This window comes from Homo sapiens, chromosome 3, assembly GCF_000001405.40.
Source record: "Homo sapiens chromosome 3, GRCh38.p14 Primary Assembly".
Classification (NCBI taxonomy): Eukaryota; Metazoa; Chordata; class Mammalia; order Primates; family Hominidae; genus Homo; species Homo sapiens.
In genome coordinates this window covers 110,733,505-111,270,316 of record NC_000003.12, presented here as the reverse complement: position 1 = coordinate 111,270,316, position 536,812 = coordinate 110,733,505, and the positions used below count along the sequence as shown (strand labels likewise).

Genomic DNA, 536,812 nt, shown 5'->3' with positions numbered 1-536,812 from the left:
AAGTGCACCTACTGCCATAGATAATCATCTGGAATTTGGCTCTGTTTCATGGTACAACGCTGGTCCAACGTGCTAACTTCTCCCAGTTTCATACTCCTGAAAACCAGGGGCTCACACTGACCTGAGAAGGCTCCACTTCAGAGAAGATCACAGATTTCTTTTTGAAATGTATCTGGGAACTCTTCTTCACACACCTTATATCTTTGAATGTGCTGTAATTCTAGGAAGATAGATTGCATCTGGTCGAGGGACAGTGAGGGCAAATGAGGGACAGAGGACGTCATGATAGCTCTAAGGGGAAGATATGGATAACATTTGAGAATGACTAGTTTGAAACATGATTCATAGTATTTTCCAGAAGGGTGTTAATACCTCATAGTGCACAATTTTACACCATGCTGCTGCATTCATTTTCAAGCTTCTTCTCCATTCTATTAGAGACTTTCATGAGTCATCTTGACACATGTTGTATTGTTCTGGATACCAGTTATTTTGAAGATTGTATGGAATAAAATGCTCTCTCATCACTTCATATTCCTGGAGCTATTGGTAATTTCATTTGGTGTGTAATATTTCTTTTTGGAGGGCTTGTAAACTAAAGCCTCAAGGTAATCATGCATGAAATAAAAACAGTAGAGAGCAAAAATTTACCCCACAAAATTTGCATTTTCTTTATGCTAAAGGGAGGTTTTCTATTGAGAATTAAAGTGGGAAGTAAAAAAGGAGAGAGGAAAGACAAGGACCTCACAGTTAAAGTAATTTTTAGTAGGCATGGAGGGGAAAAAGACATAAATTACATTCAGTAAAACCAAAGCAAAAAAGGCAGAGTGAAATGAATCACAGAAATAATGTCTGTTCAGAATCTGGAAATTAAAATAACTGTTCCGAATAGACAAGATATGATTCCCAATTGAACAATGAGCTGAAATTCAGGAAGCTTTCAAAAATAAATAAAAGGTAATTACAGTGAAGAATAAAGATGAGTGTACCTTCTCATTTACATAAGCGGACAGTAGTTCTGCAGCCTCTTGCTTATTAAAATGGATTGTTAACCAGACTGCAAGAAGCAAAATGAAATGGATCATAAAGTTGTTCATTTTAATATTACATTCTCTCAATGAAAATGTATTTTTAAATTAATATATAATATGCAAGATGAAATCTCAACAACATTTGAATGATCATAGAGCTGGGAGAGATTTTGAATTGGCCAACAATTTATTGTTGGGTTCAATGTAAGTTTGTCTCTCAGTGACCCATCATTATAATTCAAGGGCTTGTTAGGAGGCCCCTCTATATCCCTCCCTCATAGACAATGCCTGACTTTGTGTTAAGTGGTCCCATCTTTGCCAGGTAACTGTAGCTCTGCCTTCATTTCTGCAGAGTAACTGAAATAGCCAGGAGGTTATTAATCTAAACATATGGGACATAAGCCCTGTTCTCAATGAGTTTTCATACCTGTGAGTCAGTTATTTGTTGGTGCTTAACAAACTATTCTGAAATTTAGTGACTTAAAACAAAAATTTGTTGGCTCATAATTCTCCAGTTTTGGCTGGACTGATCAGTTCTTCAGCCCATCTTACCTAAGATCACTCATGGCAGCATGACTAGGTGGATGGTCCAAGATGGCTTACATAACTAGATCTGCCAACTGGGGCACATTGGTTCTCTTCCACATGACTTTTCCACATTTCTTACATTGAGGCAGCTGCCTTTGAAGAGGACACACTTCAATACATAAGTGCTTATTAAGTCTCTGCTTACATCATATTTGCTGATTTTATTGGGCCATTCTTGCATTGCTATAAAGAAATATCTGAGACTGGGTAATTTATAAGAAAAGAGGTTTAATCGGCTCAAGGTTCTACAAGCAGTACAGGAAGTATAATGGTGGCATCTGCTCCTGGTGTGGCCTCAGAAAGCTTACAATCATGGCATAAGGCGAAGGGGGATGCAGGAGTTTCACATGGTGGCAGCAGGAGCAAGCGAGACAGGGGAAGTGCCACACACTTTTAAACAACCAGATCTCATGAGAACTCACTCACTATCATGAGGGCAATACCAAGCGGATGGTACTAAAACACTCATGAGAAATCTGCCTCCATGATCAAATCATGTTCTACCAGACCACACTTCCAACATTGGGAATTACATCTCAGCGTGAGATTTGGGCAGGGACACCATCCAAACTATATCACTGATGTTCCATTGGCCAAAGTCACACAACATGTCACATGGCCAAACCCAGAGTCAATGTGGGAAAGAAACCACACAAGTATATGGTATACCAGAAGTCATGATTCATTCAGGTTATTAATGTAACAAACTACTGAAATTTTCACTTAAGGTTGACCATAAAATACAGATGTTTAAGCCTGTCATTCATAACTCTATATTCTGCTTCCAAGTCCCCTTTCCTTTTGATGTCCCACTGAGTCCCACAGAAATGTTACAATAGCAAAAACAGCCACATGATTCAACTTGAAGATATATTTGCATGCTATGACCAAAATTCTGTCCTTTTTTATTTTTTGGGGGGGGTGGGGTCTTGTTCCTGAATTGCACTCTTATGACTAGCTCCTTCCACTTACCCAGAACTCTGATCATCCTTCAGGGCCTGAGTCCTAAGTTAACTCTTCTATGAACTCTTCTATTATTGTCCAGTAAATGGGCATTTTTCCATTCTCTGAACTTAGTATGAAGCTGGCACAGTGTAGTAGAAAGAACCCAGGCTTTGGAATGAGATAGAGTTAGTTTCAAAACTGAACCCTTCCTATTATTAGCCTTATAATGATGGCCACACTACTTCAACTTCCTTAGCTATAAAATAGGTGAAATAATACCTATCTTTTAGGGTTGTTGGGGGGAAGATTGGGAGAGATAACATGGCAAAGCATCAAGTAGCATTTGACAGTGTGTGGGTCTACCTAGTACTATGAGACAGAGCCCTTACATTTATGACCTTGAGGTTTGCTTTTTATCCTTTTATTTTGTGAATTATTCTCCATCATAAAATGTGAATCTTTAAAGATGATCGAAATAAGTGTTTTACCCCATTTTATTGCCCAGGGGTTTCTCTCTACCACTCCAGTATCTAGTGCTTGATCAGTGTTAGTTGAAGTAGAAAAAAAGGAAAAAGAAAAGAGGCAAGAAGTATAGTTCCTCTATTTATGAAGGGGAAATTAATAATTACTGCTTGGTAATTAGGAGGTTGTTGCAACTACTAAGCTGCTAAGACATACTAAGTATCATTATAGGAAAACATATTTTAAGCTGTAGTATGTTTCTATCTGATTAATAATAATATCATGGATTTATATGCTCAGAAATTGTTTAGCCAGCCTTCTCTCTTCATACAGAATTGCATCCAGTTCATCATGACAAAATGGAAACTGCCTTAGCACTAGAGAAAGGGAGATTGTTTTTTCTGAGAGAAAGCATGGCAAGCCCAAAACCTGGATGGACTCTCATTGCTGAGGTGCTACTAGGAAGATATTGATGGTGGACATGTGACCTCTATCAGCCATTGTTAAAACCACTCATTTTCTCCCCCAATCACAGGGATTTGTCTACCAGCCTGATTTGCAGCAGTGCCAAGGGGCTATTGGGGAGATAATGGGAGGCAATTAAGCTAACAGACAGGGAAACTTGGGATGATATGATTTGAGTTGGGAAAAGGGGAGCTTGGGTAAATGGGTTTAAAAATTGCCAATAGAAGAAAGCTGTCAAAATAAAATTTTCATTTCTATATCGACTTCTAAGTGTCCTCATTTTGCACAGAACCATATAAAAATTTCTAAAGCTGTAATTTTACATAATAATGAAAAACTACATTCCTTCCCCAAATCAGAACAAGGCAAGGATACCTAATCTCACAAATAGTATTAAACATTACTGGAAATTGTAGCCACTGCAATAAGACAATAAAAATGCACACAGGTTGGAAAGTAAGAATTAAAACTATCCCCACTTATGTATTTCATTCTTATCTGTATATAAATAAATAAAAATTAATTAATTAATTAACAAACCATCAAACCCTAGAACTAATAAGTGAGTTCAGTAAGATCAGAGGATACAAGGCCAATACATAAACAATGAATTGTATTTCTATATGCACACGATGAATTTGTGGAAACTGAAATTAAAACTACACTATTATTCAAATTGTTCCAAGGAAAACAGAATAGATAAAACATGTACAGAACTTTTATGCAAAAATTACAACATAATAAGAGAAATAAAAAAACTAAGTAAATGGAGAGACATGCCATGCCTATGGATTCAAAGGCTCAACATAATAAAGATGTCATTCTTTCTTAATTGATCTATAAGTTTAATAAAATTACTATTAAAATCTCAGCAAGAATTTTTGTCAACATATATAAGCTTACTCTAAAATTTATATGAAAAGGCACTGGCCCCAAATAGCTAAACCAATAATAATAAAAAATAAGTGAAAAGAGTCTCTCTACCCTATAAGAGGAAGGCTTACTCTATAGCTAGAGAACTTAAGACAATGTGAGATTGGTAGAGACAGACACACATTAAGCTATGGAACAGAGTAGAGAAACCGTAAATAAGGTCACACAAATATGTCCAGCTGATTTTTTTTTAACATTGTAACCATTTTTAAGTGTATGATCCAGTAATGTTGACTATATTCACATTGTCACAAAACAGATCTCTAGAAAATTTTTATCATGCAAAACTAACATTATACGTATTGAATAATTCCCCATTTCCCCATCCCAACAGCCCATGGCAACAATAATCCTACTTTGTTTCTGTGAGTTTGATTACTTTAGATACCTAATATAAGCAGAATTATACAGTGTCCTTTTTGTGACTGACTTATTTTACTTAGCAAAATGCCTTCAAGATTCATCCATATGGTAGCAAGTGACAGGATTTCCTTCTTTCATAAGGCTGAACAATACTCCTTTGTATGTATATACCTCATTTTCTTTGTCCATATAGCCATCAGTGTACACTTGGTTTGCTTCTATTTCTTGGCTATTGTGAATAATTCTACAGCAAACATGGGTGTGTAAATAGCTCAAGATATCCTACTTTCAACTATTTTGGATATATACCCAGAAGAGGGATTACTGAATTATATGGTAATTGTATTTCTAATTTTTTTAAAGAAACTCTATACTGATTTTCACAGAAGCCGCACCATTTTACATTCCTACCAACAGTACACAGGGGTTCTTGTTTCCCCATAATCTCATCCCCACTTGTTATTTTCTGTTTTTTTGATAGTAGTCATACTAATAAGTGTGGCGTAATATCCCACTGTAGTTTTGATTTGCATTTCTCTAATGATTAAGTGATATTGAGCATCTTTTCATATGTTCCTTGCCCATTTGTATAACTTCTTTGGAGATGTGTGTGTTTAATCCTTCATCCATTTGTTAATTGTTTTTGTTGTTGTTATATTCTGGATCTCAACCTGTTATCAGATATATGATTTTCAAATATTTTCTTCTACCCTGTAGGTTGCCTTTTCACTCTGTTGTTGTTTCCTTTGATGTGCAAATGATTTTAAGTTCGATGTAGTACCACTTGCCTGTTGTTGCTTTTGTTGCTTGTTCATCTGGTGTCACATCCAAAAAACCATTGCTAAATCCAATGCCATGAAGCTTTTCCCCTGTGTTTTCTTCTAGGTGTTTTACAGTTTTAGAACTTATGTTTAGGTCTTTAATCCATTTTGAGTTAGTTTTCATATATGATGGAACGCAATGGTCCTACTTCATTCTTTTCCATGTGAATATCCAGTTTTCTCAACACCATTTGTTGAAGAGGCTGTTCATTCCCTAACGTGTAATCTTGAAATATTTGCCCAAGGTTATCTAACTATATGTATGAGGGTTTACTTCTAACCTTTCTGTTCTGCTCCATTGATCTATATGTATATCTTTATGCCACTATTACACTACTTTAATTACTGTAGCTTTATAATAGATTTTAAAATCGGGAAGTATGACGCTTACAACTTTCTTTTTCTTTTTCAAGATTATTTTGGCTATTTGGTATTCTTTGAAATTCCATTTGAATTGTAGCATAATTTTTTCTATTTCTGCAAAAAATGCCATTGGGATTTTTATAGGAAATACATTGAATCTGCAGTATTCACTTTGGGTACTATGGACATTTTAGTTGTAGTGAGTCTTCTAATCTTTAAGCACAGAATGCCTTTCCATTTATTTGTGTCTCCTTTAATTTTGTTCAGCAATGTTTTGTAGTTTTCAGTGTACAAGTTTTTCAACTTCTTAAGTTTGTTTCTAAGTATTTTTGGATATTATTGTAAATAGGATTGTTATTTTAATTTTCTTTTCAGATTGTTCATTGTTAGTGTATTAAAATGCAACTGATTTTTGTATGTTAATTTTGTGTCCTTTGCTGAATTTATTAATTCTAATATGATTTTTCCCAGAATCTTTAGGATTTTCTGCATATAAAGTCATGTCTTCTACAGGCAGAGATCATTTTAATAATTTTCAGTTTAGATATTCTTTATTTCTTTTTATCACCAAATTGCTTTGGCTAGAACTTTGAATACTACATTGATTAGAAGTGGTAAGAGTGGGCATCCTTACCTAGATCCTTATGCTAGAGAAAAAGCTTTCAGTTTTTTGTCATTGAATATGATGCTAGCTACAGGGTTTCATACATGGCTTTTGCAATGTTGAGGTGGTTTTCTTATATTCCTAGTTTGCTGCGTGTTTTTTATCATACAATGATGTTGAATTTTGTCAAATGCTTTTTCTGCATCAGTTGAGATGATCATATGGTTTTTGGTCCTGCATTCTGTTAATGTTGTCTCTTATGTTGATTGATTTTTTATATGTTGAACCACCCTTGCATTCTAAGAGTAATTCCTATTTGGTCGTTGTACATAATTCTTTTAATGTGCTATTGAATTTTGGTAGGGTTTTTGCATCATTATTCATCAGAGATATTGGTCTGTAGTTTTATTTTCTTGTAGTATTTTTGTCAGGCTTTGGTACCAGGATCAGGGTAGTACTGGTCTCATAAAATGAAATTGGAAGTGTTCCCTCCTTTTCAAATTTTTGGAAGAGTTTGAGGAGAATTAGTGTCAATCCTTCTTTAAATATTTGATAGAATTATCTAGTGAAGCTGTCTGATTCTGGGCTTTTTGTTGTTCAGAGGTTTTTGATAACGGTTCAATTACCTTGCTAGGTCTGTTTATATTTTTATTTCTTCATGAGTCAGTCTTGGTAAGTTATACATTTCTAGGAATTTATTCATTTCTTCAAAGCTATCAAATTTGTTCACATATCATTGTTCATAGCACTCTCTTAGGATCCTTTTAATATTTATGTCATCAGTTTTAATGTCTCGTTTTTCACTTCCTATTTCAGGTATTTAAGTGCTCTTTCTTTCTTATTGTAGCTAAAAATTTGTCAATTTTGTTTATATTTCAGAAAAAAAGAAAACACTCTTGTTGATTTTTGTCTGTTGTTTTTCTATATTTTATTTTGTTCACTTCCAATCTAATTTTTGATATTCTCTTCCTTCTGCTAACTTTTGGTTTAGTTAGTTCTTTTTCCAGTTCACTGAGACGTAAAGTTAGGCAGTTGATTTTAAATCTTTCTCTTTTCTTAATATAAGCATTTGCCACTATAAACTTAACTTTTGGTATGGCTTTCATTGCATCCCATAAGTTTTGTTTTGTATGTTGTGACTTCATTTTCATTTGTCTCAAGATATTTTCAAATATTCCTTGTATTTTCTTCTTTACTGATAGATTCCTTAGGAATATGCTTTGTTAATTTTTATATATTTGTAAATTTTCAATTTCCCTTCTGCTATTGATTTTTAGATTCATTGTTGTTAGAAAATATACTTGGTGTTATTTCAATCTTCTTAAATTTGTGAAGACTTTTTTGTGGCCTAATGTGTGTTCTATCTTATAGAATATTTCGTGTGCACATGAAAAGAATCTGTATTTTGCTTTGTTGAGTAGAGTGATCTGCGTATATCTATCAGTTCTAGAGAGTGAGGTATTGAAGCCTCCTACTATTGTGTTACCATCTATTCTGTTAATGTTCACTTCATGTATTTAGGAGCTCTAATGTTAGGTGCATATTTATTTATAATTGTTATATCTTCCTGATAAATTGACCTCTTATCATTATATAAGGTCCTTCTTTGTCTCTTGTGATAGTTTTTTACTTAAACTCTATTTTGTCTCATGTAAGTATAGCCACCCCTGTTCTCTTTTGATTAACATTTGCATGCAATACTTTTATCCATTTTTTCACTTTCAGCCTATGTTTGTCCTTAAATCTAAAGTGGGCTTCTTAAAGACACAATATAGATGGATCTTATTGTTGTTGGTTTTTAATCCATTCACCCTACCTATGTCTTTTGATTGAAGAATATAATTCATTTACACTTAAAGTAATTGCTAATCAGGAAGGATTTACTATTGACAGAGCATTTTTAGTTGCATTTTTTACAGGTATTTTTCTTTCTTTTCCTGTCTTCTGGCCTTTCTTTGTGTTGCATTTATTTTTATTTTTTTTTTTTGTTACATGATTCTATTCCTTTCTCAATTTCCTTTGTGTATCTTGCATAGGTATTTTTTCTGGGCTTATCATGGGGGTGATATAAAACATCTTAAAGTTATGACTATTTATTTTAAACTGAGAATAACTCAATTTTAATTGAATCAACAAACTCTGCTGTTTTGCTTTGTACCCCTTATACTTTACATTATTGTTGCAAGTTGCATTTATTTATATTGTATATTTATTAACATAGATCTACAGTTATTTTTCATGTCTGTCTTTTAAATTCTATGTCAGAATTTAAACTGATTTATGATCAGCATTACAATAATACAGGATTCTAGATTTGTCAAAAAATTTACCTTTACCAGAGAGCTTTGTATTTTTATGTTTATGTGCTTTCAAGTTTTTGTCTAGAATTCTTCCATTTCAACTTGAAGAACTTCTTTTTGTATTTTTTATAAGGCAAGTCAGGTGGTAATGAGTTCTCTTAGCTTTTGTTTATCTAGGAAAGTTTTCATTTCTCCATAATTTTTAAAGTACAGTTTTGTTAGATGCAGCATTCTTAATTGGCAGGTTGTTTTCTTTCAGAACTTTGGATCCATTATCCTATTCCTTGTGGCCCACAAGATTTCTACTGATAAATTTGTGATACTATTATGGAATCTCCCTTGTACATGATGAGTCACTTTTCTCTGACTGCTTTCAAGATTCTCTCTTCTAATCATCAAGGAAATGCAAATTAAAACCACAATGAGATATTATCTCACTCATGTTGGGAAGACTATTATTGAAAAGACAAAAGATAAAACATCTTGGTGAAGTGAAGATGTGGGGAAAAGGGAACCCTTGTACACTGTTGGAAGGAATGTAAATTAATACAGCAATTATAGAAAACAGTATAGAAAATTCCTCAAAAAATTAAAATTAGAACTATCATATAATCCAGAAATCCCACTATAGGGGATATGTATTTAAAAGATATGGAATCACTATGTTGAAGAGATATCTGTACTCCCATGTTCATTGCAGCATTATTTACAATAGCCAAGATATGGAATCCACCTGTCTCTTTCAATGGATGAGCAAATAAAGAAAATGTGGTATATATTCACTACGGAATGCTGTTAAGTTTTCAAAATAAAGAAATTCTGTCATTTGCAACTGAGTAAACCTAGGGAACATTATGTTAAGTGAAATAAGCTAGGTGCAGAAAAACAAATACTTTATGATCTGACTTATATGGGGAATCATAGAAACAGAGAGTAAAGTGATGGTTACCAGAAACTGGGAATTGGAGAGATGTTGGTCAAATCACATAAAGTTTCAGTTAGACAGAAAGAATATGTTCAAGAGATCTACTGTACATCACAGGACTTATAGCCCATAACAATATATCGTACACTGAAAAATTGCTAAGAGAGTAGATTTTAAGTGTTCTCACCACACACACACAAAATAAGTATGTGATGTAATGCATATGTCAACTAACTTGATTAGCCATTCCACAAGGCATACATATATGAAAACATCATGTTGTATCTCATAAATATATACAATTTTCACTTGTCAGTTACATAAACAAATAAGTAAGATTCTTTCTGTCTGACTTTTGACAATTTTGTTATGTCTTGCTGTTGGCATATTTGAGTTCATTTTATTTGAAATTTGTTGAGATACTTAAATTTTATGCCCATTTTCTTCCTCAAATTTGAAACTTTTAGGCTATTACTTTTTCAAATAGGCTGTCTGCTGATTTTTCTCTCACTTCTTCTGAGATTGCCATAATGTATATATTGGTTCACTTGATGGTGTCTCATAAGTTCCTCAGGCTCTTTTCAGCTTTCTTCATTCTTTTTTTCTTTTTTATTATCTGCCTCAGTAATTTTAAATAATCCATCTTCAAGTTCACTGATTTTTTCTTCTGATTTATCAAATCTTCTGTTGAACATCTTTAGTGAATTTATCCATTCATTTATCCTATTCTTCACTCCAGAATTTCAGCTTGGTTCTTTTTTACACTTTCTATCTCTTTGTTAATATTCCCATTTTGTTCATGCATCATTTTTTTCTGATTTGGGTAATTGTCTCTATGTGTTATCTTTTACTTCATTAAACATCCTTAAGACAGTTATTTTGAATTCTTTGCCAAGTAATAATAGATGTCCATTTCTACATGGCCAGTTTCTGAAGATCTAATTTGCTCCTTTAATTGGGGTCTCATTTCTTGCTTCTTTGTATGCTTTGTGACCTTTTTTTAAATTATGAATATTTTTTTTAAAAAAAGACCACCTTTCCCAGTCATTACTGACTCACTTCATTCAGGGAAGGCTTTCACCAGTCAGGGCAGATTGAGATTCTGGGGACTTCTCAAACCTTTTCTGGAGATATGTTCTATCTGGGCTTATGAATGTAACTTCCCAGTTAAAAAGGTTTTTCTCCATTTTTTTCCAGGAGTTCAACATCTGTTGCTCCCTGTGATGTCTTTGCATGGTAACATTGTCCCTCCAATGCTTCAAAAAGCTGATTCATTCACCTTTGTGAACTTAGCAGCTCCAAGTCATCCAAACTCTGCCAGCTCTCATCAGGACTTTTTATCAGCTGAGACAGAAAGCAGCCCCTCAGATAGCCCCCCAAAAGTCACAACATTGAATGCACAATTTTTTCTTCTTTTTCCTTTCTAAGGGAGAAGCCTCAAGTTGAGAGTTTTCTTCCAATCAGACCACGATGTGCCAGCCAGGGAGAGGGAATATAGCAAGTAAATGCCACATACTTTCTTACCTGCTTGGATGTAGTTTTTATTGGCTTTGTATTCACCTGGGGTCTGCAAAGTATTGAATGGTTTCTGGAGTTCTCAAAAAAGCAATTGGGTTCACATATTATTGTGAACCAAGTGTCTCAAGGTAGGAAAGAGAGACTAGAGCTTTCTACTATCACTCTGGTCAACTTTGCCAAAATTTTAGCTCACTTAGGCTTAGTCTTTATCTCACTGATTGTTGTCTCTAACCTTCCACCCAAATGACTTTTGACAAAGGTTAAAGAGCAACTTAATGGAGTTTTCAACAACTATTCCTACAACAATTAAACATCTTTAGGGGAAAAAGAAGCCTTGCCTTAAACTTTACACTTGATTTAAAAATTAACAAGAATGAATCATGGATCTAAATGTAAAAATCCACAAAACTTTTAGAAAAAGAAAAAATAATAAAATCTTCAGGATCTGGGCCTAGGCAAAGAGCTCTTAGACTTGATATCAAAAGCACAAATAATTGATAAATTAGACCTCCTCAAAATTGTGCTCTGCAAAAGATCCCATGAAAGGGAAAAAAAGAAGCCACAGGTTGGAAGTATTTGCAAACTACATATCCTACATAACTAATATATAGAATACGTAAATAACTCTCAATACTCAACAGTTAAAAACAAAAGACATAAAGATACATTTAACTGAAGAGAATATACAGATGGTCAAAAGGCACATGAAAAGATGTTCAACATCATTAACCATTAGAGAAATGCAAATTAAAACCTCAATGAGGTATCACTATATAACTATTAGAATGGCTAAAACAAAAAGTAGTGAAAACAACAAATAATGGTAAGGATGCAGAGAAACTAGACCACTCATATATTCCTGATGGGAGTAGAAAATGGTATAGCTACTCTGCAAAGTAATTTGGAAGTTTCTTATAAAATTAACATGCGATTACCATACAACCCAGCAATTGCATGCTTGGTCATTTATTCCAGAGATATGAAAATTTGTTCACACAAAAACCTATACACAAATGTTCATGGCAGCTTATTTTTAACAGATAAAAACTAGAAACACCTAAATGTCTTTCAGTGAATATATGGTTAAACAGTGTTACATTGTTACCTTGGAACACCATGCAGCAACAAAAAACAAACTATTGATATACACAATGGTCTGGGTGAATCTGGAGAGAATTATGCTGAGTTTAAAAATCCAGTCTCCAAAGGTTACATACTATATGATTACATTTATAAAACACTTTTGAAATGACAAAATAATAAATGTATTACAGATTAGTGGTTTCCAGGGGTTAGGAGGTTAGGAGCGAGTATCGTTATAAGAGGACAGAAAAGAAGATTCTTACAATGGAACTGTTTTGTACTAATATCTTAACTGTATCAACGTTAATATTCTGGTTGTGATTTTGTACTCTAATTTGCAAGATATTATTATTGGATAAATGTGTAAAATTTACAGAGGATCTTTCTGTATTATTTCTTACACTATATGTGACTCTACCATTATTTCAAAATAAAAAGTTTAATTTTAAAAAATCACAAGGGAAGCAAGTATAGTAATTGAGGGTTTCTATACACTGAATGCTTATGTCATCCCCAAATTCATTTATTGAAACCTAATTCCTAATGTAATTGTATTCAGAGATAGAGTCTTTGAAAGGTGATATGGTCATGAATGCAAAGCCCTCATAAATAGAATTAGGGCCGTTATAAAAAAGACCCCAAAGAATGCCCTGATTTTTTCACCACACAAAGACACAGTCAGAAGATTGCCATCTATGAATCAGGAAGTGGGTCCTTATGAGATATGGAATCTGCCAGTGTCTTGATCTTGGAATTCCCAGCCTCTAGAACTATTTGAAATAAACTTTTGTTTTTTATATACCACCAGTGTTTTGTTTATAGCAGCCTGAATGAACTAAGACAAGAGTAGAGAGTTTGTTGTCAGACTAGACAAATTTGCAGTCTCAATTGCATCATTAATAGCTGTTTCACTTTGTGCAATGCCTTAACTTCCCTGAAAGTTTAATCCCTTTTCTATCAAATGGGGTTAATAACAGCATCTATCCCATAAGTGTATGGCAAGCACTCAATGAATTAAGGCATAGGAAGCCTTATCCAAGAGCTGGTCACATGGTAAGTACTCCATAGAACACCAGCCCTAATTATTATTGCACAGCTCCTCTCTCTCAACATGGTTCATAGTCAGCCAACATCATTTTAGGTTCACAGGAAAAATAACAAGAGACAGAAATTGGAAGACTGAGCTTTACATTGAAGCCGTGTAAAGATTTAGTGTAGAATATCTCAGATGCATAAATTATAATGAGACACAAATGCATTTATAATTAAACTAAGCAACTTTATGAACCAGAAACAAAACCACTGCCCTGGTTTATGTATCTTTTTTTTTTATATGAAACAAAGTTCCAGTCAAACAGCCTGAGTGAAAGCTTGAATGAGCATTAAACAGAAACATAAAAGTGACATGCAGCAGTTCATGTTTGTCAGCTCTAGTCTTTCTCAGAAGAAGCATGTCCTTACTAGTTTTCTCAATTGTTAATGATACCAAGCAAAATTAATTGAAGTATTTTTAAGATGACATTTTCTCTTGCTTGGAAAAAAATTTTTGAGATATTCACACTTCTGTGAGAATTGAATTTTCCAGGTTTGCGTGTTGCTTTCATTTTGGGAGAAATCTTTTCAAAATCAAGAGAGGACGTAATGGCATGTAGACCATCATTTCCAGAATAGTAGTGGAAAGAGATAAGGCAGGCAACTGAAGATTCTTTAAAAAATGTAAATTTGTTCTAGCAATTATTTTTATCTTCTTTCTTACCAAACAGCTATCAACCAAATAGACTGATCAGCAGTTTGCATGTTTATTCTGCCGTGATTTATTTAATCAATATATCACCTATTGATAAACAGAATAGAAGAAACACTCCTAGTAAGGGTAAATTTTAAACTGTCTATAGTATCCAGATTATCTTGATAACATTTGTACTTTGAAGCATAATGAATTCAAGAATTTATGAAACCCAAATTAAACTATGAATTACAGAAAAGAACACTGCATAACATGGAGAATTTTTTTTAATGAGATTCTGCTATTACTGTAGATGAAGTTATTACCTTAGTGCAATGAAAAGAACATGGACATTAAAATTGACAAAATGTAGTCAAAACTCAAGCTCTACTATTTACTAGCTGTGTGACTTAAGGTATTACCAACCTCTCTAACTTGCCTTTTTTTGTGTGTGTGTGAAATTAGGGTTAAAGTAACTATCTTGCTGGTAGCTGTGAATCAAGTGAGATCATGTGGATTATGTGACTACCTCAGTGCCTAGCTTATAGCAGGAGCTAAGGATAGTGTTAGGTCCTTTCCTTCTTCACCCTTGTATCTTTTGATTCTCTTGTGCTGTGGCTCATTATTGTGCTCAAGTTATCCCCAGCTTTTGATAATGAAATTTCTTCTCAAAGACTGAACCCTGACATTTCATAGTAATACTTAAGGAACATGTGATGCCTATCAAGCATAAATACTCCATTTCCAGGTTATTGTTGACAAATAAATCCTTCTGAATTAAATGCAACTCACACATACCAAAACTCACATAATATTCATTCTTTGGAATATTAATAAATGGAGAGGGATAGGTAAAGAAAATGGAGGTTGGAAAAGTGCTTATAACCACTAACAACAGGTACTTCATAGATCTGTGGGTTCATTCTCATAATCTTGTAAAGTAAATTATCTCCCCTATAACCTTAAGCAAAATTCCCTGACTAATGAAGCAAAGCTCAAAAGTCTACTTTTAACCTAGTTTCAGCCACCAAAAAATTCAGAATAAAGGGAGCAGTAAAGTAGTTGTCTCCTTGAAAGAGAGAAGGGAAGTAGTAGCTACAGATCAAGAAGCAAGAATCTGGGTTTAAGCCAAGGTTGGAGGCTCTGCTGATTCCTTATCCATTTTGCCCTCACTTCTGTATTTTTTTTTATGATTGGATAGAAGCAAAATATCATTTTAGGATGTATTCTGATATATGACCAAACACTAATAATGTGCATGACACAGTACAGAGTCAGAAAACTCTAATCCATTTATAAGTTTCTGGTTGTTCATCACGGTGTATATGGTCGATTTGTTACAATGATGACTTTCAACGAATGACACCTCTCTATGTCCCCACCTCTTTGCAATGTGACTTGCCATTCCTCCCATCAAGAGTTAGTCTGTTTCCCCATTATTTGAAACTGAGCTGGCCTTGTGACTTGCTTTGATCAATAGAGAGTGGTGAAATTATTGTTTGTGACTTCCAGGGCCAAGCTTGAAGATACTTTCCAGCTTCTGCTTTGACTTTCTTGGAACACTTTTGCTATCATGTAAAGATGTTGTATCATATGGAAAATGAAATATGCAAATTGACTATGATTCTCAGCATTATGTTTGACAAAACTGAAAACATTTGGAAATCTCCTAAGGGGTCTTAATATCAAGAGATTTCCTACCTGACTGAAATTCTGCATATTAAATTCCACTCAAAGTATTTTGCATCTTCACTGAGTAAAGCAAAAAGTGGGAGAGTACTATTCTTATTGCAAACTCAAAGATACCAGATGAATATAAAATTCAAGTATTAAATACTCACATATAACTTGCTGCTTAAATACCTTTTTGTGATCCTCACTTAAGTATTCAAGGATGCTTCTGCCAGTTCCAAATATGAATTTACATGTAGCTCTGGGCTTCAAAGAATGAAATAAAACAATAATTTCAATTTTATAAGTCCTTGGAGTGAAAACAACTGAGATGTAGCTTTTCTTTGGCTGTTGTGTGTTCCAATCCCTGCAGGCCAATTAAGTTCTTTCAAAGCCCCAGCAAGGGCTTGAAGGTTAATTAAAATGTGTGATTTTTTAAAAAGAAGAAAAACCAAACTGAGAATAATATATAGTGCACATATTCCACAAGCTGCCTTGGAATCAACATTTAATTAACCAGCAGTGAGCCGCAGCACCTGTTTTTTTCTCCATTTCTGTACAAACACTGTGGGTGCAACCACCAAAGTCTCTGTGGCTGATGTTTGCAAAGACTCCCCTTAGTCTATTTCCTCCCCTTAAACAGGACCCTGCTTTTTGGTGAGTTTATCATTGCACCATCCTAATACTCTCTCCCATAAATAGATTCTTCCCCGCTGTCCCTCCTCCAAAACTCCAAAGAAAATTTTTTCTTATACCTCCTATCAACCCTCCACACACAACTTACCCATATAAACTCTGCTTTTCATGGTTGCAGCTACTTGGTTAATTACCGAATGGCCTGTGATATGCTAACCCTCTCTGGAAACACCTGCATTTTAACTGAAGGTCCCATAGGATTGTAAAGTCCACCAATGGCACATGTGGTAGCCAGCCTCAAAGATGACCCCATTGACTTCTGCTTTCTGATATTCACACCTTTGTAAAATCCCTTCCTGCATTTTTTGAGGGTTTATCTGGGTGACCGATAACATGACAGAAATAATGGTGTATCACTTCCAAGATTAGGTTATTATTTTAAATTCCATTTTATCCCCCTTCCCCTACCCCCGACACCCCCTTGTTACTTGATACTTGCTCTAGGGAAAACCATACTCCTGGTAGGTCTATGGAGAAGCCTCCATAGCAAGGAACTAAAATTCAAGTGCATGATCTTGGAAGTAGTTCCTTCAGCTCATTAAGCCTTCAGAGACTGCAGACTTGATCAATTCCTTGGCTGCAGCTTCATGAGAGATCCTAATCCAGAACTACCCAGCTAACTCCCTCCCAGATTCCTAACCTACAGAAACTGTGAAATAAACATTTTGTTGTTTTAAGCCACTAAATTTTGAGGTAACTTGTTATACAGCAATAGATAACTAATATAAAAGTTTGGGTCTTTCCCACATGATGGAGCCATTTAGCAGCACACTGAGGTGACCTGATGCAGTAGAGCAAGCTGTGCCCTCTTTTCTGGATGATTCTAGTAAGAAAAGAGAAGGAAAGCAGGCATTTAAGGAAATGTACCACGTGGTGTGTGGGGACCAACAGGAAAGTGTTGCTGGGCAGACTCAGCTAGGACTGGAGAAGGGAGAGGGAGGTTGAACGTTCCGGTGTCCAGGGATTTTCCCTTGTCAGATTTGACTTTGAAACCTCCTCTTTTCCACCCTTTCTCTCTTTCTTCCTCAAGCCTCAGCCACTCTCAGGCTATAGATAGACCAAGTGTTGCTGTCAATCTGTTTAAGATGGCCAGTCTCATATAATCTCTGTTAAGGTGTGCGTCTCTTTTCTTTCTCTGAAAGTATTCTTAAAGGGCCAACAAGATAACAAACCCTGTGGTGCTCTTGGACTTGGTCAAGCCCACAGTAGATGCCCTAGTGTTTGTGTCTGAGAAACAATTTGCTACAGTTTGAAAAGCATGTTTTGGCACCACATGCCTCTGAGTCCAAATGTAGCCTCTGCAACTTAATAGCAGTGTTAGGTGGGTTCCTCTGATATTTAGTTTACTCATCTGTAAAATGGGAATAATATCTAGCTCCTTAGCTTGTTAAGTTCATTAAGTGATATAATATACATATGTCTCCAAAGACCATTTCTGGCTTCCAGAAAAAGCTCACCAAATACCAGTATACTTTCCTTCTCTTCTCCCATCTGAATTATTCAAAGCAATGCTAATAATTCACAGAGATTTAGATCAAGGTTGGCTGGGTGTGGTGGCTCACACCTGTAATCCCAGCACTTTGGGAGGCCGAGGCGGGCAGATCACCAGGAGTTTGAGACCAGCCTGACCAACATGGAGAAACCCCGTCTCTACTTAAAATACAAAATTAGCCAGGTGTGGTGGCGCATGCCTGTAATCCCAGCTACTTGGGAGGTTGAGGCAGGAGAATCACTTGAACCCGGGAGGCAGAGGTTGCAGTGAGCCAAGATCATGCCATTGTACTCTAGCCTGGGCAACAAGAGCAAAACTCCATCTCAAAAAAAAAAAAAAAAGAACTTCAAGGTTTACTTTGTGATTCAAGAGGGAGTAAGGGTATGTTATGACCCATTTGGATGTGCAGTAACTTGCAAAGAAAGAGGAAATCAATTTTATGCCACAACTTGTATGTTACTTGTGCTCTACCACCAGATAGTACTTAAAATATGCATGATTCGAATAAGTCTTTACAAGGTATGTAAATCACAGATGAAGCATGGATGGATTTTTAACTGTTACTTTTGTAATAAGAATAATCTCTATTAAAAAGACTTAGAGGTGAAAGGCAACTCAAAATCTTGACCACCTTTTAGAGACAGATGGTAAAGAAATGCCTAGATTCAAATCCCAGCTCTGCCCCTAATTAGCTATATGACCTTGGGCAACAAACTCTCTGAGCCTCAGTCCCTTTACCTCTAAAATGGGAATAATGCTCATACCTGACTTTAAGAGTTGTTGTGAGAATTAGATAGATAGATAGATAGATAGATAGATAGATAGATAGATAGACAGATGATAGACAGATATGTGAAATGTTTATACCAATGCCTGACAATGACTAAATGTAAGGAGTCACTTTTAAGTGTTCCCTAGAGCTCTAGTTTGAAATTTTAGAGACAGGGAATTCAAAGCCCTAAAAGACAGACCTTTCGTTTTTGGACAGTGCCAGTTCTGCCCTGTGGGTCAAAATAAAGCAAGGCTACTCTTTATCCAGCAAGGCAGACCTCCTGATAATCAGGGGCAACTAGATCCTATCTGTCTTGTGCCTCTTATGGTGAAGGGTTTCTAGATCCTCCATTCTCTGGCTGCTGTCCTCTAATTGTTCCCAGTTTGTCAGTGATCTTTCTGGTGTGTTGCATGCAGAATTAATGCAGTGCCCCAGATGTGACAGGGTAAAATGGGACTAGGGTTTCCACTAACAAGGAATAACTTGTACTTTAGTAACAGCATCTCAATGTGTTCATTTTTTTGTTGTTGTCTTGTTTGTTTATATATAATGTTATAAGATTAAGCTTATTTTGTACTGAATATAGGTGTTTGTCTCTTGAGTTTTACCTTATTGGTTTGATTTCAGCCTTCTGTCCATTCTATCTTACTAACAGCATTGTGAATTCTATTTTTCCCAATTTTGTGTCAGCCACAAAGCTACAAACCAGACAAGAAGCTTTCACTCAAGTCATGGGGAAAATAACATTTTCTTAAATTGCTGATAGTGGCCGGGAGTGAGGGGGAGGCAGGAATTGCTCTGTCTCAGTGGATTGAAGAGAATGAGGGTGTTGGGCATTTTTGAACCCAACTATCCATGTTTGATGTGGCCCATACTGGCATAATCTCTATCAGCCAAGAAAAGCCATTGATCAATAGCAAAATGAATGAATGAATGAATAAATTGTTAGGAAGGCACTTGGAGGAAGAAATACTCAGGCTAAAATTTACACAGAGCTAGGAATGACCAACATCAGATACTCTTTAAGAAATGTTTTATGGGAAGAAGGTGACTTGATTCCTTAACAGGGCAGGGGGGAAAAATCATACAAAACAAGATAACTGGAAACATTCAATAGAAACTTTAGTTATTTCACAATTCACTGGGCTCTACTAATACAAGCAAGACTTTTCTAGAAACCTTGGAAGCTTATTATTATTATTATTATTATTGTTTTATTTTTTATTTTTATTTTTTGAGACGGAGTCTCGCTCTATTGCCCAGGCTGGAGTGCGGTGGCATGATCTCAGCTCACTGCAAGCTCTGCCTCCAGGGTTCACGCCGTTCTCCTGCCTCAGCCTCCTCAGTAGCTGGGACTACAGGCGCTTGCCACCACACCCGGCTAATTTTTTTGTATTTTTATTAGAGACAGGGTTTCACCATGTTAGCCAGGATGGTCTCAATCTCCTGACCTCATGATCTGCCCGCCTCAGCCTCCCAAAGTGCTGGGATTACAGGCCTGGACCACCATGCCTGGCCAGGCTTTTTAAAAAATTTCATAATACATATAGACTTCAGGTCACATAATTTAGGTCTTCTGTATATGAAGATAACTATGTTGATATAAAATGCATAGATTTTCTCCTTAAGGAATTTGCTTTAGAATTAAAGAGAGGGAATGAATACATGTAAGTAGAACATAGGAATATTAAGCACAAGAAGAAGCTATGGGAGACAAAAAGAAAGAAAAATGGAAAGAAAACCAAAATATTATTGAGAATGTATTGTGTACTGAGTACTTTCAATACATGATCTCTTTTATTCTTCTGCAAGATTTTTCAGTGTAAATAACCCATTTTGTATAGAGGCAAAAACTGATGCTCAGTGACTTTAAATAATTTTCTCAAGGCACACAGGTAATAAGAAGCTGAATATGACTCACACCAAGTTTGCTTGTGTCCAAATCCTACACTCCCTTAATGCAACACATTGTCTCTTTGGTTTATAGTCTGTTTGCAGAGAATAGATATATATGTAAATTGAACAAAACAAATTATACCAGAGAAAATTGAATTGACAAATTGATGATTGATAATATTGATAATCTCAGAGATTGAAAATAGTTGTGGAGTTTGAAAGCAAAGAAAACCAAAGAAGTCTAGAGATGTCAGAGAAGGTACCTTTGCAGAAAAATTGACCATGTTTTCTTAAGCCTTGAAGGATGGGGATGGAATTTGACTGGGGGTCAGGGGCTAAGAAAGTATGGGCCATTTTAGGAAGAAAAGAATAGTAATTTCTTAAGAAAATGTGTTAAGACCTAATATGAAGCATGATATGGAATGTAAAGGATAAAGAAGTGTAATGGTGTAACCACTGGAAAGGGTCAAAGGAAATAAGAGAGAAAGATGCTTTTAGGTGAAAGACAATAAGTTGTTTTTTTAAATTGTTGAATCTAGGGTAACAGTGAATTGTACAAACTAAAGTATTAGTAAAATAAACAAAATAAAATTGATGAGAAAATAGGGCTTGGGGTAGAGACCTGAGAGCTACTTCAACATTGAGATACTAATTGAATTTAAGCATCTTATTGATAAAGATAGGAGCATAGGACAAGAGACAGAGTATTGCTGAAAATCCAGTTTCATAATTAAAGGATCTAGTGAAAGGTCATCAGAAACCTAGGAAGAGACTCAGAATGATGTGGAGACACAAAAGCCAAAGTAGGGGAGTGTGTCAGACATGACAGACTGAAGGAATGGCTTCAACTCTCCACCACTATCTACATCTACACTTTTACCTTGGCAATGGTTGTAGTGCTCCAACCTTGAACTTTGGGTTTATCCATGTGACTTGTTTTGGCCAATGTTGTGTGTAAAGAAGTGATTGTGCTAGCTCCATGCCTAGCCTTGTGAGGCTTTACATGTTTCCACTCAGTTTTTGTATCTCTACCATTTCCATGAGAAGAACATGCCCCAGCTTTCTTGTTGGTCATAAAAAGAGGATGTGCAGAAGAGCCTCCCTGGATGGCATTAACATAAAGCAAAGCTACCCCAGCAGCCATGAGCTGAAGCAAGAGCCACCACAGAAATTTGTCCTATATCAACCAATTCCCAAGCAACCTACAAAAAGAGTGAGCAGTAATACGTGGTTGCTGTTTCATGTCACTGAGTTTAAGGTTGGTGTGCTATACAGTTACACTAAGCCTCAGGATAGTCAACTTTGGCAAATATGTCAGAAATGATATATGGAAAAGACTATTAAGTTTGTAAACAGGATAGTCACTATAGAGCTTAGAGAATGAATGATGATGTTTTAGGAAAGTAGCAAGTGCAAAAACTAGATTTCAAGGAATTAAGCACAGCAGAAGTGTCCAAGAAATAAAGTCATAAAAAGAGATCACATAGTTGAGGAATCTTGAGGTTAAAATAAACAAGAACATTTATATGTTAGTGTCACATACTATTGGAAGTGTCCTAATGTAGAGGGAAGGAGTCTTTGTGCGGGGGTGAACGGCTTAGGGAGGCTAATGACAGTTTAGCGGAGAAGGGTTCTCAGAAATCAAATAGGAATAGAGTACAACACAGAGAATAAAATCAATGACTTCTGCAATCACCAAGGTGATATAATAAAGGAACTGAAGTCAGACAGTGTCAATAGGCCTCATTTCATGAAGGAGGTATCTTTTTCAGGAAAAGTATCCAACTCTGTTGATTGCCAATTACAAAGTGTAAAAGAGTACCATATGCTTGTCTCTGAAATTTCTGTTGTCCTTACATTGAATAGGACCCTGAAGAATCAAATTTGTAATCAAGACATGCATTCAAAAAGTCATAATACAGTTTTTGTGATGAGAGAAGGAAATTGACATGCTCTATAAAATTCAAGTCCGTTGCTTTGATTTTAGGATATTTCTAAGTAAGTAATCGTAATTTCAAATGGCAAAGTGAAAGATCAAGTTGGTCACTATGTGAAGAAAGACACATATTGTGCTGGTATGTTGGGAGGAAGTATGGCGCACAGATGTTGTTTCCTGTTGCCGGGCCACTCCAGGCTAACTAGAGTGCTGCAAACTTAATGTTTCTATTACCTGGAAGTTCAAGATATTTTCTTTTGTTGAACTGACTCACAATCTCCAGTCAAATATATGGGCAGTATCTGTCTGGAAGCCCTTTAACATGACATCGTAGGACTATGGAAAATGCCTATAAGCAATTTATAGATGAGGCTGGTTCTATTTTTGAGCACTGGTTTCCAATGATGTGCCTCAAATGTATTACAGTCGTCTGTGCAAAATGGAATGGGAGCTGCCTTCCTAAGATGTATTCTCAGCAGGGCTGCTGCTGACTCACCAGGAGAGAGAGTGAGCCCCACATCAACCATGCCATCATTGGCAAGTTCTTCTGCCTCATTTCCTCTCTAATAGCAAGTCAGGATAATATTTACTTTGTCTGCTCTGTTCCCAGTGGGGTGTTATGAAACCTGCCCCATGGTGCAACACCCCTTCCTGCCTACATACCTCAGGCTGTATCTAGATCATCGGTGAAAATTGGAGACTCAGATGTATGGTGCCACTGGCCCACTGGCTTCAGTCACACCTGTAAGCAACTGAAACCTGGGTTTATGTAGCCCCAGAGCATGGTCAGGTGGGAAGAGCATACTTGTTAGGGAATGGGAGAAAGTGTGGGAGGGTGAAGGAATCATCTCTTAGGAGTTCCAGTAAAGAAAACACAAATACATTCTGCAATTGAAAGAGATGAGAATTCAGCAATCTCGCATACTCCTAGACAGTCATTTCTAGAGGCACATTTGGAAGTATTACTTGGGGCAGGAGAGAGGAGTGCAGGATAGATCTTATGATGTTAGGTAGAATAACCCTAGGTCCCCCAGGATGAGATTTAAAATTTTTCCTTTGCAAATGTCAGATAGCTGAAGACTGTCATGAATAAACTATATAAATCATAAAATGAGAGTAGTTTCCTAATCAATGAATAAATAATCTGTGCTGGATATTGTCTGTTAAAAATCAGAACCACTCCATCCTTCTAAGCTCTGCTCTATAGTGCAGAGTTGAGAAGCTCAAAAACTGCAGTTCCCATACTCCTTTGGGAATCTAACTGTAGAGCCCGGTGAGATTTGGCCAATGAGAAGCACTTGTTTGAGATTTTGGGGATAGAAAATAAGAACTTTTTTCCCTAAGCTGTAGATCAGTGTGTAGATATCAGCAGATAGCGGGTGTGGCAGGGATTTTACCTGAGGCCTTCAGGCATTCTCCTGAGAGCCACCCAATTCTCCACACAGGAGTCAACTGAGACCACTGATGACAGCTTCCTAAAGCCTGTTCTTTCAGGTTTCCTGGAAGCAACCTTTCTTACCTTTGCTTCCCCAGCCTCTCAACGTAAATCTCCAATTGTGCTGGACTTTGATTTCCTTGATTAAACTTCTTCTTACTTTAAATACCTAGAGTAACTTCTGTTTTACTGACCAAGCTCTGACTGATAATCTATATGCTTCTGATTTTAAAATGTTTATAAATGATAGAATATGCTGGTTCTTGACCCAAACTAAGTACAAGCAAGCCACATACTCATCTGGGTTGAAAAAGCACAGTTCATGCTTGTGAATTCATGAGTACTATGCCTTCATTCATGCAGATAATATTTATTGAATGCCTCCTAGTGCCAGTGCTGTTTTAGCAGTAGAAGGAGTTTACATTCTAGTGAGAGAAGAAAGATCATAAACAAGTAAAAATATGATGCATCAGATGGTGATGGGTGCTATGGTTTAAAAGGGGAAGTAAAGGGGGCATGGTGCTGTGGGGAGGGGGTTCTTTAATATGTGGCAGTTGAGAAAGGCCTCATTGATAAGGTGATATTTGAGCAGAGATCTGCAAGAAATGAGATAGTCATGGAACTGTCTGGAAGAGGAGTTTTCTCTCAGTGTAAAGTCTTTGAGGCATGAACATGCATAGCCTAAGTGAGGAAACAATATTCCTAGAGCAGAGTGAGCAATAGGGAGAAGAGAAAAAGATTGGGTCAGAAAGGTGACAAGGTCTTATAGACCATGAGAAGGATTCTGGCTTTTACTCTAAGTGAGATGGGAAACTGCTTCACTGCATAGTTTCAAGTATGTATTGCTTTTATATGAAGAAGACAGCAAACTAAAAGACACCTTTATTTTAGAAAAATAGAGGTTGAGGAAACATAGATACTCCATTCTATCCTCAAAACTACACTGCACCATGGTACCCACTGGTCAACAACTCCTCAAACATAATCCTATCAGCTTCTTGGTTTTTATTTGAAAATCCCAGTTTTTTCCATCCTAACAATCTGGCTTTTAAAGTGATTATAAAGGAATTCCCCATCTAACCTTTTCCATAATTTTCTGCAAACTGCAAAATAAAGGCTGAGTTCCTTGGAGGGATACAAGATAATGTTGGATTTAAGGAGAGACAGGAGGCTGAAAAATAATAATAACTTAAAGCTAAGAGAGAAACACATGTAATTTAGCTGAGATGACTTCCCTGGGAAGAGTGCCCACTTGATATTACAGTGTCTAACTGGAGGGAGCTGTGGCACAAGTAGCACCATGAAAGTTTTTCATAGCTGCACTCCACATTCCACTGTGCTGAAGAAGACATCAAGAGGCACTCCTCCCTTGGAAGAGTTCCTTTCAGTTCTTAAGGGCTAATCACAAATACTGCACTAAGACTTGTCCAAGCTCAGGGACTCCAAGCAAACCTCCTGAAACAAGCAGCTGAAAGCCAAATGCGTATTGAAAGAAAATGATGGAGGCATCTGGGAAGGAAGAAGAGGGGAGGGGAGGAGAAGAAGAGAAGAAAAAGAAACAGAATGTTTCCTGTCCGAGGCAATACTCAGCATCTATTGTGAGGTGGTGAAGGGAATCCCTCAGCAAAACACTGGGAGACAAAGAGAGAAAAATAGCTCAGTTTAATTAACTGAGCTTAGCTAGTAACACAAAGAGGAATTCTAGTTTGGCTTTAGAAACATTTTTAACTCAAAGAATGGAAGAGGTTATTAGAGCTCCTATTTGCTGTTTGGTTCCATCAAGCCCTTTCCCTCATAAACTCCTCATCTAAAGCCTCATTTGGGAAAATAGCATATATCCAATAAAAAATAAAAACCATCCAGCTCTATGTAGACATGAGAATATTTTAAAATATCAATTGTACAGCCAGAATTCAGAGGGTTGTTAACATACAAATAACCATATTTTTAATAAAGGCACTCCTGTCTCTAATAGCTCACCACATCAAGACCCTCCTCCCAATCCCCAGCCTTTCTCCTCCCACCCTACACACACACACACAATGCACACCACACTTTTTCACTCCACTATCCATTTTGGGTGTCACATATTTACACATCCATATACACAAGGTTGTCTCTCTCTCATCTACTTCAGTACTGGATACATGTCAAATGGGGATGTTCAACCTCAGGGCCATTATTCTGCTTCAGTTATTCTGTTCCTGGCATGTATATTGGTCAAGTTCTCCAGAGAGACAGAACCAACAGGATGGAAAGCTATACAGATGAATGGATAGATGATAGATAGATAGATAGATAGATAGATAGATAGATGATAGATAATAATAATAATAGTAGTGATGAAGATAGATGATAGATAAATAGATAGATAGATAGATAATAGGTAGATACATAGACGATAGATAATGATGGTGGTGATGAAGATAGGTGATAGATAGGTGATAGATAGATAGATAGATAGACAGATAGATAGATAATAGATAGAAAGAGGGGATTTATCATGAGAATTGACTCACGATATTATATAGAGGCTGAGAAGTCCCTTGGTAGGCTGTCTGCAAGCTGGAGACCTTGGGATGCCAGTAATGTGGCTGAGAAGTCCAAAAGCCTCAAAACTGGGAAAGTTAAAGGCCTGAGAACTCAGGGGTACAAGTCCCAGAGTCCAAACACATGAGAACCTGTATTTTCCATGTCCAAGTGATGGCAGTAGCTGCTTCACATGGCCTGTTGCTGCCATCAGGCCAACTGCAGCAGAGAGATGCAGTGAGGCTGCATGTTCCTTGGAGCTGGCAGGAGCCAGGGACAAGTGGTAGCCCTGCCCCTTCCAAGTTGGGGTGGGAGCTCCCCAGGTGCCACTGCAACCACCCAAATCATGGCTACAGACCTGGGTCTCCCACTCCTCAGAGCCCAGGAAAGAGAGGCTGCAACTGCCCAAGTTGTGGCTGCAGAAATGAGCCTCCCTGTGCTCTTGGGGGGCCAGGAGCAGGCAGGGGCTGCCCCCACCACCCACAGCTGCAGCCACTCAAACCATGGCATCTCTGCACTCTTGGGGGGCCTTGGAAGGCCCCCCTGCCCTCATAGGCTTTGAAGCACCTGCCCCCACTGCCTGGCTTCCCCCTGCTGTCAGTGCCTGCTCCCATCTCCAGGTGAGGGGCACCATGAACAGCAGCAGGAGGTAGACAGATTCCTGGGTGGAAGGGGATGGGTCTCTGGTGAGACCCCACCTTCAGGCCTAGGAGGGCCTGAAGGCCAAGGGCCAGGCTGCCTGTCCCAGGGACCAGAGTGGGAACTGGTGGTGCATTTTCCAGGCCCACCCATGGCCACCAATGGACCAATCAGCATGTTCCTTCTCCCCTCTGAGGCCCATAAAAGCCCCAGGCTCAGCCAGAGAAGAGCAGATGATGGGCAGACCTGCTGCAGAGAGGAGCTACCCTCTCTGCTGATAGCAGGAGACATTAGGATGACCAGCAGCAGAGAGGAGCTACCACTCCAGGGCCTCCTCTCTGCTAGGAGCTGGGGAGATGATGAGATGGATGGGATGGCTTGCCTGCAGAGAGGAAAAAACCATCCCAGGACCTCCTCTCTGCTGAGAGCTTCAGAGACCACAGGACAACCTGCCTGCAGAGAGGAACTTCCCACTCCAGGGTCTCCTCTCTGCTAGGAGCTGAACACTCATAGGGACACCCTGGCTGCAAAAAGGAGCTGCCTCCTGCAGGTCTCCTGTGAGCTGTTCTATTGCTCAATAAAGCTCTTCTTCATCTTGCTCACCCTCCACTTATCTGCATACCTAGTCACAGAACAAGAGCTCTGGACCCGCTGAATGGTGGAGCTAAAAGAGCTATAATACAAACAAGGCTGAAACATGCCCCTTGCTCCCCACATTGCAGGTGAACAGACAAGAGCTATGGCCCCTCAGGGAGCCCAGATTTGGGAGCTCCCAGAGCCAGGACTGTGACTCCCTCTTTGGGATCCTGCAGTGCCTGGCATCTCTGAGATTCCAGGCTCCACTGCATTCCCCAGTGCCAGCCAAGGAAGCTGCTTGAAGTTCACCTGGTCCAGCTGCAGCCTTGCAGAGAGCTGGCACCCATACTGGCACCTGGAGCTGCCCATTCAGCTGCAGCAGCCAGTGTGTCTGACTGTGCAGTGACCAGACTCCATGTTCACTCAGCCACCCCTTGTGGCTCCATGCCTGACTTGCCCTTGGCAGGCATGGGATCCAGGTCGGTAGCATGAGCCAAGTGTATTTGTCAGACCTAGTGGGTGAAACAAGCCCAAGGGACCTGAGCAAAACTCAGGCAAAGGTGCCACTGGCCAGAGATTTCAGGCCAGAAAACTGTCACACCAAAGATCCTGTAACACATGGGCAGGAGAATGATGTGCTAGTTCTAGGAGACAGAGAATGTGAATTCACCTTTCCTCTGCTGTTTTATTCTGTCTTGTACCTAGCCAATTGCATGATGCTCACACACAATGAAGAAGAATGTTCCCCACTCAGTCCACCAACTCATATGCCAACCTTCTTTGGAAACACCCGCACAAATACACCCAGTTATCTAGGTATACCTTAACCCAGTGAAATTGACACCTAAAATTCACCAACGCAGCATGACTTGAGAAGCATAGAAAGTCTCCCTCCCCGGGAGAAGGAAATAAAGGGTATTCAATTAGGAAAAGAGGAAGTCAAATTGTCCCTGTTGCAGATGACATGGTTGTATATCTAGAAAACCCCATCATCTCAGCCCAAAATCTCATTAAGCTGATAAGCAACTTCAACAAAGTCTCAGGATACAAAACCAATGTGCAAAAATCACAAGCATTCTTATACACCAATAACAGACAAACAGAGAGCCAAATCATGAATGAACTCCCATTCACAATTGCTTCAAAAAGAATAAAATACCTAGGAATCCAACTTACAAGGGATGTGAAGGACCTCTTCAAGGAGAACTACAAACCACTGTTCAAGGAAATAAAAGAGGATACAAACAAATGGAAGAACATTCCATGCTCATGGGTAGGAAGAATCAATATCATGAAAATGGCCATACTGCCCAAGGTAATTTATAGATTCAATGCCATCCCCTTCAAGCTACGAATGAGTTTCTTCACACAATTGGAAAAAACTACTTTAAAGTTCATATGGAACCAAAAAAGAGCCTGCATTGCCAAGTCAATCCTAAGCCAAAAGAACAAAGCTGGAGGCATCCCACTACCTGACTTCAAACTATACTACAAGGCTACAGTAATCAAAACAGCATGGTACTGGTACCAAAATAGAGATATAGACCAATGGAACAGAACAGAGCCCTCAGAAATAATGCCACATGTCTACGACCATCTGATCTTTGACAAACCTGACAAAAACAAGCAATGGGGAAAGGATTCCCTATTTAATAAATGGTGCTGGGAAAACTGGCTAGCCATATGTAGAAAGCTGAAACTGGATCCCTTCCTTACACTTTATACAAAAATTAATTCAAGATGGATTAAAGATTTCAATGTTAGACCTAAAACCATAAAAACCCTAGAAGAAAACCTAGGCAATACCATTCAGGACATAGGCATAGGCAAGGACTTCATGTCTAAAACACCAAAAGCAATGGCAACAAAAGCCAAAATTGACAAATGTGATCTAATTAAACTAAAGAGCTTCTGCACAGCAAAAGAAACTACCATCAGAGTGAACAGGCAACCTACAGAATGGGAGAAAGTTTTTGCAATCTACTCATCTGACAAAGGACTAATATCCAGAATCTACAATGAACTCAAACAAATTTACAAGAAAAAAACAAACAACCCCATCGACAAGTTGGCGAAGGACATGAACAGACACTTCTCAAAAGAAGACATTTATGGGGTGGGGGGGAGGGGGGAGGGATAGCATTAGGAAATATACCTAATGCTAAATGATGAGTTAATGGGTGCAGCACACCAGCATGGCACATGTATACATATGTAACTAACCTGCACATTGTGCACATGTACCCTAAAACTTAAAGTATAATAATAATAAAATTAAATTAAAAAAAGAAAAAAAGAAGAAGACATTTATGCAGCCAAAAGACACATGAAAAAATGCTCATCATCACTGGCCATCAGAGAAATGCAAATCAAAACCTCAATGAGATACCATCTCACACCAGTTAGAATGGAGATCATTAAAAAGTCAGGGAACAACAGGTGCTGGAGAGGATGTGGAGAAAGAGGAACACTTTTACACTGTTGGTGGGACTGTAAACTAGTTCAGCCATTGTGGAAGTCAGTGTGGCGATTCCTCAGGGATCTAGAACTAGAAATACGATTTGACTCAGCCATCCCATTACTGGGTATATACCGAAAGGATTATAAATCATGCTGCTATAAAGACACATGCACACGTATATTTATTGAGGCACTATTCACAACAGCAAAGACTTGGAACCAACCTAAATATCCAACAACGATAGACTGGATTAAGAAAATGTGGCACATATACACCATGAAATACTATGCAGCCATAAGAAATGATGAGTTCATGTCCTTTGTAGGGACATGGATGAAGCTGGAAACCATCATTCTCAGCAAACTATCACAAGGACAAAAAACCAAACACTGCATGTTCTCACTCATAGGTGGGAATTGAACAATGAGAACACATGGACACAGGAAGAGGAACATCATACACTGGGGCCTGTTGTGGGGTGGGGGGACGGGGGAGGGATAGCATTGCATTAGGAGATATACCTAATGTAAATGACGAGTTAATGGGTGCAGCACACCAACATGGCACATGTATACATATGTAACAAACCTGCACGTTGTGCACATGTACCCTAAAACTTAAAAGTATAATAATAAAAAAAAAGAAAGCCTCCCTGCCCAAAACAACATATCTCAATTTTAGCTAGCCACATTTCAAGTACTGAATAGCCACCTGTGACTAGTGGCTTCAGTCTTGCTCTGTCTCACAAGATTGTTGTGTATAATATGATAACTTACACGAACACATCCTATAAGCTCTGAAATGCTGCTGTATGTATGGTACTCACAAATTCAATGATCATTTCATTCTGACAGGTGCTATATCAATGATCATGGGCCCTATTTCCCCATTCTACTTTCTTTATGATGGTGAGCCAAGAACAGGACACACACAATGCCAATGCATTTGTAGTTGATACTACATTTGTGGTCTCATGGAAAGAGCACAGGATGCAGAATTAGTATGCACAGAGGTGAGTTCTTGACCACATCCTCACTATACAACTTTGGGCAAGTTTTGTTTCACTTTTCAGCCTGTTTCCTTATCTGTAAAAAGGAAAACAATACCTCTTCTATGTATACCACAAAACTGCTGTGGAGATAAATGAATATAATATCGAGCAAGCAAATGATTACATATTATAAAATGCTGGGTATTGTCATTCTTGTATTCATTAAACCTAGGATACCCTCACATAATTATTGCTTAAGTACCAAGAACATAGATAATTATAGAAACCTCAAAATTTTATTTTTTAAATTTTTAAAAATATTTTAACTTTTATTTTAGGTTCAGGGGTACATGTGCATGTTTTTTATATATGCAAATTCATGACTCAGGGGTTTAGTATACAGATTATTTTGTCACTAAGTATAGTACCTAATAGTTTTTTTTTCCCTGAACCTCTCCCTCCACCCTCAAGTTGGCTCTAGTGTCATTGTTCCCCTCTTTCTGTCTATGTGTTCTCATTGTTTAGCTCCCACTTATAAATAAGAACATGGGTATTTTGTTTTCTGTTCCTGTGTTAGTTTGCTAAGGATAATGGCCTCTAGTTCCATCCATGTTCCTGAAAAAGACATGATCTCATTCTTTTTTGTGGCTGCATAATATTCCATGGTGTATATATACCACATTTTCTTTATCCAGTCTACCATTGATGGGCATTTAGGTTGATTCATGTCTTTGTTACTGTGAATAGTGCTGCAATAAACATACATGTGTATGTGTCTTTGTGGCAGAATGATTTATATTCCTTTAGAAATATACCACAAAAAACAAACAGCCTCATTAAAAAGTGGGCAAAGGCCATGAACATACACTTTTCAAAAGAAGACATACATGTGGCCAACAAGCATATAAAAAAATGCTCCATATCGCTAATCATTAGAGAAATGCACATTAAAACCACAAATGAGATACCATCTCACACCAGTCACAGTGGCTATTATTCAAAAAGCCAAAAACTAACAGATGCTGGCAAGATTGTGGAGAAAAGGGAATGTTCATACACTGCTGGTGGGAGTGTAAATTAGTTCAACCATTTTGGAAAGCAGTGTGGTGATTCCTCAAAATTTTAAATATGTTTCCTATTCATTATCTTCTCTAACCCAGAACCACTTTCAAGGTTTGGTGTGTTGGGCTGTGCTCTCAGATGTGATACCCACAAATGTCCTCTTTGATGAAAAATGCATTGCTTTTGCAGGGAGTATGGGGACAGAGACCCAAGCAAATTCAGGTTAGAATGATGTTAAGAACATGGGATTGAGACAGAAATAACCAGTTGTGGATGTTTGTCCTGTTACTTGCTCTCCGAGTTATTTTCCTTTTTGAACCCCAGTTCCCCATCTGTGAATAAAGCTACTGCCTGGGATTGTTATGAGGCTTACAGGAGAAAATCTAGTAAACACCTAGCATTGTACTTGGCCCATAGTGCACCCTCTTTAATCTGTAACTGTTTCTATCATCATCTTGGCATACCAGATGCCTGACACATCATGTTGGGAGAGTGAGAAAGCTTTTGGTTCCAGAGTGGCCTGGCCATTTACCTAATTTGTTTTTTTTGTGTGTGCAGAGGTTGTTGGCAGATTTGTTTAGTGGGGACAGTCTCTCAGTTGGCACTCAGCTTTATAACTTCTAGCCATTTAGTCACATCCTGCTGGATGCTGGACACTCATTATTTCTGAAGAGCTAGAGAAGCAGCTCACAAGACTGATGGCTCCTTCCAGTCTGGCACATTCTATGGGGTCTCTCTCACAGCATTTGGCTTCTCAGGGAGAAACTTTCTCTTTGATAAGCTTGGGCAGATTGAGCCCTGCCTCACACATTGTCACATCTGCTATACACTGTGTGAGGTTATTTTAGCAATGATCATGATTCTGGGTGGATAGTTGTATGAAGTGCTTTAATCTCGTCAGATCTCAAATGACTTTCCATAGCTCACCTATTGTGAGGGGCCTCTTCTAGGAATGATATTGTTCCAGAGGCAGACAGTGCGAGCACTGGAAGGAATGGCACAGGGCCAGAGCAATGACGTCTAGCAGATGTTCTTCATTATGACCAACTGTGCCTTCAGTGATAGAAGGTTGATCGATCTACCATCCCAGTTTGCCTGGCACTCAGGGGGTTGCTTGGGATGCAGGACTCTCATCAGAATATTAAGAAGCCCATCCTCGGGGGCAGTAGGGTAGAGAAGCGCTTTCCAAACTTTAATGTGCATAAGAATCACCCGACGACCTTGATAAAATGCAGATTCTGATGCAGAAGGTCTGAGATGAGCCCTAAGATTATTCATGTCTAACAAGCTCCCAAAGTGAGCCACGCTTTGGACAGTGCTGGTTTAGTGGACCTACATGAGGCTTTGGAAAAACCTGGGTTGGCATCCTAGCTGCAGCTCTTCCCAGATATTATTCTCACTTTCCTTATTTGCTCCATCCTCCTGCCCATGAGGATCCCATCACTTCTCACCAGGGCTCACTTCCAACATTGGGGATTATAATTTGATGAGATTTGGGTAGGGACACAGATTCAGACTATATCAGAAAGCCAAGAGTTTGGCCAAGCAAACATTTGCTAAGATTAGTATAGATAGAAGAAAGGCAGATGCTGTAATTCATCAGGACAATGGAAAAAAAGACCCAGAAGGCATTTCTGAGAACTTTGTGGCTGCCACACCTATCACAGGCCCACTGATCCAGGGTCTTGAGGACAGAATGGTTTCAAGGAGGAGCCCACATTGCTCCTGGGGCCTTGAGGCTCACTGCCCAGGGTCACCTGAAGTTTCTTCTCCACACGTTCGGGAGGAGTTCCTTGGCCACCCCAACTATGGCTCATGTAGGCCAGGTTTAGCTCAGGCTGATCCTTTAGAAGGCTCAAGCACTAAACCTTAGTGACATCTACACAATGCCAGTTCTGCAGCTGTGTAGACTGAAAGAGCTGGGCAGGCATGGCCACCTCCACCTAGATTTCAAATTGATATCTCAGGGAGCCTAAGGGCATAGGCAGAGAACTGCCACAGGAGCAGGGCTGCCACATAGAGCCCCCAGTAGAGAAATTCTTAATGGAGCCATGGGGGCAGGGCTGCTCTCAAGATCCCAGACCTGTAGGCACAGCAGTGTGTAACTCCAGCCTGGGAGAGCCACAGGCACCAGACTCCAAAACCTGAGAACTGTGGCATAAGCTGTGTCCAGAAAAGCTGGCTGTCTAGGGTCTTGGGGGCCCAAATCTCACACCAGGGTGTCTAGAAGACAAGATATGGAGTCAAAGAAGATTATTCTCAAGCCTTGAGTTTGCCCTTTTGGGTTTTGAATTTGGTCAGGATCCATCAATCCTTTCTTCTTTCCTATTTCCCCTTCCTGAAATGGAAATGTCTCTCCTAAGCCTGTCCAACTATTGTATTTTAGAAGCATGTAACTTGTTTGATTTCACAGACTCACAGTTGAAGAGAAATTTGCCACAGGATGAATTATACCTTGAGTTTCACACATATCTGATTCGGATAAAATGGAATTGAGACTTTGGACTTGAGCTTTAAAGTTGATGCTGGAATAAGTTAACACTTTTGGGACTATTGAGATGGAGTGAACGTATTTTGTAAGAGGGAAGGACGTGAACTATGGGAGGCCAAGAATGGAATGCTATGGTTTAAATGTTGTGTCCCCTTCAAAATCTATTTGGAAACTTAATCACTTAATCCCCAATGCCACAGTATTAAGAAGTGGGACCTTTAGGAGATGATTAGGCCTTGAGGGCTTTGTCCTCATAAATGGAATTAGTGCTTTATAACTGGGTTGGAGGGAACTAGCTAGGACTTTTTTCCCTCCACCCTTCCACTATTTGAGGACACAGCATTCATCTCCTATGGAGGACATAGCAGCAAGGCACCCTGAAAACCAAAAATAAAATTCGAATCTCCCCAACTTATTGAATGCATCTCTCTCTTGGCCAAGGGGATCCCCCAAGAAACCTGAAAAGCTAGTTCAATCCATGACTGGAAGCGGGGATTGGATATGCCTCATTATTTCCTTCTCCTTTTGGAGTTTAGGCACAACTGACTAGCATTAACTTTAAAACAGAGATCTTGGCAGGGTGCGGTGGCTCATGCCTGTAATACCAGCACTTTGGGAGGCCAAGGTGGGCGGATCAAGAGGTCAGGAGATCCAGACCATCCTGGCGAAACCCCGTCTCTACTAAAAATACAAAAACAGCCAGGCATGGTGGTGGGCGCCTGTAGTCCCAGCTACTCAGGAGACTGAGGCAGGAGAATAGTGTGAACCTGGGAGGCGGAGCTTGTAGTGAGCCAAGATGGCACATGCACTCCAGCTTCGGCGACTGAGCGAGACTCCGTCTCAAAAAAAAAAAAACAGAGATCTTAAGACTAACAAAGCAGGCTCTTCGTACCATAAATATACGAAATTCCAACTTGACTTTGGTATAGCATCACATGACAGATAGTAGGCCCTGAAGTAAATCAAAGTATTTTACCCTAAAATATATTTCTTTGACATATTTTGAAATGGCCCTGCAAAGCTGTCTCTTGTGGGAGAAATTTGCATCCTGTAGAGAATCGCCTCCTCTTACTAGATCTTTTCCAGAGAGTCTGGCACCTTTTAAAGTCCAATAAGTGACATTTACTGTCTATTCTCTCTGAAGCCTGCTACCTCAAGGTTTCATATACATGACAACAACCTTGGTTTCTACAACTTCCTCTTATCTTAACTCAAGCATTTCTTTATGCTGACTTCAAACACTTTAGGCAAAGTTTGACACTTTCAACTGGCAGCAAATTGGGAAATCTTTGAATCCACCTATGACCTGGAAGGCCTCACTTTGAGATGTCCCATCTTTCCTGGCTGAACAAATGTATACCACACATATATTGATTTATATCTTGGCCTGTACCTTCTGTGCCCCTAAATGTATGAAACCAACCAATCGCCTTGGGCACATCTTCTCAAGACCTCCTGAGGTTGTGTCACAAGTCATGGTTCTTAACATTGCCAAAATAAACCTCTAAATTGACTGATAACTGTCTCAGATACTTTTGGGTTTACAACCCTCTTGGAAGCAGGCAGCAAGTCCTTAACAGACACCAAATCTGCCAGCACCTTAGGATCTTTGGGTTTTCAGTCAAAATAATTTCATAGCTATCTCTCATAACTGTGAGAAATAAATTTCTGTTACTTACAAATGACCTAGTCTAAGATATTTTATTATAAAAGCACAAACAATGAAGTCACCCACCAACACCTACTCACATCCATACAAACTTTCTGTTCCTCTTCCCTGCTTTATTGTCTCTCCCAAGCACTTATTAACATCTAAAATATTTTATTTATTTATTTTCTTTTTGTTTGCCTTTCTCTTCTGGAGAAAAAATTCTGGGATGTCAGGCATTTTGTCTATTTGTTCACTGTTCTAGCCCCAATACCTACTAGAGGTTCTGACACATAGTAGGCCCTCAATAAATATTAATAAATAGATAAATATTGTAAATTTTTTGATATATTAAAACCTTCTATATAACAAGATAATCAAAGTTAGCCAGATTGAGAAACATATTAACCACAAAAATAAAATGTATTCTGACTTCTATTCCCTTTATAATTTTTTTCTGTAGTATTTATGACTTGAGTTTGAATGCTTAAAAATGCCTAGGTAGATGTCTATAAATTTTCACATGTGTACCTGGGCACAAATGCACACAAATGCACAGAAAGCTTAATACAGACTACAAAAAATATGCACTATAAATGCTTCTTTTGTGGGAAAGTGAATTCTTCATGAGCCCTGAAATGCAGCATGGCGCCAATTGCCTTAGCAGAAAGCAGGAGAAACTTGTCTTGAAAAGAAAGGTAGTCCTGATTTCTGTATAAAGCAGAAAGATAGAGAAGAAAGAGTATTTGTGTCTAAAAGGCTTCTTGACTGTTTCATGATGGCCTTAATTTAGTGTTAATGGTTTAATTTCCAGGTTACACCTCCTCCCTCCTTAAATAGCACTTAGTGTAATTGATGCCAAGTTAATCCCTGTGCTGCCAAGAGAAGTGTCCATGGGGTAGGAACCGCATGCTGTTTTACCTGTGCTTAAAGAGGAAAGTGTCACGCGTCTCTGAAGAAACAATGTTGACTGAAAAATAGCGCCAAGTCTCAAACAAGATCTTTGTGAAAAATAAAGCATGAAGCACAAAATGAGAGAGTAAGTCTTATTATCTAAGAATTAAAATGATGATTAAGGTGATTATCTTTTTCTTCTTTATTTTTAAATAGTTTGCAAAATTATAACAATAGGTATGCATTATTTTATAATTATTGACAACATGGTGTTTTGTAAAACAAAGTGTATTATATGAAGAATATTCTCAATTTTATTTGGAGCTATAAAAAACTATAAGACTATGCAGAAGCACAATAAAATGCTAACAGTGAGTATCTCTGAATAGTGGGATTATTGCTAAATTTTATCCCACTCTCCTTTGCTTTTTATTATTGTCTAAATTTCGTGCAGTGAGTATATGCTACCTTTGTAATTTAAAAATAAAGTTGGTTAATTTTCTAAAAATTGTTACCACCCTCTATTTACAATAACAAAGCATTTTGTTTGTCTGCCTTGGGTTTATTTTAAATAAGTTTCATCTTCTTTTCTTGTGTCATACTAATAAGAGGAGAAAAGGTTTAATTAAGGGGAAATAAAGGAGTATTTCCCTTAAAGTGTATCACCTTTTAGAAGAAATCTTTCCATCCCACCTTTTCCTGTGATTCTCCATCACAGGTTGAGAAAGTGCAATCATGAAGCTTTGCACCCCAGGCTTACATTCTTTTGAATCTAGGGCTAGAGCATACTTCGAGATCAACCAGCACCATCTTCTTTCACAGTGGAAGAAACAGAGTTCCTGAGAGAGAACGGGATTTGTTCATGGTCACACAGTGTTATGGACATTATAACAAAGCCAGGTCTAGAACCCTGGCAAGAACATGTGTCTCTCTTTTCTATGTGTTTATTCTGCCTATTCTTTGCATTCAAAAATAGAATATGAAAAGAATTCCAAGCACAGTGCCTTGTATATAGAATACTCAGTAAGTGAATAATGAATGAATAGGTAAATTAACTAAAAAACAGTTGAACATCAATAATCACTACTTTATATAGTGAAAAAGAGGCTCTGGAAATAAACATCAATTCCTTTTTCTTATCTTAATAAGAAAAAAGAAAACACAGAAAAAGAGCTACCTTAAAAGTAGAAAGTCTGCCACTGTCTGTGGCACATGTTGGTAGTGGGTGCCCAGGATTACCCTCAGCGAGGCAGCCCAAATACCTCTAATGACAGAAATGCATGGAAAGACCCACATATATCCTTCCCCGAGTTTAAGTGGCCCAAAGAACTTGGAGGATATATGAAAGTGTCTATATTTTCCTGGAAGGTAAAGAGAAAACTTGATTTGGTAGTCACAAGGGAGTTCCTGTAAGAAATTGATTGAAGCACCTCTAAAACCCAATGGGATGTTGCTTCACTCAGTGGAAACCAAAGTGGCTAACACATGACAAACTTCAGGTAGGAAAGGGAGGTTTAAATGCACCCTGGAGGCCTTAAAAGGAACAGAAAACATTTAGTCTTAAAAGCAGGGATGGTTTTAGAACCAAAGACAACATTTTCAGAATTTAGTAAGACTTACTAATAACAATGCACAGGCTTCTCAAATAATGGCTCCACATAAAATGCAGGGCTTGCTTTTCTTCTATCATATTCAAACCAATTAAATTTTCCTCAGTTGCTTAGCTTACTCTGTAAGGCATACTCATTTCATACAATTTTTCATACAACTTGGTAAGCCACATCATTCACAAAACATGGCAGCTGTCAGAGTTGACAGAAAATTCCCTACCATCCTCATTTCAAGATGCTCCAATACCATGCTTCATATTTGTCCATCCAGAGATACCTTTTCTGAAGATTTTAAATTGTCTTTTTTTCTTTTATAGAGGAAAGGTCTTGCTCTATTGCCCAGGCTGGAATATAGTTACATGATTACAGCTTTCTGCAGCCTCAGACTCCTGGGCTTAAGTGATCCTCCTGCCTGCGCATCTGGAGTAGCTAGGCCTACAGGTGTGTATCATGATGCCTGGCTATATTTTTAAATTTTTTTGTAGAGAAGGGGGTCTTGCTCTGTTGCCCAGGCTGGTCTCAAACTCTTGGCCTAGAGTGATCCTCCTGCCTCAGTCTCTCAGGGCGCTGGGATCACAGGCCCTTTTTTCATTTCTACAAATTATGGTTGTGTCAGTCCATTTGTGTTACTTGAAAGAAATACCTGAGACTGTGTAATTTATAAAGAAAAGAGGTTTATTTTGGTTCAGTTTTGAAGGCTGTACAATATGGTGTCAACATCTGCTCAGATTCTGGTGAGGCTTCAGGAAGCTTACAATTATGGCAGAAGGTGAAGGGACAGCAGGTATATCACATGGCAAGAAAGTAAGAGAGAAGGGGGAAGTAATCAGATCTCACGTGAACTCACAGAGTGAGGACTCACTTATTACCACAGGGAGGGCACAAAGCCATTCATGAAGGATCTGCCCCCATGACCCAAATACTTCCCACCAGGCCTCACCTCCAATATTGGGAATCAGTTTCAACATGACATTTGGAGGAGGCAAATATTCAAACCATATTATTTGCCCCTGGCCCCCAAAATCTCATGTCCTTACTTTGCAAAATACAAATTGTGCCTTCTCAATAGTCCCTAAAGTCTTAACTCATTTCAACATCAAGTCCAAAGTCTCATCTGAGACTCAAGACATGTTCCTCCCACCTATGAGCCTGTAAGATCAAAAACAAGTTATTTACTTCTGAGATACAATGGTGGCACAGCCATTGGGTAAACATTCCCATTTCAAAAGGGAAACATCAGTCAAAAGAAAGGAGCAACACACCCCATGCAAGTGTGAAACTCAGCAGGGCAGACATTAAACCTTAAAGCTCCAAAGTAATCCTTGACTCGACGCCCTGCACCCAGGGCACGCTGAGGTATGGGGTGAACCCCTGAGGCCTTGGACAGCTCGACCCCTGTGGCTTTCCAGGGTATAGCCCCAAGGCTGCTCTCATGGGTTGGAGTTGAGTGCCTGCAGCTTTTCCAAGCTCAGGGTGCAAGCCGCTGGTAGTTCTACTGTCCTGGGGCCTGGAGGGCAGCAATGCCATTTCCACAGCTCCAGTAGGCAGTGCACCAGTGGCAGCTCTGTGTGGGGGCTCCAACTCCACATTTCTTCCAAGCATTGCCATAGGAGAGGCTCTCTGTGGGGGCCCTGCCACTGTGGCAGGCTTCCGCATGGGAATCCAGGCTTTTGAATACATCCTCTGAAATCTAAGTGAAAGCTGCCAAGTCTCCTTCACTCTTGCATTCCATGTGTCCACAGACATCATAATACTGTGTGGAAGCTGCCAAGGCTTATAGCTTGTGCCCTCCAAAGCAGCAGGTGGATCTGTACCTGGGGCCATTTTAGCTGAGGCTGGAGCTGGAGCGGCCTGGATGTGGAGAGCAGTATCCCGAGGCTACACAGAGCAGCAGGGCCCTGGACCTGGCCCATGAAGCCATTCTTTTCTCCTAAGTCTCTGGGCCTGTTATGGGAGCGGCTGCCACAAAGACTTGAAATGCCTTCAAGGTCTTTTTCCCATTGTCTTGGCTATTAGCATTTGGCTCCCTTGCAGTCATGCTGATCTCTCTAGCAAGTGGTTCTCCACAGCCCACTTGAATTCCTCCTCTGAAAATGCTCCTTCCTTCTCCACCAAAGGACTGGGCTGCAAATTTTCCAAACTTTTATGCTCTGCTTCCCTTTTAAATATAACTTTGAACTTAAAGTCATTTCTTTGCTCCTGTATCTGATCTAAGCTTTAAAAGTAGCTGTGGCACATTAAGTTCAACCTTCCACAAAGCTCCAGGACATGGAAACAATGCAGCCAAGCCCTTTCCTAGGGCATAACATGGGTGACCTGTGCTCCAGTTCCCAGTAACTTCCTCATTTCTATATAAGACCTCATCTTAAAGGTCTTCACTTCAGTAGACCTCACTGTTCATATTTCTATCAACCTTTTGGTCAAAATACTTAAAAACTCTCTAAGAAGTTCCAAACTCTCCCTCATCTTCCTGTCTTCCTCTGAACCCTCCAAACTCTTTCAACCTCTGCACCTTGCCCAGTTCCAAAGTTGCTTTCACATTTTCAGGTATCTTTATAGCAATGCCCAACTTCTTGGTACCAATTTTCTGTGTCAGTCTATTTGTGTTACTATAAAGGAAAACATAAGACTTGATTATTTATAAAGAAAAGACGTTTATTTTGGCTCATGGTTCTTCAGGCTGTACAATCATGGCACCAACATTTGTTCATCTTCTGGTGAGGCCTCAGAAGCTTACAATCATAACAGAAGGTGAAGGAGGAGCAGGCGTATCACATGGTGAGACAATAAGAGAGAGAGAGATGTGTCAGGCTCCTTTTCAAACAAGATCTCACATGACCTCACAGAGCAAGAACTCACTCATTACTGTGGGGAGAGCAGCAAGCCATTCGTGAAGGATCTGCCCCCATAACCCAAACACCTTCCGCTAGGCTCCATCTCCAACATTGAAAATCACATTTCAACATAAGATTTGGAGGTGACAAATATTCAAACCACATTAATGACCCACATGAGAAGTTTTGTTACATATACATAATGCATAGTGATCAAGTCAGGTTATTTAGGGTGTCCGTCTCCTGAGTACAATACATTTTTGTTAAGTATAGTCACTCTGCTCTTCTATAAATCATTGAATTTATTTATTCTATCTTACTGTATGTTTGTACCCTTTAAGCCACTTCTTTTCATTCACACTTTCCTCCCACTCACTCTTCCCAGTCTCTGTTATCTATCATTCTACTCTCTATCTACATGTAATCAAATATTTTAGCTCCCACATATAAATGAGAAAAAATAACATTTGTCTTTTTCTGTGCCTGGATTATTTCAGTTAAGATAATAACCCCCAGTTCCATACATGTTGCTGCAAATGAGATGATTTCTTTTTTATGGGTACATAGTATTCCATTGTGTGTATATGTGTGTGTGTGTGTGTGTGTGCATCACATTTTCTTTATACATTCACCCATTGATGAACACTAAAGTTGATTCCATATTTTTGCTATTGTGAATAGTACTGCCGTAAACCAGTGAGTGCAGGTATGCATTTGATATATTGAGTTCTTTTACTTTGGGTGGATACCCAGTAGTGGGATTGCTGGATAGTATAGTAGTTCTATTTTTGTTTTTTTTGAGAACTCTTCATACTGTTTTCTATAGTGCTTGTACTAGTTTACATTCTCATCAACAGTGTATAAGAGTTCCTTTTTCTCTACATTGTCACCAACAAGTATTATTTTTTGTCTTTTCAATAATAGCCATTCTGACTGGAGACTGGGGTAAGGTGATATCTCATTGTGGTTTTGATTTGCACTTTTCTGATGATTAGTGATGGTGAGCATTTTTTCTAATACTTGTTGGCCACTTGTATGTCCTCTTTTGAGAAATGTCTGCTCATGTCCTTTGCCCACATTTTACTGGGATTTTTTTTTCCTGTTGAGTCATTTGAGTTCTTTGTGGTTTTGGTCCATTTGCATCACTATAAAGGAAAACAGTGTGATGCTGAAGACATTTAGATCTCAGAAAGGGTGTGGGCCACAGCACAAGCTCCTTCCTTGGAGCAGTTCCATCTCATCCCAGAGTATCCCAGAATTGGGACTGCAAATCTGTTCTGTTTCCCAGAAGCTCCCTATGTTAGTAACAGGGGTAGGGAGAGTCAAGTGATTCTCTTGTGGCCCAGATCACATAACATCATAATGGGGATGTGAGCTGCTGGAAGTTTCTCATTCACCCTTTCTGCATGTTGGAAAGCCACCCCCAGCTCCCAGCCAATACTGGCCAAGCAGGCTACCTCTCTTCCTTCCCGTTTCCCACTTTTGATGTTTCTTGTCACTTTTGTGTTAAATTCCAGTATTCTCTTGGATCATGTATTCAAAGTGTGACTGTCCATATACTATTTTGGTTCTTCCAAATGGAGGAAGTGGGCATGAAATACTTCTAGTCAGCCATCTTGAAGCCCCTCCCACAAATTACCTTTTTAGGATAATATTTTAACCTCAACCTTTGAACCAGGTGAACCAGAATGTGAACAAGATAATCAGGCTTGCTTTCTTTCTCTCTCTTTCTTTCGCTTTTCTTTTCTTTTCTTTTCTTTTCTTTTCCTTTCTTTTGAACTTTTACTCTCCCAATTCTGAGATTTCGGTCTTGGATTTTCTTTATGGGATGAGAAAACAAGAGGTCACTAAAGAATATTGTAGCATCACTGTCTTGCGTATTATCAGGTGGGTACAATGGGCAACAATATGCATCTAGTTCTCATAAAGCTTCAATTTACTTAGATGCCTCTGTTATTGAAAAATAGGCTCCTTTCCTCAAAATGGCCTCCACTTCTTTACATTTGTTAAAACCATTAACTAGATTTGTTTGTTTAAAAGATGTTTTCCAGACTTAGTTGTCCAGGCTGGAAGAAAATCTATCACGAGCTTTCACCTTTTTTAAAAAAGCCTTACACACAGAAATTGCTTAATACGCATCCATTAGATACATAACCCATAGAAGGCAGAATAACTACCTGACAAAGGTGTCCAGATCCTAATCCCTAGAACCTGTGAAAATGTAACCTTACATGGCAAAAGGGACTTTGAAAATGAGATAGTTTAGGATATTGCAGGAGGGATATTATCCTGTATTTTGTGGAGGAATTCAATGTAATTTCAAGGGTTCTTAGAAGCGAAAAATGGATCAAGAAGGTCAGAGTAAGAGAAGGTTTGAAGATGGTACCCTCCTAGCTTTGAAGATGAAGGAAGGGCCATGAGCCAAGGTGTGCAGTTTTTAGAAGCTGGAAGAACAAGGAAATAAATTTTCTCTTCAAGCCCCCAGAACAAATGCAGCTCGGCTGATGCCTTAATTTTGGCCCAGTAAGACCCATTTCAGACTTCTGCAGAGCTGTAAGATTCTAAATTTGTGTTGTTTTAAGCCACTACATTTTTGGTAATTTGTAACAGCAGCCATTGGAAACTACTACATAATCCAATTGAAAAGAAATATTTGAGAATCACTTTTCAATATTCCTCACTCTTTTCTTTAAAGAGATGATTAAAAGATGGGAAAAGCAATCCCAGAGATTTCTGATATGGACTCTTCCACTAGACTCTTCCAACAAAACCATGCCCCTATGACCCACAAGAATGAGCACAAAGAACCATGCCCACCTTCACTTTGGCCAATGTGCATTTCACCAAACTATACGCAATCACAGCAATCAATTCTAAATTATAGAGTATTTTGCTCTGAAAATCAGCTCTCTGGCCTCCTGTTTAACTCCAGATTATAACAAATTCAAATACCTCTGTAGCACATGAAACAAAGACATTGCCTAATGTGTAATTTGGGAGGGAATTTAATGATACATCTGTCTGTTTTGACAAAGCACAGCCTTGAAGTATCTATTTAAAATAAAATCAGCAGATTGGCAACAATTAAAAATGAAAGCCTATAAAAAGTTTAGGGAAAAAAGCATTAAAGTCTGATAGCTCTTGGTTTATGTGCCAGCACTATAGTAAATATTTCCAGCACCAAATTTCTCTACTGAAATCTTGGCATTAGCTACTGCAAAAAATACCACCATTAAACACACACACAAAATCCATCTTTTATAAAAAATAGGCAGTGGGTCCATCTGGGGTCCAGTAAGACTGAGAATCCTTAATATTTCAAGATATTTTATTGGATGTTGCTAAGCATTATCTTTCAAATCAGTAAGGTAGTAGAAACACGCTATTACTTTGTATAAAGTTCCTTGAAGCCTTTCTGATACTACACTAATGTTATTTTACCTGAGCAATTTACTAAGAAACTTTGGAAGTTTGTGAGTTTAGGATATTTTAAATGATCTTGGAAATATGCTGTATAGCCATAAAATATATCTATATCTTTTCTCAAAAGCTTTAGAATAATTACACCTTGAAACAATATGCAATGACAAGAGACAGATACTGCAAAATGAACTTTTAAATAAAGTTGGTCATAAAATCGCAGAAATTGTCAGTGACTGAATGATACCTGTGAGAACTCTGGGGGCAAAAGTTACTGCCTATGCAGCAGCCCCAGCCCCAACACCTACTCTGCCGGCCTCTGAGACATGAATTATACCCCAATGGCAGACCTCTGTTCCCTCCTGACATTAATTCTTCTCTGCTCTCTGTCTCTGATCATACTTTGTGTCTCATTAGGTCTTCTGCTTCCTTTTCTCAAATTAACTTACTAAATTAATTTACTAAAATTAACTTACTAAAATATATCTTATCTGGTGTCCACCTAGTGACGTAAATTCTCTTGGCTGGGCACGGCGGCTCATGCCTGTAATCCCACAGCACTTTAGGAGGCCGAGGCGGGTGGATCACGAGCTCAGGAGATGGAGACCATCCTGGCCATTATGGTGAAACCCCGTCTCTACTAAAATTACAAAAACTGGCTGGGCGTGGTGGCGTTCACTTGTAATCCCAGCTACTTGGGAGGCTGAGGCAGGAGAATCACTTGAACCTGGGAGGCAGAGATTGCAGTGAACGGATATTGCACCACTGCACTCCAGCCTGGCAACAGAGTGAGACTCTGTCTCAAAAAAAGAAAAAAAAAAAATTATCTTGCACAAGTTCCTTATGCTATGGTGAAGGCTTACACTCAGTGACTCTCCCAAGAATTACAAATGGGGAATTCCTAAGAGTTCTGTAGTTTTATGGAGCTAATGAACTGTGTAAGTGGCTAGAGATGATTTGTGGCATGGCATGGGACTGCAAATGTGGACATTTATTATCTCTATTATCATACCTACTTCCTAAGAATATAATTGTCCAGGCCTCTCCAAGAAGAAAGTAGAAGTAGAAGAGAAACTGATAAAGGAAATCATGTGTATTCATTTTTTCAGACAATATTTATTGTATACCTACTATGTTCCATGGCTTGTGCTGAGTATTGGAAATACAATGGAGGATAAGATGAACACAGTTGTGGCCCTTGTTTTCATGGTTAAAATAAACGCTAGCGATCCAGCCATTATATATACATTCCAAGGTGTAGGGAGGGATAAAAAAAGTGCATGTCTCTTCCCTTTAAGGGACGAGTTGTCTACACTTTCACTTAAATTCCATTGACCAAAATGGAATTTTCTTAGCTTTGTTGCAGGACAGTGTGAATATTATCACATATTTTAGTTGTTGGTCTATGTCCAGCTCAAAATTGGTAATTTTGTTTCTATGAAAGAAGAAACAGATTCTGGAAGTTCACTAGCATACTCTGACACTCCATCTTTATTTCTTTTGTATTCAATAGCATGTAACCCAACTATAAGCACATAAAATATTTTGTTTGTATAATAATCAAATGTGACAATGAAATATATTTTGTAATCTATAAAGTGTCACATAAGTGTAGAGTATTATTACTGAAGATAAAAATCTATTAGCTGTTAATTCAGAAAATTGGTACTTTCAACACCCATTGTCTGAAAGGTGTATAGTAGGGAAGGACAAAGATCAATTACATTATATATTGACCTTTTCTCTGCTAAATTAGCAATTATTTCAATTTCAGATGTATTTGGTTGCTAATTTGTGTTATTTTTATTAACAGATTGTTTTAAAAATATTTAGTGCTTTCGTGTTTTCATGCAGAACATCTGTTCTCAGGAATTTCTGTCTAGAATGTACCACATACATTTCTTATTTGTTAAAATGATTCAGATATAAATTCATTCATTCACTCATTCAACATATGTCTACTGAACGCCTATTTTGTGGCAGGTACTGTTTTAGATCCCAGATGATAGAGCATTCAATATTTTAAAAATGCAGTGATGGTTAATTTTAGGTGCCAATTTGAATGGATTAAGAAATACCTAGAGAAGTGGTAAAGCATTAATTCTAGGTGTTTCCTGGACGGTATTTCCAGGGTAGACTGGCATGTGAGTCAGTAGACTGAGTGAAGAAGATCTGCCTTCAGTGTGGGCAGGCAACATCCAACTGGCTGGGGACCAGGATGAAACAAAGGCAGAGGAAAGGATTTCCTCTCGTTCCTTGAGCTGAGACACACTCTTCTGCTCCTGCCCTTGGACATCAAGACCCACAGCTCTTCAGCCTTGGGACTCCAGGACTTAACATCAGCAGTCCCAACTCCACCTAAGAAGGTTTTCAGGCCTTCAGCCTCAGACTGAGAGTTACACCATTGATTTCCCTGGTTCTGAAGCTTTTGGACCTGGACTGAGCCACTTTACCAGCATCCCAAGGTCTCCAGTTTGCAGTTTGCAGAAGGCCTGTGGTGGGACTTCTCAGTCTCTGTAATTGCATGAGCCAATTCCCCTAATAAATGCCTTCTTTTATATATATCTATCTATATCTATATCTATATCTATATCTATATCTATATCTATATCTATATCTATATCTATGTCTATATATCTTACTGGTTCTGTCTTTCTAAAGAACCCTGACTAATACACATGCTTTTATATTTTAGTGGGGGAAGAGGGGGAAAAATTAGAAAAGATAATCTTTCTTTTTCTTGCTTTTCAATTTGTGTGGGTGATACAACAACAAAGACACAAACAAGATCACTTAATGCCTCTTCTATAATGACAAAACAAGGATAACAATGGTAAAATTAAAGGCAATACCCAGAAACAGGCAAATTTGGAGGATTGAATGAACCAGTTGAACAAGTGACTACTTTATGGTAAGAACAGGAAAAACAATAGAACAAGAGAAAAAAGTTGATAAATGTTAATTAAAGAAATAAGCCCCCCCACCCCCCCAGCATCCCATTTCCAACAAATGGTAATAGTGCAGAATGTTTTGCTCATGTGGGCATGACTGGGGATGAGAACAGCTGGAAGAGCAATAGCTTGCTTTTATTGTCCTTTGATGTCCTACCCAATTAAAAAGCCCATGGGCTAAGTGAGCAGAGGCAGTGCCACCCAATACAAAAAAGAGATGGCATCACCAAGTTGGATATGAATGGGAATTTATTTTTCCATCTAGTCATTGTGCTACTAGGGCTAGAGATAAATAAAATAGACATAGTCTCTGTTCTCACGTAGTTTCTAGTCTAGAAAGATTATATACATTAAATAAGAACAAGTGTGTATATATATATACACACGTGTATGTATATACACACTGTGTATATATATATACACGTGTATGTATATATACTTGTTCTTATATATAATGTATATTCAGAGAATTATATAGTTATAGGTATATATAATATATATTCATAAATTATATGAATTATGTAAATTTATGAATTATATATGAATAATATATATTCATAAATTATATACAGTTCTCCGAAAGAAAAGACGGTGATAAGGAATTATAACATGTGGTTCTGACTTTAATTGGGGATGGAGAGTGGTCAGTGGAAACTTTTCTAAGAAAGAGATATCTGAGCACAGACACGGATGAATAGATATTAATGGGAGAAGACTGGGCCACTTCTGGGAAAGCAATAAACATTAGAAGTTACTGCTGAAAAAAATAGATTTTTGAGACCAATGTCACTCAAAAACTCACAGTGTGTCCATATTACAGATGATTCATTTGAATTATATATTGTAGAGCATTTTCCAATAGTTCAGTTTAATATGTCCCTAGCACTGGTGTGCTGGAGCCAGCTCGTACAGACTCACGAGAACCTATTCTAAGTGTTTTTTCCAAAACCTGCATTCAGTGGCATCAAAATGGTAACATGAAATTGGCCATAGCAGGAGTATTTACATTATGGAAATAATTGTAAAATTGGCAAATGCTATAAATCAGGGCTTTTTTCCCCCCTCCAGAAAGCTAGTTGTAAGACATTTATTCCAGGATGGCCAAGTGAGAATATCTGGAGAAAGGCAATAAAAAGCAGTAATTAAATTAAATAATTCTAATTAATAAGTTGTTACAATATTTTTATATTTCCATAGTGGTTTAACATCTTTATAGAGAAAGCATCAAGGTGATTTTGGGAAGAAAATAGAATAATCAGACATTCAATTTGCTTATCTATTGTAAACTGATTAATAAAAATGATTCTAGAGTATACCAAGTCTGATAATATCACTTCTAAAGAGAAAGTTGGTAATTTTTTGAAAATGACAGTGTGTTTTATTGATTCACGTTGCCTTTTATCTATTCAACTCTAATCATTCAAAAACCATTTTCTAATTACTAATTATTGTGCCAGGTTCTGTGAGGAAAATACCAAAGAAAAATAATCCTAGGATGCACAGAGTTTTCAATTTAGTTGGAATGAGACTTTAAAATAAAAAATAATGTTTAAATATTAAAAGGCCACAAATGTGAATGAATGGCTCAAATATTATGAAATATAAGATAGAACTGAAGACAGATAAAAGTAATGAGGGAAGGATAAACTCCCTGAGAACTTAAATTAAGCTGGTTTATCAAAGATGTGTGGAATTTCATTTTATTATTATAAAAACAATATAACATATTGCTGGTAGAAATGTAAAATGGTGTAGCTATTCTGGAAAAGAGTATGGAAGCTTCTTACAAAACTAAATATGTGCTTACCATAAAACCTAGCAATTGTATCTTTGGGCATTTGTTACTGAGAAATGAAAATTGATGTTTACCCAAATATCTGTACACAATTGTTTATAGCAGCTTTATCCATAATAGTCCAAAGCTAGAAATGAGCCATAGTTTGTTTAATCATTTACTCTTCAATGGAGTGAATGATTAAACAAACTGTAATAGATCTATACCAAGGAATACAAGTTGGTTAGATCTCAAGGGAATTATGCTGAGTTTAAAAGCCAATCTCAAAAGATTACATATTATATGATTCCATTTATATAGAATTCAAAAAATGGCAAAACTATAGAGATGGAGAACAGATTAGTGGTTGTCAGGGGTTAGAGACTGGGGAGAAGGAGGAAGTGGCTGCAGCTCTAGAAGGGTAGCCTGAGGAATCCTTCTGAGGAATTGTATTTGACTGTGGTAGTGATCACAGGAATCTATACATGTGATAAAACTGTATCAAACTAAATACATAAACACACAAGTGAATACAGGTAAAACTAGTGAAATCTGAATTAGGTCCATGAATTGTATCAATGTCAATTTTTTGTTTGTGATATTGTACTACAGTTTTTCAAGATGTTACCACTGGGGGAAAGGGGATAAAGGGTATATCTTCTGTATTGTTTCCTCCAACTGCTTGTGAATCTATAGTTATTTCAAAATAAAATGTTTATTAGAATGCCGTAACATAATCGTAAATAGAAAAGAGAAAATGGTTTCCATAATGCTATTCCATCACAGTATTATAAAGAATATGGCCATTCCTTTTATTCATATGGATAGTAGTCAGATAAACACAAAGAATGGGAGGGGGATTATTAGAATATCCAAATAATAATGTGTGATTCTAATAAGACAAAAAATTTCAGTCTTATTATTTACAAATATAGACTATGAGGAGAAAATAGTACAGAACTGCATTACTGACTCTGCTTTATTTCTTATTTGTCCTATCCTACCTTTGATCAGTATGCCATACTACCTGCATCATCCTTGGCTCTCCTGAGGGATACAATTTCAAGATTCATAGCTAGAACATCTGATTACCATTTAGAGCAGAATGCTATACAAACTGTTAGCTTTCTTCCCTGCCTCCTCTTAATTTTTAAAGATTTAGTGACAATCAATACCCCTATAGTGAGTGAATCCCAAAGTCTTGGCCTGCTGTTGTGTTGGAATGTAACATTTCAGGCTCAAAATGGCAGTGAACCATATTTTTTGTAAGATAACGTACAAACCTATGCATTAATCTGTCTGTTTAGTTGTAAATCAGAATCATGGGGATTGGATTTTTATATGCAATACTCCCCTCCATTCTCTCCCAGCCATGCATTCAAAACATGCATGTTTTATGTTTTTCTTATAAATGAATATAGAAAATTATATAAAACTTACTGATAAAAACCAAGCCATAAATTTGACATTTGAATGCTTTCTCCTGTGTAGCCCCAGGTAACATCCAAAAGTCACAATTTAATTTTAGACCCAGAGTGAAAGGTTTATGACTATGTTATTCAAACAAACACATGTTGCTGTGAAATACCACCCTGGCCAGGCCATCTGTTTATCTGGGCAATTTCATTTAGTACACAGATCTGACAGATAAATCAGCTGCTTTTTGGACTACCAGGAGACTATAGAGAAGCCCAAAGTCTATAATTCAGCTTTGGCTCATCATTGGCCAAGTAAGAAGTTGTAACCAGAATCAGTGGCAAGTGGCTGATTTGAAACAGCAGGCACTATTTCTCGTTCTATTTCTGAAATCTCTATAGAAGATCCTTCAAGTTCAAGTTGACATAATAGTCATATGTGTGTCATATGTGTGACCCAACCAGGTATTATGTTGAGAATATTAATTATATTGTTTGTCCCTTCAGTTATTCTTTATGTGACTGTTTTCAAAGCAAATATGTGTACGGTCTTAGGTTAAAAGAAAGTAGTTAGGGTTAACTGACTATTATTTTGTTGTTTAATGAAGATCTCACAGGTAAATTTAATAAATATATCTAAAAACTAAAAATATGGAAAGCAAAATAAATTCAGATATTATTCATTTGCATTTCTTAGGGTAGAATAGTGAAAGGAATGCACTTTTGAGCTCAGATAGACACATATTCAAATATCCACTCTCTTTCTTAAATAGCCGCGTAGCCTTGGGCAAGTTACTTTACCTCTCTGAACATCACCTCTCTGAATCTGTTTCCTCACTTGTAAAACAGCAGTAACGAAAACTACCCCTCAAAGTTTCATGAGAAGTGACTCAAATGAGTGTTCAATGAATGCTCACTGAAGTATTTTCATTGAGATTTACTTGAGTAACAAAAGTTTTTGGATTGTTGTAAGAATTGGCCCAATTAACTTGCACACCATAGGTGCTCAATAAATGCCTGAGATGATCGAGATTTTTTTGGGTAACAGAGTGGAACCATTGAACAGGAACTACCTTCAATGCATGGTGTGTATGTATACTGGTTAAGAGTGCAGATCCTGAAGCAAGACTGCTAAGCTGTAAATACCAGCTCTGCAACCTCTTATTTATAGGCTTGGACAAGTTATTTCATCTCTCTATTCATCAGTGCCCTCATCTGTAAAGTCTGGATAATAATATCCTACTTACCTCATAAGAATTAAGTGACTTAATATAAACACAAATGTAAAGCGCTCAGGACAAACTAGGTTTGTAGCAAACACTGGGTAAGTATTGATTCTCAGTATTATTATTACTGTATATTGTTTAAAATGTATATTTCATAGCTTATATCTATCACTAGTCAACTATTTTCAAAGACCTTATTTTGTTTCATTTCCTATCTATCATTTAATAAAACTACTTTTTTTTCTACTGATTTATATTTTTAAATGCTTGGGTAATTCTAGCTCTCTCCCTTCCTTTCCTGCTTCATCAAGTCTTCCTGGGTGATTACATTTCAAACGAGAGAATCAATGACCTTTATGAATCTCTCAGGAAGTAGAGCAGGCTCTAAGATTCTATTGAATGTCTGATTTTTTTTTTCCTGGTAAGCCTTAAGGCTTGACATTCTCTAGGGTTCCTTCCCACATTAAAATTCTGTGGGGGAATTCCTTTCCACTCTTGGAGATGATTAGGGAGAAGGAAACAAGTTTATCTAAATCTCCATGGGAAATCAATGATTAAAATGGAACTAAGACATTGTTTCTCCCTCCTCTTCTTTAATGGTGACTCTATTAATATACTTCAAGGCCATTCTGTCACAATGGATTTAAAAAAGAAAACCTTTTATTTGGCTTTCCATTTTATAAAACAGAATATTCAATGGTTTTAAATAAGAACTTCTAGAACCTAGCATCACAGCAACTTTCTCCTTTGCAGTGAAAAAGGTGCCACTGCTATTCTCCAGCAGCAGGACAAGCATTTTGAGTGAAGTTTACCTTGGGGGGTGGATTTGCACTTTTCCTGAACACTCTTACATTCTGTCTCTCTATGTTCTGTCTCTCTATGTTCTGTCTCTTTTTGGTTGCCTCAGGCTAGGAACATGGGCTTTCTCCATAGCCAGGGCACAAGGCACAGCTGCCAGCCTACACCATCATCAAGCCCTGAGTTGGTTGCGACAGTTCTGTGCTTTATCGACCGGCTCAAAAACAGTATAAGTCAAAGGGAGTGGGGCGACAGCTCATCTCATTACATTTGGCTGAGAGCATCTTCATCTTCTAAAGTAAGGGGACCAAGATAAGAAACTATCTTTAAAAGAACATCCTGAGACGTTTCTCCTTCTTCCCTAAGAAAAATTCCTGAGTTCTCATTGTCTTTGAGATCCTGCGTCACATCACATCCATGAGATATTTGAATCTTCCTGGAATTCAAGAAAGAACAGTTCATACTTCGAAGATCAAGATCTTAGAGATAAAGGAGACCTTATAAAGAAGAGGGGGTACTTACCCACCCAGTGTGGTTCAAAAGCCTCTGGGAAGCCCCCTGAAGTTTCTCCCTCTCTGCCTACTCCATAGTTAGAATTGATTATTTAGATACTTGCTTCAAGTAATTTGTAATTTGAGATAAACTGTCTTTAGTTGACCTTTGAAAAAAAATGAAACTACCACTGATAAATAGGAGAGGATAGATGTAATTTTTAAAAATGGTCTTCAAATATATAGAGTGTTTTAAAAGCTTAGAAGTGAAAACACGAAAGCTCCTTTAGGAGTAGGGTTAGAGATGGCTGAAAGCCGCCAGCCTGCTAGTCCATAGGTGGTAAAGTAATTATGCACAAAGTTATCCAGGAGCAAGGGCATCAGAGGGAAGACTGCTGCCAAATTTAGGTTGGAGTAATTCAGCCTGAGTTGAGAGGGAATCCCGGGCAAGACTTCATGGATTCTCCAGGGCTTTCTCAGGACAGTCAGCCATAAGTACAGTGCTATAAGAAACAGAAGTGCTGGGACAGCTTGATTTCATGCATTTTTTTTAACTCAAAAGAAGCATTTTACTAAATATAACTAAATATGATCTAATTTGTATATTTTAAAGACTTTTCCAAGACAAATTGAGGAAAAGTATCCTTATTCCACATGTCCTGGTTTGAGGTTAGGAAAATATAGCCTTTATAGTAAAGAATGCATAATTCAGAGCTGAGCAACTCAGTGCCAAGGGAAAAGGACTGATGTTGGGCTACAAGCTGAGGCGAGTGTGGGAGTCCTAGGGGTAGAGGATGCCTCACCCAACTAGAATGTGGGAGAGAGGCAAGGAGCTCAAAGCTTGCCTGCAAGGCCTTCCAACTGGAGCAAGTCAGCTCCAACAGGGAGGAAGGGAGGATCCTGGAGCAGTGTTTTACACTATAGTTGCAGTGTGGCTCAACACACCAGACCACATGTGGGCCCAACTCTGAAGGCATCTGAGGTTTGCCTCCTTTCTTACTTGAGGACCTGACTCCTCCATCCAACTATCCATTCTCTTACTCTTCACACAAAAGACTCCAGGGCAGTTTTTCTAGGATTTTACTTAAAAAAGTTTGTTTCAGGGAAAATGAAATAACTTTAAAACAGTCAGAAGACACCTTTTGTTCTTGAAGTTCAAAATTACTTTCCGTCTTCCTGGGTATGTCTTGAGTCCATTTGCACTTCCTTTAGTGAGAAGCTCCACAGTTTATGCCATTTTCATATCCAGAGAGGGAGGACCTGATATAGTGAGCCTACTCTGTACACTTTTCTCTGGAACTCTAGCAAGAATCATGAGGACATGATGGTCAAAGTTAGCTGTTCAGTTTAAATTCCAGCACTCTTATTGCATGGGTGTGTTAGTCTGTTCTCACACTACTATAAAGACATACCTGAGACTGGGTAATTTACAAAGGAAAGAGGTTTAATTGACTCACATTTCTGCATGGCTAAGGAGGCCTCAGGAAACTTACAATCATGGCAGAAGGGGAAGCGAACACATCCTTCTTCACATGATGGCACGAAGGAGAAGTGCTGAGCAAAAGGGGGAAAAGCCCCTTATAAAACCATCAGATCTCATGAGAACTCACTATCACAAGAACAGCAGCATGGGGGTTACCACCCCTATGATTCAATTACTCCCACTGGATCCCTCTTATGACATGTGGGGATTATGGGATCTATAATTCAAGATGAGATTTGTGTGGGGACACAGCCAAACCATATCAATGGGTTCATCTCAACAAAGGCAATTTTATACCACTATGATTGTCATACTGAATCCCTTGAGAGTTTCCCTTTAACATGAAAAAATAAGAGTTACATACATAAGCTAAGAAGTTGAAAGGCTGTAATAACCTCAAGCAGTGTAATAAGAAAACTCACTGGAAGATGGACATTACTATTTTACTTGACTATTTCTCCTATCAACCACTGGAGGATCCATGACTCAACAGCTCCAGCAGCTAAAAATGCTTACATTGAATTCAAAGTCTAACTATCTATGTGTTTTTTAATTCTATTTTTGAGGTTATAAATGTAATACATGTTTATTACAGAAAATCTGAGAAAACATAGAAACATTAAAATAAAAATCTATTCTAACCCCATAAAGGAGTGCTGTTAATGTTTTAATGTAGTGACCTCAGCCTTATTTATAGAATATACACATACACAAACACATGAACACACTGTACCACTGTGACATAACCAACATCACAGAATATAGCATTTTGAATTTTACTGTTTTCACTTAATATTATCAACATTTCCCATGCTTTAAAATATTATTGGAAAACATTTCAATGGCTGCATAATGTTCCACAGTATAAATGTATCATTATATATTAACTTTTCCCTATTAATGAGTTTTTGTATTGTTTCTCGATATTTGCTATTTTAAATAATAATTTAATAAACATCTTGATACTTGAATCTTTGACTGTTTTGCTATATCCTTAGGGTAGGTTGCTAAGTGGGAAATTATTGGGTCAGAGAGTATGGGCTTTTCAGAAAAATGTGTTAGTTTATATTCCTAGAAGCAGTGTATGAGAGTTTATATTATCCCATTTTCAATACTGAATATTATAATTTAAAAATTCTTTATTACTACAAGGAGTGAAAAATGGACAATTCATTATTGTTTAAAGCTTTTTAGTTTTAAAGAGGTTTCCTTTTCATAGAGGAAAGAGTATAATTGAGTGTATAGCATATTTTCTTCAAACCATGTATAGTAGGCCTACCCATAGGGCTTCCCTTAAATATCATAAATGGAACCATTTGGTAGTAACTATGATACTCTCAGTGCAAAGCACACCCTCAGAGTTTCAAGAGAAACTTACCAGACTCTGAGAGTGTGCTTTGCAGAATCAACACATCAGAACGTCAGCTGCAAAAAAAAAGAAGATGGGGCAGTTCTTAAGCCCAGGGCATCACCATGGAAAGGCCAGACTGTAGTCAGAACTCCCGCTCTAGCAGGAGGACTTTGGACACTGAGAAAGAAGATGCTGGAAGATAGAAAATAGTCTTAGAAGATGTGGAAGGAATTGAAACAAACACTGTTTAGTAGCTCCTTTTGCTGAAGATGTTCCTATTGAGAAGAAAGCTTACGAAGTTTGCTGAAGTAGGCAGAAATCATCAAACACTCATATAGCAGTGGGTATCAGAGTGAGATGCTTGCTGGTAATGAAACAGGTCAGACCTACTATCTGGCGAGCCAGCCTCCTGTCAAGCAGCAGATGGTAGAAAGATGTCCATCGAGGAAGGCACAGCATGCCATCTGGAGGATAAGGTGGCAGCTCTTACCCAAGCAGAGAGCACTTAGCAGGGAGGAGTATCTTGAGTGATCCCTGATGGGTGTATATGACCCTAATAGGGCATGGAGAGCTAAATACACTGTCTGCCCAAATGTGAGTCTAGGTCAGGGTGTTTCAACATGCAAAAGCAGACCCTGAGCCCTTGTCTGTGGCTCACGAGAAGGACCAGCAAGGGTAAGGGGGACACTGGATAACCTGAAGATCTAGACAAGTTATCAGGTCAGGCCCTTGGGTCCAGGACATCCAAACAGTAGGCCAGTTACTAGTGTTCATGTCAAGCTACAGGCTGGCAGAAAATATCCTCAATATGTATGACATTGATTCAACACGTTCTACTGCCAAGGCCTGAGATTGGGCCCAGAGCCTGCAAATGGGTGGGGGATGAGAGGTCTCAGCTACGGTATCTGAGAAGACTGAGATGGCAAGACTTAGGACTGAGAAGACTGAATTGGCAGGGAGCCAGGAATGTCTTCAGAGAAAACAAGGATGCTGCTATCAAGGACACCCCAGAAGAAACTCAAAATATTGCATTTCATTGTCACCATTCGAGCTCCTGAAGAACTGCAAACTTCAAACGATAAAATAAATTTATGGGTGAGGAAAAAACAGGTATATTAGAAGAGGTCCAGGAGGGATTGAACAAAAACTGCAAATGTTTACTAGACGAAGAGGAATGAAATGACCAGCCAAAATGAAGTGTGCATTAATACCAGCAAGGGGGGATCAAAAGCAGGAGATGGATGGGTAGGGACACATTTTTTTTTAAAGCCTGCTAGTAAATCAAGAGCATGAGATTCATGATGACTTTAAAATGGCTAAGGTATTGAACTGATTTCCTTAATCTGTCTTTAATAAGGAAATGGAACCAAACAGCCATTTCAATTAGGTGGTAATGTAGAGTTTGCAAAAATGTCCACAGCTGGTAAGGAAACCTGGAGCCTGTATAAATATGCAGCTCAGCAGATGTTGATGAGATTCATCCTTGAAAATGATGCCTGCAAATAACCCACACAAAGCAGAAAAGGGGCAGCCAGAGTGGGAGAGAGCAGGAAGAATGGGGAAGGAATGAGAAAGGCAGCCAGCTATTTGGCACCTAGAGGAGTGCCACACAGGGTGCTGGAGGAGATAGGTATTATGTATGTGAAATCTATAGGATATCTTCACTACAGTCCTAGAAGGCAGGCATTAAAGTGTGTTACAATCCCAGGAAATACTCATTTGGAGAAGTAGTTCAGAACACAGGTAAGGAATTGTAGGTGGCAGTTAGCATCACCATGTTTTTCCATGTGTCTTTAATATATTCAATAGGTTGCCAGGTCACTATGACAAAGCTTAGTTTTGAACACTCTATGTTAGATTTTGTGCTTTCTAGCAAACACTTGCCAAACACATATTACATGTCTCATCTTTGTGGAGTGGATAAAGAATGCAAAAGTACATATCCAGTCCCAGCCTTTGTGAGCTTATGAACTTATGGAAGCACTAAATAATAAATCAGCAAATAGTGCAAAATGATGTAAGCCAAGCCAAACTGTGAGCATGTGAGGTGCAGGTTCACAGAGCCAAGCCAAAGAACGAAGGTGCTCACACTGGCTTTCAACATTAGAGAAGACACAGAGCAGGTGGCACTTGAAATAGGCTTTCAGGATGGAAAGATCTAGGCAAAAAAGAGAGGGCGGGCTTTTCTTGCAGAGGTTAGATTAGCAGGTAGTATGTGTGGGGGAGGGAGGAATAAAACAAATGGACTGGAATAGAGAGCTCATGCTGGGAAGTGGAAGGGGACCAAGTAGAAAGGAAGACTGCCAAGCTGCAAAAGGAGTACTAGAAAAAACAACAGAACATGATTTGGTCAGCAAGGAGTTATTTGGTGTTCTGGAGTAGGAAAGCAACATGAGAAAAGTGGATTTTTAGGAAGACTGAATCAGCCCTTGGGAGGCAGAAAGGATTAGAGCATGGATTGTTAGGAGGGTATGCCTTCAAAGTAAACTCTTCCCTTTTCCTGCTGCCATTGTGATCTAAATTACCACAGTCTCAGCTAAATGCTTGAACTGGTCTCTTAACTGGACTCCCTGCCGCTGTCACTTCCACCTTTGGTCAATTTCAACAGGGCAGCCAGAGTGATCCTGTTAAAGTATAAGTAGATTACATCATTCCTCTGTTAAGAACCCTCCAATAGCTCCTCTCGCACTCAAGGAGAAGCCCAAGTCCATACAATGCCCCTCAAAGGAGTACCTAATCCAGCTCCCACCTCCCATTCCTTCCCAGACCTCATCTGCTATTTGTCCCCTCAGTCCTTGCCATTCTTCAAATATGGTGGGCATAGCCCTGCTGCAGGACTTTTGCACTTGCTGCTCTGCTTAGATAATTCATAATTCTTCCCTCGAATGCAGGACTCCTACCCCTCTATCAGGTCTTCATTTAAAGATCAACTCATCAGTGAGGCCTGTCCTGACCTCCCACCCCCATTCCCAATCTAAAACTGTTTCCCCTTCCCTTGTTTTTTGCACTTATTACTCTCTGGCACCCTCCCATGAGTTTAAAAACTCCATAATCCATGGAATGACATATGCATGTGGTTACTCATATATATATATATATATATATATATATTTCATTAAACTGTTTACTGTCTCTTCCCTCCACTGCCCCCCTGAGGCAGAGATTGTTGTTTGTTTTGTTCGTTGCCATATTCTCAGTACCTAGACAGGAACTTTGCAGGCATTCAATCACATTTATTGAATTGATGGAGGAATGAATGCAGGAAAATCACAGTAAGGTGAGAATGGTTGCAGATATAAAGTGGATGAGAGCTGAAGAATGGAGGCAAGGGAGGTAACTACAGAGAGACTGCATAAAGATGCCAGAGCCTTTGAATGACTGTAGGAAGAATTAAGAAAATGCATGTCTCTTCAGCAGAAGCACTACCATTGCTCAACATGTCTGATGGGCTGATAAGGCCAGAGTTTTATGAAGGGGAATCATCTCTGAAGCATGATAAACATCTGAATGAGACCCATTAAGTGACTTGCTATATGAATAAATCTCAACTTTTTCTTTTCAGGATATTCCTAATGAGGTTTTGAAACACATACTTTCCCCCATTCTATCTTTAATTCTGCTTGATATCACTGCACAAGCACTCATTTTAATACTAGTTAGAATTCTAAAATCAATACTAGTATGTTTTCACTTTGAGAGCTCATTTTTAAGGTAGCATTTTGAGGCTTTTTATTACAAGTATTATAATTCATTGTTTTACAATTAGAAATGTCAAGGAACCTCACATATGTGGAACTTGAAAATAAAACAAATACATATATGAGATGAGTAATATGAAGGAAAGGAAAATGAATGTGAGAGTGAAAAATATTGAGAATAAAACTAAGAATGGATGGGGCCAATTATTTTTCCTAAAGTGCTGTTATAAACAAACATTTGTGGGACTGGAATTGAGGTTAGATCGATGCAAGACAAAGCAAATGGGATGGGGGCAGGGGAAAGTGTGCTCTGAGATGGAAGGAGAGGACCTAGGGGGAGGCTCTGCATCAAATGCTTAACATCCTATTGGCATCTTCTGTCAATATATGGTCCATATGGCCTAAAGACAGACTGGGAAGCTTAGAGGGCCTGACAAATTAAGAGAAGGGGTAGGGATGGAGGTACCAGCATGACGGCATCCTTTACGTATGTGAAGCAGGGTTTTAATCAGTCCATACACTTAGGTGTGCAGGAAATATCATATCTCTTTATTTTCTCCCACTAAACTTCTTCTAAATCCATGCCCCCATACAAGAAAGTGAGCTGGAAATCCAAAGCTATTCTTGCAGCAATGTTCTTATGCTTACCTTTTCTATTTCAGGATTGTGCCAGAGTCCTGGGATCCCACACAGCATGGTGGTGGGGTGTCAATTGGAAATTACTGCTCAGACAGCTGGGTGTCAGCCCATGTGTCTCTTTAGGCCGACCACTGTGTAGTTTCCTGGCCGGGGACTAGAACACAGGACAGCCCAGCCTTCTATATTTACTCAGTAACCTCTCCCTCTGAGGCTCTGCTACATACACAGGGAAATAGGGAAATATGAGACAACATGCTTGTCTATATTTCTTGTGAGACCTTTTATTTAGTTCCAGAGAAATTGTTTTCTCTTCAAACTCTATTTTCAGGACAATGGCTTTAAGATCGGGGGAAATTAAGAAAGGAATGGGACAAATATCTCCTAAGAGGAAACATAAAAGGGGGAACAGGTAGGGAGAAAACATAAGTTAATAAATTAAATGTCATTTTGCCGTTTATAGAACCTCCCTATCCTGTAAATAAATTAATAGTAGCCCAACAGAATGAAAGTAGCTCCAACCTCCTTGAATTCCTCTCCTGGTGTGGTAGACATGGAAATGCGCTGGCCACATCCCCCTTCAAGGGAAGACTTGTTGCTCCTCCTCTCAGCCCTTCCTGTGGTAGCTCACATCCAGACTGAGGGAGGCAGAGGTATCAAAGTCTGGCTATTTCAGCCCAATATGGAACAACTCAGATGGGCCACACCTGCTCCAGAACTCATTGCTGGGGTGGATCAGGGCTTCATGGACCTGTACCAGTTCTTCTGTCTCTCTGCCTAATCTTGCCTCCTGACCCTCCCTTCCACAATTGTTTATCCGTAGAAAAATATCCTTTGTGCCACACTCCATTTCCACATCTGCTACTTGAGAACTCAACCTAAAAACATTTAAGAGTGGCCCTAGAAAATAACTAAAATGATGGGATTTTGGAGCCAAATCCCTACCCACCTAACAGGCAATGAGGACCTAATCGGTGATAGATAAAATACAGCCATCCCTTGGCACTAATTGACAGTCCAGTGGGTGGTCAAATGGAATAGTATGTCCACAGAAGAGAATGCACTAGCAGGTGAGATTTATCAGGTGTACGAGAAGTGAGGGGGAAATAGTAACTCTAAGGACAATGGGATTACATGAGTATTGCTGAGGGCCATTGATATCCTCGATAATAAAAAGATGCAGGCAATAGGCAACTGAGAGCTAAATATGTAAGCCATGAGATTTCCCTGGTAGTTTTCAGAGAGGTGTTCATTTCCTACAGCAGGAGGGTAGAGGAGCTGAGGGTCGAGCTCAGAGCTAAAGATAGTACTGATTTCTAGATACAGTTAAATGCCCAACTATGGCAGAACTGTTACTCCAGCCATGGTTGGGGAAAAACAGGACCCTGACACTCGGGATAGGAACATCTAGGACGATTCCCTGAAAATGCTGAATCTTAAGGTGATGAACTCTCTTGGTTTTCCAGTGACAGGGGAGTTTCCTGTGATGTGGGGTTTTCAGTGCTAAAACTGAGGCAGTACTGGGCAAACTGGGGCTGTTGTTCACTCTACAATGCCTCTGAATTCTTTGAGCCTGGAGAAGTGGCCTATCCTCCGTACTTAAAGCTAGCATTTCCTTCTTGCTTAAAAACAATGCTCTCTCTTTCCTCCAAGACAGCACATACCCCGCTCTCAATATCCGCCCCCCACCCCCCGACCTCTCCTCCTGCCTACTAGGTGTATAAGTAGGATTAATTCATAATCAGCCCAGGACACGCTGAGCCTGATAAGGGAAAAAAGGCACTCTATTCCAAAGAAGCTGCAAGTCCTAGCCAATATATACTGGCAGATGTCAGGGCAGTACCAGCGGGACTAGATTTTGAGGCTGCTTGACCAAGAGGAGTTGGAACATAAGATTGGAGAAGGGAAAGTTTATTGATTTGGGAACACTCTCCAGAGACACAGGATTTACACCTTGGCAAGGCCCCCAGGAAATGGTGTCACCTTGCTACTAGGATGGCTCCTAGCAGCATGGAAAAGGCAATGGCCCATACTAAGCAAAGATGGAGTGCCAGAATTTCCCTGGCAGATGGAAGAATGGCTTAAAAGGCTCAGGGAAGTGGATATATTAGACTGGAAGTATTATATATTTATGTGAGGCCCCAATACCCTCCAAAGGACTATGTTTCACAGAAAGGCACAGAGGACACACCATTTACTAAGGCCATGAGGAATACACAGGTGAGGGGATTCAGCCTCACTAAAATGTTAAGCAATGAGGAAAGGATCTCAAATGGATAACAGCAGTGATGATAGGACCCCAATATAAGAGGCCAGGTAATGATGTGTAACTGCCTGAAGCAAGGCAGGTGGATACAATTATCCTAATGAGTGGTAAGGTTGGAGTGGCAGCAAAAGGGGCCTAATGTGCAGTTATGGAGATGATTACAGTGGTTCCTGGACCAGGAGCATCACCACCTCCTGGGAACTACTTAGAAATGCAAATTCTCAGGATCCTCCCCAGGCCTATGGAATCAGAAACTCTGGGGCTAGGACCCAGCAATCTGTGGTTTAACAAGCTCTTCAGGTTATTCCAATGCAAGCTAGTTTGAGAACCACTGAATTAATAGAACACGGCCTCTCAAGGATTACAAAGGTAGACAGGTAACAGAATTTGTCATTTTGTACCATCAGAAGAAATTGAGGGATATTTAATAAGGAAGCTGGAAGCTGATAAATAGAAAGTCAAAAGGTTTTGCCATTTCTGAACTTGAGACAGTTTTCAGACCTATAATTTACTGAATGACCACAGGTCTCCACGACGAAGGACCTTGCAGAACCACAGCAAGTATTCATGACAAGAATTTCCCCTGTTCTTGTCCAAAGAAACATATAGTTATTTATTTAGGCAGCTGTACACTGGGGATGCCAAACATTTCAAGGACTCTTGGGCCCAAGTTGACATTGATAGTTGGAGTCCCTAAGTGTCATTACACCCTCCCTTCATTAGAATGAGCACATACAGGAAGCTGGTAATCAATGCAGCCCTGAAGACCCACTTGATGGTCACTTCCCCAGTCAAAGGTATAGACACACCTGATAGTTGGCACAATATCCACATAGGTCCTTGGCCTGTGATTAAGAGTTAACATAATGAGGAAGTCAAAATGGAAGTCCCTAAAACTGCCTCCCTGCTGAGTCAAATAGTAGATATATAATATTATCGCCTCCCAGGAGAGATGGCAGAAATTGTGCTACACCTAAGCCTTTAAAAGGTGATGGTCCCTATCATATTTCCATCAAATTCACCCGTCCAGTTCTTGAAGAAACTAGATGGACCCTGGAGGATGATAGTAGATTCCCATGAACTCAAAGTAATATCCCCAATTATATCCATTGTGCTAAATGTGGTATCTTTACTAGAGCAGATTAATATGGCATATGTGGGCATGGATATACCAAGTATTATTTTCTAGTCTGATCAAAAAAGAGGATCAAAAAGAGTTCATATCCATGTGGAATGGGTGACAATATACCTTCACAATTTTGACTCAGGACTATATTAACTCCACTGCCTGTTTCATAATGTAGTCAAGAGAAACCTGGAATCATTGAACATCCCAGGGAACACCTCACTGATCCACCATATCAGTAGTGGGATGGGCTTAGAATTGGCATGACACATGTACTCCAGGGGGTGGGAGACAAATATTCCAGAGCCTGAAATGTCAGCAAAATATTCAGAAATCCAGTGACCAGAGGTAGCTAGAATATTTCCTCTAAAGTGAAAAATAAATCATTGCCTCTTGCACCTTCCAGCATAAAAAAGCAAGTTCGAGGTGTGGGAGGCCTCTTCAGGTCCTGAAGGTGCATATTTCACACCTGGGAATACTGCTTCCAACAGCTATAGGGAGTGGAATCCTCTGTGGCCAGAACAAAGAATGGGAGAGCGGTGGATGTTTCTGTAAACCATCTGCAGGAGAAAATAAGATTGCCTGAAAACACACCAATGCCACAGGCCATGCCTTCATATTACACTAAATCAAAAGTAGTGATTCTTTGGATTAGGGTGTAGGGCACAGACCTTGGGTGTTGAACTCAGCACGGTGACAATCACTCTGACGTGCTCCAGTATTTACAGGGATAACAAGGCTGACTTTGGAAAGCAGGACTATGCCAGGAAATCCAGGACATCTGGCTGATTCACAGCAGGGCACATCTGTGCTAGAATGTCCTTTGCATTTTAGAAAAGACTGCTTTTTCTTTAGCCAAGAGAAGAACAGGATAGTTTGCAGATAAAGTCACAAATTGTTCAAGTCCCTTTGCCCTGCATATTCCTACTTGGGAATTTACAAATTTGGGAAATCAGTAATTGAGTTCTGATTAAATGATCAGGATGTCTCTTGACAATAAATAGTTCTACCTCTTCTACACTGAACAAGGTAAGATAAATACAGGTGAAAGCATCAATCCTTCACTGAACTTTTGGCTTTAACACCAGTAGGAAGGGAAGTATTTAGAAAAGGTTGTGGGAGCCCCAAGAGATTGTGGATAAAAAGGATTGGTTATTCTTAAATATAGAACATGAATCTCCATTTAGAAACATATTAGACCAGAATTTCAAAGGGCTATTTAATTTTTATTTTTTAGAGACAGTCTCATTCTGTCACCCAGGCTGGGAGGCAGTGGAGAAATCACAGCTCACTGCAGCCTTGACCTCCTGGGCTCAAGTGATCCTCCCGAGTAGCTGGGACTACAGGTACATGCTCCCTTACCTGGCTAATTTTTCTTTTTTTTTTTTTAAAGATGGGGTCTTACTATATTGCCCAGTGCCCAGGCACACCTTGACCTCCTGGGCTCAAGCAATCCTCCCGAGTAGCTGAGACTACAGGAACATACCTCTATACCTGGCCAATCCTTCCTTCCTCCCTCTTTTTTTTTTTTCCCAGAGATAGGGTCTCACTATATTGCCCAGGCACACCTTGAACTTCTGGGCTCAAGTGATCCTCCTGCCTTGGCCTCCTAAAGTGCTGGGATTACAGGTGTGAGCCACCTTGCCTGACTTCAAGGGGTTATTTAAAATATGAGATAAGAACTGTTTATTTTTTGGATAATTCACCCTCTAATCTCAAGAGCTTTCTTGAAGCAATTTCAGAAGGTGTAGAACAATTTTTTTCCATGCATATTGCTGTTTTGGTAGAAACAGAAGTCTAAAGTTGAGGCTTTTCCTGGAACCTCTGGAAAAAAGAAACTCACAGGCAAAATGTCTGACTGCATATTGCATATCTAACTGCTCAGACAAATCTTCTCCAACTTTTGACTCTCACTGTTGAACTCTTGCACAAACCATCCATATGTATGGAATGTCTGTTCTGTTGCTTGCATGGCTATTTCCCATCTATTCAACACCCAACTGCAGGGTAAATGCACATGAAAGCAATAATTTAGTGTACCCTGAGAATGACCCTGTATGGCATATGTACCTGAATGTGTTTTCCAAGCTAGAGAATCCAAGAGTGGCCAACCTGGAGATTTGTTCCTTGTCTATAAGGAACATCTGAGCCCCTAACCCATCCTATGGAACACCAGCCATACAGGGGATTGAGGCCCTAAGTTTGGGTTGAATGAAGTTGACAGATGAAGGTTGTTAGGTAAAGGGTACTAAGTGAGAATGTTATATAAACACCTTTTGCAAGCGGTTGCAGTTCTTCTGCCCAGCTGCCACTCTCTCCCCAGTATGTAAGCCCCAGTGAAACCCCCTGTCTTGTTTGCTGGCCCCAAGTCTCTTCTTCAGCCTCTCGAATGTGGTGCCATCTCCATTACAGTCAACAGGGGTTTGGCACAACACCAAGGTACATGTTCCAGGAAGTTTTCTGGATGGATCAGAACATGTTAACTTCTGTTGCTTTGCCTTTATTCCAGTGTGGTTTTTTGTTTATAAAACATTTTTGGGAGGATGCACGTTTATATACTTATTTTACCTTGTGGAAATGTAGTTATGATTTCAGAGTAATGAAGGCTGAGAAAAAGCAAAAGGCTATCTGGGAGTTTCATAATACAATGAGAAGAGGCAAATATTCTCCCTCCCACTGGATGCTTGTAGGAATGGAGACCAACGACAGCTTTGAAGATGTTAGCTATATTTAGTGATTACTATATGTCATGCAGTCAGAAGTGGTTACATCAATAATGTGCTAGAGTCAGCTGGGACCAGCTTGCAAGTGCTGATAGTGCACATCCCTTCTCAGCTTCAGGTTCAGTGGTGTCATGCTGGTAGCTTAAAACTGGCCCTGGTGATATCAGGTACACCATGGAAATCAGCAAATGACGCAACTCAAGGTTTTTGTTTGTTTGTTTTTGTTTTTAAACCCAGCAAGTCGATTTATCAGCACTCTACCTTGTACATTCTTTTTAATCTTCCATATCTATCTTTAATAGGTTCATGCTTTCTTCTACATTTTTTAACATATAGAGTGTATTTATGATACCTATTTTAGTGTGTTTGTCTACTAATTCTATCCTCTAGGTCAGAGGTTGGCTAGCCATGGGCCAAATCCAGCCTACAGCCTATTTTCATACAGTTTATATTTATAAGCTAAGAATGGCTTTATCTTCTTAACGGGTTGTAGAAAACAAACATCACTAGCCATCAGGAAAATTCAAATAAAAAACACAATGCAATCCCACTTTCCACTTACTAGAATGGCTATAATAATAATAAAAAAGAGATAATAACACACGGTGAGAATGTGAAGAAAGTAGAGCCCCCATTCACTGTTGGTGGAAATATAAAATGGTGCAGCAGCTTTGGAAAACAGTTTGGCAGTTCCTCAAAAAGTTAAACAACAGAGTTGCCATATGATCCAGCAATTAGATACCTAGGTATAGATGCAAAAGAAATAAAACATGTGTTCACCCCAAAACTGGTACACAAATGTTCATAGCAGCATTATTCATAATTCATAATTATTTCCAAAAAGTGAATGACCCAAAAGTCCACCAAGTGATGAGTAGATAAAATGTGATATATATCCATACAATGGAATATTCTTCAGCAATATAAGGAAATGATACATACTACAACATGGATGAACTTCAGAAATATTAAGTAAAAGATGCCAGTCACAAAGAATTATGTAGTATCTGATCCCATTTATATAACATGTCAAGAATAGGCAAATCCACAGAGATGGAAAGGAGATTGGTGGTTGCCAGGGACTTGAAGGAGAGGTGGATGACTGCTAATGTGCATGGGTTTCCTTCTGGAGTGATGAAAATATTTTAAAATTGATTGTGGTAATGGTTGTACAACTCTGTGAATATACCAAAACCACTGAATTTAACACTTTAAAAAGATGAATTCTATAGTATCTAAGAAGTTATTTTTAAAAAAGCAGTCCCTAGACTCTGGGATTTCTAAGACCAGTAAAGCATCCCCAAATCAAAGTTCAGGAATCTATTATAGATGCCAACTTTTCTTTTTTGGGGGTTGGAGTGGGGGAGGGGGACCAGTAAATGAGAACATTTAGTGATCATTAAGCAGCAATATAATTTTATAAAAGAAAAGACATTTTAACTCCTAAGGATTAATCAGGAATAAGCAATAATTATTTAAGTGGAATAAATGTAGCTTCACTAAAAAGGTATTAAGTAATTGTAAGTAATTACAATAATAAGTAACATCATATTAAAAAAATTTTCCAATGCTCCTTGAAGCATAAAAGCATTTCTACTATTATTTTTAAAATCTTTTTAAAAAGGACTAAAGTATAGAAACTTAGTTGCCATAAAAGATGTTCTTTAAATCTTAAATTTAAATTTTATAGTCATGTAATTAGGTTAATTTTTACATGTATTTTAATTTACTGATAATAATGTAAATGAAAAATCTTAGTTGATAAAAACTTTATTTAAAACATGTAAAGAATCATATAGTTCAAAACTGCAAAAATAAAAGACAATTTCTTGTAACTTAAAAATAAAGTATATATCTAGAAACCACCACATTAACATCTACTATTTATAGTACAATCTCCAATTCAAAGCTAATCTTTGTATTTCTGTATTTTGCAACTTTTGAGCTAGAATCTTCCTCCCTATCCAACTATACTGTTATGTAACCCCATTGTTTTAACATTTAACAATACAACTTGGGTATTCTCTGACAAGCAAGAATATATACTATTGATCACTTCTATACACAAAATAAAAACAGTTCAAATGACTAGAAACTAATTTTACAAAAGAAAAAAAAACAGGTTAGTAAAACATTTCTTTTGAAAACAATGGGTGAATTAGTATTCTGAATTGAGCTAGAGCACATTTTTGCTTGAAGACTCTCCATATTAGGCACTATGCATTTATATAGTACAGAACATTTGCAAAATGCTTTTCACCATTTATTAGGACTCACAACACCTGGGCGCTGGGGAATAGCCGGACTACCTCAGTTTACACAGGGAGAACCAAGGCACACTGTGAGATCTTGCCAGGGCCAGAGTGAGACCTCATTAGCTTCTGACTTCTTGTAGGAAGAGCCAGATGTTTCTTTGTGGAGGACATTAATTTGTTTAATGATAGGAGTAAAAGTATGTGAGATTTGTTGTGGGAAAATTAGTTTGGGCTCCATAAATAAAAAGTTCAGAGCATGGATAAAGTAGAGATTTCACTGTGAAAAGGGTCAATGAGGAGAAGTTAAAACCAGATATAAGGCTCTTTTCAGACAGATCACTTTTCAGAAATAAAAATAGCAAAACGAGAATAGGAAAAAAATAGCTATAGAGTTTTTCATTTCTAACCCAAGGGGCTTTGATAAAATCACTTTAAAAGAAGGATCTCTCTCTTAAAACAACCCTTAAACATCTTATTTTTTCCCCCTCATAAGACCCCTGTGAGGTAGAGAGCACTTACTTACAGGGATGAAGCTAAGAAGTAAAGTTAAGAGTTTAAAACCACATGGATAGTGAACAGGCTGGAGCAGATGTTATGTCTTAAAGCATTGGCTTAGAAATAGAAACAGAAGGTAGAGAATAAACAGGAACTTTTATGGATGGACAAGTGGAATAATCCAGGGATCTAGTAGCAACACCAGCTACTTAACATTTCTTTTAAAAAGGACTTGGAATTTCAAGTATGTGATGAGGCCTAAAATGACAAACACTTGTCTGGGTATTGAAATGCTCAGCTGAAGGGAATATATGCAATATGTTCTCATAAGACCATGTGGGAAAAAGCAGAGGCATAAAAGAGCTACAACCTGGACAAGTGCAAACTAATGCATTTAGGACAAACTGCTGTTACCTGTAGTTAAAATATAATGGGCACTGAGCCATCAATAAGGCTTGAGAGAGGAACTTAATTTAGCCTGATCAACATGCTAGGGTAGGTTTTTAAAAAATACCAGTCATTACTGGAAAGGGTATTTAAAACCAAAACAATGGCGCCTATTCACTTGGAAAATCACGTACAACTCTGGTATTCATAGATCCACTGTGGGTTATTAGCGGAAATCAACTTCTGGAAGAGACACCTAAAACATCTCTTCATGGCTGACAGACACATCTGTAGTAGGATAGGACACAGTTCTAAGCCAGCATAGCAAATCTGATGTTCTGGATCTCCAGGGAGGCTTTCCCTCAAGGTCTCTAATCAACTTTCACAGTCAAATTCCATACCATGATAATAAATACAACCAATTTAGGTCATGGTACCAAGGATCCTGCTGGGTCACAGGGCACCTGATTATAGGAACTTTATAAATTGTATTGCTGGGAAAAACCACAAGAGGACAACTGTTTGGTTTCCCATCTTTTGATGCAGCAAAAGAATGATATAGCTCACCTGGGTTTTGTTTATTAAAGATTGTGTGGGATGGCATTTATAATCTAATCATCTTAAGTCCATGAGTACATCTCCTTGGGTCCAGCTGATATGCCTCTTCTATAAATCATGTGCTAGTGGCAGCTGTAAACACAGCTACAGAATGGGAGCATTTAGAGGACAGTACCCTGCCCATTTTCAACTCATGGAAATGTTGTTTTCAGGAAATATATATGGCAATAATATTCAAAACATCTATTCCTCTGAAATTATGGAAGTTAATCCTAAACCTCACAGCTTTAAGATACAGAATGTAACTAGTACTTTTTGATGTAGGGAGGCATGTTGTTTGATATATATCATAACCTCAGCCCCCACACACTGACTAGAATATTCCGGGGGAAGGATTAATGGGATGGATTTATTCATAACTAACGGAATGGAGAATGTTTTTATTTGTCAATGGTAGATCCTCTCTCCTTGAGACCCAGAGGGAACTTATATGTCATTGCCCCAATTGAAAACATATGACAAAATTTTTTGTGTTCTTCTGAATTGTTTATGTTCCCTTTTATCTTTAGTCTACTCTGCTTCAAACTTCTACAGTCAAATTAAAACTTGAGAAAAGTAACAAACTCAATAATAGAAAAAAACATAGCAGTAACCTAATGTTTCAAGTATTGAGAGAAGTTTGCAGGGGTGGGATTCTCTTGCACATGTGAACTGCAAAATGTTTTTTTGAGCTGCAAATTTTAAGTAGACATTTCTTTCTCTCTTACACACACACACACACACACACACACACACACACACACACACACACACACCCCTAAGGATGAACAGGCTGTCACTAAGGATAAGTGCCAGTTCACCTCTACACAGCAGGTTGTTGAGTTTAGAGCAGTAAAGAGCTTCACCCCACCCTAGTGTGAGGGTATAATAACCTGTGAAATCTTTAATAAGTTCTGTTATACTTGATATAATTTTTAAAAATTATTTTGGCATATGTTAATCAGTCATAATAGTTACTCTGGGGGTGCCTGCTTAACGTCTGACATATCCTAATTGGGAATACAACTTCAGGGCTGCTAGCATTTGAAAAAAACTCTAGTCACTTCAGACACTACCACAAAAGCTTTATCTGTAGCTTAACACAAGAGACTTTGTTAATAAGTAAAATATTTCCAATGATTCATATTAATGGTGTTAGAGATATGTGGATCGGCCCAAATATTGTAGGGCACCCTAGACCTTCCACAAGCAGTGTATAAGAATCTGACAAGCCCAGCAGTTTGGGATTTCTAACTTATTCTTTTAGAAGTGAAACTAAGAATTGACTTGGCTGACTGAATCTGCTAGAATATTGCTGGATTCACTTCTAATAACTCTTCTAGGTAGGATAATGTTGGGTTGCACAGAAGGACAGAATTGGGACTTTTTCAAGCTTACAGGACAGGTTGCATGACTGTTCTGGTGCCTGCTTGCTCATAAACACACATGACGCAGCACTTGGTCTAAGACCTGATTTCAGTGTAAAGTACCACCTGGTGAGGTTGGGAGCCCTATAGCCCTCACACATTTCTATCTACTGAAGGCTACCAAAACAACCTAATAATTGTGAGCGCCCAAACTGGCAAAGGCCAGGTTATAATTTTCTCTAGTGGAGGAAACCCAATATTTTTATAGATATAACAATATTAATCCAGTCATAGTCTACAGTTGAAATAAGCCTGCAAATAGCAGCTTCTAGTTTAATGGGGATGAAAGTCCCTGGTCCTGCTATAAGGTCTGCAAATGACTTCAGAATGAAGGAAGGTCCTTGTCAGCCAAACACAGGAAGAAGAGAACCACAGAGCTGAGCCACGGGTGGGGACTGTGACATTTCTATTTGATGCTTTTCTATTCTTCTGTCTTTTTGGCTTCTTTCCAGTTGTCCAGTATAGGAGTGTCGCCACTCCTGGGAGTTCAGTAAAGGTGAAACAAACACAGCAATGAGCATATCGAACAACTAAGTTGAGGGAGAGATGTTAGAGAGAAGTTTGTGCCCACTAAAATTGAGCCAACTGAGATGGAGTGGTTATAATTATTTGGTTGGTTGTTTTTATAGCTATGGGTAATCTAATGAATATGAGAGTCTGAGCATTTGAATTACCCATAGTAAAGTAAAAAAAAAGAGCATATGTACTTGCTTTTGTCTTAATAAACATTTCTTATGGTTTTATTCCATATACTCTCTTATATCTTTGCTTTAAAAATAATTTAAAAACTATGTTCCCCACTCCCCAAAAGCAGATTTGAAAGAAGTAACAGCCAACTGATGCTCAGCATGCCCTATGATTGTACAGCAGGGGAGTATGGGCCTGTCTGTCCCACAGGAGCTCCTGGGAAGAGGGCAAAACAGGAGTCTGGTTCTATTCCTTGAGATGATTCATGTAAGGTATTTGCCCTAGAACCCAATCCATACTACGTACTCAATGATGTTATTTGTTATTAGTAGTAATTTTTAAAATAAGAGCAAATACTGGTAATAGTAACATGCATTTTCAATTCTAGCTAAAGCCTAAGCAGCTAAGATTCAGACAAAAAGCTTTTCACATGACAATTATTTGTTATAGTAAAAGGAAGTTCTCTAACTTGCACTTGGCTATACGTGAATTCGATCAAACTGAATTTTTCATTTTGCCACTTGGTAATCCCTAGGGAAACTACAGTATTCTAAATGCTGGCAAGGGCCCTGGACATTTAGGTTCAATATGCAACAATAACAGAGTCATAGGCATTTGTCAGTTTGAAGGAAAATTACAATTCTCCAATTTCCCATCCATTATCATCTTCTTTAACTCTCACCACAATTCTGAGAGGTTGCAAATGATACCCCAGACAGGTTAAGTGACTTGCCTGTTTGAATGGCTAGAAAGAGGTGAAGTTGGGAGTACCTGTTTTGATTCTTGGTAAATGGTCTATCTTCCAAACTCCAGGGAATGAGGCTTAAAGGAAGGCTCTACTGTATATAAAGAATAGCACCGGAAAACCAGCATAGTGCAGGAAAAGAGTGAAAAATGGAAAACCAAATAGTGAATTTTAGACTACTGTGAAAGAGGTCTTAGGAAATCATTTGCAATAGCAGGATGAAGAAACTATCTTGTCCCTTTAAGTAAACAAGCCCATAGGAAAGTAATGGGGAAACCAGTTCATTGTAGTTTTCAGCACATTTCTTAAGTATCTATTATGTACATGTTACACAGAAGCATAGCCCCGGTAAGAATTTTATATTACATACCCCAAAGAGCATGGACTTCTTATACCATTGCATGTGGTGTGCAAAGAACACGGTGATCTGCTACTGTAGCAACAATGCATACTCCAAGGCATACTCTTGGGCTGCCTACAAAATAGGCAATAAAGGCTGTGCGTTTAAGGTAAGCATGCACACCCCACCCAGAAGTGCAGAGCTGCAACCATAAGTAGATAAGCGCTCTGAGGATTTATTTCTGTTTCAGAGTGTTTTACTAAACAAGTTATGGAAAGAGCATCTAATATCAGCTATGGATTATTCCCTAAACCTCAATCGCTGACCTTTAAGAACCTAACTTCCAAATTTAAATGGCATTGTCAAGTAGTCTAGGCTCCAAATTTAGAGACCAACAGGCTACTTTTGGATGGCAATTTTTGGTAGAGAGGCCTGGTTGATCAAACCCTTTTAAAGCTGCTTTCTATTTAGCCCAGTTTTTAGAGAGAACAGATGGAAGGCACCAGGATAAGCTATTATAGAGCTTCTATGACCTGTGTAAAGGGCCAAGAGCTATAACATCTACCAGTTTGTTAAAGAAGTATCCTAGCTGACACAAGGCAAAGAAGATACTGAACTCACTGGCTGCAGGAGAGGTGAGACTACATCCTGAAATTTCTTTTCCATAACTACACTGAGAATTTTAAAAGGTAGACAGTGGGTTCCTCAAGGTATGGAGGGTGCTGAAGACAGGCCACAGGGCTCCTGAGAACCAGTGTTTCCAGATCCCTTTCTCTGGTGCAAATGAAGACAGCTACTCCCCTGGGTCTATAGTATGCTTTTGTGAACTAATTCAACAATTTACTTCCCAGCAGGACCCTGGAAACCATCCCCAACATGTAAGACATTGACATTTTTAAAGCTTTCTAAAGGAGCTGACATACCCCCTTATTGCCTCCATAACATCCAGTGTTTATGAAACACTTCCCTGTCAAGCAGAGCTCTGATCACAGCCATCCTCCTATCGGAAGACAAATGCCAGGATTCCTACACCTTCAGTTATACTAACTCAGCGTTGGCCTTCCAAATAATAAAGTTGAATATTTTCTTTGCTACAAAGGGCAGTACACTCCTACTCTGAGGTAGCACAGTAGCAATGGGCGTCCTTGAAATTCACCCTTTGATCCTTACAGCTACAGACTTTAAAACTGCTAATTACCTAGCTAAAGCATTGAGTTGAAATCTAAGCATCCTGTCTCCCAGAGTTGCTGGTCACTCGCGTAAATGGGGGAGAATATATTTCGGCTGTAGAACTACCTAGATAATTTGATAAAGCATGGCAACTAGAAAGAAGAAACAAACACACAAAGAAGAACTAGAGCCAGCACGACATAAATCATAACGTATCTTTGGCATCTCATTAGAAATCTATGCTAACATTCTCCTCTACCCTTGAAGTTAGGTTGGAAATATACTTAATGTATTTTATTGCTTATGTCACTCTTTCCTAAACACTCTGTAGTATTTTCTATACCTCTGACACACCTCTAACCTTCCAGAATACAAAGTAAGATGCTTTCCTTAAGATGTGAGGGAAGCGATGGACATTCATGTGAAACTACATTCCTTCCACCTCTGCTCTGTAATTATCTCACTGTAATTACTACTGTCAATCTCAGGGATGGAAAGCTGGCAAAGGGAGATGAGAAAACTCAAGACACATTTACAGACACTAAAGTGTTGCGGGATACCCTAGTAGATAAGTCATTATATTATTTACTTTTTAGCATCTCTTGACTCTTGGTGACCAGGTAAAGTAGGGGAGAAGGGATAAAAAACATGTCAGTTTAACATACGTGCCATATTGAAGTGCCTTTTCTTTTAAGTTTTCTAAATTTTCACCTGGCTTTTAAGAGCAGAAGTTATTTCATGGTGACTTTCCAGCAGGCTTTTCTGAGGTAGATAAAACATGGATGATAAGTAGTCTGAAGAATGCAGAAGGGGAGGTGAAGACTGTGTGGCTGGGATTAGTTTGAAAGAAATTTCAGAAGTGAAAGCTGAGCCTGTCATGTACAATACTAGAGAAAAGAGGAACAAGGTTAAAGGCTGTACACCATTTAAACAAGGTTTTTAGAATTTAATAGGTGCAAAATAGGCTAATCTAGCTAGTAAAGAACAGGACTGTAGGAACAGTGACAGAGCAAAAGTAGAGCCTTTGTTACATACAGCTAGTCAAAAGTAGGCAGAAAACAGCAAGAGATATGTATCCCTCAGGACCTCAGTGCTCAACAAAGAATATATATCATAATAACACAAAGGTTTAAAAGCAACCAACAGGCTTGAAGGTTTCAACTGCCTTTTGTTGCTGTTTGGATGAAAAGCAAATTTTGCCTCTTTCCTCAGGCCTCTGTTTGTACACAGGTATTGTAATTGTATTAAGCATGTCAGGGAAATCCAAATCCCAGCTAAATAATTAGTGAAATAGATTCTGAACTCATTTTTATGCCTGTGTGAATTACAGATGAACAGGCTAGCATGCCTGAGACCCAACGAGGTTAATAGTATCAGCTGGGGCCTTTCTTTCTGGAGAATCACTGCAGTTATCACAGGCAGATGCTGTACTGTTAAATGAAAATGCCATTGTAGGCCAAATGTTAGCAGTTAAATACCATCATCACAGAAACACACAAAGCTATAGTCAAGTTCACAAACACAGCTGGTGGTTAAGAAACGCTTAATGAAGAAAAGAAATTTGCTATTGGCTTTACGTCATTCATTAAGACTTCCAATACCCTTAGAGTGGGACTGTTCTTATATGAGAGACAGTAAAATAACTATTGGCCTTAGCTTCTCTCCCCAATCTAAGAATAAACATTTGTTAGAACGCCCATTGGAAAAAGAGAAAAATCACACATAATGTTCTCGTGGGTCGATGTAGACTCTCTTAGGGTCGTTATTTTGATGATGTTTGCCAGGGCTCCGGTCTTGGTAGCACATTTGATTGTAAAGGGGGTACATCTGCTGAATGCCATCTTCCCCAACTGGATTCTCATCTTCATAGTCAAAACTCCTGCTATTTAGTCCATTCTAAAAATTCAAACATTGCTTACATTAGCAGAGCAGCTGTTTGCATTTTTCTAGCACTGGTAAAAACAGGCAAGAATAGAATTCACTACAGTTTAGTGTCCCTGATTCATTATGCCAAAAACTATTGAATGGCAAGGTAAAGTTCAACAACTTATATTTTCCAGTCATTTGTCGCTTACAATACCCTGAATAAGAATAGTAGTAGCTCCTAAATACAAAATTGTGACTAATGGGGACTGGGATCAGTTTCACATTTTAAAATTTGGAGTTGCTATCAGTTAAGGTAAACTGGAGAAGAACAGGGTTATAAACCTCAGAAGTCTCTTAAGCAAGGCTCAAGCTTGAAATGAACATATGAGACATACAGAGAATTAAGCCAACCAAACAAAAGAAACCTCGACTCAGCTCTGGGGAACTGGGGAACGGACACAGCAAAATGAACTGGCATTTGAACATATGCCTGATAAAACTGAAAAGAAACTCTGCCAAAAATATCCTCTTGTCTTGACCTTTCCTTCTGGCTTGACCTTGCCACAGCTAGCACCTATAAAATGAACCCCCCATGATGTTCTGTGGTGTCTCTGGGACAGACTCTTCTGCCCGTTATTGGTTTCATAAAACTTGATTACTTCTAAGAGTAAAATTCAAGGACTACCAGATCTTAGCAGAGACACTCAAATAGGGGAAAGATGAATAAAATGAACTTGTATACAATTAAATGATATTTTAATAAGCACGTTAGCTACCAGCTCCACCTGGGCTGATACCGACAACACAGTTACTTACAGAGTGCTGAAGATTGCCAACTTCTCTTTCTTTGAACTGAGTCTGCAAAGGCAAGTGTTCAGGCTGGAAGAAAACACAAAAAGATGTGCACTGTAAAACACATGGCAAAACATATCAACCACTAAGATTCCTATTTTTAAAAGAGCCAATCATGTCTTGTTATAAATGTCTACCAACTAAGCAAAATGTTCCACATGAGAGTAAGAAAAAGTAACCATATTTTTTTAAAGAGTTTCACTCACTCTCTCCTGGCTCTTGACTTCTGGAAAGAAGAAAATATAGGGCTGGGCACAGTGGCTCTTGCCTGTAATCCTAGCACTTTGGGAGGCCAAGGCAGGTGGATAACTTGAGGCCAGAAGTTTGAGACCAGCCTGATCAACATGGTGAAACTCCATCTCTACTAAAAATACAAAAATTAGCCAGGTGTGGTGGGGCACACCTGTAATCCCAGCTATTTGGGAGGCTGAGACAGGAGAATTGTTTGAATTGGGGAAGCAGAGGTCACAGTGAGCCATGATTGTACCACTGTACTCTAGCCTGGGCTACAGAGCAACCAAGATTCGGTTTCAAAAAGGAAAGAAAATATAGACAACATCTGCTGCAGAAGTTCTCATGCAAACTTGTTTACATCTTACATGAGGGTGAGCTCACCACAGAAGGTCTTCTGTCTTCTCAGAAGAGTCTGATATTTTGAATCAGGTAAAAGTGGTTTGGGGTGGTAATGAGACATTATTTTTTGTCTTTATACATAGATTTAAAGGCCATATGATCATCCTTTTCTTGCTTGCTAATCTTCCATCCTTATCCCCACCCTCCCCCCACACAGATTACAAAGGGAGTTCATTTTCAAACTTCACCCTAAGAAGAATTTTTTTCAGTTTTCCTCGGCTTACAAACACATGACTTACCCTTCAGACTTCAGTTCAAATATCACCTCTTTCATGAAGCCTTGCACAACACCCTCGAGCAGAGATGGCCACCCTTTTCTGTGCCTTCATAGCATTTATTATCACATTTATAAGTCTACTTGCTTTTCTCCTTATCCAGACTGAGAGTGCTGGTTGAAGTGTTTCACAAACATTATCTCACCTAATCTTTATACGTATAATACTTCAACAAAACTAATATCTTTATTTTACAGATGACTAAAACTGAGGCTTAGTTATGCAAGTTGTCTCCAGTCACACAACTGGTAAGTGGTAAATAGTGATTCAAATGTGGCTTTGTCTAATTCCAAATTCTGTATTTTCACATCCCTGCTTTCATTTTAGTGTCTGGAAAATAGATGTTCAGTCAATATAATAAAATAATGCCTGAATGTCTCCACATGCAGGCATTATCTATCAACAAGCTCTGCATTTCACTATCTTTGCTCATACTGTCCCTTTTGGTTTGGAAGGACAAATCTCTGGGAGTAGAAATTCTACTTATCCAACATGGCCTGACTAAAGTCATTCTTTTTTTCACAAGGCTTGTCAACATTGCCTGTCAAAGTTAATCTCTTTACTCCTAGTTTTCCTATTGTTCTTGTTTTTATCTCTATTATAGCACACATCATGACTGTCTTGTTTTATAGTCCCTAATGTAACTTTCAACTCCAGTAAGTAGTGAGCCTTACTTAGCCATTGCTAATGGTCTGAATGTTTGTGTACTCCCAAAATTCATATGTTGAAACCTAATTGCAATGTGTTAGTACTAAAAGGTGGGGCCTTTGGGAAGCGAATAGGGTATAAGAGTGGAGCTGTCATAAATGGGATTAGTGCCCTTATAAGGGATTGAAGAGATCAGAGCTCTTCCCTTCCTTCTTATGAAGTTATAGTGAGAAGACAGCCATCTATTAGGAATAAGGCCCTCGCCAGACACTAAATCTGCTGATACCTTCATCTTGGACTTCCCAGCCTCTAGAAGTATAAGAAATACATTTCTGTTGTTTGTTAGCTACCTAGTTTACGGTGTTTTGTTACAGAAGCCTGAACAGACTAACATAGTCATCCTCCTCCATCCCTCTACCTTAATGTGGGTTTGTGCAATAAAAATAGTTCACTAATGAATTTATTAGAATCTAAACTATCATCAATTCTTGATGTCATATGTCAAGGTTATCTACATTATAAATTATGTGACATGTTCACTCCTCCTGTCAAAGTCAGCATAATTCTACAGTGCTTCCCACATGATCAGGTGATATTAACAGTACACACTGGTAAAAGTCCAAGGCAGGGGCAGTCACGGATGTATGGCCAATCACACAGGGCCCCTGGGGTTTAATGCTTTTAATACTTTGCAGTTGCCATCTAAGATTTCTTAATAATTTCACTGTTAATTTCTGTTGTAAGTGGTCTAATGAGACAAAAAAGCATGCTTCAGGGACTTGTAGGCTAGGCTCACAGGCATCCCTGCCTCCTGCTGTGTGGTTTTTGGCCACTGCTACCCCATCTTGCTGCCCCAGGTCCTACCTGGCCTCCCCCTCCCTGTCCCCTCTCCAGTGACTGCTGCTGTCCTCAGCCCAGGCAGATGCCTGGGCATTGGTTTAGGAGCACATGCCCACAGTCATGGTGCATATGGCAGGTGCCTGGAGGCCATGTCCCAGTGAAGATGAGACTCTCATTCACCCCCTATCTAGGTACCTAATAATGCCATCTTGACAGCCTTAATTTTTGAACATGGGGCCCAGCATTTTCATTTTGCACTGTGCCTCAGGAATTATGTAGCTGGTCCTGGTCAAAGGAAAATACACTTGGGAAAAAATACCTTATATTAAAATCAGCATTTTCATTTGTTTCTTTGCCATTTATTATTCTCCATCCATTAATACAGATAATTAAGAAATGATTTCACATCACTCACTGCTGCATCTAACTTGACAAGAGGTGGTGTAATCAGAAGCTTCTCTGTAAAGGGGGTGGGTGTGAATTTCCTAAGCCATGAGAAGAGTTAATCCATTTTTTTTAAAGTGGTATCTGGATATCTTTAAAAAATCAATTTACAATCTCATTTTCTCCCACTTCAAGTTTCCCTTTATTATAATAATAAAACCTAAATACATTTGTGTTGATTCTTAGGACAAGTCAGTAGAAGCCATCATAACCCACTACCTCTTTTACCAGCATCAAGGAACCTCTGACAGACATGCCACAGTCTGCTCATACCATTTTCTTCAGCAGTCCCTCATGTCTAATAGTGTGACTTAATTTCTAAGTCTGACACTTCTAGAAGGAAAAGGCAATTTAAGTGATGTTCTAAGCAACCTTGGCTTCCAAGAAGTAAACAGTAGCTACCAAATGGAGGGCAATCAAAGATTTCTGGTGGTTGTTTCCATTCCTTAACAGTAGTACAATCATGTTGAAAAGTTAAAAAAAAGGAAAAGAAATCTTGAACATAGCCTCTGGTAACAACATAGTCCTTGACTATTCCTTGTGGCAGTGTGGGGGAAAGCAGGGGTACAGTCAACACTGAAAGGGAGCATATTCTAGGAACACAGTGTTTATGGCCTCAAGAGTTCAAGGGAAGATTTGGTTGGAAGATGTGCTGTTCTGTGCTTATATTTAAAATTCCCAATGGTAAATTTAACATGACCGGAAAATAAATGATCATTCACACTTTGCTGAACACCCTGGGTTAAGAACTGTATTTGATCATCACCTATTAAATGTGGTAACAACTTTCAAGTCTCTGGAAGTCAGTAATGCAGTGTCATAAGTAACAATATAACAAGTATTAAGTTAATAGTATTTGGGAACTACAGAGATAAATAATCTGTCTACTCTGCTTCAATACAAACAGATTTTAAAGAGCCATAGCTTTATGAGTAATAACAACATTGCTGTCTTTTTCTCATGGTAGAAGACTTTTTTAAATAGCCAGAAGTGGTGAATTTGACAGTAAAGGACAAGAAGAGAAAGTTCTCAGACCTGAACAGGAAAAAATGGTGCCTGGACACTACAAACAATCTTCATGTGCACTGATCGGACAATAAGTGAATGGGTAAATTTCTTTTCTCTATCCCATATTCTGAATCTTCATCATTAAATCACTGTAACTTTTGTAATATAATATTTAGTAAAATTGTGTATGCAGACAAGGACCCAACACACCCTAGAAAAGGCCCTGCATTAGGGAACTGGGCTATGGAAAGCATTATGTATCTGTTTCTGCACTGTGTGGCTATATAAACTCTGACAAGATTTTGTGACATTGGCTCAATACATAAGGAACTTAAATCTAATGGCAGATGAGTACATGCTCTTTCTGTCAATCCACAGACCACCTGAAATGTTGCATAAACTAGCGTCTCTTTTTATTTAATCAATTTTATTTTTTAGTGGTTTTAAGTTCACAGAAAAGTTCAGTGGAAAGTACAAATAATTCCCACATATTCCCTGCCCCCATGCCACAACCTCCACAACTATGAACATACTTGCACCACAGTGGCACATTTGTTACCAGTGATGCACCTTCTCACACATCATCACCTAAAGTTTATAGTTTACATTAGAGTTCACTCTTGGTGTTGTAACAAACGGATTTTAACAAATGGATCATGACACGATCTACTCTTGTAGTATCACACAGAATAATTTAACTGGCCTGAAAATCTCCTGTGTTCCACCATCCTCCCTAGCCACCCAACCTATAGCAATAATTTATCTTTTTCCAGTCTCTATTGTTTTGCCTTTTCCACAGTATCATATAGTGGAAATCATTCAGTATGTAGCTTTTTCAGATCTTTCACTCTGTAATATGCATTTAACGTTACCCCATGTCTTTTCATGACTTGATGGTTTATTCCTTTTTAGCACTAAATAATATTCCATTGTCTGAATATATTAGTTCATTTATTCATTTGCATATTGGTTACTTCCAAGTTTTGGAAATTATGAATTGAGCTGCTATAAACATTCATGTGCAAGTTTTGTATGAACATAAGTTTTCACATCATATGGGTAAATATTAAGGAGTGTGATTTGCTAGGTTATACGGTAAGAGTATGCTTAATTGTTGTTTTTATGTAAAGATGGAGTCTTGCTCTGTCACCCAGGCTGGAGAGTAGTGGTACAATCATGGTTCACTGCAGTCTCAAACGCCTGAGTTCAAGCGATCCTCCTCCCTCAGCCTCCCAAGTAGCTGGGACTACAGGCACACACCACCATGCCTGGCTAATTTTTTCAATTTATTTTTTGTAGAGACAGGGTATTGCTATATTTCCCAGGCTCGTCTCAAATTCCTGGTGTCAAATGATCCTCCCACAGTGTTGGGATTACAGGTGTGAGGTATATGCTTAGTTTTTTAAGAAACTGCCAAACTGTCTCCCAAAGCATCTATACCATTTTGTATTCCCACCAGTAATGAATGAGAGTCTCAGCTGCTCCATGTCCTCAACAGGATTTGGTATTTCTTTAAAAAAGTAATTAACAAAATATCTGTATTTGAAAAGTGTCTTAAATAATACTGTACATATGTTTGGTGACTAATATATATGTACTGAATAAAACTATAATACTCTAACTGATGGATACACAGCATATATTATTCTTGTATCTTTTCCTAGAAAGCCTTGGGCTACTCTAAATCTGTAATACGTATTTCAACTTCTCTACTTACATGTACTATATTATAGCAATTTCTATTGAGTTATAATCCATATTCACTCTCCTGATTTGCTAAAGTCACAGAGGCTTTCATCCCTAGTTTCTAAAGTGCTAATACTAGTTTTTTCAGGCTTGTTTTTAACTTTTATTTTAAGTTCAGGGGTACATATGCAGGTTTGTTACATAGGTTAATTGTGTATCATGGGGATCTAATGTACAGATTATTTCATCACCCAGGTAATAGGCATAGTATCCAATAGGTAGGAGTTGATTTTTTGTATAACGTGTAAGGAAGAGGTCCAGTTTCGATTTTCTGTATATGGCTAGCCATTTACCCTAGCATCATTTATTGAATACAGAGTCCTTTCCTCATTGCTTGTTTTTTGTTGACTTTGTCAAAGATCAGATGATGTTAGCTGTACAGCTTTATTTTTGGGCTCTCCATTCTGTCGTATTGGTCTATTATCTGTTTTTGTACCAGTACTATGCTGTTTTGGTTACTGTAGCCTTGTAATAACAGTTTGAAGTTGGGTTAACATGATGCCTCTAGCTTTGTTCTTTTTGTTTATGATTGCCTTGGCTATTCAAACTCTTTTTTGGTTCCATATGAATTTTAAAATAGTTTTTCCTAATTCTAATTCCTTCCCAATTCAAGCAGTTTCCCAGCTTCCCTGTCACATCCTTGGGTAATTTCCCACTGCCACTCACCGCATACTAGACATAATTAAATATTTTAATGTGCACTCACTGTTTTTTTTATGGAGTACAGAGTATATGAAGAACGTATAAATAATGAATATGTTATTTAATTACTTTGATTCTGGTCTCGTGCCTTAGAAAAAAGGAACAAATTACTATATACTGCTCTCCTATGCCTGTCAAGAAACTCTGAATCCAAGTTATAATACAACATTTTATAATTACTCTTTCCTTTTTAGTTCACTTCTATTTGTGCTTCTGCTATTCTCCCAATTCCACTGTTGACCAGGGAATTGTCTCTTTTCTTTACCCACCCACCAGAACTTGAGATTAATACCTAGGATTCTTGTTGAAATTATTTTTCATTCAACCCTAAACAAAGAGATTTCTGGAATTACTGGATCATAGAAAACCCAGTCATTTTCTCTGCAGAGTCTTTGTTCCATGACCTTCTTACTTCTTCCTTTTGTTTATTCTCTACAAGGTGCTCTGCATCTATCTGTTGGCATTTTCCCTCTCTTCTGCTTATAACTCCACAAGGCACTGTAAAAGTTTCATTTGATTGATATATCTTGCCCTAATGCTTCTTCCTTATACTGACAAGTGATACATTTTTACTTCTGCTTTCCAGCCATGATGGAGAACTAATACCAGACTAACCTTCCTATCATAAACTAATAAAAAATTGGACAAAATATATAAAACAACAGTTTTCAGACACTGAACAACTGTGTTGTATAGGACTGGGATCCCAGATCATGGAAAAATACATATACACAAAATATCCATCCACACACACTCGCACACACACACGCACATGTGTTATCTTTTGATAACTCTGTTTTTTTCTGGTGACGTAAGAAGAGAAAAATTCAAGAAGAGCACAGGATCTTGCTGAACTGGGGAGACAGAGTTCGGCATTTAGGAAAGTTGAGGTGACTGAAATCTGTGGAACAGGGTCCTGAAGAAGACAAAGACACACATAAAAAAAGCTCCAGAAATCTGCATGAGAGTTCCCTGGGCAGCATACTAGGCTGGGCATGCACAGAGCAAAGAATAACTGTTGGAGAAAGAAAATTTGCTAGGGAGCTGTTATCTTAACAATTACCAGAACTTGATTAGAATTGAGTGATACTTATTGATCCAACCAGCTGAAGTAGAAAATCCTCACTGAACATGTGAGACATCCAGCAGAGACCCAGGTTCACACCTTAGAAGGCTAAAGTAGCTCTAGAAGATAGGCTACTCTATAACCATCCTAACAAAACTTAAAAACAAACTTCCAGAAGATCAGGTTCCAGAAGATCAGGTTGATCTTGAAGTAAATTAACTGACTTCCAGAAAATAACTGAATTCTTATTAAGAAATAAGAACAAAATTCAAACAATTGAAAACATAACATTCACAGTGTCCAGCATTCAATTAAAATGTACTGACCATGATAGAACAAAAAAGTGGGAAAAAATAAGTATATAGAAACTAAACCAGAAATAACATGTCTTAGTCTGTTTTGTGTTGCTATAACAGAATACCACGGACTGGGTAATCTGTAAACAATAGAAGTTTATTTGGCTCATGAAGGCTGGGAAGTTCAATATCAAGGTGCTAGCATCTGGCAAAGGCCTTCATGTTACATCATTCTACCGTGGAAAGCAGAAGGCCAGGCAAGCATACAACGCAGAGAGAAAAGTGGGGCTGGAGTCTCGAGATAACTAACCCACTCCAAAGATAATGGTATTAATCTATTAATGAAGGTAGAAGGTGATTAGATCAACAGTATTACAATGGCAATTAAATTTCAATATGACTTTTCAAAGCATAACATGACATACGATGAAATTAGCAGAGAAAAACTTTAAAATGGCTATTATAAATATGTTTAAGGCTATAAAGGAAAACATGAACACAACATGAGAGTTGACAACTATAAAAAAGACCAAAAATAACTTTAGAGCTAGAAAAAAATACAATATCTGAAATGGAAAAAGTCACTGGATGGCCTTAGTAGCAGAGTAGACACTGAAGAAGAAAAAATCACTGTACTTAAAGGCAGAATCTATCAATACAAAAGAACAGAGGGAAAAAAGGCTGAAAAAATTGAATATAGTCTTAGTAATCTGTGAGATAATATCAAAAAATCTACTATTTGTATAACTGGAATCACAGAAGGAAGGGAAAACTATAATATTTGAAGAACTGCCAAAATTTTCCAAATTTTATGAAATATATAAACCTACAGTACTATGAAGCTCAGTGAACCCCCAAAATGGTAAACATAAAGAAAGCCACTCTAACACCTTTCAAAATCTAATTGCTAAAAACTAACAATAAAGAGAAAATCAAAGATGTAGCTAAAGGGAAAAACAAGACATAGTTTAATCAGAGAAATAAAGCATTATCACTGGCTTCTCACTAGAAAAAAAAGGAGTACAGAAGACAATAAAACTATAATTTTAAAGTGCTAAATGAAAAAAAAAACTAGAATTCTATATCCCATAAAATATTCAAAAATAGGCTGGGCATTGTGGCTCACGCCTGTAATCCCAGCACTTTGGGAGGCTGAGGCGGGCAGATCACTTCAGGTCAGGAGTTTGAGACCAGCCTGGCCAACATGGTAAAACCCTGTCTCTAATAAAAATACAAAAAAATTAGCCAGGTGTGGTGGCGGGCGCCTCTAACCCCAGCTACTTGAGAGGCTAAGGCAGGAGAATCACTTGAACCTGGGAGGCAGAGGTTGCAGTGAACTGAGACCAAGCCATTGCACTCCAGCCTGGGCAACAAGAATGAAACTTTGTTTCAAAAAAAAAAAAAAATAGTGAAATAGAGAAAAAAATTGTTTTATCAGTAGATCTGTAACATAAGAAATGTTATGGAAAAGGTATTCAGGTTGAAGAAAACGGACTTCAAACATAACTTTATCAGTTTGTAGTTTTAAAAAAAGATACATTATGGTTTAAAACAAAAATAGTAATAATGTATTGTCAGGTTTATAACGCAGGGAGAAATAAAATGCATAAGATGATGAGAAAAGAAGGAAAAATTGAAATGCATATTAAAATTCATCTAATATATATGAAGTAGTATTATGTAATATTAAGGTAGATAGTGATAAGTTAAAAATGTGTATGCTAAATACTAAATAAATGTATTTAAATTAAAAAATACTTAATCACTCAGCTAATTTAAAAGAAGGCAGGAAAAGTGAAAAAAAGGACAAAGATCCAATGGGACAAACAGAAGACAAATAACAAGATGATGGACTTAAGCTGAACCACAGCAATAAATAAGTTAAGTAAAAGTGGCAATAAACATAAACATAGCAATTTAAGGTAAGGATTTTCAGATTGGTAACAAGGCAATACCCAACTACATGTGACCAATATGAAAATTATTGTAAATATGTTAAGACATAGATTGGTTAAAAGCAAAGGGATGGAAAAACACACACTATACACAAATCATAAAAAAAAAAGTTTGAAAACCAGAGTAGCTATAGTAATATCAGACAAAGTAACTTCAGGACAAATAAAATTATCAGAAATCAAAAAGGATCTTTCATAAATGATAAAAGGATCAGTTTATCAAGAAGACATAACAATCCTACATGTGTACATATCCAATAAGAGAACTACAAAAATATATGAATAACCGACAGAATTGAAAGGAGAAATGGATATATTCACAAATGTAGTAGAAAATAACATTCCCATCTTAGTTACTATAGAAATGAAAAAGGAAAATCAGTACATATTTATAAGACTTGAACAACACTATCAACCAACTTGACCTAAGTGACATTTATAAACCACCACATCCAACAACAGCGTAACATACGTTAGTTTCAGTACACATAAAAACATTCACTAAGACAGACTATACTCTGGGTTTTAAAAGAAGTCTCAATATACTTAAAAGATTGAAGTGAAACAGATATATTTTCTAACCATAAAAAAATTAACGAAAAATAAATAATTAAAACATTTGAAAATTTCAAAATGTTTGTAAAATATACTTCTAAATAACTAATTAAGCAAAGAAATAAAAGATAAACTAGAAAATATTTAACTGAATAATGATATCTTAAAAAGCCAAAGTTTGCATAATTTCAAACAAAGAAGTGCTCAAAGGAAACTTTGTATTTTTAAATGCTTGTATTAGAAAAGAAGAAAGGACTGAAATTAATGATCTAAGCTTAAGAAACTGAAAAAAGAACAAATTAAATCCAAAGGAAGTAGAAAAAAAGAGTGAAAAATCAATAAACAAGCAAAACAAACACACAAACAATGGAGAGAATTAATAAAATCAAAATCTGTTTCTTTGAAAATATTAATAAAATGGGAAAACCCCTAGCAAGAAAAAGAGAAAACACAAATCAATATCAAAATGAAAAAGGTGACATTACTGCTGATCCCATATAAATTAAAAGGTTAAAAAAGTGTATTATGAAAAATCTGATGCCAATTAACTTTGACAACCTAGATGAAACTAATAAATATACTGAAAGGCACAATTAAAATCCTTCCACAAAGAAACTCCAGGCCCAGATGATTTCACTAGTAAATTCTACCAAACATTTTAAAGAAGGAATAACACTGCTCTTAAAAATTATTTCAGCAAATGGAGAAAAAGAGAATACTTTGAAACTCCTTTTATGAGATTAACATCATCTGGATACTAAAACCAGAAAAATACATTACAAAAAAAGGAAAAAGGTTTTTTTCTTCACAACATCCCAAAACTTTAAACCAAAATGGTCCTCAACAGATGAATGAATATAAAAAATTATAGTATACTCATAAAATAGGACACTTCTCAGCAATAAAACAAAGTTTATTCATGCAATAACATGGGTGAATCTTAAAAACATTATACTGAGCAAAAGAAATTGGACGCAAAAGAGCACACTGGGATTCCATTCATGTGAGGTTCTTTTAAAATGGCATAACTAATATATTGTGACAGAAATCACAACAATGGTTGCCAGAGAAAGGAAGTGTGGGATGATGGTGGTGGTAGTGGTGATACTGATGGTGGAGGGTATACATGAGAAATTTTTCAGGTGATGGAAAAGTTCTTGCTTGGGGCAATGGTTACATCCATGTACATATTTGGCAAGGCTATGAAAATGTACACTTAAAATATGGCATGGTATTATGTAAACTCCAACTCAATAAAGTTTTTTTAAAAAAAACTCTAACTTGTCATTTTATTATAATTACTCCGTTTTGGAGAAACATGGGTAGGGAGATTAAGTAAACTGAGAAGTCATTGACATAGTCTGGAATCTGCTACGAAAAAAGTACATATTAAATTCTTAATAAATACTTTACAACAGACTGTCCCTGATGCAGAAGTTTCTCCGTTAAAAAGTATCCAATTGCTTATTTGGATGACTGAGTTCCTAATCTAGAGAGATGATTTCTCCACACTAAAGGAGCAACACATAAAGAACTGGCCACCACATATAATTCACAAAATATGGATTCTTCAAGGCATATAGGATATTACACTCATATCTATTAAGTACCTCTCTAAAAGAATTAATATAATATTATTAAAACTGTGAACCAAAGATTGATTTCTCTTTCACTTTTTTAAATAGTTATGAGAGAGGTCGACTTTGTTTCAGGATCAGCAACTATAAAGATTGTACACTAATCAGGCAAAATTTACAACAACGTTAATTAGGCAGTTGTTTAATGAGATACATAATTGTTACTGTTCTCCAAGATAATTACACATATGCGTACGCTAGTCATATGAATGTCTCTCATTATTTTAGCAGACCCTTAGTATTCACAGATTTAACATTGCTGGTTCCAAGCATTCATGAGTAAGCTTAAAAGGTTTATGACAGGTAGTAATTTATAATTTTGTTGAGACATAAATTGGAATCAAGACCTGGAAGGTTTTCAATATGAGGCTAATCATTTAGCTATATCCATTTCTCAAGGTGTCTTTTATTCTCAACTCTTATATATGAGTTTTATAAAAGATAGGGGTATTTAGTAATGCAGGGTTTCTCAAAATTCTATGAAGTATTCTCTGTGAATGTCAATGGGGTTGCTGTATTATTAATCAACTTTTTTCTTTTAAATTTGAAATTTTGTCTGTTAATTTTTAAGTTAATTATTAGTTCTCTAATATCTACAATCAGTTGTGATCAGTGCAGACTGCCATCACATATTATACAAGTTAAATGTGTAAAGTCTGCCTGGATCTTTTTTTTTTTTTTTGAGACAGAGTCTTGCTCTGTCACCCAGGCTGGAGTGCAGTGGTGTGACCTCGGCTCACTGCAAGCTGTCTCCCAGGTTCACACCATTCTTCTGCCTCAGCCTTCCGAGTAGCTTGGACTACAGGTCCCGCCGCCACACTCAGCTAATTTTTTGTATTTTTAGTAGAGACGGGGTTTCACCGTGTTAGCCAGGATGGTCTCGATCTCCTGACCTCGTGATCTGCCCATCTCGGCCTCCCAAAGTGCTGGGATTACAGGTGTGAGCCACCGCGCCCAGCCAGTTTGCCTAGATCTTATTCCCCAAGACTTGAGATTTATTTGCTTATAGTTCCTCTGTCCCAATGTCTTCTGTCTGTGTATTACATCCCATAAATCCTTTCCTGTTAACCCACTAAGAGAATGACAGATTTCTCCCAAACCACACATGCTGCTATCAGAGTAGGTGCTCAGTAAACACTTACTGAAAAGCTATCATTGCATAGAAACTGACTCCCACTTTTAGTCAGAGGTCCCCACAGATATCTTGGGTGCTAGCTTTGTTGAGAAACCTGTGCCAGCTGGACTGGAAATCTTGAGGTCTGAATTACTACTTGCAAAGAACAGGGCAGGGATAGGTCTGAGATGGTTCATGGGAAGGGAGTGAATGCTGTGAAAAGACGTTCTAGATCCTTGGGACTTAGATAGACTGGAGGAGAGGTTCTAGCATTTAAGAAAGAAGGCAAGAGAACATGAAAGTTGGCTCAATAATGGCAACATGATTAAAACAGACAGCATTAGGCTTAGCTTAGGTAAAACTACAATTACAACTTATAAGGACTGACAAAAGATTCTTCCCTTACTACCTGCCTTATCCATATAGCAGGTAGCTATATAGCCAAGTTTTATTACAGCCAAGATTTATAGTAAGACAAGCACTGTTTAAGATGCTTTGGTTATACTCATAGTCTTACACTATGCCCTTGAGGCAATATCACTGTCCCCATATCACAGATGAAGAAACTGAGGCCTAGAATGATTGAGCAATGGTTCCAAGTATGTAGAGCTAAGATTCAAATTCATCTTTATGTAACTCCAAAGTCTGTGCCTTAAACCATCACATAAAACTTCCCATCTTGAGTATATCCAGTCTCTTAAACTGCTTGCAGAAAGGGGCTAAAAAGTGGGAAGACAATGAACATTTGAGAGGGCAGATGGCATATAAGTGAGGAGAAAGACCAGTGATGCTCAAGACTGGCGAGCTTTGCCACATGCTCTGGTTTATCGTCATCCGTACGAGTCTAAGTTACTTCACCTCCTGCTTGAGCTCCAGCCTCAATTAGAGGAAAACAAAGGCAAGGCTTTTCTTAAGCAGTAATGAGACTCTGAGAGTTTCCCATTCTGCCCCAGCCCAGGGCTGAACATACAGTGGTCATTTGTTGTAGGATAATGCCTTAAAAATTTATGAGGAGGGTATTTCCCCTCTCTTTTTGAGTGTCTGTTTATACTCAGAGTGATATAGTGCAGTACCTCAAAATGCAATGTCTAGTCCCCTAATTTGTAATATTATAGATTGTAATGAGTCAGTTAAAGAAGAAATGACTACAGAAAGAAAGTCCTCATGGCTAACTTTTCAAATACAGGCTGCTATCATGAGGTTTATTTGCAAGATAGAATATTGGATATTTTATCCCACAAGGTAGCACTGAATTTTTCTGAAGTCAACCACAGAGTTGTAACAGCTTAGTTGTTGAAAATGCTGTCTTAACCAAAAGGAAGGCAGTGTTTCTTGTTATCACTGGTAAATAAATTTCATTACTTCTACTGAGTATACATTCTAGGTTTTAATTTTTCAAAGCGAAATGTGATACGACACATTTTAATGAAATTTCTTATTTTGGTTTATGGTCTTGCTTAATTCTCATATTAAAATACACAAGAAAGTGATACTTTACCTAAATTTTAATACATATGCAAAGCAAAGTACCTAATTAAAGCAGATAGATGGTAAAGGTGATGAATTATTTGCAGGCAAATGATATCCAAATATAATTCCAAGATGCTCTTAATCATAAATCCTAACCATTTCTGGGGTACAAATGCACATATGCACTGTTTTCCATAACTAATAAATGCCTACACATTTTAACACCAGAAAACCATGCTGTCATTTTCACAAGGGGCATCTCTGCTTTTCAATGCGATGCCCTAATGCTGTACCTATTTACCCACTCATACCATTTTATCTCCAAATTTTCCCATAAGGTAAACCTTAGTTTCATCAACACACCCGAACACCCTCAAAGATGGTAGCTGTCTTTTCTGTATCAAGCACAGTATTGTCACAAAGCCATCAAGTAGAGAAAATCACCTATCATCATACTACACAGTATCTTAAAAAATACACATCTTAAAAGATGTGTTCTCAGAGAAGCTATGCCAAAAATCATTCCAGTACTGCCTAGATGTTGTAATGATCAAAATTTTACATGCTAAAATAAGAACCAAAATTGAATTCCTCTCTAGAGATCATTAATATGGGCCTTCCCAAATCTCATATTTAATCTAGCATCTAAGTTCCTTCTTGCTGTCTTCCTTATCTACATGTATAATAAATATCGATTAGAGAAAAATTAGATAAATATTTTTAAATAATAAATGAATAAAAAGGTAAGGGTATAGATAAATGTGGGCCTCCTTAGAAATGCCACCTTATTTCATACATTAACTCAGTTCTTCTTTTTAAAAACTTAATTTTTATGTCTTTTTGAAATAACCATAAGTAATTTCAAAGCTAACTGTTGACCCTTAACTCAAAGAACTAGAAAAAGACACTCTGTTAAGATTTTCTAAGTGGTTAATAATTTATGCCATTCTTTGCAAAAATAAGAGTAAAAATTAAAACAGAAAAGGCCGCCTAAAATCTTCAATACGGAATGTATTTTAGTTCCTAAAACAACAGGCTATATACTAAGTGAAGAATGCCAGTTCCCTTATATTCCTTCCTATTGAAAGATGAGACAATACAGAAATAATTTCCCTTACCAACAATCTATTTTTCCTACTGAGGGTGTAATAGAAATGTAGAAAATGAAATACAAAAGGGTCTCTATCCATTTACCTAATGGTTACTTTCTAGAAGCCTTCTAAGTTATCTCTTGAACATATTTTTACATGTATTTTTGGGGGGATCTTAAATTTAATTGAATGATATTTTTCAACATTTTCCCAGAAGAAAAAAAAAAGAAAATAAAGGTAACATATATAGTTTCTCCTTCTGAAGGAAAATAACCTAATAATGGTTAAGAAGGTAAAATACAAAGAGAAACTGTCTGCTATGGAAAGTTAATATTAACTTTCAGGAACACCAATTTTTTAAATATAAAACCCAAAGAATGCAGTTTTATTTGAATTGAGAAGTAACTGTAGTCTCAATTTGGCATTTCCCCCCACAAAGACACTAAAGTTTTAAGTGACCTGCACAGAGGCAGCTTGAGCTAGAACTCAGTTTATGAGTTTAGGAGAGCCAGAGAGCATCAGTGATTAGAATGAAAGTTCACAGCACCAGTGACTTTAAAAGGAAAGTGAAGCAGATAATACAAAAGCTGGAGAATCCTTCCAGTGAAGGTAGGTTGCATGATTAATAAAATGAGTCAAGGATTTTTCTTGTTTTCAATGCACCCTACAGTGTCACTATTTAATTTTTACATAGTGATACTGACTTAGATGCTACTCCATGAGGCAAGAACAGTGAAAACTATTTTCTCTTCATGTACACGTAATTCATATGGCCAAATAGAGTTTGGGTATTTTCTTCTGGCCCCTAAAACAGGCTAATAACTACAAATAACAGGCCATCTACTTAGTGTGGAATTGGTAAATGTCATTGCAGGATGACATTTCTTGACCTGATAGTGAAAGGAATCACTCTGTTAAGATAGGAACATTTTCACTGTAACAAATAACTAAATGTAGACTTTTGGAAAAATAGTAGAGGAAATAAATTTTTTAAAATACCAATGCAAAAAAACATTTAACAGTTAAAAACATTATTTTACCTACTCCCTGAACAAATTGGATGGCCCCACCCTCTGGGTGACCCTGGCTGGAATTGGTAATACTTATGGAGACCTCCTTGGGAGCCATCAGAGGCTGTTACTGAAGCAGAAGCAGCTCTTCCCTCGGTCCCAGGAAGTTAGTTAAAACACAGTGAGAAATGTCATCATGTTTGCAATATCTAGTTTGAAATCTGATGAGAATTGTGGTTCTGTGTCTATGAGAACTGAGCTCTACAGAGGTGAATGGACTGAAAATTAATAATTTGATGTTCTGAAATAATCTCATCCTAAGTAATATCTACTTGTGAAAGAATGTATGGGCCCTGTCCTCCAGGAATTTATAATCTTGTTTCATGTGGCTTGTCATTCAAACAGTTAAACAACAAAGCGAGGCAATTTGAACACAAGTGGGAGGCCTTTCTATGCTTTTACTTGTCTTTATCTCCCATGGTACTGATACAAACAGAAGACACTGGGTAGAAGAGGGTGGTTGCCTGGCAAAGGTCCCACCCTCAAGCCTGGAGACCAGCGGCCCTAAATGGGGACAACATTCCTGTTTTCATGCCCAAGAAGTTGCCTTTTGGCCCACCGTGCCCACTATCCTGTACCCATATAAACCAAAACCCCAGGCTCCAAAAGCTGACCAGCAGGCAAGGAGAGGAGGGGACAAGCAGATGGATGGCGGAACAATGTGACAGAGAAATAGAGAAGAGGAGCAACATTTGAACACTGAGAGGAGTTTGGCTGGAGGTGGTGGAAGAGGAGTTTGGCAGCTGGATGGCCAGGCTCCAGGGGAAGATCATCTTCCCACTCCATCCCCGCTGCCAGCTCCCCATCCATCCCACTGAGAGCCACCTCCACCACTCACTGAAATCCTGCATTCATCCTTCAAGTCCACACTCATCCACTGAGTCCGTGTGTGACCCAATTCTACCGGGACACTGGACAAGAGCTCAGGATACAGAAAGTTGTCACACTGGCCTTCTGCCCTTGCAGAAAGGCAGAGGGTCCACTGAGCTGGTTAACACTCAAGCCGTCTACAGACAGCAGGGCTAAAAGGGCACACTGTAACACATGCACACCTGGGCTCTTGCACCTGTCTGTCTGCATGCTCGCCCCACCCCCCACCCCCCAAACCTCAGTGGTTTGAGCAGCAGTGGCGATGGAACAGGCAAGCCACAACCCTGCTGTATGTCCTGCAAGGGGGATCAAGGAACCCTCCCGTTTCAGTACCCAGCACACTGTAGACATGTAACTACCTGCTGACCTAATATTATTAAATGGCTAAATCACTACAAGTCCACAATCTCTCATCTGAAACTCTTAGGACCAGATGTGTTTTGGAATTCAGAATTTTTCTGATTTTAGAAAAGTGATAGGTACATATTCCATATATTTATAAAGCACCTCCTGCAGGATATGGTACAGAACCCCACGGTCAAGCACATCAATATATCCGCAGTGGAAAATTGAACGTTCATATTAAGTGAGAAAAATGATTATAAATAACACTGTGAGAATCAGTAGTTCAGCTCAGATTTGAGTGCAAAATGGGTTAGGAAAAACTTGATTTGCTTAGAGATTTTTGAAATTGTAGATAACATACTGAAGACTTAAAATACAGACTACAGAAATGACAGGGGTTCAGAGGCTAGAGCAATCAACATAAGCTGTGAAGAGGTAAAGGTTAACCAGTATTAGTGAGGACTCACACTTTATTGGTTGGATGGGAGAACTCACTTGAACATACTGGGAGTACTGGGTTAGGTATGGTGGAGTCAGATCACATAGGGCTAGACTGAGAGTCCCAAGCCTACAGAGCCACCCAGATCCTAGGTGAAAGCAATACAGTGAGAGCAGAACTTGAGAAACATTAATCTGGATGATGACGATAATGATAATGATGATGATGACAGCTAGGTTCTCAAAGCCCAGGGGAATCCAGGATTTTACTATCAACAATAGGGAGTGAAGAAGGGGAAACAAAACCATGCAAAAAACACCAATGGACTGTAATCAAGTATGCAGAAGCTGCAGGTGTACAAAAAAAAAGAGAAGGAATAAGAATAAATGTAGGCTGTACACTTTACTAAAGGCTTGTGAGACAAAAGGATATTGTTTGTCTATGAAAGGATAGCCGTGTGGATAATAAAAGAGATTATTACTATACACTGAGTCTAAGAGTGAGGAGGATCATATTCTACCCAGGAAATCAGAACACAGATTTTTCAAAACAACAATAGAAGGAGAAAGGAATACCAGCTCAACTGAAGAAAGGAATGTATTACAGGGGCTGACTACAGGGAGAAGTGATTGTTCTTCAAGAGAGGACAAAGACTGTAAATTCCCTGGGTGGTGAGTGAGCAGCTCATATTACAGACATTGAACCAATTGTGAGGTTCAGGGAGGTGGAGCAGAAGGTATAGGACTGCCATGAACTGAAACAGATGTGTAAGAGTTTATAAGCCCCTGCAGAGGATCTTGACTGAAAAAATCACGTATGATTACAGGTAAAAGATCCAGAAGAGGTGGAAGCTGTTCATGTCTTGATAATGAGATGTAAGAAAATGGGAGGGGCTAAATGTTATCACCTGGAGGAAAAGATCACTGGTCTTGTAAAGATGTGGAGCAGATGCAGGTTCAGAAATAGATCTTCCTTGTTCACAGAGATGAAGCATCTTGTATTAAAGGGGAGTGACATGATCTTGGAATAGGAGTCATGTTTTCCTAACAGACCCAGAAAGGGTAACACATCAAAGAGAATATGCACCATCTGTGTATTAAAGAAAAAGGCACAGTTGTTTACTTTTGATTGTAGCCCTGTTTCTAAATGAATGTGGCATTTGTATGAAAGTTGCTTGGAGGAAAAAATGGAAAGATCATACCGGATATAAGTGACTTCAAAAGCTGTAAAAAATCTTCTATCACTTTTTATCCAAAGCAGCTTGGAATGATTTGCTGCAATCTCATGTTTAGCTCAAACCTGAGGAAACTGGATAATATAGGGTAGAACACAAAGGTTCTTAGAACAACGTGTGCAGGATTTCACAAATAAGTCTAGGTGCTATAAAGTGTATAGAAAACTGAGGCCTCCAATATGCATGGTAAATGGCAGATCAAGGAAACAGGCCAATAGGAAAAATATTCACCTGATAACAATTTGTGGGTGGAGAATTCTATAATGAGTATTATGTCACCATTAAGAACGAAAGTTTAATTTGTTAGCATGTTCAATAATTCAACTTTAGGACCCACTTTCCTTTTCTTCCCTTCTATTAATAATATCATTTTTGAACACAATACCATCTTACATTTAAGTAAGGTTTGAAGAAATATAAGCTTTTAAAAAATGAGCACATAAAGAATCTGAGTTAATCCAAAGTTCTGTAAAACAAAATCCAAGACAACTCTAGACACTTTAAATGTGTAAAAGTAGATGGAAATGATATTATTTTTATTTCTATCCTTCCTCATCCAAGATCTAAACATGTTTATGTCACCTCATATATATCTTAACATAGTATCATTAAGCCTTATGCATCAAAGTGACAAGTGCCCAGAACAATATATGATGTGTGGGTATGCTTGTGTGCACATGCGTGAGTGTATGTGGAGCTGGAAGTAGGGGAGTGATGGTGATGAGAGGCACTAAAATGAGGAAGTTAGAAGGAAGAAAGAGGATCATGAAAGGAAGCAGCTGCTACAAATACAAGGGAAAACGACAAGCACTAAGATTACAGGGCTTAAAAAATCTACTTGTAGAACTCATGGAGAAAAGTCTTAAAATATGGCAAGTGTCCATAAGAAAAAGGAGTTGTGACAGTACAAAGTATCCAATTTCTTTATTTTAAGATATCATTTTAGTTGAATCTGCATATCGTTCAAAACAAGAAGATGCAGAATATTTAGGTAACTCTTGTCAGTAAAAATGCCTCAATGTTTCTTTATTTCATAAAATGTTGAAAATAATCTACTTCAAGTACTTGGCTACAAATCTGTGTAACAGACCTTTAGCAGGGCAAGTTGGATAATGAAGTGAATTGTTCGAAGAAAATATGTGAACTTTACATTGTAACTTAATTTTTTTTTTTAACTTACCAGGAGATGACATGTGTATCTTTGAACTGTTTTGAAGAGGTTTTTTTTTTTATGAGGTCCCACCCACATGTGCAGTAGGGTCATATAATATCTCTATAAATAGGTTTCAAATGTCAATATGCACTGGTGTATGGAGCTTTGTCCCACAAAGATGTAAAAGCACCTGATGTGTTGGGAAATGATGGTATATTAAATTGCAGAAGGTGAGCATCTTCTGGGTACAATCCCAGAGGCTGTGGAATAACATAACTACTAAAGTCTAAGGTTATCCTCAACAACTGATGAATGAGAAGTAGCACACTTGCTCAGCCCCTTTCATTGATGAACCTAAAATGTTAGTGCAAGTAGTCCCTCAGGACTATGGAGAAACAAATGCCCTCCTTTTACATGAGGAAACAGAGTTGAGGTGAAAGGATTTCCCCCAAGGGTTCACTCATGATGGAGCTGGGACACAAATCCAAATCCATGCTCCTTGACTGGTAGGCCAGTGATCTTTTCAGTACTTGAAACCCATTGTAGGCTCTTGAGCTAGACTGCACAGGTTCTAATTCTACCTCAAATAGATGGTGGCACTAATGAAGTGATTAACTTTCTGAGCTTCAGTATGCTCATCTTAAAGGTGAAGATAATAACGGCATGTGCTTCACAACGTTGTTATGAGAATTTCATGAGGTAATATGTATAAAGAACTTACAACAATGCCACACATTTAGAAAATGCTAAATAAATATAAGCTCTAATTAGTAATGACATATGTTCTCTTGGTTGGTAGGCAGCAAGGAATAGAAGTTAAGAACCCAAATTCAGAAGCTGTATATTAAAGATGACCCTGGTAAAATTACTTAATCCTTGACAAAGATTCCTTGCTTGGCCAAACTTGAGTCTTCTGAACCTTCTTCAAGGCCCATCTGTCCACTTCCTCATAAAATCTGTGTTTTAGCAATCCCTGCTAAGTTAGTTTAGCAAGAATCTCCCACCCTCAATATATGATCATCCCAGATAGCTCATCAGGTGCTTCATCCTCCACTACCTCCCAGGTAATGTCTGATCACACTGCCCTGTCTTCAACAGGAATCCTGTTATGTTGGTTTAGCCAGAAGTTCCCCTTACCTCTGATGCTTCCTCTTAGTAATTTTTCATCCACTGACCCCTACTCTGCTCCTTTGCTATAAATGCCCACTTGCATATGCTGTATTCAGAATTAAGCCCAGTCTTTCTCCCCTATTACAAGACTCCCTATACCTATTTCTATGGTCCTGAATAAAGTTTGCCTCACTGTGCTTTAATAAAAGTATCACTGAATGTTTTTTTTCCTTAATACCCCTCAAAGCCTCAGTTTCCTCACTGACAGAAGGGAGAAAACAGTAATTTCTACCTGAGGGGTTGACTGTAAGGATTAAATGACACAGTTCATGTAAAGTGCTTGTAACAATGCCTACCATATAAGTAGCACTCAATAAATAATAGCTATTATTCACAATATAGTAATTCAATAAAAGCTTTAACTTTTTATCGCCAACCTAATTCCATCCTACCCTCACTTACTGTCCCCCTCTACCTTTCACTTTTCTTCATCTTCATGCCTAATAAAGAAGAACACAGCCGGAGATTTATGCTTCAATATTAAATATGGGAAGGAAGAATAAAAGTTTAAAGAGGATTTCACTTAATATATAAACAGCCAAATTTATCCAATACATCAGTGGATAAGAGCTCACACTTTGGATAGAGACAAAGGGGGGCACACAAGAACATTTTCAACTGGCCAGTATATCACTTAGTAGCATAGCAATGGTTTTGTTAAATGTCAAGCTAGCTAATAACTAAAGAACATACTTTCCTCTCATATGCTATCAGTGGCAGTGTACATTGGTACAAAGTATAAATTTATTAGCAATAACCATCAAAATTAAAATCTATGTATCCATGAGTTTTCACTTCTAAGGGATTCATCTGATTGGTATGCTTCCATATGCATTAATATTTATATTTGCAATTTCATTACTACAGCTGAATATAACACTGTTGCCCTAATTCTTAGTTTGAGATTTTAGGCATCTTTCCAGGAGTTAGTTAGGAGATAAATAGAATGTACTTGCCGCTGAGTGTTTTAATGGAGAAAGGACATCTTCACATTAGACCATGGAAGTGAATGGAATAATCATCAACAACTTTAAAATGTGCTCTAGTAACTGTGCTTATAATCTATTAATTTTCTATGACAGTGCATTTTACTTATCCTTGAGCATAATTTAACAGGCAAAAATATTTATTGACAATATCCCAATATCATGTTGTATTATGCTTGATGTCAAATTTTGATTTAAAACATCAAGCATCTTGAATATCCAACTGTGCTCTTAAAAAAAAAAAAAAAAAAAAAAGTTTGCGTTTGTAATCCCAGCACTTTGGGAGGCTGAGACGGGCAGATCACGAGGTCAGGAGATCGAGACCATCCTGGCTAACATGGTGAAACCCCGTCTCTAATAAAAATTACAAAAAATTAGCCAGGCGTGGTGGCAGGCGCCTGTAGTCCCAGCTACTCGGGAGGCTGAGGCAGGAGAATGGCGTGAACCCACGAGGTGGAGCTTGCAGTAAGCCAAGATTGCGCCACTGCACTCCAGCCTGGGCGACAGAGCGAGACTCCGTCTCAAAAAAAAAAAAAAAAAAAAAAAAAAAAGTTTGAATAGTCCTGATATACTAGTATAAGATAAGCTACATTTGTCCTAGGATTTCCTTTCTTTGTGAATAAAGAAAAGTATATGTTTTCTTTTCCCTAATCATTATTCTAGTAATCCAAAACCCCAGTACAAGGTAATATAGGGAGGACTATAGAATTTAGAGCTAAATGATATAGATTTTTAATAAATGCAGATCTAACGATCTATCCATCAATGTACTGAATGCCTAATGTGTGCCAGACATATGCTAAAAGGCAGCAGTAGAGGATTCAAATAATTAAGGCATGCTCCTATCCTCGATTGTGATTAGCTTTGAAAACCTGTATTCTTTCGGTAGTCTCTGAACTTTCCTTTGCCCAGAATCTGCTTCTGCAAATTATCCTCATAGCAGCTTGTGAATTGTCCTCCCAAAGTATAAGATGATGTCACTGCCCTTCTCAAACACCTTTGATTGATTAATCCACTCAATAAATATTTGAGCACCAACCATTTGCCAGACACTTTTGTAGATGCTTAAGACAGGGCAGTGCTGACAAAAAAATCCCTGTCCTACTGTATTCTAATAGGATAGAAAAACATTTATATATATATGTGTGTATACAGATATATATATATGCACACACATATATGTTAGTAATAAGATATAAAAGGGAAACGGGGGTAGAAAGTCTGTGTATGTATGTGTGTATGAACATATCTAGCTTATTCTTGTCTTCCTGTCTCTGATCACCTATTTGCTCTTCATGGGAATATCTTCTGCTTCTTCTCTGCCTACTAAAATTCTTCCTATTTTAAAAACCTACTTCAAATTACTCTCTCTCTTTGCAAAGCCTTCGCAGATTCCTAACTAGAATTAATGACTCTATCTTCTCCTCTGTATTACCATAGCTCTTTGTATGTTATTTTTTCCCCTTATCTGGCTGTTCATCCAAGGTTACTACAAGTTGAGTATCACTAATCTGAATATCTGAAATGCTCCAAAATTCTAAACTTTTCAAGCACTGATGTGACACTCAAAGAAAATGCTTTTTGGAGCGTTTCAGATTTTCAGATTAGGGATGCTCAACTGGTTAAGCACAACACAAATATTCTGAAGTCTGAAATAAAAAAATCTGAAATCCAAAACACTTCTAGTCCCAAGTGTTACCTGTATGGAGTGCCTAACACAGAAGCTGGTACATAATGTCCAAAAAAGAAAAAAAAAGTGAGTTGCCTAAGATTATAATGCTGTCCTAATCTTTTTGTTGTGAAAAGGGGGATTTTTCCCAATGACAAGTTACGTACACTGATGTCTGTGGCCTCTCTGCTCACCCTGGAGCAGATGTGTATATAAAGTTTATACATAGGGAGACACAAAATACCACCAGCAAAGGAGACCACTCACCTCCAAAGGTTCTAATACCCATTTACCTACCAATCCCCAGCATAGTCTCTCATTATTTCCCATAACTCACAGAATTATTTTCACCATCTTCATCAACCTACTCTAAGTCGTATCTACAATGCACCAGCTTTTATACTCAATATAAAAAATTGAGCTTTTATTGTTTCTTTTTGTGATTATAACAACAAATATAAAGAATAGGTCAGTTTTTAAGAGGAACTCACTTCATCCTTCTATTTATGGCTAGCATAGGCCTTTTTACTCAGGAACAGCTAGTGTTTTATTACAACTCTCAATATTAGAATAAATTGCATGTTGTTTCAGATAGTAATTATGTACTTAAAAGAGGAAAAGGGGTTAGATAATGTGCTTTCTGAGGTCCCTTCCAGCTAAAAATGCTGATTCTAATGCCTTTCTTAAAATAGTACTAACCAACTAGTCTGCTAGTCTTTATTCTTGAACTATTTCCCAGCTGCAGAAATATCTCCAGATGTAGAGTTATCTCTTTAAATATCTTTTGACTCATTGCAAAAATTCACTTCTAATTGATGTTCAATTTTACAAAGTGAATGTGGCTACAAAATGCAAAAGTCACTTAGCTCAAATGGGTGAATCACCTACGTGTGCAAAAATTCACTTCTAACTGACATTCAATTTTACAAAGTGAATGTGGCTACAAAATGCAAAAATCACTTAGCTCAAATGGGTGAATCACCTACATTTACATCTGGTTCAGTCACTTATGGGTTCAAATCTATCTACCTACCTACCTACCTACCTATCTTTATTAAATATTATAAACACTATTTACTACTTATATATTATTCCTACATTACATGTATTCACATATACATAGTATATAGTTTTAGTGATAAAAATTCTAAACAGAAAGATTACTAAGGCTTGTGATATAGCCAAAGAGAATGGACCCAAAGCTTTCGATCATTACTGTCAAGCGAATATCATTTCACTCAAGACTATCAAAGCCAATATTTATACACATCTAAGAATCCATATTCATGCTGCACCCAGGAGTTCTGTCTCTTAATGGCAGACCTTAATCTAGATTGATCCCAGATCTCAAATTAGATAAACATCAAGTAGGCACAGAAAACAGGATAATATAAGAAAGTCATTTATCTTGGGCTGATTTCCTAGTCTTAACTATTTCCCTAAACTCAGGGTCCTATCTGAGACTTCTGCAGGTTCTACAAAGGAATTAGGTAGATAATTATGAGTTTAGTTTGGGCATTATTCAATTTCCTTGCTGCTCATTGTTTTCTTCGGTTGTGTATCATGTCACAAGAAAGTGGACAGGGATCAGAAAAGGAGCATGGTGGACATAACATTGTTCACTGGTATGTTGTTCCCCTCTTTCTAGGTACTTGGGAGGATTATATAACCCATCCCCCTTGAAGTTATGTGACGTGCTTGAGCTAATAGAATGGGAGAAAGCAAGATAGCACTTGAAGCTTCAAGTATTTAATTGCTGGGGGTCAATTCTCCAGCCTTCCTTTGCCCATTCTGGTGACTGTGGAAGCATGTGTTGACATGAAACTGCAACTCTAAATTGGCAAATGGAGAGAAGCTACCCAGGAGCATCACCAAAACTTGCAGCAGACCTCGGGCATGTAGCAATCAACTTGTTGTTTTAAATCCCTGAAATTTGAGGATTGTTGGTTTCTTGCAGCATAACCAAGCCTATCCTGACTGATACAAGAAGCACCTAATTTTGCCACATTTAGCAGCTCAGGAAAACTTTTTTGAAGAATGAGTTTAGGTTACTGGTTTCTGAATTACAGCTGGAATTCAGCTATCTCTCTTTTACTTATTTTATTCATATTTGGCTACAATTCAGACCAGGCAATTTCCCAAATATTATTCTTGAAGTAGAGTATCTTAATAATTACTAATTCATTATTCTATAACTATAGCCTCCCATTGTGCAACTAATATAAGCTTATGGAATAGTGATGCTCATGCAAAGTAGCCAAGTTACTTATCTGTGACGGCTTTTTAAGTTTTACAGGCAGGGTGAACATCCAAGTTTGCCCTCTGGGAAAATCAGAACTAAAAAGACTTCCTTTGTGCTTTGTCAATGGCTAGTCTGTCAATTCCATACCGTACTCCGGCAGTATGGGGCAGTTTCAATCTTCTCCTTACATTTCCTTAAAAGATTTTCTCTACTCATACATATTCTGGTTCTTTCAGGAAAGTCATTTTGAAGAAATCCATCTCATTCTCTAAGTAGTAAAGATCTAACATGTCATGTGAACAACTTTTGGCTGAAGAATTTCATCAGTTCAGGTACCATAATGTGGACAGCAAAAAGAATGCTTTAAAAAAAAATCTGGCCGGGCACGGTGGCTCATGCCTGTAATCCCAGCACTTTGGGAGGCCGAGGTGGGCGGATCACGAGGTCAGGAGATCGAGACCATCCTGGCTAACACAGTGAAACCCTGTATCTACTAAAAATACAAAAAATTAGCTGGGCATGGTGGCGGGCACCTGTAGTCCCAGCTACTCGGGAGGCTGAGGCAGGAGAATGGTGTGAACCTGGGAGGCGGAGCTTGCAGTGAGCTGAGACTGAGTGGCACTCCAGCCTGGGCGACAGAGCGAGACTCTGTCTCAAAAAATAAATAAATAAATAAAAAATAAAAAAATAAAAAACATCTGCATTCTGATTAAAGTTAAGCTTAGCTGTATTCAATAGTAAAATTTTGACAATAAAAGATGAAACAGGCATGAAATGTCTTGTCATTTCAACTTGCCTTTGGCGTTAAGTCTAGTGCCTGAGTTACATGGTGGTGTGTGTTGAACTGTGTCCTCAAAAAAGTTATGTCTAAATTCTAATCCTGGGTACCTGTGAATGTGGCCTTATTTAGAAACAGGGAATTTTTGCCAATGTCATCAAGTTAAAATGAGGTCATGCTGATTTGGGTGGACCCTAGTCCAACGATTGGTGTTCTTGTAAGAAAAAGAAAATGTAGTTATAGAGAGGAAGAACACCATGTAAAGATTATAAGCCAGGGAATGCCAAGGATTCCCAGCAACCAACGGAAGCTAGAAGAGAGGCATGGAAAAGATTTCCCCCCAGGACCTTGGACACCTTGCCAACACCTTGATTTGGGATTTCTGCCTCCAGAATTGTGAGACAATAAATTTCTGTTGTTTTAAGTCACCCAGTTTTTGGTACTTTGTTAAGGCAGTGTGGAAATATATAACATATGGTAATATATTTCAGTCACAGTATTTGCTAATGGTAGTAATATGAGGAAAGAAACCCCCTTTGAAGGCTGACTATGCAAAACCAGGGCAGGACATGATAGTCTACAGTTGAGAGAAATAAAGTTGAAAGATTCCACATGGGAGACAGCTTCAACGTGAAGCCTCTAAATATTTAACAAATATAATTATATTTGAGTAAATTAAACATTTAAATTTGATATAAATGATATATCTTGGTAACCAGACTTTTAAAAGATGACAAATGGATACAAGGTAAAGATTTACAAAAACTGGCTCTTAAAACTATGGCATTTTGCTAACTTTCAAATCTTAATTCTAGTTAAAAATTTCACAAACATTTGATTGTCAATATATCAATTATGAAATACAAATACTTCGCACATTTGGTACTTTTCTTTTGTACTTAAGTTTCCTTTTGGTATCACAAATAGTAATTCTTGTTTCTTATTTGACTTTTTTTTTTTTTTTCAGATTTACTTTGACAGTATTCCCAGCTGTTACTTGTTTCACCTTGTCACTGGGAAATCTTTTCTTGATTCTGAATTCTGCATTTACTTTATAGATCTGATCTATCCATATATAAAAATTAGGAAATCCTCTTTCTCCAAATATTATTTATCCAAGTAACTGCAGTCATGACAATGCATAAAGAAAAAAAATCATTGTGACATAAAAATATTAATGTATTAACCACCTATAAAATGAATCTTCCCTCTCATAGCCTTCCTTAATTAATTCTTTCCTATTAGCATTAAAATTTTACTTTCAGTCTTTCATTGGTCAGCAGATGTTATGACCATCCAATGACATATAACAATCCAATGCAAATATAAGGTAAATGAATTATAAAGTGACATTACAAACCTTGCAAAGATTTGCTGACCTCTATTGATATTTACCCAGCATTTTAGTTTTTTATTTTCATGTTTCAAAACATTCTGGATATATGACAACACACAGAGAGCAAAGATTGTATTTTCCAAAAACTGCTACAGCATTATTTCTAGTCACACAGACTTTCCAGAATACTGCCACTCCCCCATTAAGAACTGGAGTTTACATAACCTTGCCTTATGAGTGGGCCTTTGTAGTTGCTTCAACTATTGAAGTATGGTGGAAGTGATCTTATGGTAACACAGCTTTCACTTGCCTCTCTCTCTGGGAACATGCACCTCAGGAGTCCTGAGCTACCATGTAAGAAGTCTAGCTAGTAGGAAGCTACCATGCTGGAGAGACCATGTAGAAACACTATGAAGAAAGAGATCCTTGGGCAGTGGTAGTGTAAACTGTTCCAGCCCCCATCTGTTTGTGTTTTGTTATCCCAGGAACCAAACAAGTGAGTGAGCATTCAGATGACTACAGCCCCAGCCACCATCTGACTGTAACTTTGTGAGAAACCCTAAGCTGCCCAGGGCTTCTCATAAAGTACCCTGTCAACTTCAGAATCATAAGAGAGAGTAATAGAATGGCTGCTGTTCATTAAAGCCACTAAATTTAGGTTGCTATACAGCAATAGAAAGCCAAAAGATTTTTACACCTGGAAGTAGAGTGCTGTTATAACAAAACCTAAAACATGTGGCAATAGCTTTAAGGCCAGGCTACGGGCAGATGTTGGAAGGGCCTTGAAGAGACAGCTAACAGAAGAAGCTTGATGGCTTTCAAGGAGGCTGTTGGTAAAAGCTTAAAGGAAGATCAGGAAAATATTAATGGAAGCTGAGAGAAAGGGAATCCTTATTATATGGTAGGGGAAAGTTTAACAACACTGTTGGCTGTGGTTCTGTATACAAAATTATATATATAATGAATTGGTGAATTTATCTGAGACTTCTAGGCAGTTTGATTGCATTAGTCCATTCTCACACTGCTATAAAGGACTGCCTGAGACTGCGTAATTTATAAAGGAAAGAGGTTTAATTGACTCACAGTTCCACATGGCTGGTGAGGTCTCGAGAAACTTATAATCATGGCAGAAAGGGAAGCAAACACATCCTTCTTCACATTAGCAAAAGGGGGAAAAGCCCCTTATAACACCATCAGGTCTCATGAGAACTTACTACCACAAGAACAGCAGCATGGGGAAACCTGCCCCCATGATTCAGTTACCTCCCACCAGGTCCTTCCCATGATGTGGGGATTATGGGAACTACAACTCAAGATGAGATTTGGGTGGGGACACTGCCAAACCATATCAATGATATAAGTGCCAACTATTTCCTTTTAACTATGACTGAGATTTTTTTTTAAAGGCAGTGTTTAATTTTCAAGGTCTATGTAACCCAGAGGTTAAATCACAAAGCGTGACCCACCCCCCAAGAAAACCCTGCAAAGATATTGCCAAATTAGAGATATAAACCTTAAGAATCTACAAGGAAAGGGATCCTAAGGGGTTGGGATCAGAATGGAAGGATCATAATGTTGACTTAAAATGTGTGTATACAGATCTGCTAAGTTGCGATTCTCGATTCAATGTATTAGAGTGGCTGGTAGTGGCTGTAACAGGTTGGCTGGCTGACGGAAATCCAGGCCCAAAGGTGGACTACACTAAATGAAGGTGAAATTCTAGAACTTCCTTGATATACTGTAGAAGAAACAATCCAAATGCTTAAGGAGATAAAATGCTAAGGTGGATTTCTCTTATGTAAGATCTGTTTAATCACCTGTTAACTTTGTCCCCCAGAACAGTAGTCACCAATCTTTTTGGAACGAGGGATGGCTTTCATGGAAGACGATTTTTTCCATGGAGCAGGGTACAGGGGATGGTTTTGGGATGAAACTGTTCCACAAGGAGCATGCAACCTAGATCCCTTGCATGCGCAGTTCACAGCAGAGTTTGTGCTCCTATGAGAATCTAATGCCACTGCTGATCTGACAGGAGGTGGAGCTTAGGCGGTAATGCTGACTCCCCTGCTGCTCACCTGCTGCTGTGTGGCCTGGTTCCTAACAAGCCACAGACCAATACTGGTCTGTGACGTGGGGGTTGGGGACCCCTGCTCCAGAAGGTCTTGAGAACCTTCCCTTTACCAATTCTGTGTGAAATATATTCATGAGGGGAGATCTGGCATCCTTGAGAACTCACTGGTGGCTATTCTCTGTAGGCCCAACCATGGCAGTGGGCTAAATTAAATAAATGGTACTTTGTGGTGACAAAGGCCAAGTGGCAGCATTTAACCACCAGAAACAAGGTGGATGTGGTGCCAGACTAACCCTGAGAGAGCAATTTCTGTTTGAAACTCTAATTACCTCATTAGTATAATATGCCTTATGTCTCCAGGTTGTGTTTGAAAAGCTTCAGAAGCTCACATATATCTAACATTTCTCCCTACTCTACTTTTACTCCATATCCTCACACTTATTCTTACTTTCAAGATTACTAGAGATATATTCATTCTCTAATTCTGTTTCCAAAACTTATCTTCCCTAAACTCGATCCATTTTTTTTGAGACGGAGTCTCGTTCTGTCGTCCAGGCTGGAGTGCAGTGGCGCAACCTCGGCTCACTGCAAGCTCTGCCTCCTGGGTTCACGCCATTCTCCTGCCTCAGCCTCCCAAGTAGCTGGGACTACAGCTGCCCACCAACACACCCGGCTAAGTTTTTGTATTTTTAGTAGATACAGGGTTTCACCGTGTTAGCCACGATGGTCTCGATCTCCCGACCTCGTGATCCGCCTGCCTCAGCCTCCCAAAGTGCTGGGATTACAGGCGTTAGCCACTGCGCCCAGCCCCTAAACTCCATTCTATTTTATTCTCCCATTAGTTCCAATTTTTCCATCAGAAATAATTTTTAAAATTGGAAAATATATGATCATCACTTTGGTTGCAAAAAGAAAAAAAATCTATACAGTGTGAAAAATACATAAAGTTAAAAAAAATCATGTAAAAAAGAGTTGATATGAAATATCGGTAAAAATAGCAAGATACTGTCTTATAACTGATTTTGATAATCCAATCCAACTGGGTTTGGCTATTTCCTTTTACTATTGTTTTGAGTCTTATCACTTTGGTTTCCCATTTTTCACATCAGTTCAGGGCACTAGAAACATCAAAATTTATGAATCTTGACTGTAAAAAAAAACTGGCAATAAAGGAACATTAATCTAAAAGAAAGGTTAAATTTAAGGGAGAGAAACACAATTGGGTTAACAAAATGAATATATCTGTATGGAAGATGTCTGAATTGACAGGGATTTTAAGATATTAAGAAGGTAGCTAGCTGTGAAATATATATACGTACATGCAGAAATGGAAGCAGACAATTTTAACAGAAGTACAGGGATTAGAAAAGAGAAGGTTATAAATTCATTTGGCACTTACCACCATGGAGTATTCTGTTTTGTTCCAAACAACATATTTCATAAGGAATATTAGAGTTCAATGAAATAGAGGGACCAGTGAGCGGAGATAAACTACATTATATAAGGAATGGTTAAAAACAATGGGAGTACTCAAGCTGGTTTAAAGAAAACAGTGAGAGCAAGTCAGAGAACTTTAAATATTTGAAAGGCTATCAAACAATTCCTGAAGGATTGTTGCAAGCATTTAAGGTATGTATAAAAAATGGGTTAAAAAATTTATGTTCTTAATAAATGTAGCTTAAAATGCTTAAGAGATTTTTAAAAATTACAGAGATCATAATCAGGGCTAATTAAGTTGAAAGGAAGGTAGATTTCTAATTTGCTAGCAATTTGGCTTACCAAAAAAGAAATATAATGTCTTGTGAGGTAGTAAAATTGTTAATCGAAGTGTTTTAAGCTGAAAGCTAGATGATGACATTTTAGGAATGATGTTGGAGGAAATTTCGCCTTGAGTAGAAGACTGAGCTTTGAGACCTCAAATGGTGTTTTCAACTCCAGGTCAATGACTCACACTTGCCATGTGCTGCCCTGACAACTCTCTCCCTTGTCAAGTTAGGTAACTCATAATATCACATTCCTCACTTAAAAAAATAAAATAAAATAAAAAACAAACAAAAAAAACTATATAGTGGATTACTTAATTAATTCCAGTTAGTTCATTACGGAAAATTACCATTAAGGATAGGATTACTCAGTTGCAGAGGACTTTAAAATAAAACTACAAACTTGAGTCACTTTTTGTGAGCCAAAAACCATATTCATTATAAATCTCTGTATACAAGAACTATAATGGGAGTGGAAGTAAAGGAATATTCCCTCAGGACAATATTGGTGTTTGGACTTATAATTACATGCAGTATTTTGGGACATAAGAATAGAAAACAATAAAATATAAATCTACTAGAGCAAAAATAGAAAATAATAAAATTAAGTATAAATTGTTATGTAAACTAAGCAAATATAAAAATAGACTTACAAAAGATAAACTGGAAGCTATTAATTGTAATATCAATAATTAATTCAGTCAGTCTTAATGTCAGCAAATCTAATGGATGTGCAGTGGCAATTCATTGTGGTTTAACTTGTATTTACCTGTTGACTAGTAATGTTGAGTATCTTTTCATGTGCTTATTGGCCATTAGTACATTTTGACAAAAAGTCTAAATAAATATGCTCATTTTAAAAAACTGGGTTGTCTTCCTATTGAGTTGTAAGACTTCTTCATATATTCTGGAAGCAAGTCTTTTGTCTGATACAGCTGTTGCAAATTTTGTTTGCGTCTGTGGTTTGCCTTTGCTTTCTTAATGGTGTCTTTCAAAGACCTATTGTTTTTAATGAAGTCTGACTTATCACTTTATGTTTTATGCTTTTATGTTCTGGTACAATTAATTTGTGTGTGTGTGTTTGTGTGTGAACATGCACACATGGTTTAACAATCATACATGCAGTTCATATCTCAATGGGAAATAACCATAGTAAAATTATTCAACTTTGTAACTACCTTTTCTTAAATATCGTCTGCAATTTCTCAGGTTCTACTTAAAAGTAAAGCTACTATTTTACATCATTTTTCTAAAAAGGTATTTGTGGTTTCCATGGGAACATATATATCAATAATAAGGCATTTGAAAGGTTTCAAACAAATACATTTACATGCCATTTCTTTTCATAAACAGGATTGATAGTCTAAAGAATTACTGCCCACCAAACATCTGAAATTGAGATTATTACCTTCCGTAAAGTGCCAATGAATTTAAACTAGGAATCGTCATAAAGCTAAGCATTTCCTTTTAAAGGCCTTTAACGAATCTCATTCTTCTAAAGTTACTTATATATAAGAAATATTCCACCAATAGCAAGTTTTATATCTCATCTAATATTCATTGTGGTTAAAGCTACTGTAAAGATATCATTCAAAGTGCATTTTAAGCTTCTAGTATCTATGTGAGCTGTCAAACAGTCATAATTGTAAAGCAACCATAAGACAATGTTTAATTCACATTTTCAAGAAGAAAATCTTGTTCTTAAAGCAAAAAAAATTTGAAGTAATTTTTGTTTACTGTTTTTTAAATTCAATGTTATGTGGATTGGCAACAGTTCTTAAAATGAAATTCAAAAACATCTACAGAATAGTGTTGGTTACTCTACTGTGTGTGCTTTTATAATAACCCATTAGCTAATTAATCAACTGTATAGTTAAATGTTACACTAAGAATCACATGAAGATATCTATGTAGAACATTGGTCTCAAGTAATACCAATGTTACTTTTCAATTTACTATCTATATTATTTTCCCAGGGGAAAAAAAGGAGTCAAGATGTAGAACTGGAAGAGGCCTTAAAACTTAACTTTATTCCCAATGCAGAAATGCTTCCTATAACCTACAAGAACAGACAACAGCTAAGTCCAATACACAATGTCAGTATTACTTTGCAAGGTATCAGCCCCACTATGAGACAAACCTAATTATTGGAAACATCATCTTTACACTGAGTATTCTAGTCTATCTTCTTGTGACCTTCATCTTGCAGTTCAAATTCTGTTTTTTAAAATTACAAAGAAAAACTACATTCCCCAATCAATGGAACAATAAGAAATCATCATGGAGTTTGGCTCTGTGGAAAAAAACAGACCAACTATGTAGTCATAGAAATGTTAAATGAACTCAAGCTGGATCTCTTGAAAAACCAGAAGTAGACCTAAAAGAACTTAATGTATTTTAAGTTCTAAGTTTTTTGTTTGGTTGTCATGGAAACTCATCATAAAGAATGATCCTGAATATGAATGTGTAACATATGTATTTTGCTATTAATCAAAGGTAAGGAAAGTAAGTTGTGACACATTAGTAAATACGAAAATGATTTTAACAGGCCTAATGCGTTTTGAAAAATATTTGTAAAGCAGTATCAATGACTGAAACTAAAGTACCACTCCAGATAGGTCCCCTCACCTAAAACAGTGGGTCTTACTAATTTTTCAATAATAAAATGCTGTTTAGTCTGAATTTGAAGATTAACATTTTAATTTACATGCCCAAGAATAAACATATGTCATTGTGGGGCTTATTTCTCAGAATAAGATTCCCAAGTAGCAAGTGATATATGTATTTAAAAAGATGGAGTTACCAACTGGCTAACTGCTTGCCCCGAACACATTCCCAATTAACATATACCAATAAATCAAATAATGGGATGTTATTATACAAAAACCTAAGTGGATGAACATCTTGGTTTGAAAATATGTTCTAAGAAATCAGCAAAATAAATTTGGAATCATGCCACAACCAGAGTTAGCCAGTGGTGAAAACATGTCTGTGGGGAAAGAGAGAGGTAACTGTGTCTATTATCATGCCTAGGAACAGGAATTTGAACTATGGTAGCTTGGTAACTGTGGAAAGTTATCTGACAGGTTGCCAAGGCAAACTGGGTTAAAGATACCCATTCTCATAAGAGAAAATGGAATAATTTGGTGGCTTCAGATAAGGTCAACTCAATCAAGAATAAACCGTGGTCATGACTACTTTGCCCGAAACAAATCCTTTTGAATGTTTTTCCATTTATTCAATTATTTTAAAAAATTTCTTAATTTTTGGCATTTTAAATCTTTCTAAACCAAAATGTATGTTGAATTTAATCTAGTATTTCTAACTTATTTGAAAACTGTAGCATTTTAAAGAGTTATGGTCTTTTTTTAACCAATGGCCTCTTTAAAAACATTTAAATTAATTCATTCTAACATGTCTTCAAACTTAAGATGTTTCTAAATGAAAATTTTACTTTAACAAAAAATTTTAATTCTAATTTCATTTTATTTAAGGCATCTGAATAGATTCAAAAACAAAAGTGTGCTAAGTATTCAACAAATTTGTTCTAAGACACTTCCAGAGTACTAGAGAAGTATCTTAGAGAGCTTTAAGCACCAGTGAAGGCTGGTGATTTGAGATAAAAGTCTAAAAGAAAGTCATGTTTTCAGTGGAAACACTATCACAGGAGTTAATATAACACCATGATTATTCAGCAACTCAACGTCAGGCTACATGGGCTTAAATACATACTGGCACAAGGACATAAATATGTGAAATCAGGACAATCCTGGACATTCTAGGATATAAGATTACTGTGCTAATATATAAGGAGGGTATCAATAGCCTGAGATAAGTCTCCCCACTAGTATTTTCATGTAAATAGGTAGTAACAGATATTATTAATCTGTAATCCTGGGAAGTAAGGCAGGGACTGAGGTCTCACTGGCATTGCTCATGTCACAATATGAAGATACCTACCTTGGGTAACTCTCCATTTAGGGCAGCCTTAATTTAGCCTAATTTTTATTCTCTCAAAAGTCCATATATAGACCAATTTTCTATTTTTAACATATCAAAAGAACTTCAACAAAACCATCTATGCAGAATAAAATCAACACTAAATGGCCAAATTCAAAGTTAAATTAGATTGATACTGGCTATTTAAAATTTAATTCACAAATAATATGTCCATTCTCTGACAACAATTTAGTTGCTTTGTTCTAAACATTTATAATAGTTCAGCTCTCTGTCCAGACTTTTTTGTATTTACAAAGGAATTGCTCCCAACACATAAACATCGTGCTTTTATATAGAAAGCTACCAGGTGCTCTGAAATTGCGAGGCAATTTCATTGTGCTTGGCTTACCACATTAAACTTCAATGGTTCCTTATTTCTGTTTACTCATGAATCAATCAAGTCTTGATTAAATAAAATGACAACTAAGAAAAATAGATCCTCCACGCCCCCATTCCAGAGATAAAAGCATGGCACTACATTGTTATCATATAATCTGAACATCATCAAAATTAAGATTTTCTCAAAAGTCACTGTTGGCTGGGCGTGGCGGCTCACGCCTGTAATCCCAGCACTTTTGGGAGGCCGAGGCAGGCGGATCAAGAAGTCAAGAGATCAAGACTATCCTGGCCAACATGGTGAAACCCCGTCTCTCCTAAAAATACAAAAATTAGCTGGGCCTGGTGGTGCGCACCTGTAGTCCCAGCTACTTGGGAGGCTGAGGCAGGAGAATCGCTTGAACCTGGGAGTAGGAGGTTGCAGTGAGCCAAGATTGCACCCACTGCACTCCAGTCTGGCAACAGAGCAAGACTTGTTTCAAAAAAAAGTCACTGTTAAAGAGAATGACAAGCAAAAGAATGGGAGAAAATATCTAATTATATAGCTGACAAAGGACTTGTATCTAAAATATATAAAGAACTCTCAAAACTCTTCAATAAGAAAACGATCCAATAAAAAATGAAAAATCTGAACAGATATTTCACCAAAGAATATAAACTGATGACAAACCAGCAAATGAAAAAATGTTCTACATATTAGTAACTAGGAAAACTGCAGATTTAAACCTAAATAAAACACAACCACACAACTATTAGAATATCTAAAATTTTTAATGTCTGACCATAAGTGTTGGTAAGGGTATGAAGCAACTCACTTGGCTCATAGGAACATAAATGGTAAAACCATTTAGGATCACAGTTTGGCATTTTCTTAGAAAGTTAAACACATACTTACCATATGATCCATTCATTCTACTCCTAGGTGTTTACCCAAGAAAAATGAAAGCATATATTTACACAGAGACTTGTATATAAATGTTCATAGCAACTTTGTTTGTAATAGTCCCAAACTGGAAACAAAAATGTGCATCAACAGATAAATATATAAACAAAATGCAGTATATTATAGCTACGTAAAGGGAATGAACTACTGATCAACACAACATGAATGAATCTCAAAATCACTATGTAGAGTGAAAGAAGAAAGACCAAGAGAGAGAACATATTGTATAAAATTTGTGTAAAATTTGAGAATATGTAAACTAATACATGACAGAAAGCAGATCAGTGGTTAGTTTCCCAAGGATATGAAAGAGAAGCTGGTAAAGGACTAGAGGGGGGAGATTACAAAGGGACACTAGGACTTTTGGAAATGACGGATATGTACAATATTTTGATCGTGGTGATATTTGCCAAGTATATTTGTGTGTGTGCGCAGTACATGTAAAACATATCAAATTTACATTCTTAATATGTGCAGTTTACTGTGTGCTAATTAATACTTTAATAAAGCTCTTCTTAAAAAAGGAAGAAAGCTGTCATCACAGGTACTGCCCATTCATCACTAAAATGTAAGCTCCACAGACAATTTTTTTCATCTTTTATTAACTACATATTCTCAGTGCTAGCACATATTAAATATTCAAGAAATAGTTATTTGATAAATGAATGACAAAGAAAAAAAACTAAACACTACTATGAATCAAACAGTGTAGACTCCATATATTCTAGTTTCATTTCAAGCACTACTAAGCTTATAATAAAGGTATGGATACTTCTAAAAGAAATATATGCTAAGTTTAAATAAATCAAAGTAGCATCAGCTTTGTTTTTCTACTGAAATAATTTCACTGCTTAGCATCTTTAATATTTTTATCAGGAATTATACAGCTTTTTAAATAACAATAACAGCAAATGCACAGTAATTACTGTGTCAGGCACTATTCTAAGGATGTAGCATATATTAGTTGATTAATCCCTATAAAACATTATAAAACAAGCTTATCTTTTTCTCATTTATAAGACAGATAGCAAAAGCTTTGATATGATGAAGACATCAAACTTTTATACTTCACATGTTACATCTGTATCTCCTTTAATTTTATGATTCTTGACAAATATTTTTAGATATTTAGATTTTTAATATTTCTTTTTGCTTTGAAGGGCCCTCCCCAACTAAAATTAGTTTATAAATCATTATTTTATCCAAGCTTTGTTGATCACAAAATTTTTTTTCCACCTCAGAGCAGAATAAAGCCCCACAATTCTTTCACTACTTGTCTCAATAATTGCCACTACTTACTAACTGAAGGCAATATAAAAGACGAAAACATTTTTCTACTCAAGGGGAGAACCATGCTAGAAATACTCAATCCTTATTTGAATAATCCACTCAGTCATATACTTCTCTATAATTTGGAAAAAAATGTTAACTCTTCTATCATATTCCTCTCTCCCTTCCCTAATCCCAAAGATCATAACTACTCGTAGTGTCTGGAAACATGTTAAAATATTCAGATCCTGGGAGAAAATAAGACCATCAATGATTACTAACAAAAGCAGCCTACCTAAAAATTATTATTGGAAGATGGCAATGATGTATTACAAAAATGACTTTTAAAAAGATATAATGATGGGTTCAAGAAAGGTTTAAATGAAATATGGCCTGATTGTAACTGAATACCTGGAGAGACTTTTCTCTTGAACTTATATCCTTAAAACCACAAAGTTTAGCAACATTTGAGCTCCAATCATAATTGTTTTGCTTTTCTAAATCTTCTTATAACATAAACCAGTGGAGATACATGATTCATCTTACTAAACTGTTTTGGCCACAGATTTGGATACCATGGAGCAATGCACATAAAATTCATGCTGGAATCAAAACAAAATATTTTCACATCTACTTATAAAACGTTTAGAGGTTCATCACAATTTTGTCCAATAAATAAAAAGACAAAAGAATAACAATTTGCAGGAAAAAATGGCTTTTTAAACACTTGAAAAGATGGAGAAACCCACCAAAAGATTGCAAAATTACAATCATATGTACATGCCATTCCTATCAGATTAGCAATAATCAAGTGGTATACATATACATACTATTGGTGAGGTTGTGGAGAAACAGGTATTTTTATATATTATTGGTAGAAGTGCAAAATAGTACAATTCTTACAGAGGATTATTTGGCAATATCTATCAAAACTATAAATACATTTACTGTTTGATGTAGCAAGATAAAATTTAAAAATTTACCCTGCAGATTATACTTGCATACATACAAAAGAGCATATATACCAGGCAATTCATTACAGCATTATTGGTTTATTAAAATCTTTTGACATTACAAACTATGTAATATACACGCATTACAATACTACGTAGACATAAAAAAGATTGAGAATGCTCTCTGCATCTCAATAATAAAAGATCTCCAGTATATTTTAGGAGAAAATGGCAAGATATGTAACAAGGTATATGTATATATTACTTTTATACAGGGGGGAAATAAATTAAAATGCACCTGAGTGTGTGTGTGTGTGTGTTTTCTTGTCTATGCTTAAAGAAACAGTGCCAAGACATAAATTAATAAAAGTGGTTATCTGTAGATGGGGGTAGGGTAAATAGGTATAGGAATGAGACCTTAGAAAACACCTCTTTATATTGTTTTGTATGTATTATCCATACACTAAAAAAATGTAAAAACATTCTTTCTCTACTAACACTGTCATGAATATTTACAAACATTTACTAAAGAATGCAATATACTATAGTAAATTATTGGAAAGAAATTCAGTTTTCTCAGATAGTTAACAGTGCTGACACACTGCATAACCAGTATGACCAGCTTAACATTCCAGGCCAGTGACTCAGGTGTTCAATAGATCTCTATTTTCTTATGCTAAAAGGCTACTTACAGAGGTGGGGAAAGGCACTGCAGAAAAAACAGAAACTACAGAAAATATAACAAAAATAATATTCACTGAGAAGTCTATTACAAAGATAACTGCTAACATTTAAAAATATTTCTATAGTCTCTTTTTCTCTGTTCTTTTTCATACATTATATATTGATATCTCATACTTGATACAGTGATATTATAGACACTGACATTAAATATACTGAAATATAGTATCTGTGATATGGATATTATAAATGATGCAGAAATTTTAACAGATTATAAACTGAAGAGAATATAAAAAAGGGCTTGATTCCTTTACCTACTCATTCAAAACCTGTTTATCGGAATACATAAGGTAATGCATATGTTTATTTGCTTGATTTAGTTATTCCACATATATTAAAACATCACGCTGCATGCTGTATATCATAAAAATATACAATTTTGATCTGTCAAATTAAAAAAATTATCAGGTACTTATATGTGCCAAGCACTGTGTTATGCACTAAGAATATGGTACTAAACAATAGTGACATGACCCCTGCCTTCATACTGCTTACAGTTTACAACAGCAGTTCTCAAATTTTTGGCCCCACGACCCCTTTATGATCTTTTACATCTTGAGGACCCCAAGCACTTTCACTTACAGGAATAACAGCTATCTATATTTATCATGTTATTCATTTAAACTAAGAGTTTTAAAAAATTTAATTCATTTAAAAAGAATAGGAAACCTATTACAGGTTAATATAAACAGTATCTCCTAAATTTTATAAACCTTTTAATATCTGGGTCAAAAGAGGAAAGTTTGATTTTCATGTCTGCTACAGCATTCAGTCTACCGTAATATGTTGTTTAGTTGAAGTATATAAAGAAAAAAAAAAGCTTCACGCAAATACATTAGTTGGAAAAGGGAGACTATTTGAATAGTCTTCAGATAATTAGAAAAATACTTCTGCAATACTAAACTAAAATGTTACAAGTGGTAGTTTCTTAAGGTTAGCTGCTATGTGGAACCTAAAAACACACCAATAAGCTTTTTATATTCTGTGTCATTCATACAAGTACTTTATGCATATATTACATTTCATCACATAGAAAAATTACACACACATACACAAATATACATATTTGTGTATATATAAACCAAATGTCTTAAGTCATGAAAACTGACATGTGTTCTTATACATGAAATACTGTTCATAAAACGGTTTTAGGATTGTTAAAAATTAAAAATTTACCAAAAATCATCTGACAGATAACTACTGTGAAAATAGGTATCAGGAGAGAAAATCTCTTGATAGTTCAAGCGATTGAAAAGCTTTTATTAACATGATATGTCAGCACTGTAAAAATAACTTCAAAAGCCTCATTCCCCATAATATTGCTGCTAGACTGAAATTACTATTATCATTCTCAGTAGAGTCAAATAAATATCCATTTCACGGAATCTCCTGATCATGATTTCTAAGATTAAATACTATTTTAGCTGAAACACAGAATATTCTAAAAGACTTACATTTTCTTTCAGATTTTTCCATATCGGAAATCCAACTATATTCAAAATACTATATATGTTTTCCTAAAAAAGTTCCCTAGATCATTTTAATTGGTTTGGAAAATAGTTTTCACAATGTTTTTAATTCTTCCAAATCAAGGCTAAAAAATAGCATTATTCATAGAATGCAGTGTTTTCAAAAATTTTAATGCAAGGAAATTCTATACTAGTCTTCAATTATTTCATATCAGATTTAAAACTGAATGACATAAGGAAGCCCCTCACATGTATTCCCCTGAAAAATCACAATATGCAAGGGATAAAAAGGAGAACTGTCATTTGCAGCAAATAGATTATATTCCTAAGAAATGTAAAAAAAAAAATAAAATGAGAAAGCATTAGAATGAATAAAAAATTTGATAAAAGAGGCTGCATATAAGATTCATATTTTTAAACAGGCATTTCTATATGCTAATAGCCAATTTAAAAAGTCCATGGGAGGAGGGTGGAGAGAAATCCCAGTGACTATCAAAATGCCTAAAGTAAACCTAACAGGAATGTGGAAAATACGTACCAGAAAAGAGATTCTACACACACACACACACACACACACACACACACACACACACACACACACATCCTACCAGAATAGAGGCTTATCTGGTTTCTAGATGGGAAGAAATGACATTATTGTAAAGTTGTCAATTCTTACTAAATTAATTCAGGAGTTCAATAGAATTTTTATGGAATCTGGGAAGGTAATTCTGAAGTAGACAGAGAAAAGAAAAGTCAAGAAAAATTTTGAAAGAAGAACAGAGATAAGGGAATTTACTGAATATCAAATCATATTATAAAGCAATAGTAATTGAAACAGCAGTATCTTGGTTTAGGAAGAGAAAGACATAGCAATACAACAGAATTAAGAGTTCAGAAACAGACCTAATATGTATGAGAATTTATTTTAGGATAAAAGTGCTCTCAAACCATGCAAAAGTATAGGTAATTCAGAAGTATTTGGACAACTGGTTATCCCATTGGGAAAAATGGGTCTCTACCTCTTTATCAAGTTTAATAAAGTTTCAGATTAAAATGAAATATAAACCATAAAACTATTAGTTTTCTAAGACTTTTTTCTACATTCTAGTTCAAGGAGAGAGAAGGAAATGTAAGGAAGCCATTTCAGACAATACAGAACTTCCAACAAATACAAGCAAAGAGACAAACAGATTTTTACTACATAAAAACGTACAATTTTCTATATGATACTATAAGGTTAAAAAATAAGAGATGAATATAATACAAAAGATTACTATCCACATCAAAGAGTTCCTAAAAAACTAAGAAGCAAAGTTCAAAAAGAAACCAAAAATCTGAAAAATGATACAAAAAGATAATTTACAGAACTATTAATACCTATAACCAATCGATCATGAAAAGCAGATCAACTTCATCCAGGAATCTACAAAACATTTTAATGAGCTACTTTTTCAGTTATCTAACAGGCAAAAAAAACAAATCCAGACCAAAACCAAAACAAAACAAAATACAACAACAGCTCCAGCTAAGAATTTTATGACATTTCACACCACTTGTCAATTTCATTTATTTGCCAAGAGATGAGACTACACTCTTTATGTGAGAACAAAAGGTCTGAAAACATGGCACATCTTCACCATCAGGACACCTAACTGTGTAAGATGACAAAGCTAGTGCCCACTGACAGTGGGCCCATGTGCCAGGGAATGCTCCTTCCTGCCCCATTCTTGGACAGTAAACTGACTATATGGTCAGCTGAAGAACAAAAGCTGAGAACATCTTGGCAGAAACATTCCTTTAGAATTTTTCCACCAAATTAAATCAATGAATTGATGGGCTAATGATTTGCCTTATTCAGGCTGAAGATACAGGACATATTTTAGGAGGAAAGTATTATAGACTATGCCCCCAGAGGTTATACAACCCCAGTACAGCTTAGAGATCCAACATGTTGTATGGGTGATAGAGAAAAAGACAAAACAAACATACAAACACAACCACTAAACTTGAGAATCAAAGAATTCAAATATTCTGATAGTTTACAACTTTCCCAAATACCAAATACAGCACATTAATCCAGGTATAGAATACAAGATAGAAGCACTGAATCAATACTTTCACATGAATTAACGTGAACTGATTCCAAAATAGAATAAAATATAGTACACTCCAAGGAAAAGAAGCCCTTCATGCTACTCAACAGATATTCATTTTCTACTTTTTATTTTACAATAAATCTGTATGTCAATAAAACTGTATTAACAGTAAGTCTTCAACAAGTATTTAGTAAAAAGCCTAATATAATGTTGATTTGTCTTATCTATACTGGCCATAACTTCTTGTTTGTTGACAAAATTTGATCTCTTAAATGTTTCAGAGAAATGACTGAGCATGTTAAAACTTAGGTATTGCTATGTAATCTTTAATGCATAATGACTAAACAACATTTAATGCATAATGACTAAACAACACTTAATGCATAATGACTAAACAACATTTTGAAAGAAATAATACAAATGGCTTAGTATTTTTTAAATTGTATCTTACATTATCTTAAGTGTACTCATGAACACATACCTGAAATAGGTCTTTCTGAGGCAAAGGTGGGGATCGTTCTTCATACAGAGGAGGTGGTTTATGTGTGGGTGGAAGGTCAATCCTGCATTGCAAAGGTTAAAATATGTGATTGTCACATTTAGGAAAAAAAAAAAAAGCAAAAGAAAATCAAGGTTCTCATAAGTTTTGAGAATATTTTCCTCATATTATATAGATAATATTTACTCTAGCCTACCTGCTTAATTCAGTTCTTACATTGCCATTAATCTATCAAAGATCAAAAATAAAAGTAAACATTGGTGTTAAAGGTTGCCATATGGAGAACCAATCACATTTAAAGAAGGAATTAAAATAGAAGAATTGAAATTAAGTAATCCAGTATATGACTTTACTTTAGTGCATGTTTTAATATTTGACTATGTCTATCAACATTTTAGAGTCTCAATACACTTTCCTCCAAAGTGTCATGAGAAATGTTTACACTGTATTTTAGAAATACTTCCAAAATTGATTTTCAAAAGCTCTAGTCACTATTACAATATTCACCAATTATATTTTCAACGTACAGACCATTATAAATCTTGCCATCTGAAATAAACAAAATAACCATTACATTTTTAGGGAACACATTTATTTTTTCCAAAGTTACATGAGCTATCAGAAAATCAACATTTTCATATATTTTAAATATAGTTTACTTATAACAAAGATAGTTTTAATATACCTTATAGCTCTCTGCATTTTACAAAATTTTATAAATATAGTCTCATGCTTTTGAAGATCACAGATAACATTTTCAGTACTTGTGCTTAGAAAATCAAAAAGTTATCTGTATTAAAGGATAAAGGGAATGAAAGCTATAGATCCTGAAGTAATAAATTCTCTGTGGTCTAATAATGTCTCAATGAGCATAAACTAGTATTTTAAATGATTAAAACTTAAGTGATAAATAAAATGGTTACATTAATTTGTTAACCTACCAGTAAATTGTTTTTGAAATTATAGAAAAACCAAGATAATCTGGGAATTAAGTTAACCACATGCTAGTCACTCTTTTTTTTTTTTTTTTTTTGAGACGGAGTCTCGCTCTGTCGCCCAGGCTGGAGTGCAGTGGCGGGATCTCCGCTCACTGCAAGCTCCGCCTCCCGGGTTCACGCCATTCTCCTGCCTCAGCCTCCCAAGTAGCTGGGACTACAGGCGCCCGCCACTACGCCCGGCTAATTTTTTGTATTTTTAGTAGAGACGGGGTTTCACCGTTTTAGCCGGGATGGTCTCGATCTCCTGACCTCGTGATCCGCCCGCCTCGGCCTCCCAAAGTGCTGGGATTACAGGCGTGAGCCACCGCGCTCGGCCGCTAGTCACTCTTGAAAGACTGAAGCACTCCAGTCCCACAAGTATTATACTGAAAGAGCATTTTATCATCTTTTATTTAAAATAATTGTTTTTTCTAATCCAACGAAAATCACAGCAAATTTCTAGCTCCAAGGTGCCATAGGCCATTTAGGTGAAAAAAATGAGGCTCATTGAGATAAAGTACTTGTTCATGGTCATAGTACTAATTTGATCATGACAGAGCTGTAACTGACACACAAATGTCTTTGATGCAAAGACTAGTGCTATAATTGTGCCAAATTAGAGAAGCAAAGACATATACAAAGCATTTATGAAGACAGAACTATATTCTTTGAAAGTCAACCTTATGTCCCAACATAAAAACATTAATAAACCACATAAGAAATAATGCCGTTTGTAAAGAGCTTCACAGTTTATAAAATATTATCTTATTCTACTATCATCTCAACCATGTGAGGTAAGTAGGAAGAGCATTATTCATATTTCTCAGATGAAGCAACAAAGCTGTTGATAGAATTAAGAGAACTGAGACACTGGTCATCTGATTCTACAGCAAGGTGCAATTTCTGCCTTACAACTCTATCTCAATGACTAGGTCAAAAATATTGCTTATTCTTTAAATAAGAAGATGTATATTTTATAAGTCACCAAAAAGAGTATTTTTCTTAAGAAAAAATTTTTAAAACTCAATGTATTTAATAACTTGATAGTTCAGTTATATCTATACATAAGACATGCATATACAATATGAAGAAGCCATTAAAACTTCAAAGATATTTTTATATGTCCTTCGGTTACCACTTCATGAAAGGCTTACATTTCTATTCAGAAGGCAGGACAATATAAAGTATTACTATGTTACCCTTTATAAAGATGTCTAATATGCTCTAGGTGAAAAATGTAAAGCTGTTCTATACCTCTAGCAGCCCCTTGAAAATGTTCATTTAGCAAGATATAGTTTGAGATATTCTGATGAAACCACGGTCATCTAACAAAGGCCTAACATTATCCTTACTTCTATCCCTTAAGTTCTTTATGAGGAGCTGTAAAGGTAAACATAAAGATTGGACACATACTGATATTCATAGTTGAACAAAGGCAAAAAAGTTACCTACACTTTGTCAAGATAGGATGGTCTTTTTTTTCGAGGAGTCAGCAGCACAGTCACAAAGATAGCAATGATGAAAAGGGCAAGAACAGCTCCAATTACCGCTCCAGCTACAGCTATGGAAGAGGTCTGCTTAAATGGAACATCTGTAAAGTAACAAAAATTAGGCTTTTCAAATAATCTTAAAAATAATTCTTGAAATTGCATACCTTTTCTACAATGTGCAAACTATTTGACTGAAGTATGTTATCCAAGAGCCAGGTTAGAGGACCCCAAATTTCATTCATTAGGTTTAGTGGCATTATGCTAAAACCCTTCCTTCTTTCTTATATTACTTTAATACCTCAGCTTAACTTTTTAAAAATTATGTAAATATCCCCAAACATCACCAAGAGAATATATTCTCGATATGTAAAGAGTACCTGGAGAAGAAGAGAGAGAAAAAGATGAAAGTAATTTTAAGTTTGTACTCTAAAAGGTAATTTTAAAAATCAATATTCTCTAATATAAACGACCAGTAATACAGACATTTAGCACTTTTATTCTATTAAAATAAAAAAATTTATTAACAAAATTGAAAAACTTCAAGTGCAAAACAGAAAATATCCCAGATCAAAAAAAATTGACATTGGACACTGTAAAATTTGAAAAATATTTTTAAATATTAATATTAAAACAGGACTTGCACAAAATTTCCCTTAATTCATGCACATTTAATACAAAGTGCACTAAAAATAGCTTCTCTACTACAACATTTAAATAGAAATTCTTCCTATCTCCTGGCCATAGACATATGTCATTTCTGAATACCAACTTCTCTTTCCCACACTGCACCACAATTTTTTAAGAAAGGATTTAAAAAACATATTTGGCTGTTAGCATTTCACATTTTTCCAAAAAATTGAATTACAATTTTATGAACTCCCAAATAAGGGAATGTACTAAAACTATTACAAGTACTACATATTTTCAAATGTTAAGTATTAAGGAATGTAACAAAACAATCTTTACGTGTAAGTATTACTTTGACAATTTCGCTATATTAAATCCAGTAACTACATTTTGTGGAATTTGTGAATTACAAAGTTCCTTCACACATCTGATTTTGTTTTTGTCTTTCTTACCAATAAAAAAAGATACTGAGATAATATTCTATAAATAAAGATATTGCAGCTCTGAAGTTAAATAATCTGCCAAGACCATTCAATCAATGAATAGTAGAGAACACAGAGAGAAATAAAGTTAGGTTGGAGCAGGGTAGAAGCCTCCACTATTACCCCTTGTTGGAAGAGAAGAATGTTTTTGTTAACATATATAACGCCGACTAATGAAGAGGTCTCAGTTTTACTTAAATTGACATAATCTTCACATATACTCTTAAATAACTGCAATAATTGTTGGGACCCAGACACGGCAAAGTTACAGAACTAGCACTATTGGTTTTGAAATATGTTTCATCTACTTACCATGATAGTATTCCCATATAAATACATATTTATAAGTATTTTCCAATTGTTTTTGTTTAAATGTGGGTAACATAGTTTAGATTGCCAAAAAGAATGTTTTACTTTCTTTCAAATTATAAAAATGTCTTTAGAATACTAACAATCCTAAGTTTATTAATGGCTCATTTTGTTTAGCTCATTTTGAAATAAAAATCTTACAACCAGTAAGTCCAAGTCACTCATTTCAATAACGTTTCCAATGAATAGATTCTGAAACATTATAACTCTGTCATTCATGGTGACCTTCATTTTCTAATACCAGCCTGGTTTATCTATTGTTGCTCAATTTTCTAATCTATCTCCATTTGAATATGTACTAGATTAAAAAAAATATTGAAACCCAGTACAGCCAAATATCATTCTGCACTTGTAAATGTGAGAGAGATTTGGGATGACTTACGGATAATCTATATTATCCTTTTCCCCACCATATAGATTATAACTTTGACCACTGAACACAGCCATAAAGTAGATGGTCCTACTCAATCCTTAATAGTAGGCCAGTTGAAACTATTAAGGTTATGCAATTTGACCAAGGTCATACATCTCTAGTCAGTGGCACAAATAAAAAATACTAATTGTCAAGTACGTTATTTACTCCACACCAATTATTCTAAAGGTCTTCCTCTCTTGGAAATTTTTCTTTTGCTAAAGAAGACCTATCATGTTTGCCCAACTGTACAGAATTTAAATTTTTGTTCTTATTTTGATGACAATGTTAATACCGTAAAGGTTTTTTTTCAAAAATACTTTTGAAAAGTTCATGTTACTCTTTGAGTGGGGCTAAATTAAGATTCTCAATCTAGAGATCATTATAAATTTTTTATCAAACTATACATTTCCTCTAAGAAAGCCTTTAACTTCAACAATAATCTGAGGTTTGGTAGTGCTCTGTAATAAAACCACATAATGTAGACTTTTAATCTCTTAATTTCCAACTTTAAATAGACACTATTTTTAATATCTTGAAGTAATGCTTGTCTAAATATATATTCTTAAACATTTTAATTACAATCTATCCAATTTTGTCACACTAGTCTTATAATTTCTAGCTCTAGGATTCTATGAGAGTTGACTATATCACAACACTTCCTTCTATCTTAATTTGGACATCTTCATTTCACCTGGTTCCAGTCATTCTTTATCATATGTATCCTCTTTCTCCCATACCTCTTTGTAGTATTAGAATAGGCTGGTAGCTGCTGAAATGAGCAAATGGAGGAAAAACTAGCTATGAATCTATTTCCCCACTAGATAATCTACTTTATGTAGGTCAAATGATTATGCTAAATAAGCATATGGGATATATTTCATGTTTTCTTTTCTGATTCTAATTGAGAAAAAAGGTAAGTACTTAAGGTGTTAATAATTTAAGGGTATTAACAGTTGATGAAAACCAGTATGAAAGCAAAGGAGGAGCTCGAATCTTTTGCATTCAAGTATTTTGATGAAAATTGGTAATTTAGCCCCAACACTGTTTCGCACATATCTCAGCCCAAATAGACAAGTATTTTGATGAAAATTGAGAATTTAGCCTCAACACTGTTTCCCCCTTTTCCCAACCCAAATAAACATATACATACTTCATAGACTCTATATCCCAATAAAACCACTACAGAGGAAAAAAATTAAGTGACCAAATGTATAAACATGGCATTTTTAAACACTAAGGTAGTTTACTGAGTGAATGACATGAAACATTACCATCGACCTAAGGAGATGTTCTATTAAGAGCAATATATGCTTACAAGAGGCAGAAAACAAGACAAAACTTATAAAATAATTACCACTAAAAGAGTGGTGCATGCATTTCTAAAAAAAGACCAGCTTGCTGTTATCACAGTAGTAATGGTAACTCATATTCACTGGAAACTTACCTCCAAAAATAGAAAAAGAGCATTCTCCAACACAACAAGAGTATACTGACACACCTAATTAAAAGATAGCATGCACATGTCTTATGGGGAAGATGTTTAAAAATCAACTAGTTATCAACTAATAAAAAATGAATATAAGAAATGACTTTCATTACTTTTTGGAAAAAAGTACAAAAATATTATAAATAATAAATTGAAGTATTTTTATCATTCAAAAACAAATAATTTTTAAAGTAAAGCTATTGAAACATATGTGTACACCTAATTCACATCTAAAACTGAGACATGCCCTATTTTTTTCTCTTCAGGCCCTTTGACAAAACTTTAGTGATGACATCACAGGTTTATGTGTTGGCCTACAAAGTTATCTTCCCACCTTTGATTTGCTCCCATACTATATATTATTGTATTACCAATTTTCCCCCATAAATAATCCCATTCTTCATTTGTAATAGCCCCTTTAATGTTTATTTTCTCAATATGACTTATTAGCTTTTATATCCACATGAACATTTATGTCTCACTACTTTTTTATTAAGATGCTCTATTTGGATCAGGTCAGTCTCCTCAGCCCCTCATCCAAAAAATTACCCCAAGCACCTAGTATGTGTCAGGCCTTGTGCTAAGTGCCAGGAATGCAGGGATGAATTTTACGTGGTAATAGCAAAATCCCCCAAAGTAGAGTGAAAGAATCCATGAAATATATGTCATCCAGGAAGTATAGAAATATTACCACTTATCTTTAAAAAAGACATTTCATGAAAATAACTGTTTACTAGTATATAATACATGGATTGGCACTGGTTACTCCCCTTGTCCAAGTATCAGGTGTTTTCCTGCCACACAGAGCACCCACTGTATCTACGGGGAGAGTGAAATGGGACAGTTCCAGAAGAAAATTAAGTAGACAGCCCTTCACTTGGTTGTTCCTTCACATCTTGTGACACGATTTATGAGAGCTCAGCTGAGTGAACTAATAACTTATCTAGATTTAACCAGTAGTCAAAAATGTAAAGGAAGAATTGTATGAGTGTCCCATGTAACAGGTAAATAACTAAGACACATGGACTCTGTGGAGATATCAGTGCTAATCTACATGTTATATACTAATAAGAGTTTATTCATAGTATCATTCCTGCAAATAATTGGCAAAAAAACCCCACATAAGACTAATAATACTGGTACTAATAACTGGCAATACAAATATCTTACTCTTAATACACAAATTTTATCAGTTAGCTACAGTATGAAGTAAAATTTGCATGGCAATCTAACCAGATATAACAAGTCAACCAAAAAAAAAAAGATCAAATGCATCAGCAGACCAGTTAAAATATATTTACATTTACTCATTAACAATAAACCTCACACTAAACCTATAATGTGCTGAAACAGTAGCTAATGTGAAGGAGAAGTTATTGATTAGCAAGACATTGAACAACCAAATATCTAGAACATAAAGATAAACTCTAAAAATAGTGGTTGGGATGAAAACTGTTAACATCCAAACAATCTACTTCTTCCATTTGAATCTATTTGTTTTTGAGAGGTGGCATTTTAGTTATCACATCTAAAAACCAAATATCAACATGCACTGACCATGATATCAGACCTTTCAATCACTGAATCAGAAAGTATAAAATTGAAAATAAAAAATGCATGAAGAACATTTAATCATGTAGTTTTACCAAAAATGTTTTAGTAATAAAAAAGTTAACTTTTAAAATGAAATGCAATCATATTGTTTCCCCAAGTCTTAGTTTTAGTGAGAAAAAATTAACATGTTAAATATATTATCAGATAGCTAAAATTTCCATTTTTGAATATTTTATAATGCATGTTAGCAAACTGCTGTAGTAGCACATGTATAATAGGAGTACAGACTAATTTTGAACTGGGAGGTACACTTAAAGGAGTTTTTACTGATCTGGAGAAGAGAAATAAAAACCAGAAGAAGATGTGAGGTTATGATAGATAAAGTTGATAGGAAGCAGCATGACAATTATTCAGACATCTAGGTATATGATATGGTAAAAGAACAGGGTTAATAGATCTAGGCATCGAGCACCAAATGGCAGCTAATATCACACACAAAAAAGTAGGCATGTACTTTCTGATGGAAAGACATAGCACCACTTATGTGTGATGTAATCTTGCCCTCAAATTAAACCTCAATCTAACCAAGGCTCTAGATCTCACTATCAATTTACAGAAAATACAGAGGCATGTGTGTGGGATGCAAATGGCAGAATTTAAACTGGAAAAATTTAGAACAAATGAAGCAGTTTCTTTAAGAAATAAATTGCAAGGGAAAATGGGGTGGGGGTAAACAGAGTAAAAGCTATTTCTAGCAATCACATGAATGGATCATATTTGGAAAGCCTGATTAAAACTGCAAAATACATACAATTAGAAATTTGAATGCTCACTTGACAGAATGTTAGGGAATTATTATTAATTTTGGTGTAATAATGATACTGTGGTTACTTTCTAAAAAGGTCTTTTATTTTTCAAAGCTATATACTGATTTATTTACAGATGAAATAATATCAAGAAGGATTATGTAGGTAGGGGTCTAAATTGAATAAGACTGACCAGGAACTGATGATAACTGAAGCTAGTACATGGAGGTCCATTTCATTATTCTGTCCTATTTTTTGTATAATTTTCCATAATAAGAAGCTTTTTGTTGTTGTTGTTTTTTAAGAAAGGCCCAGTCACCTAGATCCTACCTTTGGCTTTTAGATAGAACTGTCACTTTACAATTAGGTTTTCCCTGGGATATTTCTCTTAATTGAGACTGTACAACTTGCATATCATGTCTATGTAGCAATATTATGCACATAAGGAAATGAGGCTCTAAAACTATTAATCGTGTTTTGAAGATTACATTTTAAAGTTATTGCTCTAAAAGGTCATTGCTCTAAAAGGTCACTTTCAATCAGCTTCATTAGCAACCAGCCAGAAAAAACAGCAGCTATTAAAAGGCAAATGAAACAAGATATATCCCAAAACTGAATCATGTTTTATCCTTCTAAATTGAAATAAACATAACTGTCACGAAGGTTCAAGAAAATAAATGATACCTAAGGGAATACAAGGCAAAACTTTTGTAAACAATTTTGGTTTCAAGCTCTTGATAAAAACCTAACACTACTCAAGTCAAAGTGTCAAGTCAAAGTATATATGTACTTTACAAAAAAGCAGATGACTGGACTATAACAGAAAAAAAACCCAGAAATATATAAACAGAAAAGCATTTTTAAAAACAGATGAAAGTTGGTTTACTGTGCAAACCCCTCAAAGACTGTTTCATGCATGAATTTTTTTTATTGGGATACCAAGAAGGGAACAAAACAACCCAGTCTAACTGTGTATTATCAAAGAAAAACCCTGGTCAAAAATAGTTTAAAAAATACAATTTAAAAAGCCAGAAATAGGAAACAAAGTGATGCATCACAAGGTGATTATAAACAATTCAAAGCAATGGCATTTCTAATCAAAGTAGCTCACAAAAAGTAGTAAGTAAAAAACACTAAATGTCAACTTAAGAAATACCTTATGAAATGTGTTAATTCCAAATTGAAAGCCAATATATAAAATTTGGCTTATGCCAAAGTAATAGCAAAAACATATAAAATGGGTTTTAACAGCTAGGGCTACAGAGATAAGATAATTTATAACTATGGAGAATGTTAATTCATGATTGGGAATTAAATGGTTAATCAAAAATAAAATATTATAGTTAATGCATGCTGGGCTTAATACCTAGGTGATGGGTTTGTGTAGTAAACCACCATGGCACATTACCTGTGTAACAAACCTGTACATGCACCCCTGAACTTAAAAGTGGAAGAAAAAAACCCAACCACCAAAAAAAAAAAAAAAAAAAAGGAAAAAATTTTACAGTGGCCAACATGCCAACTATCCTCAATCTGATATTACAGTCTTGTTTTAGGAAAACAGGTTTCTGATTCCCACAAATCATTAATTACATTTTGATAATTAAAATAAACTAGGTTACACACGCACATACACACACACTTTAGTAAATACGAGGACAAAGATGGTAACATAGAGCAATGAACTTATTACAGAAATATGCCTCTAAAGAACTTTTTTAACTTTTATTTAAAGATTTCATGCATGGCTATTGGGGCTAACACCTAATACACAGGTTGGTTAAAAAAGAAAAAACAAAACAAAACAAAACAAAACAAAAAACACCAAACACAACAAAACCAAAACTTAGCGCGGGTACAAACTAAAACCCAAACACAAACACAATATACAAAAAATTTGAGAAAGGAGCTGTTTATGAAGGATGCATTTTCTAATTAACAAGTAAACAGGAAAGACAATTCAATCTACAATCTACTCTCCTATTAGAATTAAAAATTCAAAATGGGTACCATTTATTCCTTTCTTATATTTTACATTGATTACTTTCATACATAAACTTCTTACTTGTTCATATACTGTGTTTTAGCAGTATTTATCAAAAACTCAAATCAGATGTTTTCACATATAAAATGACTACATTTCTCTCAATTTCTGTACTTATACACTGTACTCCTACAGCTCCTTAATGCAAAATATTTAGCCGTGGGTTATCTTATAAAACTTTCCTGTATATGGCTATTAGAAGCAACACTTACTACTGAAAACCTTAATAGTTTCCTCAATATTAGAGTTAGCAAATAGAACCCTACTAGGCACGTGGTAAAATACTAAATCTTTCAACTCTAAAGCACTTCTCAAATATCACTTTTAAAGTTAACCCCGAGCCTACTTTAGTTTCAATGTATTTTAATAAAAAATGGCAGAAAAATAAGAGTTGCATTCATCTTCATTATATCATTGAAATATTTTAACCAGTATGAAAGAAAACTCTCAAGTGAATTTACAAAATGCTAAAACAGTTCAAACCATATGAAAGAAATAAATATAAATATGGCCAAAAATAGTACAAATATTCATTTTTTTTCACGATAGTAGAATTTTCATATATACCTGTCAAGTAGTTATGAATATCACTGGTATTCAAAAACTAATTTAACAATGTCTTTATTTAATGACTATTCATGTTTTCAAACAAGTCTCTATGTACAGTAAATATACATAAAGTTCTAATAAACAACAGTGCAATGCTTCCCAAAGTCTTAAGCACTAGTATCAGATTCTTACAACACAGAAACCTTTTAGTTTGCCAAATGATTGGATTAAGGATACAGAATATGTCAAATACTCACTTGTGGCTTTCCAGGTCACCCTCTCCCGCCAAACAAACACAAAAGAAACAAACAAAAAAACCTAATCGCACAAATAACCACAATGTAAAAGGAAGTTCATAATCAGTATTTATATTTTTGAAATATATTTCTTAAAATACACTGCTAATTTCCTTCAGATTATACTCCAGTTGAGATTTATATAGAATCCTAAATGTGATTATTCTGTTCAGATCCATACAGTATTTCAAACCATTATTTTAAAAGATGAAATTTTGATTTTAAAAAAAGCCATAGTTTTACATCTTTCATGGGGAGAAATTTTAGACCCATCTTTCTTCTGGCCACCTCATCGTTTAAATTAAAAATAAAGTCACATCAATCACAGTGTTTTATCAAAAAGTTTTCTTCCAAAAACTTGCACTAAAAAGTTGTAATATTTGTATATAAGTGATTAACCATATTAAAACCCAGACATTTGTAAGAAGATATAAGTGAACTTTATTTATCTGTATCCTTAACCTGATACTACAGCCTTATAATAAGTATTACTTTTGGGAAGAGAAATAAAAGAGGTTTCTAATTTCCACAAAATAGTGCTAGTTAAAATGAAGAAAACTAGTTTATAATCCTTCAGAATAAAGCTTTCACTATTTGCAAGATACCATGAACATGTTAGAATTTTGCCCCCTAAATGTTTTAGATTTGATGAATATTGAGAAAGGGCTGGTTGGGAGGGTTTAAAAAGTACCTACTACTTTGCCTTTTTATTAACAAAATAATATATTTAATTTATGATTCTCCTACTAACTTCCACTTCATTTCACTGGCAAAATGGTCACTTTTTCAAATGACTTAGCAATAGAAAAACTATCCTTTCAGCTTCAAAATAGTTGTCACAATAATTTTGTAAGCCTCCACTGTAGAAGCAATTTAATTACCTCACAAACAAAAAGCACATTTGAAGTTTAGGTAACATTTCTTTCTCAAAAGATAAATGATTCAGAAGGAATATATGTAATTATGTAAAAAAACAAAAACAAAAAACCTCATGTTTCCAGTTTTAATCGTAAAAACAGAAATCTTAAAACACATACATACACTTAGGAGGAAAAAGGAGATGAATGCCAATGTCCATTAGCAAGTGTTACCGACTAATTCTATAATCTAGTTTTTTCTAGTTATATCCAAAGTTCCAAGTTTACTCTAAAATTTTCTTTCTGTACATTTACCCATTTGAACAACATCAACATTAAATAACTAAAACAAGATGGTCCATAAAATTCTTTCTATAGATTGTTGGCTGAAAGTCTCATTTCTAAAACTAGTACTTCAGTATTCCGAAATGCTCTCTCTGCGTCTTTTCATTTCTATTAGTATGTTTAGGACATAAAGCATTAAAATAAGGCTACTGCTAATGTACCAAAATCCATGTTCCAGAAAGGAAAAAAAAAAACTAATAATTATCATGTTTGAAAGGTATGTATTTTATTACTCTTGCAGGTATTTTGGACAAAAATATTGACCAGCTAATTATGCTCTTCCACACATCATGTTCACTGAGTTTACTACCACAGTTTTAGTGCAACAAAATATCTTTGAAAAGCCACTCTACAGTAATTATGGCAAGGCTCATTAATATGCAGAGGTAAAGATTTCATTTGTATAGAAACTTAGAAAATAATGTTTGAAAAGGAAAGCCATTCCATCAGGCTAAATATTTTTTGTATATTAAAAAATATATATAAATATTTCTTGAATTAGTTTTATAGTCAATTTTGATGCAGTGTCATTGAGTGGTGATAAATTTTGAGAGGTATATGTTAAACAAACATCATACTTGAGATTATAGTCTTAGGTAAACATTTAATACACAATGTCAAGGTAGTTCCCTTTTTAAAAAATTTTTGTACCAAGTAAGTCATACATTTAATGTTGACATTTCTTCTTACCTGTGTGCCTCACACCAATAAAGTACTCTGCATTAAAATTTAAATCTTGAGACAGTAGTACAGCATTGAAAAAAAATTGTAAAGCAGCTTAGATACACTGAACTCAGATTTTACATTTTCATTTGTCAGATTAGAATATAAAAAGTAAGCTTGAAAATCAACTTGAAAAAGCTTATTCTTCCTCAAGAAAAAGTATGAACAATCTGAAAATGATCAACTAGTGTGAATGAACATTGTACATAGTTAAGTCACATTCAGTGGTTGCTAAACATACCACTCCCTCCTGGAAATTACGGAACCATCTACATGTGAAACTAAGTCATCTTCGTTTTCATCATAATGTTCATCACTGACAAACTTCATTCCCATTTTTAGATCTTCATAATAATCCATTGGTCTTTCAAACCTATTGAGATTTTCTACATTGTTCCACTGAGTTTTTTCAGGCTCTTCTAAATAGTCTTTACGTATTAGATTGTTCACTGGATTTTTGTTTTCTTTTTTTACACTGTCTGGGTAAGAATCAAGCTCATCTTGTTGAAGAACATCTATTTGTGATTCTTTTTGCATATCTGATGGTGGAATGTAGTTCTTGGCAAAGTAGTCTCCACGAAACGTCCGTCTTCTCCTATAGCAGAATATTCCAGCCAAAACACTTACAAGTACTATGAAGAGAGCCCCACCCACTACACTAGCAATGATCGTGGCAATTGTGTCATCCTTAATTGTTGCCAAAGTTGACAATGGGAAGGGCAATTTTTTAGGTTCTGTTGCTAGATCCTCGATGTCAGCAGTTGAGGGATGCCACTGAATTGTAGGCTGAAGGGTGGTAGTAGTAGGAGGATCTAATGGAAACAGTAAAGATAGAGAAGACACAGAAAGGCAAAGAATGTCAATGCAGGCTGATTCAGCAGCAAGTTGACAAGACAGCACAGTTAATGAATATATATTCATAGTAACAATAGTTTTTCATTCTTAATTTGATTAAGATTAGAATGTAGTGGTACTCATCTATTTAAAAAGAAAACAACACTGACATTTAGTCAGTCACCAATAAAGAGAAAGGAATAAAACCTATGGTGTAAACCTATGTTGTAATTCTTCCATTCCAAGTTTATGAGTGATATTGTACTCCAGAAAAGAGGTCCTTATTTTTTTAATGAAGAGTATTACTTAAGTGTCCTATTACATAGCAAGCTTAATAATTACTATAACAAAAAAGTAAATCAAGTAATTCAAATGTACATTTTCTTAGCCAGTAGCTCAAGAAAATAAAAAGAATAAAAAAATTAAAGTTTTTCTTAATATCCATTTTACCTATTAATAATATGGTTTATTTTTATAAGAGCTGAGCGTATCTTTAAAAGAATGAAAAACTATAGACTCTTGTTAAGTGGGCATAGTATAAGCTGTTGGTTTAATAATTCTCTCAAAAATATTTTCTTTAAATAAAAAAGCTCAAAATTTTTGGAAGGAGATATATAGTAAACACTATTATTTAGTAATTTAAAAAAATAAAAAAGCATATGTTTAAACTTATGTTAGCCTGATAGGCTATTACCAAAGGAAACTAATAGACAAAGTAAAAATATGTTATAAAGTAATAAAAATGTCATCACCATGTCTAACACCCTATGGGCAAGTTATCTAAACATTCAGAAATTTAAAAACTTCAACTATATCTGCAAAATTTAATGTCACTACTTTAGGATGGAGTCTCAAAAAGAACAGCTAATATTTTAGAGAGAACATTCTAATAATACTTAAATATTAGATGCAAAGGAATCTGTGTATTGACATTAGATAACAGAGTAAATAGCCAGTAATATTAAAAAGCAACTAAACATAAATAGCAAAAATTAAAGACTGGTTAATTATCAATTAAGTAGTATTTATAGGTCATGTAACACAAAACTGTAGAGTTTGAAGAAAGGGTAAGTTTAAAAATATTGTTTCCTTCACAGTGAAAGAAATAAATGACCCAAATGGTAATCTCCTATAATTAATTTTTAAATGAGTGGTACTGATAGAGCTTTAAAAAATGATTGTTAGAAAAATACTAAATCTACATGGGGTAAGTTATTCTAATATTACAAGCTAAAGAAAAATACTTACTGAACAGGTTTCATCACGGAATGCCATATGTATAGAATGTGGTAAAAATTTAGCAAGTACAGTATAAAATTTAATAAGTACAATATAACTAATTTTGAGTTTAAATTTATAACAGGTAACCCTGTCAAGTACTTTGAGATGAATATTAGTTATCAGAGTATATTTAAGTGAATCAAAGAAGTTTTAATTTATGAAAACATTCACTAATGGAACTAATTCAACCCCAAGAAAACAAGTGTAGAATTGAAGGATCATGTCTAATATAGAAGTAGTAAAGTCTCACGTAATGCAACTTCACAGCATTAGAACATTAAAAATATAGACTAAAAATTAAATAAGACGATTCATGTATTTTCTGAGGAAGCAGAAGTACTGGGAAAGTCAACTTTAATGTATTGAATGTCATCCTTACAATGATTTGCAAAGAAAAAAATATAATAAACTGGCATCAGCATATTTAAATTAAAGTAAAAATCATCTAATTATTTATAATTTAAATACTTTTCTGCCAGTAGAGTTTTAAAGTTTTTCATGGTTCTTTATATGCTAGTTTTTTTCAGAACAGTGACTATATTTGAGCTCTCACCAAATAAGACACATTTTTACCAAGTATCCTAAATAATGAAACCCTGACATTTATTACTTCTATTTGCAAATTTCTTTATATGAACACAAATGGTCATCTATTGTCCATTTCACTCAGATTTAACAAAATATGGCTTTGAGAAAAATCTAACCAAAAGGGTTACTTTAAAATCTTATTTTTGTTGATGGTTCTAGAAATGTTTCAACCTACCATCCCACTCCTTAATCAGTGTTAAAAATAACTGAGCCTCACTAGTAATATCATTCCATGAAAGAGAGGCCATTTAATACTTCATTATTTTGCATTTTAAGCAATGGAAATATGACAATGCGTGCAAAATATTTTCTCTGTTTTCTAATTTACAATGACAGTCACAATTATTATAAGGTAGGACTATTTTTCATCACCATATCATGATTTTAAATCCTTCCCAAAAGTATTCCTCATTTTTCAGTTAGATATTATTTTTCATACTCTTTGCTGACTGTGTGATAAATGAGTATATAATGGATATAATGACTTTTATAGTTCTTCTCACCCAAATGAAGAACTTTAAGTTTCCTTTTCTAATGAGTTCTGCCAAACCATAAAATAGTCATGTAATGCCCCGTAAAAGGCATATTTTAGTCTTCTAAGGTATATTTTTAGTGTCATAAAAATTAATTGGCTTATTTTTCTTTTAGACTTCATATAGGTGTTTAAATATATGAAATAATGCATTTTAATGTTTAAGGATTGCTAAGTAAGCAGATTCTTAAGTTTGAAACTACACTTGGATCCTAAAATCAATATGACCTGAAATTCAAGCTGTGCACAGGAATAAGAGTTTTAGACATAGGGGCACTTATTTGACATATCAAAATTTGCTTTTCTAAATTTAAAGATAAGAAACAGGTATTAGTTAAGGGAAAAATATACATCAAAAGCAAACCAGAAAAACACAATTTCCAGTAGTCAGTAAGTACTAGTCAAAGAGCTACTATACCTCTTGAGAGTATTACTATTATATAATAGAGTACAATTTAATAACTGAGGTTGAATATTGCAATCCTAAATCAAAAACCTGTTATCCAAAATCTTACATTTATCAATGTGGGAAAATGTGTAACAAAATTAAGAACAATTTCCCTCAGAGTTGCTTATTCTGTTCTGAGCAGAACTTTTCATCTCTAGTCCTAAGATGCATTTATTTTACATATATTAAAAATAATTTCTCAAATTTTTAAATATCTATTTTAATACTGAGGTAACATTTTTTTCCTAGAGGAAAATGAGTACATGTAACAATGAAAAAGATTAACTGGTCATTTATTTTGTGAATTATGGCTTCTCACTCTTGTAAAAGCCTACTAGGTTTTACTAAATAGTCATTCTGGAAAGGCAGCATTATACCTAGGATACCTGACATACTCCAAGCAGTTGTTAGATGAGTTAACTAATCTCAGGATAGTATGCTGTGTTACAGACTCTGGATAGAAAAGTAAAGTCTAACTACTGATTACCAAAAAAAAAAAAACATTCTCGGCTAGGTGCGGTGGCTCATGCCTGTAATCCCAGCACTCTGGAAGGCCGAGGCTGGTGGATCATGAGGTCAGGAGATCGAGACCATCCTGGCTAATATGGTGAAACCACATCTCTACTAAAAATACAAAAAATTAGCTGGGCGTAGTGGCGGCCACCTGTAGTCCCAGCTGCTTGGGAGGCTGAGGCAGGAGAGTGGCCGTGAACCCGGGAGGCGGAGCCTGCAGTGAGCCAAGATCGCTCCACTGCACTCAAGCCTGGGCGACAGAGCAAGACTCTGTCTCAAAAAAAAAAAAAAAAAAATTCTCTGCTGGGCGCAGTGGCTCACACCTGTAATCCTAGCACACTAGGAGCCTGAGGTGGGTGGATTGCCTGAGCTCAGGAGTTCAAGACCAGCCTGGGCAACACGGTGAAACCCTGTCTCTTCTAAAATACAAAAAAATTAGCTGAGCATGGCAGCGTGTGCCTGTAGTCTCAGCTACTTGGGAGGCTGAGGCAGGAGAACTGCTTGAATCCGGGAGGCAGAGGTTGCAGTGAGCCAAGATAGTGCCACTGTACTCCAGCCTGGGCGACAGAGCGAGACTGTCTCCAAAAAAAAAAAAAATTATCTCATATAACGCCACTTCTTCGAAAGTGCTGAAACTGATTTTGTTCATATTTACTCAAAATTTGATTTCCCTTTTTAAAGAGTTAAGTTACACAAAAGCAGATTCTGGATTTGTAAATTGATTCCTGATTGTTTTATTCTCAAATTTATTCATTCATGCAACAAAACTGTATTGAACGTCTATCATATGCTAAACATCATTGTAGATAATGGAAATATAGCAGTAATTAAAGCAGGCTTTATGTTTAGACTTACGTTCTGAGGGTAAAAACAGACAAGCATATAAAAACAAGAAAATATGTAAATATTTTACATATTTACATGGCAATACATGGGGTTACATGGCAATACGTGCTAAAGAGAAAAAGAAGGGGACCAATAGTAGCAAAGGGGTGAGAAGGGAGGGTATTTTATTTCAAATATAACCATGAAGGAAGACCTCATTGAAAAAGGTGAAGGTGAAGGCCTTAAGAAGTGAGGTAAAGAACTCTGATGATACCTGGTAAAAGCATTCCAGGCAGTGAAAACAGCAAATGCAAAAGACTCTGAGGTAGGAATGTGCCTGCTATGTTTGAAGAACAGCAAGGAGTCCAGTAGTGACTCAGCCAATGAGCAAAACATATAAGAAATGAAATTAGAGAGATCATCTGGAAGAAGGGCTCTGTAAGTCATTGTAAGGATTTGGTTTTCATTGTGGGTAAAATGGGAAGCCCATGGAAGGTTTTGAGGAGAGGAGTGACATGAGCTGACATGTCCTTTAAAAGAACTACCCTAGCTGCTCATTTGCTGACAAACTGAAGGGGGACACAGGCAAAGTAGGGAGATTAAATGGTTATTGTAATAGTGAAATAAGAGTGGCTTATGGCTTAGACTAGTGTAGTAGTAGTAGAAGAGTTGAAGAACTGTTAAGATTCTATATTTAACATAATGGAAGAGCTGGTATTGATTTGTTAATGAATTAACTAGGGTGTGAGAGAAAAAGCAAAATCAAGAATAACTATCAAGGGTTGTATCCTGAACAAATGTAAGGAAAGAAGTACCAGTAACTGAAAGAAGGAAGATGAGTACAGAAATATGTTTGGTATCAAGGAGCAATAGAAAGATCAAGACCTTGGTTTTGAATATGTTAAGTTGTAAATACCTATTAGACTACTACATAGAGTTAATGATCATTAATAGGCAATTGGACACACAAGTCAAGAGTACTGAACACTGCACTCAGAATGATAAAAGAGTATAAATTTAGGATATTATCAATTAAATCAGTACATACAAGAGTGTCCAAAATGAGCCTTGATATTTATTTTTTAATTTTTTTTTTTTTTTTGAGACAGAGTTTCGCTCTGTCATCCATGGCACGATCTGGGCTCACTGCAATCTCTGCCTCCCGGATTCAAGCGATTCTCCTGCCTTAGACTCCTGAGTGGCTGGGATCACAGGCGCATACCACCATGCCGGCTAATTTTTGTATTTTTAGTAGAGACAGGTTTTCACCATAGTGGCCAGGCTGATCTCAAGCTCCTGACCTCAGGTGATCCACCTACCTCGGCCTCCCAAAGTGCTGGGATTACAGGTGTGAGCCACCACGCCCAGTCAAGCCTTGATATTTAAATGATTACATAGACATATTGAGTCTAAGGTCTACAAGTAATATCCCACACCAAATTGTACAACAGAAACAAAATAAACAGTCCTTAAGTATATTTTAACTATGCATTTCCCTGGCTTATTCTCTAACTAAAGAGAGAGTAATATACTAATATGTAACCTCATTCAGATTTCCAGCCAGGCACAGTAGCTCACGCTTGTAATCCCAGCACTTTAGGAGGTTGAGGTGGGCAGATCACTTGAGCTCAGAAGTTCACGACCAGCCTGGACAACATAGAGAGACCACCCCTGTCTCTACAAAAAATACAAAAATTAGCTGGGCATGGTGGTGCATACCTGTAGTCTCAGCTACTGAAGGCTGAGGTGGGAGGATTGCTTGAGCCCGGGAGGCAGAGGTTGCAGTGAGCTGAAATCACACCACTGCACTCACTCCAGCCTGGGTGACACAGCGAGACCACGTCTCAAAAGAAAAAAAAATACAGATTTCCACCAAAGTACTGATACTGGCAGAAAGGGCTAGGGATGTATACAGCTCTAAGCTTCTTTCTAGACTCATGCAAAAAAAAAAAAAAAAAAAGAAAGTTTGCACCTCTATCATGTGCCAGGCACAATGCTCACTGCTGAGTATACAGTCGTGAATAAAGCAAGCACAAATTGCTGAATTGTGAAGATAAATAATAAGCAAAGAAATGAGCATACAACTAAAAACTGTGGTGAGTGCTCTAAGACAATATAATACGTGGTACTTTTCTTGGACTGATCACACAAGGACTGAGAATATAACACTTAAGCAAGCACAAAATTTCACCAAAACCTCTAATTTATCTAGTTTTAGATCTGAACAAAGATAAAACCCTTAACTATTTATTCCATAATTACCATACAAACCTGAGTTTCTTAGGTTCTCTTCCTTTTACCTCTTAATTTTCCATTTGTTAGACAGGAAGATTGCTACATTCTTGTAATCAGTAAGGAGATGCTCAAAATATTTTATTGAATTTTTATAAATAAGCATTCTATTGATAATTTATTACTTGCAGCCACAACCAGGAAAAGATGTATTTTTAGCTCTCTATTTTACGAATGCCAAAATTTATACTCAGCCAAATTAACAAAAATATTCAAAGTGAAACAGAATGTGAAAAATCTAAGCTATTAGTAGTTTAAAGACAATAAAAAACATCACAAATTTTATTTCATTAACACATTTTCAGTAGCATTCCTATTTCACCTCTCAGTAACACAATATGGTATAGTCCCATATTAAGTGGGAAACAACGCTATTTAACAAGCCATCAAATTTAATATTCCATTTTATTTACCAGACAACTGTGTACAAAGTGGCCATCAAAGCAAAAGAAAAAAATCACTATTTGTTCTTAGTGTAAAGATAAAAGAATCTAGAAAGTCATACTATGTATTAAAGAAATAGTACTGTTGAACTGAAAAATTAACTATATGTACAGGCATCAAAAAGTAAATAAACTTGTTGCACAGACACTTTGACATTTCAATAAAGGATGCCACATTACATACCTATCTCAGGATAGGATTATTTTATCATATTCCTTTTAGATTATTTGGAAAAACTTCACACTGAGGAATCTGTATCTTTACAAGTACAAATTATTGCTTAGGATCATATTGTTACTATGATTATTCAGAAATATTTTAAATAACTCATTTTGCAAGCAGATAGTAACTTACCTGAAATGTAGATGACTTTTTGGTCACTTCTTTGACCAAGGGAATTGGTCACTTTACAGATATAAACACCAGAATAATTGAAAGTCAATGGATGGACAAAATGAAGAGTATTGTCTGAAGCCAATAAACCATCAGGCCATTGTCCATCCAACCTAGATTTTAAAATGCATAAAATTATTTTAAATATCTTCAGACTATATTTATTGACAGCTAGTTAAAATGAGGCATTATATGTTTGAGATGTTAGTCAAAATAAAAAAGCATCTCAGACAAAATTCACTGAAAGTATAAAAAAAAAGTAACAAATTTTCATTTTAATAAAGATGAATGAATAAAGGCCATTAAGAACACCCATTCTTCCAAAATAGCAGTCCATGTAAGAGTGGCTCTGCCAACATAATAAAACGGGAGAAAAGCAGAGAAAAAATATAATTAAAAAAATTTTATTCAGAAAACTGGAAGTTAGAAAAATATATTATTTGAAGACATACATACAATATCAAATAAAATTCTCATTGAATCAGAGATCCATTCATGACATATCTACAATTTTCTTCATGCAAAGTCATCTCACTTAAATATGTAATGTTTTAGCACCCTCTATAACATATTTATAGAGCATCATTTAATGCTAATGCAAATAGACACTGTGCTCTATCCAAAGATAGTTTCTAAAACAGCAAAATGGGTCTTCCTATAAAATAATTTCACTTGTAAGGTGGGCATCTGTGACAATAAAAACCAAGACACCACTTGGTATCAATAATAACTCTTTAAAACAGTATTTACACTAATTTGGCTAAGAGGTCCTATACCTAGTATCCATATTACTCTAAACCATGTAGAGTCCCACTATGAGAATTCTAAAGTCATTCACTGTAACGGAACTAGGCACACTGCTAAAAATCACTTTTCTAACCTGAGGGTAACAAAAAAAACAACAAATAAGTGTTTTTAAAGCTTAAAGGTTTTTGTTTGTTTGTTTTTGGTTTTTTTAAAGAGGATAAGGCCGGGCACAGTGGCTCACACCTGTAATCCCAGCACTTTGGGAGGCCGAGGCGGGCACATCACTTGAGGTCAGGAGTCAGAGACCAGCCTGGCCACCATGGAGAAACCCTGTCTCTACTAAAAATACAAAAATTAGTTGGGCATGGTGGCGGGTGCCTGTAATCCCAGCTACTTGGGATGCTGAGGCAGGAGAATCACTTGAACCCAGGAAGGGGAGGTTGCAGTGAGACGAGATGGCACTACTGCACTCTAGCCTGGGTGACAGGGTGAGACTCTGTCTCAAAAAAAAAAAAAAAAAAAAAAAAGAAAGAAAAGAAGATTAAAAAGTCAAGTAAACCTAGGTGCTCAACTACTACAGTTTAGGCTAAGTAGATTTTCAAAAAGTTTATTCACTTATTCCTTCATTCAATTACTAGGAGCCCACTATTTGCCATACTCTGCTTTGCTGGTGGTGCTGAGATACAGAAGTAAATAAAATGTAGTCTCTATTTTCAATTATGTAAGTACATAGAAGATTGACAAATGATTACACAGGGAATAAGAACAAACAATAATAAAAAGGTGGAAAGAAGCAAATCAACACTGAAGAACAGATAGAATAATTTTGTTTTGCGATCTCAAGTGTAGTGAGTGGTAAAATAATCTGTAAAATCTTTTAGAGTTGGTAGTACTTCAATTCAGCACTGAAGGATAAAGATAATATGCTTACATGGTTTAAAAAACGAAAACAAAAGCACCTAACCTTTTTCTTTAGAAGGCTTTGGAAAGAAAATTTTTGCAAGTATCGGCTTTCAAAAGATAAACTTTCTACAAGGATAACAATGAAAATAAACTATATATGTCTTAACAATTACCTTTGTACTTTGGGCTCAAAGTTTTAATCCCTTTAATTCTCTGAGAAATTGTAAAATGACTTAGAAATATCTAAATATCACATTAAACCTACAACAAAAGCATCTTCTATGCCCTTGTGTCTATGTTACATGACTTATATTCATTGTCTGTACCTCACAAAAACTCTATGAAGTACTGTTACTGGCAAGGAAATTTAGGATTAGAGGGGTTAAATGATTTACTCAAAAAAGACATATAGAAGTTTAGACATTGGGATGAGAATCCAGAGTTGTATGGCTTTTAGAAACACTCTATCAAATAAAAATCTTAACTAATGACTGCTTCCCATTTAAAAAAAATGTAAATGAAAAAGGTTTTCTCTACCTTTAAAATAGTATCCAGGCTTAAAGACAACTGATTGACCAGATATAGTGCTTCCTAACTCCCATAAAATCCCACCAGGAAGAGTACAGAAATTAAAAAGTTATTAAAAACCCTAGAGGAGAAAACAGGAGGCAGAATTCAACAGACAAGATGTTTCAACACACTTTTAGAAGACAGAAAATAGATTTAAAAAACAATATATGCCTTAGGTCAGTGTTTCTCAACCCAGGGATGCTTCAAAACATCTTACAATTCACAGGACTGCACACTACAAAAACTAATTATCGGCCTAAAATATCAATAGTGCCAAAGTTGAAAAGTTGTACTTCAGGGTGAAGGGTTGCTTATGAAAAACACATGGATGAGAAAGCAGCCAATTTGGTCCAAAGAATCCAAAAAAAAATTTGGAGTTCAACTCACTGTACCTCAGAAAACTAGAAGGAGGCCAAGAGCAAGTTAAAAGATACACAACAGAACAACAGATTCCTCCCAACTCTGTACAAATACCAGACATTCATCTCTGGGGCAAAAAAATGCAGGTTAATTCTAGAAATAAACTGGCCACGAAATAAAGACTTCCACTCTTCTATTAGTGGTATCTGGAGCCTCTCCAGGAAAATAATCACATCTCTACCTGATTACTCTAAGTGGAATCTAATGAGCAATCCCCACTGCAGAGAAAGCATCCACTAAGCATTTTATTTAATGCTTCACTGTGAAAGACTAAACAACCAACAAGATTAAGAAATATCTACATAATGAAAGACCAAACCAAAAAATAAAAGAACTTGGAGGGAAAAGAGATAGTATGTAGAAAGCAGAAAAAAACTATCTGGGGAAGAAATAATTCTAGTATCCCTGGGAAGAAACAAGAAAGATACTACACTCATAAAATAAGAAAAGCGTGCTATGAAAATAACATATTTTTATTGTTGGCCTATTTTCAGTTTATAAGAGCATCTTCTCATTCTCTAATGAATATTCAATGAGAAGATGCTCCGTCTTATGAGAAGACGCTCTTAAAAACTGAAAACAGGCCAAAAAAAATTTATATCATTAAGTCAATGGAAAATTTAAAAAAAAATCAAGAAAATCTTCTAGGAAGAATAAGACCATCTGAAAATATAAAAGAAAGGATATTTATTATACAATAAACAGGAGTTCCAAAAAGAGTGAACAGGAATAAAAAAGAGGGAAATGACCAAAAAATAAGAAAATTATTCAAGTTGATAGATACATCTGGAGATCAAAATAGGCCCTAAATACTGACAAAATATGAATAAAAACCTTGGTATAACAGTTTGAAATTTCAGAGAAAGAAAATTATGCACGTAGTAACTACACAAGTAAAAAGAGGCAAATATTAGCCATTAGGAAAACAAATGGCTATAGACAAGAGAAAACAGAAGTCTGGTATACTACTACTTAGCTCTTAGTAACATTTACCTGTCCTAGAGAAGCAAACAGTGATTACTGAGTTTAATTTAAAATAGCTAAAATTTCGTTTGGACTATGAAAGGTAGGAATGTGTGTATATGGGTGTGTTTGTAAATGAAGGAGTAGACATAAAATTATAATTATTTATCTAAGAAGTCAATTGACAATGTTAAAAACTATTAAGTAGTAGCAGCTTAAGACCTCTGACTGTAACTAACCGTAAGAAACTGCTAAAATTGCTAAAGTAGCCTCTAAAGATCAGAACTGAGGGGGTAGGAAGGTGGGGACAGGTGGGGAAGGATAAGACAGAAAATTTAATTAAAATTTTCTGCTATTACTATAATCATGTATTATACAGATAAAAACAATTTAGAATGGGGATTTAAGAAGGTTTCACTTTTAGATAATTTCTCTTTCGAAGTATATAACATTACCTGCTCCACACAGATTTGAAGGGTGGTGGATTTGCATCAGCATTACATTTGAGATTAACACCTTTTCTTCCTACAAACCAATTTCCATCATATCCTGTTACCGAAACTTCAGGAGCATCTATAAAATAAATGCATGACAGGACAGATTACCTTTTGTTAATGATAAATGCAATATACATGATAAAATATTAAGATAATAGACAAAGCCTTAGAATAACAGGAACCATTTTTCCTTAGTCTCAACATGTATAATCAATACAGAAGACACTACTCCACAAGTATTGGCTGACTGAAAGAATAAAATGGAGAATGAGTACCCCCCAAACAGGCAATTCTACTACATACAGTTTGAGTAATTAGAAATGCTGAATGTTAAGGAATATTCATAAACCTATAATCACCAAAAGCAAAATGTAAGAATCCTATTATGCGAGATGTAGAGATACAGGAACAAAGCAAATACATTATAGTATTTAATTAAATAAGACATGGTATTTAAGTACCATGTAGTACCAAGTCACCATATAAAACAGTCTTTAATGAGATATTTAATCTAAAAGGAAATATCTTCTAAGAGGTATCAGGTCAATTACAGTGACTAGATTCCCTATGTTACAATTAATTAATATATTGGGGGCATGTAGAGATGTGACACAGGCTTTCCATGACTACATACTTAAAACTGAAGTAAATTAGCTAGGGCTTCAAATGTACTAAAACATGAATTTTCATCCATTCCATGTACCCAAAAGTCTTTTAGCATATGTGCAACACAACTAGTTGAATGAGCAATTATCCATATCTACCAGCAATATAAATATATACTTCCAAACTACTAAGTCCAATAACTATCATTCATTCAACCATCACTCTGTTTAGCTCCTAATAAGTGCCAGGCATGGCACTTAGAAATAATACACTGTTTTGGCCCAGCGCGGGGGCTCACGCCTGTAATCCCAGCACTTTGGGAAGCTGAGGCGGGAGGATCATGAGGTCAGGAGATTGAGACCATCCTGGCTAACACAGTGAAACCCCATCTCTACTAAAAAATACAAAAAAAAAAAAAAAATTAGCCAGGCGTGATGGCGGGTGCCTGTAGTCCCAGCCACTCGGGAGGCTGAGGCAGGAGAATGGCACGAACCCGGGAGGCGGAGCTTGCAGTGAGCCTAGTTCGCGCCACTGCACTCCAGCCTGGGCGACAGAGTGAGACTCCATCTCAAAAAAAAAAAAAAAAAAAGAAAGAAATAATACACTGTTTTAGGTGTTTGGTATACACACAGACTTTATATACATAAAATTTATATTCTAATAGTAATAGGGAAGATGACATTTAAAAATACTTAACTAAAACTCCTTATGAGGGCCAAGAAGAAAAAGAGTAGGATGCTGAGAGAATATAAAAAGAAAGGCCTAATTTAAGTTGGGCATGGGGCTGGAGGTGATAAAAGGCTTCCCCAATGAAGTGCTAGTTATGTATGATGCAGAGACTCTCTAGCTTTCTGTGAGCTACATAGAAAACTAAGTTAGCAGCACATGATCTGATGAGAAACTAGAGAGAGAGACCAGATCAGTCTTTACCTCTGCCAGGGAAGACTGTCCTACTGGAAAGCAAAATTTACAAAATAGTGGTAAAAAATTGAACTTTTGATAAGGTACTATTATCTCAGAAATTAAAAAAAAACAAAGATTAACAAATATTTTTGTAACTTAAAAGTGGTACTAAAAAATGTTGCTGAAAGAACAGTCCAGATACCTGTGAGTTTAGGCATAAAAGTATCCCAAGAGGATATCTCTAAATATTGAGGTATAAATTTGTGCTATAAGACAATATTTAAGTTTGTTTACATGTCTTATAGGTCTCCAATTTACAAAAGGAAAAATGTCATGACTATTCTAAGAACATTTTAGGAGTAAGCCAACAAATCAATACCATATTATAAACACTTACATTAGAAGAAATATATCTAAGATTTCATTCAAGCAAACAAAAAAAAACAAATTGAAAATATCAGTCATTATTAGACACTGGAAAGGTAAACATATATGGATATGCAAAATACATTAACTTCCAATTGGGATCTGAATTTTATGAGAAAAAGAAAAAAGTTAACACTCTGTAAAAGCAAGGTAGGAAAAGGAAAAAGAAAAATTTTAACACGATTCTCCAGAGAATTGAGAAAAGATGGTATTAGCATTTAAGAATGCAATGGTAGTAACATTTTTTAAACTATAGCTTTTCAAGTTAACCCTATAAAGGTTGAAAAAGATCCTGGGAATTAGCTTTAAAAATGATTACACCAAGTGTAATGAATATGTGTAATTTAAAACTCCATGCATGTCATATCAAAAAGCAAGTAAGTAGCAACAACAAAGAATAGAACTCCCTCAAAAACACCTAGATTTATAATTTGCACATGGATAGAAGTAAAAGCAGAACCTACTTTTCTAATGTTCCTAATTTTCATTATCTTTGCTATAAGCTATCTGCAGCCATCACCTTTTTTACTACCTGAAATTTTTAAATGGTATACAAATCACAAAGAATGTATTAAACACTAAGAAACTTTTCAAACTAATTAATATGCATATAGGAAAGACAAAGAAAATAAGGCCACATGCAGTGGCTCATGCCTGTAATCCCAGCACTTTGGGAGACCAAGGCGGGAGGATCACAAGGTCAGGAGATGGAGACCATCCTGGCCAACATGGTGAAACCCCATCTGTACTAAAAATACAAAAATTAGCAGGGCGTGGTGGTGCACGCTTGTAATCCCAGCTACTTGGGAGGCTGAGGCAGGAGAATCACTTGAACCCGGGAGGCGGAAGTTGCAGTGAGCAGAGATGACGCCACTACACTCCAGCCTGGCGGCAGTCCAGCCTGGCGGCAGAGCAAGATTCCATCTCAAAAACACCAACAACAAGGAAACAAGATGGTGAGCATTGGTGAAACTGAATAACAGCTCAATTAATTAGAATGTAGAAGTTGTTTGCCCTTTAGCATTGTACATTTTGAGGGACAAGTTGCCATAACTCCCTAAGTCCAGCCTACTTTTAAGATCTTAAAAGGAAATGGTTATATAATTTTAAGTTGGAGAGCAACTTTAAAGTCATCTGTCCATCTTTACAAAAGTGATTAAAAATGTTCTGGTTAAATGAAATTTCCATGAAAACAAACAAAATTAAAAGAAAAACAAAAACAAGGAAAAGCTATTAAATATTCAAACTAAAAATAGTTTGATAAACATGCTGACAAATATTTAAAAAGTAAATGTTACCATTTACTTACACTGTATGTCTAATATGAAAGAGTATCGGATGTCCTTTTCCAAGGCTGGATGTTTTACAACACAAGTAATTCGCCTTCCTCTAGCAAATCTGGTTGGAAATAGCTTGTACTGGCTGATAATCGTTGCCGTTTCATTTGGAAAAGAAGTTGTAGTGGATTCCATTTCACCAAGATCACCTTCCCAGTCAATATGTGCAACGGGTTTTCCAGTGGCTGCGATGCAAATGGCTGCTACTGTTTCATTTCCTCCATCAATTAAAGAATCTGGCCCTTTTATCAGGCTCACAGTGGGTTCAACTGTTTAAATATTTTTTTAATAATTAGTTACATTCAAACAAGAATATGTTTATATCTTTCCAAGTCACATCTAAACATATTTCACAAGCTTAAGGACAACTGCATATAAAAATCTACACACACTTTTTAGGTAATGCCATCGTCAATTACATTCTTGGAAAAACAAAAGATCATAAACTAGGACAAATGAGACCAGGAATTCATACCACCACTACAAAGATGGCTCTACCTGATAAAGATATACATTCCTTTAGGGAACGATGAATTCCTTCCAACTTAATATATAAAAAAAATTTCTGTGAACGAGATCACAATTCCCTTTATGAGATTAAAGGTATTACTTCTCTGGAAGATAAGTTTTATATATGTATAATATATATATATATATATATATATATATATATATAGCTTCATTTTACAGTAAAAAAATTTTAAAGCAAATACTTTTAAAAATAAGTTATGATTATGACTTACTGTTAAAATGTTAAGAAATAAAAAAAGTTCTTCTGAGCATACCTATTGGAGATGAAATGTTTTTCTTGGCCCAGTAAGTGACTCAATAATTTCATTTAAAACACTGCCTTTTGAACTTTCAACCTTTAACTACTCATATACCCAAAAGAACCAATTAGGGCTGCTGAATGTGTTCAATTACTTTTATTTACAAAATATACTTTAAGCTCATCCTAACGTACCATCACTAATAGTTAAGTTTACTGGAATGTACATACCACCTATTTTCTTCCAATATAAGAAAGTTCCTCAGCAGGGTAAAGTAACAATGTTAGAACCTCTCAATCTACTCTGCCCCCAATATCTCTTAGCTATCTTTTCACATTTTCCAGCAATTGTTAGGTGCTTCTGTGTAATTCCTCAGTACTGACTTCATAAATTTTGTGTTCAGTCTTTAGTTTACTCTGTGCATTGAGTTTTTATTTCAATGATTTTTTTTTTCATTTCCAGGACTTCAAGTTGGTTCTTTTAATACCATCTGTTCTTGATGGTATTGAAAGAACCAATTTTTGTTTCATATTTTACTTTGAAACCTATTTTTATTTCACATTTTACTCTCATGGATATGATTATTTTCCTTATGTAGTTCCTTTCATAAGATGCATTACTGTAAAATAACAAATGAAAAAGTACATGCAACACACGCAATGAACAATTTTACAGCAAACATCCATATAACCACCACACATCTTAACAAACATTATTACTGGAACCTCACAAGTCCCTCATATTCCTCTACTACATCTTAAAAACCTGCCTACCTCAATGTGAAACTATTATATTGACTTTGGAGATCAATGGTTTGTTTTTCATTATAGTTCTACAACCAACACATGCAAATCTAAACAACACAGTTTAGCCTGTTTCTGAACTTTCTAAGAATGGAATTGGACCATACGTATTTTTGTACTTTTTCTTTGACTCAACTTTGTGTTCTGGAGATTCATTCATATTGGAACATTTAGCTTTAGCTTATTGTTTTTGGAATTCATTTTTTTACTTTTTTATTTTTAGATCATTTGGATTTACATACAATTGTATATATTATTAGTTTTAATTGCTTTATAGTTTACTAATGGACAATGGAGTTCCTGTTTCATCTGAACAATTTTACAAGAAACATTTCCATTCATGTATCTTAGCATATTTGTGCACAAGTATATCCCTAGAATTGCTACTACTTATTTTCAACTTTATCAGATAATTTCAAAAACCTTTCCACAGTACCAATTTACTCCCAATCTTAGAGCTCCTGCTGGTCCATATACTCACCAGCTGATATTGTCACCCAGCTGATATTATCACAGACTTCTCAATGTTTGCAATCTGATAGGTATGTAATGGTATACCACTGAGATTTTATTTTTAATATCTCAGATTATGAATAAGGTTGAAGATCTTTTCATATGTTTATGAATCATTTGGAACCTTTCTTCTGCAAAATGCCTATCATAGCCAGGTGTCTATTTTTTTCTTACTGGTGAGTAAAAGTTCTACATAAATTTGGGAAAACAGTCATTTGTGATTATACGTGGTGCAAATACTACATTCCTTAAATTTGGTTCTGCTACTACCACTCCATTGAAACTCTAATGTCATCAAAGACCCCTAATCTAAAACTCAACACTTTTATGTCTAGTCTCTTTAACTTTGTAGAATTTGATACTTCAGCACAGCTCTTTCCAATCAGTTGAAAAGAATTAAGTCCTAATGTGTTACAGTATTTGTTGTAAGTAATGAATTAATTCCTAGGCTATGGATTTAGAATGATACTAGCTAAGTGCTGTCCTTAGGAGAAACTAAAAAATAGTCAAAACATTTTCTGTAGGGCTTACTTCTTACTGTGGAAATGGCTGCTAGAATAACATTTTCTTAAAAACTTTCATATCTTTTCTTGATATGATATTACTCTGCCTGAGTTCTTCTTATAACTCTCTCTGAGAGCTCTTCCTATTTTTTCTAACCCCTTCCTTTAAATAAATAATCAGCCCTGGGCCTGCAATTACTTTTGTATCTCACTTAAAAACTTTTATCTGATAAACACTACTACCCAGATGATTCTGAACTTTCCCCAATTTTAATACAAGGCTTGATGCTTCAGCTTCTAACTACCTACACCTGGTTATTTCCACCTACAGATCCTCAAACTCAATAAACCTAACACCAAAATTATTTTATCCTCCCAATCACCAACACCTGTTTTTATTCAGATGTGCCCATTTAACTAGCAGTAACAGAATTTAATCACAAACTTTCAAAAGCTATTACTGTTCAAACTTTCCTTACTTCTTATATCCAATCAGTTACAAAATTCTGCTAATTATTCCTCTGTAATAGTTCTTGTCTTCATTCATGTGGCAGAAATTACAAAATTAATTGCAAGTCTTCATGGCCTCATGGCTGAGACATTATGATTTAAGGACCTCTTCATTTCAATTGATCAAAAACACCAGACCCATCTTCCTAATCACAAGTGTCATCACAGTACTCTCTAAATCAGGTCAGCCGTGAGTTAGGCATTCCTCTATGTGATGTGATCAAAGCAGTGTTTCTCAAACTTTACTGTGTACATAAGTCACTTGGGAATCTTGCTAAAATGCAGACTATCATTCAATAAGCCTAAGAGGGATCTGAAATTCTGTATTTCTAACAAGTTCCCAAGTGATGCCAATGCTGCTGGTCCAAGAACTATATTTTAAACAGCAAGGGGCTGAGAATAGAAGACAGGTGAGAGGCAGCACAACTACTGAATACAAATATGAATTTCCAGTAATATAGAGCTCAAATTCCCTATCCTAGCATTTAAGTTACTTTAACGTGGTCCTACTCTATAATTCTAAACTTTAATTCTTGTACTTCATATAAATCCTTTGAACAATCAATAAATTACTTATTCAGTGTTCCACTAATGCAGGGCTCTCAACAGGGGGTGATTCCCCACTAACTCCTGCTCCCCTCTTGAGGACACTTGGCAGTGTCTGGAGACATTATGAGTTTAACAACTGAGGAATGCTATTGGCATTTACTGGCATAGTGTTTAGAGGCCACGGATGCTGTCTACAATGAATAGTACAGCTCACTACAACAAAGAATTCTGCCCCCAAATTTCAACAATACTGGGGTTAAGAAAACTTTCCCTTAATGTATAGTGGTCCCGTAGTATTCTGCGGTGGGGTGAGGGTTGGTTCCAGTGTCCCTGAGTATACCCAAATCCGTGCATACTTAAGTCCTGCCGTTAGCCCTATGGAACCTGTGTACAGGAAAAGTTGGCCCTTCATATATGCAGGTTTCACATCCTACAAATACTCTATTCTCTATTTGCAGTTAGTTGAAAAAAAAATCCATGTATAAAGGGACCCACACAGCTCTAACCCATGATGTTCAAGGGTGAACTGCATATCATTTTCTGTTTTCCCTGCCTTCGTTCACATACTATCACAATCCTAGAATACCATTTTCATATTCTTTCATTTTTGCCTGCCCAAAACCTACTCACACCACTGAGGACTGACTCAACTATTTCTCCTACGAAATATTTCTTGACTACCAAGTTCACTAATCCATTCCTATATCCTACTCAAATAACACTGTATGACTGCTATATACTGGAAACTCTTACTGGCTTTAGGGACATAAAATTACATTTTTAAATGCACAGTTACTCTCCACTACATGTTTATAGTGGAGAAAACATAATAGTGTGGTAACTGCTACAATAAAGATATGTTCAACATAACAATGACAGCCAAAAAAGTATCAGATTTGGGGAAACGGGTCAAGAATGGCTACTAAAAGGATGTGATTTGATGAATAATAGTTACACGGAAGAAAGAAAGGCCAGAAAAAAAGGCAATCCAGGCAGAAAGAGAAACACCCATAAAAGCATAGGTTAAAAGAACTGCAAATAGTTTATGATGATGATAAGACTTGGGTTTTTGAAAAAAGAGAAGCAAGGAGAATAGATGAAGCGAGAAAAGTAGGTGTGGACAACATAATGACTAATCTTGTAACAAACAGCCTGGATTTTAAGCCAATAAGTATTGTATTAATTGAGAGGGAACTACTAAACTTTAAAGCAAAATAAAAAGTGATTTTATCCCCATGAGCTTGCTCTTTCATATGCAAAGTACTTGTTATTTATTTATTTATTTATTTATTTAGAGACACAGTCTCATTCTGTTGCCCAGGCTGGAGTGCAGTGGTATAATCTCGGCTCACTGCAACTTCCGCCTCCAGGTACAGGTGATTCTCAAGACCCAGCCACCCGAGTAGCTGGGATTACAGGCATGCACTACCATGCCTGGCTAATTTTTGTATTTTTAGTAGAGATGGGGTTTTGCCATGCTGGCCAGGCTGGTCTTGTACTCCTGGCCTCAAGTGATCCATCTGCCTCAGCCTCCCAAAGTGCTGGGATTACAGGAGTGAGCCATACAGTACTTTGTGTTACCTTTTTTACTGATGTCCTCCATGTGAGTTTTCAGATATTCATGCCTTGCCTTCTAATCAGAAAATTTCTCAAAAACATCAATCTCTTAAATGTAAGTTATATTTCCCCATAGCTCTTAGGGCAGTGTCTTAAATATACTAAGCCTCAAATATCTAATTAAAAGAATATCTCTCAACATGAAAAAATATATAATAAATTTGGACAAAATTGCTGTCCTATACTTCAGAGACATTACTATTATGTCCTTAAACATTAGGAGCTATTAACTTGTTTGGTTCTCCAGGAAGCAGACACTGTGATGTGAGAAGTATAAAAGGTTTACCAGGGAGTGATAACTGGGAGAAAAGGGAGAAGGAAGAATGAATTGAGTAAGGGGAGCTATCAGTACCCTGACAAAGTCTCCATTCAGGCCAATGGTCATATTCCATTAAAGGAGTCCACTTTGGGTAAAACTCTTCACACCACTATCTTGTTCAATCACTGGCCCCAAGAAGAGCTTACCCCTGGCTACCACTGCCTCACTTAGTCACTGGCCTGAGGTCACTCACAAAAAGAATAGCCCTGAAAACTGAAGTAATCTTAAAGGACCTAACAGCTGGACGCTGTCAGCTACCCACACTGCCAGTAGCTGTTTGAGTAAGAATCTAGGCAGTAGATCTTCATGTGAGCAGCCACCAGTTGCTATTGCTCCTCAATCTTCATTTCTATCATTTCAAAAGTACTTATCAGCATTTCCAAATTGGTTTACATTTCACTGAAAGTAGCTTAAAGTTAACGAGCTTTTTCAACATTTTACCATAAACTTTAACAGGTATCATAGGAAATAGTGGAATATCACTATTATGAGCAAAAGCACCATATTCAGATAGCTATGCAAATCTAAAATAGCAGGAATAAAATGTGATATGAAATAGTAAAACATGAGGTGTCAATGGCTCCTAGATGCAAAACTCAATTTTTTAAAAATGAAAAAATTTAAGATGGTAATTTGATTAAAGGCTGAAAATTTGAGGGGAGGTAATGAAAATAAAGATGTCACAGAAACTCAGAACTTAGTATATAATTAAAACTCATCACTATCTTTCATAAAGAAACTAGATAAAACTATGTAGCATTACATAGATAAGTAGGTATATATAGACAAGATTTTATTTACAGGGAACCTAGAATCATAAATTTTAAGAAGGATCTTGAAAAATCGTATTTGAATTATTTTACTTTAAACCTAAAGTTAAATCAAATTTCAACCATTTTAATTTCTTAAAAATATTTTTATTATAATCTTCACCACTATCACCAAAATACATAATTCAAGCATACCTACCTAACACAGTTACAGTTGTAGAGGACTGGGCATTTCCAAGCGGGAATGTAACAGCTTTGCAGATGTATTTTCCAGAATCAGAGAATCCTATGTTATGCAGAGTAATTGTTGCATCATTAAGTGAGTAATTTTTAAACAAGACTCTTCCCTGATATTCTCCTTGAACAGAGAATCCATATTGGGGATGGTGAACTGCAACAGTCTGTGAACTTTTGCCATGTATCTTCTCCCATGAAATCTGTGTTATGGTTTCATTTACTTCAATTAAACACTTTAATGAAACATTCTTTCCCCATACTGCTGTGACATGTGGCTCCACAATAATTGGTCCAGCTAAGGCACCTATGGAGGAAAAAAAAGTACTACAATTTTTAAAATAGAAAAAAGTGGTCAACACTCTCCTCCCTTCCTGACCCCCTGTGTAACTATCTCTAGCTACACACACACACACACACACACACACACACACACATGCACACACACACACATGCACTCACACGCACCACACACAAAACGTACAACTGAGTAACAAAAAGAAATGAACTAGGTGTTTTCTGGGCTTGATATGAGATCCAAATGTGACTGTCAAATAAATTAACAATACGCCAATATGTGTTGCAGTGAAAAAAGCACTAGATTAGGACCAAGTTGACTTGGAAGTACAATCCTTCCTCAATCAAGCCTTCACATGAGTTCCCAGCTCTGGCTGACACTTTGACTGCAGCCTTGTGAGAAAGACTGAGGTAGAAGATTCAGTTACATCATGCCTGGATTCCTGGCACACAGAAACTGAGAGATAATAAATGGATATTGTTTTAAAGCCATTATGTTTTGGGGTAAATTTTTTACATGGCAATAGATAACTTATGCATGTAGGATCTCCCAAACCAAATATAATACTGAAGTATCTTCTTTTGGAGGGTCCCTATGTCAAGTATCTCTACTGAAAAGTCATTAAAGACAGATCAATTGTCAGAAAATGTTAATGAAGAAATGCTTATATAAATGTAAAATAATTTTGTTTTTCCATTTCAGGGTTAAGAAAAAAAATTTCACAAGCAAAAGTTAAAATGACATCAAACTTCTTCAATATAATACGTTTTTCCTTCCTAAAAGCAATAGAGCAAAACTTACAATGTTTTGAGGGATATAAAGCTAACATTCATGACTACTATAGTCAAGCACGATGCTGCTCATTGACAAGTATATCAGAATATGTATAACAAGTCCTTGGAGGTCTACAACTCACATATGTTCTCTAACAAAATAAATGAACAAATACACAAACCAAGAAGTAAACCAAAATAAGCACTCAAAAATGGAAATCGTATAAACAATACCTTTAAAAGTTACATCTAATTAATATTTTTAAATGAATACAGAAATGCAGAAGGGCATCACCACATAATCAAGAAAAATGCATTTAAACATGTTCAAACACATCCAAATATGGTAAAAAAAAACTTTATGCAATATTATTTCCCTGAATCTTTTTTAGAGGAATAAACAAAAACAAAAAAGTAAATTAGAAGGCAAATTTTATCACCTAAGAGATGACTGAGGATCTCACAATAAGGGACTGACAATTCACACTGACTACACTTAACAGCTACGAATTTAAGTTTCAGTTTTTTAACCATTGCTTCAAAAAAGTATCAGGCCCTGAAAATTTACTCTCATGTTCTATAATCCTAGAGTACAGATAATTACTAAGCTTTTAAAATTACTCCAAGATATATGAAATGTGAAAGTATTCTAATGTATTTTAGCAACCTATCACAAGCTTGGTACTTTATAAACAAATAAAAAAGTAGTCTCATGAATATCAACAAAAAATTTCATTTATTATGAAATAATAGCTCTGTATTTAAGAAAACTACACAGCCAAGTAGGACTATTCTAAGAACAAAAGGATATTTTTAGACTGCTCATCACATTAAAAGCTCACATGACTTTCTTATTCGATGTTAAAAAGGTATTTAATAAAACTTACCATTTACTATCTGATTTAAAAAGAAAATCTAACTAAGAAAAGGATTCTTAATAAAGTAGATTCTTCTCAAATCAGTGGCCATTATCAACACTAAACAGAAAGAGGCATGGGTATTAAAAAAAGACCAAGACAAGATGGTGCACTATCATTGTTCAACTGAGACTGGAAATTCAATCCAGTGTAATATGAAAAAGGAAAGGATAAATATTAGGAAGGAAAAGAAATAATTATTATTTGAAAAATCTATTACCTGCAAAATCCAAGAAGATGAAATGAAGGGCTATTAGAACCAATAATGTAGTTGCTTATAAACATATGCAAAATGTATATGAACTATATAATCAGTATGTTACAAAGGGTGATATCTTTACAGATTTATTGCAGAAAAGGGTTTAATTTGTAAACATTAATATTTAAAACACTCATGAATAAAACTGTAAAAAACTTATAAACCTGACTTGAAAAAATAGAAGCTATGCCATATTCCTAGGTAGGAAAACTTATTTACATGTCAATTCTCCCCATATTAATACACAAATGCAATGCAATTATAGTGAAAACCCTGATAAAATTTTTTTAAAAACAGGGTAGAAATAACTGCCAAAAATATTTCAAAACACTAACAGACTACTGAAGAGGGAAAATATTAAAGTAAAAATAATAAAAGTTTGGTATTAGGAACATAAAATAATTGAAAGTACACAAACAGACCTATATATAATAGGATGTGCTATACAACAAAACTAAGATTTTGAGTGGGAAAATAATATATTAGTCAAGAAATGCTGAAAGAGCATGAGCAAAATACTTGGAAAAATACAGATCCCTCTTTTATACTAAACACTGAAAGAAAAAGAAAAAAAAACCCTAGATGGACTGAAGACCTAAAAGTAAAAAATTATTGCCTGTACATATGTATATAGACAAAACTTTCTGTATATTTTGTCAAATAACACTAATTACCCTAGAAAGGCAAATTTAACATTACTGAGGACCAAAGAAAGAATTTCTAGTTTTTATTTTATCCCCTTCAAATGGAGGTAAAACCACAACAACAACAAAGGGAGTAAGAGAAGTTTTATGGAGTGAATGTTTGTGTCCTCCCTAAAATTCATTCTGAAGCTCTGACCTCAAAGGTAGTATCTGGTAGGCCTCTGCATGATAATTAGGTTTAAATAAAGTCATACAGGTGGGCTCCCCATGATTGGACTGGTGTCCTTAAAACAAAGAAAGGAGAGCTCACTCCCTCACTTTTTCTAGGCCATGTGAGGAAACAGTGAGAAAGTGATTGTCTACAATCCAGGAAGAAGATCCTCATCAAGAACTGGATCTGCTGGCACATGGATCTTGGACTTCCCAACCTCCCCAAATGTGAGAAATAAATGTCTGCTGTTTAAGCTGCCCAGTTTACAGTATTTTGTTATAGCAGCCTGCAATGGTTTGGATGTTTTGTCCCCTACAAATTTCATGTTGAAATGTGACCTCCCATATTGGAGGTGGACCTAATGAGAGGTATTTGGGTCATGGGAGTGGAGCCCTCATTAATAGCTTGGTGCTGTCCCTGTGGTAATGAGTGAGTTTCCACTCTGAGTTCACAGGAGAGGAGATCTGGCTGTTTAAAAGAGGCTCGCACTTCCCCGCTTTCTTTTGCTTTATGTAACATGTTGGCTCCCCTTCACTTTCTCCCATGATTCTAAGCTTCCTGAGGCCCTCACCAGAAACAGATGCCAGCACCATGTTTCCTGTGCAGCCTGAAGAATGGTGAGCCAAAATAAGCCTGTTTCCTTTAAAATTACCAAGTATCAGGTATTCCTTTATAGCAACACAAATGGACTATAATACACACCCCAAGTTGACTAAGACAGGTAGTATTGGAATAACCTAATTATATCTCCTTACAATCCAGAAAAACCACAGCCTAGTGGGCCACCATTACCAAAAGGAGTATTGGGAGATACTGTTGTGGGGTGGAGGGAACTGACCCATTGGTTCAAAATTGTATTTTAAAAATTCTACAACATTTAGGTTAGGAAAGCCTCTCTCTCAGCATGACAGCAGAGACAGAAAAATCACCCAATAAAAAAGGCTGAGAGACTTAACCAGAAGGAGTTACCCCTAATGAACAAAGTTGATATTTACAAAAAAAAAAAAAAAATTTAGAAGTGGCTATATTTTAAGGTGTTTGGCTTTACTAGTAAACAAATACTAATGTAACTATCAAGATTTATTTTTCATCTTTTATTTTAATTTCTAGGAACTAATAAGTGATTTTTACTTTCTAATTTTTCTGTATTCTGAGTTTTACTGCTTGTTACAAAAGTAAGTTTTGCTGTGTTTTTTGTTTGATTCAACCCTTAAACCTTTCACCAAAGCGTTGTACTACTCTTCTAGTATTAATAAATTTGGCCCTCCCTTAGATTCCATAAGCCTCTAATTACATATCTGCTTTTTTATGTTTTAATTAGCCAGAGTTCTGTTGTTGCAAATAAAAGAATCTAATACATTTCCATTCCTGGACGAAATCCAAATGTTAAAAACCACTTCTGAATAAGATTTTCCCCCATGGAATCTTAAAACTGTGCAGAAACAGATTTTCTGTTGTAGTTCTTAAACCAAACTCCAAATTAGAATGCCTCACTACTCAGAGACTACCAATCTTTAAGCCTACTACTACTTCCTCCCTCTACTTTCCCACATGAAGCTGAGTTTAACTGGAGAGCAGAAAGGTCCTGAAGAAATGTAAACGTTTATTATTAAAGAGCTAAATTATTTAAAGTTTAAGTTCATCACTATTGGTAATGTAAGTCTAGAATATAAAGAGGCAAAGGAATAGCAAATAATTGAATCTTCCACATCTAGCAAGACTCTAACCTTGTCATAAGGTGGTCCTGGCTACTGCACACTCTAGACACGTAGGAAAACCATAATAAAACAGGATACTACTCTGTTTCTACTCTGTCTTCCTGATTTAAAAGTTTAGTTTTGTATCATTAGCTAATTAATTAAATTGAATTTATTATTCTTTCAGAGAAAGAGACAGCATTTATTCCCCTATCTGTAGCTCCACAAAAACACTACAACCATGAAAACACAACTCTTTGGAGTCTTCATGTGTCTTTGAATAGTCATTCAGTCAATATTTACAGAGTGCCTGGGAGATACAAAACATTTGGAAATACACACATTCAAGAAGATGCTTGTGACAGAAAAGAAAATGTAATGACGTATATAACTACTATGGGTTTTTTAAAAAAAAATGAAGGGAGATCCATATTACAGATCACACACACTAAAAGTGTTTGAAATTAAAATATGAATAAAATTGCAACCATTCCCTTTCTTTCCTCCCTGACTCTCAGAAATGAACCAAGAAGAAACAGAAACCATCACAAACTTTTGACACTACACTTTTTAAAACTCTGATACTATCTTTTACCACATTTCACTTCTCAGCCTACAGTAATGGCATGCATATTGGACATTTCAGTTCCCAGGATCTTTCAAATGTTAAGATCTACACAATGGGTATGCAAATATGCTATAAAAGAAACATTTATTTTAGTCTGTGTTCAACTAAACACCACCTTTGAAAATCTCTAAGATATGAATCCTTTCAGACTCCTCAAAATTTAGAATAATTTAGAGGCAACTAATAAAATATACATTAACAAACTAGCAAGGTAATAGCATATAGTTGTCCTCAAAAATTTCATCATACTTCAACAAAACACATTTTGGAAGAATCAAATTTATCACCAGCACATTCAGTAATTAACCTGATTTGTTTTAAACTGATAGGTAAGTCATGTCAACTCTGAAAATATAACAAAAAGGTTTTTCAATAAAATCTCCAAACAATACTCAAACAGAAATAACCATGTAAGAATAAAGCCAGGTGAATTAAATAACATATAAACTGCAAATAAATAACACTATAAACTGCAAACAAATATTATCAAAGAATCTCTAACTTCATCTCATGTCATAATTAGAAATGATAATTCTGGAATTAAAGGTTTCTATATTCTAAGGAGAAACCTGGGTCACATGCCAAAAACTGGTTGAGAAAACCAACCATTTCTTCATTCATTCATCAGAATGCGTTGGGTGAACAATTTGTGCCAGGCACTGCTCTAGGTGCTGAGCCATTAGACAGTTTGCATTTTAATGAGGAAACAGACAATTAGCAAGGAACTAAAAATATAGAGAACAGAGGTGTAAATGTCAAGGATCCATAGTGCATTCTAACATTTAAATTCAGTAGCATCAATAAAGCTGGCCAGGGAAGCAAGAAGGGAACCAAGAGGGTATCCTATACATTAAGTGAAGAAAGTACCTACAGAGGGGTCAATTATTCCAAATGCTGCCAAGAAGTGGGAAAAAAAAAAAAAAAAAAGCACTGGTAAGTAACCACTGAATTTAGCAACTGTTTTGGTGGAGTGGTGAGAATAAAAGCTTGATTTGAAACAGAATAGAGACGACACCTTACAGACATGAAGGAGTAATAAGATTTATCCTTTTGCCTGAAACAACCATTTCAAGTTAACAGTCAACAGGCAACAAAGTTCTGATCCCTCAGAGGCAGTAGACGAAGTGAAGCACAAGGACAGAGAAACTAAATAGAGCTAGGCAGTCTTTGAGTTATATCCAAAATTGTACTGAAGGTTCTAGCCAGTACAATCAAGCAAGAAAAAGAAATAAATTCCAAATCAGAAAGGAACAAATGAAATGTCTTTATTCACAGAAAACACAATTGTCTTTAGAGAAAATATGATGGAATCTACAATAAAGCTACTATGAAAAGGGTGTTTAGTAGCAGACCTTATGCAGGACCTAAGACCAATATATACATATCGATTGTATTTCTATGCATTAGCAGCAGAAAATTAGAAAATAAAAAATGTAAAACATTGCTACGTAGAATAGCATCAAAAGTAGAAAATAAGGGCTGGGTGCAGTGGCTCACATCTGTAATTTAAACACTTTGGGAGGCCGAGGCAGGTAAATTGCTTGAGGTCAGGAATTTAAGACCAGCCTGGGCAATATGGCCAAACCCCATCTCTACAAAAAATAGTAAGTTAGCCAGGCATGGTGGCTCACCCCAGCTATTCAGGAGGCTGAGGTGGGAGTATCGCTTGAGTCTGAGAGGCAGAGGTTGCAATGAGCCAAGATCGTGCCACTGCACTCCAGCCTGGGTGACAGAGCAAGACCCTGTCTCAAAAAAAAAAGAAAAAAGAAAAAAGAAAAAAAAGAAAAGAAAACAAAAAAGAAAAAAAGATGAAATACAGATAAATCTGACCAAAGGTGTGAAAAAACTGTACAGTTAGAACTGTAAAATTTGCTGAGAGAAATTAAAGAATTATCTAAAGAAATGGAGAGACATACTTTATTCATGGATCAGAAGACACAACATTATTAACACATTAATTCTCTCTAAATTGATCTACAGATTTAACACAATCAAATTCCCATCTTTATTCGAAACTGACAAGTTGTTCTAAAATTTATCTAGAAATGCAAATATTTGTGACCTTAAGTTAGGCAGGTATTTCTTACATATGTCATTAAAAGCACAATGAGTTGTCTTCATCAAAATAAAAAAAATTCTGCTCTTCGACACTTAAAACCACTAATGAGGAGAAAATCCTTGTAAAACATGCATCTGGTAAAGGATTTATATCTGATAAGAACCAAAACACATAAAGAACTCCCAAAACTCCACAATAAAAAGACAAACCAATAAAACATGAGCAAAAGAGGTCGGGTGCAGTGGCTCATGACTGTAATCCTAGCAACTTTGGGAAGCTATAGCAGGAGGACCGTTTGAGCTCAGGAGTTTGAGACCACCCTGGCCAACATAGTGAGAACCCATCTCTACGAAAAATAAAAAATTAGCCAGACGTGTTGGTGTACGCCTGTAGTCCCAGCTATTCAGGAGTCTGAGATGGAAGAATCGCTTGAGCCTAGAAGGTCAAGGCTGCAGTAAACTCCAGTCATGCCACTGCACTCCAGCCTTGTAGACAGATCAAGATCCTCTCCCTCAAAAAAAAAAAAAAAAAAAAAAAGATCTGAACAGACATCACCAAAGATACATTAACAAGCACATGAAAAGATGATCAACATTTTAAGGAAATGTAAACTAAAACTAAAATAAGGTACTGCTACATAGCCATAAGAGTGGACAAAATCAAATGGGCTGACAATAACAAGTTTTGAAGAAAATATGGATGAATTAGAACTCTCCTACATTGCTGGTTAAACTGTAAAATGGTAAAACCACACTGGAATACACTTAGCAGTCTCTTAAAGTTAAACATACCATATGATCCAGCCATATCATTCCTGTGTCTTTGCTCATCAGAAAAGAAGGCATGTGTCCACACAAAGACTTGTACACTTGCATACCCATGTTCATAGTGGCTTTATTTGTACACCCAAGAAGTAGAAACAATCCAAATGTCCATCAAGAGACGAATGAATATACAAATTGTGGTAAACCCATACAATGAAATATTAGTCAGCAATACAAAGGGGCATCCAACTAGCAATAGCTGCAACTTCCCCAGCTTGATAAAGAACATCTACAAAACAAAACACCCACAGCCAACATCATACTTAATGTCAAGAAACTAGAATCTTTCCAGTTAAGATCAGAAATAGGCAAGGATTTCCCCTCTCACTACTCCTTTTTCAACAGCATACCAGAAGTCCTTACTAAAGTAATAAGACCAGAAAAGGCAATAAATGTATACTGATTAGAAAGGAAGTTTTATTTCTTCCTTTCTTTATTTCTTTATTTATTAAGAAATAAAACTTCCTTTCTAATCAAAAATTTAGTCATTGTGGGTGATGAAAAAACTCCTGGAGCTAATAATCAATTACAGCAAGGTTACAGAATACAAAGTTAATTTAAAAAAAAAAAAAAGTCAATCACTTTCTTACGTATCAGTAATGATCAAGTGGAATTTGAAGTTAAAAACACAAATTTACATAGCACCCACAACAATAAAATGCTTAGGTATAAATCTAACAAAATATGTACAAGATCTATATGCAGAAAACTATACAATTCTGAGAAAATCAAATAACTAAGTAAATGGGGAGATATTTCATGTTCTTGAATAGGAAGACTCAATATTGTCAAGATGCTAGATCTATAGATTCAACAACATTCCAATCAAAATCTCAGCAAGTTATTTTGTGGCTAGCAACAAACTGATTCTCAAATGTATACGGAGAAACAAAAGACCCAGAAGAGTCAACACAATGTTGAAGAAGAACAAAGTCAGAGGACTTACATTATCTGACTTCAAGACTTAACATAAAGTTACTGTGATCAAGACCACGTGGTATTGGCTAAAGAATAGACAGGTCAGTGGAACAGAATAGAGCCCAAAAACAGACTCATATAGTCTTTAACTATACGTTAACTTTGATCTTTAACAAAAGAGCAAAGGCAATGTAATAAAGAAAAGATCTTTTCAACAAATGATGCTGGAACAACCAGACATCCACATACAAATAAATAATTCTAGACACAGATTTTATATCTTTCACAAAAATTAACTTGAAATAGATAATCAACCTAAGTATAAAATGCAAAACTACAAAAACCCTAGAAGACAACACAGCAAAAAAAATCTAGATGACCTTAGATACGACAATAATGTTTTAGATGAAACACCAAAGGCATGATCCATAAAAGAAACTCTTGATAAGCTAGGCTTCATTTAAATTAAAAATTTCTGCTCTGAAAAACACACTATAAAGAGAATAAAAAGACAAGCCATGCTTAAAGTTACTGATCTTGAATTACAGCAGCATCAACCAGCTTTCAGCTGCCTGAGTGGAGGCGTGAAGAAGGCACAGAACAAGATTTAACCTGGGTTGGACATTTTACCAGGCATGCACAATTTAAAAGAGAAACAGGCAAGGGAGTTGATGTGGTTTTGATGGATTATGAATTTTAAGTTGGTCAAGAAGTGGGGGAGGAGGAAGTAGGATGAAAGGATTATAGAAACCAATATAGCTAAAGAACTATTGCAACTGAGGTACTAAGTGGGGTGAGGTGGAAAATGGGAGATGATGGGTGGATAGTGGGAAAGTTAATTTCTCTGGGATTCAGTCTTAACGTTTATAAAATGTTTCATCACCTTAAAATTGTACATTCTTGAAAACTGCCAAAAAGCTTTTATATACACCATTTCTATTGATCTCCACATCCCAACCCTTGCTCCTAAAAAATCACCCTGTTAGGTGCAGGTAATTTATTTTCCATATGATGGACCAAGAATGAAAAAGGTCAAGACTTACCCTGGGCCATATAAATTATAAGGGACAGTATCATTTGCCATAGTCCAGAGGATCAAGGAAGACTCTGCTAGATGTGACATTTAAGCTATACCTTGAAGGCTCATCTTTTCATAAGCTGAGAAGACCATTCCATGCTAAGCAAAGATTCAGTATGAAGCCAAAATACATAAGTACAAATAAGGCTGGAAACGAAGGCTGAATACAAAATGGGAAAGGACAGTAATCTGAAATGGCACAAAGAACTAGAACTAAAGTCTTGTAATTATTCTCTGGCACATTGCTTAGCATTTTCTAAAACAGTACTGTCTCAGTCACTAGCCACATGTGGCTATTTAAATTTAAATTAAATTAGGTTTTCAGTTACAAGCCATATTTCAAGTACTCAATTTCCACAATTAGCTAGTGACAATCATACTGAACAGTATAGCTACATTATATTTGCATCACTGCAGAAAGTTCTAGATAACACAATTCTAGAATAGAAGTTCAATAAAAGTCAACTTCCTTTCTAAATAAAGGTTTACAGGTTTCTATGAAGCTAAAAAATTCAGCTTCAAATAATTTTTAAAAGTTTACGTTTCTATAATAACTTACACGTAACCAATATAGTGAATAACAGGCATAGAAAATAGCAAATTTCTACAAAAATATTTTCTACACATTAACACTAACTATAAAGTTAATCCTACTGTATCATGATATTTTTAATAATCTTTAAGTAGCAATTTCAGGCTTTTATAAAATGTTCTTTCTAAAATGGGGTTTTCATCATCTATTCTCAAACAATTGCTATGTTTTAATTTCAAATAAGGACAGTATCTTGATTTAACCAACCAATATTAAGTAAGGGTTCTCTTTAGTTGAATTTACTGTGTGGGTGAAAGCACAATTTCTTCATATTTTCAGAAGAGAAGCACAAAACTTTAGAACAGGAAGAGACCTTAGGGGGTATCTGATATAACCTCATTTTATAGAGGTAGTGATCTGCTGTTATTACATGACTAGTTAATGGCAAAACACAGATAAGAAGCAGCCTCCTGGCTTTCAACAGTTATCTTCCCAACTCCCTCATGTTGAGCACAAAATGAGTAAAATTGAATGTTTTATAGAAAGAAAATCTATAAGAGCTACTAGTCAGGACGTTCAAAATCTCAATGATTTTCAAATTACAAAGTTAGAGAGGTATTGCAGTTCTTAAACTAAGCACTATGCAAGCAAAATGCAGAGACAGAGTTTTCATAACAATTATTCAGATTCTACTCTTTCCATTCCCACTTCAACCTGTGAAACTGTTGCAATTTTAAAATACTAATGAATTATTTTTAAAATAATTTCAAAATTAGTTTTTAAAAAAGTCTTAAAGTTAGTTTAAATTACTATTTAAATATTTAAATGAGTTTTAATCCTAATAAAATGTATTCCCAAAAATATCACAAAAATTATATTACAGGTTGAGTAGCCCTTATTTGAAATGCTTAGGACAAGATGTGTTTCAAATTTTGGCTGTTTTTTTCTTATTTTGAAATATTTGCATATACATGATGAGATATCTTGGGAATAGGACTAAAGCCTAAACACAAAATTCATTTATGTTTCATACACACCTTATACATATAGCTTGAAAGTAATTTTACACAGTATTTTTTAAAATTTTGTGCATGAAAGCAAGTTTGTGTGCACTGAACCATCAGAGAACAAAGTTGTCAGCTATGGAAAGTTTCAAATTTTGGAGCATTTCAAATTTTGTGAACTTGTAAATATCTTCTTAGAAGTTGACAATGTAAGGAACTGGCGCTTTAAAGACAAAAATCTACCAATTCTCATATAGCCTTCTATAACGGTCCAGGTAAAAATTTGTATACCCACATGTCAACATTCATTAATAATCCAAAAATCTCAAACTTGCTGTTTCAAAGGAAGCACCTCTAAACAATTACATAGGGCTTATGATTCAGTAACACACGTACTTCTAAGGTCTAAGAATGAGACTTAAAACTGTAGACGAGTAACAAAATGGAATAAAAAAAAGCAAGAACTTTGGAGTTGGACTAACCTAGATTCAAGAACAGTGTGACTCTGGGTCCTTGAGCTGTTTTATCACCTATAAAACAAGACTATTATCACCTAATTAACAAGGTCTCAATAAAATTTAAAAGGAAGCACTCAAACATGGAAATAGGTACTAACTAAGCACCAAAGGAAGAAGCACTAAAATTGTTTGAGGTCCAGTTAAAACTAAAGCCTGATTCTGTAGTGGCACTAATGTACAAGGCTATATGATTTCTTCCCCACTCCCCTAACCCCAGCATCACTAGCAGCTAAGAGGTAAGCACAGAGAATGTATAGAGCCAGACTGATCCATAGTTAGACTTTGCGAGGCTGGTGTGACTGCAAATTTTTGTTTGAGACACGTAGATACTCTAAGACAACTGAAGGTTAAGAAAAAAAGGGTGCTAATACAGGCAAAATATAGGATGCATAGCACATATTAAGTGTTCAAATATTTATTGATTTTCACTCATGGAATATAAAGTATTAATACTATGTTCTACAACACAGAAGATTGTATAGCTACAAATTCCAAGAACTGATAATCTAGAAAAGAAAATAAGACATACAAGGCAATGAACGTTATGGCTACAGTGACCACGTAATTTGTTAACCAAGCGAAAATTTTGTTTAGAGAAACATTATTAATAATTTTACCACAATACTTGTAAACCTAGATATTCCAAGGCAAACAGGGACATATTATCCTTATGAGAGCCTCCTAGGTAAGAGTACAAACTTAAAAAGATACTTAGGAAAACCAATGAGAGAAGTGTGTAGAGTAAGAAAAGCTACATCTAGAAAGTAACATTTTCTTTCAGCTACAACTAAACTAGTGACTAATTTTGTCTGTAAGCTGTAGGAGATCAGTAGCATTTATGATGGATGTTAGGTGAGGTGGGATTTTCCAGGCAGGGTAAAGGCACTAAAGGAAAAACAAAAGCAAACAGGCTCACAGCAACAGAAAACACAAGGAAAGTTTATAAAACTCAGAAAAACCCAAGTATTGGTAACAAAATGACAGGAGATAAGGCCAGAAAGGCAAGTTCTTAATTAAGTTTGTTTGCTCATCTTTTTTTTTTTTTTTTAAACTAACGTTTATTTAACAACCTACCTGTATGGGCCAGGCATTTATGCTGAGGAAGGACAAAGGAGATGAAGCATGCTCCTTACCTTGGGAAACTTAAAGTGTAGTCAGGAGGAGAAACAGAATATTGCAGGTTGAAAATACAGGAAGTCAAAAAATTAACAAGAGTAAATAGGAAAACTGGTCTAACAGTTCACATATTGTACTGGAAAAAAGAGAGCACAGATGCAGAAAGAGTAATTAGGTGAAATGAACCTGTTATCTTATTTGGAAAAATGAGTCTCTGAAGATGTAATTAAGTTAAAGGTCTCAGGATGAGATGACACTGGATTATCCAGGTAGATCCCAAATCCAATGACAAGTGTCCTTACAGAAAATACACAGAGTGAGGTCAGAGAGATGAGAAGGCCATGTAAAGACACAGGAAAAAACTGGAGTTATGCAGCCACAAGACAAGGAATGCCTGTAGCCACCAAAGCTGAAAGAAGCATGGAACAAAATCTCCCTTAGAGCCACTGGAGGGAACACGGCTTGATTTTGAAATAGGATGCACAGCACAAATTACAGACTTCTGCGCTCCAGAACTGTGTGAGAATATATTTAAGTCACTAGTTTATGATAATGTGTTATAGAAGCCCTAGGAAACTAATATAAGAGAGTATTGCACTAAATTTGGCATGATACCCAGAACAACAGTAGTGATAACATGAACAAAAACAGGGAAGACGTTCAGACTTGCACACTGCTCAAAGGTCCTAGAATCAGTGTTAGTTTAGATGTATTTTTTTCTTCTCTGTTCTAAATCCAGATAACTTTACAGATTAAAACCAAAGAAAAGGATAATTATAAACTCAATAGGTTTCAGCTTCCTCATCTAGAAAAGGAAGAATCTAGACTAGAAAGTGGTTTTCAAATTGATCTCCATGTTCAATTCTAGTAATGTAACTCAAGGAAGAGGTGGGGAAAAGTACTACACAAGAGAATTTCAAAGCACAAGGCTAACAGCTTCTGTCAGAGCAGCTTCATTTTTATACATGTAAAATTTTTATATATGTGTATTCGTCCATTTTCATGCTGCTGATAAAGATACACCCGAGAGTGGACAATTTACAAAGGGAAGAGGTTTAATGGAGGGAAGAGGTTTAATGGAGAACTCACAGTTCCACAGGGCTGGAGAAGCCTCACAATCAGGGAGGAAGGCAAGGAGAAAAGTCACATCTTACATGGATGGTAGCAGGCATAGAGAGCTTGTGCAAGGAATCTCCTCTTTTTAAAACCATCAGATCTTGTGAGACTTATTCACTAACACAAGAACAGCACAGGAAAGATCTGCCCCCATGATTCAATTACCTCCCACCAGGTCCCTCCCACAACATGTGGGAATTGAAGATGAGATTTGGGTGGGGACACAGCCAAACCATATCATTCCATCTCTGGCCCCTCCCAAATCTCATGTCCTCACATTTCAAAAACAATCATGCCTTCCCAAGAGTCCCCCAAAGCCTTAACTCATTTCAGCATTAACTCAAAAGTCCACAGTTCAAAGTCTCATTCGAGACAAGGCAAGTCCCTTCTGCCTATGAGCCTGTAAAGTCAAAAGCAAGTTAGTTACTTCCTAGATACAATGGGGGTACAGGTATTGGATAAATACAGCCATTCCAAATGAAAGACACTGGCCAAAACAAAGGGGCTGAAGTCCAGTGGGGCAGGCAAAACTTAAAGCTCCAAAATGATCTCCTTTGATCTCCTTTGACTACATGTCTCACATCCAGGTCACGCTGATACAACAGATGGGTTCCCATGGTCTTGGGAAGCTCTGCCCCTGTGGCTTTGCAGGGTACAGCCTCCCTCCCGGCTTTCACGGGCTGGCATTGAGTGTCTGCAGCTTTTCCAGGTGAACAGTGCAAGCTGTCAGTGGATCTACAATTCTGGGGTCTGGAGGACAGTGGCCCTCTTCTCACAGCTCCACTAGGTGGTATCCCAGTGGGGACTCTGTGGGGTAGATCCCACCCCACATTTCCCTTCTGCACTGCCTTAACAGAGATTCTCCATGAGGGCCCCAACCCTGCAACAAACATTTGCCTGGGCATCCAGGCCTTTCCATACATCTTCTGAAATCTAGGTGGAGGTTCCTAAACCCAAATTCTTGACCTCTGTGCACCCGCAGGCTCAACAACACGTGGAAGCTGCCAAGGCTTGGGGCTTCCACCTTCTGAAGCAACAGCCCGAGCTGTACCTTGGCCACTTTCAGTCACGGCTGGAGCGGCTGGGACGCAGTATACTAAGTCCTAGACTGCATACAGCAGAGGGACCCTGGGCCCAGCCCAAGAAACCATTTTTCCTCCTAAACCTCCAGGCCTGTGATGGGAGGGAGGGGCTGCTGCAGAGGTCTCTGACATGGCATGGAGACGTTTTCCCCATTGTCTTGATGATTAACATTTGGCTCCTCATTACTTATGCAAATGTCTGCAGCCAGCTTGAATTTCTCCTCAGAAAATGGGATTTTCTTTTCTATCACATTGTCAAGCTGCAAATTTTCCAAACTTGCATGGTCTATTTTCCTTTTAAAACTGAATGCCTTTAATAGCACCCAAGTCACCTCTTGAATGCTTTGCTGCTTAGAAATTTCTCCCACCAGATACTCTAAATCAACTCTCTCAGCTTCAAAGTTCTACATATCTCTAGGGTAGGGGCAAAATGCCACCAGACTCTTTGCAGAAACATGACAAGAGTCACCTTTGCTCCAGTTTCCAACAGGTTCCTCATCGCCATCTGAGACCACCTCAGCCTGGATTTTACTGTCCATATTATCAGCATTTTGGGCAAAGCCATTCAACAAGTCTCTAGGAAGTTTCAAACTTTCCCACATTTTTCTGTCTTCTTCTGAGCCCTCCAAACTGTTCCAACCTCTGCCTGTTACCCAGTTCCAAAGTCACTTCCACATGTTCAGGCATCTTTTCAGTAATGCCCCACTCCACTGACACCAATTTACTATTTTAGCCCATTTTCATGGTGCTGATAAAGACATACCCGAGACTGAGCAATTTACAAAGGGAAGAGGATTAATGAAGAACTCACAGTTCCAGCTGACTGGGGAAGCCTCACAATCACAGTGGAAGGCAACAAGGAGCAAGTCACATCTTACATGGATGGCTACAGGCATAGAGGGCTTGTGCAAGGAAACTCCCCTTTGTAAAACCATCAGATCTCATGAGACTTACTATCACAAGGAGATCACAGGAAAGACCTGCCCCCATGATTCAATTACCTCCCATAGGGTCCCTCCCACAACACATGGGAATTCAAGATGAGATTTGGGTGAGGACACCACCAAACCATATTAATATGTAAAGCTGTTGAAAAAAGTAAGGGGCAGGGGAACAGGAAGGAGGCTGAATATAACCAGATTAGATGTCTGGAGTCTTTTTCTGCACTATTTAGCAATTTGTTCTTTCTTCTGCCTTCTGAACAGAAGCTGATCAAAGGTAGACCCCAGAAATGCACACTATAATACTATAATCCAACCACACTCTTTTCTTCCACCATAATTTCCATTAAGTATCTCAACAGCAAATATTCATTAGCCTTTGAATCTCTTTAAGTTCTTGAATATAAAACTCAATATAACATGGAACCTTTTCTGAAAAGCAAATTTAGGTTCCTTTTTTTCAGTGACTCCAAGATGAAGATTTTTCCCTCAAGTCTCTAAAATAGATATAGGTGGTCTGTGTATACGCAAACTTGGTTATTATTCCTAGTGGCATGACTGACAGTATGCAACACTATGACCTATGACTTTTAAGTTAATGAGAACCCTATGTTCCACTAATTTCTTCTGGTATGATGAGAATAGCACCAGAATGAAAACTTACAGAATGGCTCTTAGAGCCTTGTAAGAAAAATCTCAGTGACTATTATCTTTTGTGTACTAATGAGTTAACATAGCAATCATAACTGCTATCCTTGAAAAAAAAGACTTCCTGCAAAATTAGCCCTTAACTGGCATTGGTGAACTTAGATTTGGGGAGGGGTTCTACCATTAACTGATGATAGTTCACTCTTTGTGCAAATATGGTTTATGCTGAATAACTACTTTCCTTCTAGGAGTCTGGAATTTGGGTATACACTAGGCAGGGAGTACTCTCATGATCAGCCCCAAATGAAAACCCTGTGCACTGGGTCACTAGTCTCTAATGAGCTTCTGTGGCTGGTAACATTTCATAAATGTCACAACTTGTTCCTGAGGGAACTGAATCCATCTTGTGAGACTCTGAAAAAGGACTGTGGAATCCTGTTCCTGGTTTTTCCAAGACTTCGCCTCAGGCCCCACTGCTGATTGTGCTTGGTATCCTTTATATGTCATAAATCATAGCCTTGAGTATGACTCTTCTGAGTCCTGTAAGGCCCCAGAGAATTACTGAATCTGAGGGTAGTCTTGGTAATCTTTTAACGTATCTTTTATGAAAGACAGCATCAAATAACTCCTCACAGCACTGATGAAAAAGCACAGAAAGGCAAAAAGCAATATGAAAAAGTAAGACTGAATATTAAAAATAGGAGTACCTTAAACATTATCCACTTATATTTCCATTTTCATGTATGCACACAAATTATGATGATTTTTAAAACTATGCCTATGGGTGAAATATTGAGAAGTATAAGAGTATAGTAAATATAAAATAAGTCAATAGACATAAAATAAAAATTACAAGTGATATAAAAGTATTGTCACAGTTTTTTTTTGTTTTGTCTTTTCCTTCCTTGTATGAAATAAAAGTATAGTAAATATAAAATAAGTCAATATATATAAAATAAAAATTATAAGTGATACAAAAGTATTGCCACAGTTTGTTTTTGTCTTTTCCTTTCCTTAATAAAATCATAATATCTTTTAATCAATGACAATTTATATCCAATGAAATAAAGTAACTGTCACAATTTGATATTCTAAAGCAGTAGATCAGCATCTACAGAGTAAGTGTTTCACATAAGTGACAAGGCAATGCAAGTTATGACACACTAAAAGCAGACTAATAGAGGTTTTAAAACAATTGTTTACGTTGTTTTTACATTCCATCCACTATCTAAATATTTAAATGTTTTAGTTACACAAATTAATATGTATAAACTTAAGTTTCTAGAAAGGCAATAATATAAACATTTTTTCATTTCATTTGGTTTAAGAGATACATAAAGCCAGGCACGGTGGCTCATGCCTGTAATCCCAGCACTTTGGGAGGCTCAGGCAGGCGGATCACCTGAGGTTAGGAGTTCGAGGCCAGCCTGGCTAACATGGTAAAACCCCGTTTCTACTAAAAATACAAAAAATTATCCAGGCGTGGTGGCACGTGCCTGTAATCCTAGTTACTCAGGAGGCTGGGGTAGGAGAATCACTTGAACCCAGGAGGTGGAGGTTGCAGGGAGCCAAGATCACGCCATTGCACTCCAGCTTGGGCAACATTGGGCAACAAGAGCGAAACTCTGTCTCAAAAAAAAAAAAAAACCCAACAAAATAAAAAAACCACACACATTAATACTTAGCTTCTAATCTTGTGCATGAACACCTTTAAAATATGGTCACACTATGGAAATGTGCACATTATCAATATATTGCCTCTCAGCTCCAAATGCATCCTTCTATATATGCTCTGTGATAAAATGGAATTCCTTTAAGTATTTCTCCTTTAATGTGAACAGTGCTGCATTGTCTTGGGAGAGGGGACTGAAAAGATATTGCAGGAGGAAGAGGCTGTTAGAACTAATAAAACAGTTCATCAGGTTTGAAGGATACAAGCTCAATACACAAAATTCAACTGCATTTCTATAGACTAGGAATAAATAATCCAAAAATGAAATTAAGAAAGCAGTGCCACTGACAATACCAACAAAATATGAAAAAATTTAACAATGAAGTGTAAAGCTTACACTGAAAATTACAAAACAATGTTAAAAGAAATTAAAGAAAGCCTAAATAAATGTAAACTTATCCCATGTTCATGTATCAACAGTTAATACTGTTAAAATGGCAATAATCTCCAAACTAATCTAGAGATTCAACCTACTCTCTTATCCAAATCCTACCTGGCACAATTGCTGAAATTGACAAATTAAATCTGAAATTTATATGGAAACTAAAGGGTCTAGTAATAACCAAACTTGAAAAATAAAATAAAATTGGAGGACTAACACTGCCCAATTTCAAGACTTTCTTCAAAACTACAGTGACTAAAACTGTGTGACTGAAACTAATCAAAACTGTGTGACACTAGAATAAGAAGACATATGAATCAACAGAACAGTACTGAGTCCAGATAAACCATCACATTTATCAATTTATTTTCAACAAGAGTACCAAGTCAATTCAATGGGAAAAGAATAATCTTTTCAACAAATGGTCCTGCAACAACTAGATATCCATATTAAAAAAATGATGTTAGACTCTTTCCTTGTACCATACACAAAAATTATATCAAAATGGATCATAGAGCTGAATATAAGAGGTACAACTAAAAAACTCCTAGAAGAAAATACTGTAGTACATCTTCATGAACTTGTGTTAGTCAAAGCCTTCTAGATATGGCACAAGCATAAGCAATTAAAGGATAAAAAACAGATAGTGTATTTTATCAAAATGAAAAGCTTTTCTGTTAAAATGGACATCAATAGGGTGAAAGAAAACACAACCTACAGACCAAAAGAAATCATTTGCAGAACACATACCTAAAATACTTGTCTCTAGAATATATCTTGGGGTGGGGGGAACCTCTTACAGGTCAATTATAAAAATATAAATAACCCAATTGAAACATGAGCAAAGGGTCTGAACTGACATGCCTTCAGAGAACATATATAAATGGCCAATAAGCAAATGAAAATTTGCTCAACATCATCAGCCATCACGGTAATGCAAATTAAAACAACCATACACCACCTCATACCCACTTGTGATGGTTACAATTAAAAAGGCAGATAACAAGTTTTTGTAAGAATGTGGGGAAGACTTTTCCAATGCTGGTGGGAACATAAAATGGTATAGCCCCTTTGGAAAACAGTTTGGTAGTTCTTCAAAAGGTAAAATATAATTAGCAACACCTCCAGCAATTTCACTTGCAGGTAAATACCCAAGTGAAATAAAAATATATGTCCACACAAAAACCTATATATGAACATTTACAGCAGCATTATTTATAATAACCCCAAAGCAGAAATAACCCAAATGTCTATCAACTAATGACTAGACAGACAAATGTGATATCTACATAACAGAATATTAGTTACAATAAAAAAGAATGAAATACTGACATATACAACAACATTGATGAACTTTGATAACATTACACTAAATGAAATAATACAGATACAAAAGACTACACATTGGCCGGGTGCAGTGGCTCACGCCTGTTATAATCCCAACACTCTGGAGGCCGAGGCGGGTGAATCATGAGGTCAGGAGATTGAGACCATCCAGGCTAACACAGTGAAACCCCGTCTCTACTAAAAAATACAAAAAATTAGCCGGGCATAGTGGGCGCCTGTAGTCCCAGCTACTCGGGAGGCTGAGGCAGGAGATGGCGTGAACCTGGGAGGCGGAGCTTGCAGTGAGCTGAGATCGCACCACTGCACTCCAGCCTGGGCGACAAAGCAAGACTCCGTCTCAAAAAAAATAAATAAACAAATAAAAGAAAAGAAAAAGACTACACATTTTATGGTAGCATTTAATGAAATATATAGAATAGTACATGTTTAAAGACAAAGAAGTAAATTAGTGTTGTATAGTGTTAGGAGCAGTGAGGTAAAATGGGAACTGACTTATTTTTGTGGAGGAAATAGTAACATTGACTACAGTGATAGCTGCATAACTCTATAAATATACTAACAACCAATTATCTATACACACTTTAAATCAGTAAACTGTAAAGTATGTGAATTATATCAATAAAGCTTCTGTATTTACTGCATAAAACAATAAAAATGCTTATGAGATACACACACACACACACTAGCACTAATGGCGGAATGAGGATAAAGTTAAACAAATGGTTTTAAATAGGCTGGTGCAAAAGTGATTGTGGTTTTAATGACAAAAACCACAATCACTTTTCACCAACCTATTTAAAAAGGTAAAATAAAGAAGTTTAAGGCAAAAAGAGAATTTTAATCAGCAGACTTGCACTAAAGAAAATACAAAGGATGATCTTCAGAGTAAGAAAAAGAATTCCAGATGGAAAACTTTAAGATGCCATGAAAAAACGAACTACAGAAAGGGTAAACACATATGAAAAAGAAATATTTACTGTATAAAAAAATAAAGATGCAAAATGCCTTATGAGACACACACACACACACACACACACACACACAAACAAGCAAACACACACTAGCACTAACGGCAGAATGAGGATAAGATAGTTAAATATTTGATGGTTCCTGTATTGCCTGGGAAGTAATAATATATGTACTAATTAATATGACTTTAATAAGTCAAGGATGCATCTTGTAATCTCTAGGGTAGTTAACAGTAGGGTAGTTCATGAAGTTAATATTAAAGAATATAACACCAGCAATCTAACAATAGGAAAATGGAATTATGAAGAATTATACAAAGGAAAGCAATAAATGAATAAATGAATAAAACAAAGGACGTATGGACAAGTAGAAAGCAAAATGTAAGATGGTAGAGCTAAACTCAAATATGTAAAGAAACTCTAATAACTAAATAGGCCAAACAAAAGACAAACCCTAGTAGACTGACTTTCTAAAATATATCTGCTGCTTACAAAAGATACGTCTTAAATTTAAGGACACAGAAAGATTGAGAGTAAAGGTTGCAAAAAAGATAAAATGCAAACGCTAATTGAAATAAACTTATGTAGCTATATGAAAACTAGACAAAGTAAATGTTAAGGCAAGAAGTAATGCTAGAGATACAGGGCCATTTAATAATGATAAAAGAGCCACGTCCCAGGAAAATACCATTCGAAATTTGATTGCACCTCATAACCTAATATGCACGGGGCAAAAATTCACAGAATCAAAAGAAAAAATAGACAAATCTACATCATGGCATACAATTTTAATAAACTGCTCATTAATTAACAGAAGCAAAAAAAAATCAGAAAGGGTTAAGAAAATTTGAACAATGCAACCAACTCGATCTAACTCATATACACATACATACATGGAGAGAGAACACTTCACCCAACAAAGGCAATTTTTTCAAGTGCACACAAAATTGCCAAAACTGACTGCATATTGGGCCCAAAGACTGAAATCCTACAGAGAAAATTCCTTGACACAATGTTAAAACAAAAATCAGTAAGAAAGATAACTTTAAAATCCCATTTACTTAAGCAAAAATCTCAAAATAATCCATGAGTCAAAAAGACGACACGGAAATTTCAAAATGTTCTGAACTGAATACACATGGGATGCAGTCAAAGTCATATCTAAAGGAAAAAAAATTACATATATGTGTGTGTATGTATATGTTTATATACATACACACACACACACACACACACACGAGAAAGGCTGAAAATCAGTAATCTAACTATCCATCTGAAGAATGAGAAAAAGAATAAGAAATAAGCCCCTCTCCAAATAAAAATAAGTAGAAGAAAATAAGATAGAAAAGAAAATAATGAAATAGAAACAAACATAAAATAGAATCAACAATGAACCAAAAGTGGGTTCTTTGAAAAGTATAATAAAATTGAAAATCTCTTGGAAAGACTGATCCAGAAAATGAGAAAAGGCACAAAATACTAACATAAGAAATGAAAACATAGGGCATCACTACTTATCCTCCAAGCATTAAAAAGACGATAAGAAAATATTATGAACAATTTTTTTGTCAAAAGATTTGAAAGCATGAAGTTGACAAATTCCCACAAAAATGCTAAGTGCCAAAATGACACAATCAATCTGACTAGTACTATAATTATTAAGATATTAAATCTGTAATTAAAAATCCTTCCCTTAAAAAGAAAACTACATGCCCAGATGAATTCTGCAAAACAAAGAAAAAATTATCAATCTTAAACTCTTACACAAGACCAAAAAAAAGATGAACACTTCCCAAGTTTTTAATGAGTCCAGCACAGCCTTGACACCAAAAGGTGGCAAAAGCATTTTAAGAAAGAAAAATTTTGGGCCAATGCAATTCATAAACATATGTGGAAAGAAAATAAAATAGCAAATAGAATCCAGTGATATAATAAAGGATATATTCATCAAAACCAAACTGAGATTACTCCAGAAACACAATAATGGTTTAATGTTTTTATAAATGTAATTCACCATCAGTAGAGTTGTATAGCAGAAGCATGTTGGGCCCATAGAAATGTAATTTACCACATTATTAAAAAAATGGGGGAAAAAATCATATCCTCAACTTTAAGATAAAACATTTGATAAAATTAAGTACCTAGTCACGATAAAAATTCTTAGAAAAAATGAGAACAGAAAGAAACTTCCTGCTTTAGCCCATTTTGTGTTGCAATGAAGGAATACCTGAGACTGGGTAATTTATAAAGAAAAAAGGTTTATTTAGCTCACAATTCTGATACCTGAAAAAGTTTAGGTCTGGGTATCTGAAGAGAGCCTTAGGACACTTTTGGCATGGCAGAAGGCAAAGGACAGCTGGGTTGTACAGAGATCACATGGCAATGGGAAGCAACAAAGCTAGAGAGGAGGTGCCAGACTCTTTTTAACAAACAACTCTTGCAGGAATTAATAAGAGTGAGAACTCACTCTTCTCCCTCTACCACCCCAGGGAGGGCATTACTCTATTCATGAGGGGATCTGCCCTGCAACACAAACACCTTCCAACAGACCCCACCTCCAACCCTGAGGATCAAATTTCAACATGAGGCTTGGCAGAATCAAACATCCAACTATATTACCTCCCTAAGCTGAGAAAAAGGCTTCTTCTGCCAGGCACAGTGGCTCACACCTATAATCCCAACACTTTGGGAGGCTGAGGAGGGTAGATTGCTTGAGGTCAGGAGTTCAAGACAAGCCTGCCCAACATGGTGAAATGCCATCTCTACTAAAAATACAAAAATTTGCCAGGCGTGGTAGCGGGCGCCTGTAATCCCAGCTACTCAGGAGACTGAGGCAAGAGAATAACTTGAACCTGGAGGCAGAAGATGCAGTGAGCTGGGATCATGCCATTGCACTCCAGCCTGGGCAACAGAACAAGACTCGGTCTCAAAATAAAATTAAAAAAAAAAAAATTAAATTTTTAAAAGGCTGTTTTCTTTCTTTATTTTTTTTGAGACAGAGTCTCGCTCTGTTGCTCAGGCTGGAGTGCAGTGGCACAATCTCCACTCACTGCAACCTCCACCTCCTGGGTTCAAGTGATTATCCTGCCTCAGCCTCCCAAGCAGCTGGGATTACAGGTGTGCACCACCACACCAGGCTAATTTTTGTATTTTTAATAGAGACAGGATTTTGCCATGTTGGCCAGGCTGGTCTTGAACTCCTGACCTCCAGTGATACGCCAGCCTTGGTCTCCCAAAGTGCTGGGATTACAGGCGTGAGGCACAGCACCCGGCCTGGCATCTTCTATTTTTTTTAAATGCTACAAAAAAATTATACTTAATTTTGAAATGCTGAACACTTTTACCTCTGAGATTACACATGTAACAATGCTTGTAGTCACCACTTTAATATCACACTGGATGTCCTAGCCAGTGCAATAAGGTAAAGGAAAAGAAAAACAATACAATCATTGAAGAGAAACAGGCCTTCATCATAGATGGCATGCTTATATAGATGGAAAATTCAAAAGATTCCACAAAGTATTAGAAATAAGTGAAATTAAGCAAGGTCTCTTTACATAAGGTCACAGTACCAAAATGGATTGCATTTTACATGCCACAAACAATGAGAAAACATTTTATAAATATTATTTATAATAACATCAAAAAGCCAAATAACTTGAAATAAATCTATAATTAAAATTAGATTAAGTTTAATCTAAAATTTACAGTTATATAAGATGTCTACACACAGAACAAACCAGAAGATTTTATTTAAGGAAAACCTCAATAAATAGATAAAACAGGCTCATGGATTGGAAGACTCAGCATTAGAAAGATGCCAAATCTAGCCCCACATTAATCCATATAAATTTAATGAACTGCCACTAAAAATCCTGCAGGCTTTTTATGAAAATTAATAAACTGCCACTAAAATTTATGTGGAAAGGAAAAAGGAACAAGACTAAGTACAATAAACCTGAATAGGCGAGCTTACTCCACCCAATATGAGGATCTATTATAAAGCTCTAATGAGACATTATGATACTTGTACAGAGATAGAAAAATGGACCACTGGAACAGAGTCCAAAAAACTCCAGGCATATATGGCTACTTGATTTATTATAAAGCCAGCATTGCACAGCAGAGAGTCTTTTCCATAAATGGTGATGGCTGACTAAATAGTAAATGGAGGAAAAAATATGAACCCTATCTTATATAATCACAAAAATAAATTTTAGATGTACTACAGTAAAGGCAAATAATAAAGATTCTAGCGGGAAAAAATTTCATGATGGTGTACTAGAGAAAGATTTCCTAAACAAAAACACAACAAATTAATTGTAAAGAAAAAGACTGGTTTTGACTACACAGACAGATATTCAGGAACTGCTTTTTATCAACAGAAACCATTCACAGAGTGAAATGGCCAGAGTAGAAGATATTTGCAATACATATAATTAACAAAGGGTTCATATTTAGCAAATATAAACAATTCCTAGGAACCCATAAAAAGATGAAAGACAACCTAACTGAATAAAAAGGAAAAAGAATGAACAGGCACTTCACAAAAGAGGATATTCAAATGGCCCATAATCTTAAATCTCAATCATTAAGGAATTACAAATTAAAATCACAATCACCACTACATGCTGACCAGAATGGTTAAAAGAAAAATACTGATATTACAAAGGACTAGTGAGAATGTAGAGCAATTGAAACTCTCAAACATTATTGGTGGGAGTATGAATTGTTATAAGCACTTTGGAAAATTATTCCAACAAAAATATGCATAATATGAACCAGCAATACCACCACCAAAAACAGGCACGATGATGTTCACAGCAGTACCATTCATAAAAGCCTCAAAGTGAAAATAACCCAAATGTCTGTCCAACATTAAAACTGATAAATTATGGAACAGTCATGGAACAAAATACCGTACAGTGGTAAAAAAAAAAAAAATACTGCTACATGCAACAACATGGATGAATCTCACAGTGTAAGCAAAGAAGTATTACAAAGTTCAAAAACAGGAAAAACTAATGTGTGGTGCTAGAAGTCAGAATGGTGGTTAAGAGAAAAGGATTTGTGACTGAGGAGTATGAGAGAAGGACTTCTGGAGCCTGGTAATGTTTTATTTTTTGACCAGGAAAATGGTTTCAGGAATATCCTCACATTTTAACAGTTCATCCAACCGCACATTTATGTATGTATTTTTCTGATGTATACGTCAATTTTAAAAGTTTTAATATTTCATGAGTCTCTCTCAAGTTTCATTCAAACCACCTCATACCTCACATCCTCAAATGCTGCATTTAACTGGCACTTTGACTTTAATCAAGCCTAAAATCTCACAGCTTACACAGCCAAAACAAAAATCATCATCCCTGTATTACAGGCTGAATTGTGTGTTGAAGCCCTCACCTCTAGTGTCTGTGAATGTGAACTTATTTGGAAATAGAGTGTCCACAGATGTATTTAAGATGTAAATTCAGATGTGGTCATACCTGAGTGGGGTAGCCCTTAATCCGATATGACTTTTGTCCTATTGAGACATACAGGGAAAACGTCATGTGACAACAGATCAGAGATTGTAATAATGCAGCAGTAGGCCAAGAAACACTAAAGAGACACAGCCACAACCAGAAACTAGGCAGAAAAAGGCAAGGAAGGATTCTATCCAGAGTTTCAAAGGGAACATGGCCTTGCTTACACCTTGATTTCAGACTTCCAGGCTCCAGAACTGTGAGAGAATAAATTTATGCTGTTTTAAGCCATCCAGTTTGTGGCATTTTGTTATGGCAGCCCACCCTTCCAGGTATGCAACATCTAATTCCTACATCAATCTTCCATTCAATAACTTTTACAATATTTTCCCATCTGTCTGAAAACTCCACTAATTTTCCTCCATTTCTTATATCCTAGAATTATTAAGAGGTATTATTTTACCATTTAATTATCTCGTTTCTAAACCTTTCCCTTCCATTTCTACCATTACAACCCTACTTTAGGCCTCAATAATATCTTTATTTCTTAAATCCTACCTTCCTTACATCACCCTTGTTCTCAAACTTTCAGACACCCTATCACATCACATTTAAAAAGCACTCAGTCTGACTCTATTCTACTTCTTTCCATACATAAACACAAGTGGTTCCCAGAACACATTTTGTTCTTTATCGGCTAGTCTTTCACAGTACCTAGAATAGTCTCTAGTAGACCTAGTGCTCAATTAAATACTAACATCCACACAACATAAACTTACTACTGCCTCCACACCATCTTTCACGTTTCACAAGTCCATGTTATGCCAATTCATGCCTTCAATACTGAATCATTTCATTCATTCTTAGTTGATGTCTTATTCCATTTTTCACCACAGGTTCTATCCTAAGTCCCAACATCACTCCACACTCATTCTAAAAGTTTATCACTTATATCGCTAAAGAACAAGACCTTTTTGTAACTTCCCTCTCTCACACCTGGAAGTGTCTCAACATCTTCACCTATCATTTTCTTTTCCCTATTTAGTAGAAAGAAGTGTCTTCCATTTCTAATACTAGCATCTCTCATCTGTGTTTTTAATGTTTCCACTTATCTCTTTTCCTGGACCTTGCCGTATCAATGAGCTTCTCCTGCTTCTCTCCCAAAGACACAGAAGTCTCATCATATAAATTAAATTTTTTAAAAAAAGTTTTTCAACTTTCTATAGTGGACACTTGTGGACAATATATTTTCTTGGGCTATGGCAACAACAACATCCAGTTTCTATGAGCAGCAAAGCCAGTATCAGAGACAAGGCTATATCATCCAGCGTCCAGGAGACAGCAGGTAATGACCTTAACAAACTGCCCCTCAATATAGTATCTTAGCTATGGTTCTGGATATAGTTCTAGTTGCCTACCTTCTTTCAGTTCTTGTTTTCCATGCCTGAAGCATCCAATATCTTTCAAAAAACTGTCTTTTAACCACGGGGTCAAGTTTCTGATGTTTGTGAATAAAACCTTGACTGATGTCTCGGCTTGGGCTGCTTTAACAAAATACCATAGACTAGCTGGCTTACACTCTTTGTTACAGCTCTGGAGCATGAAAGTCTGAGACAAGGGTGCCAGCATTATCAGGTTCCTGGTGACAGCCCTCTTCCTGGCATGCAGATGCCTGCTTTTCTGCTACATCCTTGCATGATGGAGAGAAACAGCTCTAGTGTCTTCCTCTTCTTATAAGGACACTAATCACATCATGAGGCTCTACCCTCCTGACCTCATCTAAACCTAATTACTTCCCAAAGGCCCTATGCCCCCTAACACCATCACATTGAGGGTTGCGAGCTCAACATATGGATTTGGGGGAGAAGGGGAACACAAACTTTCAGTCCATAACAACTGACATAGTCTTGTTCCCTCACAAATTACTCTTTTTTCTCTTTCCTTTCTTTCCCAAGAGTTGTCCCTACTCTCCTTCACTATCCCATGATTTCTTAATCCTTGAAGACAGGGGTCTCCAACCCCCGTACGAGTCTGTGGCCTGTCAGGAACTGGACCGCACAGCAGAAAGTGAGTGGTGGGCAAGCAAGTGAAGCTTCATCTGTATTCACCAGCCACTCCCCATCTCTCATCCGTATTTACAACTGCTCCCCATCGCTTGTATTACCACCTGAGCTCTGCCTGCTATCAGATCAGCAGCAGTATTAGATTCTCACAGGAGCACGAACCCTACTGAGAACTGCACATGTGGGGGATCTATGTTGTGCACTCCTTACAAGAATCTAATGCCTGATGATCTGTCACTATCTCCCATCACCCCCAGACGGGACTGTCTAGTTGCAGGAAAACAAGCTCTGGGCTCCCACTGATTCTACGTTATGGTGAATTGTATAATTATTTCATTATATATTACAATCTAATAACAATAGAAATAAACTACACAATAAATGCAATGCACTTCAATCATCCCAAAACCATTCACTGCCCCTAACCCCAGGCCATGGGAAAACTGTCTTCCACAAAACCAGTCCCTGGTGCCAAAAAAGTTGGAGACCTCTGCTTTAAGATGTGACATTTTTCTCCTAACCACTTTTACTAAAATTACTAAGAGTCACGAATGCCCTTACCTCTACTAAATGTATTCATTTATTTATCAACTAAGATTTTTCCTTGAACATTTTTCTTCTCTCTCCCTCCGATAGCTTATCCAATCAAAATACCTCAATCTAAAAAAAAATTCTGGCCCCATCCACTATTCCCTTCCCTCTCTCCACTTTTTTCTTCTCACTCTCTCTCTTCTGCCTGTGTTCCCTTTTCTCTCTGAAACAGCTCATTCAATGCAAATACCTCAATCCTGATAATTCCCAGTTTCACAACCTACCTCCTACCCCTCGTACCTCACCCTTCTAACCCCAACTCTCACAAATTTCCAGCTACAGCTCAAAAGTACACCACAAATGCATGTGAAACCTTACTGGATTGATTAATCAATCCTCTCATCATCCTTTCCTAGTTATTCCAAGTTGGTTCATATCTAACTCCTCCTTCCTTACCCACAATGATATCCAAACACCATATCATCTACTTCTCAGATCCAAGCCTCCCTTCAAATCCCTTTGCAAAACTGTCATTTATCTCTGTAATCCTCTTTCCATGGAATATCACAATGGTTGTCACCTTCACTTGTCTGTCATAGCTCCAATATATTTTTTACATTTCTGCCAGAGCTATACAATCTATCAAGTCATGGATGGACTCCACAGTTGCCTGCCTTCAAAAGCTCCTCAGTGGCTACCACAGTCTAATCGCCTCAGCAAAGTATTTAAAAATCCACGACTTCCCTCCATAAAGTTCATGCTTGAGTCACATGAGAACACTAATTCCTTCTAGAGTCCTCATCTCAGTGGTCTTTAAGTTGGAACACCCTCTTTTTCACTGACTTTCCCTCACAAACAGAAATCTAAGCTATTCCTTCAAGATTCAGCTAGAAAATTAGCTCCTCTAAGTCTTCTTCCACCCCTAGTTAAATTGGTCCTCTTTCTATAATCCGACAATACTTTGTTAAATTTCTCACATAAGACAAGTCATTTTTGTTCACTGTATTGTTTGTTGTATTTACATAGCACTTTATTGCAATTTAATTTCATAGCAATTCTGTGAAGAAAGTATTATTTAGCCAATTTAACAGGGGAGGAAACAGGGAGAGAAGTAACTGGGTTAATACACACACACACATACACAGAGAAAGACATCTTTCATTCCAATCTCCTGACAATTAAGTTTTACATTTCTTAAGGGCAAAGACTCCAAGGAGCCTAGAAGAGTCCTTTCTACATAACAGATGCTTTGTAGGGTTGTGGTTTTTCTTGTTGTTTTGTTTTGTCTTTTGTTTTTATGGTGAAACAGAGTCTTGCCCTGTTGTCCAGGATGGAATGCAGAGGCAAAATCTTAGCTCACTACAGCCTCAGCCTTCCGGGCTCAAGCAATCCTCCCACCTTACCCTCCTGAGTAGTTGCTACTACAGGTGGACTCCACCATGCCTGGCTTATTTATTTATTTATTTATTGGCAGAGACGAGGTCTCACTATGTTGCCCAGGCTGGTCTCAAAGAATTGGGCTCAAACAATCCTCCTGCCTTAGCCTCTCAGGGATTACAGACGTGAGCCACTGCACCCAGCCTGCTTTGTGTTTTAAATATGTTTAAAACCACCCTGTTTTATCTGTCTAAACTCTTGAAGACATAGCTCAAAAGTCTCATTTTTAACTCTTCCAGCCCTTACTAATATTTCTGTAAACTATATCATATCACTTGGCATGTTGTTACAAATGTCATTTGATATATAAGCATGCCATTAATCGTATTAATGAGTTCATAAGCTTTAGAGGGCCAACATGCCTCATTCCACCGTGGTATCCTTTATACTCCCTAGCACATGGTTGTTGCTCAATAGTCCCCAATTTATCCCTTGTTCAAATCTCTAAGTCCTTTTTTTTTTTTTTTGCATGACATATATAGATTAACTGTGACTAAACTTTACTTCTGTAACAGTAAATATTACTTAACCCATTCCTGAAATATAAAGCTCATACACAGGTCAGGGAAAAAGTATTCTAAGTATCTGAATGGAGAAAAATCTAGAGTGACTATTTTAGATGACTGTAGAGGGCAGCAAAGCAACAGTAGTATCCTCAAAGAAAAACATGTATTTTTCTTAGGGAACTTCAAATTTGTTTTATATTTCAAGAGATGCTGTCAGGATTAAAGCTTTTGAAGGAAAAGGGGCTTTGGGGCATGCCAAATACAAATTTCACCAGCTACTTATATATTTAAACATTTTTACTATTAACTATAAATATAAAGAAAATATATCAATGCCCAGATCCTTTTACATGAAAAACAAGCTTGATAAACAATGCAGTTTCAAAATAGCCAACATAATTGCTGAGTACTTTAAGAATCCCGAAGTTGAAAATCTTTCCTCATTGAAAACGGCAAACATAATTTCTTAATTTTATTTTCTTAAATACAGAAAAGAATGTCAATAATCTAGATAGTCTTATTTCCTGCTAATTAGTATTACTAATTATAAACTTGATATGCCTTTTTGTTATTCAAAATCAGTCAACTGTAGGGTCTATACCAGTTTAAAAGAAAAAAATTATAAATCCTTTGGCACTGTACTAGTATACAACAATAAACAATGCAACACCTTGAAAAAGAACAGAAATTCCCTTACTGTTATTTCAATATTGAAGTTCACTCTGCTTTTAATATGAACTAGGCAGAAAAACTGCATCAAGATAATCATATAACCTCAGAAGTGTTTATAGGAATGGGGAAGCTACTATATAAGTTGACATTAAATACAACTGTATTATTTGCATGTTTCTCAAAGATTGTGTTGGCAGTAATTTTTTACTTCCTTTAAATTTAACAAGCAGAAATGCAGAGTTTTAGAGTGACTGCAGTAGCCATTAACATAAGCAGGCTTATGATTAAGTGAGAAATGCTGCTATCATGTTTTAGTCCTGTGCCCTTAAAGAGAAGTATAGAACTGTTAGCTATATGCCTTCTTCCACTTGATTCTCTTCCAAAAAATTAAAGGAATGGAGAAGGACTTTTTTATTTTGCATTTAAAATAAAGTAGGTATGGTATCTCTAAGCAGGTTTTAAAAACTAGGCAGTTTATTGTCAGGCTTAGTATTAAATTAAATGTATAGCCATGAATGATTATCTCTAAATCAAATTAGTAGGGAATCTGAGTCTATAATGAAAGGACATTTAAACATTTTTACTATTAACTACAAATATAATGAAAATATATCAATGCCCAGATCCTTTTACATGAAAAACAAGCTTGATAAACAATGCACAGTTTCAAAATAGCCACCATAATTGCTGAGTACTTTAAGAATCTAGCTACAACTAAATTAGAAATTTTATTAATAATCTTCAAAACTAGGGCCTAAGATTTTCAGTAATAGCAATCATGTCTATCATGAATAATTCACAGTTACTATATTAAACTGATTTTACTACAGTTTACCAATACTAGCATTTCATTAATATTTTTTTCTTCTGAATTGAAGCAACAGAAGAGTCAAGCACACTCCTGACATTATATATAATGTTCTCAGACACTTAGTTGGAGTCCTAGCCCTGCACAGTTTCACATTAGCATACTTCCATTACAAAATAGACTATCTTAAATTTACCCACTTCATTCATAAAACTCAGTTCCAGAGTCAGATGTGTCATACATGAAGTACGATACATCTCACAGAAGCAGCTTAAGCTAGACAGGTAAATAATATACAGCTGATTTTGAAATAACAAAGCAGAAGACTACTATTCTCATAGAAAGTCAATTCTGCAAACATCTCAAATTCAAAATGGGTGAGGCAATGGGAAATAGAACTGAAGAGAGGAAAAATAATTTTTTAAAAAGGAAAAATCAGTGGAGAACTATCTCAAGTAATATCTTTAAGTCTACCAACCTTTTCTAATCATCAAGAGTACAAATCTCTTTAAGAATATATTCCTATAGTGTATTCTGCATAACATAGCTTCTGCAACATAATATATATTACACCAAAGAATTTGTTTAGTTTGTTAAATGGGATATTTTACTGAAGAATTTCTTAGACCATTAATAAACTAATTCACATTGTTAACTTTCCATGAGGGGGTATATCATTAGCTTTTCCTATTCCCAAATGTATTAAAACATGGTACTTTTTCTTCCAAAAACCTACCTTCTGAGACTAGTGTTTCACAGAAACACTTTAACAAAGACTGTTTTAAGCCTGAAAGCATGAAAAAAATGAAAACAGAATTGCATGCTCACTGTATGCAAGAAGTGGTGAGGGAAGCCTTCCTGGAGAAAGTCAATCTTAAACCAAGCCCTTCAGAATTTGATTAGGTAGGAAGAGCAATGTCATTCTAGGCCTTATGGGTAAAGACCACAAAAGGGCATAACCCACTTTAGAGACAATTAAAGGTTCAGACTTGAACTATCCAAACTGGTAGCCACCAGGAACATCACACTTGAATACAAAGTGCATTAAATGTGGCTAGTCCAAATTGAAATGATCTATAAGTATAATATATCTACTGGATTTCAAAACATTACTATGAAAGAAAATGTAAAATATCTCAATTTTTAATAACAATTGCATGCTGAAATGATATTTTGGTTACATTGTGTTAAATAAAATAAGATTAATTTCACCTATTTCTTCTTCACTTTTTAAATGTGGCTTCAAGAAAACTTGAAATTACATGGCTTGCATTATAGTTCTATTAAAACGTGCTGGTTTGGACTAACCTTGATTTCGCCATCAAACTCTTGAAATAAATATGAGTGCCTACTACATGCCAAGCACATGGGAATACAAATAATGAACAAAACAGTGAAGCACATTTCTTTCAGAAGATTGATAATATTTGGTCAAATCATAAATGAAAATGCTATAATAAATAGCACTTGTCAAGAGAAAAAAGAATTATCTGATGTTGTCTTTCAAAATACAAATGTCCCAACCCTTGGACTCCACACCTCACCCGTCTTACAAAAATTGTTGATCTAGTAAGTCCATAGTGGGGCCCGGCCACATTGCTTCAAAAAAGATTCCCTAGTAACTATGATTTTAACTCACACATCCTATCTTTGCAGGCTCTAACTATTTGAGAATAGCTATTTACAGCCCCACTCCCTTTTTCTGTTCTTTTATTTCTTGTGATAAAACCTAGGCTGAAAGCCTAAAGGGCCTCTATTGGGTGCAACAGCCAACCTATTTAAGAACAAGTTTGATCTTTTTTTTTTTTTTTTTTTACCATTAAAGTTGAAACCAAAGTTTTTTACACATGGCTCACATTCCAGTTTATGAATATCTACTCACAATGCAACAGGTCTTCCCTACTCAACTTATTTAGCAGAATGAATGGTGGGCAGTCAATAGTCTTGCAAGAAAAACAATCTCCTGGATGCCATACTAAAGAAAACAAGTAAAATTCAAAATATAAATATATAATATCCTTTCTAAAATAACTATAATACCTGCGATATGGCTATATCTAGACTCATAGGAGGCAGACCTCATTAAAATTTGTAATTGATAAGTTACATTATAATTAGTAACTCTTTTAGAAAAAAACCTTGAAGCTACCCTTAATAAAGTTTCAGATTTTTTTTTTTTTTTTTGAGACGGAGTCTTGCTCCGTCACCCAGGCTGGAGTACAATGGTGCAGTCACAGTTCACTGCAGCCTCCTCCCCCTGGGGTTCAAGCAATTAGCCTGCCTCAGCCTTCCAAGCAGCTGGGATTACAGGCTCCTGCCACCATGCCCAGCTAATTTTTGTATTTTTGGTAAAGACGGGGTTTCGCCATATTGGCCAGGCTGGACTCAAACTCCTGACCCAAAGTGATCTGCCCTGAAGCTATCAGCCTCCCAAAGTGCTGGGATTACAGGCGTGAGCCACTGTGCCTGGCCTCACAACAGATTTTAAATAAATGATTAAACTATATCAGAGTTTATTCTAATACATAAAAAGCATAAATTTTATAAAATTCAGTAAAGAATACAGATTCAACAATTTAAAGACCATTTTAGACAAAAATATATGAAGTAATCAAACATATGACAGATTAATGGTGCTCAGATTTTTGGATCTGTGTGCATGGTACACAAAACTGTCTTTAAAGTTTCATTATTGACTTAACTGTTATTTGATTTTTAACCTACATTTACATATTAATAGTAATTATTAACTGTCTCATCTGCAAACCATGTAGTGCTTGTCAACTTTTATGAAGATTTTAATAGATTACAGAATATGTTATAGCAATGTATTATTTACTCACTAATTTTTAAGGGTTAAGTTACAGAATGTCAAAATGCTCTCTTTTAACAAGGATTTTCATAACCAGCTTCCCTTCAATAATTTTCAAGTAATTAACAATAACCCATAAGTTTTATCCCTTAACTATACACATATAAAACATACATCAGAATTGCCAAATTACTAAATTGTAAATAGATGAAAGTATAAGTGACATAAACAAGGTAAATATATATAATAAACACAATTGCCCAGCTTTTCCAATTATTATTTCTGATGTTGTAGATAACTGCAAGAAAGGAAGATTTGATCTTTCTGCTTGCTTCTAAATTTGGGTTACTTTCCAAAAATATCTGTTTAGGATGCAGAAAGACTCATGCAGGCAATATGTACTATAGACCCCAACTGATACCATCAGTAACTTAAAGCAGAAGCAAATTATGAGTCCCTTCTCCAACCCCTATCTTCAGTATGATCACTAACATTCTAAGTGACCTTATGGAACTGCCAAATCTTAAAATGCACTGGACATCATTAAGGGAATAGTCAACTAGTTTCCATACAATTATACAATTGAAGTATTTTGACTACATTCTAATATTCTGAATACTCATCTGTATATTTATATAAAGTAAATTTAACAAATATTTGAAGATCACTGGGCTAAGACTCAATATATAGATGTAAAGTACAAATACAGAAAGTCAATTTGAAAACTCAATTATTCAGCACATTGGTGTAGAATTTAAGAATCACTAATACCAGCCTGGTTAGTTTATGCTGCGCAATATAATAAATGCTAACATTTGAGTGTTACTATATTTCATGCACTCTTCTAATTGTTTTATTCTATTCTGTCATTTAATTCTCACAAGATCTCCATCAGCAAGGTAGTAATGTTATCTCTTTATAAAACAAGAGAAACTTCAAGTTTCCAAGGTTAAATAACCTGCCAATGATTTACAGCTAGAGAGAGAAAGAGAAAGAGAGGAAGGGAGGGAAGGACAGGGAAGGAAGAAGACATCTCAATAAGATCTGACCCAAATGATGTTTTAAAAATGACTGTTTTTTTCATTGCACATTCATAAGTCTTTACCTAATGGGTTAGGTGTCCCATTTCCGGGCAAATCAAAATACCTCACAAACACCAAACTGTTCTACAATCATGTTTCCTTTAGGTCGAACCCAAAGTTACAAGCATCTTGAAGCCAGGACTCTGTCTTATGCGTGTGTTATGTCCCCAAGTGCCTATCAAGTAGTCAAAGTGCTTTTAAAAGTTCCATATCATATCAGATCTTCTTTTCTGTGCTCTTTTAAACATTCATCTTAAGATGAAGCCTTGCTGAAAATGGAAAGAGGCATAGAATCTCAGAGCCAAATGGGACCTTACAAAGGTCAGTCTATCTTGTTATTCATCATTACCATACCCATGATAATATTCTCTATGTCCCCTGAAAAAAAAACGGTGGGAAGTAAAAGTGAGATAAATCTAATCATCTATGAATTGATTATTGCCATCATAAAGAAACTTCGAATTTCATAATTAAATGACGTTTATCAAGTCAGATGATGACGTAAGCCCAGTCCCCTTGACACTTATACCTAGGAATCTCTTAGGCTTAAAAACAAAAAAAAAATCTGGCAATTTGACAACCTGTAAAACTCTCATTTTAAAAGTTCAGTTCTCCAAATAAGATAATGCACACCCCCAAAACAAACGGCCAGCAAGTCTGATATAAACATTTTTATAGCCTTCAGAATATCAGGTCCACCAGTTTTGATGGATATTTTTAACAGTTAAATTAACACGATAAAGTTAAGGCCACGCTATATATCAAACATATCAAAATATCAAAAATAGCAGCAAAAGGAAAAATCTATATGTCATAAAACAAGTAAAGCATTCTCATCAACAAATCATCAGCTACAGTCATATTTTTAAAGCTTAAAAATCTTTTCAACTCTAAAACTGGCTCCACGCAAATATTAATTACATGCCAAACCTTGTAAGCAGTACTATGAACATCATTATAACTCTATTAACTAAAACAGTAGTTAAATCAACAACTTGTTAGACTAACAGCTTACTTGAAGAAAATTTTGCTTCCATACCACTAAGCTTCCATAAGTCACAACATCTGTGCCCTATTCAAAGACTTAATTCCAAAATAAAGGTTGATGGAAAAAACTCGTCATAAAGGTTCACAAATTAGGGTGTTATAACACTATAAGCCAAAAAAGGAAGCTGTTTAAATGAGTAGCACACAGGAATACAAAACCAGTGTCTACCTCTACAACAAGAAGAGTTGACTCTAAACACTACACCTGCTCTAAAACACAGTCCATTTGCCTACACTGCTTAAGTTTTTAAGCTCTGAATTAAAAATCAAGTCCTTCCAATGCTACATTGAGATTTTTTAAAACTGTTTTCTTCTTCCATGTGAAAACCAATGTGTTCCTTCAAAAAGTAATCAACAATTCATTTTCACAACCACTAAGAAATTATCATGTAAATAATTCCTGCATCAGCTATGCATATTACCTGGCTTCAGTCTTCCACAGAGCTTTGCCTAACTAGATCTGCCTCTGTGGAGGTATAAATATTCTCTCAGTCCTTAACATAAACGAAGTCAGGATAGTAAACTGGTAAGGTCCCCTCCAACTGTCCTCTCACTCAACTGTAAGCAACATCCCCAATTCTCCTTCATGGAATAGAACAGCACACAAATTCAATCTAGACTCTGGCATCAATTTAAAAAGGTATAGCATTAAGAACTTTGTCTTGGAACCAAGTATCTGCGGAGTCGGCATACAGAAACAGCGTACAATTAATAACATTCCATTTACCATACTATACTCTGTGTAAATCAGATTTCATTACAGTGCTGGAAACGTGGTGGTAAACTGTCAGTGGAAATTCTCAGCCCAGAAGAGACACTCAATCCCATCATGCAAACTTTGCTTCCCTCATAACCAACTACCCTGACTCACCTACCATGTAACAGGATTCTCCTCCTTCTAAATCACACTATTCAAGAAATGTGCACACATCTCTCCTTTTAATAAATACTAGTAAAACTTCAGTTTACGGTTTTATGAAATACTGAAAACCAATCTTTGACCAAGCTTAAGTTCTGCCCCTCTACTTTTCTTACCAAGAGCCCTCAAATAAATAACTACTCGCAGTGTTCTGATACTCCTCCTCCCACCAAAGACTGGTGTCCTTATTTTCCCAAATCGCTGCCTCCCATTAATTACCACTTAAGTCCATTTCTCTTGCATGAGGCAGACTTTTTTTTTTTTTTTTTTTTTAGCACAGTCCTTAATAAGCAGGCTTCTAGTCTGGCATACCTGGGAAGAAAACTCAGAGACTAACTCCCAAATATGACAGGAAAACAGTAACATAACACGAGGGTCAAGAGATGGGAAACAGGCGCGTGACTGTTTTGGTTAGAACAGCCGGGGCACACAGTCCATGAAATCAGGTATTTAACACGTAAATCTTGTTCCTGCGGTTTGGTAAAATAAGCACGGGCAGTGTGAGAGACGTCCCACAAGCTGGAGGGCAGGGACGAGGGTCAATCTAGAGAGCTCCAGAAGCTGTCAGGGCAGAGCCGGGGGAGTGGGCACAAGACAGAAGAAAACTAGCTGTAGGGGATTCTGCGGCTGGGTGGGCTAAAATGGTGCCTTCTCCAGGGTGGAAGGCCATGAGAAGTGGACCCGGAGGCTTCATTCCATCGGGCTCCGGTCCCTAGGGTTTCTGGGCTCACAGCTCAAGTTTCACCGGGAAAAAAAGCGGCAAACGTGCATCCCGGCACCTTAACCTACGAGGGTTCCCAGAGAATGAGCGAGGAAGTAACGGTCCCCGGAGCAAACCCGGAGTTCGGCGCACGAAGCACCATCGCCAACCCTCGGCCATCCGCACGGCGACCCGCGCGGCCGCGGGGGAGGGCAGCGGGCCGCCGGCTCAGCATTCGCTGGCCTGGCCCTTCCAGGGCCTCGCCCCGGGCGCGGCGAAAAGTTTCCAGCCAAAGTCCTCGGCACTCGCTCGCACAACCAACCGCCTCGCTGCTCCAGAGAACGGCTGGCAGAGCCGGCCGCGGCGCCCGCACCCTCAGTGGCGGCTCCCTCAGCCCACGCCGGCCGCCGAGGTTCACCTACCACAGAGCCTGGAGAAGAGCAGCAGCGGGAAGAGCAGCAGCAGCAGCGGAGGTGGCGTCGGGGGCTGCAGCAGGAGCCCGGCTCCGAGGAGAGAAGCGGAGGAAAGTTGTGCTTTGCCGCCTCCAGGACACAGCGGGGACGGCCGCAGGGTCCGCGCCATCCCCCACCCTCCCCCCGGCCCGCTCGCCCGCCCGCCCCCCGGCTCCCCCGGCCCCGGCGCCTCAGGCTCTGGGCGGAGGCTGTGGAAGGTCCGGCGCGCGCGTCCCCAGCTCCCAGCTCTAGCGCCGTCGCTGCCGGCTGACACTTGGCCGAACGCTGGCGGCTGCCTCGACACCGCCGTCGCCGACGCCACTGCCGAGGCTGAAGCGGGAGCCGCCCGCCGCCGCCGCCACTCCCCTCCCCTCGGCACCCGCCCGCGTCGAACTCCTGGGAACTCGGAACGCACCACCCCGCCCCACGCAAGAGGGGGAAAAGAAACCGACTCTCAGAGCGGGCGCCCGACTCGCCCGCCCTCCCCGCGCAACTCCACCTCCCGTCTGATCCCCGGGCGCAAGCCCTGTCTCCTCCCACCCCGCCCTCCTACACATGCTCCTCCCCTTTCAAAAAAAAATATTCTTTTCATCCACTTTGATAACGGGGTTTCTCCCACAGCAGAGATTTAAAAGGGACAGGAAAATCTGGAATAGGTTAGTCGGCCCCGCCCCTCGTTCCTGCCTGGTTTCCCCCCTTCCCTGCCTTTCCAATGGTCTCGCCCACTCCACCCCTCGCGGGTCCACGGGGGCCCCGGCGCCGACTGAGGCGAGGGCTGCGGGACAATCACGCTCGGCCTTCTCCTCTCCCGGGCGGCGCTCTCCCTGTGGCGGGGACCTGGGACGAGGGGGTGGGGTGGGGAGGGGAAGGCAGGAGGGGGCTGCCCTTCCGTTGCCCATGCTAAAGGTTCCTGTGTAGGAAGCTGGACGCAGCCTGCTGGACTAGTAATCTTCCTCCTCGCTGGGGCGCGGGGCACTGAAGGGAGGGAGAGACTTTCTCCTCCTTCCTGTTCCCCGGGACAGCTGTGCTCTCCGAATCCTTCCCTTCTTCCCAGCCCACTTATTCCCCGCTCGCCAAGGCACGTTTGCACAGGCATTTTTCCTGCTCTTTTTTCTGGGAGGGCAGCTTGGTAGAATGGTCGGCGGAGCTGGGCGAGGAGAGGGGTCTTCAGAAGGTTTGCTTTCTTGCTCTTGCTTCTCACTGGCCGCTGGGCTGTCCACTTTCCGCGCCGGGCGACTGGCAACAGGAGGCCATGGATTTCCCCCAACGAGTGCGTTGGTGTTTTTCTTTGGTTTTGTTTCCTTTGCATGTTCGTATGTGTAGTTTTATTTTCTTGCCTGTTTTCGTTTGATGGCAGAGAGGCGACCTCGGGAAGTATTAAACATTTGCCCGTATAAGAAGAGCGTCTGTGGTCCACCATGACCCTCGCTCATCCCAGGTGGCTCTCCGCCCTGCCCTCTCCATCCTCCCGCCTCGCACAGTACCGGCAGCTTGACCTTGGAGCCACTGCCACATTGGTTCCGCGGGGGGAGTAGGAGGGTGGACAATTTGGACTGTCCAGCGTAGGGGGTGAATTGAAGGCAGAGGACACCAGTCCTCAGGCCTGACACTATTAATTTTATGTAGGTCCTGTCATCTCCACGAGATAGCCATAAATGTGTTCCAGTAACAGGAAAGCTGAACAAGGATCAGCCGCCCAGAAGTTAGCCTGTCGCAGCTAAACTAATGCATGCTTGCGGCCAAGACCACGCTGTCCTCGGCTTTCAGTCAATAGGGTCTTCCCACCTTCCGCCCGCTGGATTACAAGGCTTTACTAACCTCCAAGGCTACAAGCCATTCTACACCCTGCCCACCTCTTTTTTCTTTCTTAACTTCTGCCTCCCTTCCAGTCTCCCAGCGCTCGGTCTAGTGCCTTTTTCCCTCCAGCCCTTTCCTCTTCCCTCCCTCCCTGTGCCTGTCTGCCTCTGTCGTCCCCTGTAAGCTTGTCTCCTGCAGCCAAGGCTTTCTATCACCTATTCTCAAGATGCACTTATGAATAAACCTTGTCCTGCATCGCTCCGGGAGATCCCCTGATGATGATCATAATTGACAAAATGTAGCTATTGTGACATTCCTCAGCTGTGCTGACACCACCGTTTCCCTTGAGAAAATTTCTTTTTCTATATTCGCATTCCCTAAACCTAATTTCACTGCTAAATTTAGACAGCTCACTGCGCAGCCACTAGCTAATTATCTGTTTAGATAGCACTTTAACACGTTGTTGAGACTCAGTTAAATGTTAAACAACCAAAATTTTAATATCACTAGCCAATTTCATTCTTCCAGGTTTTCCCTGATGGCTCCACATCTCCAAGAAAAGTAATTTAGCCAACATTTCAAAAAATACCAAAGGCTTAACTTGGGTAGGGGCCATCGGGCAATTGCTACAGAGACCATAAGGAATTAGCAGGTTAAGTTCGTCTCAAAAAGATGACATGGAGCTTTAACAAATATATTTCCTCCATACTTACAGAAATTGAATAGTGGTCTGCTATGATATTCTCTGACCTAAAGTGAAGAGAGAGCATGGAAGAGCATTATTTATAGATGTTATATAAGCATTAAAAGAGCACCATGCTGGTGTTTTATGTGCATATATGTATTATATTCTAATAATAATAATTTGTGTTTATACAGCATCTTCAACTAAAGATGTCAAAGCACAAGCTCACTTCCCACGGAAGGTAGCAATTACTATTATCTACTTGACAGCTACAAGAACCTAGGCACAGAGGTTAAGTGCTCTGCAAATACTACCAGCCAGTGGTGGTTTTCCTGCCAGAACCAAGTTCTTGCCTTCCAGTGGACACCATTGATCTCTCAAGATGATTCTTTAAGTTAAAAAGTAAGATAACTCAAATTTCTACTTTCTATAATAAAAGTGCCCAATCTTAAATTACATTCTCCTCAGATGAGTGAATTTTAGACATACTCACCCCAAGCTTTCCTGTTGGAAATTTTTACTGGCCACAGAAAAAGATTTTACATTACATATACAACTCATGTTTTTCAAGGGCAGAAATACTATTAATTTTTTTAAAACCTTTAGCATGAGAGTATTAGTGCGTTCTATGCCATTTTTAGTCTTCTAACTTTATACATAAGTTCACATTTATTGTTTGAATAACAAACTGTTTAAGGAATACTTAATTATAGCTAACTTATTAATATTTCTGACACCATTGAATAACAAAGTATACATGCATTTTTTCAGAAAAAAATTATCTGAACAGAAAGCAATGTAATCCTAATGCCAACAATAGTTTCATTGTTTTGGGTTAAGAGTACTGATGGTGTCCATCCTACTTTCGGCTCAAAGATTGTTTGCCAATTATCAAGGTTCATTAACTCTTAACTAAAAAACAAAGGTTGACATCTTAACAAAGAAGTAATTATGTACAGTGCTGGGCATTTTACATTTACTCAAATAATCCAAGTGAAAAGTTTGAGACTATTATTAGAATTTCATAGCTGACTCTGAAACAAAGGAGGTATTTTACAGGAGAGGTAAGACATTATATACTTCAGCTAATTCTTCTTAACATCAGCAAATTCTATAACCTGCTGTGTGAGGACGCATAGCTTTTCCTTTAGTAAAAGAGATGAATGATATTTTGTAGAATATTTGAACTTTGTACTATATTTGATAATAAGCTTATGTTATCCAGTTAGGATCACAGTTTTTGTAAAGAGAATTATGCAAATAATAAAAAACAAACTGCAAAATCGCAGAAAAGTCCATCCACTTGCAAAACGTTCACCAACCTTACTCTTATTAAATGCAAGTCTTTCTTACTGAACAGATCTTCCCTGTATGCTCATATGACTTTCTCCCTCCTATTTCCTTTGAATCTTTGATAAAATTTAACTTTATCATTGAGGCTCTCCAGGACCACATCATATGAAAGAGCTTCCCCCACCCTAATCCCTATGCCCTTAACTTGCTTTATTTTCTCCATTGCCCTTACCATCTGACATGTCTCTAATTTACTGTCTGTTCCCTTTCACTAGAATGAACAGTCCACAAGGGCAAGCAAGTATCTATATTTTCACTGTTAAAACTCAAGTAGGCCAGGCACAGTGCCTCCTGCCTGAAATCCCACCACTTTGGGAGGCCAAGGCTGGCAGATTGCTTGGGTCCAGGAGTTCAAGACGAGCCTGGCAACATGGCTGTGTTAGTCTGTTCTCATGCTGCTAATAACGACATACTTGAGATTGTGTAATTTATAAAGGAAAGAGGTTTAATTGACTCACAGTTCCACATGGCTTGGGAGGCCTTAATCATGGAAGAAGGCAAGGAGGAGCAAAGTGGTGGCAGGCAAGAGAACATGTCCAGGAAAACTCCCCTTTATAAAACCATCAGATCTCATGAGACTTATTCACTATCAGGAGAACAGCACAGGAAAGACCTGCCCCCATGATTCGATCACCTTCCACTAGGTCCCTTCCACAACACGTGGGAATTGTGGGAGCTACAATTAAAGATGAGATTTGGGTGGGTACACAGCCAAACCATATCAATAGCAAAACCTCCTTTCTCCTATAAATACAAAAAAAAAAAAATTAGCCGGGTGTAGTGATGTGCTCTTGTAGTCCCAGCTACTTTGAAGGCTGAGGTACGAGAATCAGCTGAGCCCAGGAGGTCGAGGCTGCAGTGAGCCAAGATTGCATCCCTGTACTCTAGCCTAGGCAGCTGGAGAAAGACCCTGTCCCCCAAAAAAAACCAAAACCAGAACAAAACAAAACAAAAACCCCAAGTACCTAGAATAATGTCTGCCATATAGATTCCAAACTGGATGATTAAATGATTATTATGACATAGCATACTCAAGTGCATGTCTCATTCAGTAGAGGTTTATACTTCTTTAAGGTCTTGAACAATAGGATTGATCATGTATAGTTTTTTTAAGCTGGAAGGTGGTTACTCTGACCATTGCTTAACACTCTTGATATAATTGTTATTAGTGCTGTTTATTAAACTATTATCTCTCCACTCTGTATTCATAGTTCTGCCCTGGTTTTGTAAGGCTGGTGCTAGGACTCTGCAAACTGTGTATCTCCTTTACCGACTGGCTTCCTGACGGGTTCTATCAATAGAGGTCACTGGAGGAAATGTGGACCCCTGGAGTAAGAGAAAAGGGACTTGTTCCTTTCCATTTGCTTCTTGCTATCAGCATCACCTCAGTGGTAATAACCTGTCATCCTGTCTTTAGCAGCTGATTCCAGCCTCCCACTTCTTTTACACTCTAAGTCCCAGAGTCCTCATGACTCCTCAAAAGTACCAGCACCAACTAGGCTGTTTCTACTTCTCAGAGGTCCAAGCCCCAGCTAAGGAGGATGGCTCCTCTAAACTTCTGAGTTCTAATAACACAAACCTTCCCCTTTGTCCTTCTAGTTCTAAGGGTAGTAACAGCTTCCCACAGCTTATATCTCTAGGTCACCACAGTGCTTCCCTTTTTGATCTAGAGAACCATCCCCCCATCCCTGTGTAACATTTTCATAATATTCCCTTGGTTACATAGTATAGTTTCTGTATTCCTGATTGGACCTCAACTTATTTTTCAGTGACTATTTCCCAAAATCTTCTCTTGTAACAGTTACTTTTTTCTAAGATGAGCTTCTTAAAATCACAGAGCCAACATAACTCCATCAATTAATGTAAATAAAAACAAGGCAAATGAACAAAATTTATTCTTTCATTGGCAGTAATCCAGGTTAGCAGAGATGGGTTGGAAATAAGTAAATTTGGAGGTAATTATGTTGTCATTTCAGCAATATATACATATGCTATGTATTTTTGTTGTTGCTCCTCATCCAGGTCATGGTAAAACAAACATAAATTTCTCATTTTTAGATGGTTTAGGTGATTTTTTTATGAACTTAGCACTTGAGAATTATGAAATTAAAAACGAAAGGAATATACAATTTGATAGAAAAAAGAAGACCTTGTGTTTGATAGGTCACTAGGGTGACTATAGTTTACTATAATCTATTAGGTATTTCAAAATAGCTAGAAGAGAATAATTCAACTGTTTCTAGCAGAAAGAAAAAACAAATATTTAAAGTGATGGATATCCCAATTATACTGATTTTATCTTTACAAATTACATGAATGTGTTGTCACATGTACCCCCCCAAAATATGTACATCTATTATGTATCAGTACAAACAGATGAAATTTTAAAAATTATTTGAGAAAAGATTATTTGGACTTTTAAACTTACAATGAAAACAAACTTACGTTTTACATAACTATCTAAAGGTTAACTCTATTCATAGTATACAACTCCTGTAGAGGTGCTGGTGTTCCAAAAAATATAGTTCGAGAAACTGATATGCAGGCAGAAAGAAGAGCTATACTATATCATTATGGTAGGTAGGTTAAATAATAGGGTAGGTAGCTTTAATAAAGATGATTAAACTACTATATACTGGAGTCTGTGTTAGGTACTGGACATAGAAAACCCCAAGTCCTGACTCCAAATAGTAATAACAATATTCTTGCAAACATTGGAGGGATGTACAGTATGTGAGAGAGCAGAGGAGGACTCTCAGGTCTGCCTAAAAGAGACTGGGAATCCTTCACAGCACAGATAATATTTGAACAGTCTTAAAGAATGACTAGAAATTTTACATATGGATGGAGGAAAAGCAGCAGAGGGAATAGGAGAATGATAGATGGAAAGTTACAGAGGCATGACCAAGTACGATGTGTTCTGTAACCCACAAGCATGCCTGTGCTGCTAGAGAGTACCACACAAAGGGGAATTGGGAGATAAGGTAAAAATGAAGTTAGATGGGTAGGTAGGGATTGCTTGTACCTTGTAAGGGGCTTTGGATTTTTATCTGGTCGATCATAAGGACAAATGAATTTTGAGTAGGGGAATGACAAGATTAGATTTGCTGGAAAAGTCAGAGAAAAATGTGAAGACGGATATATTGTCGGGGGATTTGGGAGAATTATAAGTACGAGTTTAGTAAAAAAAAACTTGTTGTAAGGAGCAGAGTGAATGAAGGTCGGAACTTTCATTCATGGATGAAATAAAGTGGTAAAGCAGATGGAAAGGAGAAAATGAATTCAGGGGAATTTTAGTATTTTAAAATAAAATAGTTTATTTCCAGAGTGGGTTGAATATATGGTGTGGCTAGCTAGGAGGTAATAATCTAGACAACTGAGAGAAACAAAAAACAAAAGGCATGAGAGCAAAGTGATGAAAAAAAAGCACTCAAAGAAGGTAATGAAAATATGGGTAGAGGCAGAGAGATACTAGAAGACAGAACATAGAGAAGAAAATAGGGGTGGAAAAACCAAATGACAAAGGTTTACAATAATGCAATTGATGATTTTACAAATTATTGAGCAAAATTTTAGGGCAGATTTTATCATTTACTTCCGCTAAATATTGTTCCTTGGAGTCTCATGTCTGAGTTAACCAGCTTTATGTAATGTCCAGTGCAGTTTATTTTAACATTGTCAATAACCAAAAAATATTTGTTGAAGAGAGGAAGAGAGGGAAAAGAAAAGAGTAGATGGTTTTGCTGTTGTATTTAGATTGAACTGAACTAAAGAAGTCTGGTGTCTGTGTAGGTTCAGTACAGTAAAAAGCCACTTCTTCCCCCATGGGTATTTCAAAAGATCCTGCCCTAATTAATCACCTAAAGCATTGTTTCTAACTTGTACCCTTTCATATCTAACCCAAAGCGGATATTCATCAGACGCGCCATGCCCCCCAACCCAGAGAGACACACAGAAGGAGTATAATGTAATGGTAAAACCCCTGGATCCGCATTGCCTGGGTTTCAGTTCAAATCCTCATCTTGTAACCCTGGGCAAGTTACTATCTTACTTTCCTCATGTGAAAATAGGGAAAATGGTTATTTCTTCCTCACCATATTTCAGGAGAAAGTTAGTTCATATAATTAGTTTAAAAGGGGCCTAATATATAAAGCCCAAGAAATGTTAGGTGTGGTAGTAGTTTTATTATCAGTAATATTAATATTAGTATTTTATTATACTTCTGAAACAGGGTCTTGCTCTGTCACCCAGGCTGGAGTGCAGTGACACCATCATAGCTCACTGCAGCCTCGACTTCCCCAACTCAAATGATCCTCCCACTTCAGCTTCCCAAGTAGCTGGGACTAGCAGCATGTACCACCATACCTGCTGATTTTTAATTTTTGTAGAGATGGGGGGGGGGTCTCACTATGTTACCCAAGCTGTATTAGTATTTTAAACATACGTTTAGAAATTGCATATCAATCATAGCAGCCCGGGAGTGGAATTTTGATTAGGCTCATGTTGCCAACAATCCAATTGAAATCTCAAAACCAATTCTGATAAACTCTGACTTACATTAACCAGATTGTGTTAATTCAGCATCATTCTTTTTTGTTTACAAACCTCTGCAGTTTACCTCCTGAATAACACTCCCCAAGAGGTCTACATTTTAATCCCCCAAACCTGTGAACAATATATGGCAAAAGGGGATTAAGTTTGCAGATAGAATTAAGATTACCAATCAGCTGACCTTAAAAATAGGGAGATTATCCTGGATTATCCAGTTGGGCACAATGTAATCACAAGGGTCCTTAAAAGTCAGAGGAAGGTAGAAGACAAGAGTAAAAGAGATGTGACCACAGAAGAATGGTCAGTAAGACACAGGTTACTGGCTTTGAAGATAGAGGAAGGGAACAGTGAAGCAAGTAATATGGCAATATCTAGAAGATTGAAAAGGCAGGCTGGGCGCAGTGCCTCCTATCTGTAATCTTAGCATGTCGGAAGGTCAGAGTGGGAGTCCAGGAGTTTGAGACCAGCCTGGGCAACATAACAAGACCCCGTCTCTACAAAAAATTTTAAAAAGTAGGTGAACATGGTGGTGCACACCTGTGGTCCCAGCTACTCTGGAGGCTGAGGTAGAAAGATCACTTGAGCCTGGGAGTTTGAGGTTGCAGTGAGCTGAGATCTCGCCATTGCACCTCAGCCTGGACAACAGACGAAGACTCCATCTCAAAAAAAAAAAAAACTAGTAAAGACACATCTTCCCCTTAGAGCCTCCAGAAAGGAATACAACCCTGCCCATACCTTGATTTCGGCCAGTGATATCTGTGTTAGACTCCTAACCAACAGAACTATAAGATAATAAATTTGTGTTGTAAGCCATTGGATCTGTGGTAATGTTATAGCAGCAGTAGAAAACCAATCCATCCCCCAATCCCCTTACCTTAACTTCTTTGACCAACACTCAAGAACCTTAACATAAAACTCAGTTTATTTATTTTTATTATTACACTTTAAGTTTAATACACGTACAGAACGTGCACGTTGGTTACATAGGTTACATAGGTAACATGGTTACACGTGCCATGGTGGTTTGCTGCACCCATCAACCTGTCATCTACATTAGGTATTTCTCCTAATGCTATCCTTCCCCTGGCCCCCCATAACATGTCAGGCCCCAGTGTTTGATGTTCCCCTGCCTGTGCCCATATGTTCTCATTGTTCAGCTCCCACTTATGAGTGAGAACATGCAGTGTTCGGTTTTCTGTTCCTATGTTAGTTTGCTGAGAATGATGGTTTCCAGCTTCATCCATGTCCCTGCAGAGGACATGAACTCATTCTTTTTTATGGCTGCATAGTATTTTATGGTGTGTATGTGCTACAGTTTGTTTATCCAGTCTATCATTGATGGGCATTTGGCTTGGTTCCAAGTCTTTGCTATTGTGAATAGTGCTGCAATAAACATACATGTGCATGTGTCTTTGTAGTAGAATGATTTATAATTTTTGGGGCGTATACCCAGTAATGGGATTGCTGGGTCAAATGGTATTTCTAGTTCTAGATCCTTGAGGAATCACCACACTGTTTTCCACAACAGTTAAACAAATTTACACTCCCACCAAGAGTGTAAAAGTGGTCCTAGTTCTCCACATCCTCTCCAGCATCTGTTGTTTCCTGACATTTTAATGATCGCTATTCTAACAGGCATGAGATGGTATCTCATTGTGGTTTTGATGTTCATTTCTCTAATGACCAGTGATGATGAGCTTGTTTTCACATGTTTATTGGCTGCATAAATGTCTTCTTTTGAAAAGTGTCTGCTCATATCCTTCACCCACTTTTTGATGGGCTTCTTTGTTTTTCTTTTCAATTTGTTTACGTTCCTAGTAGATTCATGATATTAGCCCTTTGTCAGATGAATATATTGCAAAATTTTTCTCCCATTCTGTAGGTTGCCTGTTCAATCTGATGATGGTTTCTATTACTGTGCAGAAGCTGTTTAGTTTAATTAGATCCCATTTGTCAATTTTGGCTTTTGTTGCAATTGCTTTTGGTGTTTTATTCATGAAGTCTTTGCCCATGCCTGTGTCCTGAATGGTATTGCCTAAGTTTTCTTCGAGGATTTTTATGGTTTTAGGTCTTACATTTAAATCTTTAACCCATCGTGAGTTAATTTTTGTGTATGGTGTAAGGAAGGAGTCCAGTTTCAGTTTTCTGCATACGGCTAGCCAGTTTTCCCAACACCATTTATTAAATAGGGAATCCTTTCCCCATTGCTTGTTTTTGTCACGTTTGTCAAAGATCAGATGGTTGTAGATGTGTGGTGTTATTTCTGAGGCCTCTATTCTGTTCCATTGGCCTGTATATCTGTTTTGGTACCAGTACCATGCTCTTTTGGTTACTGTAGCCTTGTAGTGTAGTTTGAAGCCAGGTAGCATGATGACTCCAGCTTTGTTCTTTTTGCTTAAGATTGTCTTGGGTATATGGGCTCTTTTTGGATTTCGTATGAAATTTAAAGTAGTTTTTTCTAATTCTGTGAAGAAAGTCAATGGTAGCTTGATGGGAATAGCATTGAATGTATAAATTACTTTGGGCAGTATGGCCATTTTCATTATATTGATTCTTCCTACCCATGAGCATGGAATGTTTTCCCATTTGTTTGTGTCCTCTCTTACTTCCTTGAGCAGTGGTTTGTAGTTCTCCTAGAAGAGGTCCCTCATATCCCTTGTAAGTTGTATTCCTAGGTATTTTATTCTCTTTGTAGCAGTTGTTAATGGGAGTTCACTCATGATTTGGCTCTCTGTCTATTATTGCTGTATATGAATGCTTGTGATTTTTGCACGTTGATTTTGTATCCTGAGATTTTGCTGAAGTTGCTTATTAGCTTAAGGAGTTTTTGGGCTGAGATGATGAGGTTTTCTAAATATACAATCATGTCATCTGCAAACAGAGACAAATTGACTTCCTCTCTTCCTGTTTGAATACTCTTGATTTCTTTCTCTTGCCTGATTATCCTGGCCAGATCTTTCAATCTTTGTTGAATACAAGTGGTGAGAGAGGGCATCCTTGTCTTCTGCCGGTTTTCAAAGGGAATGCTTCCAGCTTTTGCCTATTCGGTATGATATTGGCTGTGAGTTTGTCATAAATAGTTCTTATTATTTTGAGGTACAGTCCATCATTACCTAGTTTATTGAGTGTTTTTAGCATGAAGAGTGTTGAATTTTATCCAAGGCCTTTTCTGCATCTATTGAGATAATCATGTGGTTTTTGTCATTGGTTCTATTTATGATGGATTCTGTATATTGATTTGCCTATGTTGAACCAGCCTTGCATCCCAGGGATGAAGCCAACTTGATTGTGGTGGATAAGCTTTATAATGTGCTGCTGGTTTCGGTTTGCCAGAATTTTATTGAGTATTATCACATAGATGTTCATCAGGGATAGTGGCCTGAAATTTTCTTTTTTGGTTGTGTCTCTGCCAGGTTTTGGTATCAGGATGATGCTGGCCTCATAAAATGAGTCAGGGAGGAGTCCCTCTTTTTCTTTTGTCTGGAATAGTTTCAGAAGGAAGTGTATCAGCTCTTCTTTGTACCTCTGGTATAATTCGGCTATGAATCCTTCTGGTCCTGGGCTTTTTTAGGTTGGGAGGCTATTAAGTACTGCCTCAATTTCAGAACTTGTTACTGGTCTATTCATGGATTTGACTTCTTCCTGATTTAGTCTTGGGAGGGTGTGTTTGTCCACACATTTATCAATTTCTTCTAGATTTTCTAGTTTATTAGCATAGAGGTGCTTATTAGTATTCTCTGATGGTAGTTTCTATTTCTGTGGGATCCACAGTGATATCCCCTTGATCATTTTTTATTGTGTCTATTTGATTCTTCTCTCTTTCCTTCTTTATTCTTTTGGCTAGTGTTCTATCTATTTTGTTAATCTTTTCGAAAAACCAACTTCTAGATTCATTGATTTTTTTTTTGAAGAGTTTTTGTGTCTCTATCTCCTTCAGTTTGGCTCTAATCTTAGTTATTTCTTGTCTTCTGCTAGCTTTTGAATTTGTTGGCTCTTGCTTCTCTAGTTCTTATAATTGTGATGTTAGGGTGTCAGTTTTAGATCTTTCCTGCTTTGTGATGTGGGCATTTAGTGCTATAAATTTCCCTCTAAACACTGCTTTAGCTGTGTCCCAGAGATTCTGGCACATTGTGTCGTTGTTCTCGTTGGTTTCAAAGAGCTTATTTATTTCTGCCTTCATTTGCTTATTTACCCAGTAGTCATTCAGGAGCAGGTTGTTAAGTTTCCATGTAGTTGTGTGGTTTTGAGTGGGTTTCTTAATCCTGAGTTATAATTTGATTGCACTGTGGTCTGAGAGACTGTTATGGTTTTCATTATTTTGCATTTGCTAAGGAGTGTTTTACTTCCAATTATGTGGTCGATTTTAGAACAATTGCTGTGTGGTGCTGAGAAGAATTCATATTCTGTTGATTTGGGGTGGAGAGTTCTGTAGATGTCTATTAGGTCTGCTTGGTCCAGAGCTAAGTTCAAGTCCTGAAAATCCTGGTTAATTTTCTGTCTCGTTAATCTGTCTAATATTGACAGTGGGGTGTTAAATTTCCCACTATTATTGTATGTGAGTCTAAGTCTCTTTGTAGGTCTCTAAGAACTTGCTTTATGAATCTGGGTTCTCCTGTATTGTGTGCATATATATTTAGGATAGTTAGCTCTTTTTGTTGCTTTGATCCCTTTACCATTATGTAATGCCTTTCTTTGTCTTTTTTGATCTTTGTTGGTTTAAAGTCTGTTTTATCAGAGACTAGGATTGCAACCCCTGCTTTTTTTTCTTCTTTCCATTTTCTTGGTAAATATTCTTTCATCCCTTTATTTTAACCCTATATGTGTCTCCGCATGTGAGATGAGTCTCCTGAATACAGCACACCAATGGGTCTTGACTCTTTATCCAATTTGCTAGTCTGTGCCTTTTAATTGGGGCATTTATCCCATCTACATTTAAGGTTAATATTGTTATGTGTGAATTCGATCCTGTCATTATGATGCTAGCTGGTTATTTTACTCATTAGTTGATGCAGTTTCCTCATAGTGTCAATGGTCTTTACATTTTGGTTTGTTTTTGCATTGGCTGATACCGGTTTTTCCTTTCCATATTTAGTGCTTCCTTTAGGAGCTCTTGTAAGGCAGGCCTGGTGATGACAAAATCCCTTAGCATTTGCTTGTCTGTAAAGGATTTTATTTCTTCTTCACTTGTGAAGCTTAGTTTGGCTGGATATGAAATTCTGGGTTGAAAATTCTTTTCTTTAAGAATGTTGAATATCGGCCCTCACTCTCTTCTGGCTTGTAGTGTTTCTGCAGAGAGATCTGCTGTTAGTCTGATAGGCTTCCCTTTGTGGGTAACCCGACCTTTCTCTCTGGCTGCCCTTAACATTTTTTTCCTTCATTTCAACCTTGGTGAATGTGATGATTACGTGTCTTGGGGTTGCTCTTCTTGAGGAGTATCTTTGTGGTATTCTCTTTATTTCCTGAATTTGAATGTTGGCCTGTCTTGCTAGGTTGGGGAAGTTGTCCTGGATATTATCCTGAAGTATGTTTTCCAACTTGGTTCCATCCTCCCCATCACTTTCAGGTACACCAATCAAACGTACGTTTGGTCTTTTTCACATAATCACATATTTCTTGGAGGCTTTATTCATTCCTTTTCATTCTTTTTTCTTTAATCTTGTATTCATGCTTTATTTCATTAAATTGATCAACAGTCTCTGATAGCCTTTCTTCCATTTGGTCGATTCAGCTATTGATACTTGTTTATGCTTCATGAAGTTCTCATGCTGTGTTTTTCAGCTCTGTCAGGTCATTTATGTTCTTCTGTAAACTGGTTATTCTAATTATCAATTTCTCTAACCTTTTATCCAGGTTATTAGCTTCCTTGCATTGGGTTAGAACATGCTCCTTTAGCTCAGGAGAGTTTGGTATTACCCACCTTCTGAAGCCTACTTCTGTCAGTTCATCAAACTCATTCTCCATCAAGATTTGTTCCCTTGCTGGTGATGATTTGTGATCCTTTAGAAGAGAAGAAGCATTCTGGTTTTTGGAATTTCCAGCCTTTTTGCGCTGGTTTTTCCTCATCTTTGTGGATTTATTTACCTTTGACCTTTGCTGTTGGTGATCTTCGGATGGAGTTTTTGTGTGGTTGTCCTTTTTGTTGATGCTGATGCTGTTGCTTTCTGTTTGTTAGTTTTCCTTCTAACAGTCAGGCCCCTCTGCTGCAGTTCTGCTGGAGTTTGCTGGGGGTTCACTCCAGACTCTGTTTGCCTGGGTATCACCAGCGGAGGCTGCAGAACAGCAAAGATTGATGCCTGTTGCTTCCTCTGGAATCTTCATCTCAGACAGGTACCCACCGGATGCCAGCCAGAGCTCTCCTGTATGAGGTAACTGTTGGCCTCTGTTGGGAGGTGTCCCCCCCGTCAGGAGGCACAGGTGTCAAGGACCCACTTAAGGCGGCAGACTGTCCCTTAGCAGAGCTCGAGCACTGTGCTGGGAGATCCACTGCTTTCTTCCATGTCGGCAGGCAGGGACGTTTAAGTCTACTGAAACTGCACCCACAGCCATCCCTTCCCCCAGGTGCTCTTTCCCAGGGAGATGGGAGTTTTATCTATAAGTCCCTGACTGGGGCTGCTGCCTTTTTTTCAGAGCTGCCCTGCCCAGAGAGGAGGAATCTAGACAGGCAGTCTGGGCACCTTGGCTTTGCGGCACGGTGGTGAGCCCTGCCCAGTCTCAACTTCCTGGGGGCTTTGTTTACACTGTAAGGGGAAAACTGCCTACTCAAGCCTCAGTAATGGCAGATGCTGCTCCCCCCACCAAACCTGAGCATCCCAGGTCAACTTCAGACTGCTGTGCTCACAGCAAGAATTTCAAGCCAGTGGATCTTAGCTTGCTGGGCTCCGTGGGAATGGGAGCTGCTGAGCTAGACCACTTGGCTCCCTGACTTCAGCCCCTTTTTTAGGGGAGTGAACGGTTCTGTCTCACAGGCATTCCAGGCACCACTAGGGTACAAAAAAACAACTACTGCAGCTAACTTGATGACTGCCCAAACAGCCGCCCAGTTTTGGGCTTGAAACCCAGGGCCATGTGCTGTAGGCACCTGAGGGAATCTCCTGGCCTATGGGTTGTGAAGACCATGGGAAAAACATAGTTATCTGGGCTGGATAGCACCCTCCCTCTTGGCACGGTCTCTCATGGCTACCCTTGTCTAGGGAAGGGAGTTCCCCAACCCTTGCACTTCCCGGGTGAGCCAACACCCCACCCTGCTTCAGCTTGCCCTCCGTGGGCTGCACCCACTGTCTAACCTGTCCCAGTGACATGAACCAGATACCTCAGTTGGATATGCAGAAATCATCTGCCTTCTGTGTTGATCTCACTGGGAGCTGCCGACCGGAGCTGGTCCTATTCGGCCATCATGCCTGGGAAATCAAAACTCAGTTTATTTCTAACTACCTTATCTAGCTTGCCTCCCTAGGCCCTAGGCCCACTCCATTCCTGAGTAGTCTCTTTCTTTTCCTCATAAGGCCCTTAAGGACCCTGTTCTACCATAAACAAACATCTCACTCTACCTTCTCAAACTAAATGAAACATGAATTTTTATCTTAAAATTTAAGATCTTCAGCAGCCTTTTCTAAAAGAAAGCTTCTATTTATTCCACTTTCTTCAACCCATGTTGCTTGAAATAGGGCTGGGTAATCTACTTCTAGACCATTGTTTGTAGCCCTTCTTCAACAACCCCCCTCCCCTGCTTTGGACTTCTTTGTCTATTTTTTTAATTTTGCTTCTACTTGAAGTCCTTGAAAAAATCAGTTGTTTTCAATCTCCTGAGAACCTCTGGTCTCAGTAGGAATTTCTCATTTAAGAGTTTTTTCTATCCTAGCCTCCTATTTTCCTACCAATTTATCATCACTGTTAAATTTATTCTTTGTCTTCCAATTTTGTCTTTGTCTTCCAATACTTATCTCCAAATCCATTACTCCCATTTAGCTTTTCTGCCTTTATATTCAGACTGGACTTCATGTTAAACTTTTCAATAATGTGCTCATGAGCCCTTGTGTGCTTTGCTAACCCCCACTAATGGCATTCAGCACTCCTGCCATACCTATCAGGAGTAGCTTCATAAAATCTCAACAAGGTGCCAATTGTAATTCCTGATATTTCATGGTATCAAACTTCTCTTCAGGTTCTCAAAGCTATACAAGAATCTATAGTCATCTTTTTGAAGCCTTTACAGTGACTGCTTCAAATTTTTCCCTTTCTCCTCAAGCCTCCATCCATTTCCTTAGCGCATACAGTCTCATTGGATAACACTGCTTATTTCTCTGAGAAAAAAGCATTCCTAGATGAACTACATCAATTACCTTCTAATGTGTTGGGGTGATCAGACCCAACACCAGGCCGTGGGGGCTACAAAGTCTGGTGGAGTCAAAGGAATGAGAAAAGACAAGTTAAGAGTGCATAAGATGGATCCAGGGGCCAATGCTGGTATAGAGGCTGTGAAGGTCCTGAGCTCTGGGAGCCCACACTATTTATTGGTGATCAAAGAAGCAGGTGGTGAGGATGTGTGGATGTGGGGATAAACAGCTGAGGACATGAGGACATGAGGACATGGTGGTAGAAAGGTAGCGGTGCATCAAGCATAGCTGTGACGGTTTAGCATTTTCTTTGACGCATATGTAATATGCTCTGCTACCTGAGATAATGGAAAACATGTTTATGAGCCTGGGAGAGCAACCAACAAGTCTGTGCACATTTCAGAGGCCACGAGGGGTTTTATGCCCTGAGCCCTGGATTCTTTCCAAGCCATGAGGGGTGCTATGACCTTGGCTTAGATTTGTGATGTGGCAGGACAGCCTTCCATCCTTTGGCACAGAGCTTGGTGTTTAAAAGGCCACGAGGGGTTTTAGACCCTGGACTCCAGACATCTTCCAAGATTCTTTTATATTATGGCAGACAAGCCAGTCCGGCCTCAGCTCTTCTACTAACACTAATGTAACTTCTCTTGTCACCCTTTCCTCTCTCTCAGCAATAATTTCAAAGTTTGTTGACTGTAACATTATCTCCACCCTCCCCAACAAATCAGAACCTATAAATGGCTATATTATAAGCAGCTGAAGATGGAAGAGCATAGATACAATTCACCTCTTAAAAATAGATCCAACACTGAATTTCAGAATCAGGAACCCAGCTTCAAAGATAACAGTCTGCTGATAGTTCAGCTGCCCTCTTGTACCCTAGAGTCTTTTTGTTATGGGAATAAAGAGCCAAAAGAGTTGACCTAGTAGATAGAATTAAATAGGAGCACTATCAGCCAGCTTGTCAAGGGAATCAGTTCCATTTGTTTCATAATCAAATACTTTAATGCTCAGCTGTTGCCATTCACTATTTGAAAATATCATTATGGCATAAAATGTATGTGAATATTTGGGTAAACAGATTTTGTTGATTTCATATTCCCAGTAGCTGGGACCAAGGTGTGCCCCACCATGTCCAACTAATTTTTAAAATTTTTTTGTAGAGACAGGGTCTTGCTATGTTGCCCAGGCTGGTCTCAAACTCCTGGACTTGCACCTTGACATCCCAATGTGCTAACATTACAGATTTCATTGTTTTTATATTTTGTTGTCTTCAAATCTGTGAAAATCTGTTTTCACAGATTTTGTTGTGTTTCTGTAACTAGATGTGCTAGAACCTCAAGATTAGAGGGAATCTTTGCTCTCTAATTATTCTCTTTTTTGGGACTCCTTTCCTATCTATCTATTTTCATAACTATCTTCATGGTTACTTAAATTAATGTGAAATATATTCGATTATTGAAAAATATCTAGGCATTCATGCTTCCAATACAATTATATTAGTCAGGGTTTTCCAGAGAGATAGAACCAGTAGGATACATACATATGTAAGTAGGTAGGTAAATAGATAGGTAGATATATGATTGATTTATAGATAGATAAATAGGTACATGATAGATAGATAGATAGATAGATAGATAGATAGAATTTATTAGAGGAATTGGCTCATGTGATTATGGAAGCTGAGAAGTCCCACCACAGGTTATCTGCAAGCTGAAGATTTTGGAATGCCAGCATCATGGCTTAGTATAAGTTTAAAAGCCTTGGAACCAGGGAAGTGGGTGGTGCAATTCTCAGTTTGAGATCAAAGGTCTGGGAATCCAAGGTGGGGTTGCCACTGGTGTAAGTCCTGGAGTCCTAAGGCTAGAGAGCCTGGAGTTCTGATGTCCAAGGACAGAGAGAGGAGAGCATCCAACCTCCAGGAGAGAGAGAGGGGAAATCTTTTTCTGTCCTTTTTTGTTCTGTTGGGCCTCCAGCCAATTGGATGGTGCCTGCCGACATGGAGGCAGATTTTCTCCACTCTGTCCACTGACTTACAGTCCAATCTCCTTTGGAAGCACCCTCACAGACGCACCTAAAAGTATTGCTTTACAAGTTCTGTGGGTATGCCTTAGTCCAGTCAAGTTGACACCTAAAATTAATCATCACAATGAATATGTCACTTTTTGGTAAATTTCTGTATAACATAAGAGAAATCCCTGAGAAAGGGACTCTTTGCCTATGGTAAAATAACCATTCTGAACAGTTTTTGTCCCTGAAGGGATTATTAACAATAAATGAAGGAACTGCGCTTTTGAATACTCTAATAGAAGATACACTGCATTTATTCAGCAAATATTTATTCCACATCTTCCATGCTCCATCCAGTGGAGTTGTAGCAATGAATAAGTCATATATGTCTTCCATTTCTATGACTTTTCAGTTTGGCATGAATGGTAGATATTAAATGAATATCATGCATTTAATTATTTAGTCTCAATTTTATGAATGTTCTGAGGAAAGGCACAGGGTGCCAGAAGATACACCTGAGGGAACAAAATTAATATTTTGTGGACAAAAATAGCTTTGTTGATGAACTGTTGTTTAGGCTAAGACCCAAAGGATAAATTAATATTAACCCTATGGAAAGTGCTTGTGTGTGTGTGTGTGTGTGTGTGTGTGTGTGTGTGTGTGTGTCTTGATAGAGGGGTTTAGAAGCCAAGTTTGGTTAATTTGAAAAATTAGAGCAGGAACATATGCCTTTTATTTGTGTTCCCCTCTCAATCACAGGAGCTGAAAGCCTGCAAACTACATTTTGTTAAGTCTTTGGTAAACACATTTCATATTAATTTCTGTTACAAGGCAGCAGAAATAGGCACAGTGCCTCCAACATATCAAAGGAAAGTAAAGGCTAGTGGAAGGGGATAACAGCTTCCTGACCTCCAGGTAATATTTCATTCATTGAAACGGTTCTTGGATTCTGTTTTTCCAGCTGTACACTGACTAATACAGGATAGAGTAATGGCATAAGAGCCTAATGATGTCAAAAGGGACCAGGTAAAGGATATTCTTATGGGTTGTATGAAGTATATTGGATTTCATTGTAACAGCAATGGGAACCCATTGAAGGATTCACAATAGAGAAGAGATATCAATTTTCCATTTTTAAATAGAGCAATTTGCCACGAAGAGAATGGATTTGGTGAAAATAAGAGTGAATTCAATAGTGGATATAAGAATTCAAATAAGAAATTATGGTAGTTAGATCCAAAGTGATAAAAGTGGAGAAGTTGTCAGAGCTGAAAAGAAATTGATAGGACTTGGGGCTTGGTTGGATTTAGGGGGTAAGATGGAAAAAGTAAAGGATGATTCTAAGATTTCTGACATGAGCACTGGGTAGATGATGATGTAATTCACTGAGATAAGACAATTTTAGGGACAAATATCATAACTTTGAGTTCAAATTGCATATGAGATATACAAGCAGATATGCTGAGTATAGTTATATATGTAGATGTAGAACTCAACATCAATCTATGCTGCGAAGTAAGTTTAGAAGTCATCAGCAAATTGATTATATTTGCAGCCATGTAAATATGTGAGATCTGTTAGGACATGAGCATATTGTGAGAAGAATAAGGTCTAATCCTAAGAAATGGGAATATTTAAATGACATGCTGAAGAAAAGGTAGTGCCAGAAAAAGAAAATGAGAAGTGGCCAGAAAGGAAAAAGGGAAATTAAAATGTGGCATCATAGAAACTGAAGGACAAGAATGTTTCTAGAAAGAGGAAGTAATTAATTATGTTGAATACTATGATTGAATGAATACATTGGTAATCTCAGCAAGAGCAAGTAACAGAAACCAAACAGTTGCTAATATAAACAGACACTGAATTTGTTTAAAGGGTGTTAGGTATTTTTTTAAATCTCTGAGAGGTGTGGTAAACCACATTAGAGTCCAGCAGCAGAAACAATGCCCAACCAAATGTTGCAGAAGTAATCAAGAGAAGATACTATTGATGCAGCCAATGGACACTAGCTGCCACATTTGGCAGCAGGGAGAAGACTTGAACTATGCATTAGACACCACTTTTTACACTGCTGCCATGATCACTTCTGAAACTCAGTTTCCCTGCAACTGTCACCACCACAAAAGACTTTCTTGAGGGCCACATTATTCACAGGTCAGTGCACCTGACCTACCTAGTAATGGAAACAGAAGCTAGGTTGAAACTAATGGTGGAATAAATGGAAGATGAGAATTTGAGAAGAATTAAAAAAAAAGAATACAGTTGACGTTTGAACGATGCAGGAGTTAGGGGTGCTGACTCCCTGCACAGTCAAAATTCCACGTGTAATTTTTGACTTCCTGAAACTTAACTACTAATAGCTTACTGTTGGCATTACTGATAACATAAACAATTGATTTACAGGTATTTTGTATGTTATATGTATGACATACTTTATTCTTACAAGAAAGTAAGCCAGATAAAAGGTTATTAAGAAAATCATAAGGAAGATAAAGTATACTTACTATTTATTAACTGGAAGTGGATCATCGTAAAGGTCTCCATCCTCATCATTTTCACATTAAGTAGGCTGAGGAGGAGGAAGAAGAGGAGGGGTTGGTCTTGCTGTCTCTAAGTTAGCAGAGGCAGAAAAGAATCCACGTGTAAGTGAACCCATGGAGTCCAAACCCATGTTGTTCAAGGGTCAACTGTAGATAACTTTTCCAAGACATTTAAAAGAAAGGTGAGAGAGCAGTGGCTGCAAGTCAGCATGACATCCACAGAGAGTTTTTCAAGATTAAAAAGATATAGCAAGTAGGGAGAAGCTAATAATATTAGGAAGTTAGAAGGTGTTTTAAGATATAAGATTACCTGAGTAACAAGACAAGAATGCTTACCATTACAATATTGTCTAACATTATTCTGAGGATACCAAACATAGAAAATGAAAAAAGAATTTTGAGGTTTAAATATGAGAAAGGAAGAGGTTAAATTATTACAATTTTCAAGTAATATATTTGTGAAAATCTTAAGACAATTTTTTTAAGATCAGAATTCAATAAGGTGACTGACTAAAAAATTTGTATACAGAAATTAGCAGCCCTCATATATTGAAACAACAGTGAGTTAGGAGATCTAATAAAAGACAAAATCCACTTACAATACCAATAAAAATGATAAAATACCTAGAAATGATCTTAACAAGAAATACGTAAAATTTATATGAAGAAAACTTCAAAATATAAATTACAAAAGTAATAGAAGAAACCATCAGGTTTTTTTGTAATCATGGATTAGAAAAGGATTTTCCAAGTATATAACAAAAGCCAGAAGTCATCAAAGTAAAACTTTAATAAATCTGATTATAAAAAATTTCCTGCATGGCAAAAAAAAAAAAAAATACAACACACATTACAAAAGCCATCTTTACATATAAATAATGTCTACAATTCAATTTTCTAAAAGTATAACATGAGAAAATAGGAAAGGGATATGAACAGAGAAAAGCAATCAGAAATGGATTTTAAATATTTGAAGAGGCTCAATTTGTAATAGGCAAAATATTAATTAAAATTATGAAATCAGCAAAACCCTTGTGATGGCCTTGTGTTAGGTGAGTTTTACTGCTTGTTGGGGCTTAGAAAACAATACCCCAAAATGAAGGCTTCAGGAGTAGCCTCAGAAGCAAAGGTGTTTCTTTGACCTTCTCCTCCCCTCCTGTCTCTGGCCTTTCATTCTTCCTTGAGGCTAGCCACAACTAGAATCCACTTTTCCCAAGGCAGATCACAGAAACCAGAGACCCTTTCCCCTAAAACCAGCCATAAAACTTAAAAATATTACTCCAGTTTGCCCCCATGCCCCCATTTTCTGTGTAAAAATTGGCCATAAAGAAATTATCTGACTTGTCTTGTTTGATTGTAGGGCATAAGACTTCCATTCCAGAGGGGGTCCTGCCCCATGTCCAGAAGGAAGAAATGCATGCTCGAGAGGTCAAGAATCTAGGCAGACAGGCCTTACTGGGTTTCCCCACTCAGTCTATTAGCATTAGATAATATCCTTTGTGTTCAGTCATATTTCTACATGGCTGTACATACTTCATTTAACCTGAGAATAAAAATAGACAGTTTTCCCTGTTTCTTTGGGTATTCATTCTGAAAGCTCCCATATGCATAAAAGTATAATCAAATAATTTTATATGCCTTTTCTCCTTTTAGCCTGCCTCTTAGTGATTTTCAGCAAACCTTCAGAGGGCAAAGGGGATGTTTTCACATGGCCCCTACACTCTCATACATTTTTGGTGGGACTGTCATTTGATTTGATCTCTACGGAGGATAATTTGGCAATATTTATCATAATTACAATGGCGTTTACCCTTTAGCCAAGTAATCCCATTAATAGGAATTTAACTCATAAACATATTTTCAGATATGTGAAATAATGTACACAAATATTCATTGCAATGTTGCTTATAATAGTAAAAGTTTGGAGACAATGTAAATGTCCATCAATAGGGTCAGGTTAAATAAATTATGCAACATCCCTAATTTATACTATGCAATTTAAAAAGAATGAATCAATACTTTGTGAATTAATATTGTGTCTAAGATGTATTTTAAGTGAAAAAAACGAGATATGCCACAGTGTATAAAGTGTGTTGCTTTTTTTTTAAGCTTGAGAAAATATTTGTATGGATTTACTTAGGTGTGCGTAGAATATCTCCGGCAGTATACCTGCCCCTAAGAGAAGATAGATGACTGGGGCTAGAAATAAAAAAGAAATTTTCTGTCATAATCCCTTTGTAATTTTTCAATTTTAGACATTTAAATATGTTGCTTACTGAAAACAGTTAAAACTTGAGCAAAAAGCATGAGATTCCTGGAAATATATAAAGGAATATATGCCAGAATAGTGGAGAGATCGGCCTTGCATGTAAGAGGAAACACTTCCTCCATTTTTACAGATCAGAAAGAATACAGGGGAGTTGTAGCATTGATTTGGTGCAGGAAGTTGAAGGGTTGAAGAAATTTTTTGAATGACGCTTTTTTTTTAAGGGAGGATGCAAAGTAATGAGAGTATAAGAGATGAGTAGAAGTTTGAAATAATTATTGTGAATATAGGAGAGTGAGTTGACTACAGGAGTGTAAAATTGCAAGGCAGTATTAAGGGCCAAGTAAAGGTTAGGCATTAGAGATCAAAACTGATTTCTATTTGCTCAGTTGTCTGATATTTCACCATCAACTCTTAGCTGGCTGGGGTGAGACAAAAAGGTTAATGAAAATGAGATGTTCACTTTTCTTGCTAAGAGGAAGACTGAAGGCAAAATGATCTCTATGAGTGGAAGAACACCCTAAAAATGGGTGATTAAGCTGCCAGGAAGTGCCACCCTGGTAGGGAAAAGTACCATTTGACTGTTTGCCATCATCTGTCACAAAGAGACATGAACAAATTTACAAAGATTTGCTTACACAGAAGCAACACAAATCCTGTTTGGTTTTCCTAAGTTCTCAGAAGTTTTGTAAGATCCTGACTAGTTTAAGCTCTATCTGTAAAATCTATAAACAAGTTGTCAGCTTGCAAACTCCTTTTAACTCATTTGTTACTCATGTTAAATTCAGTATAATAAGAATCTATTTTGAGATGTTTCTTAAAGGAACTTTAAAAAGAATAATATACTAAACTGGATTTAAAAAATATTCTACCATTTAAGCCAAACTTAGAAATAGAACTGTTATATCCTGAATCATGCTGATTTATAATTATTACAATGTTGAGTAGAAAGAATGTGTATATTTGCTGTTCTTGACATATTAACTGTTAAAAATTGAAGGACATAAAACAAATAATTACTATTTTTAAGCTTTTCACCTTGAATATAGCACTCTGTTTCTGTTCACTAGAAATGCCTTTTAAAATACTAATTTTTAAGGTTAAAAATAAATGTCATTTCTCAGTAATTTAATCTTCAGATGTATTAAGTCCCTTTTGTTATTTAAAACTCTTAAAATTATAATATATGTGAGAAGATCCAATAGCTTATTTTTATTATGATAACATGGCCTCCTATTGAAAATGAAGGTAATATTCATTCCCAGAAAGTCTGTTTTTGCAAATCCTCTTAGAAAGTGCTTTAAAAACCTCTTACTTTATTCATATGCTTATGGAGGTAGTTCCCAGTCAGTGCCCAAGCATTGCCTCCCACAGTTATATTGAAATAGCAACAATGAAAAGGCTGCTTCTTCAGAGTTCTCATTGAAAAAGAATTTTCTTTATGCTGGGTGCAGACTGAGGACTTGATTGATAGTCCTTTAGATATTCTTCAGTGATAGGCCAGTAGTTCTGTATGTATTACTATGGGAGTATAACTTGTACATTCTTACAATGCAAAAAATTATTTGGCTTTCCATGTAGGTCCAATGGAAAAGTCCCATTACGTTGACTAGGACCCACACTTGTGAAGAATTATGAAAACACAGAGCATTTTGCAACAAATTATGTAATCATGTAAATAGTAAACTAATAATAAACAGTAAACTGATAACAGCAAAATATATTTAAAATTTGTACTGTTACATATCTTCATTGGCACACAAAGATAATGCTATTTTAAAAAATAAAATCAGAAGCTTGAAATGTGTACAGTACTTCTTTTATTGCTTATGAATACGATTAGGCCAATGTACTTTTTGAATCAGATAATTTTTTGACCTAAATGGGTTTAATCCTCTTCTTTATACTTTATACATAAGGAAACAGGCTTGTAGAGAAGAAAAGATTTCTTTTCTCACCCATTGCTAGTTTTATGGCTGAGGCCTCTATTAAAAAAAAGAGGTTAACAAGAGAAAAATCACAAATATGTATTTACTATAAAGTTTATGTGATATGGGAGACTTCATAAAGAAATGAAGATCCAAAGAACAGGTAAACCTATGTGTATTGTATGCTAGGTTTAATGGAGAAGTGGATAGTCATGGAGAGGTATGATTAGACTAAGTGGGTTAGCAAGGCAGGTTTGTACAGATTCTTCTCTGTATCATTGGGTCTTCACAGACAAGGTTGTTTGTTATTTCCAGGAATGGGAATGGTACTTCTAAGATGTGGGTCTTATGACCTTGCTTCAGGGAAGGAGGGTGGGAGAAGGTCAGAGAGTAACTTTCCTGCTTCTGCTATTTTCTCAAATGCCAAGGTGACATATTTTGGGGTAATATGTCCCTGGGTCTTCACAGACAAGGATGTTTGTTATCTCCAGGAACAGGAATGGTACTTCTAAGATGTGGGTCTTTTGACCTTGCTTCAGGGAAGGAGGGTGGGAGAAGGTCAGAGAGTAACTTTCCTGCTTCTGCTATTTTTCTCAAATGCCAAGGTGACGTATTTTGGGGTAATATGTCCTGAACCCCATCACTTGCAAGGTTTTGCCTTATTCAGGGACTTCTGTCCTCTTTCTTTTGCATTCTTTTTTTTATGAAATATACTCATGGCAGAAATGCATCTGTGAAACTGTGGGTTTCACCTTAGTCAAGTTTGTCTCCACAGGCACGAATCACAAAGGGCCTCAAAACCACATTAAAATTTAAGATTGATCTGCTCTTCTGCTTCTGAATGTGAGAGCCTATACTGGATCTCTGAAGAAAATAAAGATGAGATGAGGTTCTGATCCCTTGGACTTCATGAAGTTACGTGACAGAAAGTATGATTGTCTAGCCGATACTTGACTGTGTGAAACCTTCATCTACTCCGGAATCCTGAGGCACAGACTCAGAGGCCCTCTGACTCACGATTAGGGTTGTCAGGGTGATGCAACAGCAAGACCATAGCCTTTGGTGTCGGAATACCAAGTTTTGAAGCTCAGTTTCCCCACTCACTAATTTTCAGTGAGCACATACATAATTTGAAATCTGAAAATGGACAATAATGCCTACCTACTTCAAAATTTGGTTTGAGAATCAAGTGAAATATTAATATATATGTAAGCATTTTATGAACAAGGAAGCAAGTTATAAATGCATTATCTTGTTAATTTAGTCATTTCACTAGGGGTGGGTCCAATGTGGGCCTCCTTTGAGGTAGACTGTATTTCATGAATTTATAATAAAATTCTAAAGTTTAACAAAGACAGTACCTGGAAAAATTACTTTTTCATGTTTTTATGTTTTGTGTCCACTCTGTTGCAGTAACAACACAGATATAAAAGGATTTGAGTCTGTTTATAGTATTAATCAGATTCCCACTCTCATTCATAGTGAGATTTTAAAACCTTTTCTTACACATCTAAAGGAAAGTGTATCTGACCCAGTGGTTTTTTCTTTACCCTGTCACTTTATTTAGTATGCCTCATTAACATCAAATAATAAGGTATTTTATTTGGGGTCTTCTCTCATAGTACTAGAAAATGCAATTTTGCTAGATGAAATTGGTTTCAATCCTAAAAAACTTAATATTTCTTTTCTTACAAATAAATGTTTATACTTTTTTATAACATTCATTTTCCAGATAATGTAGACTTGCTCAGAGATAATATTGTATCAGAAGATTTAGAAGAGTAATTTGTTGAGAATATATAGAATCATCCTCAAATATTTTTTAATTTTTAAATTTTTTTTTGCTTTTCGCCTCCTTTTATTTATACATAATAATTTACATATTTATGGGGTACATTTGAGTGTTAAACTCACAGCATGTATAATGATCAAGTCAGGCTATTTGGAGTATTCACCACCTTGAGTGTTTATCATTTTTACATGTTAGTATCATTTAAAGTCCTCTCCTCTAGTTACTTTGAAATATACATAATATTATTGCTTAGTCACCCTAGTCTGTTATCAAACATTAGGACTTATTTATCTCATCTAACTGTATATTTGTACCCATAATCAACATCTCTTCATTTCCCCCAGCCTCCCTCCCAGTTTCTGTTATTCTTCTGTTCTATATGTCCACAAGATCAAATATTTTAGCTCCCACCTATGAGTAAGAGCATGAGGTATTTGTCTTTCTGTGCCTGGCTTATTTCACTTAACATAATGACCTTCAGTTCAATACATGTTGCTGCAAATGACATGATCTTATTTTTTTTCTATGGATGAATAACATTTCATTGTATACATATGCCACATTTTCTTTATCCATTTGTCCATCGATGAGCATTTAGGCTAATTCCATATCTTTGCTATTGTGAATACTGCTATGATAACACGCGAGTGCAGATACCCTTTTGAAATATTGATTTCTTTCCCTTTGTGTAGATACCTAGTAGTGGGATTACTGGATAGTATATTAGTTCTATTTTTAGTTTTTTTGAAAAAATCTCTGTATTCTTTTCCATAGTGGTTGTACTAATTTACATTTTCACCAACAGTGTGTAAGAATTCTCTTTCCTCCACATCTGTGCCAGCATCTGATATATTTCATCTTTTTAATAATCACCATTCTAAATGGGGTGAGATGATATCTCATTGTGTTTTTGATTTGCATTTCCCTGTTGATTAGTAATATTGAACATTTTTTCATATACCTGTTGGCCATCCAGATGTTCTCTTTTGAGAAATGTCTATTCATGTTCTTTGCCCATTTTTTAATGGGATTATTATTATTATTTTAACTGTTAATATATTTGAGTTCCTTGTATATCCTGGATATCAGTCTCTTGTCAGATGAGTAATTTTCAAATATTTTCTCCCATTCAAGAGGTTAGGGCCAGGCACAATGGCTCATGCCTGTAATCCCAGTGCATTGGGAGGCCAAGATGAGAGGTTCACTTGAAGCCAGAGTTTGAGACCAGCCTGGGCAATATAGCAAGATCCTGTCTCTACAAAAGTAAATAAATAAACTAGTTGGATGTGGTGACACACACTGTACTCTCAGCTATTTGGGAGGCTGAGACATGAGAATCACTTGAGCCCAGGAATTTGAGGCTGCAGTGAGCTATGATTGTGCCCATGCACTCCAGCCTGGGTGACAGAGCAAAACCCTGTCTCTAAAACCAAACAAAAAAAGGGTGTTGTCTCTTTACTCTGTTTGTTATTTCTTTTGCAGTGCAGAGACATTTTAGTTTAATGTAGTCCTGTTATTTTTGTTTTTGTTGCCTGTGCTTTTGAGGTCTGAGCCATAAAATCTTTGCCTAGACCAATGTTCTGAAGAGCTTTTCCTATGTTTTCTCCTAGTAGTTTTATACTTTTGGGTCTTACATTTAAGTCTTCAATCCATCTTGATTGATTTTATATAAGGAGAGAGACAAAGGCCCAGTTTCGTTTTTCCACATATGCTTATCCAGTTATCCCAGCACCATTTATTGAAGAGGGTACCCTTTCCCCAATGTATATTCTTGGCAACTTTGTCAAAGATCAGTTGGCTGTAGATATGTGGCTTTATACCTGGGTTCTGTATTCTGTTCCATTGGTCTATGTGTCTATTTTTATACAATACCATGCTGTTTTGGTTACTTGTAATATGTTTTGAAGTCAGGTAATGTGATGCTTCCAGCTTTGTTCTTTTGGCTTAGGAATCGTTTTGGCTATTCAGGCTGTTTTTGGGTTCCATACTAATTTTAAAGTTGTTTTTTCCATATCTTTGAAGAATTATGTTGGCATTTTGATAGAGATTGCATTGAATCTATAGCTTGCTTTGAGTAATATGGACATTTTAACCAACAGTCATCGAACTTTTTGGCACCAGGGACCAGTTTTGTGGAAGACAATTTTTCCACAGACTAGGGTCAGGGGAGGGGGGATGGTTTCAGGATGAAACTGTTCCACCTCAGATCATCAGACATTAGATTCTCATAAGGAGCACACAACATAGATCCCTTGCATGTGCAGTTCACAATGAAGTTCATGCTCTTGTGAGAATCTAATGCTGCTGCTGATCTGACAGAAGATGGAGCTCAGGCGGTAATGCTCGCTCGCCTGTGGCTTATCTCCTGCTGTGTGGCCTGGTTCCTAATAGCCCACAGACCAGTACTAGGGGTTGAGGACCCCTGATTTTAACAACAGTAATTCTTCAAACCATGAGAATGAGATGTCTTTCCATTTGTTCATGTCTTTCCAGTTTCTTTCCTCATTGTTTTGTAGTTTTCCTTGTAGAGATCTTTTAGCTCTGGTTAAATTTATTTCCAGATATTTCTTTTTCTTTCTTTTTTTTTTTTTTTTTTTGTAGCTATTGTGAATGCGATTGTCTTGATTTCTTTTTCGGCTATATTACCATTGGTATGTAGAAATGCTACTGACTTTTGTATGTTGATTTAGCATCCTGCAGCCTTAGTAAACCTGTTTATAAGTTCTGAGAGTTTTTTGAGTCATCTTTTGTTTTTTCTAGCTATAAGATTATGTCATCTGCAAAGAACAATTTGACTTTTTCTCTTCCAATTTTTTGTGCTTTCTATTTCTTTTTCTTGTCTGGTTACTTTAGCTAGGACTTCCAGCACTGTGTTGGATAGGAGTGGTGAAAATGGGCATCCTAGTTTTCAAATTCTAGAGAAAAGGCTTTCAACTTTTTTGATTCAGTATGATGTTAGCTGTGGGGTTGTTGCATATGGTCTTTTTAATTTTGAGGTATGGTCCTTTCATGTGCAATTTATTGAGAGTTTTTTCGTTTTTATCATAAAGGGTGCTGACTGTTGTCAAATGATTTTTCTGCATCTATTGAGATGATCATATGGTTTTTGTTCTTCATTCTGTTGTTATGTCACATTTGATTTGCATATGTTGAACCATCCTTGCATCTCTGAAATCACACTTGATAATGGTATATTATCTTTTTTTCATTTCTGATTTTGTTTATTTGGGTCTTTCCTTGGTTAGTCTAGTTAGTGGTTCATATGGTGTATTAACCTGTTTTCACACTGCTGATAAGGACATACATGAGACTGGGTAATTTATGAAAAAAAAGTTTCATGGACTCACAGGGGGTCCATGTGGCTGGGGAGCCTTCACAATCGTGGTCAAAGGTGAAAGGAACATCTTACATGGCAGCAGGAAAGAGAAAAATGAGAGCCAAGTGAAAGAGGAAACCCCTTGTAAAATGACCAGATCTTGTGAGACTTATTCACTATTACAAGAACAGTATGGGGGAAACTGCCCCCATGATTCAATTATCTCCCACCAGGTGCCTCCCACAACACATGGGAATTAAGGGAGCTAAAATTCAAGATGAGATTTGTAGTGGGGACAGAGCCAAACCATGTTATTCTTCCCCTGAGCCCACCTAAATCTCATGTCCTCACATTTCAAAAACAATCACGCCTTCCCAACTGTCCCACAAAGTCTTATCTCATTTCAGCATTAACTCAAAAGTCCACAGTCCAAAGTCACATCTGAGACAAGGCAAATCCCTTCCACCTATGAGCCTGTAAAATAAAACACAAGTTAGTTACTTCCTAGATACAATAGGGGTACAGGCATTGGATAAATGGGAGAAACTGGCCAAAACAAAGTGGCTACAGGCCCCATGCGGGTCCAAAATCCAGTGGGCAATCAAATCTTAAAGCTCCAAAATGATTTTCTTTGACTCCATATCTCACATTCACGTCATGCTGATGCAAGAGGTGGGCTCCCACAGGCTTGGGCATCTCCACCCCTATGGCTTTGCAGGGTATAACCCCCCTCCTGGCTGCTTTCACAAACTGGTGTTGAGTGCCTGTGGCTTTTCCAGGTGCCTGGTGGCTTTTCCAGGATCTACCACTCTGGGGTCTGAAGGATGGTGACCCTCTTCTCACAGCTCCACTAGGCAGTGCCCCAGTGGGGACTCTGTGTGGAGGCTTGCATCCCACATTTCCATTTTGCACTGCTCAGAGGTTCTCCATGAGGGGTCCACCCCTGCAGCACACCTCTGCCTGGACATCCAGGTGTTTCCATACATACTCTGAAATCTAGGTGGAGGTTCCCATGCCTCAATTCTTGACTTCTATGCACCCGCATGCTCAACACCATGTGGAAGCTGCCAAGGCTTGGGGCTTGCACCCTCTGGACCCATGGCCTGAAGTTTACCTTGGCCCTTTTTAGCCACAACTGGAGCAGTTGGGATGCAGGGCACCAAGTCCCTAGGCTGCACACAGCAGGGGGGCCCTGGGCCTGGCCAACAAAACCATTTTTCCTCCTAGGCTCCCAGGCCTGTGATGGGAGGGGCTGCTGGAAAGGTCTCTGACATGCCCTGGAGACATTTTCCCCATTGTCGTGGTGATTAACATTGGGCTCTTTGTTACTTACACAAATTTCTGTAGCAGGCTTGTATTTCTCCCATGAGAATGTTGCATTGTCAGGCTGCAAATTTTCCAAACTTTTATGCTCTTCTTCCTCTTGAACACTTGGCCACTTAGAAATTTCTTCCGCCAGATACCCTACGTCATCTCCCTCAAGTTCAAAGTTCCACAGATCTCAATTTGTGCAGAGGCAAAATGCTGCCATTCCTTTTGCTAAAACATAGAAAGAGTCACCTTTACTCCTGTTCCTTCAAGTTTCTCATCTCCATCTGAGACCACTTCAGCCTGGGTTTCATTGTCCATAGCATTATCAGCATTTTGGTCAAAGCCATTCAACAAATCTCTAGGAAGTTCCAAACTTTCCCACATTTTCCTGTCTTTTTCTGAGCCTTCCAAACTATTCCAACCTTTGCCTATTACCCATTTCCAAAGTCGCTTCCACATCTTTGGGTACTTTTATAGCAGTACCCCACTATTTGGTACCAATTTACTGTATTAGTCCATTTTCATACTGCTGATAAAGACATGCCCAAGACTGGGTAATTTATAAAGAAGAGAGGTTTATAAAGAAAAGAGGTAATTTATAAGGAAAAGAGGCTGGGGCGACCTCATACTCATGGTGGAAGACAAAAGACACCTCTTACATGGTGGCAGGCAAGAGAAAAATGCGAGCCAAGGGAAAGGAGAAACCCCTTATAAAACCAGCAGAACTTGTGAGACTTATTCACTAACATGAGAAGAGTATGGGGAAAACCGCCCCCATGATTAAGTTATCTCCCACTGGGTCCTTCCTACAACACATGGGGATTATGGGAACTATAATTCAAGATGATAGTTGGTTGGGGACACACTTATCTTGAATTGTAGCTCCCATAATCCCCAAATGTCATGGGAGGGACCCAGTGGGAGGTAATTGAACCATGGGGGTGGTTACCCCTATGCTGGTGTTCTCATGATAGTGAGTGGGTTTCACGAGATCTGATGGTTTCATAAGAGGATTTTCCCCCTTTTGCTTGACACTTCTTTCTGCCACCAGGTGAAGAAGGTTGTGTTTGCTTTCTCTTCTGCCATGATTGTAAGTTTCCTTAGACCTCAGCCATGCTGAACTGTAAGTCAATTAAACCTGTTTACTTTATAAATTACCCAGTCTCAGGTATGTCTTTATTAGCAGTGTAAGAACAGACTAATACAGTGGTTTATCAATTTTGTTTATCTTTTTGAAGAAGCAACTTTTAATTTATTGATCCTTTATATTATTTTTTAGTCTTCATTTCATTTGGTTCTGCTTTGACTTTTTTCTTTCTTTTCTTTTGCTAATTTGGGGTTTGGTTTGTTCTTAATTTTCTAGTTCCTTGAAGTGTATCATTAGATTATTTCAAAACTGTTTTTTTAAACTTAGGGGCTTATTTTTATAAACTTCTTTCTTAGTACTGCTTTTGCTGTGTCCCACATGTTTTGATGTGTTATGTTTCCATTTTCATTTGTTTCAAGATTCTTTTTTTGATTTCCATGTTATTTGTTGACTCAACAGGTGTCAGGAGCAAGTTGTTTAATTTCCATATATTTATATACTTTCCAAAGTTCCTCTTGGTGTTGATTTCTAGTTTTATTTGATTTTAGTCTGAGAAGATACTTGATATGATTTTTACATTTGTTGAGACTTGTTTTGTAGCCTAACATCTGATCAGTCTTAGAGAATGTTCCATGGGCTGATGTGAAGAATGTGTATTCTGCCATTGTTGGGTAGAATATTCTGTAAATGTCTATTAAGCCCATTTGATCTAAAGTCCAGCTTATGTCCAATGTTTCTTTGTTCATTTTCTGTCTAGATGATTTGTCTAAAGCTGAGAGTGGGGCGTTGAAGTTTCCCATTATTTCTGTATTGCAGTTTATCTCTCTTTTTATATTTAATAATGTTTGCTTTATGAATCTGTGTGTTCTGGTGTTGGGTGCATATATATTTAGAATGGTTATATCCTTTTGCCGGACTAGTCTCCTTATCATATAATGACCTTCATTTTCATGGTTTTGTTGTTTGTTTTTGTTTTTTACTGTTTTTGACAGAAAGCCTGTTTCATCTAAGTATAGCTACTCCTGCTCACTTTTGGTTTCTGTTTGCATGAAATATCTCTTCATCCCTTTACTTTCCATGTCTACGTGTTTTTACAGGTAATGTGCATTTCTTGTAGGCAGCATATAACTGGATGTTTGTTTTTTGAAAATTCATTCATCCAGTCTATGTCTTTTAAGTAGAGAATTTAATTCATTTACATTCAGAGTTATTATTGATATGCAAGGGTTGTTTTCTGTTATATTTCTGTCATTGTTGTTTTCTGGTTGTTTTTATAGTCTTCATTTCTTTTTTTTTTTCTCTTATCAATATTCCTTGTGTTTTGCTGATTTTCTGCAATGGTACCATTTGAGTCTACTGTCTTCCTTAGTTGTTTGTTTCCTTTACCAGTGAGTTTTACATTTTTGTGTGCTTTTTGATGGAAACTGTCATCCTTTTGCTTCAAGGTTTATAACTCCTATGAGCATTTCTTGTAAGGTCATTCTAGTGGTGATGAATTCCCTCAGCATTTGCTTATCTGGAATAGACCACATCTCTCCTTCATTTATGAAGAAGATTTTTGCTGGATATAGTATACCTGGGTGGCCATTTTTATCTTTCAGCACTTTGAATATATCCTTCCATTCTCTCCTGGCCTATAAAGTGTCTGCTACAAACTCTGTGCTTAATCTGATAGGGGCTTCTTTATATAATGAGACACTTTTCTCTTGGTGCTTTTAGAATGTTCCTTTGTCATTGATTTTAGACAATTTTATTATAATGTACCATGGAGAAGAACCTTTTTCATTTTATCTGTTTGTGGATCACTGGGCCTCCTGTATATAGGTGTCTAAATCTCTTGCTAGACTTGGGAATTTTTCATCTGTTATTTTGTTAAATAGGTTTTCCAACCCTTTCATTCTCTCTTTGCCTGGAGATACTGATTATTTGTATATTTGGTTGCTTTATGATGTTCTGTGTATCATGATGATTGTTATCATTCTTTTTTATTCTTTTTTCTTTTTTTTGTCTGACTGGGTTATTTCAAAAGACCCATCTTCAAGTTCTGATATACTTTCTTCTGCTTGATCTAGTCTATTGTTGAAGCTTTTGAGTATATTTTTTATTTTATTGAAGAAGTTCTTCAGTCCCAGAATTTCTGTTTTGTTCTTTTTTATAGTATCTACCTCTTTGGTAAATTTCTCATTTATATTCTTAATTGCTTTTTCTGATTTATTTGCATTGTTTTTCAGAATTCTCTTGTATCTCACTGAACCTTAGTACCATAATTTTGAATTCTTTTTCTAGGATTTCAAGAATTTCTTTTTGATTGGGATCTATTACTGGGGAATTATTATATTCTTTTGAAGTTGTCATATATTCTTACTTTTTCATGTTTCCTCTTTCCTTACTTTGATATCTGCACATCTGGTATAATAGATACTTCTTTCAATTTTTTGGATTGACTCCACAGGGGAGGACTTTTTCCTGAAGGTATATCAATATTATTGATTGGGTAGGGTGCTCTGGCTTTGATTTTGGGTATATGTAGTAGAGTAGTCTCTGTATGGTTTCTTTGTCTATTATCACTATCAGCGGTATCTGTCATTCTTCAGTGATTTCAGTTGGGGTTATTAACGGAGGCTGTAGTGAAGTTTTGCCAGGGACAGGGGTGCCAGGTGGGCCAGTCTTTGGGCCCCAGTTGTGACAGTGATTGGCTGAGTATGCCTGGCATTAGGCGCCATGGTATTTATACTGGCACTGGGGATATTTGGATCAGGCAGGCAAATTCTTGGACCTACAGGTGGCTTGCTCAGATGCTGGTAGTGGCAGCAGTGGACCAAATGGGTGAGCAGGTTTTTGGATCCGTAAGTAGCTGGCATGGATTGGGTGATGGCAGTAGAGCGGCATAATGACCCTCTGGGTCCTGAGCTTTACATGCTGATGTTGGCGGTTGCCATGGTGCAGGATCACCATCCACAGCCTCAGACACACAGCTCTCAGGTTCACTGCTCTTGACAACAGAAGTGCTGCAGCACCATGCAGAGGGGAAGTACCCAGTCCTTCATGTGCAAGCCCAGGCATGAAGGCCACACCACCAGTGGGGATACAGTCACCACCCATAGGCTCAAACAGACAGTATGCTAATCCACCCACCTCAGCCTTCAGTGGCAGCAGTAGTGGCTGTGCCTACCAATCAATAATATTGTGGTGTACAAAGGAGGAGAAAGGGTTCTGCTCTCTGTGGGTGAGCCTTAGCACAGAGGCCACTCCTCTGGTGAGAGGAGATCTCACTCTCCATGGCTGAGCGCAGAGTTTGTGCCACAGCTAGGGGTGAGGTCGTTTCTCACAGCCACAGAGAGGGAGCTCTCACGCTCTGAAAAGTATGTATTTTGTTTTCCTTTGTCCCAGGGGCTGCCTTTTTTGTTCAGCATTGTCATTTCCCTGTGGGATAAGGTACTAGGGACCCTGCAGCACCTTTGGGTCCAGCCAGCACTGTGGCACTGTAGCCCTCCAGGTAGATACTGGGATATGTCATTTGGAGCTCCCAATATGTAGATATATGAGATCTGTGGTTCCCAGGGCAAGATGTAGCCCCATCACTGCTGTGCTCTCACAATGACAGCCTGCTGCAGCTGCTTAGGTCTCAGGGAGGTGAGTGACCCAGCATGAGTTCCCTGTCTGGTGCAATGACCTCATGTGGAGTCTCCAAATCGCCACCCATGCTAGTGGCAGCGTTAGTGTGAATAGAGAAGCTCTCCCATAGTTCAGATCATAGCAGTACATGGTGGGGATGGGGACAAGTAATCTTCTCTCATTTAATTTTTCTTTGCAATACCAGACCCACCTGGGCTCCCAGCCAGTTTGGCCAAGCTAGCCTTTTGCTTCCTTTTCCTTCTGTGCTTTAGGTATTTCTCATGACTTATCTGTTGGACTCCAATGTTCTCTCCTAGATGTTCTGTTTGTGGTATGATTATCTATTTGTAATTTTGTTTTTGCTTTCTGGAGAGGGAAGATGTTTGAAGTCTCTAGTCAGCCTTCTTTAAATAGGATCCCTTTTCAGATATTCATATGTGTCATTACCTCAGAAAATTTTTCCTTGACCTTACAGTGTAAATTAATTACACCTGATTATTTATTCACATAGCAAATGTTTATTTAATTTAATGTGTAACTCACAGGAGTATAAGCTTCATTATGACCTTGTCTATTTTGTTGACTACCATATACATACTCAGCATTTAGCTAATATTATGCATTGATGAATTCAATAAATATTTGTTAAATGAACAAATAATAAAAGCAAATAACTGATGGTGCTCTTAATGAAACATTCCATATTTATTTACATATTTCCCTCTTCCATAAAGCATGGTAGAAAAAAAAACATATAGAGAGAAGACAAAAGAGTAATTTAAAAGGCATTCTTGTACTGAGATTTTCCTCTCTTTAGAAGTCCTAAACCTGAAAATTTGGTCCAGAGGAAGTGGTATCAAGCAGTTCTACAAAATCCAGTTTAATTGTTCAGTGTTTGCGGCAAGATTAGAAGTACTTTTTTTTTTTTGCCTATCTATACAAACAGTAAAGTTTAGAGGGAAAACACAAGGCAAAACAGTAAGAGGCATCTGGGGATGGGAAGCAGGTGAAGGAGTGAGTGCTAGACAATTTTCCCCTAGTCTTCCCTTCCGTGGAGAAAAGGCAGGCATTGCTGCCATCCTGTCTATTCAGTTCTCTTTGTCAGCTTTGCTCAGGACAAGGGCATATTCTACCTCAAAAAAAAAAAAGTTTTCCAAAGAAAGGTGATGCTGCTAACTATGAAACTGATTGATGCTTTTGAAGCTTCTTCATATCCTGTCCTGCTAGTTGTGGTTATTATCTTGAAGTAAAAAAAGTAAATGTATTTGAAGCAATCTTTTCATGATTTTTTTTTCTCTTGGAGTGCATGTGTATGTAACATTGTGGAGTAAGTGAAATTAGTAATATTTTAGTAAATTCGATTTCTAATTATATAAACTGTAACTTTGAGTTACTCTCTTAGTTTTATTACATAAACAATCTCAGATATGTGAATCATTAAGGGGATCCTGTTTAAAAAATGGTTTCTAGGTATTCAAGGAAATTGTACCTCCAATTTCATTTTTTTCCCCAAGATACTGGATTTCCTGTTACATTATACAAACATTTAATACAGTCATGCATCACTTAACCATAGGAATATGTTCTGAGAAATGCATTATCAGGTGGTTTTGTCACTGTGCAAACAAAGAATGTACTTACACAAACCTAGCCGGTATAGCCTACTACACACTTAGACTATATGGCATAGCCTATTGCTCTTAGACTACAAACCTGTAAAGCAAGTTACTGTACTGTAGGTAATTGTAACACAATGGTTAGTATTTGTGTGTCTAAACATACATAAACATAGAAAAGGTACAGTGAAAATACAGTAAAAAGGTAAAAAATGGTACACCTGTATAGGGCTCTTACCATGAATGGAGCTTGTAAGAGTGGACATTGCTCTGGGTGAGTGAGTGACTGATAAGTGAGTAGTAAGTGAATGGTAAAGGCCTAGGACATTGCTGTACACTACTGTAGACTTCAGAAACACTGTACATTTAGCCTACACTACATTTATAAAAAAATTTTCTTTATTCAATAATAAATTAACCTGAGCTTACTGTAACCTTTTAATTTTATACACTTTAAAGATTTTTTCACTTTTGTCTCTTGTAATAATGCTTAGCTTAAAACACAAACATATTACACAACTGTACAAAAGTATTTTCTTCCTTTAATCCTTATGAGCTATTTGCTATTATTAATTTTTTAAATTTTTTTTACTTTTAAAATTGTTTTGTTAAAAATAACACAAACGTACACATTAGCCTAGGCCTACACAGCATCGGGGCCATCAATATCACGATCTTCCATCTCTACCTCTTGTCTTGCTGGAAGGTCTTCAGGGGCAATAACATAAATGAAGCTGTTATCTCTTATGATAACAATGCCTTCTGCTGGAATATCGCCTGAAGAACCTTCCTGAGGCTATTTTATAGTTAACATTAAAAAAAATAAGTATAAGGAGTACACTCCAAATGAACAATAAAAAGTATAGATAGTAAAGTCATAAACCAGTAGTAGTAATTTATTATCATTATCAAGTATTTTGTACTGTACATAATTGTACGTGTTATACTTTTATACTACTGGCAGCATAGTAGCTTTGTTTATACCAGCATCCCCATAAATATGTGAGCAATGTATTTACCTATGACATCATGATGGCTATGATGACTCCAGTGATAGAAATTTTTCAACAGTACTATAATTTTGTGGGGCCATCATATATGTGTTCCTTTATTGACAGAAACTTTGTTATGCTGCGCATGACTGTACTTGATGTTTGAGATGTACCTTTGTTTCTAAGAATTCCTGCCGTATTCTTTGGCTCAGGGAATGACCAGAAATGTACACATATCCAAAGGCCTTTTCTCAAGGCAAGACAGCCCACAGTGACCTACTATGAAATAAAGGCTGGGCGCAATGGCTCATGCCTGTAATCCCAGCACTTTGGGAGGCTGAGTGGGTCACCTGAGGTCAGGAGTTTGAGACCAGCCTGGCCAACATGGCGAAACCCTGCCTCTACTATGCCACTAATCTTCACAATTTAGAGGTACACAGAGAAACTAGAGTCAGAAGCCAGGAACTGCCTGTTGGCTACAGGGCAGCAATTTGGTTCCTGGAAGTTTGTTGTTTTTCTCAAAATTGGAAGTACATTGAAAAGGATTCTCCCTTGTAGTATGCAGGACATAAGCTATAGAGTTGAGGCAGGCACAAGATAGAGTAATTTATCAGGCTTCCCACAATTTCTCCCAGACTTGAAAACCCTGAAAGGAACATGAGATCTTATCACCCTAATTGAGAGGGTAAGACAGCCATAAAGAAGCTATTTAATTTGTACAAAGAGAATTACCTAAAATTATATTCATGTGAAATAGAAATGGTGGCTCTAACAGCTATTTACTGTCTGAGTCCTCTGGAAATAAGCAGAACTTTAAGACTGAGCTTTCTTGTCAGTATGTGTATTTTGCTAATTGAAAACTTTGGGGGAATAGCTGGGTGGGCACCTTCCACCCAGTTGTAGTCTAGTCTACCTGTAAAACATGAGATCTCATGAGAGCCTCACAGTGCCTGCAGTGATATATAGGATGACTCTAGGAGTCACTTTTTGGACTAGCTACAGTCTAATTTCCATAGGTATGCTGGATCAAATATGTTCAATTTCATTGTTTGCTGTATAGTGAAGGGAAAGAGGAAAAAAACAATTGAAGCCAAATATTACCACCTCTTCCCCCTACATTTATTTCCTTATACCCACACACAGTTTACTGAAGGAATCTTAGAATTTATAAGGGGCTATAGCAATCAGCCCATTTTAATGTGTTTGCTTTTTGCTGATAAAGCACAAGTGTATGCAGAACTGAATCAATTGACCTAAGGTAACATGATATGAAAAGGAGGATGCTGTATAGAACAAGATAAATGGATTCAAGTCCAAGATCTGTCACTACAGAGCTTGACCAAATTAGCCAATCTCTTTGGGCCGCAGCATCCTCGTCTTAAAATAAAGAGTTTGGATTATAGCAATGGCTTTCAAAGAGTTGGGGATGGGTGGAGCTTCCCAGTTGAGACCCACTGAAATTAAATAATTAAGTCAATCCTAGAAGTTCTGACACTCCAATATTCTAAAGCTGTGGGATAACAAAGTCAGGGTCTAAATATGTTTTCATTCACTTCCCTGTGGTTATGCAGCAACTAATTTAAAAAACATAATAAAGAAGAAGGAGGAGGAGGAGAAGGAGAAAAAGAACTACTTTTGAAGTGTCAGTGGAAGCAAACATGAATGACAAGTCAATTTTCCTGTTTTAATATCATGAAAATGTGATTACATTATTATGTGAAGGTCATTGAACCCTGGTTGATTTAATTACTCTGACTGTAATGACCCAAGTGGACTACCATATAATCAGTTTAGCTTTAGAAATAAATATTTAATTCCTAGGCATTTAAACATTAGGATTGGTGACAATATGATGAATGTCAGCAGGCTTGTACATATATTTTCCAGCCATTCATCACAGAATCAGTGAATATATGTTGTGTATGTTGCAATCAATGTTGTAGTACAAAACCTCTGTCAGGTACAAAGACCAATCTCCCTAATAATGCTGATAACCAAGAGGTCACATTTCAGCAGGAGAAAATGCTAAATAACCTGTATCAGTTTCAAGGTAATTCGCTTTTTAAAATTTAAGGTTTTAAAAAATTTCTCATGGATTTCTAAAAATTGATTTTTAAAGCATTCTCACTTTTTTTTCCAGAAGCAAAATTTAATATTCACTCTAAATCTGGGTTGGCACTTAGTCATTTGTGCCTTTTAAAGATGTTTCCAGTGGAGCTTCATTGAGGGAGCAAACTGGTAATATGATGTTGTAGCCTCACAATAGGTTACTGGTGGATTTTTCCACCAATATAATTTAAAACTAATTAATAGACTTCATTTTTTTGAACAGTTTTATGATTCAGAAAAACTAAGCAGAAAGTTCAGAGAGTTCCTATTTTCCCTACCTCCCCAGTTTTTCCCTAGTATAAACATCTTGCATGTGTGATACATTTGTTAGAATTGATGAGCCAATATTGATACAGTATTATTATTAACTAAAATCCATACTTTATGGTTTGCTCTTTGTGTTATTCCATCTATGGTTGTAACAAATATATAATGACTATTCTCTTTTGTTATAACAGATGTAGTAGACTGAATAGATTAAATAGACATTAATTTATAGCAGTAATAAACTGAGGGATATCTTATGTAATTGCCTACTTGCAAAGATTTTCAGCTGCCTGCTACACATTGCAAAATACATGTTTCACTTTACCCACCATGTTTAAAACTCAAATTTATTGTATCCTCCTCTAGGAGAAATTATCTTTCAAACTCTCTAGTTCTGTCAGTGGCACTACTTTGCTTCCAGGCAGAGAAGCACCCGCTTTACATGTTGGGGGCACCATGACACAATTAGTCCTTATGTGGTTATGAGTGTTAAATTCTTTAACTAGTTTTGTCTTCACCTACCTATTGCAATCTCAAAACAATAAAATTTAGTGGTAATTAGATTAGATTAAGACCCAGAAAGTTTAGATGATAATCTTAACCTTGATATTAACCAGATGTGAAACTGCAAATACACTCCTTTACCAGTTTGAGCTTCAGTTTCTTGTAAAATGGGGACATGAGATTAAATGAGCTCTCAGGTTTTTTCCAGCTCTAATGTAGCAATTTCCCTCTCCTGGTGACTTTTGTTTCACTTTCTCTCCATCTTGCAGCCATCAGCCACCTGGTCAGTTTATCCCATGCCTATGTTAACCTAAACAAATATGTATTAGACTCTTTGGAATCAGGCTCTTCCACACTCCAAATTGTCATACATAAACTGGCAGGTTAATTTCCTTGAAACACTACTTTTATCATTGCACACTCATGCTCAAAATATTGAATAGTTTCCTATTACCTGTCATATTAAGCATCAAATATTAATTAGTTTGTTTCTCCTGGGCAGACGTTGCAAGCTTAAATGCTTACACATGCCAAGCAAAGTAAAGTGAAGCCAACTGAGCAGGTCTTGTAGCCAATCAGAGAATATGTCTTCCTGAAAAGGAGGTTGCTAAAACTTGGCTTCGTCAGGTGACTCCCACATGGGAAAGTGGACTCAGAAATACCAGCCAGATCTTTCAATAGTTCAAGAGAAAGAAAATTCAGATTTCTTTGACATATCCCGATTTTTAAATGTTGACAACTAAATCAATTTTTTCTTGGTGATTTCATTTTTTGTTAATTATGTCAAAACTGTATCCCAAAGTCAAAATGATATTACCAGTTACATTCACAAAAATCTTCCTTCCATTTCCTTTTACTGTGGTCTGTTTCATCCCTCTTATAAGTAATTTCTTTAATTAGTTTTTGTTTTATCCTCCATCCTATATTTTTGAAAATAAAAACATTGTATATATTGACAATCATATTTCCTTCAATTTTTTAAACAATAGCACACTATAAACACTGTATGCCCCTTGTTTTTTTCACTTACTACATTCTGGATCCATATTAGTGTATGAATATCTTCCTCATTTTTTTGGGCAACTATACAGGGTCCCATTATGGGGATGTACCATTGTTTATACCTATTTTTTATGAACTTCAAGCTAAGAATCAGTTTTATGTTTCTAAATGACTGAAAACAAAATTAAAATAATAATAGTATTTTTTAAAAATGAAAATTATTTAAAAGGCAAATTTCAGTGTTCACAAATAAAGTTATATTAAAACACAACCATGCTCATTTGTATATTGTCTATTGCTGCTTTTGTGCTGCAGTGAGAAAGATGAGTAGTTGCAACAGAGACCATAGAGACCAGAGTCTAAAATATTTAGTATCTGGCCTTTTACAGAAAAATTTTGCCAAATCTGGTTTATTGAGCCAATCTACTATTAATAGATGTTTTGGTTGTTCCAGTTTACTAGAAATAATAAATAAATAAAGCTTTAAAGTATAGCCTTCGACATAAGTAATTTTGTATTTTTGCCAGTATGTCTTCACAACAGATGCCTAGAATTGGAATTGCTGTGCCAAAGGGCAATGCATAGGTAATTACAGTAGAATTTGGAAAATTCCTCTCTGTAGGAATTGTATGATTTTTGCTTCCCCACCAACAACGTGTGAGAGTACCTGTTTACCCAATCCTAGCCAACATAACATATTGCCAACTAATTTGTTAATTCAAGTGGTTTTAATGCAGTAGAAGATGTCAACAAAATATGTCCAAACACAAGCTGCAGTTAGGGATCCACTCATTTGTAGATCTGCAATGTATTATTGGTTAGGTTGTGCTGTGCAAGAGTGTTCAGTTTTGGGGATGCAAAGGGAGACTGAAAGCCATCCTTCTTTACCTTATTGTGTGCCCTAATATGGGTCTGCTTACATTGCTGGAGGAAAGTGTGCCTTCCTTCACGGGTCCAGCCAGAGAGAGTTGCCAATTTTTAGCCTACTCAGTGGCTGTGGCTTTTTGCAGTTTATTGCTACAGGAAGTGGGAGATTGGGGAAGTGAGGCAGCTTCACAATTTGGGACACATATTATAGGTAGGTCATTCAAATATAGAACTCATTTCACCTACCTATTTATTTTTTCTGCTTTCCCCTAATATCTGTTCTGCAAATCCACACTATCTTCAGCTAGCTTAGTTCTAATCTTCCCAGTGGAGTCTTTTTTAAAATTATTTCCATTCCACCTATCCATCTTTTATTTTTGAATTTCTATTATCTTGTCTGTAACTCACAGCCTATCACTAAACTGATTCATTTTCTTGATTGTTTTATCTCACTACCTTTTTTTGTCCCTTTCTTCTTCCCCAAACCACCCTTCTCTCTACCCCCTATACCCCCTCCCTCTTACATACTAGAGTCTTAGGTATATAGCAGATGTTTAATATACATAGTGGGTGAGTGAAATGCACCAAATTTTCCAGAAGTGCATCCAGAATACACTTGGAAATTCCCACTGGATTAACTTGCTGGAGTGGGGTTTCATATCTGAATGGGATCCAATGGTCTCTTCCATCTGATTAGCGGGAGCTGATGTATTATTAGAAGTAAATGTGAGTTGTGGTCAAGAAGTGAGGTCAGAGCCATCAGGGCAAATGCAGATATCAGGAGATGGATGAGGAATCAGGAGTTGGGGAGTCAGGATGGTTTGATGGTGGAATGTGAAGTGCTACAGGAGATCTGTTTCGAGACAGAGAGGCAACAATGTGAGCTTACTAGAATGGTCTCATTGGATTGTGGCAATGTAGCAAGGAGTCAGGACTGGTCTAGTGGGGGTGGGGGTTCAGTAAACTTTTTCTGTTAACATCTGGATACTAAACGTTTTAGCTTTGCAGGCCGTAAGGTCTGTGTTGTAACAATTTAAGTGTTGTTGTATCTCAACAGCAGCCATAGACAATATATAAATAAGTGAGTATGGCTGAGTTATGATGAAACAATTTATGGACACTAAAATTTAAATTTCCTGAAATTTTCTCACAAAAATTTTTTTCAATCATTTAAAAGTGTAAAAACTCTTTTTATCTCAAAAGCTGTATAAAAGCAGGCAGTGGGCTATAGTTTCAATCCCTGGTCTAAAAGCACAGTTCTGATCTATTAAGAAGCTGAGTACTAATTTCTGTCCATGAAACTATATATTAGAATGTTTGAATTGGGTTCTTTTGAAATAATTTTCTTGTATAAAAATTGATATGCTTGATTATTTTAAAAATAAAATTACTATTCCTATGGTTCTAATAAAATAATAACAATAGTGGCAACTGTTTGCTGAGCACCTATTATGTGTCTGAAATTACACATACATTAGTTAGTCCTCACAAGAACCCTATGAAATTTGAAAGATTTTGTAATTTATTTGATGTCACACAGCTAGTTAGTAACTAATCCAGGATTCAAACACTGAAACAGGGCATCTGCACAAACTTACGAATGAATATAACTTGAAATTGGGTAAAGGCCTATCATTTTAGCAGCATCGCCAGGTGAAACACAGGGCATGAGGTAGATTGAGAATCCAAAATCCAAAAATCCGAAATCTGAAGTGCTTTAAAATCTGAAGCTTTTGAAGCACTCAACATGACACTCAAAAGAAATGCTCATTGGAGCATTTTGGATTTTGGATTTTCAGATTTGGGATGCTCAGTTGAATAATGCAAATATTTCAGAATCTGAAAAAAATCTGAAATCCAAATGCTTCTTGTCTGAAGCATTTTGGATAAGGGATACTTGACCCATTTAGTAAATCACACTGTGTTATCATTCATATTTCACAACTTAAGGCAAATTTAAGTGCTGACTAAAATGCCATTGGTAAGGTGAAATTATGCTAATTTCACCTGTTTTTCCATAAAAAGTTTATTTGTTTTAGGTTTCAGATTATGATGTGATTTCAATAATGTGTTACAGCTTCAGTTCTACAAAACTGGTGTTGGGATAGCTCTAAAATATATATTTGAAGTATTTGAAGCTGTGAAATGTCTGTACAGTAGTATCCATCCATCAGTTCTACAAAACTGGTGTTGGGATAGCTCTAAAATATATATTTGAAGTATTTGAAGCTGTGAAATGTCTGTACAGTAGTATCCATCCATCAGTTCTACAAAAATGGTGTTGGGATAGCTCTAAAATATATATCTGAAGTATTTGAAGCTGTGAAATGTTTGTACAGTAGTTTTCCATCTGTAAAAGAGGGTACAATGAAGCACACATCAACCTAATTCTATCAATGACACAGGAAAGTATTCCACATATAATAACTTTTTTTACACTCTTATGATTTACATACTGCTCACACATATATTATTTTATCACATATGTAAGCCAACACAATCCATGGTTGGAAGGGAAGATACCATTATCTTCCCTTGCTTTAGAATTGGAACTACAGAATTAGAACTATAGAATTGGAACTTCTGCTTTAGAATTAGAACTCTAAGGCTCAGTGAAATGAAGTGAGGGATTGAAGATTAAAGAGATGGTCTATAGATCCACATCTTAAATCAAGGCCAGCTTCACAGGCATGTGACCTGTGCAGTTGAATAGGGCCCTGAACTTAAAAGGCCCTTGTGGGCTGGGCATGGTGGCTCACGCCTGTAATCCCAGCACTTTGAGAGGCGGAGGCAGGCGAATCACGAGGTCAGGAGTTTGAAACTAGCCTGATCAACATAGTGAAACCCCATCTCTACTAAAAATACAAAAAATTAGCTGAGCGTGGTGGCGGGTGCCTGTAATTCCAGCTACTCGGGAGGCTGAGGCAGGAGAATCACTTGAACCTGGAAGGCTCAGGTTGCAGTGAGCCAGGATCACGCCACTGCACTCCAGCCCGGGTGACAGTGTGAGACTCCATCTATCTCCAAAAAAAAAAAAAAAAAAAAAAAAAAAAGAAGCCCTGTGTTTGGTCTAATACTCTACTGCTCTGCTGTCAATATTTTGAAATTCCTCATGACTTATTAACAAGGGGCTCCACATCATCATTTTGCATTGGGCTCTGAAGATTATATAGCCAATCCTACTTTAAACCAAAATCTTGTTACCATGGGATCTATACCATTTTTTAATTCTCCAAGAGTTATTTTTTTCTTTCCCTTAAGCTTGTAGCGTATCAAAACATTCTCTAAGAATTCTTTACAATGTTTGCATATGGGGGTGCCAAATTAGACCACGGCATGTTTAATCCATTACCTTCTAGTGTATTCATTGTTAGTAATCTATTTTTATATATATATGTTTTATTATTTTTTTTTATTTAAAGAGGTCTTTTATTTAAATCATCTTGTATCATGTCTGACACTTTTTTTTTTTTTATACTTTAAGTTTTAGAGTACATGTGCACATTGTGCAGGTTAGTTACATATGTATACATGTGCCATGCTGGTGCGCTGCACCCACTAACTCGTCATCTAGCCTTAGGTATATCTCCCAATGCTATCCCTCCCCCCTCCCCCCACCCCACCACAGTCCCCAGAGTGTGATATTCCCCTTCATGTGTCCAGGTGATCTCATTGTTCAATTCCCACCTATGAGTGAGAATATACGGTGTTTGGTTTTTTGTTCTTGCGATAGTTTACTGAGAATGATGATTTCCAATTTCATCCATGTCCCTACAAAGGATATGAACTCATCATTTTTTATGGCTGCATAGTATTCCATGGTGTATATGTGCCACATTTTCTTAATCCAGTCTATCATTGTTGGACATTTGGGTTGGTTCCAAGTCTTTGCTATTGTGAATAATGCCGCAATAAACATACGTGTGCATGTGTCATTATAGCAGCATGATTTATAGTCCTTTGGGTATATACCCGGTAATGGGATGGCTGGGTCAAATGGTATTTCTAGTTCTAGATCCCTGAGGAATCGCCACACTGACTTCCACAATGGTTGAACTAGTTTACAGTCCCACCAACAGTGTAAAAGTGTTCCTATTTCTCCACATCCTCTCCAGCACCTGTTGTTTCCTGACTTTTTAATGATTGCCATTCTAACTGGTGTGAGATGATATCTCATAGTGGTTTTGATTTGCATTTCTCTGATGACCAGTGATGATGAGCATTTTTTCATGTGTTTTTTGGCTGCATAAATGTCTTCTTTTGAGAAGTGTCTGTTCATGTCCTTCGCCCACTTTTTGATGGGGTTGTTTGTTTTTTTCTTGTAAATTTGTTTGAGTTCATTGTAGATTCTGGATATTAGCCCTTTGTCAGATGAGTAGGTTGTGAAAATTTTCTCCCATTTTGTAGGTTGCCTGTTCACTCTGATGGTAGTTTCTTTTGCTGTGCAGAAGCTCTTTAGTTTAATTAGATCCCATTTGTCAATTTTGGCTTTTGTTGCCATTGCTTTTGGTGTTTTGGACATGAAGTCCTTGCCCATGCCTATGTCCTGAATGGTAATACCTAGGTTTTCTTCTAGGGTTTTTATGGTTTTAGGTCTAACGTTTAAATCTTTAATCCATCTTGAATTGATTTTTGTATAAGGTGTAAGGAAGGGATCCAGTTTCAGCTTTCTACATATGGCTAGCCAGTTTTCCCAGCACCATTTATTAAATAGGGAATCCTTTCCCCATTGCTTGTTTTTCTCAGGTTTGTCAAAGATCAGATAGTTGTAGGTATGCGGCATTATTTCTGAGGGCTCTGTTCTGTTCCATTGATGTATATCTCTGTTTTGGTACCAGTACCATGCTGTTTTGGTTACTGTAGCCTTGTAGTATAGTTTAAAGTCAGGTAGTGTGATGCCTCCAGCTTTGTTCTTTTGGCTTACGATTGACTTGGCGATGCGGGCTCTTTTTTGGTTCCATATGAACTTTAAAGTAGTTTTTTCCAATTCTGTGAAGAAAGTCATTGGTAGCTTGATGGGGATGGCATTGAATCTGTAAATTACCTTGGGCAGTATGGCCATTTTCACGATATTGATTCTTCCTACCCATGAGCATGGAATGTTCTTCCATTTGTTTGTATCCTCTTTCATTTCATTGAGCAGTGGTTTGTAGTTCTCCTTGAAGAGGTCCTTCACGTCCCTTGTAAGTTGGATTCCTAGGTATTTTATTCTCTTTGAAGCAATTGTGAATGGGAGTTCACTCATGATTTGGCTCTCTGTTTGTGTGTTGTTGGTGTATAAGAATGCTTGTGATTTTTGTACATTGATTTTGTATCCTGAGACTTTGCTGAAGTTGCTTATCAGCTGAAGGAGATTTTGGGCTGAGACAATGGGGTTTTCTAGATAAACAATCATGTCATCTGCAAACAGGGACAATTTGACTTCCTCTTTTCCTAATTGAATACCCTTTATTTCCTTCTCCTGCCTGATTGCCCTGGCCAGAACTTCCAACACTATGTTGAATATGAGCGGTGAGAGAGGGCATCCCTGTCGTGTGCCAGTTTTCAGAGGGAATGCTTCCAGTTTTTGCCCATTCAGTATGATATTGGCTGTGGGTTTGTCATAGATAGCTCTTATTATTTTGAAATACGTCCCATCAATACCTAATTTATTGAGAGTTTTTAGCATGAAGGGTTGTTGAATTTTGTCAAAGGCTTTTTCTGCATCTATTGAGATAATCATGTAGTTTTTGTCTTTGGCTCTGTTTATATGCTGGATTACATTTATTGATTTGCGTATATTGAACCAGCATTGCATCCCAGGGATGAAGCCCACTTGATCATGGTGGATAAGCTTTTTGATGTGCTGCTGGATTCGGTTTGCCAGTATTTTATTGAGGATTTTTGCATCAATGTTCATCAAGGATATTGGTCTAAAATTCTCTTTTTTGGTTGTGTCTCTGCCCAGCTTTGGTATCAGAATGATGCTGGCCTCATAAAATGAGTTAGGGAGGATTCCCTCTTTTTCTATTGATTGGAATAGTTTCAGAAGGAATGGTACCAGTTCCTCCTTGTACCTCTGGTAGAATTCGGCTGTGAATCCATCTGGTCCTGGACTCTTTTTGGTTGGTAAGCTATTGATTATTGCCACAATTTCAGAGCCTGTTATTGGTCTATTCAGAGATTCAATTTCTTCCTGGTTTAGTCTTGGGAGAGTGTATGTGTCCAGGAATGTATCCATTTCTTCTAGATTTTCTAGTTTATTTGCATAGAGGTGTTTGTAGTATTCTCTGATGGTAGTTTGTATTTCTGTGGGATCAGTGGTGATATCCCCTTTATCATTTTTTATTGTGTCTATTTGATTCTTCTCTCTTTTTTTCTTTATTAGTCTTGCTAGCGGTCTATCAATTTTGTTGATCCTTTCAAAAAAACAGCTCCTGGATTCCTTGATTTTTTTGAAGGGTTTTTTATGTCTCTATTTCCTTCAGTTCTGCTCTGATTTTAGTTATTTCTTGCCTTCTGCTAGCTTTTGAATGTTTTTGCTCTTGCTTTTCTAGTTCTTTTAATTGTGATGTTAGGGTGTCAATTTTGGATCTTTCCTGCTTTCTCTTGTGGGCATTTAGTGCTATAAATTTCCCTCTACACACTGCTTTGAATGCATCCCAGAGATTCTGGTATGTCGTGTCTTTGTTCTCGTTGGTTTCAAAGAACATCTTTATTTCTGCCTTCATTTCGTTATGTACCCAGTAGTCATTCAGGAGCAGGTTGTTCAGTTTCCATGTAGTTGAGCGGTTTTGAGTGAGATTCTTAATCCTGAGTTCTAGTTTGATTGCACTGTGGTCTGAGAGATAGTTTGTTATAATTTCTGTTCTTTTACATTTGCTGAGGAGAGCTTTACTTCCAAGTATGTGGTCAATTTTGGAATAGGTGTGGTATGGTGCTGAAAAAAATGTATATTCTGTTGATTTGGGGTGGAGAGTTCTGTAGATGTCTATTATGTCCGCTTGGTGCAGAGCTGAGTTCAATTCCTGTGTATCCTTGTTGACTTTCTGTCTCATTGATCTGTCTAATGTTGACAGTGGGGTGTTAAAGTCTCCCATTATTAATGTTTGGGAGTCTAAGTCTCTTTGTAGGTCACTCAGGACTTGCTTTATGAATCTGGGTGCTCCTGTATTGGGTGCATATATATTTAGGATAGTTAGCTCCTCTTGTTGAATTGATCCCTTTACCATTATGTAATGGCCTTCTTTGTCTCTTTTGATCTTTGTTGGTTTAAAGTCTGTTTTATCAGAGACTAGGATTGCAACCCCTGCCTTTTTTAGTTTTCCATTTGCTTGGTAGATCTTCCTCCATCCTTTTATTTTGAGCCTATGTGTGTCTCTGCACGTGAGATGGGTTTCCTGAATACAGCACACTGATGGGTCTTGACTCTTTATCCAACTTGCCAGTCTGTGTCTTTTAATTGGAGCATTTAGTCCATTTACATTTAAAGTTAATATTGTTATGTGTGAATTTGATCCTGTCATTCTGATGTTAGCTGGTGATTTTGCTCGTTAGTTGATGCAGTTTCTTCCTAGTCTCGATGGTCTTTACATTTTGGCATGATTTTGCAGCGGCTGGTACCGGTTGTTCGTTTCCATGTTTAGCGCTTCCTTCAGGAGCTCTTTTAGGGCAGGCCTGGTGGTGACAAAATCTCTCAGCATTTGCTTGTCTGTAAAGTATTTTATTTCTCCTTCACTTATGAAGCTTAGTTTGGCTGGATATGAAATTCTGGGTTGAAAATTCTTTTCTTTAAGAATGTTGAATATTGGCCCCCACTCTCTTCTGGCTTGTAGGGTTTCTGCCGAGAGATCCGCTGTTAGTCTGATGGGCTTCCCTTTGAGGGTAACCCGACCTTTCTTTCTGGCTGCCCTTAACATTTTTTCCTTCATTTCAACTTTGGTGAATCTGACAATTATGTGTCTTGGAGTTGCTCTTCTCGAGGAATATCTTTGTGGCGTTCTCTGTATTTCCTGAATCTGAATGTTGGCCTGCCTTGCTAGATTGGGGAAGTTCTCCTGGATAATATCCTGCAGAGTGTTTTCCAACTTGGTTCCATTCTCCGCATCACTTTCAGGTACACCAATCAGACGTAGCTTTGGTCTTTTCACATAGTCCCATATTTCTTGGAGGCTTTGCTCATTTCTTTTTATTCTTTTTTCTCTAAACTTCCCTTCTCGCTTCATTTCATTCATTTCATCTTCCATTGCTGATACCCTTTCTTCCAGTTGATCGCATCGGCTCCTGAGGCTTCTGCATTCTTCACGTAGTTCTCGAGCCTTGGTTTTCAGCTCCATGAGCTCCTTTAAGCACTTCTCTGTATTGGTTATTCTAGTTATACATTCTTCTAAATTTTTTTCAAAGTTTTCAACTTCTTTGCCTTTGGTTTGAATGTCCTCCCGTAGCTCAGAGTAATTTGATCGTCTGAAGCCTTCTTCTCTCAGCTCGTCAAAGTCATTCTCCATCCAGCTTTGTTCCGTTGCTGGTGAGGAACTGCATTCCTTTGGAGGAGGAGAGGTGCTCTGCATTTTAGAGTTTCCAGTTTTTCTGTTCTGTTTTTTCCCCATCTTTGTGGTTTTATCTACTTTTGGTCTTTGATGATGGTGATGTACAGATGGGTTTTTGGTGTGGATGTCCTTTCTGTTTGTTAGTTTTCCTTCTAACAGACAGGACCCTCAGCTGCATGTCTGTTGGAATACCCTGCCATGTGAGGTGTCAGTGTGCCCCTGCTGGGGGGTGCCTCTGAGTTAGGCTGCTCGGGGGTCAGGGGTCAGGGACCCACTTGAGGAGGCGGTCTGCCCATTCTCAGATCTCCAGCTGCGTACTGGGAGAACCACTGCTCTCTTCAAAGCTGTCAGACAGGGACATTTAAGTCTGCAGAGGTTCCTGCTGTCTTTTTGTTTGTCTGTGCCCTGCCCCCAGAGGTGGAGCCTACAGAGGCAGGCAGGCCTCCTTGAGCTGTGGTGGGCTCCACCCAGTTGGAGCTTCCTGGCTGCTTCGTTTACCTAAGCAAGCCTGGGCAATGGCGGGCGCCCGTCCCCCAGCCTCGCTGCCGCCTTGCAGTTTGATCTCAGACTGCTGTGCTAGCAATCAGCGAGACTCCGTGGGCGTAGGACCCTCCGAGCCAGGTGTGGGATATAGTCCCGTGGTGCGCCGTTTTTTAAGCCAGTCTGAAAAGCGCAATATTCGGGTGGGAGTGACTCGATTTTCCAGGTGCGTCCGTCACCCCTTTCTTTGACTCGGAAAGGGAACTCCCTGACCCCTTGCGCTTCCCAGGTGAGGCAATGCCTCGCCCTGCTTCGGCTCGCGCACGGTGCGCGCACCCACTGGCCTGCGCCCACTGTCTGGCACTCCCTAGTGAGATGAACCCGGTACCTCAGATGGAAATGCAGAAATCACCCGTCTTCTGCGTCGCTCACGCTGGGAGCTGTAGACCGGAGCTGTTCCTATTCGGCCATCTTGGCTCCTCCCCTATATGTTTTATTATACTTTAAGTTCTAGGGTACATGTGTACAACGTGCAGGTTTGTTACATGTGTATACATGTGCCATGTTGGTGTGCTGTACCCATTAACTCGTCATTTACATTAGGTGTATCTCCTAATGCTATCCCTCCCCCGTCCCCCCACCCCACAACAGGCCCCGGTGTGTGATGTTCCCTTTCCTGTGTCCAAGTGTTCTCCTTGTTCAATTCCCACCTATGAGTGAGAACATGCGGTGTTTGGTATTTTGTCCTTGCGATAGTTTGTTGAGAATGATGGTTTCCAGCTTCATCCACGTTCTTTGTGTTGAGAATGATGGTTTCCAGCTTCATCCACGTTCCTACAAAGAACGTGAACTCATCATTTTTTATGGCTGCGTAGTATTCCATGGTGTATATGTGCCACATTTTCTTTATCCAGTCTATCACTGTTGGACATTTGGGTTGGTTCCAAGTCTGCTATTGTGATTAGCGCTGCAATAAACATACGTGTGCATGTGTCTTTATAGCAGCATGATTTATATTCCTTCGGGTATATACCCAGTAATGGGATGGCTGGGTCAAATGGTATTTCTAGTTCTAAATCCCTGAGGAATCGCCACACTGACTTCCACAATGGTTGAACTAGTTTACAGTCCCACCAACAGTGTAAAAGTGTTCCTATTTCTCCATATCCTCTCCAGCACCTGTTGTTTCCTGACTTTTTAATGATCACCATTCTAACTGGTGTGAGATGGTACCTCATTATGGTTCTGATTTGCATTTCTCTGATGGCCAGTGATGATGAGCATTTTTTTATGTGTCTGTTGGCTGCATAAATGTCTTCTTTTGAGAAGCGTCTGTTCATATCCTTCACCCACTTTTTGATGGGGTTGTTTTTTTCTTGTAAATTTGTTTGAGTTCATTGTAGATTCTGGATATTAGCCCTTTGCCAGATGAGTAGATTGCAAAAATTTTCTCTCGTTCTGTAGGTTGCCTGTTCACTCTGATGGTGGTTTCTTCTGCTGTGCAGAAGCTCTATAGTTTAATTAGATCCCATTTGTCAATTTTGGCTTTTGTTGCCATTGCCTTTGGTGTTTTAGACATGAAGTCCTTGCCCATGCCTATGTTCTGAATGGTATTGCCTAGGTTTTCTTCTAGGGTTTTTAGGGTTGTAGGTCTAACATTTAAGTCTTTAATCCATCTTGAATTAATTTTTGTATAAGGTGTAAGGAAGGGATCCAGTTTCAGCTTTCTACATATGGCAAGCCAGTTTTCCCAGCACCATTTGTTAAATGGTAATCTATTGTTTTTAAAATTCAGACGGGAAAATGATTTTCTACCTGGAATTCTATACTTATACAAAGTATCAAGTGTGAGGGTGGAGAAAAGAAAAACATCTTCAGTCAGCAAAGAATCAGAATATTTGCCTCCAGCAATACAGGTAGAAAATCAGGAGATAGGAAGACATGAAATCTAGGAAATTGTTGCTGCAAGCCAGAAGAGTAGTCAAGGATAGTCACAGGATACCTATGCAGCAGGTTTGGAGAGCAGCAGCCCCAAATGAAGCAGCAAGTTGAGATAGAAACTTTCTGTGATTAGGGGTGGGGAGAGACAGGACTCATTTTATAAATACATGATATGATGAGACTTCAGAAAAAAAAAAGTAAGAATGACTTTAAGAAATAATATATAAGAGTAAAGTGAAATAATTAGGAATTCCAGAAACAAACCGAAAAACTGTGTAAGAAATAACTATAGTAAAACTGCTTGGGTGAGGGTCCAACTACTTGACTGCAGTGATATTTATGTATCTTCGAAATATAAACACTGTTAGGTTACTTAACTAAAAATTATATAAATATATTGGAAGGAATTGGAGAGAGGTTGTGGCTGTGTTGTAACAGCTAAATCCTCACATATTAGAGAAAGACATAAATAGTGTCTAACATTGGTAAATCAAGAATAGCAATATAGGCTGCACGTGATGGCTCACGCCTGTAACCCCAGCACTTGAGAGGATGTGTTGGGAGGAAGGTTTGAGCCTAGGCTTTGGAGATCAGCCTAGACAACACAGTGGGACTTGATCTCTGCAAAAAATAAAAAAATTAGCCAGGCTTGGTGGCTTGGCTGTGTTCTCAGTTGCTTGGGAGGCTGAGGTGTGAGAATCGCTTGAGCCTGGGAGGTTGAGGCTGTAGGGAGCTGTGGTGGTGTCACTGCATTCCAGCCTGAATAACAGAGCAAGACACTGTCACTAAAAAAAGAATAGCAATATAAACATATTATTTATAAATGCAGCAGCTTGTATTAAAAAGAGATTATCTTTAGGGAATGGAATCTGGTGTTGGAGAGATATGGAGAAAAATGGTTGATATATTCATTATAACTTTTTCAGTACTATTTGATTTTTATAAGCATACATATTGCATCGCTTTTATATAAACATGATTTTAAAAATTCTTTTCAAATGATTCTCAGAGTTCAAAAGTTTTCAAACCTCTTTTCAGTTATCAAAATGATGAGAATATACAGACTGGCTGTGCTGTAATCTGTTCAGTTTACTTTGATTGATATAGTATAAGCCCCTATTTCTTAAACTAGCCTATGTGGTTTTAGTCTAGGTGTTCTAATTCTTACTTTACTGATGAAGGTGTCTTAAAACTTAATTAGCTAATGCCTATAAAGGGATTTCAGGTACTTGGATAAATGGCTTAGTCAATGTTGAAGCTATTTTTTCTAATGAGAAATTTTAAGGTATATTTAGCTATGACTTTTATTTGGCATCAAATGACAAGAAAATATAGAAAACTGAACATTAGAACAACCACTGTGACATTCTATTACAGTCTGTTGTAGTTTTTAAAACTTCAGATATTTTTTAAATCAAAAGAAATGTATTTTATACTTCTTAGAGGTCACCAAAATGAAGGAGGAATAAAATATAGAGGGTAAAGTTAAATCAAATTTTAAAAGTAACAAAAATCATCCTCATATCATTACCTGGTATCAGATGATATTAAAGAAAGAGAAAAAGGTTGTGATATAAAAATTTAAATCATATTTATTGAGCAACTACTGTAAGTCAGACCTTGTTGATAGCTTATTTCAAATAGAGCTGACTTTTGAACAATATGGGTTTGAGCTGTGTGGACATGCTTGTATGTGTTCTTTTTGTCTAACCAAATGCAGACTGAAAATACAGTATTCTCAGATGCAACCCAAGTATATGGAGGACTGACTTTTCATATACACGGGTTGTAGGGAGTCAACTGTAGGATTTAAGTATGCATGGATTTGGTTATATGGGGATTACTCTGGAACTAACAATCCTCCACATGGATGACTGTACATAATCTCTTCCAACCCATGTCATTTTCATTGTGCAGATAAGGAAATGAACTTCAGAAATCTTAAGTGACTTGTTCAAAATTACCTAGTTAATGTAAATTTATAGCTTAGGCCTGTACAATCTAACTCAAAGTTGTACGCAATTCAACATGCTGTGAGGTTTTCTGATAAAGCATGTGAAGCAAAAATGAAGATAATGAGGGAGATAATACTAACAGGGTACAGTGGCAGTTGTTGTGTATTGCTACCAAATTTGAAAGGCTTTGAGTTCACAAGTTGGGCCTCAAACTTTCCGACAAACTTGTGTTTAGTTTGGAAAAGTAGAGAATGAGGATAAAAAATAATTTGGGGAGATTTAGATATAGGCTGTTGTTGAGTAACAGGGAAAAGAACTTAAATTTCTAGATTGGTGGTTCTCAAAGTGGGGTCCCTGGACTAGCAGCATCGACATTTCCTGAAAGCTTATTAGAAATGCAAATTCTTGGGCCCCAATCTAGATCCAGACATGTTTCTCAGACCTTAGTTACATAGGAATTCCATGGGCAGCTAGTTACAAAAATTCCTGGGTCCCACCTTCAGAGATTCTGATTCAGTTGGTGTGAGGTGGGGACTAGAAATTTGTACCTCTAACAAACTTTCAGGTGACGTTGGTGCTGCCATTCTGCAGACCATGTTTTTACTTGAATTGTAGATCACCATATTCCATAATAGGTTATCAACTAATTATTGTTCAAAGAGTGAATATATGAATGTGTGAACTTTGCATCAGGACAAGGAATTGGTACAGTGTAGTGGGATAGGTAGAAAGGAGGGTAAGAATGGAAGAACCAGGTAGATAGGCAGAACAGACAGATCAGTCAAAAGGCCTAGTAGTTAGGTTTGTACCTAGAGTGGTTGATGTTTACATCAAGTACTTATGTTAGGAGATGATCTAGAATATTTCTTAGCAGCCCTAGTTTGGTTTTATTAATCCTCCATTTATTAGGTCTGAAACATGGCAAGAAATGGGCTCTTTTTATTAGTGATTGCAGTTACTTTTAACCAAAAGACCATGAATCATTGGAGGGAAGAAGCAGCAAGTAGCAATTAATATTTTAAGTTTTAGCATCATATTATTATTTTTTCTTCCAAGGCAACTCCCCAAATGGGATGTCTAACCAAGACCCTGTCAACATCCTCTAATCTTTCCCTTTCACATCAGGAGTAAGAAGTAGTGCTTGAGCATATATAATTTTTTTAAAAATCAACTTCCTTAGTGTTAAATATTCTAAAATAAAGATTTAAAACTTAAAAAAATTAAGTATAAAACATATTTTCATCTCAAAAAAAAACCCACACCCCCTATACCTTTATATCATTTCCGACTTCTTACCCAAATCTGGAAAGAAATGTTGAAGTTGCATTTACAGATTCAATGGAACATACTGTATTTGTTTTCAAGAACAAAGGTTCAGAAATATATTGTGTAGGTTGTTTGTAATTTGAGGGTCATATTTAACAAAAACAAACACCTCCATACAGAATTCAGAAATCCATAGAAAATTTTATTATGTTTAGTGGTACTAGGTATAGGGCAACTTTTTCATTTCTTGTAGAGAGAGACCAGAATATTCACTGAATTATAGAGTGGGGAGGAACCTTGGGAGACTCAAACCCTGTTCATTCAGACCAGGGGGTAAAATAAAGGGAAAAAATGAAGTTTGATTTTGTGTTCCACATACTAAAAGATAAACAAAAATACAAACTCTAAGCCTTTGAATTAGAAGACTGAGGAGGAAAGGACCCACTATACTGGAGAAATTTATTTTTCAAGTTGTCAAGGGTATTAGAAATGTCTCTCAAATTTTGGCTTATGAATCTATATTATATTGAGTTTCTCCAGAAACAGACCCTGAGAAAAGGATTCAAGTCCAAGTGGTTTACTTGAGACCTGATTTCAGGAAAAACCAGTAGAGAAGTGAGGAAGAGAGATAGAGAAGGGAAGGCAGCCAATAGAGTGCATCATCATGCAAGTTACCACTGAGGATAGAAGGAGCTTCATCCTGCCGGAGAACACTGGAGCCAATGTAGAACATGTGCCTCAAAAATTCTCCCACTAACTCCAACAACCAGTCACTAGTTAAGGGTAGGGTGAGGAGGGTGGGAATTGATTCTCTGGCACTACTGGTCTGCCATGTGTATGGGCAGAGAGAGTTCCACTCAGGGTCAACTACAGGATTTTTGTGGCTCAGAGCAAAATCAAAATGAGAATGTGAGATCCCTTGTGGAAAAAGGCTTTTGCTATTTCTCTGCCTCTCTCTCTCGCTGTCTCTCTCTCTCCTCTCTCTCTCTCTCACACACACACACAAATACACACACACTCACACAGTGTGTGTTTACTCTTTAATGTCGTGCTCCCTCTGGCATGTAGATACATGCAGGGAAAGTGCAGATCCTTATAGTTGGCTGGTCCCTACCCCATTTTGTCCCAAAATTGGGCACATAGGGTATGCTGCACACATGTGTCTAACCCTGACTCTCATCATAACTTGTGTCCAGGCGCCCTCTATGGTAGGAGGGTAGCAGAAGTCACTGGGTCTGGGTAGGGAATAGGCAGGGAAGCAGCAGGAGCAGGGAGTGTGCAGAAGTGGTGGCTCCAAGCCCCCTGTGCAGTTCTATTGTCCTATTGAACTTCTCTTACAGAACGAAGGTTCAAAGATAAACTGTAAGAATTTCAATACAGCAAATGCAGAGAATCAAACCTCAAGCATGTCGTACCCACTTTTGAGTACAGGGCCCTGGGTGGCTGCACTGGTCATACACCCATGAAGTTAGCTCTGGTTCTGCCAGCTAGACGAGCCCTTTAGCAAAGAGATGAAGATGTTGGTAGTTGGAGACTAGCGTGGACTACAATGGTTATAGTCCAAGGGAGTATGGATGGGACACAAACAGTACATGCTAGAGAGTCAAAGATTTAAACTGTAAACACCCATTCCTGTAATTAATTTTACTTTTCAAATGAGATCACAGGAAGTTCTTTAATTGACCCTGAATAAAGTTACTCCAACACTTCTGGATGATCTTTCCTTTTGGCTCATTCCCATACATTAGGGATTCAAGTCATATATCTTGCATTAGCAGCTGTGGAAACAAGTATGGTTTTCCCAAATAGGCTCAATCATGTATTAAATATATTTGTTGAGCTCCTAATATGTACCAGACACTGTGCTATGTACTATAGATACAGTGATGAACAAGACCAAAAAGCTCCCTACTATAGTAGTAATTATATTCCAAGTTTCACTCAAGGAGTCTGCTACTTGTATCTCGCTGAAATTCTCCCCTCAGCTAGAAAGTAGTGCTAGTACTTGGAAAGAAAGAGAAGAAATATTGTTATTTCATGTCAATTGCAGCCTTTAAGGGTTATTCATGAAAATGCAATAGCTATATTCTTGCCTACCTTTTAAATCCATTTAGAATCCTTGCTAAGCTACAAATTTGGTGGAAAGTCCCTTGGGTTAATCATAGATTTTGTAAAAATAGTTCTTTCTATTTCTTTTCACAATGACAAGCTCACCGGCATATCATCCAGGATAAACATATAAGCAGTCGTGTTTAGTATACTGTGGTTCCTAATTGTCCTAAGGTTGCTCTAAAGAATAATGCTTTGTAATAAGTCATCTGTCCTCCTGTCCTAACTCATGGGGTTCAGTTTCTCTTATCAGAGTGAATGAAAATGGAAACAGTCTTTCCTTTGGTACTTCACCAGTTATGATCTTAAAACTGCTCCTGAATATTTGGATCTTAACTTCTCTTCAGTGCTCCTTTACAACATGAAAGTAGCACTATATTGATGGCTTCCCCCCTTTTCTCTCTTTTTTACTTCATCTTTGGTGTGAAGAAGATTTTAACAAATAACCACATCAACAAGCCTTTCAGAACTGTGAAAGAAAAATCACATCATGAAACAAGATAATTCTCACTTTGTTCTTGGAAGAAAATGACCATTGTTTCTTATCTCTGAGATAGTTCTTGGGATGATGGCTGAAATGGCAAGAATAATTGAGAAAAATACCTATGTGCATCACAAAAGCCAAAATGCATCTTTTCTATTATACAAATAATCATCAGCTCTTACTGACAGTTGATATATTCTATTCAGAGAAGAGGCATTTATCATATCTAGGAATCTAGATATGATATGAAAATCCTCTTATCTCTCCTTCACCATATTTGTAGTGATTTAAAATACCATTTGCAGCATGCTCTATGCATACTGTACACACAGGGATGGAAAGTATCTTAGAACATACTTATTTCAAATGATGCTGTTGGTAGACTACTTTATACATCTGATTCTAAAAGATCACAAATAGCTTGCATAAGAAATACTAAAATAAGGGAAATCACATAGAAGTCAATTTGGTTTTCAGCAGTGTTGAAATATATATTGATGGTGTATGTATATTTTACTGATAAAACCATTTGGAAAGAAAGGTTTTAGACATTTTAAATGCCATTTTGTGTCACTTTAGAACTTGCATTTTCTATATCATAATATAGAAGAATAATTCCAAAACATTCCACTAGCAAAAAAATGACAATATGGGAGGCAATTTTCAATTTTTCATTTATAAAATCTCTAACACCACAGAAACGTATAAGAAATTCTAGATGAACCACACCCTATTTCAGTGAAATAAATATTAAATTGACTTCAACATCTGTTTGTATGGCTCTTTTCCATACTTAGTGCAAAACCTCCAGCTCCAGCCTCCTGCAAACTTGGCCACAGTTATTTCTAAAGGTTCCCCTGGGGAGGTTTTATTACTATTCAAAGTTTTATCAGCTATTATTATATGATTTTCCATTTTCTTTATCTGCATTTTCCTTATCTCTAACTCTGACCTGTAGCTGACGGTGTCTGATCCTGAGGGATTTGTTGTCTACGAGGCTACAGGAAGGTGCCCCAAAACAGCTGTCTCTGTTTCCCACAAATGTTCTGTTGGTATCTTGCTCTGATAAGCTGCTATGATAGGAAGGACTCTTATTCTTTTGGGCATTGTTCTCTCCTGCCAGTTATTTCCTTCTCCTACTAAGTTCTTAATCAAGTGACTTGATAGAGTCCTCCAAGAAGTCAAAATTCCCGCTACTAATTAAAAACTTGTCTTGCTCTTGTTATAAGCATATTCTCTGTTAAGCTTTCATACTTCCAGTGCTTAAGTTTCAAATCCTGAATCAACTTTGATTCTTTCATTTCCTTCACTCCCTACATCTAATCCATAAGTAAGCCCACTTGAATCTACCTTTAAATCTATGCACAATCTGACCAGTTTTCACCCCATCTACCTTTATCACCTTAATCCAAGTCTCCATCACCACTTCTTGCTTGGGCTATTATAATAGTTTCCTAACTGATGTCCTTGTTTCCAACTTTGCAACTAATACAGCAGCCAGAATGATCATTTAAAAACCTAGTTATAATTCTGCTCTAACCACTTCGATGGTTTCTGTCTTAGAATGAAATACAAAAGATTTATCTTGTTTTGCACAGCCCTTAGTAATCTAGCTCCTGGCTTCCTAGCACCTCTTCTTTACCTCCCCCTCACTCTTATCTCTCCTTCACCATATTTGTAGTGATTTAAAATACCACTTGCAGCATGCACTATGCATACTGTACACATAGGGATGAAATGTATCTTGGAACACACTTATTTCAAATGATGCTGTTGGTAGACTACTTTATACATCTGATAAAGTAGATGTAACTCACCTTAAACCCCCAACCCCTGTGTTCATAAGCCCTCTTACTTTATTTTCTGCTCTATGCAAGTATCACCTTCTCAGAGACGGCTTTCCTAAACTAACCACCTTACATTAAGAAAACTACCTTTCCCTGGCCGGGTGCGATGGCTCATGCCTGTAATCCTAGCACTTTGGGAGGCCAAGGCAGGTGGATTGCCTGAGCACAGGAGTTCGAGACCTGCCTGGGCAACATGGTGAAACCCCGTCTCTACTAAAATCCAAAAAAAAAAAAAAAATAAAGAAAGAAAGAAAGAAAAAAAAATTAGCTGGGCATGGCAGCATGTGCCTGTAGTCACAGCTACTCAGGAGGCTGAGGCAGGAGAATTGCTTGAACCCAGGAGGCAGAGGTTGCAGTGAGCGGAGATCGTGCCACTGCACTCCGGCCTGGGTGACAGAGTGAGATTCCATCTCTAAAAAAAAAGAAAACTACCTTTCCCTGTCCACTATATCCCACTTACTTTCTAGCCCCTTAATTGACTTTTTTTTGTCACAGTACTTTTTGCCGTCTGATACATTAAATGTTTCTTTGATATATTTGTTTATGATCTGTCAGTCCAATTAGAATGTCTATTCTGTGAAAGTAGCAATGTGATTTGTTTTGCTCATTACTGTAACCCTAGAACTTGGCAAATAGTAGGTGCTTAATATATTTGTTGACTGAAGGAATGGGTGTTTCACCCCTCCTATGTGAAGGGCGGCTACTGGGACAAAATTTGGTATTTCTGGATCTTTGGTTAAATATTATAATAACAGCACTGTATCCTAATTTCTTAGTTCATTTTGTGTTGCTGTAAAGAATTACCAGAGACTGGGTAATTTATTTTTTTAAAAAAAGGTTTATTTAATTCATGATTCTGATAGCTGAAAAGTTAACGATTGGGCATCTGTATCTGGTGAGGGCCTCAGGCTGCTTCTAGTCATGGCAGAAGGTGAAGGAAGGCTGGCTTGTGCAGAAATCACATGGCAAGAGTGGAGGAAAAAGAAAGCGGGGAGGTGCCAAGCTCTTTTGAACAACCAGCACTCATGGGAACTAATGGAGTGAGAATTCACTCTCCCTCAGTGGAGCAAGGGCTGGCCCTCGTGACCCAAACACCTCCCATTAGACCCCACCTCCAACACTGGGAATCAAATTTCTACATGAGGTTCAGAGGGGACAAACATCCAAACCATAGCACCCACTATTACTGCAAGCTATTATAGCCAACAATGATGTTGATTGAGAAATATGAATGAGAAATGTGATTGAAACATATATTTATATATATTTGTTTATACATTTAGATATATAATATTTTATATAACATATATAAATATATTATAATATATTTCTATATAAATATATTATTATATTATATTTTTATATATAATAATATATTTATATATACATATATTATTATATATTTATATATACATATATTATATGTATACATACATATATTATTTATATATGCATATATTATAATATATGTATATATACATATATTATATATACATATATTATTACATATGTATATATACATATATTATATATACATATATTATTACATATGTATATATACATATATTATTACATCTGTATATATATATTATTACATATGTATATATACATATATTATTACATATATATTATTACATATGTATATATACATATATTATTACATATGTATATATATTATTACATATGTATATATACATATATTATTACATATGTATATATGTTATTACATATGTATATATACATATATTATTACATATGTATATATACATATATTATTACATATGTATATATATATTATTACATATGTATATATACATATATTATTATATATTTATATATATAATGTAATGCTTAAAGTCTGCTGAATTGCAATTATTTTGGTTAATCTTTATCCTAGGCTGAATGATAAATCCATCAAGAATATGTTTTCTGGTGTTTTGATAAAAAATTCATTTTTATCAGTGGCCTAGATTTTCCCCTTTTTCCAATAAAAGTCATTAGATTAGAATGGTTTAAAGCTGTGGTTCTTAAACTGTAATGCATCTGAGTCACGTGGAAGTCTTGTTAAAATTGCTGGGCCCCGCTCTCAGAATTTTTGATTCAGTAGGTTTGGCATGGAGACTAAACATTTGTATTGCCAATAAGTTTCTAAGTGGTCCTTGTGCTGCTGGTCTGGGAATTGTGTTTTGAGCACCATAAACCACTAGTTTAAATTAGGCAAGTAGTTACCCCACAGATAAATTTTTTTTGAATTTATGTTCTGTTCCTTTATTGAAATATATTATTGATCTCCTAAGGAAAAATGTTTAAAATACCTTGTTCAGACATGGTTTTTAAAATGCACTGAGCTCTCTGCTGTGTCTTTCCAAATATTACCTGGGGCTAGCCTACAATGCATGTTCTCAAGATTGGAGGCCTATGCAAAGTGTAAAGTTCTAGCCATAGAAGAACATCTATATATTTAAAGTTATTGGCCCATGACTTCTTTCTCTTAATAACAAACTAATTAAGAGAAGTATAGATAATGTTAAACTATAATAAAAATCTTCTAGTTTTGATTATATTCACTGATTGTCAGGATCACAGTTTATTGACACTGCACCAATTTCTGGAACTCTTTAATAGTGCTCTGAACCTTCCTTACTTTGAAAGAGTCCTGGCCGGGCGCTGTGGCTCACGCCTGTAATCCCAGCACTTTGGGAGGCCGAGGCGGGTGGATCACCTGAGGTCAGGAGTTCTAGACCAGCCTGGCCAACATGGTAAAACCCTGTCTCTACTAAAAATACAAAAATTAGCCGGGCCTGGTGGCAGGCACCTGTAATCCCAGCTACTCGGGGGGCTGAGGCAGGAGAATCGCTTGAATCTGGGAGGCAGAGGTTTCAGTGACCTGAGATGGCGCCATTGCACTCCAGCCTGGGGCACAAGAGGGAGACTTCATCTCAAAAAAAAAAAAAAAAAAAAAAAGAATGAAAGAGTCCTTCATCTAGTCTGTACTTTTTCATATCTCCCTTTCCTGAAAAAAAGTTTGTATGATTAGATGTGTGATGCCAAGCTATTAAGATATGATTCACAATAGATTCCTATTTGTAAATAAATTCCTCATACCTCAACTATCTTTTGGTTTAATTAAATATTCAGGTTGAAGGTTATGGAAGCTACAATTGAAATAAAGATGAGAAACAAAGAGTAAAAAATTCACTTCCAGGTCATGACAATAAAAAGAAATTATTCTCTCAACAGGTTTTTCTTTTATTTGGCCAAATTGCATTTGTCTCTTTGTACATTGTTATTTTAAGTTTTATGTTAGAAACTGGTTTCTATTGCTCATTTTTTCATATATTATCTTCATGAATATACCTAATACATTGACTTCTTTTCTCAGCCTGTCTCTTTCCAGCAAAACACCAGAATTTCTCTTGTCTAGAGGAGACTGGCAGCATCTCCTTGGACATATTGCCCACAAGGTTATATGGAATCCATAACGTGTCATCTTCCTTTACAGCCCCAGAGTGACTTTTGTTATTTTCACCTTTCCTCATGGCATAGGTATTTTATGTTAAGCAGCCTTCTCAGGCTTCTGAGTTTGCAGAGATGTTTCTGATTTATAAAGCAACGCATACCCTTTTAAGTGTATCTTTTCTAAATAATATAAATACAAATTTCCATGGATAAAATAGTCTGATGAAAATTCAAATATAATATTACTAAAATTATCATATATAAATATTATAAATAAATTTGACACTGAACTTTGGAGCATATGGAGTGGACAGCATATTCCCAAAAGTCAAACTTTTGCACACTATTAGAGCAACATAGCACCCTTTTAGAAGAGATGCTATTATTTCCTTCCTGCCCCCACCTTCCATATCTTAGAGAACTTGTCCATTTCACATTCTCAGAGATCACTCTCCATCAATGTCTGTGAACTGGAAAAAAATGGACATATGAATCTAACACTCCGGTAAAGCTGACTGACATTAGGGGACAATCTGGGATTTAAAATGGGATTTAGACATTTTATTTTAGTAAAATAAGGATTCATGTTTTATGGCTTCTCCCACTCTGTAATGTTTACAAAGTAAAACTGCTAGTTAAGATATGAAGTTGTAAATTTCTTATTTGGAATTAAAATAAAGTAAGAAAAAAATTGTGGGCACTAAACTAACAGTCACTCCTTCAATAAATACAAATTAAAAGCAGGATGAATGGCCCTTATATAAAGTACTGCACTGAAAATTACAAACAAAAGATATTTTAGGAAATGTCTTACCTCATTATTTGAATGAGATATTGTTGGTAAAATTCTAAATAGCTTTTTGGATAAATTATCATTCCTTTCCATAAGTGCATTTGAGTAGAAACATAAACTATTTTTGATAATATTTATTTTTACAACATGTTTGTATATTTTGCATTAAAAAAGCTTCATAAAGCTCATATATATCTCATTCAATACAAGCCTGAAGTCTTTGAAGTGAAGGTTGACACATTCACAGAAAAAGCTACAAATCAGTCTTACCACTGTAAAGTAATGAAATGGTTATAGATTTCTGCTCACACAACTTCAGGAATTGTCTAGTGAAACACTCTGTAATTTGTGAAAAAAAGAAAGTTTAGGGAGTTGGCTATAAAAGCTAGTTTTAGAAAATAATGTAGATTCAGAAATGAAGGACACCATCTCTTATGCACAGAAAAATGAGGAAAATGGTTTACACATAGAAAAAGAGAAGAGGAAAGCAAATAATCATAGAGGAGCAGAAAGAAGAGAGCATTTGGGATGGGGGGCTCCCGCCAGCTTTCTTTCCAGTTCCTGGCCATTCTTTTCCTTTTCTTTTTTTTTTTAAGTCTTTTTTTTTTTAAATTATACTTTAAGTTCTAAGATACATGTGCAGTATGTGCAGGTTGGTTAATAGGTATACATGTGGCATGCTGGTTTGCTCCACCCATCGACCCGTCATCTACATTAGGTATTTCTCCTAATGCTATCCCTGCCCTTGCCCCTCACCCGCTGACAACCCCAGTGTGTGATGTTCCCCTCCCAGGGTCCATGTGTTCTCATTGTTCAACTCCCACTTATGAGTGAGAACATGTGGTGTTTGGTTTTCTGTTCCTGTGTTAGTTTGCTGAGAATGATGGTTTCCAGCATCATCCATGTCCCTGCCAAGGACATGAACTCATTCTTTTTTATGGCTGCATAGTATTCCATGGTATATATGTGCTACATTTTCTTTATCCAGTCTATCATTGATGGGCATTTGGGTTGGTTCCAAGTCTTTGCTATTGTGAATAGTGCTGCAGTAAGCATATGTGTGCATGTGTCTTTATAGAAAAATAATGTATAACCCTTTGGGAATATACCCAGTAATGGTATTGCTGGGTAAAATTGTATTTTTGGTTCTAGATCCTTGAGGAATCGCCACACTGTCTTCTACAATGGTTGAACTAATTTACACTCCCACCAAGAGTGTAAAAACGTTCCTATTTCTCCACATCCTCTCCAGCATCTGTTGTTTTCTGACTTTTTAATGATCGCCATTCTAACAGACGTGAGATGGTATCTCATTGTGGTTTTGACTTGCATTTCTCTAATGACTAGTGATAATGAGCTTCTTTCCATATGTTTATTAGCTGCATAAATGTCTTCTTTTAAGAAGTTTCTGTTCATATCCTTTGCCCACTTTTTGATGGGGTTGTTTTTTTCTTCTAAATTTGCTTAAGCTCCTTATAGATTCTGGATATTAGCCCTTTGTCAGATGGATAGATTGCAAAAATTTTCTCACATTCTGTAGGTTGCTGGTTCACTCTGGTGATAGTTTCTTTTGCTGTCAGAAGCTCTTTAGTTTAATTAGATCCCATTTGTCAATTTTGTCTTTTGTTGTCGTTGCTTTTGGGGTTTCAGTAATGAAGTCATTGCCCATGCCTATTTCCTGAATGGTATTGCCTAGCTTTTCTTTGAGGGTTTTTATGATTTTAGATCTTATGGTCTTATGTTTAAATCTTTAATCAATCTTGAGTTAATTTTTTTATAAGGAAGGGGTCCAGTTTCAGTTTTCTACATATGGCTAGCCAGTTTTCTCAACAACATTTATTAAATAGGGAATCCTTTCCCCATTGCTTGTTTTTGTCACGTTTGTCAAAGATCAGATGGTTGTCGATGTGTAGTGTTATTTCTGAGGCCTCTGTTCTGTTCCATTGGTCTATGTATCTGTTTTGGTACCAGTACCATGCTGTTTTGGTTACTGTAGCCTTGTAGTATAGTTTGAAGACAGGTAAGGTGATGCCTTCAGCTTTGTTCTTTTTGCTTAGGATTGTCTTGGGTATATGGGCTCTTTTTTGATTCCATATGAAATTCAAAGTAATTTTTTAAATTATGTGAAGAAAGTCAATGGTAGCCTGATGGGGATAGCATTGAATCTATAAATTACTTTGGGTAGTATGGCCATTTAAACAATATTGATTCTTCCTATCCATGAGCATGGAATGTTTTTCCATTTGTTTGTGTCTTCTCTTATTTCCTTGAGCAGTGGTTTGTATTTTTTCTTGAAGAGGTGCTTCACATCCCTTGTAAGTTGTATTCCTAGGTATTTTATTCTCTTTGTAGCAATTGTTAATGGGAGTTCACTAATGATTTGGCTCTCTGTTTGTCTATTGTTGGTGTATAGGAATGCTTGTGATTTTTGCACCCTGATTTTGTATCCTGAGACTTTGCTGAATTTGCTTATCAGCTTAAGGAGTTTTTGTGCTGAGACAATGTGGTTTTCTAAATATGCAATTATGTCATCTGCAAACAGAGACAATATGACTTCCTCTCTTCCTATTTGAATACCCTCTATTTCTTTCCCTTGCCTGATTGCCCTGGCCAGAAATTCCAATACTATGTTGAATAGGAGTGGTGAGAGAGGGCATCCTTGTCTTGTGCCGGTTTTCAAAGGGAATGCTTCTAGCTTTTGCCAATTCAGTATATTGGTTGTGGGTTTGTCATAACCAGCTCTTATTATTTTGAGGTATGTTCCATTATTACCTAGTTTATTGAGTGTTTGTAGAATGAAGGGTGTTGAATTTTATCCAAGGCCTTTTCTGCATGTATTGAGATAATCATGTGGTTTTTGTCATTGGTTCTGTTTATGATGGATTATGTATATTGATTTGCCTATGTTGAACCAGACTTGCATCCCAGGGATGAAGCTGACTTGATCGTGGTGGATAAGCTTTATAATGTGCTGCTGGATTCAGTTTGCCAGTATTTTATTGAGGATTTTCACATTGATGTTCATCAGGGATATTGGCGTGACATTTTCTCTTTTTGCTGTGTCTCTGCCATGTTTTGGTATCAGGATGATGGTGGCCTCATAAAATGAGTTAGGGAGGAGTCCCTCTTTTTCTATTGTTTGGAATAGTTTCAGAAGAAATGGTACCAGCTCCTCTTTGTACCTCTGGTAGAATTCAGGTGTGAATCCATTTGGTCCTGGGCTTTTTTTGGTTGGTAGACTATTAATTACTGCCTCAATTTCAGAACTTGTTATTGGTCTGTTTAGGGATTCAAATTCTTCCTAGTTTAGTCTTGGGAGGGTGTATGTGTCCAGGAATTTACCTGTTTCTTCTAGATTTTCTAGTTTATTTGTGTAAAGGTGTTTATAGTATTCTCTGATGGTAGTTTGTATTTCTTTGGGATCTGATCCCCTTTATCATTTTTTATTGTGTCTGTTTGATTCTTCTCTCTTTTCTTCTTTATTAGTCTGGCTAGTGGTCTATCTATTTTGTTAATCTTTTCAAAAAAACCAGCTTCTGCATTCATTGATTTTTTGAAGGGTTTTTCATGTTTCTATCTCTTTCAGTTCTTCTCTGATCTTAGTTATTTCTTGTCTTCTGCTAGCTTTTGAATTTGTTTGCTCTTGCTTCCCTAGTTCTTATAATTGTGATGTTAGTGTGTCGATTTTAGATCTTTCCCGCTTTCTCCTGTGGGTATTAAGTGCTGTAAATTTACCTCTAAACACTGCTTTAGCTGTGTCCCAGAGATTCTGGTATATTGTGTCTTTGTTCTCATTGGTTTCAAAGAACTTATTTCTGTCTTAATTTTGTTATTTACCAGGTAGTCATTCAGGAGCAGGTTGTTCAGTTTCCCTGTAGTTTTGTGGTTTAGAGTGAGTTTCTTAATCCTGAGTTCTAATTTGATTGCACTGTGGTTGGAGAGACTGTTTGTTATGATTTCCATTCTTTTGCATTTGCTGAGGAGTGTTTTACTTCCAATTATGTGGTCAATTTTAGAATAAGTGCTATGTGGTGCTGGGAAAATGTATTTTATGTTGATTTGGGGTGGAGAGTTCTGTAGATGTCTAACATGTCCACTTGGTCCAGAGCTGAGTTGAAGTTCTGAATATCCTTGTTAATTTTCTGTCTTGTTAATCTGTCTAATATTGACAGTGGGGTGTTAAAGTCTCCTACTATTATAGAGTGTGAGTCTAAGTTTTTTTAGGTCTCTAAGAACTTGGTTTATGAATCTGGTTGCTCCTGTATTGGGCGCATATATATTTAGGATAGTTAGCTCTTTTTGTTGCATTGGTCCCTTTACCATTATGTAATGCCCTTTTTTGTCTCTTTTGATCTTTGTTGGTTTAATGCCTGTTATATCAGAGACTAGGATTGCAATCCCTGCTTTTTTTTGCTTTCCATTTGCTTGGTAAATCTTCCTCCATCCCTTTATTTTGAGCCTATGTGTGTCTTGGCATGTGAGATGGGTCTCCTGAATATAGCACACAGATAGGTCTTGACTCTATCCAATTTGCCAGTCTGTGTCTTTTAACTGGGGGCATTTATCCCATTTACATTTAAAGTTAGTATTGTTATGTGTGAATTTGATCCTGTCATATGATGCTAGCTGGTTATTTTGCCCATTATTTGATGCAGTTTCTTCATAGTGTCGATGGTCATTATATTTTGGTATGTTTTTCCAGTGGCTGGTACCAGTTTTTCCTTTACATATTTGGTGCTTCCTTAAGGATCTCTTGTAAAGCAGGCCTGGTGGTGACAAAATTCCTCAGCATTTGCTTGTCTGTAAAGAGTTTTATTTCTCCTTCACTTATGAAACTTAGTTTGGCTGGTTATGAAAATCTGGGTTGAAAATTCTTTTCTTTAAGAATGTTGAATATTGGCCCCCACTCTCTTCTGGCTTGTAGGGTTTCTTCAGAGAGATCCGCTGTTAGTCTGATGGGCTTCCCTTTGTGGGTAACTTGACCTTTCTCTCTGTTTGCCCTTAACATTTTTTCCTTCATTTCAACCTCGGTAAATCTGACGATTATGTGTCTTGGGGTTGCACTTCTCGAGGAGTATCTTTGTGATGTTCTCTGTTATTTCCTGAATTTGAATGTTGACCTGTCTTGCTAGGTTGCAGAAGTTCTCCTGGATAATATCCTGAAGTGTGTTTTCCTACTTGGTTCCATTCTCCCCATCACTTTCAGGTACACCAATCAAAGGTAGGTTTGGTCTTTTCACGTAGTCCCATATTTTTTGGATGCTTTGTTTGTTGCTTTTCATTCTTTTTTCTGTAATCTTGTCTTCATGCTTTATTTCATTAACTTGATCATCAATCTCTGATATCCTTTCTTCCACTTGATTGATTCAGCTATTGATACTTGTGTATGCCTCACAAAGTTCTCGTACTGTGTTTTTCAGCTACATCAGGTCATTTATGTTCTTCTTTATACTGGTTATTCTAGTTAGCAGTTCCTCTAACCTTCTATCAAGTGTCTTAGCTTCCTTGCTTTGGGTTAGAACATGCTCCTTTAGCTTGGAGGAGTTTGTTATTACCCATGTTCTGAAGCCTACTTCTGTTAATTCATCAAACTCATTATCTTTCCAGTTTTGTTCTCTTGCTGGTGAGGAGTTGTGATCTTTTGGAGGAGAGGAGTTGTTTTGGTTTTTGGAATTTTCACCCTTTTTGGGGCTGGTTTTTCCTCATCTTCGTGGATTTATCTACCTTTGATCCTTAATTTTGGTGACGTTCGGATGGGGTTTGGGGGTAGGCGTTGTTTTTGTTGATGTTGATATTATTGCTTTCAATATGTTAGTTTTTCTTTTAACAGTAAGGCCCCTCTTCTGCAGCTGTGCTGGAATTTGCTGGAGGTCCACTCCAGACCCTGTTTACCTGGGTATCACCAGCGGAGGCTGCAGAACAGCAAAGATTACTGCCTTCTCCTTCCTCTGGAAGCTTCATCCCAGAGGGGCACCCACCAGATGCCAGCTGGGGCTCTCCTGTATGAGGTGTCTGTCGGCCCCTGCTGGGAGGTGTCCCCCAGTCAGGAGGCACGGGGTTCAGGAACCCATTTGAGAAGGCAGTCTGTCCCCTAGCAGAGCTCAAGTGCTGTGCTGGGAGATCCCCTACTCTCTTCAGAGCCTGCAGTCAGGAACGTTTAAATCTGCTGAAGCTGCACCCACAGCTGCCCTTTCCCCCACGTGCTCTGTCCTTGGGAAATGGGAGTTCTATATATAAGCTCCTGACTGGGGATGCTGCCTCTTTTTCAGAGATGCCCTGCCCAGAGAGGAGCAATCTAGAGAGGCAGTCTGGCTTCAGTGGGTTCTGACCCGTTTGAACTTTCTGGGGGTTTGTTTACACTGTGAAGGGAAAACTGCCTACTCAAACCTCAGTAATGGCAGACTCCCCTCCCCCCACCAAGCTTGAGTGTCCCAGGTCAACTTCAGACTGCTGTGCTGGCAGAAAGAATTTCAAGCCAGTGGACCTTAGCTTGTTGGGCTCCATGGGGGTGGGATCTGCTGAGCAAGACCACTTGGCTCCCTGGCTTCAGCTTCCTTTCCAGGGGAGTGAATGGTTCTGTCTCACTGGTGTTCCTGGGGCCACTGTGGTAAAAAAAAACAAAAACAAAAACAAAAAAACTCCTGCTAGCTCCATGTCTGCTTAAATGGCTGCCCAGTTTTGTGCTTAAAACCCCAGGGCCCTGGTGGTTTAGGTACCCGAGGGAATCTCCTGGTCTCCATGTTGCAAAGACAGTGGGAGTGGGACAAGTATACTATCTGGGCCAGATAGCACTGTCTCTCGTGGCACATTCCCTCATGGCTTTCCTTGGCTAGGGGAGGTAGTTCCTCGACCCCTTGCACTTCCTGGGTGAGGTGATGCCTCACCCTGCTTCTGCTCACCCTCCGTGGGCTGAACCCACTGTCTAACCAGTCCCAATGAGATGAGCCGGGTACCTCAATTGGAAATGCAGAAATCACCTGCCTTCTGCATTGGTCTTGCTGGGAGCTGCAGACCGAACCTGTTCCTATTTGGCCATCTTGCCTCACACATCGTTCCTGGCCATTCCCTACTTCCTGTCCTCTGCAAGAGCTTTAAGTTAACTCAAGTGAATTTCTATTTCTTACAACTAAACAATGCTTGACTCAGACAATGCTTATGGTTAAAAGTTATTTGTTTCCAATTGAAATAACAGAGATAACAGACTCAGAGCCATGATGCTGTCTAGTTCAAATGTTTTCTATTATAATTTTTTCTTTATTAATAATTTATTAATATTTGAGGTGATGTATATGTGTATCATTCCACACTGTGCTAAAAATCATAACATCACTTTGTAATCCACAAATATTTAGAGCTATGTTTTTAATTTATAATCAAAATAATTTAAATTAGAAAAGTAAAAAGTAATATATGCTTCATGTACAAAAACATCAAATAATATGGAATAATAGAAAGTGAAGATGCATATTCCAAGTCTTACTCTCTCCTGATGACATTCCTCAGAAGAAAATTCCTGTTAAGTGTTGTTGCATATCCTTTCAGACATTTTTATGTATATTTATAAAGAGAAAAACCTATATTAGTATACATGTATGTGTATGTATGCATGCATGTATCTATCTATCTATCTATCTCTCATCTATCTATCCTATTTCAATTTAAATGCGATGTCTCCTGTTTGTTCTTCTCCAGCCACAGGAAACATCTGCTCAGTCTCTGTATAAGCCTTCATGAGTCTGAGGTCAACCATTAATGGCTTTTTAATTTTCCTGTCTCCTGGTCAAATAATCTCAACTCCATTAACTTTTCCTTGGTAAATCTATTTAAACACTATTTTTTCTCTTTCTCACTGTAAAAGAGAAATTGGTTTGTGAATTAAGAGCTCTAATAAAATTTTTAAATATCTCTAATATTATGTTTTTAATACTGGCTAGCTCTGGATCAAATTCTCACCATCTGTGTAAAGGGGTCATTGACCATCCAGTCAGTTTTGCGGCCTAATTTTGTTTGACATTCAGCCAATTACTTTCTGCTAATAGATATTGCAGTTATGTAGAGTGGGATGTCATCTCAGTTAATTCATTGTCATTTTTTAAATTTATACCAAATAATAACATGAGTTTCCTGTTTAACAAGATATGACTACCTTAGAGCTGAAGACAGATGATAGATTTTCTTCACAGATATTCCTCATTTTTCCACATTTGCTCCACAATGGTGATCATCTAAATTATCTATTGTCTATCAATGTCTGAATACTTACCTAGAGAATACCTAGAGAAAGTTATTTTTAGTAGAGTAGCTAATTAATTTTTAAAATAGTTTTGATATTCCTGAGATATCAAAATAGAAAAAAATCTCCCAGTGGCTTCCATTTCATTTATTCTTTACACCTCTGTGTAAAATTTTTCGAGATATAGGTACATACAGAAAAGTATATAAAACCTATCTGTAGGGCTTAAATAATAAAATAAATATCTCTGTACCCACCACCCAGGGTTAAGAAACAGGATATAACCAGCACCTTGGAGGCACCTTGCCAATTGCATCCCTCAAACTCTCTCCCAGCGATTAATCTTGGTCTTACATTTTTATTCTCCTTGCTTTCTTTGAAGTTTTGCCATCTAGATATCTATCCTTAAACACTTTTATATTGTTTATTCTACATTTTGTTTTATTATTATATTTAAAAATTTTTAAACTTTATATAAATTGAATCCTACTGTATGAATTTTTGTGATTTCAGCAAGATGATTTTGAAATTCATTCATATTGATGAATATAAGTTGAATTAATTAATTTCAGTCACAAATAGTGTTTCATTGTATAAATATTTTACAATATTCATTATATTACTAACGAACTTTTGGGTTGCTTTCAGTTTTGCTATTATTGATAATGCTCATGAACATTCTTAGATATTTGCCCAGCAGAGAGATTGCTTAGTTCCATCAAAAAAATTTATTTTAACATCATGGAAATCTTTGCACATAATAGGCCCTGAGAAATGTTTGAATGAATTAATTTCAATAATTTGATGGTAAAGTCTCTTTAATATTCCCTAGCAAATATGTACTGGGGAACAAATACATAGGACATATTTGGAGATGGAATCCAAGGTAAAAACTTAGTAATTGCTTAATTTGATTTATGTGTTCCAGAAGGAACTAAACCCTTGTTGAAGAAAACACAGCACAACTAGAAAGGAATAACTCATTGTCATTAAGTGTGTTCATGCTAGACCACCAAGCAAGAATGTGTTTGCCCAGCTAAGCTCTTTTAAAACCTTTAGGGGCAAGGACAGATAGAGACAAGCACAGTAAGTCAAATATTTGCCCAGCTGACTCCTCCTGTCATGTTGGTCTTATATAGGTAGCAGTAAATTTTCCCTTCAGGTCTTTTCATGGTCCTTCTATTATGATTTATTACATTCCAGTTCCCATCAAAAAGCATTTATTAAGTCCTTAGTTATTCATTGTATTGCAAATGAAATCATGGCTACAAAGTGGATTAGTATTCTTTGTTGCTGAAAAAGCTGAATAACTTTGTTTAACCTCTACCTTATGTTAGAACTCCAGTTGTACTACCAATTCTTCCCACACAGTTTGAATGATTTATATGATATGCAAAAGCCTACACATTTGGAACACAAGGATAACTATGATGACGTCCCTGTAGTCACTTGCAGCCCCAGGGAGACTAGTTTAGTCACCATCTCCCTCTGGCAGGAAATATTAAGAAATCAAGTACTTCCTGCCTTGGAATTAAGCTTTTCTGAGTTCTTGTGGCAGGGGTGTTGATTAAGACACAGTTTTCTGGGTTCCACATTTGCTTGCCGTGACATCAGTTACTCATCTGATTTTTTTAGCTTCTTCCCTGAATTCCTGGCTTCCAAAGCTTAGCTTATTTATTTAATTTCTTAATAATTCTAATTCTTTATTTTCCAAGTGATCATTGTAGATGTAATTGGAGGTGTCCTGACTTATAGCTTGGGTATGAATAACTGCCCCCAGCAGTGAACCACATTTCCAAGCATTATATTTGACTTTACTAATTTATATTAGTAGGAGAACAAGAAATCCAATCTCTCTCCCTGACAACTCACCTAACCTCCCTTTTGTATTCCAAGGGCTGGGCCTATTTTTGTCTTGTTGCTAGCTCTACTGCTTTTATTTTTCATGCAATTAAAATGCCCAAAACAATTCCTATGGTTAAAGTTCTCCTTTAAATCTAATATGCAATGACTCCTAGCTCAAGAGTAATAGGACCCCTCTTAAAAAGTGAGCTCAGCTGCCATCTGCTATCTTTTCTCTTTTTTGTAGTATCTACTTGACAAGGTATTAAAGACACCATGAAGTCTAATGCTAATGTTTTCTATTATAATATTTTCTTTAGTAATATTTTAAGTTAGAAAAATGAGAAGTAATATATAATTACCCTGCTAGAGTGTGAATTTGGGTTCATCACCTGATAGAGTTGCTGGAAAATGGATGCCCAGTTAATCATGAATTTCAGATAAACAACAAATAATTTTTTAGTATAAGCATGTCCTATGCAAAGTTTGAGACATAGTTACACTAACAAAATTATTCATTGTTTACCTAAATTCAAATTTAACTGAGCATTTTGTATTTTAGTTTGCTAAATCTAGCAATCCTACCTCTTGAGCTGGAGGATTTCGCAAATGCCAGTAGATGTTGGTTACTCTTAAAAACCACTGCCTTCTCCAACGCATCCATCTGTGTACTTCCTTGTAAAATCCAGTTTTAGTAAAGAACCCAACTAAGTCAGTTTAGCAAGAACCACCCCCTCAAACATCTGATCATCCTCAATATCTGATTGGGTTCCTCATCCTCCACTATTCCCCAAGTGATAAATGATCACTTCAGCCTGTCTTCAGCTAGAATCCTGTTAGGTCAGCTTAGCCAGAATCCCTCTAAGCCCTGATGTTTCTGCTTAATAATTTTCTGTCAACTGACTCCCACCTTGCTCCTTGGCTATAAACTCCCACTTGCCCATGCTATTTTCAGAGTTGAGCTCAATTTCTCTCTTTCACTGCAAGACCCAGTTGCAGTGGCCTCTATACCTATTATGATTGTCCTGAATAAAGTCTTCCTTACTGTGCTTTAACAAATATTACTGAATAAGTTTTAGCAATGTACTGTAAGATGAGACTTATGATGATGAACTGTAAAATCCAGTAACTTTTGTATCAACCATTGCAGATCACTGCCGAGTGATTCTTCAATATTTCTGAGAAGGATAACCTTTCTCCCTAACAACCTCCTCAGTACTCTCTGAGGACAGTGGTGTTCCATAATGAAATTGTCCTGAGGTCCCAATATTCTAGTTCTTTAGATTTATGCACATAGTTACTTCAGGAAGACATAAGGCTGCCCATGGAAAGACTAATTTGGGATATGCCTGGGCCCCCTCACCTATGCAGAACCACTCTTCTCCCAACAGTCATGTGGCTTGGGCTTAGCTTTTTCTGCCCTCATGGTGACCAAATTTCTGTGGCTTCTTTGCCTTTCATTGTCGCTGAATCACTGTTGGGGTTATCCTAATCTGACAAGTTTTAATAATCTTGAGTCTTGGGGGGACCATGGTTTAAGCTCTTATACTTTTACATATCTCAGGAAGCCACTAATCTTATGCAAATATGTTTCCTTCAAGTAATCTCAAAGATATGGCTAGTAGCATTAGTTTCTCTTGACAAATGAAGGAAGGAAAGAAGGAAGGAAAAGGATGGGAAAGGCAAGAGGGAAAGAAGAAAGGGGGAGTGGGGAAGGAGGGAAGGAGAGAGAGCAAGAAAGAAAGAGGAAGAGAGAAATAGGGAGAAAGACAGAGGGATGGAACGTTCCACCTGTGGGCATACCAAAAAAGAAGAAAGGAAGAAAAAAGTATTTGAAGTTCTATTTCAATGGACACAGTTAAATTAGTATTAAAACACAGTTTAATGCTTAATCAATAATTATTAAAATTAGGGGAAAATGAAGCAACAATGATTCCCAAATGTAGCAGTGATCACTATTACTATAATGTCTTTGGTCTTTCAAAGATTTTTCTATGCATGTTTGTGTGAGTATATATGTGTATTTTTCTGTGGGAGTGTCTACATACACAAACAAATGGATTTATACTCTACAGACTTTTTAAATATATATATAGATATTCACTTAATAATATATTATATTTTTTCTATATCATTATACCTCTAAAATATCATTGTAGTAACTATGGAATATTTCACTGATTGTAATGCTTAATGAATTTATGGATTGGATTCTTAACAAAAAAAAAACCTATTTTGTACTTTTACTTCCAATTAACATCTTGTGGCTAAATTTTTGCACATATCTTTATTCCCTTATGTAAATTATCAGTTGTAGAGTGTCTGGAACTGGGTAAAGGGCATTTTTCATATATATATATGTTTAATTTTATTTTGAAATAGTTTTAGAATTAGAGTTGCAAAGATAGTGCAGACAGTTTCTCTATACTCTACATCCAGCTTCCCCTAATGGTTAACATCTTACCCATAGTACATTTATCAGTACTAGGAAATTAACACTGATAAATACTCTTAATTGAGCTACAATTAGTAGTATTATAAGACTAATGTCTTTTTTTCTGTTAAGAATCCAATCCATAAATGCATGTCACATTTAGTCGTCATGTTTTTTTAATCTTTTTCAAATTGTTTTTCATGACCTTGGTACTTTTGAAAAGTACCAGTTAGCTAATTTGTAGAATGTCCTTCAATTGGAATTTGTGTGATTTTTTTTCATTATTAGGTTGGAAACATGTCCATATTGTTTAAACGTTTTTGACATATACATTAGAAGCCATCTCACCCAATATGAGTGATAGGTTAAAGAAGTTGTTTAAAGCAGTAGATCTTTTAAAATGATACATATATATATATAAAATTTGCTTTTTATGACTTCACTTGGCAATATTTTTATGTTGGGCCAAGGTTTTGTTTGTTTTTTGTTATTAGTAAATTCTACCGCTTGGAGTTCTAAGTCATCTTCCTCTCATAAATCACAAGTAGAATGAATAAATAATTCACGATTCTAGTTTCAATTTGTTTAAAATGGAGAGAGAACTTAAAGCACTTGAAATTCAAGATTTTTACAATTTTATTTTGAGTTTGACTCACCCACATCTGACAATTTTCTTTTTGTTTTCTTATGAAATGCATATTCATTGAGCGTTTTCAAAGCACTTAGTTTTCATTAAAAAAATCACTTTTTAATCTCATCATACTGTATAATATTTATTAAATAAGCATTATAATAAAGAACACAACTGAAATGAGTAAGTTTAGGAAAAACAAAACTGACTCTCAGTAGATAAATCCCTTTGGTCACTAACCATTGAGAAAGAAGCAATTCTTAGGTGAACTTGAGAGAAGCCTGCTAGCTTCAAGTGTTCTGCATGCAGAGAGTACCTGGTGCTTTGTAGAGGGAATGGTGAGTTCCAGTTAATCTAGAAAGATGTTTAAGAAGAGACCAGTTAAGAGAGCTGCTGATGTATTTCCAATTGTCCTCCAGTGGAATTGTAACCTATTTATGTTCCCAATACATGGTAGGAGAATTTCTGTTCCTCTATCTTTGGTAACAGTGAATAAGAGTATATCAAACTTGTAATATTTCAAAATAGATTATATAGAAATAATTTATGTTAATAGTAGAAAATTATTTCTTGGTGATGACCAAAAAGACTGATTCTTTTGGTTATTTTGCTTATTAATCATCTGTATTTCTCTATTTGTTTCTGATCTTAATGTGTTTTTACACAGATAGCAACCAAATTCTCTGACCTGCTTTTATTTCAAAGTTTCTAGATGGTGACCTGCTTCAATTACCTGGTAACAATTGTTCTATTAACTTCTGTATTATGAATCTGGGACAGAATTATGTTTCTTTGAATCACTCTCTGTCTGGTGACTTCCCATATGAACATTATAAATATCTCCTGTATTTAAAAAGCCAGATAGAAAAAGAAAAGAATCATTCACCAACAAAGGGGGGATTTACCATGGGGATTAGAAACAACATGTCCAGATAAGCCATGCTACTTGCATTTATTTCATCTATCACCCCTCTACATACACTCCTACTACTTTTCTTTCGCTGGCCTTCCTACTGTTCTTGGAACGCGCTGGGCACATTCCCGCTCTGGGTCTTCTGCTGGCTGTTCCCTTTGCCAGGAACATTCTTTTCCCAGTTATCTGCATGGCTAGCTCCCTTACCTCTTCCAAGTCTTTGCTCAAAGGACGTATTTGCACAGAAGTCTACGCTGATTACGCTACTTAAAACTTACTACTCCAACCACTTTTGACTACCCTGACTTGTTGTTTATTTTTATAGCACTTACAACTTTCCTCATATTATGCCATTTAATTTTTAGTCATATACATTAGTTTTTTTAAAAAATTATGAGTGTATAGTTGGTGTATATATTTATGGAGTACATGAGATATTTTGATAAAGGCATACGATGTGTACTGATCACATCAGGGTAAATAGAGTATCCATTATCTCAAGCATTTATAATTTCTTTGTGTTATAAACATTCCAATTATACTCTTAGTTTTTAAAAAATTTATTTATTTATTTATTTACTTATTTATTGTTTGAGATGGAGTCTCACTCTGTCGCCCAGGCTGGAGTGCAGTAGCATGATCTCATCTCACTGCAACCTCCGCCTCCTGGGTTCAAGCAACTCTCCTTCCTCAGCCTCCCAAGTAGCTGGGACTACAGGTGTGCACCACTATGCCTGGATAATTTTTGTATTTTTTAAATAGAGACAGGGTTTTGCCATGTTGGCCAGGCTGGTCTCAAACTCCTGACCTCAGGTGATCCACCCACCTCGGCCTCCCAAAGTGCTGGGGTTACAGGCATGAGCCACCAAGCCTGGTCACTCCTAGTTATTTTTAAACGTACAATAAATTATTCTTGACTGTGGTTACTCTGTTGTGCTATAAAATACTAGATCTCATTCATGCTGTTATTGTACTCATTAACCATTCCAACTCCCCCTCCCCTTACTACCCTTCCCAGCCTCCAGTAACAATCATTCTACCCTCAGTCTTCATCAGTTCAATTGTTTTAATTTTTAGATCCCACAAATGGGTGAGAATATGTGAAGTTTGTCTTTCTGTACCTGCCTTATTTAACTTAGTGCAATAAGCAACCATGTGGTTGCAAATGACAGGATATTATTCTTTTTTATGGCTGAATAGTACTTCATTGTGTTTATGTACCACATTTTCTTTATCCATTCATCTGCTGATGAACACTTAGGTCGCTTACAGATCTTTGCTGTTGCGAATAGTACTGCAATAAACATGAGAGTGCAGATATCTCTTTGACATACTGACTTCATTTCCTTTGGATAAAGAACCAGTAGTGGAATTGCTGGGTCATATGATAGCTCTATTTTTATTTTCCTCTGGAAGCTCTATACTGTTCTCCATCTTGGCTGTACTAATTTACATTCCCACCAACAGTGTATGAGGATTCTCTTTTCTCCGCATCCTCACCGGCATTTGTTATTGCATGACTTTTGGATAAATGCAAATTTTACTGGGGCGAGATGATACCTCGTTGTAGTTTTAATTTGCATTTCTCTGATGATTAGTGAAGTTGAACACCTTTCCATATGTCTGCCATTTGTGTGTCTTCTTTTGAGAAATGTCTATTCAGCTCTTTTAACCGTTTTAAATTGGATTATTAGATCTTTTCCTATTGAGTTGTTTGAGCTTCTTGCATACTTTGCTTATTGATTCCTTGTCAGATGGATAGTTTCCAAATATTTTCTCCTATTCTGTGGGTTGTTTCTTCACTTTGTTGATTGTTTCCTTGCTGTAGAGAAGCCTTTTAACTTGATGTGATCCCATTTATCCATTTTTTCTTTGTTTACCTGTGCTTTGGGTGTATTAACTAATAAATCTTTGCCTATTCAGATTTCCTAAAGACTTTCCCCAATGTTTTCTTTTAGTAGTTTCATAGTTTTAGGTCTTGGATTTAAGTATATAATCCATTTTGTTTTGATTTTTGTATATTGTGAGAGATAGGGGTCTAGTTTCATTCTGCATATGGCTATCCAATTTTCCCTGCACCATTTATTGAAGAGACTGTCCTTTTCCCAATGTATGTTCTTGACACCTTTGTTGAAAATGAATTCACTGTAGATGTATAAATTTATTTCTGTGTTCTCTATTGTGTTCCATTGGTTTTTATGTCTGTTTTTTTCTGCCTGTACCATGCTGTTTTGGTTATTATAGCTATGTAGTATAATTTGATGTCTGGTAATGTGATTCCTACACTGTTGTTCCTTTTGCTCAGGATGCCTTTGGCTTTCCTGGGTCTTTTGTGGCTCCACATACAGTTTAGGATTATTATTATTTTTATTTCTGTAGAGAATGTCATTGGTACTTTTATAGGGATTGCATTGAATCTGTAGATTGCTTTGGGTAGTATGAACACTTTAACAATATTGATTCTTCCAATCCATAAACATGAAATATCTTTCCACTTTTTTGTGTCCTCTTCAATTTCTTGAATCAGTGTTTTATAGTTTTCATTGTAGATATCTTACACTTCTTTGGTTAAATTTATTCTTAAGACTTGTCTAATTTTATATGTAGCTGTTGTAAATGGGATTACTCCCTTGATTTCTTTTTTAGATAGTTCACTGCATATAGAAATGCTACTGATTTTTGTATGTTGCCTTTGGTTTCCTGAAAATTTACCAAATATGTTTATCAGTTTTAATAGTGTTTTTGGTGGAGTCTTTAGGTTTTTCCAAATATAAAATCACATCATCTGCAAAGAAGGATAATTTGACTTCTTCCTTTCCAATTGGATGTCCTTTATTTCTTTTCTTGTGTGATTTGTATAGTAGTTGTGGGTCTGCGATTTATAGCTTATATTGTTTATATTGTTTTGAAGTAAGGTCTTTCTATCCCCAGTTTTTTTTAGGGTTTTTATCATGATGGTATGTTGAATTTTATCGAATGCTTTTTCAGTATCAATGGAAATGATCATACCCTTTTTTTGTCCTGCATTCTGCTGATGTAACATATCACATTCATTGATTGATGTATGTTGAACTGTCCTTACATCCCTGGGATAAATCCCACTTGGTCATGCTGGATGTTATTTTTAATGTGTTATTGAATTTGGTTTGCTAGCATTTTGTGGAGAATTTTTGCATCAATGTTCACCAAAGATATTGTCTTTTCTTTAATGTGTTTTTTTCCAGTTTTGGTATCATGGTAATATTAGCCTTGTAGAATGAGTTTGGAACAATTACCTCCTTCTCTATTTTTGGAAAGTTTGAGTAGGATTGAATTTAGTTCTTTAAATGTTTGATCAAATTCAGCAGTGACGCCATTGGGTCCTGGGCTTTTCTTTGCTGGGAGATGTTTTATATGATTTCAGTCTCATTACTTGTTATTGGTCTATTTAGATTTTGGATTTTTTCCTGGCTCAATGATTGTAGGCTGTATGTGTCTAGGAATTTATCCATTTCTTATAGGTTTTCCAATTTATTGTCATAAATTAGTAGTTGCTCGTGGCAGCCTCTAATGATCCTTTGCATTTGTGCAGTATCAGTTGTAATGTCTCATTTTTCATCTCTGATTGTATTTATTTGAGTCTTCTCTCTTTTTGTCTTATTTAATATGGCTAAAGGTTTGCTAATTTTGCTTACCATTTCATAAAACTAACTTCTTGTTTTGTTGATCTTTGGTATTATTTTTGGTTTCAATTTCATTTATTCTTGCTCTGATATTTACTATTTCTTTTCTTCTGCTAATTTTGGGTTTGGTTTGCTCTTGCTTTTCTAGTTCTTTAAGATGCATTGTTAAGTTGTTTATTTGGATTTTTAAAAGCTTTTCCAATGTAAGCACTTATTGTCATAAACTTTCCTCTTATTGCTGCTCTTGCTCTATCCCAAATGTTTTGGTATGATGTATTTCCATCTTCATTTGTTTCAAGAAATTTAATATTTTCTTTTTAATGTCTTCCTTGAATTGCTGTTCAGAAGTCAGGAAGATACTGTTTAATTTCCATGTGTTTGTATAGTTTCCAAAGTTTCTGTTGTTATTGACTTCTCCTTTTATTCTATTTTGGTCGAAGAAGATACTCGATATAACTTCAATTTTTTGAAATTTTAAAGACTTGTTTTGTGGCCTTACCTATGGTCTATGCTTGAGAATGATCCATGTGTTGAGGAGAAAATGTATTCTGCAGACATTGAATCACTATCACTCTTGAATATCTATCAGGTTAATATGGTCTACAGTGCAGCTTAAGCCTGATGTTTCTTTGTTGACTTTCTGTTTGGATGATCTGTCCAATGCTAAAAGTGGGGTGCTGAAGTCTCCAACTGTTACTTTATTGAGGTCTGTCTCTCTCATTAGCTCTAATAATATTTGCTTTATATATCTATGTGTTCCAATATTGGGTGCATGTATATTTACATTTGTTATATTCTCTTTTTTGACAAAATTGACACTTTATCATTGTATAATTACCTTCTTTGACTCCTTTTATAGTTTTTGTCTGGAAATCTATTTTGTCTGATATAAGTATAGCCACTTCTGCTCTTTTCTGGTTTCCATTTACATGAAATATATTTTTCCATTCCTTTATGATACTTTCTGTTTGTATTTATAGGTGATATGGGTTTCTTGTAGACTACAGATCATTGGCTCTTGTTTTTTTTATCCATTAAGCCATTCTATCTCTTCTGATAGGACAGTTTAGTCCATTTACATTCAGTGTTTTTATTGATAAGTAAGGGCTTACTCCTGCCACTTTATTATTTGTTTTCTAGTTGTTTTGTGCTCTTCTCTTCCTTCTTTCCCATCTTCCTCTTACTAAAGGTGATTTTCTCTGGTGGTATATTTTCACTTATTGCTTTTGATTTTTTATGCATCTATTGTAGGTGTTTTGATTTGAGTTACCATGAAGCTTGCAAATAATATCTTATAAGCCATTATTTTAAACAGATGACAACCTAACACTGATTGGATAAAGAAACTAACAATGAGACAACTTATAAAAATTCTACACCATCCCCCACACAACTTTTTAACTTTTTGTTGTTTCTATTTACATCTTATTATATATACTATGTCTTGAAAAGTTGTTTTCAAAGTTATTTTTGATAGGTTCATCTTTTAGTCTTTCTACTGTAGATATGAATAGTTGCACATCACAATTACAGTGATACAATGTTTTCTATGTACTTACTATTACCAGGGAGTTTTGCACCTTCAGATGACTTCTTATTTCTCCTTAACATCCTTTTCTTTCAGATGGAGGAACTTTCTTTAGCATTTCTTATAGGACAGGTCTGGTATTGTTAAAGTGCCTCAGCTTTTGTATGGGAAAGTCTGTATTTCTCCTTCATGTTTGAAGGATATTTTCACCAGATATATCATTCTAGGATAAAAGATTTTTTTCTTCAACACTTTAAATATGTTATGCCACTCTCTTCTGGCCTGAAGGTTTCCACTGAGAAGTCTGCTGGCAGACAAAATGGAGCTCCTTTGTATGTTATTTTTTTTCTCTTGATGCTTTTAGGATCCTTTCTTTATCCTTGACCTTTGGGAGTCTATTTAATGTATTGAGGTAAGTATTATTTGAGTTAAATCTACTTGATGTTCTATAACCTTCTTGTACTTGACTATTAATATGTTTCTCTAGGTTTGGGAAGTTCTCTGTTATTATCCCTTGAATAAACTTTCTACCCCTTTCTCTCTTTCTCTACCTCCTTTTTAAAGCCAATAACTCTTGAATTTGCTTCTTTGAGGCTATTTTCTAGATCTTGTAGGCATACGTTATTTATTTATTTTATTTTATTTTATTTTATTTTGTCTCTTCTGACTATATGTTTCCAAATAGCCTGCTATTTGCTTGTGATGGTTACTACGGTTCTGAATGAAAGGGGATGAATGCAGAAATGAAAACTAAGATAAAATAATCTGTTTTAAAGAAGGGGCCAGGGGGCTCCTTGCTTCTAGTGAGCAAGGGCCCTGAGCTTCCACAGCCCTTCATATTTATTAGGTAGAAAGAGCAGGGAGGAGGAGCTAATGTTGGCCAGCTGCTTGATTTATCACAGGTTCACATGATTGCTAACAGGCTTCAGATGTGCCTGTAGATAATCACCAGAAACACTGTGCCTGGGGCGTGACTGCACTCAGTATTCCTTCTGGGTGGCAGACAAAGTTTGCCAGCTTGCCAACATCCTGCTTTCATGAGAACAGTTTGCTGTTTGCTCATATAGCCTCCAGCGGTATACTGAGTTGATCATGACCCTCATTCCTTCGGCCTCCAACATTTGCTCACGAATACTTTCTTCTGTTTGATGAATTCTGCTGTTAAGAGACTCTGATGCATTTTTCCATATGTCAATTGCATTTTTTAGCTCCAGAAATTCTGCTTGACTCTTTTTAATTATTTCAATCTCTTTGTTAAATTTATCTGGTAGGATTCTGAATTCCTTGTCTGTGTTATCTTAAATTGTGTTGAGCTTTCTCAAAACAGCTATTTTGAATTCTCTGTGTGAAAGGTCACATATCTCTCTCTCCAGGATTGGTCCTTGGTGCCTTATTTAGTTTATTGGGTGAGGTCATGTTTCCTGGATGGTCTTGATACTTGTGGATGCTTGTCAGTTTCTGGGCATTGAAGAGTTAGGTATTTATTGTAGTCTTCACAGCCTGAGTTTGTTTGTACTTGTCCTTCTTGGGAAAGCTTTCCAAGAATTTAAAGGGACTTGGGTGTTGTGTTCTAAGTCTTTGGTCACTGTATTAGGGGCACCCTAAGCCCAGTAATACTGTGGTTATTGGGGACTTCTAGAAGTACTCCCTTGTTGGTCTTGAGTAAGAGCTGGCAGAATTCTCTGGATTAGCAGGCTGAGACTTTTGTTCTCTTCCCTTACTTTTCTCCAAAAGGAGTCTCATTCTCTGTGCTGAACTCCCTGGAGCTGGAGGAGGGGTGCCATAAGCACCTCTGTGGCCAACACCACTAGGCCTCTGCTGGGTCAGATATGAAGCCAACACAGCACTGGGTCTTGCCCGAGGCTGGTGGTGACCACTGTCTGGCTACTGCCTATGTTTACTCAAGGCCCATGGGCTCTACAACCAGCAAGTGCGGAATCTAGGGAAGGCTTGTGTCCTTCTCTTCAGCGTGGAGAGTTCCTCTGGACCATGGGAAGTTCCAGAGATGCTGTCTGGGACCCAGGGACTGGAGTTGAGACTCTGAGGACTACCTGGTACCCTATTCTACTGTGGCTAAATTGGTATCCAAGTTATAAAACAAAATCCTCTTTACTCTCCACTCTCCTCTCCTGAAGCAGAAAGAAGGATTCTCCCTTGGAGCTGCAAGCTGAACTGCCTAAGGTTGAGGAAGGGTATCAGAAGCACTCCCTTGGCTTCCCTTGCTCGTGTCTCACTAGGTAATGTGCATCCCAATTCCACTGGCTCTGAACCCAGCACAATACCAAGACTTGCCCAGGAATTGCAGTTCTTGTAGCCCAGACTGCTTTCAAGTTTATTTGGGACCCTAGAGCACTTTAGCACGTGGCACGGGGGCTTCCCAGAACTCCAGTTCTGACTGGTGGCATGGACAACTTGCCTTTGGCCTGGGCTGGTTTAAATGCCCCCTCCATGGGGCATTTAGTGTGAATAGTTGTTCAATATTGTGTCACTGTGTGGGGAATGATTGCTGGAGGCTTCTGTTCAGCTATCTTGCTCTGCCCCCTCTACATATATTGTTTAATTCTGACTTCCATTACTAGAATGGAAACTCCATATCATAGGTAAGAATCTTGGTTTTGTGATCTGATATAGTCCAACAGCCCAGGGCAGTGCCTAGAACATGGTAAACACTCAACATTATTTGTTAAATGAATAAATCAATTTAAAAAGAAGGTTTCTACACATGCAAAGGAGAGACACAGTAAAGGGACATCCCTAGTAGGATACTCTATCTGGGAAAACGTAAGCATTTTAATCAGAATCTTTTGAAGATGTTGTCCCCTCTTTGTTGGCCGTCTTCATAGGAGTGACTTTTGAATCTTTAAGGCACATAGGTCCATCCTACATATCTCTTCTAATGGTTTGGTTTACCCAAGCAAGCCTATCTTGATGTTACACAAAAGCCACTTCGTAACTAAAATCTCTTTAGAGATTTTCATAGTCCAGTGCCAAACCATCACGGTTTTTGTTGGTCTAAGGAATTTTTCTGGACAAAATTCTTGACTGTCAATACTGAGTGATCAGGACCCTGAGTTATGCAGGCCTGACTATGCGAAGCTAGAGGAAACACTTCTTACACTCATCTTTTAGAGCTTACCAGCAGGGTATTTGGCCTAAAGCAATAATGTTTTTTTTCTAAGTCCTTTGAGGAAAAATCCAGAGAAAGTTCTGTAGGCAAAGACACTGTTGTTCCTCATTTTCTTTCAATTCACTGTGAATATTAAAGTCTGATTTAAAAATTTTATAAGAAAGTTTTAAGAATGTTTTATTTTAGATAATAATGAAAAACTGGAGGTTCCACTTCTGCTTAAGGATGTAGAAAAATGCAAAAAAATGTTGCCCCCATACTAACAAGAAGAAAAGTCCAGATATAATCTAAAAAAAATCTTTTCTTAAACTCATCATATAACTGAAGTTGCAAAACAGTTAAGGGAATTGAATCCCAATAAGTATCAAGCCCCTCTGTGCAGGGATAGGGCACATGATCTGTTTCATCTTTAGCACAGTATGGGAGGAAGAGGTGGCTTCCATGAAAGCAGGGAAGAGAGCAGCTAAAATTTCAACACATTTCTAAATGCCAAGTGTGGGCTAGCATATCAATTTAGAATAACTGGGAGCTCCATTCACAGTCATTTACAAAATCTTCTCCATGGGCTTACACTGGATGCTCACAAGAAAGATTGGAGGTCAAGGAAAAAGAACAATAATAACTGTTCTTGGAGCTGCCAGAAACAAGAGGAGGTTTGTTTGCAAGGAGATAGAGGCAGGCATGCTAAGAGGGCCCTGTTTCCAAGGCCCAGGTGCACAGATTCTGCCTAACACTAAGGCTAGACCAGAAGAACGGGGCATTACTACAGTTCCCAGCATTAGCTTAGCACCAAATAATAAGCAATAAAAGTCTACTGCTGAGGGAGGGGGCAAGCATATGGAGAGACATGCCCTCTGAGGCATGTGTGTTCAGGGTCTGATGAAATCTAGTTGTAGAGCAGGGACACTGAGAAGAGCCCTTCAGCACTTCCATGCCCCACACTACACGCAAACCCATCACTGGAGAAATATGAAGATTGGTGTGCTGAGAAAATGGCAGCAACAACAATATTCAAACAGGGCTTTTATATTGGTTGCAGAAGAGTTAAGAAAACATAAATCTGATGGTATAATTTTTCAATATTTTCCACATTACATCTGGATCAAGGCTTTTGATCTTAAAAAAAAATCAGTGTTTCTGTTTGAGATTTTTGGTAACTCCACTGTTGGCAGTGGAGGCCCTCCTATAGGAGGTAACTAGGAAAACAGTAGGTTCAGGGGAGGAGGAATTAAGAAATTATCCTTCTGCACTCATCTCTTTGGTCCTCAGTTATATCAATCTTCAGCATTCTATGGTTCTAAATCAAATGTTAAGGGAAGAATCTAATTTTTGGAGTCCCATGCCTGCTTTCACCTGTTGCTGCAGTTGTCGTGGTTTGATTTGGTATCTACTGCCTGGTCCTTGCACCAATATTCATGATATTGAAGCCAGACTAATGGCTATGGCCAGGGTGAATTATAAGATAATTCACTTGTCATCATTTCCAGTGGAATGATTTTTTTCAAATATTACGTGCTGGAAAACATGTACAGGCAAATTTGGCTTTATAAAACTTCTGCTAAGGAAATCAATGAAATATAGACAATGTTAAATGTTAAGGTTATTTTTTAAAGCAATATTTCCCTAGATTTTCCAGCACATTCTCTAGCAATTCTTCTATAAATTCTGTAAATATTCATAAAAGGCTGTAAATAGTTGAAGAGATAATTCATTTTTCAAGGTTAAATTTACTTAGAATGCCTCCTTCTTAGAAAGCCCTCCACTTAATATTCTGCATGTAAACATAATAGCACAGTTAGGAAACACAAACTCCAATATGTTGATTACAATATAATTCCCATCACTTCATATATGAATTGCCCAAGATTTCAACTTCAACTTTAAATATAACATATTTAATATATAAAAGAGAGAGAGGAAGAAAACAGTAACAACATTTACTCATACTGTTCTTCAGAATTTCAAATGAAAATTTGCTGATTACTAAATCAAAGTTGGAATTCAAGATTACACTGAATGTGTACAGACACAATTTTTCTAAAAAAAGCAACAACCACCAAAAATAACTGTTTTGTATTTAAATAATGAGTTAAAAGCAACTGACAAATTTGGTTTGTTTATAAATTATAACATAGGCCTGTTATGGGAAAAGCAGAAAAAATACCTCTATCTTAAATCAATTTCCTTCCTATTCTGAAGAAGCTGGAAAAAAGACAACACAAGCAAATTAACATTTCTTTTGCTTGTGGTAATGATAGTCCTAAAAATAAAGTCAACTCTACCTATATTAGAACTTTAGTACAAGAATATGATGATTTGTCAGTGTTACAGAAGGTAGTCAGAAGAATAAAAGAAAAGAAAACCCATGGCATCCATCCTCCTAACCTATCTTCAGACATCAGTTTTCACCAAGTAAAAATTGGTTGAGAGTATACACTCTGTTTTTATCATGTCCTTAGGGCAAGGCTGATCTTTTTCAATGTCTATATACCGACATAAGCAAAAATGTACAAATATATAGATATACAATATTTACATATTTATTTTTTTTTTGCTTCCTAAGATAGTCTTTGATCTTCTTGTTAAGGTATTTTAACCTGTAGAAAAATGTAGTAGACACTTGATTTGCTGAGGCCCACACAGTGCTTTAGAGCTAGCTCTTGTTATAAAAGCCATTTTCTTCAATAGCTAATTGTCACACAACTTCCGAATTACTAGAACTTCAACTTTATTCCAGTGTAATTTGAACATCTAGCAGATTGTATAAATCTTATCTTGTTTTTTTTTCCATGCTCTCTTTTTTTTAAGTACAGGAGCAATACATGTTCATTATATATAATTCAAATATTACAGAATTTGTCTCCTATATGCTTTCCCAAAGACATTAATAGTTTACACCAGTGGACTTTTAATTTTGTAGCTTAAAGCAATGTGATGATAGTCTGGGATATAGAGAGAGATGATATTCATAGACAATTAGAATACTTGTTAGGTTTTTAAGATGCAACCACAATGTATGTGGCTCTAAAGTTAAATATCTATCTTCTGACCCTTCTTAGACCATATTTTGAGTATATTCTTTCCTTACAAATTATGATATGGCTATTTTCAATCCAGTGCAAAGAATAGCTTCAGGCTGAGCTCAAAATTTCAATGATGCTATTAGTAGTTTTCCCAAAGGAATCCATTTTGTTTGAATTTAGATCTTCGCTCAACTAAAAATATCTTTAGTTTACTTTCCAAATGATGAAAAAATATATAGGCCAAAAAGAAAACACTGGAACTGAAGGAGTTTTGGCTTAGTATCATTCGTTTAAAATTTACTAAAGTTTATTTAAATTAATTATATTTAGTAATTTTATTATACTACTTATGTACAGTAATACCTTACCTACTTATAACTTTGCCAGTAACCTCACCTCCCCAGAATGTAGACTGAAACAAAAAATAAAACCAAAATGTATGACATGAACTAAAGCTCTTGTGGGAAGAACTAAAGTTTTCTTGTGGGAAGGTTTTAAATTAAATTTCCTTAATTTATATACCATTATTCAGATTTTCTTTCTTTCTTTCTTTCTTTCTTTTTTTTTTTTTTTTTTTTTTTGAGACAGAGTCTCACTCTGTCGCCCAGGCTGGAGTGCAGTGGTGCAATCTTGGCTCACTGCAACCTCTGCCTCCTGGGTTCAAGCAATTCTCTGCCTCAGCCTCTTGAGTAGCTAGGATTACAGGTACCCGCCACCACGCCCAGCTAATTTTTGTATTTTTAGTAGAGACAGGGTTTCACCATCTTGGCCAGGCTGGTCTTGAACTCCTGACCTTGTTATCCACCCACCTCAGCCTCCCAAAGTGCTGGGATTACAGACGTGAGCCACCACGCCCGGCCCTCTTTTTTCTTTCTTTTTTGAGACAGGTTCTCACTCTGCAACCTAGGCTGGAGTGCAGTGGCATGATTACTGCTCAATGTAGCCTCAACCTGCTGGGCTCAAGGGATCTTCCCACCTCAGTCTCTTGAGTAGCTGGGATTCCCGTTGCCTACCACCACACCTGGCAAATTTTTGTATTTTTTTTAGAGATGGGTTCTCACTATGTTGCCCAGCCTGGTGTCAAACTCCTGGGCTCAAGCGATCCTCTTGCTTCAGTCTCCCAAAGTGTTGGGATTACAGGTGTGAGCTATAGCACCTAGCCAGATTTTCTTTTTTTTTTTTTTTTTGTATTAGTTTGGACTATTTGTCTTTCAAGAAATTAGTTCATTTCAATGATGTTATCCAAATTATTGACATAAAGTTATTCATATTTCTGTTTTTTTTTTTTTTTTTGAGACATGGTCTCATTCTCACACCCAGGCTGGAGAGCAGTGGTGCAATCATATCTAACTGTAACCGTGAACTTCTGGGTTCAAGCAATCCTCCCACATCAGCCTCCTGAGTAGCTAGTACTACAGGCACCTGCCACCATACCCAGCTAATGTTTTTATTTTTTTGTAGCTATAGGGTCTTTCTATGTTGCTCAGGCTGGTCTCAGACTCCTAGCTTCAAGGGATTCTGCTGCACCCGCTTCCCAAAGAACTGGGATTACAGGCATGATCTACTACACCTAGCCTATAATATTTCTTTATTATATTTTTTATATCTGAGTTACGCCATGAGATATCCCCTAATATACACTTAATATACTCTTATACTTTGATATGGGTAATTAATGTTTTCTATTTTTTTCTTAATCAGTCTAACTAGAGATTTATTGGTTTTATTAATCCTGACAAAGAACCAAATTTGTTTTTGTTGAATTCATTTTTAAAAAATTGGTTTCTCCTCGGTTTTTATTATGTTCTTTCTTCTACTCACATTAAATTCAATTTGTTCTTTAGCTCCTTAAGGTAGAAGCATAAATAATGAATTTAAAAAATCTTTCTTTTCTAATATAAATATTCAAGGCTATTATTTTTTCTCCAAGCCCTTGTTTAATTATATTTCATACATTTGTGTATATTTTGTTTTCATTATCATTTAATTCAAAATGTAAAAAATTGCTGTTATAATTTCTTCTTTGCCCTAAAGCTTATTTAGAATTATGTTGTGTAATTTCTAAGCATATGCATCTACTTAAAGCATCTTAATTTTTTTCTTCTAATTTAATTCTACTGTAGCCAGAGAATATGATGTGTATTGTTCTGATTCTTTGAAATGTATTTCTGTAAGGTCAAGTATATTCCTTGTCTTAGTAAATATTCCATCTGTATTTGTAAAGAATTTGTATCCTCCCGTTTTTGAATATAGTATTCTATAAAATCAATTAGTTTAAGTTGGTAGCTACTGTTGTTCAAATCTTCCATACACTTTACACTTTCTTTTTGCCAGTCTTGTTTTTCTGTCAATGCCTTAGGAGAAGTTTTAGAACCTCCCACTCTAATTTAGCTATTTCTATTTCACTGTTTTGATTTTTGCTTTATTTTGAACCTTTGTTACTAGGTACATACACATTAACAATCGTTATGTCTTTTTGGTAAATTAATTCCTTCTTAATTATCAAATGTCCCTCTATATCTCTACTACTTTTTGTCTCAATGTCTATTTTGTCTGCTATTAATATAGTCACTTAAACAGCAGCTTGTCACATTTTCATGTTTTTTTTCCTCCTTATTCTTTTACTTTTAACCCTCTATGTCAACTTATTTCAGTGACATTTCCTTTAAACAGAATGTATTTTTATCTCACTTTTTAAATCCAGTTGACAGTCTCTGCTTTTAAATTTGTATGTTCAGTGCTACTACATTTAACATGTTTATTGATATTGATAGATATGGATATTATAACATTTAACTATGCCACTTCTCTTTTTATTTTCTATTTGTCCCATTTGTTCTTTGTTCATTTTTTCCTTCCCTCTCTTTTTTAGACTAATTCATATTTATAAGTATTTCATTTTATCTCATTTCTTGGCTATGTAGTTTTGATATAACTCTTTGGTTTCTTGTTTGTGTATGGTCTCTGCAAGATTTACTATATGCAACCATAACTTATAACAGTCTACCTGGAATTAATATGCTATCATAGGATGCATAATTTAAGACTCTTAGAATATACTTACATTTATCCTCTTCTAGATTATTGTGTCATTGCTGTTATTCATTTTACTTGTACTTTTATATTTCCTACAATTAATTTTAATTATATTTTATTTTAAAAAGTAAATTTTCTTTTAAAGATATTGAGAAACAGGAAGAAAATGTTTTCTGTTTACCTGCATATTTACCATTTCTAGTGCTCTCTTTCCTTGGTATAAGTCTGAGTTTTTATCTAGTCTCATTTCACTTCAGACTAAAGAACTTCTTTTAAGATTTCTTGTAGTACAGATTAACTGATTTAAAAAATGTATCCCTTTCTTTTCATGCCCATAGCCATGGCCACACCTCCAGGGTCATTAGATCCTGCATTACCAGGAATCCTTCAGTTGGCCCCTAACTTGTCCTTTTATCACTAATGTCATTTTCTTGGTATCTACTCTTCACATTTCTGCCAGAATCATCCTTCCAAAATGTGAGTCTGATCCTATAAGTTTCTCCTTAAAATCTCCAATGGCTTCCAATAGTCTTCATGGTAAATGTCAAACTCCTAATTTTGGCATTCAAAATTCTTTATTTTCTAGTCTATGCCTACTTCTCCACTACTATCTCTTGTAATTCTATGACCTGTACTCCATTAAAGTGCCAAACCAACCCCTTGAGTTTCTAGAATTCCAGCTGTAACTCGTTTTTAGTTATGTAATTTTAGCAACAATGAAGACAACCATTTTGTTGTATACAATAGAAGAAAACAAGAAAACCTTAGGTTATTAGGCAAAATTACACAGTACTGTCTAAAATACAGAGCAGAAGGGAACAGAGATTTCTTGCAAAGAAATCTGTCAAAATTTCTCTTCACTTAAATTATCTCTTTTAAGACAGGTAGGTTCTGCCATTTTGAGTAAGGATCAACAAGTCTTCACCCATTGTTAACTCTTACCTCTGTTACAAAAGTTAATAATAGTCTCCATTTGTTATTTGCCATGATTTGGTACCTTTATTTATATCAGTAAACTGAGAAGTGAAGCAATTTGCCTCAGGTAAAACAGAGCTGGTAGATAGTATTTAACCTCGGCCCTGTATGACTATAAACCCTATAAGTATCCTACTAAACACTCTGGAGTACCAGAATCCCTTCTGTTTTCATGCAGTAGACTATTGTTAACCTAGATAGTTGTCAAAACTATCCTACTTTTGTTGATAACCATGGATCATAAACACAGAACCTAATGTAAGAATTGTTGCTACCTGTTCAGTTTTTTTACTAGTGAATAACTCCATCAATATTCCAGTTTTCTTGTTTGTAACATTTTATTCATAATCATTCCTTACAGGAGAGAATAAAAATTATTTGCAAGATATTATAAGATATTTCTAATACAAACAAATGCCTTATAAGCCCCTTTGAGTTGCCTGACGAAATGTGTAATATGAAGACAAGTTTTTAGTGGTTGAAATGTATTTTCCACAAGTCTCACCAGTTGTTTTAAACACAATCTCATGGTAACAGTTTGTTCATCCAAGATTAACATAAGCCAATATACACATTTGTAGAAAAATGTAACCCAATTACTTTGAGGAACACTGACATATTTTAGATCAAAATGCCAAAAAAAAATGAATTTTCTTAATAATTAGTTTCAAAAATGACGTTTTTAAGATAAAAACTGTTCTGAAAAACACCTCTATGCCCTTATGTTACATCTATTTTACCAGATATTGAGTAACATAAGTGGGCAAAAATAACAAGAGCAATTCATCTCAATAGTTATAGCTCACATTTTTTTTCTTGTTGACATATGAGGCAAATTGCCTTAAAGGTCATTAACCACGTGTTCTGCAGATAAATCTCACAACTGTTGCTGTTTATCTTGGCAGCACTGAAAAATATTAGAAAGCTTTGATTAAAATTCTAAGTTTCTGTAAAGCCCTAAAACTTTAAAATTTTAAGCTATGAAAGGATTTATTCAAGTTTTTATGTTGTAAAATCAAACAATAGCAACTTCTGGCTCTTTTACCCACTCAAATACAAGTATCCCTTTCTTGTTCTCGAGAAACATCTAAAGATATATAATGGCTAAGAATTCAATATGCATATGTGATATTTATTAGAACTTTGGGAAAAAGCCTTGAGAAATATACCCATTATATTACTTTATTTGTTATTCAGAAGATTAAAGCAAAATTAACAGACTATAAGGCTAGATGAGTAAATTTTAACAAAACATTTTGGAGGTGAACACTAGGCGAGAACTAGCTAAAAATTATCATAATTTCAGATGTTGACTGCATGAAAAAAATTATAGCAAATGAATTAAAGCATTTTAGAAGTTATGAGAGCTGATAGGTAGAAGGAAATTTAGAATAGATCAATTCTAGACTTAAATCATATGTGTAAAATGTGTTAGAATTTGAAGTTCTTATTTCATCACAACTTGGTGTAATCTTTCATACACATAGTTCTTTAGCTCCCTGGGCCTGGAACACAGTCTCAATTCTTCCTAAATTTTTAGAGCCTACTGATTCTTCAACATCGAGGTCACATATCACTCAATCCTTCATCTGAACAGTCATATTATTTCTTGCCTAGACCATTCATTTGGACTACCTGGGGTTACTCCTGAACTATTATTTAAGAGTCTAATTTAATTCTTCAGGTTTTCATGCAGAAAGCAAATCCTTTACTTATTGCTATGCCTCCTATCACCTAACCTAGTAGAGAAACTTTAAAATTCACTGAAGCCTGTCAAGTAAACATGGCTGATGAAACAAATGTGTTAATCTCTGCTCCCTCTCAAATTTCCAGCAAAATTACAAGAAGGTATAGAAAATATACTGATTCATCCATGACAATACAATGAAAATTGAAGAGAAGACTGCAACAGGCAAGAAAGAGAAAAGTTAGAGAGGAATATGACAAGAGGATGAAAGAAACAATAAGGCACAGGAAAATGAATCTTAAAAGCAGGCAGAAGGAGATAAGGTGCAAACCTATTGATGTGTCAAACCATGGAAATATTGAGATATTAGGGGTACCAGTTATCAAGAAGGAGGAGTATGATGGGGATTAAAAACAAAGGAATTGGTTTGAAATATACATAGATTTAAGATATGAATTAAAATTAGGCAGACATCCAGGCCTTCACCCCTATCTGAGAAGCATGTGCCCATCCTTCTGCCATCTCCAAAGGAGATGAAAGGTTTGATTTCACAGAAATGTCACCATAAGGACTAGACTTGTGGTTAGCAGTCACAAAGGGTAAGTTGTCTAAATCAAATCAGAATAGATTAAGTGAAAGTGTACAATATATGATGAAAACACATCTTTCCCCCTTTTCCTGCACAGCTCTCAGAAAAATCAGCAGTCACCTCCTTCCTGAGGCAGGAACCGGGAGGGTACTTTTCTGAGGATATTGAAGAGCCAAAGTGAAACTAACCACAGATATTGACATGTTGTATACCCTAAAAAAGGAGCTAGCTGGCCAATCTGCACAGTGAAGTAAATATTCTTAAAAGACTCACCCACGTATGGAGTTTCCTATAAGCTTTATTGTATATCACTTTCAAATATGAATAAATCATCAAGGATAACCTGACATTTGAGGAACTCCTCCCAACAAGAAAGAAGATAAAACAAAGAAAAAGAAATTCACAAAAATAGAAGCAATACAAGAATCAGAGAAAAATTAAAAACAAATTATGATTCTCATTCTCAGAAAAAAATGAAATGATGTCATTTTCATTAAAGAACTACATGCTAAAAAGGTAAATTACTGAAAATTAAGAATGAAGTTGTAGAAAATAAAACATGATACCTAAAATAATAAAAAAAATCAATATGCTACTTGGAAGTTAAATCAAGGAAATTTCTTAGAAAATAGAATGAAAAGGTAAAAAGGAGAGAAAAGCTTAGAAAAATCAAAGATCAATCCAGTAGTTTTTATAGTGGATGAGAACACATCCCCCATCTATTATAGATGACTAATAGATGATCTATAAAGAGACAATAAATAAAATGGGAAAAAAATCTCAAGAAAATAATACAAGAAAATTTCCATTAATAAAAGGCATAAATCTCGAGATTGAAAGGGACTTCTGAGGGATTAGAATAATTAATTTACAAAAACAAAAAGCAGAAGAAAAAAAAGTAAAATAGACCCAAACCAAGGTATGCCCTCATGAAATTCATACCAGCAGGATAATGAGACAATCCTAAAATTATTCACAGAATGAAACAGATTGCATATAAAAGATTGGGATTAAGAATGCCATCATATTTTTCCACAGCCATCATCAGAAGGAATTCCTTAAAAACTCTGATAAAAACAATTTTCATTCCCCAGACTCAATCTACAAACAAATTATAAAGAAATTGTGAGAACACCGTAATGTCTAAAAACGTTTACTCTCCTACCCTATTTTTTAGGTGGTTACTCTAAAATGAGGGGTTAATTCCAAAACCAAAACCACCAAACAAAAACAAGACAAATCTGGAAATAGGAGATTCAACACTAGAGAGGTGAAAGCACTTTCCATGATGATGGCAAAGAAAAGTGCCAGGATGAGAGCTTTTGTGCTTCAAACTTAGCAACAAGCTAAGAGAAGGTAGAGTGACTTTGGAAAAGCATAGAACTCATGGATATTTAAAAAAATAAATGTGACTATATGGAAAAGTGAAACAAGGAATTGTTGGAAGCTGCAAGTAAAGTTATAAATGGACCAAAAAACGTTAAAGATGCACAAAAAAAAGGAAGAAACTGTTAACTTTAGGGAAAACTGAAATTAAGAAAGAAAATGTAACAGTACATGGTCTTGCAGAAAACAATGTAGATACTAAATACCAACTTTATAAAAAATATATTTTTAATGGTATTAGGTGGAGAAACAGAAAGCAGAGTAAGACTGCTATAGTCTTCAAATACGATAAAATCAGAAGCCTAACTTGATAAATCAGGACATACCATATTAGGCATATTATTTTTTAACATGAAGTTAAATGTCAGAAAAAAGATCCACAACCTTGTAAGTGACTGTATGGTAGGATAAGTTAGAGGCAGGGGACTGCTGTTTCCATTACAAGCCTTTAAATTCTGTGCATATATTACTCTGATAAATATAAGAATTAGAAATTAATTATTAAATATTGGGATTTAACTTATTTACAATAAGAAGGTTCATTCTATTTTACCGTGTTGCCTATGGTGTCCAAAGGTCTCTGATTCCCTAAAGGAGGGGCAAGGAAAAGAGAGGCACCTATTTCTCCTTTCACCCTGATATATTGCTTGGAGTGTAAACTGCAGGCCTCCACTCTACCTCCATACCATGATCTCAAACATCAGCCCAGAGAGAGGGCCCTTTCTCCTTCCAAATATTCTTTAAAAAGGCCACACTGATGTTCTCAGAGGCAAGGCTCAGGATCCCTGTAAGGAACAATCTTCATTTTCAGCTCCTCTAGTTTCCTGGAGGAAGACTTTTCTTGTAACACTTACGGTATCCTTTACTTCTCACTGGCTCCTCCCTGAGCAAGGAAGAAGGACTCGATCATATTAAGGGATAGGAGAGGAGGAACTGGGCATGCCTGTTTCTGCTCCTTCCAGTCATCTTGGAAGTGCGCACTTCTAAGGATGTGCAAACCGAAGCCTGCTCCCCTGTGTTGTACCAGGTATCGTCTCTTACCCAAAGGCTCTGAATGGGGAAGTCTAGCCGTTTATCCAGTGCTGCCAGTGACTGCGTGGGGTTAGTCTGCTCATTTCTGCAGTTCACAATGAGGAAGTCCATTACTGCCCCATACCTCTACTGGAGCTTTCAATAGTAGTAAAGGTAATGTTTTGGTTCCATTAGCCAACTATCCAATTGTCCGTAGTTATTATTTACGGGGCCAGATCTAATTCAACATTAACTCTGTCAAATATCTGACTGTGGTGTCTTTGTGTTTCTTGGTTCTCCCGTGGGATTTTCTGTGGTCAACTTGGTGGCAGTGTATAAATACCATTCTAGTAAATTTTAAATGTTATGGTCTTATGTAAAATTTCTTTGCATTATTGGGATTGTAAAGTCAACTACTTAATGGAAAAAATGAAGAAATTAAGTTAAATTTTCTTTATTTGCAAGCAACCAACGTTGAAAATGTAAATAAAAGCTGTCAGTTGAAAGATAGAATAACATTTACATTCTTCTCCTGGGAAAACATGAAAATTAGGAATTTGAGGATTCAGTTAAGGGAAAAGATAATGAAAATGTCATATATTTTCATATTGTATCCCAAGAGAAGTTGGGATTGTAATATTTCATATTGTATCCAAGAGAAGTTGGTCATCTTAAATTAGGTAACTGATTTATATAACAAACATACTTTGTAACATAGAATTATTGAGCATCTCCTGTGTGCCAGGCATCTTCTGTGTACCAGGCACTGTTTTAATGTTAATGATAGAAAATTTGATGCTGATGATACAATAGTGAACAAACAGACAAAAATCCCGGCCCTTGTGGAGATTACTTTCTGATGGAGATTACTTTCTAAGAGAATAAACCATAAGTAGGTTAAACATATGGTATGTTAGAAAATAATGAATGTTATGGAGCAAAAATAATTTATCTAATTTTGGTCATTGTAGAAAATAAAATAAGTAGAGGTTCCTCTTCAAAGGGACTTTCCTCCCAGTCTAATTGAGAATAGATAGTAACCTCTCTTAGAAGCAAAATTTACTCAAAGAATTGTGCTAATATTCTTAAACATCTGCTAGCTGTAATAAAGAAACCAATATACTCTGTGTTCTTAGCTCCCACATTTTAGCCTAGATATTTGCCCTGGCATCCCTGAACCAATCCAAGCAAGCATTAGGTCATAGCCTATTCCTCTTCCTTATTTGGAAGTGTTTTTGCCTCTCTCAGCATTCCACAAGTTACTTCCTCTCTTCCTTTGTTTTCCTCTGCCTTTGCCTCTTTTGGGAAGTTCTAAGTTGCTAGCCAGTTGGGTCAAGTACAGAATGTAAGGTCCCGTTCCAGCCAATGGAAATCGGACACAGCAGTAGGGTGGACATGTCAGGTTATAAATGACCCTGTCTCCTTTGTTCGTGTGTGCTTTCCTGGCAAGACTGCTAGCAAGCAGCACCCTTTCTGCAGAAAGTAAACTAGCCTTGCTGAGAGATTCTTTGTCTCAGTGTTGATTTTTGCAACACCGAGCACTAGTTCCCAACAATTTGGTGGCCCGTATGGGGAATAACATTCCCCTCTTGGATGGTGTTTGCCCCTCTCTCATGGGGAGGTGCCCTGCCACCCGTTGTTGCCGCGGCCCCAGCAGGAGAGCCGGGACCTACCTGGTGTGAGGAATATACTTGGAGTCTCAGCATCGGCGGGGAAAGAGAGAGGCTTGTGGGACCGTGGTGACCAGGTGACTCCGTGCGTGGGCCAAGGTAGGAAAAGCCGCAAGAGGGGGGCAAAGTACTTCCTTGGTGGTCAGCTTTTGGAGGATGAGTAATTGTGTGTATGTGTGAATGATTATCTGTGCTACGAGTCCTGCTGTTCGGCAGAATGTGTGAACACAGACGGAAACAATGTAAGGGACCTCCAAAAGGGAGAGGGAGGAAGGTTAACCTCTTGGGAAAGAGAATCAGCGAGACATCTCTGGTTTGAGAGATTGAGTCTTTTAGCAAGCTTTTAAAGACTGGACAGGTGAGAAATCTCCAGTCTGAAGGATCTGGGGGATTGGGCCTCCCCGGGAGAAAGATAGGTAAGACATCCCTAGTATGTGGGATTGGACTTATCTAGGATCAAACATGGGAAAAGGCCCTTGGCAAGCCTCCAGAGGAAGGGAGGATGAGAAGCCTCTAGTAGAAGAGGTTGAGCCCCCTTCTGTGCACCCAGGAGTGCTAGAAACCTCCAGCAAGGGGGGTTGAAAGCTCCAGGAAAAAGGCCTATTCTAGTTAGGCACCACCCCAAACCTTCAAGATAGGAAATATTCCGAGTAAAACAGGGAAAATAAAGAGCTGTGGCTACAGCAGTATTAGTTGAAGAAGGTAGAAAATTAACCTTTTGGGGGGAAATTAATTGTAAGCATGCCCCACCAAGTTAGAGCTATTGTAAATCAAAAAGCAGGAAGGTAGCTTACTGACTCCAGAATCTTAAAATATAAGGCTATTTTGCTAGGAAAAGATGATTTCATCTTGACTACTGATAATTCACTCAACCCAGCAGGTTTCTTGTCAGGAGACCCAAATCTTAAAAAAAAAAAAAAAAAAAAAGAACACTTGTGTCTAGGTTTGATTGACTACCAAACAAAAGTCAGGCCAGATCTAGGAGAGGCCCCTTTTAAAACAGGGCAACACTCATTTATAGATGGTTCCTCCAAAATAGTCAAAGGAGAAAAACATAACAGGTTTTCAATCCTTGGTGGAGAAACTCTTGAAGAAGTAGAGTCAGGAAGACTGCCCAATAATTAGTCTGCCCCAACCTGTGAACTGTTTGCATTCAGCCAAGCTTTGAAACACTTGCAGAACAAAGAAGGAACTGCTTATACTGATTCTAAGTATGCCTTTGGTGCAGCACATACAGTTAGAAAAATTTTGGGCTGAGCAAGGTCTTATTAACGGTAAAGACCAAGATCTAGTCCACAAAGAACTAATTGTTTGTGTTCTAGACAATCTCCAGTTGCCAGAAGAGTTAGCTATTGTACATGTCCCAGGGCATAAAAAGGACTTTTTTTTTTTTCACAAGTTGGGGAAATAACCAAATGACTTTGCAGATCAGATAGCCAAACAAACTGCTGTTTCTTCTGAAATGTCTTTCACTTAACTCCTTGCCTTCCTTCCCCTACTGTAGTCCCCATCTTCTCTTCCACTGAAAAAGAAAACCTAATAAAAATAGGAGCTAAAGAGAACACAAAAGGAAAATGGATATTACCAGATCAAAGGGAGATATTATCCAAACCTCTCATAAGGGAGGTCTTAACTACGGTTCTCAGAGTTTATAAGTGTATTGGAATTTATACCCTAGTCAAACAGGTCACAGACAATTGTCTAACATGCAGGAAAACTAATAAACAAGCCCTAAGAAAATCACCCCTTGGAGGATGAGATCTGGAGCTAAGACCATTCCAAAGTGTTCAAGTTGATTACACCGAAGTGCCTCCAATCGGTCGCCTGAAGTATTTATTAGTAATAGTAGATCATCTCACTCACTGGATCGAAGCTATCTCCTTTCCAAATGGAACAGCTAATAATGTAATTAAAGCATTAATTGAGAATATACTGCCCCTTGTGTTAATAGAGAATATTAACTCAGACAATGGAAACCATTTTATGACACATATTATTAAGAAGCTGGCCCAAGTGCTAGACATAAAATGGGAATACCATATTCCCTGGCATCCCTCATCCTCCAGGTGAGTAGAAAGAATGAATCAAACCCTTAAGAATAATCTGACTAAATTAATTCTAGAGACTCATTTACCATGGACCAAATGTCTTCCCATTGTCTTATTGAGGATCAGGATAGCTCCTCGAAAGGATATAGGCCTGTCTCCATATGAAATGTTATATGGATTGCCCTATTTACATTCCTAGCTAATGTTCCTATGTTTGAAACTAAGGATCAGTTCCTCAGAAATTACATACTTGGTCTCTCCTCTACCTTTTTTTCTCTTAAGATCAAAGGTCTCTTAGCACAGGTGCCATCACTAGAATTTCCAGCACACCAGCACCAACCCAGGGACCATGTTCTCATCAAAGGGTGGAAGGAAGGGAAACTTGAGCCCACCTGAGTAGGCCCCTATCTTGTGCTCTTAACCACTGAGATTGCCGTCTGCACAGCTGAGAAATGATGGACCCACCATACTTCAGTCAAGAAATCATCTTCCTCATCAGAATCATGGGTTACTATACCAGGATCGAGTCCTACCAAGTTAAAATTAAAGAAAGCTTAATTTTCATAACCTTGTATATTGCTTCCTTTCCTTTCCTTATTCTGTTACTAGCTCCTTTGTTATTAATGTAACTAAGTCTGACTCACCTCAGACCATTGCTTTTGATGCTTGCTACGTCATACCTTGTGGAGATGTGAAGGATCAATAATAGCTAGCCTTTTCACACAAATATTTATGCCCCAGCCCTCTAACTGACACAGTTACTCCTAGCACTCATCGTTGTGATCACCTGTAGCTGAGATGCCAATTTTCTGCTCCTACAGCCTGGCAACCTTGTAGTAGATGGGACTACATCCTTTGGACTACTCAGGAGCAAGGTTGGACTTCTAAGGAAGAGGTTTGTGCAGATCTAAAACCCCTCATCTATTTCACTAAAGGGACTACCCCTTCTCAGTCTTTCTCTCTATCAGCACCTCCACCTTAACTGACTCTAGACCTGCCCTTAGTTGCTTATATGGTATGGGGATTGATGTAAATGGGAAAGACCCCCTAGGCATTTTTAAGATATGCAATATTCCCCCATCTTCCCCTTCTTCAGTAGCTTCAGTTTTAGATCCCACACTGGTTGCTTCTACACCTAATAATAAAACCAGGGTGTCTATTAGGAAGGTAAAAGATCTAAGACAAACCTTAGCCATTGAGACAGAATATCAAAATGCAAATGCCCGGCTGGAATGGAATAAATATCCCATTCACACTTTAAATAAGAGTGATTGTTACGCTTGTGCTCACGATAGGCCAGAGGCTCAGATTGTCACCTTTCCACTCGGATGGTCTCCTCATTGACCAGGTACAGACTGTATGGTGACTGTCTTTCAGAATCCCACTGCTTGGGATAATCCATCATGCTGAGCTCTCTCTGCTGTTTCCTGAAGTTCAACACCCTGTAGGTCAGCCCCCGAGGGCAATCCAACTTCCACCTCTAAATGCCAAGTTTACTTTGTGCCTCTCACAGCAAGGGGAAAATTTGATGTTCCTTGGAGGCATAAAAGGATGCAAGGAGCTCAAGCCTTTCCAGGAGCTTGCCCATCAGTCCACGCTTAGCCATTGCCAAGCAGATGTATGGTGGTATTGTGGTAGACTTTTACTGGACACTCTGCCAAGTAACTGGAGCAGAACTTGTGCTCCAGTTCTGCTATCCCTTTCACCCTGGCATCTCAACAGTCTGGTAAAGTAAAAACAAAATGTCATAAGCCAAAAGAAATTCCTTATAAGTCCTTTGATTCTCAAGTTTATAAAGATGCTATTGGGGTTCCATGAGGAGTGCCAGATAAATTCAAAGCGCAAAATCAAACAGCTGCAGGATTTGAGTGTATGTTATTCTGGTGGGTAACTATTAATAAAAATGTAGACTGGATAAACTATATCTATTACAATCAGCAACGATTCGTAAATTACACTATGGATGCCATTAAAGGGATAGCTAAACAATTAGGACCTACCAGTCAGATGGCCTGGGAAAATGGAATATCCTTAGATATGATATTGGGGGAAAAAGGAGGTATTTGTGTTATGATTGTGACCCAATGTTGTAGCTTTATACCTAATAATACTACCCCTGACGGAACTATAACCAGAACACTGCAGAGATTAACAGCCCTCTCCGATGAACTTGCCAAAAATTCTGAAATAAATGATCTTTTTTCTAAAATAATAGAACATTGGTTCAGTGGATGGAAAGGAATTTTGACTTTAGTTCTCACCTCGTTTGCTCTTGTTATTGGTGTACTTATTCTTGTAGGCTGCTGTATTATTCCCTGTCTTCAAAGTTTTATACAAAAATTTGTCTCTGCTACTCTCACAAAATGATTTCCTAACTCTTCTCCACCCTATTCGGAAAGATTACTTCTCTTAGAAGGACAAACAGCAGTTGAGTCAAGACATAGTATACAGGTTTGAAGAGGAATTATAAAATAAAAGAGGGGGGAATTGTAGAAAATGAAATAAGTAGAGGTTCCTCTTCAAAGAAACTTTCCTCCCAGTCTAATTGAGAATAGATAGTAACCTCTCTTGGAAGCAAAATTTACTCAAAGAATTGTGCTAATATTCTTAAATATCTGCTAGCCATAATAAAGAAATCAATACACTGTGTGTTCTTAGCTCCCACATTTTAGCCTAGATATTTGCCTTGGCATGCCTGAACCAGTCCAAGCAAGCATTAGGTCATAGCCTATTCTTCTTCCTTATTTGGAAGTGCTTTTGCCTCTGTCAGCATTCCACAAATTACTTCCTCTCTTCCTTTGTTCTCCTCTGTCTTTGCCTCTTTTGGGAAGTTCTAAGTTGCTAGCCAATTGGGTTGAGTACAGAATATGAGGTCCCATTCTAGCCAGTGGAAACCAGACACAGCAGTAGGGTGGACGTCTCAGGTTATAAATGACCCTGTCTCCTTTGTTCATGTGTGTTCTCGTGGCAAGACTGCTAGCAAGCAGCACCCTTTCTGCAGAAAGTAAACTAGCCTTGCTGAGAGATCCTTTGTCTCAGTGTTGATTTTTGCAACACCAAGCACCAGTTCCCAACAGCCATTCAATGCTTTTTTGCTTTGTCAAGTGTGTTTACTGGTTCCTGATCTTTTAACTGTGAGCAAAAAAAATTGCTTACCTGTTAAATAAGAACATTGAGGCATGGCATGGTGGCTCACGCCTGTAATCCCAGCACTTTGGGAGGCCGAGGCGGGCAGATCACAAGGTCAAGAGATCAAGACCATCCTGGCCAACATGGTGAAACCCTGTCTCTACTAAAAATACAAAAATTAGCTGGGCGTGGTGGTGAGCACCTGTAGTCCCAGCCATTCGGGAAGCTGAGGCAGGAGAATCCCTTGAACTAGGGAAGTGGAGGTTGCAGTGAGCTGAGCTGAGATTGTGCCACTGCACTCCAGCCCTGGTGACAGAGTGAGAATCTGTCTCAAAAAAAAAAAAAAAAAAAAAAAAAAAGAACATTGAATATATCTGTTATGAAGATTCCCAAATGTGTTTCTTTCTAAACTGTCTTTGTATTTTTATGCATCTTCTAAACTGTCTTTGCAGTTTTATTCATCTTCTAATTGTTTTTGTTTCAAAGAAAGATGTGTTCCTTTTCCTTTTCAAAGTTGGTTTACTTTCTGTGCCTGGGACCCCATAACCTCAATCTTTTTTTTGGACTTTGTCTAAACAACCACTCTCTCTTGCATCTTTTACCATCTCCTTATATACTTACTCTTTTTCCTGAACCTATTCATTTTATGAAATTTCCCCTGTCCTAAAACAAGAAAAAAAAAAAAAGGACCACTGGCACAAAAATGTCTGCCTCTATTATTATTTTTCTGCTTCCTTTTATTGCCTAACCTCATTTTTAAAAAACTTCATGTTTTTTTTAAAATTACAAGAGTAATATACACCTCAGAAAACTTGGAAAACAAAGAGCTCAAAGGAAGAACATCCACAGTTGAAAGATTATTAACTTTGTAGGGTATATTCTTACATTATTTTTCTAATACTGTACTTTTTTCTGTGACCAATATGGTATTATTCAGTTTACATATATCTTATAGTGCACATTACAAATTGTGATATATTGGCAACATCTTCTCATGTCATTATTTTTGTTTGCTTATTTTGTTTGCTTCAATATTATTTTAATGGCTACATAGCATGCCATTGTATAAATATACCAAAATTTACTTACCAACTTCATAAATTTTCTTATTGCTACCAGAAATTATATATTTATTGTTTAGTTTTTAATGGTTTGTCTCTCCACTAGCATAGAAAATATGTGGAAGTAGGGAACTTGATTTGTCTTACTTCCTACTGTCCAGTGCCTAGAATGGCTTTTGGTACATAGTGGTCACTGAATATGTATTTGTTAAATGAGTTTATATATGGTTGCATATTTAAATTACTTCTGATTTTAACTATTATAGATAATACTGCAGGAAAATTCTTATACATATATGTGCACATTATGATTTGTTTAGTGTACACTTTTACAAGGTAAATTTCTAAGTCAAATTATGCAAAATTTAAGGTTTATAATAAATTGCCTAATATTCTCTTGAATAATCGTGCCAATATACACTCCCATTAGCTGTGCATGAGTGTGTCTATTCCAGCAGTTTTTTCCAAAATTGTATTTTAGTATTAAAAAATTATTTCCAAGTTAGTAGGTAGATTCATTTTTTTATGTGCATTTATTTGATTATATGATGTTTGAGAATATATTTATTTAATTTTTTTGTATATGCTAAGTTTTTTTTATAACCCAAAATATGGCCTATCTTGGTGAATGTTTCCTGTACTCTTGAAAATCATGTGTATTCTGTTGTAATTGGGTGGAGTGTTGTACAAAATATCAGTGAGGCTAAGTTGGTATTAGGTTTCTATATCCTTTGTCTACTTATTTCTTCAATTACCAAGAAAGGAGAATTAAAATTTTCAACTGTAATTGTGAATTCATCTATTTTTCCTTTCATTTCTATTGGTTTTTACCTTATGTATTTTGAAACCGTGTTGTTAAATGCATAAATATTTGGATTATTATGTTTTGGATTAGTACCTTTTCTTGAAGAGTTGACCTCTTTATCATTTTCTAATGTTTCTGTTCATCCCTGGCAAGATTCCTTGTTATAAAGTTAGCTTTGGCAGATATTAATGTAGGTACTCAATCTTTCTTTTTATAGTGCTTACACAATAAATCTTTTACTTTAACCCCTCTATGCCTTTATATTTAAGATATCTTACAGACAAAAATAAGTTGTGTTGTACTCTTTTATCAAGTATAATAAATTTGCCTTTTAACTTGATATATTTAGACCCTTTACATATAATGTAATTATTGAGATGATTAGTTAAAATCTACCATTTTGCTGGTTGTTTTCTATTTGTTTTTTCTTATTTTTTCTGCCTTATTTTAGATTGAGCATTTTTTTATGATTCAGTTTTTAACCACTATTGCCTCATTATTTGTTCTTTTTCATAAACTATTTTAGTGGTTTCTCTAACATTTTTAGTATTCATCTTTAAATAGTCAAGGAGTATATTATGGCACTTAACATGTACTGTAAGAACTTTATAACAATATACTCTCAATCCTTTATTCTCATTGTACTGTTGTCATACATTTTATTTTTACACATACTATAAGTTTTTATACATACATACAATACATACAATACATTGCTACTATTTTTGCTTTAGGCAGTCAGTTATCTCTTAGAACCAATTAAAAATAAAAAATAATTTTATATCCATATTCCATTTCTAGTGCTATTTATTTCTTTCTGTATATCCAGGTTTCTGACTGGTATCATATACCTTTGCCTGAAGAACTCTCTTAAAATTTAGTATAATGCATTTCTGCTGGCCATGAATTCTCTCTGAGTTTATTTCTTTCAGGAAGGTTTTATTTCTCCTTTATTTTTGACTGATATTTCACTAGATATAGAATTAAGAATTAACAGTTTTTCTTTTGGCACCTAAGATGCCACTCAGTGTTTTTCTTTCTTGCATTATTTCTGATGAGAAATCTGGCGCAATCATAACTTATATTTGTTGTTCTGTACATAATGTATCTTTTTTTTCCCTGCCCCTGGTTGTGTTCAAGATTTTCTCTTTGTTTCTGGTTTTCAACATGCCTAGTTACTTTCTGTTTCTTTTTTGTGTTTATCATGCTTGATGTTCTCTGAGCATCTTGGATCTATAGTTTGGAGTTTGTCATTAACTCAGAAAAATTTTTTCCCATTGTTTCTTAATTTTTTTTTGTCCTATCTTCTTCTCTTTTTGGTATTTTAATTGCACACATTTTAAACTGTTTGATATTGTTTCATTACTCTCAGATGCTCTGCTCACTTATTGTTTCACCCATCATTCCCTTTGTGTCTTTTTTTTTCTTTTGGTTAATTCCTATTGACTTATCTTACTTATCTTAAATTTCATTTATTCTCTTCTCTGCATCAAGTCTATTGCTGAGCCTATTGAAGGCATTCTTCATCTCTATTATATTTTAATTTCTTGGATTTCCACTTGATTTTTTGTTGCAGTTTCAGTTCTGTTACTGAAATTACCTATCTGGCTTTGCATGTTGTCTAATTTTTCCACTAAAGCCTTTTATATATTAACCATAGTTATTTTTAATTCCTAGTCTGATATTTTCAACATCTATCCTATCTGAGAGTGGGTATATTTTTGCTTTGTTTCTTGACAATTTGTTGTTTTTTATTTGCTTTGTCTAATGCCTCTTAGTTTTTTGTTGGCATTTGGACACCACATCTAGGATAGCAAAGACTGAGATAAACAATTTTTATGCCTGGAAATAGTGTAGTAACTTTCCTTTTGCTAGCCCTTTTGTATAAGGGGAAGTTGAGTCAGTTAAGTCAGAAATTGGGCTATAGTCACATTTTGTTGTTGCTATGGTAACTTTTTTGTGCAACACCAGCTTTCAATCTTAGAGTAAGGGCTGGTTTACCAGAGGTTGTTTTTTGAATGTTTGCCCCACCTCTGCTTTATATCTTCTCAGAGAGCTTCTCTCTTCAAGGTCTTGCTCCTTTTCTTTAAGCGCGCTGTTGTTCCTTGACGGATAGTTCAGCTTTAGTTGCATGGCGGTAGATGTGTGTGTGGAGGGGGGTGGTGGTTGGGGGACTGAGGTGGGTGGTGGGGGCAGTATTTTCTGTTGTTTTGATAAAGCTGCAGACTTAGACAGGCACTGAGTTCTGGGTCACAGGAGTAGGACTTCTCAGGATGTCTCTGAGGAAACCTTTAATGATCTGGGCCCAGTACTTGTTCCAGCCTCTCCTCTAGTGGTAGAGAGTTTTTTTTTCTATTCCCACTCCTTAAATACAGTTGATTTTCAACAGCCCCGCCCAGCCCCCTTCCCCTCCCCAAGGCAGGGAGGATTTGTTTTACTTCCTTCAACAATTTAAGGCCTTTGATTCCAGGAGAGATAGGAGAGAAAGATCCAGATAGGGTTGTGTGCTTTTCCAGCAGGAGCTGCCCCCTTCCAAGAACTCCATCTCAAGAGAGGTTTTCTTAGTATCTTCACAGTTGTTTTTCTGAACATGTGACAAGGTCTTTGGAGACAAGCCTACAAGTGGATGCAAGTTCTCCTTGTGTCTGCAGGTCACAGGAGTTATGTATTTTCTGGTTAGCCTGATTCTTTAAATATTTTAGCTAAATTCTATTTATTTGCCCAGCAGCGTCTACTTCAGGTCAGCAAGTTCTTACTTTCCATCTGTCTTTGGAGGTGCCTGCCTTTCCTTAGATTTTAGGTTAGTGTGTTGCTCTACAACCTTAGCTAAATGATGAAAGTATTACTTTCTAATATTTTATTGTTGTGAACTCATTGTGAGGTGATCTGAAACTTAAATAATGAACCACTACACTTTGAATATAGAATTGAATCAGGTATTGAACCCATAAGGACTCAAGCAGATTAGCCAGTCTGTCCACCTGTTCTATTCATAGCACTTGGCCACTGGGGGACACTCGCAAACTGAGAAGTTGTATACCTTTTCTAGAGAAGACACATCTTGTTGAGACTACTTGTAAGAAGTGGGAAGAATGATTTCTGATCTCTTTAGAGTAGTGACATCACAAATAGTTGGATTTTACAATTCTTGTTTTCAAGTGCCCTTGATACATCTTTAAACAAAAAGAAGAAAAAAAATAAAATCACAACTGAGCTCAGAATAATCCTGAACATTGCTGGAAAACCTCTTGTCCATCCCAGTTATCTCATATCACAGCATCCATTTACCTATAATCTTAAAGGATATTTGATAAAGTCTACATGGTTAATATATAGCAATGATACAGACAGGATGCAGGACAATACTGGGTAGAAGAGGGTGGTTCCCCGACAAAGGCCCCACCCTCAAGCCTGGAGACCCATGGCCCTAAATGGGGACAGGCATTCCTGTTTTCGTGCTCAAAAAGTTGCCTTTTGGCCTGCCACGCCCACTGTCCTGTACCCATATAAACCTGAACCCCAGGCTCCAGAAGCAGACAAACAGACGAGGAGATAAGCAAATGAACCATGGAATGACATAGCAGAGAAAGAGAGGAGGAGGAATGTCTGAACACTGAGAGGAATTTGACTGGGGGCGGTCAGAGAGGAGTTTGGCCGCTGGATGGCCAAACTCCAGGGGAAGATCATCTTCCCACTCCATCCCCACTTCTGGCTCCCCATCCATCCTGATGAGAGCTACTTCCACCACTCAATAAAACTCCCACATTCATCCTTCAAGTCCATGTGTGACCCTTTTCTTCTAGGACACGAGACAAGAGTTCAGGATACAGAAAACTGTCACACTGGTCCTCTGCCTTGCAGAAAGACAGAGGGTCCACTGAGCTGGTTAACACTCAAGCCATGCACAGACAACAAGACTAAAAGGACACACTGTAGCACATGCCCATTTGGGCTCCTACACCCGTCTGTCTGCGTATTCCCCCTCCCATCAGGGGTTTCAGCAGTGGCGATGAGAGAACAGATGAGCCACACCCCTGTCACATGTCCTGTGAGGAGGATCTGGGAACTCTCCTGTTTCAGCAAGACTGGTGACTTTTTGGCATGTACATATATACCAGCTGGATAAACAAGCATGGAGCCCTGTTGATTAAAAGACAGTACAGCTATTATTTATTGTGAAATTTAGCCATCTTATTATAGGTGAACGAAACTCAAATTGTCACAGTATCAAGTATATGAAAAGCTTTATCTGCTTTCCTGTCCTTCCTGCCAAATATACACTACAAACACACATTTCACTTTAGGAAAAGACTTAAAAGTACTCTGAAGTGAAAACTGTACAAAGGTCTCCAGTTTCTGCAATAAGAATACATAACAGCAAGGCAATTGCAGATCAGACTGATTTTTAAGGTACAAGGATACTCTTTAAATCCCTTAAACTATGTCTCTTTTGTATATTGACACTACAGAAGTATCAGAGAAAAGGACGGAGAATCCCATAGTACCTTTGGATCTGAAGTTTTAAAAATTGAATTCATTTTATATTCAGTCATAAAAAATGTAGGTCCTTAAAACCTGATGTTCTGTACAGTTTACTTGATGGGATTGTATTGTTACTGAACACTGCCAGTGATACTCTTTAAATAGGAGTCTTCTTTGTTCTATTTCTCTGCCTTCTGTCACACCAAGGCCCATCTTTTGTGCCTTAAAATTTCTGCACAAACTCTTCATTTTTATGCAGCTTTCAGATACATGGCCCCAGGGCCTGGTCTCTCAGCAACAGTGCAGCCCTCATGTTTGATCCTTTGCATAGGTGAAACTAGCTGTGTGTTTTCTCTGTGTTTTTATATACTTACATATTTATGTTTATTCTATCTAGCAGTAGATGATCTGCTTTTCAAGTACAGAAAACATATTTAGTCCCTTCACAGCTTTCTACAACATCTGTTGCGCTGCTCTATATCATATTTTTCCTTTGAATTAGAAATAGATATAAAAATCAAGCTATAAAGTTCTGACATTTTGGAAAATCTTACTAGCCAATAATAATTGCAAACTGGGTGGGGTATGCAAAAGAAAGATGCTAATGTTTATTGAGCACAGAGTAATGGACAGGCAGTAATTTCATCTAATATTTATTTTTCTTTAAATTCCCCATATGTATATGTGGTGTGTGTGTGTGTGTACATGTGTATATGGCAGTCTTTGTTATTCTAATCCTTATAGATGGGACAAATGAGCTCAAAGTTAATAAACTTTTTCAAGATCACTCATGTAATATTTGGAAAGAGAGAATTTAAACAAAGAAAGAAGTGTTCACTTATCAATATATAGCTTGTGCTGTAGCCATCTACTGCCTGTCATATAAACTCACCAGTGATTATCTTGAAGTCAAGATGGGATGCCTATTCAACGAATTACTTATTGACCACTTCCAAGGGTAAGATCTTGGCATATTAGTTTAAGTAGTAATTGGTAATTTTGTAAAGAGCACATGTCAGGGTACCAATTGTAGAGCAGCCTCTTTCCTATTGCTCTTATTGGTAATACCTGATGCATGAAAAAATCCACCTGGGTTTAGAAATTTCTGCTAAAGTTTATACTTAAAGACATTATTATATTGGGCCTTTGGAAATAAAAGTGTAAATCAACACTGTTTTACTAAATAGTTGTCTTATACACATGTATAACATTCTATAATTGGGATGGAAAATTGCTGTTTAGAATAAGAGCTAACTACAGAAGTTTTAGTATACGAGGGAAGCTGCAAGATTCTTATCAGTGAGCTGTTATTGGTTTGGAAATGGAAACGATGACAGATATAACAGACTCACCCTTCCTGGATTCATGGTTTAAAATAAGGATTTGGAAGCACCTATGAAATTTTAAAAATCCTAATATCTGGGACTAGAAGCCAGACAGCAGTAGTTTCTAAAGATGTCCAGGTGATACTAATGTGGAACAAGTTTGGAAACCACTGGTCTAGAATCTTACTACTCAAAGTGTGGTCCTGAGTAATTGTTAGAATTGCAGAATCTTGGGCTCCACTCTAGGTCTACTAAATCATAATCTGCCTTTTAAAAAGATCCCCAGGTAGTTCTTACGAACATTAAAGCTCAGGAAGCACTGGGCTAGAAAAGTTTTCTAGCTTGTACATTAGAATCTCCCGGGGAACTTTTAAAGTATAATGATATTCTGGCCTTCCTTACTGAGACTGTAATTCATTTGATGTACGGTGGGGCCTGGTCTTTGATATGCCATATGCTCCTCAGATGGTTCCAGTGTGTGGTCATTCATGATTGTGAAACAGAGGGCAAAGCTGAATGCTGATTAACTTTGCATAAAAAATCTACAGTTTGCTCAGGTAGCCTGGGAGATAGAGGTTAAGAACACATAAAAGGAGAAATTTAAGGATGCATATGGTGGGGGATACAGCAATGTATTAGGGAGCTTCACTTGGAGAGAAAATGTTTTCCAGTGAAAAATTTCCTTGGGGAGGGGGCTTGGTGGAGGGAGGAAGAGGTGTGGGTTGAAAGACTTTAAAAACACAGAAGTGTAATAACTGATTTTAGGTTGTTGGTAGTGCTGTTATGAGGCAGGATAAGAAGTGACCATGAGAGCATTCTACTCCAGAAATTCTCAGATTTCTTGTGAAAAGTGTCCAAATTTTCAGAAGATTAAGAAGGATGGAGGCTTGAGTTATTTAAAATATAGCTAAAGGAAGACTGACCCCAGAAGCCTGGAGGACCAGAGTTGGAGGCATTTTGTCATTAGTCATTTGGGAAACAAACAGATTGTGTAAGGAGAGTTCTTCCTTTTACCACCGGCTGCTTCTTCAGAATGAGTTGTATCTCTCTAGCCTGAGTCTAGGTTAGCGTCTCATTCTTGTCTTTTGTTATCTAGCCTTCTCTTCTTCAGTTACTCATGCTGACGACTTCTTGAGTACCATGTTGCCCTTTTACTTGGAGGAATTTTCAGAGTTTCACGTGTAGTTATTAAGCCATTATGACTTTTCATTATAAATTAAAAACACTTAATGCTGCTCTTTCTCTCTGGCTCTTTGCCATTACATTCAGATACTTCCTAAGCAATGATGAAACTTGTCTGGCTGTTAAGTTCAGGATACCTCACTTCTAAAAAAGAAGACAAAATAACACAAAGAAATGACAAACTCAGAATTCTTTCCCTCTAGAATAAGAGGGGTTATTTATCTCTACCTTCTGATTTCAGAAGGAACTGTAAAAATAAAACCTCATCTTGAGGCATTCAAGTCATTTTCCTTAAGTATGGGTATACATTTACATTGTGTGGCTATTTCCTGTAACAAATACTCTTAAACAAAACAAAAAAAAGAAAGAAAGAAAAAAAAAGCTGTAGTAGCAAGAGCTCAAATTATTGAGCAAACAGATTTTCAAGTGGGGAAATGCTTTACCTCATTGCATCGAATTTCTCCTGTCCCCTTCTGAAAGAAGGAAAGATGAATATGAAATAGGTCTTGGGGAAAATTTTGCATTTAAGGTTGTGATATGTTTCCCAATTGTATTATTTTTGTGTACCACCTATCCTGAACTACATAACAGATCAGGGCTTCTTTGGAGCTTTTGTGTGAACACAGAAGTAGCCATGTGAGAAATAGGAAAATGATCAAGGCTGAGTATGGACAGTTGGAATAAAGTTGAATGTAAGGGGAAAATCAGAGATGAGGGAAAGCAAGGTAACACCAAGGCACACCACCCCAGTAGCTATCAAGTAGTATATAACTTTCATTATCCAAAATTCAGTAGGAAATACCTTTAAATAACAGCCTGCGCTGGAAGATATGTTTTGCTACCTAAAGTAAAACCACAGTTTTCCTCTTTTTGAGTCAATACTACATAAGATAAAAACTAATTTTACCACTGTCAATCTTTACTTAATGTGAGGTTACAACCAGAAAGCAAGCAAGGTGGAGGGGGGTTGTCTAGAAAGCCAACCTGGGGATTAAGGGAAAAAAACTGATTAAATAACTGGAGCAGCAGACAGTCTAATGTCATTGGTGTTGCAAACTGCCCTCTATACCATTGGAACTACCACATAGGGAAGAGACACCAAAATTGTCAACTTAAATAGACTTAGTAGGTGGGAGGAATTCAGTGAATCGGGTCTGAAATCTGTAGTCCTCACTGGCATTGACACATTCAGAACAACATGATGCTCATGATAAGGATTCTGTGTTGCAGGAAAAGGTTAAATCTTATTCTTTATGTTGGTTTGAACAGGAAAGAATATTATACTTGGTGAGTTTTGTTTTGAAACATATTTTAAAATTGTAAATTTATAAATTATAGTTATATATGTTTATGGGATACAAAGTGATATCATAAATTATGAATTATGAAACAGAATAATTAAATCAAGCTAATTAACATATCCATCACCTCAAATACTTACTTTCTGTGGTGAGAAGATTTGAAATTTACTCTCTTAGGAATTTTGAAATGTACAATACATTATTATTTACTATATTCATCATACTGTGGAGTATATCTCAAAGAAAAAAAAAGCTGTCTTCTAATTGAGTCTTTGTTGTATTTGACAATCATCTTTCCACCCCACCCCAGTGGTCTCGGGTAACCACCATTATTCTCATTGCTTCTTTGGGTTTGATTGTTTTAGATTCCACGTGGAAGTGAGAACATGCAGGAATATCTGTCTTTCTGTGCTTGGCTTATTTCACTTAGCATAATGTTCTTTAGTTCCATTCAGGCTGTCACAAATGACAGAATTTCTTTCTTTTTTAAGGCTGAATAAGTGTTCCATTGGGTATATATCACATACTTTCTTTATCTATTCATGTGCTGATGGACACTTAGGTTGATTTTGTAACTTGGCTATTATGAATAGTGTTGCAGTGACCGTAGGAGAGGAGTGCCGACAACTCTTTGACATACTGATTTTAAATCTTATGGATAAATTCCCAGAAGTGGAATTTCTGGATCATATAGTAGTTCTATTTTTAGTATTTTGAGAAATGACAATACTGTTTTCTGTAATGGCTGTGCTAACCTACCATCTCATCAACAGTATACAAGGATTTCCTTTTCTCTGTATCCTTGCCAACACTTGTTTTTGTTTGTTTGTTTGTTTGTTTTGATAATGGCCACTCTGACAAGTGTGAGGTGCTATCTCATTGCATTTCCCTAATATTTAGTGATGTTGAGCATTTTTTTTTCATTTAACGGTGGCCCTTTGTATATATTCTTTTAAGAAATGCTTATTCAGGTCCCTTGACCATTTTTAATCAGCTTGTTTTCTTTCTACAGAGTTGTTTATATTTTTATTTTTCTTTCTCTTTTCTAATTGCTCTGCTGAGGACTTCCAGTACTACGTTGAAAGAAGTGACAAGAGTGAACATTCTAGTCTTGTTCATGATCTTAAAGGCAAAGCTTTCAACTTTACAGCATTAAGTATGTTGCTTTGTATGAGCTTCTTGTATATGGCCATTATTGTGTTGATGTACCTTCCTTTTACACCTAATTTGTTGAGAATTTTTATCATGAATGTATGTTGAATTTTGTTGAATTCCTTTTCTGCATCTATTGAGATGATAATCTATTTTTTTCCTTTGTTCTGTTAAGGTGGTGTATCACATTTATTAATTTGTTTATGTTGAGCCATACTTGAATCCCAGGGATATATCCCACTTGAGCATGGTGAATGATCCCTTTAAGGTGCCATTGAATTCCATATACTAGTACTTGTTGCAGAATTGTGCATATATGTTCATGAGGAATACTGGGACTATAACTTTCTTTTCCTGTAATGTTGTTACCTGGCTGATATGGTTTGGCTGTGTCCCCACCCAAATCTCATCTTGAATTCCCACATGTTGTGGGAGGAACCCAGTGGGAGCTGTTCTCATGATAGTGAATAAGTCTCATGAGATCTTATGGTCTTAAAAGGGGAGTTTCCCTGCCTAAGCTTTCTTCTCTTGTCTGCCACCATGTGAGACATGGCTTTCACCTTCTGCCATGATTGTGAGGCCTCCCTAGCCACGTAGAACTGTAAGTCCATTAAACCTTTTTTTCTGTATAAATTACCCAGTCTCAGGTGTGTCTTTATCAGCAGTGTGAAAACAGACTAATACACTGACTTTGGTATCAAGGCAATGCTCACCTTCTCAAAGGAATTTGGAAGTGTTTCCTTGTATTAGTCCATTCTAACATTGCTATAAAGAAGTACCTGAGACTAGGCAGTTTATAAAGAAAAGATGTTTAATTGGCTTATGGTTCCACAGGCTATACATGAAGCATAATGCTAGCATCTGTGTGTTTTCTGGGGAGGCCTCAGAAAACTTATGATTATGGTAGAAGGTGAAAAAGGAGCAGGCACATCACATGACTGGAGTAGGAGCAAGGGGGCAGGGGGAGGTGCCACACACTTTTAAACAACCAGACCTCGTGAGAACTCACTCACTGTCATGAGGGCAGGATGAAGGGGATGGTGTTAAACCATTCATGAGAAATTCACCCCCATGATTGAATTACCTCAAACCAGGCCCCCACCTCCAACACTGGGGATTACATTTCAATGTGAGGTTTGTGTGGAGACACATTCAGACTATATCATTTCGTCCTGACCCCTCCCAAATTTTATGTCCTTTTCACATTTTAATATACAATCATGCTTTCCTAATAATCCTCAAAGTCTTAACTTTTCCAGCATTAACTGAAAGGTCCAAAGTCTCTTCTGAGACAAAACTAGTTCCTTTTGCCTATGAGCCTGCAACATCAAAAACAAGTTAGTTACTTCTAAGATACCATAGGGTTATAGGTCTTGGATAAATATTTCCATTCCAAAAGGGAGAAATAGGCCAAGAGAAAGATGCTATGGGCCCCATGCAAATCCAAAACCCAGCAGGGCAGTCGTTACATCTTAAAGCTCCAAAATAGTCTTTGACTCCATGTCTCACATCCATGGCAGCCTGATGCAAGGCGTGGGCTCCCAAGGCCTTGAGCAGCTCTGCCCCTGTGGTTTTGCAGTATTCAACCCCTGCAGCTGCTCTCACAGGTTGTAGCTGAATGCTTCCAGCTTTCCCAGGCACAGGGTACAAGCTGCTGGTGGATCTACCATTCTGGAGTCTGGAGGGTGGTGGCTCTCTTCTCACAGCTCCACTAGGCAGGGCCCCAGTAGGGACTCTGTGTGAGAACTCCAACCCCACATTCCCTCTCCACACTGCCCTAGTAGAGCTTCTGCATGAGGACTCTGCCCCGCAGCAGGCTTCTGCCTGGGCACTCATGCTTTTCCATACATCCTCTGAAATCTAGGTGGAGGCTTCCAAGCCTCAACTCTTGCACTCAACACACCTGAAGGCTTAACAACACATGGAAACTACCGAGGCTTATGGCTTCCCCTCTCTTAAGCAGCAGCTCGAGCTGTACCTGGGCCCATTTGAGCCATGGCTGGAAGTGGAGTTACTGGGAAACAGGGAGCTGTGTCCCAAGGCTGCACAAGATAGTGGGGCCCTGGGCCTGGCCCTTGAAACCATTCAGTCCTTCTAAACCTTAGGGCCTATGATGGGATGAGCTGCCCTGAAGGTCTCTGAAATGCTTTCTAGGCCTTTTCTTCATTGTCTTGGCTATTAGCATTTGGCTCCCATTTGCTTATACAAATTTCTGCAGGCTGCTTGAATTTCTCCCCTGGAAATGGAATTTTCTTTTCTACCACATGGCTAGGCTGCAAATTTTTCAAACTTTTATGCTCTGCTTCCCCTTTAAATATAAGTTCCAACTTTAGATCACTTCTTTGCCCAAGCATATGAGCATACATTGTTAGAAGCAGCCAGGTCACAGCTTCAACTGCTTTGCTGCTTAGTAATTTCTTCTGCCAGATACCCTAAACCAAACCTCTCAAGTTCAAACTTCTAGGGCAGGGGCACATTGTAGGCAAGTTATTTTGCTATGGCATAAAAAAAGTGACCTTTGCTCTAGTTCCCAGTAAGTTCCTCATTTCTATCTGAGACCTGCTCAGCCTGGACTTCATTGTCCATATCACTATTAGTATTATGGTCACAACCATTTAACCAGTCTCTAAGATGTTCCAAACTGTAACTAATCAACCTGTCTTTTGAGCCCTCCAAACTTTTCCAAACTCTACCTGTTACCCAAATCCAAAGCTGCTTCTACATTGATATGGTTTTACTGTGTCCCCACCCAAATCTCATCTTGAATTATAGCTCCCATAATTCCCACATGTTGTGGGAGGAACCTGGTGGGAGATAATTGAATCATGGGGGCAGTTTCCTCCATAATGTTCTTGTGGTAATGAATAAGTCTCACGAGATCTGAAGGTTTTATAAGGGGAAACCTCTTTTGCTTGACTGTCATTTCTCTCTTGCCTGCTGCCATGTAAGATGTGCCTTTCACCTTCTGTCATAATTGTGAGGCCTCCCCAGCCACATCAAACTCTGAGTCCATTAAACCTCATTTTCTTTATAAGTTACCCAGTCTCAGATATAGCTTTATCAGCAGCATGAAAATTAACTAATACAGTAAATTAATACTGGGAGTGGGGCGCTGCTCTAAAGATAGCCAAAAATGTGGAAGTGACTGTGGAACTGGGTAACAAGCAGAGAATGGAACAGTTTGGAGGGCTGAGAAGAAGACAGGAAAATGTTGGAAAGTTTGGAACTTCCTAGACACTTGTTGATTGGGTTTGACCAAAATGCTGATAATGATATGGACAATGAAATCCAGGCTGAGGTGGTCTCAGATGGAGAAGAGGAACTTGTTGGGAACTTGAGCAAAGGTGACTCTTGCTGTGCTTTAGCAAAGAGACTGGCAGCATTTTTCCCCAGCCCTAGAGATCTGTGGAACTTTGAACTTGAGAGAGGTGATTTAAGGTATCTGGCAGAAGAAATTTCTAAGGGTCAAAGCATTAAAGAGGAAGCAGAGCATAAAAGTTTGGAAAATTTGCAGCCTGACAATATGATAGAAAAGAAAAACCTGTTTCCTGAGGAGAAATTCAAGCTGGCTGCAGAAATTTGCATAAGTAACAAGGAGCCAAATGTGAATCACCAAGACAATGGGGGAAATGTCTCCAGGGCATGTCAGAGACTTTTTGCAGCAGCCCCTTCCATCACAGGCCTGGAGGCCTAGGAGGAAAAAATGGTTTTGTGGACTAGGCCCAGGGCCCCCCTGCTGTTACAGCCTAGGAACTTGGAACCCTGTATCCCAGCCACTTCAGCCATGGCTAAAAGGGGCCAAGGTACGGCTCAGGACATTTCTTCAGAGGGTGCAAGTTCCAAGCCATGGCAACTTCCATGTGGTGTTGAGCCTGTGGGTGCACAGAAGTCAAGAATTGAGATTTGGGAACTTCTGCCTAGATTTCAGAGGATGTATGGAAATGCCTGAATGTCTTGCTACAGGGGCCTGCATGGAGAACTTCTGCTAGGGCAGTGTGGAAGGAAAATGTGGGGTTTAAGCTTCCACAGAGTCCCCACTGGGGCACTGCCTAGGGGAGCTGTGAGGAGAAAGCCACCATCCTCCAGAACCCAGAATGGTAGATCCACTGACAGCTTGCACCATGCACCTGGAAAAGCTGCAGATACTTAATGCCAGCCCATGAAAGCAACAGGGAGGGAGGCCATACCCTGCAAAGCCTCAGGGGCAGAGCTGTCCAAGACCATGGGAACCCACCTCTTGCATAAATGTGACCTAGATGTGAGACATGGAGTCAAAGGAGATCATTTTGAAACTTTAAGAGTTGACTGCCCTGTTGGATTTTGGACTTGCATGGGACCTTTAGCTGCTCTATTTTGGCCAACTTCTCCCATTTGGAATAGGTGCATTAATCCAATGCTTGTACCTTTATTGTATCTAGAAAGTAACTAACTTGCCTTTGATTTTAAGGTCTGATAGGTGGAAGGGACTTGCCTTATGTCAGATGAGAATTTGGACTTTGAACTTCTGAGTTAATTCTGAAATGAGTTAAGACTTTGGGGGACTGTTGGGAAGCCATGATTGGTTTTGAAATGTGAAGACATGAGATTTATGAGGGGCCAAGGGTGGAATGATATGGTTTGGTTGTGTCCCCATCCAAATCTCATCTTTAATTGTAGCTCCCATAATTCCCACATGTTATGGGAGGGAACTGGTGAGAGATAAGTGAACCATGTGGGTGGTTTTCCCCATACTATTCTCATGGTAGTGAATAAGTCTCAGGAGATCTGAAGGTTTTATGAGGGGAAGCCTCTTTCGACTGACTCTCATTTCTCTCTTGCCTGCTGCCATGTAAGATGTCCCTGGCTCTTTCACCATGATTGTGAGGCCTCCCCAGCCATGTGGAACTGGGAGTCAATTAAACTTCTTTCCTTTATAAATTGCCCAGTTTCAGATGTGTCTTTATTAGCAATGTGAGAACAGACTAATACACACATTTTCAGATATCTTTGTATGAATTTCCCACTCCTGGTACCAATTTTCTGTATTAGTTCCTTTTCTCATTGTTGTAAAGCAATATCTGAGACTAGTTACTTTTTAAAGAAAAGTGGTTTAATTGGCTCATATTTCTGCAGGCTGTACAGGCAGCATGATGCTGGCATCCTTCAGCTTCTGGGAGGCCTCAGGAAACTTATGACAGAAGGGAAAGGGGAAGCAGGCACATCACATGGCTGGAACAGGAGCTAGAGAGTGGAGAGGGAGATGCTACACACTTTTAAACAACCAGATCTTGTGAGGACTCATTGTCATGAGAGCTACACCAAGGAAATGGTGCCAAACCATTCATGAGAAATCCATCTCCATGATCCAGTTGCCTCAAACTAGGTCCCACCTCCAACACTCAGGATTTTCCTCCCCTCCCCTTCCCTCCCCTCCCCTCTCCTCTCCTTTCTTTTCCTTTCTGACAGAGTTTCACTCCTTTTGCCCAGGCTGGAGTGCAATGGCACAATCTCTGCTCACTGCATCCTCTGCCTCCCGGGTTCAAGTGATTCTCCTGTCTCAGCCTCCTGAGTAGCTGGGATTACAGGCAAATGCTACCACACCCAACTAATGTTTTGTATTTAGTAGAGATGGGGTTTCACCATGTTGGTCGGCCTGGTCTCAAACTTCTGACCTCAGGTGATCCATCCACCTTGGCCTCCCAAAGTGTTGGGATTATAGGCGTGAGCCACAGTGCCCGGCCTGGGACTTTTCAGTATCAGATTTGGGCAGGTACACACATCCAAAATATATCATCCCTCTTCAATTTTTTGGAAGAGTTTGAGAAAGATTGGTATTCGTTCTTTAGATATTTGGTAGAATATATCAGTGAAGCTGTCAAGTCCTGAGCTTTTATTTAGGAATATGTTGTTTAATTTTCACGTATTTGTGAATTTTTAGAAATATCTTCTATTGATTTCTAATTTCATATCATTATGGAAGGAAAAACTTTATATGATTTTAATCTTCTTAAATTTGTTAAGGCTTGTTTTATGGCCTGAAACATGATCTATTGAGAATGTTCTGTTTGTGTTTGAGAAGAATGTGTTTTCTGCTGCTGTAAATGTCTGTTAGGTTAATTTTGTCTGGAGTCCAACATTTCTTTGTTGATTTTTCTGTCTCATTTATTTGTCTAGTGCTGTTAGGAGAGTACTGATGAACCCCACTGTTATTGTACTGCTATGTATCTATTTTTTTAGCTCTAGTAAAATTTGTTTTATGAATCTGGATGCTCAGGTGTTGGGTGCATATATATTTAGGATTGTTATATTCTTTTGGTGAATTGATCTTCTTGTCATTAAATAATGACTTTCTTTAATTTATTTAACTGTTTTCTGTAAATTTTTTTGCTTAAAGTCTGTTTTATCTGACTTAAGTATAGATACTCCTGCTTGCTTTGGGTTTGTTTGCATGGAATATCTTTTTCCATCCCTTTACTTTCAGGCTATATGTGTTTTTACCAGTAAGGTGAGTCTCTTGTAAATAGCATATAGTTGCATCATATTTTATTTCAATCCATTTCACCAATCTATGCATTTTAAGTGAGGATTTACGCCATTTACGTTCAGGGTTAATTTTTATATGTGATGTTTTGTTTCTCTCATATTGCTGGTTGTTATCTATTTGTTTTATTGTTTTTTAAATTTTTCTGTCTTTGTGGTTTGGTGGAGTTCAGCTGTATTGCCATTTGACTCCTTTCTCTTCCTACTCTGTGTAATTTTTAAATAACATCTGTGAATTTTATACTTTTATTTGTTTTTATGATGGCAAATATGAAACTTTTGTCTTCATGTTTATGGCTTCTTTGAGCATTTGTCAGTCTGAGTGAGTGTTGATGAATTTTCTGTGTTTGCTTGCCCGGGAAATATTTCTCCTTCATTTATCAAGTTTATTTTAGCTGGATATAACATATTTGGCTGGCAGTTATTTTTTTCTTCTTTTAGCACTTTGAAAATAGCATCCAATTCTCTTCAGGCTTATAAGGTTTCTGCTGAGAATTCTGCTGTTAGCCTGATTGGGTTTTATTTATAGGTGAGTATATATCTTTCTCTTCCTGATTTTAGAATTTTTTTCTTTCATGTTTACCTTAGACAGTCTGATGATTATATGGCATGGTGGTCTGTTTTGCAATTTATTTTCTCAGTAATTGTTGAGACTGCTGTATCTGGATGTCTAAATCTCCTGCTAGACTAGGGAAGTTTTCATCAATTATTTCCTTAAATAGGTTTTCTACATTTTTTGCTTTTTTTGTTTCCCTCAGGAATACCCATGATTCATAAGTTTGGTTGCTTTATGTAGTCCCATACTTTTCAAAGACTTTGTTCATTCTTTTTAATTCTTTTTTTAAAATTTTTTTCTGCCTGCCTTTATTAAAAAGACTTGTCTTCAAGTTCTGAGATTTTTTATTCTTTTTCTAGTTTGTTATTAAAACTTTCAAATGTATTTTGTAATTCCTTTAATGAATTTTTTTATTTTCAGAAGTTCTTTTTGGTTTATTACATTTCTTCTTCATATTCTGAATTGATTTTCTGATTTCTTTGTATTGGCTTTCAGATTTCTCTGGCATCTCAGTGATCTTTTTAAAATTAATATTTTAGGTTATTTATCTGGCATTTTTAGGATTTTTTTTTTGGTTAGCATCTATTGCTAGAAAATTACTGTGTTTCTTTGGAGGTGTCATAATATCTTTCTTTCTTATACTTCCAGTGTTATTATGCTGATTTATTCACAGCTGGAGAAACAGTCACTTTTTTTTGTTTGTGTTTTGAATTTACTTTTTTTAGGGTGGGACATTTTTTTTTCCTGAAGATGTGACTATGATGTATATTGAATTGGGCTATTTGGCTCTGCTTCTAGATATGTTCGGTGGCAAAGACTCTGTATGATTTTTCTTTGTTATGAATAGCCTTAGTAGGATGACTTTTTCAAATTTCAGTTTTAACAGTAGTGTACCAGGCAGATGAGCAGGCTCATAACCTCTTGAGTAGCTGAGGTGACAAGATGCAATGGTTGTAGTAGAAGTTACAAAAAGCTTATCTATCTTGTTCCCATGTGGTATGCACTTGTGTCAGCAAATGTTGTAATGAATGGGCTGTGTGGGTCAACCTCCAGGCCAATAGGTGGCATTTGCAGATAGGAAATGGCTGTGGTGGTAGCAGTGGAATTTATACTTGACCTTTGTGATCCCGGAGAAGTGCTTTGGTGTCCCAGGTGATGATTTGGGCCATGGAACATTCTCTGGTCTGGGTCCCATGTTCTGTCTCAGTGGAGGGTCAGGGAGGGAGCCTGGACTCCAGTAGAGCTGGACTGGGCAAGCCTGCACTTGGGCTTCCCAATGGCAGGCACAAGCACTGGCCCTGATGGGGATCTAGGAGAAGTTCAAGGCTCCTTTATAGATGCCTGGGCAAAGAGTGAAACAACTGTTGCTGCACCAAGGTCTCAGCATGGGAAACTAGGGGTGGCCCAGGGTACTTAACATAGGTGAGCAAGAGTGGGACATGCTTCCTTCTCATGCTCCAGACCCAGCAGGGTACATTCCCCTGTCTCAACTGTCTCTGACAGTTGAGGCAGTTAAGTCACACATAGTTTGCTTTCAGTTTGTATAGCTGCCTTGGGCTATAAAGCTTGTCACCCGGGTCCAAATCATACTTCTCAGGAAAACAGCCTTCTTCTCTGGTTCCTTGAAGGATGGGACCAAAGTCCAGCACCCATGAGTAGACACCATACTACATTTGTTTTTTCCATTCTGGCTGTGGGATCCCCTCCCAATCTGCCTGCTAATTTAAGACCCAGATCTCCATTCCCTGGCCTGAGATTCTCTAATGCCAATGGCTACTGCTGCTGCTAGTTTTCAGGATCCTGTGCAGCTTTCTCTTAGCTAGGATTGAGAATGGCATCCTCACATCAATGCTTTGGTCTGGGAAAATGTGTGAGATACTGGCTAGTGCCATTCCTCCTGACAGTCTCCCAGCCACTCCTCAAGTTAGATCCAGAGATGGGGAGGGTCAAGGTGCTCTCTTGTTGCCTGAATTACATGGTTCCCCTGTAAGAAGTGGATTGCAGAGAGACACTCATTCCCCTTCTCCTGTGTTGGGGATTCACTCACAGTTTTCAGCCAGATTGCAACATGTAGTCTGCCTGCCTACCTTCTCTTTTCTGGTATCTGAAATTTTCTTTTGCTATGCTGTTGAACTTCTCTGTTCCTTTTTAGATAAAAGGTCACAGTTTCAATCTCTACACACTATTTGGCTCCTTTGAAATGAGTGAGGCACAGTGTAAAAGCCTCGAGCCTGCCAGCTTGGGGGCTAGGATTTCTATTTTTTAATTATTCTTAGATCATTGCCAAACTTTTCATTTTGTGTATTGTTTTCCAAATTCGATTTCATTTTTATCCATGTATTCTTAGATTAATAGTTCATTAACTTCAAGAGGATTATTCTGAATTCTTTGTCATTTCATGGATCTCCATTTCTTTAGGGTTCTTTATTGAAGCTTTGCTAGTTTAGTTTCTTTTGGAGGTGTCATATTTCCTGAGTCTTTTTAATCCTCGTGTCCTTGTGTTGGTTTCTGTGCATTTGAGGACACAGCCAACTTTTCTGGATTTTACAGATGTTCTTTGACAGGAATAGGTCTTCACTATTTAGTCTAGTTTGTGATTCAGGATGGGCCAACTGGTAATGACCCAGGGCGGGTAGAGTTGCTTTTGGGTTCTCTAGATGGCTTCAGTAGTTGTCTCCCTCCCTGGTTGGGGTCCTGCAATAGTGTAGAAGCCTAGCTGTCTGGGGATTCAAGCCAGGCAGAACTTCTCACCACCCACCACCTATGGGAGCAACTGGCTTGGGTTTTTGGGTGGTCAGTGCTGTTAGCTGGTACCTTTGATTGGACACTACTGCTGGCAGGTACACAGAGCTACCACCAAGATCTGCATGCTGGTTGCTATGGGCTTTGCTTCCTTGCTTTATTTCTACCTGATTCCAGGTAGTCTTGCTGTGCTGTTTTCCCCTGCATTCTCCATTAGGTGAGAGCAGTTTCCTGGGAAGCGTCTGGGAATGCTAGGGAATCTGCATGTGGGCCTTTGGTTCTTTTTTTCACCCTGTCAAGACCATGGTCCCTGGGGAATCCTCTCTGTGTGATGTTGCACTGACTTGGAGATGGGAGAAGGAAGACATGGTCAGATTGAGACCATTTCTTTTACCTTTCCTATGTGGTTTTTATTCTGTTCCGTGGATCATCCATGCAGCTGACTCCGGCTTATTTCCCATTTTTGGAGTTTTCACCAAGGTGTTATTGTCTGTGGATAGTTGCTAATGGAACTTTCTTTGGGGGATAATAAAGCCTGATACTTCCTAATTTACCATCTTGCTCTTCAGTTAGATTTTCAACAAAATAATTACAGTGTTTTGTAATGAGATTTAAGGGGATAATATTTCATTACATTAATTACTCACTTGTAAGACCCACCCATCATCTTCCAAGGGATGCCACCTTGGATAACTAAGATGTCATGATATAAACATTTGTACTGGTTACCAAATAGCATGCTTCTTCCTCATCTACTTTGCTACTTGCATCAGTCCATTTTTTTTTTTGAGATGGAGTCTCACTCTGTTGCCTAGTGCAGTGGCGCAATCTCGACTCAGTGCAAACTCCGCCTCCCAGATTCAAGCGATTCTCTGACTTCAGCCTCCTGAGTAGCTGGGATTACAGGCACATACCACTACACCCAGCTAATGTTTTTTGTACTTTTTAGCAGAGATGGGGTTTCACCATGTTGGCCAGACTGGTCTTGAACTCCTGACTTCAGGTGTTCCACCTGCCTCGGCATCCCACAGTGCTGGAATTATAGGCATGAGCCACCATGCCTGGCCACATTGGTCCTTTTAACCATATATTAACATCATGATTACAAGTTAACTTGAAATTGTATTTAATTGATTGCTTAAGAAAGTATGTTGGTATGGGCTTCTCGCTCTTCCCTTCTTTTTATCATGCACTTAACCTACCTTCCTCTCCCTACACATTTCTCAAATACTTGCCAAATATAATTGGTTCAGAGCATTTCCCATATCCTCTCTCTAGCCTCTTGTTCTGTTTCTCATCTCCTATATTGAAACTAACACCTAGACAATTTGTTTCTTGGTCATTGTCGTTGTTCATCTCCAATTTTAGTTCTTCAAATAGTATCACACTTCTCTTTCAACACATATGCTAGTAATTCAGCTGCTCAACATGTTTACTCCTCACATTTATACAAAACACATTTAAACTCTCATTTCTTAATTTCATCTGCATTTCATCCCTTTTAGAAGAAACATCACATAAGAGAAGCATCTGCCAGAAGTCCAGTTCTTGTTTCAATTTTATTGTGCTTATCTTTTTTTATTTTTTGACTCATTTAGTAATGAGAGAAACTATGCCATGGTTTTGTAGTACTTGGCCCTTACTGGATCAAAGTACTAGTATTTCCTTAATAAATTTATACTTACATAAATATATTTGGGAATGATATTTCTATATGTGTGTATGTGTAACATATATGGATGCACATGATCACATATGTAACATGTTATTTACAACAAGGTTAGAAGATTGGCAGCTTAACTGTCCATTTTTATCAGTTAGGAAACAAACCTGCCTCTTCTTTAGCACAAAACCATCACAGAAACAGTTCTATTTTCCAGTTGCTTTCAGGTGACTGATCTGTTGTTCCTTTGCTTCCAGTTCTACTAGTGAAATTTCTAACCTGGGCCAGAAGTACTCCAAAGCAAGAATGTACTCTTTCAGTACTTCCAGACCATAGCCCAGGTCATAGATTGTATCTTAAGAACTCAGTTTTTCTTTAATTGTATCCATGTAATAGTTTCTTGGTCTCTACTTCAGCCTCAGAACTCACTCAAATATATGTATGTAACTGCTAATGAGGCAGCTGAGAATATATGAATAAGAAGACAGGCTATTTCGGTAGCTAAGTAACAGACCTAGAAGTGATAAATTATAATCTGCATTACTTCGTGACCCTCAGCCACGTTTTGCCTTATTTCTGGTAAGTAGGGGCTAGTGGGCTGATAGTGGGTATTGATGTGGCTTGTAATAGGCAAAAAGTATGTATTCCTTAAATCACAGAATCCCACTTTCCTCTCATCTTCAGTGAAACTTTCTCACTCTGAATTTTATATTCAAGGCTCCCTCTGTGCTTGAAGGATATCTAAAAATTACTTTGTATGTCATTTTCCCCTTCAGATGTAGGGTTATCCATTGATTCTATCTGCTGTTGTTAACCTCATTGTATGTGACCCCAGGAAATTCATTAACCTATCTACTTCGTTGGGCTACTATATCTCCTGCACAATAAAATACACAAATCAATTTGTTTTCTATGTACTTGCCTCTATTATTTTGTCTTTCAAAGTACCTCAGTTTTTCTTTTCCCAGCTCTGCAATTATTTAGAGTCCTGGGAAACTTATTGGCTTGAAGCTTTAAAAACATTGCTCTCATATGATGTGAAGCAGCTCTCTTGCTTGCTAAGCATACCCTATTAGTAATAATGTTTGTTCAAAGTATCTATTATACTTATACCCTCATCTTGATTTACAAGAAAAGTTCCTTTTGGAAATACAGACATCTGATAAATAAGAATTTTAACTGAGGGAATTTTAACTTTTCAAACCAGTGGTGTGAATAGACCTAGGGAGCACCACCTTAGCTAGATGACTATAAAAGCCCTCCAATAGTGCATGCTAAACTTTGCTCCTCAAGAAATTCTTGTACGTTAGCTCACAGTGCCTGTCAAACATGGTAATGTGTCTGTAAATTTCACTTGACAGAAAACATGTCAGTTAATCAGCAACCTCAGAAAGTAAACAAAGCTGAGCTACAGACAACAATTGCAAAGCAACCAGAGTGTTTCATGAAGGTGGTGTTAGGGAAAACATACCAAGACTAGAAGGGAAACCAAACATCATTCTCCTTAGTCTGGGTGAGAAACTGCCCTCCAGTCACTTCCAGATGCTGTGACATTAGATACTTGTCTGTCTCCCTTGGCTGGTAATTAGTGGCTAAGACCATGCACCTTGCTATATCACATTTTGTCCTCAAAATCCTTTCCATCTCTCTCTCACTTTTTATTTTAAAAAGTTTAAGAAAACAAGACAAGAACACACGTTCTAAAAATATAGAGAGTAATATAACAAACACACAAGTACTCACCTGGAATTTACAAATGTGGTTGTTGTCATGTTTTGCATTGGACTTAAAGTACAGATAAAATTGACATTCTTTGGTTCATTTTCCCAGTCCCGTTCTTCTCCCTACTTCCCTCACAGAGGGGGCCATTTTATGAATGGAATGTAATTTTTCCAGTCAGTTTTAAAAACTTAGTTACAAATGTATCCCTAAAACATCATATAATTTCATTTGCTACACATGAAAGTTTATATAAATGATAGTCACAAATACTTCACCTAACCAATTATTTCCTCACTTTGTATCCTTATACCTTTGTAGCCCTGTCTTTCATGTTTTTGTTGTATATTCTTTCTCCTCATTTATACTTGTATGTAGCTTACTCCATACCCTTCATTTTTCTCTTCCTCATCTTTGTCCTATTTTCTTATTTCTAAGACAAACACATTTGACCATCTAAACTGTACAGAGGAAAGATCAGCATAGCAGGCTTCACATATCCTCTTGCTGATAGACCTACCCAGAGATACCTTGGGTGATGTAACCTCTACTACCACAAAAAAGAGCACTAAGTCTGCACCAAGAAAGGAGGATAAGTAGATGAGCCTGGAGTCTCTAACCTCTTGACTAACTCAAGTGTCTAATAATCCTCTTAAGGAAAATGAGCCATTTGTGGGTGATAGGTAAGCCTTATGAAAATTGACCAGTGAATGGTGATGTGGCTGCTTAATCTTTCCTGGGGATGGAAGCAGCTGGAGTTTCTTACAACTTGTACAGGGTTATAAGGGATTTGACACTTAAAAAGATCTCAGGACCCACTTTTCCCCAGTAGTTTTGTGCTAGGTCTCAGAATTTCCCTAGAGAATAATAAAATTATCCTCTTTACTATATATCTACATATGTATTTATCTATATATCTATCTGTATTCTGTTGTAATTTTCCAGTCCACTTACTGAACTCCCACTCAGATCAAAGAGCCATATGTATTGACTCACTGCATTCTTGACCAACTCTTGCCCTCTCCTAGGTTACCTGATGCTTTTGCCATGTGGCTTCTTCATCACATGCTCCTACCTTCAGTCAAATACTGACATTCACTAGTATTTCCTTGCATACTTTTGATTTACCTCTTGTAAGATTACCAGAGAGCATACTCATACTCAGACAAATTTTCAACCTCTTCTAAGAAGTCTGAGTTACATGGGTTCCTGTTCTTCATTTTCAAAGAACTTCTTTTATAGTTCACAGAGATACTGAAGAGAAGAGAAAGGGAGGTGAGGTTTCCTTTTCTCTGACTGATTTAATAATCTTTGAACACTTCTTTTCTATGTAGTTAATCCTTGATTGAGTCACAATTTAGTTTTATCTGCCCAAATGGATTTAACCTCTTTGAGAGGAAGGCTCACAGCTATGTCCATTCAATGTATTTATATGAAGCAGGCCTTATAAGAGGAATTCTCTATGCTCCAGGCATACTGAACATTTTTTAGTTTCTTGATTATAGTATGGATGTGCCATAGGCCCTTGAACATATGGTTATCTTTGCCTGGAACATCCCCAATAAACCAATTTCCCACTTTGTTGTAATCTACCCCAAATGTTCATCTAAATAACTCACCTTCATATATTACGTCTCTAAAAAATATTCCTTGATATCCCAAGTCATAGAAAAATGCTTATGACACTACTTTTATTGCTGGCTTCATTGTATGCCTGCCCAGCTAGATTGCAGGCTCTGTGTCTGTCATGTTCAAGTCGTATCTTGAATGACTAGCATAGAATCTATAACCTAGTAAAATGTCTTCCAATGAGCTAGCATTCTTAGATTTGAGAGAGCTTTTCTTTTACTCTGTCCAGTAACTCTGTAGAAGCATTTAGCTTTTTCCACCTCCCCCTTTTACTTTGCCTAGACAGTTTTCTCCAGCATATTTCAGAGGAAGGAAAGTTGGTTTGCTCTTAACCTGTTTATGAGTTAATGCAGTGCACATTTGCCCAATCCAAGAGGTTGGAGAGAAACATCTTTACACATTATTAGCTACTCAGGTTTTCCTGTAAAACCTTGAGTTAAATGAGTTGAAACTTACCCTGCTAAAAAATCTTCACCTTAAGGAATATGAAGCACATTAAGAAGAATCCATATTTCAATGCAAGAAAATGCAAACAATGCTGCTAATACATTCACCAACACCTATGTATATTGTATAGCATTTTTATTGTAGCATATCACGTGGGTTACCAACACTAATTAACTGGTAGAAACAAGGTCCCACATGTGGAGATAAAAAGATGGCATCCGTAGCTCCTTTTGTCACTGTGAATTAAGAAACCTGTAGATTCTTATCCATCAACGAGAAAGTATACATTAAAGTTTTGTTAGTTTAAAGCATTTCTTTATACAGGAACCTTTCTTGTTCTTTGGTAGTTAGTCATTCCTATATAGACTATCCATTCCTATATAGGCTACTTGAAAGCTTTGAAAACCTTCACCACTGAACGTATAGCCAAGCCAAAAAACCCCTAAGAAGAGCCAAGTGATTATTTTTTTCCATCCTTTCCTGTATGGTCCTTTGTATGTGAAAAGAAGAAAACATCTGATAACCGATGTCAAACAAGTAAAGAAAAATGACCCTGAACTATACCAAATGGCAGTACTGACTTATCACATTTACACTTACATTCTAGCTTATATTAATATAAATTCAAGCTGCTAAAAATTACTCCCACAGGCAGCTGTGTAAAGTCACTTTTTTCACACATTTTCTTGTAATAACTAAAATTTTACAGTAATTTCTTTAAATAGTTGTAGAAGAGAAAATGGAAATTATGTGCCAGTTTCCAAACTAGGAAAGTTTACCTCAGTGCATTGCCTATTCCCAGAGAGCTGAGGTTCCCCTTGCTTGGGAGAGCCCACTCCTTTCCAACAGTAAGTCTTGGCTCCTACTAGGCTAGTCTCCTTATTATCTGGAATAGGTACCATGGTGTACAGCACAAAAGTAGGTTCTGGATTCAGACAATCCTTGCTCAGATATTCTCTCTGCTGCCTTCCAGCTGTGTTACTTTTACAATTTATTTATCACTTATACTTTACCTCCTAGACTTGCTGTGAGGATCAAGTTAAATAATGTAAGTCAGGTGTCCAGTGCTCTGCCTAAAATGTAATGTTACTTAATAAACGTTAGTTCTTTCTTCTCTCCTCTGTGCCTTTGCACATTCTTTTTCCCTCTTAGTAAATTCTCTTCTACCATCTTACCTCAAGGAATAGCACTTACAACACTTACTCTAAGAATTTCCTTATAATTCCAGTCCATACTGAGTGGCCTCCTGCTTTAAAATACTCTTTTTTTTTTTTTTTTTTTTAGACAGAGTCTCTCTGTTGTCAAGCCGGAGTGCAGTGGCGCAATCTCGGCTCACTGCAATCTCCGCCTTCCGGGTTCAAGCGATTCTCCTGCCTCAGCCTCCCAAGTAGCTGGGACTAAAATACTCTTATTTTTAACCGGGTCATCAGTTTATTATTACATCTTTCTAGTTATATGTGTAAGTATATCCAGAGTATTCAATAAAAATGTCTGTAGACTTGTGGCATTTCATTTTTATGTAACTATCATAGTAACTAACATATGTTTAGGTAATGGGGGTTCCATAAACTATGTAATTGATTATTATTAGGTAGGACCCACCTAGGTTTATAAAATATCTAAAATGCTAACCTCTAATGAGAGACACACAGTGGCTTACCCTCTTTGGGATTTCTAGCTTCTAGTTAATTAAATAGTCATCCTTTGATTCTGGGAGATGACCTACTTTTTAAGATAAACTATCATCTGATTGGGTTTTTTAAAACATTTTTTTCCTGCAAAAATTAAAACAAAAGCATAACTTCTCATTCTGTTATTGTGTTTGAATTTCAGTGACTTTGGATAGCTAAGCACTTACTGTGCAGTCACTGATTCTATCCTTAAGTATTTAGATGGTAGATTTAATTTTGGTGGCTTGAGAAACAAGATTCAGGAAAATTAATCAGTAACATTCCTGCCAAATGTGGTAAAATATACTGGGGAAGAACAACATAGAAACAGTTCTTTGAAAGCTTCTAACATAAATTGAAAATATGAGATTTGGACTTAAGTGTAGCCAAGTCTATTTATAAATACATGGAGAAGTTCACAGCAAAAACAGTTGCAGATTATGAGGTAAACTGAAACACTCTAGTACTTACAAACAATTTATTTATTTCAGTTAGCTAGTATTGCTCCAAGGAAATTATTATCTATCGTTAAATATATAAATTCTTCGTATGCCTCAGTCTAGAACACCATATATGGCATTGCCCATTCCAGAAGCACTCAAGTGCAGAATAATACTCCCTAGTCTAGTTTTGTGATTTTTCCCTTTAGGGCTAAAGTGACCATACATTACAGTTTGTTAAGGATAGTTTGGCTTATATCTGTTGTCCTGACATTAATTGTACTCCCTGCCACTATCACAAGTAATTTAGTTTGGACAGTAATTTTTTCTTTATTATTTTTGAGTTCTAATTGCAGTCCTATTTGTTTTCTGTGTTCATAGCATCTTATATCCTGGGGCCCATCTTCCTAGATTGTTGTTTGGAGCCTGGCATAAGGTGGCTTCTCCACTCATGTTGGGCACATGGTTCACGTTTGTTGAATTGTGTCCACCAAAAAGATACATTGAGATCTCAATCCCTGGAAACTGTGAATGTGATGCAGATGTAACCAGATTACGATAAGGTCATACTGGCTGAGGGTGGGCCCGAAATTCAGTGACTAGTGTCCTTATAAGGTGAGAAAGATTTGAAGACACAGAAGAGACATAGGGAGGAAGACCATGTGAAGACAGGGGCAGAGATTAGAGTCATGTTATCACAAGGCAAGAAATGCAAGGGATTGCCAGCAACCACCAAAAGATAGAAGAAGCAAGTAAAGATAGAAGAAGCAAGGAAGCAAGCTTCCTCTAAAGCCATTAGAGGAAGCATGGAAACATCCTGATTTCAGACTTCTAGTTTCCAAAACAGTATGAGATCAATTTGTTTTAAGCCACTCAGTTTGTGGTAATTTTTTGTATAGCAGCTGTAAGAAACTACTAACAATTTCCTCAATTCATCTGTTCTGAAAGATGACTGAGGGGTTCTTTGGGGCTCAAAAAGTGAAATTTGTGTAATCCATGTAACCCACATCTTAATTCAGAGCATCCTAAATGTATTCAGTTGACCCTTGAACAACAACAGGTTTGAACTGTGTGAATCCACTTACACATGGAATTTTTTCAGTACATATATTAAAAAATTTTTTGGAGACTTTTGACAGTTTGAAAAAACTCACAGGCATAGCCTCATAGCCTAGAAACATTGAAAAATGAAGAAAAAATTAGACATGTTGTGAGTGTTTAAAATATATGTAGATACTAGCTTATTTTATCATTTACTTCCCTAACATATACATGAATCTACAATAAAAAGTTAAAATTTATCAAAACATATACAAATAAACGCAGGCCATATATGGCACTATTCATAGTTGAGAGAAATGTAAACAAATGTAAAGATGCAATATTAAATCACAGATGTATAAAATTAACTGCAGTACATACCATGCTACTGTAATAATATCATAGGCACTTCCTATTGCTAGCACATTGAGCCCAGGTGTTGGGAGTATACTCTTAAAAACATCATGTGATGATAATCATTTCCACATGCGCAGATTGTCTCTCCAGTAAATTGCATACTGCAGTAAAAAGTGATCTATCATGGTTCTTCAATATTCTTCATCGTGCTTAGTGCAATACCATAAAACTTGAGTAACACTATGGGACCCATATGAAGTGCCATAAGTGATGCTAGAAGTGCTCCCAAGAAGCAAAGTCATGATATTAGCAGAAAAAGTTGAATTGCTTGATGTGTGCCTTAGATTAAGGTCCGCAGCTATGGTTGCCTGCCATTTCAGACAGATGATTCATCTTGTAAACAGATGATATAATGTTATGGTCTTGATAAATACAGTACAGTACTACAAATTTATTTTCACTCCTTTATGATTTTAAATAACATTTTCTTTGCTCTAGCTTACTTTATTGTAAGAATACAATATACAATACATGTAACATACAAAATGCATTAATCAACTTTATGTTATCGATAAGGCTTCTGGTCAGTAGTAGGTTATTGGTAGTTAAGTATTTGGGGAGTCAAAAGTTATATCCAGGTTTTTGACTGCGTGAGGGTCAGCATCCCTAACCCCTGTGTTGTTCAGAGGTTACCTGTACTTCAAATGAGGTAAAAAGCCATCCTCAGTTTTGGCTACCTTAGAAAGCCTCCTGGATTGAATTTGGCATTTGACAGAGTGTATATTTTAAGTCAGATCATCCCACTCTTTAAATCATCCCACTCATCTCACTCTTTAAATTTGGTGAAAATCTTTATAGCTAGCTTGCCTTACATGTTATGGCAACCACAGGTAAACTGACAAATTGTCAGAAACTCTTTAAAAATCTTCATATGGGTAGATGAACATGGATGTATCTATCTATAATATTTTAAACAGTGTCTATTGTCAGTTTTGAAAATTTTATATCTATCTGTATAGATGTAGCTGTAGATATAGATATCTATATATACATATGTCTATATCTCTACACATGGTATTTTTCAAACAGTTTCTGTTCATCTATCAGTTTGACATAGTTGTCTGTCATTTGTTAGATCAATTCAAGATATAGATATATAGGTATAAGGGTCATTTGTATATCTAGGAAATGCTATGAATAAAAATCAACTTTTAGAATACTCCATAATTGGACCTCATTATATTGTATAAAGTTATTTCATCTTTTCTAAAGTTGACTCTATTCTTGGGAATAAATGCTCTACTAAGCTGTTGTTAGAATTTAGGGAAAACATTAAGCCTGATGGCACTAATGGCAGAGAGATCAGGAAGGGGTGGATGCTGCTGAAACCCTGCTGGGGAATGAGGAATGAGCCATCTGGACCTCCAGCTGAGACCAGTTGGATCCAGACAAGAGCTGCCAGTAGGAATGGTCTGGATTTGGATGAAGATCATCCCTGTCTAAGGAAGTGGGCTGGCCCTGGAGCAGAGAGAAAACGATGGTCTTCTCAGGAGAAGGGACATGGAAGACAAGTTCTCTCAGAGGTCACAGTAGGGACAGACATGTTATAATTATTAACACTGACTGAAGGCCAGCAAGATGATGAGTGCTGTTGAGAACATAGAAGCATTCTTGATTTCTGTCCAGAGAATCACTCTGGTAGAGAGGTCAACTCTTTGGTGTTTTTTCCCCTTAAATTTTTGCTCAGCAGAGGAGTCATTTTACTGGAATCAAAGAGATCAACCATTTTCTTTTATTAACCCCATCCCAGATGTTATGTTTCCATTGAAAACAGCTTTCCTCTGAGATTGCTGTCATTGTCTCTTTACTCTCATTACTTTGTCATCAACTCTAGAATAAAAGAAACATATCCTGGATAGCCTAAATCTTTTCTAGTAGTATCTTCTGGATACTGTAGTTTAGTATAATTATTATAGCTTCACTTTCATAAATTAATAATTTACTAGGTTTGTATAGGTACCTCATTAATTCTAGAGCAGGCAAAAAGGAACTCTGAAAAAACTCTCATTCTTTATTATAGTCCATTCATTGGATTTGCTATGATTTGAACGTGCCCCCAAAATGTATGCATTAGAAATGTAATCCCCAATGAAACAGTGTTGGTAGGTGGTTGGGTCACGAGGGCTCTACCTTCAAGAATAGGTTAATGCCATTCATGAGGGCATTAGGGCTTCGAGGCTGCCAGTCTGATTTCTTGCTCTCTTGATGTGTGATGACTTCTGCCATATTATGACACAGTAAGAAGGCCCGCACTACATGTGGTACCTTGATCTTTGACGTCCCAGCCTCCAGAATGGGAAGAAATAAACCTCTGTTCTTTATAAATTACCCAGTCTGTGACATTCTGTTCGAGTAGCCCCAAATGGACTAAGACAGAGTTTAACATGTGCTCTTGGTGAAATTTTGTCTAAATATGTGATACTTTTAGGGTCACAAGTTTTTTTTTCCAGCTTTATTAAAGTCTAATTGACAGATAAAAATTATGTATATTCAAGGGGTACAATGTGATAATTTGATATATGTGTACATTGTGAAATGTTTACCACAATCAAATTAACACATCCACTATCATACTTAGTGTGTATCATTTATATGTGTATATCATTTATATGTGTATATATCTGTGTATATGTGTGTGCATGTGTGTATGTGTGTGTTGGGGGGGTGAGGACACTTAAGATCTCCTCTCTTAACAAATTTCAAGTAAACAATGCAGTATTAACTATAGTCACCATGCTGTATGTTAGATTTCCAGAACTTATCTTTTAACTGAAAGTTTGTACCCTTTGACAATTGTCTCCCCATTTTCCTCATGCCCCAGCCCCTGCTAACCACTGTTTTATGCTTCTATAAATTATAATTTTTTTAGATTACTCATATAAGTGAGATCATACAGTATTTGTCTTTCTGTGTCTGGCTTATTTCACTTAGCATAATGTCCTCCAGACTCATCTATGTTATTGCAAATGGTGTGATTTTCTTGTTTTTTATAGATGAATAATATTCCTTTGCATACACAATATGTAATATATACAGTATATATAAACACATTTTTCTCTATCCATTCATTCATCAATGGACACTTAGGTTGTTTCCACATCTTTGCTGTTGTGAATAATGCTGCTGTGATCATGTGGGTGAGATATCTCTTCCAGATATTGATTTCCTTTGCATATATACCCAGAATTGGGACTTTCATATTGTATAGTTCCATTTTTAATTTTTTGAGGAACCTTCATAATGGCTCTACCAATTTATGTTCCCACCAAACAATAAACAAGGATTTTCTTTCCTCCACAACTTTGCCTACCCTTGTCATCTTCTGTCTTTTTTATAATAGCCATCCTAACAAGTGTGAGGTGATACCTCATTCTAGTTTTAATTAAATGTGTGATTTTTTTAGTCTAGTTTAGATAATGGTAATTGAAGGTGATTGCTATGTTTATTGACTTGATCTGTTCTCTTACAGAATGAGTCTGTGGTATTAGACACTTCACTGTGCATCAGTATCATGAAAAGCATATTAGCCATTGTCGCCATGAGCACAGGCAGAGGACCCAAAGAAAACATCTTGCCAAGGAATTTTTGTCATTTAACTATTCTAAACTATTTTATTAATTTTTATTGAATTAATTCGTTTTGGCACTATGTGGACAATAATTAAGCAGTGGTTTGTTATTATTTAAAATTTGCATCAGACTCATCTGGATAATTTGATATATTGTTTTTAAAATACTTGTGTTTAGGCAACCTCTGGAGCTTTGGGTGCATTCTTTTAGGGTAGACACTAGCTGTGTGTATTTTTGCAAAACCAGCTCAAGTGACTAGACGCATACTCCTAAATAAGAACCATTATTTGCAAGTACGTTCTGTTGTATGTTATATACTTAGCAACCCAAGGGTTTCAATAGTAACCTTGCTTTTGTCTCACTTCTTCCTCCCTCAAAATGCTAAGATTGTACTCTGTACCTGGTAACAAGTTGCTCAGTTTTCTCTGTGTATATATATGTAGGTCTGCGCACCCAAACCCCTCAAATTTTGTATTCCTGGTAGTCAAACATTTCCACAGCTATGAACACCAAAAACTTTTATTAATGTGAGTCTTTACCTTTCTACTACTGACAATAAGCAGGACAAATTAAGTTAGCCTTTATCTTTTTGTTTCCTCCTTTATCCTCTGCTGGATATGATGCTTGAATAGTGAAAGTGTCAAGAGGGAGATTGGCTGTAGCAAGATGAAGCAGGGTCCTCATCACTCAGGAAAAATTAGTCACTAGATAGGCATCTCTTGGGTAATGGAGAATAGACTGAGAAAGGCTGAGATAGATGCAGCAAAGTAAAAACTGAGGTGGCTAACACAGTCTGCCATAGCTGAAAACATAAAACCAAATAAAATACCAAAAAAGGATTAACAAAATAATAGAGGGTTAAATAGTACTGTAATAGACTATATTTCATTTGAGACTGCTTCCACTGGAACATATCAGAAACCTACATTGGAAATAAAGGCTATTAAGTTTCAGTCAACCCATGAAATTATTACTGCAAACATTCATTATTTTTTGAAGCTGTCTATTGACAGACCCTTGCCTGAAGAATTATATACCCAAGTCACAGTGGAACACAATCACTGAGTTTCAGATTATCAATTCATCATTGTGTTCAGAAGTCCTTGCTGTTGTTTCAAGTAATATTTAGGTAAAATGTATGTTTATTTTTGCTTTTTAAAACCCTTTTGGTGAGATGTATTATCTGATACACATTATAATGTTGAAAACCAAAATGTGTCAGATTATGCGCAGAAGCCAAAATTCGAATATCTTTGTATAACATTGAAATGTAGGATAGGGAATAAATAGAAAGGTCTGAGGATACAATTTTGAGCACGTATGCAGAGTGAACTACCTATTAAGTGAATAGATATTGTTTATTTGTCATTTATTCATTTAAACAAACATTTATTGAGCAGCTGCTTTGTTCCACATTCTGAGCTAGGCAATGGGAAAACAATGTTGAGTCAGTCATACTCCTTGTTCTTAAGGACAAGTAGATAGTAAGTCAAAAACTATAGGGTACAGTAAGTAAATTCAGCCTCAGAGTTGTACATAAGAAGCTATGGCAGCACAGAGGGGAGACATTTAAGTGGAACTTGGTACTTAAAGGAGCACTTGCCTGCCATTGAGGTGACACTTGAGCTGAGTTTTTAAGGGACATGTTATTTCATATTTTGGTTTGGTGTAGACAGATCAAAGGGGGAGAAAAAGTGAAAAAAGTTATTCTGATAGGATGCTAAATGAAAATTTAGATCCCCAATACCCTTTAAGTCTCTTACAAGGCCACAGGCCTGATAGAGCTGCTAATCTTGGAGATTGAGTACCCACCATGCCTTTGGATACTTGATCTTCTGGGCTGCAGGACTGAACAAAATCCATTTTGAAAGTTGTTGGTTATTTTTGTTTCTTAGGAGCCTATTTTTGAGGATGACAACTTCAAAAAATTATATTTTTATTATGATTTATCTTCAGAGAGACATTTATTTTATAGAATTACAAAATTCTGCAGTCATGCTCCACATCCTGACATTTTGTTCAACTGCAGACCGATTATAAGACAGTGGTTTCATAAGATAAAGTACTGTATTTTTACTGTACCTTTGCTAGTTTTAGCTATGTTTAGATACACAAATATCATTGTGTTACAGTTCCCTACAGTACTCAGTACAATAACATGCTGTGCAGTTTTGTAGCTTAGGAGCAATAGGTTATACCATATAGGCTAGGTGTGTAATGGGCTATAGCATCTAAGTTTGTGTTAAGTGCACCCTATGATGTTTGAACAAAGCTGAAATCACCTAACAATGCATTTCTCAGAATATAACCCTGTCATTACGTGACACATTACTGTGTTTTCTTTATTCATTTTGAGTTTATTGAGGTACCATATACTGCAATAGAAATCTGGGGAATGGATGATTCTTCTTTGAAACAAAGACACTATTGAAGTGATCTGATACATCAGTTCTGATTAGAACAAAGCAATCTTCAGTTCAAGTTGAGATATCCATTTACATAGGGCTTGTATTTACCAAAGCAAGACAAATACTTTTTACAGGTCAGTGTCCTTTGAGAATAGAATTTGGTACATTTTCAGCATAAACAATGTTAAGAACCTTTAGATTTCTATCTTACATTTACTGTGTCAATAGAAACCTAGTAAATTTCTGGATTTCTCTTGACTTGGCAGGGAAATATGGAAAACAATTTTGTTTGATATTTAATAGAGACGGTAAGGCATACAAACAACATACGTATTCTAGAAATAATAAAGTAATACTAAGGAACATACATTTAGAAAATTAGTCTCTGAAAAGGAAAAATTGGGTATTTGTTGAGTTATTATTTGTTAATATTTGATTATCATATATATAATGATTTTTAACATATAGTATATATTTGACTACAATAATCATATTATAACTAAATGTACATCTCGTGTATACTTAGTACATACTTGGTATAATCATAGCCTGAGAATAAATTGAGTCATGAGATAAAGTATTTTGAGAAGCCTGGAAATTAGGGCAAATTTGATGAAGTTTCCATGTAAGTTGAATTTATGGCAGCAGCTGAAGAGAAATTCATTTTTCTGGTATTTTTTAGTATAAATTTTGTATATGAAATGACTTCTTTCTCCCACCCCATTTTCTAAAATTTTATCAGTAGGTTAACGTGTGCCAATGATAGAATTTCAAGTGCTTTGAAGACTGTAAGAGCATGATGAATTTCAAGTACTTTGAAGACTATAAGAGCATGAGAGTAATCTATGGATTTGATTTCTTTAGGCTCTATTTTCCTATTCTTTTCTTTTCCCTCCTTCCTTTTCTTTCTTCAAGAAATATTTACATATTAAATATTAAAATATTCAATTTATTGTTCATCTGATTGTTAAAAACAACGCCAACCCCAACAATTTTAGCCATCTAGTGAGTATTGAGTATCTAACACATATGCCTTCAATATAGTGGAGTTTTCTTAAATCAAGATTGATCAGAGTGAGGAGGAGACATAGATGAACAATTGGGAGAGTGACTATGATTTATATTTTTCTAAGATATGAACTTTTTGTGTCTACATTTGCCACTTGAAATGTTTCCAGTCTCATCTTCTGTATCCACCCATGTGTTTGATGCTTCAACCTCATTAGATTTCAAATTTTGCAATGCACTTTTACTCCCCTGTTTCTTTATTCATGTTGATCTCTCTATCTCCGTCTATTGTATGTTTCTACATCTTGATGGATCAGTTCAAAGTTGTCTCCTTGGTATGATGGCATGGCATTCAACACAGAGAGGTCTGTACACAACTGTCTGTTGTAGTTCAGTTCAGCTATCTTGGGCAAGTTTTTAAATTCTTGTGAGCTTTAATTTTTAATCTGTAAATTGGGGATAAGACTATTAAGCAAGAAAAAATTATTTTCTTCTTCTTCCTCTTTAACCTCCTCCATTTGTGAAACTTTCTCTGATTACCCTAACCATTACCTCACAATCAAAATCCTTCCTATGTGTTACCATGCTTGCTTTGCCTCAATAATAAAAGTACTTTGTTTCATTTTAATTGGCTATTTACGTGTCCAGTTTTTTTTAATGAGCTCAAAGCCCCTTGAGGGCGAGGGTAATATTTTGCTCAGTGCATACCAGATATTCAATAAAAAACATGATGACATGTACTAAATCAGAGCTACATGATTTCTTTCCACTCTCCTCCCCATACCACCCAATTTTCTATATCCAGCATCATTTTTAGGCATTTTCTAGGATTGGAGCCTATAGAATCTATATGACACTAAAATGGTAACAGAGAGTAGCATAATCTCAGTTCAGTTTGTTTAGCTGGTAGTTTGTTTTGTTTTTGTTTGTATTTAGGATCAGAGAATTGAGTTATTCCTAGTGAATTTATTCTTACATGGTTGATACATTGTAGGATGCCTTGTTTTTTTTGTTTTTTTGTTGAGGTTTCTATCCTAAAATGGGTACATTGTTAGGGCAATGATGAGATAAGAAGTATGACTGGCCCTCTCCCTGTGTCTTACTTCATGGGGAACTCTAAACACTGCACAGCAGCAAAGCCTTCTTCCTCACTTTGACTTTGTAGTCCCCTGCCAGAAGTGCAGGGCAGGAGAAAAGTGTGTAGGTGATGAGTGTGTGTGTGTGTGTGTGTTTATTAGAGAGCAAGAGTGAGCTCGCATGCATGTGATTTAGGTGACGTTGGTGACAGAATATTTGGCATGCGTCTCCTACATCTGTTGGAAAGAGCCAGCCAAGCCACCTGTTGAATTTCAATTCCCCATTCCTCAGGGACGTGATACTTGCAGCAAAAGGTTTAAGATAGCAGAAATCCACAAGAATAAAGAAGTTATAGGTCACCCAGTTCTTTACCCCAGGGATCCCCATCAGACCATTCTCTACCATAAGCTCTTTAATACAATATAGAACATTTCTAAAACAGTGCACTCTTTGTCTAGCCTAGTTTAAAACATTCTAAGGGACAAAGGCTTCTAAAGGAGATGAATCCAGAAGTTCCATTGTTTACAAGGTCAAGAAGCGTGTCCCTGATTGTTAGCAGATAGAGTCACTTTTAAACCTTCCTGGTATTCTCCACCTCATTTCTTTTGTACATTGGGTCTTGAATGGAGAAGGCTGTGATTTGTCTTGGCCCATAAAATATCCTACAGGCTGTTTTAACACACTAAGGAAAGGTTTAATCTATTTCTATTAAAACCTGGAGAAGACCTTTCACCCCTTTCTAGGAGCTGCTAACTTTGGGATGTCTTCTCTCTTTCTCCCCCTCTCCGCCTTTCTGTCATCTGTTTTACCTTTCTTAGAGTCACTAGAGTCACTATAATCCTAAACCCCTGCCTCTATTAGCTTATTTTTGAAGTGTTAATCTTTCTTTTCCTTCCTTCCCTCCCTCCCCTCCCCTCCCCTACCCTACCCCTCCCTCCATCCCTCCCTCCCTTCCTTCCTTCCTTCCTTCTTGCTAAAAGTTTATAGTAAAAATATAAAAACTGCTTTCCCAGTTTTCTAATTCAGAGTCTTTATTTCTTTGTCACACAGAAATTCAGAGGTGAGCTGTTCCAACTCTTTCATTTTATAACAAAGGAAACTAATACCTAGAGTGAGAAAATAAGTTTGTAGGAAAAATCAGGAAGAATTAAAGTCTCCTTAAGCCTAGCCCAGGTAAGTACCAACAGTGGCCTTCCCAATATGCAGAGAGTATCTACCTCCAGCTCTGTCCACATCAAGGGAATAAGAATTCCCCCCAGGTGAGCACTGTGACTCACGACTGTAATCCCATCAATTTTGGGAGGCCAAGGCGGGCTGATCACTTGAGGCCAGGAGTTCAAGACCAGACTGGCCAACATGGTGAAATCCCATCTCTACAAAAAATACAAAAATTAGCCAGGCCATGGTGGCACACACCTGTAATCCCAGCTACTTGGGAGGCTGAGGCAGAAGAATTGCTTGAACCCGGGAGGCAGAGTGAGCTGAGATAGTGCCATTGCGCTCTAGCATGGGCAACAAAGCAGACTCCGTATCCAAAAAAAAAAAAACAAAAAAAAAGAATTCCCAGCCTCTGTGAGCAGTTCCCATGGAGTCTCAAAGACAATGTGGCAGCAGCTGCAGGAGTGCTGAACAGTCCTGTACTGGCCTCAGCCTATCTGGCTGTATATCAGGCTGCCTGCTCTGGGATGTTTCCTTACCAGGCTATGGAGATTTTTCTGGCTCATTTTAAGAGTGAGGTCCTATCCCCTACTTAGCTGTAGTACATACTTAGCTAATGTTAAACAGCTGTACCAATTTTAGCCTTTATTAAAACAAAGAATTTGTATTTAGCTTTTATAACAAGCCCTCCTAGCTCCTTCCATAGTGCAAGCAAGTAGCTTATATTACTTGTGGCTATCCATCAGGCTCTGGAACTTCATTAAAATATCTAGGCTATTACTGATCAGCTCCTAGCTTTAGGGCCAATTACTTCATCTTTTTAGGACTCAGGTTTCTCATCTCTAAAATGAAGAGGATAGTAGTACCTTTCTCATAGAATTGACTTGAGGATCAAATAAGCTACTAAGTAAAAAATGTCTGTTCAGAGTACTCAATAAACATTAGCTATATTGTTATTATTTTCACTCATTGCACCCTGAGTAAAAATGGGGTCATTTTGGTAGTTTTACCATATTTCACTGCTGTCACTGGTCATTGCCAGACTCTAGCCCTCTAAACACCTTTAATCACCCTTCTCAGGTATTTCTGAGAAGGCAACAAGGGTGACTGCCATGTGCTCATGAACAAGACTGATCATAAGCTGTGTGATGTATTCTGGGCGCCGCCGGTGCATTTACACGGCATTGCGACCTCCTCTGGGTGCAGGTGTTGCTGACTGCTCACATTAGTCTCTCCCGCACTGCTGCCTCTTCTGCTGGGGACTAATTTTTCCATTTTGGGAGCTATCCTTTATTAGAGGTTCTTTCAAAGTAGTAGTAACTTGCACCCCAATGTTGTTTAATTTTTACTCACAGCCTTCTGTCTTCTTCGGACCCAGATATAAGTCCCTGGGGAGATGGCATGACAGAAACCATGTTGATTTTGTCAGCTGAGGCTTTGGGCCTGATTCCTTCTTTGCTTAGAAAGAATTATCTTCCAAGAGGTTCCAGACTGCCTCGGGCAGATAGACTAGCACCCAGATCTCTTGTCCACAGCATCTCCAAAGTATGTTTGAATCTCAGCTGTGAAACCCCTACTATGCCCTTTTAATGTGACATAGCAGAATTCATATCAATAATACTCATCTAAGCTAAAGAAGATGTTAACCCATTTAAGAGGAGGACTATAAGCCACAGTGTATGTGACCAGCAACCATCTGAGCCACTGTTAAAACTTCTTTTAGGCATTAAAACCTGCCACATGGGAAAGCTATGGGACTTAGCTTTTTGATTTTAACAGCAAAATCCTATATCTGTCTCAAAATGGCTGGCTGAAAACTCCAGTCTGCCTAAGTCCTGTCAGTATTTAAATTAATGATATTGGTTTTCATTTTTTGCTTCAACTTTCACCATCCCTTAGAGCTGTCACTTAGCAATGGGCTAGGTGTGGAAGATGCCAGGGATAACAAGGAAGTGATTTGTCAGCTTAAGGGATGTCACTGGTCATCAAATAGTCTTTTTTTCCGTGGTATGAGCTGCAAAATCCATTTGAGTCACAAAGTCAGATTGTGACACTTGGCACATCTGTAGACACTGAACATTTATGCCAATTACAGACTCTGTACATGGAGACGAACAGAACTCCACCATGAGGCCCTGAAAAGAGAGCTTTATGTTAAGTAACAACTAAAATAGGAGCTAAATTTGACCTGACTAGTTCCAATCTGCTGCCATCACTCTATTTCATTTAAGGTCATGGAAACAAATCTCATGAAGGGTTGGGTTTCCCAAAATAAGTTAAATGGAACTTTATGAGGCAGAAATAGTAATATTTATATACAGTATATTTATATACAATATAGAAGTTATACTCAATATTAAGAGTATAAATATATATGTATTAAGAAGAGTCAAAAATTAGCCAGGCATGGTGGTGGGCACCTGTAGTCCCAGCTACTTGGGAGGCTGAGGCAGAATGGTGTGAACCCGAGAGGCAGAGCTTGCAGTGAGCCGAGATCGAGCCACTGCACTCCAGCCTGGGCAACAGAGCCAGACTCCATCTCAAAAAATAAAAAAGAATTAACAACATGCATGATGTAGTTCCTATTCTCAAGTTTCTGCAGTCTAGTTCAAATAAAGATATATACGTGGAAAATAAACTGGTAATTCCATGAAATAATTTTGTGCTAAATAAGTGGAATAGACACCTTGCATTTACAATGGACTGTCTATTTTATTTGGCGTGGTCAGAGCATTTTCCTATAGGAAATATGATCTAAGTTGAACTTTGAAAGATGGGAGAGGAATGAGTTTAGGAGAACAGAGGTGGAAGGGGAGATAGAAATGCAGGTTGGGGCTCCATTGTGGGTTTTCTTGAATACTAGGCTAATGATTTAATACATTCTTGAATAGTCAAAAAGAGCTCCATTGAAACTGATATACATGGTGTTTGGTGAGTCAGTTTTGGGATTGTATGGTATGGATCAAGGAGGTAAGACTGAAGATAGGCAAGCTTAAGAAGAGCCTTGGTATATTGTGTGAGGTGATCATTAGTAGAATTTATGGTGGCTAATATTTAATCTAGAAAGAAAAGTCACCTCAAGAATGTGGGGTAATTAAATAAGTAAAAAGTCACAGGCCTTGGTGTGTATATAAATATGAAAGAAGAAGGAGAAAGATAAGTGACCTCAGTGTTTTAAGCTTGGATTGAATGAGAGCATAGTGGGACCAATAAGAGAAGTGGCAAAATAGGAGGGGAAAATGGTATTTGCTTGGATTATTGCTAATACTTCCAAAGTGTCCTTTTTTTTCTTTTTTGAAATAAGAAACAAACCTTTTTAAGTTGGCAAGTTAAACTTTAATTCCAATCAAATTGCCGCCTATGGAAAGCAATTAAAATTACATATGGGAGGGTGGGTTATACAATGTAAAATATATAGAAAGATAAAGTATTAAGTGTACTAACAACATCATTGACTGATCTTCACTTAGAATTTCTTAGAAATTATTCTCTGAAAATGTAATGTTTATATTGTACTGCATTCATTTTTCTCTAATAAATCAGTACTCTCCCTAGGGGATTGATTTTAAGAGATTAAGTAGCTAACGCCTTAAATGAACAGGGCTGCAGCTATTTATTATTTTCTTTACTAAGAGATTTTCATAATAGCATTTGAAATTTGAGATTGATAATACTAGCTGATTTCTTCTATATTGCCAAACTGATCTTGAATCAGATGGGACTGAGTTTGAATGCTTGCCTTTCACTTAATGATTGTGTGATCTTTTGTCAAAGCATGACATGGTGAAGATAAGAATAAGACATGATGAAGGTTAATATGTGTGAAGTGCTTGCTGCTGTGTCTGGCATACAGTAAGCTTGGAATAAATGTTAAATGATGTATTTTTGCATAGATTCACTAGCATTTATGAACCTCAGAACCAAATGGGGACATATCTCTTTAAATATTCAATTCAGCTTGACCTGGAGCAGCCATCTTAGCATTATAAGGATACCACTGTTCTAGCAGAGCTCAATAATCCAGAGGCTATCTCAGATTCCGTGGGTAATTGAGATTATAACCAAATTCCATCAAGAGGAAATCAGTTGATTGGTTGTCTGCAGTCTCTGGCTTCACTGGGTAGGTGTTGGCTGTTGAAAATGGTGCTGCTTTCTCACTGTGCCCTGCTGAGATTCCAAAGGTGTAGGTCTGAGTAGGGAGACGAAGCCTTCTGAGCAGTGGTCACCTCAGCCATGGTTACCCCTTGCCAGCAGACAGTGGACCCAATATCATGCAGCCACATACATACACACACTCTCAACACATATGTGCTCACACAGCTTACTTATTTATTTTCTTTTTGTGGCAAACCCACTGTGTCAAGGTGGTTGGTTCAGGAAAGTTTTCCATGGAAGAAAACCATGCCTAAGAAAACCCAGGCGTAATCTGCAGCCTGACTCTGTAGTCCAGAATCTATTCTTTGTGGTAAGTTTTTCAGGGGATTCTAAACTTCCAGCTAACCTCAGCCATATCATCCTCAGTCAGCTAAAGGTGTTTCAATAATCTGCAACATCAAAGGAAACAGGGGTGAGGTTTTCTATTACTTTCTTTCCAGAAATCATCTTAGAAATTTGTCCATCCCCCTCATAGCATTCTTAGAATTTCATATTCTAAGGGATTTAGAGTGGAGCAGCTTCAGTCGCAGGGGAAAAATTAAAAAGAAGCCTAATACACTTTTGCCCCAGAACAATGGATGCCTATTTGTCTTACATCCACTTAATTAAAAATGGTTCTTCCCACAGTGAAGTGATGTCTACACTGGTAAAACTCAAAGTATTTGGCAGTTTTTAAAATGCATAATTTCTCATTAGAAGACTTCAAGTTCTGCCTCAATAGCCATCCATCTACACTATTATTTTTATTCTTGTTTTCATTTCAAAATTGAGGAGTTTAAAAAGTCCCTTGAGAAGACAACCTGAGATAAAGTGGCAAATCTGATTCTTTTAAAATCCTGTACTCTAGTCAATTACCATTCTGACTTTGGTCTATCATACACAGGAAGATACTTTAGCCTCCTAATGAGGTTTCTCAAATGATATATTGAATTTTAGGTTCATGTCACATGACCACAGTTATCTTTTTTTTTTTTCAATTAAAAATTTCTTGGTAGTTTGTTCCTTTAAAAAAGTCTTTGGAAATTCTCACTTCTCATGGTTCACATGAAATCCAGATAACTTCTTGCGACCTGTGGCTTTAATAAAGGAAAAAAAAAACCGAGTTGTTACAGTATGATCACTGTGTTAGTTTGACATCCACTTCAAAGAAAATAGCTCTCTAAGCAAGGCTGTCCTTAAAGCTGCAGACAGACTTGTCAGTAACTTGGAGCTGGAAAAACTTGATTTCTAGAACAGTGATCAGACTGTCAGGACAATGCTGCTTCCATGAGAATCAAGACAAGCCCACCCGTCTGATTTTTTTCCAGACATAACTAAGAACACCAAAGGTGAGCCAACAAACCAAGTGAAAGACATCAAACAATTGCCTCACTATTTCCCTTGAGGGATTTTGTCCTAAAGACTAAGAAAACCTTCTTAAATTAGCTCTAATTAAATGCTTTGAATGTATGGTTCCACCATTCAGAAAATGGATTGCCTCCTTGTGTTTTTTCCATGTTACTAAGAGAGAGATTGGGATTCTTTAAAGGAAGATTAAAAGCACGGAAGGGACAAAAGGAAATGGGGTGAAAACAGAAAAAAAAACAAGTCCAAGTCTATTCTAGATACTCCATGGATAGATGGTGGCCATAGGTAATCATTCGGTATGTTTTGACAGAATTGGTTTATGCGATCACTCTAGTGGTGTGCTAGCCATATTGATTATGGGGTGATACATACTCATTAGTAGGATGACTAACAGTGTTTTCAAACCACGCTGGCTGACTGCATATACAGACAAGATCAAGTTATTCTGTGTAGACTATTCCTCAGGGAGTGTTGGGGGAAGTAAGGGTAGGGGGACTCAGCAGGCACTCTGCTGTTAAGTTATCCTGACAATAGGGTTATTTTAAAATGTATTGTGAAGTGTTTCTACACAGAGGAAATGTTTTGTGGAAGGAATTCATGATATTATACAAGTATGTTTCTTTAATTGGAAACCAGACACACTCTACTAAACATTTTATTGGAATATTTATTTCACACTTCACAAAGGATCCCGAGAGAAATGCTTTGTGATTAACTGTGATTGTCCATATATGAAAAATGAGGGCAGGATAAGAATAAATATGCAATTAATAGGGCAGGCCTCCGATTCTCTATTTGTTTTCTGACATTTCCAGCAGTATCTTCTCGCAAAGATGAAAATATTAAGCAGGGCATCTAACACCAAATCTTGTCAGATTGATCTTATTATCCTTTATTGTTGTTTTAATCTTTAATACAATTTGGCTGTAAATTGAAAGCTCTGTATACCATTATAATCTTGCAAGCTGATTCACTTGATTGAAGGGAAAAATGAGACACAAAACCCATGCTGCTTTTATGTTCTTAGACAACACTCCTTACCCACTTGCAGACTAGTAGCTTTTCTTTAGTTTTAATTTGAGGTTTTTTTTTTTTGTTTGTTTGTTTGGCTGGTTTGTTTCTTTTTAATGGATAGATCCTTTAAACTATGCCAGTATAGTCTCTGGATGAGCAGCATGGGCATCACCTGGACACTTGTTAGCAATGCAAATTTTCAGGTGAATTCTTGACCTATTGAGTCAGAAACTCTGTGCTGGGGGTCCAGTGATCTCTGTTTAACAAGCCCTCCAAAATGATTCTGAAGCCCACTAAAGTTTGAGAACCACTGTCAGACTCCTTCCTCTCATTGTTTTGCATCTGGAAGCACACCATGCGTAGAATACAGTTATAACTTAACGCAAAATGTAGTTCACTGCCTTTAACTAAACCTGATGGCTTTGTAGTTTTGTTAGCACAATGCTGCAAACAGCTGGGCTACATATACATCAACAAAGGACATAAGTGAGTTTCCTCCCACTTTCCCTTTTTTTTGGGAGGAAGCATGGTATTTAAAGGCAGACAAATCTAATTTCAAGTTCTGATGCATCTCAATAGGTGGGTGATTTAACCCCTCTAGCTCTTGTGTTCTTTACCTATAAACATATATTCTTTGAGGTGTTGTTCTGAGTATGGAATGAGATCAGGCCTAATACTAGCTCACAAAGTGAATTAGAAAAAAGTGCCCTCTCTGGGGGAGCCAATTAGGAAAAAGCATTCATTTGTTAGGGCTAACATTGCCCATGTCTCTTATCAGACTTGGCAAAGAGAACCCTAACTGGATTTCAGCCCTGACTTCTGCCTGCTCATCTGGACAGTTTTGTCCAAGGCAAGATTGTATGCAGAGTTCTTGATTGAAATAATGTATGTAAAGCAGTTGGCATATAGCAGTTGCTTTTCATACAGTATATTACATACATAACACATATTCCACATAAATATTTTTTCTTAGATGTATCAATTATAGTCCAGGGAGAGTAACATATGTAATCACTTGGTTATCAGTAAAGATGCTTAGATTACCTCCTATAGTAAGATTAAAAATAGTTATTTTAGGGGAGGAGCCATGATGGCCGCATAGGAACAGCTCCCGTCTACAGCTCCCAGCATGAGCGACGCAGAAGGTGATTTCTGGATTTCCATCTGAGGTACCGGGTTCATCTCACTAGGGAGTGCCAGACAGTGGGCGCAGGTCAGTGGGTGCGTGCACCATGCACGAGCTGAAGCAGGGCGAGGCATTGCCTCCCTCCAGAAGTGCAAGGGGTCAGGGAGTTCCCTTTCCTAGTCAAAGGAAGGGATGACAGACGGCACCTGGAAAATAGGGTCACTCCCACCCAAATACTGAGCTTTTCCCATGGGCTTAAAAAACGGGGCACCAGGAGATTATATCCCGCACGTGGCTCGGAGGGTCCTACGCCCACGGAGTCTCACTGATTGCTAGCGCAGCAGTCTGAGCTCAAACTACAACGTGGCAGCGAGGCTGGGGGAGGGGTGCCCGCCATTGCCCAGGCTTGCTTAGGTAAACAAAGCAGCCGGGAAGCTCGAACTGGGTGGAGCCCACCACAGCTCAAGGAGGCCTGCCTGCCTCTGTAGGCTCCACCTCTGGGGGCAGGGCACAGGCAAACAAAAAGACAGCAGGAACCTCCGCAGACTTAAATGTCCCTGTCTGACAGCTTTGAAGAGAGCAGTGGTTCTCCCAGTACGCAACTGGAGATCTGAGAACGGGCAGACTGCCTCCTCAAGTGGGTCCCTGACCCCTGACCCCCGAGCAGCCTAACCCCCGAGGCACCCCCAGCAGGGGCAGACTGACACCTCACAGGGCCGGGTACTCCAACAGACCTGCCGCTGAGGGTCCTGTCTGTTAGAAGGAAAACTAACAAACAGAAAGGACATCCACACCAAAAACCCATCTGTACATCACCGTCATCAAAGAACAAAAGTAGATAAAACCACAAAGATGGAGAAAAAACAGAGCAGAAAAACTGGAAACTCTAAAAAGCAGAGCGCCTCTCCTCCTCCAAAGGAACGCAGTTCCTCACCAGCACTGGAACAAAGCTGGACGGAGAATGACTTTGACGAGCTGAGAGACGAAGGCTTCAGACGATCAAATTACTCTGAGCTACGGGAGGACATTCAAACCAAAGGCAAAGAAGTTGAAAACTTTGAAAAAAATTTAGAAGAATGTATAACTAGAATAACCAATACAGAGAAGTGCTTAAAGGAGCTGATGGAGCTGAAAACCAAGGCTCGAGAACTACATAAAGAATGAAGAAGCCTCAGGAGCCGATGCGATCAACTGGAAGAAAGGGTATCAGCGATGGAAGAGGAAATGAATGAAATGAAGCGAGAAGGGAAGTTTAGAGAAAAAAGAATAAAAAGAAATGAACAAAGCCTCCAAGAAATATGGGACTATGTGAAAAGACCAAATCTACATCTGATTGGTGTACCTGAAAGTGACGGGGAGAATGGAACCAAGTTGGAAAACACTCTGCAGGATATCATCCAGGAGAACTTCCCCAGTCTAGCAAGGCAGGCCAACATTCAGATTCAGGAAATACAGAGAATGCCACAAAGATACTCCTCGAGAAGAGCAACTCCAAGACACACAATTGTCAGATTCACCAAAGTTGAAATGAAGGAAAAATGTTAAGGGCAGCCAGAGAGAAGGGTCGGGTTACCCTCAAAGGGAAGCCAATCAGACTAACAGCAGATCTCTCGGCAGAAACTCTACAAGCCAGAAGAGAGTGTGGGCCAATATTCAACATTCTTAAAGAAAAGAATTTTCAACCCAGAATTTCATATCCAGCCAAACTAAGCTTCATAAGTGAAGGAGAAATAAAATACTTTACAGACAAGCAAATGCTGAGAGATTTTGTCACCACCAAGCCTGCCCTAAAAGAGCCCCTGAAGGAAGTGCTAAACATGGAAAGGCACAACTGGTACAAGCCACTGCAAAATCATGCCAAAATGTAAAGACCATCGAGACTAGGAAGAAACTGCATCAACTAACGAGCAAAATCACCAGCTAACATCATAATGACAGGATCAAATTCACACATAACAATACTAACTTTAAATGTAAATGGACTAAATGCTCCAATTAAAAGACACAGACTGGCATATTGGATAAAGAGTCAAGACCCATCAGTGTGCTGTATTCAGGAAATCCATCTCATGTGCAGAGACACACATAGGCTCAAAATAAAAGGATGGAGGAAGATCTACCAAGCAAATGGAAAACAAAAAAAGGCAGGGGTTGCAATCCTAGTCTCTGATAAAACAGACTGTAAACCAACAAAGATCAAAAGAGACAAAGAAGGCCATTACATAATGGTAAAGGGATCAATTCAACAAGAAGAGCTAACTGTCCTAAATATATATGCACCCAATACAGGAGCACCCAGATTCATAAAGCAAGTCCTGAGTGACCTACAAAGAGACTTAGACTCCCACACATTAATAATGGGAGACTTTAACACCCCACTGTCAACATTAGACAGATCAACGAGACAGAAAGTCAACAAGGATACCCAGGAATTGAACTCAGCTCTGCACCAAGTGGACCTAATAGACATCTACAGAACTCTCCACCCCAAATCAACAGAATATACATTTTTTTCAGCACCACACCACACCTCTTCCAAAATTGACCACGTACTTGGAAGTAAAGCTCTCCTCAGCAAATGTAAAAGAACAGAAATTATAACAAACTATCTCTCAGACCACAGTGCAATCAAACTAGAACTCAGGATTAAGAATCTCACTCAAAACCGCCCAACTACATGGAAACTGAACAACCTGCTCCTGAATGACTACTGGGTACATATCGAAATGAAGGCAGAAATAAAGATGTTCTTTGAAACCAACGAGAACAAAGACACAACATACCAGAATCTCTGGGACGCATTCAAAGCAGTGTGTAGAGGGAAATTTATAGCACTAAATGCCCACAAGAGAAAGCAGGAAAGATCCAAAATTGACAACCTAACATCACAATTAAAAGAACTAGAAAAGCAAGAGCAAACACATTCAAAAGCTAGCAGAAGGCAAGAAATAACTAAAATCAGAGCAGAACTGAAGGAAATAGAGACACAAAAAACCCTTCAAAAAATTAATGAATCCAGGAGCTAGTTTTTTGAAAGGATCAACAAAACTGATAAACCACTAGCAAGACTAATAAAGAAAAAAAGAGAGAAGAATGAAATAGATGCAGTAAAAAATGATAAAGAGGATATCACCACCGATCCCACAGAAATACAAACTACCATCAGAGAATACTACAAACACCTCTACACAAACAAACTAGAAAATCTAGAAGAAATGGATAAATTCCTCAACACATACACTCTCCCAAGACTAAACCAGGAAGAAGTTGAATCTCTAAACAGACCAATAACAGGCTCTGAAATTGTGGCAATAATCAATAGCTTACCAACCAAAAAGAGTCCAGGACCAGATGGATTCACAGTCGAATTCTACCAGAGGTACAAGGAGGAACCGGTACCATTCCTTCTGAAACTATTCCAATCAATAGAAAAAGAGGGAATCCTCTGTAACTCATTTTATGAGGCCAGCATCATCCTGATACCAAAGATGGGCAGAAACACAACCAAAAAAGAGAATTTTAGACCAATATCCTTGATGAACATTGATACAAAAATTCTCAATAAAATACTGGCAAACCGAATCCAGCAGCACATCAAAAAGCTTATCCACCATGATCAAGTGGGCTTCATCCCTGGGATGCAAGGATGGTTCAATATACGCAAATCAATAAATGTAATCCAGCATATAAACAGAACCAAAGACAAAAACCACATGATTATCTCAATAGATGCAGAAGAGGCCTTTGGCAAAATTCAACAACACTTCATGCTAAAAACTCTCAATAAATTAGGTGTTGATGGGACGTATTTCAAAATAATAAGAGCTATCTATGACAAACCCACAGCCAATATCATACTGAATGGGCAAAAACTGGAAGCATACCCTTTGAAAACTGGCACAAGACAGGGATGCCCTCTCTCACCACTCCTATTCAACATAGTGTTGGAAGTTCTGGCCAGGGCAATTAGGCAGGAGAAGGAAATAAAGGGTATTCAATTAGGAAAAGAGGAAGTCAAATTTTCCCTGTTTGCAGACGACATGATTGTATATCTAGAAAACCCCATTGTCTCAGCCCAAAATCTCCTTAAGCTCATAAGCAACTTCAGCAAAGTCTCAGGATACAAAATCAATGTACAAAAATCACAAGCATTCTTATACACCAACAACACACAAACAGAGAGCCAAATCATGAGTGAACTCCCATTCACAATTGCTTCAAAGAGAATAAAATACCTAGGAATCCAACTTACAAGGGATGTGAAGGACCTCTTCAAGGAGAACTACAGACCACTTCTCAAGGAAATAAAAGAGGATACAAACAAATGGAAGAACATTCCATGCTCATGGGTAGGAAGAATCAATATTGTGAAAATGGCCATACTGCCCAAGGTAATTTACAGATTCAATGCCATCCCCATCAAGCTACCAATGACTTTCTTCACAGAATTGGAAAAAACTACTTTAAAGTTCATATGGAACTGAAAAAGAGCCCGCATTGCCAAGTCAATCCTAAGCCAAAAGAACAAAGCTGGAGGCATCACACTACCTGACTTCAAACTATACTACAAGGCTACAGTAACCAAAACAGCATGGTACTGGTACCAAAACAGAGATATAGATCAATGGAATAGAACAGAGCCCTCAGAAATAACGCCGCATATCTACAACTATCTGATCTTTCACAAACCTGAGAAAAACAAGCATTGGGGAAAGGATTCCCTATTTAATAAATGGTGCTGGGAAAACTGGCTAGCCATATGTAGAAAGCTGAAACTGGATCCCTTCCTTACACCTTATACAAAAATCAATTCAAGATGGATTAAAGACTTAAACGTTAGACCTAAAACCATAAAAACCTTAGAAGAAAACCTAGGCATTACCATTCAGGACATAGGCATGGGCAAGGACTTCATGTCTAAAACACCAAAAGCAATGGCAATAAAAGCCAAAATTGACAAATGGGATCTAATTAAACTAAAGAGCTTCTGCACAGCAAAAGAAACTACCATCAGAGTGAACAGGCAACCTACAAAATGGGAGAAAATTTTCACAACCTACTCATCTGACAAAGGGCTAATATCCAGAATCTACAATGAACTCAAACAAATTTACAAGAAAAAAACAACCCCATCAAAAAGTCGGCAAAGGACACGAACAGACACTTCTCAAAAGAAGACATTTATGCAGCCAAAAAACACATGAAAAAATGCTCACCATCACTGGCCATCAGAGAAATGCAAATCAAAACCACAATGAGATACCATCTCACACCAGTTAGAATGGCAATCATTAAAAAGTCAGGAAACAACAGGTGCTGGAGAGGATGTGGAGAAATAGGAACACTTTTACACTGTTGGTGGGACTGTAAACTAGTTCAACCATTGTGGAAGTCAGTGTGGCGATTCCTCAGGGATCTAGAACTAGAAATACCATTTGACCCAGCCATCCCATTACTGGGTATATAACCATAGGACTATAAATCATGCTGCTATAAAGACACATGTACACATATGTTTATTGTGGCATTATTCACAATAGCAAAGACTTGGAACCAACCCAAATGTCCAACAATGATAGACTGGATTAAGAAAATGTGGCACATATACAGCATGGAATACTATGCAGCCATAAAAAAGGATGAGTTCATGTCCTTTGTAGGGACATGGATGAGATTGGACATCATCATTCTCAGTAAACTATCACAAGAACAAAAAACCAAACAACGCATATTCTCACTTATAGGTGGGAATTGAACAATGAGAACACATGGACACAGGAAGGGGAACATCACACTCTGGGGACTGTTGTGGGGTGGGGGGAGGGGGGAGGGATAGCACTGGGAGATATACCTAATGCTAGATGACGAGTTACTGGGTGCAGCACACCAGCATGGCACATGTATACATATGTAACTAACTTGCACATTGTGCACATGTACCCTAAAACTTAAAGTATAACAATAATAGATAAAAATTTTAAAAAATAGTTATTTTATTCCTCAATTCTCTGACTCATGGATCAAATGAAGAATTTAATTGAAAACATTTAATTTTATCCTTCATGCAGTGTAGATATGGTCTCTACCTGGATCTTTAAAAAATAGAGAGATCTGAAAGAAAACTGCTTGCACTTTTGCTACCCAGGTACTACCCATGATGACTAGCTAATTAAATAATTTAAATGGGAAACTGGTATTTCAAAATAATAAGACTTAGATACATATGAAATAAGGAGAGTAAGTTCTCTGACATGATATTTTCTAGGTGCTAAAGCCTAATTTCAAATCCTTTCTTGAGGGCAGGGGTCAATAGGGAGAAAAGCCTGTATTTCTGCAAAAGAGGATAACAGAGATCCAAGAATGGGACAAGTGAAGCTTTCTGCTTCATCACAAGATTACTGAGGATTAATTCCTCTTAGAGTTTTGTATTTAAGAACTTGAGTGTTGTTATCCTAGGAAAGACACATAACCCACTGTAACATTTAGTTGTCTTAGATTTTGGTATTCACTTTAGCACGACTCATTATCAGTTCCCTGGTATGAGGAGCTGGGATCCTGCCTAACACTTATCATTACATATTAAATCAGCACAATAAAAATGACAGAACAAAGCATTGGCTTTAAAGGCAACAAATTCTTTTAAGGCTACACTAAATCCTTGTCTATCTATATAGTATTAAGTTATAGTACTGCTACTGTAATTAAATGCTATATGAGGAAATGTAACAAGATACTATGTGGCCAAAGTAAAATGCTAACCTAAATAGCATCGTTAAAACATAACACATGAAATAAAATTGGAAATCACTTTTAGAACACTGCTCATGTTACAAGATGTCAGAATCATGCATAATGCAAGAGTGGAACTGCTTACAGAGTTTACACAAGAGAATTTAAACTTGCTTCCATGGACATGAGGAACTGCTCTTTGAAGCATGGGGTCTGATGAGATTCTGCCTGGCTCTAACGATATTCCAAGGGAATGTTCTCGTTCTATCTGATGCATATTTATTTATAGGGTGCTGAATGAAGGAGCATTCATACTACATGGCAGATTGCACCTTCACCATATTTTTCATTAATCATCTGTTCTTCAGCATCTTCACCATTGCTTTATTATTGATCTGTTTTTTGAACCCCCTTTGTGAATAAACCTACAATCACAAAATTACCCATAGATCAATGTCAGCAAACGCATTCCTGCAAACACAACCTTTAACTCCTTTTCTCCCTGAACCTTCATTCCATTTCATCTCTTGGGCAAAGGCCTGAAAAAACAGATGATCCTCGTATTATTCCCTGAAGGGCAACAAATCCAGACCTTGCTAGGTTTACAAGGCTGAACATAAAGCCCATCTCAATGACAATACTTTTTCTCTACTGCTCAGATTTTAAGTCAAAAGGTCCTTCTTGCTCACTGTAACATTCCTGTATGCTCTGTGTTAAAGACTATTGATCACATGTTGGTCTTTGTTGCCACATGCAGAGAAATCACCATCTCTGAATACATGAACCAAACACAAACATATTTATCCACACACTAACCTCTCTAATTTGGACATAATTAGAAAAAGGGCTATTTAATTAGTGAAAACTCTTAAATTATAGATGACTGATTACTTTTGAGTACATAAAGTAATAGCAGGAAATGACTAACAAAGTGTTGCCAAGTACAGGACCTGCCAGGCCTGTTTTAATGAATAGCTAAAGATCACTGAAATTAGCACATTAATTGTATGCATGTAAATTGCTTCTGCTAAGTGCATTAAAATGTTATTCTCTTTGTAATCATGTTGAAATTATTTATTTGGTTAGTACACCCTTTTCATAATTATTCATGAAAGACAGAAAAGTGAACTTCAACATAGTTCCTGCCTGAATCCGAATACTATCATTTACAAACCTCCACATTTTACTGTGCATGCAAAGGACTCATGACTTATATTTTAAAAATTCAACATGCACATTTAATAAAGACTTTTTTCAAGTTTCCCATTTCCTTTCTTAGTGTCTTCCTTTCAGTGTCTTGTAGAGGGTAATATCTCAGACTCCATTCCAGGTCAAACTCCCTCACTGTGAATCCCTCTCTATCATTTAATAGCTATGTGACTTTGGGCACATTGCTAAATAACTCTGAACCTCAATTTTCTCATCTGCCCTGCAGGATTGTTGTAAGGATTAAATGAAATGATGTTTTGAAAAATATTCTTAAACTTCCATGATGATAAAATTCACCTGAGGCACTTGTTAAACCCAACTTTCCCAGGCTCCTCGTTCGACTACCCCAGGTGATTTTTTTCCTCTGGGAAACAGTTTGGAAGCACCTGACTCATAGCAGCTTCTCTTCTGTCATATACTGTGTACTGTATATTGCGTTCATGAGCCAAGAAAAACAAAGGAAAAATAAATGGAAGATACAAGGAACCAAAAAAGTCATCACACAGCGTCCCTGCCAGCTTTTCCTTAAATGTGTCCAGGGCAGAGGCATTCACTCTCTTACAGAGAGTAGTTTTCTCCACATTTGAACAGTTCCATTGGTTCAAAAGACAAATCTCTTATTGTGCAGGAATCTGTTTCTTTTGAAGTTCTATTCATTGTTCTTGCCTGATATTTGGAGCAATGTGGAACGAACGAGTCAGCTTGTCTGTCCATTTGACAGCCGTTCAGACATTAAAAGAACTCTCTTATCTCCTCTTGATCTTCTCTTTCCAGGCTAAATATACCAAATTCCTTCATCCATTATTGGTGATAGAACATGGTTTCCATAGTTCTCACAGTCTTAATCACCCTCCTCTGGAGCCAACTCAAGACTGTCAATTTTCCACTTAAAATATGTTTTGTGACAGAATTGGACAGAATGCCATACATTTCTGAACAAGACAGAATATAGGCAAACCATAGTTCTCTTAAAGATGCTTAAAATAAATTATTTGAAAAGAATGATGTGCTTACATTAAAAGTTTCTGACCCCAGTTCTTTGGCTTACTGTGTGAGCTCGGACCAGTCATTTAACATTTCCAGAATCTTAAAGACCTTGTCTCTGAAACTGGGATAGCAATATTTCTCTGCCTACATGCAGACCTCATAGGGTTGTTCAGAGAATAAGACATAAAACAAAGTGGCTTGAATGATTATGTGCTACTTTTATCATCAAGTCAACATTAAAACTGTATTCAAAATAATCAATAGTTATTAAATCTAAGATATAATTTAAATACTAGTTTGTTCCCTATAAACTTTATGTTAAAAAGTTTCTGAATTTGTATTGACCAAAGTATGAAGCCTCTACATTTCAGTAACGATGTGGAGGAGATTCCAGCCAGATTTTAAAAATCTCAATTTGTTTTTAAAAGGTAGATTGTTGTCCAATCAGGTTTCTTTGTGCTGTATTTGTGCAACCAAGTCTTTGAACTGAAATTCCAAACTTAAAAAAAAAAAAGTCGTATATGCTTCTAGGAAGAGGGTCTATAGTCAGGACCCTGGACTTTACTATAAAATCGTAAAGACCTACCTGTTAGATCTGAAGAGAGAATTGGACACCACCCTCACCTCTTGTGACTTTTCTGGAATTTTCTTCAGGAAGGAAAGTGAAGTGTGCAGAAATGTCCTATTTCTTAATTGATTTCAGATATTTTTATTAACAGTATTTTCCTCTTTTTACTTTTCCGTTGATGTGTTCTCAAGGTAAAGTTTAACATAAATGAGAAGTAGCTCTGTCTTTCTTATAGAAGATTTGGACTTAGATTAATGGGAGAAATAAAGTCATAAGTATGAAGATAGCCTTGCTAATGTTTTAAAATAATATTTAATTGTACAAACGTGTTTTATATTTAATGATGAGAGAAAAAAGCAGGATACAAATCTATACATATGTGGCATGATAACAGGTATGCAAAATATTTGTATGTTTGTGAATACTTATTTACATAGAAAAACGAAGAACACTGGAAGGAAGTAAACCAAAATATTAGAAGTGATTATCACTGGCTAATGAGCTTACAGGTTTTCTTCTCTTTATACTTCCCTATATTTTATAAATTTTCTACAATGTGCATGTATTATTTTTATAATCATAAAAAAGGTAGCAAGAAAGTGAAAGAGCTTTGCTGCTAGGTGAAAAGTTGGTGTTTGTATTAGAAACACAATTTCATGAATACATTTTTCACTAGTGCCAACTCCGGAAGGTGGGAAAAAGACCTTCTCTTATTCTTCCCCCCATTTCATTTCATCTGACATGTAGGAGTTTCTTTTAATGATAGATTTCACTGAGGGAAAGGCACCTGGGGCAACAATCAAGGGAGATTGCATTACACTGTGACAAAATCTTTAGAACCGCCTTTCTGTCTGGGCCGTCAAACAGACTGAAAAAGGTGTAAATCCTTTCCGTTTTTTTAAAGTAATTTTTAAGGAGACTTCTTACACAATGAGATACACATTTAATATTTTAAAATCTCTGGCCTATTTCCAAATAGGATTATCACTTCCACATTAATATTTCTGGTCTTTTACATAAATTTAAGAAGTCAGGGCATTGGTACATGCCCACTAGACTGAAAGCTCCATGACACTAGGAACCATGTTTATTTGCTTGTTTGTTTGTTTGTAATTCATCTTTGTATCCTCAGCAACTAGTCTACGGCCTGATACTTACTAAATGCCAACAGAACAAGATGGAAGCAAGCCCTTCAGCCAGCTGACTAGGATACATAACAAAGCTCTTTTCCCTTCTCCCTGGGGTGTCAGTACTTGGATGGACAGAGAAAACCTGAAGGACAAACCTGGTCAAAATGGAACCGAGTAGACCCTGCCAAAATATGAGCAAATAGGGGAGGGGCAGGTAAAGGAGGGCTGAGGAATCTGGCTGGAATCTCCTACACATCATTACTGAAGTGTGGAGGCTTCATACTTTGGACAATACATAGCAAAGAACATTGATAAAGCTCTCTAGCTTGTTCTCCCCTCCCCATTTTTTAATTGAAAGGGATGGATTACAGATGGCTGTAAATTTACTCTAGAATGTTTGAGAAAGGGTTGGGACAGGGCCCAGGCTGACAAAGTGACAAATGTCTGTGTCAGCAGGCCCCACATCTGCAAGAAATGGAGACAGGGACTTTGGCATACACCATGAATGACCAGAACAGGTGAACAAAGCAAAGAGGGGCCAGGTCTTGGGAACAAGAAGCTTAATGTGACTTCAGATAGACTCCCCTATTATTGAGTGAAACTCTGTAAACTTATGACAGAGGTCAGGAATGGCCTTTGGGTTTGGGGTGAGGGGAAGGGCAGATGTATGTCAAGTAGCTGAGAAAAGCTGTTGGGATATTTGGCTTGAGGGGGCTGAGATAAGAGGTGGACGGTGTGACATGGTGCTAAGAGGCCTTAGCTGGCTGACCTGAAATAATAAAGCAAGCCACCTTTATTATTATTATTATTTATTGTTATTATTATTTAATATGTATTATTCTTTTGAGGGGAAGTGAGAAAAGACAACTTGGTAACCACCACATACCTTCAATTTGCTGACATGCGTATAACATGTGTTCAAAGACTCCCCTTCTTGCAGTAAAGCTGTGGAGATTCTTATGTCTTCAATTACTGGCTGGAGTATGTGAGGATCCAAATGACTTATTATATAAAAGAACATTATGGAGAGCTGAGTTCCTAAAGCTGGAGTTTCAAGAGAAATACCACTTTTGTTCCCTGGTGGTGACAGAAGGAGCAAGACTTTGAGGTGCAGGCTAATATATACCAACTTTAACAGGCCTTAGGGAGTCAGCACCTTTACCTAAAGTAGTGCCTCAAATGGTAGGAGTTTATAATGCAGGGAGAAACTTGATAAAAATATGAATAGAGGGTTCTGAACCTCTTCTATCTGGATAATATGGACAGCTCCATGTTAAGGCTGTACGTGGTTTTCAAGAGATTCTCTATCATCTCTGGAGAGATTTGGAAACAGGAGGGCCAAATTATCCTTATTCAAGGTCTGTTCCTGGCATTAGGAATCCTTTTGAACTAAAGTCTCCAAATAGCAACTTTGTGCTAGTCAAGCCAGTTCTTTGAAATCTCAGCCTTCTGTCCTGGATCATTTCCCTCCCTGGAGCTGGCTGTAAATCTGTCACCCTCCTTCTAACAGATCCTATCCACTGTCTCTAGATTAACTTTCTCAAAACACTGTTTCATCATATTGCTTTATTTTCCCCTTCTGCAGTAAGTAAACTTTGATGGCTTCTTATGGAGCACTGGGTCTCAAGATGTTCTTGAACCAGCCCCATGAGCATTACCTGGAAAGTTGTGAGAAATGTAAATTTTGGGGTCCTGCCCCAGACCTACTGCACACCTGTAATCCCAGCACTTTGGGAGGCTGAGGCGGGCGGATCATGAGGTCATGAAATTGAGACCATCCTAGCTAATACAGTGAAACACGGTCTCCACTAAAAATACAAAAAAATTAGCCAGGCGTGGTGGCACATGCCTGTAGTCCCAGCTACTTGGGAGGCTGAGGCAGGAGAATCACTTCAACCAGGGAGGTGGAGGTTGCAGTGAGCCGAGATCGGGCCACTGCACTCCAGCCTGGGGGACAGAGTGAGACTCCATTTCAAAAAAAAAAAGAAAAGAAATTCTGCTGGTATGGCCCAGTGATTTGTTTAACAAACCCAGCTGTGTACTAGAGTTTGAGAACCACGGCCATAGAGCTCTTCAACTTGATATTCAAAGCACTCTCCTCTCTGCTGTCTTACAACACTTGCCTCTTGTATTGCCAATTGTATGGCACTTATTCATCCTGTCATATGTTATTGTTATTTTCTTTGTATAATCTGATGTCACCTTCAGAATTGTAAACTTCTTGAGGTATTGGTCTGTGTATTTTCTTAACTATAAAATCATAAAACTAGAAAGGACCTGGAAAAGCAACCCCTGAATTTTGCAAACTTTTGAACAGTACCATGCATATAGTGGACATTCAATTAACATTTGTTGAATGAAATAACATGACCACAGGGGCCCCTGAGGTGAATTGAGACTGCCGAGACTTCAGTGTCATCATCTTAATTTAGATCATTGCTTTGGACACCCTCCAAGGGTTTCTGAATACCTGGGGAAAGCCTTGGATGCCATTGCCAGCTTTTCCCTCATGGTCTTTGCATGGGCTTTGGAATTTTCTTACTGAATGCAAGGCAGTGTGGTGGTTTGAGTTACAAATAGCAGAGCATTTGAATTGAGAAGAAAATAAAAACAAAAACAACATTGGTGTTTCTATCTTATTGCTGCTTTGAGACTCGACATGAAGTATGAATCCATCATACACAAGAAATAATATCTTGCGTGGATATCTAAAGCATAAATAAAAATTAATTGCAGCACACAGCTGTTAATTATCAGGCTTTGGAGCATTCCAGAAGCAGTTGCTCATGAATACTTATTCAGCTAAATATCACTTGCTCATTAGGACATGCCGACATTGGCTATGAAGACACTTGCCAGTTGCTGATTCTTGTTGCTTCTGTATAGTCTAGGGGTCTAGCCTGCCAGTGGTCTGGCTGTTACATTTTAGGGGTAGGCTGTCACAACAGAAATGGGCATGTTTGGCTTATGAAACTACTCTGTCTTCATCTTATGAGTGTTCATACCAAAAGAGGAGATCCTTGACTTCCAAGGATGGCTATTTGGTGATTCTTCTCCAAAGTGAATTGGGCCATGGGTATGACAGACATTTTGTGTGTGAGTGTCACTTTGTGGCAGGTAGTAACACATAGTGGTGTGCTAAATACATTAATAACTTTTATATTGCATTTTTATTATTAGGGTTCAATGCTTTAGGGCCCTGTTAGAAGATGTTGCTCTCAGAAGAATGACAAAAACTTAAAAAATGTATTTACTGTTTTTTTAGAGAGAGACATCTTTGTATTTCAGAGATGAGAAGAAATTCAGAAAGGCAATTCATTTTCATAGGTTAAATTTACACACTAATGAAAAGGAGAGAAAAATAGGAAAAGGGTTACTTTTATTTTTCATCTTCTGTGGACAGTGGACTGAGCAGCAAAAATAACCCATCTTGTTACTATAGGTCAAATTCATTAAAACAAACATACATGGATTTTCTTAATTATACGTGCGAGATTTGATTTAAATAAGAGTGCTGCTACTTGTTGCTTAGAAAGTTTCAGGGTAATTATATTGATTACAAAATTGGAACTATGGGCCTGGTTTTCCTGATCTTGTTATTGTCAAGTCCTTCCTAGTTTCCAGTCTCTGCAGACCTCTCTGCTCACCATGACTTCAGCCTGTTCACTCAGCCTTCTAAGCTCCCTGTGGCCAGGCTTTACCTGGGAGAGGAGGCATTTAAGGAGTTCCAATCCAATACTTTTCTTCCTTAGCATCAAGCTAGTTTGGCTTCCGGTCTGCCTTTGGCTTTTGCTGTAATTTCTAGAGTCATGTATGTCTCTCGTTCCTTGGATTCAGTATCTACCTTATGCTGCAGTTCTCATACCCGCATTCTTCTCCCATTACCCAGAATTGAGTTCCTGTTTTAAAAGTTTGCCAGGTCTGCCCAGGTCCTCTAAGAACACCTAAGACCCAACCTTACGTTTGCCATTCTTTCTCTCTCTTAGCCACCGGGGTCCAGCTCCTGTTCCACAGTCTGACTGTGGCTCTACTATGGTAGATAAGGCTTTCTGATGCTGCCTGCCTGAATTTGGGACACGTTTAGCTGCTTCTTGGCACCAAGCCGTGGTTTCGTATTGAGTGAACTTCTGCTCTTTCATGTTTGCCTCCTGATACCAATTTCCTGGCTGCATTATCAATCCTTGTGTTCTGCCATATTCTTCAGATACTTTGTTCTGCTTGCCAGACTGGACATTCTCCCAGCACCTGCAACTGAGCCATCCTCTCTGATGGGTAGGTCTAGTTTCAGGTCCCAGTTTCTTCCCTCGTGACCTGACCAGGCAGGTGTCTGGTTTACCAAATTCAACAAATGTAAAGCATGTCCTTCTAAATGTTTGTTTTAAATACAATCATTTAATCATTTTTGTTTCAATTAGGTTTACATTTAAAGAATTACTCCCATACTTTTTATTACTCTATGTGGATTGTGGAAATTGTTGCCTTTCCCTATTTGCAGTTCTTTTAAGTAATAAGATGCAAATGAACCTCACTTTCAATTGAAATTCTGAGAAAAGTTCTTAGGGTAACTTCACATTTAAGGGTGCTTTAATTAGACTGAATTGTGCCTATTTATTGCCTGATGTCCAAGGCAGAAACCTCGGGTCTAATTATTGTGCTTATTTACTGCTCTCAATTATATTATAGATATGAGGAGTTGAAGAGCAAGAAAAGAAAAAGCAAAGCAAATATATTTGTGCATGAGAGAGAGAGAGAGTGTGTGTGTGTGTGTGTGTGTGTGTGTGTGTGTATTGTGTTGAGACTGAGGGGAAGGTAAGGGCAGGGGAAAGCAACTCTGTTCACTTGACAAATGTAAAAGGGATCCCTGTTAATATAACCCTATCACTGATGTGAGCACTTATTATGGTGTATCAGGCAGTGTGCTAATAAGAACTGGGGTTACTTCATTTAAGTCCAATTAAATAGTTACTAATTTTATTCCTACTTCACATGAGGGAAAGCTGAGGTTTGGAGAGGTTAATTTACCTGAGTTCACACAGAAAATAATTGCTGAATCAGGGATTTGGATCCCTTTGGTGTGACTCTAAATTTGAGTCCTCCAGATTATACTGCTTTCCTCTTCTTTAGTGTGATGTTTCCAGATTATTCTTGTACAACCTGAGAAGTGATCGGGAATATGGAGGAAAATAAGTGACATTAACTAGTTATAGTAACATTTACTAGTTATAATTTTCTAAGGGTTTTTGCCTACAGTATCTGCTTTATTTTCAGAAAATAATAAGGTAAATGATATTGTCTTCATTTAGGAGGTCAAAACAGAGACTCAGAAACATTAAATAACTCCATATTGTTGTGAATAGCTGTAGTTTATTCATTTGACTCTTGTTTACTATTCCCCTGTGAAAGTCTACTACAGTATCCTGACAATGGACATCTGATTTTTTCCAGGTTTTTGCTATTGTAATAGTACAACTATGAACATTTATATGAATACTTCAGTGCATATTTTGCAAAATTTTTTCTCAGCTATATACCTTAGAGTATGTGTGTTAAAAATGCCAATTTAAAGTAATAAATTAAAAAAGAGGGCCATGCATGGACCAATGGCCAGAGCGTGTCATAAACCAGTGATTTCGATTAAACAAATTCTGTGAACTAAGGTAAAAAATAAAAATCTGTAAACCTGAGACTTCACTTTTCTCCCCCAAAAGGAATCACCTGACTTGGTGACTTATCTGGGGCAACAGAATGGTAGAACTGGTTCTAACCCCCAGTTCTGTAATTACAGAAAATTCTTAGGCCTGCCCCACGTTAACACATGAACATTATTCTCATTATTCTACTTGGGTGGCCTGAGAACTACAAACTTCACAGGTTCAGAGGAGAGATTACACACCACTGAGTTGCTAGTCTGTTTTTGAGAAGAGATTTGGTTTTGAGAAATTACTCCAGAGTGTTTATATTGCTTCACCCATGGGCCTGTGTGCTGTTAAGCTTGAAATGAAAAGAATGACTCTGTGGTTTAGTTTTATGAGGGAACCAAAGCCATAGAGTTATGATCTAGTGCATATAATATTGAAGGATCACAATTTAAAGTCCAATAATCCTTGCCATTTGTCTTCACAAGAGGATCTCAAAGAGTTTTATGAGAAATTATAGACTAAGAATTTGGGAGAGTTATGTGCAATTTTTGGTTAAAAAAGGAAGTGCTAAAGTTTTCTGGAATGCTTCAAGGCTGTCATTGGAAAAGGCATGAAGAGAGCCTAGGATCATTGACTCCTTGGCTAGGAACCCTGGCAGGATTAAATGCAACCAAACAATTCAGTGATTCTGAATGGCTTCAGCTTTCTTTGAGTGGCAATTTTGCTTTTCTGGGGGCCCTACTAATTGAAGGAAAGCATAGAGGAGCCAGAGTAAATTGGTTCTTCAGAAGCTTTAAGAAATATTGTGGGGGTCATATTAATACAGCTTTTGTAATATATTCTCTTTCTAATTAGTTTTTTTCTCTCTTTAATGGGAATTTTAAGGACTGCAGTGGCATGAGCCAACAGAGATTTTTAAACAGCACAAATATAAATGGTTATTCTAAATTATATTTGGAAGAAACTCTACTTGAGGTATTTAAGTTAGTAAGTAAAGGCACCAAATTAATATAGGCTATTTTAAGAATAAATATGGAATGCTATAAAACTTTGGTGATCTGTATACTTTCTGGTGGCTGGCCAATAGGATTTTTAATTGAATTACTACAGAAAATTCAGCACAAAATATTATCAGATTTAACCACCCACTCAATATGTTATTTGTTACTGTTTTATTAGGCTAAATCAAAGGTTATAGCATCTCATCTTCTGCACTGATTTTTAGCCCAGAGGGGTAAAGTTTTAAAATGAGATCATGAAATTTTAGTAAAGAGCAGGTACTTAACAAAAGGATGATACTCAATTATTTTATTTAGAAAAGTAAAACTATTTTGTGACTGCTTTATATGTGCATTCCTAGCCTTTAAATAGTTAGACAACTTCATTGACATTCGCATTTTGGAGCTTTGTAACTAGTCTGAGGTTGAACCTGGGAGGGGAGATGTTGGGTGCTGAGGTCCTCATGGAGAAAAGACCTGTTGGCAAATCCAATGTCAAAAGTACCCACATTTCAGGCATATTGCCTTTGGCTATATTCTCTGAAAAGCCCCAAGATGGTGGACAGCATGGCTGGAGTTTACAATTCCCCAGATAATCATTTCAGAATCTATGCATCTCACATTTGGTCATTGTAAGTGGTTAGAAATTCCTGTTTTTTTAATTATTTTGTGTCAGTGTGCCTCATCTTGCAGCTGTTCTCAGAGTGCAGTCTGCAGACCAGTAGCATTACCCAGGAACTTGTTAGAAATTCAAATTCTCAGATTTTTGTTGGCTGCCTACATGTCTTCGAGAAGTGTCTGTTCATATCCTTCACCCACTTTTTGATGGGGTTGTTTGTTTTTTCTTGTAAATTTGTTTAAGTTCCTTGTAGATTCTAGATATTAGACCTTTATCAGATGGGTAGATTGCAAAAATTTTCTCCCATTCTGTAGGTTGCCATTTCACTCTGATGATAGTTTCTTTTGCTGTGCAGAAGCTCTTTAGTTTAATTAGATCTCATTTGTCAATGTTGGTTATTGTTGCAATTGCTTTCGGTGTTTTAGTCATGAAGTCTTTGGCCATGCCTATGTCCTGAATGGTATTGCCTAGGTTTTCTTCCAGGGTTTCTATGGTTTTGGGTTTTACATTTAAGTCTTCAATCCATCTTGAGTTAATTTTTGTATAAGGAGTAAGGAAGGGGTCCAGTTTCTGTTTTCTGCATATGGCTCATCATCACTGGTCATTAGAGAAATGCAAATCAAAACCACAATGAGATACCATCTCACGCCAGTCAGAATGATGATTATTAAAAGTCAGGAAACAATAGATGATGGCAAGGCTGTGGAGAAATAGAAACACTTTACACTGTTGGTGGGAGTGTAAATTAGTTCAACCATTGTGGAAGACAGTGTGGCAATTCCTCAAGGATCTAGAAGCAGAAATACCATTTGACCCAGCAATCCCATTACTAGGTATATACCCAAAGGATTATAAATCATTCTACTATAAAGACATACGTACACGTATGTTTATTGCAGCACTATTTACAATAACAAAGACTTTGAACCATCCCAAATGCCCATCAGTGATAGACTGGATAAAGAAAATGTGGCATATATAAACCATGGAATACTATGCAGCCATAGAAAAGAATGCGATCATGTCCTTTGCAGGGACATGGATGAAGCTGGAAGTCATCATTCTCAGCAAACTAACACAAGAACAGAAAACCAAACACCACATGTTCTCACTCATAAGTGGGAGTTGAACAATGAAAACACATGGACACAGGGAGGGGAACATCACACACTGGGGCCTGTTGGAGGTTGGAGGACAAAGTGTGGGAGAGCATTAGGGCAAATACCTAATGCATGCGGGGCTTAAAACCTAGATGATGGGTCTATAGGTGCAGCAAATCACCATGGCACATGTATACTTATATAACAAACTTGCACGTTCTACACATGTATCCCAGAACTTAAAGTAAAAGAAAAAAACAAAACAAACAAACAAAAAGAAATGCAAATTCTCCTGGATCAAGACCTACAGAATCAGAAACACTAGGGATGGAGCCCAGTGATGTATTTTGAAAGCCCTCCATGTGACCCTGATGTCTGCTACGTTAGAAAACAACTATTTAAATTATGTTGATGAGTGTTTAAGTTTTTTGATAACCATCTTGAAGAGCTCCTATTCTAGTGTCTGATTCGTGGTAGACTCTCAGTGTTACCCTGAAAATGGAAGATGCACTTAATTTGTAATGCAACAGTCTGTGATGTTTACTATTATATTTTAGTCTCCCTCTCTCTCTCTCTTTTTTAACTGTCTACTCAGGAAGGAATAGTTGCCCTCACAGATTATTCATTTACTTTTCCTTTGAGACTAGCTCTTCAGCTTTTCATTTAATATGAAAAAGGTCATCTTCAAAGAAAATTGTTGTTTGATGCTTCAGTTATTTAATTCTCTAGCGAGTCACTGAGAAACAAAGTTGCTTCATGCCAATCATTTCTTTCCCATTAAAGAAGGAAAGTCACTTCACTGTCAATAATGATTAGTGAATTTTTTCTCTAGTCTCTACTTCAGGACCATTTAAAACTTTAGTGGCCAAAAATTTGTTGTTTAAGACTTCTAAGTTGGCTTTGAGTCTGCTTAGGCAGCAAATTCATCTAAGGGCTGTGAACCTCTCAGCTTTGCCTAGGGTAATAGGTGAAAATGGGGAAAAAATTATTCACAAAGAAAGTTGAAGTGAAACAGGTTTGGGGAGACAAATGGACTCAGATTGTGATGTGAATTCATATGTTTTATACACCCAATTATTTCTAATGTGTGAAATCCAGGGAAATTATGTGTTCCAGACTCAGTGAGATTCATGTGGTACAAACCTCTTTTGCATCTTGTTATGTAAAAGATCCATGTGGTTTGAATAGCATTCTTGCATGTCAGCACATCTAGTCCTAGGGGAAGAGGTTCCTCAGGATAGGGACACCAAACAGAAGATGCTGGGTGTTGTTCTCTGGGGATGAGACAGCTGATTCTGGGTTAAAAACTGAAAACGCAGGGATCATTGAGATTTCAGGGAGGCTCCACATGGACCAGCATAGGGAGGTAGGGATGGCCACGGCATGCTGAGGGTCTACCAGGAATATAGAGAAATCTGATAAGGCAGGAAGGAAGTGGACCTGCAGGGGAGCCGGGGGTCTGAATGACCAAAGGACCTCCTTAGGTAGCATTCCTTATTCGTATGATTCTAATAAGAATGTGGGTGGAAGAATGCTTCTAGAATAGAATTGGACTGAGTGGTGTTAACCACTACCTGAGCAGCTCTTTTCTGAGTACCTAGCCAGACCTGTTCAGCTTTGTCCTCCTCAGAAAGAGGCCCAGATAAAGGGGAGAATTGGCCCCTAGAGCCCAGGTTCTGGGAGGCAGTCTATAAAAACTTGCATTTTGAAATCCACAAACATTGACTGAATGCCCTCCTGGTGCCAAGCACCATGGAGATGCTAGGGATAAAGTAATTAGAGAGTTCCTCAGGGAACTCCAGGCCTTTTGAAGATGATAGATAGTTAAACAGCTTATTATAATTCAGTCGAATGGTATTTTTAGGGACAGAATGTTATGCAAGAATATAAATCAATTTTTTTCTGCCTGAGGAAGTCAGCTAATTTTCTTAGAAATTGTAATATAGGTAGGCCAGGTAGTGAAGAGGGGCAGGGGCATGGCAGGTAAAAGGATGAATGTTTAAAGAAGTATGGTGCTCTCAGGAAATGGCAAGCAGTCTGTTTCTGCAGCAGCATAAGATACCTGAGGGTGAGTGTTGGAGTTGAAGTTGGACAGATGGCATGGAATCAGATCATCAAGGACCTGTAGGGAGCAGAGCTTTAGTCAGAGGAGTCACATGATCAGATTTCTTTTAGAAAGATACATTCTAGCTCTTTTATGGAGGGTGGATTCCAAATAACAGAGGCCAGACTCAGAGTAGAACCTTGTAAAAGTACACTTGAAGCATGATGTGAGCCTAACTCAGGGCCATTTCTAAGGTGATGGAGAAGCAAGGTTGACTTTTTGAGGCTTGAATTTGTCACGTTTACTCCTTTTTTAGTCCTATCTCCACCTGTTTGGGGGCTTCTGTGGTTGATGCTCTTATAGTTGCTGCCTCTATAGTTGCTCTTGATAGAGGGAACAGATAGAAGGTGGGCCAGCATTCTGTCATATTACATGGGGCTTTTTCCCTCTCAGAGATTTTACCAAACTTTCCCAGCAGTATTAAATGAAACCCAATTACTAATATAAAGAATTTCATGTTAATATATTAGTAAATAAATTCTTTTGATACCATCTTTTGTGACAGGTAATTATAACTTAAGTGGCCTACATCAAATGTATTAATTCATTCATGAAACTTTCATTGACATTTGCAATGTGAAGGCACTGTTAGCTTCGCCGAAGGGTAACAAAAAAGCATTGAATATCCTCTGGCAGAAATTGCCAGTCCTGCTTTATTCTCTATAGCCACGAGCCAAGGAACTTTCTCAAAGCATTTGTTTTATTCATTCTTTCACTAATCCTTCAATTTATAAGTCAACAAATATTTGTTCAGCATCTACTATGTGAAGGCAAAATAATGACAGGTGAGGAGCACGTTAGAGGTGGAGTAAAAATAGAACAGAAAGTTCAAGATGGACTTCAAAGTTCTCAGAAATTCCCAAATTTAAAAATACTCTCAAGACTTTGGGGAACTTAATCTTTAATACTCTTACTACCTTTGTTATTAAAGAGCATCTTGGTTTAGGAAGTAAAGTTTTAGCTTCTTCAATAACCTAGGAATCATATCTCAGTTTCCATGTTTCTCTGATAGTTGCTTGAAACTTTGATCCCTGGACTCTGCAATGTGGAACCATATTCACAGGTCACAGTAATTTCGAAAGATGAGCAAATAAAGTATTTTCCATTATCTATCTGTAGGCTTTTCTATTGCTTAAAAAGAGACTAAATAGCATGGTTTTCTAGGCAAGTGTGATAGAAAATGTGGAGCCTAACTCCCCTCCCTCACCCTTTTGAAGGCCAATCTATGAATTTGTTTGAAAATTGTCCAGTTTCAGAATTTAGCTAACTAGTTGTGTAAATGACTAAGGGTCATCAGAGAGCATAGAAGTATTATTTGCCCAGGCATATTTTGACCTCTTCTTTGACAGCCCTTCTTTTCACTGAAAAAAATTCTTTCTCATTCTAGTCTTCTGCTCTTCTGTAGAAAGAGAACTTGCTGGGAGTTAGGTGACTTGACTTCTAATCTCAGTTTTGTGGCTAACTAGTTGTAGGACTTTAAGCCAGAGGTTGTCAAACTATAGCCTGCAGGCCAAATCTTGACCACCATCTGTTTGGGAAAATAAAGTTTTATTGGAGCATAGCTATGACTGTTTGTTTACTCATTGTTTACGAATGCTTTCTTGCTACAATACTGAGATGAATACTTCTGATAGTACCATATGGCCCACAGAGCCTCCAGTATTTACTGCCTGGCCCTTTACAGAAAAAGTTTGCCAACCTCATCTTTAGGCAAGTCGCTGTCTTACTTGAGCCTCATCTTCCCCATTTGTAAAATTTGGGAGTTGGACTAGGTTGTTCCCAGGGCTCATGTCCTCTTTACATGGTTACTCTAGAACTCTTCTTACAGAGCAGTCTCATCTCACATCAGTCATTTTATACTGGGACGTAAACCTATTCATATTTATATTCATTCAGTTTACTAAGCTCCTAATACTGGCAAGCCAGAGTGGAACACTAAGTCTAAGAGCATCCCTGCCTTTGAGAAACTTATAATCTGGTTAGAAGATATACATACAAGGTTTCAAACTTAAATTAAAATAGAATGTAATAAAGGATAACATACCAAATTAAGTGATAATGATTAAAAGATTTCAGAGGAGAAATATCATTATGGACTGACATCATTAGGGAAATATCTGTAGGGGAAAGTGAGATTTTATTTTTTTAACAGTCATCTTCATAGCCCTGTAAAATACTGGATTCAGTGTCCCTCTAAAGACGTAGTTTTCAAATTTTAGGATGCATAAAAATCAACTGAATTAGTAGGAAAAAAATGCAAATTCCTTATATCCAGCTTTCGAGATTCTAAGTAGGTCTGGGGTACAGCTTATAAATGAGTATTTTCACAAACACCCTGGATAATTCTGATACACATTCTGGTAAGTTGTTAAATATAATTACTACCTAGGAATTTATGATGTTTGGTAGAGTTTTTGTGAACTGTGGTTATGTGTGACTAGAAGGAACTCCATTGTCCATGGAGCAAGTACTTCAATGACTTTCTCTCTCTTTTTAGGAAATGTGAAATCTCTTAGGCCAAGAAGAACAACCTGAGGACTCTCTTTCTGGAGGTAATTGAACTCCTTTAGTAAATCCAGAGGAGAAATCTGAGATCAGTACATCTTTTGTATCTATGATAGCTAAGGATACATCACTTGAAAGATTCACTGTACTAACTACTTTCTTCAGCATTTGACTCTTGGTCCTTGTGTTGTGAGCTCCTTGTTCCTGCAAAGCTGGCTGGGGTCACCATAGTGGGTCAAAAAAAAATTCATCAATGAAAAAGATAGGGAATCTCCAATCTCTATCCCAAGACATGTTCTCGATGACTTGAGCACATCACACATCAGCAGATGCTCAGGATACAGAAGAGAGATTTCATCTACGGGAAAAAGACCCTCTGAAAAGAAGTGTGAAATCATCAAAAGAGCCATTGGAGGGGACACCAGAGAGTCGTGTGGCTGAGGTTTCACATGATCCCGCCATGCTTCCAGTCCAGAGGAGAAAGCTAGACCCACTCCTCAAAAAGTATAGGCATCATAAGAAGGCCACAAGGACAAAAAGAAGGAGGAAGGAGAAAATGGAGGCCCAGTGCTCCCCTGTTCCTCCAACACCTTCAACACCACCACAAAGTGAAGAAGATGAGGCTGTAGACAAAAAGCCAACTCTACTCAGTGCCCAGGAAGATACTCCTGACCTTCTCCATGAGGTAGGGGTGGCAAAATCCTGGGATTGTCACTCTTCCGTAAGAAAAATAGTGACAGCTCTTCACCTGGAGTAGGAAGAATTGGGGGTATGGAGCTTGAGAAACAAACTGGGGTCACTGGTCCCAGATAGAACATAAAAGATTTGGCGGCTGCACACAGTGGCTCACGCCTGTAATCCCAGCACTTTGGGAGGCCAAGGTGGGCGGGTCACGAGGTCAGGAGATTGAGACCATCTTGGCTAACATGGTGAAACCCCGTCTCTACTAAAAATTAAAAAAAATTAGCCGGACGTGGTGGCAGGCGCCTGTAGTCCCACCTATTCGGGAGGCTGAGGCAGGAGAATGGCGTGAACCTGGGAGGCGGAGCTTGCAGTGAGCCGAGACCACACCACCGCACTCCAGCCAGGGCGACAGAGCTAGACTCTGTCTCAAAAAAAAAAAAAAAAAAAAGGCTTGGCTCAGAGAGTCATGTCCTTTTTTCTTTATGCACATGGTTATTGTCTTTGAGGGCTTTTAATTTATTTCTTTTACTTACAGGACAGATTACAGTATCTGCAGGAAGAGGGTTCCGGTGTGATGCATCAGGAATGTCAGATCCAGTCCTGTGAGCTCTCGGTGGCTCAGAAGCCCAGGCCCTCTTCTCCTGCAGTGACATCCTTGGCATCACCACCACTCTGCTTTGGCAGTTTCCTAAGCTGTGTCTGCCAGACCTTCTCAAGGTCTAGGAAGCAGAAGCCTCCCAGAAGAAAGGGTAACAACCAGGCTGAGGCAGGAGGTGATGCTGAGGTCCTGAGACCTGGCCCGGCAAAACCAGAGTTGAGCCTCAGCAAAACGTGTAGCCACTTGAAATCGATAGAGCTTTCCTTTGTGTTTAGTTTTATAGTTCTCTCTGTATGTCATTGTTCCTCTTAGTTGAGTTTTTGCCTGTCAAAGAGATAGAGAGCTGCTTTTATGCTGAGATCCTCAAGCCAAAACCCACAGTAAACGCAAAGTAAAACTTTGAGGCTTTGAACTTTTACTCAGTGGTGGAATTACTTCCTACTTCCTTCCCATTAGGTTGAAGGTGGGATTCTCTCTGGAATAAGTTGTTCCCAAAATTCATGTGTATTTCACTCAGGATTGAAGTGATACAATTTCATCATTTTCGGTAGTGTTTCCTGATATCGACGACCAAATGGAGACCTTTCATGTCCAACTCCTTTCATTTTCTTTTACCTTTGACTACAGATTCATTTTGTATTCTTCATCTTCAATATTTTGTTGAAATTCTGCCACTCTGCCACTTTCTTTTTTCTTTCTTTCTTTCTTTTTTTTTTTTTTAAGACTGAGTCTCGCTCTGTCGCCAGGCTGGAGTGCAGTGGCACGATCTCGGCTCGCTGCAACCTCTGCCTCCCGGGTTCAAGCAATTCTCCTGCCTCAGCCTCCGGAGTAGCTGGGATTACAGGCAAGCGCCACCACGCCCAGCTAATTTTTGTACTTTTAGTAGAGACAGGGTTTCACCATGTTGGCCAGAATGGTCTCAATCTCTTGGCCTCATGATGCCCCACCTCGGCCTCCCAAAGTGCTGGGATTACAGGCGTGAGCCACCACACCCGGCCAATTCCGCCACTTTCTAACTTGAATAAGCCTCAGGATGTCCTGGCTGCTACACAGCTATCACTTCCTCCATCCCTAACCAATATTTGGTTTCTTTTTTGTCACTTGTTAGTAGGGTTCCTAGCTCTCCCTTCTGAAAGGTACCTTTGGTGTTCTCTAGCCATCTGTATTGAAAACATAGTCACACAAAGTAATGTTTCTTCCTTGTCATTCTGTAGTCAGATTTTCACAGAATCCTGAGTTCTTCTGAGAATCCTAAAGAAGATAAGTGCTTTACTTTAAGAAAAGTTCAAGATCATTCCATTTCCCTCTTGTTCTGGTATGCTAGGTTAATCCTTTTCCCAGGATGTAAGAGTTTAAATTAATCTTACACCTTCTTTTGAGGGAGTATGTTCAAGAAGAGTTTAGGAGTTTCCCTGTAGCTTTATTACTTGTTATTTCCTAATTGTCCCAGTTTCCCAATTCATGTAAGAATAATAAATAAAAATACAAATATAAATAAATGTGCAGAGTATCTGCATAAGAAAGAAATAATATAACTTATTTTCTTTTGTCCTTAGCACTGACTCTGATGATTACTGGAATCACTGGAAATGTGACCAGTATGTTAGTTCTTTTCATGCCTGGAACAAGGCTTTGTACTGTTGGAAGAATACAGGTTTCAGATAAGGAAAGATCTACACAAGCACTTAGTTTTGAAACTTTTCTGCTCCCATGTGTCTTGACCCCTTACTCATAACCAAGAGAAAGGGAGTTTATATCTCCTCTGATGCATTTGTAAATGAGAAAGAATATATTTCCAGGTTTCAAAGTTTATATTGCTGTAGTTAGGAAGAGAATAGAATGAGTTGCAAGAGTGGTGGCAAATATCCTCAAGGATGCTTTGGAGGTAACAGGTTACAACCACATTTGAAGAAATTTCATGGTTTGGTGAGGATTTCAAATTAGAATTAGCAATTTTGCAAAATGTCATAGTACTTAGAGTAAAATAGGACACCTTTCTTTAAGAATGTTGAATATTGGCCCCCACTCTCTTCTGGCTTGTAGGGTTTCTGCCGAGAGATCTGCTGTTAGTCTGATGGGCTTCCCTTTGAGGGTAACCCAACCTTTCTTTCTGGCTGCCCTTAACATTTTTTTCCTTCATTTCAACTTTGGTGAATCTGACAATTATGTGTCTTGGAGTTGCTCTTCTTGAGAAGTATCTTTGTGGCGTTCTCTGTATTTCCTGAATCTGAACGTTGGCCTGCCTTGCTAGATTGGGGAAGTTCTCCTGGATAATATCCTGCAGAGTGTTTTCCAACTTGGTTCCATTCTCCCCATCACTTTCAGGTACACCAATCAGACGTAGATTTGGTCTTTTCACATAGTCCCATATTTCTTGGAGGCTTTGCTCATTTCTTTTTATTCTTTTTTCTCTAAACTTCCCTTCTCGCTTCATTTCATTCATTTCATCTTCCATTGCTGATACCCTTTCTTCCAGTTGATCGCATCGGCTCCTGAGGCTTCTGCATTCTTCAAGTAGTTCTCGAGCCTTAGTTTTCAGCTCCATCAGCTCCTTTAAGCACTTCTCTATATTGGTTATTCTAGTTATACATTCTTCTAAATTTTTTTCAAAGTTTTCAACTTCTTTGCCTTTGGTTTGAATGTCCTCCCGTAGCTCAGAGTAATTTGATCGTCTGAAGCCTTCTTCTCTCAGCTCGTCAAAGTCATTCTCCATCCAGCTTTGTTCCGTTGCTGGTGAGGAACTGTATTCCTTTGGAGGAGGAGAGGCACTCTGCTTTTTAGAGTTTCCAGTTTTTCTGTTCTGTTTTTACTCCATCTTTGTGGTTTTATCTACTTTTGGTCTTTGATGATGGTGATGTACAGATGGGTTTTTGGTGTGGATGTCCTTTCTGTTTGTTAGTTTTCCTTCTAACAGACAGGACCCTCAGCTGCAGGTCTGTTGGAATACCCTGCCGTGTGAGGTGTCAGTGTTCCCCTGCTGGGGGGTGCCTCCCAGTTAGGCTGCTCAGGGGTCAGAGGTCAGGGGTCAGGGACCCACTTGAGGAGGCAGTCTGCCCGTTCTCAGATCTCCAGCTGCGTGCTGGGAGAACCACTGCTCTCTTCAAAGCTGTCAGACAGGGACATTTAAGTCTGCAGAGGTTCCTGCTGTCTTTTTGTTTGTCTGTGCCCTGCCCCCAGAGGTGGAGCCTACAGAGGCAGGCAGGCCTCCTTGAGCTGTGGTGGGCTCCGCCCAGTTCGAGCTTCCCTGCTGCTTTGTTTACCTAAGCAAGCCTGGGCAATGGCGGGCGCCCCTCCCCCAGCCTCGCTGCCGCCTTGCAGTTTGATCTCAGACTGCTGTGCTAGCAATCAGCGAGACTCCGTGGGCGTAGGACCCTCCAACCCAGGTGCGGGATATTATCTCGTGGTGCGCCGTTTTTTAAGCCCGTTGGAAAAGCGCAGTATTCAGGTGGGAGTGACCCTATTTTCCAGGTGCCGTCTGTCACCCCTTTCTTTGACTCGGAAAGGGAACTCCCTGACCCCTTGCGCTTCCCAAGTGAGGCAATGCCTCGCCCTGCTTCGGCCCGCGCACGGTGCGCGCACCCACTGACCTGTGCCCACTGTCTGGCACTCCCTAGAGAGATGAACCCGGTACCTCAGATGGAAATGCAGAAATCACCGTCTTCTGCGTCGCTCACGCTGGGAGCTGCAGACGGGAGCTGTTCCTATTCGGCCATCTTGGCTCCTCCCATAGGACACCTTTCTAAAGTCAGTCATGCTTTGATACTTTTAGTTGTCTAAAAAGTGGTTGATTTCTCATTTTAAACAGTATTGAGTTTTCTTGAGCTAATTGACCGTGATAAATGGGTTTTATTACATAAAATTTCAAATTATCCAAACTATATCTATATTTACATACATATTTTCTCCATTTAATACAAGAAGCACACTCCCAGGTAAGGCATCATGTATGAAAGTCCTGAGTCATCGAGCCTGTTATTAAAAGCTCACCAGAATGCAGGTATTCGTGTTGGTATTATACTTTATTATTGTTATTACTTATCATAATAAGTGTTTCAGGTTAGTTTTTCTATCATAGAAAAACTATTAGTGGGAGCCTAGTTAGCCATATCTTCAGCCCCATCTACAATACTGATTTTCACATAAAAGTTATTTGCTACAAATTTGGTACATAGGTTTCAAATAAGGAAAGATCTATATAAGCACTTAGTTTTGAAATTTTTCTGCTCTGTGTCTTGACCGTTTACTCACAAACAAGAGAAAAGGTGTTTGTATCTCCTCTGATGCAATTTGTAAATGGGAAAGTGCATATTTCTATGTTTCAAATTTTGTGTTGCTATCTTTATGGTTTGAATTGTTAAACATGATTTATGACTTAATAAAGCTGCTTTTGAAAAATATACTTAGAAAAATAGTATAGCTGTTTCAAAGTAAAAACAAATTTAAAAATAAAACTTGCTACTATTGATGAGAGATAGAGCTTTATGAGTCATTTAAAAAAATTGTTTCCCCTGCAAAGCAGATAGACAGTTTTGCACATGTATTATAGACAGACATAATTGACAGTATAGAGGTGATCATATTTAATGTATTTAGTTCTCTTTTTTATCCCCATGGGAACCTAGAGAACTAGGTAGGTATCAGATGTTGCTGTACTTATTGCTACAGGTTGATTAAGCTAAGATTAAACAGGTCAATAAATATTTTCCAGCAATTTTTCTAAGATCACTCGTTTAGTCTGATAAAGAATTATAATACAAGTTTTTAAACCAAATTATTGGACTATTAGTTTTGTGGTTTTGTCTTGTAAATGTGATTTTTTTGCTCTGGGTTCTTGTCCCAACATTCAATATCGAAACATTTCCTAGGACCATTTTGTTTTTGTCAACTTATTCTCATATTAGTGTCCAAATTCCAACTAATGCCTTTACTACTCCCTGGGAAAATTTTAACATGAAAAAACCCTGGCTAATGTAAAATTATACCCCCCAAATAAACCAATAAAAAGGGTTTACTTATTACCTGAATTTTGACAGAAATAGTAGAAAGTATCTAGTCCTTTCCTCTTATTTATCAGAGGAATCTGAACAGAGAAATTGAATAGCTCTCTCAAAGTGACATAGCTGGTTAGTGACAAAGCTGAAACAAATAATAGCTACCATTAGATTAAATATTATACTTATTCACACATCAGTAATCTTCAGGCAATCTGCATAGGGTTGGTACGATAGTTTAAGTTCAGAAAGGTCCCAGGACTGGCAAGTCCTGATGCAGAATCCAAACCTAGGTCTGTTAGTCTCTGAAGCCAATACTTATTACATTGTACCTCTCAGTATTATAATATAAAATGCCTGTTACAAGTCTAACTGTAATATTAAGAATAAATAATTTCTCTTATTTGCCAAAATTTAGATTTTAGCTTTAGCACATATACAATAAAAATAGTCTAATAAAAAAAGTCCAATTAAAAAGACTATTTCTTTGGGTAAAATTTCTTTATTGAGCTGTAAATAATAACATAGTTAGAACCTAAGTGATTGATTAAAGAAAACTTCAGTGTAATGTAAATAAACTTTTAATCATTACAACCAATTAAACTGAGACAATTACTTAACTGAAAAGTGATTAAGAAAAAAAGGATAGCACATAATCAAAGCAGGGTCCTTGACTTGACACGGTCACAAGACAAGGCACAACAAAGACGAATTAGGCTCCATAGAAAGCTAATAGGCTTAAAGGCATTTCTAAACTGTTTTCAGGTGAAGAGTTTGAGACTTGGCTAGCAGAAAGACAGGCTCTTCACCATAACCCAGTGACCCTTGAAATAAGTACGTATACTCCGGCTAATGAACTCCAGGCTTTACATAGGAAATTTGAATTTTCTCACGCTTCAAAACATTCTTTTCATTCTGATTTGACAAGGCCTTTTTCAAGACAGAAGAAAAGAACAACAGAACTGGAAGACTCAAACCACTTGGCTGTGTGATCAAGGGATTTGATTCTTCATTTTTGCAGATTCAAGACACGAGGACAAGAGCTGTTGTATGTGGGAGAGCAGATTGGTGTAGATTTCTTGAGCTATTTTCTGACAGCTATAAAGAATTACAGCACTGCCCCCAGCCTGGAACCTTCGTGATAGACTGTCTCAGGCACAGATATAGTTATCACCCTCCCGGTTCACAGTGCTCATCTAGAGAAGGGCTTTGACTCTGATCCTTGGTTCTCCCATCCCACAACACTTTGCGCCTTAGAGTTAGTCCTGCAGTTAGTGAGAGGGCCACGATGGCTATTTTAATAGGAGTTTTAATACTCTACATAAAAAGATAAACTTCAAAACAGATGACAAAGTTCTTTACACAAATTGCATAATTTTAAATGAATTCAACATTCTGTGATTCTATTACAAATTATTTCTAACATGAACTTGACTTACTTTCTAGTTGTAATCACCATTCTGATTCTAGAATGCTTGTGAAAGTACTCAGTATTGGGTCCTTATGATGGTAACTCTTCTGGTGGATGACACAATAGATCCATTCACAGAAGAGTGATGAAACAGCAACTGAGATTTTTAATAACTGCTGTGAGAAATATTTCTTTATACTTCTCCTTTTATTTGGAAGAAAGAATTAAAATCCTTGAAAAGTTTTTAAAAACACACACACATTTCAACCAGCATGTAGTACCAAAACTTCTTCTTGAACAGTGATGCTCAAAAATAATATCTGGCTAAAATTTATATACAAACAATAATAGATTAAAAAATAAAATAGTAATCACCTAACCTCTTCTCTAAAAGCTACCATTCACTTTAATTTAAAATGTAGTCTCATTTTAAAGTTAAATTTATGAAGTAAAGGTCTATATCTAATTTTATAACATATCTAATTCTAAATATTTTGTAATTACATAATAAGTACTTGTGAAATATCTACCTAAGTCTGGACTTAAAAGACATATATTAGCTCCTAGTTTTGCCATTTACTACTCTGTAACTTTGGCTATTTATTTAAACTCATTTATCTCTGGTTTCCTCATCTAAAAAAAGGAGAGTATTAACCTATCAGGTGGTTTTTCTGAGGATTGTATGAGATAATATCTCTGAAAGAGACTAGTGGCTATTTTATAGCAGAAAGCTTTTGCCATTATAATGTCTATTGAATTCCTGTAAAACAAAACATTAACTCCACTAAATGCTACAGGAGTGTAAGCTACTCATGTAAATTCTTATTTGAAAGGAAAGGAAATTTATATCTGGGGGGAATAATGTGCAAGCACATAGATTTAATATGTGTTTATTCCCAATTTGTGTGTATCTAGAAAAATTTTTGACCCCAGAATTACACAAGCCAAAAACCCTTTATTGTTGCAACCTGTGAAATCGATATTAGTTGGGCCTTTGTCTTTGATTTGTAGAGCTGCACAGACACTCATCTGGTCCTAAACTGCTGTGATTTATGCAACATCTTTTTTAAAACTTTTTTTTTTCTTTTATTTTTTTGAGACTGAGTCTCGCTCTGTCGCCCAGGCTGGAGTGCAGTGGTGCAATCTCTGCTCACTGCAAGCTCCGCCTCCCGGGTTCACGCCATTCTCCTGCCTCAGCCTCCCGAGTGACTGGGACTACAGGCGCCCGCCGCCACGTCCGGCTAATTTTTTGTGTTTTTCAGTAGAGACGGGGTTTCACCATGTTAGCCAGGATGGTCTCGATCTCCTGACCTCGTGATCCACCTGCCTCGGACTCCCAAAGTGTTGGGATTACAGGCGTGAGCCACCGTGCCCGGCCTTTTTTTTTGAGACGGAGTCTCCCTCTGTCGCCCAGGCTGGAGTGCAGTGGCTCAATCTCTGCTCACTGCAAGCTAAGCCTCCCGGGTTCACGCCATTCTCCTGCCTCAGCCTCCGGAGTAGTTGGGACTACAGGCGCTGGCCACCACGACCTGCTAATGTTTTTGTATTTTTAGTAGAGACGGTCTTTCACCGTGTTAGCCAGGATGGTCTCGATTTCCTGACCTTGTGATCCACCCACCTCGGCCTCCCAAAGTGCTGGGATTACAGGCGTGAGCCACCGCAGCTGGCCGTCACTATTATTTTCTAAAAAGCATTAATTGTAAAGACAGTTTATTCAATGGCTGTCATAATGTAGTGGTTTTTTTTTCTGCTTCAATCATCTTGAATGATAGGAGCTATTCTATCAATAGCAACACTTAAGTATGGCAATGATTATTAATGAAATGAGGATAGAAAGACCTCTCAGATATATTAGAATTTTGAAGAAATTTTCATTGGAAAAGCTCTCCTATATTCTAATATTCCCCTTTTCCATTTCTTCTGTCCACCTGTTGAATTTTACACCAAGACTGACTATGTAAGGGACCATTAAAGTTTTATGATCTGAAATTTTATTTTGTTCCACTCGATAGGCATGTATGGAACATCTGTGCCTAAACTGAAGCTATTTTATCTCAAAGTCAAGGAAAGTAAGCATAAATAAAAAGTAGAAGAACCTGTGTGTGCTGTTAAATAATATTCTGTGTGTTCAGAGAAAATAATACAAGCACTTATATAATGACCACTGAACAACAGCAAAAGTATCCAAAGGAGCTCAAGAGAATGTTATACAATGTGAGTAAGTAAGAACCGATGGGATGCCTTGTAAAGGAAGGATTATTGCAAGGTAGAATACATGGGATGGCTTCTCTGAATAGGTGACTTACGAGCTGGACCTTGAAGGAAAAGAATATGGTCTAGATTTATCCAATCCCACATGCAAAGAGGTTAAAACCACTTTACTGGGTAGAGTCATTTTGGAGGCTGGTCAAACCAAAGCACAATTGTGAACCAGATCCAGGACATAAAGCTGATAGAAATTGTGAAACCCTTATGGACAGGTCATTATGCCTAAGTGTAGGCAGTCCAAAAGATGGGTCAGGAACAGAAGAAGAGAGAGCTAGAAAGTTAGGGTCTGAACAAAGCCAGAAATGGTTTAAAGGCATTCACAAAGGCTGGAATAACGAGAGGGCCCAGGACTTTTATCTGAACAAGAGAAAGGTCTGTGGGGTGCTGGCCATGAAGTGTTTTTGGTGGAGAGGTCCCTTCCAAAGGAAAATAGGGTGGGCAATATTGAAGGACATGAAAGCAAATGATGTAGATGAAGAACGTTATGTACAGATGCAGCAATTTCTGTCATATATTGGAGACATGGAATAGCGTAAAAATGTGTAATGGGAATAATGAGAAATAAGTTAGGGGCCAGTTGAATTTGATACTTGAATTCTGTACTTGGCTTTGATTTTATAGGTGAAAAGGAGCTACTGTAGATTCTCAATCTTCTCTAAGAAGATAACATTGCCCAAGTTAGTAAGCTCAAGAAGGAACGAGTGTAGGAGAGATGTGCAAGGGCATAGACTTAGATTCAATACTGACCTCTAGGAATATGTTGTTTGGTTAGCTGCCTGTCACTGTATGTGACCTAGATGATTGCCTCTTTTTTACCACTTGCTTGTAACTAATTTATTTTTGTAAGAATGATGGATAAAACTAAAGGAACAATTACAAAAAAAAAAAACCCTTATGTATAAGCACATAGTATTTTGCATTTTTAAGAATGTGGAAAATTATGATCTCTTGACTTATGGTTTTACATTTTACATTGGTCAAATTAAACATAAAAATTAAATGTGATACATTTGTTGGAAAGTTTCAAATATTTATTTTTCCTTAAGACAACAGAGCAGTATAGCTTAGTATTTGAGACTGCATCTGCGGATAGTTTCTGGGTCTAATTCCTGGCTTTATCACTTAATAACTACCTTAAACAGAATTACTTTTTCCATACTTTAGTTTGCTCGTCTGAGAAGTAGGAATAATTATACCTATCTTACAGGGCTTTGGTGAGAATTAAATGAGATAATAATACATTTTAAAAACTTAGAATGGAGAGTAGCATAAAGAGTGTAAGCTCAACAAATATTCATCTGTTAACATCATATGGGCAAGATTTTTTTTTTAAATACTTATTTGTGTGAGGAGAGGTTGTAAGGTCTCCAAGGGGAAGATTGCATGAAGTACATGAGAAGTCTGACCCTAAATGTAGGGGCTCCCAGAGTCACTAAATATTCTGAACATGGCTCAGAGATGGTAGAATCACCAAACCTAAAGGGATCCTATGTGGTAAAACATAAGTTATCTTAGTAAGCAGAACCCCAGTTATTTCATGACCATAGGGCATTTTTGTTGTTGTTGTTGTGGTTGTTTTTTTGAGATTGGGTGTCACTCTATCTCCCAGGCTGGCATGTAGTAGTGCAATTTTGGGTCACTGCAGCCTCGACCTCCCCAGGCTCAGGTGATCTTCCCACCTCGGCCTCACATGTAGCTGGGACTAATTTTTCTATTTTTTGTAGAGATCATGTCTCACCGTGTTGCCCAGGCTGGTCTCAAACTCCTGGGCTCAAGTGATCTGCCTGCCTTAGCCTCCCAAAGTGCTAAGATTATAGGCATGAGCCACCACACCGGGCCTTATGGGGCATGTTCTTAATACCTAGTTGTGAAGGAGTCCAACTCACCTATTCATACTCAGTGCTTAGCATAGTGTCAACCACAATAAGTACATAATAACATTTCAGCAAATGTCTGTTAAGTGAATGAGTAAATGATTCAGTGACGAAAATAATTCCAGTATATATATAATTAGATGTACCACTCATAGAAACAACAATTTATTTCATCCAAAGATACCTTTTACAGTCTTTGGCATTGAAGACAACTCTGTGGCACACTGGGGGGGACCCCACAAAGAGACTGACTATGAATTACTCATCAGTTAAATGGGATTGGATGAGATCAGCATTGGGCTGATTTTAGAAAATAGATTCAGAACCGCTATATTCAGTGATTAAGAAGAAGTAATGCATTCCCCTTTTTAGTCCTCTCAGTACTTTGCTTTAAAATGCACACAGGTGCACACACAGACAGACAGACATGCACAGGCACAAATATGAAAATACATCACAGTTAAAATATCAATTTATTAATTTTTGGTTAAGTGCTACATAGCAATCCACCTGAAAATTTAGTAGCTTAAAACCATGACAATCATTTATTTAACATATGACTCTTCAATTTGGTTGAAAAGACTATCTGTGCTCCATGTAGCATCAGCTAAGGTGGCTAGAATTTTGACTGCAGGTTTCACTTTCGAGATGGCACAGTCACATAATTGGCAAGTTAGTGCTTGCTGTTGGCTGGGAGCAAAGCTGGGCTGTAGGCCAGGGGCCTCAGTTCGTGTCTACATGGGCCTCCACAGACTGCTTGGCTTCCTCTCACAGCATGGTGGCAGTGTTCCAAGGACGAGCTTCCCAAGAGAAACAGGTGTAAGCTAGACTTTATGATCTAGTCTTCGAAAGCACCTAGACTCAATTCTGCTATAGTCACAGGCCACCCACCTTCAAGGGGAACCTCTCCCCTCTCACTCCAGCCTTTATCTCTATGGGATGACTGTCTGTGTCACTGTATTAGTCCATTTTCACACTGCTGATAAAGACATACCCGAGACTGGGAAGAAAAAGAAGTTTAATTGGACTTAACAGTTCCACATAGCTGGGGAGGCCTCAGAATTATGGCAGCAGGTGAAAGGCACTTCTAACATGGTGGCAGCAAGAGAAAAAATGAGAGGGATGCAAAAGCGGAAACCCCTGATAAAACCATCAGATCTCATGAAACTTATTTACTACCAGGAGAACAGTATGGGGGAAACTGCCCCCATGATTCAAATTATCCCCCAACAGGCCCCTCCCACAACATGTGGGAATTATGGAAGTACAGTTCAAGATGAGATTTGGGTAGGGACACAGAGCCAAACCATATCCGTCACATTGTTAGAAGAGCACGTGGGATGGGAGATCTTGTGGCTGTCTTGGATAATACAATCTGCCACAGTAAGCTCTACATTTTTGGACACTATTTAAAGGAATTTTTAATTCAGTCACCTCTGAGTTCCCAAAAGTGACCAGACTATTGTGGTATGTAGGAAATCTTTTCAGAAAGAAGCACATTCTAAGGGAGGAAATATGTCTGTGGAGATTCCAACTAGATATAAAAGGTGCCACGAATAGAACAAAGGGATGGGACATTCGCCGACAGATAATTTAACCCGAAGAGCTGAGGGTAAACAATTTAAAAACTGAAGTTAGGAAGCTCCCTCGCCCTCCTGATGTCAGTGTAAGGGAATATTATAAACAGCCAAGGACCTTCAGCCATGGCTCTTTTGAGACATCATAGAGTGCACATTGCTAAATCTAGCTTTTCCCTTTCTGTGACTAAACAACATTTTCCATGATGACTGGAGGCTCATTAAAATCTTATGACAGGAATCTGACCCACCAAATTGAAAGTAGACAGGAAAATCGTAGGTAAATGTATTTCTAAAGTATGTATCAACATTCTTGGTTAGTAAATATTTATTTAGCTCTTGCAGGTGAAATATAAATAATGACTGTAGTATTCCTTCAAGGCCTATTAGAGCTCAGCCAAAAACAGTGATCAGCAAATCAAATGCCAGAAGTTTTGACCCTTCTGCCAGAGGAGAGCCATTTAAATGGGCTTTTAAAGGATCTATTTTAGGACTTTGTGTGGAAACCCAGCAAAATCAGTTTGCTAAAATCTATACCAGCTGGCCCAGGTGGCTTTTCCTAGTCTCTGCCTGCATCTGTTTTATTCACAAGTGCACTGCTATTGACTTGTATAATGAGGCAATAGCACACAAGTGATAGCTTCCCCAAAAGCCATATTCTTTTTCTGTCTAGGATTTGGAGCAGGAAAGAGACCATAAACAATACATTTTCTTCCTCGAAATATATTTGTCACTTTCAGCTTGCTTTCTTCCATGCCAAGAAGACTATCAAAGGCAAGTTATAATTGAACATGACAATGTTTTTCTCTTTCTTATGGAATGTTAACCTGGCAGACAGAATCTGCCCTGGCAGAAGAAAAAATTAATCATGTTTGATCTCTCACTTTACTGACCTCCGAGAAGTATTCTTGTCATTTGTTTTCCACCGTTGTATTAACTGATCTAATATGCTTCAGTAATTTTCTTTTGTTTAATCATTTAGATTCCTGATGAAGAACCAGGGTAGTTAAATGATGATGCATTTGCGAAAGTCATGTGTACTCTGTATCTGACCACTGTTGTCAGGATGGGAAATCTCTGGTAGTTCAAGGGAAAATGCTAGACCTGAAGAATTAGGAACACACATGAAAGAAGGATTTTTATCTCTTTATCTGGGCACTTCTTAGAATGGAGCTGTGGGTGCATTTACCTAGGAGAGCTGAGGCAGAAACAGGATCACATGACTGTCAAGTCATTTAAGCTTTCTTACCATTTACTGATTTGTATCTGATAATTTATTGAGTCTAGACAACTTCATGTACAGGATTAAAGGCATTGCCTTGATCACAGAACCTAAATTTCAACACCTTCTGAGGCTACTGGGGCATAGAAATTGTGCGACTGCGTTTGCTGCCAAGGTTACTCTCCCTGACACTAGGCAGAAATTGAAAACAAACTTGGAGTTTTTATTTCATCTCCTTCAGTGATGACAGTCCATAAGGTTGAAAACTGTACACTTTTGTGAGTTACACAAGTTCTTTAACCTATGACCTGTAACTGATTGCATGCACTTAACATTGTGTTTGGAAGCATGTTCCAAAAGGAGTTATTTTGAAGCTCGGTGTTCTCTCTTCTTCAAGTTTAATTCTTTTTCTATTCCAAGTTCCATTTGTGTGTTCAAATGACTACCTTTGCTTTCAGAAAAGTCATTCTAAGATGTCTTGAAACACTAATATGACATAGACCACATAAACAGTTTAGTTTTGCAGTGTATATGTTTCTCTTCTTTCAGAAGAAATGTTAAATGAACCTGTTACATTTTGCTTTAAGGACTTAGACTTAGAAAACTCTTCAAACAGCATGACTTCTTTAGACAGGTAGTAATTTATTGTTAGGCATTCTGAAATGGTTTGCCTGGCAGAAATAAACATACAATAAAATTATCCAAAAAGCATTCAGGAGAGTGTTTTGATTCAACGATTGACAGGAAAATTTAGAATTTGAATATTTTGTGAATTGTAGTGGCATCTTAAGCATTTGAAGGGATATGATGACAAATCAAATGGAAAGGAATTTTGATATTAGTATGGAAAATGTGCAGTTATGTAGAAGATACTGAAGGTATTGAAAAAAGACTTCAACAAGGAACTGAAAATAATATTTAAAATCCATGAATGTCAAGGACACTTGGTGATTGACAAGTATTAATAGAACTATTAAAGATGTTTTGTAGCAATTGCACATGACATATTTCAGCATTTCTCCAATGATTTTAATACAATTTTTTTTGTCCATTTGCTGATTGAGGTTTAGCAGATGATATGTAAAAAGCCAAAAGGCTACATGATAGGAAAAGCTTTTTAATTGTCTAGCTGCCAATATTTTAAAATATATATACATATGTATATACATACATACATGTTTTATATATATATAATATAAAACATTTTAAAACTTTGTACACACAGAGAGAGAGAGAGAGAGAGAGAGAGAGAGACCCACATTCCAGAAAATAAATCAGCAAGATAGGTTGTGATTTTATAACTGGTAGGAAAGACAAAGGCATATCTGATTGGAATATCACACACTAAAAAAAAAAAAAGAGTTGTACATTTATCTATATCAGACAGAACTAGACTCTTTGAATCATAATTTTAAATGCTTTTTTTTTCTAGGAAGGAATGTGAGAAAACACTTTTATTTTAGGGGACCAACACTATACTTTTCTACAAAGGAATATTTAAGTAGTAGAAAATCAACACGATGTTAATATGAATAAGAGTCCAGTGTTGGAGTAGAGATGTTATAAAGATTAATTAATTGAAATTTCTTTAACATTTATCTATTCCAGGATTTCTCAGCCCTGAAAGTCAAGTATACAGTCAATGTTTCTCAAACTTTGTGAGCATTGGAATCACTGGGGAAGCTTCTTAAAAATATTTTTGCTTGAGTTCCACCCACAAAGAATTTTATTCAGTATATCTCGGCTAGGCTTCAAGAACCAGTATTTTTAACAATATTCTTTGCCCTACTCCCTAAATGTGTTATGATGTACAACAAAGTCTGAGAACTATTGGAACAGACAACATACACACACTATGATAGGATACTGTGGGACTTGCATGATAGGACATTAATTTCTTTAAAATGTCAGCACTTATCTGAAGTCTATGGTCCACATGAAGTACTTTTTTCTAGATTTTGCTTCCAGATTATTTTGCTTTTTACTTTGTCCATAATTCCTCTAAGAGATATTCAAAATGTATTTAGCTCTCACATGTTTAATTTATGAAAGGACCAAATTATTAGGATTGGGTTACTTCTATTAATGGCTTCATTTTAACCTCTTACACCTTTCTTTTGGCTTTGGTGGCAGGTGAAAAAAATCACAGCTGTCTGTAATACACAAAATTTGTACATGGACAGATATTTAAGCCAAGAGAAACAGTATTGAAAGATGCAAGGTGTTCGCATGTTCTCACTCATAAGTGGGAGCTAAACAATGAGAACATATGGGCACAGGGAGGGGAACATCACACACAGGGGCCTGTCAGGGGGTGAGGGGCAAGGGGAGGGATAGCATTAGGAGAAATACCTAATGTAGATGGTGGGTGGATGGGCGCAGCTAACCACCATGGCACATGTATACCTGTGTCACAAACCTGCATGTTCTGCACATGTATCCCAGAACTTAAAGAATAATTTTTTTAAAAGAGAAAGATGCAAGATGTTATATTTAAAGTGCCATAACTTCTCCACCACTGCATTAAACATACACATTAATATTCCCTTCCAACTGGCTATTTGCCCTCAAATCACTATCCTATTAATTGGCAAGAACTGAAGACAAAGGATTTTTAATAGGCTTGTAGCAAACCTGATAACGGTGCAAAATAGCTAGGCCAATCCTTTGGGTGGAGACTAACAGTTTGTGAAGAGAGTGCTAGCTTCGGTTGGATAGCCCTGATTGTTTGAAGCATGAAAAAAAGATGGTATAATTGATGTGATCAGGCCACATTTTAAGGTATACATGATGGGAAGACAAAGAGATGGGGTTGCTGACCGTAAGCCTAGGGCCAAGTGACATATGAACAAGTTATTGGGAAGGCTATGTAAGATCTGTTTTGAGAGGTGACCTAGTGTGTTCAATATAGCCACAGACTCCAGAGCTAAGTACAGGAGTTTCAATCACAGATCTGTCACTAGCTATCTGACCATTGACAAGTCACTTATTCTCTCTGGTCATCATTTTCCTTTTTTGTCAATTATAGATAATAATAATACTTACCTGTATTAGTCAGTTTTCATGCTGCTGATAAAGACATACCTGAGACTGGGCAATTTACAAAAGAAGAGGTTTAATGGACTCACAGTTCCACGTGGCTGGGGAGGCCTCACAATCATGGCAGAAGGTGATAAGTAGGTCTCACATGGTGGCAGACAAGAGAAGAGAGCTTGCTCAGGAAAACTCCCCTTTATAAAACCATCAGATCTCATGAGACTTATTCAGTGTTATGAGAACAGCACAGGGAAGACCTGCTCCCATGATTCAATTACTTCCCACTGGGTCCCTCCCACAACACATGGGAATTGTGGGAGCTACAATTCAAGATGAGATTTGGATGGGGGCACAGCCAAACCATATCACTTTTTAAGTCACTCCTAATTCCTTAGGGAACGGTAGGTTAGAGTGAAGAGAGAAGTGTTACGAGGAAGGATATCTAAAGACTGGCAAAAAGTTCCCCTCCCTGTTCTCTAACACTTTATTTTTAGTGTTTTAGTTTGCCAAACATATTCTATCATTTATTCTTCTTGGTACACATACTCCTATTTTATAGTTTTCCTTTCTTTTCTCTTTGTTATCCACAGTTTAGGAATTTTATAAAAAGGGACTTTTGATTCTAGACACAATGGAGTAAAGCCTCAGGAAAAAAAATACATTAAGCAACTAACATAAGAATTAAAGGTAGATAAAAGCAAGTGGACTAGGTACAGAACTTAGAACTGGAGGAATGATCTTGCAGTGAGTTTCCTGTTTATTTTTTATTCATTTTATTTTTTAACACCCTTCCTTCCCCACCAGCATGCTGCGGCAAATCCTGAGGAGAGGAGCCCCGTGAACTCTCCTTGCCTTACACCAAGAAAGTGGCAACAAAGAGGTAGGACCTCCTCACTTCCCACTATCATCGCAGCAGCAAACACTGTAGGGTTGGGTCCTGTAAAATTGCCCAGCCTTATAGCCCTTCAGAATGCCAGTAAAAAGATGGACCCGCTCCACCTCCTCATTGGTGTGGAAGAGGCCTTATAAAGGGCAGAACACTGGCATCAGTGTGGGGAGGCTAACTTTCCGTATTTCTAGTAAGAACACCTGGAAAGGGAAACCCTGGTAACCAAAGTCAGGGAAATGATAATAGAAAACAAGTAGCCAAAGAAAGTGACCATTTAAATCTGCATTTAAAGTCTTCGACAACCCCCAAGTTGTTCAGGCATGAAACTAAATGGAATCAGCTCAACAAAAACTTTGAAAACTGAACTTCAGTGAAGACCAATGTCCAGGTTTCAGTTTGAACTCTGAGTGGCTCACACACTGGGCAAACCAGTTATAATTGCAGATTCTTTGAAAATTAAATTGATATGGGAAAGATAAACCACAGAATATGGGCCAGGATATGTATTTACTGCCTGTTAAACAAAACGAAAAATTAATGTTCCACAGAAGATTTAAATAGGATCTAGTGCCTCAGGATATAATATTTGAAATGTCCCAGATACAGCCCCAACTATTCCATATACAAAGAATTAGAAAAATATGAACAACTAACAGGCAAAAGAAAGTTAACAGACACCAACTACAAGAGGACTCAAAGGTTGGAATTATCAGGAAATAAACCTCTGAAGTAGTTATTTAACTGTGCTCCAACAAGTAAGGGCAAACATTCTTAAAAACAATGGAAAGATAGAATTTTCAGCAAAGAAATAGAAGCTATACCAAAAAAAAAAAAAAAAGACTCAAACAAAATTTTAGAACAGAAAACTAGAATAATAAAAATTTAAAACATCACTAGAAGGGCTCAATAGCAGAAAATAGATGTGAGAGGAAGCAATTAGTGAACTTGAAGGTATAGCAATAGAAAGTATTCAGTCTACACAATGAGAGGAACTGAAGAAGGAAGGGAGGGAGCCAGAGGGTTGGGGAGAGAGAGAGAAACAGAGCCTTAGGTATCTGTGGGACAATATCAACAGGTCTAAAATTCAGGACATAAAAGGAGAAGAGAAAGTTGAATAAAACACAAACAAAAAACTCAAAGTGTATATGGAAGACTTAAATGACACTACCAGCCAGCTTTACCTAATTAACATTTATGGGACACTCCACCTCACAATAGCAGAATATATTGTTTTCAAACACAGATGGAACATTCACCACTAAGATGGTCCATATTATGAGTTACAAAGCAAACCTCATTAAATTTAAAATAATTAAAATTATTGAAAGTATGCTTTCTGCTTATAACAAATTAAACTAGAAAACAGTAACAGAATTATATCTGGAAAACCCCCACATATTAAAAAATTAAATAAAACATTACTACTTATCAATGGGTCAAAGTGGAAATCTCAAGGGAAAGTAGAAATAATTTTGAACAGAATAAAACTGAAAATATAACCAATCAAAATTTATGTGAGTCAGGTAAAGCAGTGCATAGAGTGAAACTTATAGCATTAAAAATTTATATGAGAAAAGAAGAAATGTCTCAAATCAACAATTTAAGCTTCTGCCTAGCACAATGCAGAAAAAGATAAAATAAAAAAGCAGAAATCAATAAAATTGAAAACATAAAATCAATATAACCAAAAGCTGGTTCTTTTTTAGAAAATTAATAAAATTGACAAACCTTTGGTGAGATTGACCAAGAAAATATGAGAAAACACGAATGATCAACATCAAGAATGAAAGAGGGAATATTATCATGAATCCAAATAGGTTAGAAAATGATAGAGGAAATTATGATCAACTTTATGCACATAAATCTACAGCTTAGATAAAATAGACCAATTTCTTTGGAGATGCAGATATCAAAGCTGAATTAAAAAGATAGATAATATGTCTTCCTATAGCTATTGTAAAACATATTTCATAGGTAAAAGCCTTCAAAAAATTATTTCCAAGCTAAATGGTTTCACTGGTGAACTCTACTAAATATTTAAGGAAGAAATAACATCAATTCTTCACAATCTCTCTTAGAGTTAGAAAAGGAGAAAACATTTTTTACCTCACTTTGTGGCACCAATATTATTCTAATATCAAAGATAGCACAGGAAACAAAAGCTACAGATCAATATTCCTCTTGAACACTAATAGAAAAATATTCAACAAAGTATTAGTGAGTCAAATCCAGCAATATATAAAAAGAATAATAATTATGACCATGTGAACTTTATCCTGGGAAAATCTTAAGATATTAGAAACACCAGATTATTTAATACTCTAAAATTAATCAATGCTTGTAATCACATTAACAACAAAATGAATACATGATCATATCAATAGTTGCAGATAAAGCATTTGACAAAATTAAACATCCAATTGGTGACAAAACTCTCAGCCCACTTGGAATAGAAGGCAACATCTGCAATCTGTTAATGGACATCTGTGAGAATCCTACAGCTAACATTGTACTTAATGGTCAAAGACTGTTTTCTCCCTAAAATCAGAAACTAGGTAATGATGTCTGCTCTTACCAGTCCTGTTCAATATTTTCTTAGAAATCTAGCAAATGCAGTTATGTCTAGAAAGTGAAATAAAAGACATTTTCCTTTTGATTATTTTCTTTCTAAATGATTAGAAAGAAAAATATATAACTATTCTATCTTGCAATGACATGATTGTCTGTATAGAAAAATCTCAAGAAATCTATTAAAAAACTACAAGAATTAATAATAGGGTTTAGCAAGGTTGCTGTATACAAAAGCAATAGACAAAATTCTATTTTATTTTTATACACTAGCAATGAACAGTTGGAAATTGAGATTTTTTTTTAAAAAGCAGTAATATTTATGACAGTTTGCAAATGTAATAATGTAATGTAATGAGATAAATATAACAAAAGATGTACAGAATCTGTACGCTGAACATTAGAATACTTATGATATTAATAGCCAAACAATTTGTATCAGAATAGGTAAAGAACTCTCAGAAATCAAAAATTAGAAAATAAACAACTCAATTTGAAAAAAATGGGGAATAGATTTAAACAGTCACTTCACTAAAAATGATACACAAATGAGAAATAAGCAGGTGAAAAGATATTTTTCATAATTAGTCATTAGGGAACTGAAAATTAAAACCACCAGGAGATAGCATTTCACAGCTATTTACTTGGCTAAGTTTAAAAATACCCATAATACCCAGTGTTGATGAGGATGCAGAGCAAAGGGAACTCTCATACATTGCTGATAGGAATGCAAAATGGTACTGCCATTCTGGAAAATATTTTGGCATTTTTTTAAATAGCTGAATATATACTTATGCTTAGCTTTTTGAAAAAGTGCCAAAATATGACAAAAATTACTCATATAACTCAGTAACCTCACTTTTAGGTACGCATATCAGAGAAATGAAAGTTCATGTTCACACAAAAACCTACACATAAATGTTTATAGCAGCATTATTAATGATCTAAAACCAGAAGTATCACAGATGTCCTTCAGTGGGTGAATGGATAAACAAAGTGTGGTGCATCTACATAATAAAATAGTAGTACCAGTGACAAGGATGAACTAGTACCAGTGACAAGGATGAACTATTGATACACTCCAGAACTTGGGTGAATCTTCAAAGAATTATGCTAAGGTCAAGAACTGAAACTTACAAGATTATATACTGTATGATTTTATTCATATAAAACTCTGGAAATGTTCCCCCTCTACCTTCCAGAAAAAAAGGAATAGAGAACAGAACTATGTTTACCAGGGTTTAGGATTGAGGAGGTTGTGAAAAAAAAAGTGGCAGTAGAAGAGATCTTTCTTGAATGCTGAAACTGTTTTGCATCCTCTCTATGGTGATGGTTAAAGAATCAATATATGTAAAAAACTCACAGAACTGTACATCAAAAATGTGAATTTTACTGTTTGTAAATAGAGTTTCATCTGAGTCATCATCACTGTCCCATGCAGAATTTAAAATAACTCTATGTACTTTCAACTCTATAATATAATCTGTAGTTATATGCTAAATGAAGTGTTTCAATATTTTACTCTTTTATTAATATGTTTTACTATTTAGCTGAGAATTTAATAGATGGCCCAAAGGATAATATGACAACTAATAGCTTCAAATTCTGGTGTTTTCAAGGATTTTAAGCCCCCAGTATCCCTTCTTCATGTACTAAATTATCCAGTATGCATTTTAATTAAAATGATAATTTATATAACGTTATCAATAATTTATCTTCAGTAATGCTTTCTTTAAATTAGAATAATATGAAAATTCTTTCATATTCTTCTTAGTATCTATTTCTCCACCTTTCTAAATTTGTTCTGACATATAAACTTTTATTACTACCAGAGAAGACTTAGATGAGAACTTTACTTAAATTGAGTGGATGTGCTAATATTTCTTTGAAATAAAAAAGGTGTACTGGAATGTTCCACCCATAAAAGCAATACTTTTTCAAAACTAGAAATCAGTAGAGTTATATTTTCACAAACTTCTAATGAGAGGTTCAAGACCAGTTAGATGTCATAAACTGAAGAACCTGAAATTTTGCAAGCTAACAAGATAGGCTGCCATAGTTTAGATGCCTTTTGCCAGTCTCCAATCAGCAAAGTCATCAGTCACAGAGAATTGTAGCTCAAGGAACGCATAGTTTTGGGGCTCTGAAAGTAGATAGTGTGTTTCAACTTGATGTACAGGCTTCAATTCAACCTATTGGTTGGTCCCCATTCAAAGGGTAATTATTTGCAGATTAGCAGATAAAAATGATAACACGAGGCACATGTTGTCTTCAATATCCAGGAGTATAGTAAAGTGCTGTCTTGTTTTTGGTGGGAGAAGGGGAGAGGTAAAGAGACAATAGTTTTTCCTTTACTGCTGGAGACATCAAGTGCTGTAAACCTGCCCACATGGTTCCAAGAGTTTCCTTGGTGAAGTTGCCTCCTCTGAATTTCGTTGGAGTTTATCTACAACCCCTACTGATAGAGCTTTGCTAACATGACAGTCAGGGCTATACAGACTGAGGGTTCTGATTTGCCAACCCACAGGACATCAACTACAGGGTGAAGGCTTTAGACAACATGGGGTAGAGGCTCTTGGGCTAAACCCTAACCCCTCATTGGTGGCAAATAACAGTGGCGTTTAAGTGCCTTAGCAAAACACTGGAAGCCTGGCCGCAAACATGCAAATTGGTCTTGGTAATCAGGTGCCAGTGGCTAAGAAATAAGGCATTGTCAATGCCCAAGGCAGCATACCAAGTGCTGTCAGTCTGTGCGATGGATTAGGTTCAGTCACAATGTCTGAAACAGTTGGAGCTATGGGAGTAAATACTGATTTAATTGGTGATAATGCCACTCTAACATTCAGCTGGCACTTTCACTTGCCATATAGGCAGTTGCATTTTTTTACCACCCTTGCTGCTTTTAAGTCTTTAATCACAGAGTGGCAATTTCTCTTTTTTTCTCCTGGGATTCTATACTGTTTCTGTTGGAATAGCTTGGAGGGAACCGGGAGCTGGATTGGAAAGCCACTTAGATATTTCCCTAGCATGTCCCTAGGAAGACACAGTCCAGATAAGTATTCAGAGTCCAAGCATGTGAAACATCAATGCCAATTATACATTCAGCAGTGAAAACTACAACATTGAATTGACAACACAGTATGCCCCTTGAGGACAGGGAGATCTTGGCCCTACCCCTAGTTGGCTTTCTCTTTAATGTGGTTAAGTTTGGATTAGAGGAGAGAGGACAGGGGTCACACAGGGAGACAATGACTTGGCTCCAGTAAGCAAGTCATGTTTACTTTCCATTTCGTGTGGTGCAGCAGCTTTGTGTGGCTAAACCAAATGAACCCCCAATGTCTTTGATCCAATCAAAACCCAGTATGAAGCAGCAAGGTCATCATAACCAACACCCTCAATTTCTACTTTGGAGACCCTTGAGCTGCATTGGTTTCTATTTGGGGTTTCCAGGTTTATATCCTTTGTCTGACTTGGTCTTGATTCTCATCAAGACAATTTTTATAAAGGAGTCCACCTTACTCTGGGGTATCTGCTGCCACCTCACCAAGGTAGCTTCTCTTAAATTCTTACTTTGTTTCAACACAAGAAATAGGGGAGATTTTCAAAGCAGCAGGGCTGACAGCAAGAATTTCTCCAGATTTTCTTAAAACAGTTTCTCATTCTCTAGTGAGTTACTTTCATCAACATTGCAAACCCAATCCAGGACACTAAGAGTCTGAATAGTAGTCAATGCCTCCTCCATGACTTCTCACACGTTTGCCTGTCTCAGAGAAATCTTCCCAAACAGGGCAACAGTCTCCTAAAGAAGCCAGGATCAAGTGAAGACATCTCTGGGACATTTTACTGTTGCCTTTGAATGGATCTAAGATTGTCATGATAGACTGTGGGAGGGGCTGGGTCATACACAGCGGAGCTGTTGCCATCTTTTCTTAACAAGCATTGTGCATACCCACCCTCCTCAATCCTCATCTCCCAATTGAATCAATCAGAGTTTCAATGATTTGCCTGCTTTTCTCTCCATAATGCTCACAAATTTCTCTCCTTGCACGCTTAGTGTGTGTGCCTCTCAGTAACTTGCCTAACAGGAAACAAAATATTATGCTCATTCAGGATGAATCTTATATTATAATAAGGTGGACTTAAAGCTCACTGTTAGATTGACTAGGAAGTCTCCTTGCTCTCCCATAGGCATCTGTCTTTGAACTAACTTCATGCTGTCCAATCTGCAGTCATTTCCCTAATTTCTCCTCATTAACAGGCAATAAAGTGGAGGACCATTTTGTGCACAGTTAACTGTACAATTTGATTAAATATTCGATATTGATCAGTTTGGTGGGGGCAAGGGAAACACAAAGAGACAGCAGTTTTTCCTTTCCTTTTCCATCTCTGCTATCTTTCCCTCTGGCTTAATATGGAGATAATTGATTCTGTTTTCCTGTTAAATCACACAGACTTCTGTTTAAAAGGAATCTGGGGAAAGAAAGAAATCATAAATTTCAATTTCCAGAGGGAAGAATTCACTTTTACCTAAAATAATTTAATCAAAAGAAGATTGAGACATTAAACTCATGTATTTTTGAAAAAAAAATATGAGGGGGTTGTTGGATATTGAAGTCTGAGAAGAGCTTAATAGTTTCTAATTGTTCCTGAAATGTCTGGATGAATTCTGATTAAATTTGCCACAGGCATAGGCATCAATGGAAGAAAGCAAGATATAAGACACTGGACAACTTACAAAGAAAGGTCAGTTTTTCATTTCTCTGCATTTTCTCAGTACGTGCATTTGAAATACTTGTCGAGTTAGTTTTGGCATACTAATGTGGAATAGAACCTCCGGGTTGAAAGCCCAGGCTTGGAAATTTGATAGACCTAGCCATAAGTTCCAGCCACATCACTTGCTCTTATGGTTTTATACAAATTTCTCAATCTTTTTACACCAAAATTTCTTTATCTCTAGCTCTGCGGCTATATGCAATTTATATGATTGTTGTGAGGATTACAGGATGAGATAATATATGTGTGTAATTAGTACAGTGTTTAGCACATGGAATTTAAATTAGTGATACCCACTATTATTATTAAAAGATGAAGATCATAACAAAATTTTTCTTTGGTCTTACAAGGGTAGATAGATGTAGGACAGGATTAACTAGTTTGAAGAATGGTAGCTTCCTACATAGCATAAATTCAGAAGTCAAGAATTCTCTTCCAAATAACTGTTTATAAGACTGATTTCTGGAATTCCATTATTAGAATTTTATTACGCTAAGATTAAGGTATCAAAAATGCTTTTTAAATATAAAATCATTGGTAGGTGGTAGCATATTACCTTTTTTGGTCCGTTTAATCGCAGGAAACCGGATTTGATTCTACCCTTTCCTGAGAGTAAACAGTCAGGAAAGAGGAGAGGCAATAAGCACTAGGAAGTTATACATAAGGAAGAGTTGCTTCAAGGAGGAGAAAGCAGGGAGTGAGGAAGTGAAGTTTATTTAAAGCTAAATTTCACCACCTTCATAATTTAGCCAAAGTTCAACTCTATTTCAGAAGAATTAATATTATAAAGAAATATGCTAGTTAGTCAAAGGATTGAAGAGTTAATACAATTTCATCATTTTTCAATTAGTGTTTAAGTCTTTTAATTCCACATAAGTAACTATAAATTTTGAATGAAATTTTGGATTTTCACATTGCTGAAGTAATACAAGTTAATTACATCCTTGTTAATGATCTATTGCTATGATTTTCCTTCATGCATGCAAATCAGGCATGGAGTTTTATTATCTTTCATGGCCTGTTGTGTTGACCCATCACACTCAGGAAACTTTCTAATTTTTCTTTCCTGCGTTAGATTTTCTCTGTCTGCCTTGGTTTAAATGTAGTCTATTTACTAATGCATGAGATTCTTGGTATTACAAAACCAACAAGTTATCATATATTTTCATGATAATAGCTATTTGTTTTGATCTTCAAAGAGTCTTAGGAACTATGTATACAATTCCTCAGTTACTGCGGAAAACATCTCACTGTACCCATGAAAGGTGTCTACTCTTCCTCAGCTTGAATGCATTCAAAAATATAAGGAAAGTACTCTGGCAAGGCAACTTCTTCTGTTGTTGGGCAGTTCTGAAGAAAAGCTCTTTCTTACATTGAGCCTGAATCTGCTTCTTGATTACAATTCTGATTTTTGGCACAGGAGGGAAGAAAGTTTTTCACTTTGCCACATGATTGCCATTTGAGTAAGTTGCCCTCTTTTGGTCTCCAATGCACACAAATACACACACACACACACACACAAACACACACAGAGGTCCTCAATCAGACTTATCTTCATGCTGAATATCTTCATGTACTCATATTATATGATTTCCAGGATTCCAGGCATTTCACTGCTTGATTTTTCTTCTCTGAAAGGCAAGGTATCTAGGGTGACCATATGTCCTGGTTTTCCAGGGACGATCTCCTTGTTCAGATGTAAATAGTAATAATGTTCTCTTTCACCTTTAATAATGTTCTTGTTTTAACAATAAATTGTAATGTGCCTGTTGTGCAAATAAGGATGAATTGCAAAATAGCACTCACACAAGGCCTACCGGTGTAGTGTTCTGGAACATGCAGTGGTACTGGATCAGTAACAGATTTGCGGGCATGTCTTCCACACCTTCCACAATCGTTCTTTTTAGCACAGTGCACAATGATCTATTAGATTTGTTCATCAGACTCCAAAAGAGAGATTCTTGTCTCTTAGGTTATGGACTTTTAAACTGAAAAATTTAAAAGGGGACAAGCACTTCTTTAGTGTGATTGAATCTGGGGTACAAAACTATATGACCTGGCAGGACATTGGCTACAGCCTTACTGTCACCTGCATGTGTTTCAGGTTGGGCCTCTTGCCTGGCTTTTTCAACGACCTGGGGGCCACGCATTGCAGCTGACTGTGATTGATTGCCTTAATCACTGGGCTGTAGGCAATTCCCATGGAGTTTTGCAAAAGATCACCTCTTTTTATGTGAGACTAGCTTTCAGAGGATCAGTCAAGACAATCTTTCCTCTAAATTCTCCCTCTTCTCCCCAAACTAAGAAGCAGCGTCTAGGCATTATGAGCTATCATTTTAATCGATAAGAGTTGTGTGACTAGCCACAGTGTCACTGTGGTTGACACTGGAGGACAGTTAGAAATGGCTGAGTAAGTACTTCCAGAGGAATTCACGTTTACTTAAGGCAGAATAGGAAGGGCCATTAATTTGAATAGCCCTGGAGATATCTAGTTGCAAAAGTATAACAGGATCATTATTTGTACCTCAACATGGAGAATGAGAAAAGACCATCACAGGCATCATTGCTTCCTGGTTTCTTCCAATGACCTGGGACTCTCTGTTATTACAGTGCTATTGTATCCTGGCCCTGATTATATCAGGGATGGGCTTACATGTCCATAATCGTGCATTTAAATTCCGCAGTCAAGGGTTCCATAAACAATCCCAGAAAAAAAAAATGGGCAAGAGGAGACCTGAATACCTACTGTTCATGATGTCTTCATGGAATTTTCTCCAAGGGATGCCGTCCCAGCAATCTTGTGCCAATATTGCCTTGGCCACTTTCCCTTGTGTTGCAGACAGTTACTCTAAATTATACCTCATTTCAAAGATATAAAGAAGAAAAGCAAGTTAGATGGAGGAGACCATTTCTTGTTAGTTATTACCCTTTAAAGTACTTCTTTTATACCATATCTTCTTACGTATGCAACTATTGCTTAACTACTATGTGGAATAGTGGGGATTTCCCTCGACTTTAGCTTGCTCTGGGCTCTCACTGCCTTGCTGTGATATTTTGGATAAATCACTTAAGCTTTCTAGTTCTAATATTCTTTAAGTATAAAATAAGGAAGTATGGTGCAGGTCCACGACTGTCATTCTTTGAGGTTGAAAGCATGTCTTATTTGTATTTCCCTACTCATCCTCTACATAACACAATATATAGGTATGCTCTGTAAATATTTGCTAGATGAATAAAAAAATAAATGGACACCCCTCACATTTCTTCCTGTTGGTGTTTATATGCTGTTTTAACCTGTTGAAATCATTCTAAATCTGATTCTCCATTTCATCATAAAAACTAGCTTTTCCTCCTTGGTATCATCTGCAGCTTAAATTATGCCTACCTTCTACATATTCATCTTAGTCACTGATACAAGGGTTTAGTAGACTAGATTGCTGTATGCATTTTTATTTGTATCATAGGATAGATGGGAAGTAACAAATATACAAATTGGCCCCTCCATATTCTCCAAAATCTTTGTATGTATTAGGAAAACCTATGAAGAAATAGAACATTCAATGGTTTGAACTGATTAAACTGAAAAATTACCAAGAACTAAGGAAATAACTGTTAAGATCGATTATTCATATGGAACATTATTAAAAATTAATTTGGTTCTTGCCTTTAATGTTGTGTTTGTTAACTTTATGTGCCAACTTGATTCGACTAGGCTATGGGATGCCCAGATAGATGGTAAAACATTATTATATTATTTCTGGGTGTGTTTATGATGGTGTTTCAGGAAAATATTAGCATTTGAATCAGTACACTGAGTAAAGATCTGTTCTCTCCAATGTGGACAGGCATTAGCCAATCCATGGAGGGCTCAGATAGCACAAAAAGGCAAAGTAAGGGCAAATTATTTTTCTGTCTTCTTGACCTTGGATATCCTTCTTCTGCCCTTGGACATTGGAGCTCCTGGTTCTTAGGCCTTTGGACTTGAAATAAATTCTACCACTGGCTTTTCTGATTCTGCAGCTTGCAGACAGTATGCTGTGGTACTTTTTGGTCTCCATAACTATGTAAAACAATTCTCATAATAAATTTTCTCTTATATATCTATATATATCCTGTTGTCTCTGTTTCTCTGGAGAACCTGATTTATACAAATGTCTTGTCTAATTCTAAGTCTTAAGGGTGGGAGATGGTGAGGAGGGCATTGTTCTCTGTGTTCTAGTATCCTGATTCTAAAGGCATACCAGACCATTCTTAAATAAAGAAGAAAATAAGAAAAGGGGAAACATTAGCTTTTTATTGGGCTAAATTTTTTTCCAAATGTATAAAATGATATTAGACTATTAGTTAAAATAAACTAGAAAGAGCTAGACTAGTAGCACTGATCGATACTGCAAGGGTGAAACTCAGATAATTTTCAAAGTTTAACTTGTTATATAGAGGATAAAGAGTGAAACCAATAAGCCTGGAAAGTTGCAAGAGAGTTGTCAGCATCTGAGTCCTGGATGGTATGTCCCACTAAAAAGTGAGAAATATCTTTTATTATGTGAGCTTAAGTAAAAGCTTACATTACTATTAAGTGTGAGAGTTACACACACAGTTCAATAAGTAAAGAGAACAGTTTCTGGTACACTTGGTTAATGCAGAATCACCAAATTTGAGGATTGAGAGGGACTTTTACAGTTATCAATTTAGGCAAGGATGTCATAAGAATTGTGCCACTTCCAAATTACGTTTATTTTTCTTCTTTTAAAAAGTTATTTCAATTTTTGTGCCATAAGTTATATGATTATAAAATAATTAGGTGCTGCTAAAATCTTGGAACAGCAAAAGGGTTCAGATTATCTCCTAGTTAACTCACTAACTTATGCAACTAAAAGATTGTTCAGAAATTAATGATAAACTTGGGGTCCAAACATAGAACTGTTTTACTTATTCCTCTTAAAAAATACAGAGATTACTGAATTTGGTGTTAGGATAATTTAGATTGGCAACTCTGCACTTATAATTCTTGTACTTTAAGCTCTGTGTTGTTGGGCCAATGGCTTAAACTTTTAAATGTAACTTCCTTTAGTGAGGCTAAATATGGCTTGCAGAGAGTCAAATGAGACCAAGCAACAATACAACAATGACACTGCTGGTGACAAAGATATCAACATTTATTTAGCTCTTCCACAGGTATTGTGCAAAGTGTTTTAAACTTGTTTTAAGACTTAATTCTTGGCTGGGCACAGTGGCTTATGCCTGTAATCCCAGAACTTTGGGAGGCTGAGGCGGGTAGACCACCTGAGGTCAGGAGTTTGAGACCAGCCTCACCAACATGGAGAAACCCCATCTCTACTAAAAATACAAAATTAGCAGGGCACTGTGGGGCATGGTGGCTCATGCCTGTAATCCCAGCTATTCGGGAGGCTGAGGCTGGAGAATTGCTTGAACCTGGGAGGCAGAGGTTGCGGTGAGCTGAAATCGCACCATTGCACTCCAGCCTGGGCAACAAAAGCAAAACTCCATCACAACAACAACAACAACAACAACAACAAAACTTAATTCTTACAACAGTCATATAAGGTGAGGGCTATGGTCTGCATGTTTGTGGCTGCCCACCTCCCTGCTTCCCACAAATTTGTATGTTGAAATCCTATTACCTAAGGTGATGATATTAGAAGCTGGGTCCATTTGGGAGGTTATTAATTCATGGGGGCTCTGCCTTCATCAGTGAGAATAATGCCTTTATGAAAGAGTTATCAGAGAGTTGCCTTGTTCTTTCTGATATGTGAGGACACGGCTAGAAGGCATCATTTATGAACCAGGAAATGGGCTCTCACCACACCCAAATTTTCCTTGATCTTGGACTTCCCAGACTCCAGAATTGTGATAAATAAATTTCTGTTGTTTCTAAATTACCCAATTTGTGGTGTTTGGTATTGTTGTAGCCACTCAAATTGACTAAAACAGTGGGTATTATTAGAGTTGAACTTTGGACAAGGTGGGGGTTAGGAGGGCTTACCCCATGCATAGTCCAAAATCTGCACATAACTTTTGACACCCCAAAATCTTAATGATTAATAGCTAAATGTTGACTAGAAGCCTTACTGATAACATAGTCAATTAACACATATTTTATATATTACATGTATTATATACTGTATACTTAACGATCAAGTAAGCTAGAGAAAGGAAAATGTTATTAGGAAAATCATAAGAAGGAGAACATATATTTACTGTTTAGTAAGTGGAAGTGGATCATCATATAGATCTTCATCCTTATCATCTTCACATTGAGTAGGCTGAGGAGGAGAAGGAATAGGAAAGGCTGGTCTTGGTCTTGCCTGTCTCAGGGTGGCAGAGGTAGAGAAAGTCTGTGTATAAGTGGGCCAGCATGACTGAAACCAATGTTGTTCAATGGTCAACTATATTTTCATATATGTGAAAAAAACTTAAAAATTCAAGGGGATATATTGATGCAAATTATTATTAAGAGTATTATATTTCATCTGAATGAAAAAGATCATGTTTTATGTTAGGAATCCCCACCCAACTGTCATATATTTTGAGGGAACTAAATGAGGTCCTTTGGGTAAATAAATGTTATGCTTTTTAATAGCTATATAAGAAAAAACAGAAGCATGACATCTTATTTTAAAATAACTTTTCTAGAAAAGTTTATTTATGTACATCTATACCACACATATGTATACATATTTTTTTCCTGAGTGAATAAAGTGGAGGCTATCAGTGGTCACCAAATATTTATGTGATCTCCTACATTTTCTAGAACTCTGACAGGTAGGTTAGAAAGATGTAATCAATCCTGGCTAATGAAATGTGAGCAGAATTAATGTATATCATTTCTGGGTCAAGTAGTTAAGAAGTAGATATGTCTCCCCCATTTTTCTTTTCTCCTGCGGTCATGATCTTGGAGGACATATGTTCCAGATGGTATAACAATAAAATGGAGGAGGGAATCTTGACTTGCATTGAACTTGACTGAGTTGCAGTAAGCCACTGAGATATTAGTATTTATTTGTTATTATGGCATAGACTTGCCGATTCTAGCTAACACAGTGCACTGTGTCTTACTCATAATTATATCTTCTCCTGAAGGATAATATTTATTCACCTAATGAATCTGGTTTAGTACCCTCAAAATATATGACAGTTGGGTGGGAATTCCTAACATAAAACATAATATTTTTATTTAGATGAAATATAATACTTCTAATAATAGTTCATATCAATACATCCCCTTGAATTTTAAAATTTTTTTCACATACATAAAAATATAGTTGACCCTCGAACAACATAGGTTTCAGCTGCGCTGGCCCATTTGTACACAGATTTTCTCTGACTCTGCCACCCTGAGACAGCAATACCAACCCCTCCTGTGCCTTCTCCTCCTCAGCCTACTCAATGTGAAGATGATGAGGATGAAGACCTTTATGATGATCTACTTCCACTTACTAAACAGTAAATACATATTCTCTTCCTTATGATTTTCTTAATAACATTTTCTTTTCTTTAGCTTACTTTATTGTTAAGTATACAGTACATAATACATATAATATGTAAAATATGTGTTAATTGACTGTTCATGTTATCAGTAAGGCTTCTAGTCAATATTATGCCAGCATAATGTGATAAATGAAAGACCTGTTTGGTAAGTAAGAAATTTCTTACGAAGTAATATGAGTAATACAGTACAAGTAATACAGTAAGAACCCATAACTTTATAAAGTAAATATCTTAGATACAGATAGGCTAGATTTAATTGCTTGAAGCACTAAAGATCACATTCTTTCGAATCCCTGCATATCACTTCACTAACAAAAGATGATAGTATTTATTTGGCACACCTGGATAAATAGTCGTGTTTACTCAAGAGTTGGGGTGACTGGCCCAGGAGTTCGGTCTGCCTTAAGTCCTCTCAGGCATGCTAGGGTCTAAAGGATCAATATCTTCACTCATTTATGCCGTCCTGTTTAGGAAACTTACCTAAAATCAGTCTAGCCAAGGGGTCTGATATGCTGTTTTATGATGCTGGTCCTAGAAAACAAATTGAAATGATTCAGATTTCAGCAAGTGTTTTCTTCCTGATTTAACTGTGCCAATTGAATTGAACAAATTTTGATTCTTCAGTTTCTTCACCTGTAAAATAAGGAATTAATCTCTAAGGCCCCTTCTGTCTCAAAAATTCTGTAATTCTTTATGAGCAAGGGAATATACTGCATAGTATGTGGAGCTAGCACAAACTGAAATGACTATTTTGTAATAATACAGTAAAACTGATCAATGCAGGCAGCTAAACCATGTAATTCAATCCCTGAAGTGGGTTTTGTTCAGTTTGGCTGTCTGTAGTCATCACATAAATTGAGCGATTAGGTAACCATGGTCTCTGTATGAGAAGCCAGCAATCTGCAGTCGAGCTGTGGATTCTGAAGGGACTGCCCACATTTCACACAGATCATACACGCGCAAGGCTTATGCATATGAAAGTGCGGTGTATATCAAGCTCATGTACAGAAAAGTCACCAAGGGCTGGAAAAACTTGATTCACATGCTTACAAAGGAAAATGGTTTAAAACATATTTAATATTAAATTTTAAAAGCTGATAAAACACTCTGTGACTTGGAAAATTTCTGTTAACATGTTTAGTTTTACGTTGAAACAATAAATATTATCTTATTGACTTAACTACTTCTAAACTAGCAAAATATTTTAATAACAATTCATTATCATTTCAGAAATTCTGAAATGAAATTCTGAAATGAAATTCTGAATTCATTATAATTCAGAATTTTGCTGCACATGAAAAGGTTCCATATGCCAAGGTGCAGCCTGGCTAGTTATTTTACCCAGGTTTATAAGTGACATATATCGTTTTGTACTCTTTTCCCAAATTATATTAATAACTCTCTTATAGTTGTCACATATGGCAAACAGACCAGGAGCATAACCCCTGTCTGTAGCATTTAATTAAAATGCATATTTTGCTGAAGGATATTCAACATGGATAATGTTTCTCTTAAAGAAATAAAAGGCATATCACCAGTTGATTTTATGATCCTTAATTTAAAAATATGAAGTTAGCATGCTTATTTTCCGTATTGACAAGCATATACCACATGTCCCTCTGAACTGTGATTCCCTTCCTCTTGCAGCTTGCTTTTTCTCCATTAAGCTTCGTAAATCTCTCTCTCAGATAAGACCATGCTGGTGCACTGAGAGTTAATCCAATTAAAACAGTATAACTAAATAATAGAAAAATATTTGCTGCATATAGAAGGAAAATGACATTTGAGAACTCATTTATTAGATTGACGAACTGAGACGTCTGATGCAGTGCTCTCCTGATATGCCTGGCTGGTAGTGTGGGCTTCAGTTCCTGGGTTAGTTGACAGATTATGCCATGCCTCATTAAGGCGGACTTAACGCTGACTACATCTGTAGACTCTCTTGTATTTTTTGTTTTATGTTCAGTGTGAAGAATGTAAAGTGTTTGTGAGATTTCTTCTGAATATTCTTTCTGGATATTCAAATAAATGTGGTCACAGAATGACAGTTTCTCATTTAGGCCTCATGTAGTAGAGACAAACTTTATTAACATCCATTCTGGTGGTGTGCCTGCACCCATCTTATTCTTCTTTACACAATGTTTATCTTTGCTCCTTCCCTACACCCACCCTATGCTGTAGTCACATTGATTCCCCCCACCCTGCACCCCTCTCTCCCACTTCCTGATGATGCCTATTCATTTAAGACTGAGTCCAAACATCTCCTTTGCTGTGAAGGTGGCTCCTGGAGTGATGGCAGTGGCAGTGACTGAAGGAGGCCTGAGGAACACTAGCACTGCCTTGGCACCGTGCATCATGATTTATTGCCTATACTGTCATTTAGCTTTTCACCTTTTATACTGTGTCTTCATATGGCTTCTTTGAACTTTATCTTTTGCTTTTATCATCCCGCTCTTTAGCTAAAACCATCATTTTTTTTTTTTTCATGAAGATTTAGCTCTACCTTGACCATGAGATCATTCATTTACAACCTGACCCAGCTCTGGTGCCCGACTAATGACTTGTGCTTTGTCATTTCACTTCCTAAAACTCTGCTTCTACTTTGGTTCATGATAGGTGATACCTGTTCCCTTTGGTTTTCTTGACTGAGGAGGTTACCCATGAACAGATATTGACTCTTGCTGCTGGAACTCAGAGTTCTTCCATTGCAGGCTGGTAGAGTCTGTGGTACCTCAAAGGCTTATTTGTATGCAACTAACTTTGAAAGGGAAAGTGGCAAGAAAACTGTTATTTTTGGAGGCTACTGTAGGGCTCACAGTGTGGATTTTTAGTGAAAGTAACTCTGGTGCAGTAGCCAGATACAATTAAGTTAGAGACAGGAGCATGAGATAAGTACAAAGGGTGCATCTGAGGAAGCTCAGGGGTCTCTCAAGTGGCTTGGGGTAAATTCTACACAATGGGTGCACTATAGAGAATGACGGCATATTATCCTTTTTCATTTAGAAATGTATAACTTCTGTGGGAGTCCCAGGTAGAAGATGCTGAACACATTTTCTGGGTGTCTATGAGATTTCTGAACGGCCTATAAATCTGAATCCTAGCATGATTATCAGGCTGATGGGGTAACTTTCATGTGACCTTGTCTTCTTGTGTTCTTGGAATAAACGTTCACAACTGAAGGTAAACCACAGGTGTTTCTGCCTTGGATTTCTTAGGAAGAAAAGTGTCTACCTGTTGGAAGCTCATGACCTCTTGGTGGTAAATTGCTCACTATTGCCTGCAGCATGCTAGGTCTTGTCAAACCCTCTGCACCTTGGGCTGCGCAGTTATCTGGACATGTGCCAGGTTCAAGCTCCATCCTTTGTCTTCCTGCTCTTGCTGCTCTAAGGTAAGACAAATGAAAGCTGTCTGAGGGTCTCAGATAGTTTTTCCAGCTTCCATCCCATGTAGCACAAATAATATATAGATTTTTCAATAAATATTGCTTGATTGATCTAGAGTCAATGGGATGGCTACTATCTAAGATGAGTTCTCAAATAAAAGTGAGTTTGCCTGCCACAAATATGTGTGTATATGTATTTATGAATGTGCTTGCATATACACAGAACACATATCATAAATGCTATGTACACATACCTATTTCCAATACTTGGAATGTATCTGACCTAAATGCTTGCTGCCATAGCCAGAAAGTCAAACTTAGCTTCTTTATCAGAAGTTTTAGCAAAGATGAATCAAATTCTTTATTATCCAGTGCTTATCCCAGGAGGTTTTTCCACCTATAACATATGCAGGTACAGTGTTGCTAAGTATAGAGGCCACTCATTGTCCCTCCAAAGCATTTGTTGTGTTTTCTGATGTCATGATACCTCAGCTAAGTACTGCTAAATCATTACAAATGTGGCTACAGTTGTTGAGTGCTTTCATTATCATCATAGTTCTAATACTGCCTCCCAAAGGAGAAAATTATTTGGGGCAAAAACATTAAAAAATGAATATGCTTCTATATATAATCTCAGTTGAAAGGCAGTATTAGCTGTATTTTTTATTTTGAAGTGTGAAATACTATTTTTTTGAGGTGGAGAAATACTATTTTTTTGGCCTTAAGGAAGTTATATCAAATGATTCCTTCACAACTGCCATCAGCTTTTACTCTGTAATTATTCCATGTCTCATCGCTGACACAGTTTCTGCTCCAGTAAAACAAATGTGCTTCTTTTGTATATCTCAGATAAATGGCCTCCAACTTGCACTCTTTTATTCCCATTGGCTGGAATGCCCTAACTTCTTCCTGCCTTCCAATGTTCTTTAAAATTTCACTTACAACTCACCTTTTCCTTGTTATCTTTCTGGATTAAAGTCAGACAGATATGATTACCCTAGTCATCCCAGAACACTCCTATCACATTCCAGAATGAACACCAATCAGAATGAATGATTGCTTCAGTTTCTGCCATTTGACCATGACTTTGACACATACACAGTGGCATCTTAGTCATTTGAGATTTGTGAGTAGAATGGGGATGGTGAAGTGCTGATGTGTAGCTCAATGAAAAGGCTTTGAAATATTGAGGGTTGGGTACTTTGGGAGCATCAGGAGAAAGCACCCTTGGAATTCCCTTTGCTGGTTTCTGGCCAAAGTGGCCCTTTCCCTCAAGTGTCTCAGAAAGCCATGACCATTGGTATGGGGGCCAGAGAGAAAGGACAGGAGTGGATGATTTGTGAACACATGAGAACTTCACAGAGAATTTTGTCTCTGAATTGATGCAGGTAACAGAAATTGCCAGCAAAACACAGATGATTAGCTTAAATGTGAGAATAGAGTTGTCCTTACAGAAGATCTACCTTCTCTCGATTTATCAAAATGCCACAGAGAAACTGAGGCTACTTTAGGAGTACCAACTGCATCTCACTTTGCCCATCAAGTTGCCCTATCCTCTTTACCATGCTGTAGCCTGTTATGTGGGTACAGAACTGTTCTCCATCATGGCGTTTTCCAGACTCATATATGAGTAGCATCTGCTTTCAGTGCATCCCTTATCTTATCTAAAACACATTCTATTGTCAAGTATGGAGAAGGTTCTTTCCTTCTACCTTAGGGCACCAAATCCCTTGGCCTAGCTTTTTTTTTGTCTTGTCCCTGATGGAAACTCTATGGTCTGAGCACACTTGGCTAAATATACTATGAAAGTTAGAAAAATTCTCTCTTTTTCCATGCTTGATTTCCAAGCTTATTTATTATTTTACCAATAAATAAACCAAATGTCTGCTCTCACTTTTCATGGAGCAATAATACTCAAGGTTCAGTCTTGGAGGCGGGAGGTTAGTAGGAGTCATGAGATAAGGGGCAATTATCTCATGATAATATATCACTATATGTGATCTGGCAATATTGAGATACTTTACAAATATTATAGTGATGTATTTATACTGCAGCATGCTAGGTATACTTTACAATAATATATATATAACATGTAGGTATTCTTACATGTGTATATGTCCTCTTGATTCACGTAAAATGTGGACCGGCCCATTCAGAACATGCAGCTTTTCTAAAGATTACTAGTTTCTTACATAGTGGCTAAGGTTATCAAATTATCTAATTTGTTTGAATGTAGTCAGCTAAACGGAATAAAATTCACTTTGGGAATTAGATTGCCTAGTGCTCTGTCTTTGGTGATTAGATCAACTCTATATATAATTACAAAATAGTAGCTTCATTTGGACTCCTTCAACACAGTGTCACCATAATACATAGTAGAGTGAATTCTCTTGTTAGTGAAAAATTATAAGTGTTAGAGCTGAAAGAATCCGTATAGATTATTTAAACCTCTTCATTTTACAAGGGAAGAAACTGAAGTTCACAGAAATGACAATTCAATTGATACAATTAAATTTAACTCAAAACACTTGATAAAAGTCTGAAGTTGTTCAATCAGTGTGGTTGAGGAGAATGTGACAGAGGAGAAAAGGTCTGTGTGTTAAACCACCAGCATAGGCCATTGTGAATGCTTTGACATTTCCACTGAAGGAAAAGGTGAACCATTGTAAGCTTTGAGCAGAGGATCAACACATGGCAACTGATATTTTAAAAGGATCATTTTAGTTGCTGTGTTGAATGGATTAAGGGGGTTAAGAGTAAAAGCAGGGAGGTTAGGTGGCTGTTGCAGGAATCTGGGGGAGAGAGATGCTAGCTCAGATGTGGGTAATAGAGTAGAGGTCATGGGCAAAATAATATATTTTAGATGTATTTGGAAGGAGAAGTCAACAGGATTTCCTGGAAGACTGAATATAGAATATGAGAAAAAGAAAGGAACCAGGAATTACACCCACCAAGGATTTTGACCTGAAAACCAAGAGAATAGAACTGCCATTTAATAAGACAGGGAAGGCTATAGGTGAACACGTTTTATGGTAAGAGATCAGGAGTTCAATTTTGGACATATTGAGTTTGAGATGTTTTTAAGACATCTAAGTGGAAATGTCAGTAGGTGGTTGCATACATGAATCTGGAAGATGAAAGGAAATTCTTATAAAAGATGTAAATGTGGGAGATTCTGGCATAGATATGTAATTTAAAACTGAGGCAAAATGTGATTACCTGGGGACGTATTAGTTTGACAGGGAGTTCGTAACAAAGTACCACAACCTGGGTGGCTCAAACAACAGAAATTTGTTGTCTCACAGCTCTGGAGGCTAGAAGCTGGAGATTAAGGCATCAGAAGGATCAGTTATTTGAAGGCTATGAGGGAGAATCAAGTATCTGTTTTATGCCTCTCTTCTAGCTTCTGGTGTTTGCTGACAATCTTTGGAGTTCTTTGGCTTATAGATGCCTCATCCTAATCTCTGCCTTTAGGTTCACATGGTGTTCTCCTTGCGTGTGTGTCTGCATCCGAATTTCCCCTTTTAAAAGGATACCATTTATATTGGATTAGGGGTCCACTCTACTCCAGTATAGCCTAATTTTAACGGATTACATCTGCACCAACCTTGTTTTCAAATAAGGTCACATTCTTAGGTAGAAGGGGTTAGGACTTCAACATGTGAATTTTGAGGGAACTCAACTCAACCCAGGAACCAGCCATAGATTTTTAAAAAAGAAAAGAAAAGAGGCTCAAGGATAGAGTCTTTGGAACTTCACCTTTAGAAGCCCAGGGATGAGAGGAGAAACTAGGAAAGGAGATTGAAAATGAGTGATCAGAGAGGTGGGAGAAAAAACAAGAGATTTTTGTCCTGGAATCAAGGGAGAAAGTGGAGCTTACATTCTTTTATTACGGTTAATTAGCCAATATCAGTTCACACCCACCAGACCATAATCAGCTCCATGAGTATCAAGAACAATTCTCTTGCACTGCTTTTTGACCATAGTAGATGTGTAATAAATACTCAATGCAATATTTACTGAGAGAACTAATAAATGAATGAATTTCTTTCCTTAAATCCCTATGCCTTACAGTTTACCCCACAGCATGTTTTATTGCTCTGGGGTTCTACTTTTATTTAACTTTATTAATATTATAATGCAAATACTCCAAAACAAATCATTCTAAAATTTGATCTATTTTTTCCAGCTTTTGATTTTTTTTTTCTATTCTTGATTTTTTACATAGCTTTCTTTGTTTCTCTTCCTTGGTTGGGTTTGCATATGTCTTGTCTACTTTAGTAGATCCTGAGAATATTAAGACCAAGAACTATGACCTTTATGTCTTCTTTTCTTCTCTTAGTGGCATATAGTTCAGTAGGTCTCCTCCAATATCTACCCTGTCAATTTACTACTTTGGATTTGCAATAATTATTCAATGATGAATTAACAGCCTGATTCTCATATTCACTTCAGAGAAGATTTTCACTGTTTTTTTTTCTGACCCCCTGTATATCCTTAGTCTCTGTAATTCTGTCTTGTGGATTTAGCAACAGATGAACACTTGCTTAAAGCAGATAAAATCCAAGATGACATCTTCAGGGCCTTTTTGAAAAATAATGTTCAGAGAAGCACTCGTTCATTTAGAGCACGTATCCACTCTGTGATGTACCCAAAACACTAGGGCTTTGATTTTGTTTTTAAGCACCTATTTAGGCACTGTGATTGAGAGTCAAGTGAGAAATAGAAAAGAGAATTAGGCAGCAAGCCTGGATCACTGCAACAAGCAGCAACAAAAACTCCCTTCATAAGCAATTTGGGAGAGTGAAAGGAGGTGGCTGAGGGTAGGAAGTATATATTTTTCTTTTTAATGAATGTTAGTTGTTTTATTTATCAAAATGTGTCCACTGGAAATATTTTGAGTTTTTCTGTAACTATCATAATAAACTACAAATTAATGACTGTTTGCTTTAAACCTTGGCAAAATAAGTAAAATATCATTGAATGCTGTGATGTAACTAAATGAGCCACACTTTGAACAGACTACCCAACACAGAAATGTCTTTCAATTTGCTATATGAAGCATCCTTCAAGTCCATGGCAACAAGGTTTCACATATTTGCCAAATGTTCATGCTAGACTTTTATTTGGTTCACTGTTGGCAGAGAAAGATAATTATCTTCTTCCAAAAGCAGCTATACAAATTTTTAGTTTCTTTTCTTAGAAGTCTTTCTTCTACCACCATGAAAACTAGGGTATATCTGATCATTGGGATAGATTGTTAAGAGTGATATATATATATATATATATATATATAGACACATTTTCAGTAAGAACTTTTAGGAGATCACAATATGACATAGAAGAGAGAGGAAAAATGATTGAACCAAAAGAAAGGAAATAAAAAAGGAATAGAGCCTTAGTGACCTATTGAACAATATCAGTAGGTAAAATATACATGTAACTGGACTTCCAGAAGGACGGGAGAGAAAAAAACAAGACTGAAAAATATTAAAAAGAAATATGGGCCAAAATTTTCTAAATTAACCTACAGATGCAAGAAACTCAGCAAACCCCAAGCAGGGAACATACAAAGACAGCCATACTGATGCACATCACAGTCATACAAACCGCTGAAAACTAAAGTTAAAGAGAAAAAATCACAGAAATAGCCAGAGGAATAAAAGACTTTACATACAGAAGAACCATGATAGAAAGACCCTTAAAAAGCTAAAAGAAAAACATATTGTCATCTCAAAGCCTATATTCCATGAAAACATCTTTTAAAATGGTCATGAGATAAAGACAATTTTAGATAAAGGAAAGCTGACAAAATTTGTTGCCAGCAGACTAGCGTTACGAGAAATACTAAAGGAAGTTCTTCAGGTAGAATGAAAATAATATAAGATGGAAATTCAGATCTACAGACAGGAATGAAGAGTTTCAGAAATGATAAATATATGGGCAAACATAAGCAACTACTCATGTTTTTATTCTTGAAATTTAAAAAATAGACAATTTAACAAAAAAATAAAAATATTTTCTTGTGCTATTTACAATGTAGATACAAGTAAAATATGTGACATCAGTAGCACATAGGATGGGAGTTGGAATTATACTGTGGAAAAATTGTTCCATTTCATGTGAAGTGGCAGAACAGTAATTTTTATTTATTTTTTGAGATGGAGTCTCGCTCTGTCACCTAGGCTAGAGTGCAGTGGCGCTATCTCAGCTCACTGCAACCTCCACCTCCAGGACTCAAGCTATTCTCCTGCGTCAGCCTCCCAAGTAGCTGGGACTACAGGCACCCACCACCATGCCCAGCTAATTTATGTATTTTTAGTAGAGGCAGGTTTCACCATATTGGCCAGGCTGGTCTCGATCTCCTGACCTGTGATTCACCTGCCTTGGCCTCCCAAAGTGCCGTGTATTGTAATTCCTGAAGAAAAAAGTAAAACAATAATTAATGCAAAGTGGTATAATGAAAAAGCTAAAACAGAAAGTAAAATGGGACACCAAAAATTAAAAGACAAAAGCAAAAGCAGCTTTGGTTTTATCAGTGGATTTTCTCTTTCTCTAACATCTCAGATACAATTGTTTAGAAAATTTTGCTGGCTTTACCTTCAAACTATATCTACACTCTGACTATTTTCCACCACCTCTGCTGCTACTAGCCTGGTCTAAGCCACTATACTTTCAGCAAAAGTCACCTAACTGGTGTCTGGGATTCTATCCTTATTCCCAGTGAGGCATTCTTCTTAATACAGGAGCCAGAGTGATTCCATTAAATATCAAAGTCCTGACAATGGCCTGCAAGACACTACATGCTCTGGCCCCAGGGTTTGTGTCTACCCTTATCTCCTATATTTCTCCCCTTGGTTCTTTCTACTTCTGTCACACAGTCCTCCTTACCGTTCCCTTACAGGCACACCAACCATGATCTTGCCTAAGGGCCTTTGCACTGGCCATTCTTTCTGTCTAAATAGTTTCCTCAGATGCTTACAAAGCTAACTGCTCATGTACTTCCACTTTTTTGCTCAACCACCCAAGGAGACTTACCTTGATTAACCTATTACAAATCATAATACTATATCAACTCTCCTTATTCCCTACCCGTCTCTACTGTTTCTTTTTTCCTTTTTTTGTAGTATGTAATACCTTCTAACATATTATGTAATTATTTATTATATTTATTGTGTATCTTCCCCTAATAAAATAAATTTCCATAAGGGCATGTATCTCATTTTCTGTTTGTTTACTTTAAGCGATGCATATCAAGCACATAAAGCAGATGCTCAATATATAATTGTTGACCAAACAAATAAATGAAAAAGGAAGCAAAGCTAGCTGTTTTGTTCATTGAGAATACCTACTATGCATTCTCAGTATATAGTACAGTGTCTGGGCATAGTAAATGTTCAATAAAAACTTCTGAAGTGAGTGAAGTGGTTGCTCTGAAAATGGGACTCAATTATTTCAGAGTTGTTGTATATGGGCCCATTACAGAGTGCCACTTTCTCTATTCAATTTCAAATTTAATGAGACATAAATCAAGAGAGAAGATGGAGAGGTAAACTGCTTTTATTACTGCTAAGACTGATACTGATGAACGTGGCTTTTGACTGCAGGCACTCTGTTTATTAACAGTGAACCCCACAAATAGACAGACTTACCTAATCTGTCACAGGCAGGGCTGTATCACACATGAGTGGACCCCATGCCTGGAAACTTGCAAATGGAGGAAGAGAACAGAATATATGCTCTTTGTGTCTGATTTCTAAGGAGAAAGAAGAAAGTGATGATCCAAGCATTTTTCATTTATTCTTCTCAAAATTAGCATTTGACAAATAATTTCTTCTCTCTTGGGAACGAACAAGAAAGGGTTATAGAGGGTTTCTCTATAATGGGAATCTCTCTATAAGAAAAGAAACAAAAGGAATGAGAGAATTATCTTCTTCATACTAGAACATAAACCAAAATCAATCATCAGTGTGAGGATAGTAATTGATTCTGTGGGTTTGTACAAACTTACCTTGGAAGAGAACGCAGATAGTGAAGATCCTAGGTCAGATGATTGAAGAAACATCTGATCTAGCTCCTGGTTGGAAGATAACAAGCTGTTAGTAGAGAGGGGAAGGGGAAGGATGTTGTCACAAACACTGGGCAAGGGTGTTGTCACAGAAACTAAGAGTCACAGAAACTAAAAACCGAGAGTATTTTAACATGAAAGAGAAATCGATAGCTTCAAATGTGGCTGAGGGGTCAAGTAATCTGAGGACCAATGTTCACTAAATTGATGACGTCCATGATTTTGCTCTCCCCTGGACTGATGGAATTGATGTCAGGGTGGAATTGAGACAACAAGCGTAGACAGCTGCTTTGAGAAGTTGGCTCTGAACAACTTTGATATGCTGGATGAAAAGGAAACAAGAAAGGGAGAATAACATTGGGAAGGCACAGAGGTAGGTGTTAACATGGACTTAGGGGACAGTATGTAGCCAGATCATTCTGAGCAGAGACAGGGAAACTGACTTAAGAGCTGATGGGTATGTAGTTAAATAGAATAGGACCAGATTATGATTATTCTAGAAACTCAAATGAAAATAATTTTATTTGATGTAGAAGGAAATGGATGGACTGGGAAGGTTTTTGACAATTTAGTAATGTACACTTATTAACCACTTATTGCCATTTGGTAACTCTGCTGTGACTGATACATAAATGAAGATGTAATGTATACATCTATGTGTCTTTTTATAAAATTGAGACAGGATACATATTTTCGGTAGCTCAATTTCAAGTTCTTCTCTAATGATTTGCAAGGAATGCACTCATATTAGTCTAAATAAAAAAGTATGTATTGCAAGGATTCATGTGAAATCATAAAGAAGATGGACTATCCCAGAAATCTGAGGACAGTAAAACAGTAACTGTCAGCTAAATACTCTGAGTTGGTTAATTCAATTCCCCTTTCATTGTGCTTTTAGATAAAAAGTTGGAGAGCTAGGAACTTTATGCTTCTTTTTTGCAGCCCAAAAGCTAAAATTCTGGATGAGAACTAGATTCTACCAATTAGGTTCTCTTGCACAAGATTTTGGAGACAGAAGTGAGGCAGAGGCTGCCTTTTTGCATCTTTTTCATACAATGTTCTGGAAATGTGCAGTTTTTATGCAGCAGCTCTCCAGTGTCTGTTCTCCAGCCTTCTCTCTGTTGAGGGATAGATATGCATTGGAGGCAAAATTGCCTTCTTTCTTCTGGCAAACCTCCAGTTCTAGCCTTAGAGGTAGTAGCTTCTTAAGTTTGTTGGTTCTGAATGCTGTTAAAAGCCATTCTAGGAAGCTTACCCTAAATCAGCAACAGGAAAACTTTTTCTTTAAAGGGCAGATAGTAAATATTTTAGGCTTTGTGGGCCATTCAATCTCTGTTGCAATTACTTAACTCTGTGATAGTTTAAAAATAGCCATAGAAAATACATAAACAAATAGACATGGCTATTCCCTATAAAACTTTATTTTTACAAAAACAGATAGCAGGTGTGTGTTTGATCTTCAGGCTACAGTTTGCCACCGTCTGACCTAAATCTTTCTCCTTCAAGCTTTCCATTCATTCTGTAGCACCTAGTCCACTTCGTTAATAACGTTGCTGCGAAAAGAATAGGTATGGTCGTTTTTGGTTTTTCCATTGACCTCTGACAAATACAGAGATGAGCTTGTATATCATTAAGGATGGGAACAGTCCCTTGATTGAAATTTGGAACAGTCTCCAAGTCTCAGTGACTTAACACAGCAAAAGATGAATTTCTCACACACACGACATCAAAAGCAAGTCAGCAGAGGATACTATTCTGTCTCCTTACTTGGAGTCTTGGGCTTATATAATACCTTCCTGTGAAGCATTGCTGTTACCCACATCAGAGAGAAAAGAGACAGCTGGAGAATAACTCTGGCGCTTAAAACTTCTGTTTAGAAATGACACATGTCGCTTATGCTCATATTTCATTGGCTAAAATAAGTCAAATGGCCATACCTAACTTCAAGGGATAGGGAAGGACAATATTATTAGGTGATAAGAAAGAGAAAACCAGAGTATTTTGGAAGCATCCTAATGACCCCCACAAGTGAAATCCTCCAGCTCCTGTAATGGGAGAATAATTCTGGATTGAAGTTGGTTGAAAAGATGTTCATGGAACATTACACTGTACTTTAGTATCAACAAGGTTGAACTATGTTATATTTGTGTACTCCATTCTTCACACTTGTGTGAATTCAGTTTACTCAACTGAATAAGAAGAATAATAACCATAATGCCCACATTTTTTCTTGTCTTGGAAGTATCTTCCCCCAGTGTTCTGAGTAATGTGAAGCACTTTAGGAAGGTGCATGGTCCTTCCATGCCACTTGCTATATGGATTCACTGACATCAATTCACCTAGTTCTCAACATTGCCTTGCTTACAAGAGGAAAGCAGTTTCGAGTCTCTGGAAATATAATTCAATCTCTGTATAATTATTTTGTAGTGCTCTTTTGTCATCATCATATTTTTATTATTGTCCTGTGAAAGTAGCAAAAATTATAAATCTGGTTTTAAAATTCAAGACTAGGCTGACCCAGTTTGAATTCTGTCTTCAAAACTTACTGACAGTGTCATCATGCATACTATATAACCTCATTGACTTCAATGTCTCTTCTATAAAATGGGCTTCATACTGTTAGATACCTCATAGGGTTGTTGAAAAAAAGAAGTAAATATACTTTAGCACTTAGAACTTGACATAGAGTATTAGCTGAATGTTTCTTCTCTTCCTGCTTCTCCTCGTCCTCATTCCATCACATGATAGATATGAATAGAACAGAAAATAGAAATGAAAACATTCTCTGTTAGGCCTGAGACACCTCATAAATGTTATTAAGAAATACATTATGAAATTCAAAGAAGCTAATTGATTTTTCCAAGATCAACCTGATCTCAAAGTCACATGAGAACTCCATGTGACTTTCTTTGCTCATTCTACTTGTTACTTCACAATGTTGCACACATTCCAATGATTGCTTTGCCAGGCAAGGTTTGAGTCTTTTGCTTCCACTTGGCATTGAAGTATTTTTATTTAGCTCAGTTTCATTTTTTTCTTCTCTCTGTCTCTATTTCTATTCCAGTATTTCCATTATGCTCCATCTCTCAGCAGAAGGGATTAGTTTTTTGTTTTGTTTTGTTTTGATTTTTATACTTTCAGTTCTGGGATACATTGAAGAACGTGCAGGTTTGTTACATAGCTATACACGTGCCATGGTGGTTTGATGCACCCATCAACCCATCATCTACATTAGGTATTTCTTCTAATGCTATCCCTCCCCTAACTCCTCAACTCCAGACAGGCCCCAGTATGTGATGTTCCCCTCCCTGTGTCCATCTGTTCTCGTTGTTCAACTACCACTTATGAGCGAGAACATGTGGTGTTTGGTTTTCTGTTCCTGTGTTAATTTGCTGAGAATGGTTTCCAGCTTCATCCATGTCCCTACAAAGGACATAAACTCATTCTTTTTTATGGCTGCGTAGTATTCCATGGTGTATATGTGCCAAATTTCCTTTATCTAGCCTATCATTGATGGGCATTGCGGTTGGTTCCAAGTCTTTGCTATTGTGAACAGTGCTTCAATAAACATACATATGCATGTGTCTTTATAGTAGAATGATTTATAATCCTCTGGGTATATATCCAGTAATGGGATTGCTGGCTCAAATGGTATTTCTGGTTCTAGATCCTTGACGAATTGCCGCACTGTCTTCCACAATGGTTGAACTAATTTACACTCCCAGAAACAGTGTAAAAGCATTATTATTTCTCCACATCCTCTCCAGCATCTGTTTCCTGACTTTTTAATGATCACCATTCTAACTGGCATGAATTGGCATCTCATTGTGTTTTGATTTGCATTTCTCTAATGACCAGTGATGATGAGCTTTTTTTCATATGTTTGTTGGCTGTATAAATGTCTTCTTTTGAGAAGTGTCTGTTCACATCCTTCACCCACTTTTCGATGGGGTTGTTTTTTTTCTTTTCAATTTGTTTGAGTTCATTGTAGATTCTGGATATTAGCCCTTTGTCAGATGGATAGATTGCAAAAATATTCTCCCATTCTGCGAGTTGCCTGTTCACTCTGATGATAGTTTCTATTGCTGTGCAGAAGTTCTTTAGTTTAATTAGATCCCATTTTTCAATTTTGGCTTTTGTTCCCATTGCTTTTGGTGTTTTAGTCATGAAGTCTTTGCCCATGCCTATGTCCTGAAGGGTATTGCCTAGGTTTTCTTCTAGGGTTTCTTCTAGGGTTTTTATGGTTTTAGGTTTTACATTTCAGTCTTTAATCCATGTTGAGTTAATTTTTGTATAAGGTGTAAGGAAGGGGTCCAGTTTCAGTTTTCTGCATATGGCTAGCCAGTTTTTCCAACACCATTTATTTAATAGGGAATCCTTTCCCCATTGCTTTTTTTGTTAGGTTTCTGGAAGATCAGATGGTTATAGATGTGTGGTGTTATTTCTGAGGCCTCTGTTCTGTTCCATTGGTCTATATATCTGTTTTGGTACCAGTACCATGCTGTTTTGGTTACTGTAGACTTGTAGTATAGTCTGAAGTCAGGTAGCATGATTCCTCCAGCTATGTTCTTTTTGTTTAGAATTGTCTTGGCTATACAGGCTCTTTTTTGGATCCATATGAAATTTAAAGTAGTTTTTTCTAATTCTGTGAAGAAAGTCAATGGTAGCTTGATGGGAATAGCATTGAATCTATAAATTACTTTGGGCAGTATGGCCATTTTTACGATATTGATTCTTCCTATCCCTGATCATGGAATGTTTTTCCATTTGTTTGTGTCCCCTCCTAATTCCTTGAGCAGTGATTTGTAGTACTCCTTGAAAAGGTCCTTCACATTCCTTGTTAGTTGTGTTTCTGAGTATTTTATTCTCTTTGTAGCAATTGTGAATGGGAGTTCACTCATGATTTGGCTCTCTATTATTGATGTGTAGGAATGCTTGTGATTTTTACACATTGATTTTGTATCCTGAGACTTTGCTGAAGCTGCTTATCAGCTTAAGGAGATTTTGGGCTGAGACAATGGGGTTTTCTAAATATACAGTCATGTCATCTGCAAACAGAGACAATTTGACTTCCTCCCTTCCTATTTAAATACACTTTATTTCTTTTTCTTGCCAGATTGCCTTGGCCAGAACTTCCAATACTATGTTGAATAGGAGTTTGTGAGAGAGGGCATCCTTGTCTTGTGCCAGTTTTCAAAGGGAATGCTTCCAGCTTTTGCCCATTCAGTTTGATATTAGCTGTGGGTTTGTCATAAATAGCTCTTATTGTTTGAGATGTGTTCCATCAATACCTAGTTTATTGAGAGTTTTTAGCATGAAGAGGTGTTAAATTTTATCGACATCCTTTTTTGCACCTATCCGGGAGCTGGTTTTTTGAAAAGATTAACCAAATAGATAGACCGCTAGTCATGCTAATAAAGAAGCAAAGAGAGAAGAATCAAATAGACACAATAAACAATGATAAAGGGGGATATCACCACCGATCCCACAGAAATACAAACTACCATCAGAGAATACTATAAACACCTCTACGCAAATAAACTAGAAAGTCTAGAAGAAACGGATAAATTCCTGGACACATACACCCTCCCAAGACTAAATCAGGAAGAAGCTGAATCCCTGAATAGACTGATAACAAGTTCTGAAATTGAGGCAGTAATTAGTAGCCTACTAACAAAAAAAAAGGCCCAGGGCCAAACGAATTCACAGCTTAATTCTACCAGCAGTACAAAGGGGAGCTGGTACCATTCCTTCTGAAACTATTGCAAACAATAGAAAAAGAGGGACTTCTCCCTAACTCATTTTTTGAGGCCAGCATCATCCTCATACCAAAACCTGGCAGAGACACAACAGAAAAATAAAATTTCAGGCCAATATCCCTGATGAACATCGATGCGAAAATCCTCTATAAAATACTGGCAAAATGAATCCAGCAGCACATTAAAAAGCTTATCCACTACAATCAAGTTGGCTTCATCCCTGGGATGTAAGGTGGGTTCAACATACAGAAATCAATAAATGTAATTCATCACATAAACAGAACCAATTACAAAAACCACAAGACGGGGTTAGTTTTGACAATTCCAAGCTAACTCCTTAGAAATGCATATCCTCCCTTCCCATAGCCTTTACAGATTACACACAGTGGAGAGGAGTGGTAGTATAGGTTTCCCATGGAGGCCCCAGGGAAATTTGCTCAAATTCTGTGCTAACCAGCTCTTATGCCCAGTGACTCTCCCCAAGGGGAATTTTACACAGAACCTTTGCAATGGAGCCCAAGCTTATTTGATTCAGCTCATCCTAGATAAGATAGTTTGAGCATTGATCACTTGGGATGGACCGGCTCTTTAGCATGGAAATAACACTCTCAGACGAAATGCCACATCACCAGGTTTTAGCCTTGGTTTTCAAGCAAGAGCTTAAAACCAAAGAAGCTGCTCTCTTCATCTGGACACCGCCTTCCAAAATTCATGACTGACTCTTTGGCTAGTGCCATATCACCTGAGGGAATCTCATCATTAAGTACTTACAGCCCTAAAAAGAAATGTGACATTCATTTCCATCCCATCCAAAATATTTGGTCTCAGAAAGACTGGTAAAATCAATATTTGTTTAAAAGAAGAGGATAACATTTCTGGGTGGTTCTGTAATCTCAAGATGTGGTACAGAGCTACTCAGGAAATAATCTGCAAATGAAATAACAGAAAAGAATTTCCTGAGTGTCATTTTAAAAGGCTTCAGGCTAATAAGAGCCAAATTCATCCTTTGATATTTTCGAGCTTACTGGGTAAATAACTTATACATTTCCCATAATAATTATATGCACGTTATTGGTGTGCCTCTAAGTCTGAGCTATTTTGCAGATTTGCACCAGAGTCTGAGAAAGCCGTATCAGAGCAACAGCATCCTAGCTAGCTCCTGGGCTCTGTATTGACCCTACACATGGAGTAGCTGCGGTGGTGTCTGTTTCAGAAGGCTAAACTGATATTCCATCTGACTTCTGCTTAAATGGTATTATTTTTCTTGTTGTTCTTTCCTTTGAGTTTGTTTTATATCTTTTCCTCTAGCCAAGTGAAGGGAAAGACAATAATTTCTTTCCTCTTATAATTTCTTTCCTCTTGCAAAAGGTCTTAAAGGTAGAATATAGAAAACATCTTCATTTAATATTTTTAAGCTCAAGGGCTTGAAGGGTAAAAAGTCGAAGGCAGATCATAAATAAGCAGGCCTTTAAAGGTGCAAATATCATCGTAGAATGAGTTTTCATTTTTGTACATTCTTTTCCATCTACTGAAGTAGATATGGACTTATTTGACCATGCAGTGACAGTGATAAGCAATGACTGGACAGGAAGAGGTGGGGGAGGTAGGGCCACCGAGCAACCATCATAATAATGCCAGCCTCAACAACAATACTCTAAGTGTGTCTGTTTTTGTTTTTTGGTAAAAATTTTATGTATTCAAAGCAGCTGTACAATTTTAATAGTGACATTTCCTCAAGGTAGCATTTTATGGGAAGCTCATTGAATACTTTCTCATAGTAGAAATATGATTAATGTGGTTATAGTCCTTAGTCCTACCTTCTACGTAGATAATAAAACATTGATATTAAAATGTAATAAAGAAAATGATGAAACTAAAACCACCACTTAATAATCATATGACCAAGCCCATGGAAAACAATAATTTCACAGATGGAAGGTCAAATTAATTTCAACCAAATGTTTCAGTGCCAACTAGATGTCTGAAGATGAATAGACCATAATATGTTTTTACAGAATGCCTGTTTTTATTTTCAATTTTACACACACAGTGTCCTGTTTTTACAGTAGCCAAGCTAGCAGTGTGATCTTTGGGAATATATGAACTGCTTTAGTCCTCTGCTTTATGGGCACTAAGCCAACGTTACTTTATTTTTGGTGTCTCTCATTTCAATTTCAATTATTGACCATCCTTTTTAGAAAAAAATTCCTTCATTTGAAGCTACAGTGAAAAGGATGGTTCCTTTGTTTTTTTACATCAGCCAACATAGGGTCTTCATTGGTAAATATGGATCTTTGTGTACAAGTGGAGAAGTGCATGGGAAGGGTGGTCCCTCAAGGCACTCATGGATAGAAAAAAGCCCAGCTTTCCAGTGAACTCAGTTATTTTAGTCTCTGAAGTGCAGCTTTCATTTATCTAATCTTTGGACTACCTCAGAGAAAATCATATTATCATTTTCAGCCTGAAACCCTCAATGGACCTAAACTCTACTTTTCTTTCCTATCTAGCTCCTCAACCCTGAATCATGGAGACCTCAGATACCTGCCTTCATATTCCTTTTTTTCTTCTCTTTTATCATCACTGTACTTCTTGTCTAACTCTACTCTTATTTTGGAACTGGGTTTGTGGACAGAGCCCCCAAATTGACAATGATTTCAGCTTGGGGAGGCCTTTCAGGATTTAATAATAAGTGACATTAACATAGACATTCTGTAATTCCTCCATTCCCAGTGACTCCTTGGTTTTAAAATTATTATTCCCACTTTGCAGATGACAAAAATCAGGTTGAGAAAGGTTGAGTAATCTATTAAAGTCAGGCAGTTTGTAAGGGTATAAGGCTGAACTTAAGTTCATGGTGCCTGACTGCAGATTCTTTGCCTTTTCCACAAAATCTAGTAGCTTGTAAGGGATAGAGTAAATTCCAGTACTTGAAATATAATTTAATGAAGTATGCCCAATGACTGATCTTCTCCTTTACTCATCCTCCACTTTCCAAATGTTTTCACCTCATAATCCTAGCTTCTTCCTCCAGTGCTTTCAGGTCCAGCCACAGACTTTATAACTTGCAATACATTTCTAAAAATTCTCCAGTGCACCTAACGTAAAGCCTCCTTGGTCTTTGGTTTAAGTCAGTCTCAATCCTTGGCTGCACATTAGAATAATCTGGGAAAGTTGAAGAACTATAGATGCCTGAATCTTGCTCTAATTCAATTAGAATCTCAGGGCTTTGCATTTTTTGGAAAGCTCCCCTGTGATTCTGATACAAAGTAAATGTGACAACCATGGCTTTGGAGTATCCAGGGAGCAACATCAAAGTCCCACCATCCACAAGCCTATAGGAGTCATTTTTATTTCCCTCATCTACAAACCCTGAAGTCTCCTAACATTGTTATACTCACAGTACTTTTACGCTCACATCTGTTAGAACCCAGAACTGTTCACAAAAGACCAATATTATAAGCCCTTCCCAAATATATGCTTATTTCTGAGGCTCCCCCAAAAGCTCAGAGGTCCTGTTGGGCCTCTGAAGTTTCACCACCCAGAATCCATGGAAGTCCAGTCCCAGGCTCCATCATAGAATCAGTTTCAATTCTTGCCTGATTGAAACTCCTTCAGACTCTAAAACATCCACATTAGAGGCCTTTAGATCTCACTTCCGTCCTTTCTTCATCAATGTTTCCAAAGGACCAGAATCCAAATCCAGAATTTATCAATTATTATTTTTTAATCAAACTACAAGTTTTATTTAGATTTCGTGTTTCCACTAATGTCCTTTTTCTTTTCTTGGATCCAATCCAGGATATTAAATTTCCTTTAACCAGTAAAATAATGGTGATGATGATAATTATTATTAAATGTCTACTTTTTACTTTGTAATTTTTTAAAAAATTATTTTTTAATTGACAAATAATAATTGTACATATTCATGGGGTACATGGTGACGTTTCAAGATGTATAATGTGTAGTGATCTTTCACTTGTAATCCTTTCAGTCGGCTGTTTATCCCATCCTTTCTACTTATTTCTTGGTCACTCAATATTCAATATTTTTAGAACAACTTCTGTGTGCTAAGCTCTAGGTATGTAATGATGATCCAAAAAGATGAGATCTTTTTCTAACAAGACTATAATTACTGCCTTTGAGAGACTTGTATTCATTCTGCATTCTAGTATTATTTATTAAGGCTGATTTGCTGTTCAGGTTTTTTTTTTTTGCCAGATTGATCTTATATAAAAATATGCATAAGTGGGGATCTTATACTTTTCTTCTTCCTGTAATCCAAATATCATTTTCCTCAGACACATTTGCAATTGAATTAACAGACTCTTCACTGTAGCTACCATTCTTTCACCTTTTCCCCATTAAATATGGTGCTAGCTGTGGGCTTGTCATGTATGGCCTTTATTGTGTTGAGGTACACGCCTTCTATACCTAATTTGGTAAGAGTTTGTAATAATGAAAAGATGCTGAATTTTGTGAAATACTTTTTCTGCAGCTATTGAGATGATCATATGATTCCTGTCCTTCATTCTGTTAACGTGATATAGCACCTTTATTGATTTGGCTATGTTAAAACACTCTTGCATCCCAGGAATAAATCCCACTTGATCATGCTGTATGGTCCTTTTAATGTGCTGTTGAATTTGGTTTGCTAGCATTTTGTTGAAGATTTTCTGCATCTATTTTCAGGAGGGTTATTGGCTTATAGTTTTCTTTTTTCATATATCTTTGTCTGGCATTAATGTTAGCATAATGCTGGCTTTGTAAAAATAAGTACAGAAGTGTTCTTTCCCATTCCATTTTTGGGAAAGGTTTGAGAAACAGTATTATTAATTCTTCTTTAGCTGTTGATAAAATTAAACAGCAAAGCCATCAAATCTTGAGCTTTTTTTTTGATGGGAGTGTTTTGATTGCTTATTTAGTCTCCTTACTCATCATTGATCTGTTCAAATTTTCTATTTTTTATGATTAATTCTTGATAGGTTGTATGTGTCTAGGAATTTATTCATTTCTTCTAAATTATTCAATTTATTGACACACATAGTATCAAAAAAGAATGGACATACTTAGGATTAAATTTAATCCGGGAGTTGAATAATCTGTACACTGAAAACTAAAACATTAATGCAAGGAATTAAAAAAGACACAAATAAATGGCAATACATTCCTAGTTCATGGAACAGATAAATTAGTATTGCCAAATGACCATATTACCCATGATAATCTACAGATGTAATGCAGTCCTGGTGGGAATGTAAATTGGAAGAGTCATTGTGGAAAATAGCATGGAGGCTCCTCAGAAAACTAAAAATAGAACTACCATGTGACCCAGCAATCCCACTTAGGCATATATTCAAAGGAAACGAAATCACTATCTCGAAGAAGTATCTTTACTCCCATACTTATTGCAGCATTATTCACAATAGCCAAGATATGGAAACAACCTAAGTGCCCTTCAATGAATAAATAGATAAATAAATTGTGATATATAAATATATATGTACACACACAGACACACACACACACACATTTTTCAGCCTTCCAAAGAAGGGAATCCTGCCATTTGTGACCACATGGATGAAAATGGAGGACACTAAGCTAAGTGAAATAAGCCAGACATAGAAAGAAAATTGCTACATGATCTCACTTTTATGAGGAATCTAAAAAAGACTAACTCACAAAAACAGAGAGTAGAAGAGTTGTTACTAAGGGACTGGAGGTTAGGGGGAAGTGATATGTTGGTCAAAGGGTGTAAACTTGAAGTTATAAAATGAATAAGTTCTAAAGACCTATTACATCATGAGGATATAGTTAATATTTTATTGTATACTTGAAAGTCACTAAGAGAGTAGATCTCAAGTATTCTCGCCACACAAACACACACACAAAAGTAACTGTGTGAAGGAATGGATATGCTAATTAGCTTGATTTTGAAAATCATTTCAATATATACATATATCAAAACATCACATTATATATCTTGAATATAAACAATTTTTGTCAATTTTACCTCAATAAAGCTGATAAAAGACATTTGCTATTTAAAATACAGTATTAAAAATGGAAAAGGTAAGACACGAATTGGGAGAAAACAATTGACAAACATACAAATCCAACAAAGGACTTATATCCAGAATATATAATAAGCTCTTACAACTGAATAATTAGCTGAAAATCCAATAAAAATGGGCAAAAAATTTAAACACATACTTCACCAAAAATGATGTATAGATACCAAATGAGTATATTAAAATGTGTTTAGTGTCATTAGTTATTATGGAGATACAAATTAAAACCACAGTTAAATACCCACCATATCGGCTAAGATTAAAATCTTGATCACACCAAGTGATGAAGAAAATGTAGAACAACTGGAACTCTCATAACTTCTGGTAGAAATGTAGAATATTACAACTGATTTGAAAATAGTTTAGAAGTTTCTCAGAGTTAACTGTACATCTACCATATGACCCAGCCATTATATTCTTTGTATTTGCCCAAAATAATTAAAGCAAATTTACAAATGAAGACTTGTACATTGATGTTCATAGCAGCATTCTTCATAATAGCAAAAAAAGTGAAAACTTCCCAAATGTCCATAAACAGACGAATAGACAAAATTCAATACATCCATACAATGGATTATTATTCAGCAATAAAATAGCAATAAAGTACTGATACCTGCTACAACATGGAAGAACCTTGAAGATATTTTGCTAAGAGAAGAAAGCCAGTCACAGAAAACATACATTGTAGAATTCCATTTATTCAAAAAGTCTAGAAAAAAACAAATCAAATGTTCCTGCCTGCCAGGGCTGAAGAAAGCAACAGATCTCCCAGCACAGCACTTGAGCTCTGCTAAGGGACAGACTGCCTCCTCAAGTGGGTTCCCGTGCCTCCTGACTGGGAGACACTTCCCAGCAGGGGTCAACAGACACCTCATACAGGAGAGCTCCAGTTGGCATCTGGCAAGTGCCCATCTGGGATGAAGCTTCCAGAGGAAGGATCAGGCAGCAATCTTTGCTGTTCTGCAGCCTCTGCTGGTGATACTCAGGCAAACAGGGTCTGGAGCGGACCTCAATCAAACTCCAGCAGACTTGCAGAAGAGGGGACTGACTGTTAGAAGGGAAACTAACAAACAGAAAGCAGTAACATCAACATCAACAAAAAAGGATGCCCACACAAATACACCATCGAAAGGTCATGTGCATCAAAGATCAAATGTAGACAAATCCATGAAAATGAGGAAAAACCAGAGTGAAATGTGAAAATTCCAAAAACCAGAATGCCTCCTCTCCTCCAAAGGAACACAGCTCCTCACCAGCAAGGGAACAAAACTGGACAGAGAATTAGTTTGACAAATTGACAGAAGTAGGCTTCAGAAGGTGAGTAATAACAAACTCCTCCGAGCTAATGGAGCATGTTCTAACCCAATGCAAGGAAGCTAAGAAACCTGATAAAATGTTACACAAACTGCTAAATAGAATAACCAGTGTAGAGAAGAACATAAATGACCTGATGGAGCTGAAAAACACAGCACGAGAACTTCGTGAAGCATACACAAGTATCAATAGTTGAATCGGTCAAGCAGAAGAAAGGATATCAGAGATTGAAGATAAACTTAATGAAATAAAGCATGAAGACAAGATTAGAGAAGAAAGATGAAAAGGAATGAACAAACCCTCCAGGAAATATGGGACTATGTGAAAGGACCAAACCTATGATTGATTGGTGTACCTGAAAGTCATGGGGAGAGCGGAATCAAGTTGGAAAACACAATTCAGGATATTATCCAGAGAACTTCCCCAACCTAGAAAGACAGGCCAACATTCAAATTCAGGAAATACAGAGAACACCACAAAGATACTCCCAGAGAAGAGCAATCCCAAGACACATAATTGCCAGTTTCATCAAGGTTGAAATAAAGGAAAAAATGTTAAGGGCAGCCAGAGAGAAAGGTCAGGTTACCCACAAAGGGAAGTCTTCAGACTAATAATGGATCTCTCTGCAGAAACCCTACAAGCCAGAAGAGAGTGAGGGCCAATGTTCAACATTTTTAAGAGAGAATTTTCAACCCAGAATTTCATATCCAGCCAAACTAAGCTTCATAAGTGAAGGAAAAATAAAATCCCTTACAGAGAAGCAAATGCTGAAGGATTTTGTCACCACCACCAGACCTGCTTTACAAGAGCTCCTGAAGGAAGCACTAAATATGGAAGAAAAAACCAGTATCAGCCACTGCAAAAACAAACCAAAATGTAAAGTCTATCGATGCTCTGAAGAAACTACATCAACTAATGGGCAAAATAACCAACTAACATCATAATGACCAGATCAAATTCACACATAACAATATTAACCTTAAATGTAAATGGGCTAAATGCCCCAATTAAAAGGCACAGACTGGCAAATTGGACAGAGTCAAGACCCATTGGTGTCCTGTATTCATTAGACCCATCTCACGTGCAAAGACACATAGGCTCAAAATAAAGGGATGGAGGAAGATTTACCAAGCAAATGGAAAGCAAAAAAAGCAGGGGTTCCAATCCAAGTCTCTGATAAAACAGACTTTAAACCAACAAAGATCACAAGAGACAAAGAAGGGCATTACATAATGGTAAAGGGATCAATATAACAAGAAGAGCTAACTATCCTAAACATATATGCACCCAATACAGGAGCACCCAGATTCATAAAGCAAGTTCTTAGAGACCTACAAAGAGACTTAGACTCACACACTATAATAGTAGGAGACTTTTATACCCCACTGTCAATATTAGACAGATTAATGAGACAGAAAAAAACAAGGATATTCAGGACTTGAACTCAGCTCTGGACCAAGCAGACCTAATAGGCATCTACAGAACTCTCCACCCAAAATCAGCAGAATATACAGTCTTCTCAACACCACATTGCACTTTTTCTAAAATTGACCACATAATTGGAAGTACAACACTCCTCAGCAAATGTAAAATAATGGATATAATAACAAACTGTCTCTCAGACCACAGTGCAATCAAATTAGAAATCAGGATTAAGAAACACACTCAAAACCACAAAACTACACAGAAACTGAACATCCTGCTCCAGAATGACTATGGGTAAATAACAAAATTAAGGAGGAAATAATGAAGTTCTTTGAAACCAATGAGAACAAAGACACAATGAACCAGAATCTCTGGGATATATTTAAAGCAGTGTTTAGAGGGAAATTTATAGCACTAAATGCCCACATCAGAAAGTGGGAAAGATCTAAAATCGACACCCTAACATCACAATTAAAAGAACTAGAGAAGCTAGAGCAAACAAATTCAAAAGCTAGCAGATGATAAGAAATAACTAAGATCAGAGCAGAACTGAAGGAGCTAGAGACAAGAAAACCCCTTTGAAAAAATCAATGAATCCAGGAGCTGGTTTTTTGAATAGATTAACAAAATAGATAGACCACTAGCCAGACTAATGAAAAAAAAAAAGAGAAAAGCATCAAATAGACACAATAAACAATGATAAAGGGGATATCACAACCGATCCCACAGAAATACGAACTACCATCAGAGAATACTATAAACACCTTTACACAAATAAACTAGAAAATCTAGAAGAAATGGATGAATTCCTGGGCACATACACCCTCCCAAGACTAAATCAGGAAGAAGTCAAATCCTTGCATAGACCAATAACAAGTTCTGAAATTGAGGCAGTAATTAATAGCCCACCAACCAAAAAAACCCCAGGTCCAGGTGGATTCACAGCCAAATTCTACCAGAGGTACAAAGAGGAGCTGGTACCATTTCTTCTGAAACTATTCCAAACAATAGAAAAAGAGGGACTCCTCTCTAACTCATTTTTCGAGGCCAGCATCATCCTGATACCAAAACCTCACAGAGACACAACAAAAAAAGAAAATTTCAGGCCAATATCCCTGATAAACATTGATGCAAAAATCCTCAATAAAATACTGGCAAATTGAATCCAGCAGCACATCAAAAAGCTTATCCCCACGATCAAGTCGGTTTCATCCCTGAAATGCAAGGCTGGTTCAACATACGCAAATCAAAAAATGTAATCTATCATATAAACAGAACCAATGACAAAAACCACATATTATCTCAATAGATGTAGAAAAGGCCTTCAATAAAATTCAATGTCCCTTCATGCTAAAAACACTCAGTAAACTAGGTATTGATGGAATATATATCAAAATTTAAAAAGCTGTTTATGACAAATGCACAGCCAATATCAAACTGAATGGGCAAAAGCTGGAAGCATTCCCCTAGAAAACTGGCATAAGACAAGGATGCCCTCCCTTACCACTCCTATTCAACATAATATTGGAAGTTCTGGCTAGCGTAATCAGGCAAGAGAATGAAATAAAGGTATTCAAATAGGAAAAGAGGAAGTCAGGTTGTCTCTGTTTGCAGATGACATGACTGTATATTTAGAAAACCCCGTTATCTCAATGCATAAACTCCTTAGGCTGATAAGCAACTTCAGCAAAGTCTCAGGATATAAAATCAATGTGCAAAAATCATAAGCATTCCTATACACCTATACAACAATAATAGATAAACAGAGAGCCAAATGATGAGTAAACTCCTATTCAAAATTGCTACAAAGAGAATAAAATACCTAGGAATACAATTTACAAGGAATGTGAAGGACCTCTTCAAGGAGAACTACAAACCACTGTTCAAGGAAATAAGAGAGGAATCAAACAAATGGAAAAACATTCTATGCTCATGGCTAGGAAGAATCAATATTGTGAAAATGGCCACACTGCCCAAAGTAATTTATAGATTCAATGCTATCCCCATCAAGCTACCATTGACTTTCTTCACAGAATTAGAAAAAAAACTACTTTAAATTTCATATGGAAGCAGAAAAGAGCCTGTATATCCAAGACAATCCTAAGCAAAAATAACAAAGCTGGAGGAATCATGCTACCTGACTTCAGACTATACTACAAGTCTACAGTAACCAAAACAGCATGGTACTGGTACCAAAACAGATATATAGACCAATGGAACAGAACAGAGGCCTCAGAGATAACACTACACATCTACAACCATCTGATCTTCCAGAAACCTGATAAAAACAAGCAATGGGGAAAGAGTTCCCTATTTAATAAATGGTGTTGAGAAAACTGGCTAACCATATGCAGAAAACTGAAACTGGACCCTTTCCTTACACCTTATACAAAAATTAACCCAAGTTGGATTAAAGACTTAAATGTAAGACCTAAAACCCTCAAAGAAAACCTAAGCAATACCCTTCAGGACATAGGTATGGGCAAGGACTTCATGACTAAAACACCAAAAGCAATGGCAACAAAAGCCAAAATTGAAAAATAGGATCTAATTAAACTAAAGAGCTTCTGCATAGCAATAGAAACTATCATCAGAGTGAACAGGCAACCCACAGAATGGGAGAACATTTTTGCAATCTATCCATCTGACAAAGGGCTAATATACAGAATCTACAAGGAACTTAAATTTAAAAGAAAAAAACAACTCCATCAAAAAGTGGGGGAAGGATAGAACAGACACTTCTCAAAAGAATACAATTATGCAGCCAACAAACATATGAAAGAAAGCTCATCATCACTGGTCATTAGAGAAATGCACAACAAAACCACAATGAGATACCATCTCACGGCAGTTAGAATGGCAATCATTAAAAAGTCAGGAAACAATAGATGCCGGAGAGGATGTGGGGAAATAGGAATGCTTTTACACTGTTGGTGGGAGTGTAAATTAGTTCAACCATTGTGGAAGACAGTGTGGCAATTCCTCAAGGATCTAGAACCAGAAATACCATTTGACCCACCAATCCCATAACTGGATATATATCCAAAGGATTATAAATTATTCTACTATAAAGACACATGAATATGTTTACTGAAGCATTATTAACAACAGCAAAGACTTGGAACCAACCCAAATGCCCATCAATGATAGACTGGATAAAGAAAATTTGGCACATATACACCATGGAATACTATGCAGCCATAAAAAAGGATGAGTTCATGTCCTTTGGAGGGACATGGATGAAGCTGGAAGCCATCATTCTCAGCAAACTAACCAAGAACAGAAAACCAAACACTGCATATTCTCACTTTTAAGTGGGATTTGAACAATGAGAACAGATCAATACAGGGAGAGGAACATCACACACCCAGGCCTGTCAGGGGGTTGGGGTGAGGGAAGGGATAGCATTGGAAGAAATACTTAACGTAATAATTGACTGATGGATCAGTGCAGCAAACCACCGTGGCACATGTATACTATGTAACAAACCTGCACGTTCTGCACATGTATCCCAGTACCTAAAGTGTAATTTAAAAAAAAAAGAAAAAACAAATCCATAGAAATAGAAAAGTGGATTACTTGCATAGGGCTGAGAATTGTGACATGGGAGAGTGGGGATTGGGCAGTGACTGCTAATAGGTATGGGGTCTCTTTTTAGGATGATGAAAATATTTAAATATCAGACTGTGGTGATGGTTACACATCTCTGTGAGTATACTAACAAATATTGGATTGTATATATAAAATGGATGAATTGTATAGTATATAAATTATACATGAATATATTTCTTTTAAAACGTTAAATATACATCTACCACATAACCCAGCCATTCTATCCTATACAGTTATCCCAAAGAATGAAAGCATAATTTCAAAGAAAGAACAGTACATAAATATTCTTAGTAGCATTATTTATAATAGCCAAATCTGAAAATAATTCAAATGTCCATAAAAAGAAGAATGGATAAACAAGTTGTAGAATATTCATAGAATGTACTACTACTCAGAAACAACAAGGAACAACTATTAACACCTGCAACAACTTGGGTGGAAATCAAGATAATTTTCCAGAGCATAAAAAGCTAGACAAAATAGATGATGTACTATATGATTTCATTCACATAAAATTATAGAAATGCATTAATCAATAGTAATAGTAAACATAACCTTAGTTCCTGGGTACAAATATGGGAGGAATAATTAATTATAAAATGGCATAAGGGAACTTTTAAGAGTGATGAAATCTTCATTATCTTGATTGTGGCAATAGTTTTGCAGTGTAGATATGTCAAAACTCACCAAATGGTATATTTTAAATATGTGTGTTGTGCTATATAAAAAATATATTTTAGTAAGGCTATATACACATTTAATTATAAAGGTAAAAACAATGCCCTGTTGATTAGTTCAACATATAATTAGAAGTTATTTGACAAAACCTGACAGCCATTTATGATTTTAAAAGGATAGATAGAGAAATATCCCATCACAATAATCATTGCAGCAGAGACAATGTTTATGTTTATCAGACTGTTTTTCCCCTTTTTATCTTCTTCGGCCTAGAAGAAGGCTTCATTTCACAGCTTTTGCTGGGTCAAGATATGTGACTAGTTTTAGACGATGGAATATGCACAAAAATAATGTGTGTTATTTTTAGACCAACAACCAAGTATTTTCCCATGACTATCTTTTCTCAACTCCTGGAAAAATGCTGACGATCCAGTGGATGACTCCAAGGCAGAGGCACAGATGGATATAGCCTGGGTCTTGGCATCCCTTTAGGAAAAGCTGCTCTCCATACTGGAATGGACTATGGTGTGAGCAAGAGGCAAGCTCTTATTCTGCTAAGTCACTGGGAATTTGAGTTTGTTGTTACAGAAGTTAGCCTTCCCTGATTGATACAGATATCAAAGAGTCAAAATACGTAAGAATAAATGCAGCAGAAAATATAATAAAATACAATAGTTTACAATATAAGGGAGGACTAAAGTAAGTATAAACATACACTATATTTTTTCAAAGGACAACTTACATTGCCAATTTATAAATAACTTATAAATTAATCTATAAATTTCTACTCAAAGTAAAGTTCATCTAGAAAAGTAAGTATGTGTCAATATTCAGGGAATTTATTAAAAGAAGAAAAATGGGTACATTGGCTATATCAGACATTGAAGCTTATTAAGCTATTTGAAAAAATCAGGAATATATATATATATATCCAGAAAACCAAGAAACATAAAGTCTATACTGAAACTTAAGAGGTTACAATAATGGAAATTTGAGAGTAGAGATAAAATATATATCCAGACAAAGTAATGTATATAAAGCCCACAAAAAGGATTTTTTTAAAATGATAAATATGGTAGGTAAATTAGCATTGGGAAAAGGAGGTCAATAGAGTTAAAACAGCTAGATAATTATTTGGGACAAAAATAAATCTAGACTTTCTATTTTATTCTTTGTAACAAAATTCAGCTTAAATTTTTAAAAAATTTAATTGTAAAAAGTTAAATTCAAGTTTTAGAATGATAAATGAGAAAATGTATTTTTGAGGAAAGCTTATAAAAAAGAGCCCAAAATCCAAAAAAATTGAAAAATTTAAATATTCAAAAATTCTGTATGTCATAAATAACATGAGTTAAAAGAAACAAAACTGTGAAAAATAGTTCCAAAAATATGGCAATAAACTAAATTTATTCTTTGCAAGAAGCTCATACCTATTGAATAAAGAAAATGGTCAATTGACAGCAAATGAAAATAAATTGCTGATAAAATATAAAATATTCCCAGTCTTACATATAATTAAATAAGTAAAAATCAAAACAAAAAGACTTTTTCTCTCAGATTGGTATAACTTAATTTTCTTATGCTGGGGAAAACTGTGGAAAAATATTCCCTTATACACTACTTGAATTAGTGTTAATTTTGCACTTTTCAAAGGATAATTTATAAATGTTTATTTTAAAATATCTATATCTGTACTCTTTGATCCAGAAAATTCTGCTCTACAAATTTGACCAATAAAATAAAAAATCACAAAATTATTCTGTATTGTAAGAATAAGAATGCTATTGCAACAGTATTTTAAATAGCAAAATACTGTCTATAACCTAAATGTCATTTAATACATTTGTTAATACATTTATTATATTAATTGAATGGAATATATATACAATGGATTAGACTTGAATATAATGATATGAAAAGTTTAGAATGAAAGTGCAAACTTCTTCTTCTGACTATAATAGAATAACAGGGAACATATTTTCCCTCTGTTCTTAAACAATTAGAAAATTGGACAAAACATATGAAACAGTAGTTTTCAGACATTGGACCACAGGCCACATATGACTGTAATCCTTGAGAGAAGGTAAATGAATGAGGTTGGTGAATTTTATGAGTTCTTATTTTCTCTCTGGAGGTAATTTCTATCTTGCCATGCAGGGAGGGGGAACCTAAATAGAGCCTGGAGGTTTCACTGAGTTCAGGAGACAGATATTATATTTTGAGAAGGTCAAAGTGGTTAGAATTTACTGTCAGGGTGCCAGAGAGAAAGGAGCCACACAGAGACAGAGCTTCATAGTCTGTAGTGGAGTGCATTTAAGTGTTTGGCTAAATTCTAATCTGTACATGTATGTGAAGAAGACTGCTCAAGACTAGGGAAAGAACACCCAGAAAGCAGTAGGCTTAACAAGTCTTGGAGCTCAGGACTGAGGAATGTTTGTGATTCCAGCAGCAAAGTAATAACGTATCTTAATATGCAGGGTATTTGGTAGATCTTCAATAAGCATTGCCTTATTACTTTTGCTAAAATATCCTAGACTAAAAATTGCACTGTGACTGACCTAATAAACCTTGTAAGCAAGCCTCAAAAGGATCCTATTGATTTCAAATAACATCATGCCACAATAAAGTAAAATATTATTATAGAAATACAAAAAAACTCTAGGATCCAAAATGCAACATTCAAAATGTGTTATCCAATAAAATATTACCAGACATGCAAAGAAGCAGAAAAATATGACCTATAATGAGAAACATTAATCAACACAGACCCAATTATAACACAAATAATAAAATTAGCAGAGAAAAATATTAAAGCAGATATTATAAATATGCTCTACATATTTAACATAGAAGAAAGTGGCACATGATGAGAAGTGGAAAAAGGTAAAAAAAAAAAAAAAGACCCAAGTAGAACTTCTACAGGTAAGAAATAGTTTAGATAGTATATTATTATAGTTTGGTAGGGCTACCATAACAAAGTACCACAGGCTGGGGTGCTTAAACGGTAGTTTATTTTGTCGTGATCCTTAAGTCTAGAAGCTTTAATAACAAGGTGTCAGTAGGGTTGGCTTCATTCTGAGACCTCTCTCTCCTTGGTTTTGTACATGGCTGTCCTCTGGTATCATCACATGGCTTTCCCTCTGTGTCTTAATCTCCTTTTTTATAACAGTACCAGTCATATTGTAATGAGGTCCATGAGCTCATATAACCATAATTACCTGTTTAAAGACCCTATTGCCAAATAAAGTCACATTCTGAGATACCTAGGGGTTTAGACTTCAACATATGAATTTTAGGGGTGACATAATTCAGCCCATAACAGATGGGATTAGCAAGAGATTAGACACTGCAGAAGAAAAGATCAATGAATTTGAAGTCATAAGAGTAGAAACTATTCAAAATAGCACATATTGGGCAAAATTGACTGCAAAAAAAAGAACACAGCATTAAGTGAGTGGTGGAATAAAATCAATCTGTTTAACTTATATAATTTGATGGGGGGCATAGAAAAAATTACTTGAAGAAATAATAATTATAATTATTTAAAATTTGTTGAAAACTATAAACCCTGAGGTCAAAAAAACTCAATGCACCTGAGCAGAAGAAACCACACCAAAAATTATAATCAAATTGCTGAAAAAAATTGCCAAAAAAATATTGAAAACAGACAGAAAAGAAAGAATGTTACGTACAGGTAAATAAACCGCAAATGACTTTTTGCCAAAAACTTTGTAAGACGGAAGACAAGGTAAGGACATTTTTAGAATACGGAAAGAACAAAAAAATTTCTCAACATAAATCTCTGTATTCAGTAAAAGTATCTCTCAAAAATGAAGGTAGATACAGATATTTTTAGACAAAAGAATTAATCACCACCAAACCTGCACTACTATTAACTTAATGGTAAAAATCAATGATACCAGATGGAAATTTGGGTTGATACAAAGGAATGACTAGCACTAGAAATTTTAAATCTGTGGGTATATATAAAAGACATTCTTCTCATTTTAATTTCTTTAACCAATAATTGATTATTTTAAACAAAGTAATAAAACTCTATAACATCTGAAGAAACAACATATGACAACAACAAAAAATGACATGATGAAGAAAATACACATATGTGGCTTTTTTATTATTTGATGTAGACTGTAATATGTGAAAGCTGTATAGTAAATCTTAGAGCAACTATTAAAGGGGTAAGACAGAGAGATATATGCTAATAAGCCAATAGCAAAGGTTAAAAAATATCAAAGTACAAAAGGGTGTATTTTTTTTAGAGAAATGCTGTTTCTGAATTTCAAAAATATTAACTGTTGTTATATTTAGGGCCAACAACCTAGTGGAGGAGAGAGAAGTAGTTTTACATTTTCCTTATATACATTAAAAATTATATACATTTCATTATATTTTTATATGAATGTATTAGTTTTAAATTTATTAATTCTTAAAATGACAGCTGGACTTATTGGCCATTTTGTTTCATTTTGTTTTTACTTTTCTAACTTAAAAACAAATAATTGTCATTATTAAAATAATGATCCATCTTACAACATATCTTACACTTTTACAATCATAGTTTAACAAAGGCATAATTATAATTCTACTTTAAATGTTAAAATTCTATGCCACTTATGAATAAATTTACTTGAATAAATCTTTACTTTTATTCTTATTTTTGGTCTTCTACATATTGCCTTTTTTTTTTTACTAAATATCCAAATGTAAAATAATTTAAAAGATCACTTGTGAAATATAACTGGATTACAAAATACTATTTGTTGATAAAACACAATAAAATTAGAGTTAAACAAAATCCACTGAATTACACATGAAATATCCATTTACCATTCTGAAGCCACTATTTTTGGGAAAACACGTGTTTTGAGATGACCAGCATGAAGCCTTCCAAGAAGTGTTTAATAAACAAGAGTCTGTCCCATTTCAGCATCTATTAAGTCAGAGAAGAGCCAGGATGGAGACTCTGAAATCTAAATGCCACTCTAATGGAATGAATATTATTCTGGGCATATTTCCTGCCTTAATGCCACATTTAATTTAGATTAATGTTTCTGTTTCATTTACACATCTACAATAAAGTATAAGGTCGTAATACAAAGAGGTGGTATTTGGTTTGTTGCAATACATTATAATAAGCAAATTTTTATGATGAGTTTATCATCGTGTGGTTGCAAATGGAAATAAGCATGTGAGATGTTATTTTAACAGAGCAAGGTATGCATGCCCTGTCATTAAATAAGTAGATTAATAAATTGCAAAGGAACCTTAATTTTTCTCTTTTCACAAAAATTCAAGATGCCCTTTTTTCCTCTTTATCTCTTATTCATAAGAGTGCTTAGAGAGATATGAATGGATGAAAGTTGTTTAGGCCTGTTTTTGGACCTCCTTCCTGAGTCAAGTTCTGAGGGGAGAAAATTAAAAAGAATAAAGGGTGTTAAGAAGTTCTAGAAAAACACTAGAATAAATATAAAGTTGACTTTATCTAAGTAAAGACTCTCTTCGAGCAGGAATTTCATATCATAGTCTCACCTACTTCCCCCAGAAGCATAAGAGAAGCATTTAAGTTGGGGTGAGGGTAAAATGGGTGGAAAGTCGTAAGTTAATTATACATTTATGTTGCATCTTTTGCAAATATACCCTCTAAGTATAATATGTTCTTTTGCTCATTCATTTATTAATTTAATTATAAATTTATTTATGAAATATCTAATGTAATAAAGGACCTCATATACCACATTAGAAAGCTTACACTTTATTCTACAGGCAAGAGGTGGCTACTCATATGTTTAAAGCAGAAGCACTATATGGTCAAATTTGTTTTTCACAAAGTTAGTTTCATGGTGTTTTGGATGTTAGATGGGAAGAAGGTCATTCTAAACAAAGAGAAACAGAATGTTGCAGTTTTCTATTGGAAAATAATTAGCCCTTATAGCTAGATAGTACCAGTACAGGTAGAAAGAAATAAATTCAAGAAATATTTCGGAGTTTAAAGCAACAGGGAATTTAGGAGAATGGGTGAAATCGGGAAGGTAGATGTGAAATACAGAGGATCAAAGATCAGTTTTGGTTTTGAGGAATGGCACACTGGATGGATGATGAGCTTTTCACTATGACAGCAAAGATAAAGAGAAGAGAAAGTTTAGTAGGGAAAAGAACATAGTTTTATACATATATACATGTATACATATGTATTCTAAAAGTCTATGGATTATTTATGTGGAGAAATCCAATGGGCAGTTATTAGTCATGATTATTTATTTTAAAAAACGATTTTTTTCTGATTTTAAAAGTAATATATGCTCTTTGTAGACACTTCTGTGGGAAAGTAGGAGAAAGGAGAAAATAAAAGTCATCTATAATCTCTCTATCTTGACATGGTAGCTTTTGGGATTAATGTTTGGAAGTATTTTTTTTCCATTGACTTTCTTTTCTTCACAAAATTGAGAAATAATTTTGTCTTGATTTTGTAATGAGAATTTCCCATGTAATTAAATATCTTTCCAAATGTGATATTTTAAAATGTTTTATTATTTACAAAAATTACATACAGTCAAAATCACTCATTTTCGTATGTGGTTCTATGAGCTTTGACAACTGCAGAGTTGCATAACTACCACCATAATCAAGACAGAGCAGTTCCCTCATCACTGCCCTCAAATTTTCATATATTTTGTTTTTGTTGTTTATCCGTTCCCCAGCCCTCAAAACCTCAAAACTGGCAACCACTAATCTATTACTAACAAGTAATCATCACTATATTTTTCCTTTTCTATAATATCATATAATAAAATGATCTGAGATTCACTCACGTTGTTGCCTTTAATTGTCAAGTTTTTTTTTGCTGCTGATTAGCATTTTACTGTGTGAAGGTACCAGAGTTTGTTCATTCATTTGACAACTGAAGGACATTTGAGTTTCTTCCAGTTTTTGGCGACTATAAATAAAGCTGTTAAAACCTCCACACAGGTTTTTGTGTGAACATAAGCTTTAATTTATCTTGGGTAAATAGCTAGGAGTGAGATTGCTGTATCATAAATGTGCATCTACATTTGAATTTAAAACAAGCTGGCAAGCTATTTTCCAAAGTAGCCATAGCAGTTTACATTCTCACAAGCAAAGTATTAGCACTCTGGTTGTTCTGGATTCTCATCAGCACGTTGATATTCTCAGTATTTTTAAACCATTTAGAACCATTTCCATAGGTGTAATGGCATCCCATTGCGGTTTTAATAAGCATTTACTTGATGGCTGCCATTGAACATTTTTTTACATGCTTATTCGAATCCATACTTCTTTTGTGAAGTTTCTTTTCAAACATCTTTCCCATTAAAAAAATAGGCAGTTTGTTTTCTTATTATCGAATTTTCAGAATTCCTTATATAATATGGATTAAGATATGTGATTGGCAAATATTTTCTCCCAGTATGTGGCTTGCTTTTACTTAACAGGGCAAAGTTTATATTTTTAATGAGGTTAGTTTGTATATATTTTTTCTTTTTTAGTTTGCATTTTTGGTCTATCTAAAGTCTTTTTGTGTATAGTTAAAAAGTTTTTTTCTTGCACTTTTTTCTATGAGTTTTACAGTTTTAGTTTTTGCATTTAGGTCCATGTACTATTTTGTGTTCAATTTTGTATAAGGTATAAAGTATGTGTTGAGGTTCACTTTATTTTGCATATGTGTATGTAATTGTTTTAGCACCATTTGTATAATAGACTATCTTTTCTCCATTGAATTGACTTTGTACTTTTGTCTAAATCTATTGACCATATTAATATGGGTCTATTTCTGGACTCTCTATTCTATTTGATTGACCTCTGTGTCTATCCTTACTCCAATACCACAATGTCTATTACTGTGGCTTTTATAGTAAGTCTTGAAATTAAATCATCCTCTGTGTTTTTCTTTTTCAAAAAATTTTTGGTTCTTGTTCCTTTGCCTTTCCATATACATTGTGTAAACAGCTTACTAATATCTACAGAATAAATCTTTATTTTGTTTTTGAGACAGAGTCTCTCGCTCTGTTGCCCAGGCTGGAGTGCAGTGGTGTGATCTTGGCTCACTGCAACCTCTGCCTCCCAGGTTCAAGCAATTCTCTTGTCTCAGCCTCCCAAGTAGCTGGGACTACAGGTGCCTGCCACCATGCCCAGCTGATTTTTGTATTTTTAGTAGAGATGGGATTTCACCTTGTTGATCAGGCTGGTCTTAAACTCTTGACCTCAGGTGATTCACCCATCTCAGTCTCCCAAAATGCTGGGATTACAGGCATGAGCCACCACGCCTGGCCCAGAATAAATCTTACTGAGAATTTTTGCAATAAAGCTGTTGACCAATCTGGGAATAATTGGAATACTAAATACTTATATATTTAGTTCACCAATTCATGAACAACATGATTCATCATTCAATTATTTAAGTCTTTGATTCTTTCTTCAGTATTTTGTAGTTTTCAGGATGCTCATTCTAGACATATTTGATCTTGTATTTTCTGACTTTGCTAAACACACTAATTGGTAATAAGTGCTTTTTGCAGATTTTTAAATATTATTTTATGTAGAAAATTATTTCTGAGAATAAAGTATATTCCTCCTTTCCAATTTGTACATCTTTTATTTCTTTTTATTGTTTTATTGCACTGCCCAGGACTTTCAGTATAATGTTGAATAGGAGCAGTGAGAATGGACATCCTTGTCCTGTTCCTGATCCTGATCTTAGGGAAAAGACATCTGGACTTTTACCATTGAGTATCATATTAATTGTAATGTGTGTGTGTGTGTGTGTGTGTGTGTGTGTGTGTGTGTATTTTGGTAGATGACCTTTTTCAAACTAAGGAATTTATCTTGTCCTCATTTGCTAAGATCATGAATACATATTGAAGTTTTTAAAGCCTTTTCCTACATTTATTGAGATGATCTGTTTTTTAATCTTTAGAATGTTGGTATAGTGAATTACATTGATTAATTTTCAAATGTTGTACCAATCTTACATTTCCAGGACAAACCTCACTTAGCTGTGATGAATTATATTTTTCATACCTTTCTGGATTCAATTTGATATTATTTTGTTTAGGATTTTTGTGTGTCTGTTTACAAAGAATATTGGTTTATAGTTTTTTTTAATATCATTGTCTGGTTTTGGTATCAAGGTAATTCTGGCTTCATGAAATGATTTGGGAAGAGTTTCCTCTTATGATTTCTGGAAGTCATTGTACAGGACTGGGTTTATTTCATCCAGAAGTGTCTGCTAGAATTCATCAGTGAAACCATCTTGGCCTGTAGTTTTTTTAAAATTTTTTTGGAAAATGTTTATAAATTAAATATCTTTTATAGATATAGAGGTATTTAGGTTTTCTATTCCATTTTAAGTAAGATTAGGTAGTTTTTATCTTCCAAGAAATCGGTCTGCTTTATCCACATTGCCATTTTTATGTATGAGTTATTCATGGTTTTCTCTTATTCTCTCTTAAATGTCTGTGGTAATTTTACCTTTTTCATTTCTGATATTGGTAATTTGCAACTTATCTCTTGTTTCCTTGGTTATTCTTGCTAGTCATACATCTTTTCAAATAACCATCTATTGGTTTTATTGATTTTTTAAAAATTTTCTGTTTTCAAGATTATGGAATTTTGTTCTTGACCAGTTCCTTCTTTTTGTTTGCTTTGGTCTCCTTTCATGTGTTTTATTGTAGAAGTTTAGATTATAAGTTTCTTCTTTTCTAAAATAATCAGTGCTAATAAATTTCCCTTTAAACATTGCATTAGCTGCATTAATTTCATTGTTATTCGACTGTAAATATTTTCTTATTTTTATCACTTCCTTTTTGATCCATAGGTTTTTTAGAAGAACATAGTTCATTTTGAAATATTTGTGGCAATTTTCTGATATCTTTATGTAACTGAATTCTAGTTGAATTTATTCATGAACTGAGAATATTTGTTGTATGATTTTGATTTTTTATATTTGCTATGATTTGTTCTGTGGCCTATAATATGGTCGATTTTAGTTAATGTTTCATGTGCACTGGAAATAAATATTTTTCTCTTGTTTGGTAGAGTGTTTTCTTAATGTCAATTAGGACAGGAGGTTATAGTGTTGGTCAAATATTCCATATATTAGCTTATTTTCTGTCTATTTGTTCTACCAATTTTGGGGGGAAGAGTTTTGAGATATCTAAGTATAATGTCTGTTTTGTCTATTTCTCAGGTTTCTTTCTGGTTTGGCTCCAGCTATTTTAAAGCCCTGGTATTATGTTCATCAACAATTCTGATTGTAATCTCTTTTTGGTATATTGACATCTTTATCATTATGTAATATCCCTCTTCATCCGTACTAATATTTCTTGTTATAAAGTCTATTTTGTTTTATATTAATATAGACACTCTAGCTTTTTAAGTAATGTTTGCATAGTTTATCTTTTTACTTATTGTATTCTTTTTTTTTTTTTTTTTTTTTTTTGAGACGGAGTCTCGCTCTGTCGCCCAGGCTGGAGTGCAGTGGCGGGATCTCAGCTCACTGCAAGCTCCGCCTCCCGGGTTCACGCCATTCTCCTGCCTCAGCCTCCCGAGTAGCTGGGACTACAGGCGCCCGCCACTACGCCCGGCTAATTTTTTGTATTTTTAGTAGAGACGGGGTTTCACCGTTTTAGCCGGGATGGTCTCGATCTCCTGACCTCGTGATCCGCCCGCCTCGGCCTCCCAAAGTGCTGGGATTACAGGCGTGCGCCACCTTAACCAGTTATTTTATATTCAAAATGGATTACTTGTAGACAACATATACTTGAGCCTTCTTTTTAAAAAACCTGAAAATTGGGCTGGGTAGGGCGCGGTGGCTCACGCCTGTAATCTCAGCACTTTGGGAGGCTGAGTAGGGCAGATCACCCGAAGTCGGGAGTTCGAGACCAGCCTGACAAACATGGAGAAACCCCTTCTCTACTAAAAATACAAAATTAGCTGGGCATGGGGGCACATGCCTGTAATCTCAGCCACTCGGGAGGCTGAGGCAGGAGAATTGCCTGAACCCGGGAGGCGGAGGTTGCAGTGAGCCGAGATCGCGCCACTGCACTCCAGCCTGGGTAAGAAGAGCGAAACTCCGTCTCAAAAAATAAATAAATAAATAAATAATAAGAAAATTGAAAACCTGAAAATCTATCTCTTAGTGTGTTTAGATCATTTACATTTAATTTAATTGTTGATCTGATTAGATTTGGTTGATTATTAATTTATTATCTTTTTATTACTAATATTCTTTGTCTCCTCTATTTCTTGTTTCATGTTTCATTTTCTTGACGTTTTTGGTAATTAATTAAACTGTTTTTAGTGTTCCATTTTAATTAATATATTGGCTTTTTGGTAAAGCTTCTATTTATTTCAATAGTTTTTCTATGGATCACAGTATGTCTACTCAACATTTCACTGTTTATTTGAGTTAATATTTTATCATTTAAAGTAAAATGTAGAAGTCTTACAACCATGTAGGTTTGTTTACTATCTACTTGTTCTAGGTGTCATGTGCATTGCATCTAATTATATTTCAAAATCACACAAAATACTTAATAATTTTTGCTTTCAACAGTTATATACATTTTTTAAAAACTGAAGAAAGGTCATATAAAGTTAAAAAGTTTCTGCACATCCAAGGAAACAATCAATAAAGTGAAGAGAGACCCACAAAATGGAGAAAATATTTGCCATCTATCCATCTGACAAGGAATTAATAACCAGATATACAAGGAACTCAAACAACAAAATAGGAAAAAAATCTAATAATCCAATTAAAATATGGGCAAAAGATGAATAGACATTCCTCAAAAGAAGACATACGTATGGCACACAGGTATATAAAAAGGTGCTCAAAATCACTGATCATCAGAGAAATGCTAATAAGAACTATAATGAGATATTATATCACCCCAGTTAAAATGGCTTTTATCCAACAGACAGGCAATAACAAATTCTCGAGAGTATGTGGAGAAAGGGTAACCCTCATATATTGTTGATGGGAATGTAAATTAGCACAGTCACTATGGAAAATAGTTTAGAAGTTCCTCAAAATACTGAAAATAGAACTACCATATGATCCAGCAATCTCGTGCTAGGTATATATCCAAAAGAAAGGATATCAGTATATCGAAGAGTGTCTGCACTTCTATGTTTATTGCAGCACTATTCACAATAGCCAAGATTTGGAATCAACCTGTGGCCATCAATAGACAAATAGATAAGGAAAATGTGGTATATATACACAATGGAGTACTATCCAGCTAGAGGACATTATCTTAAGTGAAATAAGCTAGGCACAGAAAGAGAAACTTCACATGATCTCATTTATTTGTGGGAGCTAAATATTAAAATTATTGAACCCATGGAGATAGGGAGTAGAGTGATGATTACCAGAGGCTCGGAAGGGTAATGGTTGAAAGGGGGAAGTAGAGATAGTTAATGGGTACAAAAAATATAGTTAGAATGAATAAGATCTAGTATTTGATAGCACAACAGGGTGACTACAACACTAATTTATTGTACATTTCAAAATAACTAAAAGAATATAATTGGATTGTTTGTAACACCAAGAAAGGATATTACACATTGTATGCCTATATCAAAACATCTCATATATCCCATAAATATATACACCTATTGTGTACCTTCACATTTTTAACTTTAAAAAAATGAATAAAAGAAAATAGTATATTTAACCAGATATTTATCATTTCTGTTGTTCTTTCTCCATTTCTGAAGTTTCAGGATTCCCTGTGATATTATTTCCCTTAAGCCTAAAGAAATTCCTTTAGTATTTCATTTGGAATAGATCTGCTATTAGCAAATTCTCTTAGCTTTCCTTCATCTGGTAAGGTCTTCATTTCGCATTCATATCTAAAAGATGTTTTCATTGGCTATATAATTTTGTGTTGACAGTGTTTTTTCTTCCAGTATCTTAAAGATTTATTTTGCTGTATTCTGGCTTTCATGTTTTCTGATGAGGAAACTTCAATCATTGCAATTCGTGCTCACTCTATGTAATGTTTGGTATTTACCACTTTGATCATGATCTGTCTAATCCTAATTTTCTTTGAGTTTATCCTTTTAAAAGTTTTCTGAGCTTCTCCTTATAGGACTCAAGTGACAAGGATGTTATAACTTTTGATATTTTTCCCACAGGCACCTAGAGTCTGTTATTTTTTTCAACATTTTCCCTTATGTTTCTTAACAAATAAATTAATTAACAGATAATTTCTGTTGGGCTGTCTCCAAGTTTCCAGTCTCTTTCGTCTGTTTTCTTCATTCAGTAGGTAAACTCACCAGTGAATTTTAAAATTTTTATCTATTATATTTTCTTGTTCTAACGTTTTCATTTTTAAATTGTTTTTAATTCACTGCTGAAAATTACTATATTTCAATTTATTTCCAGTGTGTTTACTTTTAACTACACCTACAACTAAAGGATAGTTATGTTCTTTGCTATAAAGTCATTCTGTGTAATTCCAACATTTGGGTTGCCTTGTGTTTAGCATTAGTTGATTGTATTTTTCCTTGACAATTCATCATAGTTTCTTGGATTATGTATAATTTTTTGGAGTATACACTACACATTTTTGATATTATTCTGTGAGATTGTAGGTTTTATTAAAAGCCTGTTGACAATGTTGTTTATTTATAATATGTTCCATTGCCAGCTCAATGGATAAGCCCACTGTAGCTTAACTCACCAGCTGATTATAACTAAAACTTCTAAACAAAATATAGAGTTATTGTTTTTAGCAGGTAGTTGACATATTTAGTAACTTATTAAAATTTTTCTTACCTTTTTGGTTTCAAAAGGTGATTAGTGGTTTTAATATCAGTTTAGTTTCTAAACCTTTGCTACATTGCTTTCAGCCTGTGCCACTCGTGTCACCAGGGATTAGTCAGAAACTAAGAGGTGGTGCTTTATATTATGGCTCAATTCTTGAAGTTTTTTCTGTGTTACTTTGGGGTTTTCCTATGCATTCACAACTCAGAGATGAGCTCAGGAGTTTAGCTAATTTATACATAGAATTAGGAAATTTCCTTCTTCTGCCCTCTTTTCTACTGGATTCCCCTACATTTTCTGTTTTGCAGGGGATGTTTTGCCCAATCCTCTGACCAAAAAGATTAGGTTTGTCTTGCAGTCTTAGGTGCCTGTGCTACCCCCAGATTTCTGTTATTGGAGTTCACTCTCAGGCCTAGTTCATGAAAGAAAAGAAAAGACAAAAAAAAAAAAAAAACTCCCCCAAAAATTATACTCACATGAGTTTCCTTTTTCAGTTTTGACTTTCCCTCTCCAACCTGCCTGCTTTTTTATCCTATTCAGGTAATTACTTTTTGTATTTTGTCTACAGGTTTTAGTTGTAATCAGTTAGGGAATTAAGCTATAGTATGCTTATCCATATTGGCTGGCAACAGCACTTTTTATAAACATAATTTTGGATGGTTACATTGTAATTCACTTTATGGATATTTTAAAATTTAAAATGGCTTCTCTATTTAGGAACACTTGAGTTTGTTCTTTGGTTCTTCTAAATAGCATTACAGAGAATATTATTAAAATAAACATTTCTCTAAATCTGATTATTTCTTTAAAAGAAGTTCTTATAAACCAAATCACTAGATCAAAACATAAGAAAGCATATAATTCACTAGGACAAAGCATTTTTACTGCCAAGGCACTTTGACTTTATCTTGGAAGTGATAACACATGTGCTGTAATGACATTATCAGTGTTGTGGTTTACACAAAAAGCTCTGGTGGCTAGAAGAATGAGCTGAAAGGGAAGAAGGAGGTGGAAAAATCATTCAAAAGTCAATTACAATGTTTTGAGTTAGAAACTCTAAGTGTACGAACTAAGGCATTGTTACTAGACATGAAGAGGGGGCAATGGCTCCTTTTTTTGAAACAGAATCTTGCTGACAGAGAAGATAGGATTTCAGTATAAGTCATGGATGACCTAGGCTTTGGATGACTCAGAGACCAAGAGAACAGGAGGCAGGATGAAGAATAAAAAGAGTGTACTTGGAATTTTGTGAGGGAAGTGGTTTTGCCACAGGAAATCCAGGTTTCTGTAGGAATGAGGAGCTAAATGGATCTTACGTAGAAGGCTTTAAGAAAACAAGAACATTTCTTTGAAATGGGGCATGATGGCATAAAATAAGATAAAAATAATCGAGGAGAAAACAAAAGGAAAAGAGGAGATCTAAGCTGAATAGAAATGAGGGTTTGAGAGGAGGTGGGTGATGACAGTAGAAAATCTGCAAGTTGATAGGAATGAAAGAACAAACTTAAGAATGAAAAACCTCCACTACCCAGTAGGTCTGCGGTCAGAGGCGGTTCCTTGTGAATGCCACTTTGTTCCCCAGATGACTGAGAAGGTCTTAATGCCTTAGCAGGAAGTCTGCCCCTGCCTTGTGGTGAGGTCACTGGCAGTTTACTTTGCCTCTTTGCAACCAAAATCTATCTTTGGTAACAAGCTAGTAACTACTTTTGGTTCCCAAACTCCCACCCTTCCCTACCTCAAATTGTGTAGCCTCCATCCCCATCCATAGGCTGAAGCCTCTGTTACTCACAAATTCTGATAGCACTCAAAGAGCTTTGAAGTCATCATCTTACAAGTTGTATGCTCTTCAGGAATTTGCTCAACCGCCTGTGGGTATTTCCTCATCTGTAAAATGAAAAGGCCAGATGAGTACCTCAAACATACTTTGTGGCTCATTTTGAAATTATAACCTCAGCATAATCATTTTTATAAATCTATATTGTATACATTTGGAGAATATAGCTAAAACAAGCAGCTTGGGGAATGACTCAGTGCTTGACCATAAAACCATTCTGTATGTGTCATTACTAGACTAAGCAACAGCTTGCAGGCTAAACTATGAATGTTAGACAGATACTTCTAAGGGGCAAACTGTGAGCTAGAAGTTGTGGATGTGGAAGGAGAAGCAGTGCTAAATCTTTCTGACCCAAGTTATAGTCACCAAACTGATGATTTTGGAATTAGCAGCTAATGGTATCTGTTTCTCAATTGAATAGTAAAATTGGTAGTGGAACCAGTGTGAATAAAATTCTGAATCTTTATTACCTAATACAGGTGCAAGTCAAACACAGACAGCAATTAGGAAATGATTGTGTGGTGAGTGAGTAGGGAAATAAAAATTATCACACTATTTCAGAAGTTAACAAAGTCACTTTGGAGGGCCTCATGAAGTATTCCTTATAGCTATACCAGGATGAATATTTAGGTTGTGGCTATGCTGGGTTTAGAATATTACGATGCTTTCAGGCCTCCTGAATGTCTTCCTAATATCCTGGCTGCATAGGCCCCTTGTTTAGGACTTTCCAAACCTCCCCCATGACTCAGCGACTAAAGGTATAATGCCTGGAGTACCCTGCTCTTACAAAGTGGCTAATGTTGATATCTGTGTATCTAGCCTATGCAGATTATTATTCATTTTGATTTTTATCTCCTGCCTATACCTAGAACTGCTTTTTCTAAAAAAAAAAAAATCACTGCATTACTAACATTAAAACATCAAGATATTTCAGATAAAATAGAATTCAGATGGAATTCCCTATTTTTTCTTGACAAATCAGAAGATCTGATAAGATTGGGTCTGTATTCTTACATACAAATAACTGTCTGGAGTTGCATAGTTTCTGCCATCTCTAGATCAATAGAACTCCTTCCTTTTCCCCAGAAAAAGCAGAGGCACATGTACTTTACTTATCTGCCAAACTCCTAAAGGAGGGTGACCACATTTCCTAGTCTGCCTGTAAGAATCTCAGTTTACTCTGTTGACCTATAATTCATTAATATTATCCCCTTTTGTTTTAAAACATGGCCTGGTTGGAATGAACAATTCAGAGGACTCTGAATCTGTACTCTCTAAGGAAAGCATGCAATCGACTATCAAAAATTGTATGCTTAAATGATGCTACTTTTTATTTCAGATAAAATTACTTACATAAAAACTTTATTAAGCATCCACTACTTGCAAAGCACTGTATTAGAAGCTGAGGATAGTGTGAGATCAAGAAGAGACATGATTTCTTTTCGTAATAATTATGGACTCTATTGAAAAAGATAGACAACTATAAAATAATTAAAATATGATTAGTAATAACTTAGAAAAAAGACATAGACAAGAACCTAATCTTATCTAGACTAACTAGAGGTGGCCTCTAGATAGAAGCTGAGACTTTACTTTTCCCCTCTCAGATTGGAGCAGAATAGAATGGGGAAAGTGTGCTCCAGAGAGGGAGAAGTGCATGCTTGAAGATCTAACACGATAATATGGCAGGTTCAAGGAAGAGAAAAATATTTCAGTGTCCCTATAGAATGGGTTGGTCTAGTAGGGATAAATGATGCAGGTAGGGATAAATGATGCAGGTGGGAACTCACAAGCTGTGTTAAAGGATTGTTCATTCATTATTAGGTCAATGGGCAAAGATTTGGGCAGGGTAGTGTTAATACCACATTTATGTTTAGGAAGATTATTCTAGATCAAGTATGCAGAATAGATGGAAGCATTAGGAGGCAGTTACAGTAATCTAGGGAGATAATGATGGTATGGCTTAGAATACAGTGAGATGGAGGGAAATGAGATCTAAGAAGTATTAAGGGGATAAAATTAGGAATATGCAGTAGTTAACACAAATATTGGAGATGAGGAGCAGGGAGGGATAAGAGATAGCTCTTAGATATATGGCTTGGAAAATGAAGTGGATGAAGCTGCTTTGCTGCCTTTCATTGAGATAGGGAAGATGATATATATACATATATGGAAGGAGGCCTGATGAGTTAGTTCTGGATAAGCTGAGTGTGAAGTGCTGTGAGACACATGGGTGAAAAAGTCCAATAGATAGTTGAAAATATATGCAATTGGATTGCAAATCCAGACAATAGCCTGGGAGTATAGATTTAGGAGTCATCTATGAATTAAAACAATCTTGGTACATATAAATAGAAAGAATCATGATGCAAGTGATAAAACTTACAAAAGACTGCATTAAGTTCTAACAAACATTATTTGATTGGACAAATACATATTGTGTATTTATTATGTATAAAACACAAAAATAATTCAAATAATTAGGTTGGACAATTGCTGGAGAAGCTTATGGGGTTGAGAGGGTTTTGTTTATTTGTTTTAGACAAATGGCATATTGATTATGTTTAAATGTTCATAGAAAGAAACCAGTAGAAAGTGAGAAGAAGGTGACTGGTGAGAAAGTACGAAGAAGATTAGGATCAAGGGAGGTTGAGAAGAGTTGAGAAAATGAAAATTAGCAACTCCAGATATTGGGTTAAAATTATTTCCTCCAAAGAGAGTGTTGCCTATTAATTACAAACTGTGTAATTAGTTTTTCAAGTAATGTAATACCAAATACAAACAATCTCTGGTACATTTAAAGTCCATTTACGTACAAACCATTCTCCTGTCAAAAAGATATTTCTTCATGTGAGCTTGTCTTCCAGGTCACCAAACTGACGACATCTGCAGTGCTTTATAAAGTTAAATATGCTTACTTGGAATATTGCTGGTTCTATTAACAGCTACTTTTATCCCCTCTCCATTCCTTCTTTACCTCCTGGATTTTTTAAAGGTAGCTCTCAAGTTCTGTCACAATCTCTGATGCTCACATCCCATGTTCTTACAAATAGCTTCTGAATTCTTATTAAGTAAATCTCACATCATGGTGAAGTACCAACCTACACACACTAAAGCAATGGCAATCAAAGCATTGCCAAAATCTTTATTCCTGAAAGTCTGGAGGTAGAAGTTAAATCATTAACTGACTTCTATTCTAATTTGGCCATTGAAGCATGGCTTCATTTTTTTCTGGTGACTAGCAGAATCAACAAGCCACAAATGTTCAGTCAACTTAGGCAAGATACCAAACAAAAAAGAACAAAAGAGGACAGCATCACTTTTCTAAAAAGCCCCTTCTTTCAGGGAACTCAAAGGACATCACATGCATGAACTCATTAATATCTTATAATTTTCTCACAGTGTGAAAACCATTTTAAAGTTAAAGCAAGGAGCTATTTTAATAGTCTTTGGAAAGTTTATCAGTAAAAGCCTGAACTAAAACAAAAATTCCTAATTCCCTTGGTGGTCTAACACTGGTTACACTGAGAACGTTCCCATGCTAGAACATTAAGATTATTGTAAAAAATAATATAATTATTTGGCATTTTGAATAAAACATCACTGAGGCATTGAAATATAAATTACATTTTTGTAGTTTGAGTCCTCTGATGTCAGCATACATCATTATTTCCCAAATAATCTGTTCTTCTCTGATCCCTGTTCTATCCAGAAGAGAATGAAGACAGGCTCTGGAATCATACAGAGGCAATTCCATTCCTAGCTTGGCCACTATAGGATCTTAGATATTTTATTTAAGTTCATTTTTTAATCTGTAAAATAGGAAAAAAATACTCTCTCATACAGTTGCCATGAACACTAAACAAGGTTATGAAATGACCTGACTCACAGTTGAAACTCAGGAAGTATCCAGTTTTCTTCCTTTTTCCAAATGGAAATGAAACTTCTAGGCTAACACACATTCTCCCTTTCCTGCATCATTCTTTCCCATTGTTCCCCAGACAATCATTGTCCTTTACACATTTCCGAAGTCAGATTCCCTACTCCATCTCTGATTCTTTTATCTTTTATTTTTCAGCTGGCATATAGCATCTGTATAAAGAAAGTAGGTTATATTACTTTTAGGAAGCCAGAACACAATTTGTAGAAACCAATTACTTTCATCTCCCTAAAAGCATTTTTCAACAGCAAGAGCTCAAGTCTCTAATAAGGTATACCGCATCAATAAACTGAAGAGTTTGGTTCAGAATTTTAAATTTTTAACAAGAAAGTTATACAATATTATAGTTATTATGTTAATTTGGCACTGATTTTAAAATCTGGTATAGTATGCACTCAATAATTTAGAGATGAATTTGTAAATTGTCCATATTTCACCAGTTCTTTTATCTATTGGATAGTGGAAAACTAATTCAGATATCCCTTTATAGGTGACTTTCAAATTTATAGAATTATTTCTTTGGGAAACAAATTCTTTTTTCTGACTTATATTGAAAAGTATAAATTTTGCTTTTGAAATGTGATCTCTAAAGACAGAAGACAAGGTTGCCAGGACAGGGGGAGAGGGTACTTCTTCTATTGAATATAAAAAACTATTTTGTGTTCAGCCATGTGAGGGGTAGGGATAGGATGGAAATTGAGGCTAGCCCAACAATCATTGCTCCTTTAATTTCTATCTGGCAAAGAAGGCTCAGTATTGATCCTGATCCACATCAATCATTGCAATTACGCATTCATGTGGATGGTTTTCAAGCAACACCCAGAGATCACAAGATTATATACCATGAAAAATAATTAAGTGTTACAGTATTATTTTAAGATTTTATTATCATTTTTTCCTGTCTTGGTGAACCTTATAGAAAATATCCCAGTTCTTCAGTGATTTGATAGTATTTCTTACTTACGTGACTGTTAGAGCATCAGTTGATTGAGGTAAAAAACTGGGCAGGTTTTTTGTCTCCATAATTTGCACCTATAACAATTGTTGAGAAAATATCGGGTAACTGAATAGATATATTAATGGATAACTGAATAAAAGCACTAATGATATTGATAGTGAATATTCACTCACCGGCTTTAAGAATTCCTCATTGGCAGGTGCCTATTCTTTCTGGGCACTCCAGCCTATTTGATTTCATTTAACATTCTAAGGAAGAAGAACAGAGAGACCAGTTACAGACAATTAAAGAACCAGCAGAATCCCTGAATATCTTTGCATTAATAGAAGTTATCAGCTTTTTTTGATGTCCTTTTCCAGAATGGAGACAGACCAACTAAAGACTAACAGTGTTTAAAACTAGTGGTGCTCATTACGGCTGATATTACAGAGTATAAAGAGGCATATTTCCATTTTTTAACACCAATACATCTACTTAATGTACTTGTTGAATTTATTCCTAAAATAATTCTTTGAAATACTTCATAATGATTGCTTTATCTTCAAAGCATATGCAGGCATTTAATTATATGATGGTATACGGTGCTTTGGGGGCTTTTTTTTGGTAAACAAATTGCCAATCAGGGGACTAAAACCTGAAAATTCAAGTCTCAACTAATTTTATAGTGTGGGAAAATGACTAACGTATAAGAAATGTTTACAACAATTACACAGTTGACTTAGCAATTGGCTTCAGACCATTGTCCAATTTATGGGGAATGCACATTTATCTAATTTCTCACCATATTAGCAAAACTATATATTCAGTGAATCAAAGAATATAGCCTATAAATTGCCTTAAGAATAGTTACTGTTGCCTTTCCTTAGGCAGACTGTTCTAGTATCTATCAAAGTGATGCTTTAAAAGGAACAACTCTTCTTAATAATTGCATTAAAATAATATGGAATTAGAAATTTTCATACTTCAAATTTTAGATTTTATGTAACATCTATATGTATTTGCTTATATAGACATATATAGTTCATATACATGTGTATGTAAATATGTGTGTGTGTATCAGCTTTCCATTTCAGTGATCTACTTTTTTTTTTTTTTGAATTAACTCATTTCTCTGGTTGAGTGATGTCTCTGTTTTAGAGAATACAGTTTGTGTTTTTGTAATAGAATTATTGTCCCAGAAATTGACAGAATGTATTTAAAGCTATCGTAGCACTTACATAGTTCTGGAGGATTTGGGGCATATTTAAATATATTTTTCTGTGTTTTTGATTTTAGAAATTTTCTTTGATATGTGACTGCTATATTAAGGCATAATACGGTGATTTCTTTTCAATATTTGTAAGAGAAGTGCTTATTTTAACTTATGAGGAAACAATGCTTACCATAGCAATTTAAAAGTTTATCTGGGTAGATGAGGTAAGCAAAAAGCAAAATCGCTAATGTGAATACAAACCCTTGTTGAAAATATTTTAATGTAAAAACTGGACCTTACCTGTATATCATTGTTGGGCAAATGCAGCTCTTGGTTGTGACTTCTGCTCAGCCAGTTCCCTGTTCTCTCTTTCCTTTCTTCCCAGCAGCCCTAGAAATACAGCCTCCTTACTCTTTCTTATTAAAACTCTCACCATGTAATCTCTTTCTTCAGGGTTGTCTCTACCCATGATTGATTGTGAATGTTGGCCTTGTACCCTAACTTGTTCAATTCTATTGAAAACCAACATTCAAACCCTTGCCCTTTTTAAGACTTTGGCCACAAGTCTTTAAGAAAAGCTTTGGGCAAAGCAGAACCCTGGAGTGGTTTCCTTGGGGCATTTTCTCTCCAGCTTTTACAGTGCATGTAATAACTACACTTTATCTCACTTGATTATTACAGTGGGAGGTTATTGTCTCCCTTCATTTTACAGATGAGGAAAAGACAGCAACAGGAGACAACTGATTAGCCTATTAATCTCTTCTGTATTAGAATTAAATTAGACTCTGTTAGATTCTGTATTAGAATTAAATTAGAGCTCTCTAGCTCTAAGTCTGGAACTCATTGACATATATGCACATTTGTATAATTTGTATTATATTGTATATTATATTTGTTTAGTTTGAAGTCTATCTTTTTGAAGTATAATCTGTGGTTCCAAGCAGTATATAACATTTTCCAGCCTTCAGGAGAATGCGAGAAGCATAGCCACTTCTAGAAGTAAGGTTCTGGAAGGTTGTATCTTGTCATGAGGTTTTCTATCTGCATAAGAATTCCTAAAATTCTAGGTGAGAAAAATGTTAAATTGAGGGGGAATTTTTTATTAGGTCTAGCCTGGGAAAGAGAGAGAGCACATGGAATTGTAGCTGGGGGTCAATGTACATAAACTCTTTTACAGGACATAGGAAAGGCACATGTGTTGGGGAACACTAGCTAGCAATAGCTTCTGACATTTGGTCCCTTGATGAGTCAGCTCAGAGTTTCTAAAATAGAAAACTGTAAACAATAATGTGGACTGTGGGACTGAAAAGATGTACTTAATCAAAGTACAGTGCCAGCCCAGATCACAGAACAAGACCTTTTCTCCCCAAGACACATAGAACTTTCACCTTCTTTTGCATTAATGTTTCTTGATAGCATCTGGGCAGCAATGGTGGGGGCAGCAGCAGCAATGGTGGGGGCAGCAGCATTGTCAGAAAAAACTTCCCTGAGAGCAGGGAAGAGGGCTTGGGTCAGGAGTCAGGTTGGGGTAGGGTGAGGACAGATTTGCCATGATAGCTTGCCCCTCCAGGATTGAGACCATTCTTCTCTTTCATTGCCCACACACTAATCTCAGAAAGTCTTACTTAATGTAATTCAACCCTCAAGCCCTTATACCAAATGCTTACTATTCAAGGCAATTATGCAACAGAATAACCAACAATTTCATATATCTTTAAAAATGTACCACAAAATTTGCATACCATGTTCAAACATTGTAATGATGCTGCATATGATGAATAGATTAAATTAATAATTATTACTTATATTGTGATTTTTTTAGTGTTGTTAAAGTAATATCTAGATCTAGCTGGTAATTCTTAAGTGCTTCTTTGTTCATAAAAAGTTATTTTTTCTTTGAAAATATTAACAAATGTCAAAATAAAAGATACAGGAGTTTGAGGCTAGAAGCCACTACACTCCAATCTGAGTGACAGAGTGAGACTCCAACAAAAAACATGTATACATTATAGTTTTAAAAGATCAAAAACTACCTATTGGGTACCATCCTCACTATCTGGGTGACAAAATTGTTTGTACACCAAACCCCAGTGACACACAATTTACCCATGTAACCCTGAACCTAAAAGTCAAAAAATAAAAATAATTTTTAAACATTAAAATTTTAAAAAATTACTATTCCACAACTGAGTGGTCATGTATTGGTGTCTTAATTATGTCTTTTATTTTCTGTATTCAGATGCTTTGACATCTGGGGCCTTAGAAGGACTGCTTCTCCCAGGGCTAGCCAATTCACAGAGATAGTAAACAACTGGCCTATGAGTGCACTTTTCAAATACAAACCAGCCAACCTACAGCCCACACTCCAACTACCTTTACAGGTTTCTCACACTCGAAGTCACTATTCATCTGCCTTAATTACTCAAGGGCCAGATACCAGACAACTATGGGCAGTCCCTATGCCCTAAAGCCCACTGAAATCCAAAGTAGCCAATCCTAAGTCTGCCTACTCATCTCACTCCTTATTTCTCATGAAAACTGCAATAAAGGGTTTTGTCCACAGTTCTTCCCTCTCCCTCTGCCTCCTGATCAACCCTGGTGTTTCCCTGTGGCCTCTTGTGGCACGGTGTGCCCCCTCCTCTTGGAAACTGTGAGTAATAAATTATGTTTTCAATGGCAGCCATTTCCTGATCTGTTGGTCTTATTATTCTTCAAATTTATATTAATACACTACATTTTACAACAGTAGGTAATGTAAAAAAAGTGGCATCATGCTTCCAGTCTCTGGAAACATGTGTCCTCCATCGAGTACTTTGTCCTTCTCTTTCTACTCATTCTGGTGTCTGAGCTGATCATTATGTTTCTTTCTGGGTCCAAATTTCTTCAATGGTGGGGATTTTCCTAGCACCAGTCATGAAAAGAAGAGGACAAACAAAACGTGCAGTGTGTCTCTTTTATGGTGTAATCAACAGAAGACGCTCAAGAAATTTCAGAAACCTTTGTTTGTGTCTCTAATGGTTCAAAATAGAAGAATTTAACCAGCACCAATAAAAACTGATATAAAAAACTGGTCTGTGGAGGAAATTATGTGCCAGCAAGCAACATACTGGAGTAAGCATATCAAATTAGGGGTCTAATTACTCATTATGTGGCTTAAAGTGGACATCTGATTATAAAGAAAAAAAAATGAGCTTGGTTTCTGAAACCAGAATAAAAGACCAGAGAGGAAAAGCAGTAAGAAAAGCAGTAAGTCAATTTTGAAGACAGGCTGCTTGGCCATGGATAAAGTGGTTCTTATGTTTGCCCTTTGTTGAGATTACCCTGGATCCAAAGAGCTGGGTGGGGCTCTGTTTATAGGAGTGGTTAGGGAACACCAGTAGGAAGACTGAGGAAAGAAAAAAAAAGACTTATGAAGATGTGTGCGACTGATTAATATAATTAACTTGGAAGAGAACACACGTTTCAAACACAGACCTAAAATATTATCCCCCAAATTACTAGCAATGTGAACTGGACAAAAAAATTCTCTAGGCCTTAGCTGTATTATCGGGGAAAAGAAGATATAATAACATGTTAAATATAATAACATGTTAGTCACACAGTTTTGGTCAATGCTACCAAAGATTAAGTAAAATTAAGGAAGATAACTCATCAAACCAGGTGATACAGTTCTACATATGCAGTAGGTACTCATAAAGGTTTTCTTTCTTTTTATATTGATTATGACACTAAGTAGCTGTATGACTTTGATCTCTGTGCCTTACTGTCTTCACTATAATTATAGAAACGACTTCAAAGTTTGTTGTGAGGATTAAATGAGGTAACACACGTAAATCTGCTTTAAAAAGTATCTTTTACAAGCATTAAATAATGTTAACTATTTTTCTTTTCTTGGAATTGCCTCAAAAAATTGTACATTCTTTCTAAAAAATCCAAAGTGGTTATATTTAGAAGTTGTTATATCTATATCTATATTTTATAGCTTATATCTATAACACTTGAAATAAGATATTTCAAATGTCACTATAAAATAGTGTCTTACATATTTGTAAGGTCTATAAACAATTCTTAAATTGGGAGATAAAAATGCTAACACCAAGAAAGCAATGACTGAAGACATAGATCTAGCGTGATCATAGATCCCAGTTGATTCTTTACCACAAAAATGTGTCACTTGGAAGATGCAAAAATCAGGATGTCTAAAAAATAGTGTTTGGATTAATGGCCAAGTTTTTGTTATGATAAAATATTGAGAGAAATACTGATGTGCTGATCGAGGCTTAGAATTTGGAGGCCAGAAGAATTTCTCTGAATCTCTACATCTTCCCAGAGTTCCTGTGGAGAAAGGGAGAAAGAATGAAAACACTCAAGCAGGCTTTTTGTGTTTCTCCCTCATATTAGTTTGCTTAGGGCTTCCATAATAAAGTACCACAAACCAAATGTGGTGGTGAATTTCATGTGTCATCTTGATTGGGCTAAGAAATGCCCAAGTAGCTGGTAAAATATTATTTCTGGGTGTATCTGTGAGGGTATTTCTGAAAAAGATTAGCATTTAAATTGGTAAACTGAGTAAAGAAGAATGCCCTCAGCAATATGAGTGGACATCATGCAATCTGCTGAGGACTCAGAACCAAAAGGTGGAGAAATGGCAAATTCACCCTCTGCTTGAACTGCAACATCCAACTTCTCTTGCCCTCTGACATTGGTGATCCTGGTTGTCAGGCCTATGGGTTTAGACTAGAGCTAAACCACTACCTTTCCTGGGTTTCCTGCATGCAGAGAGCAGATCATGGGGCTTCTTAGCCTCCATAATCACATGAATCAACACCTCATAATAAATCTCTATATAGTTTTGTTTATGTGATTTGTTTCTCTGAAAAACCCTGACTAATCCACTGGGCGACTTAACAGAAATGTATTATCTCACAGTTCTGGGAAGTAGGTGTTCTCAGATCAAGGTGTCTCAGGTCAAGGGTTGTTTTTTTCTGAAGGTTGTGAGAGAAAATTTGTTTCATGCTTCTTGCCTGGCTTCTAGTGATTTGGTATTCCTTGGTATTCTTTGACAGTCCCTAATCTTTGGTGTTCCTTGGCTTGTGGAAGTATCTCCGTGCTGCTTCTTCAATCCCTGCCTTCATCTTCACGTGTGCTCTTCCTGGGTGTATGTCTCTGTGTACAAATTTTTCCTTTTTATAAGGCAATCGATTATATTGGATTAGGGCCATCTTACTGACCTCATCTAAACTAATTATATTTGCAATGACCCTATTTTCAAATAAGGCCACATTCTGAGGTACTAGGGGTTAGGGCTTCAACATATACATTTTGGAGCGGGGACACAATTAAACGCATGTGCCCCTCTTTAGGGCAAATTAGTTGGTGGTGGTGCTGGGGGGTATCTGGAATCAGAAAATCAGGCAGGAAATAGGTATCAAGACTCCATAGCAGTAATAAAACTAATGTCAATACTTATAGAAGACACACATGCATTCTTACCTCCCTGGCTTGGTATAAGTCATCCTCTCACCTAGAAAACACTTCCTGGTTTTCCTTTTATTCACATCCTATCCTTTAAAACTGAGATCAGTTTCCACCTTCTACACTAAGTGTCCTTTGGTAATACCAAACTGTTTGAATTGTTTCTACTAACTCTAAATTCTTATAGCCCTGTTAGGAGAATTAATCTGTTATGTCATGCATGCAAACCTATATCGTTGAATTATATCTAATTGATGATATTCAACCATTTTGATAAAAAATGGCAAACTTATGTTTCAATAATTCAACTATTGGATTGGATTGTAATAGTTAAAATGCTGGGACTCAGAGTTTATGCCAAATAATAGATCTGGGATCCAGACCCTGGGCATGGCTCTTAACAGCTTATGCCTCAATTTTCTCATCTGTAATATGGGGATGATAATATTACCAATCTCATGGGGTTGCTGGAAAGATTAATGAGCTAATTTATATAAGTTTATGATGCTTTAATTGTGGTAGGATACTTTATAATTATAAGCTATTGTTGTTATTATTGTTATTTACTTGAGATTCATGTTTTATCACCACAGGATTTTAAATATTATAGAGATTATAGTAATATTTGTAGAAATAACTGATTGAATAGATAATGTGTTTTTCCTTCAGCTTTTAAACAATTTTATTGTATATATTTAAGGTGTACAACATGATGTTTAATATACAGGTAGAGAGTGAAATTGTTACTATAGTCAAGCAAATTAACATATTCATTGTCTCAGTTACTTATTTTGTGGCAAGAACATCAAATATCCACTTTTTTAAGCAAAAATCCCAAATGCAATATTTTAAAATATATTTCTCATGCAGTTTTGCTCATCCTATCTATCTGCTACTTTGTATCCTTTGACCTACATCTCCCCATTTCCTTTCCTTGTCCTACCTTTGGTAACTACTGTTTTATTTTCTATTTCTGTATTTGACTTTTTTTTTTGGATTCCACATATATTGTGAGATCATGCAGTATTATTCTTTCTGTGTCTGGCTTATTCATTTAGCATAATGCCATCCAGTTACATCCATGTTGTGGCAAATGGAAGGATCTACTTTTATTTTAAGGCTAAATAATATACCATCATATATCTATACCACAGTTTCCTTACCCACTTGTCTATTACTGGACACTTCAGTTGTTTCCATGTCTTGTATATTGTGAATAATGCTGAAATAACATGAGAGTACTGCTATCATTATGAAGTGGTGATTTCATTTCCTTTGGGTATGTACCCAGAAAAGGGATTGCTATTTCCATAAATTTCTGTATAGAAATAATGACCTATCTGAAAAAAAAAATCAAGAAAACAGTCCCATTTATGACAGCATCAAAAAATAAAAATACTTAGGAGTAAACTTAACCAAGAAGGTGAAAGACTTACACACTGAAACCTATAAAACATTGATTAGATAAATTGAAGAAGACCCAAATAAATAAAAAGATATTCCATGTTTATATATTGGGAGAATTAATGTTGTTAAAATGTTCATACTGTATAGAGTGATATATAGATTCAGTGCAATTCCTATCAAAATTTCAATGGCATTCTTCATGGAAATAGAAGAAAAATTCTAAAATTCATATGAAACCATAAAAGACCCCCAAATAGCCGAAGCAATTCTGAGAAGGACAAAGTTAGAGGCATCACACTTCTTGATTTGAAATTATATTACAAAGCTATAGTAATAAAAACACACCTGAGCTTTCTATTCTGTTCCACTGGTGGAACAGAACGGAGAGCTCAGAGATAAACCCAAGCATATATACGGTCGATTAATTTTTGACTGGGATACCAAGAGGACAGCTGAGGAAGGAATAGTCTGTCCAATAAACGGTGCTGGGAAAACTGAATTTCTATACGCAATAGAATAAAATTGGACCCCTATCTTATACCACACACAAAAATCAAGTCAAAATGGATAAAATACCATTTTTGACAGGTAGAATATAATCAAATTAAGGAGATGAAGGTAACTTTATTTTGTACTTCTTTTTAAAAATAAAGCTTGAATCCAGGAAAAGTAAAGCAAAAATACTATTTGTAATTAAAGGACTTTATTAGAATAGTTCAAACTGCCAGAAAAAAAATAGAAAAAGAAAGTTGATAACAAAATACCATGACACTTTAAAATGTATTTTGAAATCACAAACATTGAAAATATTAATTTAAAGAAATTTTTATTGGCAGCCAAATGCTATAGGAATATTTTTCCAGAAAGATTGTTAACTAAATGGAATTTTTAATTATATAATACCAGGAATTATTCCTCCCTTTGCCTGTTTTAAACTGCTCTAAAACATTCACATCTGAGAAAATTGAGTCAAAAATACACAAAAATCGAGTCAAAATGGATAAAAGACCTAAATGTAAGATCTGAAATCATAAAATACCTAGAAGAAAATATAGGGGAAAAGCTCCTTGACATTGCCAAGTTTCTCCGCAATAAGTTTTTGGATATCACACCAAAAGCTCAGAATACAAAAGCAAAAATAAATAAATGGGACTATACTAAACAAAAAAGCTTCTGCATAGCAAACAATCAATGAAATGAAAAGGCAGGCTATGAATTGGAAGAAAATATTTGCAAACCATATACCTGTTAAAATATATAAAGAACTCACAAAACTCAATAGCAGAAAAACAAATAACCTGATTAACAAATGGACAAAGGACATGAATACACATTTCTCCAAAGAAGACATGAAAATGGCTAATAGGTATATGAAAAGGTACTTATCATCATCATCATCAAGGAAATGCAAATTAAAACCACAATGAGATATCTCCTCACACTTGTTAGAATGGCTATTATCAAAAAGACAAGAGATGCTAAGTCTTGGCGAGGATGTGGAGAAAAGGAATCTTTGTACACTTTTGGTAAGAATGTAGACTAGTGCAGTTATTGTGGAAAACAGTTTTGAGGTTCCTAAAGAAATTAAAAATAGAACTACCACATGACCCAACAATCTCTCTTCTGGGCACAAGCCCAAAGATAATGCTTTCTTGATTATATTCATTCTAACACAGAGCAATATACAATCTAGATACTCAATAAATGCTTGCTAAAAATTATTAATTAATAATTCATTCGTTATATTAATAGAAAGATGTAGTCAACAAATTGTTGCTCTGCATAAATAACAAGCTCCATAATTTAATTTGGCGATTATTATTAATCTGATTTGTTTTCTTCACATGAAAATGTTCAATTTTAACTCACTTTTAAAGAATATTTAAGTTTTTCAGATTTAAATGAAAAATATGCTCTGGATTGCAGTCTAAATTAACCATCTGTCAGTTGCAGTCTCTTGGCTCTCGCTCCTTTGAGAGTCTTGCAGTTAGTTTTCAATCATCACCAAAGAAAGAAAGGCCTTAGGCCATTCACCGTAGTGCTTGTAATGACAGTCTCCTTAAGTTTGTTCATCTGGAGTGTTGCAAGATTCACTGAAGCTTAATCATAGTCTTGTCAAATGACTGTCCACTAGCCTCAAACTACCTCAAATGTTTGGTTCCCTGACTCCTTACACTAGTAAAATTCTGTCCAAGGTTGAAACTATGGAGCTGACTTGAGGAAATTTGAATTTAAGGTTGAAACCTATTATTTTACAAAAATTTCTGTGACCTTTAGAGTAGATAGGTAGGAATTAGGCTTTGGCATCTGAAGCCCAGGTCTCTCTGATCTGATCTCACTTTCTAAAACAAGCCTATTCAATGTCAGTACTGCTAAGAAATGGATTGCAATGATGGGAGTGTTACTACACATGGTTAAGAAGTATCTTAAATTCAACAAACAGAATACAACCCATCAACAACTTTTGGAGGTTTATCTGGTCCAGTGTTTTCAGTTTATACATGGGAACACCGAGTGCAAGCTATCCCCCAAGCTGACAGAAGGAGTAAGAGGGTTGAACTAGAATTTGGGACTCTGGTGGTTTCCCTGTGACACTTTTTGGATATATCTATTTTTCAAAGGGTTAAAATAAAAGAGTGAGACTATTGTGATGCTTAGAACTTCAACTGAAAGCGTATCTCTGAACTGGAATAACTGGAAGATTTTTAGAACTTCAACTGAAAGCATATCTCTGAACTGTAATTACTGGAAGATTTTTAGATTATTGAGATGAATGAGGCAGTGTGGAGGACAACACTGTGGTGATCTATAATCTAGAAAATATACAAAGGAAGACATTTAAAAGAGCTCTAGGGAACTCTGTAAACTCAAGCACCATAAAATGCATTCATATTATAATGAGATTAATATAAATATTTTGACAGGTAGAACATAATCAAATTAAGGAGATAAACATAACTTTATTTTGTACTCCTTTTTTAAAATAGAGCTTGAATCCAGGAAAAGTAAAACAAAAATACTCTTTGTAATTAAAGCACTTTATTAGAATAGTTCAAACTGCCAGAAAGAAACTTGTAGAAAAAGAAAAGTTGATAACAAAATAGCATGGCACTTAAAAATGTATTTTGAAATCACAAACATTGAAAATATTAATTTAAATAAATTTTTATTGGCAGCCAAATGTTATAGAAATATTTTTCCAGAAAGATTGTTAACTAAATGGAATTTTTAATTACATAATACCAGAAAATATTCCTCCCTTTGCCTGTTTTAAACTGCTCTAATACATTCACATCTGAGAAAATGGAGGGAGGCAATCCTGTCCAGGTAGCAGATGGCTGAATGGTGGGGGCATAGGCTGAGAGAGGAGTGATAGGATAGCCAGAAGAAAGGGCCTTGATCACACTTTCGGGAATAATGGTCTGACTGGGAGATAATGTCAGCTGGGAGATTTGAGAGATTTCCAAAAAGAGTCTGGTATAAAGTTTGGACAGAAGTAGATTATGTTTCTGTATATGGTTAAGGACAACGTTTTCTTTTGTAAACATTCTGAAAGCCTGTAGATGTGACTGCTAATTCGTATCTGCCTTGGGCAGCATTATTTATATTATAAAAGCTCAGTTCATCAAACAAAATAAAAAAATTCAGAAAAAGTTGTAAAAAGAAAATTCAAAATTACTTATCTAAGTCCTCAAAAAGTACCTCCATTTACTATTTGGTGTGTTTCCTTCTCAAATACAAACTCCACTTACTATTTGGTGTGTTTCCTTCACAAATACAAATTAATGTAATCGGGAACAAAATCTATATAATTTTTGATATCATACTTTATGAGACTTAGCAAAAATTTCTCAACTTTGTTTTAAAAGCTTGCCTCATTTTAGCATATAAGTTTATCTACATTTATTTAACTATTTAGTTTACATTCAGTATTTTTGCTGCTGTGATTAGTACTGCAGATAATCTTTGACTACATCTCTGGTGTTTTCCTTAGGATAGATTGCTAGGACTGGAATCACTGGGTGAAAGGATGTGAATATTTTTAAGGGCCTTGATAGACACAGCCTAGTTGCCTCTCCTGACAGATGATACCAATTAATTCCCTGTAGTAGCATGTAGAAGATCAGCCAATTTGGGTAATTGTAAAAGAGGAAACAATCTAACACAGATTGAGTCAGGTGTGGGCAGAGCTGTGTAGGGACCTCAAGAAAGAAGGAGGCTTGAAACAATATTTCCAAACCCTGGCTGCCACTGACAAGAGACGTATTTTTTTTCCTTAGCTTTTTATTTTGAAATAATTATAGATTCACTGGAAGTTATACAGATTACACAGAGGTACAGAGAAGACACGTGTACCCTTCACCTGGTTTCTTCCAATGGTTCTATCTTACATAATTATAGTATGATATCCAAACCAGGAATTTTACACTGGTACAAAGTATGTATATAGTTCTATGTCATTTTTCATATATATGCTGATTCCTGTAACTGTTACTGGAAAGGGGTCCTGATCCAGACCCCAAGAGAGGGTCCTCGGACCTTACACAAGAAAGAATTTGGGGCAAGTCCTTAGAATAAAGTGAAAGCAAGTTTATTAAGAAAGTAAAGGAATAAAGAATGGCTACTTTATAGGCAGAGCAGAGAAATGGACTGCGTGACTAATTATAGTTATCTCTTGATTATATGCTAAATAAGGGGTGGATTATTCATACATTTTCTGGGACAGGGGTGGGTAATATCCCTTTTTAGACCATGTAGGGTAACTTCTGAACATTGCCATGGCATCTGTAAACTGTCATGCTGCTGGTGGAATTGTCTTTTAGCACACTAATGCATTATAATTAGCATATAACGAGCAGTAAAGATGACCAGAGGTCACTTTCATCACCATCTTGGTTTTGGTGGGTTTTGGCTGGCTTCTTTATCACAACTTGTTTTATCAACAAGGTATTGGTGACTTATACCTTGTGCCAATCTCCTATCTCATCCTGTGACTTAGAATGCCTAGCCCCCTGGGAATGCATCCCAGTAAGTCTCAGCCTTATTTGACCCAGCCCCTATTCAAGACAGAGTCACTCTGGTTCAAACTCCTCTGACATAACTACCACCAAAATCAAGATGCAGAACTATTCCATCACCACAGTGATTTCCCTTGTGACCCTTTTATAGTCACTCTTCCCACTCCCCACCATCCCTAACCCCTGACAATACTAATCTCTTTTCCATTTTTATAATTTCATCACTTCAAAACTGTTATAATATATAAACAGAATCATATAATATGTGACCTTCTGAGATTGGCTTTTTTGTTTTAACTCTTCGTAATATACTTGAAATCCATTCAAGTTGTTGCATGTATCAATAGTTCATTCTTAAAATTTCTGAGTAGTATTCCTTGGTATAGATGTACCACAGTTTATTCAGTTATTGAGAGACATTTTGGTAGTTTCCAGTTTTTGGCTATTACAAATAAAACAGTTATTAACTATTATGTACAGGTTTTTGTGTGAACATAAGTGTTCACTTACTTGCAATAAATGCCCAGGAGTATACTTTCTAGGTCATATGGGAATTGTATGTTTAGTTTTCTAAGAAACTATCAAACCACTTTCCAGAATGGCTGTACCTTTCTACAATACCATTAGCAAAGTGTGAGAGACAGTTTCTCTACAGTCTGGCCAGCATTTGGTATTTTCTGAATTTTTAAATTTTAGCTATTCTCATAGATGTGGAAACATCTGGGAATTTTTTTTTTTTAAGTATGTTTCTTGGGCCTCATCCCATTTTGGCCTTTGAACTTTGAGCTTCAGAATCTCTGAAGAAATTGAGCATCTCTATTTTGAAAATCTCTTCAGAGGACTCTAATGTATAGCCAGGAATGAGAATCACTGAACTCCAGCAGTGGTTTTCAAAACGCAGTCCCTGGACCTGCAGCATCAGCAGTACTTGGGAACTTGTTAGAAATGCAAATTCCTAGGCCCCACCCTAGACCTACTAAATCAGAAACTCTTGTGGGTGAAGTCCAGCAATCTGTGTTTTATCAAAGACCTCATGGTGCTTCTGATGCATGTTGGAGTATGAGAACCATTGACCTATAAATTAAAAACAAGAATGAACGGGTTTTGGCAGAAGACACCCTCAAATTTGAAAGGAGATGCAATCCAGAGGTGAATATGAACTTGATGGCAGTGCTACAATAAAAACTTTAGCCAAATTAAATTTAACAGAGCTTAATTGAGCAGGAACAATTCGCAGATCAGGCAGCCTCCAGAGCCAGACACTCCAACCCAGCTATGTGGTGGAAGAAGATTTATGGACAGAAAAAGGAAAGTGACATACAGAAAATGGAAGACAGGTACATAAACAGGCAGATTGGTTACAGCTTGGCATTCGTCTTATTTGAACACGGTTTCAACAGTTGGCCACATTGGCCTAAACTTGGTAATTGGCACAAGAGTAGGCTACACTCTGCATACAACTCCATTTAGGTTATAGTTCATGATGTACAGAGGAACTTTTAGGCTGAAATTAAAATACGTAAGGAGGCAGCTTTAGGCTAAACTTGATTTAACAGCAGCTACTGACTTCTGGGATGGGTGATTAGGTGCCACAGAAAGCAGAGAATCCTGTCTCAGGTCTTAAGAAAAACTCAAGGGCCAAGGGTCTGGGTTTAGGTAGAAGCTTTGGAAACAAATTAACAAAGACTTAGATCTCTGAGGCAGTAGCTGCTTGGACTGGCTGTGGAATATATCCAGAAAGGTATTTTTTTTTTAGCATGGACTAAAACTGCTATGTTTAATTTATATTTTAAAGTTGGAACAACCTGAGGAGCTAAACTTGATTCAGGTGATATTTAACTGCAACTAACCTCTTCTATTCTAATGATCTTTAAGTTTAAGTTGTTATTCAAAAATCACAGCAGTTTTGTATAAGTACACTAATACTTGCTCAGACAGTTATGGACAAAGGTGAAGAAATTAGGGGATGACCAGAAGAAAGGGGTAAAGGGTTGCAGGAGCATGGTCTGAGGTGGAAAGTGTTAGGGACAAGCTGCCCCAGGACCAGCCCCGCCCCCCAACCCACTTGCCAATGCAGCTAACCCTTACCCTGAATACTCTGCAGCTGCATTCCTGGACCCTTATCTAGGTGCTACAGCAAGGTTACCACACTTGCTTACAGCCCTCCAGGTGGCATGGGGGACATCACCAGAAACGTGGATAAACCTAAGTTACACTGTCTTGTAAATTCCTATATTGTAAGCCAGTCACGAGATGTTGTGTGGTAAAGTTAACCAACAAACAACCCCAGGGTCTCTCTCCCCCATATAAACCCCTTATTTTTGTAAGCTCAGGGCTGCCTCCTCTGACTATGGTGTTGCAGCTTGGCAGGTTAATAAACTTACTAGCCTGACCTTGGGTCTCTCTCATCATTTCTCTCAGCTAACCTTACAGAAAGTAAACCATTTTAAATTCTGGTCCAACAGGTGGTATCTGAATGATCTTATACAAATACATTTCATCTGTTTCTTCATCTAGGAAATGGGAATGCCTGAATCTGGCTCTGGAAAGGTAGTACTAGATCACCCGGTGGCCTTTTACTGTAAGTTTACTTTACCAAGGCTGCTTAATCACTCTATTGTCACTTGGACTATTTTGTTGCATTTATGCTGTATAACATGTTTTAGCATTGAACATGGTTTTCTTACAAAAACATGTTTGGAATGAGTCAGACAGAAAAGGATATTGACATAACATGATTATGGGTTTTTTTTTTTAAACTTCATTTAGTTGCAGAGAAGGCCAGTTTTGTTTAACAATGTATCTCCAACACCTAGAACAATTCCTGTTGCATAGTATGTGCTTAATAAATATTTGATAACAACTGAATGAACAGAAGACATGCCAGTGAATGTTTCTTAGGTAATAGAGTTTCCTTTGATCTGGTATAAATTTGAAGTTAAAATATTATTTTAAATGAAGAGATCTACTACACGTAGACCCACAGACCATTGTTGTCCCCTATGACATGGCACTATATCTGGACTTTCAAGTATCTTCCCTCAGAGATTTACAGGGAATCTTTGAAAGCTTCTCTTTTCCTGATCCACAAAAAAGATGAAGATGATAGCATTGTGACTGGCTTAACACTAAAGCTGTCATATTGTCAGTGTTCAGGAACCAAGGTGAGCTACAGAGTGTTCGTGGGAATACCTAGCTTTGGTTTGCCTCTTTGCCTCTTAGATAATGGAGTAAACATAATTTCTTATCTAGACCAAGGAAGATTGCAGAAGGATGAAGTGTCTTCCTAAGAGTGAAGGGGAAGCCAGCTGCCTATGCGATCCCTGATTCTAGAGCCAGAATTGAACTTTGGGAGTAGCTCAAACTTGAATTCGGAGTGAAGTTTCCCTATAGCATGTGTACCCTTGTTATGCCCTTCAGAGGATCATAGACTTGATTCATCATCAGGAAAAAAAAAAAAAGAAAAACAAAACTACTCTTTTTTATGACTGACCAGGGATCCAGAGCAGGGCACATATCTTTCTTATACTTTACCTTAATTATTTGTTTCTCGGTGCTGCACAAAACTTCTCATAGGCACTAGAAGTCCCCTCTCCTTTTGATTTCTTTCCCCTTGTCTACTCCTCTATCTCAACTTAATCCTGTTGCAATGCCCTGTGCTCCAAGCTGGCAGCTTCTATGTTATATCAATTCCTGTATTTCTCAGAATGGAGAACCTACCAAACAAAAACACCATGATGTCTTGCTAATGTCCATCAGCTTTTATAGAAGAACTTCTGTGAGTTATTGAATTTAAAGATACCCTTCCTACCAGTGGTGGGGCTGGGTGAAAAAAAAGCTGAAACAGGCAGAGACCTGTGAATACTATCACCGCATCTCTTAGGCAGATTAAATGATACTCTCTTCATTCTCTAATAGTAGTTTGTCATTACTATCTGATGTCACTTCTGATCTCATTAAATCTTAGTGGCCACTCCAGTCTCATGCTGTGTGAAAATAAAAGATAATTCATCTTTGTCTTTTTAAAGTGACTACTGTAGGGGGGGTGGTTATCCTTTAAATCTCACTCCTAACACTGAGTTTACTCACTGAAACATTAATTATTTGTGACCACCTTAGCAGGGACTTGTTAATAACAGTAAATAACCAGTTGTCAAGACAAAAATGGGACACTAGATGATTGATATTCGTGGGGGTTCTCATGAACATACAGGGGGAACAGTGCCATGACAGACCTCCAGGAGCCACCAGCATCACTAGGTCATGATTTCTCTTTCCTTGGGAAGCTGATGAAATTAACTGCCTGACAGCACTGCATTATTCTTAAGTGAGTTATTACAAGGATCTGTGTAGGCAGGCTATTTGCAAGAAAAAACAGGATGCCCAAGTAAATGTTTAAGAAATGAGTTTCCCAGAAACTGAGCTTTTAGGAGTTTATTGGGTTTCTCAGAAGAAGAACATTATGCAAATATGGACTGTTTATTCATATATTCAATTTAAGTTAATCTTTCTTTAGTATTACTACGTAAGCTCCAGAAATATTATGTGTCTTTTGTCTTTAAAGTCCAGGCAACACATGTATATATGGAAGGCACTGTTGGCTTCTATCTAGCTTTCACATTTTTCTTCTTCCTAGGATAATTCTTTATAAAATTATTTCCAGATATTTTCCTCTTCCTAATCCAGCCATGTGCCTATGGAAAAGCTAATCACAACTCCAGTTTCTGTAGTGGACTCATCAGATTAAGGGTAATCTTACTGACTCTTTGAGACATGGACCCATAAACCAATTTTGGCCAATGAAATTAAAGGGCGATTTTTAAAAGAGTGTCTGGAAAGAGTTTTCCTTGCTTTAAAATTCCGCAGGAGAAAATAATGTCTCTGGATATTGTCATGATTACATGTTTCCGGAAACTGGGGTAGCCATATCACACTATATCTAAGGATGGTGCTAATTGTGAACACAGATGAACTGAGAAAAGGAAACCTGGGCTACTGTTAGAATCATTAATCTGCTAAATCAACCAGTCCTTAAATTTCCCTACATACAGACTTCCTGTTATGTGAGATAATACATGTTCTAATGGTTAAATTCACTTGAGTCAAGGTTTTTGTTCCTTACAGCTAAAAGCATGCTAAATTAAACAACATCCAAATGCATTTGTGAGTGTAGTATTAACTGAATATAATGTCAGGAAATTCATTTATTTGAAAAACTGTTTAAAAAAGATATACCTATCTAATTCAGTAAATGACTAAAAAGGAGAGTTGGGAGGAATCAGGGTGACATAAAGATTTGGGCATTTAGAGTGAGCTTTTCATGTGAATATTTGGAATGCACTTTCATTTTCTATGTGTTGTAAAAGTCTTTAGAGCCAAACATTTGAAAATTTATTGAGTTCTTTTTTTTCCTTCGTGGCTATTTATGCAAGAAAATAAAAAAATATTTCCTTCCATACCATTCTTCATGCTTTCTTTTCTTTAATGACTGTGCTTTGCAAAATAAATACTTATTTCTTGAATACTAATGAAGATCTGGAAAAAGAAATCAGGGATATACTACTATATTCTGAATTTGATTGAAGATGACACAAGAAACACTTTGTCTCTAGTTTCTTATTCCAAAACAAAGGGCATCTTTATATTTTATCCTGCTGCTAGTAAGCCACGGAACACTTAAGACCCTGGCTACTCTCTTCCTTGTCTCACAGAGATGTCTTGCTTCTCTGTCTTATTCTGTTCACATCGTATCTTCCTCTTTTACTATTCCATCTACTTCTCTTTAAAATTCTTCTTTCTCAGCTATTTTCAGATAGATCAGCTCACTCATTTCATCTTTGAAATCATTGTGGGAAAATTAAAAATTTTTAAAAGCAGTTGATTCTTATTGGATATTCTTGTAAAATATTCAAAATTTTATTAAAAAGATAAATGTTCATAATTTTCTGATTTAATTAATATTGTAAAAGGTATGTGATATAGGTATTTTTTTCAAAATAGTATGCATACATAGGCTTAGTTTCATCTCATTTTACAGAAAGCATATGATGCTCAAAATTTTTAGGTTAACATATTCAAAGGACAGTAAATATCTGTGATCAGATTATAGTTCAGTAGCTTTAATTTTTATTCCTTAACAACTAATATAAATAATACATTTTAGTTTTGGATGGTTTTTTTGAGATGATACTATAAGTTTAAGGGTAGCAAAATAGCCATTTTTTTTCAAGTTCTGACATGCTTTATGGTGTATTTTTTTCTATTTTAACATTTTATTATTTTCTGCTGAATAATTTAATTTACATGTATGTCACTTTAAGTTTTCTACTGTTTGAATTTTCACAAAAAATTCAACTTTAAGAAAAATATTTTTCTATTTGCAGAATGTTTAGGAAAACTCAAAGCTAGAAAAACATAGTACCTTAAAAAATCATTATGTTTGCCACATTCAAATGTAATTGGTATTAAAGAATTTTTAAGTTTCATTTTAAATTAAACAAAAAAGAAAAATCACAAAATTATTTGAGTGGATTTAAAATGAGTTGCCTCAATGCTAAAAGGCAGAGTGCCTTCTTACCTCCAAATGACCACAGTAGCTCCCCACTAATGGCTCTTAACCAGATTGAAATGGCTGAAATGATAACATAGAATTCAGAAGCTGGGTAGCAATTAATATCATCAAGATTTGGGACAGAGTTGAAACTCAATCCACAGAATCTAAGGAGTTCAGTAAAATGATTCAAGAGCTAAAAGATGAAAAAACAATTTTAAGAAAGAACCAAACTGATCTGATGGAGCTGAAAAACTATAAGAATTTCATAATACAATCAGAAGTATTAAGAGCAGAATAGACCAAGCTGAGAAAAGAATATCAGAGCTTGAAGGCCAGTTCTTTGACTCAACTTAGTCAGCCAAAAATAAAGAAAAAAGAATTTTAAAAATGAACAAAACATCCAAGAAATATGAGATGATGTAAAGGACCAAACCTATGACTCACTGGCATCTCTGAAAGAGAGGGAGAGGGAGCAAGCAAGTTCGAAAACATATTTGACGATACTGCCCATGAAAAATTTCTCAACCTCACTAGAGAAGTCAACATTCAAACTCTGGAAATTCAGAGAAGCCCTGTGAGATACTATACAAAACAACCATACCCAAGACTGTCATCATATTCTCCAAGGTCAACATGAAAGAAAAAATGTTAAAGGCAATCAGAGAGAAGTGGTAGGCCACCTACAAAGGGAACCCCTTCATTCTAAAAGTGGACTTTTCAGCAAAAACCCTGTAAGATTGAAGGGATTGGGGCCTATATTCAGCATCCTTAAAGAAAAGAAATTCCAACTAATAGTTTATATTTAACCAGACTAAGCTTTCAAGCAAAAGAGAAATAAGGTCCTTTTCAGAGAAGCAAATGCTAAGGAAATTCACTACGAGACCTGCCTTACAAGATGCCCCTAAGGGACTGCTAAACATAAAAATCAAAGGCCATAACTGGCCACCACAAAAACACACTTAAGTAAATAGAATGTTGGCACTATAAAGCAACTACACAATCAAGTCTGCATAACAACCAGCTAACAACACTATGACAGGATCAAATATGCACATATCAATATTTACTTTGAATGTAAATGGGCTAAATGCCCCCACACAAAAGGCACAGAGTGGCAAGTTGGTTAAAGAAACAAGACTCTACTGTATGCTATCTTCAAGAGACCCATCTTACATCCAATGATACTCATAGGCTGAAAGCAAAGGGGATGGAGAAGGATCTATCAAGCAAGCAAATGGAAAACAAAAAAGAGGAGAGGTTGGTTGCTATTCTTATTTCAGACTAAACAGACTTTAAAACAACAACAATCAAAAAGGACAAAGAAAGGCATTACATAATGATAAAGGGTTCAATCCTATAAGAAGGCTTAACTAATATATATATATACACACATATATTATGTGTGTATATATATATATAATATATGTATATATATATACACCCCACACATGGAGCACCCAGATTCATAAAACAAGTTCTTGGAGACCTACAAAGAGACTTAGATAACCACACAATAATAGTGGGAGACTTTAACACCCCACTGACAATATTAGACAGATTATCGAGGCAGAAAACTAATAAAGATATTAAGGACCTGAATTTAACACTTGACCAATTATACCTAGTTGACATCTACAGAATACTCCACTCAACAACAACAGAACATACATTGTTCTCATTCACATATGACATGTTAAAATTGATGACACACTCAGCCATAAAGCAATTCTCAACAAATTAAAAAAAAAACTGAAATCATACCAACCACACTATTGGACCACAGCACAGTAAGCCAGAAAAATTAATACAAAGAAGATCTCTCAAAATCATATAATTATATAGAAATTAAATGATCTGCTCTTGAATGACTTTTGGTTAAACAACTAGATTAAGGCAGAAATAATGTAATTCTTTGAAACTAATGAAAACAGACATACGCCATACTAGAATTTCTGGGACACAGCTAAAACAATGTCAAGAAGAAAGTTTACAGCACTACATGCCCACGTAAAAAAAGTTAGAAAGATTTCAAATTAACAACCTAACATCACACCTAGAGAAACTAGAAGAACCAATTCTGAAGCTAGCAGAAGATAAGAACGAAAATCAGAGCTGAACTGAATGAAATTGAGATGCAAAAGTCCATATGAGAGATTAATGAAACCAAAATTTGGTTTTTTGAAAGAATAAATAAGATTGGTAGACCTCTAGGTAGACTAATTTTAAAAAGAGAGAAGATCCAAATAAACACAATCAGAAATGACAAAGGGGACATTCCCACTGGCCCCACAGAAATACAAAAAAAACTCAGAGACTTACGCACACAACAGCTCTATGCACACAAACTAGAAAACCTAGAAGAAATTGATAAATTCCTGGAAAGATAAAATCACCCAAGACTGAACCAGGAAGAAATTAAAACCCTAAACATACCAATAACAAGTTCTGAAGTTGAATCAGTAACAAAATAGCTACCAACCAGAAAAAGCCCTGGACCAGACAAAATTACAGCTGAATTCTACCAGATGTATAAAGAAGAGCTGGTACAAATTTTGCTGAAACTATTTTTAATAATCTAGGAAAAGGGACTCCTTCCTAACTCATTCTATGACTCTAGTATCATTTTGATATAAAAAAACTTGCAGAGACACAATGAAAAAGGAAACTTCAGGCAATATCTCTGATGAACCTAAGTGCAAAAATCCTCAACAAAATACTAAAAAACCAAATCCAGCAGCACATCAAAAAGTTAATCATCAAGATAAAGTAGACTTTATAACTGAGATTGGTTCAATGTATGCAAATCAATAAATGTGATTCATCGCATAGACAGAACTGAAACAAAAAACCATGTAATCATCACCATAGACACCGAAAAGGCTTTTGATGAAATTCAACATCCTTTCATGTTAAAAACCCTCAACAAACTAGGCATCAAAGGAGTATACCTCAAAATAATAAGAACTATCTATGATAAACCCACAGCCAACATCATACTGAATGGGAAAAAGCTGGAAGCATTCTCCTTGAGAACCAAAACAAGACAAGGATGCTCACTGTCACCACTCCTATTCAACATAGTTCTGGAAGTCTTAGCCGGAGCAACCAGGCAAGAGTAAGAAATAAAAAGAACTTAATAGAAGATCTGATCAATGACTTCAATAAAGCTTTAGGATACAAAATCAATGTATAAAAATCAGTAGCATTTCTATACATCAATAACATCCAAGTTTTGAGCTAAATCAAGAGTGCAATTCCATTCACAATAGCCACAAAATGAATAAAATACCTAGAAATACAGCTAACCAAAGAGGAGATACACCTCAACAATGAGAATTACAAAACACTGCTGAACAAAATCAGAGATGACACAAACAAATTTAAAAAATTCCATGCTCATAAATAGGAAGAATCATTACTGTTAAAATGGCCACACTGCCCAAAGCAATTTACATATTCAACGATATTCCTATGAAATTGCCAAGGACATTTTTTTACAGAATTTGCAAAAAACCATTCTAAAATTCATATGGAACCAAAAAAAGAGCCCAAATAGCTAAAGCAATCCTCAGAAAAAGAACAAAGTGGTAGGCATCATGTTACCTGACTTCAAACTATACTGCAAGGCTACAGTAACCAAAGCAGCATGGTACTGGTATAAAAACAGACACATAGACTAATGGAACAAGTTAGAAAACTCAGAAGTAAAGCTGGACATCTAAAACCATCTAATCTTTGACAAACCTGACAAAAATAAGCAATGGGGAAAGGACTCTCTATTCAATAAATGGTGCTGGGATAACTGGTTAACCATTTGCAGAAGATTGAAACTGGACTTCTACCTTTGACCATATACAAAAGTTAACTCAGGATGGATTAAAGAATTAAATGTAAAACCTAAAATTATAAAACTATAAAAATCCTAGAAGAAAATGTATGAAATACCATTCTGGACATAGGCCCTGGCAAAGGCTTTATGATAAAGACTCTAAAAGCAATTACAACAAAACAAAATTGTTGCATGTGACCTAATTAACCGAAACAGCTTCTGCACAGCAGAAACTATCAAGAGAGTAAACAATCTATAGAATGGGAGAATATTTTTGCTAACTATGCATCTGACAAAGGTCTAATATCCAGAATCTATAAAGAACTTAAACAAATCTACAAGAGAAAAACAAACAACTCTATAAAAAAGTGGGCAAAGGATATGAGCAGACACTTCTCAAAAGAAGACATACACATGGCCAATAAGCATACGAAAAAATGCTCGACATCACTAATCATTAGAGAAATGCAAATCAAAACCATAATGAGATACCATCTCGTACCAGTTAGAGTGACTATTATTCAAAAGTTAAAAAACAGCAGATGCTGGCAAGGTTGCAGAGAAAAGAGAACACTTATACACTACTGGTGGCAATGTAAATTAGTTCAACTACTGTGGAGAGCAGTTTGGAGATTTCTGAAAAAGCTTAAAACAGAACTACTATCTTACCCAGCATTCTTATTACTGGGTGCATACCCAAATGAATATAAATTGTTCTATCATAAAGACACATGCACCCGTATGTTCATCACAGCACTATTCACAATAGCAAAGATTGTGAAGGAATTAACCTAGATGCCCATTAATGGTGGACTGGATAAAGAAAATGTGGCATATATACATTGTGGAATACTATGCAGCCATAAAAAGAACACAGTCATGTCCTTTGCAGTAATATTCACGCAGCTGAAAGTTGTTATCCTAAGTGAATTAAGAAAGGAAACAGAAAACCAAATACTGCATGTTCTCACTTATAAGTAGGAGCTATACATTGAGTACACAACGACACAAAGAAGAGAACAACCCTGGGGCCTACTTGAGGGTGGAGGTTGGGAGACGGGTAAAGATTGAAAAACTACCTATCAAATACTATGCCCACTACCTGGGTGATAAAACAATTTGCACACCAGACCCCAGCAACACACAATTTATCCTTGTAACAAACCTGCACATTTAACCCCTGACCTAAAATAAAGTTGGAATGTAAAAAAGTAAAATGAATTGCCTCATCATTAGTGGTTTCATGTTCTTCTTCCACCTCCTTTTAAAAAATGCCTGAACCAGACTATCAGGATGTTTATCTTATGCTCCATTAAAAATGGGTTCTTCAGTCAAGCAAATTGGGAAAATACCACATACTATTTCCCCCTGATATTAACAGTGCACATCATCATATGAAGGAGTCAGAGAAACTCAGTTGTAAAGCCATTTTGTTTCACGCAGACTTTTAATCACAGAACCATTTCGTTCTGTCAGAGCTGTAAACATCTAATGGAATCAGTGTTTCATTTAACACACTTTGGGAGATACCATAATAAGATTTATTTGTCTTTCCATCAATATAAATAGCCATTGGAGATTCTCTGGTTAGGAAAACATAATTTGTTTTCTTATTAAATTGCTTTAATTTTAATTTTTATTTTTTGGAGATAGGGTCTTGCTCTTTTGCCCAGGCTGGAGCTCAGTGATATGATTATAGCTCACTGCAGCTTTGAACTCCTGGGCTCAAGTGAACCTCCCACCTCAGCCTCCTGAATAGCCAGGACTACAAGTACACACTACCACATTCTGCTATTTTTTTTTTCTTTATTTTGTAGAGACAGGGGTCTCACTATGTTGCCTGGGCTGGTCTCAAACTGTTGGCCTCAAGTGATCCTCCTGCCTTGGCCTCCCAAAGCAATGAAACTACATGCATGAGCCACTGTACCTGGCCTTTTAAAATGTTTTAATTGGGAATTGCTGTCCCATGTTGTCATGAGAATCTCTGCTAACAAAGCAATACCACAGCTGATGTCCCAGGCCTGGAAGTATTGAACTTTATTGGTTAAGAGGTTCTTTTAACAAATTTCCTAGTTCACTAATTGCATTTTCTGTCACTGGCTTCATAGTGTCAGGGAGTATGAGGTTTGAAGGGTTTGAATTTTCTTTTCGCCTGCATCCATTATTTTTGCTGGATGTTTCATTGGTAAGGGTGGAGAATTGGCTGAATGAATAGTGCAAATTGAATAGTAGGGAGTTTTTCCCTCATGGCAAAGGTCACTTTTAAGTCTTTTTATTTTTTTTCTTTCTCACATTGTTACGCACAAAACATCCTAAGCTTGATTGGAGATAGGAAACAAAGAATGCTGTGCCACATGCTGACCTTCTTGTATAGCCTTGAGATTGTGAAGATGCTGCTTGTTCGCACAGGCTGTCATTGCATGATCTATTGCTTGATAAAGAAAGAGAGTTTGTATTCTCTGACCCCAATTCCTTCAACCCTGGAACAATGCTTCACATTATAAATTTTAAATTGACCTATCAACTTACCATTAACTTCCCACATATATATGGCGAATGTTTCTCAATTTATTTAAAAGAGAATACTTGGGTGTTCAGGTTTCTTTTTCTCATTAAAAATGTGTAATTCATTTTCTTCCCTTATGTTTTTCATATTTCCCTGATATTGCCCATCCCTTGGGAGAAATTTTCTTTTTAAGATTCAGCTTCAATAAGGGAGATTACTAGTGACTTCTTTTCTCATTAAAATCACAGAGTGGGTGAAATCAGAGAAATAGATAAAGTAGACTTTTCTCTTAGGGTTCTAGGTTTCTGATTTTTAATGGTGTATTTGGAAGTAAAACCAGTCAAAATAGAAGGTATACTTTAGAGATTTCATTTTCTGTTTTAACTTTTTAACAGCATTTAATCATTAAAGACAGGGAAAAAAAGACAGAAGGAATTAAATTTAAAGTGATAATTTAATCTTAACAATTTGTCCTTTTATAATTTTGGAAATATAGTCATCATTTAGTCATCCACTTATTCACTGATGTACTTACTTGGAGAACATTTATAGAACACCTGGCTTTCCAAAATTAACCTTTCACTGTAACTGGGTAGATATGCTGCCTGTCTTGTGTCCTCGATCCCTTAAAATGCTAAAACTATGCCACTCATTTTTGCCCTTAAATTTTTGTTCCTGTTTTTTTCTTGGGCTGTAAGGCCTTCTCATGTACCCTCTGCCAATTTAAACTCTATGCCCAATCCAAAGAGTTCCAATCCTATCTCCTTAGGAATCCTGCTCTGTTTCACTTCAGTACTTATTTAATAATTTTTCCGCTGAATTCCGACAGTACTTCCAGAATATGCCAGATAATATAGAACTTAATTTTACACAGTCTCTTATAAAATTTATCTGTAAAAGATGTGTCTTCCTGGTTGCAACCTTGCATTGTAAGGCCATAGAAGTGAGTAATCCTTGTTTTTATTTTAGCATTCTCTGCAGCACCTAGAATATAGTAGGTACCTAAAATGCTTGTTTATAAATTTGCTGATTCCCTCATTTGTTTAAGGAGACAAATCAGTTTAAGGGAATGGGGGGCTATGGTAACAGAATACCTAGACTAAAACCTAAACGTTTATTAGCTGTAGCCTTTGAGTCAACTGCTTAAATCAATTTTCTTATCTGTTAAATGAGGATACAAATATCACCTCCTCCCCTATAAAGGTTTGTTGTGAGAATCAAATGACATAGTACATGTGAAATATATGGCACAGTGTGCTAGGAATTTGGAACTCAGTGAATACTGGTTGTATTTTTACTAATGCAGCTAAAAAATGATCTTCTTTCCATCTGAAATGTAATTGTTGGAAAGAATATTACTAAACAAGAATTAGGAGTGGGGTTATCATTTATTAGATAGGAAAGGGAAATGGGACTCTTATACCAATATTCCCAGTAAATCTCTTGTATATCTAATCCTGTCTTGACATCTGTTTCTCAGAGGTCTTGAACTAACACACCTACCTAGTTTCAAAAAATATTGTGTTTATATCTATTTACATATCATATATGTATATGTGTGTGTGTATATATATATATATATATATATATATATTCTGTACCTCTGCTGTTTCATTATTTTTGTTCAGAACATTCTGTTAATTATGTTTCCATGTCTTTGTCAAACTCTTAATCTTATGTAATAGGATACCTCAGTCAAATTTCCCTTTACGGGACTGAAGACTTCATAATTAAAATTAATAGACTGAACACCTATAAAAAGTAATACTTTTTTTTCATGGGAAATGAATGATTTCAGAAACATTAAGTGTCACCAAGATTTTATGCCCCTTCACTTGTTATTCAGCAAGGGAACAGGGTGTGTAATGCTGGCATAACTCTCATGAGAAGACCCTCATTGTCCAGAAATCTGCTTACTTACAGCATACTATTTCTGCTAGAGAATAGAGAGAAGTTATCCCATTAACTGAGGTTAGGAACTGTATTTGGATGTCACATTGAAGACACCTCAAATGAAGTAAGAGTGTGACTGGATATCACCTAAGACTTATGACTTCTCTCACTGGGAGATAAGAAAAGCGGGGCAGACTACCCCTTCTGTTTGAAATACTTGCTCTGTGTGCATAAGACATTGCCTGTAGGGTATGCCATTTTGTCCAAGTTAGTTTACCAATTTAAGGGTCCTGAACTTTAACTGTTTAAAGTAAGCCCACCTTCAGCTGAGGGCTGAAAGCAATGAAAATTTTATTTGTGTGTCTTGTATAGGAAGAAAAGGAACAGAAAAAAAATCTTTGTTTTTTTGTCTCTTGGTAGCCTGAAACTTTTATTTGGTGATATTTTAAAAATCAGAGCAAATGCCTCACCCAACTTGGGGGAGTTGATATTCACTTTAGCATGGCTCTAAAATGGATCTATTTCATTTTTTCACAGAATGAGCCCCTCATCTGCATCAGGTACCTTGTGATTTTTATGCCTGAACACAAACACAACCTTGTAGAAAATTAGGATTTTGGAGGAAGAGTTTGTGGGCATGTCTGCATTGATATGATCACTATGCTTCTTTAGAAAGTAGAAGCATGGAGATAGTTCTCTCGAGTAGGTATGGAAAGTTGGCTTACCTGCCTCCTTTTGGAAGCATCAGCTTTACTTATCCATGAACCATCCACAGAAAAGCTAAGTTGAAGTTGAATAACTTATCTATCCTGACAATTCTATGAAAAATGTATAATCAAACTTTGATGATGTGGCAGTGGAGAAATCTAGCAAAGGAGTGTTTTTTAAAAATAAATTTTAGTTGCCAATAGCTAATAACAGTCATGTACTTTAAACCTTCCTGTAAATGATGAGATAGTTATTTAATGTCAAGCATGAATTAGATGAATTACAATAGTAAGAGTAAAGTAAAACAATATTCTCACAATATTAATTGATCTTGTATGCATGTGTGTGTACAGGATGCAAAATGTCTGTATTGGCCGGGCGCGGTGGCTCACGCCTGTAATCCCAGCTCTTTGGGAGGCCAAGGTGGGCGGTTCAAGAGGCCAGGAGATCGAGACCGTCCTGGCTAACACTATGAAACCCCGTCTCTACTAAAAAATACAAAAAAAAAAAAAAATAGCCTGGTGTGGTGGCGGGTGCCTGTAGTCCCAGCTACTTGGGAGGCTGAGGCAGGAGAATGGCGTGAACCTGGGAGGCGGAGCTTGCTGTGAGCTGAGGTCGTGCCACTGCACTCCAGTCTGGGCAACAGAGCAAGACTCCGTCTCAAAAAAAAAAAAAAAAAAAATCTATATTGTGGTCTGGGTTGCCCCTCTCCCTTTTCATATTTCACGCTCCTTTTACAATGTATGAAAGAATGATGCTTAAATAAATGAAATCTCTAAATTTCTTCATGTTCCTCAAAAACAACTGCAACACTAACAGGATAATGTATACACCTTACTTTGAGAGAGTTAGAGATTCATCTTGCTATAAAATGTTTTGCATGAAGAAGATGCTCAATATGTATTTATCAACTTTTCTATTTGTCCAACATTTTGAAAACAAATTAGGAAGACATAAAACATCTCTTAACCTATCTTTCCTGTGATCATGTCTCTATCTTTTCATTTTAAAATCCTTTCATCTTGCAATAATGAAATCTCTGTCTTGTATTTGGACAAGTTTTCCTGTGTATTTTTGCAGATGACGGTGTTGTTACCATAGAATAATAGAGAAGGAAGTGAAATCTTAGACCAACTAGCACTCAAGTCTGGCCTCTACCAGAAGCATTAGTGTAATTTGGGAAACTTGTTAGAGATACAAATTCACAGGCCCCATTCCAGACCCACAAAATCAGAAACTGTATGTTTCTGATTAAAACAATGAATGTCGTAACACTCTCTATGGATGGCTCTGAGGCACACTGAAGTTTGAGAACCACTGCTCATTTCCAGTTCTTTCATTTAATAATCATTAAAATGAGATTGAAACTACCTGAGTTCTCTTATGCTCTCTCCAGGCTTTTATACCACACATAACTTCAAATACTATATATATGCATCTGACTTCTAAATTAGCATCTCTAGACATTTTCCTAAGACCCATATATCCAACAGCCTACTTGACACCTTTACTCGAATGTTTCACGGGTACCTTAAATTTACAGGTACAAACCAACCCCTCATCTTCTCCTTCAGTGTTAAATATCTCAGCAAATGTGTATTCTTTTGCCCAGCTGTTCCAACCATAAACCTGGGAATCTTTTCTCACACTTCTCCCTCACCTTCCTTTATTTTATTCAGCAAAGCATCCGCTCTACTTCTGAAACGGCTTAATATAATTCTCTCTCCATCTCTACTGTTGCAAGTCCAGTGCAAGCCATCATCATCCTCTCTCATCTCCTTATTAACCAATACTTTTTTTTAGAGAGGAGCTACAGTGATCACTAACAACTGGTCACATCAATTCCCTCCTAATGCTTAATAGGTTTCCATTGTACTTAGGACAAAACTCCAAATCTTTCAAATTGCTTACATAGGGACCCAGCTCCAAAGTCCCTGCCTAGTCCATTTCTCACTGCCTGCTTTTTAATTCCTAAACATGGCAGGCTGTTTCCTGTGCTTTGCCAAAGGAGGGCTTTTCTGCCTTGAAAACATTTTTTTTTCTTCTTTCTACTCAGCTTCTTCCTGCTTTCCAGTATCTGCTGAAATCAGTGGCCCTCAATGCTGGTCATAAATAATAACCACTCAGGAGAAATTTTAATACATGCTACTACCCAGACCTCATTCTTAGCTTCAGTTCTTTTTATCTGGAGTAGGGCCAGACACTCATAGTTTTTATAGCTCCCCAGGTGATTCTAATGTGCAAAATTTAGAACTGTTGGTTTAAATGTCACTATCTCAGAAAGGCCTTCCCTAACTCAACAGGCCCCCTGTTAGAATCCTGAACTGACTGTAATTTTTGTTTATAGTATTTATTGTACATTATGTGATAATATTTAATATTTGTCATCCCTGTTTGATCGTAAGGTTCATGAGGGCAAGGATCTTCTAGCATTTGTTTGCTTCTATCTCCAGTAATGAACAGTGTCTGACACAGAATTGGCAGTCCATAAATTATTGCATAAATTAAGAAATTAATTTATAAGGTTTTAAAGCTAGCTCATGGCAAAACCCAGTGTAAAACCAAATGTCCTTGACTTTTGGTTTCATTGTCTTAGAATAAAGATAATTTAATAGCTATTTGAATCCTACATGCTCAAACTGGAACAGTCCTAATCCAGCCCAATCACTTCTAGGGGAAGGTAATGTGGGCTGTTAGTTCTATTCCTACTAGTAGCAGCCCCATACCACATGGCTATGTCTTGTTTCATTTTGGAACCCTAAACTCCAGATTGAATCTAATGTCTCCTGAGGATATCCTGGACTCTCCTAATAAAATAAGTATTATTAAATTTTTATGAGACACACATATGTTTTGACATGAATTTCAGTTCAAATCTTGTGATACAGACAGCCATCCGGAAATAGAGCTGGTATTAGACGATCAGTTAGTTCATGTTCACATATGTACTATTTTCCTCCTTGTATTAAAATTATATTGTGTATCATTAATATACAGCTGTAAACAAAGGGAAAATATTTAATGGGTTAGACAATATGGAAAGGTCAAATTCATTAATATATTTTTCTTTTTTTCTTTTTTTTGAGACAAAGTCTTGCTCTTGTCCCCAGGCTGGAGTGCAATGGCATGATCTTGGCTCACTGCAACCTCCACCTCCTGGGTTCAAATGGTTCTCCTGCCTCAGCCTCCCGAGTAGCTGGGATTACAGGCACCTGCCACCATGCCCGGCTAATTTTTGTATTTTTAGTAGAGACGGGGTTTCACCATGTTGGCCAGGCCGGTCTCAAACTCCTGACCTCAGCTGATCCACCCGCCTCAGCCTCCCAAAGTGCTGGGATTACAGGCGTGAGCCACTATGCCTGGCCCATTTATACGTTTTTCTTTTAGAAGTTATAGTTCATTGGGATAAGCTAAAAGGATGTATTCTTAGCAACACCCAGCAGGCCTATTGATGTGGACTGGGTATGGCTCCTCAGAAATCCCAGTTCCCCAGAGCAGACATGGTTGATTGGTGGCAGTGGTATTCTACTTGTCCAGGGAAAAGTCCTGCAATAGCCCTGTCCCAAGAAGGAGCTTGCTGAGCTTCATTACTCCCAATCATAGAACTTGGAACTCTAACTTTAGCAAGCTGCATCACCTGGATCTACTATCTAGATATCATGTTCAACTTCTAACTTTACCTCTAGTTTCTTGTTTCGTGGACCACAAATTATATTACAATAACTAGGAATTGTATAGCCTCAGTCACATTGCAGCTTTATAAGGAGGACTAGCTTGTGGACCTGTGTGGTCACATGATGCATTATTTCAAAGCCTTGATGAAAGTGACTGCAGCCAGTCTGGGCCTAGCCACCCTGCTGTTCACATAAGAGTTTTCTCTGCAACTTGAATACAAGAAAAGTTAGCAAATTTATACTTTTAGAATAATAATCTTCTTCCTCCTGAAATAACATACACAACTGACAATAGTTGATTGGCAAATAAGCACTGATTATGGATATTTATTATTATTCAAGTAGTCATAGTGCTTCTTTTTTTCTGAGCAAGGAGTATAAATTCAGTGGCCAGTTCTGGGCTATCTTGTCAGCTGTTATTGTGAAGATTTCTCTACAAAACATTATGTATTATTTATTTGTGTTGTTATTCTTAAATCAGATTGAAAAATTTTCCAGAATAGTCCTGATTTTAGATATTCTACTTTGTTTGTGCCTTAAAACATCAGAATGTTCCAGGAATCCCAATATTTTGACAATAACAATGAAATGACTCAAGTTAGAGACTGAAGAAAAATAGAATACTCACAAAAACACACATAGAAACTTACGTGTGTTCCTAGTCATGCTCTCTGTGAACACTTTCCTAGTACTAACGCCAGAGCAATTGTTGCATTTGTTTGAGTCAGGTAAAGCTAAGTCACTGATTCAAGGTGAAAAGGATGGCAAATATTTCCAAGGATAATTGAAGACAGTTACTTTTCTTACAATGCTAGTGCTCTTTGAAGTGTATTCAAAAGAAATTATATTTCATTTTAATGTCAAAATGAATGTAAAAAATCAAGGAAAGGTATGCTTTCAAGTCAACTGAGGAAAAAGAATATTCCACTTAAAAAAATAACCTGTAATCACAAGTGATATTGTATACAATATAGAAGTGAGATAAGTATTGATTGCATTGGGAATTTGATATGCTTTTATGGGCTCAAAGAAAAATTGATTCATTTTAGGCTCTGTTAAGTTACAGGTAGAAAAGGGGAGGCTTTTTTTCTTTTTGTAAATTCAAAGAGGGTTTTAGTACTTTTTAAGGAAATGATCATTTAAATAAACATGTTCTTAAATTATATTTTGGTGACAAGTTGTGAGCAGAATGAGGTGAGAAGAAAGACTACAAACCAGAGAGAGCTAAGATATAAAAATGGCATGAGGATATTAGAATTTCAAACATAAAGAAATTTTCTGAATTCATTGCCTTGTTATGTATAGATGCTATGATAAGATAATTTTCTCTAATGACTTTTAGACATAAGGAACACCTGTACTTCAAAAATGTTCATAATCCACATGAAAATCAATTGGCAAATCCACAATTTCCAAGGTTTTTTAGGAGAAAAAAGTATTTTTTTAAAGCCTGAAGTCCTTAAATCTGGTAAGATATTATCAGTCTTATCAGGAATAAAATAATGAAGGTACACCCTAATTTTAAATAATTGTTTTATAGAATTTTGCATTGTGTTTCATATAATTTTATTTTTTCAGGAAAGAGTATTTGTGTGGGTGATGTAATTTTACATTATTATGTCTTTAAATATTAATCTGTAAAGTAGAAAAATATTAACAATATGTCTTAAACTTTATCTTGAAACATACAGATAATAATTAATATGTGTTAAATTTCTGTTTTGACTCCAGGGCTTCATTACAGTAACTTAATTTCTTCATTTTGGAAGTGGGCTTTTAAACCCAGAGAATTCATTCACTGGCACCTGCTTATCAGCTCTGGGCAATACAGTGTTGGGATTTTCAGGCCTAGGTATCAATGAGTATTTACTAAGAACCAGGTACTATGTTAAGTGTTGGGCCTACAGATGCATCTAGCAAATGGTGCCTGCCGTGGAGGGATAGCTTATCTAATGAGGAAGGCAGACACAATTGACAACATAATTCAATGTAGTAAGTACCGACGTCTACCAATAAAAAATAGGTAAATAAGGTTAAATCTTACTGAGAAAAGCCACTGAGTACATGTCACTTGACCCAAAATTTTTTTTTCTGTTCCCATGATGCCTAGCATGTCTCGCGTATAGCAAGTGCTCAATTGCTGGGCTGACTTAAAGTCAGTACAGGCACATGAGCAATCTTGCCATAGAGTGTCATGGAGAAGACCTCATTCATTCTTTCATTGTTGTTGAGATAGATGCCTAGTAGCCTTAGTTTTATTCAGGAGACTGAATCATAAAACAGCAAATTAAACATCCAGGAAGGTCATTTCCTTTTCAGCTTTACGAAGTTGTTGGTTTTTTTTTTCCAAGAAGATTTTGCCTAACATCATCAACAGAGTAAGCAGATCTTGAAATGACATTTTCTAGGAGGAACTGGAAAAACAATTTGCCTCAAAATATATTCCTCTTACTTAAATTCTACAACTGAAGGATAATTTCTTTGCTAAACCATCAATACCTTTAAATGCAAGTGACCCTGGGAAGGCTCACACATTATTCTATTATGAATTACAACATCTGAGGGTTAGTCTGTTGGTCTTTTTCAGACCTCTAATGTTTTGCTTATTCAAAGTCAGTGAGACGTAATACAGGGAAGTTGCAAATGTTCATGGAATGAAGGGGAACCTCGGCTCGTGTGGTTCAGTAAGAGGCAGACTCAAAAGAAGGGAATAAGGTTTCAGAAGAGGAAGGGGGAGACATGTTTGCCAAACTTCACTAGGATTTGCTCTGAGTGTAATGTGCTATATGTTACGGTTGTTTGATAAATCTAGTTACCACATTTTACAAACGTAGGTCCTTCTAATTACTTTCATTAAAATTAAATTTTAATTTAATTGAAATTAATTGGACTTTCTGCAGGCTGTGGGAGGAGTGATGCTGGTTAATGACAGAAATGCTGGGTCAAGCATCCACAGTCACATTGGGGGATCTCAGAAATTTCTTACAATACGTACAGAATAAAGTAATACTCCAAAAGAACAAAGGCATAAACTACTCTTCCTATTTTTGCCTTATTAATAATAATTCATGTTATATTTGATATTGCGAATAAATAATATAATTTATCTCACTAGTTAGCTTTTATTAAACACCCACCTTTTATGAATTCTGATGGCAATAACTTTCATGCAGGATCCTATTTAATCTTCACCAATGAGATGCAAATAATGGACCTAGAATCACGCATACAGGTAACATAAACAGAAGCAGAATTGCAAATCATGAGTATTATACCCTAATGTAGAGCTCTTAACCATTTGGTAATATCACCCTCAGAAACAGATGAAAAGAAAGACAATTGGGGCCCTGATTCTTCTTCAACCTCATTGCACCTTTATGCTGGCCACGTACTTACTTATGATCACATAAATCAAGGAGAGCTTGTTAAGTAACTTCAACTTCCCTTCAAGCGCAAACGTTCCATTTTTTTTTTTAACCTTGGGGGTTTATTTGTTGTGGTAATGGGGTGGGCATTATCTCAGAAGGAACTTTATTCTTTACTTCATGAGAGGCATATTTGACAAATGCGAAGAATGGGACATTTGTTCTCTTGCCTGTGTGGAGCTCAATGTTCGTGACCTGTGGGCCTCCCAGACCCTGCTTTATTTGCAGAGCCCCTTGGCTTTGAATCACAGGGCATGCCATTGCCGTATATGGGGATAGCACACTGGGCCGTGGGAGTTAACTGGGATTACCAGTGGCTATAATGTTGGTGTCTTGATCCTCAGCAACTCTGCTTTGAAGCTGAAGGGCAGAGTACAAGCACACTTACGCATCTCAACTTGGCAATAATAGCATGCCTTTGTGATGACGAGGCATGCTGTGAGTACCCAAGTTTATACTATGCATTCTGATGATATTTGATATGATATTAATTTAAAGCATGGCTTGTCCACTAGTCTAAATCTTGTCACTTAAACTCCAAACACTTGTCATAAATAGACTTGGAATGTGGTGGAAAAGTAATTAGGAATTGGACTTTTTACTTTTTCAGCTCTGGAGTGATACTTTTATTGTCTTCTTAGAAATTTTTGAGGTGATTTTTTTTATCTTTGCTTAACCTTAGTTGTTAAAATAAATATTAATTTGAGGTTGCTTTGTTTTGAAATTACTGTAGTCATAGGCAAATATCACTGTGTGGATTTCTAGACCCATGGAATATTAATGCTCAAAGCAATGTTAGAGATAGCCTAAAAATGTTATCACAACAGTTCTTCCATCCCTTACAATAAGTTTGAATTTTAGCATCGGAATTAGATTGAAATTTTTGTCTTGTCATGTAGTAGCCATGTAACCATCAGCAAGTTATTAAACCTCTTTTAGCCTAAGTATCCTCAACTCTAAAAAACAACAACAACAACAACAAAGGTCAATTACAACTACATTATGTAGATCTGTATGATCTGTGCAAAGTAGTAACATAATATGTATAGGCTTGCCTAGCTCCAGGTCTTGGCAAAGAGTATTAGCTCAATAATTGTGTTTTCTTCCCTCTAACACTGTAATAACAAGCTTTGTTTCAATTTTAATTTAATTTTAAATGAAGATAGTGTATACTATGAAGCATCTAAATAAGGTTATAAGGTGTACCATCTTTTTATAATAGCACTTTCTTCTTTATTCTGAGAATGTAAGAGTAGCTGTGAGGTTAGATACAGTTGTCTAGATGGAAGAGGAAACCGTAGTAGAAGAATAAAAGAGGATTTACTTTATTGTAAATTTTCAGAGAGTAGTAATAGGGATATTGAAGTGAAGGAAGAAGAATGTGTGCTTGAAAAATTTCTAGAATGGAGATGGGAGTGAATTTACATAGAGACTTGAGGTATAAATTAAATAATACTATCAAGGGTTAAGGTTTAAGATAGACTCCATGACAATGAAAAATAAAACCCTTTAATATGAACACCATAAGTCTAGTCAACATTTTTCAGATTCTAAAAGCCATGTAAAAGGCAGAGGTGAAAGCCTGAACTAAACTAAAAATAGACTCATCAAGCACATTGTCTGGAAGTAAGTGAAGATGGTAAAAGGCAAATTCCTTCCCTTCCTATGCCCTGTCTGGAATAAAGACATGTAAATTGTCAAATTTAGAAACATTGCTTAACATTTTTTGAAACATTAATTAATGTTTCTGCTTAAGGGAATATTAATCAAATATGTATTGAACACCTATTGGACATTCTTCTATGTGCTGGGATATAATTGTGAACAAAACCTGAAAACAACCGTAGTCCTCACAGAGTTAACAACTTAGTAGGGCAAGATGACAGCAATTACACACACACACACACACACACACACACATATGAAAAACCTGAAGCAGGGGAGATAGTAATGCTGAAGGAGAGGGCTGCAGTTTCAAGCAATTGGGTCAGGAAAGTTCAAAGGTGGACTATGGCTTGCATTTTTGAGGGAAAAAAAGGATGCCAGTGTGGCTGCAGCAGAGCTGGTGGTGAGGGGGGATAAAGTGTGGGAGATGGGGTTAACAAGGCAATAGGAGCCATATCATGCAGGTTTCCTAGAGTGTTGCAAGGATTTTGGCTTTTACTTGGATTAAAGCAATTAGTCTATATATTTTCAAGAATATCAGCAAAGAAAATTAACGCAACAAGTCGTCCTAGAGAACCCTCAGATCTTAATTACCTTAATCTTCCCCCTCATCTCCTTGCTTGATCCAATCATCCACCCAGGGCTTAGTTTCTCTTACTCGTTGTCCAGACCCTCATCATCTGCCATCTGGAGTCTTGCATTGGCCTCTTTACTCCTTTCACTGCCTCTGTCTCTCCATTATCACAAATCCATCCTTCTCACTGTCAACTGATATTTTTTAAAAACACTAATCTGTGTTCTGATACTAAAATATCCTTTGAAGTTTATATTTCTTCTGAAGTCTGGCCCCTTACAAGATTCTCTAGAATCTGGCTTTGATGCACACATCTAGCCTCAACTCTGCCACTGCTTTGTATGTATGGCATCCCGTCAAATATGTTCTAAGCGTTCACACTTTTGGTGCCTGTGTGTTCCTGTTTGCATGTTTTGAGGCTATCATATTCTTACTTAACATTAAGACCCAACAACAACTCACCTTTTCTGAGGAGCAGTTACTGTTTTTTTTCAGGTAGAACCATTGTATCCTTCTTCTGGGTACTCATAAAACTGTCCCTTTCTTTGTCATAGCACATCTGCCCCTTCAATTAGGTTATACGTATATTTCTCTCCACCAGATTCTAAGCAACTGAAGCATAAAGACTATGTTTCCCCCACTCCTGTATCCATAGTACCTTGGGTCATGCTTAGTATTTGGGGAATGCCCAGAGATTTTTTTAAAAAATAGATGAATAAATCACAATTTTAATGGATATATGTGAGTAGTTGGATATAACTATGTTAAACATAATTAATATGAGCAAAACCAGTCAGATGGTATTATCAGACCCATTCTTTGACTTGGTCTGAAATTAATAAAGCTTTGGGAAATGTATTTACTTTTGAGCAAATATTTTGGACTTAGGCTTTTTTTCTTTGATAAGCTGAGGTTAAACTTGATGGTCTTTAATGCAGCCCTGAGACACTAATCATTCATTCATTCATTTAAGCATATTTAAGTGCCCATTTGGTGCAAAGCGTATGACATCACCAAAATGCAAACCATTCTTTTCGTGTGTGTTTTATATTTCTATTTAGTGCAATTCTATGATGAGTCTATAAATAAATGTATGGATTTCTTTCTAGTCTGCCACAAGCTTATAAGATTAGAAGATGTTCAGGTGCAACCTAAATACACAGCATTAAAGGAATTCAAGACAGAAAATGGATACTAGAAATTTAAAATAGCATTTGACACTGACTGATATCTTAATACCACTATAGACATGGAAAAACCCATGTCATCCTTTCTACTTAAGATAAAGGGATTTGGAAGAATATCTGTTACTATATATGCTGAAACATATCTATAGAATGCTATAATAACATGTCAGCATTCTAAAACAAATTCTTTACATTTAACAGATGATAAAATGCATTGAAATCTATACTATTTGAACTTAAACTCTACCATAAAGTGAAAGCAAATAATGAAACTTAAAACAGAATTGGCTAATCTAAAAATAATCTATTTTAAACTCTCAGTATTTTCCCCAAAGTAGAATTTCTTTCTTAACAAAGAATACTAGCCTTCAAGACTACTATTAGCAACAAGGCAAAGGGGAACAAGCCAGAGCTTTATTTTCTAGGAGCGAATGGATTTTGAGATTATTTTTCAATTAAGAAGGTGTATTCTTTTCTTCTTTAACTCTCTTTATGCTCCTTGCTTGAAATTTCTTAAATAAGAAATAAGCTGGCGAGGAGCTGGGTTCCCTTGGAGGAGAAGAGGTGCTCTGATTTTTAGAATTTTCAGCTTTTCTGCTCTGGTTTCTCCCCATCTTTGTGGTTTTATCTACCTTTGGTCTTTGATGATGGTGACGTACAGATGGGGTTTTGGTGTGGATGTCCTTTCTGTTTGTTAGTTTTCCTTCTAACAATCAGGACCTTCAGCTGCAGGTCTGTTGGAGTTTTCTGGAGGTCCACTCCAGACCCTGTTTGCCTGGATATCACCAGTGGAGGCTGCAGAATAGCAAATATTGCAGAATGGCAAATGTTGCTGCCTGCTCGTTCCTCTGGAAGCTTCGTCTCAGAGGGACACCTGGCCTTATGAGGTGTCAGTTGGCCCCTACTGGGAGGTGCCTCCCAGTTAGGCTACTCGGGGGTCAGGGACCCACTTGAGGAGGAAGTCTGTCCATTCTCAGATCTCAAACTCTGTGCTGGGATAACCACTACTGTCTTCAAAGCTGTCAGACAGGGATGTTTAAATCTGCAGAAGTTTCTGCTGCCTTTTGTTCAGCTATGCCCTGCCCCTAGAGGTGGAGTCAACAGGGACAGGCAGGCCTCCTTGAGCTGCAGTGGGCTCCACCCAGTTCGAGCTTCCAAGCCGCTTTGTTTACCTACTCAAGCCTCAGCAATGGCAGACACCCCTCCCCCAGCCTGGTTGCTGCCTTGCAGTTCAATCTCAGACTGCTGTGCTAGCAGTGAGTGAGGCTCCGTGGGCATGGGACCCTCCGAGCCAGGCATGGGATATAATCTCCTGGTGTGCCATTTGCTAAGACCATTGGAAAAGTGCAGTATTAGGGTGGGAGTGTCCCGATTTTCCAGGAACAATCTGTCATGGCTTCTGTTGGCTAGGAAAGGGAATTCCCCAACCCCTTGCATTTCCTGGGTGAGGCAATGCTCTGCCCTGCTTCGGCTCACACTCCGTGGGCTGCACCCACTGTCTGACAAGCCCCAGTGAGATGAACCTGGTGCCTCAGTTGGAAATGCAGAAATCACCTGCCTTCTGCGTCACTCACACTGGGAGCTATAGACTGGAGCTGTTCCTATTTGGCCACCTTGGAACCTCCCTTCCACCTCTCTTATAACCTGATCGCTCTTTATTCAATTAACCTGTTTTTATAACTTACATTTTCTGAAGTTAAAATTAAATATAATGGTCCTTAGATAGAAGTTCTATTGATCAAGGCTTTATGTAATCCACTATCATATCCCCAGTACTTACAGAAGTGCCTGACAATACATACATTGAAAGACTATTGGAAGACAGATGAGATCAGTAGGATCTGTATACTTAATGTATAAAATTTTAGCTCAAAGTAGAAAAAATGCTATTAGTGCTCCTGTGAAACGTGGCAGAAAAAATTTGGTTTTTGCAAGTTTAAAACTTGCAAACTTATGCTTTTTGTAATGATAGAGTAGCTTTTATTGGACTATCCTTCTGACAGTTACAGATGACAATTATAACCTTTGGACAAAATCTAACAAACAAACAAACAAAAAACCCAAACAAAAAACATACGTAAGTATGAAGACGAAGGTTACTGACAAAAACAAAAATTGTAGCAGCATTAATCCTTGAAAGAAAAACACCAAACAGTGCATTTGAATTTTATACAGCTTTTCACCTGAGAATATTCCCAAGTCCAAGTGTCTTGGTATAATTAAAACTTGAACATCAGGGTACAATCACAGTGACTTGAGGAGGTGGATAGCATTCAAGACTTCAGAGTAGTGGAAAGTGAGAGAGAGAAAAAAAAACTAGCAATGGAAGTAACAATAGAGGATGGATTCAAAAATCTGTGTGTAAACATTGATCAAAATTAGGCCTTGAAAGATCAGCCAAATTTTGTAGTGTTCTCAGTCAGAGAGGACTACAAGAAGATGTATGAGTAAAATCAAAACCAAAACCAAACAAACAAAAAATACCAGCTGGAAGGTTGAAAGACTATCACAAGAAAAGTAGAGATTTGAATTTGAGTCCAGAAAGATAATTGCCTCCAATAAGAAAATAAACTCATCCCAGAGGAAGGTAATAAAACCTACAGTTTTTACAAAGTGTTATCCACATTATTCAATATAAAATAAAAATTATTAGACATCTGAAAAAGAAGAAAATGATATCCATGATTAAAAAAATAATAGAAGATACAGAAGATGAACTGCGTCAGAAGTTGGAATTAGAAGACCAGGACTTTAATGTAGCTTTTTAGTTTCAGACATGCAGCAGGAATCGTCATGGTTTATAGCAGCCTGCTCCTGAGAGAATATAGACATCACTTGCTACTGAGGAAACCAATAGCCATTCCCTCAAGGATACCTTAGAGAGGGAGATGTGGCTTCATACCCCTTTGTACCTAATAAGCAGCCACTGATTATCCATGTTGGGAGAAGAACTGCCACCTTTCCGAACCCAGCATGGGCCCAGTGAGCACCAACAGAGCTTTGACCACTCTGTGGTGTCCACATCCAGACCTGAACTCTGTGGTTACACTGGATCTGCCTATGTCTCAGACATTGGAGTCATTACCGTAGTAAGCTAATTTGCACATTGGGTTCTGGAGCCAAGCTCTTGCTGCTTATGCTCATGCCCCAGGCATTAGCTCAGCCACCACAGAGCTTCATTCTGACCCTGTAGATGCTTTACTAAGATTCACCCTGACCTTATAGATGCTGAGGCTAGCACATGCTTATACCTTGGATCCTGGCTACAAGGCTGCATTGTGTGCACCCACATCTCAAACATCAGAGCCACTGCCAGAGAGAGGTAGTTCATAATCCAAGTCTGGAGTCAAGGTCTGCATGTGGCTACACTTCAGGCACTACCTTGGCTGCCATAAAGAGCAAGGCCCTGCCCAACTCCAGAGCCACTCTAATACTGTGCCCACTGGTGCTCTTATTCTTGCTTCCCCTAGCTGCTTCATAACAATCCATACCTCACATTTTGTCACCAACATAGCAGCAAAGGTGTCTGCAACCTAGGCACCAGTACCAATACTGCCCTGGATCCCAAAACCATTGTTCTTCCATATGTGACAATGTTTTCGGCCTCAACTTCATGGCCTCTTCATAGGGGCCACTCATCAGACAAGGGTGCCATCGTTACTGCAAGTGAGTGCACAAGCCAGATCCTGTGTTAGGAAGAATCCCCTCAGCCACAACTCCCCAGTGGGAGAAAAAGAGAGCAAAGCAACCTTGGCAGTTATTGCCACTGAAGACCCCAGTGAGCCTTGCTGCTACAGCAAAATTTATAGCATTAGATACTGGATCCCTGCAATATTCATCAACACTGATTTTTGCTGCCAGAGCTGTACAGAGACGAAACAGCTGAAATATTCACTAATGCAGAACCAATGTACTATATCTAGCAAGTGCCCTTGTATCCCTTTCATAAAGGAAATTTTTCCACAGTAAAACTAACCTTTAAAGTCTGCAAGAGGTGGCTGCTACACCAAATAAACAAACATCAACATAAGACAATAGAAACATGAAAAGCCAAGGAGACATGAAACAACTCAAATAACACAATAATCTCTCAGAAGCTGACCCCAAAGAAATGGAGATATACATACAAACTGTCTGACAAATAATTTAAAATTATTTTAGAGAAGCTCAATAAACTTCAAAAAACATACAAAGACACAATTAAATGAAATCAGAGAAAAACAATAAATGACCAACAAAAGAAATCTAAGAGATTGAAATTGTAAACAGAAATCAAACATATTCTGGAGGTGAAAAATACAGTGGAACAAATGAAAAATGCAATAGAGAGCATTGACATCAGAACTGACCATGTAGAAGAAAGAATGTGATAATCTGAACACACATTTGGAAATACATAGTCAGAGGAGAAAAAAAGAAAAAGGAATAAGGAATGAATAAACTTATGGGATTTATGGGGCATCATCAGAAGGGTAAATGTTTAAGTTGTAGGAGTTTGAGAAGAAGAGAGAGACAAAGTACTATAAAGCTATTTCAGGAAACGATAGCAGAAAATTGTCCAAATATAAGGAAATATTTAAATATCCAGGTACAAGATAAAGGTACCTGGATATTTAAAAGTACCTGGCCTTTGGTACAGTCCCAAAGTCCCCAGTCAGATTCCATCTAAACAAGACTGTACCAACATATTTTATAATGAAACTGAAAAAAAAAAAGACAAAGAGAATCCTAAAATCATCATGAGAAAAAAAATCCATGTAAAGGAATTTAAATAAGCCTAGAAGGAGATTTCTCAGTAGAAGGGTTGCAGGCCAGCAAAGAGTGGGATAATATGTTTAAAGGGCTGAAGGGGAAAAAAAGAAAAAAACAACCAGAAAACAAAAATCTTGCCAAGCAAGAACACTGACAAAGCTGTTGTTCAGAAATGAAAGACAGATAAAGACTTTCCCAGGCAAACAAAAGCTAAGGGAGCCCATTACCACCAGACCTGTTTTATAAGAAATGCTACAGGGAGTTTTTGAAGCTGAGAGAACAGGATCCAACTTAGTAACACAACAATATATAGAAGTATAAAACTCACTGGAAAAAATAAATACATAGTCAAATTCAGAATATTTTAATACTGTAATGGGGTATAAATCACTTATATTTTCAGTATGAAGATTAAAAGATAAAACTATCAAAATATTAATAGCTACAATAATTTGTTAAGGGATATATAATATAAAAGATGTAAACTGTGTTATCAAAGACATAAAATGTGTGAGAAGGTAGAGTGAAAGTGTAGAGTTATTTTTATGTGATAAAAGTTAAGTTGTTTTTAGCTTAAAATAGTCTGTGATAATGATAAGCTTTTTTAAAAAATTTCAATAGTTTTGGGAGTACAGGTGACTTTTGTTTACATGGATAAGTTCTTTAGTGGTAATTTCTGAGATTTTAGTGCACCTATCACCTGAGCAGTGTACACTGTACCCAATTTATAGTCTTTTATCCCTCATCCCCTTCTTAGCCTTCCCCCATGAGTCCCCAAAGTCCATTATGTATCTCTTATGCATTTGCATTCTAATAGGTTAGCTCTCACTTATAAGGGAGAACATACAATATTTGCTTTCTATTGCTGAATTACTTCTCTTAGCATGATGGCCTCCAGCTCCATACAAATTGCTGCAAAAGACATGATTTCATTCCTTTTTATAGCTGAGTAGTACTCCATGGTATATATCTATATACCACATTTTCTTTATCCACTCATTGTTTGATGGGGACTTAGGTTGGTTCCATATCTTTGCAGTTGAAAATTGTGCTGCTGTAAGCATGCATGTTCATATGTGTTTTTTATGTAATGACTTCTTTTTCTTTGGGTAGATACTCAGTAGTGGGATTGTTGGATCAAATGGTAGTTCTAGTTTTAGTCCTTTAAGGAATCTGCATACTGTTTTCCATAGTGGTTGTATTAATTTACATGCTCACCAGCAGTGTAAAAGTACTCATTTTCACCACATCTATGCTAACATCTATTGTTTTTTGACTTTTTAATTATGGCCATTCTTGCAGGAGTAAGGCAGTATCTCATTGTGGTTTTAATTTGCATTTCCCTGATGATTAGTGATGCTGAGCATTTTTTCATATGTTTGTGGGCTGTTTGTATATCTTCTTTTGGGAAATGTCTATTCATGTCTTATGCCCACTTTTTGATGATGTTATTTTTCTCTTGTTGATTTGTTCAAGTTCCTTGTAGATGTGGACACTAGTCCTTTGTTGGATGCATAGCTTGCAAATATTTTCTTCCACTCTATGGGTTGTCTTTTACTCTGCTGATTATTTTATATGCTTTGCAGAAGCTTTTTAGTTTAATTAGGTCCCATTTATTTATTTTTATTTTTGTTGCATTTACTTTTTGGGTCTTAGTCATAAATTCTTTGCCTAAGCCAATGTCTAGAAGAGTTTTTCCAATGTTACCTTCTACAGTTTTTCTGGTTTCTGGTCTTAGATTGAAGTCTTTGATCTATCTTGAGTTGATTTTTGTATAAGATGAGAGATGAGGATCCAGTTTTATCCTTCTACATGTGGCTTGCCAGTTTTCCCAGCACCACTTACAGAAGTTATAACTATAAGGTGTTTTTTTGTAAGCCTCATGGTAATCACAAAGCAAAAACTCATAGTAGATACACAAAAGATGTTTTTTTTTGAGACAAGTTGTCACTCTGTTTCCCAGTGCATTGCTGTGTGATCATAGGTTACTGCAACCTAAAACTCCAGGACTCAAGCTATCCACCCACCTCAGCTTTCCAAGTAGATGGGATTACAGGTGTCCGTCATCATGCCCAGCTACTTTTAAAATTTTCAGTAGAGATGGGGTCTCTCTATGTTGCCCAGGCTGGTCTTGAATTCCAGGGCTCAAGTGATCCTCCTGCCTTGGCCTCCAAAGTGCTGGTATTTTAGGCATGAGCCACCATGTCTGGCTATAAAAGATTAAGAGTAAGAAATCAAAACATACCACTATAGAAAATCATCTAACCACAAAGGAAGGCAGCAAGAAAGGAAGAAAATAATCTATAAAACAATGAGGAAATCATTAACCAAATGGCACTAGAAAATTCTTGCCTATCAATAATTACCTTGAATGTAAATGTATAAAATTATCTAATCAAAAAACATAGAGTGGATGAATGAATGAAAAAAAAAGACCAACAAGACTCAACTATATGCCACCTACAAAAGAGACTCACTTCTCCTTGAAGAGTACACATAGATTAAAAGTGAAAGGATAAAAAAAAGATATTTCATGCAAATGAAAACCAAAAGAGAGCAGAGGTGGCTGTAGTTATATCAGATAAAATAGACATTCAGTCAGAAACTGCAAAACGAGAAAAAGAAAGTCATTATATAATGATAAAGGGATCAGTTTGTCAAAAAGATATAACAATTGTAAATATATATACACCCAACATCAGAGTACCTAAATATATAAAACAAATATTAATACATTTGAAGAGAGATATAGACAATAAAATAACAATAAAGGACTTCAATACCACACTTTCAACAATGAACAGATCATACAGACAAAAAATCAATAAGAAAACCTAAGATTTTAATACATTTTAGATCAAATGGGCTTAACAGACATATAGAGAACATTTTATCCAATCGCAGCAGAATACACATTTTTCTCAAGAACACACATAATTTTGTCCAGGGTACATTACATGTTAGGCCACTGCTGTGGTTTGAATGTTTATTCCCTCAAAAACTCACACTGAAAATTGCCACTGTGATAGTATTAGAAGGTGGGACTTTCAAAAAGTGTTTATTGTCATTAGTGTTCCACTCTCATGAGTGAACCAAAGCCATTATTGTGGGAGTGGGTGTGTTATCACAAAAGCGGGTTTGTACTCTCTTGCTCTCTCACTCTTGCCTTCTCTTTGCCCTTGTGACATGTGATCCTTTCTACCATGTTATATCATAGTCACCGAGGCTTTCACCAGGTGCTGGCACTTTGATATTGTACTGCTCAGTCTCTAGAATTGTGAGCCAATAAATTACTTTTCATTATAAATTACCCAGAAGAAAAACTCTTATCAAGTATCTTTTCTAATCTCAATGGTATGAAACTAGAAATTAATAACAGGAGGAATTTTTAGAAACATACAAATATGTGGATATAAAACAACATGCTCTGAAACAACCAATGTGTCAAAGAAACAATTCAAAGAAAACTTAAAAATAGCTAGAGACAAACAAAAATGGAAATGCAATATACCAAAACTATGGGATGTAGCAAAAGCAGTTCATTGAGGAAAGTTTATACCAATAAACACCTAAGTTATAAAGAAGAATGATCCCAGCAACCCCCCCCAAAAAAACAACTAATATTACACCTCAAGGAACTAGAAAATCAAGAACAAAGTCTAAAGTTAGTAGAAAGAAGGTAATAATATGAAACTATAATAAATAAAATAGAGGCAAAAAACAAAAAAGAAAAACAAAACTAAGAGTAGGTTTTCTAAAAAAAAACAGAAAAAATCCACAAACCTTTCCTCAGGCTAAAGGTTTAGACAAAACTTCAGTTAGACTAGATGAAGGCTAAGACTATAATATACATTTTTGTTTAGGCCCAGACAAATGTTTAGGTAGGCTAGACTCAGAAAAAAGAGAAAAGACTCGAAAAATAAAATCAGAAATGAAAGAGGAACATTACAACTGATGCAATAGAAATACACAGGATCACAAGAGGCTAATATAAACAATTATATGACAAAAAATTGGGTAACCTAGAAGATATGGATAAATTCCTGGACACATACAACCTACGAAGACTGAATCATGAAGAAATAGAATATCCGAACAGACCAATTACAAGTAATGAGACTGAATCAATAATAAAAACTCTCCCCTCCAAGAAAAGCCTGGGACCTTCTGGCTCCACTGCTAAATTCTACCAAATCTTTAAAGGAGAACTATTACCAATCCTTTTCAAACTCCTCCAAAACATTGAAAAGTAGGGAACACTTTCCAACTCATTTTACAAGCCAGCATTACTCTGATACTAAACTCAGACAAGGACACTACAGAAAAAGAATATTACAGGCCAGCATTCCTTCATAAGCAGAGTTGAAAAAATCCTCAATAAAATTCTAGCAAATCAAATTTAACAGCACATTAAAAGGATCATTCATCACGATCAAGTGGAATGCAAGAATGGTTCAACATATGCAAGCCACTAAATGTGATATACTACATTAAGAAAATGAAGACCAAAAATCATATAATCATTTCAATAGATGCAGAAGAAACATTCCACAGAATCCAACAACATTTTATGATAAAAGCCCTCACCAAATTAGGTGTGGAAGAAATGTACCTCTGCACAATAAAGGCCGTATACACCAAGCCCATAGCTAACATACATTCTCAATGGTGAAACTTTGAAGGTTTTCTTCCAAGATAAGGGGCAATACAAGGATGCCCACCTTTGCCTCTTCTATTCAGCATAGTGCTGAAAGTTCTAGCCAGAGCAATTAAGAAAGAACAATAAATAAATGGCATCCAAATAGAAAATAAAGAAGTTATTTTTTTTCTGTTTGCAGATGACGCAATCTTACATTTAAAAAATCCTAAAGATGCCACCAAAAAACTGTTACAGCTAATAAACAAATTCAATAAAGTTGCAGATATAAAATTAACATCAAGAATCATAATGTTTTCATACACTAACAATGAATTTCATTCAAACATGAAATTAAGAAAATAACCCCATTCGCAATAGGTACCAAAACTAAAATACTTAGAAGTAAATTTGACCAAGCAGGTGAAAAATCTGTAAACTGAAAATAATAAAACATTTATGAAAAGAGAAGACTCAGGTCAATGGAAAAATATTCTCTGTTTATGGATTAGAAGAATTAATATTGTTAAAAAATCCATATCATCCAAAGTAATTTAGATTCATTGCAATCCCTATCAAAATTCTAATAACATTTTTATATAAATGGAAAAGAAATCTTAAAATTAGTAGGGAACCACAGAAGGCCCCAAATAGCCAAAGCAATGTTGAGCTAAAAGAGCAAAGCTGGAGGCATCACTCTACTTCATTTAAAAGTCTACTACAAAGCAATAGTAATCAAAACAGCATGGAGGTGTCATAAAAACAGACATAGACACAAATGAAGCAGAATAGAAAGTCCAGAATTAAGTCCATGCATTTATAGTCAACTTCTTTGGTAATGTGCTGAGAACACACAATGGGAAAAGATCAATCTCTTCAATAAATTATTCTGGAAAAACTGACTATGGATATGCATAAAAATAAAATTAGACTCTCATCTCACACCATATACAAAAATCAATTGAAAATAAATTAAAGACCTAAATGTAAAATCTAAAACTATAAAATTACTAGAAGAAAATATAGGCTAAAAACTTCATGACATTTGTCTGGACAAAAGATTTTTTTTTTTTTTGGTGTAACCCCAAAAGCAACAGAGGTAAAAATAGACAAATGGGATTACATCAAAAAAGAAAGCTTTTGCACAGCAAAGGAAGCAATTGACAGAGTGAATAGATAACATACAGAATGGGAGAAAACATTTGCAAACTATATCTCTGATAATGGTTGATATCCAAAATATCTCAGGAACTTAACTCAATAGTAAGAAAACAAATAACTTCATTAGCGAATGGACAAAGTACCCAAATAGACGTTTCTCAAAAGAGACATACAAATGGCCAACAGGTGTATGAAAAAATGCTCAACATAATTATCGGGAAAATGCAAATCAAAAGAATAATGAGATATCACCTCACACATGTTAGGGTGGCAATTATCCAAAAGATGAGAGAAGTGTTGGCAAGGTTGTAAAGAAAAGAAAACCCATGTACACTGCTAATGGGAATGTAAATTAATACAGCCATTATGGAAAACAATACAGGGGTTCCTCAGAAAATTAAAAATAAAACTATGATGTTATCCAACAATCCTACTACTGAGTATGTATCCAAATGATATGAAAGCAATATGTGGAAGAGATATCTGCACTCTCGTATTCATTGCAGCATTATTCACAATAACCAAGATATGGAATCAATATAAGTGCCTATCAATGAATGAATAAAGTGAATGTGGCATATGTAAGCAATTAAATACTATTTAGCCTTTTTTAAAAAAAGGAAATTCTGTCTTTTGCAACAACATGGATGAACTTGGGGAAACTAGGTGAAGTGAAATAAGCTAGGCACATAAAGAAAATACTACATAACCTCGCTTACATGTGGAATCAAAAAAAGTTGAACTTACGGAAGCAGAGAGTAGAATGGTGGTTACCAGAGCCTTGGGTGTGGAGGGTCAACTGGGGAGATGTTGGTTAAAGGATACAAAATTTCAGTTACATAGGAGGAATATATTCAGGAGATCTATTGTATATCATAGTGACTGTAGTTAATAACAATATATTGTATGCTTGAAAATTGCTGAAAGAGTAGAATTTTTTCTCACCATAAAAAAATTATAAGTATGTGATGTAATGCATGTTACATAGCTTGATTTAACCATTCCACAGTGTACACATGTATAAAAATGTCATAGTGTACATCATCCACATATAACATTTTTACTTGTTAATTAAAAATAAAAAGGGAGATGGACAAAGTGGCTGACTAGAAGGAGATGGTGTGCACCATTCTCACAGAGAGGAATAGGAGGGGTGAATAAATACAGCACCTTCAACAGAAATATCCAGGTACACACACTGAGACTAATCAAGGAAACAACTTAATCAATGGAGAATGGAGAAAAGCAAGGCAGGATAATGGGTCATCCAGGAGTGACGTGGAGCCAGGGGAACCTCCCTGACCCAGGGAAGTGGTGAGTGAATGTGTGACTCCAGAAACCCACACTTCTCTCATGGGTCCTTGTAATCCTCAGGTCAGGAGATCACCTCATGAACCCACTCCACCAGGGCCTCAGTCTGACACACAGAGCTATGTGGAGTCTTGGCAGAGCAGCTGCTCAGGCACACACAGAGACCCAGGAGCCTTAGATACCAAGGAAATCAAGCGGTTTCCCTACAATTCTAGATCCTACTAGTATGATTCACTATGGAAACTCTCATCAGCAAGTGTTTCAGCTGCTTTCAAATGGTTCCTAGCATCTCCCACATACTCAGTTTCTTGTTCATTTTTCAGCAGCATCTCTGTTGAGATGTCTCATAGCAGCTGCAATGAGTCTCGTTTTTTGTTTTTTTTTTTTAATTTTTTTTCCTGAGAAAAACTCTTCTGAGGAACAAGTTTAAATCTTATTATTAGCTTTACACCCAAGGAACTACTGTAGTACATGTAACTCATTAGAATGCTATACTCACAGCTCAAAGCTCTGTTGTAGGACACTTATTCATAAATTTCTTATTTGCTTCAAAGATATTCTTACAGTCCCCCTAGAGCAGAGGTCTAGGCCCACTTCCTGTTTTGGTAAATAAAGTTTTATTGTAACACAGCCTCATTCATTTGTTTACGCTTTGCCTATGATTGTGTGTGTTCTATAATAGCAAAGTGGAATTGTTGTGACAAAGATTGTGTACTTTGCAGTGCCTAAAACATTTACTATCTGGCCCTTTACAGAAAATTTTTAGTGATACCTGTTTAGATAGTTTTCTCCCTAAATATTACAACAAATATCACATTTTCTGTGTATTAACATTTAAAAGCAGACCTCTGAAGAACTTGGGGAGGTGGGGTAGGGGGTGGGAAAGTAAATACTCTCCATAGGGCAAAGTTACAAAAAGACTAATCAAATCCCTGGAATAATCAGAGTCTCCAAAGTAAACATGCAAATTAAACTCTATTTCTCTTATTTTGCAGGAAGAGAAACCTGAATTAGTTGTAGGTTACAGTCTTTCAAATCTATGTATTTTAACCAACCTATACATATTTACCTAATATCTAGTATACTATGATAAGTATCTGTATTGAGTGTAACATGTAAAGAATTATTCCCCAAGATTTGGGCTTCCACGTGGAGCAGTCTCCACTGGAAGGGTAGTTCCTAATCTCTTTGATTTTGGAATCTCTTTATACTACTTGCAATTATTGAGAATCTCAGAGAACTTTTATTTGAATTTTATCTATATATATTTACCATACTAGAAATAACTGTAAAATTTTAAATAGGTTTGTTTATTCAAAAACAACCGATACAACTCTGATGAGTGGAGGAACACCAGGGTTCTTGGTCTCCAGTCAAATTAGAAAAAATGACAGAGACACACGTGGAGTGGTTTTAAGGAATGGAGAGTTTAATAGGCCAGAAAGAAGGGAGAAGGCAGAAGGAAGAAGCTCCGGTACAGAGACAGAGGGAGGGGAGCTCCAAAGCCCAGAGAGGAAACCCCAAGTGGGGCAGAAACCAGCCAGGATATATACAGAGGCTGGAGGAGGCGGTGTCTGATTTGCATAGGGCTTAGGGGATTGGTTTGACCAGGTATGTCATTCACGTAGTCCTCGAAAAAGCTGGCTCTCCCACCCTAGTCCTTTAATATGCAAATGCAGGGCGCCATGATGTTCTACACACGTGGGGATATGTGGGGGCTGCCACGTTGCCAGGGCAAGGGCAAGGGCAATAAGGCCTCAGGAATCACCACATTTGGGTGGACCCAGTTTCTAATGGCTTGCATTTGCATATCAAAAGTTGCTGGCCTGGCTCTAAGAACCAGGGCTTTACAAGAAACTTTCTCTGAGATGCTTTAAAAAATGAAAACTTCCCAAGAACCCCTTTTCTTCTCTATCTGCCTAAAATAATTTCTTAATAACTCCTACAACATAACAATAACAAGCCCATTACTTTTCATTTCTTTTATCTTTCCTCTTTTACAATAAAAAACTGTATTTTCCCAAATTAAAACTAATTAGTGAGAAAGATGGCCATGCTTAAATTTTTGCAAGTCTTTTAAACGTCTGGCTTAATGGAACACAACTAGAGTCTCCTGTCTTCTGCAAACCATTGTGTTGTCATATTACATGTCATGTAGCCTCTGGAGAACTCCACTGTACACTAGTGAGAGAATAAGTCTGAAAAGGGCAAACAGTTTTGTATTATTATAAAAATAGTCTTGGTTTGTAGATCCCTGAAAGGGTCTTTGGGACCACAGTAAGAGCTGCTGCCCTAGAATAATATCTTTGACCTCTTTCTGCCTGCTCACTCAGTCTTATCTGGTTGAGGAGTGTCTTTGATCTCATTTGTGTGATTAGGGAAAGGAACCCAGCCCTTGTTATTTAATCTCTGCCAGCCTTCTTGGAGAAGCAGCCTGCCTTCAGGCAGTATATCTTTGGCTTCTCTATGATGTAAGTTTCCAGCTTTGTCGGTGACTAATTCCGGATTAATTCTAGGATCCAGTATTAGGCAGCCTCTTCCTGCTACATTTCTCAGATATGCTGATCTCCATCTTTTCGACCTCTATGTTTGTTTCTAAACTTCAACAAGAAACAGGATAATATTACTAAATCCACTCAAAATTCCTGCATTAGGCCTTTTAGGGTAAGGGGGAATAAAATTGTAGATATGTTCTAATTAACAAGTCATCAAGATATGTGTCAGTGACTAAAAAGTAATTTGTGTTCTATATAATTTGTTTTGACCGTTAGCAGCCCTTTGTAACAGAGTTTTGCTCAAAATTTCTTTCAGTTTCCCTTCTAGTACAATTTAAACTTTAAACTACCATTTATTGAGACCATACTCTGAAGCAAGCCCTCTTCGAAGCATTTTACATATATCGCTTTGCCTCATCCTCACAACAATTTAGGAGTTGAGTTTTGTCATCACTATTTTAAGCATGAGACAACCGCAACTTGTTCAAGGGACTTAGGTAGTAAGTGGGCAGAGCCATGATTTGAAATCGCGTTTGTTGTAAGACAAAAATCCAAGGCCTCAGCTCAAAGTACACATCGCCTCCTGACCTCAGGCCCCACCTCCCACACTGAATTGTGATCACCAGTCTCTTCTCTCACCAGGGAGAGCACTGCAGGGAAGAGGATTTCTCTTACTTTCTAACTTTCTCATTTTCCCAAAGCCCAGGACACTGCTTTGCTTGCAACTGCTTAGTCAATATATGCATTATAAATGAAGTTTTTAAGGGCGAACAAAGACAAAGATTGTTTTACATATTTTTTGTAGCACCTGTTCTACCCAGTATTATGCTAAGATATGGTGTGCTTAATCATGTTAGTGGTAATTTAGATAATTCGGTGAAACTGATTTCATTAGTCATGTGTAAAGAAACCTTTCTATTATTTGTAGTTTGATTTTTGCCTATTAAAGAAAATGCAGTACTTATTTCCCTTTATTATTTAACTATTCATTCACTTTAAAGAATGTAACAGGCTCCTATTGAAGGGACTTCATTGAGCCTGCTTTATTTTCATTACTTTAGGTAGATTTATTAATTAGATCCCTTAGCTGATTCTCAATCTGTCCTTTTGTTATTTACTTATTTATACAAGTCCTAGTGGGTTAGATGGGGGTGCAGTGGACTTCTCCTCTAGTCTTCACAGCACACACCACTATGATTATCACACAGTGGGCATAACTTTCTGTCCTGTTTCCAAGATTTGGTGTTGATATTCTCCCTGCAAGGGAAGACCCTTGGCACATCTGTATACAATGTGAAGAAATGTGGAGATGTCAAAACCCGGGACACATGCCGCCCAGCACTTGACAAGCAGAGTGTTATTAGCATTGGTAATAAGACTACCTGGGTCTGTCTGCAGAGGTCCTTCAGCTTGAGATCATTTACATTCACTGCACACAGCATTCAAACCTGGCTCCTAAATGAGACAGCTTTAGAGAAGACAATGGAAATCCTGACAGTAAAGTGAAAATTTCAGGTAGAAATCTATTCATCCTAATTAAGAGACCCTCTCAGACCTGCCTCTTGGCAATTAACACAGTTGTGTGTGGTCCTGTTATTTAAACTGACAATCTTAGGTTCTACAGGCTCAGGGAGCCCTCTCTCCTTCAGACCTCCACTGTCTGTAAATAGATTCTCTCTGACTTGGAACAGCAAACACTTTGAACATTTGCATTTCACTCATTACTTGTGCTGCTACAGGCTGAGCGTGACCCTGCCATGGAAACAAATCCAGCTGAAAACCACCTAATGGCATTGGTTATATAACTATTAGGTTTCCTTAAAACATACTTCCTAGGACCAAAAGAAAAAAATGAGATATTTGCACCATGGAATTATGTTGGTCTGGTCTCATTTTTCATTTTTCTCAACAAATGCTCTTTCTCTTTAAACTCAAATTATAAGAACTCAGCTCTTGTCCATAGTAAGAAGTCAATGGAATGTTAAACTTTGTATTAGAAAGCATAGTGGGAATTTACAATTTCTAATGCACTTTTTTTTTTCTTGACAATTATTATTTTGACAGCTGGAGATGCGGGTCTTTAGGGATGGTTGGCAACTAGATTTTTTATGAGTGGGTTAAAAAAAAGTCTCAAATTAAGTTTGAAAATCTCAACTGGTGCCCTTCTTTCCATTGATCTGTCACATTGTGTTCCGTTCCATCACATTCCTGCACAACTCCTCAAATTTAAAGGAGCCAGGCTTTTTTTTTTTTTCCAGGTCAGATACTAATTTAGAAATTTGGTGTGAAGTAATGATGAATAATGGATGAACTGAGTTTCTGAATTGGAGTTCCAGATTCTGAGGAACTTGGGAAATCTTCAAAGCCAGCTGGAATGTGTGAGCTTGAGTGTCAGGAGAGACCCATCTGAAGGAAGAGTTAGCTTCTCCACCTGCCTGGTGCACCATTCGCTGCCAGCTGGATTTGTTTCCCTCTGTGTTGAGACCAAATCAAATTGTTACATGTGAAAATAGTGAAATTACTTGGTTCTAAATTGCATTTGAAATCTAGAAATCCTGCTTTTGGTTACCTGCTAATACATAGAGCTTTGGCATAGATGTGGAAAGGGCACCATATTGCTTTCGGAAATCTTTGATCTGCCAATATCAGCCATTATCTGTTTCTGCTATCTATGCTTGATGTTTATGTAAGTTTCAGATTCTTTTCTCTGAAAGTTGTCTATTTCTTTGATGAACAAATAACACTAAATAGAGATTTATTCTTCCAAAGATTTGCAGTATTGCAAGGGGGTTTAATAAATACTACATATTCATCTGGAATTTAGAGCTATTTAAGTTTGAGTTTCTAAAAATTCTGCCTGAGAAGATATTAAATGATTAAGAGGTACCCATCCAATTGCAAATTATTTTTCCTGATTTCTTTCCTGATTTATCCAAATTTTCTCTGTTTCTTCTGGATAAGGCTTTCCATGGTAGCCCCTGGGACACAATGGAAAAATAGGGAACAAGTGACAGTTACCTTAATTAGAGTACAGTTAGGAGATTTTCAAGTGGTTGAAGGACTCCCCACAATAAGATAACTCAGTGGCACTGAGTTATCCTGCAGTGGGAATGTATAGTGGTATTGTTAATCCCTGTGTTCTCAGAGTTTTAAATCAGATTCATAGGTAACCCCAAAATGGGAACAATGCTGAATATACTGCATGATACAATTGAGACTAATATGATCTTTACAGGCTGAAATAACAGACCCAAATTTATCAAAACAAACCTTAATAGGAACAAATCTAAAGGCCAGTTCCTGGACTTAAAAATAACTTCACCAGGAAATAATGTAGGAGATGTTTCTTTTACAGAGACATTTACAAATGGTGATCTTGTATCATAGCATGTGCAATGTGAGGCAACAAAGCGATGCAACTGCCATAATACAATTGCAATTTTAGGTATGCAAGGGCCAAGGGAATGCTTTCCCTTTGCCCTCTGAAAGTTTGCTGAAAAATCAACTCACAAAAGGCGGATCAATTGGAGAATAGGCACACAAATGTACTCCAATGGGGTACAGTAGTTTATATACCTTCTTGAACTTACAGAAAGAATGGGGGCTTGGATTGTGGCAAAACAGGTTATAGTGGTAAAACAGGTTGAGAGAGGCGGAGAAGAGGAGGCCTGGCTTGCAAAGATGGTCTTGTTATGAAGATGAAACCTTACAGGTAGCAAGTAGATAGGGAATATTTTTTTTAGACCTTTTAAAGGTGTCAGACTCTCAGTTAATCTTCCAAGATCAGACCAAGGAAAGCTTCAGAGAAAGCCTGGCTGCATCAATGAAGATTTGTCTCTACAAAGGCAGATCTCCCTGACAAAAGGTAGCCTTTCATCCATTCTTATATTCCAGCCATCCTGAATAGCCATCTCCAAATGTCAAAGAAATATATTTTGGGGTGAAGTTCCCTGTGCTACTGTAGATGCTTTGGTGGATGCACAGTACAAAGGATGAAGAAAGTGAAGGTATTGTCCTCTTGGGGTATTATTGCATCTTTACAATTTGTAAGACAAAAACAAACCAGAATGGTATAAGCAGGAAGCTACATGATATTGTGTATGGAAGGGTTAAAGCCACCAGAGAAATTTAACCAGCAGATATGAAGCTTCAGATTGGTTTGATGCTAATGTTTGCAGATGTCAAATGGAAGAAGATAAAATTTTCAGCAAGTTGAACTAGAATTGGGTACAAGTTACAGGAACATGGCCTTGTTCAAATTAAGACAAGAAAAAGCTTTCTCACAGAAGTGGCAACAGATGCACTGGCAATTTCTAGAAAGCTGTCTTTCTGGAAACTTCAAGCCAAAGCTAAATGATTAGTTTGAAGAAATCTTGTAGGGAGAATTCAGACGGGCAGTTAGGTTTAATAGCTGATTGTGACTTTTTTCCCCCTGAAATTCCTCATTATCAATCTTATAATGCCAGTGTGCCCAAATGAGCAAACCTAATGAATTAGAGCTTTGGTAAGAAATTATTTATTCATTATACATAAGAAAAAGCTATGATATACAGGTGATAGAATAGTAATCCCAGGGAGTCCTTGTCCTCAGAAATCTTTAAAGAGTGGGAGAGAAAATTACTATGTTGGCTTAGAGAATTTCATGGTTACAAACTGGCTTATGAAGCAGCTAGTTTCTTGTGTTATAGTTATTTGTATACCGGGAATCTGTATTCTATCTTTAAAGTCGTTATTGTTCAGACTGTTTCTACAACCTTTAAGATTAATCAACTATGCATAATTTCACTTTATGACATGGAATGGGCTGCTCATAACCTTTTGGCTCACCCCACACAAAGAGAAAAATATGGTGTGTTATTGTCTGACACCTCGTTACAAGTTGCTTCTCATTTTCCACCTTGAATCATTTGAAGAATGCAAGTTAAAATGTATGACTTGGTCTTTAAAGTATTTTAAGTTCTATCCATTAGAAAAAAGACCTCTGCAACTCTTATATTGGATACTTTGACATTAAGTAGTGATAAAATAATGATGCAATTATGCTTCGAGCACAGAAAACCAATTTGAATTAAAGTTATATATTTTTTATTCCCTCACTTTGATATGTATATGTTAGGTGAAGGTACAGGAGGATACAGATCAAGGTCAGAAAGGGTCACAGAAATGTTTGGAGGCCGTTAGCCCAAATTTCCTCATCATTAAAATTACCTGGAGATTAAAAATTCTCTGGGAAAGTTTCTGAGTGAGTAACTTTGGAATGGAGCTGAAGAAGCTGTGTGTTTAACAAGTATTGGTGGGGTTTCTTATGATCAGACAAGAGAATGCTATTCTAGACAATTTCAAGTCACAGTTCAAGCAAGAGAGAAAACTATAGATGAGCAGGAAGCTGTAATAGTTAAAAAAAAAGAGTTGCTATTTTCCAGCAAAGATGTCACAGAATTGATCTGCTCATTTATGCAGGTGGTGCTACCTAAAAAACTTTTATGTTTAAGTCTTTAAATCATGAATTATTGAATTGGCTCATGTATTCTAACTCAGCCAGAATATTTCTTTCTATCTGCATTATGGAAAGAATCTCAGGTAAGCTATTTGCCTTGCATGAGTCCATTTTGCTACTTTCAACATAAACACTTTTTTTTTTTTTAAGTAACAACCAAACCACTAGTGGATGATTTAATGACCAAAATGTGCCTTCTCCTTGTGAAGAAAAACAAAGGGTGTCACCAGCTGCTTAACAGTGATGTGTGGGAAGAGACTTAGTCAATACTTGTTCCTCTGCTATTACCAACTGCTTGTTCCTTCCTTTCCCCTTTCATAGACTGGACATTTGGTAGTGTTTTCTCTTAATTAACTTCTGCCCTTATGGGCAAAATTATAACATTCAACTGTGCTTGAATTACTAGGCCTTTTTCCCTTTAGAATAAAATTTGAGACAAAATTTGAAATTTGAATGGATGCATTATACAAACTATATTTCAATTAATGCAAATTATCTTCCTGTCTTTATTTTTTTCACAAAAATACCCACAAACTTTATTAAGCAGACTTTGCTTTAAGCAGCTTATTTTAAAAAAAATGTATTGCTGAGATTTTTATGTCAAATAGAAATGTTATAAATGCTGGATAACTGTGAACTTTCCAATAGTTGTTTAATTCTCGTGAGTCTTTGCTATTCAGTAAATGAAGAAAGAATCTCAAAGGCTATTGAAATTTCAAGAGTTGATAGTAGACGAGGGATTTAGACATTGTTAATTTCCTTCCTTTCCTTTACCTTTAAAGAGGAAGTATTCAAAAGAATAGGCTGAAGAGATTATGAGATTAAACAGGGTGGTTCATATAGAAAAATGATACAAAGATGAATCATGGGAAATAGTTCTATTAATTCACCAACTATTTGAATTGAAGCTCACATCACTTAAAGTGGCAAGGGTTTATGTCTCTGCTCTTCCTGGCTGTTATATTGCATATAAAAGGCATTTATTATTTCTCTCTTGCTGACTATGCGTCTGTATTTCTTGTATTTGAAGACACAATCTGGTACTATTCTTTCAGACTATCTGAAAGTCAAAAACAACTTGAACCCAGCTTGATGGCTCACATTATTTTATGGAATTCTTCCCTTTTTACTGCAATTTCTTACCATGTCAAGACATCCTTTAAATCAGCAGTTCCCAACTTTTTGCCACCAGGGACTGGTTTTGTGGAATATAATTTTTCCATGGGTGGGGAGTTGCAGGGGATGGTTTTGGGATGAAACTGTTCCACCTTAGATCATCAGGCATTAGTTAGATTCTCGTAAGGAGCATACAACCAAGATCCCTCGCATGCGCGATTCACAATAGGGTTAATAGGGTTTGCACTCCTATGAGAACCTGATCTTACAGTAGGCAGAGCTCAGGTGGTAATGCTCACCTGTCACTCAGCTCCTGCTGTGCCGCCTGGTTCCTAACAAGCCCCAGACCAGTACAGGTCCATGGCCTGGGGGTTGGGGACACCTGCTTTAAATTGTTTTCTGGCTATGTAGCATTCCATCGTATCAAACTGAATATTTCCCTGCAAAAAATTGGTAGCATTGTTTCAAAAATCTTGATTAAAGCTTACTATGTAAATCCATCAATTTTATTACTATCCAATAATTTCTTTGAAAAAATGCTTTGCTTTTAACTGGATTGTCTTAAAAAGATCCCATTGATATACGTAAAGATTGTTTTCTTCTAGAAACTCTAACCTTTCAATTACTGTTTATATTAGTGTTTGCTATTTAATATTCCTTTACACTTTATAGATTAAACATATAGATATTACATATGCAATTTTGTTAATATATCTATATTTGTGTTTAATTTCATGTGGCAGTAAATAGGATTAATGGTATACACACATAGGTATGCATGCAAATTAGGTAATAAATCTCATAAAGAACCCGAGATTAGGAGAAAGAGGTGAAGTGATTTTTTCCAATGTTATATATTCAGGAAGTGGCTCAGCTAGTTTGCAGACTCAGGTTTGTGTACTCTTTGTCCAGTGCCATCTCTGCTTACATTATTCTGTGCAGTGATAAGTGCCGAGATTGCCTTTCTTTTTAACATATTGTGTAGTTTATTTGCATTTCTGTTACAATTTTTTTGGCATCTGTTTTTCTAATTTATCTGATTTTCAAGCTGCTTGCGGCTTATACACTAGAGAATTTCTTCAAAACCTATACTTAGTCAATAATCACCAAATTGGTAATTTTCCCATGAGTAGTTTCAGGTTTACAATTTAAAGATCAATTTATTTAACTGATAGCTGCTTTTCTAATTAGTGATGCCTTGTCATTTAGAGGCAGATGTTTAAGAAAATTAGCGTTGGATACAAAAGAGCATAAACCAACACACATTTTCAACATTTTAAGCTCACCAAACACTTACCACTTTGGATAATACTGGAGAAAATTATGAATGAATTATTAAAATTTTTGAAATACAAAATATCAGCTTCCTAAACATTATAAAGTACATAGTGTGGCATGATAAAATGGCTATATTTTAAAATAAATGTGACTCTCATTTCAAGTACTTACAGTAAACCGACCTGCCAGAATTATTAACTGAGCAACTACTATGAAAAAAGTAGTGTGGGGTAGTGGAAAGAAATGGGTTTTTCCTTTAAACTGTTCTTGATTTGGATCTGGGCAAGCTGTGGAACTTCCTAATACAGTGTTTCCAAATTTATTCATATTTCTGAACATAACTTCTCTTGTCATAAAATAATGGTAATAATACTCCCTCTATAGGGGATTAAATAAGATTATCTAAATAAACTGCTTGTCACAAAGTAGCTGGTCAATCTCAGCCTGCCACTGCCGTTCACCTGCTTTTCTCAATGCCTTTCTGAGCTATAGCAAAGAGAAATGATAGATTACAAATTAAAATTACTGAGAGTTATTTGAAATGACGTTTGTCATGATCTACTCCTTAATTCTTTTTGTTTTTCTTAACTCACTCATTTATACATTATGTATTTCCTTTTTTCATTTTCCTTTATTTTATTTTTTAAAACTTTTAGGTTCAGGGGTACATGTTCAAGTTTGTTGTACAGGTAAACTCATGTCATGGGGGTTTGTTGTACAGATTTTTTCTTCGCCTGGGTACTAGACCTAGTACCCAATAGATATTTTTTCTGATCGTCTCCTTTCTCCCACCCTCCAACTTCAAGAAGGCCCCAGTGTCTGTTGTTCCGCTCCTTATGTCCATGTCTTCTCATCATTTACCTCCTACTTATAAGTGAGAGTATGTGGTATTTGGTTCTCTGTTCCTGCATTAGTTTGCTAAGGATAATGATCTCCAGCTCCAGCCATGTTCCTGTAAAGAATATGATTTTGTTCTTTTTTATGTCTGCATAGTTTTCCACAGTGTATATGTACCACATTTTCTTTATCCATGGGCATTTGGGTAGATTCCATGACTTTGCTATTGTGAATACTGCTACAATGAACATCTGTGTGCATGTCTTTACAGTAGAATGATTCATTTGTATATATATATATATATATACCCAGTAATGGGATTGCTGGGTCAAATGGTAGTTCTGTTTTTAGCTCCTTGAGGAATCACCACATTGCTTTCCATGATAGTTGAACTAATTTACACTCCCACCCACAGTGTATAAGTGTTTCCTTTTCTCTGCAACCTCGCCAGCATCTGTTATTTTTTGACATTTTAATAATAGCCATTTTCACTAGTGTGAGATGATATCTCATGGTGATTTTGATTTGCATTTCTCTAATGATCAGTGATATTCAGCTTTTTTAACAATATGCTTGTTGACTGCATGTATGTCTTCTTTTGACAAGTGTTTGTTTGTGACCTTTGCCCATTTTTAACGGGGTTTTTTTTTCTTGTAAATTCGTTTAAGTTCCTTATAGATGCTGGATATTAGAACTTTGGTTTGCAAATATTTTCTCCCATTCTGTAGGTTGCCTATTTACTCTGTTAATGGTTTCTTTTGCTGTGCAGAAATTCTTAACTTTAATTGGATCCCATTTGTCAGTTTTTGCTTTTGTTGCAATTGCTTTTGGCATCTCACCATGAAATCTTTGCCAGTTCCCATATCCAAATGGTATTGCCTAGTTTGTCTTCCAGGATTTTATAGTTTTGGGTTTTACATTTAGGTCTTTAATCCATCTTGAGTGATTTTTGTCTATGGTGTAAGGAAGGGGCCCAGTTTGAATCTTCTGTATATGGCTAGCCATTTACCACAGCACCACTTATTGAATACAGATTTCTTTCCCCATTGCTTGTTTTTGTCAACTTTGTCAAAGATCAGATGATTGTAGTGTGTGGCTTTATTTCTGGGCTCTAGATTCTGTTTCATTGGACTATGTGTCTATTTTTGTGCCAGTACCATGCTGTTTTGATTATTGTGTCTCTGTTGTACAGTTTGAAGTCTGTAATGTGATGCCTCCAGTTTTGCTCCTTTTGCTTAGAATTGTCTGGCTATTCAGGCTCTTTTCTAGTTCCATAGAATTTTTTAATAGTTTTTTTCAAGTTCTGTGAGGAATGTCCTTGGAAGTTTGATAGGAATAGCAGTTAATCTATAAATTGCTTTGAGCAGTATGGTCATATTCTTTCTACACATGAACATGGAATGGTTTTCCATTTGTTTGTGTCTTCTCTGATTTCTGTGAACATTGTTTTGTAATTCTCATTGTAGAGATTGTTCACCTCCCTGGTTAGCTGTATTCCCAGGTATTTTATTCTTTTTGTGGCAATTGTGAATTGGATTGCATTTCTGATTTGTCTCTCAGCTTGGCTGTTGCTGGTTTATGGAAATGCTAGTGATTTTGGTATGTTGATTTTGTATCCTGAAACTTTGCTCAAGTTGTTTATCAGCTGAAGGAGCTTTTAGGCCAAGATGATGGGGCTTTCCAGATGTATTAATAGAATCATGACATCTGCAAACAGGGATGGTTTGACTTTTCTTCTTCTTATTTGGGTGCCCTTTATTTATTTCTCTTGCCTGATTGCTCTGGCCAGGACTGCCAATACTATGTTGAATAGAAGTGGTGAAAGCTGGGCATCTTTGTCTTTGTTGGTTTTCAAGGGGAATGTTTCCAGCTTTTGCCCATTCAGTATGATCTTGGCTGTGGGGTTGTCGTAGATGGTTCTTATTATTTTAAGGTGTGTTCCTTCAATACCTAGTTTTTTTGAGTTTTTAGCATTAAGGAATGTTGAATTTTATAAAAAGCCTTTTTTGCATCTATTCAGATAATCAGGTGGTTTTTGTCTTTAGTTCTGTTTATGTGGTGGATCACCTTTATTGATTTGTGTGTGTTGAACCAACTTTGCATTTCAGGGATAAAGCCTATGTGATCATGGTGGATTACTTTTTGATGTGCTTTTGGATTCATTTTGCAAGTATTTTTGTTGAGGATTTTTGCATGAATGTCCATCAAGGATATTAGTCTGAAGTTTGTGTGTGTGTGTGTGTGTGTGTGTGTGTATGTGTGTGTCTGTTCCAGGTTTTGATATCAGAATGATGCTGGCCTCAAAGAATGTGTAAGGGAGGAGTCCCTCCTCCTCTATTTTTTGAAATAGTTTCAGTAGGAACGGTACCACTTCTTCCTTTTATATCTGGTAGAATTTGACAGTATACATCATATATTTCTTAAGTGCTTACAATTTGCCAGGTAATGTTTGATAAATGGAGGCAATAAGGAACACGGTGCTTAAATTACTAGCTGAGGTCATAAAGTTATTTTTGTCTGACTCCAGTCTAGAGCTTTTATTCATTGTACATGGTGTATAGCAAGAAAAAACAATCATACAAATAAAACAAGAAGGAACTCTGTAAAATAATACATAATAATAAATGGTTGTAAGATAAAATAATAATATAATAAAATAAATAAAATAATATTAAATGGTTGTAAAATAATATGCAATTGAAATCAAACCCGTTACCCATAAAGTTTGAGGATCTTAACAAATGGATTGACCAATCAGGCTGGAATAGGATAGGAGCCAATGGGCTTTGAGACATGGAAGACACAAATGTTTCTTACAGGGAAGGCATGGAGGCAGGAAATTGCATGATCTTATCTAATGGTGAAGTGGCCCAGCCTAATGAATAGAAGGTCTTATTATAAAGTCATGTGAAAGAAGGTTATTAGGTTCAGGTAAAATTTGACTTAGAGGACCTTGAAAATTAAACAGAAATGATTTTTCATAATAATAGCTATTATTTATTCCACATTAACTGTGTGCCAGGCATTGTTCTAAATAATGTGTTAAATCATTTAATTCTCATAGCAACATTATAATTTAGATATTATTATTATTCATATTTTACAGAGGAAAAAACTGAAGTACAACAAGTTTAAATCATTTGACCAAGGCCTTATGGCTAAGATGTTGCCAAGCTGGTGTTTGAATTCAAGCAGCCTGGCTCTAGAGTCCATACTCTTATCACTACTGTTATAATACTTGATAAGGTATAGTGCAGGTAGAAAATGAAAGTTTTTGATCAAGGGATGGACACAAAGCTTACATGCACACTTTCTAAATTAAAGTATATATATGTATACACTTTAATATATATAAATTAATATATTATTTAATTAATATATTAAAGTATATAAATGTATATGTATGCTTTAATTTAGAAGACTGTGTGTGTGAGAGACAGTGTGTGTGTGTGTATACCCTTCTATATAGAAAAAAGTGGTATATTGGAGAAAAGTAAGGGTCAGGGATTCCAGGAGGTATTTCAGTATGGGTCAATAGCTACATGGCCTAGGATGGTCTTATTAGAATGGAACATTTGGGAGCTTTTCTATATGTGCATTATAAGAAAGAAAGCAATTCTAAATTGCCCCAAGATATCAAGGCTGACTGGCTGGAAGAAGGATGGTGTCATTGACTAAAATGGAGAAGTTAGGGCAGGTGGCAGTTTTTGGGAAGAACACAATGAACTTGGCTTTATGAATACAGAATTTTATTTAGTGTGTGAAACTTTGAGGCTGGCATCTAGAAAGAATTGAGAGATGGATACCTGAGTTTGGGAGTCATTAGCAAAAAGGTGATAGGGAAAGTCATGAGAATAGATCCACTGTCTAAGGGAGAGACTGTGAAGAGAAAAGAGCAGATGGCAGAAGGAGTAGGTTAATTAGTAACACCAACTAATGGCTAACCAAGGGTTTCCAAGCGAAGTACCTGCCAGATTTGTTTAAACAATAGCTCTTTAACTGTGTTTACACAAGTAATTTGCTTAGGCAAACCCTTTCTTCCCCTCCCTCCTCCACCACATAGTTTGTGCAGAGTGGGGTAACTTTGGATCAGTTACAACAATAGAAAGTTAATAGAAACAAAATTAATAAAAACAGCCAAATAAATGCAGTTTGTACTGAATATACCTGATACCCACCTTTCTGGCCATCACCTTTCTCTTTTAACTGAGTATGTTTTGCTCATCTCCCCAAAGGACCATACTATTCTCATTTTGCACCTTATTGCTCCTAAAAGCTTCACTTTATTTTTTTACCTAAAGGACAATTAAAAGAAATTCAGTGGCTCAGTGTTTTACACATCATGGATTTAATAGGTCTAATTTATTTAGGAGCTTACATACACTATATTTTCTTTTTTTCTCCTTAAAATAGTTACAACAGTCTCTTACTCATTCTGAATTTTATAGCTCTTAGTTTCCTCTGGAAACAGTTCACTTCCTGTATCATTTTTTTGTTGTTGTTGTTTACCACCATTTTATCCTTCACTCTCCAGTTTTAAGACACACAAAAAACATTTATTGACACTTTTTGCTTTTCTGCTAGGAATTAAAAAGTATTTACATATAGAATAAACTTTCATTTGATATTCTATATGTTATTCTATATCATATTCTATATGTATATATAATAATTACTTATTTTATTCCAGTACATAATCATTTAAATTGACTTCTTGCAACTGATTTTCCTGAATTAAGCATATTCTATTAGTAAAAGCTTAATTTACTAAATGTCACCTGAAACTGTTATTTTCAGATTATATAATATATATCCTGATTCTTTCCTTTTTTTCAAAAAAAGATTGACACTAGGTCTTTCAAAAGTGCCCATTCTATCTTTTTTGTGACCCTCTGTAAATCTTTGATGATACTTGGTTAACACATGTAGCTCAATAATTTTATTAATAAATAACAATTTGTCATATTACTATGATTTTGAACTTAATTACTGAGAAGTGAACCCCAGATTTCTATTCTTTGTTTCAATCTTACAGAATGATTTTCAACGTCTTCTGATAGAGCTTTAGCCAAGCATCTGCCTCTTTATAATCAAATTACTTATAGGGCCCATGTCCTTTGTTTTCTTTTTTATCAATTCCAGATGGGGAGGGCTCTATTTGGCCCATTCATCATGAAGAGCTACCTTAACCTCCCGTAGGATTTCAGATCACAGGGCTGGAGGCACTGACAGTAAGGTCCTCCTAAAGGAGACGTGCCACCTTTAGCACTTCTGTGTGTGCTACAAATCTCTGCAAACTATGAAGAGGTGGAGCTGGACAGAGCTTGTATATCTGCCAGCTTAGGCTTTGAAATTTGTTGATGCTGGTCTTTGATTGGAATCCTCTGGTTTAAAGCAGCATTTTCCAGAATGTATTCCTAAATGCTACAGTATATTAATAAATGTTACAAATAAAAAGTTTCACATAAAATTCTGGATTAAACGATGTTGAGTGTTTGTCTTTGCTTTCTGATATCTCAAAGCCTTCAAATACACTAATATGTATTGTAAGACTCCATGAAAAAAACAATGTGTCTTCTGCATCTCAAACTGTTTTGTCTCTTCTTGTATATTAGAAGGCTATTTCCTTAGACTACATTTTATAAAGTGCAGGCCTGGGTTATAGATTCCAATATAAACATTTTTAGTGGGTTGATTACTTTTTTTCCATTAGCTTTCCTTCATCCTAGGTTAACATTATGTAATCTGTTTAGCCTTTTAAGTGTGAATATTTGAATGGTGTTTTAAATTTTTAAAAATTAAATTAACGCCTGTAATCCCAGCACTTTGGGAGGCCGAGGCGGGCGGATCACGAGGTCAGGAGATCGAGACCATCCCGGCTAAAACGGTGAAACCCCGTCTCTACTAAACCTACAAAAAATAGCCGGGCGTAGTGGCGGGCGCCTGTAGTCCTAGCTACTTGGGAGGCTGAGGCAGGAGAATGGCGTGAACCCGGGAGGCGGAGCTTGCAGTGAGCCGAGATCCCGCCACTGCACTCCAGCCTGGGCGACAGAGCGAGACTCCGTCTCAAAAAAAAAAAAAAAAAAAAAATTAAATTAAAAAATTCTGATGACCGAGAAGAAAATGGACCGTAAGGTCTAAAGACGTTATTGTAGAAGTCTAGGCAATAGATTATAGTGTCATAGGGAAGGGTGGTAATTATTGAGGAGGATATATTTTGGAAATATAATTGACAGGAATTACTTATGGATGGTATCTAGGGATACACTTGTGTTTTAGGACCAATCAAATGAATGGATGAAGGTGTCATTTACTGAGATGGGGAATATTAAAATACGCAGAGCTTTGGTAGAGAGAGTATCTGTGGATCAAGATTTCTGATTTAGTAATGTAACATTTGGGTTGCAGGGCAGCAATCAAATGGAAATGTCAAGCAGAAAGTTGGATGTAGAAGTCTGGCCTTATTGCAGAGGCCATACACTGAACAATATATTTGGAATCCATTAGCATACAGATAACACTTAACTTCGTAAGACTGTATGATATTACCTAGGTAGAACATTTAAAACATGAAGGAAAGAAGGCCCATGGCTGTGCCTCGAGGTCAGACTCTCCCTACCTTTTCACAGGGATTAAAAACTGTGGCTACTCAAAGAAACTCCAACTATATTCTAGAGTCGGCTCTGTCTTAGCTCTTATGTTCTTTAGGCTCCTTAAGACTCAGGTAAACAGATCCTGAGGAGAGGTTCATTACAATCAGCTTGTGGGGCTTTCTTTAGTTTTCTGGAAATTGATGTTAGGAGACCTTAGAGGGTATAAGCCAAACTATTTGAATATCATATTCTTCCAAATGAGCAACTCTTGAGGGGCTGAGCTTAGGTGTATTAGTTTCCTAGGGTTGCTACTACAAAATAACACAAACCCTATGACTTAACAAAAATTTATTATCTTACAGTTCTAGAAGTTAGTTTGAAATCAGCATGTCTGCAGGGCCATCCTCTCTCCAAAGGCTCTAGGGGAAAATCCTTCCTAGCTTCTGGTGGTGGCTGTTAGTCCTTGGCATTTCAAGGCTTGCTGCTGCTGTGTGTTGATCTCTGCTTTCATTTATTATGTGGTATTCTCCCTAGGTGTGTCTGTATTGCTGTGTCCATTCTCCTCTTCTTATAAGGACACCAGCCATTTTGAATTAGGGCTTACCCTAATAACCTCATCCTAAGTTGATTATATCTGCAAAGACCCTATTTCCAAATGCAATTATATCCACAAGTTCCAGGGGTAAGGACTTCAACATATTTTGGGGGGAGTGGGGCACAATTCTACCCATAAAAGTTGATATGGAGATAGGACTCAAGATGTAGCTAAGTGTTAAGAAAACATCCCATCATTATCTTGACATGAAGACATGGACCCAGCTTTGGTTACTGCAGAATTCTCACAAATTCCACAAAGGAGGCTCCATTCCTTCAAAGAGGACTCTGACTCTTAACACTGTAGCAGAATAAGATGTTGTTATGCTTTCACCCTTGGAAATTTATTTTGCCCCATAATACTTTTTCACTGAGGTAGCTAGACATAACTCATAAACTTTATAAGTAGATAAAATAAAAAGAACCATCATTTATCAATTGACTTTTATACTTCAGAAACTAAGGACCTTGAATAAAACAATAGAATTGGAAGAATAGTTTCTCATTCCAAATTTTTTCTAAATTAGAAACAGATAAAAATTTTATTATCTGGGAAAGAAGTGAAGAATTCTAGAAGACAGTAATATATTAAAACTGAGGAGAAAAAGCAATAGAAGAAATTGCTGGTATGGATGTCTGAAAGGAGAACCTACCTCTGCCTCCTTGGGTTGTGAAAGCAATAGAATTTCCACATAGATTCAGGGATATGAGAGTAAAGGAGACCTGTACTCACTTAACTTGGGACTCTGGGTGTGACAGCCTTGAAGATTTTCTTGCTTTAACATGATGTGGAATCTCCATAAAAGATAGTTCAAGAGGTCTTGAACAGAGAAAGCCTAAGATAGCCTCAGAGTGTATAAGCAATATTTTCTGTAAATCTGAGAAGGGTGAAAATGGATAGCTGAGAAGGCAAACTGGTAGACTTGATAAGGTCTCGGGGGAAGGATGATGGGTAGGCTATTCAGCTAGATATCAGGGGAAATGTGAATAATCCTGCAGTTGCTGGCCTAAGGGGATAGTGATGATGGAAGAGACAATGTGATACATCTTTCGTTGAATGCCAGAGTGGACAGACAGCTCCCTGGGACCAGATAACCAAATAGCTTGGTGTTATGAAGCCTGAGGAATGCAGATGAAACTTCATGGGAAAAAAATAGAGAAGACTCTGGGATGTTATGGAGTGAACTCCAAACTAACCAGGATTACCTTTTCTACTACTGGACAGAATGCGGCCTCTAGATACGAACTAAATTCATTTATAGAAAAATAAAGTTAACTCCATTTGTTCCTTTGTGAGTTTACAGTCTGAAATGTCATACCTACTAAACCTTTGCAATAAAGTTTTTCCCAGTATACAGATGAGCCTCAAGGCACTCTGCAATAGGACACACCTATGGATTAGATAATAATTCCCTGGGAAACAGGGCCAGATTTCTGCCATGATTATATCTCAAGTGCATGACATAGTAATGTAGGATGCTGTGATAGAGGACATACTTGCTGAACAATGAATGAGTAATTGGATGTCTGTTCTCTAGCTCCAAAGGAATCCCATAGCAGAGTAAAATGAAACTTACTACATATAAGAGGGCATGTAAGGCAATGACAAATGAAGCTAGTCGGTACCATTAACCTTCTCAAAGAAGTAGCCAAGACTCTGGAGTTTTGTATATACTGGCTCAAAGAGTAATAAAATGCCCCTCAACATTTCTGAGCCCTAATTTTCTCATACATATCACAGTGATGGTTTAATATTTCTTTGACTTCTCTCTAGCTAGGTAGTTTAAAATTTTTGTTAATATAGTATAAAATATATAATATAACTAACATTTGTGGTAAGCACAAGGATGTTAAGTTCAGCTTTTTACGTATTTAATCTCATTTAAGCGATGCAGTAATTCTAGGAGGTAGAATTACTCTTCTTTCCATTTTTCAAAAAAAGAACCTATGTCTGAGAGAGGATTAGTAACTCAGAATCCTATAGCTGGCTAGTTCTAAGACATAAACCCTGGGCTTGCTTTTGGCCATTGTGCTATATTGCCTCCAAACCGTGGAAAATACACAGGTACATCTCATTTTATTGTATTCCACAGATATTAAGTTAATTCTTTTTTTTAACAAAGTGAAGGTTTGTGGCAGTCCTGTGTTGACCAAGTCTATTGGCACCATTTTTTTTTTTTTTTTTTTTTTTTGAGACGGAGTCTCGCTCTGTCGCCCAGGCTGGAGTGCAGTGGCGCGATCTCGGCTCACTGCAAGCTCCGCCTCCCGGGTTCACGCCATTCTCCTGCCTCAGCCTCCCGAGTAGTTGGGACTACAGGCGCCCGCTACCACGCCCGGCTCATTTTTTGTATTTTTAGTAGAGACGGGGTTTCACCGTGTTAGCCAGGATGGTCTCGATCTCCTGACCTCGTGATCTGCCCGCCTCGGCCTCCCAAAGTGCTGGGATTACAGGCGTGAGCCACCGCGCCCGGCCTGGCACCATTTTTTTAATAGCACATGCTCACTTCATGTGCTTCGTATATCTGTGTCACATTTTGATATTTCTCACAATATTTCAAACCTTTTTGTTATTATTATACTTTTATGGTGATCTATGATCAGTAATTTTTGAAGTTACTATTGTCATTGTTTTAGGGTGCCACGAACCATCTCCATATGAGATAGCAAATTTAATCAATAAATGTAGTGTGTGTTCTGACTGCTTTACCAACTGGCCATTCCCCCATTTTTCTTCCTCTCCTTGGGCCTCCCTATTCCCTAAAGGCAACAATATTGAAATTTGGCTAATTAATAACCTCACAATGGCCTCTAATTTTTCAAGTGAAAGGAAGAGTCACACGACAGACTTTTTTTATTTTTTTGAGACCGAGTCTCGCTCTGTCGCCCAGGCTGGAGTGCAGTGGCGCGATCTTGGCTCACTGCAAGCTCCGCCTCCCGGGTTCAGGCCGTTCTCCTGCCTCAGCCTCCCAAGTAGCTGGGACTACAAGTGCCCGCCACCACGCCTGGCTAATTTTTTGTATTTTTAGTAGAGATAGGGTTTCACCGCGTTAGCCAGACCGCATTAGCCAGATGGTCTCAATCTCCCGACCTCGTGATCTGCCCGCCTCAGCCTCCCAAAGTGCTGGGATTACAGGCGTTGAGCCACTGCACCCGCCCACACAACAGACTTTTAATCAAAAGCCAGAATGATTAAGCTTAGTGAGGAAGGCATGTCAAAAGCTGAGATAGGGCCCAGTATGGTGGTTAATGCCTAAAATCCCAGCACTGTGAGAAGCTGAGGTGGTAGGATTGCTTGAGACCAGGAGTTTGAGACCAGCCTGAGCAAAGTAGTGAGACTCAGTCTTTGTTAAAAAATAAAAAATTTAGCTGGGTGTGGTGGTGTGTGCCTATAGTCCCAGCTACTCTGGAGAGTGAGGTGGGGGGATTGCTTGAGCCCAGAAATTTGAGGCTGCACAGCACTCCAGCCTGGGCAACACAGGCTGGAAGAAAAGAAAAAAAAAAAAAAAAAAAAAACAAAGCTGAGATAGGCTAAAAGCTAGGCCTATTGCACCAATTAGTTAGCAAAATTGTGAATGCAAAGGAAGAGTTCTTGAAGGAAGTTAAAAGTGTTACTCCAGTGAACACATAAATAAGGAAGTGAAACAGGCTTATTGCTGATATGAAAAATGTTTTTAGTGGTCTGGACAGAACATCAAACCAGCCACAACATTTCATTAAGCCAAAGCCTAGTGCAGAGCAAGGCCTTAACTCACCTCAGTTCCACGAAGACTGAGAGAGGTGAGGAAGTTGCAGAAGAAAAGTTTGGAGCAGCCTTCTATTGCAAGAAGATGCCATGTAGGACTTTCATAGCTTAGAGAGGAGAAAGTAATGACCAGCTTCAAAGCATCAAAGGGACAGGCTGACTTTCTTGTGAGGGGCTAACACAACTAGTGACTTTAAAAGCCAGTGTTCATTTACCATTCCTAAAATCCTAGAGCTTTGAAGAATTATGCTAAATCTACTCCACCTTTGCTCTATAAATGGAACAAATCTTGGCGAGAGCACATCTCTTCATAGTGTGGTGTACTGAATATTTTAAGTCCCCAGTTGAGATACACTACTCAGAAAAAAGATTCTTTTCAAAATATTACTGCTCATTGACAATGCACCTAGTCACTCAAAAGCTCTGATTGTGATGCACAGAAGATTACTCTTGTTTTCATGCCTGCTAACAGCACATTCACTCTGTAGCCCATGGATTAAGGAGTAATTTTGTCTTTCAAGTCTTATTATTCAAGAAATACCTTTGTTAACACTATAGCAGCCATAGATAGTAATTCCTCTGATGGATTTAAGCAAAGTAAATTAAAAACCATCTGGAAAGGATTCACCATTCTAGATGCTATTAGGATATTTTTGATTCATGAGAGGAGGTCAAAATATCAATATTAATTGGAGTTTGGAAGAAGTTGATTCCAACCCTGATGGATGACGTTAGGGGGTTCAAGACTTCAGAGAAGAAAGTAAGTGCCAATGTGATGAAAATAGCAAGAGAATTAGAATTAGAAGTGGAGCCCAAAGATGTGACTGGGTTGTTGTAATGTCATGATCAAACTTGAATGAATGGGGGGAGTTGTTTCTTATGGATGAGAAAAGAAAGTGGTTTCTTCAGAATAAATCTATTCCTAGTAAGGATGCTGTGAATATTGTTGAAATGACAGCAAAGGATTTATAATAGTTCATAAACTCACTTGATAAAGCAGCAACACGTTTTGAGAAGATTGAATCCAGTTGCAAAAGTTCTGCTGTGCATAAAACGCTGTCAAATAGCCCTGTATGCTGCAGAGAAATCTTTCATGATAGGAAGAGTCAGTCAATGTAGCAAATTTCATTGTTGTTTTATCTTAAGAAATTGTCACAATCACCCCAGCCTTCAGCAACCACCACCCTGATCAGTCAGCAGCTGTCAACATCGAGCAAGACCATTTGCTAGCAAAAAGATTATGCCTTGCTGAAGGCTCAGATGATTGTTAGCATATTTTAGCAATAAAGTGTTTTTAATTAAGGTATGGACATTGTTTTTTATACATAATACCGTTGCATACTTAAAAGACTATTGTATATTCATTATATATATATATACTATATAGAGAAACATAACTATTATATGCACTGAAAAACTAAAAATTAATGTGACTTGCTTTATTTTGATATTTGCTTTATTGCATTAGTCTCGAAACAAATCCCCAATATCTCCAAGGTTGGCAGGTATTTGGAAACCATTTGCTTTTAATTTTTTATTTTAAAATATCAAGTACTCAGTATTTTAATAACCCCTCTAGTATCCACCTGCTTCAGTTGTTGCCATCTCCCTTTTTATCCCAGGCTATCTTACATGACAGAGAGGGGCAGAACAGTCCTGCCAAGGTAATAACTGCAAACCAGGGAATCTATTGAAGCCAGTGAGGGCAGAGAGGAAAATTGCTGCCAAGAGAGGTCACTGAAACCTATCTGTGATTGTCCCGTTCTACTGATTGCAGAGCTCGGTCTTGCTGACCATATCTAGGCTACAATAAGCGCTAAAGAAAGCTTAATCATTCCTGCAGAATTCTTTTGGTCAGACCAGTTGCTTATGGAAAGCATTAAACAAACACGACCTTTTAGCTCTTGGTATTATCGGTGCTGTTGAGGTGGCTACTCCACTGGTGCACATATCTTTCCTTCATCCTTATTATAGCTGGCTTCAGGTGCTATTAAACACTGAGTATCTAGTTTGCTGAAATGGATAGAATAGGATTTTAAGACACTACTTCATGCAATATTTATATCCCCTTTTTCTTCCTAGCTCAAAATGGGACTTTAAAATTGCCTACTGCCTTGTTTCCAACTTCACCTTGTGCATTGCTCTACCGTGTTCCCTACAATGTACAATTCCCAGCAGGGCTATAACTAGATATGAGATCATTAGGCATATATTTCTGAAAACCTGCCCTCCCTACAATGTTATGAATCTCTCTATTCCAACTCAGTTGGCTGAACTGTCCTCTTTTTTCTGAGCTCTCCCTTCCCTACTTATCCTGAGGGAAGGCAGGCATGTTCCTGAGGGTGAAATTCTGTTGATAGAATGAGAACTGTTCTCTGAACATGATGTGAATGCTTTATCACTTGCAGTCATGCTTTAGGTTTCCCCATACATGAAAGGCCTCTGCTTCCAATATTCAGTGCTTGGTGAGAATACTGGAGATGATTACCCCCTCCAACTTGCCCCACCCCTTTGTTAAATAGTCTTTTCTGCTCATAGTGTAGTTGTAGACTAGGGGTCAGCAAATGACAGCATGAGGAACCAATCCTGCCCCATCCCTATTTTTGTAAATAAAGATTTATTCGCACAATTTACAAATTGGCAATTTACAAAGGAAAGAGGTTAAATGGAGGACTCACAGTTCCATGTAGCTGGAGAAGCCTCACAATCATGGCAGAAGGCAAGGAGAAACCAGTCACATCTTATATGGATGGTAACAGGCAAAGAGAGCTTGTTCAAGGAAACTCCTCTTTTTAAAACCATCATGTTTCGTGAGCCTTATTCACTATCATGAGAACAGCACAGCAAAGACATGCCCCAATGATTCAATTACCTCCCACCGGGTCCATATCAGCCCCTTTACAGAGAAAAATTTACCATTCCTTGGTGTAGACTATTGTCATGACCCTCATTGTG

General features: G+C 36.8%; 1 protein-coding gene and 4 long non-coding RNA genes across 17 annotated transcripts in view, besides 5 other annotated features; 2 read left to right on the top strand and 3 right to left on the bottom strand.

Annotated features, from left to right (window-relative positions):
- Positions 1 to 1,178, bottom strand: part of LOC105374038 (uncharacterized) — a 6,496-nt gene extending 5,318 nt beyond the window's left edge. The window contains exons 1-2 of the long non-coding RNA XR_924331.3: positions 990 to 1,178; positions 122 to 595 (exon numbers count right to left, since the gene is read on the bottom strand). This is a non-coding gene — a long non-coding RNA (uncharacterized LOC105374038). The remainder of the gene's footprint in view (positions 1 to 121; positions 596 to 989) is intronic.
- Positions 1,179 to 41,560: 40,382 nt separating this feature from the next.
- LOC124909493 (uncharacterized) lies at positions 41,561 to 47,743 on the bottom strand. Its single transcript, XR_007096274.1, has 2 exons — positions 43,400 to 47,743; positions 41,561 to 41,658 (listed from the first exon to the last, which is right to left on the bottom strand). It is a non-coding gene; the product is annotated as an uncharacterized LOC124909493 (long non-coding RNA).
- Positions 58,874 to 59,504: an enhancer, noted in NCBI's record as "OCT4-NANOG hESC enhancer chr3:110929660-110930290 (GRCh37/hg19 assembly coordinates)". NCBI's record gives its function as "activates a minimal SCP1, AML or CMV promoter by ChIP-STARR-seq in primed H9 embryonic stem cells {active_cell/tissue: H9 hESC(primed)}" and the evidence as "EXISTENCE:reporter gene assay evidence [ECO:0000049][PMID:30033119]".
- Positions 76,147 to 198,501, bottom strand: NECTIN3 (nectin cell adhesion molecule 3). Of its 10 annotated transcripts, XM_017006123.2 has the most exons (10): positions 198,140 to 198,501; positions 193,040 to 193,132; positions 157,946 to 158,287; positions 151,365 to 151,661; positions 148,079 to 148,196; positions 143,982 to 144,133; positions 125,280 to 125,418; positions 122,833 to 122,914; positions 77,904 to 77,966; positions 76,147 to 77,117 (listed from the first exon to the last, which is right to left on the bottom strand). In XM_017006123.2, exons 1-10 carry the CDS (start codon positions 198,297 to 198,299, stop codon positions 76,938 to 76,940), a joined length of 1,626 nt encoding a protein of 541 aa, XP_016861612.1. In that variant the 5' UTR covers positions 198,300 to 198,501; the 3' UTR covers positions 76,147 to 76,937. The 10 variants fall into 10 exon arrangements, with proteins under 10 accessions (XP_016861612.1, NP_001230217.1, XP_016861615.1 ...); NM_001243288.2 differs by lacking the exon at positions 193,040 to 193,132 and having other exon boundaries at positions 197,807 to 198,501; XM_017006126.2 differs by lacking the exon at positions 193,040 to 193,132.
- LOC151760 (putative uncharacterized protein) lies at positions 198,551 to 382,173 on the top strand. Of its 4 annotated transcripts, none has more exons than XR_007096272.1 (4): positions 198,551 to 198,825; positions 200,846 to 201,053; positions 376,487 to 377,179; positions 377,714 to 382,173. It is a non-coding gene; the product is annotated as a putative uncharacterized protein LOC151760 (long non-coding RNA). The 4 variants fall into 4 exon arrangements; XR_007096273.1 differs by lacking the exon at positions 198,551 to 198,825 and adding an exon at positions 198,928 to 199,439; XR_924329.3 differs by lacking the exons at positions 198,551 to 198,825; positions 200,846 to 201,053 and adding an exon at positions 300,481 to 300,815.
- Positions 198,674 to 198,773: a silencer, noted in NCBI's record as "silent region_14597". NCBI's record gives its function as "represses an Ori minimal core promoter by ATAC-STARR-seq in GM12878 lymphoblastoid cells {active_cell/tissue: GM12878}" and the evidence as "EXISTENCE:reporter gene assay evidence [ECO:0000049][PMID:35858748]".
- Positions 200,358 to 225,002, top strand: NECTIN3-AS1 (NECTIN3 antisense RNA 1). The gene is made up of 4 exons (NR_045114.1): positions 200,358 to 200,527; positions 200,846 to 201,053; positions 217,658 to 217,813; positions 224,408 to 225,002. It is a non-coding gene; the product is annotated as an NECTIN3 antisense RNA 1 (long non-coding RNA).
- Positions 223,793 to 224,992: an enhancer, noted in NCBI's record as "MED14-independent group 3 enhancer chr3:110764172-110765371 (GRCh37/hg19 assembly coordinates)". NCBI's record gives its function as "activates an origin of replication core promoter dependent on BRD2, BRD4, P300/CBP and CDK7 cofactors, and independent of MED14, by STARR-seq in HCT116 cells {active_cell/tissue: HCT116}" and the evidence as "EXISTENCE:reporter gene assay evidence [ECO:0000049][PMID:35650434]".
- Positions 304,591 to 305,790: an enhancer, noted in NCBI's record as "P300/CBP strongly-dependent group 1 enhancer chr3:110683374-110684573 (GRCh37/hg19 assembly coordinates)". NCBI's record gives its function as "activates an origin of replication core promoter dependent on BRD2, BRD4, P300/CBP, MED14 and CDK7 cofactors, with strong dependence on P300/CBP, by STARR-seq in HCT116 cells {active_cell/tissue: HCT116}" and the evidence as "EXISTENCE:reporter gene assay evidence [ECO:0000049][PMID:35650434]".
- Positions 380,633 to 381,248: an enhancer, noted in NCBI's record as "OCT4-NANOG-H3K27ac-H3K4me1 hESC enhancer chr3:110607916-110608531 (GRCh37/hg19 assembly coordinates)". NCBI's record gives its function as "activates a minimal SCP1, AML or CMV promoter by ChIP-STARR-seq in primed H9 embryonic stem cells {active_cell/tissue: H9 hESC(primed)}" and the evidence as "EXISTENCE:reporter gene assay evidence [ECO:0000049][PMID:30033119]".
- Positions 382,174 to 536,812: the final 154,639 nt, after the last annotated feature.

Bases quoted from the DNA above. Each gene is read 5' to 3' on its own strand.
- NECTIN3 (XM_011512663.2), bottom strand. From the start codon at position 198,299: ATGGCGCGGACCCTGCGGCCGTCCCCGCTGTGTCCTGGAGGCGGCAAA. The intron at 148,197-151,364 runs GTAAGTAAATGG...TTTATTTTATAG, and splicing joins TTTCATATTAGACATACAGT to ATGCTCCTGAAGTTTCGGTA. The intron at 136,683-143,981 runs GTAAGTTACTAT...TGTTTCCATTAG, and splicing joins AAAAGTCATCTACATTTCAG to ATCCTCCTACTACTACCACC.